The sequence below is a fragment of the Saccopteryx leptura genome, chromosome 5 (genome assembly GCF_036850995.1).
Source record: "Saccopteryx leptura isolate mSacLep1 chromosome 5, mSacLep1_pri_phased_curated, whole genome shotgun sequence".
In the NCBI taxonomy this organism is placed as follows: Eukaryota; Metazoa; Chordata; class Mammalia; order Chiroptera; family Emballonuridae; genus Saccopteryx; species Saccopteryx leptura.
In genome coordinates this window covers 41,435,565-42,012,280 of record NC_089507.1, presented here as the reverse complement: position 1 = coordinate 42,012,280, position 576,716 = coordinate 41,435,565, and the positions used below count along the sequence as shown (strand labels likewise).

Below are 576,716 nucleotides of genomic sequence, written 5' to 3'. Positions count from 1 at the left end.
CATTCGCAACCAGGCTATTTTAGCTCCTGAGGTAGAAGCTTGACAGAGCCATCCTCAGTGCCTGGGCCTCATGTGCTCGAATGAATCCAGCTATGGCTGTGGGAGGGGAAGATAAAGAAAGAGAGAGAAGGGGAAGAGGGGAGAGGATAGAAGCAGATGTTTACTTCTCCTGTGTGCCCTGACCAGGAATATAACTGGGGACTTCCACATGCCAGTCGATGCTCTACTGCTGAGCCAGTTAACCAGAGCCCATCTAAATCTGATACTCTTCTAATAAGCTGAAAAATCATCTGTTGAAAAATTTTGTTTCAATTACCAATTTTTTTGAAAGATAAGTATTCTTTCTTCAGACTGTAAATTTCTTATCAATAACCTGTTATTAAATAATTAAGGTTTTCAGCAACATTGTTTTTGTGATGTTGGTTATTTTGTAATACACTGTAGTACCTTGAAGAGCACTGGCACACGCGCCTTCCCCTTATTATGAAACTAAGCTTAAAAACTGCCTACTGAGAGATAGTTTTCTTCTCTGCTACCGTTTACAATTTTCTTATAAGTTTTATGCATTCTGTTTCTAGACCCCTCTACTATTAAAATTTGGTAACTTCCTTAAATGGATTTCATATGGAACGGAAAATTTGTCTATCAAGTTTTACCTAGTCTTATATGGAATATTTTCACATATCTCTTCTAAAATGAGAAATTCTAATCTGCATACATTTAATTTTTCATTTTCAAAGAAATCTGAAAGTAGCAACTTATGCCAAAAGACATCATTCACCATTTCTTAAATTGATATGTCTATTCTTACCTGACCTGCTAACCTGTTTCAGCATCAAGTACCATAGGATCTGATTCCTACTTCTTTAGTTTAAAAAGGCATTAACTATATTTGTCAATATGGTTTAGAAAAATCATTTTAGTTTCCTTTCATTGGTCTAAGCCTGACTGTTGAGTACCAAGGAGTGTATAAATGTATATAATATAGATCTATATATATTACATACATATATTATTTATGTATTTTAGTCAGTAGCAACCACTTTAGCACTTTAAATATATTAAATAATTAAGGTTTTCAGCAACATTAAAATCAGACTGATTACCAAAAATCTCTGCATAGCGATTCCTACATACACATTTTGGGAATCAAGGTCATTGTTTGCAATTACTTATTCTATAGGCACTAGTAGTTATTTGATACAACATTCAGCTTCCATCCTCAAACTAGAAACTGGTTACAAGAAACATAAAACTGTTAGCAACACTTTTTTCCCAAATATCATAATTTAGTTAAAATCATGCTTTTCAAAATTTCATAGTCTATTTTTATACTTGAGTAGATACTAATATTTGCACAGAATGAATGTAATGTCCTTACAAAACAATGTTAATGCCAGTTCTCTACAAGAACAAAGATATTACTCTTTTAAAACGTAAGCAAACAGTGACTTTTAATAGGATTACTAAAATAATTTTTGGTATCATTATAACTCCCATGTTTTTACTAACTCAAGTGTTTGTTTCTCATTGAAAACACAGTTTAACATTGTGTAAATATTATGCTACTTTCACAAAGAAAATATGAGACTGGATCAGTATGATTTCTTATGAAGAATTTTGTAAAAAAAGGAAATTTCTCAAGTCCTTATAAATTTTCAAAATATAATATTTGCCAATATATTTATTAATGTTAAAATATAAATTCTACATACTACTTTGTTTTGGTATAAGATACTGTTATATTAGATATAGAGAATTTATATTAATATTTAAAAAATGGAGTATGAAAAGAGTAAATCCTGAGTTAAAAAATTCTTTTATTTTTATATTTTAGAGCAGTTTTTGATCACATTAGAATTAAAGGAAAGGTATAGAGATTTCTCATATATCCCTGTCTCTATTCATGTATAGTCTCCCCCATTATCACCATCCCTCGCCAGAATTTGTTGCTAAGGATAAACTGACATTAATACACCATAATCACTCAAAGTCCACACATAGTTTATTTTAGGATTGACTTTTGGTGTTGTACTTTCTATGGTTTTAGACAAATGTGTAATGGCATGTGTTCATTATTGTATCATACAAAGTATACATTTTTATTGTCCTAAAATCCTCAGTAATTTGCCTATTCTTTTCTTCCATCCCCCCAACTTTGTTAACCACTGATCATTTTTTCTGTCTCCATGGTTTGGTATTTTCCCAAATGTCATTAGTTGGAACCATCCAGTATGCGCATTTTCAGAAGAACTTCTTTCATTTAGTGATATATAGTTAAGGATCCTCCATGTCATTTCATGACTTAATAGCTAATTTCTTTTTAGTGATGAATAATATTTTGTAGTCTGCAGATAACACAGTTGATCCATTCATTTACTAATGGATATCTTGGTTGCCTTTAAGTTTTTGCAATTATAAATAAAACTGCAATAAATATCCATGTGCAGGGTTTTGTGAGGACAACACCTATAATTTTTTTTAGACCAACTTGATAAAATAATTTATTGTCACTTAAGTGAATAATCACTTTAATCATTAATTTCTATAATTGTCTTGAAGTTGTGTCAGGGACAAAGGAAGGGCCAAGGGAAAATGTGAAGGAAATGTGTAGATATGATAAACTTATCACTTCCTATAGACTATATGAAACAACATGTTTCTTACAAAGAATAGAACTCTTTTTTACTATTAATGTGAGCTAGTCGTGTCATATTAACTGAATTTATTTGTTCTACATTTTTTCAAGCCCCTGAAAGCGTGCAAGTAAATATTTAGGTGATTATCATGATGATAACAACAAAGAGAACAGGACCTTGCTTCTTTAGGAGATCACAGTCCAATATAACCTGTATTAGTTTTCTCTGTTGTATAAACAATGCATAAACTTTGGCGTCTTCAAACATCACACTTGTTTTATTTTATACTTTCTGAGGGGCTGAAGTCCAGGCACATATTAATTAGCTGGTTTTCCTGCATATTGTTTTACAATTCTGCAGAGCATCATCCAGAGCTGGGTTCTGATCTAGAAGATGGACTAGGAAACCAGATTGCAGTGTTACAGTAACCAAGATATAAAAACTTTAGTTACTATCAACAGATGAATGGATAAAGAATATGTGGTACATATTATATTTACAATGCAATATTATTTAGCATAAGAAAGAAGGAAATACTGCAATTAGTGACAACATGGATGGATCTGGAGGACATTATTCTAAGCAAAATAAATCAGACACAGAAAAACAAATAATCTCACTGGAATATGTAATCTAAATGAGCCAAATTTGTAAAAACTAAGTGTTGGTCACTAGGAACTGAAGGATGGGGGAATAAACAAAATGTTAAGCCTATAAACTTGCAATGATTATGAAATAAATTCTAGAGAACTAATGAACAATATGGTAAATATAGACAAAAATATTTCACTATAATCATCAAAAAATGCTAATAAACTAGATCTTAATTATTTTAACCACAAATAGGTTATGATAATTATGTGGCATGATAGAGATGCTAACTATCTCTATAATGGCAATCATATTGCAATATATAAACATGTTAAATAATTATTTTGTACACCTTAAATTTACACAATGCTATATTTCAAACATATTTCAATAGAGGCCAGAACAAGGAAGCAGCTACTTCCCTATTCACAAGGTCATTGGTTTTATTCAGTTCTTTGTATATAAAGGATTGCTGATAGCTTGCTTCTTAAAAGCCAGATAGAACAGACAGAATTTCTATTTTGAGTCTACTAGGAAGCCAATCTGACATAACATAATATGCAATGGGAATGAAATCCTGTCAACTTTGTGATATGCTACATGTAGAAGCAAGCCATAGCCCTGCCCATACTTAAAGACATAAAATGATACAAATGTGTGAACCTCAGCGGATTTGGACCATGGCAGTCATCTTAAAGTCTGTCTGTACAATTATTTTCCCTCTTCATTTCCTCCCATTCTCCAGCTATCTTAACCAAGCACAGGTAGAAAATGAAAGGTATGGCGAGAAAGCCTGGCATTGAGATTTCACCTTCTAGGGTATCATTCCACAATTTAAATAACATTTAGCCAGTTTCTTACTTTTAACCTATGAATTTAGTTATTCACTGACATAGATTGGGAGAAAAGTCGTATGGCAAATGAAAGGCTACCCTCAGATTAGCAATCATACAAATGCAGTTATAAAAACAATAAAATTTTATTCAAATAGACTAAAGTTCAAACACAAAATCAATTTTACTTGCATGTGTGGAAGACTTCAAAGAGTAAAATAAAATGTTATTATAAGTCATTCAGGGTTTTCATTACTAACTAGCTTTTAAACATGCCTAACTAATTTTAACTTTCTTAGTTCATAATATTATTTCTTATTTTTATAAAAGTATGACATATGTATTAGCTAAATGTGAGGAATACATATTAAGAAATAACTAGGATGATGGCATTATATATTTCAGTATGATAAATTTAAACCAACTTCTTCCCTAATTTTAAAATTGGACTCTGGCAAAGACTTTCTTTAAGTTTCAAATTAAATTATTGTTTTAATTGATATAAAATAAATTATTTTATCTTTTTAATACAAAAAGTCAAAAAATGCTATATGTTAAATTAGTTGATGAATGGAAAAATCTTCCTGGCTAAGATCATCTGTTTCATCTTCTAAGTTAATTTTATTAAGTTAGACATTTTTTTTAAATGATAAAATATAAAATCCTTATCTAAAACATACACGAAACCTTATTTTTTTAATCTGCCATGTTCTATTGCTTCCAAATAAAGTATTTTAAAAAACAAATAAGGGAATATTAGTTTGAAAAAAAAGGCAATTGGATTCATTCATTCTTATAACTCTGTACAACTTTTTGAGTAGGTCAACACTGTACGAAAGGCTAGCTTCAGCTTCTGATATCTGGTCCCCCTGATATGTCCTCCTTCTTTCTTTTCTTCTCTATACTTCTTTTTTTCTCTTATTTAAGGAGTCTTATTGCTTCACAACTTATACTACCTATATTTTGTTGAGTGTTTTTCTTAATTTGTTTATGACTACTAATATCCTCTCACCACTAATGTCGCTCCTTTACCTATCAATTCCAGCTGTGTCTTACATTGATTGGTGGTTTTGATATGTTGCCACTTAACTTGTAAGGAAACCATAGTTCTAAGTAAAATATTTTCCATATAGAGACAATAACAAAAGTTCAACATAAAACTTGGTGCAAGGAAAGTAAATAGTTCTTGATGAGCACTACATAAGCTTTTTAAAAATTGCTAAATTTGCTTACTAATATATTTTAAAATATAAAATGTTACATTAATAGTCCTGATTATATGCTGGGGGTGGTGGGGAGGTGAATGAAGGTATAGGGGTTAGGTGGTGATGGATGGAAACTTGACGTGATGTAGTGGACACACAATACAGTGTACAGATGATGTGTTGTAGAATTGTGCGCCTGAAACCTGTATAATTACGTTAAAAATTGTTGCCCCAATAAATCTAAAAAAAGGAAAATAAGTAAAAAAATAAACAAAAAATGAAATTCCGTATGTATGCTATTATTAATCTTTAAATGGTGTGTTTTGTTGTATTGGTTACTATAAAGACAGTTGCTGCTGCCATCATCATAGCTGCCTGGCTCTTGCAGGTTTGCATTTGATCTAGACAGACAGTATAGAAACTATGGAGCCAAAAACTGGTGAGCTATTTTTCTTTAATCCTAGCCTGCACCTGGTAAGTGAGTAAATACTAACAAATGGGAAAAGCACTTCCCTTTCCATTCAGAGCTTCCAAAGCCACTGACTCATCTGAGTTTTCCTAGAATCAAAGGCTTCCACCTCATCAATCTTATTCACCTCACTTCCCCATCTCCTTCTGTGCAAAGTGGCTTCTCCTTCACCTTCACCATTCTGCCATTTTGGTGACTCTTCCATGTGGCCTCCCTGCCCTGCTATATCATGGGCTATTCCTCTCTACAAGATCGTGGCCACTCTCTCCCAAAATGGCCTCCTAGTTCCTCCTTTTAAAACTTTTCCCTGGGACAACCCCTTTTTCCAGCACACATTAGCATAACTAATCCCCTTCCTAAGCAAAAAGGGCAACTAGATGTATCATGTGAGATCATCACAATGTGAGAGCAGCAGCCATCTTTAAAAGAGTGAGCAAAAAAATTTTCTGCCTGACAATTACTTATTATCATTTTTGTCTTTATTATTTTGCTTCATGGTGTTGAACATACAACACTCACACCTCTATTTACACTTCGCCCTTGTACTGGATAAGATAAACTCAGCGACAGATCCACAATTCCAGCAACCACTTACTACAGTAAAACTAAGGTTACTCAAATTAGGATTGTTTTATACTACTGCAAAGTTTCACTATAAGTGCTTTCAATAAATAAAATATATATATATATATATATATATATATATATATATAGAGAGAGAGAGAGAGAGAGAGGAGACTCCTTGATCATTATTATAATCAATTAAAAATCTGAATTTTGAAACATGCAACATGTTTGTGGCATTTGATGCAGTGTACAAAATTTAGAACTACTGTATCATTTAATAGGACTTTTAGCACACATGTCCGTTTCTAATGAAAGATTTTACAGAACATCTTAAGAGCCTCAAAAAGAGTCTAAATACATGTTTTAAGATTCTATAATTAACAGTGTTCAGAACAAATGTTGTATATCTCATAAAGAAAACTCCCTTTTCAGTTTTGAAATTTCTGTTCAATATTTCAATTCATCTAAGAATATAAGATAGAGTTTTATAAAAGATACATTTCTCTTAAAATTTTAACTGTTATTAAAAATAGTTTTGTTTATTTTCTTTCCCTCAATAAGCATATAAAAAGATGTTGATTATCCATATGTGTACATTTTTCACTAAAAGAAAAAAAGGATAGTTAAGTACTTTAAAACTCATTAAATAATTTACATTTTCAACAACAGTGAAATCACAGCTAATTACCAATATTTTGCTCAGTGAATCACAAAACTTTACCCTGGGAATCAAGGTCATTATTAACATTTACTTATTCTACAGGCATTAATGATTATTTTTTATAGCACTCAGCTTCTGCCCTCAGACTAGAGCCTGGCAACAAAAGACAATGAGAGAATCATCTTTACAATATATCGTGATTGTATCAACACACACCTACTCAATCTGATCATTTAAAAGAAAGACAATTGTTAATCTATTTGCTTTATATTCTATAACCAAAGGATTTTTAAATTATGGTGCTTCTAGAATTTATTAGAAATACCACTTTGGTTTACAGGTCAGATATCATGAAAAAGGATTCTCTGAAACAAAAGTTCTGATTTTATACAATTGCTTTTCCTGGTAATGTCTGTATGAAGACAATTATCTTTAATACAATTGTTTCTGATTAAAATCATAGATTTCTAAGTATAGCAACCATGTATTTCTCTTTATAAAAATCGACTATAAAATAGCTGTGTTTTTACTTAGAAAAAAAAAAAAGATTTTTTATTGCAGTATTGGCCAACCTATAAAATGTAACAAAAGGATAAAATGAAAAAGGATATAAATAATTATATGCCTCAAGTGACACTGTGCCATTAGCAAGAAGAACTTAAGGCTTGACAAAGTTCTTATAATTTGGACAGTAAACCTCTTGAAAGCCTACCTCCTCATCTAACCACTGGTTCATTTTGAGTCTGTGGCTTTTGGCCCAAAGTATTGCTTCCTTTCTTAACACTTGAACTTCATTGTTAAATGACACACCTATAACCAAATCCCTTATTGACTATTAAAATTACTTGGTGTTAGTCATAATAAATGACAAGGTGAATAATTATCATTCAAATTAATTATTATAAAGGATTTTCCTAAAAAACTTGAAACCACCTGAAGAGAATATGTCAATAAGACATTTTGTCATGCCATCATATTCAGCATTCTCAAAGACCTAGGGAGTATATTTTCTACTGCAAACTAGAAAGTTTCTCTTTATTTCGTAGATGCTGCTTTATATGGGTATATATTATTTCCAACTTCTAAAACTAGCACATGGTGCTAACTACTGGAAATGAGAGGATAACAGAATGAGATAAAAATGTGTGTGTGTGTGTGTGTGTGTGTGTGTGTGTGTGTGTGTGTGCTTGCGCTCTAGGGAGGATTTTCAGGTAGTGCCATATCAGAATAAAAATTTGTATTGGAGGTGATTGAGCATAAATTTGAAGCTGTAGAAAATTGATATAGAAGACAAACTAGAAGTACTCACCAGTAAAAAAATAAAAGATGCCAGTAGTAAGAGACTACATAGCTTCTGATGCCATTAATATAGCATGTTCGGAGAAGGCAAAGCTATAGAAACAAAAAGTAAACTAGTGCTTTCCCGGGGTCAGGATTTGGGGAGAATATGGGTTAATAGAAAATGAAGTTTTAATCAGGTAATGAAAATATTCTAAAACTGAATTATAGCAATGATTACAAACTATAAATATCATTGAATTGTATACTTGAAATGGGTTAACTACAGGCTATGTAAAGTATATCTCAAAAGAGCATTTAGAAAAGCAGAAATAAAGGTGCTATGCAAAGGAAGATAACAGGTTTGAAAGAAAGAGAATGTTGATCTTACATTTAGATAACTTTTATCCTATAAGAAGGTCTAAAAAGTAAAAATCACAATTAATGAAATAATAAAAGATAACTGAGGCGATTGTAAATTAAAGAGATCATCAAGAACCTGAGAATTAAATAATAATCATTTTAATAAAAAGGGAAAGAAAAAAGGCCTGTTGATGTGAAGATAGAAAATGGAAGTAAAATTTAAGGCATGATAAACAAGGCTGGACCAAAACTTGGTTTAATTTTTCTTCCAGTATTAAGCAAACAATGGGTTTGTGTTTTCAGAATTTTGAAAATATAATTTGTTACTCAGAAATACTATACTGAATAATTTTTTATATATGAAAGCATTATTTCCTTTAATATGCAAACTTTCAAGATATAACTACTCATATATTTATTTTTTAGAAACACTAAACTTATTCTAGTTTACCAGAGATAAGTAGAAATTAAAATTAATTAATGGGGCATAATTTCAAAGGAATTTTTCCAGTCCTCTGTCAATGAGTTTAGAAACAGAATTCAGGAGTTATTTGTTAGATATATTCTGTCACACAGAGATAAAGATGTATTCTCTACTGCTACCCTTAATATTCCTTCTTATGTAGTCATTTATTTTTATTTTCTAGGAATTTACTTCCTCCTCCAGATTTGTCACCCTGTTGCTTAAATATTTTGCTATGTTTCATTAATACTTAGAAAAATAATGATTATTGTTCTTTTCTAAACAACAAAAACCAAATTATTTTTATAGCAGCCCATGATAAGAGAGTCACTAAATAAAAGAGCGTTTTATCTCTCAGCATAAATATATTGCATTAAAATGACATTTTTCTTGCATGAAAAGAACTTGAGTAACAATTTCTTGCCCCATTAAAACATATAAAATTACTTTTTAAAACCTGATTTAGCCTGACTGGTGGTGGCGCAGTGGATCAAGCATCAACCTGGAACGCTGAGGTTGCTGGTTCAAAACCCTGGGCTTGCCTGGTCAAGGCACATATGAGAGTTGATACTTCCTGCTCCTCCCCCTGTTCTCTCTCACTCTCTCTCTCTCTCTCTCTCTCTCTCTCTCTCTCTCATCTCTAAAATGAATAAATAAATAAAAATAATTTAAAACCTGATTTGGAAAGACCATCAAATTTACCAACAATTAATATTACTTGTCCTTAAGCCATTCATTGTATAAATTTTAGTCTAATAATAATAGTTTTACATTTAAAAAATTTGTATTATGAACTCAGTTCTGGTCAAATATTCATAAAAAGTTTTTAAACTGTTACAATCAATTATGTCTACATTTTAGACTTATAGGCATTTAAATATATTATGATTTTATAATCTCAAATTGTCCACAATTAAGGTTGTCAAACTTAGCAGACAAAAATTACATATATTGACTTAAATTTGTACTACAAAAAATAAAGATTTAATAAATTTATCCCAAATATTACAAACGTTATACTTAAACTAATGTTAACTTAGAATTTTATAACAGATATTTTGTTTGTCCTGTGTAATATTTGAAACAGTAATAAAAATATCTATTCTTATTTTAAATGCAAATTTAATTCAGTGTCTTTGTCATATCTGATAACTCTATCCATCATGAGAAAATGTGCTTCTCTTAATTAGAAAAATACCATTTAATACAATATGCTTAGCTCTTTGAAGTTTGAAGAAAATGCATCATATGGTACAGCTATTCCTCCTGAGATTTCATGTTATAGAGGACATGCAAGTTATCTATTTTATAATAAAAAGTATCTAAATAAGAAGACTATAAAAATTATTTCTAAGAAAATTAGATTATGTAAAAAACACACTACTGAATCACAAGTGAATGGTAGATAGCTAGAAACTTATCAGCATTTCGTGGGAAAGTAACAATGATCTCTTTTCAATTTTTTCTCTCTAAATCTTTCAATTTGATCTTCAACTAAGTGATAGTTTTCTGTTTGGATAAATAATTCCAGTAACAATAAGAAGAAAACCCAAATTTATTATCATATAATCATAAGATATCAGTCTAGATGTCTTAGAAACATATCTTATTATTAACTCACACTTAAATATACACATACAAACATTGTTCAACAAACTTTCTTACAAAACATTTCAGAAATTGATTTTTATGCTTTTCCACTCTAGAAAGTATAGATATCTAGGTGATGATGGAAACAACATCTTAGATTTAGCTCTTTCTCTTTTTCTTTGCCTGACTTCACTGATGGATTGGGAAAGTTTGACTGGCATCCCAGGGGGCAATGGAATTTTCTGGGCATCACAGGTATATGAGTCAGTTCCCCAGGGGGGAAAAGACAGCAATCACAATGCAGCTAAAAGCACTCTATAGGGAGATTACTGTTAAGAAACCAATTAAGTCTTGACAGTGTGACTGTGGTGCGAAGGTGATTCAAATTTGTATACTCAAGACTTTCTTCTTCTTAAGTAAATCAGGGAACTTCTGATTATTTCACTCCAATGACCAGAGTGCAACGGTTGGAATCTATCAGCATCTCCAACAAAATGAAAGTTATATCCACTGGTGCAAACAATGCTACAAATGCAAAAAGATCTCAATAACAAAATAAAATAAAGACCATACCAAATTCTAAAATTGTGAAGTAGTCAAGCACATTCAGTATAATACCTTTAAATAGAAATGAAGCATAAATTTAAAATTAATAAACAGCTATAATTCATTTTAGAAGTTATTAGCTACTAGAAATATTTTGTTTTATTAAAAATGCTAGATAAATTAATGTGCACAAATAAGCATGAGGTAAACAGAAAATAATTTTATCTTTTTATTGCCAAGTTGTTTTTAATTTTATAATTAAGAATAGTCTATAACATGATTCATATAAAATGGTATCTAATGTTCAACTGGAAAGGAATAAATAGCAGAAATAACTCATAAAGCAGGGTAGCAAGAGTACAAAAGATCAGATGACCTTATTTTAGCTACATTCTAAATAAAATAAAAGAAGTTAAACTAAGATATGATTTTGTCAACAGGGTACAGTGCCAAATTATTACTATCTAAATTTTGTTTTATTTTTAAAATATTATTAGGATCTGAAAAGTGCTTACTCTTTGTTTTATTAAGTGAGGTTGCATATTTATTCTCTACTGTTATTCCCAAAGGAAAATATCATAAGAAATTATATTTATTATAAAATTTAAATTTTATTGCTGATTCCCCCTATTGACTCACACATTTAAAGACATATTGACCTCCATTACAGAAGATATGAAACAACAATTTTACATGAAGAGGAGTTTATTAAATCTTTATCAGAAAATTAATGCCACAGAAAACTTATTTGTAAAAGAGACCATTTTTACCTTTCATGATTTTCATGGTAATATTAATTGTGAACAAGGAAGGAAAGATTACTTAATCTGAAAAGGCACCTAGCTGTCCAAACCAATTTTGGTATAGAGCAAGGAATCATTCACCATCAGGCAGACTCCCTTATTTGTATAAATCTAGAAAATACATTGGGTACAATACTGATATAAAAATTACTGCTGAAAACTGTAGTCCTTCCTCTCAATGAATATCTACTGAGTTCTCACTACAATATACCATTAGTTCAGAGTTTGGAAAGGACAGAGGCAGTTATTTCAAATTGTTCTTCCATTTGAAGGAGTTAAGGAGTTAATGGTCACGCTTTACTAAAAAATGATCATTTAAAACCCATAGTAGTAAAAATAATTAAAATAAAACCCATTGTAGTATTCTTTACACTCTTTCTTGCTCCAGAATACACTGGAAAGACCAGAGAAGTTAAATCGTGAGTCTTGCCACAGTACTGTGTTTGTCTCTTTCAAGTGAAACTCTTCTCCAACGTTACATAATCGATAGTATGCTCTTCATCAACATTAAAAAGTGGGTATATTGTTAATTTAAGAAAGTTCTCCGGGAACTTTTACTTCATTATTGTGGAACTTTTCAAATGGTTCCTGGCAATAGCAGAATGGATAATGTCTTTCCATGGAAAGAAGAATTGAAAAAGACTACAAAAAGGAAAAAGGCAAAGTACTGTAGGTTCTTAAATGAAAATTGATTTCCACCATTGACCATGGAACAAGCTCATCAGTAATATCGCATTTAGAAGGAATCTAATTGTTTCTTCTTACGGTAGGGTTTGAAGTTGGAAGGGAAGTATAAGAGGAAAATCAATCCTCTGTTATCACAAGTGGCTTAGTCACAGCATACTGATTCAAGAAAATACAATTGTTTAATAGGCCATTGTAACCACTCAGTTGATTGCTTCGAAAAACCAAGCTGCATTCTTCAGAAACACATGGGTTCAATTTTTAATTCTTTATTTTTTTCATACCTGTACCTATTACTAAAGACACCCTTAATTCCTTCAGTCACATAGTAAATGAAACACAAACAAAAAAAAATAGATTTGTGAAAATTCACTAGCAAAAGAGGGGAGATGGTAAATTATCGGCCATACTGATGATTTATCTCTGTATGTAAGGGACAACGTGTTATTTTATTCACTTAGCACTTAAGCATAATAAGATTACAAGACTGACCATAATACACAAATTCCTACTTTTGTGAAGCTTATATTGTATTTTATATGTGAATGATGGGAAGAGGCAGATAAATAAGAAAGTAAAAAAATAAAATAACGAATATAATTATTCCCAAAAGAGGCAATGGAAAGACCTGAGCTTGAAGCAGAAGAACATTTCTGTAAAAGGGAATAAACAAAGACTGGATGCATGATTTCCATGGTCAAGAGACATGGAGAAGAAACTCCAGTGGGTTGGGTCTGAATAAGTAGAATAATTTTATGAATTCATATAGGAAGGGTATACAGTAGTGAAATCATATATGACCATGGAGATCCCGGTCAGCAGCTTATGTCTCACTGTCTCACTGAGAGCACATTTGGAAAATCTGAAAGAGTTTTGGGAGTGGTAAGTGGATAATATTTGATTTACACTGTTTAAAAGCTCATGCTACCTGATGTATAAGAAATAAACTGAGGAAACACCAGTAATCAAGATTACTTTACACTAGTTCAGGGGAGGAATATCTGTGTCTTGGACTATTGTGACAAATGCTTTTGTTGCAAAGCTATTGTGTTTTGTTTAAACGTTGTTTTTTTTTTTTTAATTTAGCTGATTTTTTATGCCAGTGAAAGAGACTTAATAAAAAAAAGAAATGTAGAGAAGACTGTAAATATATCCTCAGAGAGAGATAAGTCACAGAGAAACAAAAACACAAATTAAGTCATCAAGCATTCCAAAACTACCTTGCAATCCACTTCACGTTTTGAATATTAAGGTGCTGTACAATTCAAATTCCTTTAATTACAATAAAACTATCAAGTCTACTTGTTTACTTTGTCAACCTCCCTCATACTTTTTTCAGGTAAAGTTCATTTGTATTTTGATCTTAATGATAATAATTTACAACTATTATTATCATAGTTTCATTTTGGCTCAGTGGAAAGAACATTGGACATCAAGCAGATGGAGTCTAGTCCTGATGCTGACTGCAGTAACCATAGGAAGTTTTTAATATTTTAACTTGTAGTAATTACAGTAATTATTATATCTGTAAGACTTATGTAGCTTTTCAGTGACCAAACTGGTATCTTTTCTTCCTATTCTGCCATTTCTCCCAGAAGTCCTGAATTGGTTTGCCACCCATTTTTAAAAAATAAATGTTAATTTAACTTTTTTTCACAATTCTACATTGATATAACCCTAATTAGCTGATAATGTTAATGCAATTCCAAATCTCTTTTTTTTTTTTCTGAAGCTGGAAACGGGGAGAGACAGTCAGACAGACTCCCGCATGCGCCTGACCGGGATCCACCCGGCATGCCCACCAGGGGGCGATGCTCTGCCCACCAGGGGGCGATGCTCTGCCCCTCCGGGGCATTGCTCTGCCGCGACCAGAGCCACTCTAGCGCCTGGGGCAGCGGCCAAGGAGCCATCCCAAGCGCCCGGGCCATCTTTGCTCCAATGGAGCCTTGGCTGTGGGAGGGGAAGAGAGAGACAGAGAGGAAGGAAGGGGGGGGGGAGCGGAGAAGCAGATGGGCGCTTCTCCTTATGTGCCCTGGCCAGGAATTGAACCTGGGTCCCCCGCACGCCAGGCCGACGCTCTACCGCTGAGCCAACTGGCCAGGTCCAATTCCAAATTTCTTAAATGATACTTCCAAAAGAAAATAGTATGTGTAACACATTTACAGGATTCAGAGAAAATGGTAGAATGTTTTGTATTTGACAGAGCAACTGATGTATAGTTACCAGTTTTGAATTCAACAGATGTTATAAGATTTTAACTTTTATTTTTAAATTATAGTAAACTATATTTTTAAAGAGAAAAAAATGAGAAAATGTCAGATCACAAAATAATCTAAATAATCACATACCTCAAAAGTTAAGAAAAGTTGGTCTTGGCCAGTTGCTTCGTGCATAGGGTGATAGCCCAGTGTGTGGATGTCCCTGGTTTGATTCCTGGTGAGGGCACACAGGAGAAGTGACCGTTTGCTGCTTCCTTATTCTTCTTCCCCTTCTCTCCCTCTTCCCCTCTTGCAGCCAGTGGCTTGATTGGTTTGAGTGTGGCCCCAGTTGCTGAGGATAGCTCAGTTGGAGTGCATCAGCCTCAGGTACTAAAAATAGCTCGGTACTTCAGCATCAGCCCTAGATGGAGTTGCCCAGTGGATCCCGATTGGGGCACAGAGGGTGTCTGCCTCTCTTCTCACTTAAAAAAAAGTTGAGAAAAGTTGCTTTCTGTTCACTTAAAGGTGTTTTACCCGTCACAAACAGGCTAATTAATACTTGAAGTAGACATCAGAGACAACTAGAAGATCAAATGTTGGTACTGAAAAGTATTGGCAATAGCATTGAGAATTTACTGTTTTAGAAGTAATAACAGTGACTTTTTTATATACACTGCATACAGGCAATGATATACTGTGTATATACGTGAACAAATACCTTTTTTTTTGGTTCACTGTGAACAAGGAGGTCACTTTGATTTGGTTAAACATTTCTTTTATTGATTTTAATTTATTGTGTTTAGAGTCAAGTGTCCCACTGAATACATCCCCCTGACCCATGTGTTCCCGTCAATATCCCCCTTGCCCCCCTCCCCCCAACACTCTCCCTTCTTGCCTCCAGGATTTGCTTTCCCACTCTTTATAATGCTGTGTTATGTATATATAATTTCACCAATCTCTTTCCCTTCTCTGATCTCATGCTACATCCCTTTTCCCTCTGTCCACTTTCCCTCTGGCCCCTTTGATCCCACCTCTGCCTCTATTCTGTTCCTCAGTTCACATTGTTCACTGGATTCTTCAAATGAGTGAAGTCATATGATATTTATATTTCTCTGCCTGGCTTATTTCACTTAGCATAATAGTTTTCAGGTCCATCTATGTTATTGCAAAAGGTAATATTTCCTTCTTTTTCATGGCCACATAATATTCCATTGTGTATATGTACCACTGCTTTTTAATCCACTCGTCCCCTGATGGACATTGGGGCTGTATCCTGATCTTGGCTACTGTAAATAATGCTGCAATAAACATGGGGGTGCATTTTTTCTTTTGAATCAGTGATTTGGTGTTCTTAGGATATATTTCAAAAAGTGAGAAGGCTGGGTCAAAAGGCTGTTTCATTTTTAATTTTTTGAGGAATCTCCATACTGTTTTCCTCAGTGGCTACACCAGCTTGCATTTCCACCAGCAGTTCACGAGGGTTCCCTTCTCTCCACATCCTTGCCAGCACTTATTCTGTGTTGTTTTGTTAATGAGGGCCATTCTGACTGGTGTGAGGTGGTATCTCATTGTAGTTTTAATTTGCATTTCTCTAATGATTACTAATGTTAAACATTTTTTAATCTGCCTATTGGCTATCTGTATGTCCTCTTTGGACAAGTGTCTATTCCTTTCTTTTGCCCATTTTTTGATTGGATTGTTTATCTTCCTGATGTTGAGTTTTATAAGTTCTTTATAAATTTTGGTTATTAACCCCTTATCAGACATATTGTCGAATATGTTCTCCCATTGAGTGGTTTGTCTTTTTATTTTGCTCATATTGTCTTTAGCTGTACAAAAGTTTTTTAGTTTGATATAGTCCCATTTGTTCATCCTGTTCTTTATTTCTCTTGCCTGTGGAGATAAATCAGCAAATATATTGCTGTGAGACATGTCAGAGAGCTTACTGCCTGTGTTTTTTTCTAAGATGATTATGGTTTCATGACTTATATTTATGTTTTTTATCCATTTTGAGTTTATTTTTGTGAATGGTATAAGTTGGTGGTCTAGGTTTATATAATGGATTCATGGATAGGGAGAATAAACATCATTAAAATATCTATATTACCCAAAGCAATTTATAAATTCAATGCAATTCCTATTAAAATACCAATGACATACTCCAAAGATATAGAACAAATATTTCAAAAATTCCTATGGAACCAAAAAAGAACACGAATAGCCTCAGCAATTTTGAGAAAAAAGAATAAAGTGGGAGGTATCACACTTCCTGATATCAAGTTATACTACAAGGCCATCATACTCAAAACAGTTTGGTACTGGCATAAGAACAGGCATTTAGATCAATGGAACAGAACAGAGAACCCAGAAATAAACCCACACCTTTATGGACAATTGATATTTGACAAAGGAGGTAAGAGCATACAATGGAGTAAAGACAGCTTCTTTATCAAATGGTATTGGGAAAATTGGACAGCTACCTGCAAAAAAGATAAATAAATAAACATTTTTAATATATATTTTTACTTTATTTTGATTTCACAATAGCCCTAAATAACAGGTATAAGTGGGTGAGTGTGGAGCACTTCATATTATTAGTAATAATAATAGTAATAAAGTTACTTTGTAAAAGAATAAATTGAGATATAGAAGTTTCATAACTAATAAAAGGTAGAACTGGATCATAAACTCCCTAATTCTCTAAATTCTGGATTTTTCACTATAAAAAGACTTTGAACATAAAATTTTCATTAGAGCATATAAACTATTTCTGAAGAACATTTATTTATCTGAAAAATACATTTATAATTTGGGTTATATATAATCTGTATGTACTTTGGGGGCACAAAAATGTTTTAAATAGAATGCTGTTGCATAAAAGTTATTGAGAGTAATAAATTTAAAGAGGATACATAGTGAAATAAAATTCCTTTAATGTGTTTAATCCTAATTTATCTTTAATTAATTTCTAGGTATTAAATATTATCCTCATTATTGAGTAAGAGACTTGAGAGATCTATTGAGTTCATGGAAGTGCTGTCAACAAAATTAACAAAGTCTAATCAGCTACTCTAGTTTTTTCTCATCCATGATTAACATAAATATCTTTACATATATAATCCTGGTAAAAAAAAATATTGTTCGAAAGTTGAATGGAACTAAGGAAGCTTATTGAATCATCACAATGGCTGATGAAGAACTGGTTGTTTTCATCTATGTTATATTTTTAATCCTGACAAATCCTTTTCAAGGTATGATTAAAACAATTTGCCAGAGGGTAAACTAAAGTTGAGAAAGGTTGAATAACTTGTACATGATCTGCTATTAATAATTTACATTTTTATATTTGGTAATATCTTGAATCTTTCGGAGATGACTTAACCCACAGTAGTAGCTAAATAGTAAAAAAAGAAAAAGAAAAACATTTACATCAACTACATATTCATTAACCAACTGTTAAATGTTAAATACATATTTTTCAAGAGAATTCATTCCTATCATGGAGTAAACTCGTATTAACTACCAAATAGTAACAAGGCAATTGCTTTGGAGGCCAGTAAAGTTCATCTTCATAATCCTCTGACATCTTAAAGTGGCAATAGACCCATATCCTATTTCTTTGCCACCTTGATCCATTTTGCATTCTTGTGATACTAACTTGGCACTATTTCTTTGTTTTATATCATGCTGTAGTATATATATGTTGTATATATTACAAGTTTTTTCTACATTTTTATTGTTAGTGTTTACAACTTCTAAAGATAAATATATACTTGAGCACTGCAGAAATTAGATAAGAATTCCCTGTTAACACAATCTTGGCATACTCTGGAAATGATAATTTAAATCAGATAGTCACTGTTTCTGAAGTCTATCATTTATAGTGGAGCTCAACATAAGAGAAGTAACAGACATTTTAACTGTTGATTACAATCCTATTTCTTGTAAAATAAAGACAGAACTTCACTTCAGGTAGCAGAGCTAAGCAGGCAAAAATTCAAACTTTTACAAGTTTTAGAAAACTTATTAAAGAAGCATTTCAGGGCATTAAGTGCATCTAGAAGTTTGTCCAGTTATTTTAACAATAATAAAACCCAAAGTAAGTCATCCAAATGAAAAAGCCTTAAATCAAAGTTTCTACAGAGACCTGAATTAAAAATAGAGGAGATGGAATACTGTATCAAAAAATATGACTTTTAAATTTTGAACAATTTAATGTAATTTATTATCTTCTAAAACTATAAATTATATAATGAAGTTACTTTTTAACTAGACATTATGATCCATATTATAATGACTAAATGTTTGATTTTCTAACAGCACTCATTTACACATATTTTTGACTTACAGGTTAAAAATGTTTTGGCAATTAAAAACCTTAAAAGCTAACTTCTTATATTACTAGAACGTTACAATCAATTAATTGAAACACTGTAATAATAAAGTCAAAATTTTGAGCTATGTACCATTCTGGACCTACATGATAAACTCTACTCTTGAATACCATCAGTCATCTTAGAAACTTTTGTTTCTTTTTTTAAAAATTATTTTTTTTGATTAATTAATTTATTTATATTTTTATTAAATTTATTAGTGTGATAATGGTTAAAAAGATTATATAAGATTCAAGTGTACATTTCTACAATACATGATCTATATGTATATTGCATTGTATGCCCACCAGCCAAAGTCAAATCATCTTCTGTCACCATATTGTTGACCCCCTTTACTCTTAACTACTCCCTCATCACTCTTCCCTCCAACAACCACCATACTATTGTCAGTGTCTAGGAGTTTCAGTTTTATATTTCACATATCAGTGAAATCATATACTAGTAGTTCTTAACTTTCTTTCATTTATTTAATTTAGCATAATATTCTCAAGGTCCATCCATGATGTCACAAATAGCAGTATTTCATCTTTTCTTATGGCTGAGTAGTATTCCATTGCATATATGTACCACTTCTTCTTTATCCAACCATGTCTCAAGGGAGACTGGTTGTCTCTATGTCTTGGCCTCTGTGAATAATGCTGAAATAAACATAAGGGTGCATAAATCATTGAGAATAAGTGTTTTTAAATTTATCAGGTAGATAACAAAAGAGGAACTGCTGGGTCATATAGTAACTCTATTCTTAATTTTTTAGGAACTTCCATTGTGTTTTCTATAGTGGCTGTGCCAGTTTACATTCCTACCAGCAGTGAATGCTGTTCCCTTATTCTCCACTACCTCTCCAACACTTGTTCTTAGTGGTTTTGTTGATAATAGCCATTTTAGCAGGTGTGAGGTAACATCTCATTGTAGTTTTAACTTGCATCTCTCTAATAGCTAGTGAAGTTGAGCATCTTTTCATGTATCTGTTGGCTATTTGAATATCTTCTTAGGAGAAATATTTGTTCAGATATTCTGACCACTTTCTAATTAGATTGTTTGCTTGTTTGGTACTTAGTTGTGTAAGGTCTTTATATATTTTCCATATTAACCCCTTGTTTGAGCTGTTGTTGCAAATCACATTTAGTTGGTTCCCTTTTTGTTTTGTTGACGGTTTCTTTTGCTATGTAGAAGTGTTTTAGTTTGATAAATCCCATTCATTTTTTTCTGGCTTTGCTTTTGTGGTCAAATTCTTAAAATATTTTCTAAGACCATACAATGATGCTTAGATATAATAAAAATGAGGTATTTCCCAGATCTTTGCTAGTCTTATAATAAACTCATGGCTCCCAAAGGACTTAAAATGTCACAACATGTCAATGTTTTATAACTTACCTGTGCTGTGGAAATGCCAAAAAGTTCTGTATTGGGAAATAAGGGGTTTGGCTCATACTATACTATACATGAGGCAACAACTTGGAGATCCCTCAAGCAATGTAATAAAGGTGGCCATTGTAAGTTATCACTGAGGAAAGAATCAAAATCAAGACATGAGGGCCAGGATAAGAATTCAAAGCACCAAGAAGCAGAATGTGAGACAAATAAAATGTAGATCTCAGGCAATTAGCTGTAATTAACACAAGGCTGACTGAGGGTTATTCTATGTGGACTTGTAACCACTATTAGGTTCACAGGAATAAAGGTGCTGGGTTGGGTCAGGTATTATCAATATTCAATAAATTCAAATGAATACATCATATACTGTCAATGGGTACCACCATATATCATGAATAGACACCAACAGGTTATTCAATGTGCTTTATCTCATTTACTTCATGAATTCTGTGAGTACCAAACTTTTCTGTATCAATTTTGCTTAACATGAAGAACTTCCATCCACACATTTAGAAGGTTATATATTCTGGTGGATCTTAATTTTTTAAATACAATTATATATTTAAAAAAGCATTCAAAAATGAAGATGATTATACTTTATGATTTTATTTAATATGCAATACAGTTTTCTCTGCTACAGTGGAGATAAATTTACTTATTAAGAACAGTTATTTAACAAATACTTGGCAGAAATGAATTAATTTCTGTTGTACTCTGCATCATCCCAAAATCTAATTCATGAGCCAAGCTTATGTTAAACATTCAAAGTAATAATATGTTTTTTTAAAGCAATTTCAGAATCATAGGGGCTATTTAATGAGTGCCTGAGAGGTAAACTGTGTTATATATCATATCCTAACTATGCCAAGGCCAAGTGATTATAACGTGTTCACTTAGTAAAGTCATTGGAATTTAAAATGTATTTTAAACAAGCTGGTGATTGAGAATATACATTTTATTAGTGTGATTAAATATGACACTATCATATATTAGAGTTTAGGCCAGCCCTACCTTCATTACTTATATGTGAGAAATGATATAATTGAATATACATATTATGTGCCTTGAACATTTTTTCTTTATCTCATTGAAATTATGTCATAATTTATCATTTTTTAAACACCATATGGTAGTGGTAGACTATGAGATGTCTTCAAAGAAAAATAAAAAATGGACTTAACAGCACATATCCATCCTTGGGAAATCCATATCTCTTTAATTCAAGAAAGGAATACATAAATTTTTTAATGGACTAAAAATTCCATAATTTAAATTGCTTTTATATCATGTGGAAAAAAAAACTCCAAAGTTATTAAGCTGTTAACAAATCATTTGTATATATTTCATATGGTCTGTCAATATGTTGGTAATAAATCTTTACATGGGGAAGAGTTAAAGAGAAATTAAAAGACTGTCAAATATTGCTACTCTGCAAATACCTTTGATATTATGAAAAGTATATAAATACACATATGCTATACAGAAATGTGTTGTAAAATTAGGCACCTGAATACTGTATGATCATGTTAACCAGTGTCATCTCAATAAATTCAATTAAGAAATTAAATAAATAAATATAATAAAATTGTAGTTATCTACATCTAACCCACATTATGAAAGCTATTATGAAATTTCTCAGAACAATTCAGATTCTACTGCCTTAAAATTCCCCTTTCATTGAAAATATAGACTTTGGAATAGTAAAATCTGATTTTATTCCTTAGTTAAATTATCTAGCACTAATTATTCAAACATTTATACTAGAAAAAATAATTAATTTCTGTTATAACAAATGAGACGACCTTACTTGAAATGTTTCCAAACTATTGAAAGAAATTTTTTAATCTATCATTTAAAAATTTTTGAAATTTAAAAAAAATTAAAGTTATCAAAAGTTAAAATGTACTCTATAATAAAATATGCAATGTAAAGTAACTTAAAAATACATTTAATTTGTGTCTATTCAGTGTTTCAAACCATAATTAACATTTTCAGAATAATAGAATAACTAATAAAGTATGAGTTTTAAAGGCAAAAGAAAGTAACTTCTTAATGAGATTTAATCTAATAAATTATGCCAATAGCAGAGGAAAAACATTTGTCTATATCTAACACAAATGCCTAAGTGAATGAGATACACAATTTTAGCAATAAATCTACTAAACTTACAAATCTGTATAAATGTGAACTCTATTTTCTCTCTTTCCTACTCTTAATAATAGTAAAATATTGGAGTATTATCTGACATTTGCTTAGATCTCATTTCTTATGCCATTCTCAAAGTCTTCATGTCTTTGTTATACTGTCTCACCATACTACTATCAAACTGCTTTTAGATTACCCATATCAGCATTAAACTATGATCTATTATAATATCCCATTTAAAAATGGCATCTAAAAATGTAGTAAAAAAGAAAGCAAGAAAACCCTTCTTTTGATTCAGTATCACTGCCACTGGTCACAATAACTACAGCTTCATTTTCTACTCAGCCCATTACTGACTGGCTTCTACATCTATAGTAGTCAACAATAAAAGACTTGCCCAAATAAATGAACATTTGTCAACTTTTATCACACTGGGACTTTCAGAAGTTCTGACAAAATGGCAAACTAACCTTTTCTTTCCTAAAAAAGAAACAAAAAAACAAACAAAAACTGTGTGGGATTGGGTTTGGAGGGAATTTTTCAACACTAACATATTTTATATTCTAGAATAATCAGTATCAGTGCATCAAGAGTGGTACAAAGGTTTTGGATCTGAGTAACTAGAAGACTGGATTTACAAAAATTGTGTTGGGATGGGAAAGGATGTGGGTGAAGAAGCTTATGTCTATTTTTGACAGTAGCAGATTCATCTCATTTTTGACATGTTAAATTTGAGATGTCCTATGTGATTTTGAGTTGACACTCTTCCTTTATAGTTAATAATTCAGATTAATAGTAATAGTCAACAATTATCTAATATATATATATATATATATATATATATATATATATATATATATGCTAGGTACTGGTTTAAGCTCAAAATTTTAATGAATATCCATCCATATTATTCAAAATTTATTTAACAAGGATGTTTGGGTTGACAATATCTCATCCAAAGAAATTGCAGCCAGAGTCTCAATTTTTAGATATAAAATATTATAAGGTTGTACAAATATTAGTACTGTGTAGATGTAATATATCTTATCATAACTTTCTGTTGGATCCAGAGTCACATTCTTTAATCAACCATATTATTAAATCTTCAGGGAAGCATATAAATACTCACAGTAAGAAGGATACATAATGACTATAATTATCCTGCTACCAGTTCAGGTAAGGTATTCCAATATATGAGTTTAAGTCAAATCAGGTTTTACTTTCAAATAACTATTTTTGAAAATTTAAGGTTTTTTTAAGAAATTGTTTTTAAATTTTCAGACAAAGCTGTAGATGTATACAAACTGTGTAATTTTGGAATGAAATAAAAAGTTGATGCTGAAAAATTACCCTTTTACATGGTAAACTCCTTGGATTACAGATGAAAACAGAACATTTCCTTAGGTACCATAAAGTCTTTTGTGATTATTTAATTTATTTTTAGTATATCATGGCACACATGCTTTGACTGAATTGTGAAAATATTATTTCTAAAGCTTTTCATAAAAAATTTTAATCTTATTTGATTGACCAATACTAGTATTTCATTTCCTGTCAGATTGGTTAAGAGAAATAATGGCTCGTGATCATTAAGAAAAGATGAATGGGGAAAAATGCATTAGCTATATGTAAGCACTACTTACAATTTAATGCATTCATTATAAATTACTGTCCTAACCATTTGTCTATTCCCATATTTAAAAATCCCTTACAATAAAATGGTTTTAAAAAGTAATCTTAAATATTTGACCAAATAAACAAGACCAAAAATTGAGATCTTGTCACTTCAAAGAACACAAGTAATTGCCATAAAATAATAGACTCCATAGAATATTTTATAAATGTTATTTTTAAGACATTGTATCTCAATGTTTGTCGAATACACTGAATTCTCAAGTAAATTGAAGGATCTACTCTTTTATTAAGCAGTCCTATTTTTCTTAGAGTGATGTTAGGATCAGAGCAAATTTGAGCAAACTATAAAGAGCTCCATATATCCCATACCCATACTCATGCATAGCATCCCACACTTTCAACATCTGTCACCAAAGTGGTACATTTATTGCAACTAATGAACCTACATTGACATATTATTATTACCCACAGGCCATAGTTTTATTTTTATTATGATTCACTCTTGGTGTTGTACATCCTATAGAGTTTGAAAAATGATTTACGCATGTATTCACCATTATAGTATCGTAAAATATACTTTCATTGTCCTGAAATTTCTCTGGGTCCACTAGTTTTTTTACACATTACAATTGTGATTGAAATGCTGTATGGCAAAATTTATTTACTCTTCCTTAAGATTTCCAAAAAAAATTATATTTTATATATATGACTTCTCACCAACATATATTTTTCATCTTTCTTGATACTAAGGCATTATCCACCATATCGAATAAATTTAGGAAAAACCAGAAATTATTAAATGACTTAAAACAGAAAAATATAGAGATTATTTATAGGGAGTAATAGTAATCACTTCATTAATGTTTGTGACAGGGACTTTATGGGTACAGAAAAATGTGAATATACAGATAAAAATTCCTGAGCTTGAGGAAAAGAAAAAAGAACAAAATTTAATAGTTAACTGAATATTTGATGTATTATGATAAATATTACAAAAGAAAACAACCAATGTAAAGGGGGAAATTAAGAGGGGTAATTTATAGACTACATTGTTGGGAAAGGCTCTAGAGCTAATGATATATCAGAACAGACCTGAAACAAGTCATGCATAGGTCTAAAGAAAGAGTGTTCTAGGCAGATGGTAGAAAAATCACCAAGTCTCTAGACAGTTCTGTGCTTGGCACATTTAAAAAGTAGAAAAAAGATAGTGTTAGTTAAGTAGAGTAAATCTTCCTAAATAAAAGAATGAGGCCAAATGATATTGAGCTTTTTTTTTTACCATTAAGAGCATCAATTTTCACCTCACCCCATGAGGGTAATACAAATTCAGTAGAGGTTTAAGCAGGCATATGAAAAGATTTAACTAATACTTTCTAAAGTAACATTAAGATTGTAAAAGGGATGAGCGGGAGTAAATACTGACAGATTAGTATGCTATTGCAGTCATCTTGGCGAGAAGTAATAGTATCTTAGAACACCAAATAAAGAATCATATTCTTTATTCTTTTAATATGAATAAATGCATTGATTTGTTTTTAGAAGTTAATCAATGTTTTGTATTTCTAGTTAAGAAAACCATTTAGACATAGTACATTAGACTTTTATGCATTATTGAATTTGATATGCTAATGAATTAATTTATTATATAATATTTTATTATGTAATATTATATTATACATTATTATATTCATATTTTGCATACTTGATCATATAAGAGATTATGCCATGGATTGAAATAGTATAATTTTTTTCTGTTTTAAATATTAGGATAATAATGGCCTCATAGAATAATTTATTCTAGCACTCCTAGTCCTTTCTGGAAAAAATATAATAAAGTACTGATATTATTTCTTCCTTAAAAATCTAACAAAATTTACCAATACAGCTATATGGTCATACTGTTTCATTGTGAAAATGTTTTCCACTATGAATTAAATGTATTGACTTGATGCAGGTCTACTAAAATTATTCTTGAGTATGGTTTTTATCTTACAAGACCAAAATCAAGACTTTTTTTTAAGAGGCTTCAAGGATAACTGCACTCCTAAACTCATTCAGATAGTTCGCAAAGTAAGAGAGATCCTTTGGAACTCTTCTGTGATTTGCAAGTATAACAAAAACAAAACTGTGAGTTAGTGAAAAAGGTCAGCTTTTTTTCAAAACATCAGCTGTATTACCTAGAATACTACAAGGTTATATTGTCGGTGAAATGAAAGAAATTATTTTCTCTATTAGTTTTTTTCTTTTTTATACCTTTACTTACAAATTACAGTAATATGCATTTATTTGTGCCTTTGTTAGAAGTCTATCTTCCTGCTAGAATAAATGCATCAAAAGGTAGTATATATTCTCTTTTATTAATTCTTTAATATACATTGTCTATCAGAGTGCTTTGAATACATTTTGTCAGTGAATAATTATTTAATAGATGAATGACTAGGATTAATTCTGTATTTACTAATCTGTTAAGTAATAATACGTAACATGGAAGAGTTTTAAGTATGTAAATATTGTGGAAAATATAAAAAACATTTTTTTCCAGAGAAAAAATGTTTTATTTGTCAAAAACTGTCTCAAAGTCAGGTGAGCAGTGATATAATCTGTCGTTAAAAGGAATAAATATGAGAAAAACTGGGAATGAACTCTAAAATATATTTAGAAAATTATTTTAATTAAATATGTATTTGAAAAAGTTTATTCAATTCAGTTTGCTGGTAATATTAGAAGCTACAGTTTGGGAAGTAAAAAAAAGTTCAACAAATCATACAAATTATAATACAGTATTTGGGAGAAACTGGGCACTGTTAATGTAGTTAGAAGGCTCAGAATTAGAAATGTGAGTAAGGTGTGCAGTAGTAAAAAATATTCCAGAGACATTCCCAGGAGTAGGAACTATGTAAAACTAATAATGAAATGTAAATTTCTTTCAATAAATCATTTTCAAATTCTATTACATAGAAAGTGTAACTCTAAAAATGGGCAAACAGAAACAATAAAATCGCCTGACCAGGTGGTGGCACAGTGGATAGAGCGTCTGACTGGGATGTGGAGGACCCAGGTTCAAGACCTTGAGGTCGCCAGCTTGACAGCGGGTCATTTGGTTTGAGCAAGCCTCACCAGCTTGAGCCCAAGGTCGCTGGCTTGAGCAAGGGATTACTTTGTCTGCTTTAGTCCCCGGGGTCAAGGCACATATGACAAATCAATCAATGAACAACAAAGGAGCCTAAATGAAGAATTGATGTTTCTCATCTCTCTCCCTTCCTACCTGTTCCTCTCTCTGACCCTCTCTGTCTCTGCCACACACATAAAAAAACAATCAAATTGTTTTTAGAAATTTGAAACATTATTTCTAAAATAAAAAGGAATAAAAGGCTAGATACATAAAAATAATTCTTAGTAAGTTTGTGTTCAGGGAGATAAAGGCTAAAAAGACTTCCAAAGTTTAGCTCAAAAGACAAAAAAAAAATTATGGAAAAATTTTAGTAGGTGGCATACAAACTATGAAATCTCATCATGGAAGTTCTAGAACAAAAGTGAAAATCAGTGGAAGGAAAGAATTCTCATTATTTCATTTCAGTGCTTCAAATCTATGGCCTTGTCATCTTGTCATTGTTATTGTTGTATTCTTTGATGTTTCTGTATTTATGGGTAGAATTTCTCCATGTGATATGATCTATTTTCAGTTTTTTGTTTTTCAAATACCTTTCCTCAGCCTTTGGATTGTGTATTTACTTAGGGTAACATTGTGTTTTTATTTGGGATAACCTGAACATAATTTTAAAAAATATTAATTTTGTTTGTCATAGCTCCTTCCTGGGAGGAGCATTCTTTCAGTATCCATGTCCCCTAGGTGCGGTATACCACTGTTTTATGGTACACAGTGTAAGGCTCAAGGTATAAAAAGGTTTTTCTTAGATTTTCTGTTCAAGCCTCAGACTTATGTAGGCTCTGATGGCCCAAATATTTGGGCTGTCTTTCCTTTTTTTTCATACCCCTCTTGCAGACACAAATGCAGTTATTTCACAGCTATTTTCAGTGACTTGCCCAGGGTGCAAGAGTGGTTAGAGGTCTCTCAGTTCTCTGGCTCTTCCTTTTGATGTAGGCAGGACCCACATGCCTGTACTTCTGAGGTGGCTTTTCTCTGTTACTCTGCTTGGCTCCAATTTTCCCCCTGAACAACCCAGAAAAACTCATGAAAAGGAGTGGGTGAATAGGGACTGATTTCTTTTATTTCTAGGGTTTCCGGGGATTTAAAACTATCAGTCCAGCTAATCCTCAGAATCTGAGAATTCATGAAAGGTTCAGCTCTTTCCTTGCTTCCGTGGTGGCTTCCTGTTCTCCCTACTGCTGTGGCAAAGTGACTCAGCTTGGGCCCTCCTCTTCCTGGGAAGGTCTGTCAATTCTCGCCATTAGCTCATTAGGTTATTTGGTTATCTCAGCCCTTTGAGGCCTTAACGTATTTATAATTTGGTAGATTTTTCCAATGTGTATTTTTCAGAATGGGAACTACATTTTCCTCCTATTTTCCATATTCTCAGCAGGAGTCCTCTTTATTCTTAGGTATGGGATATTTTCCTTAACACATAGAAAATCAGTCTCTATTTAAAAGAAGGGTTTTTGATAGTCATCCATTTTCCAGATAACTGCACAGGAATTCTCTGCAAACTCAGAATATATAATAAAAGGTATGGCTAGAAAATTAAGTCATCTTCATGTTTTAAAGTCCATATATAGGACTATCATTGACTATAGAAAACATAATACTACTTAAAATATTACTTGGAGTTATGGACTTAACTTTCAGTAGAATCTGAACCCCAAATAATAAGCAAAAGTGGTTATTTTAGGGAAGTTCACTGGAGTAGTAAAATCTCTTTGACTTTTTAGTTTATATTTTTCTGTAATGTTTGATTTTTCTTAACAGTGATTACATATTATGGTTATTATGAAAATATTTTTTAAAAACTTTACCTGTAAGAACAAAAGTAGGTTTAGTTGGTGACTCAAAAAGCAATTAGTTAAACAAATATTGTGCTAGCTATTTAGGACTGATACTCACCTGGCTCCTCCTTTAGATGTAGGCAGGACACACGAGAAGCATGCTGGTTTGGAGTCTTACATGTTAGGTGAACCGGGAACTAAATTAAATAGAGACAGAATTTTATTCATTAGAATGGCAAGTTAGCAATGATGTAAGGCAAGGTCTGAATATTTTCAGAAGTGAGAGACAATTTCTGAGTGTCTTATAATGAAAATCCAATTAGCAGATGCAATGAGAAAGACTGATATCAATGATTATAAAATAGAGCTTCAATAGATTTTTCAATGATCAGTCAGAGAAAACTCAGTTAGCAACAAGGACTCAGGATGTGCCATTACATTCCTCATCTGTGTTTTTAATGATACTGTATAATCTATCTGTATATTACAGACGTGGGGTACCAATATTGTGGAACAAACTAGAAAAAAAACTGTCAACTTGACATTTCAAATTACTTGTTTAATCCTAAAACAACTGAATTTTGAACAATTATGTAAGATATACTGACAATTATCATGTTCTTTCTCTTTCAACACCATACTTAAAATTGTTATAATAAGTATATTATGATAGTTTTTAGTTTTTAGGCAATATGACAGGTTGTGTACTACTTTGCATCGTAAGTAGTTATGCTGGATTAATTGACCTAAAGTAATTAAGAATAATCGTTCTTAATATTGGCTTCTTCCATTAACAATTTTATTTTATTTTATTTTAAGATTTTATTTACTCATTTTAGAGAGAGGAAAGAAAGAGACAGAGAAAGAGAGAAGGGGGAGGAGCAGGAAGCATTAACTCCATATGTGCCTTAACCAGGCAAGCCCAGGGTTTCAAACCAGCGACCTGAGCATTCCAGGTCGACACTTTTATCTACTGCACCACCACAGGTCAGGCCCATTAACAATTTTAAAAGACACTATGAGCTGATAGAGTTAATTGCTGTTCTAGCCTCGAAAATCACTAGCAAAAATAAATCCATGGCACATATCTATGTTATATGTAAATCAGTAATTAGTATAGCCTCTATATAAATTTTATGATTACCTACATATTTAAATAAGGATAAAATCAAATAACAAGCACTAGATAGAATAGATGTTGCATGAAATTGAAATGATTTTGTCGAATAATGTGTTATACAATGATTTCCCTTCTCATACTTTAGTATATATTAGAAATATTAATTTGTAAATGATGTACACTAACTTGAGAGCTCTGGCAGGGTAAGCAAATGATCAGAAATCAAATGTCTTAATGGATGAGAATTTGAGAATGTAATACTTGGGTTCAAGTAAAGTATAAGCAGTATGTAGTTTTATTATGTATGAGTTCATAATTGTATAAAAGCTATTTGTTTGAAACAGTAGACCTCACATAAATTGATTTCAACCTGGGGACCACATTTTTATGATTTGCTTGAATTATTATTTTATAGTTAGTACTGATGGTTTAAATGAATCATTGAATCATAAAAATGTAGGGCTGGAAGCAATGTCAAAGTCACCTTTTCCAACAGTGCTGAAGCAATCGAAACAAATGGAGTCTATCAGATGGCTATCTGTCTTGTCATTAAAAATTTCCCTTAAGAGAAATTTACTGATCTCCCTGGGTACATGGCTCTGAGGTTTGATTGGCCTGATTACCTTGAAATGCAGTCTACTTTTTGACCAAAAAAACATATTAAAAAAAGAAAAAGCATAACTTACTAATATCAGAAATATTTTAAGCATTTTGGAAACTGGCTTTCTTACTTTTTATATCCACTGTAACAATGGAAATAAAAATAAGAACAGAAAAAAGGTTTTTAGGGCAGGGAAAGTACTCTTTATGCTATTATAATAATAGATACACATTTGTTCAAGCCGAGAGGAATAACACCAACCCTTAACCCTAAGGTAACTTGTGGCCTTTAGGTGGTTATAATGCGTCAGTGCAGGTCCGTCAATGTGATAAATGTACAGCATTAGTGAGGGATGCTGATAATGAGGTGGCTATGCATGTGTGGAGTCGGGGGTATAGGGGAAATCTCTGCATTTTCCTTTCAATTTTGCTAAAACTCCAGTTCTGCTCTAAAAAATATAATGTCTTCAAAAATATCTGAGAGACCCTCTCAAGATTATATCCACTTGTGTCCTGCGACCTCCATTTAGTTCTTTTCTCCATTTTCTCACATTGCATTTCCCCAATTTCCTACCAATTGCTCTTTTTCTTCTTTGGTTTCAGTCAAGTTTTTCTAGTTCCCCAATGTTTTTTGTTTTTTTTTAATCTAAGATAACATTTAAGAGCTATAGACCTAGCTATACTTTTGAGTTTATTTACTAACTTGTCTAGAGATTGTATACTGTATTCATTTTTTCCTACTTTTTCATATCCAATCTGGTTTATACCCTTTTCTTATTTTGATTATTATTCATTCATCAATCAATCATTTCTGAATCCCTAGTGTGTATGCAAAACCAGTGATGGTTAGAAGAGTGATGTGATAGTCATAGGCTGGGAAGTAAAATAAAAGGTTTATTTTACAGGCCATATTTCATACTTCTATTCAAATTTCTCCTTTAGAGGTTATTGATAATAGTGTAACTGTTAAGTCTACCAGCATTTACTTGGTACACATCTGGCTTGATCTTTCTGGAATGTATGACCTAGTTATCTTTTCTTGACAATTTTCTCTCCCTTAGATTTCATGATTGTAAATCATTCAGAGAATACCAACAAAATATCAGCCCACTTTAAGAATGAGACAATATAAAGTAGCTAATATCAAACTATTTGAACTAAATTTCTTACCTACACTGCTCTTGATGTCTATATTCAGGCAAAATGATATCATTGTTATTTCTGCCTCTTGACACAATCTAATACTCTCCTTTATAACATTTTTACTTAAGATTTTTAATCTGATGAACTAACTATTTAGCAGTGTGTATTGAGATCTAAACTTTATAATAATCTAGTATTAAAATTGTTTTCACTTTACAGTATTGTTATTTAAGTTTACATTTATAAAGTCACACAGAAGACTCCAATCTGCAGAGATATCTGTTTTGATCCAATTTCCTGTATCGACAGTATAGCACCTATACTTTGTTTCTCTTAGTTTATAACCCCATATTCAGCTATGATTCCTCAAACACACTTCAGTGAGGTGGCAGAGTCTTTAAAGATTACAGACACAATGTGGCAATGTAGAAAAAAATATTATTGAGTTTCAACAGAGTTGGAGCTTTTTGAATAAATTGTGCTAAAACCTGGGACCTTCTTCTAAGAGCAAGCACTGGTAGGTTAGTAATCACTGAAATAGATAGTGAGAAAACTGCAGACATTTATCTTACTCCCTAGATGTGCTTTCATGCTCAAAGGCAAACAATACCCAGGAACTAGAGACATTTCTAATTTCAGAAACACTTGGGTATATCTGATCCTTATAGAAAATCATTCATATTCCATATGGATATGAATATTCATATTCCATAGAATAAAATGGATCCTGAGAACCCAGGATCCATTTTATTCTATGTCCAAGGAACAGAGGTTTTTATGCTTTTGAATGTTTGTTTGTTTGTTTGGCAGAGAAGATGAAAGCAGCTTGCTCTTTCTCCCGTATATAAGCTGAGAAAATCCATTTTTCTTCTTCCTTCACCTACAGAATATTAGCTAAACATGTACTAGATATTTTTCATCTGGTCTTTTCAGGGTATAAACTAGGCAAAGTAACCAGTGCAGTTATTATCATTTAAATAATAACTAATCTGTCCCTGATCTAGAACACCCATGTATTTATTCTGAGTAAACTTGATAAAATTTTTAAAAGATGATATTTTTCATTATGACTGGAAAACCTAGACCATGAGCCCTTTTACTTTACTTAAGAATTCTTGTTCCCTTCTCTTAACACTGGATCTTTGTTGAAAGAATAAAAAGCAGGAACTGTGCTGAGTATAAGTGATACAGAATGATTTGGAATGTGATTTCTGTAAATAATTTAGCACATACCAATGTGAGATCGTCATCCCAACAAATAAGTGCAAACAAGTTATTCAACAGCTTGTAGGAAATATTTTGGAGAAAATAAGAACACAGAGATGGAGATTATATTAGACCTAATTTTGGTGAGGATCAGAAAGCCTTCAATAAGTATGTTCATATACTTACCAAACATTTATTGATAATTTGTTTAGTATCATATACAGTGTGTCTGTAAAGTCATGGTGCACTTTTGACCGGTCACAGGAAAGCAACAAAAGACGATAGAAATGTGAAATCTGCACCAAATAAAAGGAAAACCCTCCCAGTTTCTGTAGGATGATGTGGCAGCATGCGCGCATGCGCAGATGATGACGTAACACCGTGTATACAGCAGAGCAGCCCAGGGCCATGCCAGTCGAGATGTGGACAGTACAGAGGAAAGTTCAGTGCGTTCTGTGGCTCGCTAAATTCAAATCTGTGACCAAAGTGCAACGTGAAAATCGGCGCGTTTATAACAAAGTGCCACCACATAGGAATAACATTACTCAGTGGGATAAGCAGTTAAAGGAAACTGGCAGTTTGGTGGAGAAACGCCGTTCTGGTAGGCCATCAGTCAGTGATGAGTCTGTAGAGGCTATACGGGATAGCTACCTAAGGAGCCATAAAAAAATCTATGTGTGAGCCCACCTTGAACTGCACTGAATAGGTATGAAACTGGGAGAGTTTTACTTTTATTTGGTGTAGATTTCACATTTCTATCGTCTTTTGTTGTTTTCCTGTGACCGGTCAAAAGTGCACCATGACTTTATGGACACACTGTATTGTTTTAGCCACTAGATATAAAAAATAGATTTAAAATATCTGTTCTTAAGAGATTTGTTATTCAGTAGAAGAGTCAAAAAGTCATCTTCAAGTGTCATGATAAAAGTATACACAAGGCTGCCTTTGAGAGGTGGGCAGATTAAATAAATATATAAGACACAGAAGTGTCAGTGCTCAGTGTCAGCTAGAACAAAGGGTATAGAGAACAGAGGAGTTTAAGTTGAGTATCTTTTGGGGTTTAGATAATTAGACAAATGGTGTTGCTATTTAAATATCTAGATTTGATACAGGTTTAGAGCTCGAAATAGATGTCAGCTCTGGTGATAATGGGTTTTTCCTACAGGACCATGAAGATCAGGGTTTCCCCAAAGTATCCCATTTCCCTTGCCCCTTTCTCCCACACCCTAGCAAATATAAAAGATACCAATTTTTCCCACTGTTCAGGAATACAGACTGAGAATTCTTATTTGTCTCAACTTTCCAAATAGCACTATAAAACTATTAAATTTGACCGAGGAAATGAAACTACTTTCTTTCTCCTTTTGAAATAAAAAGAATAATTTAAATTTTAATAATTATAGAGCAAATATAAATAGTGGGAAAGTCAGAGGGGCTAATGTAAAATTTAAAGCATATCAAAGTTAAAGAGTTGTGGGATTAAAAAAAAGTACACAGACCAAAAATAAGTGAAAGCAGGTTAATATTTACTAGTCATATTATAAAGTGACTCATTATATACAGTAGTTAAATTTGTATTATACAATCTGAGTATTATGGAAAACATAATTGAAGACAGGTGTCAATTCTATTTTGTAACTATAGTCTTTAAGTAAGGTTACATTCTACTTAAAAGACAAGCCTGATGATGTCTTGCATACAGAAGAATTTAAACAGCTAGTTTTACTAGCAAAGGAGAATGTTTTTACTGAAAACTGTGTAAATAATAATACTGCATTAGTTAAAATTCTCCAGAGAAACAAAAACAATAACACCTACTTCTATATCTATTCCTATGTCTCTACATAGCTATATATCTGTATTTATAAAGTAAAAACTTTTATTTCAAGGCATGGGCTTATGTGATTGTGGAAATGGACAAGTCAGAAATGAGTAGGACAAGTCGACAGGCTGGAAACTTGCAAATAGAAGTTAAAGATGCAAACTTGAGGTAGACTTTCTCCTTCTTTAAGGAAATCTCAGGGTTCTTTCTTTCTTTCTTTCTTTCTTTCTTTCTTTCTTTCTTTCTTTCTTTCTTTCTTTCTTTCTTCCTTTCTTTCTCTCTTTTAAGTTCTTTCAATTGATTAGATGAGGCCCACTTATACAATCAAGGTATTTTCTTTCATGTAGAGTCAACAGATTGTAAGTATTAAACATATCTACAAAAATATCTGCATGTTAATACCTAAATTAGTGTTTGGTTGGATAATAGGTATTAGGAACTGGACAAATTAACTCATAGAACTAACCATCAATTATTCTTTTTTGTTTACAATATAGATTATACATTGTTTCAATGGTCTCAATATGTCCCATTTTCTTACCTTTTTTTTTTTTTTTTTTTCACATTCTGGGTTAAAACAGGGGCCCAGAAAATTCCAGTGTGTCACCTACTTAACTGAGTTCCTAGGTTCAATTAAAACCTTGTAGGGACTGTCATGACCCAAGAAAGTTCAAAGATAGCTCCCAGATGAAATGATGATCAATATCTTCCTTCCCTGTTGAACTTTAGCTTCAGGGTTGTTGGAAAATGTCAGAGGTAAAAGAGCTTTTTCCTCAAAGTCCCTTTAGCAATTTCTGTGGAGAGGAAATGGAAGAGCTGAAATGATGCCATGCTTGGATTCAGCGCACAACGTTTTGAAAGTATTTGGCGTTTTCTAATGCTTCACAGACCAAATAGATGTTTCTATAAACTGATGGTGATTTCATGAAGCATATACTGATTTATTTCTCCAGTTGAAAACACTGCTGAAATTGAGCATCAGTACAAAGTGTTTCTATAGAGCCATAGAATTTATCTGTGTTAAAGATTTTTAGCCCTGGCTTGTTGAATCAGCAGATAGAGCATCGCCTGGCATGCAGACATCCTGGGTTCAATCACCAGTCAGGTCACACATGAAAAATGACCCTCAGCTTCTCTTCCCCTCCTTCTTCTCCTTCTCTCTCTCTTCCCCACTTGCAGCCAGTGGCTTGATTGCTTCAAGTGTCAGCTCCAGGCACTGAAGATAGCTCAGTTGGTCTAACTCGTGGCCTTGGACCCTTAGGATAAGTTGATTATTTCTAGCATTGGCCCAGATGGGAGTTGTCAGATGGATCCAGGTCAGGGTGCTTGCAGAAGTCTGCCTCTGTATCTCCTTCCCTCTTATTTACTAAAAAAAAAAAAAAAAAATCCAAGGCTGCTCTTTGAGCAACCTGCTCAAATACTTAACGCTAAGCAAATTTCTTGCACTAGAGTTCTTGGCTCTGAATTTTTTCTTTTCTGAACTCAAGAATGAAAAGATATGCCATAGGGAGTTTGACATATAACCATTTGGAACAAATAATACAAAACCCAAACAAAACTTGCCGTTGAAATTGGCCTCTTTAGAAACACTGTCTTTGATTTTGAAAACAGTGTGATGTAATGATTTGTTATGTTTTTACATCATTTTTATGTTAATTTTATACCATTTGAACATGTAAAACAAACCATTCAAAATACATCCAGAAGGAGGTAATAAATAATTGTTGAGGATTTTGATAACAATTAAATCAACTGTATTTTATAAAACCAGAACAAGCTACAGTAAAAAAAAAAGTAAGTTCTAACTGCTTTCAATTTTAGAAAGATTTCAGTATCACTTTCTCAAGGATGTTTTAAAATGTAAAATGAGCACTTTGATAACCTTGAAAAGACAGTAGCTGCATTTTGTGCAAGAGATATATGCATAAAGAAGTCTTGTAATTCAAAATTTTTATATTATTTAAAAACTTATTTTTCTCTATAGAAATATATAAAGATATGGAAAAGGCTTTCATATCTACACACTTTATGTGCTAATTATGGTTTGGATCTTGTGGCCATTTCACCAGCATTTTCCCATTATTCTTTTCAGCTTATATGTTGATTTTAAAATTGAAACATTTCTTCCTTAGTATCCTTTAGAAAATGTTGCATTACTCATGAATTTTGTAGAATCTAAAATTTGAAGTTAACACCCAAGTGTGTCACATATTTGTAGTGCTTTATCAATGCTAATTTCTGATTTACTATTAAATATTTTAGGGATGATTTTTGTTAGTAACATTGGTCACACTAAATAATGAATGCTTGGATAACATTGTTACTGAACATGAAAACATTTTAAATTGTAAATGTAAGAGTAAAATAGCACAAAAGACACACACAAATAATCACTTAAACAATTCAGTACATGTATAGCAACACTATTGCAGTGTAAATACACTACAAAACTGATGTTGTAGGTATTTGTTTCCGAGTGTAGGTGGTTCTGCTATTTAACCACAACTTTTTTTTTTTCCTATCAATTTTGAAGTTATGCAGTTCTTGGTCAATTTAATGTAGTTTGCATGTTTTACATTACTTTCTGTTTGTGCATAAAAAAGAATCTTTATTAATACTTGTTAAAAAATAAAATTCAGCTGAGTAAATTTGAAGATTTAAATGAGTTTATTAAGCCATTCATGAATCCAGAAGCATCCTATGTAGCAATGAGAGGGTCACTCAGAGAGGTTGTATAACTGAAAGGTTTTTATAGTAAAAAAGGTATTTCTTTTCTCACCTTCAACCTTCTGTTATTGATTATAGGGTGGACCAGTTAGGCCATGCTATTTCTCAGGCATTCCCAACCCTATGGGCTCTTACTGGTAGACCTTGAAAAGGTGAAAAAACATGCTCATGCTTGGAATAATATGATTCAAGGGTATGGGTCAAGTATAAAATGAATCCAATACAATGATTAATCAGAAATCAATCAACCAATCAATAATATTTAAAATATTAAGTAATAGTTCAATATGAAATGTCCAGTGCTAGAAAATACAAACTGGTTTTTAAATTTATAAAACTGTAACTTTTTATGTCTCAATCTTTACAAAAATACAAATCACTTTTCTCTTTTCTAAGACATTATAACTTGAAAATAAACTGTAAGCTTGTGTTTCTGTAAGATAATGGTTAAACACATACACTTTAAAATCAGACACTTGGGTTCCTAACTCTGTCACTTAAATGTTACATGACTTGTGCCACCTTATTTAGTTTCTCTGACCCTCTATTTTCCCATTAGAAAAATGAAGACAACAATCTGCTCAAAATTGTTTTAAGGATTGAGAAAAATGTTATGTTTAAAATGTACAGTATCTAAAATATGGTAATCACTTATTAAATGGTACACTAAGCTTAAATAAATTGAGTAATATGAGTTGGCAAATACGAAATATGATATATGGTCTCCATTTTTAGAATGCAAAATTAGAATTAGAGTAATGGGAATTATGCAAGTGAGGTAAGTTTCTCTTTCTATTAATTGCATAGTTCCTAAAGGTCCTTGCTCCCTTCTAAGAAAATAGAGAACCACAGAAGCCCCTACTTAATCCTCAACTCAAGGTTCTCAAGAAGTCATTGCATAGGTCCAGAAGCTTCATGCTTTTAAGAAAACATTAGACACATTGGACCCTCTAAAACACAGTTCATTCCTGCTCCTGGGTAGGGCTCATGCATATGTATCTTTCTACATTTTTTTAAAACTTTTATTTATTGATTTTTAGTGAGAGATGAAAGAAGAGAGAGAGAGAGATACAGGAATATCAATCTGTTCCTGCATGTGCCCTGACGAGGGATTGAACCCACAACCTCTAAGCTTCTGGACAGTGCTCTAACCAACGGAGCTATCTGACCAGGGCTTTTTCTACATTTTCTGTTTCAAGAAGATTCAGCAAGTTGTAGTCATACAACCTATGCATTCCAGAGATAAATATGGTCAAATACTGAGGCTTAATTTTACCTTACTTGTTAATCTCTCAAAACGGGTGTGAATTTGAAGTCTATTTCATAACCTCTGCTGGATTTCCTTTGTAAAATTATTTAAACTCTTGCTTCCTTGGTTTCCAATCTATAAAAAATGAACCGTCTTCAAATTTACCTGAAAGCAATTTTAACAATTAAATTAGTACAGATGAGTAAACCAGCTAATATCTGATTTATAGTAAACTTCTAAAAAATATTCTATTTTAAGCAATTATAATTTCCTATTAAATACAAAATCACCAATGGCTTATAATGCAGGAATCTCTGACTGAATGGACTACATGTGTCTCTCATATAACTAACCACTTAAATAAATATTGATTGCAATATATCCTTAGAAAGATATGAGATTTACTACTTTAAATCAGATTTTTTTGCCCATTACACATTGACTTCCTCTTGTTAACAGAGTGATCCTAAGTTCTGTATTAGTTATCATTCTGTTGTCATCTCTCCATGGTATATCCACCCCAAGGTTTACTTTGTAGAAGTTATTTTTATTGTTCCACTCCAAATAAGTCACCATCTGTCACTGGCTACTGCCAAGGCTGATCTATGGAAAACCTCAGCAGCGTATTCCTCATAACCCATGGAAAAATCTGTGTCAGAAGTACATGTTGTTAGTCAAATTAAATTATGCAAATGTCAAGCAGACACCATACACAAAGCACTGTGTTGCAGACTGGGCCACCAAAACTAAAAAAAAAAATCATAAAATAGACATTTCTCCCTTTCTCTGGCTGGTACTTTGGGGGCTACAAGTTCTGAGAGCAGCATCTATAAATCTTTATTATAGCATCTAATGCAGGATATTGCGACACTTCACATGAAATAGGGAAGCAGGTATCTTTTTCTTGGAAAGCATAATATCATTACTTTAATGCAATTTCACTAAAGCAAAGATTTATATAGTTCAGTTCTTTTATCAAGTTCAATGGAATGTTAATAGACACAAAGTATTGAGATCTGGAATTTAAATTTTATTGTATTGGGACTAAACCGCATGCAGAAAACCCCCAGTCCTTTTCAATTTTGCAATGTTTGTCACACCTTGCAGATGGTTTTTAGCAACTTGTATAATAGAAAATTAAAGGAGATTATAGCAGATAGCTGAGTGTAAACAAATTGAAATTCTTCTCAAAGTTTTAAAATATGTTCAAGGTTGTTTTTTTGTTTTTTGTTTTAACTAAGAACCTTTTGAAATTGTTGCCATATATCTGAAATCAATTAAAATCAAATTTTACCTAAGCTTTATTACATTTGAAATATTTCAAGGTGATAGATAAATACTACAGAATAAGTACTGTGGAAAAGAGGACTTAAGTCGACATTTCTTTCAAGAGGACCTGCAGATGTCCAACAGATAAACAAAAAGATGCTCAATATCACTAATCATCTGGGAAGTGCAAGTTAAAACCAGTTAGCTATCACCTTACAACTGTCAGAATGGCTATCATCAATCAATCAACCAACAACAAGCCCTGGGAAGGATGTAGAAGAAGGGAATCCTCAAACACTGTTTGTAGGATTGTAAATCAGCACAGCTGCTATGGAAAATAGTATAGTAATTTCTGAAAAAATTAAAAATAGAGCTGGCATACAATCCAGCAATTACACATCTGGGTATTGAGCCATAGAAAACAAAAAAGCTTATTATTTCCAAAGAGCCTGAGGTGAGAGGATAAAAACAAATTTTAACTTACACACAAACACATACACCAGGTAATTGATAGAATATGTGATAAAAGTTTATAGGATGGGAAAAGATCCTATGGGCTGAAATATGATGGTAGATAGATGTTCAAAGAATGTTGAGTGATGGGCATAAATTTTACATAAAGTACAAAGGAAAGAGACCGTGATGGGGTTACAGAATAAGAAACACAAACTAACTGGTTCCTTGACTCCCTTACTCCTCGCCCTGTGCCAAAACAAAAAAGTATGTGGACCACTAATGTGTAATGCCTGCCTGACTGGATTATCTTTTTTTTTTTTAAATAGACTTTATGTATTAGAGCATTTTAAGGTTCACAGCAAAATGCAGAGGTAGGTACAGAGATTTTCTCATATAGCCCCTCCTCCACACGTGCAGCTTCCGTTATTATCAACATCATAGTAATCCTGCACCAGAGAGGTACATGTGTTTCAAGTAGTAAACCTACAGTGACATATTATAACCCAAAGTACATAATTTATATCAGGGTTTACTGTCAGTGTTGCACATTCTATGGGTTTGCACAAATTTGTAATGACATAAAAAGGAATGTTAGATTTAGCTTTGGAAATATTACAAGGTTCCCAGTTTAACTAATAATGAATTAAAATTTAGAAGTCAAATTATTCAAGACCTAAAGTAAAAACTGTGAACAGCTAAATAAAAGTTTGAGAAAAAATTCCCTATATAAGCATCAATATGAAATAGATCACCATTCCTTTGTGAGCCATTGCTTTTGATCACTCTATTTCTTTGGGCATAGAGATGTGCAGAATTTATATAAGATTATGGGATTAGAAGTGTGTTGCTGGAAGAAAATTGTCTCTGCTTCTGCAAAAAGAAGCCTAGGAATCCCCAGATACATCTACTTTTATATACCCTTTGAGAAATATAAATTTCCCTGCGAGAAATACAATGTGAACCACACATGAAAGACACAAGTGTAATTTTAAATGTTCTGGTGACCACTTGAAAAAATGTAAAAATAAACAGACAAAATTAAGCTTAGTAATATATTTATACTTAGACCAATATATCCAACAAAATCAGCATAAAATACTAATAAGTTATTTTATATAATTTCTTATACTAGCTGATCAAAATCTGGTGTAGTTTACACTTACAGGACAACTCAATTTGGACTAACCACATATTTGTAATTATGCCTAATAGGTACACAAAGCTACTGGCTACTGCATTAAGTAGCCAAACTCTACACCTATATTTATTTTTTGTGTGTGTGTGATAGAGACAGAAAGAAAGGCGGATAGGGTCAGACAGACAGGAAGGTAGAGATATGAGAAGCATCAGTTCTTCATTACAGCACCTTAGTAGTTCATTGATTGATTTGTCATATGTGCCTTGACGGGGGGACTAGAGCAGACAGAGTGACCCCTTGCTCAAGCCAGCGACCTTGGGCTCAAGCTGGTGAGCCTTGCTCAAACCAAATAAGCCCACACTCAAGCCGGTGATCTTGGGGTTTTGAAACTTGGTTTTCTGTGCCCGAGTCCAATGTTCTATCCACTGTGCTATTGCATTGCCTGGTGAGGCTACACCTATATTTTTAGTTTTCTTTTTTTTTTTTCCAAGTAGAAAGAGGGGATATAGAGAAACAGACTCCCTCATTTGCCCCAACTGGGATCTACCCAGCAACCCCCATCTGGGGTTGATGCTCTGCCCATCTGGGGCCATGATTGCAACTGAGCTATTTTTAGTGCCTGAGGCAGAAGCTCCATGGAGTCATCCTCAGTGCATGGGGCTGATGTGCTCAAACCTATAGAACCATGGTTGCAGAAGGGGAAGAGTGAGAGAAGGTAGAGGAGAAAGGGTGGAGAAGTAAATGATTGCTTCTCCTGTGTGCCTTGACAGGGAATCGAATCTGGAACATCCACACACCAGGCCATCACCCTACCACTGAGTCAACCATCCAGGGCCTTTAGCTACCTTTTGATATGTCCACTTGCATGATGCATGGGCATAACAAACCAAACAAGTCTCAAGCTTACCTGTACATACACATATAAAATTGCATACGCATATTCCTGCTCCTTATTGCTGTTCAATATTTTGATAAATGTTTGTGCATCTCCAGATTCATTCTCTCTTCCTTTGCCTACTGGTTTGTCTCCTCCTAGATTAGAGACTAATTGGCATGAGCAGAAGGAAATAGAGCAGCACAGTGTGTTTACCTCCATTTCTGCAGAATGTTGCAATTTTGACAGTTGTTGAAATTGTCTATCTGAGTCAATAGTTCCTTATTGATACACATATCTTAGGACTCTTTCAGGTTTAGTAGCACCACTATCTTTTATTATCTTTCAGGAGGGCAATAATGAGTTTCAGTGACAATGCTTACCATCACCTTGTTGGATTTCTTTACTTTGCCAACATCCTTATAAAGATCTCCATTATTACCCTCTCTACATCTAATACTTAGAATGTACCATCTGCTTCTTATTGTGACCTTAATTGATATAATGGTACAATGATTTACCTAATATTACTTATGCCATAAAACTAACATTATTTTTACTAGTCTCTGCCAAATTACAATAGCATACTATTGGGCCATTAATTTCTTTCTCCTATTACTTTCCTTATTATTATCTTGGAATCATTTACTTTCTATGATTAATTTGTCAAAATTCCCTTTTGCTTTTTGGCTTAACTGAAAGTTACATTTTTCCTCAAGATACCGCTTTTCTTATAGCTGCTCTTTTTCTCCTGCTCATATTGTAGGACCAAAGGCAATGTACACATTCTCTTTCTTCAATTGCCATTTTATTCCTTATTCTTTGATTTATACTTTCACCTTTATTCAACAGATATTTTCTGAACACTAACTGTATGTCAAACAAATCTTAAGAATGAGGAAAAATCATGACCAACTATATAAAATTCTATGCTCTTTTGGATCTTATATATTTCTGGGGGAGTCAGACAGTTACCAAATTAAATAAGTATAATACATATTGTGTTAAATAGTAATATTGCCATTTAGACATCATTTCTTTTTAGCAATAAAGCATAAAAAGCATCCTCTTTTGGGATTTATATCACCTGAATAATCATTTAAGAATTTCTGAGTGACAGGTTTATCCTATTATTGTCTTTGAAAATTTTGGCCCTAGACTCATAGCCTTTATTTTTCTACTCCAACAACTATGATCAGTATCTTCTAAATTGTGTAAATACTGTTACGCCATCTGCCTTCAGAGTTCTCTGACCTTCTACAAAGCCCTGATTTTTAGTTGAATCTCTCTGTGACAACCACACTGCATGGTTACATTTAGTACATCACAGTAACATAGACACATTTCATGTTTGCTATGTAAATATAAAACTCTCTTAACTTAAACTATTAGTTTTCTAGCAAACCAACAGCCTTATTCTCACTATATCTCTGTTCTTTATAACCAAAACTTTAGACCCTTTATAATCCTATGAGATACATACTACTTTTTCTTCTTTGTTTATCCAGCATGGGCCCCATAGTTTCCCTTACAAACTTTCTAGCTAGTCCTTTAAACTTTATCAACTCCAGAGTCAAACTGTAAACACCCAAACCTTAATGAATCCAGGTTAAGTGGTTTCTTTACCTCACATACACATACATAAGCACACAAGCATGCACATATACACAACAACAAGAGCAACCACAATTGTGCATATTTTTAAATCACAGATTTAATATTGCCTATTTATTTTCCTAGGGCTTTTAATTGACATATAAAATACTTCTAAGTAGTTTAGCTTTTTTTTTTCTGCCTGAAATGAGAAGCAGGGAGGCAGAGAGACAGACTCCCACATGCACCTAACGGGGATTTACCCAGCATGCCCACCAGGGGGTGATGCTCTGCCCATCTGGGGCATTGCTCTGCTGCAATCAGAGCCATTCTAGTGCCTGAGGCAGAGGCCATGGAGCCATCCTCAGCGCCTGGGCCAACTTTGCTCCAATGGAGCCTTGGCTGTGGGAGGGGAAGAGAGATAGAGAGAGAAAGTAGAGAGAAGAGGGTGGAGAAGCAAATGGGTGCTTCTCCTGTGTGCCCTGGCTGGGAATCAAACTCAGGACTTCCACATGTCGGGCAGACACTCTACTGCTGAGCTAGCCAGCCAGAGCCAGCAGTTTAGCTTTTTATTAAAATCCCATAACTCTCATAATTCTGCTTGCTCCCTCTTGATGATGAGTCTTTACCCCAAAGGAGCTGTAACTAAAATGCATATACGTACTACCTTATTTCTGCCCTGCATACTTATGTGCCCCATGCCCCATGCTTACTTTCTTCTTTTCTGTCTCTGAGTAATAGATGGCTCTCTTGACTATGTCATCACTGTTTCTCCTAGATGCCATTAATCCATTCCTTATCATCTCCTTCAAACCTTTCTTTCCCTTTAATTACCCCTTCTCTCTGTCACAGTTAGCCTCAGCATATTAACAAGTTATATATTTGTTCCATTAAAATATAAACAGAACATGAACAAATAAATAAATCAAACAGTAAAAAGAAATTTAACTTAAAACTCCTCTTTCTTTCATTTGATAAATTTGGTACTCACCAGTAACACCAAAAAAAGGAGTGGGAGGTTGTTTGAGGGGGCAATCCAGACAGCAGTGAAAATCCTTCTCTTTCGAGGATCGTCCAGAGGAGAGTACACGGAGCTCAAAAAGTTAGGACCACATTCCAGGTCTGTCACTCACTCATTGTATAGCACTGGAAGAAGTTACCTAACTTCTCTAAGCTTTCTTCCAGCCTTCTTATTTAAAAATGATAAAAAATAGCTAATAATTATGTTGATTAATGAACCATATTGATATGTGTAGAATAATGTATATCACATGAACAATCAAAAAGTGTCATTTATCATTATTATTGCTGCCAACCAGAGAAAATATTACTGAATACTATGATAGTGTTCCTAACACTTCAGACAATATCTAATGAACTCCCTCTTCTGAATTTTATAAATTAACAGATTATATTAAAGAACTACTTATCTTATAGTCCATATATCTTTCTCATTTGGGCACTATCAATTCAATTTTAAATGCCAAATTTTTATTTAAAAGAATCCCAGACTAGATATATTAAAAAAAATTAAATGTCATATCCTGTGTCTAAAATTGCCTAATGGCATGCTAGTGATTATGTGTTTAGATTTGATAATCAGTGGTATTCAATCTCTGTGATTTAAGATGACATAAAGACAGCTTTGATGTGTCTGCTAAGATTTATCAGTCTGAAAGAATACTCCAGAGCATCTAGTAAAACATACTTATTTACAGTGACTGATAGATAAAATTATGGTTTATAGCAATTACCCAGGGGCACCGGTTCATTTAAAACATACCATTGTAGTTGGCATGACCTTGAAAGGATATGAACACTATTTCCTCAGGATGTTTCATCAGCTAGGAAATAGAGGCTTAAAAAAGTCTCTTGGCAAACGTCAATTCTGCCACCTCTCTCTGATAAATTTCACACATAGTGTCACAAAAGAAAGGGAGAAACCCCTGAAAATATCTCTGCTATGATCACTTCATATTATCACAGCATATGTATATAATTAAATGTCTTTGGAGGATTCAGTGGAAATTGTGGAGGTTTGTGACTTATATAAGGATTTTAAAAGCCCTCCATGTGATGACTGAGGTTAATCGGATCAGAACTGGGGAATACACGAACCAGATAGAAACATAGAAAAGTACCTTGATAATGATAAAGTAAACTTTGAGGAAATAGAAACAGATTGATAAATCTCCAGTGGGACAAAAAGTATTTCTTCTGGTCAGGAATGCTTTGGTAAAGAGCAGAATCCCTCTAAAGGCATGGATGATAAAATAGAGATCTGAATTGACGTTAACCTGTGGAAACAAGGAAAAGAATCAGAATCCTCCCCCAACACACTTCTATGAGCCAACAAGAAGCACTTAGAACTTTATTTAATATTATATTCATGCACATGATAAAATGCTGTGGAGAGCAAAGAGATGGGGCTGTACCTTTTCCCTATCAGTATGTCACAGGGACAATCAGGGTGGTAGTATCATTACATCAAGAAAAACAATTTTATCAGGGATTCCTATGTTGTTAAGCAATGAAGCCATCTGGGGTCACCAGAAGATTTAGGATTGTTAGAATACATACGTCATGGCATAAAATATCTGGTAAGGTGAACCATTGAAAAAGAGTCTAGAACTTTGCTGCACATTTATTTTAACAACAGATTTTTGATTATTTAGGCATTAGTGGTGCCATGCCTTTGGAGTAGTGGTAGGCAGGGGAAACAGAAGAAAATTTAAATCCTGCATGTGATAGACAGAATAAGTCCATTCCTGCCAACCCTGTGAAGATATTTACAACTTAATTTCCAGAGTCTATGAAGTTATCTTATAAGGCAAAAGAGACTTTGCCAATGTGATTTAAATAAGGACCTTAAAATGAGATTATTCTATATTCAGGTAGGCCCAATACAATCCCAAGGGACCCTATAAGGGAAAAAGGGTGGCAGGAGAGAAACATGATGATAGAAACAGAAGGTAGAGTGACATACTTGGGAAGATGAGGAAAGAAACCATAAGCCAAGGAATTCAGAAGCTCTCTAGAAGTGGTAAGAAAACAGATTCTCCCCTAGAAAATTAGAAGAAATGTAGGTCTGTAAAAACTTCAATATTTGCTCATAAGATTAATTTTAGACTTCTGACCTCCAAAACTGTAAGATAATACATTTCTCTTAAACAGTTACAGTTGCTAAATGAAACTAAAACAAAACAAAAAAGCTTGCTTAAAAGTAGTCAACGTATATTATATAGATAAATTATTGAATAATTACAACACAATAATTAAGAATGTTACAGAGTTTTACAGACATCACTGGCAGTATAGAAAAGGGGCATTAAACTTTATTGGTTAGAGAAGTTTTTCTAAATAAGTGATTATTTAAAATTTTGAATTATAAGTAGGAATTAACCAGTATTTTTAGCCAGTATCACTTCTTGTTCTTCAGCAATTCTACTCCCAATGCCAAACTTCTAAAATATAAATCTGATCATCTGATCCCATTGTTGCCACATGTAAAATCATTCAGTAGATTCTCATTACCTATAATCTTGTACCTTTATTTTCTAACCATTTTCCCTCAGTTTATCTCTCTAATATCTCATTTTACATATAAACAGCAGGAAGATAACCATGCAGTACCCTCAATATTTCATTTGTCAATCTCCTTTTCTCTATAACCAACTCTGGCACTTTTCAATTCTGCTTTGCACATAAGGGTAGGAAACATTTTCCCTAAGTTTTTCCAACAGTATATAAAAAAACAAACAAACAAATTTCAGTTTCCAAACATTAGTTGTTACTAGAAGTACACAGTTGGTCCTCAAATAATGTTGTTTCATGCAACATCACTTTGTTTTAATGTTGATAAGATGCTATAGAACTGAAATCCTGTTTATATCACATAGCCTGCAGTAAAATGGGTTTTCTTTCTTTTTAATTTTATGTAGAAAATTAAATTTAATGGGGTGACATTGATCAATAAGTTACACAGGTTTTACGTAAACATTTCCATAGCACTTGAACTGTTTATTGTGTTGGGTGCTCATCACTCAAAGTCAAATTATTTTTCATCACCGTATATTTGCCTCTCTCTTTTTTTTTTTTTTTTTTTTTCATTTTTCTGAAGCTGGAAACGGGGAGGCAGTCAGACAGACTCCCTCATGCACCCGACCGGGATCCATCCGGCACGCCCACCAGGGGGCGCTTCTCTGCCCATCTGGGGCGTCGCTCTGTTGCGATCAGAGCCACTCCAGCACCTGAGGCAGAGGCCACAGAGCCATCCTCAGCGCCCGGGCAAACTTTGCTCCAATGGAGCCTTGGCTGAGGGAAGGGAAGAGAGAGACAGAGAGGAAGGAGGGGAAGGGGTGGAGAAGCAGATGGGCGCTTCTCTTGTGTGCCCTGGCCGGAATCAAACCCAGGACTCCTACACGCCAGGCCGATGCTCTACCACTGAGCCAACCGGCCAGGGCCTTATTTGCCTCTCTTTACTCCCCTCTCCACCAACCCCCAGCCCCCTCATCCCATTTCCCCTGGTAACCACTTCATTTTTTTCTATGTTCATGAGTCGTATTTTTATATCCCAACTATGTATGAAATCATATAGTTCTTAGATTTTTCTGATTTATTTCACTTAGTATAATTTTCTCAAGGTCCTTCCATGTTGTCATAAAATCGGTTTTCTTATATATCATTTGGCTTAAAGTTGTAGAACTTGCCCATTATGTTAAGTGAGGATTCACTTTACTTAGATCCAAACTTGTAATAACTGTCTCTTCGAGGTCATTTAAGCTCACTATACCATGCTCCTCAAATGCCTTCAAGCTTCTACCCTCTAGCAAGTCTCAAAGCCACTGCACATGTTAGGTATTTGATAAAAAAACTACTTACTTCTGGTCCAAAACATATCAGTTTTCTATGGATATGTAACAAATTTATTCAAATTTAGTGGCTTAAAACCATGTATACTTCTATAACATGGATTCTGTATGAGTAAGTCAAGCAGGACTTAGCAGCATCCTTTGCTCATGATATCACAAAGCTACAGCTGAAGTGTTACACAGGCTGCGTTCACATCTGGAAGCTGGACTGGGAAAGAATTTGCTTTAAAACTCATTCTGGGCCTTGGCTGGTTGGCTCAGAGGTAGAGGGTTGGCATGGCTTGTGGAAGTCCCGGTTTCAGTTCCTGGCCACGGCACACTGAAGTGCCCATCTGCTTCTCCACCCTATCCCTTCTCCTTTCTCTCTGTCTCTCTCTTCCCCTCCCGCAGCCAGGGCTCCATGGGAGCAAAGTTGGCCTGGGTGCTGAGGATGGCTCCGTGGCCTCCACCTCAGGCACTAGAATGGCTCTGGTTGCAATTGGAGCAATGCCCCAGATGGGCAGAGCATCACCCCCTAGTGGGCTTACTGGTGGATCCTGGTTGGGCGCATGTGGGAGTCTGTCCCTCTGCCTCCTTGCTCCTCACTTCAGAAACACACACATACACATACACATACACACACAACAAACAAAACACAAAAACAAACAAACAAAAAAACTCCTTTTGATTGTTGGCAGAAGCAATTTCCTTATGAATTTATCACTTAAGGCCCAAGCTTTTTGCTGACTGGAGGCTGGAGGCTGCTCGCAGATTTTCTGGACAGCCTGAAGTTTCTTGCCCAGTGGACTTTCTCAACATGTACACTTACTTCATTAAGTCAACCAGGAGAATTCATGCTCCAATCTGCTGAAATATAGATTTATATAACGTAATGTAATGTAATTCTGGGGATAATATTCCATCGCCTTGTCTATATGCTATTGCTTAGTAGCACGAATCTTGCCCACATTCAAGGGAGGGTCGTACACCATCTGTTGGTACCAGGAGGTGAGAAATCTTAGGTTTTATCTATCACAGATAATATCATATTTCTTCTATGTAGTCATACATATATTCATAAATGCATCCCTGGATTGGCTTTCCCATAAAGGTCAAGAAAGTGATTCCCATCCCATTCTTCTTTAATTACCAAAAGCATTGTTAATTTAACAGACTCCTCAATATTGTCATTTAAAATTTTGATATTAAATTACTATACATGCAGTCTTTGGTAGCAAAGTAGTACGGTAGGAAACAAGTTGGATTATGAAATAAAACTGTCAGGATTACTATGTGGACTAATGACTTGTCTGTAGTCCCTTCTAATATTCAAACCATTACAGCTCTTAAACCTAAATTTCTTCATTATTAACATCAGGATAATAAGCAACAATGTCATGAAAAATTGTGTGTGTGTGCACATGTCTGTGTTTTTCTTTCGTAATCTTTAAAGTTCTATGCATATGGTGACTTGAATAATATATTGATAATCATAGTATTAATAATAAAGTATGGCTTATGTATGCCATCTCAATTGGTAGAGTTTTAGGAAATTCTAAAAAGGCAAGCTTGATAAGTGTTGTGTTTTATTACTTATTTTTATTATTATTGTCCCATTACATTTCTAAAAGATTTCTTGCAACAATCAACTATTTACAAAAATCTATTTTCATTCTATATATGATGACTCCTTTGAGGTTTCTGCTCATCATCCTTTAGTTTTTTCCTCATTTCCTCCTAAATATGTAGTTATATTAATGATCCATTATTTGAAAATGGTAGTTTACTTTTATAGAACTAGCCACAAGATACTCAAATAAAAATAAATATTTCTTTACCAGTCTTTTAGTTCAATCTTATCTTCTACTTTTATGTGTTTTGTTTAATCATTAGTAATATTCTTTGCCTTAATACAAATATTTTTTTTCTTTTTAGCTGTTCAACTCACATTCTCAGTTGTTAAAATCCCTAAAAGTATTTAAGTTATAATATTGTAGTTTTAACTGTCTTTGATGTTATAGGACTGAACTCTTTAATTTAGATGATGATAATAAATTGTATCTATATTCATATTTATAAATATATATATATCTTTAATTTTTACTTTAAGGTGCATTATATTTGGAAAATTACCAACCTAAAAGTATATCAGTGATACAAAATCAGATTTTTATTGTCATACAGCATAAACCAATTGATTTATAATAAATAAAAGTTTAACTTCTCAAGAAAATGAAACATTTTTTATTAATTTAAGTGAAAGAAGGGGAAGTAGACAGACACCTGCATGCCCCAATTGGTAGGTATCTACCTGGTGACCTTGTCTGGGGCCAATGCTCTGCTCATCTAAGACTGATGATCACAATGGAGCTATTTTTAACCCCTGAGGCAGAGGATTCACAAAGCCATCCTCAATGCCTGATGCCAATGAGCTTGAATCAGTTAATCCATGGCTGCAAGAGGGGAAGATAGAGAGAGAGAGAGAAAGGGGTGGGGGGTTCGAAGAAGCAATTGGTTGCTTCTCCTGCATGTCCTGACCGGGAATTGAACCCAGGACTTCTACACACTGGGTCAATACTCTACCACTGACCCAAACAGCCAGGGCCAGAAAATGAAATGTAAGAACATAAAAAGGTAAGATTTGAGAGTAGAAAGCATTTTTCACATATTAATCTGAAGTAATTTAAAAACTTTTAACTATAGCTATGAATAGTTTATCTGTATATCAAAATAAAATGTATAAGTGGATTTATTTAATTAAAATATAGTCAATTCCCATTAAACACCTTAATTTTGACTTTTTTGAATTCATAATTACATCCCTCTGTTATATAGGAATTTTTATCATTTACTTAATTTTCTAATTTTGCTGTTTCTTCTATTATTATAGTTGGTCTAGAAATGTACCTTAAAACACAATTTATACAATTAGTAGTACTAGCATTGCTCTCTCCTTTTATATTTATATTTAGGTTTGAAAGATATAAAAAAATGTAGATCTTTGATATGCTTACATATGTCATTGATCTCTTTAAAAATTACTAAGAAATGATGATAAGATAACTGGTAAATATTTAGATTTTGAACTCTTTCAGCTCTCAGATATTAAGATAAATTTTTATCATTTTTTTTTATTTTTGTGACAGAGACAGAGAGAGAAATAGATAGGAAAAGACAGACAGGACGAAAGAGAGATGAGAAGCATCAATTCTTCATTGCGGCACCTTAATGTTCATGGATTGTTTTCTCATATGTGCCTTGACTGGGGGGCTACAGCAGAGCACGTGAATCTTTGCTCAAGCCCCAAGCTTGGGCTTCAAGCAAGTGATATTTGGCTTCAAGCCAGCCACCATGGGGTCATGTCTATGATCCCACACTAAAGCCAGAGACCCCACATTCAAGCTGGTGAGCCCGTGCTCAAGCCGGATGAGCCCATGCTCAAGTCAGCAACCTTGGGGTTTCAACTTGGGTCCTCTGTGTCCCTGTTCGATGCTCTATTCACTGTGTCACCGCCTGGTAAGGCTTAAGGTAAATATTTTTTAAAGAGAATTTAATAAATATATTTAAATTACATTGCCCTTGAAAGTTACTAAAATGATTATTGATGATTTTTGGTACTCTAAGTGGTGGAGAATTCTTCATATCAAAGCTTGCACCTTGCCTGAGCAGTAAGTGGCACAGTGGATAGAGAGTTGTCCTAGAATGCTGAGGACCCAGGTTCAAAAACTTGAGATCACTAGCTTGAGCGCAGGCTCATCCAGCTTGAGTGCCAGCTTGCTAGTTTGAGTGCAGGCTCAGAAGTTTGAGTGTGAGGTTGCTGGCTTGAACGTGGAATCATAGACATTACCCAGTGGACACTGGCTTGAAGCCCAAGGTCTCTAGCTTGAGTGCAAGGCCATTCATTGGGTTGAGCTTGGGGTCACTGGCTCACATGGAGCCCCATCCTCATGAAGGCACATATGAGAAAGCAATCAGTGAAAAACTAAGGTCCTGCCTGACCAGGCAGTGGCACAATGGATAGAACGTCAGACTGGGAAGCAGAGGACCCAGGCTCGAAACTCTGAGGTTGCCAGCTTGAGTGTGGGCTCATCTGGTTTGAGCAAGGCTCACCAGGTTGAGCCCAAACTCACTGGCTTGAGCAAGGGTCACTCAGTCTGCTGTAGCTCCCCTGGTCAAGGTACATATAAGAAAGCAATCAATGAACAACTAAGGAGCCTAAACAAAGAATAGATGCTTCTCATCTCTCTCCCTTCCTGTCTGTCTGTCTGTCTGTCCCCCACCCCTCTCTCTCTCAGTTTTAAAAAAAGAAAGCTTTCATTTTAATGTTTCAAATACTTTCCCAAGATTTTTTCTCTTGTTTAACATTTATGGGACACCTGTTATCTTGAAGGTAGAAAATCAATTCACCTGCAAGACAGGAAATAAATCAGACAATAGCACAGTTATAGATGAATGGTGGGCCCAAAATAGAATCAGATGCAATAAGGTAATCATTCCACTTATATTGCCACTCAATATTTATTAGCAGGTATTTATTCTACAGGTTTTAAAAGCTAATTGTTCCACTGATAATTATTGTTTTAGCGATAAGATATATTTTTATTAATTTAGTGTATTTGTAAAATTTATCAATTAATAAATCAGTAAATATGTACTTATTCAATACATATTTGAAGAGATACAAATTTGCACAGTCACTGGCTAAACAATAAAATTAGAAATGAACATGAATAATGTCCTGTCTATACTCTTAAAGGATGTACAGTCTAGTTCTGAAGACAGCTACAGATATTTATAATACACATAAAAGTATGGTAGTATGGTAAAAAGATATAAAAAAATTATTATGGCAATTCAAAGACAAAAAATATTTTTCCCCAGACTGATCAGAGACATCGTCTTGAGGAAGTTAGCATTTAGTTATGCTTTGCATGATAATAATTTTGTACTTTTAGACAAATATAAGTAAAACTAGTCTAGGTGGAAAACAAAACTATTATAGTTTGCATAAAGCAGAAGAGAGAGCTAACCTTTATTGAGTACCTATAATGAGCTAAACATTGTCTTGGAATCTTTATTTTTCTAATTGCTGCATAACAAATTATCCCAAAATTGACGTTCTAAAACATCAAAAGGTATCAACTCACAGATCTTTAGGCCGAAAACCCAGCTTGTTGGCTGGGTTTTTTCTTACCACAGCCTGAAACCAAAACAACAACTGGGCTGAGCTCCTGTTTGTAGGCTCTGAAAACAACCTTCTAAGCTTAGCATGTTGACAGAATATAGTTCCTTATGGTTATAGGCCTTGAGTCCCTGTTTCCTTGCTGGCTGGCTGTCTACCAGGGCACATTCTTGTCTTTGAGATCTTTCATATTCCTTCTCAAATTCAAAGCAGCAACAAGGTATTGAGCATTTCTCATGTGTCAAATCTCTGAAAGCCCCTTCTGCTATAGTTGTCTTTCTCTTTGCCTTCCTCTTCCGCCATCATTCAGAGAAAGTTCTCCATTTAAAGGTTTATGCACTTAATTTAGGCTTTAGGCTTATCTGGATAATCTCGGTTTTTTTCCACATTAGCTGTACCATATAACATAACATAATCATCACATTCACAGGTGTTTGGGATGAGGACTTGTCTGATTCCAATGTTCAGGTCTGATATGCCACTGCCTATAAAATTGCTGATGTAGAAAGTTGTGAAAATTATGTCCATCCCATATTTATCCAAGTCAGAAACATTGCATTTATATAGTAGACTGATTCAAAGAAAATTGTGGTTTTAAGCTATTTCCACAATTAAAAACCCTGCTGATGACACTGAAGAAACTACATTTCCAAGTGAGGCCATTAAACAGGCTAAAAAACAGGCATTCCAAGGGGATTCAGTTAGGCCTACCAATGCAGCCTTCTGGTACCCTCATGAGCAGAGGGGTAGGTAGGATTTCCCAGAAACACTCTTTTATCAACATGGTAATTACAGCAAGAACATGATACCACAAAACCACAAGTTGATTAGAATTTTAAGATCGTAATGAACAGAATGGTCTCAAGGAATCTCCAGCCAGATCTTTTTATCAACATGAATATTTTGATAATGATTCCAGCACAACCTTGGTACCACAGAATCCAGCTCATCCCAAAACAACAAAAAAATAAAAAAATAAAAAAACTGAAGAATGTACTTAGCCAAGGAGGGAAAAAACTTCTATAATAAAAACTACAAATTGTTGCTGAAAAAAATTAGAGAAGGTACAAGTAAATAGAAAAGTATTCTGTACTCATAGATTGGAAGAATTAATGTTACGATGTTAATACTACACAAAGCAATATACAAATTTAATGATTTAATGGAAACTTCATAAAAATACCAAAGCTATTTTTTTTCCAGAAATAGAAAAATCCATCCTAAAATTCATGGAATCTCTGAATAAACAAATAATCTTAAGAAGGAAAATGAAAAGTTGAAGGTCTCAAACTTCCTTATTTCAAAACTTACTACAGAGTTACAATAATCAAACAAAATGGTACTGACATATGGGCCGATATGTCTAGCAATATAAAAGAATAGAGAGCCCAGAAATGCACTCTCACATATATGATCACATGATTTTCAACAGGAATGCCAATACAATTCGATGAAAATAGACTTTCTTCAACAAACGGTGTTGAGAAAACTGGATATCCGTGCGCAAAGTAATGAAATTGGATCCTTACCTTACCATATAAAATATTAACTCAGAATGATTTAAAAACTTAAATATTAAATGTAAAATTATAAAGCTCTTAGAAGAAAACACACGGAAAAACTTATGATAGGGAATTTGGCAATGATTTCTTGGACATAAAACCAAAAGCAGATGTAACAACGTAAAAAATAGATAAACTGTCTATTAAAATTAAAAACTACTGCTTTTAAAGGAAACAATGCACAAAGTAAAAAGGCAAACTACAGAATGGGAGAAAATGTTAGCAAATAATATATCTGATAGAGGATTAATATTCTAGACCATATTAAAAAAACTTATGTTTCAATAAAAACACTGAAGATACAGCAGCCCAATTAGGAAGATTTCTCAAAAAAAAAAAAAAAAAGGATGTACAAATGACCAACAAACACATGAAAAGATATTCAATGTCAGTAACCACCAGGAAAATACAAATAAAAACCACATTGAGGTACAAGAACCCACCCAATACAATGGTCACTATTAAAAGAACAGAAAATAACAGATGTTAGCAAGGGCACCCTTGTACACTGTTGGTAGGATTGGATATTAGTGCAGCTGCTATGAAGAATAGTACCACGGTACCTCAAAAAAATAAAAATAAAATTTCCACTTTATCCAGAGATTTCACTTCTGGGTTTATACACAAAATAATTGGAAGCAAGAACTCACAGAGATATTGTGTGTATTTGTGTTCATAACAACATTATTCACAACAGCCAAAAGTTGGACACAATGTAAGTTTTCATTGAGGAATGAATGGATAAACAAAATGTGGCATATACATAATGAAATATTTTTCAGCATTACAAAGGGAAGTTAATTCCCACACATGCTGCAACTGGGATAAACCTTGGAGATACTATGCTAAGTGAAATGAGCTACTCACAAAAGACAAATACTGTATGATTTCACTCATATGAAGTACTTAGAATAACCAGAAAATATGAGTAGTTGCCAGGGGCTGGGGGCTGGAAAAATGAGAAATAGTTGTTTAAGGGTTTTTCATTTTTTGCAAGATAAAACGAGTTTTGGAGATTGACTGTACAACAATGTGAATGTACTTAACACTACTGAACTGTATGCTAAAAAAGAGTGAGCTGCTAAATTTTATGTTATTTGTATTTTACCATGATTAAAATATATATATGATTATTTTTAAAAAGTTCCTGATTATTTTTAGATTGTAAGCACTGTTACACTGTTATTTAAGGAAACATATATACATACCCAAACACTCACACGTACACAGTGTATGAAATATAAAAGATTGGCCCCGTCAGGGGGAAATGTATCCTTGGTTTATGGAAGAATATGGGAAATTTTGAAGAAACATCAAAGTTGAATTTATTCAGTACTGCTTTCACATAGACTCTTTATTATTTAATGTACTATTGGTTCATAATGCAAATGTTTACATGGTACCAAACACTTGTATATTTAGAAATGTGCTTAAGACTTTTTTTCACTCCATTTAGATTGAGAGGTAGACCCAAACACATTTCAGTTTTCTCTGTGAGGTTTTGACAGACTATACCAGGAGATATACACTTGAGTATTTATATTGTACTTACATGTAATGACCATATTTACTGTATTAAAAGAATTGTTGATCCTTCAGTATATAAATCTATAAATTAAACTAAGTTTCATTCAGTGACAAAATAACTGCATATATAAATCTTAGAGACATTACAATATTTTGGAAGGTCCCATAATTTCTAATTATGTAACATTAATTATCTCAAGAGAAAGTAATTAGAAATGTTGGATTGAGATAAAGAAGTCATGTATTATTCATGCTTTCATTATATACCTCCATATAATTACAATAAAAATATCTTATTTAAAATATGCTTTTATCAACACTATACTTCTTTTTATAATAATATCTATATTTTCTGGAGGAGATTTTGTCTTTAATACTAATGCAGTAATCCCTCAACAAGATCTTTACAAGTGACAACCTTACATAATTTTTATACTTTGGGTTGTATTCCTGCAAACGCATTGAATCTGATTCTATATAGTGACCTTTAATAATGCATTAAATTTAACTCAAGAAAGCTCAAATGTTCAAGTAATGCAGATGTTCCGAGAGTAATAACAATTGTTCTGGCCTTAATTTTTACTGGATTAAAGGCACTGAAAATCTAGTCACTAATAATGATGATAATATTTTATATTTCTGTAACATTTTTAACTTTACAGAGTCACTAACTTATTTTTATTATATGCTTGTAATGATCCTTGAGGATTCTGCTACCATCCACATTTCTGATGAAAAATCTGATAATAAGATATTAGATAATTTGCCAAAGTCAAAGCTACTATATAGAAGAGTAGGGAAGATCTCAGAGGCATTTGAGTCTAATTCTAGTTTATTTTTCTTGCTTCAGTCCAATATCAAAATTACATAGAAGACTTTTTTTAATTAATTAATTTTGATATTTGCGGCAAACCCTAACTTGGAGTCTGTACTTGACATTCTCTCTGTCTCAGAAAAGGAAAGTTGTTCTTTCTTCTGATAAGGTGGCATATATTGCCATTAAAACATTTTAAAATAAATAAACACCCCTATTCAATGTCAAACAAATTAGAAAGTCCTTATTTCTGTGCAGCGAGCCAGATGAAATCAATAATCACTGGGGAGTTGCCGCTATAATTCATTAGAGCTGTTCACTGGGCCTCAGTAATCAGCTTAAAGAAAAGAGCAAAGTTTGGGTTCACTAGGGAGAGAAATTGAGGCTCAAGTATCTCCGCTCAAGTGAAAATAGGATCTAATAATCATTTCTTAACACCCCTTTGCACTTCAAAGTGCTGTATTTTTTTCTCAATAATGGAAGAAGCGGTTTCAGAATCACACACTAATTTTAAGAATGCAACTCAGCAATTTAAAAAAAGTATATAAATTGAACAAAATAATAGCCATGATTTTGTGGAAAGTATTATGATATTCTAGTCTTTCTGCTCCCCAAGTCCACCTCATTCGTCCCAACTCAGCAGCTTCTCATTGGTTTATTTTACTAGATATCATTTGTTTGTTTTTGTGACACACACACACACACAGAGAGAGAGAGAGAGAGAGAGAGAGAGAGAGGAAGAGAGAGAGATGAAAAGCATCAATTCTTTGTTGCAGTACCTTAGCTATTCATTGATTGCTTTCTCATATCTGCCTTGACCAGGGGGCTATGGCAGAGTGAGTGATCCCTTGCTCAAGCCAACGACCTTGGGCTCAAGCTGGTGAGCTTTGTTCAAACCAGATGAGCTGGCACTCAGGGTCTCAAACCAGAGTCTTTCATATCCCAGTCTGATGCTCTATCCACTGTCCCACTGCCTGGTCAGGCACTATGTATTATTTTAGACTCCTTTCTTGATTCTCCTTTTCTCCTCCAGGGTTCATTTCTTGGTTATATGCCCTGTTTATATCTTGACTTATTTTTCTAGTGAAATTACTCCTTTTCACAGTTTTAAACAACGTTTAAATAGCCACATATTCCGAATTTATAAGACTATCCTAAATTGTCTAGTAACCCTCTGACTCAGATATCCAATTAGACAGGACATGCTGGTAACTCCATTTAAATGTCTAAAAATCAGCCCTGGCTAGTTGGCTCAGTGGTGGAGCGTCGGCCTGGCGTGCAGGAGTCCCAGTTCAATTCCGGCCAGGGCACACAGGAGAAGTGCCCATCTGCTTCTCCAACTCTCCCCCTCTCCTTCCTCTCTGTCTCTCTCTTCCCCTCTCGCAGCCAAGGCTCCGTTGGAGCAAAGTTGGCCCGGGCACTGAGGATGCTCTGTGGCCTCTGCCTCAGGCACTGGAGTGGCTCTGGTCACAACAGAGCGATGCCCCGGATGGGCAGAGCGTCACCCCCTAGTGGGCATGCCGAGTGGATCCCAGTCAGGCACATGCAGGAGTCTGTCTGACTGCCTCCCCATTTCCGGCTTCAGAAAAATACAGAAAAAAAAATGTCTAAAAATCGTCTTAAAATCAACATGTCCAGATTGGGTACCTCATTTTCCTCCTAAAACTACTCTCAATTCATAGTCATTCCTCCCTTCAATCATTCTGCCTCAACCATGAAGTTATTCTACATTTTCCCCTTTCTCTTGCATGCAACCTCTCTCCCAGGAAACTATGGACTTCATCCCTTTCTTCCTGTCTTTCCTACTATCTTCCCAGCTAGAGTTAATACTATTCTAGCTGAGTGAGTGAAAGAACCACCTAAAAATTCTCCCTGCATCAAATTTACACCTCCACTCTCAGTCTGTTTTAAAGACAGCAAGAATATAAATCAGTTAATATAACAGCTATGCTTAAAATATTGTAATGGTTCGCACAAAACAAAAACTACAGATTTGACCATGGCCTTCAAAACCCTGCAGTATTTGGCCCACACTGACCTTTCTAGTCACTCATTTTGGTCTACACACTGGCCTCCTGCAGCTCCAGAAGCACCCCAGGCCCCATACAGCTCCAGAGCCTTTGTACTCACTGCCACACCCTCCACCTTCAGTGTTCTTTCTCCTAACATCTGCAGGGCTATCGCCTTCTAATCCTGCAGGCCTTTGTTCAGATTCTACTTATGCAGTGATGCTTTCTAAAATTAGTTCGTCATTCCAGGCAATCTCACTCTTCTAGTTCCATTTTTTTCCTTTAGCTTATATCTTGTAGTTTACTACAACATTACATGCTTATTCTAATTATCGTTTACTGTCTATCTTTGTTAGAATGAGAGATCTACAAAGGACTGCATCATAGCTTTGTTCACGGTTGTGTAGCATCCACCTAAAATATCTGACAGATAACAGAAAGTAATGTTAAAAAATGTTTTTCTAAAGAACTTTGTCTCTTTAGACTGACACAATAATGGATTGTTTCTCTATATATCTATAAAACATGTCATTAGGTCTATAGAATTTCTATTTGTTCTATTATTGTGTGTTCTATCACAGCCTTAAATTCAGAATGTCTAGCATCCACACTTCTTGGCAGCAACATAGCAAAAGTGATGCTTTTTTGGCCTGAAATCACTGGGCTACCCTCAGTGGAACTAATATGGGAATAAATATAATAAAGCTTCATTAAAATGTAACCAATATTAAGTACTATTAATAGTTGAAGTCATGTGTTTACATTCTCTATACATGGAAAAGTTTGGAAAGTATTATTTGGATTTAAACTATGTGGAATGCAAATGTTTTTATTACATTGTCCATTTTTTTAGTATAGAAATTTAGCAACTGTCATTTAAAAAATAGTATTTTAAAAAATATCTTCTGCTTTTACCCATTATAAATATATTTTATATATATGTAAAAACACCAACCTGACTTTTTATAATAATTAATATGCATTCATTTGTATATCATGTCCTGCTTCACTGAACATATTCTTTATAAACATTTTTGTAAGACTGATTTAAAATATGTTGTAACAACAAAATTTAAAATACTCTATTAAAAACATAATTATTTAAAATGTTAAATAAAAGTATTTTCATGAATTTTTACATTAAATTGATGAAATGTATTTTATTAAAGTGTTTGGTGATTATTTGAAAGACTAAGTTCATAATTACGATATAGCAAAATAGCATAAAATGAAATTTGTTGAAATAAAACAATTCTATATTAAAGTGCTTTCATTAGTTCACTCTGTTAATTAAATTAAATAAATTTCTTTATTTTGTACTGTTACATCAATATATTCACTAAGGGAAATTTTGTTCCAAAATAATAGAAAGTTCAGTTTCAGTCTTCCCTTTCTCAAATTCTCACACTGAGATTTTCAGAATATTCTAATTTAATGAGTCATTTTTATGATAAAAGTCTGAAAGAAGCATTGCAGCAATAAAAGTATTGCAAACTTAGGAGAGAGCTGATCTCATGAAAAGAACTTAATACTTCTAATATTCAATAATAAATATTTCTCTCAACTGCTAAATTTTCAGTTCAATATCTTCTCAGGAAGATGTCAGAATGAAGCATTAAAGGTTGCTCCACTCCATCAGAATGAGAGTAGAGTGGCAATCCTGAGGAGAAAGAATCTGGAGAATCAATAAAACACAGGAGGGTGTACAGAGAGCAGATGGAATAGGTAGTATGAGCACGAATGACAGATTCAACATTTTAAACATACTGTTTTCATTTAGGGATCACAACAAAACTAGTTATAATTTCTTCTGTAAGTAAAGGTAAGAAAAATGTGGCTTATAAAGCTTAAATGACTTAGGTTGTCTAATTTTTTGGTATACAGTTCTTCATTGTATTTTTTTTTACAATCCTTTGTATGTCTACTGTGTCAGTTGTTACTTCTCCACTCTCATTTATAATTTTATTTATCTGAGTCCTCTCTCTTTCTTTCTTAGTGAATCTGGTTAAAGGTTCATCTATCTTGCTTACCTTTTCAAAGAACCAGCTCTTGGTTTCATTGATACTCTATATTGTTTTTTTAACCTCAATGTCATTTATTTCCTCTCTGATCTTTATTATTTCCTTCCTTCTACTTCCTCTGGGCTATACTTGCTGTTCTTTTCCTAGTTCTTTTAGTTGCAGGGTTAAGTTGTTTATTTGAGCTTTTTCTAGCTTCTTAAGGTATGCCTGTAATGCTATGAACTTCCCTATCAGGACTGCTTTTGCTGTATCCCATAAATCTGGATTGCTGTATGCTCATTTTCATTAGTTTCAAAGAAATTTTTTATTTCTTTCTTGATCTCATTGTTGACTCATTCATTATTTAATAATCAAACATTCAAAGAAGAACTAACTCCTATCCTTCTTAAGCAATTTCAAAAAATTCAAGAGGAGGGAGGACTTCCAAGTTCCTTTAATGAGGTGAGCATAATTCTCATTCCAAAACCAGGCAAAGACAACACAAATAAAGAAAACTATAGGCCAATAATCTTGGTGAATTTAGATGCTAAAATTTTCAACAAAATATTAGCAAACCGGACCAAGAAATACATAAAAAGATCATACATTATGATCAAGTGGGATTTATTTGGGGAGGCAAGGATGGTACGATATTTGCAAATCAATCAATGTGATTCATCACATAAACAAAAGGACGGGAAAAAACACATGAAAATATCAATAAAGGCAGAAAAAACATTTGATAAAATCCAGCACCCATTTCTGATCAAAACTCTCAGCAAAGTGGGAATACAGGGAACATACCTCAACATGGTAAAGGCCATCTATGACAGACCCACAGCCAACATCATACTCAATAGGCAAAAGTTAAAAGCAACCCCCTTAAGATCAGGAACAAGGCAGGGGTGCCTCCTTTCACCACTCTTATTCAACATAGTTCTGGATGTCCTGGCCACAGCAATCAGACAAAAAAATGAAGTAAAAGGGATCCAAATTGGAAAAGAAGAACTAAACTATCATTATTTGCTGATGATATGATACTGTACATAGAAAACCTTAAAGTCATAGTAAAAAAACTACTGGACCTGATAAATGAATTCAGCAAGGTGGCAGGATATAAAATTAATACTCAGAAATCAGAGGCATTTTTATACACCAACAATTATCTGTTTGAAAGAGAAATTAAGAAAACAATCCCCTTCACTATTGCAACAAAAAAAAATTAAATACCTAGAAATAAATTTAACCAAGGAGGTTAAAGAATTGTACTCAGAAAATTATAAAACATTGATAAAAGAATTCAAGGAAGATACAAACAAGTGGAAGCATATACCGTGTTCATGGTTAGGAAAAATAAACATCATTAAAATGTCTACATTACCCAAAGCAATTTATAATTCAATGCAATTCCTATTAAAATACCAATGACATACTTTAAAGATATAGAACAAATGTTCCAAAACTTCATATTGAACCAAAAAAGAACACAAATAGCCTCAGCAATCTTGAAAAAGAAGAATAAAGTGGGTGGTATTATACTTCCTGATATCAAGTTATACTAGAGGGCCATTGTTTCAAAACAGCTAGGTACTGGCATAAGAACAGGCATATAGATCAATGGAACAGAACAGAGAACCCAGAAATAAACCTGCACCTTTATGGACAATTGATATTTGACAAAGGATGTAGGAGCAATAGAGTAAAGACAGCCTCTTCAACAATGGTGTTGGGAAAACTGGACAGCTACCTGTGAAATATGAAACTAGACCACCACTATTTTTTAGAATGGTTTCTAAAAAATAAACGTAAAATGAATAAAGGACTTAAATGTAAGTCATGAAACCATAAGCATCCTAGAAGAAAATATAGGCAATAAGCTCTTCAATATCACTCGCAGCAATATATTTGCTGATTTATCTCCACAGGGAAGGGAAATAAAAGACAGGATACACTAGAATCTATGTAAATGCAATAAATTAAAATCAATTAAAAAAAAGACAGAATAAGCAAATGGGATTACAGTGGTACCTTGAGATACGAATTTAATTTGTTCTGTAACTGAGATTGTAAGTCAGTCAACTCATATATCAAACTACTGATACTGGACCCATGTGTCAACAGGCCAACTAGCGCAGCTTCCTGAATCACAATTTGTATCTCGGAATTTTGCTCGAATCTCAAACAAAAATATGAACTGAGTCACAGCTTGTATCTTAAAAAAAATTGTATGTTGGTCTGTACCTATCTCAAGGTACCACTGTATATCAAACTATAAAGCTTCTGCATAGCTAAAGACAATATGAACAAAATAAAAGGACACACCACACAATGGGAGAACATATTTGACAATACATCTGTTAAGGGGTTAATAACCAAAATTTATAAAGAACTTGTAATACTGAACACCAGGAAGATAAACAATCTAATCAAAAAATAGGAAAAAAGGATAAATAGACACTTCTCCAAAGAGGACATACTGATGACCAATAGCAGATGAAATAATGTTCAACATCACTAATCATTAGAGAAATGCAAATTAAAACCACAATGAGATATCACCTCACACCAGTCAGAATGATGCTCATTAACAAAATAACATGTAATAAGTGCTGATGAAGATGTGGAACCAACCCTCTTGCACTGCTGGTGGGAATTCAGACTGGTGCAGCCACTGTGGAAAACAGTATGGAGATACCTCAAAAAATTAAAAACGAAACTGCCTTTTGATCCAGCTATACTACTTTTAGGAATATGTCCTAAGAACACCACATCAACGATTCAAAAGAAAAAATGCACCCCCATGTTTATGGCAGCATTGTTCACAATAGCTAAGATCTGGAAACAGCCCAAATGCTGTCAGTGGATGAGTGGATTAAAAAGGGGTGGTACATATACACAATGAAATACTATGGGGCCATGAAAAAGAAGGAAATCTTACTTTTTGCGACAACATGGATGTACCTGGAAACTATTATTTAAGCGAAATAAGCTGGGCAGAGAAAGAAAAATATCATAAGACCTCACTCATTTGGGGAATCCAATGAACAATGTGAACTGAGGAACAGAATAGAGATAGAGGCAGGATCAAAAGGACCAGAGGGAAAGTGTACAGAGGGAAAGGGGATGAGAGGATGGGATCAGAGAAGGGAAAGAGATGGGTGAAATTATACACATATAACACAATGTTATAGAGAGGAGAAAAGCAAATCCTGGAGAGAAAGGCGGAGGGCGTTCAGGAAGAGGGTAAAGGAGGATGTTGTGGGGAACACGGGGGAGGGAGGATGCATTTGGTGGGACACTAGAATCTATGTAAACACAATAAATTAAAATTAAAAAGAAAAAGTTTAAATGACTTTAAAAATAAACAATTTTAGTCTGTCAATCCAATACTAAAACCCAGATCTATTAGAAGCAGCTGCTCAAAGTGTAGTCCGAAAAGCAGCAGCATTTTTATCACCTGGGAGCTTCCTGGACATGGTAACCATGGTATAGCTCATAGTCTGTAGGCATGGCACTTGGGAATTGGTATGAACAGGCTTTCTCAATGATTCTTATATATACTACAGTTTTAGAAAGCACTATTCTATCCACATAGGTGACTCGAAATAGGGCTTTATTTATAATGTACCTACAACTACATGTCTTTGTACAAACTACTCAACTCTTTATATTACTTTATCATCTATTAACAAGATTAAAAAAAATCCTTTATGCCTTTCTCATAGAAACTTGGAAAGAGAACATTGTATCCTGCAAAGCATTATAAAATATAAATATTTAAATATATTATCAAATAAAAGTAGTGTAATTATTTTATATCTCTCTATATGAAATAATCCAAAAGCAAAAGCCCTTTAAAGAAAGAAACTGAATCCCCCACCCCACTATTTCATCCTCTTTGTCAAGACAGTTTAGCAGTTGCCCTAGACCACAAAATGGCTTTGTAAACATAATGATTGCATCGTTTGAGGGACTGTTTTCTCATCTTTAGAAACAGAAAAAAAAAACTCAAAACTGGAGTCATTAAAATCAAAACTGGAACTGGACTGTTCTTTTTTTATAGGAGAACATGATTTTTGGATCTTAAGAAAGCCTACTTTAAAAAAAAAAAAAAAAAAAAAAAGCAGTGCTGAGTTAAAATTGGAATTCACTAATATCTTAATTTAACAGCAGGTTTGAGCCAGAATTTGAACATCAAGTATTGAAAACCATGATCTGTCAGAAGTGAAATAGCCTTGTATATGGAGTTTATGTTTTGTTTCACAAGGGCAAAGTCCCTCCCTATTTCGCTTTCAGTATAAAATGAGTTTGTGGGTAGCTATGTGTGCATACAAGTGCATGAATAACGCAGAAACATGATATTTTTAGAAAATCTCAAATAAGGATAATTCTGAAATAGGGACAGTTATATTTTCGGAAGATTGTGTATATTTTCTTCCTGCTTTCCTCAAATCCATAACTTTATATTATGGATTTGAACCTCCATTTGTACATTTCTCAAGTTAGTAAATAGAAAGATATACAAAGAATACCAGTGCAAGCACACATATTGCATGCTTACCCAAAAATAACCTAGAATCAATATTTAAAACCTTTTGGTATTTTGTTTGTTTGTTTGTTTGTTTGTTTTTTACAGAGACAAAGAGAGAAAGGGATAGATAGGGACAGACAGACAAGAACGGAGAGAGATGAGAAGCATCAATCATTAGTTTTTTGTTGCGACACCTTAGTTATTCATTGATTGCTTTCTTATATGTGCCTTGACCGTGGGGCTACAGCAAACTCAGTAACCCCTTGCTCGAGCCAGCGACCTTGGGTCCAAGCTGGTGAGCTTTGGTCAAACCAGATGAGCCCGTGCTCAGGTTGGCGACCTCAGGGTCTCAAACCTGGGTCCTCTGCATTCCAGTCCGACGCTCTATCCACTGCGCCACTGCCTGATCAGGCCCTTTTGGGGGTATTATATTGATTATAAATCGATCAAAGCTAGGATTTTTCTGCCTTTGTGTATGCATCTCTGTGTCTCTCTCACTCTCTCATACACACACACACACACACACACATAAACACAAACACACAGATTTGGAGGAATTGCCTATATATTGAGGGCCAATCTTGAACCTTTTATTGTAGCACTGACCATATGTTTTGTTTTGCAAGGACTCCATTATTATTGAGAGGGACCATCTTGCAGTTAAGAGCAGATTCTGGAACCAATAACCTTCTTTTGAAACTCTATACTATTACTTAAAATCTATGTTAAATTTGGGCAAATTACTTTGTCTATCTTTAACTCAGTTTGTGATATAAAATAGGGTTATCAACAATACTTAACTTTAAGAATAAAAATAAAATAAATCAACATTTATAAATTTCTAGAAGAGATATCAACACCTAATATGCATTAAGTGGGGTTTTTCACATAAAAATAAATGAAATATAATTGTTATAAGAAAATGTCTATTCTTATATTTATATATTACTATATGGTATATTGTAAGGACACCTAGGGTTTATCAGATCAATTTTTAAATCAATTCTCACCTAGCAACTTTGTCGGTAAATAACTCTAGAGAATATGTTTTACAAATGTGAGGAAAATCAAGTGATATCAACTCAGTTTCCATACTCTCTAAGAACATCTCATATTTTTTTTCTTAAAAGTGTACATTGTGTTACAAAAAGAAGACTTGCATGAGGTAACATCATAGTTATTCTTTGTGATGTGGTGTATTTATAAAAGAAGACATAAGTTAGATAAAGCAAAACAAAAGACCAGAGTTAGGCAAACAGCTGGTAAATATCATGTTCTTTTAAGAAGAAAACATTAGCCTAAAACAATGAAACTATATATTGTTACTAAGTCAAAGATACCAACCACTGAGTTTGTGTGGTGTGTGCCTGTCTCTATGTGTATTTGAATGTTGTTCTGTGTGTAAGCATTGGAAGAATGATGATTCTAAAAGCTTGTAATCAACATTTGATCATTTCAAAGTGATAATGAAAATGTTACAATGGAGAAGAGAATGCGCAAGAACACAAGAAAAATAATGAATTAATTCAAGGAATATAGAAAAAGAACCAAGCTAAATTAAAGTTCTATACTTTAATGTCATTTATACCCTGCACAGATTCTCAAAAACTGTGAATTTTGTTAAGCTTTATAGAAAATATAAGCACAATAGATTATTCCTGTAATAAGTTAAAATTTGGTGATTTATAAAAACATATATTGGAAATTAAGATACACTTGTAATGAAGATTTAGATTATTACAAACATTTCTGTAAAATATCTTAAAAGGTGTAATTAAAGTCTAAAATATGAACACATCTTGTCCTTCCAATTCTACAAGAAACATTTTTTTAAAGAAGCAATTGTCTGTACTGTATATATGAATGACAAAATTTATTGTAGGTTATTCACACATGTAAAAAAATTAAAACTAAATGAGCAATGAAACAATAATTAATAAATTAATAACAGCATCCTTAAAATAAAAGCAATTTGATATTTTCTTAAAAATGCTTTTTAAGAACTTAAAATGTATATAAATGCACTAGTAAGTAAAATTATATATATAATAACAGAATATAAAACTATAGTTGTGCCTGAACTGTGGTGGCACAGTGGATAAAGTGTCAACCTGGAAAGCTGAGGTCACCAGTTCAAAACCCTGGGCTTACCCATTCAAGGAGCATATGGGAGTTGATGCTTCCTGCCCCTCCCTCTTTGTGTCTCCCTTCTCTCTCTCTCTCTCTCTCTCTCTCTCCCTCTCTCTCTCTCTCTCTCTCTGTCTCTGTCTCTTCTCTCAAATGAATAAATAAAATGTTTAAAAAAAACTATAGTCGTAAATTTTTACTATAAAGTTTCATGTTTGTAAGCTAATGTACATATATGACTAAAAGTGAATAAACCAAATGTTCTCAGCAGCAATTACATATAATTTTAATTTTTCTAAATAAGAGGTTTCTGATACGCAGATATTACATATTAATGACAAATAAATGTTCAAAAACCAAAGTTATATATTCAAAAGGATATATACTTTGGATGTTTTTAAAAAGAAAATTCTGCACATCAACATCTTAACCAATTTGTCTAACCACAAACTTCACCATAATTACTTACATTGTAACTTAAATAAGTTTGAACCCTGTTCAAATGAATTTAGATTGGGAAATATCTGAAAAATGTATTCTTTCAAAACTATATATTTAATTCATTCTTAAAATATGACCAAGAACATTAAGCTTATATTTGTTTCTGTTAAGACATTGTTAGTTATATAACAATACAATTGTTTTATAAACAAAGAAAATATTTCCTCAAAATAATCAATTTGCAACAATCCTATTTCTTTCATACATATGTGTGCTCTCTTTCTTTTCTTTCTCTACTAACTTAAAAAGAATGTCTAAAATTTTAGATTTAGTCTAAATAGTAATTGATACGATATTTTTCAATAATTGAAAAATTCTCCTTAGGAAATTTGGGCTCTTAGTAGCGTGCAAAACTTAAAGTATTTCTGAAACTTTAATTAGGTTAGTCTTCCATATTCAGAAACACAGTTGAATCAATAGGTAGCTTGTGAATATCTTTAAAAAAGAAAAGTAGCTGTAGTGCAACTTTGTTTTGAACAGGACTTTCAGATACCAGTAGATAGAGACCATGAGTAATATGCTAATCACTTGCAAAATTCAGTATCGCTGCCAAGTTTCTACACATCGTGGGCAATCCCCTCATGTTTATTGGATTTTTTAAACAGTTTCTTAGAAGGTCTATTTACTATCTAGGAGCAAAGAAAGAACAAAATCTGCTTTTCGACTACTGCTTAGGGTGAAAATTTTCAAATTACAGGTGCCTGCTTTGTTAAGTATGAAGTTTTTCTTACAGAGTGAAGAGAATTCACTATTCTAAAGATGCTTTCAACTAGATCTCTTTGTTCCATTTATTTCTCTGAATTTTACAAGGTTAAAATAAGTGAGGTGAAATATTTTTACTGAGGCACTTACCTTGAAATCCTTGAAATAAGATGAACTGACACAAAAATAGATATGAAAACATATTTAGAATACATAGACAAAATTTTCAAGATGCAATAAAAATGTATGATCTGGCAGGTGGAGCAGAAATATGAGATAAACAAATGAAAAATTGCTCAAGAGATAAGTTGGGGTCTTGCACTTTAAAAACTGAGTGTGATAAAATTGGTGGAATATTCCATTTAGCTTGCTCTTCTTTCTCCCCGTCTCTATTGTAGGCGAGATTAATCCCTCAAAGAGAACATTGCTAACACTTCAAAAATCCAATTTATGAACAATGTTCAAGTGTCTGAGAACACACATTTATAATTTTAACAACCTAGTCACTCTAAAGTTGGAAGAAGCTGCCATTTATTTTCAAATATCGAGGATGTCATACCTTGAAGAGAAAATTAACATCAGAAAGAAAAGAAATTTATGAAAAATTGGAGAACAGTAAAAGATATAGGCACTTCTCTTCCCCTGACAATAATGTTTAGCTAGCTGGCACCAAGGAAAAATATTTTGGGTTTAATACTTTGGTTAGATGTAATAATAAATTTTTCATGCTCTTTATTAAATACTCAAATACATGGAGAAAGTTTTCTTTGAGGAAAATAAAAATAGTAGAAGAGAAAGTATCAAAAAATTTATAATGAGTATGTTTCATATTTAAAGTATGGGTCTCATATACTAAAATCCATCTCAAAATATAAAATTGAAATAATTAAATCTTACAGTACTTTAACATTTACTATTAATGTGACTAAATTATCATTTTTTCACCTGTAAAATGATAATAACAGTTATGGTTGCTAAAAAATTGAGAAAACTTACAGAAGTGGTAGCAGAGTTCCTGACACAAATAGGTGCTTGTTAAATGTTAGCTATAGTGCTACTAATAAATCAAAGCACCTCACTATTACCACTATTATCAATATTAATATACACAATAAAATTTAATGTTGTATTTTATACTATCAGTAATTGATTTTATATATTCTATAATACAACCTTCTGTTTGTTTACCTGCCCGTAAGAACCTACATAAGACACAGATGTTTCAAAACTATTTATTCTTGTTTTTCTTTAAATTTTCTTTAATATCTATATTAAAAAATTTGTCAAGAAATGCTATCACAAAGCTAAAAGTTAAAAAAAATGCATCAACTATTTTTTTGATTTAAAATAATATGCCTCCTAATGAACAAAATCCAAGATTAGAGGGCTTGCCTGATGAATTTTACCAGATATTCAAAAAAGAATTAATAACCATTCTCAAACTGTCTAAAAAAAATAGAAGCAAAAACAATCCTCCCAAACTCATTTTATAGGTCCGATATTAACCTTATACTAAAATAAGACAAGGATACCATAAGAAAAGAAAATTACAGGGCAATATCTCTGATGAACATAGATACAACAATTTACAAGAAAATGTTAGGAAACCAAATTTAACAACACATTAGAAGGATCATGCACTGTGATTCCGTGGCATTCAGTCCAATGATACAAAAACAAAAAATCAAATTTATTAATGTATTTTAAAAACTTTTATTTAGAAAATTAAGTTCAACACAGCGACATTGATTAATAAGAGTACATAGGTTTCAGATGAACTTTTATATAGCATTTGAACTGTTGATTATGTTGTATACCCATCACCCAAAGTCAAATCATTTTCTGTCACCTGATATTTGTCCCTCATTACTCCACCCTCTTCCCCCACACCCCCCTCTCCCTGGTAACTATTTTACTTTTATCTATGTCCATGAGTCTCAGTTTTATATTCTATCTACGTGTAAAATCATACAGTTCTTAGCTTTTCCTGATTTACTTATTTCACTCAGTATAATGTTCTCAAGGTCCAACCCCATTGTTGGAAATTACAATATGTCATCATTTCTTTTGGCTGAGTAGTATTACACTGTATATATATACCACATATTCTTTATCCAATCCTCTAAAGAGGGACACTTTGGTTGTTTCCATGTCTTGGCTGCTGTGAATAATGCTATGATTAACATGGGGGTGCATGTGTCTTTTCATACCAATGTTTTTGAGTTTTGAAAGTAGATACCCAGTAGAGGGATTGCTCAGTCATATGGTAATTATATTTTTAAATTTTTGAGGAACCACCATATACTTCCTTTTGTAATGGCTGTACCAGTTTACATTACCAGGAGCAGTGAATGAGTGTTTATTTTCTCCACAGCCTGTTCAACACTTGTTATTACCTGTCATTCTGATAATAGCTAATCTAACAGGTGAGAGGAGGTATATCATTTCAATTTTGATTTGCATTTCTCGAATAGCTAGTGAAGAGGATCATCTTTTCATATATCTCTTGTAAATTTGAATGTTCTCTTGGGAGAAGTGCCTGTTCAAGTCTCATCCCCAATTTTTATTTACTTATTTTTTTTACAGAGAGAGAGAGAGAGTCAGAGAGAGGGATAGACAGGGAAAGACAGACAGGAATGGAGAGAGATGGATGAGAAGCATCAATCATCAGTTTTTCATTGCGCGTTGCAACACCTTAGTTGTTCATTGATTGCTGTCTCATATGTGCCTTGACCGTGGGCCTTCAGCAGACCGAGTAACCCCTTGCTCGAGCCAGTGACCTTGGGCTCAAGCTGGCGAGCTCAGGGTCTCGAACCTGGGTCCTCTGCATCCCAGTCTGATGCTCTATCCACTGTGCCACCACCTGGTCAGGCTTATCCCCAATTTTTAATTGGGTTGTCTGCTTATTTATTTCTGAGCTTTGTGAGTTCTTTATATATTTTGGATATTAACTACTTATTGGAGCTGCTGTTTGCAAATATCATCTTCCATCTAGTTTAGTATTTTTTTTGTTATCAATTTCCTTTGTTGTGCAGAAGCATTTTAGTTTGATATAGCCCAATTATTTATTTTTGCCTTTACTTCCCTTGCCTTTGGGGTCAAGCTCATAAATTATTCCTCACAACCAAGGTTCATGAGCTTAGTACCTATATTTTCTTCAATGTAGTTTATTGTTTCAGATCTTATATTTAGGTTTTTGATCCATTTTGTATTAATTTTTATGCAGGGGGACAAATTGTAGTCAAGTTTCATTCTTTTCCATGTGGCTTTCTAATCTTCCAAGCACCATTTATTGAAGAGGCTTTCTTTTCTCCACTGTATGTTTTTGGCTCCTTTGTCAAAGATGATTTGTCCATATATATGTGATTTTATTTCTAGGCTCTTGATTTTGTTCCATTGGTCTGTATTTCTGTTTCTGCTGAGTGCTCACTCTAGCCATTTTGGTTTATCTCCCCCTCTGGGTCTCTATCTCACCACTCCTCCTGGCAGAAAGAGATCCAGTCACTCCAGGATTCCCTCTCTATACCCCTTAGACAAAATCCAAAGAGCCTGAGCTTCCCTCCTTCCCATAGTCCAGCAAACCAGTCACACCAGGTTTGTCTCCTCCTTAGAGCTGACTGTGAGTGCATTTTATCTTCTGCCCCCCTTTTCAACCTGTCCCTCCTTTAGTCCATTTGGGGGTGGATCTTTCAGGCATACCTGCAAACCCAGGTGGGGTTCCTTTTCTGTGTTATATTTCAATTTCTTGAAATTTTAAAGAGAGACATCAAGAATATTTTTCACACCTCCATTAATTTGACATCATCCTCATCTTTAAATGTAATAATACAAAAAACACATATAAATGTTCCTGTCCTGTTGGCTTAGTGGTAGAGCATCGACTGGCTGTGTGGAAGTCCTATGTTTGATTCCTGGTCAGGGCACACAGAAAAAGAGATCTTCTGCTTCTCCACCCCACCTCTTCCCCCTTGTATCTGTTTCTCTCTGTCTCTTTCTTCCCCTCCTTCAGCCATGGCTTGAATGGTTCAAGCAAGTTGACCCCAGGCTGCTAAGAATGGTTCTGTGGCCTTACCTCAGGTGCTAAAAATAACTCAGTTGCCGAGCAATGGAGTGGTGGCCTTAGAAGGGCAGATCATTGCCCTGTAAGGGGCTTGCCGGTTAGATCCTGGTCAGGGCTTATGTTGTACTCTGTCTCTCTGCCTCCCTGCATTTCTGCTTCTCACCTAAAGAAAAAAAAAAAGAAATATAAACTTATTTTTAAAATTGCCCATGCTCAAGTATTCACTTTAGCAAGCAGCTTATGTTTATTTATTTTCTGTATTTGCATCTGGAAATAAAATATTTCCTTCCAAGAACAACCCTGAAACAAGTTAAGCTGTTTAAATGATATTCCTGGTGAGATTTCATCTGTGCACAGAAAGGCCCCAGAATGACTCAAATTAGACTCAATTTTCACAGAGGAAGACTTTCCTGAAAATGTAAACTTCAAATAGAAAGTAAATATGATGTCAGGATAACTACAATGTGAAACAAGTAAAATACCAAGTCAGTTTGCCATCTCAAGGTGTGGCCACTAGTTTTACACTCATGACCACTGTTTAAACATATTGATAAAATCCCATTTTGGGGCTCCTAAAATATTTGGGATTTGAGCTCATAGTGGGATATAGAACAAGGCAAAATTATAGGAGTGCGACCGTAGCTGAAAGAGATTGCTACATTTAAATAAAATAATAGTAATAGAACACAAACAAATGATTTGGTAAAATACTTTTCTAAAGATTGTATTCAATATATTGGCATATAAAGAAAGAGCAAGTACTTTTTTACAAGAATTTACCTATGTTATGAAATTTTATTTGAGAAAAAAATGTTGGACACAATATCATAATGTCTACTGTTCACATTTTAACATAAGCCACAAAGTGTTTAAGTTATTAATACTGTTGTCCTTCCTGTAAGTTTTAATGTGAGCATTCATTCTCTGTAAGGCACTTGTACACATGTGCTATATACATGTTAATAGTCTGATGAAAGGAATTATTGTACATATTAAAAAAGTGAAACTCTATATTTCTTAATATCTTTAGGTTAATAAATAAAGCTAGCTCAAGCAAAATTTTAAAAAGGAGGAATTAGTGAGAGAATAGAAAAAAAAGAGCAACTGTTACTCCCAAGCGATTGGACCAGAAATTGAAAAGCTAAAATGAATTTCCTCTTACAATCTTCTCTATTTTCTCTAATACTGCCTCAATTTTCAATGCTATAGACCACATCATTCCCCACTCACATACTTGAGGATGGGAACCCCATAGTTTCTGAGTTTACAATTTATAATACCAGCTCATACAGAGAGATTCAACAGCTTCTGTGAAACCCAATCTAGACTATGATTGGCCCAGCATGAAACAGCAGTTTATCTCTTGTGTGACTAATTATGATCAAATGACAGTGTCACATCGTACAAAAGTAGCACTTAATCCCTGGGGTTAGAGTGGCAATTTCCAGGAATAAGAGGTCATTGTGAAATGAAAAAATAAGCTCGGATGTATTGTCCATATTATATAATATTATTTTCAGATGGTCTAAACCAGCTACTTTCTGGACAGTTGTTCATGTTGCATGATTTCCGATGTGATACTCTATTTGAAATGAGCCCTTGTCCATGGTGCATGTAACGATCTAGCTTTATCCCACTGTCCATTAACTGTTGGAAATCTTTTGCCATTCTTCATGAGTTATATTGAATAAAGGCAATCTAAAACAAAAAACAAAAAAACCCCACTAAACTAAATTTACTTGTTGGCAGTTCTGTATTGTCATTTGTTAAGCATGGTTTATAGATGCTGATTAACAATGCTATTTATCTTCCACAGACAGGAATCCAGTTATGCTTAAAGCATCATAAAAGACCAAGTGATTTTGTTTGCTTAAAGAGTCTATTCAGTGTGAAATATAAAAGCATTCAGGTAAGTTATATGCTGTTATAGACAGAGACCAATGCAAGCAACAACGGGTAGAAAAATCAGCAGATTAATTGGCTGAATTCTTTTAAACAGTAAGTTGGACTGATGTAGGGACAAATATAGAGTTAAAGTAGGACATATCCAGTTAAAATTCTAAGGTATTTATTACAATGATCCAACTTTTGCATTTGCAATTTTATGTGCACCTGTTTAAGCCTTTTACTTCTTTTGACTACTGCCATTATTTTATCTCACCAATAACAATAGGAAGTGAAACTAAATTGGATAGTCTGATGACTTGGGTCTTATTGTGTCCCTACAGTAAGTAAACTTGATCATAAGTTACACACATTTTCATATCTCTCAAATGGAAAATATGGGCAATTAAGCAAGATAATCTCAAATATACTTCAAGATATAAAAATCTGAGAAAAATTTAAATAGTAAAGTTTGGTATTTCTCTGAGAACCAGGGGAGTGCTTTTTGTTCTGTGAATAGTAATGCCTGTTTAAAAATGCATATATATATATTGCTCAGAAAAATTAGGGGATATTTTATTGCTTCATATTCATTTTGAAGTATCCCCTAATTTTTGTGAGCAGTATATTTGACTCCAAAGGTAGTTGTCAACAGTAAAAACAGGATAATCCTCTGGTAAATATTTACATTTTCAAAGAAGAAGATAGGGAAGAAGACACTTAACCAAAAAAATTAAGTGCATAAAATGAATGACATGTGATGGTATCCAGTAGGTAGAACAATATTTGGATATCAGGAGTTGTTTCAGCTCATACTCCACTTACATCAACGTGTAAAGTTGGCATACAATGCTTCAAATGTTTTACAAAATCAACCACCTCACCTAAAAATGTTATTTATATATATTATATACCAGCAGTCAATATAGTAAAGCTTATCATAGATTCTTAAGTCTTAGAGTAGGCATTTAAATATAAAACATTTATCATTGTTTAATTTCCCCAAAAATCCTTTTTGGGATGAATATGTTGCAGTTGAATTCAGATAGCTAATTATGTGTACATGATAGAACTTCTGCTCCTCTGATTTTTGAGACCCCATAATTAGAAAATGGTCTCTGATTGTTTCCATATATAGAAGCAGTGACAGTTATGAGTGTATTTCCTCTTAGTTCTGAATCTATGCTTTTTTGAGGTGCTTTTGGTAGTGATGATTCTGGGGCTGAATTCTGTAAACATTTCTCCTTTGCCAACTAGAGCAATGTCAGACCTTTTCATAGAGGATAGGGAAGAAATTACATTGTGAGGTTATAGCTAAAGATGCCTTTCTCCCTGGTTATTTTTAAGGTGTTCCTGTTTCATGAGTATGCTTTATTTGCAATCCTTTTAGTAGTGACATTTTTACTAGTTAATAACTATTTGCATTGAATTGCCTCTGTTCAAATTGCTGATGTGGTTTTTACTTCACGACTAGTGAATAGATGTAATGCTATTTTAAAAGTCACACTTAAAACTTTAAGGTGTATTAGTGGTGAATCCTTTATAAGAAAATATCACTAGATCTCAAATAAATAGTTTTCAAAATGCTTGCTTAACTAGGTAGGATTCACTTGTTTTAATACTCACATTTTAGGTTTCAGAGAACATTGGAGAAAGGAAAAAGGAACATTTGGTCATAAAAGGCGAGCACATCCAGTCAGCTACTGGATTCATTGTTTCACTCAATACAATAGCATCCTGTGCATAGGCACATGTTTCATATACAGAGGGAGCCTTAGAGAAGGTTTATGTGACTCTATAAATAAGTCTTCCAATGTGATTCATTTCTATTATTTTTAAATTAACCTCTGACAAACACAAGAACAGTAACCAAAGCAGCTTAAAACTATTAATGGGATATTGTTTCCATGTAGCTAGAACTTTATCTCTCAGGAATGTTGCCTATATCCTGTTAGGTACACCTACATTTTTTCTAGTTTATGTTATCATGATAAATTGCCTTAGGCAACTTTAAAGCAGTGATATTTTCATGATAAGGGAGGAACATTCCAAATCTTAGAGCACTAGAAAGTATACTTAAATGTTATCTGGTAAAACCTACCTTACTTCCCTCAAAGCGGAAGACACTCAAATTACTCTGACAACTCAGCAGCAATCCTAATGTTAAACACTTTCAGAGAGATTTTGTAAGATTTATCCTTTTCCATTATCATCCCAGCTCCTATCAGCCCACTGTAATGTTCATTAACTTAAACATCTCCATATTTCTACAATCAATAACAAAAACTGGGATATTTGATATACTCTACCACACCTGTCTCTCATACCCTATGAACTTCAAGGTCAGATGGTACAGATGGTGTCTTCATAGTGCCTCAGGGCTTTTTCTGGAAACTGGTTTTTCCAACTTTATTTACCTTGCACGTGTGAGTTAATAATATGTCTATACAACTTCTTCTTCGTTGCAATAGTCTCCAAATTTTCCTATTATTATTCACTAATCAATACAAACTTCTAAATCTATTATTTCTAACCTAATTCTTGTTATCATTTTAACATTAGAATACCTAGAAAAATGATCTTTCCAAAGAACACTAGAAATCAGTCCTTCTATCCCCTTATTACCAATAACCTTATCCTCCAATATTTCTCTGCCAGCTCTTGTTCTATTTTCCTCATGGCTCAAAATTATTTCATATCCAAAACTGTTCACTTAAACATACCATTTTCTGGCAAGAGTCTCTGACTTCATTTTCCTGTTCTTAGGCATCACTCAGATCATTGGTACATATTGTAAAATCAGTGCCATCTTCCCTTAATTCCTCCATATTCTGCTTGTTTTAAGTACAAGCAGAAAGAGTATCATTTTAATAACTATTTTGAAAACAACAGATATATCTGCACCACTGATTTCCCAGTACAACTCATGGCAAATCTACAACAACAATGAACTCAATCCAAAATTTTGTCAATGACTACAGCAGGTAGCTGGATATTTCTGGAGAAAAGTTTCATATCTAAGAAGTTTATAGTTATTTGTGGTTTTCAGTCTTATAGGGGATTTTGATATTTCCCAGAGAGATCACACTGTCTCACCAGTAAATTGACTATTCTTAAATCTCTTGACTTTCTCAAATCTCTTTATATTCAGAATGTTATTTTATAGAAAAATAAAAGTTTCTATATGATGCAAACTCTGAAAACTTTTTCTCACTAATAAACAAAACAATATGCATTATAAATATTCTCCAGTTTCCCTGATGCTATAATGTGAGGGGGGAAAATGCCTTCTCTTACTTAACATTCATCTCTCTACCTTAGATGTAGTCCCATGTTCACATGTGACACTTAGGACTCTGGTTGTCTATTATCTTTTCTATCTCTCTGAGACAATTTCAGTCCACTAGATCCTTCTGAATAGTACTCAAAAATGGCTTCAATGTAACTGAATTCAATGGCTTTGATATAACTAAATCTAATCCAATTCAGTTGTTATTTTACTGTACTGCACAGCATTTGACACATATCTTCATTTGGTGTTTTTGGGACACCTCTTTCTTTTAATTTCTCCCTCTTTAATTCCATCTACAATCCTGGAAATAGCTTTTGAAAATTTTTTATTGTGTCTCTTATATGCAATCTTTACATATTAAATTTCAATTTACTGGAATTCTTATGATATAAAAAGTACTAACCTTTGAATCAATAAACCAAGTATAAAATGTTTGCAAATGGTGGACCAAAGCACCCATATATCAATCAAGACGGGCTAGACCTGACTAAAGACTATAGAGAAAATTTAAATCCACTGATTAAAATCAGAGAAACTTATTTTTCTTTCACACTTCATAAGCATCATTAGGTGTTAACAAGGAAGAAATTTCTGCTCATATAATCACTTAGGGTAGCAGATCAGCCACCATCTCAAATGTCCACCACAGAACATCATTTCTGTCTTCTGACTCAATGGTCAGAACTAGTCATATTTCACACCTAACCACAAATGGGCCACAAAAAACAAATCTATTATGGGCCTGAAATCAGAGAACTACAAAGCAGGGAACCACATTAAAAGTTGCCACTTGACCCTGGATGGTTGGCTCAGTGGTAGAGCGTGGTCCGGGCATGTGGAAGTCCCGGGTTTGATTAGCAGTCAGGGCACACAGGAGGAGCAACCATCTGCTTTTCTGTCCCTTGTCACCCTCTCCCTCTCTCACTTCTCTCTCTCTCTTTCTCTCCTGCAACCATGGCTCAAAAGGTTTGAGCAAGTTGGCCCTGGGCTCTGAAGAGATTCCATGGCCTGGACCAGGCACTAAAATAGATTAGTTGCCAAGCAACAGAGCAGCAAGCCCAGATGGGTAGAGCATTGCCCAATAAGGGGCTTGCCGGGTGGATCCCAGTCATGGCACCTGTGGGAGTCTATCTCTGCCTCCCTGCTTCCCACTTATGTTAAAAAAAATGCCTCCTGATAAAAGAGACTCTTGTCACCCATCAACACAGTTACTGAAGAAAGAAATTTGGAAGAGAGCCCCAGTACATGATGTATAATATTTAACACGTACCCTGTGTTCCATCTGCAAACTAAAAATTAAGAACCACTTCCCTATGAGTTCCATGTACTTCAGAGAGGCTTAAATGCCATGCAAAACTGTACACATATAAGCACATAAGGAAGGTTACAATTATGTTATCACAAGCAATATATTTGAACAATAAAAAGTATTTTATTAATAGTTCACTTAGACAAAGGCATAACTAGGAGTATCCAAAGTAAACTGGGTTATATGGTAATAGCATAAGAGGCAAAAGATTTCTAAAAATAGTTTATTTACACAAAGCCAGATGACTAATTTGTATAAAAAAATAAAACAGATTTCTTCATTCTAGTGATCTATTCACTATTTCATAATTTATAAAACATCCTTGTTTGTCTTAATCTGTAAATATAGAATTTTTCATAGCATTTTATAGTTGAAATGTCTAATGACCACTTTCAAAAATAATCGAATATGTTTCTTAAAAGTTCTACATTGCAGACTCCCACTTGGGATTATTTTTATCCTACTAATATTTTTAATAGCCATGTGTTTCTAACTCGACTTTGAAAATGTATATTTCTAAAAGTTAGAAAAGACATTTTTCAGGATTTCTCTGACCAACTATAACTATTCTAATAATATAAAAGCTATACTAAAAATTCAATATAACCACCATTTTGCTTCTGATATGGCATATTTCTGCTTCAAATTAACATAATTAAAATGCTATTTAAACTGGATCTAAATTACGATAAAATAAAGGTTGACAGTTTCAGAGGATGATCTCATTTTTTATCATCTTAATTACTGCTATATCATGCTAGTATGTTTACTGTTCTTTAGGTGGACATCCTTAACTTTATTTTAGTCTATGATTCTTACTGTATCTGCATTTCATTTGAGTTCTTGATGGGGAATATACTGTAAGGAAAAGAATAAAATAAAAATATATTCTTTGATAAAGAACTGTTATCCCAAATATATAAAGAAACCTTAAAATCAACAATAAGAAACAAATAATCCAATTTAAAAATGGGTCAAAGATCTGAATAGACACCCTATCAAAGAAGACATACAAATGAGCATACGACAAATGCTCCACATTGAAGTTCATTTGAGAAATTAAAATTAAAATAACAGTGCAAATAAAAAACCCAGCACTGTATTTGGCACCATGGGGATGCTTGCTTCAGTGAAATTCAGTGCTTCCCAACCAGTGGTCCACAGGTGACTGCAAAGTATCTTCAAGTTCATAGTATACAAAGTATAGTTTATTGAATGAACAAATCTGTCTTACATTTATTTGCCTATTTTTCAAATAAATGAATTTCTAATTAACAAGCTCAAATGCATTTAAAACTAAAATGTCCAAAATATTAAACAGTGAAAAAACTAAATGATGATAAGGCTATGGAGAAAAGAGAACTCTCATTCATTGGAAGACTATGGAATATTATTTGGTGCTAAACAGAAGGAAGAAGAAAGAACAAAAGAAAAAGAGAAGAAGAAGAAGAAGAAGAAAAAGAAGAAGAAGAAGAAGAAGAAGAGGAGGAGGAGGAGGAGGAGAAGGAGGAGGGGGAGGAGGAGGAGAAAAAAAGAAGAAGAAGGGGAAGAGGAAGGCGAGGAGGAGGAGAAAGAGGAAGAGGGGGAGAAGAATAAAGAAGAGAAAGAAGAAGGAGAAGAAAGAAGAAAAGTGGAGGAGGAGGCAGAGAAGAAGGAGAAGGAAAGAAAGAAGTATCCAGCCATGAAAAGACATGGATGAAACTTAAGTGAATATCACTAAGTGAAAGAAGCCAATCCGAAAATATATATACTATCTGATTCCAACTATATAACATTCTGGAAAACGTAAAAGTATGGAGACAGTAAAAAGGTCAAGGATTGCCAGGGTTGAAGGGCATGAGAGGGATAAATAGGTAGAACACAGAGGACTGTAGGGCAGTGAAAACACTCTGTGGGATACCATAATTACAGATACATGTCATTATCATTTTTCCACACACATAGAATGCACAACACCAAGAGTAAACTGCAACACAAACTATGAACTTCAGGTGATTATGACATGCCAATGCACAATTCATCAGTTCTAACAATTGTGTCACTCTGGTTGAGGATGTTGATAATAAGACTATGCATATATGAGGCAAGGGGCATATGAAAAATCTCTGTACTGACCTCTCAATTTTTCTGTAAACCTAAAAGCACTCTAAAAAAATCATGTCTTAATAATTTTTTTGGTATTTTTCCAAAGTTAGAAGCTGGGAGGTAGTGAGATAGACTCCCGCATGCGCCGGACCAGGGTCCACCGCGCATGCCTACCAGGGGGTAATGCTCTGGCCATCTGGGGCATTGCTCTGTTTCCACCAGAGCCATTTTAGCTCCTGAGGCACAGGCCATGAAGCCATCCTCAGTGCCCGGGCAAACTTTGCTCCAATAGAACCTTGGCTGCAGGAGGGGAGAGAGAGAGAGAGAGGAAGGAGAGCGGGATGAGTGGAGAAGCAGATAGGCACTTCTCCTGAATGCCCAGACCAGGAAATGAACCCAGGACTTCCACACACAGGTCTGACGCTCTACCGCTAAGCCAACCAGCCAGGGTCTTAATAAAATTTTTGTCAGTGGTTTTTCTAGAATTGTCCTCAGGTAAGACTTTTGCCACACATGAAATAAATGCCAATAAATGTATAATATAATATTCTTCTAGTTCTTTTGATAATACATTTAACTCACCCTAAAGCAATAAATATTTATAAAGTAAATAGAAATATATTCTCAACTTGGCAGTCTGTAACATGTAAAATAAAATGTCTGAAGTAGATAGGAAGATAATAGTTATTGAAACAAAAATGAGTGTGGCATCATCTGTACAATCTACAAATGACAGGCAGTTAGCCATTTCACAACTTACTTTTCTTGCTAATCATCTTTGAAGAAATTTGCATGGCATATGTTTACATACAAAATTAAGCAAAGCGATTTAGTTAATTTTAACAATATGAAATGAAAAATCTCTTTACCTTTTTTTTAATTTAAAATTTTTTTCCATTGATTTGAGAGACAGAGAGAGAGAAAAGGGAAAGAGAGAATGAAGAGCAAAAGAGAGAGGAAAGCATCAACTCTTTTCACTTAGTTGTGCACTCATTGATTCTTTCTCCTACATGCCCTGACGGGGGATGGAACCTGCAACCAGTGTGCACTGGGACACTGCTTTATCCACTGGGCAACTCGGCCTTGCCAAAACTTCATTACCTTCAAGTAACTTTGATTAGTGTTGTAAAGATTTATTTTCCTTCCTTAGTTCTTCTTTTCTCAAGATGTCTTTTCCTACTCTTTTGTTTTCCTCATGACTTCACTGCTCTTCTACTACTTTTTTATTTTATAAATAATTTTTCATTCGGTACATTCTTCTATCCTCTTTCTCTTTTATTTTTTCTTAGTCAATTACTTCATGCAATTTTCAGGAGTTTTCCTTCTTGGCTTCAGAAATACTCAAAGTTGTTTGTTTTTTTTTCCCCTGTGTAATTTGTTCTACTTTCATACAAATATTTTAAAATTCTGGCTGCCATGACACAGTGTGTCACAAAAGAATTTCTCATTGACTATCCATCTTAATTAAAGAACAAACAAAATAACATTTTAAAGTCTTATAATTTCCATTTGGAATTCACTATTTTGTTAAAAGTTACCTGCCTAACCTGTAAAAATAATTTTATATTTAGTTTGATCAAGAAAAGAAATAGAGTCTGACCAGGTGGTAGCACAGTGGGTAGAGCATCAGTCTGCGATGCTGAGGACTAGGTTCAAAACCCAGAGATCATAATCTTCAGCACAGGCTCATTAACTTGAGTGCAGGGTTGCTGGCTGAGCATGTCAAGGCTCCCACTTGAGTGTGGGATCAAAGACATGACCCCATGGTCGCTGGCTTGAGCCCAAACATCACTGCCTTGAAGCCCAAGGTCATGGGCTTAAGCAATAGTCATTGGCTGATTTGGACACCTTCGTTAAAGGCACATATGAGAAAGCAATAAATAAACAACTAAAGTGCTACAACTACTAGTTGATGCTTCTCAACTCTCCTTTTCTGTCTGTCTGTCCCTTCATAATTTATCATTTGTAAATATGCTTATGTATTTAGAAACCTAGGAGGGTTTAAAGACAGTAATTTAAGATATAGAAAAAAAGACCCTTCATATGTTTTGTTATATTGTTTTTTTCTGGGAGAAAGCATATTAAGCTCTTTTATTTGTTTGTCAATAGTAAACTTTCTTATCTTACAAAGCCGTATGGAAATTATCTAGAGCATCAATTTTACTATTATCTGTATCATCTCTTCAATACTAAGTACATGAGAGACTATCATAAATTTAATTTTGGTTCACTCATAGGTGAAAATGATGATGAAGGTAAACAATAAATTGGAAGATAGTCAAGCACAATAAAGAAGCACTGAAACTTTGTCTCTTCCACCAAGCATGGGATATTAGTATTTCAAATATCTGGGGTATTGTTTGTTTTTATTTTATTTTAATTTATTGTGTTTACATGGATTCAAGTGTTCCACTGAATACAACTCCCTAACCCTCTACCCCCGTGTCCTTCCCACACCCTTCCTATCCCCCTCCCCTACAAACCTTCCCCCTATCCCTCTAGGAATTGCCATCTTGTTATCTATACCTATTATGTATATATAATTTTACGAATCCCTTTACCTTCTCTGATGCCATCCCCTCTTCCCCCCTCCCTCTGACCACTGCCCTTCTGTTCCCTGTGATCTCTCCTCTGCCTTTATTTCATTCCTTGGTTCACTTGGTTCATTAGATTCCACATATAAGTGAGGTCACATGATATTTGTCTTTCTCTTCCTGGCTTATTTCACTTAGCATAATAGCCTCCAGGTCCATCCATGCTGTCGCAAAAGGTAAGATTCCTTCTTTTTTTCATGGCTGTGTAGTATTATATTGTGTATATATGTACCAGAGCTTTTTAATTCACTCAAACACTGACAGACACTTGGGCTGTTTCCAGATCTTGGCTATTGTAAACAATGCTGCAATAAACATGGGGGTGCATTTCTTCTTTTGAATCAGTGATTTTGTGTTCTTAGAATATATTCCTGAAAGTGGTATAGCTGGGTCAAAAGGCAGTTCTATTTTTAATTCTTTGAGGAAACCCATACACTTCTCCACACTGGTTGCACAAGTCTGCATTCCCACAAGCAGTGCAGGAGGGTTCCCTTTTCTCCACACACTCACCAGCAATTATTGTATGTTGTTTTGTTAATGAGCACCATTCCGACAAGTATGAGGTGGTATCTCATTGTTGTTTTAATTTGCATTTCTTTGATGATTAGTGATGTTGAACATTTTTTTTTTCTTTTTTTTTTTCTTTTTTTTTTTTTTTTAAATAAATTTTTATTAATGGTAATGGGATGACATTAATAAATCAGGGTACATATATTCAAAGAAAACATGTCCAGGTTATCTTGTCATTAAACTATGTTGCATACCCCTCGCCCAAAGTCAGATTGTCCTTCGCCACCCTCCATCTAGTTCTCTGTGCCCCTCCCCCTCCCCCCAACCCTCCCCCTGTCCCCCCTCCCCCCACCCCTGGTAACCACCACACTCTTGTCCATGTCTCTTAGTCTCATTTTTATGTTCCACCAATGTATGGAATCATGTAGTTCTTGTTTTTTTCTGATTTACTTATTTCACTCCTTATAATGTTATCAAGATCCCACCATTTTGCTGTAAATGATCTGATGTCATCGTTTCTTATGGCTGAGTAGTATTCCATAGTGTATATGTGCCACATCTTCTTTATCCAGTCTTCTATTGAAGGGCTTTTTGGTTGTTTCCATGTCTTGGCCACTGTGAACAGTGCTGCAATGAACATGGGGCTACATGTGTCTTCACGTATCAATGTTTCTGAGGTTTTGGGGTATATACCCAGTAGAGGGATTGCTGGGTCATAAGGTAGTTCTATTTGCAGTTTTTTGAGGAACCACCATACTTTCCTCCATAATGGTTGTACTACTTTACAGTCCCACCAACAGTGAATGAGGGTTCCTTTTTCTCCACAGCCTCTCCAACATTTGCTATTACCCGTCTTGTTGATCATAGCTAATCTAACAGGGGTGAGGTGGTATCTCATTGTAGTTTTGATTTGCATTTCCCTAATAACTAATGAAGCTGAGCATTTTTTCATATATCTGTTGGCCATTTGTATCTCTTCCTGGGAGAAGTGTCTATTCATGTCTTCTTCCCATTTTTTTATTGGATTGTTTGTTTGTTTGTTGTTGAGTTTTATGAGTTCTTTGTAAATTTTGGAAATTAGGCCCTTATCTGAGCTGTTGTTTGAAAATATCATTTCCCATTTAGTTGGCTGTCTGTTTATTTTGATATCAGTTTCTCTTGCTGAGCAAAAACTTTTTATTCTGATGTAGTCCCATTCATTTATCTTTGCCTTCACTTCTCTTGCCATTGGAGTCAAGTTCATAAAATGTTCTTTAAAACCCAGGTCCATCAGTTTAGTACCTATGTCTTCTTCTATGTACTTTATTGTTTCAGGTCTTATATTTAGGTCTTTGATCCATTTTGAATTAATTTTAGTACACGGGGACAGGCTGTAGTCGAGTTTCATTCTTTTGCATGTGGCTTTCCAGTTTTCCCAACACCATTTGTTGAAGAGGCTTTCTTTTCTCCATTGTGTGTTGTTGGCCCCTTTATCAAAGATTATTTGACCATATATATGTGGTTTTATTTCTGGGCTTTCTATTCTGTTCCATTGGTCTGAGTGTCTATTTTTCTGCCAATACCATGCTGTTTTGATTATTGTGGCCCTATAATATAGTTTAAAGTCAGGTATTGTAATGCCCCCAGCTTCATTCTTTTTCCTTAGGATTGTTTTGGCTATTCGGGGTTTTTTATAGTTCCATATAAATCTGATGATTTTTTGTTCCATTTCTTTAAAAAATCTCATAGGGATTTTGATGGGAATTGCATTAAATTTGTATATTGCTTTGGGTAATATGGCCATTTTGATTATATTTATTCTTCCTATCCAAGAACAAGGAATATTTTTCCATCTCATTGTATCTTTTTCGATTTCCCTTAACAATGCTTTGTAATTTTCATTATATAGGTCCTTTACATTTTTTGTTATGTTTATTCCTAGGTATTTTATTTTTTTTGTTGCAATCGTGAAGGGGATTATTTTTTTGAGTTCGTTTTCTAATATTTCATTGTTGGCATAGAGAAAGGCTATGGACTTCTGTATGTTAATTTTGTATCCTGCGACCTTACTGTATTGGTTTATTGTTTCTAATAATCTTTTTGTGGAGTCCTTCGGGTTTTCGATGTATAGGATCATATCATCAGCAAAAAGTGATACCTTTACTTCTTCTTTTCCAATATGGATGCCTTTTATTTCTTTGTCTTGTCTGATTGCTCTGGCCAGAACTTCTAGCACCACGTTAAATAAGAGTGGAGAGAGTGGACAACCCTGTCTTGTTCCTGATTTAAGGTAGAAAGTCCTCAGTTTTTTGCCGTTTAAAATGATGTTGGCTGATGGTTTATCATATATGGCCTTTATCATGTTGAGATATTTTCCTTCTATACCCATTTTGTTGAGAGTCTTAAACATAAAATTGTGTTGTATTTTATCAAAAGCCTTTTCTGCATCTATTGATAAGATCATGTGGTTTTTGTTCTTTGTTTTGTTGATATGGTGTATTACGTTAACCGTTTTGCGTATGTTGAACCATCCTTGAGATTCTGGGATGAATCCCACTTGATCATGATGTATTATTTTTTTAATATGTTGTTGTATTCGGTTTGCCAGTATTTTGTTTAGAATTTTAGCATCTGTATTCATTAGAGATATTGGTCTGTAGTTTTCTTTCTTTGTGCCATCCTTGCCAGGTTTTGGTATGAGGGTTATGTTGGCCTCATAAAATGTGTTTGGAAGTATTGCTTCTTCTTCAATTTTTTGGAAGACTTTGAGTAGAATAGGAACCAAGTCTTCTTTGAATGTTTGATAGAATTCACTAGTATAACCGTCTGGGCCTGGACTTTTATTTTTGGGGAGGTTTTTAATAGTTTTTTCTATTTCCTCCCTGCTGATTGGTCTGTTTAGGCTTTCTGCTTCTTCATGACTCAGTCTAGGAAGGTTGTATTGTTCTAGGAATTTATCCATTTCTTCTAGATTGTTGTATTTGGTGGCATATAATTTTTCATAGTATTCTACAATAATTCTTTGTATATCTATGATGTCTGTGGTGATCTCTCCTCTTTCATTTTGGATTTTATTTATTTGAGTCCTGTGCCTTTTTTCTTTGGTGAGTCTTGCTAAGGGTTTGTCAATTTTGTTGATCTTTTCAAAGAACCAGCTCCTTGTTTTATTGATTTTTTCTATAGTTTTTCTGTTCTCTATTTCATTTATTTCTGCTCTGATTTTTATTATCTCCTTTCTTCGGCTGGTTTTGGGTTGTCTTTGTTCTTCTTTTTCTAGTTCCTTAAGGTGTGAAGTTAAGTGGTTTATTTCGGCTCTCTCTTGTTTGTTCATATAGGCCTGAAGTGATATGAACTTTCCTCTTATTACTGCTTTTGCTGCATCCCAGAGATTCTGATATGTCGTATTTTCATTTTCATTTGTCTGTATGTATCTTTTGATCTCTGCGCTTATTTCTTCTTTGACCCATTCATTTTTTAGAAGTATGTTGTTTAGTTTCCACATTTTTGTGGGTTTTTCCCCCTCTTTTTTACAGTTGAATTCTAGTTTCAAGGCTTTATGATCAGAAAATATGCTTGGTACAATTTCAATTTTTCTAAATTTGCTGATATTGTCTTTGTGGCCCAACATATGGTCAATTCTTGAGAATGTTCCATGTACACTAGAGAAAAATGTATACTCTGTCGCTTTGGGATGAAGTGTCCTGTAGATGTCTATCATATCCAGGTGTTCTAGTATTTCGTTCAAGGCCACTATATCTTTATTGATTCTCTGTTTGGATGACCGATCTAGAGCCGTCAGCGGAGTATTGAGGTCTCCAAGTATGATTGTATTTTTGTTAGTTTTTGTTTTAAGGTCAATAAGTAGCTGTCTTATATATTTTGGTGCTCCTTGGTTTGGTGCATATATATTAAGGATTGTTATGTCTTCTTGATTCAGTGTCCCCTTAATCATTATGAAGTGACCATTTTTGTCTTTGAGTACTTTTTCTGTCTTGTAGTCAGCATTATCAGATATGAGTATTGCTACACCTGCTTTTTTTTGGGTGTTGTTTGCTTGGAGTATTGTTTTCCAGCCTTTCACTTTGAATTTGTATTTATCCTTGTTGCTTAGATTTGTTTCTTGTAGGCAGCATATAGTTGGATTTTCTTTTTTAATCCATTCTGCTACTCTGTGTCTTTTTATTGGTAAGTTTAATCCATTTACATTTAGTGTAATTATTGACACTTGTGGGTTCCCTACTGCCATTTTATAAATTGCTTTCTGTTAGTTTTGTATCTAGTTTGATTCTTCTCTTTTGTTTTTCTATCATTTGTTTCTGTTTGTTTGTGTTCCATACTTCTTTCCTCTGTTGCTACCTTTTTTAAGTCATGTGTTTTTGTGGTGGTTTTTTCTAGGGTGGTTACCATTAAGTAATGAAAAGGGTACCTACCATATTCATTGTAGTACCCTATCTTATAAGTATTTCTGCACTTCATCGTCCTTTGCTACTGTTAATCTCCATTCTCTCCCCCCTTTTTTTTCCTTTGTTGTCACAGTTTAAGTTTGGTTTTATTGTGTTCTTGGTGGAGCTGTTACTTGTGGTGTTGTTTTCTTTTGTTCTTTGAATCTGGTTGGAAAACCCCCTTTAGTATTTCCTGGAGTGGGGGCTTTCTGTTGATAAATTCTCTCATCTTTTCTGTATTTGTGAATGTTTTTATATCTCCTTCATACTTGAAGGATAGCTTTGATGGGTATAGTATTCTTGGCTGAAAGTTCCTCTCTTTCAGGGCTTTAAATATTGGGGTCCACTCTCTTCTAGCTTGTAGAGTTTCTGCTGAGAAATCTGATGATAATCTAATAGGCCTTCCTTTATATGTTGTACTCTTCTTTTCCCTGGCTGCCTTGAGAATTTTTTCTTTGTCATTGGTTTGTGTCATCTTTATTATGATGTGCCTTGGAGTGGGTTTGTTGGGGTTAAGAAAACTCGGTGTTCTGTTTGCTTCTTGAATTTGAGGCTTTAGTTCTTTCCACAGGCTTGGGAAGTTCTCGTCTATTATTTGTTTGAGTATATTCTCCATTCCATTTTCTTTCTCTTCTCCCTCTGATATACCTATTATTCTTATGTTATTCTTTCTGATGGAGTCAGATAATTCCTGTAGGGCTTTCTCGTTTTTTATTATTTTTGAGTCTCTTTCTTCTTCTCTCTGTTGTGCCTCAAGTTGTTTGTCTTCTATTTCACTAATCCTATCTTCAATCTGGGTTGTTCTGCTAGCTAAGCTTGTTACCTCGTTTTTCAGCTCGTGAATTGAGTTTTTCATTTCTGTTTGATTTGTTTTTATAGTTTCAATTTCCTTGGTAATATATTCTTTGTGTTCATTGAGTTGTTTTCTGATCTCCCTATATTGCCTTTCCGTGTTTTCTTGTATATCTCTGAGTATTTTTAAGATTTCTATTTTAAATTCTCTGTCATTTAGCTCCAAGGCTTCCAATATGTTAAGTCTTTTCTCCATAGATTTTTCCACATCTATTTGTGTTACCTCTCTTTCTTTTGTATCCATAATATTCGATTTCCTCTTTCTTATTGGCATCTGAGGGTGGTCTTGTTGATAGCACTAATTAGAATTAATAAAGAGTAAAAAGTAAAAAACAAAAAAACAAAAAAACAAAAAAACAAAAAAAAAACAAAAACAAAAACAAAAAAAACCCCAAAAAACAAAGGGTAAAACACCCCACAAAAAAAAAGCAGTAATAATTTATTATTTCCCCCTTTTTTTTTTCTTTGTTCTCCTTCCCTCCTCTCCCCTCCTCAGGGAAATATCGTGCCTATAATGGAGGGCCTGGTTTGCGGTGTAGAGTTCAAGGGGGCAAAAAATAAAATAAATAAATAAATAAAAAAAAAAAAGAAGAAAATCTTAGACAAGCATAAGTTGATCTGCCTGCGGGTGACGGTCAACCAAGAGATATAATGAGAGGGACAAGAGGGAACCAGAAAAAAGGACAAAAAAAGGAATAATCAAGAAGAAAAAATAAAAATAATAAGTAAAAATACGTTGTATTAAGTGGAGCAAAGACCAAATACAATGGAGACCTTGGGTTGGGAGGACCCAAAATGCCACAAAAACAAACCAACCAGAAAAAAACAAAAACAAAACCGAAAAAGAAAAACAAAGCCAAAAAAAACCTTGAGTCCCAAATTAACTAATTTGTTTGTGATTGAGGATTAAATGGGAGGAAAGTAAAACGAGAAAAGAAAAAACGAATAGAAAGGAAAAAATAAGAAAAAGAGAAAAACGAAGGAAGAAATAAAAAAGGAAGAGAAAAAAACAAAATAAGGCAAAAAAAAACAAAAGAGGAGAGAGTGAGAATTAGGTGTCCTGGAGTATAACCCCAAAGGAGGGTGAGGATGAAGAAGAGAAATAAAATGTAACACTTATGGGTAGTGTAGTTCAAGAAAAGGGAAGCATAAGATGGGCAGAGAATAGAAGGACTGAGGTGGAGGAAATAAAGGCAATAAGATAGAAGGAGCAAACAACAACAACAACAAAAAAAAAAACAAAACAAAAAAAACAAAAAAAAACAAACAGTGGAACAAGCTGCAAAGTCTGTGGATTTTTCCTGATTTTGAGATGTCAACCTCTTCCTCCTTCTCCTCTCTCCCTCTTCCCGGTCGGCGACTCTGCACCCCAGGCCCTGCCCCTGCGCCACACCTAGGCAGGGACTTGCAATTGATGGGGTTCTACTGCAATGTCACACAATTGGCTTTAGTCTTGCTGGTAGTCAAGGCCTGCCGGCGTCTGCAGGGTCCCAGGCGCACTTTCTCGCGGCTTGAGTGAACGTCCCTGGGGTAGCTTCCTCCACACCCTCGTCTTTCAGATTCGAGTGATAACAGTCCTATTGCTTTCAGTTTGCTCCGAAGATAAATTTTCCTGTTTCTAGTTGATAAATTTGTTGTGATTTTGGGGAGATCTGTCGGACGCGCTGCTCACGGCGCCATTTCCGTGACGTCTCTCGAACATTTTTTCATATGCCTATTGACCATCTGTATATCCTCTTTGGAGAAGTGTCTGTTCAGTTTTCTTTTTTTTTCTTCAATTTTTTAATTGGATTGTTTACCTTTCTGGTGCTGTGTTTTAGAAGTTCTTTATAAATTTTTGTTATTAACCCTTTATCAGACATATTGGAGAATATATTCTCCCATTGTGTGGTGTGTCTTTTTCTTTTATTCATATTGTCTTTTGCTGGGCAAAAGCTTTTTAGCTTGATATATTCTCATTTGTTCATCCTGTCCTTTATTTCTCTTGCCCATGGAGATAAATCAGCAAAGATGTTGCTACTAGAGATGTCGGAGATTTTACTTTCTATGTTTTCTTCCAATATGTTTATGATTTCAGGACTTACATTTAAGTCTTTTATCCATTTTGAGTTTATTTTTGTATATGGTGTAAGTTGGTGGTCAAGTTTCATTTTTTTTGCATGTTTCTGATCAATTTTTTCTACTCCATTCATTAAAGAGACTGTCTTTACTCCCTTATATGCTCTTACCTCCTTTGTCAAATATCAATTGGCCATAAAGGCATGAGTTTATTTCTGGGTTCTCTGTTCTGTTCCATTGATCTGTATGTCTGTTTTTATGCCAATGCCACTACCAAGCTTTTTTTTTTTTTTTTGAAGCTGGAAATGGGGAGAGACAGTGAGACAGACTCCCGCATGCGCCCCTGACCGGGATCCACCCGGCATGCCCACCAGGGGGCGATGCTCTGCCCACCAGGGGGCGATGCTCTGCCCCTTAGGGGCGTCACTCTGCCGCGACCAGAGCCACTCTAGCACCTGGGGCAGAGGCCAAGGAGCCATCCCCAGTGCCCGGGCCATCTTTGCTCCAATGGAGCCTTGGCTGCGGGAGGGGAAGAGAGAGACAGAGAGGAAGGAGGGGGGGGTGGAGAAGCAAATGGGCTCTTCTCCTATGTGCCCTGGCCGGGAATCAAACCCAGGTCCCCCGCACGCCAGGCCGACGCTCTACCACTGAGCCAACTGGCCAGGGCCACTACCAAGCTTTTTTTTGTACAATAGCCTTGTACTATAACTTGATATCAGGAAGTGTGGTACTTCCCACTTTATTCTTCTTTTTTAAAATTGCTGAGGATATTTATGTACTTTTTTGGGCTACATATAAATTTTTGGAATATTTGTTCTATATTTTTGAAGTATGTCATTGGTAATTTAATAGGAATTGCACTGAATTTCCAGATTGCTTTGGGTAATATAGACATTTTAATGATGTTTATTCTTCCTATCCTTGAACATGATATATGCTTCTACTTGCTTATATCTTCCTCAATTTCTTTTATAAGTGTCTTATAATTTTCTGAGTACAAGTCTTTTACCTCCTTGGTTAAATTTACTTCTAGGTACTTTATTTTTGTTGTTGTTGTTGTTGGAATAGTGAAGGAGATTTTTTCTTTAATTTCCTTTTCAGACAGTTTATTGATGGTGTATAACAATGCCACTAAATTCTGAATATTAATTTTATATCCTGCCACCTTGCCAAATTTGTTTATTAGGTCTATTAGTTTTTTCACTGATACTTTAGGGTTTTCTATGTATAGTATCATGTCATTAGCAAGTAATGATAGTTTTATTTCTTCTTTTCCAATTTGGATGTTTTTATTTCTTCTTCTTGTCTGATTGCTGTGGCTAGGACTTCCAGAACTATAATAAATAAAAGTGATGATATGGGGCATCCCTGACTTGTTCCTGATTTTAAGGTGATTGCTTTTAGATTTTGTCCATTGAGTATGATATTGGCTGTGGGTCTGTCATAGATGGCCTTTATTATGTTGAGGTATGTTCCCTGTATTCCCACTTCGCTGAGAGTTTTGATCATAAATGGGTGCTGGATTTTATCAAATGCTTTTTCTGCATCTATTGATATTATCATGTAATTTTTATCCTTCCTTTGGTTTATGTCAGTGGTTCTCAACCTGTGGGTCGCGACTCCGGTGGGGGTCGAACGACCAAAACACAGGGGTCGCCTAAAGCCATTGGAAACACATAAACTGCTGGTTTATGTGATGAATCACATTGGTTGATTTGCAAATATTGTAGCAGCCTTGCCTCCTCACAATAAATCCCACTTGATCATGGTGTATAATTTTTTTCACGCATTGCTGGATTTGGATTGCTAATACTTTGTTGAGAATTTTAGCATCTAGGTTCATCAGGGATATTGGCCTATAATTTTCTTTCTTTGTAGTTATCTTCAGCTAGTATTGGAATGAGGGTTATTTTTGCCTCATAAAAGGATTTGGAAGTCTTCTTTCCTTTTAAATTTTTTGAAATAGCTTGAGAAAAATAGTTGTTAGTTCTTCTTTGAAAATTTGATAAAATTTGCCTGTGAAGCTATCTGGCCCAGGATTTTTCTTTGTTGGGAGTCTTTTGATAACTATTTCAATTTCATTTGTTGTTATCAGCCTGTTTAGGTTTTCTGATTCTTCCAAATTGATTTTTGGAAGATTATATGTTTCAAGGAATTTATTCATTTCACCTAGGTTGTCCAGTTTTTTGGGATACAGATCTTCATAGTATTTTCTTATAATCCTTTGTATTTCTGTGGTGTTACTTTTCCACTTTCATTTTCAATTTTATTTATTTGAGTTCTCTTTTTTTCTTTGTGAGTCTGGTTAAAGTTTCATCAATCTTATTTACCTTTTCAAAGCACCAGCTCTTGGTTTCATTGATCTTCTCTATTGTTTTTTTAGCTTCTATGTCATTTATTTCTGCTCTGATCTTTATTATTTTCTTCCTTCTACTTCTTATGGACTTTACTTGCTATTCTTTTTCTATTTATTTTAACTGCAGGGTTAAGTTGTTTACTTGAGCATGTTCTTGCTTCTTAAGGTATGCCTGTAATGCTATGAATGAACTTTTCTCTCAGGACTGCTTTTCGAATTTTTTTTTTTTTTTACAGAGACAGAGAGAGAGTCAGAGAGAGGGATAGACAGGGACAGACAGACAGGAACAGAGGGATGGTAAGCATCATTAGTTTTTCATTGCGAGTTGCAACACCTTAGTTGTTCATTGATTGCTTTCTCATATGTGCCTTTACCGTGGGCCTCAGTAGAGCAAGTAACCCCTTGCTCGAGTCTGTGACTTTGAGTTCAAGCTGGTGAGCTTTTGTTCAAACCAGATGAGCCTGTGCTCAAGCTGGTGACCTTGGGGTCTCGAACCTGAGTCCTCTGCATCTTAGTCCAATGCTCTATTCACTGAGCCACCACCTAGTCAAGGTCTCAGGACTGCTTTTGCTGTGTCCCATAGATTTTGAGTTGTTGTATGTTCATTTTCATTTGTTTCATGAAAATTTTTAAACTCTTCATTGATCTAATTGTTAACCCATTCATTATTTAATAACATCCTACTTAGCCTTCAAGTGTTTGAATGTTTTTCATTTTTTCTATTGTAGCTGATTTCTAGTTTCATGTCATTGTGATCAGAGAAGATGCCTGATATGATTTCAATTTTCTTAAATTTGTTAAGACTCATTTTGTGTCCTAACATGTGGTCTATCCTAGAAAATGTACCATGAGCATTATAAAACAATGTATATTTCTCTACTTTGGCATGAAAAGTTCTGAAGATATCTATTAAATCTAGTTGATCTAGTGTGTCATTTAAAGCCATTGTTTTTTGTTAATTTTCTGACTGGAAGATCTATCCATTGATGTTATTGGTATATTAAAATCTCCTACTATTATGGAATTGCTGTTGATCTTGCCCTTTATGTCCATCAACATCTATTTTATATATTTAGGTGCTCCTATGTTAGGTGCACAGATATTTATAATGGGTATATGTTCCTGTTGGATTGCTCCCCTTACCATTATGTAGTGATCCTCTTTTTCCCTTACTATAGCCTTTGTTTTAAAGTCTATTTTGTCAGAAATAAGTATTGCTACTCCAGCTTTTTTATCTCCATTTGCATGAAATTTTTTTTTTCATCCACTCACTTTCAGTCTATGTGTGTCTTTTGTTTTGAGGTGGCTCTCTTGTAGACAGCATATGTACAGGTCCTGTTTTCTTATCCACACAGCTACCCTGTCTTTTGATTGTAGCATTTAGTCCATTTACATTTAAAGTTATTTTGTATTTTGATTGGAGCATTTAGTCCATTTACATTTAAGGTTATTATTGATATATAGTTGTTTATTGTCATTTTATTCTTTAAATCTACATTCTTCTTCTTTTTAGATTATTTTCCCTTTGCTCTTTTTACAACAGGTCCCTTAATATTTCTTGCAGTACTGGTTTGATTGTAGTGAATTCCTTGAGATTGTTGTTTTTGTTTTTGTCTGGGAAGCATTTTTATTTCTCCTTTAATTTTAAACAATAGACTTGCTGGATAAAGAAATCTGGGTTGTAGATTCTTGCTTTGCATCATTTTCTTGCCAATCCCTTCTGGCCTCAAGTGTTTCTTTTGAGAAAATCAGATGTCATCCTTATGGGGGTTCCTCTGTAGGTAATTAACTGCTTTTGTCTTGCAGCTCTTAGTATTCTTTCTTTGTCTCTTAACTTTGATGCTTTAATTATGATGTGTCTTGCTGTAGGCCTCCTTGGGTTTCTCTTTAATGGAACTCTCCATGCTTTTTGAACTTGTGTGACTTTTTCCTCCATCACTTTAGAGAAGTTTTCAGCTATAATTTCTTCAATCAGGTTCCCTGTCCCTTGTTCTTTTTCTTCTCCTTCAGGGACTCCTATAAATGCGGATGTTATTTCTCTTCATGTTGTCATAGATCTCTCTTCGAGTTTCCTCTGGTATCTTGAGCCTTTTTTTTTTGGCTGCTCTGCTTTTGTGCTCTTGTTTATCTTGTCCTCTAAATTGTTAATTCAGTCCTCTGTTTGATTCAGCCTGCTATTAATTCCTTCTAGTGCAGTCTTCATTTCTGATTTTGTATTTGTCATTTCTGACTGATTCTTTTTATCATCTCAATGTACTTTTTGATGCTTGCTATCTCTTATTTAGGAACTCATTATGTCCATTCATTGTTGCTCTAAGATCCTTGAGCATCCTGAAAATCATTGTTTTAAACTCTGCATCTGGTAGTTTGGTTACTTCTATCTCATTCAGTTCTTTTTCTGGGGATTTTACTTGTTGATTCATTTGGATTACATTTCTCTTTCTCCCTTTCTATCTGTGTATAGACTCCTCTTTTGGGTGTACTGTTTGTGACCCAAATAATACCTACCTGGGTCTAGGGTTGGTATTATTTGCCTCCAGCTTCCAGTTCTGTTGTTTCTAGATCTTCTTGTGTTGTCCTCAACTGTTGTTTCTAATCCACGTGGGCTACTTGTCTGCTGCTACTGTTCTTTTTGCTATTTGTTTTGGTATTTTCTGTGCCTTAATTGGGTCAGCTGTGAGAAGTCTTTCCTTAAGATACCACTTTAATAAGGGTTGTTAGGTCCTGAACTGATGCTCTCTGCATCTGGATCCTAGATGTGCCAGCCTGTACATCTCTGGCAGGAACCTGGCACAGACCAAAAGAAGGTCACTGCCTATGACTGGCCCTTAGCAACCTTCATGGAGCTACAAGTGATTCATAATTTGTGGCAAGCTCTGTTGTGCCCAGGTGCCATTGTAAATATCAGCTGTACTCCTAGGCTGTGTTTTATTTACTGTTGGCCTGGGTAAAGTCCACTTAAAAGTTCAAGTTCCCCTGAGTCAAACTTTCTGCCACCTCTTACTGTTGGCTGCTTGTTGGTTTCAGCACAGTAGTTCAAGGGTTTGGAAGAGTAGTGGGTGTGGCTTGCCCCTTAGGCTCAGGTGTCATTCTATCCAGACTTTTTTTCCCAGCCCTCAGAAGAATGTGGCCACAGGAGTCCAGTGGGTGTGTCCTCTGAGATGCAGAGGTTTAGTCTGCCCACTGGCCCTCCACCACCAACTCCATCAAGGGCACACCCCTGCTGCTGCCATGGGTACACGGATGCGCAGTTGCCTCACTGCTTTCGCCACTGGGCCCACTTGCCCTCTAGTGGGTACTTAGCAGTGTGGTGGTGCAATGTAGCCCAGACCTCAGCACTCGAAACCTGTGTCCCTGATGTGCCCCCTGCTTCTGAGCAACTCTTTGCTCTGACTGGAGTGTGAGATCCTCTGGTGGGCATGGTGCTTCCCTTTGTTGGTGTTGCTTTTCCCAGGAATAATGGCCACTTTGTGTTGGGAAATGACTCAGCACTGGGGTGGCCTTCCCTCACAGTGTCTCTCCCTGGGCTTCCAAGTTGACACTCTCCTCTTACAACTCCAGTTCTCTTGGCTCTCCCTTGCCACCAGAGTCCTGGGTAAATGGCTGTGAACGACGTTTCCTGCATGGTCTCTTTAAGATGGAGACTGGTTCTGATGGTTCTGTCTCTTTCTTGCAAACAGTAACCTGGCTTTTTTTCTCAGCTAAATACTATCCATATGCCTTTTCTAGTCTCTGGGGATCCAGGCTGGTTCTTCAGGCCTGAGACTGAGGACCCATACCTCTCAGTGCAATTCACCCTGCCATGAGAGTCCCTCTGGGTCACTGCTCACTTTTGGGAGTGAAGCAACCCTTTCCACATTGTCCTTTTTACTAGTCTCAGTGTGCCTTCTTCCATGATCCTTGGTTATAGATTTCTCTTAGTTTAGTCCAAAGTTGGTTTTTTAAGATGGTTGTTCTTAGATTAAGTTGTATTCCAATTTGGTTCTGGGAATTGGGAGTTGGAATATCCACCTACTTTGTTGCTATCTTCTCTCCTCAAATATCTGGTTCTATAGATGTCATTCAAAACTCCTCACAGTGTCTATTGACTATTTCTTTAAATCAACACCTTGATAAGAAACAAAGTCTGAAATCCTACACATCTTATAGTCTTATATTTATACTCTATAACTATGTGTATTCTGCTGATTCAAATCTTAGAAAGGACTAGGAATTAAATCAATACAGTACTGACATTTGTCTATAAATTATGTGAAATGTCTAAAATCATGTAATCCATGTTACAAAGAGAAAAAAACCCAGACATTTTGATTATATAAATTATTATATCCCAGTCCTCTCTGACATCAAAACCATTATGTGCCAGCCTTCATCTTGAATGGAACTCAGCTGTTCATAAAACCTCTCTTAATGAGGAATGACTGGGCAAGTGACAAATGGTCATTATCTTTCCCTTCTTTGCAAAATAACAACAAATCCTTAACATGATAAAGTGCTCTGACCAATTCTAGCCTCTCTTTTGTTATCATAAAATCTATTAATCTATGAGGAATTCTGGACTCAAAGTCCAAAGATTCAATATATCTGATTGAGGAAAATTCTTTTTTTTTTTTTTTTGGTTTGGTACTTTTGCCCAAATTAAAGGAAAAAAAAAAGGCTATACATATATATATATATATATATTTCTCTTTGTATCACCAATAGAATGTATTTTTTTCCACTCTGATTATTCATCCTGAGGTGAAAGTGTTTTTAGATAGCACAATGTGCTCTGATTGGACCTTTTTTATATCTGAGATGCTTCTAGAATTTTCACACTTCTGGTGCTAGTGCTCCTCTCTCCTCGGCAATGTCTCAAATAATTATCTAAGGAAAAAAAGATATAAGATTTCCTCCAGACTTCTTGATGGTATCAATCTTTGAAAAGCAACCAACCTCACTTTGCCAAAGGGAAAATCAACATTTAAATTAGGACTAATAATAACATACCTTTTGGTGGTAATTTAGAATGATCTCAGTATTGGAATTAGTAAATAAACTCAATATTATTGACAACTTTTTCAGAAACTCATCTTTAAAAATTGTATAACATTATCACATAATTACACAGTTAAAGCCTTTTTTAATTTAATGAGTTAGCATATGTGTTTGTGAGTACAGACTATGTATATGCTAATTTTATAATTGGATAAAAATGAATATGTTAAATATAGACTAAAAGGATGTTTCTTGAATAAGCTAATAAAACAGGCATACTTATGACAAGATAGATCAAGGAATAAAGAAAGTATGAAAAATAATATTAGAAATAAAGACTTTTAAAAACATCATGACAAGATGCTATAAAAATAAATACTATACAGGTGACAAATTAAATGTACAGCTTTCTAAAAAAAAAACACCTTACCCAACCTACTATAAAAACTAGAAATATATATTGTAAGATATATTATATAAACATACCAATATTTAAAATTCTCCCTCTAAAGAAAGCATCAGATCTGGATGTCTTATTAGCAAATTTTGTCGAACTTCAAGTAACCAATATTACCCATCTTGTAAATATTTTGAAATAAGAGATAAGTAAAATTTTTTTCTAATTTAATTACATAGGGGAAGTACATCTTTAATGCTAAATCGAGACACAAATTATATGATAAAGTAAAATTCCCTTCTAAGTTCACCAATAATTATAAATGTGTACATTACATAAAAATATGAGCAAACTGAATACAATAAAGTTTAAAAACAATTATATATCATGATCAGGTTCAATTGGTCTCATAATTGTAACTATTCTTTATAATTAAAATATATATTAATGTTACTAAATATATTAACATTATGGTTGAAAACATACAAAGAAAAATACAAAGAAGAGTATTTCATTTAAAAATTTTAGTAATTTATTAATAGAAGTGAGCTTTCACACTTAATAAAAACATATCCAAAGATTAAGTGAAATGTACTTTAAATTTTTAAATTAAGTAAGGACTCTTATAGAAAAATATAATGCATATACATAGCTAATGAAGTAAAAAATAGTAATAAATTTTGTGTTGGAAAAAGAAAAAAACTTTTTTTAAAATTTATGTCTATAATTATGCTCACAAGAATTTTAAAATACTTTGTAGAGAATATTAGTAATATGTGAGATTACACAATATCTATATTTAAAATTTATTGTCTAAACAGAAAGATGGGCTATTTAATGTAACTATTTAATGTAAACTAGTAAACAAAAATATCAAAAAAATTTTAAGAGGTATGCCATAGATTTTTAATAAAAGGTGTAGGAAAACTATTTAGAGAAAATTATAAACTCTATATCAAAAGACCTATAAAAAGATATAAATATAGCAATGTATGAATTTTATGCAGTTTTATTTAAATCCCCAAAAAGTTATTCATGAACTAACAAACTAATCCTAAAAAAATATTAAAAAATGGTCATAAAAAACAACAACAAAAATAAAGTTGAAAGAAATACTAACTATGAGGACTCACTTTTCTAAACATCTTCTGGCACTATTGATCAATAGAACACCATAAACACAATCACTTTTATATGAAAGTATGATGTAGGACAAAGGAGGCATAGCAGAAAACAGCTGGTCATGAAAGACTTTGTAATAAGTGATATTGGACCAATTGCCTATGTGTAGAAAAAAAATAAAATAAAATCCCTAGCTTACACCATATAAATAAATACAAACTCTAAGGATTAAGGATATGATAGTGAATAATAAAACTGCAAGACTATTAAAATCAATATATGTATCAGTGCCAACAATATAAAATTTCTAAGATATAAATTTTCATATTGTGAACTTTTTCCACAACTTGAAATAACTTAGCAGTTGTATTCATATATTTGGCTCTTCCACAATCAAAGAATCTAACAGATGAATATCATCAACAAGCACTGGTTGCATGTTTGGTAATCTTTCTTTTATTTTTTTATAATAATAGCTAGAAAGGAATGTTATATGAACACACACTATGACAATGGCACATATTAAATGTTATTGTGAAGAACAGATAGTATTTTTCAGGTATGGTAAAACACTCTAATTTCTTTATAAAAAATTCTCTACAATTATAGAGTTGTAATTATATAATTCATTTATCTAGCAGAGTGACATGACTTTCCTAGTACTTCAAAATATACTTACACTTTGGAAAATGAAATCTTTAATAAATCTATGCCCTACCCTCCTATGTTCAATGCATTGCCTGTGACTGTATTATTTTTACATTCATCTTAGTTCTTTATTTTCTCTTGCTACTAGTAGTCAAAACTAGGCTATATTGTGATGGTTCAAAATTCAGCTACCAGAGTGAATGATTTCTGTTCAATCCTGAAACTATCTCATGTCAATATGTGACCAGAGAATATCATGGGCTTATTTCTTTTCTTCCTAAAAATTGAAGCAAGTATACATTATATATATATTTCATAGTATTGTTATGAATTTTAAATAAATATAAATGAGGAAAAGGGTATGTCTGTTTCTGTGTTTGAGTGTGTCTAGATAGATATTCATTCAGTGAAGAGTATATGTGTGTGTATATTATATATATTATATATATAATATATATAATATTCTAAGTGAAAAATATGTGGATATATTGACATAAAGCAGTGCCTTTTCCATAGTGCTCTCTTAAAAAGAGTTACCTATGTTTTACTGGTTTCACTAGTCAGGTTATGAGGTCACTATCTCACTCCCTTTACTGTACCTTTCTGACAATATTTCTGACAAAGGATTATCCTTACAGAATATGAGAGTCAGCTGTTTTCTAATATTGATTTCCTTTTTGAAGGCACATGACTAAGCTACATTTCTCAGCCTTCTTTGTAATTATTTTGGACAGGTGACTAAATTCCAACTAATGTTCTTTGAGCAGAAAGAACAGGAAAATTTAAGTACTGGTAAATATAAAGTGTAAGGTCGGCAGATAATGGGGAAAGGTCAGGTCCACGAACTTTGGCTAGGACCGCGCACAGCCAAGCGCGCCAAAAGATACTTCCCAGGAGTCCTTTGAAAAAGAGCGACACCTCCGTCAGCCAGTGAGATTTCACCATGTCATATTAACTCAATGCCCTAGGGACTCTTTTAAATATCTCTCACATGGGTTACTCCTTGTGACTTCCCTGGCCTCCATCTTTCCTCAGGGCCAGGGAACCTCATCGAATGGGAAGAGCGCTGTACTCAATAAAGCTTTTTATTATTCCACACTTTGTGGCTCTGGCCCCTTCCTTTTTCCTCGGCAGGAAAAAATACCTTACATTTTGGTGCTGAAACCCCAGAGGAGTCTGAAGTCTGCAAGGACTGCTCCTCTTCCCTTCCCCTTCAAGAAAGAACCAGGATCTTCGACCTTCCACTCACCTTGGTGCACAGTGTGGTAAGTCCCTGCCTCCAACCACCCTTGAGTTCTTTCCACCAAGACTCCCTGTCTGGAAACCATAGCTACATCAGGGAAGTCTTTCCATTCTGAGTGTGTGTGCCCGTGGAGACGTCCCGAGCACATCCACTTTACCTAATCCATTCGTGGCCAGAGCATGAGTTTGGGATGCTAGTTCTCAAATCTGACCACTCTGAGGCCTGAGGGCAGCCATCGGGGCACAGGAATCTCCCTCCCTAAAGAAGAAGAAACTGTTCTTCTTCTCCGCTGTGGCCAGGCCACAGAAATCACTGAATTAGCCTCCTGAAGGGACTTTCGGTTTTAACACCCTCACCAATTTATCTATCACCAAAAAAGCTGGGAGCTAGTTGAAGATCCCTTACACCAGGGGTCTCAAACTTGCGGCCCGCCCACCAATTTTGTGCGGCCCGCAGACTGGCCCGCAGATTAATCCACGAAGTTTGATTAGTCTGCGGGCCGCACAAAATTGGTGGGCGGGCCGCGAGTTTGAGACCCCTGCCTTACACTCATGGCTTCTAATTATTCTCACACCTGTCCTTAATCTCTGTGCCACCAGTTCCGCCATGCAGGCCCTTTTTTTGGCCAGAGAAACCTCACCTAAAACCTCCACTCCTGATATTTCCTTCTCCATGGATTCCCAAATCTCTTTCCTTCCAGTCTGATCCCAGGGGCGCTCTTTACTTGGGACTTATATCTGGTCCCTCTGTGGACCTCTTTTGCTTGGGTCTCTTCCCTCTGAGAGCCCCCTCCCCTCTCTTCACAAAATCCTATTTCTTATTCACCAATACCATTCTCTGTTTCTCTTCCCCTGCTGGCCCCTCCCTTCTCTACTATGTTCTTAAGTCACTTCTCCGTCAGGCCACTCTCCACCTACTATTGGCTCTTACACCAGTTTGCAGGACCCCAAGGCCAAACCCTAATTTTCTTGCAGAAAGTTCTGGCCCTGTCCTGCCTTTGGCTCCAGCATTTCCTGCCAGCTCTGGGTGCCGGGCTCCCCACGAGCCCCCCTCCTCTTATTCTCAACCCCAAAACCCCTATCCAGAACCTGTGAACATGGCATTTAAAGTTTTTAATGGTCCCAACTCGTAGAAACAGGCCAAGGCTGTTCACCAGGCCCGCATGTGGCAGAAGGTAATGTTCCAAACCCAAACTCTTGTGGCAGCCCTGAGGCCAGTAGAGCAATAGAGGCAAGGCACAGGAAATGCTCGACCCAAGTCTGGACCGCAAAGAAAATCCCACCAGCAGCTTGCTTTAAGTGTGGCAAGCAGGGTCATTTGTCCCGGCAGGGCCCCTGCCTGCGGCTGCAAGCAGCCTGGTCACTGGTAGAGCAATTGCCCCTTTGGGCAACAGCTTTTTCCTCAGCACCTCAATGTGGAGGACAAGCCGCCCGAATGGGAGGCCAAGCCAGCCAGGTGGGCCCATGGCTCAAACTCCTAGGACACGGCTTGGACTCATAGAACCCAGGGTATGCTGCAACTAGTGGGTAAGTCCATCTCATTTCTTGTGGACACGTGAGCTGCCTTCTCTTTTTGCCATCACACGCTGGACCTCTAGTTCCCTCATGGGTCTTGGTTATGGGAATGGATGGGACACCCTTTCTTTTCCTTTTTTTACAGCACTCCTGACATGCAGTTTTGCTTCAAGCTTGCCTCCATACAGGACCACTGGCTGTCGGATCCACTGGACTCCATCCATCTCCAGCTCACCAAAAGGCTGGACCCTGCAAATCCCCCTATTACTCCTCTTTTTTTTTAATCCTTAAAGGACCGCATCTGCAAAATTTTTTCAGTCATGGCCAAACAGATGTTCCTCCTGACACCCCTCAAAACTACCACCAGCCAATCTCCCCTCCCCAAGATGCCCCTAATCAGCAGGAAGTAGCCAGACGAATAAACAGCGCCCCTATTCTATTTAACACAAAAGGTCAGAATGTAAGGTCAGCGGATAATGGGGAAAGGTCAGGCCCACGAACTTTGGCTAGGACCGCCCACAGCCAAATGCACCAAAAGAAACTTCCCAGGAGTCCTTTGGAAAAGAGCAACACCTTCATCATCCAGTGAGATTTCACCACATCATATTAACTTGACCACCCTAGGAACCCTTTAAATATCTCTCACACAGGTCACTCCTTGCGACTTCCCTAACCTCCATCTTTCCTTGGGGCCAGGGAACCTTGTCAGGCAGGAAGCACGCTGTATTCAATAAAACCTTTTATTATTCCACACATTGTGGCTCCGGCCCCTTCCTTCTTCCTCAGTGGGGAAAAATACCTTACATAAAGCCCCCATGCTTTTGCCACTGTGTGTTTCTCCATTCTGACTGATAATCTTAAGGGTGAATTTTCTTGGTAAGTACATAGAGTAACAGAACAGCCATTATAATGTACCCCAAATGAACATACAAAGTATATCTGCTCAAGTCTACAGTGTTACATAAAAAAGAATTACACTATTTTTAGAGAAGTTAAAATTTGGGAACTATATTAGTCCATGTTCTTTAGAGAGACAGAATTTATTTATTTATTTATTTATTTATTTATTTATTTATTTATTTATTTATTATAGGAGCTACCTCATGAAATTTTGGAGACTGAGAACACCCACATCTGCTGTCTGGAAGTTAAAGAACCAGCAAAGTCAGTGGAATAATTTAGTCCAAGTTTGAAAGTGTGAGAACCAGAAAAACCAATGGTGTTTAAGTCCCATACAAGTCTAAAGGCCCAAAAATGCGAAGCAGGATGGAAGTGCAATGGTGTAAGTCTTCATAAGATTCTGAAGGCAAGGAACCAGGAGCGTAGAAGACAAATATCCCAAATCAAGCAGTATGAAAACTTTCTCTCCTTCTACTCTTTGTTTTATTCATGCCCTCAACTAATGAATGATGGTCTCCTGCATTGGGGAGGACAATCTATCATACTCAGTTTACAGATTCCAGTGCTAATTTTTCTGGAAACACTCTAAAAGACACACCCAGAAAATATGTATTATTAACTAGTTGGGCATCCCTTAACCCCATCAAGTTGATATAAAGATGAACCATCAAAGACAATATGTTTTACAAAAGTGTAGATTATTTTAACCAATACTAATTTTTTCCCTAGCACAATAACTTGCGGTAACTTCTAATTGGATATTTTACTTCAAAATCATGATATTATCATTCAATTCTGTCTGCCACATTTTAAGAAAAGCATAGACTAATGAGCATTTATTTGGATATATAGTCACATAGATAGTAGACATAATATAATAAGATATTGGAGAACTGATGACTATTCAACTTAAAGACAAAGCTGACAGAGCTCATGACTCTTTTATTAATTCATTCAAATTTAATTTTGATTGCCTATAAATTTTAATTTTAATTTCAAGTGCTAGAATTGAAAAGGCATTTAAACAAAATATCTGTACCCAAAAGACATTGTGGGTAGAAGACAAAATAATTAACATAAATTGTAATAGATAACCTCAGGCATGCAGAGAAAGACAACTTGGTAGAAGTAATTATCAACACAGCCAGAGTTTGATGTTTGAAGAATTATTACATAGGTACTGTCTGAGTTTATCCTTGAATATGCATAACTATTTTAGCCAAACCAAGACTAGATGGGCCATGGAGACAGAAAAATAGAAGCACATAAAACACATAAAATAGTTTTATTCAAATATTTTTATTGAATTTATTGGGGTGACATTGGTTTGCAAAACAATGTTTCAAGTTTACATCTCAATAAAATGTCATCAGCACACTACATTTTGCATCCATTGCCTCAAGAAAACTCTACATTTCCATGGAAGTAAGCACAGAATTGGTTTTTTTTTTAGCTCAGGAAAATCATTAAGGGTATTTTCTGTGGGAGAGTAAACAAAGAATGTGTAAAATCAGTCATTTCCTTGGTACTAAAACTGGTCTTGGTACATGAATACAAAAGTCTTAAAGACAAAAAACACCAATAGTGTTTTCCTTGCAACAAAGACAAGGAAAATAAAATAAACCTGAACATTATTGTTCATCAAAGGAGCTAGGCAAATGCTAACATTTGTGTCATGAGAAGTAGAGAAACAGTTTAAGAGCTGGAGTGTTAGTCTTGATTAATTCTGGACAGCGAGTGCTAAGGACTACTGGGTGTCCTCGAGTTATGACACAGTTCCGTTTCTACAACAGTAATGTAACCTAAATTTTGGTGTAAGTCAAAACACATCCTAGCCTAAGTCACTTATCCATCCTAACACATTGTAAAATCATAATCTGAACATAAAAACACAACTAAGCCACAGAAAAAGGAGAAGAACATAAATATATTCTACTGTACACTGTGACAAAAACAGAGTGAAAAAAATTCTTACCTTTATTCTTGTGGTTGGCTTGCACACTGGACAGGGCCAACTGTCTCACTCATGCTGCATTACTGTGTCTTCTTCTGCCACTTGCAACCAAACTAGTACGCCCATGTAGTCAGTAAATAGGACAATAATGGCGTAACCCAAAACACTCATATCTCAATTTTTTAAAGGTGTAATGGGACTGCGTTTCATAAACTAAAAACATTGCATGTCAAGACTGTGATAACCCAAGAATCTTCTGTAATTGGCTATTGAGCTTGACCAGTGATAGCTGGGTGAACAGTCTCATAAATGGACCATATTTACATAGAGTTTGGAGAAACATATTCTTGGAATATAAGAACTTTTAACTTTTTAAATGAGTTTTCTATTTCCTGCAATAAATTCCTGTTATGGGTTTAATTTTATACTTTATAGAAAGATATGTAGGAGTCTTAATTCCTGGTATCTTACATAATAATTTTATTTTGAAGGGTCCTAACAAAGGTAATAAAATTAAAGTCATTAAAATGGGTCCTAATTCAATATGACCAGTATCATTATGACAAGTGTGAATTTGGACACAAAGACAGACATGCACAGAGGTAGAATGCCATGTGAAGAAGGCAGAGATTGGAGTGATATGTCTAGAGGCCAAAAACAACAACAACAAAAAACAAATCTGAAAATAAGCCACCAGAAGCTAAGAAAGAGCAGGGAACAAGTTCTTTTTTACAGCCCTCAGAAGAAACCAAGCTTGCTTACACCTTAATTTCAAACCTCTAGCCTTTAAGCTGTGAGAAAATAACTTTTTGTTGTTTGAACTATCCAGTTTATGAAATTTTGTATGGAAGCCCTAGAAAACTAATATAATTTTATTGGGAATTTAGTGTTTGCTATATAATCTGTAAGGCAATTTCCTATCATGTTACTTGTTATGATTTTAAGCTATATTAAATAAAACAAAGAGCATAAATACAAATTTTACATTTTGTTTTGAATTTTATATAAATTGAATCATAATCTATGTACCAATAATTTTAAGACATATCTATCATAGTATATTACTGTGTTTTTTCTATTTTTTAAAATTTCTTTGTCATATTTCTAGATCATGGTCATAAAAATTTCATAAAAAGTGTTGGTCAATCATTATTCATCTTTTTCTGAATATACTTGCATTAAATGTGCACTATTTGTACCTTAAATATTTAATAAAACTCACCAGCAAAACGATCTGGACATTGAGTTTACTTTTTGAGATACTTAGATTTAAAATTTTAATTTTTAAACAAAAAAGCAATTACTAAATAAGTTATGAATAAATATTCATATTGAGAAAAATGACACAAATTCCAAAAGACATAGAGCCTTATACTGAGATAAACTTACCACAAAAAATTATGGAAGATAAATTCAAAATTCAGTGCTATGAAAAAAAATACTAGGCAAATGTATTTTGTTATAAATAGAACATTAACAAATCTATTAGTAAAAAAATATTTTAAATAAAATAAGAGCAAAAAATGAATGATAAAATAAATGACCAACCTCACTAATACAAAGTATAAAAAAAAGATCAACCTCACTAATACGTTAAAATAAAAATTTTTATGTCATCTATTTATATTTCTCTATGTTCATATGTATGTTCACTAAAAGAGATTTTTTTCCATGCCCACAATAATCTTAATTATTTTATTTACCTTATATGAATAGGTAAAAACAGGCAAAGGTAATTAAAATTGTGAAAATTCAATATTAGAAAAGGAATGATAGACATAATAAATTTTGTTATTCGAAATATCTTTCCATCTTTAAGTTATTTAATGTACTCTGTCTATGGAGAAAAAAAGATTCTTCCATAACATAGATATTTCTATTTTTACATATGCTTTTTCATCTGATATCTGAAAACCAGTCTTGAATTCAACTCAGAGAATGGTGCAGCAAATCAAACCAACAATATAATATACAGTGTGTCCGTAAAATCATGGTGCACTTTTGACCGGTCACAGGAAAGCAACAAAAGACAATAGAAATGTTAAATCTGCACCAAATAAAAGGAAAACCCTCGCAGTTTCTGTCGGATGATGTAGCAGCATGTGCACATGCTCAGATGATGACGTAACATTGTGTATACAGCGGAGCAGCCCACAGCCATGCCAGTCGAGATGTGGACGGTACAGAGGAAAGTTCAGTGTGTTCTGTGGCTTGCTAAATTCGAATCCATAACCAAAGTGCAATGTGAATATCGGCGCATTTATAACAAAGTGCCACCACATAGGAATAACATTACTCGGTGGTATAAGCAGTTGAAGGAAACCGGCAGTTTGGTGGAGAAACCCCATTCTGGTAGGCCATCAGTCAGTAACAAGTCTGTAGAGGCTATATGGTATAGCTATCTAAGGAGCCCTAAAAAATCTGTGTGTGAGCCCACATCCAACTGCACTGAATAGGTATAAAACTGGGAGAGTTTTCCTCTTATTTGGTGCAGATTTCACATTTCTGTCATCTTTTGTTGCTTTCCTGTGACCGGTCAAAAGTGTAACATGAATTTACGGACACACTATATATTCACTAATGTAAAAATCATCTTAAAATCCTGTGTTCTTGCTATGTAAAAATTATTATTTTCTTTTCATGATAGTTTGGAAAAAATATAATTTTAGAAGCAGGGAAAGTAATAAAGATTATAAGTATGTATCAGTAAATGGGTTAAAATGTTTATTATTATTATTATTATTATTATTAATTGGTTTGAAAGAGAGATCAATTAATTGGTTTGAAAGAGAGATCAATGTTTTTCCCACTTATTTATGCATTCATAGGTGATTCTTGTACATGCCATATTCAGGGATCAACTCTTCAAACTTCGCATTTTGGTAAGACACCGTAACCAATTGAGCTACCTGGCCAAAAATTGAAAATGTTTTTTGATTGAATCTTTCTTTATAAATACGATTTGGGATTTCAATAAGGGCATATTGCACAGTTACATTCAGCAAATGCTTCCTTCTATTGCAGAATAGAATTTAGGCTATAAATGTGATTTGAGTAAAAAGAATCCATGAGGGAATAGCTTATAAATGACACTTTGGCTTAACAATCTTGATTGATTTCAATACTAAATTTGGAAACAATATTGCTGTATTTGTAAACCAAGTTTACTTTTAGTTTTATATAACCATTAAGTGTTTTCCTTCAACATTCAGGAAATTATTGTTTCCGCCACTACAGTCTGTGTTTCATTTTTGTACTATAAAACTCTGAATAAGCTGCCCTGAAATCCTAACTGTTCCTGTGGGCATTCTTTGTATTTCCATGAAATCAACTTTTCAATGAAACTTCTTCAAGAATCCTTTAACAGTAGGCTCTCCTTCCTTTTTTTTTTTTTGGACCTATGTATTCACAATACTATTCCTTACTGCTCTTACCATCAAAGATAAGTAGAAAAAAAGCCTTTAAAGTTTTCTTTTGCATTTGCCCCTGATTTCCATTATTGCTTTTTCATAATAACAAGAATCATATCTACAAAACTTATACAGTAACAAGGTTTTCATATGAGAATTAATATAAAATAGAGATTCAGTGAATAAACAAACAAATAGTTCAAAGACATATCATCTATGCTCAGCATAAAACCAGATCCATTTCCACATACCATCCGTATTTATGATTTTTCTCATTCATATTCTATTAACACAGCACTCAATTAGTGTAAAGCAAAATGTGATTATTATTTTTTAAGTACCATAACTATTAGGATAAATCAAGAACTTTTGGGGGCCCTGGTTGGTTGGCTCAGTGGTGGAGCATTGGCCCGGCATGTGGATGTCCCAGGTTCGATTCCTGGTCAGGGCATACAGGAGAGGCGCCCATCTGCTTTTTTATACCTCTCCCTCTCATTCTCTCTCTCTCTCTCTCTTCCCCTCCTATGGCAAGGTTTGATTAGAGAGAGTGGCCCAGGGTGCTGAGGGTGGCTCCATAGCCTCTGCGTCAGGCGCTAAAAAGTGGCACTGGTTGCAACAGAGCAAGGGTCCCAGATGGGCAGAGCATCACCACCTAGTGGGTTTTCCGGGTGGATCCCGGTCGGGTGTATGTGGGGGTCTGTCTCTGCCTCTTCTCCTGTCACTAAAATAAAAACAAAAATAAAAAAGAACTTTGGATTACTCTAACTTCTAGTAATAATTCAATGACCTAAGCCATTCTTAGTTAATTAAAATAAGATCAAGATCCTGAAATTTACATATTGCTATGTACTATACAACAGATGGCTTGGTAGTGGCCTAAGGATGCCTCTCAAAAGACATTATTAGGTAGCTTAATCCCCTTGTCTCAGAAAAAATATATGAACCTTCTTCATCCTACTTTTAATTATTGCTAGTTGTTGGTAAGGGGTTGCTTTCAGCTCCAAGAGGTTGTTCTATGGTTCTTGTATATGGCCCCTTCCATCTTTAAAGCCAGCCAAGATGTATGGACCACTCCCTCTTTTTTTTTCTTGACTATCTCTGATATCTTATTCTGCAATTAGTAGGAGAAATATCTTCGCTTTTAAAGGGTTCATGCAATTATATTATACCAACCAAGTTAATTATCCTTAAGATCGGGGTAGTAAAGCTTTTTATACCTACCACCCACTTTTGTATTTCTGTTAGTAGTAGAATTTTCTAACTGCCCACCGGTTCCACAGTAATGGTGATTTATAAAGTAGGGAAGTAACTTTACTTTATAAAATTTATAAGGCAGAGTTACAGCAACTTAAAGCATATAATAATAATTACTTACCAAGTACTTTATGTCGGATTTTTGCTAAGTTTGGCAGAATAAATTTTTATAAAACAATTTACTATAGTTAAATCTATCTTTTTATTTATACTTTGGTTGTTCTGCTATCACCCACAATGAAAGCTGGAATGCCCACTAGTGGGCGGTATTGACCAGGTTGACTACCACTGCTTTAGATTAATTCAATATCAACTGATCAGTAACTTTAATTACATCTGCAAAGTCTATTTTTCCTATGTAACAAAAGATAATCTTAGGCAAGATGTTTCTATACTTGTGGTCATGGGAACTGAGGGGAACTAGCCTTGGGGAACAATTTTAGAATTTGACTACCTCAGGAGTTGATATTCCACCCTACACTTGGCATAAAGAAGCAATGTTCTATTTTACTGCTAGTGAAACATCAGTGTACCTACCTAAGCAGAGGGTTGATTTTCAGTTCTCTGTTGCAGAGGCAGGCAGCGATCTAATTTACCTATCAGAGTATTTTCATGGGTATCCAGCAGGAAGCTGAGCCACCAGCTATAACCAACAACAATGAGACTTGGCAAGGTGGGTGGAAGGAGATGAGCTAGTCAGCGCTCCACTTAAATATCCTGATGGAAGCAGGATCTAGTGAGGAGCTGAGCTTTCACTCTCATCCAGCTGCAACAAGACTGAATGAGTTTTTGTGAAATAAGGCTACTCAGCACTCTGATCTGCCCCCACTTTACCCTGTTGTCGGCAGAAACCAAAGGGAAGCTGTGCTTCCATGCTTATATAACATCAGTATACCTTAAACACAGTAACTGCCTGCTAAAAGATATATTGGATTAAGAGTCTCACAAGGTAACAACCAAGGCATCCACAATATAATGAAAAATCACTATTCATACCAATAATGAGGACAGTCACAACTTCTTAAGAGGATGCAATCAGGAGACATCAACATTGAGAATACAGACATTTTGGAGTTGCCTGACAAATATTTTAAGGTAGAAATCATAAAAATGCTTTCATGATCAATTATAAACACTTAAAGCAAGTAAAAAAAAATAGAAAACCTTGACAAAGGAATTGAAAATATAGAACGTCCTCGGTTTATGACAGTCTCAACATATAATGTTTCCAGTTTACAACTATCACTCCTATAAAATGTTTAAAAAAAATTGAGATGTGAGTGTTTTGGCTTATGCTATTAGTATCATACTTATGACTATGTAGGTAAATTAGTTTGGTTGCATGCAGCAGAAGAATACACAGCAACACGGCATATGAGTAAGGTAGTTAGTTGGCCCCTTCCAGTGTGCAAGCCAATAACAGAAATAAAGGTAAGGGATTTTTTTTTTCTGAAGTTGGAAACAGGGAGGCAGTCAGACAGACTCCTACATGCGCCCAACCGGGATCTACCGGCATGCCCACCAGGGGGTGATGCTCTGCCCATCTGGAGTGGTGCTCTGTTGCAACCAAAGCCATTCTCGCGCCTGAGGCAGAGGCCACAGAGCCATCCTCAGTGCCCGGGCCAACTTTGCTCCAATGGAGCCTTAGCTGCGGGAGGGGAAGAGAGAGACAAAGAGGAAGGAGAGGGGGAGGTGTGGAGAAGCAGATGGGCTCCTCTCCTGTGTGCCCTGGCTGATGCTCTACCACTGAGCCAACCGGCCAGGGCCAGTAAGGGATTTTTTTACTCTCATTTTTGTCATTTTTTTCCTGGTACTACAATAGAGTATACAGTACAGTATATTTATGTCCTTTTCCTTTTTCTGTCGCTTATTTGTGTTTTTATATTCTAGGTTATGATTTTACAACTGTGTTAGGGTAAGTGACTTAAGCTAGAGTGTGTTTCGACTTACACCAAAATTTGGGTTACATCACTGTTGTAGGGATGAAACTGTGTCATAACTTGACAATTCCCTGTAAACATAAAAAGAAAATTTTCAAAAATTATAGTTTTAAAATGTGTAGTAACTGGAGGAAAAAAGAAAAACATGCCCTCAGTGAATGGGCTCAATATCAAAATATGGGTAATACTCCCCCCAAAAAAATAGTGTACTGAAAACTCACATGATTAGATATTATCCAATTTGAATAATCTCAGAAACAGAGAGCACAGATGAATAAAAGTAAAAGCACGGACCTTTAGATTAATACAGTACTATCTATTTAATAATTATATCATTGGAGTTGAGAAAGAGAGAAGAAAAAATACATGGTTCAAAGAAGAAATTGACTGGATCTCAAAGGCATTATGCTGAGTAAAAAAAAAAAAAGCAATCTTAAAAGTATAGATATTGACCCTGACCAGGCAGTGGTGCAGTGGATAGAGCATTGGACTGAGATGTGGAGGACCCAGGTTCAAGACCCCGAGGTCACCAGCTTGAGCGTGGGCTCATCTGGTTTGAGCAAAGCTCACCAGCTTGGACCCAAGGTTGCCGGCTTGAGCAAGGGGTTACTTGGTCTGCTGAGGGCCCACGGTCAAGGCACATATGAGAAATCAATCAATGAACAACTAAAGTGCCATAACAAAAAACTTATGATTGATTCTTCTCATCTCTCTCCGTTCCTGTCTGTTTGTCCTTGTCTATCCCTCTCTCTGACTCTCTCTCCGTCTCTGTAAAAAAAAAAGTTTAGATATTGCATTGTTCCATTAATTTGACATTCCTAAATAGCAATTTTATAGAGAGAGACAATAAATTGGTAATTTCAAGAGGTTAGAAATGAAGATGAGAGAAGATCTGAATGTTTGGTCATAGCAAAAAATGGTTAACATAATAGGCAGTGTGGTGGTGGAACAGTTCTTTATTGTGTATATGGTGGTAGTTACACCAATCCATACATGTGATAAAAATTCACAGCACAATATAAATCACCCACTTTCCACACAAAACTAAGTGTGTATAATAAGTTTTGTGGAATTTATATTGGAATGTATATACCAATGTCAATCTGCCACTTCTGAGGTTGTACTGTGGTTATTCAAGGTGTTACCATTGGGAAACCCTGGTTTCAGCATGCATATAATTTCCCCATACTTATTTGTTGTTCCATTGTTGCAATTTACTGAGAACCTATATTCATATAAAAATAAAATTTACAAAATTGTTGAATGAATATTTTTTATATAATTTGATCTATTCTCTATACCTCAGTTTACCTTTCCTTTAGAATGTTTTAACTTGGTCAAAATTATTTATTACAATTTTGTCCTAATAATAAACATCTTGAGAACATATGTTGGCTCTTTTTCTTAGACTTTAAATAATAAGACACCTTACTTTTATCATTTTCATTTTACTGCTATTTTTTCTCTTCTAGCTACTTAGTGAATAGGCTTATAATAGCTAGAAAAAAATGATACCAAAAAAAATCAATTTCAAATGCTAAAGTCTATTTGTATAACTAGTTAAGTGGGACACTGGATCTCTGATGAGCCAACATGGTGCATTGCAAAAGTTTCTGAATCTTGAATAAATCATTTGGAATTTCTAGGATTGATTTTTACATTTTTGTTCCTTTTTTATCTGTACAACAGTAATTCTTTCTTTTTGAAAAAAGTAAATACTAAAAAGCATACCAAAATTTTAAAAGTATGCACATACTTTTTATTTCATAGTATAACAAGTAAAATAGGGAGGAATAAATACTGACATTGTAAATACCAGTGGAATCTTATACAAATGGAAATTGAAAGAGGTATGTACTTTAAAATAAAAGTATTGTAATTATTATCATTTAAAAAACATTTATACTCCAGTAATGCAGACTTCAGATTAAAGTTAAAAATCTGTAGTCTCAGGAAAGTAATAAAATGATATTCACTGACATTTTTAAGCAACTTATCTAATCACAAAATATCCATTTATTAAACTTGGTCAACCACTAAGCTTAAAATAACCACTTTAAAAAAAACATTGTGTTTAGGAGAAAAACTTTTAACTTTTTGTATTTTATTCCATCAAATAAGAAAATCTAGAGATATTTTTTCCAAGTTAATAGCTCACTAAATTATACCAACATAATACAAACAGAAGTAAATATATTCAGGAACGTTAAAACCCTTTGAGAGGTTGGACAATTCCACAGTAAATTACCAAAAAGAAAAGTTAATGATTTTTTGATGCATTCTGTTGCATATATTTGATTACTTCATTTTCAGTTTGTTTATTGGGTAAACATATCAGTGTCCTCAAATTATATTAATATGAAAAAAAGCTGAAACCTACAAAAGATCAATGCTTCAGTACCAGCTGATTTTAAAAAGGCAGGGGAACTGCAGAGTAGCATAAAAATATCTTTATATTGTTACAGAAAATATATTCAGTTAGAATTAAAAATAGAAGCTACCCATAAATTATTACAATTAAGAAAAATATAATTAAATTTTTCTGTCATTTTCTAATCAAGTAATATACACAAGGTAATAACTTTATATAAGAACATCACTGCATTTAAATTTGGGGAACATTTCATTATTAAATTTTAATAATTATGTAAGGATCAAGATTACCAATAATCTATTAATTAAATATCAAAAATAGATAAATACGTAACTATTATATTTTATTTATACTGTATTATGACACCTAAAATAGACCTTTTAAGATTATAGGTTCTCCAAGGGCACAGGCACGCAGCCTCACCTGGCCCGTGGAACCGAGGCTTGTGGCCTAATGTGCAAGGTGACTCCTTCCACAGGGGCAGGGCAAAAGCCCGGAATCAGGCGGAGACCCGCAGCTGAGCAAAGGTGTTCACCCCTGCCCTCAGGGCTGAGGCTTGTGGCCCAGGCACAGTGCAAAACCCACCCATGGGGATGAGGCAAAGGCTGAGGCCACAGAGGCTTGTAGACCCTGGCATGTAATCACAGCCACTCCCGTGGAGGAGAATTGGAAACCACAACAACAATGCCACTGGGCTGGCACCAGCAACACCCATTCCCAAATGCCCTAGGCAATAGCAGCAGAGGGGGTGGTGGGCCTGCAGACAGACCACACCAAGGGAACACAGAGGCCACACCAATTGAATTGCAGTGGCCCAAACCTCCTTATACACAGACAAAATGGGAATGCAGAGAAATGCAACACAAATGAATCAAGAGAATCCCCAGAAAAGAACCCGAATGAGTCAGATATAACCAAATTACCAGAAGCAGAGTTTAAAATAACGATTGTTAGGATGCTTAAAGATCTTAGAACAACAATAGATGGTCATTACGGACACCTAAATAAAGAGATAGAAAAATATTAAAAAGGACATTGAAATAATAAAAAAGAATCAGTCAAAAATGACAAATACAATAACAGAAATGAAGAACATAATGGAAGGAATAAAAAGCAGGATGGATGAAGCTGAGGATCAAATCAGCAAGTTAGAGGACAAGATAAATGAAAGCAAAGTAGAGCAAAAGAAAAAAAAAAGAAAAGAGACTCAAAAAGTCTGAGGAAATTCTAAGAGAGCTCTGTCACAATATGAAGAGAAATAACATCCGCATCATTGGTGTTCCTGAAGAAGAAGAGAAAGAACAAGGGATAGAGCCTTCGTTCAATCATATCATAGCTGAAAATTTCCCTAAATTAATGCAGAAAAATTTCTCACAAGTTCAAGAAGCACAGAAACCTCCATTAAAGAGAAACTCAAAGAAGTCTACACCAAGACACATCATAATTAAAATACCAAAGCTAAGTAATAAAGAGAAAATATTAAAAGCTGCTAGAGAAAAAAAGGCTATCACCTACAAAGGAGACCCCATAAGGATGACATCTGACTTCTAAATAGAAACACTTGAGGCCAAAAGGGAATGGCAAGAAATATTCAAAGTAATGCAGAACAAGAACCTAAAACTAAGACTACTTTATCCAACAAGGCTATCATTTAAAATTGAAGGAGAAATAAAAAGCTTCCCAGACAAAAACAAAACAAAAAACTCAAGGAATTCACTACAACCAAACCAATGCTGCAAGAAATTCTAAGGGGCCTGTTGTAAACATATAAAAGGAGAAAAAATATATAGCAAAAGAAGAATACAGCTGTAAAGAATAAAATGGCAATAAACAGCTAAATATCAATAATAAACTTAAATGTAAATGGATTAAATGATCTGATCAAAAGACATACGGTAGCTGTGTAGATAAGAAAACAGTACCAATACATATGCTGTCTACAAGAGAAACACATTAAAACAAAAGATGTACATAGACTAAAGGTAAAAGGATGGAAAAAATATTTTATGCAAATGGAAATGAAAAAAAAAACTAGGGTAGCAATACTTATATCAGACAAAATGGACTTTAAAACAAAAGCTATAGAAAGAGATAAAGAATGTCACAACATAATGATAAAGAGAGCAATCCAGCAGGAAGAGATAACCATTATAAATATCTATGCACCTAATATAGGAGCACGAAAATATATAAAGCAGACTTTGATGGCTATAAAGAGCAAGATCAACAGAAATACTATAATAGTAGGGGATTTCAATATCCCACTAACATCGCTAGATAGATACTCAAGAAAGAATATTAACAAAGAAATAGCAGACTTAAAAGACACACTAGATCAACTGGATTTAACAGATATCTTCAGAACCTTTTACCCTAAAGCAGTAGAATATACATTATTTTCAAGTGCTCATGCTACATTCTCTAGGCTAGACCACGTCAGGGCAAAAAAGCAGTTTCAACAAATTTAAGAAGATTTAAATCATATCGAGCATTTTCTCTGATCACAATGGCATGAAACTAGAACTCAACCACAACAGAAAAACTAAAAAATACTCAGACACTTGGAAACTAAATAGCATGTTATTAAATAACGAATGGGTTAATGAGATCAAAAAAGAAATAAAAGAATTCCTAGAAACGAATAATGAGCATACATCAACTCAAAATTTATGGGACACAACAAAAGCAGTCCTGAGAGGGAAGTTCACTGAATTACAGGCATACCTTAAGAAGCTAGAAAAAGCTCAAATAAACAACTTAATTCTGCATCTAAAAGAACTAGAAAAAGAACAGCAAATAATATCCGAGAGGTAGTAGAAGGAAGGAAATAATAAAGATAAGAGCAGAAATAAATGACATAGAGGCTAAAGAAACAATACAAAGAATCAATAAAACCAGGAGCTGGTTCTTAAAAAAGGTAAACAAGATGGATAAGCCTTTAACCAGACTCATGAAGAAAAAAAGAGAGAGGACTTAAATAAAATTAGAAATGAGAGTGGAGAAATAACAACTGACAAAATTGAAATACAAAATATTGTAAAAAAAAATACTATGAAGAACTGTATGCAAAAAAACTAGACAATTTAGATGAAATGGATGAATTCCTTGAAACATAATCTTCCAAAAATTAATCTCGAAAACTCAGAAAAACTAAACAGACCTATTACAACCAATGAGATTGAAACAGTTATCAAAAAACTCCCAACAAAGAAAAGTCCTGGACCTGATGGCTTCACAAATGAATTCTACCAAATATTCAAAGAAGAACTAACTCCTGTTCTTCTCAAGCTATTTCAAAAAATTCAAGAGGAAGGAAGACTTTCAAGCTCCATTTTTGAGGCGAGCATAGTTCTGATTCCAAAACCAGGCAAAGACAAAACAAAGAAAGAAAATTATAGGCCAATATCCCTGATGAATTTAGTTGCTGAAATCCTCAACAAAATATCAGTAAACCTTATCCAGCAATATATGATAAAAATCACACATCATGATCAAGTGGGATTTATTCTTGAGAGGTAAGGCTGGTACTATATTTGCAAATCAATCAATGTGATTCATCACATAAACAAAAGGAAGGAGAAAAACCACATGATAATTTCAATAGATGCAGAAAAAGCATTTGATATAATCCAGCACCCATTCATGATCAAAACTCTCAGCAAACTGAGAATATGAGGAACATACCTCAACATGATAAAGGCCATCTATGACAAACCCAAAGCCAACATCATACTCAATAGGCAAAAATTAAAAGCAATCCTCTTAAGATCAGGAACAAGGCAGGGGTGCCCCCTTTCACCACTCTTATTCAACATAGTTCTGGAAGTCCTAGCCACAGTAATCAGACAAGAAGAAGAAATAAAAGGCATTCAAGTTGGAAAAGAAGAATTAAAACTATCATTATTTTCAGATGAGATGATATTGTATATAGAAAACCTTAAAGTCTCAGTCAAAAAACTACTGGACCTGATAAATTAATTCAGCCAAGTGGAAGGATATACAATTAATACTCAGAAATCAGAGGTGTTTTTATATGCCAACAATGAACAGTCAGAAAGAGAAATTAAGGAAACAATCCCCTTCACTATTACAACCAAAAATATAAAGTACCTAGGAGTAAATTTAACCAAGGAGATTAAAGACTCGTACTCAGAAAATTAAAAAAACATTGATAAAGGAAATCAAGGAAGATACAAACAAGTGAAAGCATTTACCATGCTCATGGTTAGGAAAAATAAACATCATTAAAATGTCTATATTACCCAAAGCAATTTATAGATTCAATGCAATACCCATTAAAATATAAATTACATTCTTCAAAGATATAGAATACATATTCCAAAAATTTATATGGAACCAAAATAGAACAGGAATATCCTCAGCAATCTTGAAAAGGAAGAATAAAGTGGGAAGTATCACACTTCTGGATATCAAGTTATACTACAAGGCAATTGTACTCAAAACAGCCTGGTACTGGCATAAGAACAAGCATATAGATAAATGGAACAGAACAGAGAACCCAGAAATAAACCCACACCTTTATGGATAACTGATATTTGACAAAGGAGGTAACAGTATATAATAAAGTAAGACAGCCTCTTAAACAAATGGTGTTGGGAAAATTGGACATCTACCTGAAAAAAAAATGAAACTAGACCACCAACTTACACCATTCAGAAAAATAAACTCAAAATTCATAAAAGACTTAAATGTAAGCTGTAAAACCATGAGCATCTTAGAAGAAATCATAGGCAGTAAGCTCTCCGACATCTCTCACAACAATATATTTCCCGATTTATCTCCACGGGCAAGTGAAATAAAAGACAGAATAAACAAATGGGACTATATCAAACTGAAAAGGTTTTGCACAGCTAAAGACAATATGAACAGAATAAAAAGACAAACTATACATAGTGGAATAACATACTTGACAATATGTCTGATAAGGGGTTAATAACCAAAATTTATTAAGAACTTGTAAAACTCAACACCAGGAAGACAAACAATCCAATAAAAAATGGGCAAAAGAAATGAATAGACACTTATCCAAAGAGTACATACAGATGGCCAATAGGTATATGAAAAAATGCTCAACATCACTAATCATTAGAAAAATGCAAATTAAAACCACAATGAGGTTATCACCTCACACCAGTCAGAGTGGTGCTCATCAACAAACAACACAGAATAAGTGCTGGCGAGGATATGGAGAAAAGGGAACCTTCCTGCACTGCTAGTGGGAGTGCAGACTGGTGCAGCCACTGTGGAAACCAGTATGGAGATTCCTCAAGAAATTAAAAATCGAACTGCCTTTTGACCCAGCTATTCCACTTTTAGGACTATAACATGGTAATACCACAGCACTGTTTCAAAAGAAGAAATACACTCCCATGTTTATAGCACAATAGTGAAGATCTAGAAACAGCCCAAGTGTCCGTCAGTGGACGAGTGGATTAAAAAGCTTTGGTACATATATACTATGGAATACTACTCGGCCATAAGGAATGATGACATCGGAACATTTACAACAACATGGATGGACCTTGATTACATTATACTGAGTGAAATAAGTAAATCCAAAAAAACTAAGAACTATATGATTCCATACATAGGTGGGACATAGAAATGAGACTCACCAGAGACATGGACAAGCGTGTGGTGGTTACCGGGGGAGGGGAGGAAATGGAGGGGTGGAGGGAGGGGAGGGGCACAAAGAAAACCAGATAGAGGGTGAGGGAAGACAATTTGACTTTGGGTGATGGGAACGCAGCATAATCAAATTTCAAAATAACCTGGAGATGTTTTCTATGAACATATGTACCTTGATTTATCAATGTCACCCCATTAAAATTAATAATAAATAAATTAATTAATTAAAAAAAGGAAAACAAAACAAAAAAATGGATTATAGGCTCTCAGTTCTGTATTAACTAAGTTAAATCTTATCATACTTTAATGGGTTTAAAATTTAGGCATCGCCTGAATGAATGATCTGAAAAAGCAGAGAAAGAGAACACGTGAGAGAGAGGGCTGTAAGGAGAAAAGTCGAAAAAAATCATGTAAACTGTCAGCATCTAAAAAAGTTGTTCAATGTTTTTGACAAGCAGGTGAATAGTGAATACTCACCTTTGGCCTTTTGGACTTAAAATATATAGAGTCAGCTAGTTGGCAGTTCTTCATGACTATGTAATTCAATGAGGGACCAGAAGTACAGTTTCTTGTCTGTTACATTATGCTTTACAATTTCAGAAAATCTTGGAACACTTTTGCCTGACCTTAATATGTTCACTGTTATAGTACTCTTTTTTAAAATTTCTGGCTGGTTCTTAAAACAATTAACAATTTTATATCAATTTAACAGAAATAAGAGATTCTCAGAAATTTAGCTTATTTTATTCAGATAGAGCTCCATTTCTCTCCATATAAAAATTCCTACTACTTATGATTACTGGAGTTATTAATTAACAAAATATTTCCCATAGCCAGCAGAAAGCTCCCTCCCCCCAAAAAATTGCCAGGTATAGTAATAGGAACATGTTAGATAAATCCACAGTTCAAGTATGTTGAAATCTTTAGAGAAGAACTTTATCCTCTCAGATTAATATTTCAGAGAACAGGCAGAGTAAAGAGAGAAACAGGTCTATAGATACTACAAAATATGCTAACCATGAACTACTGAGCAATTGAAAATCTCAGTAGTCCAGAATGAATCATGCTTAATGAGATATATATACGTTTTGAAAACTTAGTATGAAAAAAGGATGTATAACTTTCATTTATAACTTTATAGTAATTAAATGGTGAAATGATATTTTAAACATTTTTAAAATAAAATATATTATTAAAATTTATTTTATTTTTCTCAGGTAACTAAGGAACATATGGGTTTATATATATGTGTGTGTATGTATATATATGTATACATATATTTGCATATATTTACATATACACATATATACACACATATATACATAAACACACATATATAATACATATATATATGTATATGTATGTGTGTATGTATCTCTGTGTGTGTGTGTATATATGTATATATCTTTTACTTATGACTCATATATTCTGTTGGGCTCTATTCTTCTACAGAATACACATAGTTCTTTATTTACTGTTTCTCTCATATAGCAAAAATACATCTAAGTTCAGCAATGAGAAGTCATACTGTATGGAAGGGGCTGACAACTATAAGGTAGTTAGTTTTCTCCCAGCTTTGAAGAAGAATCCTAGCTGTCTCACTCTAATGCTACTTTCTCAATTACTATAACTCTAGGAAACAATAAGCAGGCAGTATGTGGTGTTTCCACATTTTGTTTTTGCTTTGATAATTTCTGATGCTTTAAAAAAAGACTTTTATTTATCTGCGTTTCCCTTTATGAACTCCCAAGCATGAGGCACTTCTGTCTTTTATCATATTGAAGAGATGAGGTTGAATTTGCACATAATAGATGTGAAATAAATGCCTGTTGAATGACTGTCCCCAAATTCATTGGAATGTTACATATTTATTTTCTTATTTGATCAATTCTGCTCACTCTCACTGGAAAGTGAGTTTTTTAAAAGCTGATGTTATAAGAATAGAAGAGTGAAAGATCTCTTTGGTCTTTTACCTCGGTATTTCAACTACTTGAACAGCTATAACTCAACAAAGGATCCCCAGGTCAATGTACAGAAAGCCTAAGAGATGTGAGCATTGAAGCAACTGAAGGTAAGCAAGAGAGAGTCAATGGGGGAGAGCAGGATATGTAGCCAAGGACCTTTCTTGCAGCTGACAGTTATAGCAGGACTTAGCCCAGAGAGGGGAGAAATCTTGTTGTGTCAGGGATTCCTTCTTGCAGGAGGAGTGGAGGAATTTGGTGAGCACTTCCACAGGAGTGAACAGTGAGACCAGTGACTGAGTGCAGTGACCTGGGTAGTGGACATAGCACTGAGGCACTGCTGCAGTTGTCACATGGTCCACTTGTTGGTGATGCTTTTGGCAGAGGAATAAAGACACAAACCCCCCAGGCCCCAATCTTCCAGAAATCACTTCTCGTTGTCTTTTGTTTCAGGTTGCAGAGTAGTCAGCTGAATACTTAAAAATTGACATCACATAACCACTGTTTTCTCTGAGCAAGGGCATGCTCTGTGACAGGTCACTGGTGGGGGGCACAGGGGCAAACACCCAGAGTCCTGAGGTCATATTATCAGGAGAAAAAAAATCCAGTCAGATTCTTACAGTACACGCCAGCTTCAACATCACAGCTACACTAAGGACAGCCAGTATCATGGAGGAAGTTAGTAGGAATTTCAGAGAGCTAAAACTCATAATTCAGATCCACTTACTGAAAACTAATGGAAAGCCCTCTTGGTAGTAATGGGCTAGAAAAGAACCACTCCCACAGATGCCTAGACAGAGAAAGAGTTCATCAAATACCATGAATAATCAAGGGAGCAATGCAATTCAGAGATGAAACAAGAAATCTCCAGAGAACAAATTTAAACACATGAAAATATAAGATATAAATGACAGAGAATACAAGATTATATCTGAAAATATTCAACAAGAGTCAAGATAACACAGAGAGGCAATTTAATGCACTCAGAAAACAATAAAAAAATGAGTACAGTGATTAAAATTTTAAAAAAATAACTAGGTAGAAATTCTGAAGGTGAAAAATTCAATAAAAAAGATCAAGAATAAATTAGCAAGCACAGGAAATAGAGCAGACCAATGGAAGAAAAGATTAGTGATATCAAAGAGAAATTTAGAAATTATGCAGAGGCAAGAAGAGATAGACTTGGGGATTAAAATAAAAGAGCTCTGAAAGAATCAACTAAGAAAAAGCAATATTAGAATAACAGGAATATCCGAAGAAGAATGGAATAAGGCCCTGGTTGGCAAACTACGGCTCGCAAGCCACAAGCGGCTCTTTGGCCCCTTGAGTGTGGCTCTTCCACAAAATACCATGTGTGAGTGCTACCTCGATAAGAAATGTACCTACTTATAGTTATAGTTTAAGTGTAAAAAATTTGGCTCTCAAAAGGGATTTCAATGATTGTACTGTTGATATTTGGCTCTGTATCAGGGGTCATCAATCTTTTTATAAAAACTGCCCACTTTTGCAGTGCTGGTCAACCTGGTCCCTACCACTCACTAGTGGACATTCCAGCTTTCCTGGTGGGCAAATCTCAGTGCCATTTGGTTGCTCTGCTACTGCCCACCAAGAAAGCTGAAATGCCCACTAGTGGGCGTAGGGACTAGGTTGACCAGCACTGCAAAAGTGGGCAGTTTTTATAAAAAGTTTGATGACCCCTGCATGAGTTTGCCAACCACTGAGGGGATGGAGAGCCTATTTAAACAAATTTTTGATGAGAACTTACCAAATCTATGAAAAGGGCTAGATTCATGAACCTAAGAAGCAAACAAAACATCTAGTTAGTTTAATACAAAGAGGCCTTCTTCAAGGCACATTGTATAAAACTGTGAAAAATTAATGACAAAGAAATAATTCTTAAGGTAGTCAGGGAAAAGAAGAAAATAACCTATAAAGGAAAGTCCATTAGGTTATTATTGGACTTCTCAGCAGAATCTCTACAAGCCAGAAGAGAGTGGAACCGAATATTTAAACTACTATAAGAAAGAAATTACTATCTAAGAATAATATATCCAGCAGAGTTATTCTTTAAATATGAAAAAGAATTTTCTAGGCATACTGAAGCTGAGGGAATTGATCACCAGAAGACCTCCTTTGGAGGAAATACTCAAGGGGGTTACAAAGAAGAAAACGTGTTACAAAAGTACTGAGAAGTTCACTGACAAACTTACAGCATAAATAGGAATTTTTTGTGACAAGAGAAGCATGAAAGGAGAGGCAGTAAAGGTATAAATTTGCAAAGAAGGATGGAGATCAAGTAGATTAAAAAGAAACAGTACTACTATATACATACAACAAGAAGACATGACACTTCTCAATATATGTGCATCCAATCAGGGAGCACTGAAATATATAAAAGAACTACTAACAAACATAAAGGGAGAAACACAAAAACACAATCACAGTTGCAGATCTTAATACTCTATTGACATCTCTCGACAGATTATCCAAACAGAAAACCAATACAGAAATATGAACCTTAAATGATATATTAAACCAAATGGACATAACTGACATTTACATAGCCATTAATCCAAGATCATCAGATTATATACAGTGTGTCCATAAAGTCATGGTGCACTTTTGACCCATCACAGGAAAGCAATAAAAGACAATAGAAATGTGAAATCTGCACCAAATAAAAGGAAAACCCTCCCAGTTTCTGTAGGATGATGTGGCAGCATGTGCACATGCTCAGATGATGACATAACATCATGTATACAGGGGAGCAGCCCACGGCCATGCCAGTTGAGATGTGGATGGTACAGAGGAAAGTTCAGTGTGTTCTGTGGCTTGCTAAATTCGAATCTGTGACCAAAAAGCATCATGAATATTGGCACGTTTTTAACAAAGCGCCACCACATAGGAATAACAATACTTAATGGGATAAGCAGTTGAAAGAAACCGGCAGTTTGGTGGAAAAAACCTGTTCTGGTAGGCCATCAGTCAGTGACGAGTCTGTAGAGGCTATATGGGATAGCTACCTAAGGAGCCCTAAAAAATCTGTATGTGAGCCCACATCGAACTGCACTGAATAGGTATGAAACTGGGAGAGTTTTCCTCTTATTTAGTGCAGATTTCACATTTCTATCATCTTTTGTTGCTTTCCTGTCAAAAGTGCACCATGACTTTACAGACACACTGTAGTCTTCTCTGGTACACATGAAACAGTCTCAAGTATAAACCATATGTTGGGTCATATAACTAGACTAAATAAATTTAAGAAGACTGAAATTATAAAAAGTATATTCTCTAACTAGAAATGGTTTGAAATTAGAAATTAACTGCAAATAGAAGTAAGACATTCACAAATATGTGGAAATTAAACAAAATACTAATAGGAAATGACTGGGTCAATGAAGAAATAAAAGGTGAGATTAGAAATATGGAGAGACAAATGAGAATGACAATACAATATATCAAAACTTCTATGATGTAGTGAAATCAGTAATAAAAGGGGTGTTTAAATCATTACAGGCCTATCTAAAGAAACAAGAGAAATATTAAAGAAAGAAACCAGTATTATATCCTAAAGACCTAGAAAAGTAATAAAAGCAATCCAAAATCAGCAGAATACAGGAAATAAAAATTAGAGCAGAATTATATGAAATATAGAACAAAAAGAGTGTACAAAAATTGATACCACAAAAACTGGTTTGTTTTTTTTAGAGATTAATACATTTGACAAGCCCCTGACTAGACTCATTAAGGAAAAAAAGAGAAATTGCTAACATAAATAAAATAAAAAATTAAACAGGAGAAGTTACCATAAGCATCACATATATACAAAGGATTATGCTAGAATACTATGAAATATTATATGCCACTAGAAGAAATGGATAACTTTCTGGAATGATAGAAACAGTCTGGATGATTCCTAGACTGAATTATGAAGAATTGGAAAACCTAAATAGATTGATAAACAATGAGGACATTTAAACAACCATTAAAAATCTGCCAAAAATTAGAGTCCCAGACCAGATGGCTTCACTGGTGAATTTGACCAAATATTCAAATAAGATTTGATACCTATCCTTCTCAAACTCTTCCAAAAAATTGAAGAAATGACAATATTACCTAACACATTCTATAAGACCAATATAACTCTGACACAAAAACCTGGCAAGAACAACACACACACACACACACACACACACACACACACACACACACACACACACACACATACACACACACACACACAAAAACTATAGACCGAATCTGATGAATAAAGATGCAAAAATTCTAACAAAATTCTAGAAAATTATAAAGAACAATACATTAAAATATAATACATCATCATCAAGTTAGATTTATTTTAGGAGCACAAGCTGGTTGAATATATAGGCAAATCAACCAATGTAATATACCCCATTAACAAACAAAAACAAAAATCATATGACCCTCTCAATAGATGCAGAAAAGACATTCAGTAATATGTAACATCAATTTATGATAAAGACAGTTAGTAAAATAAGTATAAAAAATATACCTCAACATAATAAAGGCCATATATGGTAAACGCCTATCAATATCACACTCAATGGTGAAAAACTGAAAACATTTTCTCCAAAAGCAGGAACAAAACAAAGATGTGTCCTACTTTTACCACTCTGACTCAACATAGTTCTGGATATCATAGCCAAAGCAATCAAGCTAAAGAAAAAAGAATAAAAGGCATCCAAACTGGGAAGGAAGAAGTAAAAGTGCCACTTTCTGCAGATGATAAAATTCTGTATATAGAAAGCCCAATGACTTTACCAAACAAACAAACAAACAAAAAAAAAAACCTCTTAGAAACAATAATTAAGTACAGTAAAGTCACAGGATACTAAATTAATATGGAAAAAAACTACTGCTTTACTGTATGCTAACAAGGAATGTCAGAAAAAAACTAAAAAGAAAAACAATTTCTTTTGCAATTGCCAACAGAAGAATAAAATACCTAGGAGTAAACTTAATAAAGGATGTGAAGGACCAATATACTGAAAACTGCAAATTATTATTTAAAAGATTAAAAAAGACACAATAAAGTGAAAAGATATTTTGTGTTCAAAAATTAGAAAAACCAACATAATTAAAATGGCCATATCACCTAAAGCAATATACAAATTTAATACAAGCACTGTGAAAACCCCAATGTCATTTTTTAAGGATATGGAACAAAAAATCATCAGAATTATATGGGACCACAAAAGACCCCAAAAGCCAAAGCAATCCTGTGAAAATAGAACAAAGCCATAGATCACACTACCTGTCTTCAAATTATACTACAGAACAACACTAATCAAAACAGCATGGTATTGGCAGAAAACCAACCACAAAGACAAATTGAACACAGCTGAGAGCCCAGAAATAAAACCACATGTGTATGGTTTTTAATTCTTGACAGATGAGCTCCCAAAAACCCACAAAAAACACAATGGACAAAAGAGAGCCTCTTCAATAAATGCTGCTGGAAAAACTGGAAAGCCACATACAAAAGAAGGATACTAGACCACAGTTTGTTTCTATGAACAAAAATAAATTCAAAAATATATCTCAGACTTAAATATAAGATCTGAAATAATAAATTACATAGGAAAAAACATAGGTATTAAACTTATGGACCTTAGTCTTAGAAAATATTTTATGAATTTGATCCCAAAGGCAAGGGAAGTAAGAGCAAAAACAAATCAATGGGACTATATCAAACTCAGTAGCTCTGTGAAGCAACAGAAACCCAACAACAAAAAGGTAACCAACTCGATGAGAAATCATGTCTGCAAACAAGATCTCCAAAAGAGGGGTTAATATTCAAAATATATAAAGAACTCACAAAATTCAACACTGAACAATATTAAATTAAAAAATGGGCAGAGGACCTGCACAAACACATCTTCCAAGACATGCAAATAGCCAAAAAGACATATGAAAAGATATTCAACTTCACTATTAGTGAAATACAAATTAAAACTATAATACAATGAGATGCCACCTCACTCCTGTTAGAATGACTATTCTCAACAAGACAGGTAATAAGAACTATTGGGAAGGTTATGGAAGAAAAGGAACTCTAATTTATTGCTGATCAAAATGTACACAGGTATGACGACTGAAAAATACATTGTGGTTCCTCAAAAGATTAAGACAAGCCACAAATTGAGAGAAATATTTGCAAAAGACATATCTGATAAAATCTACAAAAAAACTCTTAAAACTCAACCATAAGAAACAAGCAATTCAATGAGAAAATCAGCCAAAACCTGGCTCAGTTGGTTGAAGCATTGTCTTGACATGTCAAGGTTCTGGGTTCAATCCTGCCAGGGCACATACAAGGAGCAACCAATGAATGCATAAATAAGTGGAACAACAAATCGATATTTCTTTCCTCTCTCTCTCCCCTTTCCAAATTCTTCCTGACTTTCTCTAAAAATCAATTTAAATAAAAGTAAAATATAAAAGATTAGCCAAGGCCTTAACAGATGCTTTACCACAGAAGACATACAGATGGCAAGTAAGCATATGAAAATTTGCTCCACATCATTTCTCATCGGGAAAATGCAACTTAAAATAAAAATGAAATACCACTACATATCTATTGAATGGCCAAAATATAGAATATTGTCAACCCTAAATGCTAGTGAAGACTTGGAGCAATAATAACTCTCATTCATTGCTGTGGGAATGTAAAATAGTAGAGCCACTGTGTAGGACTGTTTGGTGATTTCTTATAATATTTAACATACTTTTACTGTATGATTCAGCAATTGCACTACTTGATATTTACCCAAAGGGGTTATACCTTATGTCTATCCAAAAACCTGAACCTGAATGTTTATAGCAGTTTTATTTATAATTATCAAAAATTAGGAGCAATCAAAATGACCTATGAGACTGGATAAGTAAACATTCATATATCCAGACTATGGATTATTATTCAGTGCTAAAAAGAAAGTTATCAAGCAATAAAAATCATGGAGAAAATAAATGTGTATTACTAAGCCAATCAGAAAAGGCTATAATACTGTATTATTCCAATTGTATAACATTCTGGAAAGGGTAAAACTATGATGACAGTAAAAATATCATGGTTGCCAAGGGTTGGGATGAGAGGAAGGGTGAATAGGCAGATCATATATAATTTTTAGGGCAGTCAAACTATTTTGTATGATACTTTAATGATGGGTACGTTTTACATTTGTCTAAACATGTAGAATGTAAAACAACAAGAGTAGATGTTAGTGTAAACTATGGACTTTGAGTGATTATGATGCATCAATGTAGTTTCATCAATGATAATGGAAGTACCACTCTAGTAGATGATGCTGATAATGGTGGAGGCTATGCATCTGCAGGGTAGGGAATACATAGGAAACCTCTGTACCATCCCCTCAACTTTGCTATGAACCTAAAACTTCACTAAAAAAAGAAAATATTTTTAAGTGTAGCAGTTATTTCTTTCAATATGTAAATATTTTTTCATTAATTCACCTCAAAGACATATTATTGAAAAACCTTGTTAATTGAAAACCTCAGCTGTTCCAAACATTACTATTTGAAATCAGATCAGTGAGAATGGAACATTCTGCTTTTGTTTAAGGATCTGAAACATTTGGGTCACTTTGATATACAGTGTAGCCTCAATTTCCAACCTCAGTTCTTGAGATAAGAGGATTTTTTAAATTTATTATTTTGTTTTTATATCATTTCCTATTTATCTTAACTTTGTAGTTCCTGAAGAAACAGAATTTTTTATAGAAAAGTAAGACCAACTAAAGACTCATCTGTTTCTAGTAACCTTGGCTCATCCACATGCAAGAAAAAGACATCATTTTCTAATATATTTTACCTTTGCTTCTCAAGCCCTATTATAGGTACCTATATGGTAATGCCAAAGAATTATCCAAAATTAATAAAATTTATTGTGGCAGTCTGCCTCCAGGATGATTCCCAGTGATCACCAACTATTGATCCATACTTTTAAGTTATGTGTAAATTGGACTTACTACTTGCTTCTAACTAATAAAATAAAAAAGAATCACATTACTTCACGGTTATGAAAAATTTTTAATGATATAACATTTTCTACTTAAAAATGTCAGAGTCAAAAATAAAATTACTTTTAGAAAATCACAGAAAATTTTATTGCTCAAAAATGCTTTTGAGCCTGACCAGGCAGTGGTGCAGTGGATAGAGTATCGGACTAAAATGCAGAGGACTCAGGTTCGAGACCCCAGGGTCACCAGCTTGAGTGTGGGCTCATCTGGTTTGAGCAAAGCTCACCAGCTTTGACCCAAGGTTGCTGGCTCGAGCAAGGGGTTACTTGGTCTGCTGAAGGCCCGCAGTCAAGGCACATATGAGGAAGCAATCGATGAACAACTAAGGTGTCACAATGAAAAACTAATGATTGATTATTCTCATCTCTCCATTCCTGTCTGTCTGTCCCTGTCTATTCCTCTCTCTGACTCTCTCTCTGTCTCTGTAAGAAAAAAAATGCTTTTGAGAAAGTTATATGTAGTTCAAAGCATGAATCTATAAATAAATTCCCATCCTGTCTTGGCTAGAGTGTTCACAACTGTGGACTTAATATAGTTTTAACTTTTTACATCCAATAGACTTATTCATAAGTTCCAATAAAATATATTTTTCTCTAGATCTTGGTAGTTCCAAGCAAATTTTTCTTTAAAAAAACAATGTAATCTGTTTTTTCTATGGCTTTATTATACCACTCAGCAGTGCAGGGGTTGAAGTCAATTGATATGCTAAGTACTAGAGGAATTAATTTCTACAATCAGAAAAATAAACTTTTATTTCCTATGTGGATTGTATTACCATGTCCTTACAAAACTTACCTATATTCCTGCTTCCATTATACTCTATAGAATCATATCTATATCTGGGGCTTCTGCTTTTAACATTTTTAAGAACTGATTACAGGCTCAGAAAAAATAAAAATTACATATCTGTGCATTAAATATTGCATATATGCTTTAATAAATTAAAATTATTTCTGCTTCTTGGAAAAAGAAAAGAACTGATATAAAACTAAATCTCCTACTAATAACAAATATGAAATCTGGTTAAAATACAAAAACGGTGTTTTAAAGGCATTGGGAATTAAACATATAGTCAGTATTTGAGAAGTAAAGACTCTGAAGGAAGAAGAATATATTTATATGACTTCTAAATCTCCCCTCCTTCCCAGGCTTGACATTTGATTATATACTGTTCAGAGGCAAAGAGTAAAAACATGTAGCAGTGATCTAGAGCCTGTGGCAATCTTACAGAACTGGAGAGACAAAAATTGGCATTGAGGTATACTAAACAACAGCTGACTTAATGGGTCAAGATATAGAGGAAATAAAACCTTAGAGAAACAAGTACAACATTTTGAATGTAATTTATTTTTATTTGTTGATTCCAAAAATGCTCATGCTTGGATGATATTTATAAAAATCAAATATACAACAGCTTGTAAAAACTAAGCAGAAGTTTTAGCTGCCTTCTTATACTAGAGAGGTGAAAATGGAATTTTAGGGTGTTTTCAATATGAAAGGGAAAAGTAAACCTCCCAACTTTTCAGGTTAGCCTTAGAAGTGTTATGCTTTAGGAAAAAAAGGCAAAATGAAAATGTATAAGCATCGTCTGAGAAGGCAAATATGCCCATACTCTAACTACCAGAAGAAAATTAAATCCAATTTGGAGGAAGATACTAACGTGTGGACGTTGTATTATTTTTCATATATAATGCCCAACATTTAACATAAAACATACCCGTCATAAAATAAAACAAATTTAAAATATAAAAAAATGGATATAGAGAAATAACAGATATTGAACTCTTAAATTGCAAGGATTAGAATGATTATTGAAAGAAAATTTAAAATAACTTTACAAACAAAAATAAATAAGAAGTTGTAAAAAGGTAAACCTTAAGCTAAACAATGCATTAGCTGAAACTAAAATTAAGTGAATTTAAAATCTGATTAGACCAAGCAGAAAAGAGAATTTAAAAACTACAATATAGATCAATAGAATTAACAGCAATTGAAGGACAAAGGAAAAAAAAAACAGAGAGAGAAAGATATGTATATTTGGAGTTGCCTGGAGAATTAAGCATAATAGTGAAGGAAAACTGAGACTGTAAGGCCTAAGATTTATCTAAACTGAAAAAAAAAATGCATTGTTGTAGTTTGCCTTCCTGATATCCATTACCATGTGTTGAATGTTGGCTGGACATAGTGATTCACTTTTAGCTAACAAAGTAAGAAAGAATTAATGGTTTCTGACTCTAAGACTCTAAGAGGCAGTGTGGCATCTTGGTCTTTCTCTCTTCATCACTCATTCTGGGGGAAATCAGCTGTATGAACATTTCCACAAAAGAAGAAACTAAAGCCCCTGCTAACTTCTAGGGTTGTGAGAATGGATGTAAATCCTTTAAGTATTTCAGATAACTACCACCCTACTAGCTGTAACCTCATGAGGGAATCAGAACTAGAACCAATAAGCTAAGCCATTTCTGCGTTGTTGATTGTCAGAAACTCTATGAGATAATAAAGTGCTTTTTGTAAGTATCTCTTTTTTTTTAGAAAATGTATTAAACTATAAATAGTATAATTGTGTGGTCTAAAAATGAAGCTGATTGTATGACTACAAAATCTTTTGTTTAAGATCTTGGAAAGATCAAAATTGGTATCAGAAAGTGCTATTCAGACAAGACAAAAAGACCCTTTAAAGATTTTATTGGGAATAATTTACAGATCCTCCCAATAAAAATGTAGGGTTTCTAAGAATCCATTATAAGAACATTGTTCCTTTGGAAAAATGTATGTTACAGAAGAGTTTTTTTCAAAGAAATCAACTGTTATGTTTTTATTGAATGAGATGGAAACAAATGGGATTCTTAGAAGATCTACAAAGTGTTAAAATATTTTCATAATTCAGAAAGATGCCAGGATGAACTGAAAGAAACAGATCCATTACAAATTGAAAAGAATCCTTTAGATATCCAATATTCTGCAGGCAGAAAACAGACTGAGAAAACTATTCAGCTGCAAATACACACATTTCAGGAAAAAGGGAAATATGGTTTATAAGGTGGATCAAGTGCCAGAGAATAGATTTAAGAACATGAATACTCATTTCAGGTACAAGTACAGGTGAATTATACCAAGAAACTTGCAACATAAGATCTGCTTTCTAATTTTCCATCTGTTTAAATAATTTGACTTAGCTAACAATAGAAGTTTTATAACCAATCAGAAATTTAGAGATTCTCTAATCTAACATTTGTCTAAAAATTAACATCTTGTGGACCCACAAAATCCAGATTAGGACTCAGTCCAATATTTTTAGTATAAATTTCAGTATACATTCAAGGAATGGACTTTTGATTTTAATATGGTTCACATTTTTTAAGCTGATGTGAAATTTTATTAAGCCTTATTAAACATTTTTCTCAATTATATAATGGGATTACAAATTTGTTATGAGGATTAAATAAAACAAAATCTTTAAAAAGCTTATAGGGACCACATATTGCTGTAAGCATGGCTTCACAAATTCTTCCCTTTAACCTTCCCAAATGTCCAAAACAAAATAACAAGACAGCAAAATAAAACAAACAAGAAAACATCACATATCATGCAAAAATGTTATTATATGTAGAGAGAAAAGAGAAAAAAACCCAAAATGGTTAACTGAAATGTATATAATTAATTACCAATTAACACCAAAACTGGGATGAGTGAACATTTAGTAAAAATATGACAAATATAGGCCCTGGCCGGTTGGCTCAGCAGTGGAGCATCAGCCCGGCATGTGGAAGTCGCGGGTTTGATTCCCAACCAGGGCACACAGGAGAAGCACCTATCTGCTTCTCCACTCTTCTCCCTCTCTTTCTTCTCTGTCTCTCTCTTCCTCTCCCACAGCCAGGGCTCCATTGGAGCAAAGTTGGCCCAGGCACTGAGGATGGTTCCATGGCCTGTGCCTCAGGTGCTAGAATGGCTCTGGTGGAAATGGAGCAACGCCCCAGATTGGCAGAGCATTGCTGCCCAGTGGACATGCCCGGTGGATCCCGGTCTGGCACATACAGGAGTCTGTCTGCCTCCCTGCTTCTAACTTTGGAAAAATACAAAATATATATATATATTACAAATATACTATATGCTTCATCTTTATAAAGGGATAATTGTTAATTACATATTGGAAGAAATGTCCATGTGATTTTAAAATAACGTCATTAATAAGAAAGACATGTCTTTATCTTGTTTATTTTTTTAAATAATGGATTTCCACATATAATTAAAACTCAGTCCTATTTCTCTTGACAAGGTGAGAGAGTATATCCAAAATATATGTTGAATATGTCATATCAGTGTAAGGAAGAAATGAAACAATGAATTCCACTTAAAATTATAGAAATTGGTTTTGCTAGAAGTAATTGGTAGCTCCACTCTTTCTTAACCTGCATGTAAATAAATTTTGTTGGTGGAGCTCTAAATAAACCCATGCTAGATCAATCATTGCACAGATGGTATTGCATTTATTTCTGACAAAAGTTTTACTAAGTAAAGAAGAGGGTAGCAATGGCCCAAAATAAACTAATTAGACCAGTGCCTTGTAAAAGAAGAAGCTGATATGAATTTTGACAAGATAGTTAACAACTAATGACTGTATTTTTGAAAATTAGTATATTTTTTTTGTGCATAAGATAGACTATACTTTCGGAACAACCTGTAAAATCATTTTTTGACATATTTTTCCATGTGTCCGACCAGGATCCACCAGCATGCCCACTAGGGGGCTATGCTTTGCCTATCTGGGGCATTGCTCCATTGCAACCAGAGCCATTCTAGTGCCTGAGGTGGAGGCCGGGAGCCATTCTCACCGCTCAGGCCAACCTTGTTCCAATGGAGCCTTGGCTGTGGGACGGAAAGAGAGTTAGAGAGAAAGGAGAGCGGAGAGGATGGAGAAACAGATGGGTGCTTCTCCTATGTGCCCTGGCTGGGAATCGAACCCGGGACTTCCATACGCCGGGCTGACGCTCTACCACTGAGCCAACCTGCCAGGGCCCGTATTTTTCTTTAAGAAGATGTATTTGCTTGTGGTACAAATTGAGGCCAGATATTTTTAACTTTAAAAGATGAATTATTTTTTACTTTAAAAGAAGGATTTTACCTTAAATCATCAGAGCTAAAGCATTCATTTGACTTTTAGTTAAACTCCTTTATCCATTTCTTTGGACAAATTGTTTTTATAGTAGTGCATGTTGTTCTAATAAAATGACCTGGATTAGAATCACTGTTTTCAGGTAAGATTCTTGAGATTGGATTTCCAGGCTATTTAGCACTGAATAATTTCCAAATATAGTTCTAATCTGTTTAGACTTATGAAGTCTTAAATTACCATCTAGGTATAAATGAGCAAACATTCCATTAAAAAATAAAGTTTTATGACAATACCTTTCCTTGGAAAATGGAGCCACCTGAGCTTTTCTAATAGCTGGTGACATCCATTAGTGGTTTTCTCTGAAATTGAAAACATTTTCCATCTGTTCATACATACTCATTACAAAGTAGTTAAGAGCCTGTGGGATCACAAAGGCACATTTTGGCAAATTACAAAATATCAAAATGAGTTATTGAAGAGGCAGCAATGACTATATAATAAGCTGTTCAAACCTGCAATTGTCTGGTTTTGTGTAATAAAAGACATCTGCATGCTAAAATCTAGTTTACCTTTTACTACTTGGGACTCTTCCATTTGAAGGTGTTTATATGTGTCTAAGACTCAAATTCTTCCTCCTATAAGAATTTGTAAATTTTCAAAGTGAAGATTTTCTTGTTCAGTCTTTAGCAAGCTGATATTTAATGGATTGTCTTCAGAGGGATAATTTGAAGGAAAGAACTTAAATAAAGGCAGTAAAAGGATTCAGGTGAACATCAGAAAGAATACCTTAATGTCAGCATTTTAAATAATGAATAATTGGTATGAGGGGTAAGGAATAAAGGCTTTTCATCTGGATACCTTCAGAAACAGAATATGTGGCCATCTCTGCTGGACCCCAAAGACATGCTTTTGCCAAATGGAAGGGAATGTCCAGGTCATCTTTGGCAGATGTTTCAATTATTTATTTTTCTGCTCTTACTTAATAACATATCAGCTATAGACAAGTTATTTATGTGTCACATAGACGTTGAGATATGACAGAATGTGATATCTGCCAGCTAACAACCTCAGGTGCAAAATGGATCATAGCAATAACAAACAAGTTAGGTATTGGATGGTAACAAATGAGAGCTGAAAATAAAAAAGAGATAAAAATACAAACAAAAAAATGGCTTTAAAATTAAAACCTTATTTAATTTGTAGGTTTTTTTACTTATTTAATTTGTAGAATTTGCAAATATCAACATTAATATAAAATCATAGATATTTCCTCTTTTAAAATTAATGCAGCCTGACCAGGTGGTGGCGCAGTGGATAGAGCGTCGGCCTGGGGCACAGAGGACTCAGGTTCAAAACTCTGAAGTGGCAAGCTCTAGGTCAGGCTCACTAGCTTGAGTGCAGGTCGCTGGCTTGAGCCCAAAGGTCACTGGCTTGAAGCCCAAGGTTGCTGACTTATGCAAGGGGTCACTCACTCTACTCTAGTCCCCTAGTCAAGGCACATATGAGAAAGCAATCACTGAACAACTAAGGAGCTGCAACTAAGAAATGATGCTTCTCATTTCTTTCCCTTCCTGTCTATCTGTCCCTATCTGTCCTCTCTCTGACTCTCTCTCTGTCTCTGTCAAAAAAAAAAAAAATATATATATATATGATATATATATGACACATTTTTTTGTATTGGTATATATTTTAAAATGTATAAATAGTAATACTTATTTTTATATTTATAAATTTTAAATAGGAAGAATAATTAAAATGTGATAAATAAAAAATGTTATTTTAGATTCATTCTTTTCTTAGGTAAATTCAATGCAACGTATATTGCATGAACTCTATATGAAGGGAGTATATATTTGTTTTATACTTATTCTCAATAACTGAAAAAGAAAAAAGAAAGGAAAAAGAAAGGGAAGGAAGGAAGGAAGGGAGGGAGGAAGGAAGGAAGAGAGGGAAGAAAGGAGTGAGGAAAGAAAGGGGATATGAAAGAATAGGGAAAGGAAAGGAGGGAAATAATTATTTATAAGCTTATATTTATATATAATATGGTAACACCATTATCTCTAGCTTTCACTATTTAATAACATTCCCTAACAATTTTTCAGATGTTTTTAGAAATACAAAGCAAAATGACATTGGAAAAAGAATTATAGAAAATTTTCTTTTTTCTTTAAATTTAAACTACAATTTTTATTGAGGAAAAAATGCACTTTATAGTTTATCATTTTAACTATTTTAGGGTATCCAAAAAATATATACAGTTCAGTGTCATTTAGTATATTCCCAATGTTGTACAACCATTTCCTATCTACTTCCAAAACATTGTCACCCCAAAAGAAAACCCCAAACCCACCCATTAGACAATCATAGTCATGGACCCTGACACCCACTACTGGTTTGTTTCAAGTTATATTTTTTAAAATGTTAATTGTTATAAAAACTTTCTTCCAGTATATATTTTGCCTTTTATTGTGCCTGGATTTTAACAGCATTTCTCAGTGCTTGGCTGTCTTGAGTAATATACTTGTTTCAAGCCAAGCCTTACTAAACAATCATTTAGCACTTTACAAAATATTAATTTTTCTTTGCCAGCCAATTAGATTTCAGTACCTTTCAATATTATATAATTAGTTTAAATTTTCGGTTAGAGAGGTAATGTTTCTGATATTTCTAAGACATTTCCTAAGAAAACAGGAAGCCAAAATATTCTATTATTAAACATGTGAGAACTCTCATCAGAGAATTTTGGAAATTTTGCTGTATATTGGAAACATTGTTTCAGGAAATGATTAATATTATTTTTTGTTTCAAAATTCTTTTTCTTTTTTATACTAAGCATTCCTTTTCCTTCTATTTTTCTATACCCTTTTCACCCATAATGCAGAATCTAAAACATTTTTTACTGCCCTATTTTATTTTATTCTTTTTTTTATTTTTATTTTTTTTTTGTATTTTTCTGAAGCTGGAAACGGGGAGAGACAGTCAGACAGACTCCCGCATGCGCTCGACCGGGATCCACCCAGCACGCCCACCAGGGGGTGACGCTCTGCCCCTCCGGGGCGTCGCTCTGCCACGACCAGAGCCACTCTAGCGCCTGGGGCAGAGGCCAAGGAGCCATCCCCAGCGCCCGGGCCATCTTTGCTCCAATGGAGCCTTGGCTGCGGGAGGGTAAGAGAGAGACAAAGAGGAAGGAGGGGGTGGGGGTGGAGAAGCAAATGGGCGCTTCTCCTATGTGCCCTGGCGGGAATCGAACCCGGGTCCCCCGCACGCCAGGCCGACGCTCTACCACTGAGCCAACCGGCCAGTACTGCCCTATTTTAAATCCATTGTGAACTATAAATAAAAAGAAGAAAGAAACTATCTGCTGATCACTTATTAGTGGATCAATGTTTTATTAACCAGTCAGTGTGATCTAAATGGTACATTCGAGGAATAAGGCATTTATTTGAAAAGTATTGGTTAGCATATCTGTTCTCCATACAACTATGAATAAGAAAAAATATATATATCATGATGAAATTTGTTTTAAGTATTTTCCAGATGATTAATCTTTAAAAGTTGAGAATGTTTAAAATAAAACTTCTAATAAAATCATTAAATATAGGTAAGCCTGCCTCCAGGCTGAAATGGAGATTTTAGTTCCAAATTCAATACTGAATAGAACTTTGGCCCTGTCTGTGGTAAATGCCCTGTGAGTTTTTGTAATGTTAATGTCAAATCTTATCCAATGCAGGACAGCTTATTCTTATTCAAGATGGATAATACCAAATGCTATAAATTTATATTTTGAGAACATATTGCTTTACATTTTTATATTGTATAACAGATTTGACTTAAAACTGAAATTAGTTATAAAGCTGCAAAAATCAGTACAAGCATGTAAATTCTGCTTTTAGCAGCTATAATAACAAATGCAATGTATTTGCCAAATGCTTAAATTAAATTTAGCTGAGCTTCATGGAAGTCAGGCAGGGGCCTAAGAAGAGTCAAGTAGCAAGCTCAAAGAAATTCAAAGCAGCAGCCCTGTCCAGTCAGCTCAGTGATAGAGTGTCAGTGTGTGGATGTCCCGGGTTTGATTCCTGATTAGGGCACACAGGAGAAGCAACCATCTGCTTCTCTACCCCTCCTCCTTCTCTCCATCTCTCTCTTTCTCCCTCCCTCTTTCTCTTCTTCTCCCACTGCCATGGCTTTATTGGTTGGAGTGAGTTGGCCTCTGGCACCCAGGATGGCTCCATGGCCTCCACTTCAAGTGCTAAAAAAAAAAATGGCTAGGTGAACTGAGGAATGAAATAGAGGCAGAAGTGGGGCCACAGAAAGCAGAGGGACTGCTGTCTGAGGGAAAGAGGATAAGGGGATGGGATCAGAGAAGGTAAAGGGATTAGTGTTACTATATATACATAAAAAATACATGCAAATAACAGGACAGCAAATTCAGAAGAAAGGGGGGGAGGAAGTCAGGGGGAGGGGGCTAAGAGGATGTAATGGGGGCATGTTGTTGTGAAGTGAGGGTATTATATTGAGTGAGACACGTGAACCCATGTTAACATAATAAATTTTAAAATTAATAAAAAATAATAAAAATAAATCTAAATAGAATTCCACTGAAATAGAATACAAAATAAAAAAATGGCTTGGTTGCTGAGCAACAAACCAATAGCCTAGAAGATCAAAGCACTGCCCCCTAATGGGCTTGCTGGGTGAATCCTGGTTAGGGCACAGGCAGAAGTCTTTCTCTCTGCCTCCCCTCTTCTCACTACAAAAAAAAAAAAAAAAAAAAAAAAAAGAAAAGAAAAGAAAAAGCAAACTCAAAGCACTTCTAAATGAACTTTTTATTCACTAATGTTTGGTTTTCATCAGAATGTGTTAGTGAATTCTGAGCATATTTGTTAGTAGATCTTAGTGTTGTTTTGGTTTATTGGAACAAGGAACAGTAGGAAGTATAAATTAAAGTGACTTATTAATAAACAAAGGTGGAATAAATGAATGTTTAACAAGAAAAATACACATATTGTGGATCTAGTTATTTATGTTATTAAACAAAATGTTATTAAACAAAAGATGATAAACATTCAGCATAATTAAAGTAAATGGCACACTTTAATAAAATACACATGAGCTAAAGATTTCTGATGTTGAATGAGCTTTTGTTGTTGCCACATAAATATACATTAAAATGTTATATTTTCTATAATAAAATGGTTTGCCTTAAATAAAACACAGATTTCTTTAGGATTTTCTATCAGAACACAAGAGCTTTACTTTAAGTATTCTTCAAGGCACAGTGAGCACATTCCTGAATTATAGAAAAACATGGTCATAGATAGTCTCAACTGAACATCAACAATAAATATTTGTTGCTCATTGCATATACAGTATTCATGAAGATAAAGTATAAAATGCTCTGAATTTGTAGCTAAAAGACTAGGTAGGCTTCAAGTTCCAGTTTCATTACTTACTATTTGTGAAAATTCAGAGGAATAATTTCAACTCTTCAACTTGAAATTTGGGCATTTTAATAATTATCACATATAATAGATGTAAAAATTATAGTAGTTTCCATGATTGTGTAAGTCACTAGTAACTATTTTATTCAAAAGATTATGAACGCTGTCTTCTAAAATTAGTGTAAATAAAATATTTGTGATTGAAGATGGGTTTCCTTATTTGAATTTTTTCTAAGTTAGGCAAATAATAAAGTAGAGTTCATAAAGAAACCTTTAAAATTCTATCTTTTATGTGAAAAGGCAAAGGACAGGATTTGGCACAATCTTTAACAGGCAATGGAAAGCATATGGTCACTTTAAAGGCAACTGGCAGCCACAGTGCAGCAGTAAAGGAAATGAAATTTTACGATGTAGTAGAAGGAAAGGGTCAATTATGAACTAAAACAAAACAATACAAAACAAAACAAAGCATAGTCTTGTGTAATTGAAAGAACAGAAGTGATAAATAGCAACAAGCTTTATTTTGAAAATAGCCAAAATGTTGAACCACAGATTTTGAAAATCACCTCTATTCAATAAATTGTTTATACTTATTTATGATAAAACAGGACATTTAATAAGACTTTTCTGTTACTTTTTTTCAGCAATAATAACAATAATGAATATTACCATGTGGTGAGTGAATGAAATTATTAATTAAAAAATTGCTTATTGTCATATACTCATTATTTAATCAACAAATATATTACACATCAACTCTAAGCAACATATTAGCTAATATAATTATAGAAACATAAAAGTGTATCAAAACTAAGGGAATTATGAAAAAATATACTAATTTTTCTCTAGCTAATATTAAGATGGCACTAGACATTGTGAAGCTAACTCTGCAGAGTGTGAAATGAGGACGAGTAGGTCTCAAGGGATTTTATTTCTTAAGAGCAAAACTCTGTATTATTTCCTCTTTAGAGAAATATTTAATTCTGTAATTTATTTTATTCCTACACAATAATAGATAAATTTTATATCTTATTTAAATTTATGCATCTAGTATTTTAAAAAAATTATAATATTTTGCCAATGTGACAAAATTTATCCATAAAGAAAGCAAAGGTTTGGCATATTGTTTTCCTTAACATTGTCTAATTTTTTTCTCCTAAACCAATTTTTTGCCATATGAACAATAATGAGGCAAATGATGGTTTTACAAATTTGAATGTCACTTGTATCTATGTTACTTTCATATAAACTGGGGGGAAATATACAGTGCAAATTTTCAACAAAGATTTTTCAACATTTTCTGTAAGGTTGGAAGGGAGGAAAATGCTAATAAATACAGAAATCTTTAAGGTCCCTTATAAATCCAATTTTTCAGGCCGAGCAACAATGCTACATCTTCTTTTGTATATCCTACGTACTACTCACATATTAAATATAATTTTCAAAAATTGTTTCCCTTATGCCTGAAATATTTGAGACAATAATAAAAATGATTGCTACTGACTGAATATTTCTCATGTTCTAGTCACAGTATTTGATGTGCTGCTTCTAGCATTCACTTGCCCCAAACTGTCTATATGATAGATAATATTATTTTAATCTCACAAGAATTAAACTTCAGCTTACTGCAGATAAGAAACTTACCTACGGCTAGAGCCACCAAGTGGCAAAGCCAAGATTTTAACTCATGTTGCTGTTACTCTAGCCCAGGGGTAGTCAACCTTTTTTATACCTACTGCCCACTTTTGTATCTCTGTTAGTAGTAAAATTTTCTAACCGCCCACCGGTTCCACAGTAATGATGATTTACAAAGTAGGAAAATAACTTTACTTTATAAAATTTATAAAGCAGAGTTACAGCAAGTTAAAGTATATAATAATAATTACTTACCAAGTACTTTATGTTGGATTTTTGCTAAGTTTGGCAGAATAAATCTTTATAAAACAACTTACTATAGTTAAATCTTTTTATTTATACTTTGGTTGCTCCACTACTGCCCACCATGAAAGCTGGAACACCCACTATTGGGCAGTAGGGACCAGGTTGACTACCACTGCTCTACAGCTTTCTCTAGTTCATTATGTAAAATAGCCCCCATGGCTATAAATATACAAATTATCCAGCTTTTGATGATCAAATTATTAACTATCTGAAAAAAACAATGTACTGTATAGCTTTACTCTTAAAAAGTTTTTGTTTTTGTTTTTCCTTTTTGTTTCTTATTGAAGTTAATTATTAAGTGAAGCATGTAAATAACTTCAAACTTGGGGAAAAAAAGAAGAAACTAATACTTTGTTCCCAGAATCAAAACAAAAGTCCGCACTTTCCCTTTGTTGAAATGCACTTCCATCTAGCTTTTCAGCTCAAGAATAAAAGAACAATAAATGTCTTGGATAAAATTTCAACCAGAGGTGGTCATTTCAATCTACATAGGACTCTGGGTCTTATATAAACATTGAAAAGTGACTTGGAATTTCTCATGAATGGTTATATTATCTGTGATGATGCCCAGTTAGCAGATAATTAATGACTTCCAAAAAACCGTTGCAGATCAAAGGAAAAAAGTGCCTAAAAAAAATAAAAAGATTCAGATCATCTAGATATGGCGGACTACACATGCATTCCATAAGAAGCCAAGGCTCAAATAGCACCATAAGAAACTGTTTTTTGTTAAATTACTGCTTTATTCTTAGCATTCTAGTAGCTTCGCAATAAACATTTGCATAATAACATTTATTATTAACTTTTAACAATAGTCTAAGGATAGAAGTGTTGAGAAAGAGCAATGAAGGTGTGAACCAGTGTAGTGAGTATACAAAACATAGTTTATTCTTGTATTTATTAATTATTATATTATTAATAATTTTGCCTTTAATAATTATTAATAATAATTTGCCTTTCCAGCCTCTTACAGACAAAAAATATAGAAGTTCAAGGGGCCTCTCGGACAACATCAAGTGTACCAACATTCATATTACAGGGCCCCAGGAGGAAAAGAGAGAGAGCAAAGAATTGAAAACCTGTTTGAAGCAATTTACGGAAAAATTCTCTAACTTGGTTAAAGAAATAGACATACAAATTCAGGAAGCACAGAATTCTAAAGCTGCACCCAGAGGCTTATATCAAGACACATCATAATTAAATTGGCAAAACTTAAAGACAGCATCTCCAAAGCAGCAAGAAGACAGTGAGTCACCTACAAAGAACTTCTATAAAACCATCAGCTGGTATCCGAACAGAAATGTTGTAGGCCTGATAAGATTGTAACAAAATGTTCAAAACAGTGAAAAGCAAGGACCAAAACCTGAGACTGCTCTACTAGCAAGATTATCATTTATAATTAAAGGACAGATAAAGAGCTTCCCAGGTAAGAGAAAGCTGAAAAAGTTTATCACTGCCAAATCAGTATTACAATATATGTTAAAGGGACTTTCTTAAGATAAAAAAAACACAAATAAGATAAAATATGTGAATAATAAAATAGCAATAACTACATACCCATTATAATTACTTTAAATGTAAATGGAATAAATGTTCCAACCAAAGCACCTAGGTTGGCTACATGCATAAGAAATCAAGAACCATACACATGCTGCTCAGAAGAGATATACTTCAGATTGAAAGACACACACAGAATAAAGGTAAAAAGATAGGAAAAGGTATATTATGCAAATAGAAAGGGAAAAAAAGAAAAGCTGGGATAGCATACTTATATTAGACAAAATAGACTTTAAGACAAACACTATAGTACTGAGAGATGAAGAAAGACCCAGCAATTCCATTTCTGGGTATTTACCCAAGGAAACCCAAAACACTAAATTAAAAAGACATGTAGCCCTGGCTGGTTTGCTCAGTGGTAGAACATCAGCCTGGCATGTGGAAGCTATAGGTGCGACTCCTGGTCAGGGCACACAGGAGAAACCACTATCTGCTTCTCCAACCCTCCCCTTTCCCCTTCTCTCTCTCTCTCTCTCTCTCTCTCTCTCTCTCTCTCTGTCTCTTCACCATGGTTTGAATGATTCAGGCAAGTTGGCCCGGGACACTGAGAATGGCTCTATGGCCTTACCTCAGGCTCTAAAATGGCTAGGTTGCTAAGCAATAGAGCAGCATCCTCAGATGGGCAGAGCATCGCCTGGTAGGGGGCTTGCTGGATGGATCCTGATTAGGGTGCATGTGGGAGTCTGTCTCACTACCTCCAGACCTCTCACTTAAAAAAAAAAAGACATATGAATCCATATGTTCTTTGCAGCATTATTTACAATAAACAAGAAATAAAACAAACCTGTGTCTATCAATATATGAATGGCTAAAGAAAATGTGGTGCATATATACAAAAAAGAAGAAAAAGAGAAAGAAAGAAAGAAAGAAAGAAAGAAAGAAAGAAAGAAAGAAAGAAAGAAAGAAAGAAAGAAAGAAAGAAAGAAAGGAAGGAAGGAAGGAAGGAAGGAAGGAAGGAAGGAAGGAAGGAAGGAAGGAAGGAAGGAAGGAAGGAAGGAAGGAAGGAAGGAAGGAAGGAAGAAAGAAAGGAAGGAAGAGAGAAAGAAAGAAAGAAAGAAAGAAAGAAAGAAAGAAAGAAAGAAAGAAAGAAAGAAAGAAAGAAAGAAAGAAAGAAAATGAAATCTTGCTATTTCTGGCAACATAAATAGACATTCAGTATAACGTGAAGTGAAATAAAGAAATATTATATGATTTCACTTATATGTTGAATCTAAAAAACAAAGTAAACAGACAAACAAAATGGAAACAAATTCCTATATATAAAGAACATTTTGATGGCAACAGGAGGGTGAGAAATGAGGGTGAAAAAGTGGGAAGTATTAAGATGTACAAATTGACAGTTATAAAAACAGTCACAAATGTGTAAAGTATAGTATCAGGAATGTATTCAATTATATTGTAATAATTATATATGATGTCAGAGAGGTACTAGACTTATTGAAATGATCACTTCATAAATTATACATGTATCTAATCACTATGTTGTACACTTGAAAACTAATATAATATTATATACCAACCATAATTTAAAGATAAAACAATATTTTTTAAAAAGAAATACAAAATTTTAGTTCAGAAAAATGGGGAAGGTTAGTGCACAAGAGGACTGAGTTTAGCCTCAAGGCTTGACAACAAAATAGCTCCTATCCCAGTTCCTGGGAGAACACAATGTAAATGCCTCACAGAAGTAAGCCTAAAAGAGCAAGGTTACCTTGTGAGACCAAAAGAACATGAATCAGTTAGCTTATCAATAGCAACTAAAAAAAGAAGACAGGACTTTCCATTTGGGGTGGAATAATTTTTACTAATAGTTATTATAAAATGACTATTACATTCCAGGTACTCTGTATCCATTATTTCTAATCTGCCAGCAACCTTCCAAGGACACATATATATATTTTTTATAAGAGGAAACTAAAACTCATTAGGCCAAGCAACTTGCCTATAGCACACAGAGATGGGAATAAAAATCTTATGCCTATCTGGTTTTTATTATTATACCATGATGCCTATGAAACATGTAATCTCAGTGGAAGCAATCCTAGTTAATTGATTGCCTCAATACTGGAGGGCATCCACCCATTGCTAAAGGGGATTCCTGTATCACAAGCACCCACTTGTAAAGGCTGTTGGAAAAGGAACTTCAATGGAGAATTAAGAAAAAAAAAGGCATGTAAAGCTTCATTGATTTAAGATGGGTACTTGATTTTTACCCCCTTACGTTTGAGTTAGCCTGTGGCAATCAAAGGTTAGATTAAATAGAGTCATCAACTCTCCTTTCTTGATTCCATTTTTCTGACTCTACAAATTCTATTGCATAAATCTCACTAAAGGAAATATGAAAAACTTTCAGGCTTTGAAAGTGCTGTTCAAGTATGCAATAAAGACCAGAAGTAGATGCTATGGTTTAAAACACTACCAATGATGCATGACTCAAACATGAGGAACAGCATAAAAGGAAAAATAAGAACATTGTGCTATAAATCTACTTCACAAGAACACCAGAACCTAGTTGATTAGTCCCTGCAGTAGAGTTAAAATAATTCTGGATTTTTTTAATCACTCTTTCCTGGATGAGTAAAAGTTTATCTTTGGAGTTTACTTTTGTTCCCAATTTAACTGCCTTTTCCCAAGAAGATTAAATAATGTGCAGGCATGGAAGAAAATAAGCATATATCCTTGTATAGCCAAATTATTTAAGAAAATCAATTATTTAATAAAAAAGTACATGTTGTTTCATTTTTCTTCTAAAAAATAGTTTACTAATTTGTAACAATAATAATGCACAGGAGAAGTAGAAACTAATTCTATATTGCTGCTTGACTTTCTATCAGGAACAAAATTCAAATGTAGTTACTTTAAAATATAGATGCAATAACATAGTAGCCCTTTGTAATTGGTAAATCTTTTATTAAAAATATCTATGAGCTAGTATATATAATTCATTATTTCCACTGTTTCTCTAGACCACAAATAATCTTAATCATTAGGGAAAAAAGTGAAGGAGTTTATTATGCACAGGACACTGGGAATTTTCAGAGTACAATGGGAATAACACTTGCATAAGTGTGTCTTTATTGTACTTTACAACTAGAAAAAAATACTCACAAAGAAACTCCACTCATAAAATTTTAATTTAAGTTGTGTCATTAGCCATCAAACAGTCCACTGAGGCATTCTGTGGTCTACATGTCACAATCCCACCAAACTGTTCTATAAAATAAAAAAGTGCAGTTACATGTATATGAGATGTATAAAATTTAGTAATATTCTCATAATCATTTTTTGAAATACAGAATTATATATATCAAAATATAATCATTTTGTTAAATAGGAAACCAGTAAATTACAAAGCTGGTTAAAAAAGCATTTTTAGGAACTAAGTATTTGGGGGAAATGGAAAACTAGTTTAGATACAATATTGATCAATTTTTGCACAGAATTGAAACATTAATATTTGGGATTATTTTCTGTTGGACAGAAAAATTTGAAACTTATTGGACAAAATCAAGGTTTATAATCAATAGTAAATATTAAAGTGAACAAAGATATACCCAGTGGAGAGCAGGACTTGCAAGCTCTTAATCCTCAATTAGTTAGAATTTTTCTTTCAGATAAAGATTTAAAAGAACCCCTCTGAAGAAGATAAATGAAGATGAATCTCCCAAGTAAATTTTCAGCGGCAAGAAACATGCTTCTAATTTAAAAAAAGAGAGGAATGAAATAGCACTGTGGCAAAAAATTTCAATGAAACTCAAAAGTAGCTGTTATTTTGACTCCCCAATCTCAGTGACTTGCCTTACATGCTGACATTTTTTTTTTTTTGTATTCTTCTGAAGCTGGAAATGGGGAGGCAGTCAGACAGACTCCCGCATGCACCCGACTGGGATCCACCCTAGCGCCTGGGGCAGAGGCCAAGGAGCCATCCCCAGCGCCCGGGCTATCTTTTGCTCCAATGGAGCCTCGGCTGCGGGAAGGGAAGAGAGAGACAGAGAGGAAGGAGAGGGGGAGGGGTGGAGAAGCAGATGGGTGCCTCTCCTGTGTGCCCTGGCCGGGAATCGAACCTGGGACTTCTGCACGCCAGGTGGACGCTCTACCACTGCGCCAACCGGCCAGGGCATGCTGACATTTTTAAAAAGTTAAAGCCAAATAGACCAATGTGTACCACAATTTTGTCACAAAAGATCAGATCCTTTAAAAATATTTATATTCAATAAAAATATTTTACAACAATATTTGAGAAAACCATAGGATCAACCAAAATGATCCAAAAGTTTTATAGAAAAATGTGTTGTGAGGACCATAATAGTAAAAGCTAGGATGAGAGCTCTGGTTCTCCCAAGAAATCTCAAGCAGCACCAGCTCTCCTGACTTCTGGGCTGCATGCCCTAGTACCAGCTCTCATGCATATTTGGGCTATATCCAACTTAGCCATAGTTCCCAGGCGTTTCTAGGTCAGCCATCCGGAAGACTACCTTTTGGGGTATAGGCTAGCTAGCTTATATCACCACATGGATGAAATGATTGATATGATATTGGCCCCATGCCACTATTTTCCCTAAGCCCTATCCTTGCCAGCACTGGCACTGCTAGGCAGGAGACGGAAGACATCAGAATTCATGAGATGGGAGACATCAGGATTCAGAAAACTGAGATTTCAGGACTGAGAATTCAGGAGATTTGAGACTGAGGAGACCAGGGGAGAATCAGAAGCAGAAATAACAGCAGCTGCAATGGGAGCAGAAGCAGCAGTGATGGAGCAGTAATAAAGCATTGAAAAATGTACCACTTTCCTCTGGCTCCTCATGCTTTCCTGCCTTGGTGATCTCACAGCCTAAATCATCCTTTGCAGAGCAGGTGTGCGGCTCCAACATATGTGTATTCATGAGCTTGTTAATTTTGTGGAGTATTTAAATATGACACAGCAAGTGCTTATTAGATAGATGTCTTTTTGTAAAAAAATATATTTGGAGTAAGGAAATATTTAAAATATCTGTTTTTGAAAATAACCAGAGAGATTTGAATATAAAACATGAAAAAAAGTGTCATTTAAATACCCAATTATAAGTGAAAATTTTAGTTAAAGAAAATATAATAAGAAATAATGAATACCTGGAAATGAAAGTACAGTCCAGAGAAGAGGTAAGGCTTTATGGAGGTGACATGGTACTAAATAACCATTAACTTCTGAAAAAGTACACTTTTTCTAGGATTACAGGAAGACATATAGGTTCACTTTATGGTCACTGTACAGATGCAGATTTATTTACATTAATCTGATGACAAAATGACATTTTGTAGTTTTCTATTCATATTCAGTTTATAAATTTAAAAAATAGAAAGAGAAGAAGGAAGGAAGGAAGGAAGGAAGGAAGGAAGGAAGGAAGGAAGGAAGGAAGGAAGGAAGGAAGGAAGGAAGGAAGGAAGGAAGGAAGGAAGGAAGGAGGGAAGGAAGGAAGGAGGGAAGGAAGGAAGGGAGAGAGGGAGGGAGGGAGGGAGGGAGGGAGGGAGGGAGGGAGGGAGGGAGGGATGTGTTTTTATTCCAACAGTTTGAACTACAATGGAATATTTAAAACTCTGCCAGTAAAAAAGTCATTTAAATCTGCATTAATAATAAAGCTACTAACACTAAAACTATTAGTAATATCAAAATATTTCTATTATAAAATATTCCTATCTTTGACAATAAGCCACATTCATGGTTATGAGTGCTATTGTTAATTACACAAAACTTGATAATTTCAATGAGAGATTTGGTTTTATTTTCATTTTCTATTTGTTTAAATATTTTTCTTCAATGAAGTTTTCTTTTTAGATCATCTACATATATTCTTTCCCTCTTTAGAAACCAACAGATAAAAGGAATGCATATAGTTTAACTAATTTGGCCAGTGGATATATTAGACAAACATAAATCCCCACATTCAAATGAAGAACTCCTGAAATAGAAACATAGTTAACACTTGGGTACAATCTTTCTTATATTTAAAGTTTTCCTCTGCATGATAAATACTCTTTGATTAAGATATGGATTCATGCCTGACCAGGCAGTGGTGCAGTGGATAGAGTGTCAGACTGGGATGCGGAGAACCCAGGTTCGAGACCCCGAGGTTGCCAGCTTGAGCACGAGCTCATCTGGTTTGAGCAAAAAGCTCACCACCTTGGACCCAAGGTCGCTGGTTTGAGTAAGGGGTTACTAGGTCTGTTGAAGCCCCTTGGTCAACACACATATGAGAAAGCAATCAATGAACAACTAAGGTGTTACAACAAAAAGCTGATGATTGATGCTTCTCATCTCTCTCCATTCCTGTCTGTCTGTCCCTATATATCCCTCTCTCTAACTCTGTCTCTGTAAAAAAAAAGAAGAAAAAAAGATACTGATTCATATCTAGAGATTCTCAAACATAAGTTCCAAAGGCACTATATGTGATTATATAGACTGTCAATGAAAACAAAAAGTAATACTTACTAGTATTCAACCATAAAAATCTACATAAATTATGTATAGCTATTCTTTTTCATCAATAAATGAAGTTGTCCTATAAAGCCCTGAGAATGAATTACAAATATGACCCCTCATGAATAGTAACTCATTCACTTATTTACCTATTTATAATGTAACTCCAGAAAGAATCTCAACTTGCCAGAACATAAAAACCATGTAATGAACTTTTAAAAAAGAAATCCAAATTTCCTATTGAATCCTAATTTCAGGCTATACATATTTTGAGAACCCGTCCCCTTGCCCTGTGATCCCGCCAAGCATTGAGGAATGATAATAATTGGTGTATTATGTGCTGAGCACATCATTTTGTTGCAGGAGTGCAGGATGTGTAAAATATAACCTTGACTTCAGTAATCTCATTATATAGTAGGGAAGACAACTGTGTAAGAAATACATCAGAAAAAGGACTAGATATAAGTGAAAATACAGTGGTCACAGAGGTGAAAATGATGATTTCTATCCAAGTATAGTATGTCAGAATAATTCTTAGAAGGGAAACCTAGAAATAATAAATAAAATATATGTAGGCAATATTAAAGATTATAGCAAATATTATACTGCTCACAAAAATTAGGGGATATTTCAAAATGAATATAAAATGATAAAATGTCCCCTAATTTTTGTGAGCAGTATCTGTACTTCCCCATGTATAAGACACTTCCATGTATAAGACACACCTTAATTTTGGGGCCTGAAATTTGAAAAAAAAAATGTATTACATAAAGTTATTGAACTCAAGTTTTATTCATTATAAAATTCATACTACTCCTTATCACTGTCAAAACTCCCATCCATTTGAAATGCCACACTTCTTAAATGACTTGACAATGATCTCAATCTTCATATTATCCCAGAATCTTTTCACTCAGGTACAAACTTCTCCTATAGTTGGCAGCAAGTTTTGTTTTTTGCTCTGCAGCAATCTTTGTGTTTTTTGTTATGTGTGCCCTGAACTGATCAAGCACCAATAAGGCAGGTTTGTGTAAGAGGCCACCTGTTCTCCTTCTCCAAACTTTCTCAAACCAGATCTTCATCCCATCCTGATCCATCCAACTCTTGTCATAGATATGGACAATCACTCCTCAAGGAATGTCTTTCTTTTGCATTTGAAAATCAGCCCAGTGGGCACTTTGGTTCTGTTAGCACAAGAAGCTAGAACAACTGTATCTTTTCATGTCCCCTTGTCTTCACAGTTACAGTTTTTATCCCCTTCTTATCAATAGTTCTGTTACTTGGGACATCAAATTGAAGGGGCACTTCATCCATATTTGGAATCTGTCCCAACTCAAACTGATGTGTCTTTCAACACTGAATGACAAAATGATGAAATTCAAGGACCTTCTACTCATAGCTTTCAGGCATCTTTTGGGCACGTCTGGTGTGTATACACATACTTAGTCCATTCTGTTTCATGAACCTGAAGGACCAATTGTGTCTTCCTATGAAATCAGTAACTTTTCAGCAGCAATTCTTCTTGCCTCATGCTGAACCATCTTTGTGGACACAGGAATTCCAATTGTCCTTTGTTTTTCAATCCATATCTTCAATTTCCTCTCTAAATCAGGCCATTTTGCTGACTTGCCTCCATGGCCTTCTTCTGCTATGGCATTTTCAGTAGGGTTTCTTCTCCCTGTAGCCAGTCTCGAATTGATTTCTCAGTGGGAGGAGGATCAAACTTACATTCAGCAGCACAATTTCCATTCACTTTTACAAACTGCATCACTTTTAACTTGAATTCAGCACTGGACAAAAATTTTTTCTGAGCCATTTCTGGGCAGAATGTGGCAAAATGTAACTTACCGTAATGTACCAGTTACAAGTGTGAAACAATGAGCGCAAAGACAACAAGCATGAAAGAGCAGGAAATACAAGTAAAAAAATCTATAAGACACACCCAGTTCTTAGTCCTCAAATTTTTCTAAAAAATGTGTGTCTTATACATGGGGAAATACAGTATGCCAGGCAATGTCCTAGAGGCTTTTCACATATGAAGTCTACTGATTCTCACAATAATCCATAAAATAGACACTATTATTTTCCTCATTATACAGTGAAAAAACTAAGGCACAGATCATACAAGTAGAAAGGGGCTGCAAGGACTTTGGAATTCTGGGTCTAACTGCAGTACACTATAGAGCTTGTACATCACACTATACTTTCAACACTGACTGAGGGAAATACAAATACAGGTATCAAAATATACAGCGGGATATTTAGGGTGCAGTATCCAGAAACATATCTTTTTTTTTTTTTAATCATAGAGGTTTAGTGAAAATGCACTATTTACAATAACTCATGACCATAGAACTCATGACTATAGAACTTACTATATAACTAAAGGTTGAAGAGGATACATCACATAATTCATCATTTGCCTCCTCACTGCTATCTTTAATTAGAATGATAGTAACAGAGGAGATTACCTGCACAAACAAAGTTTGTTAGCTGTATAGATCCTGGAATTTCCGTATGTCTGTTCCTAATACTCTGCATCTTACTGAGCTGCTTCAAAATTCTAACAGTGTTTAAATAGTCTCCTGTTCTGGTCATTTGATAGCATCTGTCACTGTTGACTATGTTTTCCTTCTTCAAATATATTTTGAAATCTTATATTCTTTCCCACCTCCCTGGCAACTTTCCTTTGTCAGGCCTGAAAATATTGAAGTATCTCATTGATTTTGGCCTCTTCTCACTATGTAATCTTATCCAGTACCATCACTGTAAATATGTTCCATCTATTCTTGCCCAAAAATATGTATTTGTCAGTCAATTTCTTATTCTGAACTCCAAACTTCTGGATCTATTAGACCATTACACACACACACACACACACACACACACACACACAGTTATAAAAACAGAATTCTTGTTTTTTTCTCACTATTCCTTTGCAAAGACCACCTATCTTAGTACTTATTACAACCCAACTATTTATTCCAAGATTCAATGAATTGCTTTTTTATTGTGTGTATGTCTTATATCTAAGCTCTCCACAAAATGTATAAAATCAATCTCAGAAGCATGTTCAGAATCTGACAACCTATCTCTATACATACATCAATTAAGCCACCATCATCGCTTCCTAGATCACTTTAGTTCCCTAATTTTTCACAACCAACTTCTCTGCTCTCAGATTTGTTTTCTACATTTCTCTCTTTCTTTCTTCCTTCTTCCTTCCTTTTATCCTTCCTCCCTTCTTTCCTCCATCATTCTCCAAAGTAAAAACTTGCAAGCAAAACTCTGATCATGCTACTCCTCTGATTAAAACTCTTCAAAAGCATTCCATCCAACAATATACAATCCAGTTCCTATTATGTTCAGTCTGTCTTCAACAACTCATATCTTTCTTTTCTTCTGTAGAATATATTACTACTCCACCCATATTTCCTCAGATCCCTGGGAGCATGCTCTCAATAAATTCCTCATTAATTCTCTTCTCAAGGTCTGTTACTAGAGAATTAGATCTAAAGATACCTTGTTTACAGCCATACAGTATTTTTTTATCCTTCCAATAAATCAAGATCATTCCCACTTCTAGAGTCATTACACATATCTTACTTCTCTGTGGACTATGCTTACTCCAAGATCTTTAAATAGGTGGTCTCTTCCCAAGATTCTGATTTTAGCTCAATGACACTGTCCTATTGAAGCCTTCCCAAGTAAGTCTGGTCCAAGTACATCTTTATCAATTACCAAGTTTATTTTCATAATAGCACCAATGAAGTAGGGTTTATGTCTATTTTATTCACTGTATTCCACAAATTATAAAGCTTAACAGAACATTATAAACATTCACTATAAACTCTTGTTGAATAAATGTTGAACAAGGGATTTCTCTCTGCAAAAAAAATAGTAATATATAATTAGAAAAACCCACTTTCACATGAAATGTTATGTTGGAAATGTGAGCCAAACATTTCTGCAATTAGGTAATTCTTTGAAACACATTTCTTGTTCTATGTGAGCAATATTTTCAGATGGCTCATTCAGTTAGTAGTACATAAGTTTACATTCATGTTTAGGAAAGGATATTTACTTCAGAAATGCAGTAAAAGAAATAGTAATAAGCATTATCTATATTTTGAAGAGATGAGCGAGTATGTTTTAATCACAAATATTTTGAAGCAAATATGATATTTTGAAGTAAGGGCTATATAGAAAGCTGGAAACATGGGTTTAATATTTGGTTAAGAAATGTTGGATAATATAAAAACATTTTCAAATATTTCCAAGTTGGACTCCAATGGAAGCTAACACAGAGAAAGAATATTTCTAGAAAGAACACTTGACATGCATACCTCTGGGAGGAGCAGTAAGGAATCAGAATTAGTCAGAGGAAAAAGTGATCCACGGTGCAGTCCCAGTGAGGCCTCTGCTGACTCCAGAGGGGAGGTTTAAGGCTGGGGTTGTTCAGAAATAATTTAAAATGGAGCAAAAAGTAATCGTACTCCTGCATTGATCAATCATTGTATCCTGGTTGCCCTGGAAGAAAATGAAGACGCGTCCCAGCAGCTCGCCACCTAACACAATCTGCAAAGTGGGAAGAACTCAGAAACATCTTAAATAGCATTCCCAATAGTTAAGGGAATAAGTTATTCCTCCCTAAAGGGACATCTTGGTGTCACATCACATAACCCTCATTTTAGGTAATATAAATAGTGAATAATTTTCTTAGGTAATTTACTTATGCAGTTGAATTGATATTATTAATACAATACAATCAAGTAAAGGAAGTTCCTGATTTTTGTTTCATCAAAGGATTATTCTACACAGATGAAAATTAATTAATTGTGGAATCTTATAGCAACATTACTGATATGCTAGTTTATACAACAAAATACTGTCATGTGTAACTTAATTTTATAAATCTATTCTCAACAACTTTGACCCTGTTGAAGATAGTTTATTATTTTCTAACTGAGAGAATATAGGAGTCTGAGATTTTCAGCTTTTATGAAAATGTGCTAAACATGTTTCTACAGAAACCACACCTAAATAAGGTAAATGCCATTTATACTGCTCAGGAAAGAGCTATTCATTCACCCTGACAATTAATCATAAATTAAAATGGAGGAGACATTTTCAAAGAGAAAATAAGACAGAATATGTGAAATGGGTCAAGAAGGTTTTTTTTTTTTTTTTAAGAAGGTTCTTATTCCCTTGTTTATTAGGTAAGTAATTCTATCTGCTTCAGGTATAGTGAAAAATTTTACTAGGCATAGATGTGATTTTTTAATTGTTTATTTTTTATAATTATATCCACCTAACATAATAATTTGGTCTCATAATACATATCTGTGAAAATATTTAGTCTTGTAAGTATCATTGATTTGGAGTTTCAAATAAAAGTAGAAATTGTGTCCATCTTCTTAGTCTTATCTTGATAGGCTCTCTTTGCTATCTCTTTTTATTTTTTGAAATATACTTTTTACTTCCCTCAGAAACCATCATACATTTATTTATTCTGTAAAATTGATATATTAGGCCCTGGGCAGTTGGCTCAGCGGTAGAGCGTCGGCCTGGCGTGCGGGGGACCCCGGTTCGATTCCCGGCCAGGGCACACAGGAGAAGCTCCCATTTGCTTCTCCACCCCCCACACCCCCTCCTTCCTCTCTATCTCTCTCTTCCCCTCCCGCAGCCGAGGCTCCATTGGAGCAAAGATGGCCCGGGCGCTGGGGATGGGTCCTTGGCCTCTGCCCCAGGTGCTAGAGTGGCTCTGGTCACAGCAGAGCGATGCCCCGGAGGGGCAGAGTATCGCCCCCTGGTGGGCAGAGCATCGCCCCTGGTGGGCGTGCTGGGTGGATCCCGGTCGGGCACATGCGGGAGTCTGTCTGACTGTCTCTCCCCATTTCCAGCTTCAGAAAAATACAAAAAAAAAAAAAAAATTAACAACAACAAAAAAAATTGATATATTAGCCCTGATTGGGTAGCTCGGTTGGCTAGAGCATCATCTAGATATACAAAGTTTTTTAGTTTGATCCCTGGTCAGGGCACACACAGAGACAGATCGATGTTTCTGTCTCTCTCCTTTCTTGTCTCTATAAAATCAATAAATAAAATTTCAAATCCCATATATTAATTCAGTTTTTCTTAAATCTTTGCATCACTGGCCTCATACTTAACCCCCTCTTGAAAATTAATAACATATAGATTTTATGATAGATTTTTTTTTTTTTATTAAGTGTGAGGCAGGGAGGCTGGGAGGCAAACAGACAGGCTGCTGCATGCGCTCTAACTGGGATCCACCTGACAAGCCCCCTATAGGGTGATGCTCTGCCTAATTGAGGCAGCTGCTCTATTGCTCAGCAACTGAGCTATTTTAGTGCCTGAGGTGTGGCCATGGAGGCATCCTTCATCACCTGGGGCCAACTTGCTCCAACCATCCGAGTCATGGCTATAGGAGGAGAAGTGAGAGAAAGGAGAAAGGAAAGGGTTAGGGTAGAGAAGCAGATAGTAGTTACTCCTGTGTGCTCTGACCGGAAATTGAACCCAGCACTTACACCTACCTGACTGACACTCTACTGCTGAGCCAACTGGCCAGGACCTACAATAGATTTTACACCTACCTGACTGACACTCTACTGCTGAGCCAACTGGCCAGGACCTACAATAGATTTTGATTAGTATTAATAGAATTACCTGTCTTGCCAATTACATGTTAGGACATTTCTCCACAACTGTATTATATAGTCAGCAACAGCAGAATTTGTGACATATGTAGTGCTTAGAATGGTGAAGATTGTAAGCGCTCTCACTGGTCGATTAATAATAAGATTTACTAATACAATGAAGCAAGTTTTCTAAATAAAAAAAATAGTTTACTTGAAACCCAAAAACTATTAGGAAAGATATTTATTGTAAATGTGTTTGCTTTTTTAGCTTTTATTATTATAAAACTTAACTCATTTTCTGGCTAAATCAAGTTGCCCTCTTCATTTTCTTTTTCACCAATAATATCTAACTGAAGAGGATAAAATAGTTTTAACTCTGGAAAAAGAAATGAAAATTTTGAACTTTATATAAACAACAGCAAAAAAAAAATGAAAACAAGTTTTTGTTATAAACTGTATCTTTAAATCATCTCATTATATTTATTCCTCTAGACAGAAATCTCCAGGTGTTTGCTTAAACAAATATGAAAGGAAAGAAAAGGAAAATTCAATTATTTTCACTCAGCAAGCGAAATTAGCATGATGGAAATGTTCAGGAACAGGTATAATTAGAAACAACAGATGTGTTTTTATATACTGAGTTGCCATGTTGTAATCACAGAAATAATCACAATGTCTAAGGAAGTCATATCATTTTAGATCATTAAAGTTATATATATTTACTCATTGATGTTGATGTGGAAACAATAAAATATAGGCATTTTTAGTAAATGGAGTCTTTTCTCCAAGAGATGCTATTTTTAAAATATAGCTGTTTCTTATAAAGTTGCTTTGCTCCCCACCAGACCATATTCTTCTATGAATATTTTCTCAGCATAATATGTAACAAAAAGTCTCACAAATGCTACATTTACAAAATCCAGTTGCCTTATAGCCAGCCAATTGGGAAAGGTCACTATCAATTCCTGTTGCTAAACTTTATAATAAATTATCTCAAACATTTCAAATAAATAGTAACCAATCAAAAACAAAGCCCTAGCCATTGATAATAAGGTTGCCATCAATTATACAGATTGTATATTCATATGATTAAGTATTTCAAAGTGAATACTACAACCAAATTTGAGATAAAAACATAATAGAATAAATAAGAATTAATGATTATGATATCTAAAATATTTTGAAGTTTATGGCACACTTTCTATGCATGTTTTTATCAACATGTTTCCTATCTGAGAAATTACAGTTATATATATATATATATATATATATATATATATATATATATATATATATATATATCGCTCTCCTGAATAACTCTTTTTCTTTTGAAACTAACAGTTTATATTTTAACAAAATAAATTGTCAACAAAATCAAACAAGACTTGCCAGTGATGATAATGACAATAAAAACTAAATGTTATTTCAGCTAAGCAGTGCAATAAAATACTAATTTTACCTTGATGACTTATAAAATACTTAAGAAAATCCTCAGCACACTAATATTTTGGGCTGTATATTTCCTACCAAGTTGATTAATAGATACTAGGTAATAAGTTTTCTTCTTTGGTGCTGCTAGGATAAAGAACTGGACAGACTATACTGTTAGCAAGATGACATCATCTAATCTTTTTGAGCTATATTCAGAAATTTATACTTGTGCACACTCTTCTTTCAATTGCATGGTCTTTTATAGGCAATACTCTATAAATAAAAAGTATTTTTGTTCAGCTTCTATTGGAAGTATATACTGTTTATTTACTCACAAGTCCCTGTATCCAGAAATGCACTATGAGAAATAAAATTTCCAAGTTTCAGGACTAAACTTTTAATATATTATAAACTTTTTATTTTAGAATAGTTTTATGTTTACAGAAAAGTCCGAAAGATAGCACAAAAAATTCCCATATTCCTCACATCCAGTTTCCCCTCTTGTCAACATCTTACATTAGTATGGTACATTGGTTATAATTAGTGAATCATATTATTAACTAAGGTCCATATGTTTTTCATACTTTCTTAGTTTGTACCTAATATTCTATTTCTGCTTCAAGATCCCCTGTAGTATATATCACATTACATTTTGTCATCATTTCTTCTTGTAATCCTCTTGACAGGAAGAGTTTCTCAGACTTGCCTTGTTTTTATGATTAGCAATTTTAAGGAGTATTGTTCAGGTGTTTTGTAGAATGCCCCTCAATTGGGATTTTTTGATATTTTTTATAATTAGACCTAGTATTATGGCTTAGGGGGAGCAAGAACGCAGTGGTCAAATGTCATCCTCATTACATCATGTTATGATGTAATGATGTAATGACTGTCAATATGACATATCATTTTTTTAATTGATTGTAATTTATTGTGTTTACATAGTTTCAAGTGTCCCACTGAATATATCTCCCACCCACCCCTAAATGTCACTGAATATATCTCCCCCCAATGTCTTTCCCCGTTCCCACCAGAATTTACTGTCCTGTTCTCTATAACATTGTGGTATGTATATATAATTTCACTAATTTCTTTCCCTCCTCTAATCCCATCCTCTCATCCCCCTTCCCTCTGGCCGCTTTCCCTCTGGTCCATTTGAGCCTACCTCTGCCTCTATTCTGTTCCTCAGTTCACACTGTTTATTAGACTCCTCAAATGAGTGAGGTCACATGATATATTTCTCTCTCTGCCTGGCTTATTTCACTTAGCATAATAGTTTCCAGGTCCATCCATGTTGTCACAAAAGATAAGATTTCCTTCTTTTTCATGGCCGCATAGTATTCCATTGTGTATATGTACCATTTCTTTCTTATCCACTCATCCACTGACGAACATTGGGTTGTTTCCATCTTGGCTATTGTAAACAATGCTGCAATAAACATAGGGGTGCATTTCTTTTTTTGAATCACTCATTTGGAATTATTAGGATATATTCTAAAAGTACAATGGCTGGGCCAAAAGGCAGTTCCATTTTTAATTTTTGAGGAATCCTTACAATGTTTTACCCAGTGGCTGTACCAGTCTGCATTCCCACCAGTAGTGCAGGAAGGTCCCCTTTTCTCCATATCCTCTCCAGCACTTATTATGTGTTGTTTTGATAATGAGTGCCATTCTGACTGGTATGAGGTGATATCTCATTGTGGTTTTAATTTGCATTTCTCTAATGATTAGTAATGTTGAACATTTTTTCATCTGCCTATTGGCCATCTGTATGTCCTCTTTGTTTTTTTGTGTGGGTTTTTTTTTCTGAAGCTGGAAACGGGGAGAGACAGTCAGACAGACTTCCGCATGCAGCCGACCGGGATCCACCCAGCACACCCACCAGGGGCGACGCTCTGCCCACCAGGGGGCGATGCTCTGCCACTCCGGGGCATCGCTCTGCTGTGACCAGAGCCACTCTAGCACCTGGGGCAGAGGCCAAGGAGCCATCCCCAGCACCCGGGCCATCTTTGCTCCAATGGAGCCTTGGCTGCAGGAGGGGAAGAGAGAGACAGAGAGGAAGGAGGGGGGGTGGGGGGTGGAGAAGCAAATGGGCGCTTCTCCTATGTGCCCTGGCCGGGAATCAAACCTGGGTCCCCCGCACGCCAGGCTGACGCTCTACCGCTGAGCCAATCGGCCAGGGCCTGTATGTCCTCTTTGGAGAAGTGTCTATTCATTTCTTTTGCCCATTTTTTTATTAGATTGTTTACCTTCCTGGTGTTGAGTTTTACAAGTTCCTTATACAATTTGTTTATTAACCCCTTATCAGACATATTGTCGAATATGTTCCCCCATTATGTAGTTTGTCTTTTTATTTTGTTCATATTGTCTTTAACTGTGCAAAAGCTTTTTAGTTTCATATAGTCCCATTTGTTCATCCTGTCCTTTATTTCCCTTGCCCGTGGAAATAAATCAGCTAATATATTGCTGCAGGAGAAGTTCGAGAGATTACTGTCTATGTTTTCTCCCAAGATGCTCATGGTTTCATGACTTACATTTAAGTCTTTTATCCACTTTGAGTTTATTTTTGTGAATGGTGTATGTTGGGGGTCTAGTTTCATTGTTTTGCAGGTAGCTGTCCAATTTTCCCAACACCGTTTGTTAAAGATCTGTCTTTACTCCACTGTATGTTCTTACCTCCTTGGTCAAATATGAATTGGCCATAAAAGTATGTGTTTATTTTGGGATCTCTGTTCTGTTCCATTGATCTATATGTCTTTTCTTAAGCCAGTACCAAGCTGTTTTGAGTACAGTGGTCTTGTAGGATAACTTGATGTCATGAAGTGTGATACCACTCACTTAATTCTTCTTTTTCAAAATTACTGAGGCTATTCATATATTTTCTTGGTTCCATATAAACTTATTGAATATTTGTTCTATCCTTTGATCTGTGCTATTGATATTTTAATAGGAATTGCATTGAGTTATAGATTGCTTTGGGTAATATAAATATTTTAATGATGTTTATTCTTTCTACCCATGAATACGGTATATGCTTCCACTTGTTGGTGTCTTGCTTGATATCTTTTATCAATGATTTATAATTTCCTGAGTACAAGTCTTTAACCTCCTTGGTTAAATTTATTCCTAGGTACTTTATTTTTTTGTTGTAATAGTGAAGGGGACTGTTTTCTTAACTTCTCTTTCAGACAGTTCATTGTTGATATATAAAAATACCTCTGATTTCTCAATATTACTTTTATATCCTGCCACCTTGCTGAATTTGTTTATCAGGTCCAGTAGTTTTTTGACTGACACTTTAGGGTTTTCTATATACAATATCATATCATCAGCAAGTAATGATAGTTTTACTTCTTCTTTTCCAATTTGGATGCCTTTTATTTCTTCTTCTTGTCTGATTGCTATAGCTAGGACTTCCAGAACTATGTTGTGTAAGAGTGGTAAAAGGGGTCATCCCTAGCTTGTTCCTGATCTCAAGGGGATTGCTTTAAATTTTTGCCCATTGCATATGATGTTGCCGTGAGTTTCTTGTAGATGGCGTTTATCATGTTGAGGTATGTTCCCTATATTCCCACTTTGCTGAGAGTTTTGATCATAAATGAGTACTAGATTTTATCAAATGCTTTTTCTGCATCTACTAATATTATCATGTGATTTTTACCCCTCCTTTTGTTTGTGATAAATCACATTTATTGAACTGTGAATATTGTACCAGCCTTGCCTCCCCAGAGTAAATCCCACTTGATCATGATGTATGATTTTTTTCATGTATTGTTGGATTCAGTTTGCTAATATTTTGTTGAGAATTCTAGCATCTAAATTCATTAGGGATATTGGCCTATAGTTTTCTTTCTTTGTAGTGTCTTTGCCTGGTTTTAGAATGAAAATTATGCTCCCTTCATAAAAGCAGCTTGGAAGTCTTCCCTCCACTTGAATTTTTTGAAATAGGTTGAGAAGGATTGGAGTTAATTTTTCTTTCAATATTTGGTAGAATTCCCCTCTGAAGCCATCTGGCTCAGGATTTTTGTTTGTTGGTAGTTTTTAAATAACTTTTTCAATTTTATTTGTTGTTATCGGTCTGTTTAGGTTTTCTGATTCTTCTAGTTGACTTCTGAAAGATTATATTTTTCAAGGAATTGGTCCATTTCACCAAGGTTGTATAATTTTTTGGCATACAGTTCTTCATTGTATTTTTTTACAATCCTTTGTATTTCTACTGTGTCAGTTGTTACTTCTCCCCTCTTATTTCTAATTTTATTTATTTAAGTCCTCTTTCTTTTTTCTTGGTGAGTCTGCTTAAAGGTTCATCAATCTTGTTTACCTTTTCAAGGAACCAGCTCTTGGTTTCATTGATCTTCTGTACTGTTTTTTTAGCCTCTATGTCATTTATTTCCATTCTGATCTTTATTATTTCCTTCCTTCAACTTCCCCTGGGCTTTACTTATTGTTCTTTTTCTAGTTCTTTTAGATGCAGGATTAAGTTGTTTATTTGAGCTTTTTCTTGCTTTTTAAGATATGCATGTCATGCTATGAACTTCCTTCTCAGGACTGCTTTTGCTGTGTTCCCTAAATTTTGAATTGTTGTATGCTCATTTTCATTTGTTTCAAGTAATTTTTTTTTATTTCTTCCTTGATCTCATTGTTAACCCATTTGTTATTTAATAACATGCTCTTTACTTTTCAAGTGTTTGAATGTTTTTCAGTTTTTCTATTATAGTTGATTTCTAGTTTTATGCCACTGTGGTCAGAAAACATGCTTGCTACGATTCCAATCTTCTTTAATTTACTGAGACTCGTTTTGTGTCTTAACATGTGGTCTATCTTAGAGAATGTACTGTGACCTCTTGAAAAGAATATATATTCTGCTGTTTTAGGGTGAAAGGTTCTGAAAATATCTATTAAATCCAGTTGATCTAGACTGTTCCTTAATTCTGCTGTTTCTTTGTTAATTTCTTTCTTTAGAATCTATCCAATGGTGTTAGTGGCATATTAATATCCCTTACTATTATACTGTTGCTGTTGATCTTGCACTTTATGTCCATCAAAATCTGCTTTATATATTTAGTTGCTCATATATTAGGTGCATAGATATTTATAATGGTTATCTCTTCCTGTTGGATTGCTGCCTTTATCATTATGTAATGACCTTCATTATCCCTTACTATAGCCTTTGTTTTAAAGTCTATTTTGTCAGATATAAGGATTGTTACCCCAGCTTTTTTTTTTCATTTCCATTTTCATGAAATATATTATTACTTCACTTTCAGTCTATGTGTATCTTTTGTTTTGAGGTGGGTCTCCTGTAGACAGCATATGTATGAGTACTATATTTTAACCATGCAGCTAACCTGTGTCCTTTGATTAGAGCATTTAATCCATTTATATTAGAGGTTATTATTTATTTGGAGTTGTTAATTATTACCATTTTATTCTTTAAATCTATATTCCTCTTTCTCTAGATTTATTTCCTCCTTTGTTCTGTTTACAACAGGCCGCTTAACATTTCTTGCAACACTGGTTTGGCTGTAATGAATTCCTTGAGGGTTTTTTTTTTCTGTCTAGGAAGCTTATTATTCAACTTTATAGGTTTGCCTTGCTGTATAAAGAAGTCTTGGTTGGAAAACAAGATGGCCACGAATTTGTCCGACGTTCCAACTCCCACATGCCAGAACCAAACTGCATTACATCTTAATTTTTAGAAGTCATCTTGAAAGATCAACTATGGACTAAACTAAGAGGATTCTACAGCTAAAGACCCCCAAAGAACCCACACTGAGACTGGTAGGAAAGGCACAGATGCGGAAAGGGCTGCCCTGCTCCTAGGAGTGACTGGCGGCCAGGAGGAATTCTCAGGGTGGGGAGGAGTGCCTGGCGAGTTGTGGCTTGTGGGTTCTCAGCCCCAGAACTGGAGTCCCAGCCTAGAGCCATGGAGCCTCGAATGGTTGAACGGACTGTATTTGGCTGAGAAAGGAGCCTAGATACTGTTTGAGAGAGTAAGACAAAACTCTCGGACCCAGGCTCCATATTAAGGGACCCCACGAAGAGTCTCGCTCACAGCCACCTGCCTGGGGTTTCCGGGAGCGGGCGCTAAGAGGAATAGAGTTGCCAGCAGAGAGTGTGGTCTCAGAGGCACAGGAGAAGACACTTTGAGGGATGGACACCCTAACCCCTGGGCAGAATCACACCACAAATCTAATGTGAAAATTTTTCCTCAGAGCAGCAACACCAGCAAAGGTAAAAAATTACCCCACCCACCAGAGGATCTCCTGCTCCAATCAGATCAAAGAGGCGCTTAAAGGCAGGCAGCACATTAGGGACACAGGTAGTGAATGCTCGAGTCTGAGCTACATCACACTCCCATGCTGCTCAGTGCTTGCCTGGGCAGGTGGACCGGTGGCGTTGGGGCATGGCTGCAGGAGCCAGGACAGTCCCAGCGAGCACATGCAGGCCTACCTGTGAAGGCTGAAGCCGCAAAGGACTCTGTGGAGGTCAGGGCGAGCATGTGGGCCTACCCCGGCACAAGCCTGGGCGAATGCAAGGGCAGTTCAAGCCGGGGTGCCCAGTCGGGCTCACAAAGGCAGGGGCCATGGTGGTCACTGCAAAGGTCGGAGCAAGTGTGCAAACCCACCTGCGGCTTAGCCTGGAAGACTGCTGAGGCAGTCGGAGTTGGGTACGCACGGGTCAGCCCATGGAAATGGGGCCCCCTATAGATGTCCGAGCTCGCACACAATCCCTCCAGCCCTTGGAGGCAGAGGAGGCCCAGATGAGGGGGTGGGGTGGGTCAAGTGGCTGCCCGGCCTGCCCACAGAGGAAGAAGCTGCCGGGGCTGCTGCAGAGGTCTGGGCTCCCGCACAATTACGCCTGCAGCATGGGCCTCCCTCTGGCAATTTCTGCGCCTGGGCAACCTTGGGATCGGTCTGAGAAGGGCGTGCATGGGCCCACCAGGGGCAGCGGAAGACACATTGGCTGCAGAGGCAGGCTGGTACTGGCAGCTCTCAAACCCAAACACCAGAGGCGGCAACCCTGGGGGTGGGGAGCTGGCAGACAGACCACACATTGGGAGCACAGAGGCCACACCCACTGGTCCACTGAGACCACACCCGTTTAATTGCTAAAAAAGAAGACAAAAAACAAAACAAAATAAAATAAATAAAAAGTCTGGATAGAAAGACATCTGAGGCTAAGGGACAAGCCACATTCAATACCGTACCTAATCACTGAATTACATTACTGAGCCTAACAAGTAGCCAGCAATAAGAGGCAGCAGACAGCATACCTCAGGGGAACTTGAACTTTCAAAGGAACTTCACCCAGCCCAAGAGTAAATAAAATGTAGCCTAGGAGTGCAGCTGATATTTACAATGGCTCCTGGTCCTATCAGAGCGTACCACAAGATCTGGATAACCTGTAGCTCCAAACAGGTAGATAAGAGCCAGTCATAGGCAGTGACACCCACTAATCTATGCCAGGCTCTGGCCAGGGAGGTCCAGGGCAGGCACATCCAGCGACCAGATACTGAGAGCATCAGTTCTGCACCTAACAACCCTTGTTAGAGTGGTTGCGTAAAGAAGGGCTACTCACACCTGACCCAGCTAAGACACAGAAAACACTGACACAAACAGTAAAAAGAATAGTGATATCAGATAAGCAGTCTACAGCAGATTACAAACAACAGCTGATACCAACCCAAGAAGACCTAGAAACAACACAACTGAAAATTAGAGGCAGACAATACCATCCTTGACTCAGCTACACAAACAACTCACCCAAAGTAAGAGTGTATACACAGACTACATGGGAAGATAGCACCCTCATGTTTATGGCAGCATTGTTTACAATAGTGAAAATCTGGAAACAGCCCAATGTGTCCGTCAGTGGACAAGTGGATTAAAATCTGTGGTACATATATACAATGGAATACTATGGGGACATGAAAAAGAGGGAAATATTACCTTTTGCAACAACATGGATGGACCTGGAAACTATTATATTAAGTGAAATAAGCCAGGCAGAGAAAGATAAATATCATATGACCTCACTCATTTGAGGAATCCAAGGAACAATGTGAACTGAGGAATAGAATTAAACCTGAAGGGAAGGGGAAAGGGAGCTTTTGGGAGAGGGGCAAAAGATATGTTGAGGGGAATATGGAAGAGGGGGGCAAAAGATATGTTGAGGGGAATATGGGGGAGGGGGATTTAATCAGGGCGACACTAGAATTTATGTAAACACAATAAATTAAATAAAAATAATAAAATTAATAAAAAATAAAATTTTGTAAAATAAAAAAACACCCAAATGCAATCGAAATGAATCAACAAGAGAAATCACCAGAAAAAGAACTGAGATGGAAATAACCAAATTATTGCATGTAGAGTTTAAAATAATGATAGTTAGGATGCTCAAAGATCTTAGAGCAACAATGGATGGACATAATGAACACCTAAATAAAGGGATAACAAACCTCAAAAAGGACATTGAAATCATACAAAAAAAAAAAAAAACAGATAGAAATGAAAAAAAAAACAATATCAAAATGAAGACTAGAAGGAATTAAAAGCAGGCTGGATGAAGCAGAGGATCAAATAAGTGACTTAGAGGACAAAATAAGAGAAAGTACAGAAGCAGAACAGCAAAAAGAAAAAAGGATCAAAAAGTCTGAGAAAAATCTAAGAGAGCTCTGTGACAACATGAAGGGAAACAATATCTGTTTCATAGGGGTTCCTGAAGGAGAAGAGAAAGAACAAGGGATAGACAGCCTGTTTGAAGAAATTATAACTGAAAATTTTCCTAATTAATGCAGGAAAGAGTCACACAGGTTTAAAGAAGCAGAGAGAACCCCATTAAAAAAGAACCCAAAGAGACCCACACCGAGACACATCATAATCAAAATGCCAAAGCTAAGAGATAAAAAAAATACTAAAAGCTGCAAGAGAAAAACAATCTATCACCTACAAAAGAACCCCCATAAGAATGACATCCAACTTCTCAACAGGAACACTGGAGGCCAGAAGGAAATGGCAAGAAATATTCAAATAATGCAGAATAAGAACCTACAACCAAGATTTCTTTATCCAGCAAGGCTCTTGTTTAAGATTGCAGGAGAAATAAAAAGCTTCCCAGACAAAAAAACAACAACAAAAACAAAAACCAAAAACAACAATGAATTCATCACAATCAAACCAATGCTTCAAGAAATGTTAAGGGGCCTGCTTTAGAAGGAAAAAGTGAGAAAAATATAGTAAGAAAGGAATGTAAATTTAAAGAAAAAAAAATGGAAATAAACAACTACATATCAATAATAACCTTAAATGTAAATGGATTAAAGGCTTGAATTAAAGAACATAGGGTAGCTGAATGGATGAGAAAACAGGACCCACACATATGCTGTGTACAAGAAACCCACCTCAAAACAAAAGATACATATAGACTGAAAGTTAAAGGATGGAAAAAATATTTCATGCTATGGAAATGAAATAAAAGCTGGGGTAGCAATACTTATATCTGACAAAATAGATTTTAAAACAAAGACTATAGTAAGGGATAAAGAAGGTCACCACATAATGATAAAGGGAACAATCCAACAGGAAGAGAAAACCATTATAAATATCTATGAACCTAATATAGGAGCACCTAAATATATAAAGCAGATTTTGATGGACATAAAGGGCAAGATCAACAGCAATAATATAATAGTAAGAAATTTCAATACCCCACTAACATCACTGGATAGATCCTCAAGAAAGAAAATTAACAAATAAACAGTAGAATAAAGGGACACACTAGATCAACAATATTTAATATAAATAGATATCTTAAAAGCCTTTCACCCTAAAGCAGCAGAATATGCATTCTTTAGAAGTGTTCATGGTACATTCTCTAAGATAGACCACATATTAGGCCTAAAATGAGTCTCAACAAATATCAGAAGATAGATATTATATCAAGCATCTTCTCTGACCACAATGGCATGAAACTAGAAATCAACTACAATGGAAAAACAGAAAAACACTCAAACACTTGGAAACTAAACAACATGTTATTAAATAATGAATGGGTCAACAATGAGATCAAGGAAGAAATCAAAAATGTCCTTGAAACAAATAAAAATGAGCATAAAACAACTCAAAATCTATGGGAAACAGCAAAAACAGTCCTGATAGGGAAGTTTATAGCATTATAAGCATACCGTGAGAAGCTAGAAAAAGCTCAAATAAACAACTTAACCCTGCAACTAAAAGAACTAGAAAAAGAACAGCAAGTAAAGCCCAGAAGAAGTAGAAGAAAAAATATAATAAAGATCAGAGCAAAAATAAATGACACAGAGACTAAAAAAAACAACACAGAGGATCAATGAAACCAAGCACTAGTTTCTTGAAAAGGTAAACAATATTGATGAACCCTTAGCCAGACTCAGCAAGAAAAAAAGAGAGAGAACTCAAGTATATAATATTAGAAAGGAGAGTAGGGATGGAACAACTGACAGCAGAAATACAAAGGATTGTAAGAAAATACTATGAAGAACTAAGTGAAATGAACAAATTCTTTGAAAAATATAATCTTTCAAAAATCAATCTGGAAGAATCAGAAAACCTAAACAGACCGATTACAACAAATGAGATCAAAACAGTTATCAAATACTGCCAACAAAGAAAAGCCCTGGGCAAGAAAGCATCACAGGCGCATTCTACTAACCATTCAAAGAAGAACTAACTCCTATTCTTCTCAAGCTATTTCAAAATATTCAAGAGGAGGGAAAACTTCCAAACTCCTTTTATGAGGTGAGCATAATTTTCATTCTAAAACCAGGCAAAGACACTACAAAGAAAGAAAACTATAGGCCAATATCTCTGATGAATTTAGATGCTAAAATTCTCAACAAAATATCAGCAAATCGAATAGAGCAGTACATGAAAAAATCATACATCATGATCAAGTGGGATTTATTCTGGGAGGCAAGGCTGATACAGCATTTGAAAATCAATCAATGTGATTCATCACATAAAAAAATGGAGGGAAAAAACCACACGATAATATCAATATATACAGAAAAAGCACGTGATAAAATCCAGCACCCATTTATGACCAAAACTCTCAGCAAAGTGGGAATATGGGGAACATACCTCAACATGATACAAGCCCAACTATGACAGACCACAGCCAACATCATACTCAATGGACAAAAATGAAAAGCAATCCCCTTAAGATCAGGAACAAAGCAGGGTGTTCCCTTTCATGACTCTTATTCAACATAGTTCTGGAAGTTATAGCCACAGCAATCAGACAAGAAGATAAAATGAAAGGAATCCAAATTGGAAATGAAGAAGTAAAACTATCATTATTTGCTGATGATATGATACTGTACATAGAAAACCCTAAAGTGTCAGTCAAAAAACTACTGGGCCAGCCCTGGCCGGTTGGCTCAGTGGTAGAGTGTCAGCCTGGCGTGCAGGAGTCCTGGGTTTGATTCCTGGCCAGGGCACACAGGAGAAGCACCCATTTGCTTCTCCACCCTCCCCCTCTCCTTCCTCTCTGTCTCTCTCTTTCCCTTCCGCGGCCGAGGCTCCACTGAAGCAAAGTTGGCCTGGGTGGTGAGGATAGCTCTATGGCCTATGCCTCAGGCACTAGAATGGCTCTGGTCGCAACAGAGCAATGCCCCAAATGGGCAGAGCATCGCCCCCTGGTGGGCATGCCGGTGGATCCCGGTCAGGCGCATCGGGAGTCTGTCTGACTGCCTCCTCATTTCCAACTTCAGAAAAATACAAAAAAAGAAACAAAAAAAAAAAAACTACTGGGCCTGATAAGTGAATTCAGTGAGTTGGCAGAATATAAAATTAATACTCAGAAATAAGAGGCATTTTTATACACGAACAATGATCTGTCTGAAAGAGAAGTTAAGAAAAAATTCCTTTCACTATTGCAACAACAAAAATAGTACCTAGGAATAAATTTAACCAAGGAGGATAAAGACTTGTACTCAGAAAGTTATAAAACATTGATAAAAGGAATCAATGAATATACAAACAAGAGGAAGCATCTACCATGTTTTTGGTTAGGAAGAATAAACATCATTAAAACGTCCATATTACCCAAAACAGTTTATAAATTCAATGTAATTCCTATTAAAATACCAATGACATACTTCAAAGAAATAGAACAAATATTACAAAAGTTCATATGGAACCAAAAAAGAAACAAACCACAAATAGCCTCAACAATCTTGAAAAAAAAATAAAATGGGTGGTATCATACTTCCTGATATCAAGTTATACTACAAGGCCATTGTACTCAAAATAGCTTGATACTGGCATAAGAACAGGCATATAGATCAATGGAACTGAACAGAGAACCCAGCAATAAACCCTCACCTTTATGGACAATTGATATTTGACCAAAGTGGTAATAGCATACAATGGAGTAAAGACAGTCTCTTTAACAAATGTTAAAGAAAATTGGTGTTGGGAAAATTGGACAGCTACCTGCAAAACAATGAAACTAGACCACCAACTTACATCATTCACAAAAATAAACTCAAAATGGATAAAACACTTAAATGTAAGTTGTAAAACTATATGCATCCTAAAGGAAACCATAGGCAATAAGCTCTTTGACAGCATTTGCAGCAATATATTTGTTGATTTATCTCCCTGGGCAAGAGAAATAAAGGACAGGATAAACAAATGGAACTATATCAGACTAAAAAGTTTTGCACTCCTAAAGACAATATAAACAAAATAAAAAGGCAAACCACACAATGGAAGAATATATTCAACAATAATTCTAATAAGGGGTTAATAACCAAAATTTATAAAAAAAACTTTGTAAAGCTGTACACCAGGAAGATAAACAGTCCAATCAAAATTGGGCAAAAGAAATGAATAGACACTTCTCCAAAGAGGACATACAGATGGTCAATAGGCAGATGAAAAAATATTCAACATCACTAATCATTAGAGAAATGCAAATTAAAACCACAATGAGATATTCCCTCAACCCAGTCAGAATGGCTTTCATTAACAAAAGAACACATGATAACTGCTGGCAAGGATGTGGAGAAAAGGGAACCTTCCCTTATTGCTGGTGTGAATGCAGACTTGTGCAACTACTGTGGAAAAAAAGTATGAAAAGTATGAAGATTCTTCAAAATATTAAAAATTGATCTGCCTTTTGACCCAGCCATCCCACTTTTAGGAATATATTCCAAGAACACCACAACAATGATTCAAAAGGAGAAATGCTCCCCCATGTTTATGGTAGCATTGTTTACAATAGCCAAGATCTGGAAACAGCCCAATGTTCACCAGTGGACAAGTGGATAAGAAAGCTGTGGTACATATACACAATGAAATACTATGGGGCTTTGAAAAAGAAGGAAATATTACCTTTGAGACAACATGGATGTACCTGGAAGCTATTATGTTAAATGAAATAAGCCACACAGAGAAAAATATACCATATGACTTCAATCATTTGAGGAATCCAATGAACAATATGAACAGAGGAACAGAACAGAGACAGAGGCAGGGTCAAAGGGTGCAGAGGGAAAGTGGACAAAGGGAAATTGGATAGAAGGATGAGATGAGAGCAGAAAAACAAAACCAGGGGGAGGATGTTGCAGGGAAGAGGGCAAGGGGAATATGGTGGGAAACTAGAGGGAAGGGGAGAGGTATTTGGGGTGACACTAAAATCTATGTACACCCAATAAATTAAATAATTTTTTTAAAAAGGGAAGTTTTGGATGTAGGCTCTTGGTTTTTATTACTTTGAATATTTCTTGCCATTCCATTCTGGCCTCAAATGTTTGTGTTGAAAAGTTGGATGTCATCCTTATGAGGGTTCCTTTGTAGGTGATTGACTGCTTTTCTCTTGCAGCTTTTAGTATTCTTTCTTATCTTTTAACTTTGGTATTTTGATTATGATGTGTCTTGGTGTGGGTCTCTTTGGTTTCTCTTTAATTTGACTATCTGTGCTTCTTGAACTTGTGTGACTTTTTCCTTCATCAGTGTAGGAAATTTTTCAGCTATGATTTCTTCAATTATCCCTTGTTCTTTCTCTTCTCTTTCAGGAACACCTATGATGTGAATGTTATTTCTCATGTTGTCACAGAGCTCTCTTAGAGTTTTCTCAGACTTTTTGAACCTCTTTTCTTTTTGCTGTTCTGCTTCTGTGCTTTCATTTATCTTGTTATCTAAATTGCTGATTTGATCCTCTGCTTTATCCAGCCTAGTTTTAATTCCTTCTAGTGCAGTCTTCATTTCTGATATTGTATTTGTCATTTCTGTCTGATTCTTTTTATGATTTCAATATCCTTTTTTATGCTTGTTATCTCTTTATTTAGGTGCTCATTATGTCTGTCCATTATTACTCTAAGATCCTTGAGCATACTAACAATCATTATTTTAAACTCTGTATCTGGTACCTTGGTTATTTCCATCTCACTCAGTTCATTTTCTGGGGATTTCTCTTGTTGATTCATTTGGATTGCATTTCTCTGTCTTCCTATTTTGTCTGTGCATAGACTGCTTCTTTGGCTGTGCTGTTTGTGTAGGTAGCTGAGTATAGGGTTGGTGCTGTCAGCCTCAAGCTTCTAGTTGTTTTGTTTCTAGATCTTTTGGAGTTGGCCTCAGCTGTGTTTTGTAATCCACTGTGGGCTACTTGTCTGCTGCTACTGCTCTTTTTGCTATTTGTGTTGGCATTTTCTATGCCTTAGGTGGGTCAGGTGTGAGGAGCCCTTCCTTATGATACCACTCTAACTAGGGTTGTTAGGTCTTGAGCTGATGCTCTCTGTATCTGGTAATAGATATTCCAAACCTGGACCTCCCTGGTCCCAACCTGGTAAGACCAGTGGGGGTCACTGCTTATGACTGGCACTTAGCAACCTTCTTGGAGCCACAGGTTATCCAGAATTTGAGGCTGCCACTGCTGGGCCCAGGTGTCATTGTAAATATCAGCAGCACTCCTAGGCTGACTTGTATCCACTCTTGTCCAGTGGGTGTGGCCTCTGAGGTGTGGTCTGTCTGCCAGCCCACCACCACAGCCATTGCCTCCTCAGGTGCTTGAGCACCAGCACCACCAGGCATGCGGGCTACCCCTTTAGCATCCATGCAGGCAGCCTCACTGGGCGTCACTCCTGTTGTCGTGCTATCTGCCTTACCAGGCATTATCTGCACTGCCATAAGAGTGCTGCCACTGCTGCCACTGCAGCCAGCCCACCGCTCTTAGGAGGGTACTCAAGAGCATGGGGGAGGGGGCTGTGTAGCCCAGACCTCAGCACTCAAAACCTGTGTCCCTGATGTGCCCCCTGCTTCTAAGCAACTCTGCTCTGACTGAAGTAGGAGAGACTCCGGTGGGTGGGGTAATTGCTTCCTTTTGCTTTTTGTTGCTTCTCCCAGGAAAAATGGCTACTTTAGATTTGGGTAGTGATTTAGCACAGGTGTTAGGGTGGCCATCTCCCACAGTCTCTCCCTTTGCCTCTGAGATTACACTCTCTTCTTGCAATTCTAGTCTTCTCAGTGCTCCTCACTCCCAGAGCCGTGGGTAAGTGGCTACGAATGAAGACAGAATCTGGGTCTGAGAGTTCTGTCTCCCTCTCGCAAACAGTAACCTGGTTCTTCTTTCAGCTAAATACTGTCCATATGCCTCTTCTAGTCTCTGTGGCTCTAGGTTGGGGCTCCGGACCTGGGGCTGAGGACCCACAACTCTCCAGGGAACCCAGCCTGCCATGAAAGACCCTCTGGGGCACCACTCACTTCTGGAAGTGAGGAGGCCATCTCCATGTCTCTGCCCTTCCTACCAGTCTTGGTATAGTTTCTGTGGTGATACTTGGTTATAGATTCCTCTTAGCTTAATCCAAAATTAGTTTTTCAAGATGATTGTTCCCAAGTTCATTGGTAATGCACTTTGGTTCTGGGAGGTGGGAGTTGTAATGTTCGCCTACTCCATTGCTCTTTCTGTTCTCTCTGACTTATTATGGTTAATGTTAAAGTTAATCACCTGGACTGAGATAGGATTTGTCAGATTTTGCTACTGGAATGTTACTCTTTTTTCCACACTGTAGTTTTTAGTAGGTAGTCATTATGTACACCCCCACCTTTAAACACTTCCTCAAGAATAGGTTATTTATATTAATTACTTAGAGTTCTTCTGCCTAGAGAATTGTTATTCTTCCCCATTTACTTATTCATTCTATTACTTATTCATATTAATATAAACTCATGGATATTTATTTTATACTTTCGGTTATGATACAATACTCCTTTTTTATTGCTCAAAGTGTTATACATTTGGCAACTGATATTTGATGCCTGTGTGCCTTTGACATACTTCCATCATGGTTTCTGATTTCTTTTTCTATTTTATTTAGAAAATTAAATTTAATGGGGAGACATTGATCAATAAGAGGACATAGGTTTCAGGTAAATGTTTCTATAGCATTTGAACTGTTGATTGTGTTGTGATCCCATCACCAAAAGTCACCTTAATGTTAAACATTGTAAGATGTTCAGGACTCATCTTGTATACCCCCTGTCCCAGTATGTAAATCAGACATTTAGTCAAGGACCCTTGGTTCCTTTCATTGGTGAAGGATATAAGGAACCAAGACTGGGTACTCAATATATTCATTACTATTGGTGTATCATTGCTTTTAGATGCTCTCAGCTGACTGAACAAGGAAACATATTTGCATATATTAACCCAAGTAATATAAAATAAGAAACAAACTCTTTTTCTTGTATTTAAAGACAAAAAAGAATCAGCTGTCTGGGAATGATTGAGAACACTGGTACTGTCAAGTTGCAGGATACTTAGGAAGTATCTAGGCATTTTTAAAAAGAAGTTATCAAATGTCATAAATAATGATTCTATGAAGCTCTGTCACAGTTCAGGCTGCCAACAAACTGGCATCACTACATAGAACTCGCTTCAAACTTTCTGAACATAAGACAATTTTTAGGAAATATGAATAAATATAAAGAGAAGTGGCTGCTTTATTGACAGAAAGCAATTCAGCAAAAAAAAAAAAAAAGGCTTAAAATTACTTGCAGCAACTAATCTTTGCATCTGTTTCTTAGGAAGCCAGATTCTGTTATTTTTGCTTATTGAAATTATTATCAATCTCTGTACTTTAAAAAAATTATTTGAGCTGATTTCAAATAGTTTTCATTTGTGTTTTAGTAATTTCTATCTTAGAGTGACCCTTAGCCAAGGTCAATTTACCAAAATCTATTAACTTTTTAAATTTGTGAGAGAAAAGGGTACAGAAATATTAATTGTACAACTCATAGCTTTTTATTATATGCTTACTTTTCATTAACTATTTAAATAAAAAGATGCATTTGCGCAAAAATTAATATATCTTATTACATTTTGTTAATGAGGCAAGACACTAAGGAATACTAAAGAAACACATTCTATTATAATACTCTGGATTCATTAATTCAACCAACATGTTTGAGCATTTAGTACATATCTTTTGCCAGAGTCCTAGTAGAACTTATAAGCAAATAAATCTATATGATATAATATAGTAGAAACCATGATAAATAAATACAGATGCACATGCAGAATGGGAATTGAGGTAAGCCTGAAAAGACAATGTGGCAAAGGGCTACTCTGTGTTTGATTTGAATACCAGAGAGAATTCATTTACTTGTAATATTTGTTACTAAACAAAATATGATTCAGAAGTCTAAAGATATTTTATTAACAAAAACACCTATATCTTATGTATATTATATAGTGGTGTGTGTGTGTGTTTATAAAGTATACTACTATAGTGTTTGCAAAGGACATTCAGGAGGATCTGGAGGACCCCAAATGTGTGATTTTTTTCGGTCAGCCCTGGACAGAGATAGGCATTATTAGGTGACATATTTTCTGTTCCAGAAGGACAAGCTGTGGGCATGGATGGGCTTCTAGGCCATTGTGAGCCACCTATGCTGTGATGAGGTCATGGCTAAGGAACCATCTTACTGGGCCTAGAGATACCCCTACCACAGTGGTGCTTACAGGGAATGCCCCAAACTGGGTTCCTCTCCCCAAAGGATTCCGGTCTCCTGCCATTCTAGTGTTCCCTCTGTGACTTGCACCCTCACCACAACCACTGATACCACCACCCATGCCTAATCCCTGTCTTATCCAAGTGCCCTCCCCCAAGTCCTGTGTGGCATCTTCCTCCCTTCCAAGCTTGTTTTTCAGTAAATAAAGACCCCTCAGGCGGGGTTTCCTTATCATCCAGCCTCACCCAGCTGCAATTGGGGCCAGACATCCATACATTCTACATCTTCCCAAAGTCTCTGCCATGCCCTAGGCACTGACACTCACTGGATGAGGAGCAGCCCACCTGCTTGCCCGCTGACTCAGTGCTGTGCAGGCCGCAGCCTCCATGGCCTCCTATATGATTGGCCTTGGGCTGGCAGGGCTACCCATGTCTCCCACCCTCTCCACCCAACCCACAACCCTCTTCTACTCTGACCAGTCTTTTCTAATAAAGTGGTGTCCAGAGGACACAAACTGTGAGAACTTTATAAATATGTATTAATATATATTTCATACATAATTTTACATATGTATAAAGTGGGTAAAATTTATATTTTTAAGAAGTTTTTCTGCTAAATATATGTGGCTTATAATAAAATTAATTTGTTAAGATTCTAGCACTAGTTAAAATGTAGAAGTTAAATTTGTAAGAGACCATCACTCCCAACATAATCAACACAAGCCAGATAAAACACAAAATATTTAGAGATAATTTTTTTGTATTTTGTTGTTGGTGTTATTTTGTGTTCGTTTTCATTTTCTTTGCTTTGTTTTCTTGCCATAATATGAAAACTAAATTAACTTATGAAAGCAGGCTTCGAGATGGTCACCCATCATCCCCTGGTTATTGGTCTTCTTTGAAGGCTGTGCATGTGATAAGAAAGATATAAAAAGTCCCCGTAGTCATTCCAGATCCTCCCTGAGCACACTGCAACAGGGTAGAAGGACAGAAGAAAAATTTCCAATGCCCAGACATGTTGCAACAGAGAAGAAGAAAAATGAAGCTAATGATCAGACAAAAAAAGATCATCATCTCTGGATATAAACAACAGACATCCAGACTGTAACATAGTGACATCACTCACAGTTGGGAAAACTTGAGGCAGTTTTCTAAAATAGAAAGGGGTTCCCAGTCTCTCCGATACTGAGAGTTTAACCACTGATGACAAAAAGTCTACATTGCACCAAGTATTGACAATAATAGTGAAAGTATTCTAAAATTGCAGCCAAGCCCATGAACAACTCAGCAATACAATATAACTCACCCCCTCTATCACACAAACTAATGGCCTGTGGAATATAGGGTTTGCACTTTTCTGGAGGTAAGTGTTATTTTTTAGTCTCTGTTATTACACACGATGATGTCATACAGCCAAGAATTATGAGAGGTGTCAAAGAGCATATATATATATATATATATATATATATATATATATATATATACACACACACACACATACATATATATATATATACACATATGTGTATATATATATATGTGTATATATGTGTGTGTGTGTATGTATACATATATCCCTTAACCAAAAGTATAAAAGGCATAGAAGCAAGCATACTGGTGGCCTATATATCATATATTGAAATTTGAGGAAGAGGTGACTTTTTTTCTAATAAATATATTAAAGAATCCAATGAAAGGACTGAGCCACACATAAATAGTTGATGACTTTTCAACAGAAAATGGGAAAAAAAGAAATACTAAATATGTATTATTAGTGTGACAATAGATTTGATACAGTAATTTTTTTTTAAATGAGAGGCGAAACAGACCAAAAGGATATCTTCAAATTGAAGCAAAAGAAAGAAAAATACATAAAACTTTAAAGAAATACATTGGAGATGTGTCAGGTAATATCAAATGACATAATATGCATGAAATTGGATTCCAAGAAGAAAGGGGGAAAAGTAGCAAAGCATAGGAATTAAATGAAAGGATAATGACATAACATTTTCTAAAATTTAATAAAAAGTTTCAATCCAAAAACCCAAGCAATTCAGTGAAACTCAGGGAGAAATACAAAGAAAATCAAACCAAGGCACATAATAGTCAACCTGCTGAAAAACCTAAGATGTACAGTAAATCTTAAAAGCATCCAAGGAAAATGCACATTTTTGTAAACAAGGACACAATACTAAGAATTATGACTGGCACCTCAGCTGAAACAATGGAGTAATGAAATGATAGATTTAAAAGACTTGCAAAATATGTTGTCAAAGTATCACATTTTAAAATTAGATTGTTAAATCACTTCTGTTTTTTTTTTTTAATTTTTTTTTTTTGTTAAATTAGCATTATACTATTAAACAAAATAGCTTTTTGGACTACATTAGCTTTGGGTTATTTAATTCAATTAAGTTAATAATTCTTTCAGAAATATTGGTAGTTAGTCCTCATATATTTCATACCAGAATTAAGAGGAGAATATCAACCTTATTACCTCAAAACTTACTTCAGGCCCTGGCCGGTTGGCTCAGCGGTAGAGCGTCGGCCTAGCGTGCAGAGGACCCGGGTTCGATTCCCGGCCAGGGCACACAGGAGAAGCACCCATCTGCTTCTCCACCCCTCCGCGTGCTTTCCTCTCTGTCTCTCTCTTCCCCTCCCGCAGCCAAGGCTCTATTGGAGCAAAGATGGCCTGGGCGCTGGGGATGGCTCTGTGGCCTCTGCCTCAGGCGCTAGAGTGGCTCTGGTCGCAACATGGCGATGCCCAGGATGGGCAGAGCATCGCCCCCTGGTGGGCAGAGCGTCGCCCCTGGTGGGCGTGCCGGGTGGATCCCGGTCGGGCGCATGCGGGAATCTGTCTGACTGTCTCTCCCTGTTTCCAGCTTCAGAAAAATGAAAAAAAAAAAAAAAAAAAAAAAAAAAAACTTACTTCAAAAAAACCCACAGAAAAACACTTCAAAACTTGAAAAAAGTGCCTGACCGAGCGGTGGTGCAGTGAATAGAGCGTCGGACTGGGATGTGGAGGGCCCAGGTTCGAGAACCCAAGGTCGCCAGCTTGAGCATGGGCTCATCTGGTTTGAGCAAAACTCACCAGCTTGGACCCAAGATCGCTAGCTCCAGCAAGGGTTTACTTGGTCTGCTGTAGCCCCACGGTCAAGGCACATATGAGAAAGCAATCAATGAACAACTAAGGTGTGGCAACAAAAAACTAATGATTGATGCTTCTCATCTCTCTCCGTTCCTGTCTGTCTGTCTTTGTCTATCCCTCTCTCTGACTCTCTCTCTGTCACTGAAAAAAAAAAAAAACTTAAAAAAAAGTATATGATGTTATATTCCATTTAGATATAAAAATTATGAAGAGTAAGAAAAAGTTTTAAAGAACATTTTATATAAAAATCAGAAACACACAAAAATCTGTTCTTTATCTACCTAAACTGAATTGAGAAATTTGAGTTATTTATAATACTGTCATACATTTAAAATTTTATTACTAAAATTAAATAATACAGCTTTAATAATAATAATTTCTTATAGTAAAATATATTAATTCTTGACTCTAAGAAATTTTTTATTAATAATTCATGGTTCTGCCTAAAAACTGGACTGCTATTGATGTTAACATGGAACCACTTGGCCTTCAGGAAAAGTGTGCATTCAATAACCTGCTAATATAAGTAGCAATCTTGCTACTGAAAAGCTCAGCATTTTTTTCCTGGACAGTGAGTTAGAGCACAGTGGCCCTCCTCACTCCTCTGGAGCCTCCTGGTCTTAGAGCACCTTCCTTGCAGCTTCCCTGTGGCTGTCTCTTTTCTTCCTCTTTCCCTAAACTAACACTGCCCCACAGGTTACCATAAGGGATCCTAATTTCTTCCATCTTATAAATCCGTGGAAGGTACTATTTGCTGGCAATTAAAAAATAAACACATCACTAGGCTATTAACACACTATTTTTCTAATGTCATTTCTACAAGACTGCATTTTGAAGCATCTCTGTAAAAGCAATCATGTGTCTAATTATTAGTAACAAACATTGTGTATTTAGCAAATTGAAAATGCAATAAATCTGAGACTTCTAAATGCTAATGAATTAACTGAAAAATCCAGAGAATTTCTTGTTGCTCTTTTTGTACATTTTATAGAATTAAATTATAAAGTACTAAACAATTGAGAAAGCAATTCAAGTAAGAAATGCTAGCTTATTCATGGGAACATTATTAAATCAATTAAACTACTAATGGCATCTGCCAATTCCTTTTTAGGAAAAGCTCAGTAGCAATAACGTTAAAGTTCTGTCATTAATTTTTCTTTGTTCTAGGTTTTGAAGGAGGGAAAATACTAAAAATGTTTTCAACTTTGTCTTTCACATTAATCAGATTGTGATAAGAAGTTCAGAAACAGATTATGCTAATAAATGGAAAATCTATTCTGATGCATTTCCCATTAAGTTAAATTATTTTTATCTAAACTTTTTTAATTGCTGCAAATTCAATTAACTTAACACATTTACCCTCTGTATAGGGACAGAATGAGATAAATCCATACTGCTATATTTTATATCATGCTTCCTCTGACTGATTTTCCTGTACCATTTTATTGCCAGCCTGTAAATGCTGTATCTTAGGAAGATGTAACATTAACAGAGGATGTTTCAGATCACCCTGTTAAGAATAAATAACCATTTTCTTGATGGTTTCAAACCATCAACAAACTTTTTAGTTTGATGTAGTCCCATTTGTTTATTTTCATTTGTTTCCCTTGCCTGAAGATATATATCAGAAAAATATGGTTACTAGAAACATCTGCAGTTTTACTGCCTATGTTTTCTTTTAGGATTTTTATGGTTTTGCATCTAATATTTTAGTCTTCATTCCATTTTAAGTTTATTTTTGTGTATGGCATAAGAAGGTGGTCTAGTTTCATTCCTGTGGACATATCTGTCCAATATCACCAACACCATTTATTAAATATGGAACATATAGATTACATCTTACCTCATTGTATGTTTTTACCTCCTCTGTCAAATATTAATTGACTATAGAAGTGTATGTTTATTTCTAGGCTCTCTATTCTGTACCATGGATCTATTTGTATGCTATTACCATTCTGTTTTGATTACTATGGCCTTGTAGTATAGTTTGATATCAGGTAGCATGATTGTTCCAACTTTTTTTCTCTCTCAAGATTGCTGTGGCTATTTGGGGTCTTTTGTGGTTTCAGATAAATTTTGGAATATTTTTCAACCCTCTAAATGGGAGAACATATTTGCCAATATACCTGATAAGTGGTTAATACCCAAAATTTATAAAGAACTTATGAAGTTCAACATCACAACAAACAAACAAATAAACAAAGAAAGCCAATTAAAAAATGGATAAAAAACCTGAATAGACACTTCTTCAAAGAGGACATATACATGGCAAATAGACATATGAAAAGATGCTCAATATTATTATATGTCAGAGAAATGCAAGATATCACCTCATACCTGTAGAATCACTATCATCTACAAACAACATGTGTTGGCAAGGGTGTGAAGAAAAGGGAACCCTCGTGCACTGTTAGTGGGAATGCAGATTGGTCCAACCAATGTGGAAAGCAGTATAGAGTTATCTCAAAAAATTAAAAGTGAACTGCCTATGACCAGCATTTTCACTTCTTAGGAATATAACTGAAGAAACCCAAAACACTAATTTGGAAGAATAAATGTACCCCTATGTTCACTGAAGATTTAGAAGCAGCCCAAATGCCCATTAGTAGATAGTGGATAAAATAGCTGCGGTGCATTTACACATGGAATACTACTAGCCATAAAAAAGAAGAAAATCTTCCCTTTGCAACAGTATCAATGGACCTTGAGAATATTATGCTAAGTAAAACAGGCCAGTCAGAGAAAGACAAGTACTATATGATTTCCTTCAGATGTGGAATCTAATGAACAAAATTAACTAACAAGCAAAACAGAGACAGACTTATAGATGAAGAGTAGGCTGATGGCTGTTGTGGGGAGATGATAGCTGAGGTGGGGTAGATGGGCAAAAAAGTGCAAAAAGAGAAAATAATTCATGAATAGGAACAACAGTATGATGATTGCTGGGAGACAAAGGAGGGAATAGACTCGGGGTAGAAGGTGAACACAAAATACAGTTTACAGAAGATGTGTTGTAAAATCATGCACCTGAAACCTATATAATTTTATTAACCAGTGTTGCCCCAATTAATTCATTTAAAAATAATAAGAATCCTGAATAACTAAATATACAGATGTGTTAATTAAGTTATAATGAATCTGGCCCTATACTAGATAGAAAATGCAAAAGATTTAAGAAACAGGTAACATATTTTCTTCACTTAGGAAAAATTGGTATTGTCCCTAATGAGTCAGAGATTATGTTAAAATCATTAGAAAAATAATGCAATTTATTAGAGTTGTGTGGGAAAATACAAGTTACCTGTATGCAAAGAAACCTAAAGAATAGTTCATAATAACAGACCATTAAAAATAAGGTTATTTTAAATAAATAACAAGGGAAGAAAAAATAAAACTAATTGGCTAATTATGAGAAAAATTAAGATTGGTTAAAAAAATCTTTCCTTCAGAATGTTTGAATTGTATTCAGATGCCTCCTTTCAAATGTAGAGAGAAATCAAATGAGAAGCATGTTTTTAAAGAAAGAGAATTAGCTTCGATTTTTAAAGTTGTCTTTCTATCCATCTTTATTAAATTGTTTCCAGGAACATTTGAGTAAAATTAGAAATAAATATGAACATATCTCAATTAAAAAAATAACTGGCACATAAAACTTTTTACCACATTGAGAGTAGTATTAGCTTGTATAAAATGTAAAATCTGTACTTCATATTGAAAGAAGGGAAAGCAATCTTATTTCAGTTCTCTTGTTGATTATGTAGGTGGCACAAGTTAGTAATATAGCAAAGATTAAATTTCACATTCCAAAGTGCTATAAAATCTGAGTTTTTCAACGTCTAAAAGATGTATTTAATGTTTATATGATCACATGTAAAACCACTGGGTCAATTTTATCTCTTCTATTTGTAATTGTTTATTTTCTTTTCCTATACTTTTGCTGTTTTATATTTGGGCTTGCTGCATTTTGTCCATATATTGTCTGTGCTGATTGCCAGTTAGGAAATACCACTGATTCAAATGTTATTCCAGATGAAGATACAATTTATTAAATTGATGCCATTGGAATATTTGAAATCATACTGAATTATAAAATAACCTTGTCTTCTAACTTTAATATTCCAGATGGTCATGCTTGGGAGGTTTTGAATGTCATTGAGGTATTCCAAATATTTGGGATGCTTCAGATGAGAGGTACAACAGCTTTGTAGCACTCATGTTCCCATGGCAATTTGTGGAATAAAACTAAGCTTTACTCTTTTTTTAAAATTCACTGAATAAAGAGTTACATCCACTTATAGCAACTAAGATGTCAGAAAACATGAACTTTTTTTTTTTCCTTTTTCCTCTTTTCTGCATTTTTCTGAAGCCGGAAACGGGGAAAGACAGTCAGACAGATTCCCGCATGCGCCCGACCGGGATCCACCCGGCACCCCCACCAGGGGGCGACGCTCTGCCCACCAGGGGGCGATGCTCTGCCCCTCCGGGGCGTCGCTCTGTTGCCACCAGAGCCACTCTAGCGCCTGGGGCAGAGGCTGAAGAGCCATCCCCAGCGCCCAGGCCATCTTTGCTCCAGTGGAACCTCCGCTGAGGGAGGGGAAGAGAGAGACAGAGAGGAGAGGGGGAGGGGTGGAGAAGCAGATGGGTGCTTCTCCTGTGTGCCCTGGCCGTGAATCGAACCCAGGACCTCTGCATGCCAGGCCGACGCTCTACCACTGAGCAAACCAGCCAGGGCCAGAAAACATGAACTTTTAGAACACTATCTGAGGATGTGATTTTAAGAGGAAAAAGTTGATAAAATAGCATTTGTGTAATTTATCCAATCTCTTATAAGCATTCTGCAAAGGCATGCAAAAATGTCAAGAATAGGAATTTCATTGCTTATTGTCTGCTGCTGTAAGCCCAATGAAGACTATAAACCAAAATGATAAAATACCTTTCCTAAGAAATCCAACATTTTTCTCTAGTCCCAAAAGTTGCATAAGGTATTTCTTTGTCATAACCAAAACCCTCAAATTAAAATGTATGTTACTCAGATAGCAGTGGTCTTATGCACAATTCTGACACATAATACCCTATAATGTTGTGTATACCACTTTCTACCATTTGATAAACTTAAATGCCCTCTAAGACAAATCTCAGGGTATTTCTAGGGATGCATTTTTATTTATTTATTCACACACGCAGCACTCATAAGAAACAACTAAACCTCAAACATTGTGCTACATTCTTGGGAGGATAAAAAGAAATAACAAAATACTGTCCATGATTCTGAGGACACAATCACTGGGTGGAAAGACACAGATATGCAAACAATACTGGCCCTACTGTATATAAAATCAAATATTGAAAAACATGTGGATTCAAAGTAGGGAAAAGTGCAACATGCTTTGACAAGGCCAAGAAAAAAAAGTGACAAATTCTGTTAGATGTAGCAATGGAAGCTTTAGAGTTCGAAGAAATATTTGAGCTGAATTTTGATAGATGGATAGGATTTTATGAGGCAGAAAAGGAATGACCATTATAGGGAGCTGGATCTATACACAAAGACCTAAAATAACACTGAGCTTTGCTGGTTTGTAAAAGAGCATCGGTGGTGATAAAGTAGAAGCTGTATTTGAAGGACATTGTTGAGAGGTAAAACGGAAAATGCAGGTAGGTCATAAAAAGAAAGAACACATATACCAAGGTAAGGACTTCGCTATCTCTGTGATTTATGGTGATGGAATGAGATTCTAAACAGAAAAGCTGTATTATAAAATCTGTGTTTTAGAAAAACCATTTTCAGATGAGCATAGAGAGAAAACAGGGAAGAAGATGGTTTGCAAAGAGGGCAGATAAAGGGTGGCCCTAAACAGTATATAAGCCTCTGAATATTAATGCAATAAGGATAGAGAGAAAAATATGGATTCCACTGTCTCTTGGGAAACTGGATGGAGTGTGACACTGGAAACAGGAAGAAATACTCAGGTACAGGAACAGTTTAGGAAACGGAGGGTAGGAACGATAGTGAGATTAGTTTCGGATGTCTTAAGCTTTATTTATCTTGGAGAGATATAAAAGTTATTCAGTAGACCAGAGGTCAGTAAAAATTTTCTGTAAAGGGCCAGATAGTAAATATTTTTTGGTTTGGTGGGCCACATACATATTTGCCATTTGTCATGAAAACAGTCATTGATGATAAGTATAAGAATGGGTGTGACCGTGTTCAATAAAATGTATTTATAAACACAGGCCCTTTGGCCATAATTGGCTAAACTGGACTGTAAAATGTTGAAAATATCTGAATGCTGCAAAATGTCACTGTCTTAGGTTGAGTTTACTGGAAACAGATTGGGGGTGCATAATTGGAATCTATTCAGGAATGCACTTTAAAATGACAAATGTAAAGTAAGAAATGCAGGCTTGAACACAACCAGAACCTGAACCTGTGATGTGCTGGTAACACATCAACAACAAGTTTTCTGGGAAAATAAATAAATTTTTGATTTGTAGCATCTTCCAATTTTTGTCAAGCTACTACCATCTATTCACAAAATGTGGAATTGGGAATGACGCACAAAACTGGTCCTCGTGAGGCAGTTAGAGCTGGTTCCAGCCCACCACTGAATTCAACTAGGAGGCATTCACAAGAGGGGCTTCAGCTGACTCCATATAGCACTCTGGAGCTCAGAATTTTTCATCATACCACACTGAAGCAAGAAGGCTAGGTCTTTATACCTACACGACTATGTGACCTCACTGAATGTGAGCTAACCTAGGAGAGGACAAAACACTTTCCTTTACTTAAGGACAATTCCTCGAGTGGAGTTAGCTGTGCAGCTCAGGAAGGGGTACTTCAACCATGGAGACTGTCTGGGATGAGAACCACAGTCCATGTAGATTACCAGGTGGGGGACTGAGTATAATTGCATGGAATTATATTCAAGTTTTTTACACTATTTAGTACCAAAATTAGTAGGAACTATGTCTGTTATAACCCACCATTTCATAAAATATTTTCTAAAAATTCTCATTGATTATTTGATTAACCAATTTGATTTGCCTTGCTTTGTTAGATAGTTAGGAAATGAATAAATTAAGTAATTTCTGCATCCTTTGGTACTATCAATGATAATATCAAAATGAACAATCATAATCATTTAAGAATCAATCTTAATCATATTAAGGGACGTAAACTCTGAGGACAGAGAGACCCACATTTGAAATATGGTCCAACATCTTATTTTATAACTTTGATTTAGTATCTTAACTTCTCTGAGACTCATCCAAATCTATAAACTAAAATAACATATTTTGTTATTGTTTGACTGTATAGTATATGTAATTCATATATTTTAAACTCTATCCGACATAATTTTATGAGTTCAGTCTGTTAAAATAATAATAATAATAACTAAACTCATTTATTATATCTTCTATCACAGTCAACCTTTCTCAAAACTGGTATCTACACCAGGGTTTCTCAAACTTTAATACACCAGGTAATCCCCTGAATATCTTACTGTAATGAAGACTAGATGCAGTATTTGTGAGGAGATACCTGAGCTCCTAAATCTCTAACAAGCTCCTAGGTAGGGCTGATGCCTTTAGTTTATAGATCATTGTCTGAATTGGAAGGCTCTGTTTTCTGTCACCACTGCTCCATTGTTCTGTGACCTCAAACTTCTCTGCCACCAGGTTTAGATACTAAAATAGATAACACAACAACATTTACAACACTGGATTGCATAGCTCTACTCATCTCTTTATAGTCAAATGTAATGATTACTTTTTGATCCCTAACTTTGGTGAATTGTCAGCAGCCATTGATATTGTTAACAATGTTGATGAAGCCGTTATCACTCCTAAGTAGATAAATACCATCTCCTCCCCAGGACTCCATAGCAACTAAGGAAACCATGGCTAGTTGGTCTCTTGTAATTTAGATGTTATCTTATCCCTGTGAAACTATAGTCATGTATTTCTTTCTTCTCTCTTATCCTTTTAAATAGTTAATCTCTTCATCTTTTAGCATTAAATTTAGACTCACCCCAATAAGAAATATCCCCCTTTTATAAAGTGGAAATTGTTGTGAAATATCAAAAGAGAATAAAAAAGTACATATATTTTGAAGCCAAAAATAATTTATAATTTTTTTTCCTATTAAAGCTTGAATTTTTATTTTATTTTTGAGGGAGAAAAATGTGTGAATCATATGAATTAGCTAGCTCAATGTCAAGTACATTGAAGACATTTTGACATTCTATTATCTAAGCAGATAGGTACCTGCACTAATCTTTAAAAAAGAGGGAAAGAGTATTGTTACTATGCCAACAATATAGTTAAGTTCTTTTGCCTCACATACTACACACACACACACACACACACACACACACACACAAACATACTATTCAGCTGAAAAGTTACAACAACTTTTATATTACCATAAGGACGTTAAAAAAATAGAACAGTGTAACACAAAATTCATACTAAATAAAATGAGTATATCAGTTATTTATGTATTTAATAAAAGGATTTAGCATAGATTTAAAATAAAAATTTTAAACAAGCTGTGAATTGGTAGAACACTAAAAATTAGATTGAGTTTACTATCTAACGAGTGTAAAAGCTCTTGGTAGAACTGGAGTAATCATGCACAACAGGGATACATACAGCCTCATATAAATATAGTAGCAGGTAGTAGGTCCACTCTGTATCACAGGAAATTGGGGGGAGGATTAATGAATTTGTCCAGCATGACAATCAAGTAAGTGGCAATGATAGATTTCAGGTGTCCTTATTTTGTAGCCTGTAACTTTCAATTCTTCAATTAAAATCCCTGGCAATCTCCTTGGATTTAGGGGCATAAGAAACATTACAAAACATTTCTGAGTGCTTACCCTTATGAAATTTATAAATACTATATTTGGATGTGACCTTCTTTTTGCTAAGACCTGGATTAAATATAGGAAAGCAGGCTGCTGAAAGTGTGAAGCTGGGCACATTTTAGTGATACCTATTTGTTCAAAATTCAAATTCACATTGATGAAATTAGGGTCAACCTGAATCCCTGGATTATCATGACTTGTACACATACACATACATATAAACATGAATTCATAAAAATATACCATGGTATACATACTTAATACTTACAGAGTCTCTCAAAATTATAAATATTCAAAGAAGATAAGTTTAAATGGTTTAATATTTAAAATGGCTACTCAGAAGCCATTAGTTGTAAGGCTGACATTTTAAGACATTACTCTGAGTACTTCATTATTTTGGCCACATCCCGAAGCAATTTTTAATAATTTCTTTAATGGAATGAGCATATCAGAACTATAATAAACCTCTCAACTTTTTTAAAATGGATATTTTATTAAATGAAATAGATATTTGCTTCTCTGTGTTTGAACTTCCTATAAAAATCACACATCAGTCATATTGAATATTAAAAAATAAAAATAAAACCCAACATCCTTTATTTTGATCTACTATATTTTTGAATCAGTCAACTCTAACTATATTTTTGAGAAGCCAAAAGGTAAGGATTACTGAGTTAAAACAAATTTAAATTTTCAGCATTTTCTTTCTTCCACAACAGGGCTTGGACATTTATAATAATTATAAATATTATATCATTCTCCTTTGATTTTATTCAACACCATATGCCTTAATGAAAACACCACTAGTCAATCCCTGGTTAAAGAATATGTAAGGACATTGTTGTGCCCTCATCCAAGCATAGGAGTCCTTTTGTCTACAAGGAGTCACTTTGTCTGAAAGGTCTGCTAGAAACCGGTAAATTTACTGTTGTCAATCAAATGATGAGGCAGATACATAGCTCCATAAATTAGACCTGTAAGCAATGTGGTAGATTATTTAATAGCTTAGAAACTATTGCAGAAAATAAAACAAAGACATTTATAACTCTTAGATCAGCAGTCTTTGGTATAAAGTAGCAAAACTAGTTATATAGTTTTAAGATTAAAATTACTATAAAATCTATAAGTAGGCAAGTCCTGAGTTTGATTTTTATAGATCTTCTAGTGACATCTAAAATCTAAAATCTCTATCTCATTAATCTTCAAAAGTAACCACCTTCCTTTTTATAACTACATATATGTATGTTAATGTGTACACAATTATACAAAATCAAATCATATCTTAAAAATTATTATAGATACCTTCTTATATAGCTTTAATTAAGTCTGCAATTGAATCATATAGTTAAAGTTTCTTTTATATTACTAAAATGTACAAAGGGTAGGCAGAGAAAGAAAGAAGGAAAACACATATGCAGTTGGGTAATACTGACTTTTTTTCCCCAAAATGTTTCCAAGCTCTAACTTTTAAAATGCAAGGACATTCTTAAATACAACATAGAATTAGATTGCAACAAATACTTGATAAGAACAATTCTCCATTAATGGTTCAATCTTAATAAATTGTTTTTAAATATAAGCCACTTCAAATCCTTTTAGCAAAAGGTGAAATATAAATGTAGAAGTGATAAAATAAACAAAAACACTGATTATATTTCTTATTTAAAGTAGAAGTAAATTTACTTCCTGCAAGAAAACAAATCTGACCTATTAACTTTAATGTTTTACTATTCAGTCCTAGCTACGCCTACCTCTGAATGCCACTATTTCCATTATGTTTACTGCCTCAAGTTGGCTTCCTTGATTATGGAAAAGTGCCCCAAAATCCATAAAAATTGTATAATATAGTTTTTTTAGGGGGAAGAGATACAATGACAGACTCCATATGAACTTGAATCAATAGGACGAGAGTAAAATTGAGATTTTCAATGCAAGATAATTTGGCACTTGGTAGATTGATTAAAATTTACCTTAAGTTATGGACAAAAATTGGCACATTCCTATCTTAACTATTTTACTTTAATAAATATGAAAGTGTATATTTGTTTACTAAAAGTTTGATAGAGGGAATAAGCTTCTGTTGAGTGTAGTTTTGATTAGAGAGTAGAATCATCTTGAATAAACCACACCCAAAAGTTAACATCAGTTTACAATTTCTCTAATTGTATCAAGAATGGAGACACATAAAAAATATAAGTAGAATTCTTTAAAATATAATTGTACCTTAACCTTTTAGAGTTGACTTGGCCACATCTAATTTTATAGTACTGTTTAAAATTCTTTTTTTCTTTTTTTTTCTTAAATCTTTCCAAAGTATTCAATTTAGTTTTTATGGGAACAGAAATAGTTTTTAATTTTGCACTCATATTCCATTGGTTTATGTAACAGATAACTTAATTTAGTAATTCAACTTGGTAACAACTAGCACAGTTTAGAAGAAAGTCTGAATCTAGGTAAGCATTGAACTCAAGGAGCAGAGTCAGGAGTGGGTGGGATATCAAACAGGAACCTACTAGTCAAGAGTGGTCAAACACACCTGCAATGAGAGGTATGTTTTTCAGATGGAATAGAGAACTTTGGTTAATCTTTAGGATCAGTAAAGTGCAAATGGCTTAATAAGGCTTCCAATATATTATCATTAGGATACAGTGGTATAATAAAATATAATATAAGGCTATGGGTAATGGTGTGATAAGGGAGAGGTCAGAACCATTGACTACAAGAAGCATCAAAGGAAACCCAAGAAGTTCTTGTGGGGGAGGAGGGACATGACCACAGATAGCTCATGTTAATGTGGTATTACTTGCATATATTTTATTGCAGATAAATTTCTGCACCTTTAATTCACTTAAGAGAAAATGAATGCCTCCAACAGTTTCTGAAGTTTAATCTTTTTTATCCTGGAAAAATTAAATATAAGACAATTTTTTTGACCCACTTCAAAGTCTCAGGGAAGGACTTTTATTTAGGTGCCCATCTTAGTTCAAAACTATTTGTACAGGGAATGTCAAGGTTTTTGGTATGAGCAAGGCCACTCTTTGAAACTCTATAGCAGTGGGGAGGATAGGAATAATCTGGGATAGTATATTGAGTGTCCATGTCAGATAATTTTTTTAAAAAAACTGGGATTATGGGGAAATTAAAAAAATGAGTTTATTTTTTTTTAATGCCTACTATTATTCTGGGCAGAGGAAACGCCTGAGACCAGAAGCTTAAATAAACCAAGCAAACAGAAAGGAAAGCAAGGCAAAATCACATTGAAGCCTTTAGGTCACGTTTAGGAATTTTGGCAGGTTAGGCTGAATAAAACGCATAGCTATGGAAGAGTTTTAAGCAGAGGTATGACTTTATTTCAGTTATGTTTTAAAAAGATCATCCTGGTTGCAGTTTCCAAATGGTTTCAATGAAAACTTATGAAAAAGGTAGATGAGTCAAGAGAATAAGGGTGAGAGACAGATATCCTGTAATTATATTTAAAGCGAAACAATTACAATAGGAAATATTATGACAAAATATACTGGTTTATAATTGCAAAAATGCTTAGTTGTTGTAGAATTGTAATCAACTCAAGTGAAAACAACCAGTCAGAATTTGATATCTTCATTGGTAATCATGTAGGGAGACAACTCTTCATAGGGCAAACAAAACAGTTTGTCTATCACCAGGTAGTCTACAGGGGTTCTTTGGAGGATCTCGTCTTTGAAACTTATAAAAATCTTCTACCTCAGTCAATTTTCCAAAAAAAGTTTCCATGGTTATGTCAATCTTTAGCAGACACCTGCTGAATAAAAAGCACTCAATAAATGGCAGTTGTATTTAATTCTAGGATTAAGTTTTCATAGTAAAAGCTGGTGATCCACACAATATGAGACAGTAAGTGATAACATGAGAAAACTTTCTGCTTGAACCTCTATTATATTTGACCAATTTACAAACTAAAGTTTAGCAGAGAATGAAACTGCTATCAGTCCATAAAAGCAAGTTTGGGATTGGATTTAACCAAGGAACATAATTCTCTTTTTAGGCTGATCTTAAAGGATGGAACAGTTACTTCCATCCTTTGATCTCACGTTACTTCAAGAAAAAGTAGGATGATTTTAATAATGTCTATAGACTGGCCTGGGATAGAAAATCCATTACAAAGTGAGTCAACTCCAGACTGAGGCTATTCACTCCTGCTCCCTCTGAAATCATGGGATACCTCTCTTCCATCTGCTCCTCAATCACCATATGCATCTAATTTATTATTTTTCCTCCACTGCCTTGTTTTCTAGGTAAACATACAGTCTCTACTTACTTATAACTTTAGCTTTCTTTGGATCTTCTATTATTATTGACCCCACTTCCACTGCAAATTAACAAATTCTTCCTATATTTTTAGTTCAATTAACTGTAGGTTTGGGCTCTTTCATATAGTATTACAATGACATATGCCACAATATAGTAAATATTCATATTATTTCTGTACATTTTTATTACCTCTGCACTAGTAACTAGCACCTATAATCATCTATGTTTTGTAGAACCCCCTTTTTTAATAAAGAAAGTAGTATCTAGTGGAAGTCATTGTCAGATCAAGCTCATTTTGAAGCCATGCACTAAAATATAAAGCTAACTTGTGCTGCCCATGATCAATTCTTCTTTACATCAATTACTGACAGTAATGCTTGAAATAAGATCGCCACAAATTTGCATGTAATGTGACAAATTAATGAGTCAGTTACCCAGAAATAATAAACCATAAGTAGAGAAAGCTTAGCCCATTTAAGATCAGGATAGTTATTAAGAATTAAAATCAAACTGTAGTCACTTAAATTGCAATATCTGAACTTGTTGACTTATCTTAGTTGTAAGAAGTCAACATCCCTTCTGTCTTTCATTCTTACCACTACTTAATCTAACGAACCCTTTAATAATTCCAGAAAGACCCATCAAGTGCCTAAAATGTGCTAAGGTAATATCTGTATGCTTATAGAAATTTCTTTGTACCTGATTTTCTCCTCAGCAGCTGTCTTCTTGTTGATATTTTCTGCCTGTTAATCTCTCAAGAGAAGTAGGTCATCACTGATATGCTCCTGAACTTGTTAGGAAATCACCTTGCCTGAGATGCTACTCTCTGGCATATCATAGATTTGCAAAGCATGCAAGGTGCCAACACTATGCTATGCTCTTTTTATTCTTGTATTTAGAAAACATTTATTAAACCTGTATTGAGTTTGAACACTGAGTAAAGCAGCAGAAATACAACAGTAAACAAGCCACTTATTATATTTGCCCTCAGGAATTTATAACCTAATGGTAAGAAAAGAAAATTTTTAAAAGTACTTGTTATGCTCACACACATTGGAATAGCTACAATAAAAAATAAATGGCAAGTGTTAGCATGAATGTGGAGAATTTGAACAGTTGTGCACTGTTGGTAGGAATATAAAATTATAGAATCACTATGGAAATTATTATAGAGGTTCTTTAAAAAAACTACATATAGAATTACTATATAATCTAGCAAATTTATTTCTAGTTTTATACTAAAAAATGTAAGGCACAATCTTGAAATGATATAAATATTTGTACACCCATGTTTATAGAAGCATTGTATACAATATTCAAAAGATGAAAACAACCAAAGTGACTATTAATATTTGAATTGATAAAAATGTTATACATACAACATGGTGGAATATTATTCAACCTTTAAAAAGAAGGAAATTCTGCCATATGCTGCCATATGACCTTTGCAGATATTATGCCAAGTGAAGTTAAGTGTCATAAAAGACAAATACTTATGACATCACAAATTCATACAGAAAGAAAATAGAATGGTGTTCATGAGGGACTGGTAGGAGATGTGACTGAGAATTTGTTTAATGGGTATAGAATTTCAGTTTTTCAATATGAAAAAAAATATTGGAGATTACTCATAGAACAATGTAAATGTACTTAACACCATAAAATATATATTTAAAAATGGTTAAGATGATTAATTTTATGTTCTGTATCCTTTACCACAATTAATACTTTTTGGAAAAAAAATTTTTGCCTGCTATATTTCTGAAGCTTTACAGAATCTTTTGTTGTGATGAGGACAATATTATCCACCCCAACTGTGGCTTATATATTACCATCTGCCACACGTATCCCAGATCTCTCAAACATCATCTTCAAAACAGCTTTTATGTAAAATCCTTTTAGAGAATTCAGAGCTAATTTCCCAAAGCTGAGAGAAAACAGATACCATATCAATAACACCATAAATAACCTCTTTTCTCTTTGCTTTGGGTACCAAATGAACCTCCTGTTTGAATTTTTTACCAAATTTCTGCTTGTGGGCCAATCTTGCAAATGGATAAGTCAGAAGGGAGGGGAGTGTTGACAATCTCACATGCCAAACTGTCTTCATCTGAATTGAGCCAAATGTCGTATACCATAAGTGGCACAGCCCTCCTTTACTCTTTGGCAAAGAATTCATCAAGTATACAATTTCAAATGAACAAGTTGGCTAAATTCTAGAAGGCAGTGTTCTCATTTTATATTCATATCTTGAATAAATGCAATACGTCAATGAAAATAAAGTTTAAATACTCAGTTCATAACAGCATCACAGCATGTTAAATCCAACTACATTTATTAAAAATTTACAACAGACTAGGCACTATTCTAAATGGTTTAAATGTATTTACTCATTTAGTCTTCAAAGCAATACTACAAACTGGTACTATAATCTGTGATGTGAAAGTGAGGCGACAGCTCCAGAGACATTAGGAAACTTGCCCAATATCACACATAAATGGTGGACTGCAATTTTCACCTTAGCAAATCCGTTCCAGAACAAGTAATCTCAATCATCATTTGATACTGCTGGGTGAAGAAAATAAGATTCTCAGAGGTGAAATGATTTCTCAAGATTATACAACCATGTAATAGAAGAGCCAGACCTCTTATTCCCAGTCCAGTGACTTTCTTTTTTCATATCAAACAGATCAATGTAATCATTTTGTAATCTCTCAATAAGACAAAATAGTCCTATTGACTATACTTTGAGAGTCTTCCCTGTTTGTCATGGCATGGAAAGTTAGAATTTAAAGGATGGACCTTAGTAGTCAGACATCTTGTTATTATTCTTTTTATGTTGGTTGAATTAACTCATATTATAAAACTTACTTATTAATTTTACTCTACTCAATTCAAAAGTTTATAATTTAAAGCAAACTACATGCTTTTTTCTATTGTCCTTAAATATATACAAGGTGGGCAAAAGTAGGTTTATAGTTATAAGTATGCAAATCAGTTTATTCTTGTATTATCATTTATTAATTATTGTTTTATTTGCATATACACAATTGTAAACCTAATTTTTCAAGATACATATTATCACTAGTTAAAGAAATTAAATTATAGAGTTAAATTAAAACACATCTAATGTATAATTTTAATTTTAATAACATTTATAATTAAAATATATTTCTTTTAAAATTATACATTAATTCTTTCCCCACATATTAAATGTAGAATGCCATAATATAATCTTATGTGGTCCTGAGATTTTATTAAGTATGATATTACTGAACATTAGCCTTTCTGTTCTTCATTTTGTATGAGATGACATTTCAGGTTATTCATGGACTTAGCAGCTATTAGATAAGGTTTATGAGAAAAGTGTTACACAGGTATACATTTAGAATAAGAGTAGATAGAATAAAAAAATAATATAAATATAATTTATTCAGTCATCAGTGTCATTTGGCTGGCACAAACACACTGATAGTAACCTTTCCTTCTTCTAGGTATTAATAAACTCTTTGATTTTATCAAACACAACAAGTGTTATCAAATGGGTATACATCACATTGCTCTTAACAGGCACCATCACTTTGATATTGTTGTATAGAAAACTGTTTTTTGTTGTTAATGATGACTTCTCTATGTAAACATGATAAAAAAATAAAAAATACCTAGCTTTTATTTTCAAGTAAACTACTGCTTTAAGTCACATATAGTCTACCAAAACAAAATCAGAACTGTTATTTGGAATCAGATCACAACTGTTCACATGTAGCATTCTAACTGAATCAATCAATAGCCAACAAAGTATTCTGAAATGATTGCAACAACTGAGTTGTCTGATTCTTACTTTCTTTCAAATTAATCCATTTATTAATAGAGAAAGAGAAAAAATTAAAATAAAAGACTACTATAACCTTTTTTACCACATTATTATCCTCAAAGAGGAATAGCACAAAGGTGAGGCAATGTAAGTTGGTCATAAAATGCTTCAAAAAAAAATCATAGCATGAAGAAGATCATTTTTGTTGACGCTAAAGGGAATAATATAAAATTGTGTTTTCTCAGGGTTGAAGCCAAGTCCCCAATTCTATCCCTATTAGAGAAAATGATACATGTTCAAGAGTCAAACTGATTTCTTTATAAAAGCAGTGGATAATCCTGTGGTTAATGTCTGAGACTACTAAATTCTACCTCTGCTTTTATTTAGCAATATTCTCAAATAAGGGCATTTGGTAACTCTGTCCCTATCCACCAGGATGTGTGAAGTTCTGTAAGGCAGTGGTCCCCAACCACCAGGCTGCGGACCAGTACCGGTCCGTGGGCCATTTGGTACTGGTCCACAGAGAAAGAATAAATAACTTACATTATTTTCATTTAATTTATATGTAAGTCTGAACGATGTTTTATTTTTAAAAAATGACCAGATTCCCTCTGTTACATCCGTCTAAGACTCACTCTTGACGCTTGTCTCGGTCACGTGATACATTTATCTGTCCCACTCTAAAGGCTGGTCCGTGAAAATATTTTCTGACATTAAATCGGTCCGTGGCCCAAAAAATGTTGGGGACTACTGCTGTAAGGTACGTAAATGAATACATATGAATGAGAAACATTTTAAGCAATTTGAGGTAACAAAATGATTCCATTTTATAATAACAAAGCTGAAAGTGCAGATCATATAAAATTTTATTATCTGAGTATGGAAGAGATATAACTTAACCCAGTCAGTAGAATATATACATTTGGGGTTTTTCTGTAGTGATGGTGATGGGCTAGTCTCCTACTTCCTGCTTTGTCCTCATCCCAAACCAGATCCTCATTAAGCAAGGTTCTTGGCACTGCTTGGAAATTTCATCATGGCTACCAAACAAGTTGGAGTTAAGTAGTAAACACAAGGAAAAAAAATCCCATGATTTTGGTCCAAATAGTTCCAATTAAACTAACCATATCAGTTTCAGTTTTCAGCTCATGAAGAAGATCCATACACTAATAGTAAAGAGTTCAAAATGAAGAGGGCAGCGTTTAGGCCAGAACAATAAAGATAACAACAATAATATTACAGAAATATATAAAAAGGTATAGCATTGATAGAGATCTCAGAAGCACTAATGGAAGAATATGGCTGAGACCAAGCAGGGCCTACACAAAACAGCTTCATTTGTTCAGGAAATGGAACTATGGGTGCAACCTGTGAGTTATTTTATTATGCACAGACTCTGAGGTCTTAATCAATATTTCTTTGATATGGTGATGATTATAATTATAACTCACAGTTGGTCAAGGTTTTGTTGTTAGAGGATAATTCTAATTTTCTAGAAAAAAAAGTGTCTATATCTGCTATCTTATTTTGTTCTAAAACAAGGAATTTTAAATAACTAAATTTAGTAAACAAAAATACTCAGGCCTACTTTAATGAATCATCATTAACAAATTTTGGACAGTAGAAATATACTTTTCTATGTAGAGGACAGAATCCACAACTGTAGCCCATAGTGGTGTTTCATTTTGTTTATCCCTAGATTACTCATTTGTTATTAGATATATCTGATATTTAATAAGTCAAAGATAGACAACAGGGAAGGATTTTAGGAAAGATTCTGGAAATACGTATTTGGAGACTATAAGCAAGCATGTTTAATGCTATGTCATTAAAATAAAGTGATAAGCTTAATATTCATATTAGGCCACACAATATTTTTAAATTTTATTTAGACAAATCTTTAACACGGTGACATTGATCAAAAAGAGTACGCAGGTTTCAGGTGAACATTTCTATAGCGTCTGAACTGCTGTTTGTGTTGTATACCCATCACCCAGTAAGGCCATACAATTTTAAAATTTTGTATTAATTAAGGTCACCAAAGAAACATCTAGCATTTACAAATTATGATGAGTCAAGGAGAACTTTAAAAGCAATTACATATGCCTGACCGGGTGGTGGCGCAGTGGATAGAGCGTTGGACTGGGATGTGGAAGACCCAGGTTCGACACCCCGAGGTCGCCAACTTGAGCAAGGGCTCATCTGGTTTGAACAAAAGCTCACCAGCTTGAGCTCAAGGTCGCTGGCTCGAGCAAGGGGTTACTTGGTCTGTTGAAGGCCCGCAGTCAAGGCACGTATGAGAAGACAATCAATGAACAACTAAGGTGTTGCAATGCGCAATGAAAAACTAATGATTGATGCTTCTCATCTCTCCGTTCCTGTCTGTCTGTCCCTGTCTATCCCTCTCTCTGTCTCTGTAAAAAAAAACAAAAACAAAATTCCTCTAAAAGCAATTACATACAAAACTGTGGGCAGAGTATAGGAAGATTATGGAAGACAGTATAATTTCCCACAACCAGTGAGACTAGGACACTATTTCTACCCAATGTTCTAAGGAAGGTGAGACGTCTCAATGGAACATCATTTCAAGGAGTTAAAATCTTTAGTCAAGGGACTCAAATGTATCTTAGCTATACCACAAGGATGGAGAGAAAATAATAATTACCATCTCATTCTCCTCTTCCAATGTGTTGTCTGAGCTCCTCAATTGCTAAGCTCACTGGAAGCTTGAAGGAGAGACCCTATCAATATAATTTTTATAGATCAAGTCCTGAGATACGGCATATGTTAAGATGGGTGAGAAGCGGGGGTAGGGGTCCCTGGGGGCAGGAAAACATTCATTATACATGTCAGAACACAAAATCATCCTTTCAAACCTTACTGACATGAAACTAATATATTAGAATCAGGTTGGGAAATGTGTCACTTCTGCCTTTCATTTTCAAAGAAGAAGATAGAGATACTTAAATATACCAAGCATTCATTCCTTATAAGTTGTTTAAGTAGTATATATTAAGGGCTAAGCAAATAAGTTTCGAAGTCAAAGTGTCTGAGTTTGAATCCACCATCAACTCTTTAGCTGTGTAACACTGGACAAAATATTTAGCTTCTCTGTTCATCAATTTTTTTTCATCTCTGTAATAAAAGTATTATAAATCCAAATATAGAGAAGCACTTTTGAGCATTGAAAAAATAATAAAAATCAAACTAATACATAGAATTAAAAGCAAACCTCTATAAATGACAGCGACTATTATCATCATGATTTTAGGCACATTAGTAATAAAATGAATGGGTACCAAAGAAGAGCTCTACCAATTCAGACTCAAAATTTTCTCTTGCTGATTTTCTTCTAGGTTATTTTACATTGAAGAATCATGGCAGAGGAAGATGCAATACTGAGCTCTTCTAGGCTCATCTCTTAACTCCTTGAAAACTCTTGGTACAAATTTCAATTAACAAAAATTGGTTGAGATTTTCTTCCACTGAACATGTTAATGACAAGGATAAATGAAAGTGAATTAGGTCTATTTTTATTCAGTGTAAGCCTCATGGAAGAACAAGGAGCAGCAATCTGCAAATGTGCTACTATAGGGTTTTGATTAGAACACTGTGCTATCAGATCATGCAGTTTTTCATATTCTGAAAGGAGAACCAGAAGAGTTCAATGCAGAAAAACCTTTCCCTGATAAATCTTTGCTCTTACAAAGTTAGTCAAGGAAGACTGGAGAACAGGCAGATTATCCATGAATGGTTTACTTCATAAGTAGTACCCCTATAAGATTAATGGGGACAAAAAAGTACCTGCTTACAAATTTCAGGCTATCTAACATGACATCCCTGCTGGCTGTCATGTTCTTTTGAAGGTGTTATCATATTTGTCAGTGCACAGGGTGCCTGCCAAGTATGCCTTTAGAAGCAAGGATTTTAAAACTACTTAAACTCTCTTACAAGATTTGTCTAAAGTGTGTTCCCATTACCTTGATTTTCTAATTGGCTTGATCTTGTAATACATTCCAATACTGTAGGGTCTTTAATATTTCCACAGCTATGCTTTATATTTAGGAGGTCTGCCTTGATAAAATCTGAAAATAACTCTTATTCTTATTAATCCAGACTTAAATGTTTAGAACAGAATATACAGTAAAAGATAAATGCAGTTATTTGTACTTCCTGTGGATGGGGCATTTGGATACTCCATATGTAAGCAGCATCACTAACAGATTTTCAGGAAAGCATAACAACTCACTTGGTGTGCTATAACTATATTCTGTAAACCTGAATCTTTGGTTATCAAAATTGTTTATTTTACATCTTAAATAGTTAAAAGATTAATGTATCAAATTTTCAGGGTTGCTACAACAAAGTACTGAAAGCTGGGTGACTTCAACAACAGAAATTTTTCTTACACTTCTAGAAACTAGAAGTCAGATACCAAGGTTTCTGCAGCCTTATTTCTTTTAAGGCCTTTCTCTTTGGCTTATAGATGGGCTTCTTCTCCCTCTGTCTTCACATAGTCTTCCCTCTGTGTCTTGTCCCATTCTATTCTTTTAATCATGAAACCAGTCATATTTTATTAGGGTTCACCTGCATGACCTCAATTTAACTTTACCTCATTAAAGACTCTTCCAAATAATCAAATTCTGAACCACTGAGGGGTCCAGACTTCAACACTGAATTTTAGGAGAACACAATTCACTCCATAACAATTAATCATTATATAAAATGGTCTAAATACACTCTTGAGATCAATAATTATAAACTTTATATCAGGAAGTTGGGCAGAATCAAATTTATGACTGATGAATTATAATATTCCGAATACTATTTTCAGTCTTTGTATTGGTGCTGCCTTCTGATTACAATGCCTTTCTCTTTTTTATTAAATTTATTGGGGTGATAGGGTGACATTGGTTAATAAGATCATATAAGTTTTGTGGTGAAAGATGACTTGACTTTGGGTGGTGGGCACACAATACAATTTATGGATCATGTATAATAAAAGTGTACATTTGTAATGCTTGCTTAAGGATACTTCCATGGTTCACTTACATTCCTACCTAAGATTTGACTGAGTGTCATCTTTTCAGTGAGACATTCTCGATTTATACTGGACACTGCCTCCTCCCCAAACTCTCCATCACACTTTTCTCCTGAAGTGTTCCCCAAAGCACTTATTGCCTACTAAATGTCTTACATTTCACTTACTATTATTGTTCATTACTATCAATTACACTTAAGTTCTGTGAGCATAAGGATTTTTGTCCAATATTTTTGACAATGGTGTTCCTAGTACCTGGAATATAGATATAATAGTAGATAAATGAATATTTGTTGAATTAATGTAAAATAGTTTCATAAATGCCATTTTACCTACTAAATAAAAGTAAATAATAATTTATTCTAATTGAGTCTCCTAAGTACTAGAACTACTAAGATACTTTAATAGTTTCTGTATAATATTTTTGGAGGTATAAGTGCAGTTAAGCCTTTTAGTTCCAGATTTCTTTAGCAAGCAAAGAAACTCTTGCCAACACGGTGCTAAAATTTTTAAGCACACACGCTTCAGACACTGATTCAAAGTACCTTTTCAAACACACTGGAGTACAGATGAATGTAGCAATGAATATAATATTTGTGAAGAGTTATTCTGGGGTCAATGAGAGGATGGAGAAAATTCAGTTGGTTAAGAAAATTAATTCCAGATTAACAATTGAAGATTAAGCTCTTTGATATGCAATGATGTTATTATAAGTCATTAAATAGGTAATGGCCTGAGAAATACAAAATAATAAATATAGTATAAACCAAGATGCTAAATGATGGCAAAACAGAATCTTTGGAGTAGTGAGCATTTTTATTAGCTGAGCTGTTTGGGTGGCTTGGGAGATCTGCTGATTTGCATAGAGAGTATAGAAAAGATGAGACCCTAAGCTTGGCCTATGCATCTCTTTTTTGGAGTAGCCAGTAAAGCATTCTAATGCCCTTGAATGTACTTCATTATAATTTAATAATATGAGGGAAAATAATGTTCTTTCATAAAATTATATATTTAAATGATAAATGTGATTGGATAATAGTTGATACATAAGTATGAGTTCAAATTATAACTGAAGCACCTTGGTTTCATGGAAAGATGAAGAAGACAGGAGTCCTGAATTCTAGACCTAGCCATGACACATTGTAATTATACGGTTAAACTTTAAATTTAAATTATTGCACTGACTACAATATGGAGAATAGACTTACAGACTTTTGGAGGTATGCATAAAAGTGGAATCAGGAAAACAATTAAGAGACCATTCCAGTAGTCTTGTTAAAAATGTCAATACAGGCCCTGGCCAGTTGGCTCAGTGGTAGAGTGCTGGCCTGGCGTGCAGGAGTCCTGGGTTAAATTCCTGGCCAGAGTACACAGGAGAGGCGCCCATCTGCTTCCCCACCCCTCCCCCTCTCCTTCCTCTCTGTCTCTCTCTTCCTCTCCCGCAGCCAAGGCTCCACTGGAGCAAAGTTTGCCCAGGTGCTGAGGATGGCTCTGTGGCCTCTGCCTCAGGCAGTAGAGTGGCTCTGATTGCAGCAGAGTGATGCCCCAAGATGGGCAGAGCATCGCCCCCTGGTGGGCATGCCGGGTGGATCCCGGTTGGGCACATGCGGGAGTCTGTCTGACTGCCTCCCCATTTCCAGCTTCGGAAAAATACAAAAAAAAAATGTCAATACAGCCTGACCAGGTGGTGGTGCAGTGGATAGAGGGTCGGACAGGGATGCAGAGGACCCAGGTTCAAGACCCCGAGGTCTCCAACTTGAGCACGGGATCATCTGGTTTGAGCAAAAGCTCACCAGCTTGGACCCAAGGTCTCTGGCTTGAGTAAAGGGTTACTCGGTCTGCTGAAGGCCCACGGTCAAGGCACATGCGAGAAAGCAATCAATGAACAACTAGTGTCGCAATGAAAAACTGTTGTCTATCCCTATCTATCCCTCTCTCTGACTCTCTCTCTCTGTCTCTGTTAAAAAAAAAAGTCAATACATTGGACTAAGGAGAAAGCAAGGAGTTGGATATAGATCTGATAATGATAGGATGTGCTGATGACTTGGATATGGGTGAGGGGAAATAGAAACATGAAAAATAAATGAAAATTATTCTTCAATCTCAAATATTTATATACTGTTCTTTATTAAGATTACATTAACAGCTTGCTAATATTCAATATTTATTCTAAAATATTTATTAATGGCTACTTAGAATACATCAAATACTATGCTAAATTATAGGGTTCAAGAGGTAAAGAGCAAAAATAAAATTGTTTTTATTTAAGTAGAACATAGTCTGCTAGAGGCTATCATTTGAATATATACTTCACAGCTAACTACACATGGTTCTATATTTAGATTATAGGAAGTGAACCATAAGTTTCAATAAAAGAAATGAACAAACTAGTCAATCAAGCCTTGATAGTGCTAGGAATTAGACTTGCCAGAATAATTATTTTATTTCATTATAGCTAACTTAGATAAACTGTATCCTCCTCTTCAGAAAAGATATTTTGAAATTATACATAATCTCTTTGCTCACATTATTCTATGAATTAGAGCTGAGTAGAGTTAGAGTTTCTAGATACTGTACCATAAATATTCATCCCTGCATCTTAAATATTTTTAAGAACTCCCTTCCTCATAGGTATGTGATACTTGTAATTTATTTTTTACTATTAAATATGTACTAACCCATTGATACTTATACTAAACCATGTATTATTAAGTAAATTTTATGTATGTTTGGTTCTTTCATCCACATTTTCAATATATTTCTGATATTATGTTTGTGATCATCATTCCATTTTATAATCCCAAAGCACAGAATAATTTAATTTTTGTTGTAATTTAGATAGTTAATTTAACTACAGAGAAAAGATTTTCAAAATTCTGTCCTTAACTATGAAAAAAACAAACAAACACCAGACAGATTGGCCAACCAAACAAACACAAAAGAGCCTCCTACCAGTACACCAAAACAAAGTAGACTGTTTATGGTTATCTTCATGCAAGGAAGATGCTGATTATCCCTTTTCTCTTTTCTTTTCCTTTCTCCCTTATAATAAACCCAAAATTGAAATTCAGTGACCTAGGTTTAAAATTCTTGCTTTAACTTTTTAAAAATTTCTTTGAAAACATCTACAGAGGGTATTTATGAAGTCAGGAAACAAGAGAATATATACAAAGTTATCAATCAAGGGCCTCTTCAATTTGTTTAAAAAAATGTAGATTTCTACAGAATGTTTCTGTTTCTAGACATTAGGAACATCCTGTAGGAACACAGGAACACTGATATTTATTACTTGTTTTCTAATTACTCTCAAGAGCAGTGAAATCACATTTCCCAGCTATTTCACTAAACCTTCCACAATAAAGAAAGAGCACATACATATGAATGTACATAAAACTTAAATTTCACATATAAGCACAATTAGGGAAAAAGTTTATGATAACCCTAAAAGAATGTTCAAGAGGAAATCTAAGGCAAACTCCTATAACTTAATAATTATAAATTGTAGATGGTTCTTCTTAATTGACACTACAGATCATTTTCTAGACTATGTTCTTATATCTCAGACCTAGCATTTTCTACCCTGATACAGGAAGGAGCAAAGGTAGGTTTACAATTGTGATTATGTATAACACAAGAGTTTATTCTTGTATTATTTTTATTATTATATTATTTTCTATACAAACAACAGTAAATCTACTTTTGCTGCCCCCTGTATTAACAAAACTTCTTGTCTCCTTAATGGTAGTAGCAACAACTTCCTTTGACCATCCCACCCCACTTTCCATTCAGCAATAAGTTAAATAAGCATAAATTCCTTTTCTATATTCCAGTATTACCTTTATATAACTTGTGTACTGTGCTGATTTAAAAACTTCTTTATAAGTCTTTCTACTCAACTAGTCTATAAATATTATAGGGGAAAAAAACTGTGTTTTATCCATTCTCTGTCATTTATTCTTTTAATCAACAAATATTCACTGATGTCTTCCTCTGTATTTCATTAAAAGTAGTCTATCATTGATGATAAACTATATTATTTTATGTACAAAGAAGAAAAAAATCTTTTCAATAAATTTATGATCTACTATCAGTAGTAAAGTACATTCTAATTATAAAGATTTTTTTTTGGTATTTTTCTGAAGTTGGAAATGGGGAGGCAGACAGACTCCCGCATGCACCCAACCGGGATCCACCTGGCATGCCCACCAGGGGGCAATGCTATGCCCATCTGGAGCATCACTCTGTTGCAACCACAGCCATTCTAGCACCTGAGGCAGAGGCCATAGAGCCATCCTCAGTGCCCAGGCCAACTTTGCTCCAATGGAGCCTCGGCCACAGGAGGGGAAGAGAGAGACAGAGAGGAAGGAGAGGGGGAGGGGTGGAGAAGCAGATGGGCGCTTCTCCTGTGTGCCCTGGCTGGTAATTGAACCTGGGACTCCTGCACACCATGCCAATGCTCTCTCTACCACTGAGCCGACTGGCCAGGGCCTAAAGATATTTTAAAAGCTTAAAACTGTGCATTTTAGACTAGATACAATTTGGTATATACAAGGGATTATTTTAGGTGTCCACTATACATCAGTGAAAAAAAGAAAAAGAAAATCAGAGTAAGTCCCCTGCCACTGCAGGAGGTACATTTCAAAAAGAAAAAAAAATAGCAATAGACAATACAAGGATTTAAGAATTATAGGTTATATGTTTATATATGTCATAAAGATAGAAAAGACAAGTGAGTTAAATATTTAATAGAGTTGTGAAATAGGGTGGGATTATTCAGGTGATGACTCCAGATCAAAGATTAAAAGAAGTGAGTGACTTCTCTATGTGGATATTTTGTGATTAAATATTTTAGTCAACCTATGCAAAAGGAGGAGCTAGTACAAATGTCTTGCAGCAAGAATTTGCCTGGTGTGTTCAAGGAAAAGTAAAGAAACTGATGTGAGTGAAGTGTAAGCAAGAGAAAAACTAAGGAATGAGGTGATGAAGGTACATGGCAGTCAGATCAAGTGGAATCAGATGGGCCATAAAAATAATTTTGGCTCAGTACAGTGAGCAAGAGATCTTTGTAGTGTTTTTTGCTAAATAACATAATCTGTTTTATTTCTAATAGGACAATTCTTGCTGCAAATTAAAAGAAAAATGATATTGTGGCTCAGACATGAATGGTTGTGAGGAGTTTGACTCTGGTTGTATTTTGAAAAGTAAAACCAAATGGCTTCTAACAGACTGGAAGCCAAGATGTAAGAAAAAGAGAAGAGTCAAGGAATTTTCAAAGCATTTTTGCCCGTGTAACTAAAATAATGTAGTTTTACTCAACTAAAACGAGAAAGCTAGAGGTAAAGAAAGCTTTGCAAAGTCAAGAGTTCATGGTTTTATTATATTATAATTCATGGTTTCATAGACTCTAAATGGAGATACTGAGTAGGTAGTTGATATATGAGTCTAGAATTTAGAGAAGTGGTCTAGGATTGGAGATCTAAATCCAGCAGTCATTATTAGCATGCAAATACTCCTCAACCATGACAATGGGTAAGATCAGCAAGGGAGGAAGTATATAGCTAGACAACAACATAATACCAATGTCTGAGCACTTTGATACTTCCTCATTAAGAGTTCAAGGAAAGGAAGAGCAAATAACAAAGATATCTGAGGACTGTTCAGTAAAGTAAGAATTCTTAGCCCAAAGTGCCGGTGTCCTGACACCAGATTGAACCTCAGAACACAGTAGGCTAAATAATCAGTCAAGATTAAGAGCTCAATATTTGTTAAATGAGTTCTGGACAGTCTAATCTCTTATCAATTACAGTATAGACTGATGATATCCATATTTCTACTACACATTTATCAACCAATAAAACCACAGAGTACAAGCAGATGACCCATAGCAAGTTCTTCACAAAGCTCAGTTTGGTATGCGAGGGTGCATTATACAGAAATTCATGAAAGACAGATAAGGGAAGAGATGAAGTATGCAACTCATTATGAAATGGTGATGTTTATATTCAGCTCTATTAAATTTTTCCAATAAAGTTGACATTATTGCTTAAAATGATGATTTGAGATTATAAGTAGTTTTAAATTATTTATTTTCTTTCCTGTTTGTCCACAAGAGTGGATATATATTCATTTAGCCAAACATGAACAGTCATAATTGTAACTTTTTCTTTTCTTTTGATCATATAAATTCTAGTTCTAGTTATGTCCATAAAGAAGAATTCAAGCAGACTGGTTGAATATTTACCACCCTGATGACAAATGGTGGATCAGGCACAGCATTTCAGCTTCGGTGCAGCGAATAGAAATCTAATAATCAAATATTTGTATGCTGTTCATTTTTGACACAGCCTGTTCAGGAGAGACACAGAAAAAACAAACAAACATGTATCTTATAAGGGAAAGAGCCTAGATAACAATCTCAGTCAAGTAATTTACTGCAGTTTAGAGTTTACTATTGCTATTAATGTGCATCCTCTATTAGGCGGTATACAGAGATAGTGTTAGGTGATTAGAAGAGAAGGATTTATGAAGTCAGCTAAGGAGAGATAAAACTGAGAAGACATAAGTCAGAGAAATTGAAAAGTGGAGAGCAATAGTATTAAAAAATATATCAAGGTCAAGCAACTCATATTATGAAACTAAGTAAATCAAGCCAGCTGATCTGTCAGAACAAACCATTCAAAATATATCATTATATTTGTCTTATAAAAATAATAAATATATATATGTATATATCATCTAGTTAAATGATTTCAATTACAAGGCTAGAAAATTCAGCATTACTGCAAAGAATAGCAACAGCAAAAGGATAGCATTCTGATTTTAAAGAAATTTTAATATTAGTTTATATTAGTAAGTAATTATGAAAAATGAGACAATTGGAGTCAAATAATTCAAAGATTTATTTAAAACCATCTTTTTAATAGTTACCACAACTTCCATCTTCCTGCCCCCTCTATCTAATGAATTGATTTCACTTAAAATATGGCTTTAATTATATTATCTTTGTTACTACTGCCATTCAGCATCATTTAATAATTCCACACAAAGAAACAAATCACAAACACTTTAGAATGACATTGAAAGCTGACACACTTGTCTGTTCTACAGATGAATCACTTATTTCCCTTCAGGAAGACTCCTTAGATGCAATAGCGAGGTTGGAGCCACTTTGCTCATTGCAGCCTCTTGGTTTTCTTAGCCTTTAATCTTCTCTTACACAAACTTAGTTTCCATTCTCCATACTTCACCAATGCTGCTTTATTTCTCCTCATTTTAACTAAAGTCCTATACTTCCCTCTCTAATGATTTTCCTAGTGACTAAAACTCATCACTAAAATTTTATCTCCTATAATTGAATGCGACACATTTTGGAAAGTAGCGATTCCTATGCTTATAAGTAACAACCATAAAGTGGAAATACTGTTAGAGTATGAGAAATTCAATGAATAATGCTAAATTAATTTTTATTTAATGCTAAAAAACACTGAATTTACCACAGTAAATGTTTTATAGTCAAAAATATTAGTATAGCTATTAGTTAATAGTTTGATTAAAATGGGGGATTATAAAAACCTATAATGATTTTAAACATTTTATTTTAAAATGCAGTATAAAATGCACATCCATTCATCAATTATTTTTAGTGTAGACCAAAATCTTTTATTTAAATGTTTAAAAATCTGCACTGTCTTCTTTACATAAACTACAATCTAATGTGTGAATTTCAGTTCAAGTTTCTTCAAAGTGAAGTGAAATTTAAGACAGTTGCTAAGCAATGTGATATAGAATATCTTCAGATTTTTCTGACTTTCTCCCAATTGTTTTCCATTTTCTGTCTATATATCAGGCAGCAGATTTTCCCCCTTCAACTTCATCAAGTCTATCTTAAGATATCAAGTTCATTTTTATAGAAGCATTAGCACTTCATCTGTCACACTCACAATTCATCTGATCAGGCATCCTTACAGTTTATGATGGAAGTGATAATGTTAGCTGGAATAAATAAGTTTAGAAATAAACACAAGTGATTCTCAGTAAACATTCAACTCAAATGGTACAAACACACAGACTTTTGAACCAGGGCTTCAATGTGCAATGGGCAACCATCTGTACACTTTGCTGAGTTCATTAATTAAAGGTTAGTTAAGAATTTTTTTTATTAAAAAATACAAATACTAAACCAATATGAACTGAACTGTTATAAGCTGAACACTGTGACTATAGGTCAGCAGTTGTCAGAGAGAAGAAGATGTAAAAAGTGAAGATACAAAAATAGTATACCAGAGTGTCAGCATCAAAGACATTCTAGTGTCTCTGGAAGGTTTAAGATACTAAAAAGTAACACCAGGAGAAGTAAAACATAGTCCCTAGCCTTAAGGATCCGCTGGAAGCTAAGGGAATTGATTCAAAAGTGCCTCTATCCTCTATTTAGTACCCTTTCACTCTGCTTTGTTCCTTTTAGCTTCCCACCAGGTGTTTCTTATAAATGCTGACTCCCTTGTCCCATTTCTGTTACTTGCTCTAGTGGGGGTCCAACCATAGCAAGGCAATGGGAGTAATCTTAGATTCCAATTGCTACAACATTTCTGATCCTAGAACAAATTACACAGACATGAGGACAATCACTTCAGTATTTACCCAGCTCAAAGGTTACTCATGGGCTGCCAACAAAAACAGGAGATACAACACAGGCATGAAACCATATGAGCTGTTACTTACATGGATTTAAACAAAGTATGAAAAAGTATAGTCCAATATGATGTGAATATGCAGGCTTAAGTTAATCTTTTTGTATATTTCTCAAATGATTCAATTTATGGTAAACTCTTCCCAAACTTCTAGCCCCTTATCTCAGAGTAGAATTACCTGCTAGAATCTCTCTAATTATACTTCTTTGTGTGTGTGTTTCCTCTTTTTTCTCATCATGGTATCTTTGGCATGAGGAGGGAGACTCATCATATTGACGACTGGTACTCCACCTGTTCAATTCTGCCTCAGTTGACCCTCTATTCCAGTGGTCCCCAACCCCTGGGCTGTGGACCGGTACCAGTCTGTAGAGAAAAAATAAATAACTTACATTATTTTCGTTTTATTTATATTTAAGTCTGAACGATATTTTATTTTTTAAAAATGACCAGATTCCCTCTGTTACATCAGTCTAAGACTCACTCTTGATGCTTGTCTCGTAAGTTCGACAATTATATTTTAAAATACCACAGTATTTTACACCAGTCGCATAATTTTATTCTGTGCATTTATCCGTCCCACCCTAAAGGCCGGTCCATGAAAATATTTTCTGACATTAAACCAATCCGTGGCCCAAAAAAGGTTGGGGACCACTGCTCTACTCCCTCTGATTTAGTCCAATTTATCTAAAGCTCAATGAATATTTGTACTCATTTTGTCTGATTTTCACAAGATGTCAGAGATGTGATTTGTGAATTCACCGACTTTCCATTTTCTGTTTCTACTAATGAGATAATTAATTTTATGTGTCAACTAGACTGTGCCAAAAGGTGCTCAGATAGTCAGCCAAGCATTATTTTGGGTATTTCTATGAGGGCTTTTTTGATGACATTAACATTAAAATAGGTAGACTGAGTAAAGCATACTACCCTCCTAAATGTGAATGGGCCTCATCCAATAAGTTGAAGTCCTTTATAGGACAAAAAGACTGACCCTCATCAAACTAAGAAAGATTCCTCCTCACCTAATGGTTTTTGACCTGTGACATTGACTTTTGTTTTCTGCCTTAGCACCTGAAGTGAAGCATCAGCTCTCTCTAGGTCTCAAGTCTGCCAGCCTTCAGATAGAAGTACACCATTGATTCTCTTGGTTCTGAAGTCTCACACTTAAACAGAACTATACTTTCTGTTCTCCTAGATTTCAAGCTTGCCAAATCTTGCTGTAGATCTTGAGACTTGCCAGCCTTTATAATCTCTTTCTTTTGCTCCTTTTCTTTCTCTCACTCTCTCTCCCTCTGTATATTTATACAAACTTTTGGCTTTGTTTATCTGGAGAACCCTGACTAATATAACTGTGAAGCTTTTTCACATTTCACTTTTCATAGGCCATATCTCCTCCCTCTTAATTCTTGCTCTAATACTAATAATTCTAATAAAGAAATAAATATTAACTTAGCTGTACAAATGATTATATCTCAGAGTCTAGAAAGAATACTTGGCCAACAAGCTGCCTACTCCTATTTGTCTTAGCTTCTTCAGATTAATGTCTCAGTTGAATTGAAAAGTTCACTTTGGTTTTCTTTTTACTTTAGTAGTGACTCTCCAAATGCCTACCTCCATTTTATGCACTGAAGTTCATAAGCAGTTATCATTCTTCCCAGGTATTTAGTCAAGGTTGCTGGATGAACACATCCTACCCCTGATAAGCTCCTATATATTTTATTTTTATAAATTACAAATGGTGAATTAGAAAAAGAAATTATGAGAGATACTTGTTCTTGGAATATTCTCTTATCCTTCAGAAACATACACACGTAGACACGCAAACAAGAAACTCTGTAATGATTCAACATCAAGTTAGCTAGGGGCTAAAATATTATACATGGATATTATAATATGTAAAAATTGTGCATAATTTTATAAAATAAGCCATTACTGAATTATTTAGAATGTTTTATAATTTTTATAAAAAAAGCATTTTATATAATCAGAGATATGTGAGAAGCAGTAGCTTTTAAAATAAAACAAAATAATAAAATGTCTATAAATAAATCCTAAAATGGCTACTTGATCACTTCTACCTGGAATGTAAGGATGCCCTACTTTATGAAAGTCCAACTGTCTACTCCAATAGTCATAGGAGATAAGAACCAAAACCTTAGTACTTCATTGAAATATTGATATGAGTAGTATCTAATTAGGTATATAGAAGTCCTGATGAGCTGGACAGTAATGAAAACAAAAACACACACTTCCAAGAAATGCTGAAGTTTCCTACACAGCGAATTGCCTTCCCTGACTATAACGGGACTCATTTTAGTACACCACAGATACTGAGGCATCCTAAAATCTCAACCAGAAAGACAAGGTTTAAAGTTCTCATGCTCTTGAATATATTGCAGCTCAACTTTTGTATAAACCCTGAATAATTCTCATCTCCTGTATATGTTTAGATCAGCAAGAATAGTCATAAGTCACACTCAATATTTCTGGCACTTTTAACTTGTCTTAGAAGAGGAAGTGAAACATAAAAATGCTCATCTCATGATTAGCCTTAGGTGAATTTGCCTTATCTTCTGTTCTCTTCATGAAGTGAAAAAGTTATCAGAGTCAATAAGACATAGAGAGTGCTGTAGGAAAAAAAAATATCAAAGACTATATTATGGGAAAATAAAGCAATATTTTCAGAATTTATAATTAAAAGCAGATGAATATTTCACATAATTAAACATGAAAATACAGCTTTTGAAAAACAGAAACAATATCTCATGAATACAAAATTGATTTGAAATACCCAAAATCTATTTAAATATTGTATCATAATTTCTCATACTGCAGATCATTTTATGAGCAATTCCTGCACCATCTTCAATATAAGGTTCAAGAAATATTCACTGAAAGTGAGTGCTAGATACTGCATTAAGTAAGCACTGTGTGTTAAAAGATATGTTAAACATGGTCCTTATGTAATATTCATGATGTAATTTATAGGAGAGAAAGACATGCAAACAAATAGCATATCCTATAATATCTTCAAGCATAAGATAGTCAAGAGGTTATAGGAACAATGAGATTAAAGAAATAAATATTCACTTAGCCTTACAAATGATTATATCTCAGAGTCTAGAAAGAATACTAGGAATTTGCAAAAAATAAAATTGGGGCAAGCATTTTAAGCAGAATGAATTGTATAAATAGGCATGGGAGCAGTCAACATCATGACATTCAGGAAAATACAAATAATTCAGTGTGGATAAACTGACAGATAGGATTTACAAAGATTGATGGATGATATAAGAAAATTGGAAGGGCCAGAATTATGCAAGGGCTTTATTACATGGTAAGGATTCTGACTTTTATCTTGAATGTATCCATTGAAGAACTTAAGCAAAGGAATCGTAATGTAAAAATTTTACATTTAAGACTGGCTGTAACACTGGCTCTAATGTGGAGAATGGACAGAAGGAGACTTAAGTAGGAGACACCTGTGCTTGATCAAAGGACACTATCCACTTAACATTTCTTTACCAACACTTTTTTAATCCTTACCATTTGTCAGGCATTTTCCATATATAAACTCATTAAATTCCCATAAAAGTTGTATGAGTTAATTACCATTATCTCACTCTTACATAAGGAAACCGAGTTATAGAAAGTTAAACAAGATGTTAAGAATAATGTACATCAGAGTCCATTAAATGTTAAAATAATGTACATAATAGTAGGCTTAATTTGAGCTTTCATTGTACTTTTTTTAGACTCCCACAAGAATCAAATAAAAAATATTCACATTTAGCCCTGGGCAGATAGCTCCATTGGTTAGAATGTTGTCCCAAATTGCAGAAGTTGCCGGTTTGATCCCTGGTCAGGGCACATAGAGGGACAAATCAATGTTTCTGTCTCTCTTTCTCTCCCCTTTCCTCTCTTGCTAAAATCAATAAATAAAAAAACTTAACAGAAAGTTCTTTAAAAAATATTCACATTTATTAGCTTTCATGTAGGCTCTCTACGAATAATTCATCTTTTCAGACCACAAAAGGAAAAATAGTTCATTTTACTTGATATGGGTTAGAAAAATCAGTGTTTATTTTAGAATATTTTTATCTAATAGTTTTATAAAAATAAGTAATCAAGTGTATACAGATATATGTATATATCTATAAATATACTGCCACCATGATGATGAACTCCACCACTACCAGTAACAATCAGACAATCTTGTAATTTTCTGTATCAGATAAAAGTACTAGGGGGGATTGGGAAAGACTTAAAGAGGAATTCAGCAACAGCTATTTAAAATATGAGCAAAATAAACCTTTTTAACCCTTTGCCATGCTTATATTTAATAGAAACATTTTTTAAAACTTTGGATTATTAAGAAGTATTTATATTTAAACTTTGTGAGTCACATTCTACATTCTTACTTTATAATACAGCTTTTGCTTTATTAAAACATCTGAATCAAAATGATCTTCTATTCTTACCATTTTTAAAACCTTAGATGCAAAACAAAATTCTAATAATAACAAAAACTGATTTTAAAAAATTAACATGCAATTTCTAAGTAATGCTCGAATTAAAAGCAATCAGAGTTCATTACATGGCATTAGCAGCTAATATATTGAAATCATTATGTCTGCTCTTAGAGAGAGCCATATGCCAAGTCCAGAAATAACAAGCATTCAGAATCAGGGTCATTTCCTTCAATTCATATTTGCATATGTGATACATTAATTGATCTTATGTGCATATTAAAATTAAAAAGGCATTATGCTTGAATATCCCCTAATATGTTTGGATAGCATTACGGTATTAAGGCAAATGTTTATTCCAGATTTTTGCATATGTAAATCTACAAATTTAAATATGCAAATTTACAAATTATTATTACTTATGATTTTTTATTTTCCTTAACATTAAGCATGATGTTAAGAAACAGTTAAATAAATTATTAATAACAGTTAAATATATCATTCTTGCTAAAATGTTCTAAAATAAAAATAAAAAATGTTTTTAAGGTTGCAGGCATATTAAGTAAAATTTGTTTATTTAATTTGTTTGCTGATAATATTATTAAAGATAAAGTTATAACAGTGGTATAAAGTAGGTACTGGGGCTGCCTAATATACAAATTACATGAGAAATTAGTACATAAATTAATAAACTACTTAAAAAGTAAAAATATTCACTAACATATAACAATATTTCCCCTACAGATAGTAAATTAAACCTGAAAATAAACCTACACATTGAGAGAACAACTTTAGTAATTGAAGGTATTTTTAATAAAAAAAAAACACAGAAATATTGGGTACAGTTTTATTAAACTTAAACTGAAAAATAAATATTAATTATTGGACAAAATCTTATAGAGGAAACAAATTCTCTTAAGATTACACTGACAAAAGTAAATAGAGAAAGAGAGAAGTAGATTTTTTTATTAACTAATTTATTTTTTAAATTTATTGGGATGACATGGTTCACCAAATGATACAGGTCTTGTGTTTACAACTCAAAATAACATCAAATACACACCGCACCTTGCACCCTTTGCCCCAAGCAAATCCATCCCCATTTCCCCCCTCCTTTGCCGTCCTCCTCCAAACTCCACCCCCCTTTTTCCTCTGGCTGTTGCCACCCTGCTGTCTGTATCTGTGTTTTACATATACATGTTCTATGGCTAATGAAGAAGAAATCTTGTTAATTGTAGAAAGACAGTCATATATGTTGAAAAGCACACACAATTGTATGTTAGGAAACCTGAATTCAAAACGTTATTTATTACTCAGGGTATCAGCTTAGTGTAAAATAGTGGGTTTGGTATAAAATAATAACAGCAGTTTCTAAACTCCTTTCTAGCTCTTAAGTTAGTGAATAAAGTAAAAATTCATGACCCAAGCTTTAGGTGATCATACAACATTCAAAAACTTTGGTTGGATAAGCTACATCGTAAAGTAAAGGACTCTCCATTCTCTTGTCTCATCTACTTCCTTGCTTTTTCCTCCAGATTAGTTACTTGTTAACCTAATAAGACAAGGTCCAGTGCATTGACTGGACCTCAGTACTAATAAGCAATCCTGATCATCATGCAGCCCATTCCTCTGCTTATTCTCATATGTTAAGAAGAGGAAGCTGAGTCAGGGCCCCTTGAAGCCCATTCAACTTTTTCACTTTACTTTCCATTAAGGACCACTTACATGCTTGGACAGCTCTCACCAAGTGGGATTTTGATAAAAAAAAAATTGATAATGAGAAATGCATAAAAATGTATTTTCTTATTGGTCTTTATAAGGCAATGCCACACACTCTAATCTATCTTTGACCATTAAACCTTTGTGATAGCCAGCAGTGACCAAGCTGAAAAATAAAAAAAGAAGTGCTATTTTATTTTCTATTTACTATTCTTCCTTGTAAGATAACATCCTCCAAATACTCATGGGTCGAAATGTCTATTAAGAAAGGATTTAGACTAATTTTGCTCCATAGTTTTTATATCTTTCATTAACAAATTCTCCTCTTATTTAATTATACAATTGTATAGCTATCATCTGGCCAGCAAAATGTCTCCTTTTTCTTTTGTTGGTAGCCAACCAAGTCACCACCCTGTGAACACAGTTCTTAGCATGGGAACCAGTCTGGTGTAATCACAGTGCCCCATATTCATTTGTTCATGTTAGGCATGTGTACCGAGGCACAGGCTGTTGTGCCAATAGAACAAGAGCTCTCCTCCAGGGCCACGAAAGAAGGTATACATAATTCCGGCAATCAATTGCCATGTTCCATTTCTCCATCAGATAAGATTTCCAAGCAGAGAGTGGGACATAGGACAGTCACTCAGAGAGTAATTGTCTCGGAAGTACCAGGTTACTTAGGATATCCAGAAGCAGACCAGTGACTGTGCCTATTCTTTCGATTCAGTAAACTATACCTGACTCCCTTAGTACACCCTCATTTTTGCTGAAATTCATTTCAATTGTATTTTTGTATACAAGAGAGTCATCTGCTAAAATTTTTAATTTCTTCCAAAATTTAAATATTTTTAAAATTTTTTATTTATACAATTAATTTTAATGGGGTGACATTGGTCAACTAGAGTACATAGATTTAGAGAAAACACCTCCAGATCATTTTGACATTTAATTATGTTGTATAGCAATCACCCAAAGTTAAATCATCCTTCATCATCTCTTATTTGGTTTTCTTTATGCATCTCTCTTCCCACCACTCCCTCCCTTTCCTCCCTTCCCCTGCCCCTGGTAACCACTACACTATTTTTTTTTTACAGAGACAGAGAGAGAGTCAGAGAGAGGGATATATAGGGACAGACAGACAGGAATGGAGAGAGATGAGAAGCATCAATCATTAGTTTTTCATTGTGACACCTTAGTTGTTCATTGATTGCTTTCTCATATGTGCCTTGACTACAGGCCTTCAGCAGACTGAGTAACCCCTTGCTCGAGCCAGCAACCTTGGGTCCAAGCTGGTGAGCTTTTGCTCAAACCAGATGAGCACGCGTTCAAGCTGGCGACCTCGGGGTCTTGAACCTGGGTCCTTCCGCATCCCAGTCCGACGCTCTATCCACTGCCCCACCACCTGGTCAGGCTACACTCTTATCTATGTCCATGAGTCTCAATTTTATGTCCCACCTATGTATGGACTCATATAGTTCTTAGTTTTTTCTGATTTACTTATTTCACTCAGTATAATGTTATCAAGGTCCATCTATGTTGTTGTAAATGATCCTATGTCATTTCTTATGGCTGAGTAGTATATTCCATAGTATAAATGTACCACATCTTCTTTATCTAATCATCTATTGAAGGGCTTTTTGGTTTTTTCATGTCTTGGCCACTGTGAACAATACTGTGATGAACATGGGCTGCATGTGTCTTTACGTATCAGGGTTTTTGAGTTTGGGGGGTATATACCTAGTGGAGGTACTGCTGAGTCATATGGCAAAATATTTATGAGTAGTATTCAATAGTATAAATGTACCACATCTTCTTTATCTAATCATCTATTGAAGGGCTTTTTGGTTTTTTCATGTCTTGGCCACTGTGAACAATACTGTGATGAACATGGGCTGCATGTGTCTTTACGTATCAGTGTTTTTGAGTTTGGGGGGTATATACCTAGTGGAGGTACTGCTGAGTCATATGGCAAAATATTTATTAGGCATTTTATTTCTTAGCTTTCCTCTTGATATCCTGTAGCCTTTTTTACTCAGTAATGATGTTTAACACTTTTTTTTTCAATTTAAAAAATAGTTTTTTAAAAGGTGGTATACATTATAAAGTTAGTAACTTTTTCAGCTATATGAATTAAAAGTACATATTCTCAATCTATTGATTAATTTATACTTTGCTTTTGAAAAAATATTATTGAAACACTTTTTTTTCCAAATCTATAAAAATATTTTTCTTTAAGTTCTTTCTTGCTTATTTAGCTTATCCTTGGAGATTTGTATAAATACTATAAAACAAAGGAAACTTAACTCCTTTTATATATACATATACATGTATATATATATATATGTATTTGTGTATATATATATATATGGGAATATTTCTTTGATATTGACTTTAAATAAGTGGATCACTTTTCTTTATGAAATAACTTTTTAAAACTTTCACCTGGCCTTTAGTGGTGTAGTAGATAGACCATCAATCTGGAATAATGAGGTTGCTAGTTTGAAACCCTAGGTTTGCCTGGTCAAGGCACATAAACAGGCAACCAATGAACAACTAGAGAGAAACAACTATGAGCCGATGCTTCTCGCTACCCACCCTCCTGTAAAATCAATAAATTTATATATATATATATATCCCTGGTTGGATAGTTCAGTTGGTTAGAGCATCATTCATCCTGAAGCACAGAGGTTACCGGTTCGATCCCCAGTCAGGGCACACACAGAAACAGATCAATGTCTCTATCTCTCTATCTTCCTCTCTTGCTAAAATCAATCAATAATTTTTTAAATATTAAAAAAAATTCTCATAGAACTGCTTCCAGATTATTTAAATAACATTTTAAAGTAAATTCTTCTGTATCCATGGAGTGTTCAGAGAAGAAATGTGCAAGTGGATATATCTGCAGAGCTTCTAAGAATGGCAGCAGGGAAACATCAGCAGTCAGAACATTAGAATAAATTTCTAGAAGACGGAAGACTGATGGCAGCACCTTGATGGATATATTAAAATAAAGGAAGCTACCGCTCAGTATATTCAACAGGAAAAGCTGCAGTGGAGATAGAGATTTTGCACAGTGCAACTCCCTAGAGTTAGAAGCTAAATAAGGAAGGTGTAGGAGGAAGGGCAAAAGGCACGATGACTGATAGAGAATCAATCTGAAAGACTTGTGCGTGTGCCAGCCACCTCCATTCCTGTGCATCAAAAAGTGCCATTTGCTTCAATGCCAGATACAGATTGAGTGATATGTTCAGGGAGTCCATGGCTCCCAAAATGAGAATTTGTTTACCTTCCTTACTCAAGCTGACCTTGTACTGGTATTTGAACGCTTTTGGATTTTTACCTGAATGCCTGCTTCATAGGTATGTTCTGGAAATGTCACAGTAATGCCTTACAATATAAATATCACACACACACACACAGCAAATATCCCTCTCATTCAAGCAACAGGCAATAACAACAGAGGAAACTCCTGCCAGCAACATAGTTAATCTAGCTTAACCTTTATTTTATGTTTATCAGTGATCAATTAAGGATCATTTGATATTTTTGAAATTTAATAGTTCAAAAGAGAAGGGTAAAGATAAACAAATAAGACAACTAATGCTAAAGAAATAGCAATAAAATTTAGGTTAGAAAACAGCATGTAAACAATCAATAAGCTATTTCTAATTAATATGTCCAGAGAGTTTAGAGGTGGTACTATTTCAATGAAATATAGTCTGTTATGAATTTGGATAAAGTGTATATAAAATTTAAAATATGGTACTTAAAATTAAATCAAATAATATATTCAGAATGGAAACTAAGTTATTTCAGAACATAGAACTAAACAGACAAGTAGATGAAAATATTAGAGACTATATTGGCAATCCATATCTCCATATTTCTCCATAGGAAGAATCATAAACTATTTAAAAACCAACAAGAATTAAAAGGGGGAAGGGTTGCCAAAGAAATAACAGAAAAAAAATTTAGATCTAAAGATAGAGACATATGTCTTCAGATTAAATGTGCTCAATTAGGACCCTAGCTGGTTGTTCAGTGGATAGAGCATCAGCCCAGAATGATGACGTCCCAGTTTGATCCCTGGTCATGGCACACATGAGAAGTAACAATCTGCTTCTCCACCCCTCTCTCCCTTCTCTGTCTTCTCCTCTCATAGCCAGTGGCTTAGTTGGGCCCAGCATCATCCTCAGGCACTGAGGATAGCTCTGTTGATTAGAGCATCAGCCCCAGATGGGAGTTGCCAGGTGGATCCTGTTAGATTCAGGGAGTACTGGGGCTGCCAAAGAGTGTAACTATTGAAGGAACAGTAAGTGCTGATATGGCTCCTGTGAGGCTGGGAACAAAGAAGGTCAGAGACCCTTATCAGAAGTTTAGGTTTGAAATTCGCCACTAAGCTAAAACCGGCCCCTGTTGCTATGCCGGCCCCTGTTGCTATGCTGCATGTGACCTCCCTAGCCAATAGCTAAACTGCCACATCTGCTTCTGTCCTATGCTTGCTCACTTAGGATATATAAGGGCTTGGCTGTAAGCTCCAGGCGTGGCTCCCATTTGCAGCTCCTTGTGGGCACGGTGTCTCTGGACATCTCGGGAGTTCGCCCCTGCGCAGGTTAAACTGGCCAATAAAGTAACATCTTAACTCCTGAAAGTCTCCGACATTTGTTCTCATACCTGGTGGATGCTACAGATCCCAGTTGGGGTATATGTGTGAGTCTGTCTGTCTCCCTTTCTGTCACTTAAAAAAATGCTCACTTAGTTTCAAGAGGGTTGATTTTTGTAAAGCTTATTGAGAGATCTTACATACAAAATGTTCAAGTGAAAACAATAAAGAAGTTTTTCTGTAAATTTTCAGAAAAAAAAGCAAACCTGTAGAAGGAAATGAGAATCACTATGAACTGTAGAACTCTCATAACCTCACTGCAAACTAAAGCTGACTAAAAACTATCTGTAGGAAGTGAGGAAAATAAGATGGAGAAAGTTTAAGATCCATCCTTTCTAAAAAAATAAGTACCACAAGAAAGAAAAACAAACAAACAAGTACCATAAGCAAGTGCCATACAAGGGCTCCAGAAAGTCCCAAAGTGGCAACAGTTCAGCAGGCCTAAGGAGAAGTCACTATTTATCAGAGCATTCGAAAACCCTTAGAAATTGGCCTTACTGATTTGAAGAAGGCATATAGTTCCTGGAACAAAAACAAACAACAAACAAAAAAGGTAATCATAAAATCCAAGAAAAAATATAGAGCTCTAAGTAAGAAAGACAATACAAAGTAAACTAAAATATAAAATGATTTTAAATGGTGAATAAAGTGTTAAAAAGGAAAATGCTTTGAAGCCATAGGGTTTTCCCTTTTTAGTTGCAAAAGTTCAGAGACAAGGAACAGCAACTCCTCTCAGATCTACCTGGTTCTGAAATAAATTATATTGACAATCTTACTGTGGCAACCACTATATCTCAGCTTTAAATTTTCAGAGTTAACCTGTGGTGATATCAAGGAAGACTGTAACAAAACAGACCTGTAACCATGGGAGTCTAATATTACAGACCGCAAGAGATATGAGTTTTTGACAATATAAAGGAATGCTGACAGATATGCAAGGGAGAAAAGGAAAGGAGAGAGGGGGAAAATCAAAGGTCGATGGATCAAGAAATAGAGCTTTATGTATATTATTAAAAATTATATAATCATTTGAAGCAATATTATTAAAACATGGAATATAGGTGGAAGAAAATAATTAACTGAAGTTAATCTTCAATAACTGGAGTCAATTAATGCTTATAATTGAGCAATCATGAAATTGTAGCATAAGCCTACAATCACTATATTGAGAACAACGGAAAGAAGCACTCAAATTAGAAATAGTACAAAACTACACTAGAAGAGGGAGACTAGGCATGTGTGCTGGAGACGGAAATTCAATTGTGCATCCTTCAGAAAGTATTAGAAATACATTTTATTTAATGTTCTAATATTATAATAAAAAAAGAATTGAATAGTTTTAAAGAGTTTGACTTCAATTATTTTATCTTAAAGGTGAAGTAATCTTTTTGCCATATGCAATGCCAGGGGCTGAGGCCAGACTGGTTCATATTGGATTCGGGCAGACGTTAGAACAACTGCGGAGCCGGAAAGGGTCAGGCCGTTCCTTTAAATAAAGTCTCACAATGGCGGACAAGCACACAGGCAGGGGAAACCACCTCTCATGCAAATAAAAAGCAGAAATGGCCCCCCTCACAGTGGCAGGCAGGCAATCCACACATCTGCAATCCCCCATCCCTCACAAGCGCAAGCACCCATAGCCTTATATAGGCCATACACACGTGCCTCTGCCAAGCGCTCATGCACTAATCAGGCAAAGGGCTTGCAGCCAGTAAACCCACAAGAAAGCCTAACACAGCTGCCCCACACCATATAACTCTTTCATCAATGTCCATAAGTTATATGAAGAAAACTGTAATAGGGGACTAAATTTAAATAACTTAAAGATGCACATAATAGAAATTTAATTAATAAGGTATTTTACTTTTATTTTTACCTTCTGGATTTAGAGAAATAAAATATATAAGAAATAAGCCACATAAGACAATGTCAAAAATTGCAATGGTCAGTTCAACTTATACAGTTAGTGTGAGACTACTGATTTTCTTTATCAAAATCAATGTTAAGTGAGCAGTGCCCTTGGTATTCCTGGGATCTGCCTCTTGCTTCAACAGTGAATTAGAGACCCAGGGTGTAATGCCTCTGGCCAAGGCCAGGCAGGTTCACATTGGATTCTGGCAGATGGTAGAGAAACTGCAGAGCCAGAAAGTGATGGGTCATTCCATTTAATAAAGACTCAAAGTGGTGGACAAGACCACAGGCAGGGGAAATCACTTCTCAGGCAAATGAACAGCAAAAATGGCTCCCTCACAGTGACAGGTAGGCAATCCACCATCCACAATCCCCCGAGCGCAAGCACCCATAGCCTTACATAGGCCATACACACATGGCGTCACAGCCACATGCTTATACACCAATCAGCCAGTAAACCAGTGAGCAAGCATAACACAGCTGCCCCACAGCTTGCCATCTAGTTTCTCCCTATCTGCCCTGGCAGCAATGAAATCTACCCACATCTGTATTCAGATAACCTTTACAGATCCATTTTTCCGGTTAGTCAGGGGGCAGAATGAGCAGCAGCCCTCACAGCCCTTTGCTCCATCTCTGTTCCAGAGACCGTGGTGCCATACAGCCCTATGTCCTGCAACTGCAGCAAGCAGGCTGCTCGAGGCTCAGTGGGTTTTTGCCTGGATTTCACCCCCAACTTTATCAGCTCAGCATGGGTGTAGGGCCAGATCAGAGTGTTTCACTACCTGGGAGGAAACTGGGGATGGCCCTGAGGGACTCTTGGCTGCTGGGTTTTTTCCTCTTGGTGACCATGGCCAGGCTCCTAGTCTGCAGAGAGCAGTTGCAGCTCGAACTTTCCCCTCAGAAGAGTCAGAGACGCCTGCTCCTGCTTGCTCAGAGCCACTCTGCCTGCACGGATGCTGCTCCATCCTTGGAGCCTGCTTCACCTTGTGTGGCTGCCAGCTCTCTGACTGAAGCTAGAACTCCCCAACACACAGCTCTTTCTCCAACAACTGCTGATGCCAACATTCAGCTTCCAGCTGCCCCCCCGTGCTCAGCCTGCACCCCACACTGCAGTTCTCGAACCCGGTCAGCCTCCTTCTCCACCACTCACTCCAGTTCACACCATCATTGCTGCTTGGTCTGCAGCTCATCCTGGAGCTTTTGACCCGAGGTAGCCTCTTGCACAAAGTTCTTGGTTTCTTCTCAGAGGGCTGTAAAAGCACACGGCCCACAGCCCCTAAAAGGACACTCATGAGGAACCATATACTAGAGAACAGTGACCACTGTTCTACCCCACCCTTCAAGGGTGTCGGTGGATCTGTACCAATCTACTCCAAATCCTGCCCACTCCACCAGATGTAATGCTGGTGTCAGAGGCCAGGCAGATCCACATTGGATTTGGGCAGACGTTAGAGAAACTGCAGAGTCAGAAAGGGTTGGGCCATTCCATTTAATAATCTCAAAATAGCAGAGAAGCACACAGGCAGGAAACCGCTTCTCAGGCAAAGAAATAGCAAGAACAAACCTCTCACACCGGCGGGCAGGCAATCCGCCATCTGCAATGACCCTGAGTACAAGCACCCATAACCTTATAGAGACCATACACACGTGGTGCAGCCACACGCTCATGAATCAATCAGGCAAAGTGCCCGCGACCAGTAAATCAGAGAGCACGCCTAACACAGCTGCCTGACACAGGGACACCCCTTCTTTAAGACTCTGACAACCCTCTAACCTCTTTTCCAGTCTCAACCTTTTCTCTCAGGTAGAGGCTACTGTCAATCACCTGATCAACTTGCATCACAGCCCTCCTACACCTACCTCTCTGTCTCTGGGTTTTAATCTTGTCCACAACTATTGGCGCTGGAGGACATGGGCCACATTTTGCTCGAGTTGGCTGAAGAAAGGCTGAGGACACCCGGCATCTCCGGAAGGTGCAAAACAAGCGTGACGGCAGTGCCCTCTTCCGGGAAGTGCAGAAGCCTTCCCAGGATGACTAGGGTAAAACTCAGGATGAGGTAGAAGCCGCCATGGTCATAAAGAAGAACCTGAACCAGGCCCTTTTGGATCTTCATTTCCTGGGTTCTACCCACACAGACTCTCATCTCTGTGACTTCCTAGAGAACTCCTTTCTGGATGAGGTGAAACTGTTCAAGAAGATAGGTGACACCTGTCTAAACTCTGCAGGCTGGCTGGGCCCAGGATGGGCTGGGCAAGTATCTTTTCAAAAGGCCCACCCTCAAGCACAGCTGGAAGTCTTTGGAGCTCAGAGGCCTTTGAGGAGCTGTGCTTCCCCCTGTTGCCTGGCTCCTTCGTAAGCCTCCCTGAAACCACCCGGTAGCCTTTAAACCACATTGGAGTGCTCTCCCATGGCATGGACCAAATGAACACAATAAAACTTTTGCAGAAGAAAAAAATCAATGTTAAATCTGTATTTCAACTTTAACTGATGGCCACGAAACATATAAAAGCTTTTATCAAAAGAAAAATGTGTCTTAGATAGTGTAATGCTGGTGGCCGAGGCCAGGCTGGTTCCCCTTGGATTTAGGCAGAGGAACTGCAGAGCCAGAAAGTGTAGGGCCATTCCTGTTTATTGGAGGCTCACAAAGACAGGTGAGCGAATAAACAACAAAAGGAAAAGAGCTAATAAAGGAAAATCTGCTTTTCACAGTGAGAGGCAAGGGAGCAGGGAAAACCACACCTCAAGGTGCCTCACGGTGGCAGGAGAGCAATCTGGGAGAATCACCAGGAGGGAAATTACCCACAGTCTTACATAGACTACACACAAGTGGCACTGCCACACAACCACGCACCAATCAGGCAAAGAACTTGCAGCTGGTAAACGTGCGAACAAGCCTAACACAGCTAGCTGTTTTCCCCACAGGCAGTTTGAATTAATTTTAACAAGAATGTTTTTTTGTTTGTTTTTTTTGTTGTTATTGTTTTGTATTTCTCTGAAGTGAGAAGCGGCATCTCTTGAATGGGAGGCAGAAAGACAGACTCCCGCATGTGCCCAACTGGGATCCACCAGGCAAGCCCACCAGGGGGCGATACTCTGCCCATTTGGGGCGGTTGCTCTGTAGCAACCAGAGCCATTCCAGCACCTGAGGTGGAGGCATGGAGCCATCTTCAGCACTCCAGCTAACTTTGCTCCAATGGAGCCTTGGTTGCAGGAGGGGAAGAGAGAGCGAAAGGAGAGGGAGAAGGGTGGAGAAGCAGATGGGTGCTTCTGTGTGCCCTGGCTGGGAATCGAACCCAGGACATCCACACACCAGGCCAATGCTCTACTGCTGAGCCAACCAGCAGGGGTTTTTATCAAGCATTTTAAAAATTATATTCTACTTAACCACAATATTTTGTTTCTCAATTATTCTATCATCTCAATTATTATATGGGTTTTTGTGTCTTAATCAGAACTAGTTCTGATTATTAGTTCTATCAAAATGAATCTTTTCTCAGGCAGCTTAAAAATTATCATGGTCTGTGAAAAAGAGGAAAAAAAGAGAAGGAGAAATTGAAAAAAGAAAGAAGTACCTTTTACCTATTTCAGTAATTGAATTCCAGAATAGTCTGTGTTCAAGAACCATGAGTAAAAACTGGGATTTCTTAAGAGGCTTTGCAAAACTGGATGTGCTCATAGTGTTATTGGGCTCTGGCTGCTGAGTTTCACACATGTATCAAAGATCATCCACAGAAAACTGCCCAGCATTGAAGCTGCTCCCACAAATTAGAAAGTTTGAATAGGAGTGTTAGAAATGAATCTGAGTGCCATCTGACTTAGAGTAAAGTCTGTAGCACATTGGTTAGGAATGTAGATTGAGTTTGACACTACTGCTTTAAGGCGGTGAATTAATTTCTCTGTGTCTCCACTCTCTGATATATAAAATAGGCAGTACTATGAGGAATGAATAAATGACACATAAAAACCCTTAAAACAAAGAGTGTCAGTCTGTCGTGTGGAAGTCCCGTGTTCGAATCCTGGCTAGGGCACACAGGAGAAGCGCTCATCTGTTTCTCCACCCTCCCCCTTCTCCTTATTCTCTTTCTTTTCCCCTCCTGCAGCCAAGGCTCAATTGGAGCAAAGCTGGCCCAGGCACTGAGGATGGCTCCATGGCCTCTGCCTCAGGCCCTAAAATGGCTACAGTTGCAACAGAGCAACGCCCCAGATAGAGTGAGCATCGCCCCCTAGTGGGCATGCTGGGTGTATCCCTGTCAGTGTCAGACACATGCAGGAGTATGTCTCTCTGCCTCCCTGCTTCTCACTTCAGAAAAATACAAAAACAAACAAACAAACAACAAACAAACCCTTAAAACCGTGACTGACTCAATTGATAATTGTTATCTGCTCGTTACATAAACTCATACAAAGAGAATTCACAAAGAAAAACAGGATTCTACAGAGTTTTCTGTTTTATTCAGAGCTTGATTCTTGACAACTGTCCTCTCTCCCTGTGGTTGCACATGCAGGGAGAATGAAGGGGCACCACCTTATGGTTGTCATAAATATCATTTTTATTTTACACTTTTTCTATATGGTGGTCTCAAGTGACTTCCATGAAATTCTTCTTTTATCACCTTTTTCTTAAAAGTCATTAATGGAAGGATGGCGAAGTAAGTATGGCTGTGGTATAGAAATTTGAGATGTGGTGAGTCTCAGAGTTTAAGGTTCATAGCCCCAGGCAGAGAGTCATAAAGTTCGTGCTAGCCCTCCTGACAGCATTTTATCTACAGCAAGGATGATTCCCCTGTACTGCCTACTATCCTTCTCTTTTAAATTCTTCTGATAGTTTCATAGCTATTATCTTCAGTTCACTATCAGTAGAGAGAAGTGGGAAGCACATGCTTTTCCAAGTTGCTTGCTTTATTTTGTTTCAATTTTAGCCATTCCTTTTCTCTATACTTTCATCAAATTATATGCACCAATACACACACACACACACACACACACACACACCATAACTACACATGTGCATATAAATCTATATACACACATGCTCATAGCCAGAAACTTCAGGCCAATCTTATAAGCATCTTGTACTAGTTTTCTATTGTTACTATAACCAACTGTCGCAAACTTAATCTCTTAAAAGAGAAATTTACTCGCTTATAATTCTGGAGACCAGAAGTTCAAAATTAGTTTCACTTGGCTAAAACCAACATACTGATGAGGAAAGATTCAATATCTTGCCTCTTTCTGCTTCCAGGCTCTGTAGTCTTCCTTAGTTTATGGCTATATTACTCCAATCTTTCTCTCTCTATCTCTTTCTATCAAAAAAAAAAAAAAAACACACAAAACAAAACATGTTTAAATAAGGACATAATGGTGTACTCAATAGCTGTATATTACAGAACATTTACCCAAAGTCAACACACAGTGAATTTCAGGGCAAATAAGATGAACATAATTGTCATTTACAAAAATAGCAGGATATGTTGAAATAATAAATTGCCATGAAATAATTAGCTTAACAAAACAAAAGCTATGTTTTGTTAATGCAAAGTCTAATGAGGTTTAATAACTTTCTAAGGAAATTCTTTACCAAGTGGTGTCATAAGAGATCTGCTTAGTTTACATCTTGTGATTTCTTTATTATAAGCACTTTTGAGAATAGCATAAGAGGAAAAGAGAAATCTAGAGGGTTGCAGAAGGATTTTAAATAGCCTCGGGCTTTTTATTATTTATTTATTTATTTATTTATTTATTTGAAAGAGACAGAGAAAGAGAAAGACAAGAAGACGTGAGAGAGAAAAAGCATCAACTTGTTACTCTACTTAGTTGTGCATTGATTGACTAGGAATCAATTACCAACCTCCCACTCAAGTTGAGCCAGCGACTCCTTGCTCAAGTCATTGACCTTGGGCTCAAGCCAACCACTGTGGGCTCAAGTCAGTGACCTTGGCATCATACAGTGTTTTTCAACTGCAGGTTCACAGACCAGTCCACAAAAGAGTTAAATACTCTGATATTGAATAAAAATTATAAAACCAATGATCTTAGTCAAATTCACTTATGCTCAGCATGATTTCTGCCTTAGTTGTTCCTGAAATAATTATCCTATAGTCATCAATACCAAGTATACAAAGATTGAAAACCACCAGTATAGATGACCCAACACTCAAGTCTGCGACCTCAGGTATCAAACCAATGACCGCAGTGTTCCAAGTGCTCCAACCACTGTGCCACCACCAGTCAGGTAAAATAGCCTGTCTTAAGGTGACACCCATCTTTTCCACTCATAAATACCGACCACAATAAGTCAAAGAACCCACTCAGCTAAAAAGGTGGTCTTCCATGCGTGCACATAAGAGAGGTCAACCAATTTAGACTGGAGTGGCTACTATGTATGCTCTTTAACTAGCCTTTGAGGAGTTCCAAATTAACACTTAAACTTTATCCTATTTCTCTTCTTTTTCCTCTTCAAACTAATCATTCCACTATATACAAAGATTAGGAGTCAGTAACTGGTACATTCATTACCAAATCAAATAGTTAAAAACAGTTAAGGCTAATAACTCTGAACATCATCATTTTTACTCTATCAAGTCATTCTTCAATTTTGAAAGGATACTCAAATAACGATACAGGTGTTAAACAAATGCTTACTCAAGTAAACCATCAGCCCTTCTACGAAAAGTTTGTTTCCTTGAAAATTATTTCTTTCAGCTCTAACTTTTCTCCTGTTATTTAATAAACATAAGTTGGATTTCTTTTCTTTTTCCTGTGTGATGCCAAATAATTTAATAAAATAATCAAAATTCTAATTCTTTAGACCAGAGATTTTAATGGGCATGCTGCAAGAATTTTTAAAACATGCAATACATGACTATTTGTTAATGGCACTGACCTCGTATCTCTTAGATTGTCAAATAAAAAATGACAACAGCCAATACAACAATAGCCATCTGGTGTGAATAAATCAAACCTACCTGTATACCAATTTTTTTTTTGTCAGATCAGCAAAAGTGTATATTTTGGTGTGTCACAGAATTGTAGTAAATAGTTTATGTGTACTATAATATGAAAAAGATTAAAATTTCTTGCTCTAGAGAAATGTATTTAGAAGATGACTAACAGAATCTATAAATTCTAATGATGATTCTAATAAGATATGGGGTTGATGCAGTCTATGGATGCAATTCCGAACAGCCTTATTTCAGTGATGCAGAACCTCGCCTACCAGAAATCTTGCTAAAAGAAGTTGACATGTTTTATACAATCTTTAACACGAGAGAGGCCATTTGCTTTAAATTATTCAAGATTATAGGACACAGAAAAAAATTTTCTCCTTTTTATTTTTTTCTATGCATAATAAACTATAAACTTAAACAAGGTGTCCTTCTCATCACATCACATATATGCTAAAAATGAACAATATATATAAAACAATTAGGTATATTCTATATCAACAAGAAAATGTCTTTCTAGATGTGTTATATGAGCAGAAAGTTCAACTTGGTCAAATAAATGAGCTACAAACATCTATAAATGCAAAAAAACAATAAAAAATAAAAATAGACATAATATAGAAACTAAACAAAAATATATAAATAGCATAAATACTATTTTAAAAAGTTTTCTACTATTTAATCTAATGAAAATTTTATTTCATTTATTTGTATATATATTCATTCAACAAATATTATTAGATGTTGAATATATTTGGATTTCACAAAATGTGTGATTGGTTTTAATTTTTATTGAATTTATTAGGGTGACATTGGTTAATAAAATTATATAGGTTTCAGGTTTATAATTCTATAATACATCATCTGTATATTGTGCTGTGTTTTCATTACCTCAGTTAAGTAGCTCTTCAGCACCATTTATCCCCCTTTACCCTCTTCCATCTCACCCCCCTTTCCGTCTGGTAATCACCATGCTGTTGTTGGTGTCCATAATTTTTTTTCTTTTTTTGCTTAATCCAGTTCTGCAATCGCCTCCACTCTGACAGCTGTTAGTCTGTTCTCTATCTATGAATCTGTTTTTATTTTGTTAGTTCATTTTGTTCAATAGATTCCACAGATGAGTGAAATCATATGGTGCATTTCTTTCTCTGACAGGTTTATTTCACTTAGCATAATGCTCTCCAGGCCCATCCACACTGTTGCAAAGGTAAGATTTCCTTCTTTTCTATGGTCAAGGAGTATTCCACTGTGTAAATGTATCACAGCTTTTTTATCCATTCATCAACTAATGGACGCTTGGGCTGCCCCCAAATTTTAGCTATTACAAAAATGCTTCAGTGAGTATAAGGGCACATACATTCTTTTGAATTAGTGTTTCAGGTTTCTTCAGATATATGCTGAGAAGTGGAATTGCTGAATCATAAGGCAGTGATTTAAGAGTGAAAACAAAAAGTTATTGCTCTCAGGAAACTTGCAGAATACATTGTAAGAGATATTATGTTTTGAGAGTTTGTGTGTATCATTTTTCTAGGACCTATAATATAGATGCATGAAAAACAAAATATATATAAAATTTAAGAATTACTTTTAAATTGGCCATTGGGTTTTTAAATATCCCTGTAAGATATTCCATATCCACACACCTATTCCATGTCCCCCTATTGAAACTCCTATTTTTTTACTTGCTAACTTTATAGAACTAAACAATTGCAAAGTCAGAATTAAAACACAGGCCATCTGGTATAAATTAGAAAAAAAGTGGGATAGAAGGCTACTGAGTCACTGAGAATTTTCTTGGAACTCTTTCAGAGGTACTTGTGGTAAAAAAGAAAACAAAACAAACATTAATTTGAAAAATATGAAATTCATAGGCTCATGTAAAGTGCTCTAAAAGAGAGAAGACTGTGATAACATAGGGGGCATTTTAAAATGGAAGGGATTGAAAGAGCCATTTGTATGAAAAAGTCCATTAAGATTTGTGTTTATAGGTCAGCTATAGATGCCTCTATAATCATGTGCCATCACAAAATTTATAAGGTCTAATAAGTGACATTAAAGAAAAAAATATATATATGTATGTATATATACACTATTCATTTCAGTGAGGTGAGAGAAAGAGAAGGAGGGGAGGAGCAGGAAACGTCAACTCCCACATGTCCTTGACCAGGCAGGCCCAGAGTTTCGAACTGGCCTAAAACCTATGTATTCTAATTGATCAATGTCACCCTGTTAAATTTAATTTTTTAAATAAAATTTTAAAAAATGAGAAAAAAACCAGGATTTTATATATATATAAATTAAATATATATAATAGATATTATATAGAGATACATAAAACTAGATTGTACTTTTTGAATACTAGCTATCTGTAACATGGTGATTTATGTACCAAATTATAATGCATTTTTGAATGCTAGTCAGCAATTTAGAGAATTTTAATCTCTAAAACTCCCAGAAGGTCCAGTTTCATCTTTTTTCAAATACCTGTCCAATTTTCCCTACACTATTTGTTAAAAAGACTGTCTTTACTCCACTGTATGCTCTTACCTCCTTTGTCAAATATCAGTTGTCCATAGAGGTGTGGGTTTATTTCTGGATTCTCTGTTCTGTTTCATTGATCTGTATGGCTGTTCTTATGCCAGTACCAAGCTGTTTTGAATACGATGGCCTTGTAGTATAACTTGATATCAGGAAATGTAATACCCCCACTTTATTCTTTTTTTTTTCAGGATTGCTGAGGCTATTCCTGTTCTTTTTTGGTTCCATATAAATTTTTGGAATATTTGTTCTATATCTTTGAAGTATGTCATTGGAATTTTAATAGGAACTGCATTGAATTTATAGATTGCTTTGGGTAATATAGACATTTTAATGATGTTTATTCTTCCTAACCATGAACACGGTATATGCTTCCATTTGTTTGTATCTTCCTTGATTTCCTTTAACAATGTTTTATAATTTTCTGAGTACAAGTCTTTAACCTCTTTGGTTAAATTTAGTCCTAGGCACTTTATTTTTTTGTTGTTGTTGCAATAGTGAAGGGGGTTGTTTTCTTAATTTCTCTTTCAGACAGTTTATTGTTGAAAAAATGTTCAACATCGCTAATCATTAGAGAAATGCAAATTAAAACCACAATGCGATACCACCTCACACCTGTCAGAGTGGTGCTTATTAACAAAATAACACATAATAAGTGCTGGAGAGGGTGCAGAAAAAAGGGAACCTTCCTGCACTGCTGTTGAGAATGCAGACTGGTGCAGCCACTTTGGAAAACAGAATGGAGATTCCTCAAAAAATTAAAAATGGAACTGCTCTTTGACCTAGCTATCCCACTTTTAGGAATATATCCTATGAATACCAAATTACTGATTCAAAAGGAGAAATGCACCCCCATGTTTATTGCAGCATTGTTCACTATAGCCAAGATCTGGAAATAGCCCAAGTGTCCATCAGTGGATGAGTGGATTAAAAAGCTGTGGTACATATATACAATGGAATACTACGGGGCCATGAGGAAGAAGGAAATCTTACCTTTTGCGACAACATGGATGGACCTGAAAACTATTATGCTAAGTGAAATAAGCCAGGCAGAGAAAGAAAAATACCATATGACCTCACTCATTTGAGGACTCCAATGAATAATGTGAACTGAGCAACTAAACAGAGGGATCAAAGGGACTAGAGGGAAAGTGGTCAGAGGAAAAGTAGAAGAGAAGATGGGATCAGAGTAGAGAAAGAAATTAATGAAATTATGTATACATAACACAGCATTATAGAGAACAGGACAGCAAATCCTGGAGGGAAGGAGGAAAGGCATTGGAGGGAGGGGGCATGGGGGGCTAGAGGGCATAAGAGGGTGGGGGAAGATATATTCGGTGGGACACTTGAATCTATGTAAACACAAATTAAAATCATAAAAAAATAAAAGTAAAAACCACCCAGAAGAAATTTACTGGTGTTACTATAATAATATTTGATGGAAGAAAAATCATTCAAAAATTTTTTTCAGAAATAAGCAACATGCATTGATTCAAACAGCAATACTGTCTATTTGCTCTTGTCCAGCCCTGTGTAAAATGTAATTAACACAAACTCGAGTCAGGTGGATAGCACCAACCTGAACAATGTAGCATTTGGAAATAAAATAAATACCTATTTCTTTGGATTAAACTATTGCTGTTTTTACTATTTGAGGATAAAATAAATATTTTATTTCTTTGGATTAAACTATTGCTGTTTTTACTATTTGATGACAAAATAAAAAAACAGAAAATTAAAAAAATAAAAGAACAGAATTTCATAGAGTATGGCCATGACTATGAAATCAGAGTGAAATATATTTAAGGCTGTTTTCTCGGTCATTTGAATATCACTTTAAACATGACAGTATAAAAGCATTCTGAACTGTTTTGCAATAAAAAGTCAATATTTATTGATGTGCATATAATTTTGATGAATAAGTTTTAGAGTTAAGAAATATTGGTTTATCTGTCATAATTAATTTTAAATATAAAAGTGCTCTAATTTAATGATCTAGATTAAAAGAATTTTTGTAATCCTTGGAAATAGAATTTGCCTTCTATTCAGAGGCTCCCAATATCATTGCAATGTTTAATATGAAAAATTGGACCAATTGTTTGCACCTGTACATCATTTGCACCTGAATTCCTGGTTAACTCCAGGAAAGGTGGCTTTAGTGCAAACCAGTTAAAATATTTCTGATGATTTGGGTACAGAGAAAAACACTACTGCTGGCATATTCTCTCTCTTTTTTTTTCTACTTTTTTCAGTGAGAGGAAGGGAGGCAGAGACAGACTACCGCACGCATGCAGCCAGACCAGGATCCACCCAGAAAGCCCATTAGGGGGCGATGCTCTGCTCATCTGGGGCGCTGTTCTACCGCTTCACAACCGAGCTCTTCTTAGCACCAGAGTTGGAGGCTGTGGAGCCATCCTCAGTGCCCAGCACCAACTTGCTCCAATTGAGCCATGGCTGCAGAAAGGGAAGAGAGAGAGAGAGAGAGAGAGAGAGAAAGGAAGAGAAGTAAGAGGGGGAGGGTGTAGAAGTAGATGGGTGCTTCTCCTGTGTGCCCTGACTGAGAATCGAACCCTGGACATCTGCACACCGGGCGAACGCTCTACTACTGAGCCAATTGTCCAGAACCTGCTGGCATATTTTCATCATCTTTCAAAAGTTTTGGTTATATTTTTATCTATGCAAAGTGTTCACTGTGGGTGCAAAAGTATATCAGGCCATTTGTTTTATGGCCTGAGATTTGCTCTACTTTAAAGGCATTTATCAAAGCTTTGTATTTGGCAACTGAAAATATGTCATTCAGAATTGCATTCTATTATCAAAGGGCATTAATCTGAGATTTGATGTTACCCTGAAGTGAAGAAATAAATTAAAACTGGGAGTGTTCAACATGGCACACAGAGTGATTACACTGAACTAATAATATATCAATATGGAAAATTATCAGTCTTTTAAAATATAATAGTAAAGAATTTTGCTGGCTTTAAAACAAGAATTACTAAAGATCAGATTTTACATATTTTTGAATTCTAGATAAAGAAAACTGGAGATGAAAAATTAAAACAAAAATAGGTTTTCTCTTCAAATCTTATATCTTTAAAATATTTTACGTTACAAAAAGCATTCACTATATCGTTCATAAATGGTTAATTTAAGAAGAAGTCTAAAGTTATTACAGATTCAAATGACAATTACATTTATAATGGTTATAACACTTTTTCACCTATTGCATTTAAAACATACACACAAGATGAGAAATGATAACTAAGAATAGTATGGGTTTTTTGGTTTATACATCAATATATTCTGTTAACTAGTTAATGAATTAGAAACCACATTAAAATTAAAAATTTTTATTTTCAAAAAGCTTGGGATATTTTTGAAAAGAACAGTTTAGTCATTATTAAAATAGATTCAGAAATACCCTGAGACTCAATCCCTAAGTAAAAAGTCACATCTTTAAAATCTGTAGGTCATGGCCGGTTGGCTCAGTGGTGGAGCGTCGGCCTGGCATGCAGGAGTCCCAGGTTCGATTCCCAGCCAGGGCACACAGGAGAAGCGCCCATCTGCTTCTCCACCCTTCCCCCTCTCCTTCCTCTCTGTCTCTCTCTTCCCCTCCCGCAGCCAAGGCTCCATTGGAGCAAAGTTGGCCTGGGCACTTAGGTTGGCTCTGTGGCCTCTGCCTCAGGCGCTAGAATGGCTCTGTTTGCAACAGAGCAAAGCCCCAGATGGGCAGAGCATCGCCCCCTGGTGGGCATGGTGGGTGGATCCTGGTCGGGCGCATGCGGGAGTCTGTCTGACTGCCTCCCCATTTCCAACTTCAGAAAAATAGAAAAAATACAAAAAAAAAAATCTGTCACATTCAATTATTTTTAACTCCTTGAATGCTTTAGTTTCCTTTAAATCTCATCCCTAAATTTTCTCTACTTCGCTCTATTTTTAGAAAATAACTAATAAACATTAAATTTATTAGCTTCACTTGAGTATCCCAGGCATCCTTATTAACAATAGAGAATAAATAGGTCAATGCAAAGGTCTTTATATATATATTTATGAAACAACATTGGACCTGAACAAAATAGGTTAGGATATTACCACTCTTCTTGAAAACTCTATTTCTATTATAAGACTATTCAAATTCAAACTCTACTGATTAAACAAAAATTCCCTATTAATTAGGTATGAGAAACATCTTCCTACACTTACCTATGATTAGTATAATATCAAAACTCAATTTCTAGAATTCCCAACAGGTAAATGTTTATAATTTTCATGACATTAAGTTGTTTAGAAAGAGGAAGACAGAAATAAAAACAGAAATAAAAAAAACAAGAGTGAATAAACAAATTACTAAATAGTGAAATCTCCAAACAGGTTTAAATTAATTTCTAAAAAATTTATATATGCATATAATACATCCATAAATACAAATACATACAAATGTCTATATATACATGTATGTAATCTACCAAATAGCATTTTAAGTTTTATAAATTTAAATTTATTTCACTTTCATTATCTAATTTTATTTGAAAGTTAGTGAGTGCTTTTTCACTAATAAACTATATTGAAAAGAACAAAAGGTACAATTTTTTAAACCTGTCAAAAATTCCTATGGGCCATTATTAGTTTGATTTTATCAGGGAAAAAAAAGATATATTCATTCAGTGGTTTATTCAATCAAAGTATGACCTAGACTATAAAATATCTTTCCTAACCAGGAGAAACATCAAAGAAGGTGGAGAACTCAAACTATACACACATATACACAAACACACATAGAGATTAATTTTAAATAAAAAATAATCTAGGAGTTGGAACTTGATTCTCTATGTAAGTTATCATTAAGGGATTTTAATCATTGTCTTGTTTTATATTAAGCTAAAAATATTATTCTGGTTGTTCATGTTTATATTAATTAGCCTAATCAAACTCTGACCTATTTTTTTATTAACTACATTTAATGTTAATTCTGCTCTTACTTTGTGTCCTATTTTTTCTGTCTCAACTCCTGTCACAATATCTATTATTTCTAATTCGCCTACATCTAGGACAGTGTAATAAAATTATGGGGGCAGTTAATGATATTTAAAGTGCTTGTCACATTGTCTAGGGATGCCTTTACTTATAGAACTCTCACAGTAGCCTGACCATTAAGAAAGACCAATTGGAACTCATCGATCATGTGAAAAAGCCTACAATGAGCCTAAAACATTGTATTTTAAAATAATGAAAGGGCTGAGAGATAGAGCACAGTAAGAAAGAGGTCTTAAATGATAAGTTAGCAGTTTAAAGTTGAAAGAAAATAATAGCAATAACCATGCCTTTGATTAAATAACCTTTTTAACCTACAAGAGCTTTTATATTAACTCATTTTACTCTGGCAACCTCTTTATGAGGTGTTTTATCTCTATTTTAAAATCATGTAAGGGAAGCAAAAGGCTAAATTACTGCTTGGATCACAAGACTTGTAAATGACAGAGCAAGGCCTTGAACTTAGGTCATATGATAACAAGTCCAGAACTATTTCCATCACTCCACATAGTGTTCCACAGCCAAGACCTGGAAAATTAAATGTCTCAGATAAATGGGAGCTCTTAAGGTACAATCTCAATGAAAGGTCAATGGGAAGTTTATCAGGATTACTGGCAAGATTTTTTAACCACACACACACACACACACACACACACACACACGCACACGCACACACACACACAGAGTCAGCAATTGCACTGACTATATTATTGATAGTTTTGATAGTTCAGGGTGTTGTCATGGTGAGCCATTGGTATTAGTGAGAATAACCATAAAAAAATAAAAATAGTTGAGAGTTAATGAACCAATGCTTTCAATTCAAAAGTAATTTTGAGTAATTTTTACCTAAAAGTAAAAAGCAATGTAGTTAAATAAATTAATATAAATGCCCAGGGTGTCACTGAGTTAATCAGATATGAAATAGAGTTATATAGAAGATGAACAAAAGTCATATCAAAAGTTAAAAACCATGGGATTTCTTGGATCTGAAAGAAATGTTAGGAAGATTTAGGTTCAGAATACACTAAGATATGTAAAATAAAAAGCAAACAAAGAAGATATTTAACAAAAAATATATTTAATTATAAAAAATTTACTGTTTTAAAAGAACTTGGAAAAATAAAGAACTATAGAAAATAAATTAAAAATTACCAAGAACCTCATAACCCAGAGATAAGCACTGCTAATACAATTTCCTCTAAATCACATATATTCATATTGTTTTAACTATAAGTATTGTTCTCCAGAGAGGCTGAACATTTTTTATATACTTACCATTTATATAGTTATACACTCACTATAAATATTTATTAATATTTCTGTAACATTAACAATAATTATTAATACTTGATTTCCTCTCTACAAAACATGTTTTATATGCATATCATATTTCTTTTTTTTGAAATATAATTGACAGGCCCTTGCCAGTTGGCTCAGCGGTGGAACGTCAGCCTGACATATGGAAGTCCCAGGTCAGGGCACACAGGAAAAGCGATCATCTGCTTCTCCACCCTCCCACTCTCCATTCTCTCTCTCTCTCTTTCTCTCTCTCACTCCTCTCCTCCCTCAGCCATGGCTCATTCAAGCAAGTTGGTCCCAGGCACTGAGGATGGCACCATGTCCTCACCTCAGGTTCTAAATATCGTCCTTGCTGAGCAATGGAGCAACAGCCAGATAGATTCCCATCGGGGCCATACGCGAGTTTGTCTGACAGCCTGCCTGCCTCTCACATAAAATATATCTATATATCTATATATCTATCTATCTATCTATATCACCTATCTATATATATATATATATATATAATTGACATATAACATTGTCTAAGTTTAAATGTATAACATGCTAATGTCATACATTTATATATTATAATATGGATACCACCATAGTGTTAGCTAACACCTCTATCATATCACATAGTTAGAATTTAACTTTTAAATGACTCTTTCTTGTCCTTTTTCAGTTTTTAGAATAATAGTGCTTCTTGAAACCCTACTTGCCCAAGCTTCTTTTAGTTTAATAATATTAACTTTTTCACTGACCTATCCAAAAGGGTTTTTAATTTAAACTTAAAGAAAAGTAATTAGAGAAGTTTTCTACATGATTAAAATATAGGCAGTCCTGGCTGGTTGGCTCAGTGGTAGGGCATTGGCCCTGCGTGTGGAAGTCCCAGGTTTGATTCCTGGCCAGGGCACACAGGAGATGCACCCATCTGCTTCTCCATTTTCCCCCTCTCCTTTCTTTCTATCTTTCTCTTCCCCTCCCACAGCCAACGCTCCATTGGAGCAAACTTGGCCTGGGCACTGAGGATGGCTCCATGGTCTCCACCTCAGGTGCTAGAATGGCTCAGGTTATAATGGAGCAATGCCCCAGATGGGCAGAGCATCACCCCCTGGTGGGCTTGCCAGGTGGATCCCAGTCCGGCACAACCAGGAGTCTGTCTCTCTGCCTCCTTGCTTCTCACTTCAGAAAAATTAAAAAAATAAGATAAAAAATAAAATATAGGCAAAAGCATTAATAGATGACACAGAAAAGCACATAATAGGGTAAGTTTATTATGTCTTCAGTAAAATTTTCTATTTTTATGTAAAGTATTTTATAAGCTACAATTTAAAATAGCTTACTAGTACTCTAATAACTTTAGTTAATAAAATTTAAAAGGCAGATTTCTCATTATTAAAAAAATATATATTCAGGCAGTTAGAATGGTCTAGCAATAGATAAAAAATGAACTAGAACTCAATCTCAACACTGGAAGTGATCAAGTAGAGACATCCCAAAGCATAATCAGTGCTTATGTATATATTTATATATATGCATATGTGAGTGGGTATTATTTATAGCCATGTCACTAATTATCTATTCATCTAATTAAGTTCCACACTTTCGTTGAAAGTCTCCTACGTAAGATACTATTGTAAGTATTTGGTGAAAAATATTCTTGAGCAATATTACCTTGAAATCTAATAGTGGTGATGAAATATACAAACAAAAATGGAATATTAAATATAAACACAATTTAAGATAGAGACATTTTTTCTAGTAGCACGATCAGGTAAGTTCCCATAAATAAATTATCATTAGAATTATTGATTAATGGGAATATTTTAAACATCTTATGGGGAAGGCAATAGTTATATAGATGGAAAAAATGAAAAAAATCACATAATAACAGACAAATAAATACAGTAAGCTAAGTTTAAGCCACATCCATGGGAAGAAAAATAGGAGATTAAAACTCAATGTAGGCCCTGGCCAGTTGGCTTCGTGATAGAGCGTCTGATGGCATGTGGATGTCCTTGGTTCAATTCCTGGACAGGGCACACAGGAGAAGTGACCAACTGCTTTTCCACCACTCCCCCTCTGCTTCTATTTTTCTCTCTTCTGCTCCTGCAGCCATGGCTCTATTGGCTTGAGCAAGTTGGCCTCTGGTACTGAGAATGGCTTTGTGGCCTCAACTTCAGGCACTAAAAACATGGCTCTGTTGCTCAGCAGAGCATCTTCCACAGTGGGCTTGCTGGGTGGATCCCGGTCCTGGTGCATACAGGATTCTGTCTTTCTGCTTCCCCTCCTCTCAATTAAAAATAAAAACCTCAGTACATATAGGTTTGGTAAAGAATAGCATATTTCAATCTAAGAAGTTTGAGGAGTGAATATGATATGACAAAATATTGATTTTATTGTATTATTATTTGAAATTATTAATCTTGAAAGAGTGAAAAAAGAGAAAACATTGAGGAATAATTTTGAATCAAGAAGCCCAATAAAACTTATTAAAATTACTCAAGGAAGATATAATTTGTGAGGTAGCTATGGAAATATAGCCAATGATACAGTATGAGAGACTTTGCATATATACAATTAAGAACTCTTTGGAACTAAATGGCTATATGAAGAATGGTTTGTAGAATAAGAAGTTACTGAGAAGCATGCTGGTGCTATTAACACAAAACTAAAATTAGAAGGAAGACAAAATTAAGTGGGATTATATTTGATTTGATTTAGAACTTAAATAACTCAGATGTCATCTGAGGTAGACTGTCTTTAAATATTTCAATCAAAATACTAAAATGTTTATATGCAACAAAAGTTATTTATTTGAAAAAGATGTAGTGAGAAGTTTGGGTAACATTTACCAATTGGGTTTAGCTCTGTGTTTCAACTTTTGTTGAAATAACACAGTTTACAGAAAATATTTCTACCTTCTACATGCAAATTATTCCCACCATGTGAAACAATCCACAAAATTTAGTACCATGAATATTACAATTGCTAGCATATCATAAACTACTGAAATAAAATAAATAAAAGAACTATCATACTTATACATACATAGTATTTCAACCAATGAATAACTTAATCACAATGGGTTAGTCTTTAAAATGAAACACATATTTTTGAATTTGTGTTTTACTCAATTATTACTACAATTAAACAATGTCATAAATTATTGAAGTTTTTCTCAGAACTATAGGAAAGATGACTTTCTCCTTCCAGGCCCTGAGTTAATTAATAATTTACTTTGATAAATAAACATGAATTATTCCATTTTGTTTTTCTTGGGTGTGGTAGGCAATCTCTAAGATATCCCACATTATACCTGCTTCCTAATATTCAGACCTTTATATAATATTTCCCATGGTGTGTAGACTGAATATACTGACACACTTCTAATGAAAGACAGAAAAATTATATTATGTCGCTTCTAAAATTAGATTACAAAAAGACTGTAACTCCTACATGGTTGCCCTATCTTGCTCTAAGAAAAATCATCTACCATGTGGTGATCTACCCTACGGAGAAGCCACTAAGCTAGAAACTAAGGGAGATGTCTCCTCAATGATTGGTGAGAACTGGAATTCTTATTCTAGGATCCCACGAGAAAGTTAGTTTTTTTAGAAAATTACTTAACTTGGAAGTGAATCTTCTCTCACTTGAGCCTTCAGTTGAGATCACAATCTCAGATGATACTTTAACTGCAGCACTTGAGAGATCTTGAGGCTAAGGTACAAGCTGAGGCAAGCATAATGTCTTCCCCACAGATAATAATAATGTGAGATATTAAATGTTTATTATTTTAGCTACTAGATTTTGAAATACAGTATTGTGTTCAAAAGCATTGTATCACAAAAATGTTGGGAGATGTTTAGAGGTGAATGTCTACAAAAGAAATATTCTGGGCATGTAAATGTTATCCTGGCACTAAGCTAAATAAAGATGTATGCTTTCCTCATCCTTTCATTCCATCTACTTTTTTGTAATTTGTGTAAATTACCTCTTTGGAATGGAACCAATCAAGCCTTGGTATATTATATTAGCTAGTGACACTTTATTAAGACATTTTTTCCCTGGATATAGCGTGTTTTACAACATTGTCTGAGGATCTCTGGGAACAGTCAGATTTTTCTGAAAATCTGGAAGACAGAGAAGATTTATGCTGTGGAAATGCAGACAACATACATACTAGTATTATTTATTCTGTTTTTTAAAATTCCAAGGTTGTCTTTATTGTTTTCGATTTTTAGACTCCTCTCATGCTATTTCAACATCTTTATTCTGTGTTTACTGCCTCTACTCTTTTTTAGCTGTTTTTACACACTCTAAAATTATTCTTCACTTATTTTAGAGCATTTTTTTGATTATTTGCTTGCTGCAAATCATGCTTTTATTTTCTTGTTTCCACCCACAGGTTTTCTATAAGTGTGTTTTTTACAAATGAGGAAAATTTCTTCCAGAATACTAATTCCAGAGGCAACTTATTAAATTAATATTTTCCCCATGAACAATTTCAGGGATCAGCTAGCAATTAGTTATCAGTTTTTACTTTAGAAATGACTGGTGACATAGGATAAGGTCATTTTCCAAGGAGAAGACTTATTCAAGATATGCTAATTACTTTAGCTTAGTAATGCCAAAAGGAGTCCCACTGAAGGAATGAAAAGGGTGCCCAAATCACATTCACTTTATTTAAGGTTATCCTGATTGAAATCAACTGAGGATTTTTTTCTTCCTGTTTGACACTGTATATAAGCTTTGTAAAAAAAAAAAATAGAACATCATCTACCAGTAAAGTACTACTAAGGGGGTAAATCAATTCCAAATTGACTCTAAATTCTGTTGCAAATAAGGTAGGAAAACTCTTTTAGATCTATTCTATGTTAGCCAGAGGGGTGCATCCAGGCTAAGGTATTTTGTATAACAATGTGATAAAATCAGTTAAAAAAAATAACACTTTTGGTTTTCTGGATTGTTTGAACTAACAGACCAAATTTTCTCCTCCTTAAAACAACCAAAAACTGGAAAAATATAAAACAATGGTTTGTAAGATGTATATCTGGCAATAAAGGACAGTGATCACTAAGATCTAAATGCTATGATTGTTCCAGCTTATTTTCTTGAGTTTTGAGTCAAAGCAAAGTCTCTCAATACACACCTAAGTTGGAGTGAAAGAGCTAAGAGGTTGGAGAGGGCAAAGTAACTGGACTTTGCAGGGCAGAGTACAGGAGATGAGAAAATTGCACAGAGAGAAAACTTTAGAGAACTTCAGAGAATTCCCCCTGAGTATTTCTCTGAAAACTAATCATTGCATGTGCATGAGGAACATACCTGAGGCTGAGAAAAAAATCACTTGAAGGGTTAGTGGTAATAGTGTTAAATGCTCATCTAAGGCCAAGCATAACCTAACCTTATGATTCATGGGTCATTGAGTAGAGTACACAAAGTAGTTTTCCATAGGCAGTGGGAAATAAATCGTCCTAGACTGCATACTGCTCTGGTATGAGCTGAAGGACTGCAAATCATTAATAGGATGAGCTGAAATACTGCAAATCATTTCAGGTAATTTTACTTTGTCTTTGTGCTCAAGAACACAGAAACAAAAATATTTAGCCCTCAAAAATGTAAACATCCACATGTTCTACTAATAAATATTATTGGGCATTACATAAGATGCAAAGTGAGGAGGGGAAATCAGTCAATCTAAAACGAGGTAAGATTGAGAAAGATGTTAGGATAAACTGAAAGGAACAGTAAAAGATATAACTATGTTTCATATATTCAAAGTAAATACATAAAATGCATTTAAAAATGATTCAAATAGAAATCCTAGAGATGAAAACTACAATGCTTGAGAATAAAAAAAGAATACATAAAGTAGATAAAAGGCAGAATAGACAGCACAGAAGCAAAGGTCAGTGAACTTGAAGACTGAGTGTAATAGAAACTATGCAAAATAAAGTACATGAAATTTTTTTTAATAAATGAAAGAACACAGAATAATTAAGCAATGGGGAAACTTGAAGCATCTTAATATACACAAAATACACATAGAAGGGGTGGGGCAGAAAAAATATTTGAAGGGAAAATGACCAGATATTTTCAAATTTGATTAAAGCTATAAACCTCATGGAGGTCACTGAACTCCATGCATAACAAAACTGAATAAACTACAAACACAACAATAAAATTAAAATTTTAAATTTACTCAGTGCAAAACACAAGAGAAAAACTAAAATGACAGCAGATTTTCAATGAAAAAAATTCAAGATGGAGGACAATAGAGCAATATCTTTACAATGCTTCTGATAAAAAAAAACCTTAACCTATAATTCTATACCTAAAGAAAATATCTTTCAAATAAGAATGTGGAATGAAGGGCTTTTCAAACGTGCAAAAACATATAATTTATCAGCTAACTACAAGAAATATTACAGAAATTTATTTCATAAAAAAAGTTATACCTGATGGAAATATATATCTACATAAAAAATAAAAAGCACAAAAACAGTAACTATTTGGATAAATATGGAAGATTTTTTATGATTATTTAAAGTTCTTTAAAAGAAATTTGACTATTTAGACAAAAATATTAACAATGCAATGCAAAGTGGTAAAAAGTATGAAAGTAAATGTGTAACAATAATAGCACAAAGATCAGAAAAGGAGAAGTTGTATAAGTATGAGTATATACTATACATGAGATATATCACTTGAAGTTAGTTGATAAGTGAAAAAATATACATTATAAACTATAAAACAATGGCTAAAATAATAAGACTGAGTTACATCTAATAAGTCACAAAAACATAAAATGAAATAAAAAAAATAATTAAATATTCCAAAACAAACAGAAAAAGAGGAAAGGGGGAACAACAAAAAGGAAAATAAAATAGCAAGAATATAGACTTCAACCTAGTCGTATAAATAATAAAAATAAATGTAAATAATTAAACAAGAATAGCATAAGTTTTCATATTGATTATAAAAGCACAAACCAATATATATGATGTCCATAATAAATAAACTTCAAAACACAGGTTAAATTTATTTATTTTTTGCAAATCAAAACTACAATGAGATACTACCTCACACCTGTTAGTTTGGCTATTATCAACAAGACAAATAACAAGTGTTGGAGAGGCTGTGGAGAAAAAGGAACCCTCATTCAAGGCTGGTGGGAATGTAAACTAGTACAATCATTATAGAAAAAAGTCAGTGACGTCACGGAAATGGCGCCGTGAGCAGCGCGTCCGACAGATCTCCCCAAAATCACAACAAATTTATCAACTAGAAACAGGAAAATTTATCCTCGGAGCATTCCGGAGTTCCACACAAACTGAAAGCGAAAGGACTGTTATCACTTGAATCTGAGAGACGAGGGTGTGGAGGAAGCTACCGCAGGGACGTTCATTCAAGCCGCGAGGGAGTGCGCCTGTGGTGGTGGTGAGTCAGCCCACACTCGGGAGCCGCGAGCAGCCGCCGCGAGCAGCCGCAGGCGTGCGCCCGGTTCGGTTGCAGAGTGAGCACCGCCCACACTCCGGAGCGGTGAGCAGCCGCTGGCGCGCGCCCGGTCCGGTTGCAGACCGAGCACCGCTAACGTTCCCAGCGGCCCGCGCACTGCGAGTGAGAGCCGCCAGCCACCGGTGCCCGGAGCACACCATTCGCGCGTGTACCCTGGGCATTCCATGCGCCCAGAGCGCCCTGCTGGCCCGCACACCCACGGTGCCCCATCATCCTGCGCCCGGTGCGCCCCAGCCGCCAGCAGCGGGGGGAGCGGGAGAGGCCCCAGGGCGGTATTCCCTACTTGGGAGATTCTCTCCGTGGGGGGGGCACCTCACCCAGCCATTCAAGCTAACAATCAAGTGTTGGGGGAGGGGCGCACGCAGGCAGCCTGAAATACCTTCGGGAGCACAGCTGCGACCCAATTACTGAAATTAACTTAACCCGTGAAATCTGCGCACCCTCGGTTCTAATTGATAAGATCTCTCTCAGTTCACCGACCCAAGACAAGAGGCGTGATATTTTTTGGTGCCTCTCGCTAAAGGGGCGGGGGCAACTTCTGATTGATAGAGCCTCCATATTCAGGGATAAACGCTAACAAGAAGGACTTGGCAGATAATAAGATCTATACTACACTAGTCGCAAGCAGAGACTAGTGCCTCTTCTTCCCAGCCAAAACACTCTACAAAGTGTGGAGAGCCTGGGTTGAGAGGTCCAACTGAATGCTAGGCGCTGAACAGTCACCTTGACAACAATTGACTCCCACCCCCGCCTGATTACACTGGAGGCCCTGACTGCCAGAGCCTTTCCCAAAGCCTTGCACTGAGTGGGGATAGAGTGGGGATTTCCCAGCTCTTTGAGCCTCTTACTCCCTAGGCAGAAGCAGTGGCAGCCTTATAGCTGGATCACCAGGCTGCTAATTCAGGAAGGGGGGACTAGGAGAGAGAATCCAGGAAAGCAAACTCTCTCATCGTTGGACCCTACAAACGCCAACAAGCCTTGACTACCAGCAAGACTAAAGCCAATTATATGACATTGCCATAGAATCCCATCAACTGCAAATCCCTACCTAAGTGTGACACAGGGGCAGAGCCTGGGGTACAGAGTCACTGACCAGGAAGAGGGAGAGAAAAGAAAAAGGAAGAAGTTAACAACTCAAAATCAAGAAAAATCCACAGACTTTACAACTTGTTCCACTAATTTTTGTTGTTGTTGTTGTTTGTTTCTTCTATCTTATTGCATTTATTTCCTCCACCTCGGTCCTTCTATTCTCTGCCCATCTTATGCTTCCCTTTTCTTGAACTACACTACCCATAAGTGTTACATTTTATTTCTCTTCTTCATCCTCACCCTCCTTTAAGGTTATACTCCAAAACACTTAACTCTCACTCTCTTCTCTTTTGTTTTTTGTTTTGTTGTATTTTGTTTTTTTCTCTTCCTTTTTTATTTCTTCCTTCGTTTTTCTCTTTTTCTTATTTTTTCCTTTCTATTCGTTTTTTCTTTTCTTGTTTTACTTTCCTCCCATTTAATCCTCAATCACGAACAAATTAGTTAATTTGGGACTCAAGGCTTTTTTTTGGCTTTATTTTTCTTTTTTGCTTTTGTTTTTGTTTTTTTCTTGTTTGTTTATTTTTGTGGCATTTTGGGTCCTCCCAACCCAAGGTCTCCATTGTATTTAGTCTTTGCTCCACTTAATACAACAGATTTTTAATTATTATTTTTATTTTTTTCTTCTTTAGTATTCCTTTTTTTGTCCTTTTTTCTGGTTCCCTCTTATCCCTCTCATTATATCTCTTAGTTGACCATCACTCACAAGCAAATCATCTTATGCTTGTCTAAGATTTTCTTCCTTTTTTTTTTTTTTTGCATTTAGTAGGTCCCTACTCCCCTTTTTTTGCCCCTTGAATTCTTCACCGCAAATCAGGCCCTCCATTATAGGCATGATATTTCCCTGAGGAGGGGAGAGGAGGGAAAGAGAAGAAAGAAAAAAGGGGGAAATAATAAATTATTACTGTTTTTTTTTTGTGGGGTGTTTTACCTTTTTTTTTTTTATTTTTTTTTATTTTTTACTCTTTATTAATTCTAATTAGTGCTATCAACAAGACCACCCTCAGATGCCAATAAGAAAGAGGAAATGGAATATTATGGATACAAAAGAAAGAGAGGTAACACAAATAGATGTGGAAAAATCTATGGAGAAAAGACTTAACATATTGGAAGCCTTGGAGCTTAATGACAGAGAATTTAAAATAGAAATCTTAAAAATACTCAGAGATATACAAGAAAACACAGAAAGGCAATATAGGGAGATCAAAAAACAACTCAATGAACACAAAGAATTTATTACCAAGGAAATTGAAACTATAAAAACAAATCAAACAGAAATGAAAAACTCAATTCATGAGCTGAAAAACGAGGTAACAAGCTTAGCTAACAGAACAGCCCAGATTGAAGATAGGATTAGTGAAATAGAAGACAAACAACTTGAGGCACAACAGAGAGAAGAAGAAAGAGACTCAAAAATAATAAAAAACGAGAAAGCCCTACAGGAATTGTCTGACTCCATCAGAAAGAATAACATAAGAATAATAGGTATATCAGAGGGAGAAGAGAAACAAAATGGAATGGAGAATATACTCAAACAAATAATAGACGAGAACTTCCCAAGCCTGTGGAAAGAACTAAAGCCTCAAATTCAAGAAGCAAACAGAACACCGAGTTTTTTTAACCCCAACAAACCCACTCCAAGGCACATCATAATAAAGATGACACAAACCAATGACAAAGAAAAAATTCTCAAGGCAGCCAGGGAAGAGTACAACATATAAAGGAAGGCCTATTAGATTATCATCAGATTCCTCAGCAGAAACTCTACAAGCTAGAAGAGAGTGGACCCCAATATTTAAAGCCCTGAAAGAGAGGAACTTTCAGCCAAGAATACTATACCCATCAAAGCTATCCTTCAAGTATGAAGGAGATATAAAAACATTCACAAATACAGAAAAGATGAGAGAATTTATCAACAGAAAGCCCCCACTCCAGGAAATACTAAAGGGGGTTTTCCAAACAGATTCAAAGAACAAAAGAAAACAACACCACAAGTAACAGCTCCACCAAGAACACAATAAAATCAAACTTAAACTGTGACAACAAAGGAAAAAAAGGGGGGAGAGAATGGAGATTAACAGTAGCAAAGGACGATGAAGTGCAGAAGTACTTATAAGATAGGGTACTACAATGAATATGGTAGGTACCCTTTTCATTACTTAATGGTAACCACCCTAGAAAAAACCACCACAAAAACACATGACTTAAAAAAGGTAGCAACAGAGGAAAGAAGTATGGAACACAAACAAACAGAAACAAATGATAGAAAAGCAAAAGAGAAGAATCAAACTAGATACAAAACTAACAGAAAGCAATTTATAAAATGGCAGTAGGGAACCCACAAGTGTCAATAATTACACTAAATGTAAATGGATTAAACTTACCAATAAAAAGACACAGAGTAGCAGAATGGATTAAAAAAGAAAATCTGACTATATGCTGCCTACAAGAAACACATCTAAGCAACAAGGATAAAAACAAATTCAAAGTGAAAGGCTGGAAAACAATACTCCAAGCAAACAACACCCAAAAAAAAGCAGGTGTAGCAATACTCATATCCGATAATGCTGACTACAAGACAGAAAAAGTACTCAGAGACAAAAATGGTCATTTCATAATGATTAAGGGGACACTGAATCAAGAAGACATAACAATCCTTAATATATATGCACCAAACCAAGGAGCACCAAAATATATAAGACAGCTACTTATTGACCTTAAAACAAAAACTGACAAAAATACAATCATACTTGGAGACCTCAATACTCCGCTGACGGCTCTAGATCGGTCATCCAAACAGAGAATCAATAAAGATATAGTGGCCTTAAATGAAATACTAGAACACCTGGATATGATAGACATCTACAGGACACTTCATCCTAAAGCGACAGAGTATACATTTTTCTCTAGTGTACATGGAACATTCTCAAGAATTGACCATTTGTTGGGCCACAAAGACAATATCAGCAAATTTAGAAAAATTGAAATTGTACCAAGCATATTTTCTGATCATAAAGCCTTGAAACTAGAATTCAACTGCAAAAAAGAGGGGGAAAAACCCACAAAAATGTGGAAACTAAACAACATACTTCTAAAAAATGAATGGGTCAAAGAAGAAATAAGCGCAGAGATCAAAAGATATATACAGACAAATGAAAATGAAAATACGACATATCAGAATCTCTGGGATGCAGCAAAAGCAGTAATAAGAGGAAAGTTCATATCACTTCAGGCCTATATGAACAAACAAGAGAGAGCCCAAGTGAACCACTTAACTTCACACCTTAAGGAACTAGAAAAAGAAGAACAAAGACAACCCAAAACCAGCCGAAGAAAGGAGATAATAAAAATCAGAGCAGAAATAAATGAAATAGAGAACAGAAAAACTATAGAAAAAATTAATAAAACAAGGAGCTGGTTCTTTGAAAAGATCAACAAAATTGACAAACCCTTGGCAAGACTCACCAAGGAAAAAAGGCACAGGACTCAAATAAATAAAATCCAAAATGAAAGAGGAGAGATCACCACAGACATCATAGATATACAAAGAATTATTGTAGAATACTATGAAAAATTATATGCCACCAAATACAACAATCTAGAAGAAATGGATAAATTCCTAGAACAATACAACCTTCCTAGACTGAGTCATGAAGAAGCAGAAAGCCTAAACAGACCAATCAGCAGGGAGGAAATAGAAAAAACTATTAAAAACCTCCCCCCCAAAAAAAGTCCAGGCCCAGACGGTTATACTAGTGAATTCTATCAAACATTCAAAGAAGACTTGGTTCCTATTCTACTCAAAGTCTTCCAAAAAATTGAAGAAGAAGCAATACTTCCAAACACATTTTATGAGGCCAACATAACCCTCATACCAAAACCTGGCAAGGATGGCACAAAGAAAGAAAACTACAGACCAATATCTCTAATGAATACAGATGCTAAAATTCTAAACAAAATACTGGCAAACCGAATACAACAACATATTAAAAAAATAATACATCATGATCAAGTGGGATTCATCCCAGAATCTCAAGGATGGTTCAACATACGCAAAACGGTTAACGTAATACACCATATCAACAAAACAAAGAACAAAAACCACATGATCTTATCAATAGATGCAGAAAAGGCTTTTGATAAAATACAACACAATTTTATGTTTAAGACTCTCAACAAAATGGGTATAGAAGGAAAATATCTCAACATGATAAAGGCCATATATGATAAACCATCAGCCAACATCATTTTAAACGGCATAAAACTGAGGACTTTCTACCTTAAATCAGGAACAAGACAGGGTTGTCCACTCTCTCCACTCTTATTTAACGTGGTGCTAGAAGTTCTGGCCAGAGCAATCAGACAAGACAAAGAAATAAAAGGCATCCATATCGGAAAAGAAGAAGTAAAGGTATCACTTTTTGCTGATGATATGATCCTATACATCGAAAACTCGAAGGACTCCACAAAAAGATTATTAGAAACAATAAACCAATACAGTAAGGTCGCAGGATACAAAATTAACATACAGAAGTCCATAGCCTTTCTATATGCCAACAATGAAATATTAGAAAATGAACTCAAAAAAATAATCCCCTTCACGATTGCAACAAAAAAAATAAAATACCTAGGAATAAACATAACAAAGAATGTAAAGGACCTATATAATGAAAATTACAAAGCATTGTTAAGGGAAATCGAAAAAGATACAATGAGATGGAAAAATATTCCTTGTTCTTGGATAGGAAGAATAAATATAATCAAAATGGCCATATTACCCAAAGCAATATACAAATTTAATGCAATTCCCATCAAAATCCCTATGAGATTTTTTAAAAAATGGAACAAAAAATCATCAGATTTATATGGAACTATAAAAAACCCCGAATAGCCAAAACAATCCTAAGGAAAAAGAATGAAGCTGGGGGCATTACAATACCTGACTTTAAACTATATTATAGGGCCACGATAATCAAAACAGCATGGTATTGGCAGAAAAATAGACACTCAGACCAATGGAACAGAATAGAAAGCCCAGAAATAAAACCACATATATATGGTCAAATAATCTTTGATAAAGGGGCCAACAACACACAATGGAGAAAAGAAAGCCTCTTCAAGAAATGGTGTTGGGAAAACTGGAAAGCCACATGCAAAAGAATGAAACTCGACTACAGCCTGTCCCCGTGTACTAAAATTAATTCAAAATGGATCAAAGACCTAAATATAAGACCTGAAACAATAAAGTACATAGAAGAAGACATAGGTACTAAACTCATGGACCTGGGTTTTAAAGAACATTTTATGAACTTGACTCCAATGGCAAGAGAAGTGAAGGCAAACATAAATGAATGGGACTACATCAGAATAAAAAGGTTTTGCTCAGCAAGAGAAACTGATATAAAAATAAACAGACAGCCAACTAAATGGGAAATGATATTTTCAAACAACAGCTCAGATAAGGGCCTAATTTCCAAAATTTACAAAGAACTCAGAAAACTCAACAACAAACAAACAAACAATCCAATAAAAAAATGGGAAGAGGACATGAATAGACACTTCTCCCAGGAAGAGATACAAATGGCCAACAGATATATGAAAAGATGCTCAGCTTCATTAGTTATTAGGGAAATGCAAATCAAAACTACAATGAGATACCACCTCACCCCTGTTAGATTAGCTGTTATCAACAAGACGGGTAATAGCAAATGTTGGAGAGGCTGTGGAGAAAAAGGAACCCTCATTCACTGTTGGTGGGACTGTAAAGTAGTACAACCATTATGGAGGAAAGTATGGTGGTTCCTCAAAAAACTGCAAATAGAACTACCTTATGACCCAGCAATCCCTCTACTGGGTTTATACCCCAAAACCTCAGAAACATTGATACGTGAAGACACATGTAGCCTCATGTTCATTGCAGCACTGTTCACAGTGGCCAAGACATGGAAACAACCAAAAAGCCCTTCAATAGAAGACTGGATAAAGAAGATGTGGCACATATACACTATGGAATACTACTCAGCCATAAGAAATGATGACATCAGATCATTTACAGCAAAATGGTGGGATCTTGATAACATTATAAGGAGTGAAATAAGTAAATCAGAAAAAAACAAGATCTACATGATTCCATACATTGGTGGAACATAAAAATGAGACTAAGAGACATGGACAAGAGTGTGGTGGTTACCAGGGGTGGGGGGAGGGAGGACAGGGGGAGAGTTAGGGGGAGGGGGAGGGGCACAGAGAACTAGATAGAGGGTGGCGAAGGACAATCTGACTTTGGGCGAGGGGTATGCGCAACATAATTTAATGACAAAATAACCTAGACATGTTTTCTTTGAATATATGTACCCTGATTTATTAATGTCATCCCATTACCATTAATAAAAATTTATTTAAAAAAAAAAAAAGAAGAAAAAAGTAAGATGGTTCCTCAAAAAATTAAGAATAGCCTGGCCAGGCGGAAGTGCAGTGGGTAGAGTATCGGACTGGGATGTGGAGAACCCAGGTTCGAGACCCCAAGGTCGCCAGCTTGAGTGCGGGCTCATCTGGTTTGAGCAAAGTTCACCAGCTTGGACCCAAGGTCGCTGGCTTGAGCAAGGGGTTACTTGGTCTGCTGTAGCCCCACGGTCAAGGCACATATGAGAAAGCAATCAATGAGCAACTGAAGTGCCACAACAAAAAACTGATGATTGATGCTTCTCATCTCTTTCTCTCTCTCTCTCTCTCTCTCCATTCCTGTCTCTCAGTCCCTATCTATCCTGCTCTCTGACTCTCTCTCTGTCTCTATAAAAAAAGGAAAAAATTAAGAATAGCACTACCATATAACCCAGCAATCCCTCTACTGGGTATCTACCCCAAAACTTGAAAACATTGGTACATAAAGACACATTTACTCCCATGTTCATCACAGCATTATTCACAGTGGCTAAGAAATGGAACCAATCAAAATGTTACTTGATAAAGAATTGGATAAAGAAGATATGGTACATATATACAATGGAATACTACTCAGCCATAAGAAATGATGACATAGCATCATTTACGACAACATGGATGGACCTTGATAACATTATACTAAGTGAAGTAAGTAAACCAGAAAAAGCTAAGAAATGTATGATTTCACACATAGGTGGGATATAAAACTGAGACTCATGGACATAGATAAAAGTAAAGTGGTTACCAGGGGGAAGAGGACATAGAAAAGGGGGATGGAGAAGGGGATGAGGGGAAGAGTGTAAAGAGGGACAAATATAAGGGAACAGAAAATGTTTTGACTTTGGGTGATGGGTATATAACATAATCAACAGTTCAAGTGCTATAGAAATGTTTACATAAAAACCTATGTACTCTTATTTATCAAAGTCACCATGTTGAAGTTAATTTTCTAAATAAAATTTTAAAATAATTACCTGGGTTAACAAAAAAAATTTTAGATATAACCAAAGATGCACAATATATAAAAGAAGAAATTAATTAGTGAGCTTCATTAAAATTAAAAACTTCTGTTTAAAAAAAGACATTGTTAAGATAAGGTAAGGAAAGGTTAGGATATTATATATTAATATAATATGGGGTTGCAGTAAAGCTCTGTGGATACTTTGGACACCCAGAAAGATTAGTGAGACCTAGAGCAAATGAAGCCTGAAAGATCTCTGTGGAAAAAAAAAAAAGGACAAAACTAAAGCTGTCTAATTTGGGTACATAATGAGAAAGCATTATGTTTTTAGAAAAGATAATAATGCTGGAAAAAATAGAGGGCAGCAAGAAAGCAGAAAGACCAAATATAAGATGATTAACAACATAAAAGAAGCCAAAGGCATGAGTTGGCAAGAGCTGAACAGGGCAGTTGAGGATGAGATATTATAGACATCACTCATTCATAGGGTTGCCAGGAGTTGGAGCTGACTCAATAGCACATTAACAACAAATCTATTTTAAAATTCTCAAAACACAATAACAGCATATCAAACTACTAAAAATAAAAATAAACAAAAAATTTAAACAAATACTTTACCAGGGAAGATATACAGATGGCATGTTAAGTTCATCAAAAGATGCTCATCATCACTATTCATTAGGAAAATGCAAATTAAAACCATAAGGAGATACCACTAAACCCATATTAATTTATAATGACTAAAATTAAAAAGTCTATACATACCAATTGTTGGTTAGGATGTGGAGCAACTGAAATTTTCATAAATGATAGGGGTATAAATGGTACAACCACTTTAGAAAACAGTTTGGCAATTTATTTAAAAGTTAAACATGAAATATCCAATTATATAGTCATTATACTACTAGGTAATTATAGCAATAAGAGCATATGGCTTTATAAATACTTGTAAACTAATGTTCACAGTAATTTTATTTATAAAATTCAAAAAAATTGTAACAATTCAGATGTCTATCAACAGGTGAATATATAAACAAAATCTAGTATATCTTATAACAGAATACTTCTTGCCAAATAAAAAATGAATGACTGTTCATATGTGCTAAACCATAGGTGAATCTCAAAATAAATATTCTGAGTAAAAAAGGCAGACTAAACAAGTGCATACCATATGATTCCATTTAGATAAAATTTATATCAAATTCTAAAAAAATCAAATTAATATATAATAGAAAGTAGACTAGAGGTTGTCCCTGGACATAGGTCTCAAGAATAGAATTGGAAAGGGCAAGAGTACAGTATTCAAAATAAGAGCAAGAAAACTTGAAATGATGGATAATGTTCATTTTCTTCATTGAGATGGTAGCTTCATGTTTGTATATGTTGATCAAAACTCATTGAAATTGTATACTTCGAATATGTATAGTTTATTGAATGTCAATTTTACTTTAATAAAAATGTTTTTAAGACTATTTTGCTATTGAAAACTATAAAATATTATTTTCCAAAAGATGTCATATTAATGTACTGAGGAAAATAACATTAAAATCACAAGTACATCTTAGTACTGTCAGGAGATTAAAATAAAAGTGTTGTAAACATACCAGAAATTTATGATTGTGTTGTTCAATATACATTTACTAGAATTCAGGGGAGTCTCTAGAGCTTATATTCAGTTAATATTTGAAAACTAAAATGAACAAGAAAATTTATATGAGAGTCATTTATTAAAGTGTTTATACTATGTGTATTTTTGTTTTGTCTTTTACTGAATTATGAAGTTCTCAGCCTTGGGAAAGACTACTTTATGACTTCCCTTTAACTTGTAAGCCAGACTTCAGCCTAGAGTAAATTTTGCCCAAGATGATAAAAGTGATGACAAGCCATTAAATGCAGGAGATCAAACATTGCTTCTACAAAGTAACCCAGAAGGGCAGGTCAACAAGTTTAAGAGACTTAACAGAAATTGTGAACTTATTCCCCAGAAGGTCATCACATTAGTGAAGTTTATCTCAGTCTTAAAAGTAAGTCATGTGCTGAATTAAATTTACTATTAAGGCATCAGCATCAACTATCATCCTGTTCCCTTTCTTATTCATCTTATTCACCTCAAAGATAAAAGGCCACTTTTATTTCTGTAGGGGATAAACAATAGCAGTCCATAGCAATTTCTTTTCCCTTCAACATCACCTCTAGTCTTCGTACTTTCAACATCCTCCCCAGGGATGTTCTGCTGGCTGCTGAGGAGGGAAATAACAGTTGTGCCTCAGCACAGGATTAGTTGATTCAATGCTGTAAAACTGAAGTCTTTCAACACCATGTGTGAGGCCTTAGGAGGTGAAAGGTAGAACTACGGTTTAGAGCAGGGGTAGGGAACCTTTGGCTCGCGAGCCAGATGTGGCTCTTTTGATGGCTGCATGTGGCTCGCAGACAAATCTTTAATAAAAAAAATAATAACATTAAAAATATAAAACATTCTCATGTATTACAATCCATTCATTTCCTACTGCTCGTGTTTATGGTTGCGGGTAGCTGGAGCCAATCACAGCTGTCCTTCGGGACAACACCAAATTTTTATTGGATAATGCATAACGTACACGGGTCGTTGTGTGGCTCTCACAAAATTACATTTTAAAATATGTGGCATTCATGGCTCTCTCAGCCAAAAAGTTTCCCGACCCCTGGTTTAGAGCTTTAAGAAACTCATAAATCTTAACCCCAATTTCCCAGAAATCTCTGCATGTTGCTTTGAATAATTCACAGGCTATAAGTACATACATGGTAAAAAAATATTTCAGCAGTATTATGATATTAACCTATCTATTGACCAAAACAGTCTTAAAGCTCCAGTCTGCTTGATCAAACTTTAAATAGACTTCTTTATGATGATAGTGCCCTGACCTTATTTTAGAAAACTTGCATCTCTAAATTATTTTCTGTTCCTTTGAGATGTAAATATGTAACCATCAAGAAAGATGGCACTCCTACTTCCCAGTCTCTATGGTAAGGTATGAGACCAACTGTGACAAGAGCCAAAGAACAAACTCAGATGGTCTAATCATATTATCCATGTCTCCCTTTTAATATACTTTAGTACTTTTCCACTGATTACAATGCTTAAAAACTCTTCCACCTTTTGTTTCAGTAAATTGAGTTTAATCTCTCTCCTCTATTGCAGTAGTATCAAATGAAATCTTCCTTACCACTTAATTCTATTCTGCTTACAAATATTAGGGGATATTTTATCGCTTCATATTCATTTTGAAATATCCTCTAATTTTTGTAAGTATATTTAATGCATCTTTGCTTTGACAGTGTTCTTAAAAACGCCCTCTGGTGATTATTAGGGTACAAAAGAGATATGATGTAATTTGAAGCAAAATACCTTAAACATTTCTTAATTTTAAAATTAAATTATGAAATGGTTAAAGATTGAATCCTTCTAAATTGAGGGTGATACAGCTGCCTATTTTGAACTCTGTTTAGTTTGTGGGGTTCCAGATTACAGTTTTACTATTTCAATGAATTTTTCTTTGTGATTTCAGTTGCCTGCCACCTTATCTATTAAATAGTATTTCCTAGTAGTATATCTTGAAACCCATTTTGTCTTATAATATTTTGCCTTTGTTATTAGATATCTCTATAAATTTATTTATTTATTTATTGGGGTTCCACTGGTTAACATAATTTTATTAATAAAATTATATATATAGTTATAGATATTTTTATAATTTTAATTTTTCCTTAGCCTATTAATCTAAAGGTGAGGCAGGAAAGTCAAATAAAACTCCTAATACAACCTACAACAAATCCTAAATTTTTTAGATCTCATGATTGTTGTTTCCTAAGTCAATGGGTAGATTAGAGGAACTTGGTAGAAACAATTCCAAGGTAAATGTCAAAAAGCAAACTGCTTCCTTCAGTGTCTCCTGATATTATCTCCCCATTCTCCAAAAGAATGAAAGTCATTTGAATATAGAGAGAACTAAAAATATTATTGGCTGCTGTCACATAATACTAAGATAAGAGTTTTATAGTGCTCTCCTTTTTAAACCTTGTTCAGAATGACCATTTTGGAGCTTGGGCAGAAAAGACCAAGTTGGCTTACAAAAGCTCCAGACAGCATTTCTTTCTGTAGTTATTCTAGAATACCCAAGGGCCATGACTATGATAAGAAGATAGTTCTATTCCTATACTAAAATCACTGACTGTAAGACTTAAATTTATAACTAATTAGCTGACATATACCATAATAAGAATAGTAACTTTTTTGCTCTGAATTATTATTATTATTTATTTTTATATGGTGAGAGGAGAGGAGGCAGAGACAGACTTCCAGTCAGCCCTGGCTAGGGAGTAATGCTCTGCCCATCTGGAGTATTGCTCTGCTGCTCAGCAACGAAGCTCTTCTTAGTGCCTGAGATAGAGGCCATGAAGCCATCCTCAGCACCCGGGGCCAACTCGCTCCAATTGAGCCATGACTGTGGGAGGAGAAGACAGAGAGAGAAGTGAAAGGGGGAGGGGTGGAGAGCAGATGGGCACTTCTCCTGTGCACCCTGACTGGGAATTAAACCTAGCACATCCACATGCCAGGTCATTGCTCTACCACTGAGCCAACATGACAGGGCCCACTCTCAATTATTAATTATTCACTTTTAGCACTGTGTTTTCTTTGATTGGTTGCTACTGTCTTCTACACTGACACTGTCTCTTCAGATATGCTGTTGCTAATATTTTCAGATGACATTCATGCTTACTATATCCAAATAAATCTTTAAATTTAAAATCTTTAGTGTTTTTATTGCTTATCTTGTTACTCTTTCTCTTTATATCTCAAATCTAAGTATTCTACAAAAAAAATTATTTTCTGGTATTCCTTCTTTGTTTTCATTTAAATATATATATGGCAACAGGAAACCTTCCAAATTTAGAATTATTACTCACAACCTTGTTGCACTGTAAGTATATGTGTTACAACAGGATTAAACAGCTAGCAAAAAAATACACAAAACTGTGATTAATATTCCTAGAAAAAAGATGATGTGGAGCAATGGCTGAAATTACCACCTATATATATCAATATATTTAATAATAATGATAATTATAAATGTATGAAGGCATCTAATAGAAAGCATGTGATTTGACATCTTTATAAATCCATGAAATGCACTCTATAATACTAGATACAACTGAACTAAATAAACAGTGGGAATTATAGTTTTGAGATTTGCTATTCAAGGGGAGACTGTAAATGTTCACATAGGTATAAAGAACCAACATTCCTTTATGCTTTAAGAGCTTTTAACATTTTAACACCTCATCACCATAGTTGGTTTCCAAAAAGCTAATTAAGGAAACAGAATAGATTTAACTTATATTATTTTATGAAAAAGACTTGGAACTTCAAAGAAAGTAAAATAATTTGTCAGTCATATGACTTCTAAATTTTTCTTATTCTTGCTCCATTTTTTCCCTTATACTTTATACATTTTTTTTTTAGGTTCCAGCCTAGTTATAGTTTTTAAAACGAAAGGGAAGAAAAAGGCTGATGGCTATATGGAGTAAATATATTTTAAGGTTCTTTAATCATGCACTTATTTGTATACTAAACATAGGTGGATCATTCTGGTAATCATCTTACTTGAATTCTCAATAATTCAATGTAGTTCAGCATTTCCTTCTCCCAGTAACAATCTGCTCTTGGCTGCCATAAAATGTGCCCCTGATTTTTCTCTTACCTAACTGGTTATACCATCTTGCATTCCTTTGTTTCTTTAGCCAGATTCTACATGTTGATGTTCCTCAGGACTCAGTCCTCTCATCTTCCTAGACAGTCACACCTCTGGATATAAACCATGTGTTAACAATTCCTAAATCTGTATTTCTTGACCAGACTGCTCCCTGGATCTGCTAACCTTAATGAGTTATATGCACTGTTTTAGAGTGCAACAGGTTTAATTTAACTTTCACTTTTCATTTGCTGCTAAAGGAGTGTGGGGAAATGAACTTCTCTATATCTTAGTAAATTCATTTGCAAAATGAGGAATATAATAAAACCACCTTAGAAGTTCAATTACATGAACTTTATTGGAGGCAGACATCTCTACTGGTATATCTTATAATATCTCAGATTTAATCTAACCAAAATGACTCCTGGTTTTCCCCTGTGAATATTTTTCTATCCAGGATTCTTTTTATCAGAAATTGACATGGCTTTTTGTTCCTACATACATCTGAAAGTTGTACTTAGTGTTGCTCTTTCCCTTACCTCACACAGAGTAGAGAGATGTATTGTAGAATTGGTCACCTGAAACATGTATAATGATGTTAACCAGCATCACCTCAATAAATTTAATTAAAAATCTATCAATTCTATGTTCCAAATAAATTACAAATCAGAATCATCTTTGTTATGTCATTGTCACAATCCAGGATTAGTCATTATCATTTCTTTACTCAACTAGTACAGTAGCCACACAACTGCTCTTTCTATTGCATTTTCTATTGTATCATTCTCCTTACATCAGTTATCCACTGAACAGCAAGTTCTCATTAAAACACTAAAACTTCTTTTAATGTTAGTCTTAATGAAATAGAAAACTACTGCAAAGTTTTAAGCTGGGAAGTGGCATAATATTATTTGTTATTAATGAGGACTTGCTGTTCAGTGAATAATAGATGTAAGGAGAATGATACAATAGTAAAAGCAATAGAAAGAGCAGTTATGTGGCTACTTGTTTTTATTGTCTACAAGAACCTATGCAATCTACCTCTTACTCATCTCTTCATCCTGATCTCAAGCTACTCCATTGTTCATCCACAGTGCACCAGTCACAAAGGTCTTTCATTAATTTTTGGAATTCAGCAAACTCTTTCCCACTATAGGTCCTTTATACTTCCTACTCCCTCTGCATTGAAAGTGCCTACCCTGACTTTATGAAAGATAGCTTCCTTCTCATTCTTTAAATCTTAGTCACTGTGGCAATCCTACTCATCCCCAGTTATTTTGTGTTTAAACCCAATACCACACTCTATTTTTTCTTTTAGATACATATGTAATTATTTTGTGTATTTGCTTATTTAATTTATTCATTTACTACAATATTTTTAATGTCTGCCATGTTATAAGTTTTGTTCTAGGTACTAAAGAGATGGTGATACATATCCTCAGGAATTTTACTTTCTGGTGAAAGAAATAAAAAATTAGAAAGTAAATACTCTGAAGGAAAATATAACAAAGTAAGTAAAAATACAGTTGAGAGAGATTTGACTGAATGGTTAGAATGGGATTTTCTCAAGAACTGGATGACATGAAAAAAAAATTAGAAGATTTGAAGAAAAACATCCCATCACATAAATTTGAATTCTATAAACTCTAAGTATAAATATTAATAGGTACTTTGGTATATGAGTCTAGAGCCTGAAGGAAAGTTTTGAGTTATAAATGTAAGCCTGAAGATTTATCAGTGTATATAAAAACTCTGAGACTGTGTTAAATGACCCAGGGGATGTGTCTGAAAAAAAAGAGATGAGAAACAAGAGCTGCAAAAGACACTAAAATGTTTACAGGATGATTCAAAGAATAGAGGCCAGTCAAAGATACTGGACAGCAGGAAATAAGAAAACCAGGGGATATACAATCTGAAAAGCAGTAAGAAAGCGTCAAGTGCTATTGATCACTTGGGTAACAGAAGATTTAGGAAAGTTATCTTGATTTGGCAACATGGTTGATATTGGTTATAGCTAGATCAAGAGAAAAAAAGGAAGTAGAGACAGTAAACAATAAAGAATTCTTTGGCAGAATTTTACTATACAAGTTAGTCAATTGTTGGAGAAGTAGCTGGAGATTGTAGAAGACTTTCTAAAAGATGATGGAAATGACAGCATGTTTGTCTGCTGATGTAATTAAGCTAGTAAAAAAGAAAACTTGATAATGTCAAAAATGGAAATATATAAAAGAGTAGGAGAGTGCATTAATTAGGTAAATAGAACAAAACTGCTGAGTAGCTTGAAATTTACATTCATAAATAAAACATATTCAGGTAGCATATTTAATTTTCTTCTAGAGTTGCATAGAAATGTTAGACAAGTGTAGTAAAAAGTTGTATTTACCTGTGGTTGAGTTTTTGCAAAGTGAATATTATGGAGGAAGAAGAGCTAACAATGTAGACAAGGAAGTGACCATGAAATCTAAGCTGGGTAAGAAGGAGGAGAAAACAAAAAGATTCTAACAGATGGTAAAGATGCAGCCATGGAGGATCTGATTATTATCACACATTCTCTATAATGATAGGTGTATTTAATTGACTCAAAAGCAATAGTTTTCCTGTATATGTTCTCCATCCAAATGGAGGCTTTTTGATGTTAAGAACAAAGTATGACTTCTTCTTTGTTGTATTTTTAATATTTAGCAAAACTCCTGGAATATAGTAGCTGCTCAATAAATATTTGAATAAATGAATACTCACTCTAGGTTCCTTATATGTAATTTTAGGCATTGTGGATACAACTGCAAATAAAAATAAGAAGCTGATGCTCTACTACCAAGCAATTTTTAGCAAATGAAGCTGACGAGCTCAGACCAACTGAGCTATCTTCAGTACCCTGGACCATGTTGGAACGAATCAAGCCACTGGATGCAGGAGGGGAAGATGGTGGTGAAAGGGAAAAGTAGGAAAAGAAAAGGAGATAGTCACTTCTCTTGTGTGCCCTGACTGGGAATCAAACCCGATGTCCATACACCAAGCAGATGCTCTATCTACTGAGCCATCAGCCAGGACCAGAAGCAGATAATCTTATACAGGAGAGAACATATATTGGAACAAAAGAACATAGCATTATGGGAAAATAAAAAAGGGCCCCTTATCAGACATTGAAGGGGCTTGGAAGCAGTAATGCCTTGTAAGAGATAGTGCAAATGTGTGGTAGTCAGGTCCAGAAGCACCATGATCACTGAACTGAGTAAAACTTGCTCAAAAGAGTGTTTTAGTACTGGTTAGAACTTAAAGGGAGAGATATAGATTAGTTGTTTGTTTATTTGTTAAAAATCACTAGAGAGCAACTGGCTACTACCTTTTTTGTATTAATCAGTTACTTCCTTCATGTTTTGACTTTCACATTCTTTTCAAGTTATCAATACTTAGGATTCTGACTAGATAAAACCTTACAGTTTATTGCCACAATTTCTCAGGATATATACCAAATAATTTTCATTCTAGTATTTATGGCTTTGTTTTCCTTTCAGAGTGAGTCAAATCTTATGCCTTTATTCTTACATTTATGAGACTCTCCAGCCTCTGGTTGTACTCATCTTTTATGCCAATCAGAGAAATTTAACAAGCATTACACATGAAAGATCTTTATCTGAAAGGTACATACATTAAAGCATTTTGTATTATTACTCTAAACAAGTGACAAGTATAAATTGATATTTGGAGATGGAAAAAAACAATATCCTCATTGGACTTACATGTTGAAAACTTTTTTGCTATTTTAGAGATTTCTTACTGAAGAGACCTTGCCAAACATTTCAGACAATACAAGCTAAGAATATACTACTTTAAATTATATATTATTTCCTAAGAACTTTGAAAAGAAACTTAACTCCCATAAATACAAGCACTGACTTATTTATTCATACACATTTGGGAAAATGCTACTGTAAAATGATCAAGTTATCCTGGCTCCATTTAATAAAAATAAATGAACAATTTTACCATTCCATATTATGATTCTATTGTGATCTTAAAAAATTAGGCCCCCAAACTATTTTATTTCAGTCAATAAATGAATAAATAAATTTTATGACACTCTATTTTCTTTGTGAAGCAGAAAGCATTAATAGTTTCCAAGATCATCACAAACTTTTAAAAGCATAAGTAAGGAGCTTGGGGGAGAAAGGTGGTGGAGAAATCTAGAAGCATGGGATTTAAAAATAGATATTTGAAAACATATTTTCTTTTGGCCATTCCACATTATAATAATTGTTATCAGACACACAGCAGCAATTATCACATAATCATTGTCAAAGTCATGTGTAGGCAGATGGTAGCAATGTTTCGGAGAGGATATAACACTGAATTTTTAACAAGTGACAAAGGGATTGGCGTGGTGCAGACAGAACACCACTGCACTTGGCCAACAGCCAAGCATCCCCATGTGTTGTCATCCTGCCATCTCACAGAAGGCTGACATGCTAAACAAGACAAGAGATTCTTTCTCTCAGTAGACACAGACTCAGAATCAAATATATATATATCCCAGAAAGTTAGTAAATGGATGCTCTTTATTTATTTTCTAAGCCTTATTTGATTTGAAGCTTTAGTATCATATTCCAACATGCTGTTCTGCTCGTGGTAAGCAGTAGTAACTCTCGTGGTAAGCAGTAAAATTCTGGTTAAGAACAATAACTATGAGGTCTGGTTAAAATGTCAGTTTTCCTAATAATTAGCTGTGTGATTTTCAGTAAGTTATTTTATTCTCCATATGAGCATCTTTAAACTGTGAAAAATAATAGAATCTACCTATTACTTTTAGGTACAATCACCTAGAAGAGTTAAGATGATGATTCTTGTACAGATGACTTATTAAAGGACTAAGAAGGAGGTGGGAAGGAGTATAGAGCTGGGAAGCTAAGCAGTTGTATGGTCTCAAATGGTGTTCTTGTTTTATATTGCTCTATACTTCCCTACAAATTAGTGGTAAAAATCAGCAGTCATTTTATTATCACATGATTCTGGTGGATCAGGAATTTGAACAAGATACAGCAAAATGAGGTGGCTCCAATGACTGGAGGTGACTTAAGATATAAGCTCAGGGTCCTCATTTCCTTCCCACTGTGCATTCACTGGGACTGAAATGCCCAGGATAGCTTCTTCACTCAGGTGTCTGACACCTGGGCTGGAATAAGTGGAACACTTGGAGCTGGCCAGCATTGATCCTGTCTCTACAATACGTGGACTTTCCACATGGCTTGTGCTCCTCATGAGATGGTCCTCACAGAGTAGTTAGATTTGTTATTCACATGGTAGCTTACCTTCTGCAGAACAGATAGTATCAGAGGCATGTGGAAACTTTGAAGATTCTTATAATCTACACTCAGACTCTTGAGGTATTACTTTAGCTACATTCTATTGGCTACACAGGACTACTTTAGATTCAGTATAGAAAAGAACTACACAAAGGGCAAGTACCAAGAGACAAGGGTCTGTTAGGGAGTCATCTTGGAGAAAAGCTACCATACTTAGAGCCTACTTTAGCTTGAACCTATGGGAAAAACATGAGGTTGGTCTCTCCTTTAGGCAAAGAATCATTTTTTTCCACCCTTTTATAGAATTAGGATTAACCTCTCCTGTTAGACATTTCCAGAAAGGAGGGAAACTCTCCAGATATAAGGACATCTATGAGCTCCCAGAACACAAAGCAGCTAGGGTATGAATCCACATCCAGGTAAGGTGAGCAGAGCAGGCCACAGATATCATCTACTCTGCCACCTCAAAAGGCTGTTGTAAAAATTGTAGCAGGCATGTGTAAATTAAATGCTCAAAGGAGGGTCACTCTGATTTATATCTCTCAGTAAGAGTGGCTGCTTCCTCTGGGATACTTGGTCTTATGAAGGGTCTAAGAAGACATACCTGCAGATTAATATCTGAATTTACCCAATAAACAAAAAGTTCCTTCTATTGTATACTTTATTAAACTACTTAGACTAAGCCTCAGTTAGAAAGTAATTATGTCCCCTTTTAATTTCTGCTACCTATACAGAGCACTCCCCCAGAAGCATTGTGGCATATAAATTAAGCAAATTCAAATGACATTGCTACTAATGAGCCAACTTAATTTGCACTATAATTAAAAATAATTTTTTGAAGAATATCAATAGCTTTTTTATGAGCTACAATGAGGTACCAATTACTGCAGGATTTGCTTTATTATGTAATGTTTCATAATGACCCCATGAAATAGATATTATTCTCCTTATACAGGTGGACAAGATAAAAACTAGAGAGATTAAATAAGTTTCAATGTGTGAATATGCATAATTCAAAAAGTATGAAGTGAAGTTGGATATGAACCTGGGTTTTCTTAATTTTAAAACCCTGCCAAGCATATTGTACAGTAATCTATGGTATATAATCCTAAAGCAATTATTCTTAAAAGAATATGGAGGCTTCTTTTTAAGTGTCTATGTCTCTCTAATTTGTCTAGCGCTTCTCCTGAGTAACAAAGGCAGAATTTTTGAACAAAGAAATTGCCAAAGATTTCATTGACTATTCAGAAAAGCACAATAACTCAAGGAGAAAAATCTTTAGCTTCTTAATGAGTCTATTGATATAAAAACTGAAAGTGTAGCTACTGTATTCTGACCAATGAATTAAAGTGCTATCACAACCAATATAATTTCGATGGTTTTAATTCTTTAAAAAGAGACTGAATAATTGTTCTTATTACTATAGTGTATAAATGATAGTTTTACTAAGCCCCAGATACATGACCAACACATAAAAGCATTTTTCAACTTTGCCATTTTTCCAGTGAGTGGAATTCATAGAATTGCAAATCAGGACTAAATGAGATACCAGTTCACACCTGTTGGATTGGCTATTATCAACAAGACATATAATTACAAGTGTTAGAGAAGCTGTGGAGAAAAATGGAACCCCCATTCACTACTGCTGGGAATGTAAAATAGTATAATCATTATGGAAGAAAGTATGGTAGTTCTTCAAAAGATTAAGAATAGAAATACCATATGACCCAGCAATCAATCTACTGAGTACTAAAAAAACTTGAAAAAATTGGTACGTAAAGACACATGCACCCCCATGTTCATCACAGCACTATTCACAGTAGCCAAGACATGGAAACGATCAAAGTGTCCCTTGATAGAAGATTAAATAAAAATGTAGTACATATAAACAATGGTATACTACTCACCCATAAGAAATGATGACATATGGCCATTTATAACAATGTGGATGGACCTTGACAACATTCTATTGAGTGAAATAAGTAGATCAGAAAGAGCTAAGAACTATATGATTTCACACATAGGTGGGATATAAAACTGAGACTTAGGCACATAGGTAAAAGTGAAGTGGACACCAGGATAAGGGTGATGTGGAGAAAGGGGTAGGATGAAGGGAGTAAAAGGGACTAATATATGGTGATAGAAAATAATTTGACTTTGGGTGATGGGAATACAACATAATGAATAGTTCAAATGCTATAGAAGTGTTTACCTGAAACCTATGTACTCTTATTGATCAATGTCAGCCTGTTAAATGTAATTTTTAAAATAAAATCAGTGAAAAAATAAAAATGTACTTTCTCAAGTTAAAAATGTGTTTAATTCTACAACCTGAAATGTACTAGTGTGATATTGTTATCTTGCATATCAGAAAATTAATCAGCATATTTCAACATGTTTAATTCATAATAGTAAATGGAAAATCATAATAAATATTTAGGGAGGAAAATTATATTTTTTTGGAAAAAGAAATATTAATCATAGTGCAATAGAGCTTAAATTAATTCTACTGACTTTAAAGATAGTATATATGAGTATTATCAAAATAAATATCCAAGTAAAATTATTTTTATGGGCATCTATAAGAAATAGTCCAAAGGCAAAGAACTTAAGCACAGAGTAGAGAGAACAAATGAATAGAGACACAATTTGAAGTTGAGATGGGGCCAGATTGTGAAGTACTGTATAAACCATGTTAAATGTTTGGATTTAAGCATTTCTTGTTTAGAAGTTAATAAAAACCTCCTGTAACTGAACTTTTCACACAATCTATTCAAAATCATATGATGAAGAAAAAACACAAAGGAGACCACACATAGCCTAGCTTTCACCAAAATTAAAAGATGAAAAATTTCACAACTTTCAAGGCACATTTAAAGAGAAAAAATTTTAAATTTCAGTTTAGCAAATTCTGGGGCATTCATTCACCATGGCTGTAAACTGGTGTGCATAGAAAATGCAGAAAGGGATTTAAGGAACTCTGAGGAAAAAAAAGAATACTAGAGCAGAAAGCTTAGATGTTGCATAGAAAAAACTCCCCCAGGAAGAAAATGTCCAACACAAAGTGCAATATACCAACCACACATATCTCAGCTCTAATCATTCACAGCAACAACTACAGGAAAAGAACTTCAAAGAAAATAAAAATAAAAGTTGCAGATTCGGAGAGGCATTGCTCTAGGAGACTAATACAGAGGGATGGATACTGCCTTTTGGAGATTGGAAGTGGAGGGAAAGAAAGAAGGGAGGATGCCATCAGAGAAATAGCAATGTGAGAGATATCCTTTATCTCTCCCCTTAAAAGTTCAACAATTTGAACAGCTAAAATTCAGCAAAGAAACCTCAGCTGAGCTCACAGGCTTTCCTAAAAGATATGCATATTCGATCAAATAAAAGTAGGAATGTGGAGGGAGCAAAAGTTAATGACATAAATCCAGCTCTTGAGTGCCAGTGGGGCTACAGAGAGGGTTTTCTTCCTTCAGGAGAAACAGAGAGATTGGGAGGGAGGCATTCTGAGGAGTGCTAAACTAAAGCAGCAGCTGAGTACAGGGAAGGGAAGAAGACAAAACTCTGAGACATTGACAGCGCTCCCATGATCTGCTTACACTTGAAACAAAGAAAGGGAAATACAGGCCCTGGCCAATTGGCTCAGTGGTGGAGCATTGGCCTGGCATGCAGGAGTCCTGGGTTTGATTCCTGGCCAGGACACACAGGAGAAGCGCCCATCTGCTTCTCCACCAACCCCCCTCTCCTTCTTCTCTGTCTCTCTCTTCCCCTCCCGCATCCAGGGCTTCATTGGAGCAGAGTGAGCCCGGGCACTGGGGGTGGCTCTATGGCCTCTGCCTCAGGTGCTAGAATGGCTCTGGTTGCAACAGAGCAATGCCCCAGATGGGCAGAGAATCGCCCCCTGGTGGGCATGCTGAGTGGATCCCGGTCAGGCGCATGCGGCAGTCTGTCTGACTGCCTCCCTGTTTCCAACTTCAGAAAAATACAAAAAAAAAAAAAAAAGAAAGTGAAATACAAAGGGTGACCCCCCCCAACCTCCCAAATTCTGCCTCCCTCTATTTTTGGGATATAGAGAGCAACAGTGGCATATACTAGAACTACCTCTGCAGAACCACTGTTTCCTGTGAAGAGTAGGGATACTCTCTGTCTGGTCCCTGGTCTGTCAGGACTCAGGGAAGAACATGCAGAGGACTGAGATCACTATTGCTAAGAAGAAAAAAAGGAAAACAAAAAGAGCCCTCACAACAAACCCTGACCCCATCATCATGGTTGCAGCATCACAGTGGGGATCAGCAGGAAGTTATACAGAGCTAAAACTTGTAATCCAGAGATACCTACTGGAAAAATAATATAAAAACCACTTTCAAGTGTAATAGCACTCTCAAAGGCCTTCTAGACAAAGAAAAGTTTCTTCCAATACCATAAATAACCAAGAAAGAGACTCAGTTCAGAAAGAAAATGGAAAATCTCCAGAAGCAATCTCAATCATATAGAATCTTGGGACTAAATGACAGAAAATTTAAAACTGAGGTTCTGAAAATATTCAATAAGATGCAAAAAACAAAACAAAACAAAACACTGATAGGCAATCAAATGCATTCTGAAAACAATGGAGGCTCTGGCCAGTTGGCTCAGTGGGTAGAGTCAGCCTGGTATATGAACACCCTAGGTTCAATTCTCAGTCAGGAAACACAAGAGAAGCAACCATCTGCTTTTCTTCCCCCTTCCATTCTTTCCCTTTTGCCCTCCCACAGCCAGTGGCTTGATTACTTTAAGTTTCAATCCAGGCACTGTGGATGGCTCAGTTGGGCCAAGTGGCATCAGCCTTTGGCTCTAAAAATAGCTTGTTTGATAAAACATTGGCCCCAGACAGCGGTTGCTAGGTGGATCCCAGTTGGGGCTCATATGGGAGTCTGTCTATTTCCCTTCTTCTCACTAAAATAAAAAAAAGAAGAAAAAGAAAAAAAACTAATGAACAAAACTTCACTAAAGAGATTGCAATGTTAAAAAATAATCAAACAGACATTTTGGAGATAAAGAACTCAATTAGTAAATTGAAAAATAAACTAAGAAGTTTAGCTAATAACTGGCCAAATAGACAATAGAATCAGTGACAGACAGACAATGAGAAATGATGCAGAGGAAAGAAGAGAGAGACAAAAGAATTAAAAAAAAATGATAGTGCTCAACAAAAACTATCTGACACTATCAGAAAGAGCAAAATAAAAATAATAAGTATACCAGAAAAAGAAGAGAAGAAGAAGGGAATGAAGAGCATATTCAAACAAATAATAAAAATTTCCTAAACCTATGAGAAATTATATCCTTGAATGCAACAAACAAAACACCTAGTTACTTTACCTAATGAGGCCTTCTCAAAGGCGTATTGTAATAAAACTGTCAAAAATCAAGGACAAAAGAGGAATGTTCAAGGCATCTAGAGAAAAAAAAGAAAAATAATATATAAAGGAAGACTTGTCAGGTTATTATTGGACTACTCAGCAGAAACCCTACAAACAAGAAGAGAGTGAACCCAAACATTCAAAGTATTGAAAGAAAGGAATTACCAGCCAATAATACTATATTCATCAAAGTTATCTTTTAAATACAGAAGAGAAATAAATACTTTTCCAGATATACAAAAGCAGAGGGAATTTATCAACAGAAAACCCCAATGCAGGAAATACTCAAGAGAGTTATTCTACATGATAAAAAAAATAAAACAAAAAACTACAAGTAAAATCTCTGTCATCCTTACAATGTAAACAAGGATAACCTGTGCCAACAAAAACATAAAAAGGGAAGGCATAAAGTTCTGAAGTAACAAAGGAGGATAGAGAGTAGAAGTATTCATGAGACAAAGTAATATTGTATATATAAAACATTTTTTTATATAACCTAAGGTATATATAAAACCTAATGGTAACCACCAACAAAAAAGAAGAAAACTGAAATACATATTCTAAAAAAATAAATAAGGAAACAAAGAAAAGAATACCCCCAAACAAAAACAACCGACAGGAACACAAAGAAAGAAAACCAAAAGAGACACATAGTGATCAAAAAATAAAACATAAAATAGATATAGGAAATATTTATGCATCAATAAATACACTAAATGTAAATAAACTAAACCCACCAATAAAGAGGTGCAGAATAGCAGATTGGATTAAAATACAAATTCCAACCATATGCTGCCTTTAGGAGACACCTCTAAGGTGTAAGGACAAAAGTAGACCAAAGTGAAAAATTCAAAAATGATTCTCCAAACAAATAATACTCAAAAAACCCCAAAAAACAAAACAGATGCAATCATATTTATATCTGAAAATACTGATTCTAAGAAAACAAATGTAACAAGAAACAAAGAGGGACATTTAATAATAATAAAAGGGACACTACATCAAGAAACAATTATATTTCTTACTATATATACACCACATAAGAAAGCACCAAAATATATAAAATTATAACTAACAGAACAGAAAGGAGAAACAGATAAAAACACAGTCATACTTGGAGTTCTCAATATTCCACTGAACACTCTAGATAGATCATCCAAACAGAGAATCAATAAAAAAAAATGCTGGCCCTAAATGACACATTAGACCAAATGGACATAGTTAAATTTACAGAAACTTTCATCCCAGAACATCTGATTATACATTCTTCTCTAGTACACAAGAAACATTTTCAAGTTAAACCATATGTTGAGACACAAAACTATCCTAAACCAATTCAAAAGACTGACAATATATTAAGCATATTCTCTATTATAATTTTCTGAAGTTAGAATCTAACTGCAAAAAAGAAGTAAAAAATCCTATAAAAATATAAAAATTAAACAACATAATTCTAAAAAATGACTGAGTCAATGAAGAAATAAAAGCAGAAATGAAAAGGTATATACAAACAAGTAAGAACAACATATCAAAACCTCTGGGATGTAATGAAATCAGTAATAAGAGGACATTTTATATAATTATAGGCCTATCTCAAAAAACGAAAGAGATTCGAAGTATACAACCAAACATTACATCTTAAAAAGCTAGAAAAAGAAAAACAAAGGCAACCCAAAATCAACAGAAGAAATAAAACGATAAAAATTAGACCATAATTAAGTGAAATAGAACAAAAAACTTATATATAGAAAAAATTAATACATTTTCTTTGAAAAGATCAATAAAATTTACAAACCCCTAGCTAGACTCATTAAGGTAAAAAAATGACTCATATAAACAAAATCCAAAATGAAATAAAAGAAGTTACCACAGACACCATAGATATACAAAAAAATCATTCTAGAATACTATCAAAGACTATATGCTGGCCTGACCTGTGGTGGTGCAGTGGATAAAGCGTCAACCTGGAACTCTGAGGTTGCCAGTTCGAAACCCTGGGATTGCTTGGTCAGGGCATATATGGGAGTTGATGCTTCCTGCTCCTTCTCCCCTTCTCTCTCTCTCCTCTTTAAAATGAATAAATAAAATCTTAAAAAAAAAAAAAGACTATATGCCACAAAATTCAACAATATAGAATAAATGGATAAGTTCACAGAACTATACAATCTTCCTAGACTGAATCATAAAGAAGTGGAAAACATAAACAGACTGATAACAGATGTGGAAAAAGAAACAATGTAAAACCTCCTAAAAAATGAAAGTTCAAGACCAGATGGCTTCACTAGTAAATTTTACCAAATATTAAAAGAAGACGTGGTACCTGAAAATCTTTCAAAAAATTGAAGAAGAGGCACTACCATCTAACACATTTTATGAAGCCAATGAAAAGCTGATATCAAAATCTGGAAAGTAAAACACACACACAAAAAAACCCCCACTATAGACCAGTATATCTAATGAGAACAGAAACAAAAATTATAAACAAAATACCAGTAAATCAAATACAACAATACATTAAAAAAAAAAAGCATCACAACCAAGTGGTCTTTATTTCAGGATCACAAGGATAGTTCAACATATGCAAACTGATCAACAAAATACACCACATTAACAAAACAAAGGACAAAAATTAGATTATCTTATCAATAAATGCAGAAAAGGCATTCTGTTAGATATAACATCTATTTTTATTAAAACATTCAATAAAATGGATATAGAAGCAAAGTATCTAAACATAATAAAGACCATATATGGCAAACCATCAGCCAATATCATACACAATGATGAAAAACTGAAAGCTTTTTCTCTAAAACCAGGAACAAGCTAAGGATACCTACTTTCACCACTCTTATTTAACATAGTTCTAGAAGTCTTAGCCAGAACAATCAGGCAATAGAAAGAAATAAAAAGCATCCATACTTGAAAAGAAGAAAGAAGTAAAGGTATTGCTTTTTGCAGATGACATAATTTTGTATATAAGAAACCCTAAAGACTCCACTAAAAAACTGTCAGATATGAAGAATAAGTACAGTAAAAGTGCAGGGTGCAAAATCAATATACAAAATTCCACTGCTTTCCTATATGCCAACAATAAAACCTCAGAAAGCAAATTGGAAAAAAATTCCTTTTACAAGTGCAACTACAACAAAACCTCGGAATACACTTAAAAACATCAATTTTGAACTACAAACTGAAAACTACAAAGCATTATTAAAAGAAACTGAAAAAGACAAAATAAAATGAAAAGATAATCTGTGTTCGTGGATTAGAAGAATCAACATACTCAAAATGGCCCTATTACCCAATGCAATATACAGATTTAATTCAATCCCCATTAAAATCTCAGTTTCATATTTTTAAAGAAATAGAACAAAAAACATCAGATTTGTAAGGAATCATAAAAGACCCGATAGTCAAATCACTTCTGAGTAAAAAAGAATGAAGCCAGAGTATCATATTACCTGACTTCAAATTATACAACAAAGCCATGATAATCAAAACAGCATGGTATTGGCAGAAAAACAGACACACCAATGGGACAGAATCAAGAGTTCAGAAATAAAACCATATATATGCAAATAATATTTGACAAAGAAGCAAAAACACACAATGGAGACAGGAAAGCCTCTTCAATAAATGGTTCTGGGAAAATTGCAAAGCCACATGCAAAAGAATAAAACTTGACTATAGTTTGTTCCCATGCACAAAACACTAATTCAAAAATTGTTCAAAGACATAAATAAAAGACCTAAAACAATAAATTACATAGAAGAAAACATAGAAATCCATAGAGAATATTTTATGAATTTGACCCCAAAGGCAGGGTAAGTAAAGGCAAAAAATAAGTGAATGGAACTATGTAAAACTAAAAAGCTTCTACACAGCAAAAGAAACTAACAACAAAACAAAAAGGCAGCAACCAAATGGGAGTTGATATTCACAAACAACAGCTCCAACAAGGGGTTAATATCCTAAATATATAAGGAATTCACAAAGCTCAACAACAAACAAGCAAACAATCCAATCAAAAAATGAGGAGAGGAATTGAACAGATACTTCTCCGAAGAAGACATACAAATAGCCAACAGATACATTAAAGGATGCTCATCTTCACTAGCTATTAGAGCAGTGGTTCTCAAACATTTTGAAGTCGGAGTGCATTTAAAATTCTACAAATAATTGTAGGCACACTATATACAAATTTCTGAGGAATATGTTATAATAATTAAGTCAAATATGATATTAAAGTCCAAGCAAAAAAAATTAAGTCCAAGCATGCTTTTATGGTAATTAAATGAAATAAATATGACAAAATCAAATTTATTCTGACATTAAAAAACCATTCTTATGTTACATTTTTTGAGTTATACTTTTTAGAATTCATAAAAAATTAAAAAGCGACAAAAAGTTATCTTTTAATATATATAGATACATTCTTAGTAAGATTTAGTAAATTTAGCAGGTCCTGGCACAAATGTGTTACGTTTTTTCATTCTTGTGTTTATGAGAAACCTGAGCCTGATGTGTCTTAGTGATTTTTCAATGTTTGGACATATATTTGAAAGGCAAACTTTCATTTCCTTGTCAATACATTAAAGAATTCCTCTCTTTTTACTCTTAATTGTGTCGAGTGCAGAAAACCTCCACCATATATATATCATCTTAACTTTACACCAAAGAAAGAAAGAAACTTGCCTCCTCTCTCCTGGGAACATGGGGGGTAGTGTAAACAATCCAGCACCCCAGTTGAACAGCGTTTTGAAATCTAATCCGGCGGTGAGGTGGGGGGGTTGGGCAGACTGTCAGTTTACAGACATCTTTGTCCCCCCAAAATCTAAACTCCAAAAACCTTGTTGGTTTTTTGGTCCCCAACAGGCACATTTTTCTCTGGAATACCATAGGGCGCACCTGGAAATCTTCTAGGGCTCACCAGTGCACCCTGGTGCATACGTTGAGAACCTCTATATTAGAGAAATACCACCTTACACCTGTTAAATTAGATGTTATCAACAGGACAGGTAATAACAAGTGTTGGAGAAGCTGTGGAGAAAAAAGAACACTCATTGGTGGAAATATAAACTGGTATAGCCATTATGGAATATCGTATGGCGGTTTCTCAAAAAATTAACAATAGAGCTAACATAGGACCCAGTAATCCCTCTACTGAATATCCACCCAAAAACCTCGAAAACATTTATATGCAAAGACATATTTACTCCCATGTTCATCATAGCATCATTCATGGTGGCCAAGACATGGAAACAACAAAAGTGTACTTCAATAGAGGATTAAATAAAGATGAGGTACATATATATAATGTAACACTACTCTGACAAAAGAAATGATGAGCCCTGGTCTGATGGCTCAGTTGGTTAGAGCGTTATTCCAAAGCATAGAGGTTGTGGGTTAGATCCTTAGTCATGGCAAATACAGAAACAGATTGATGTTCTTGTCTCTCTCTCTCTCTCTCTTTCTCTCTCTTTTCATGCTTGTCTCACTAAAATCAATAAATTAAAATTTAAAAATAGAAATGGTGATATATTATAATTGATGACAACATGGATGAACCTTGAGAATATTATGCTAAGTGAAATAATTGGAAAAGCTAGAAACTATATTATACCACACATAGGTAGGTTATAAAACTGAGACTCGTGGACATAGAGAAATGTGAAATGGTTACCAGAGGGAGGGGATAGGAGAGAGAGGAGTAAATAGGCCCAAAATACGATGACAGAAAATAATTTGACTTTGGGTGATAGTCACAAAACACAATGAGTAGTTCAAATGCTGTAGAGATAGAGATGTTTACCTAAAACCTATATGTTCTTGTGAACCCGTGTAACCCCATTAAATTTAATTCATAAATTAAAAAATGAAAGAAATAAAATGAAAATAAGTGATGTACAGAAATGAAAAAGATTCTGACATGATGCACCTTGCATACACTATTACCACCAATATCAGCCATTAAAAATGTGAACTTTGGTCCTGGCCGGTTGGCTCAGCGGTAGAACGTCGGCCTGGCGTGCAGGAGTCCCGGGTTTGAGTCCCGGGTTTGATTCCCGGCCAGGGCACACAGGAGAGGCGCCCATTTGCTTCTTCACCCCTCCCCCTCTCCTTCCTCTCTGTCTCTCTCTTCCCCTCCTGCAGCGAGGCTCCATTGGAGCAAAGATGGCCCGGGCGCTGGGGATGGCTCTATGGCCTCTGCCTCAGGCGCTAGAATGGCTCTGGAGACAACAGAGCGACGCCCCAGAGGGGCAAAGCATTGCCCCCTGGTGGGCATGCTGGGTGGGTCCCGGTCGGGCGCATGCGGGAGTCTGTCTGTCACCCTGTTTCCAGCTTCGGAAAAATGAAAAAAAAAATTTAATTAAAATTAAAAAAAAATCTGAACTTTATTATATAACTGCACAGTGTGTTCTTTAGTTAGAATCACTATCTATCAAACACTTAGATATAAAAAAATAGACATGTTATATTTAAATGATATGGAGTCAGTTTCAGAAAATATTAAATAAAATTAATAAAAGTTTACATATAGTAAACTACAATTTATTTAAGAAAGAAAGGAAATGAAACACATGTATCTTTTTAATCTTATAAAAAGAAATATAGAAAATATAAACCAAAAAGCCATAAAACCAGTGACCAAAGGGGAAAGGGGGTATGAAATGGCATGAAAACAATAGGTGTGGGGCGACCCTTTTCTGAGTATCACATTTTTGTAGTTTGATTCTTTGGAAGAATGCTAGAGTTCTATATATTCAAAAATCAAAGTAAATCATAAAGAATTGGATAAAACTTCAGAAATACAGTGGAAACACAAATTCCCTTTCTCTTCCAGAATATACACCTTGAAGTGGTTAATTAGAAAGCTGGTTCTTAGGGGTTGGTTTCTGAAGCTCTGAGTAGCTCAAATGCATGGTAGTTTGCATCACCCCCTTCAGTGTGAGTTGACGAGCCTCTCAATATGCAGAACCAGTACAGATGAATGCCGGCAGCCAAAGGTACACAATCCGGAGAAAAGTAGGAAACAAACTCTGAGAATGTGCACCAATTTGGGTTGTTAGAGAAAAAAATATATATGTGTGTGTGTGTGTGTGTGTTTGTGTGTGTGTACATACATTTAAATGTCACTGAAATTCTGAATTCTACCTGGGAAGCCAGAAGGCCCTGTCTGACACTTATCATGATATGCCAAAGGGAGGTTATATAATTATTAAAGAGGTTAAAGAGGTAAATGCAAAGAATCTAATGATTCTTTTTTATAGAGTTTTCTTTATTTGATCAATGACATAATATGTGTGTGTATTTGTGAGTGTAGACACATAGATAAATTATTGATTTGCAGTCAGCAAAAATTAGTCTTAATTAATGAGCCCAAAAACAACATAGCATGGAGGTAGCAATAAGTCATTACAAACAAAAGATAAATGTTCTGATATAGTTTCATTAGGTCAATGTATTTTAGTTACCCTAAGGTCAGTGAGGACTCTTGCAATTTGACAGTAAGATACAACAGATGATAGAGTTTAGAACTCCTAAAAGAATACATCTGAAACAACCTGTTCAACAGATGATGAAAAATATCATTCAAAAATAAGTATTTCTGCTTAATTATTATAGACAGAAAAGTTTAGATTTACTCTTACTTTGATTTTCTCACCTGTTAGCATAGGTTAGTTCAAGGGATCTGGATTATAGGTTAAAACCTTTGGTGGAGGGAGCTAATGAAATCATTCTGTGCTCATTTCCCCAATTCAATAGCAAAGTGAAAATGATCAAAATAAAACTGGACCTATTGTTTTAGAAACAACAAAAATGTAAACTTTTAAGACATTACCATTCTATTCAATGTAATTCTACAAACAGACATGTGTAATGAATTCTCATGATGCTTTTAAATTTGAAAAGTCCCTCTTCTTGTAAAACAAATCATCAAATCATGTTTGTGATTTACATTGTGAGAAGAAGTTCTCTCCTTCAAGTCAATAAAATTTAAAATGACATATCTAAACCTTTCTCTAGTGACAAATATATATATGTATACACACACATACACACAAATATATTCCAAACTAATATCTATACATAAAATAAATATATATACACATATGTAAAATGTAAAATATATAAGCACACATATACATGTTATATATAGATATATAGTCCAAGCTAAAAGATTTACTATCCATAATTCAAACCATAAATAAATAATAAATAAATATCTTAGTGGATATAGCCACAAACATTAATAAGTAGATCTGTATGATATTTTCTTAGATGGAGAACTCTATCAAGTGTTGATATGATTCTTACTAAGTTGGAATAATAAACTAAATCATAAAGCAAAAACTACTAGTAATATTTTTTTTTTTTAGAAAATGATTAGGAAGGTTATATCTTTCTCCAGAATTTATTTTTATTTTTATTTTATTTTTTTGTATTTTTCTGAAGCTGGAAACGGGGAGGCAGTTAGACAAACTCCCGCATGTGCCCGGACCGAGATCCACCTGGCACGCCCACCAGGGGGTGATGCTCTGCCCATCCGGGGCGTCGCTCTGTCGCGACCAGAGCCACTCCAGCGCCTGGGGTAGAGGCCAAGGAGCCATCCCCAACGCCCTGGCCATCTTTTGCTCCAATGGAACCTCGGCTGCGGGAGGGGAAGAGAGAAACAGAGAGGAAGGAGAGGGAGAGGGGTGGAGAAGCAGATGGGCGCCTCTCCTGTGTGCCCTGGCCAGGAATCGAACCTGGGACTTCTGCACGCCAGGCCAATGCTCTACCACTGAGCCAACCGGCCAGGGCCTCTCCAGAATTTAAACCTAGAAAATGAGAGTCTGGGAGTGCCATTGATGGTACTGTCAAAACAGAGAAAAACTTGACCAGAAGCAATGGGTGTGATTGGGAGAATAGGGACTAACAGTGACAAGAAGAAATTGAGGACAGGACAGCAAAAAGCATGATCCTCAAGAGCAGATTTTTTGTTCATTTTAATAAAAGGGCAAATGAGAAATGCTTTGTGTTAGAGTTTGAGGGGGAACCAAATAAATATCACTTCTCTTCTCCAACTGAACCAACCTTGACAGAAATAAGATTATGATATATGAACATCAAGGGATCTCATATTGTTTTTAAATAATAGCTAACAACCACTATGAGCCAAGCATATTCTATAGCATTATTTTAAATTTGTACTAAATAATTTAACCTTCACACCACTATGGAATAAAGTATCAATATTATTTCAATGTAACACATGAAATAATCGAAGTTCACACAGCTAATTAATGATGTAACTAAGAGTTAAGGCTCTCTGAATCTAGTTGTTACTAGAGAATATTGCCAAAGTGTATAACAACAATAGGCCTCCAAAAATTACATACATACATATATATATGTATATACATAATATAGGTGTGATGTGGTGTGTGTGTGAGAGAGAGAGAGAGATCATTAGTGTTAGAAATTAAACTTAAGTTAACATCCAAATGGAGGAGTTAATTGGAGCTTCAGGAAATAGAAAAGAGAGAAAAGGAGTAATGAGAGAGAGAGAGAAAGAGAGAGAGAGAGAGAGAAGTAGTCCCAGAAGGGCCAGACCCAGTAAAGAGGTCTGAAAGGAAGAGAACTATGAGAACCATGAGTTTGGGTTACAAATTTGGTTTTAAAAGGTGCTATTAGAGTGAGACTGTGGGAGAATAAAGACGACTAGAGGAGCCTTTATATTGGATTGGTAAGCACAACTGTTTTCTTCTTTACAGTCACCTGGTGGTTTGCACTCTGGCTTCATGTAATCTGGAAACTATGTTCTTTTATTTCTTAACCTCCTGAGACTGCTAGTATTGTATATATCAGTGGACAGCAACAGGCAAGCTGTTCTTGGGTTCCTTTTTACAATAGGGCGGAGGACACGGAGGAGGGGGAAGGGAAGTACAATATCTTAACAGTGGGAAACAGCCCAACTGTTTTCTGTGGCTAGTGTGGTATGATTATTCTGTTTTAAATATATATATTCCTGAAGGTATTGGCAATGGAGATAATTAAGAAAATAATACAAGTAGCTAAAAACACAAAATTGGAGATAGACATTTAGGATAAAAAATAAGCTTAAGTTAATATCTAAATGGAGAAGCTAATTGAAAATGCAGAAAAGAGAGGAAAGAGGGAACAGGAGTATAACAGAAAGGGTCAGAGAAGAAATTTTCAGAGAGGACAGAAGGCAATTTAACAAAGTATAATGTCCACAGTTCACAAGAGATTTTCAAGAATAAATGAAATCAGAATAACTGAACCCAATAATACAAGGCAGTACATGGTAAATCAAAACTAAAAGAAGCCTATAAATACAGTCAATAATATTGTAGTAACTATGGACAATAACAAATGGTTACTGGACCGAACGTGCTGATCACTTTGTACAGTGTTGTACACCTGAAACTAATATAATTTTGATGTTGACTCTAATTTTAAAATAATTATAACAATCAAGATATTAGTCAAGAAAGAAGGAAGGAAGGAAGGAAGGAAGGAAGGAAGGAAGGAAGGAAGGAAGGAAGGAAGGAAGGAAGGAGGGAGGGAGGGAGGGAGGGAGGGAGGGAGGGAGGGAGGGAGGGAGGGGAGGGGAGGGGAGGGGAGGGGGAGGGGGGAGGGAGGGGAGGGAGAAAGGAAGGGTAGATAATGAAGAAAGCATTTTCAGTTGAGAGGTACCAAATTTGAGAGATTAAGGAAATAGTCTGAAATAAAATAAACGGCTATGAGAATTGGAGAGAAGTCGCAGTAAAAACCATATATAGTAGATTCAGTAGAAGTGAGAAAATAGAGCAGATAGAATAATTTAAGTTTGCAGTCAACAAAACATATAAGAATTTGATTTCTTGAAGGGGAAATTAAAAAAAAATATATAACATTTAAATTGTGGTTATAATTCCACTAAATAGAAGTAAAAAATAAGGATTACATATTATACTTAAAAATTGAGATAGCCAGTAAAGCTCAATATTTTAGCTTGATTTAAGAAAAAATAAATTTGATATAAAAGTGACCAGCGTTTTTCTTCTCTGATATTGAAAATATCACCATATTTTTATTTTTATTAAGTAATATAATTCATATTTATTAGCAAATCTATTAATTTTTAAAACTTTTTAAATTCATTAAGTTATTTATTTTTAAATTTATTGTGTTTACATGGTTTCAAGTTCTATACACTGCATCTATACACCTGCATTGTGCCCCCCCATGCCCCATGCAAAGTTTCTTTCCACTCCCATTTCACTCCCTTTGCCCCCTCCCCCAAACTTACCACCCCACTTGCTTCTGGCTATTGCTACCCTCTTGTTTGTATATATCTGTTAGTAATATGTTTTTTGGCTAATCCTTTCACCTTCTTTGATCCTGTCCCCTCTTCTCCCTTCCCTCTGACCGCTGTTCATCTGTTCCCTGTGATTCTGCCTCTGTTTCTATTTTGTTCTTCAGTTTACTGTGTTCATTAGATTCCACATATAAGTGAGGTCAACAAACAAGTGCTGGCAAGGGTGTGGAGAAAAGGGGACCCTCCTGCACTGCTGGTGGGAATGCAGACTCATGCAGTCACTGTGGAGAACTGTATGGAATCTTCCTCAAAAATCACTTTACTTTTAAAGTAATTTGAGGAATTTTTCTAAATAGCAAAAATAAAGTACAAACTTATTGTTGTTGGAAAAGATATTAAAGGCAGCAATACCTTCATGTCAGTTATTTAGACGGGTGCTTTTTTTTCTTACCAAACATCCTGAGTCAGTCAAGAAGTCTAGTTTGAACCAGGGCAGAAAAAGGCTTCTATTCTGTCTAGGAGCAGAACAAATTTAATTGGGACTCTAGGCAGGAGGTATGGTCAAAGACACTTTTTTTAAGGGAAGATTGGTTGACAGTTACACCATAAAGACAACCTGGTCTACAAAAAGGTTAGGCCAGTAGAGGCATGACACAAAGACCCCAAGATCAGTGAGAGTTTTTAAAGTTTCCTTTTCCCTTCCTTTAAACCTAAGCTTACAGTAAAGTTCAATAAGTTTTAGTTCTGTGTTGAAGAGTAAAGAGAGTGGCCGGGGTCCACATTGTAGTGACAATGCTATGTCTGCTAACTCCTTACTAAGTGGTTTTTACTTTATTTATCTGAGACAGACACTACTGGCAGATTGGGCATTCTTGTAATGGGGGTCACTGAACTCAGGCTCAGGAAGCTTGTTGTTCTTAAAGGCATGTTGCTAGTATGGTGTCCAGAATGCAGTAAATAATCAAAAAGTTAATTGAATGAGTGAAGAAATAAACAGAAAATCTCCAGGGGCAGGGAGGAATGTTTTTGCAATAACCCTTTATATATAAAACATTAGAGAAGTAGAATTTTATACTCATCTAAGAGTAATACGTATACATAAAACCAAGTAAGTGGATCTGTTCCACAAGTGAGAACAAAAAGAAACAGAATGTAGAGAAACCACAATTTTTATGGGCCATCAATAACCAACAAAAGAAACATAGAAAAAAAAGTAAGAACAAAAGAAAGTATCTCGGAAAGTATGCATTTAAAATTTCTGAAGATGCTACTTGTTTATTTTGTACATCAAATAGATTAGAATGAGTCTTGTTTTAACTTATACCTTATCAAAACTATAATGTCAATATTGATCATTTTAATATACATCTATTATAGGTAGATAGATGATAGATAGATAGATAGATAGATAGATAGATAGATAATAGATAGATGATAGATAGATAGATAGATAGATAGATAGATAGATAGATAGATAGATACCATTTGTAATAGAAATTTCTGGGTATTGACAAGTAATACCAACAGAAATATTTTACAGTCGCCTTTTGAAGAGATTTGAATATTTTCCTGTGTATTAATTTGGTTTTGCTTATGTTTGAATGACCTTCAGATTAAATATTAGAGAACAAAGTCATTCTCTATAATTTTATAAAGCCTTAGGAAAATACAAACATAAAATCAGGCATGTTTTTCAAAATTTCTAAACCTTTTAATAGAATGAGCAGACAGAAAAAAGTAATATTATTCTAAAGTTTATTTTAAAGAAATTGTATATTGGGTAGAAGCAGCGACTGACAATAGGAAATACAAGTGAAGAGGAGCTTAAATAATTTGGTATATCCATAACATGTTTCTGCTAACGTTTACTCTACATAAATAAATGTAGGGTCTATAAATTTTTTTCGGCTCTGGAGTTTGGTTTTGCAGTTACAGAATACTACATTTTAGCATTGTAGTAAAACAATCCCTCCCATTTATTTTTCATTGTACATTTTCTCTTGAATACTTAATACTTTTCAAAGAATGTGTTCATACTTCAGAAGTAACACAATGAAAGCTGTGTTTCCACATCACTTAGGGAAAATGCAATTCACTTCCTACAAGAACTTAGTCGTAAAAATCACCTCTGAATTATATTATTAGTAATACAACGATTAAAAGTGCAGTAAAGAAGCCACAATTAAAATCATGAGACAACAGTGGATTACTCATCAAAGTACTTCTCCCTTGAAAAGCTAGTCATTCTCTTTAGTTTTCAGCAGATGTTTTCTTTGTTAAAATTTATTTTTAATTATGGTTAACATATAAGTATATACATAGTAATTAAATAATTATATACCTTATGAAGTGATAACCATGATAAGTCTAGTACCCATCTGGTACCCTACATAGTTTTTACGATATTAGTGGCAATATTCCTTATGCTGCACTCTATATCCACATAACTAATTTTATAATGGGCAGTTTATACTTCTTAATTCTCTTCCTCTTTTTATATGTGTATGCTTAATATACCTAGATGCACATGCACATGGCTGTTTTATCTTATGTAGAATTGTATATCATCAGAGTTTATAAAAATTGTATACCAGTTCTTAGAACAGAGAACATATAAGTTACAATCTCAGAAAAAATTATTATGAAAGCTCGACAGTTATGAAGCTAATAAAAGCCAAAGAAGCCCATGTAAGGTTGAATCATTTTGAAGCCACATATGTGAAAATACTCAGATAAATTGCTTCAGCAAAATAATGAAGAAAATATCAATGACTATTAGAATAGTTATTAGAGCCACCCTTTCTGACAACCTTGAAGTTGGGTGTTGGCATGTAACTTGCTTTGGCCAATGAACTGTGTGTGGCTCTGACATGGGTCATATTTGGACCAGAACGTTAACAGCAGAATGCAATAATCTACTCTTATTCTTCACCCGTCTTGACCAATATGGAAATTCATATTGATTTAGAGGTGCAACACTGAGCCATCCTGTGGAGCACAGCTAACCCAGAGAGTCATTCAGACATACAAAAACTGTGTTAATGGGAAACATGTCTGTTGTTTTGGATCAAGTATCAACAAACCCTTTTTGTAAAGAGTAAAACTGTAAATATTTTTAGCTTTGTGAGCCAAACACTCTCTGTTTCAACCACTTAATATTGTTGAGGTTTAAGAGTCAGTCACATATTCTGGTTACAAACAAAAAATTATAAAATATATAATTTGCAAATATTTTCTATTTTGTGAGTTGTCTTTTCATTTTCTTGATGGTCTTAGTGATACAAAAGATTTTTTTAAATTTTGATAAAAGTACAATGTATCTATTATTTTTCTTTTATTTTTTGTACTGCTGGTGTCACTATTTGAGAATCCTTTGCCAAAATAAGGTCATAAATATTTACCCATATGTTTTTTACTAAGAGTTTTATATCTTTAATATAGGTATTTGTGGTATAAGCCCTGACCGTTGGGTTTTCTTTTCGTAATGCAAGTGCTTGACACACTTTGATTGTTGTGACATCCACTTCAAAGACGGCTACATGGAATAAACACATTCTGATAGTCACATGGCTAGATAAAGAGTCAGCTCCCCACCCCAATAAAAGCAGATCTCCAGAATAACCCTTCTACCTGGACTTCAATGTACAGCCCCAGGTATGCCATCTAATTTCCAGAGCCTGGAAGTAATAAACTTGGTCTCTTTTAAACTTCCCTGGTAGTTATTACTGAGGGCATTCTGCAAAATTAACAAGTATCAGTCCAGTCACAAAACTGGTTATTCATAGGCTGATACTAGCACACTGGAGTGTTTTATATATTTTTTAAGTCAACTTTTACAAATGATAGGTGGTAATGGTACAATTGTATTATTTTCCTTGTAGCTATCCAGTTGTCTTACATTGTTTATTGAAACACTGTTTTTCTCCATTAAATGGTCTTTGAATCCTTGGCAAATATCAGTTGACCATGTATACCTCAGTTTATTTCTGGGCTATTAATCTTATTTCTTGGATGGTTATGCATATCCTTATATCAATATCACACAGTCCTTGATTACAGTAGCCTTGTAGTAAATTTTTAAATCATGAAGTATGAGTGTTCCAAATTATTTCTTTTTCAAGATTGTTTTGGCTATTTTTGATTATAAAGTCTACATGAAGTTTAGACTCAACTTGTCAATTTCCACAAAGAAAAAAGCCAAGGTTCTGATAGAAATTTTATTGAATTTATAAATCAATTTTGGAAATACTGCCATCTTAACAATATTAAGTATTTTAATCCATGAATAAAAAAGTATTTGTTCCATTTATTTAGATGTTCTTCTTTAATTTCAATTAATATTTTGTAGTTTCAGAATAAAAGTTTTTCACTATTTTGTTAAATTTATTTCAAAGTACTTTATTCTTTTTGAAGCTATTGTCAATGGTATAATTTTTCTTAATCTTATTTTTGCATTGATAATTACAAATGCATAGAAATAGAATTGATTTTTATATATTGACTTTGTATCTTGAAACCTTGCTCAATTTGTTTATAGGTTCTGATAATTTTTGTGTATTACTTAGAATTTCCATGTATCAATATAAGATAATGTCATCTGTCAATAGATATAGTTTTATTTCTTTCCACATTTTACGGAAAAGACGAATTTTGGATGTCTTTACTTTGTCATTCCAGAAGTGCTTTACCTGATTTTGAGAAAAAATGTTACTATTACATATAATGTAAAATGAAAGCACAGTAATAATGAGCCATGTGGTTTAAAATAATAGTAAGATGCCTAGGAAACATTTCTGAATACTTTTCAAAGTAAGATAAATTTTTTTCTATTCAAAAATTTAATGCATCTTGTAATTCTCTGGGTCTCTCTCAGGACATAAGTGATTCAGTTTTCAGATTTTAAAATACTGAGAAAATGTTTTTATACCAACAAGAAAGCAGCATTTTGGTATGTACAAATATAGATATGTATGTATACATATGTGTGTGTGCGTGTGTATAAAAGCACATACATATATTTATATGAAAAGCCATATCATCAACAGTAAATTAGCCTTGTTCATAATGGGAGCTATGGGATACATGCAAAGGGGGAGGAAAAATATACTACATCTTCAGAGTCTTTTGGTGAAGCTGAACTCAGAAATAATAGAAAAGAGAACAGGTGAGGATCAAGGGAAGTGGATAAGGTATCTGGAACTTAGAATAGGTAAAGGAAGAACCTCAGAGATTGATTATTCCATCATGGGACAAACTCACCTATAGTGAAAGGTAACTGATAGGAGAAATTTTTAAGAAATATGTAATGTTGTTAAAATTTGATTCACTCTCAAAATTATATCTACTCTGATTTTCTTGTAATTTTATGATTGCAAAATAGTAAAATAAAATAGTAAAAATTAATTCACTTTAAGCTACTACTCTTGTAAAAAAAACAACTGCCTCGCCACAATTCTACACTTAGAAGCTATAATAGGTGTTCCTGTTTCATATTAGTAATTATATTATCTATGTTAATTCTAAAGCATGCTGTACTGATGATAGTATCAGCAATGTGTCATTGTCACATAGGAAAAGAATATTGCCAATTATGTAATAATTCACTTACTGTTAAAATAAATAAATAAATAAAGGTTAGTGCTCAAAACTCTGAGTCTTGAAAACTTTAAAAAAAATTTACCCACTTTTTAATTAATTTAGGAAAAACTTAAGAATGTGACCATGCTAAGGAACAAATGCACACAAGCAGTAATTAATTTAACCTCTCAGATATATTATTCATGACTTGAAAAGTCCTGAGACACATGTGAATTGAGATATCAAATTCTAGACACCATTAATATAGTAGATACTGTTGGGATTCCACCCAGATCCCCTCACTGGGGCTGGAGCATGCATCCTCCATCTGTTCTGTGCTTCATGCTGATAGTACATGGCTGCCCCTTCTCCAGAGAATTCCCGTTGGCTGAACAGGAGCCCCCTTTTCCTATAGAAAAGGACATTTACTCATCATCCGCATCCTCTTCTTATAGCTGAGAGCTAGTGACTGGTTGTGACAGACATGGAGATAAATATAACTCTTCCCATTGTCTTCAGGAGCAACTTGCAACTAGTTACAACTGGTGCTTCCGAGCTCTGATGCAATCTGGCTAACTTTAAACTCACATTCTTGCTCAGTATTTCCCTCAAATCTTATTCTGCAACCTCCAGTTGCTTTCTCCTAAAGGTATTGGTATAGTGACAGACAAAGCTCTTGTCTCTTGAAGTGTACATGCTTAGTGTGGAAAAATTATATTAAACTAATAACTAATTATCAAAGAAGATACTTACAGTTTCTGAACATTTCAGTGAGGAAAATGGACTGTTATTATAAAAGTAAATGAACAGTTTGGGAAGTTCTGAAAGGCTGCTTTAAAGAGCAAAGAGTTAAAGATTTAAAATAAGCCAGCCAGGAAGGGTTGAAGAAAAACTATACATACAGAAGAAAGAGTGGATTGCAAAGGCTCTGAGTGGGAAAGACCTGGAATGGTCAAGAAGGTGACAGAAGCTCATTACCTGTCATGAAACAATGCATAAAGTGGCAAGAGGTGAAACTGCAGTGGGATACAGGATTTGGGTCATGCTGGTTCACATAGTCTGATTAAGGAATTTTAATTTTATTAAAAGAGCAGTTGGCAGGCACCGAGGTTTTAAGTAGGGAGTGACATGATTTAATTAAAAATTAAATTTAAAAACTGACTCATTTTTAAGATGGCTTGAAAAATAGTAAGAAGAAAATCAGGACTAAAAGTAGAGGCTGTCAAAAAAAAAAAAAAAGTATGCCTGACCTGTGGTGGTGCAGTGGATAAAGCATCGACCTGGAAATGCTGAGGTCACCGGTTCGAAACCCTGGGCTTGCCTGGTCAAGGCACATATGGGAGTTGATGCTTCCAGCTCCTCCCCACCTTCTCTCTCTGTCTCTCTCTCCTCTCTCTCTTCCTCTCTGTCTCTCTCTCTCTCCCTTTCTCTCTCCTCTCTAGAATGAATAAATTTTAAAAAAAGTAGAGGCTGGCAAAGAAATTTAGACAGGAGATGATGACAGCTTAGAACTACAGTGGTAGCAGTGGATAGAAGTGAACAAAGGCAAGACATTTGCAGGTAAATTGAAAGGTGTGTTGATGTTCAAAAATGTGTATTAAAAGATGAGATAAACAGAGAAATTAACTAGAAATTTAATTCAGGAATTAATGGTAGTGGGCCCTGGCCAGTTGGCTCATCAGTAGAGCATCAGCCTGGTATGTAGAAGTTCTGGGTTTGATTCTCAATCAGGGCACACAGGAGAAGCAACCATCTGCTTCTCCCTCCCTCTCCTGCATTCATGGCTCAATGGTTCAAGAAAAGTTGACCCCAAGGACTGAGAATGGCTCCTTGGCCTTGCCACAGGTGCTAAAATAGCTCAATTGCTGAGCAATGGAGCAGTGGCCCCAAGTGGGCAGAGAGTATTGCCCCAATAGGAGGCTTTCCAGGTGATCCAGTCCAGGTGAATGCAGGAGTCTGTCTCTCTGCCTCCCCACCTCTCAATTAAAAAAAACAAAAACACAAAAAGAATTGATGGTAGTGAAGCCACTTGTGCAATGCAGAGACTAGGGAAATAGAGGGATGGAAAGGAAGGAATCGAAAGCCCTATTTTGGTCATGTTAAATTTGAGATGGTTCCACCTGACATCCAAGTGGAGCTGTCAGGTAGGCATTTGTAAATAAGAATTTGACCATTAAGTGATTATTCCAGATTGAAGATAAAAAATTGGGGAGACATCAGCATCTAGGTGGATTTTGAAGTCTTAACAGGACAAGATCATTTAAGTAAAGAAATATAAATATATAAAAATAGTCAAGTGAAGTGAGTGTTTCAAGGAGTGGTCAACTTTAAATGTTCTTAGATTAACTCTAATTACAGAAGGGTAAAGGTGTAGTGGTATCCATATATTTGGAAATCAGGGAGGTTTGGACAGGAGCAGATTCAGAGAAATAAAGACATAAAAACCAAGAAGAGAGAACTTTTTTTGTGAGAGACAGAGAGATGGACAGATAGGGACAGACAGAGAGGAAAGGAGAGAGACAAGAACATCAATTCTTCCTTGCTGCACCTTAGTTGTTCATTGATTACTTTCTCATATGTGCGTTGACCAGGGCTACAGCAGACTGAGTGACCCCTTGCTCAAAACAGCAACTTTGGTTTCAAGCTGGTAAGCTGTGCTAAAACCAGATGAACCTGTGCTCAAGCTGGCAACTTTGAGGTTTTGAACCTGATCCTCAGTATCCCAGTCTGACGCTCTATCCACTGCACCACCTCTTGGTCAAGCAAGAAGAGATGAATTAAGAACAAATAAGAACTGAAGAAGTGGAGACATATCAGTATAAATAACATTGAATATTTTACTGGAAAAAAGATGCAGAGAAATAGCTTTGTGATTGAAGGGGAACGTAGAATAAATAAATGATTTTTCTTAAGCTGGGACATACTAGTATTATATTACATGCTGATAGAAATGAAAGAGTACATAGAAAGACTATTGATTGTGGGGGAAAAATATTAGAAATTAGGAGGGAACATAGTCTTTAAAAAGAAGACAATGTAAACATGAGCAACAAAATCCTGTGTTTAACCTGAACAGGATTATTTCTTCCATTTGAACGGGAAAGAGCAGAGAAAATGAATAGAGATAGAGGTTTTCGCTTACATATTTGACTAATAGAGAAGCAAAAGGTCAGCTCAGATGGCTTTAAATCATAAAATTTACAGTGAAGAAAGCTTTGATAAAGAATGGCGCTTTTTTGAAGGAGTGAGTTTGGGCTGGTTAGAGAAGGAGATGGTTATCACTGATAAACTGATAACAAGGAAATTAGTAACTCGGGTAACTGTGAAACACTGTTTTATTACTTCAATTTTGGTATTTGTCAAAAGGAATGATTCTAAAGATAATGTGGAAGAAGACATAGAAATATGTCCAGAATGTAGAGTAAAAACGGAAGACTTTGGGCTCCTTGAGAAAAACCTAAAATTTTAATTTGTTATAATGCATTAACTCTAAATCTTTTCTTTGTTTTGAGAAAGCACCTTTTCTCAAAATCTTCATAAAATCACTACTTAAAATTTTTAAAATTCGGATAAGCCTACCAGTCCTTTTGCTTGAAGACTTAAAAATTTTCAAGAAATATTACCAGTATATCAGCTCCATCATATTTAGTGCAAATACTATAACTTCTGTGTCCTTTAATCTTTGTAAGCATAACATATTGATTAAAATACTAAATATAAATGTATAATTTAATGAGTTATTATAATATGAACACATATACAATCAACACTTGGTCAAGAGAGAATAAAATATTGTGAGACCTCCAATTGCCACTTCCTGGTGACAACACCCTTTGTTCGAGAGTTAAACTGATGTTATAGAGTTATTAGTTAATGGTGCATACCTAATCTATATGATTCCATTTTTGCCTTCTTTAACTTTATATGAATAAAATTATAAAGTATGTGGTCTTTTCTATTTAGATTATTTGCTCAAAGCTGTTTTCAATACCCAACCATGTTGGATTTATTTATTCACAGTTAACTTATTCTCTTAGATATATGCTATTCTATCAATACTTTGTAAATATTTTATTTTATTTAATCATTCTACCATAATGCAAAACATTTCCAGTTTGGGTTTATTACAGACAATGGATAAGATACTACAAACATTCTTGTATACCCATTCTGGTGAAACAAGCCCTCATTTCTGTAGTGTGTACAATGAGTAAAACTACTAGGTTAAAGAATATAAATATCTTTAAATTTACACCACTGAAATAATTTCAAAGTAACTGATTTACATTTTCACCAACATTTTTTTTTTCAAAACTTTATTTTATTTATTCATTTTAGAGATGAGAGAGAGAAAAGAGAGAGAGACAGAGAGAGAGAAGGGGGGAGGAGCTGGAAGCATCAACTCCCATATGTGCCTTGACCAGGCAAGCCCAGGGATTCAAACCAGCAACCTCTGCATTTCCAGGTAGACGCTTTATCCACTGTGCCACCACAGGTCAGGCTTCACCAACATTTTTATCAGATACCTATTATTCAATGCTTCATATTCTTGTCAGTGATTGATATTATCTAACATTTTTATTTTAACCAAACCTGTTGTGTGTGTGATAGTATTAATATATCATTGTTTTAACTTTCATTTTTCTGATTACTACTGAAGGAGGAATGTGGTGAAGGGGATTTTTATTGACATCTAGTTGGTAAAGGACAGGGATACTGCTAAAAAATCCTACAATGCACAGGACATACCCTACAGCAGTCATCTGGTCCCAAATGTCTATAGTGTTGAGAATTCAGAAACTCTGAGTTAAAGGGCACCCTAAAATTTATTTTAAAATTTTTAACTCATTTTTAATTGTAATTAACATATAGCATTCTAGTAGTTTCAGGTGTATAGTATAGTTATTTAACATTTATATACCTTACAAAATGATCATTACAAGTATAATAACTATTTGAAAACATATCGTCATTATATTACTGACTGTATGCCTTATGCTATAGATTATATCCCCATGATTTATTTTATAATTAGGAATTTGTATTTTTTAATTACCTTCTCCTTTTCTTCCCAAACCCTCACCAATCTCCCAACAACCATCAGTTTGTTCTCTGTATTTATGAGTTTGTTTCTGTTTCATTTTATTTGCTTTATTTTTTAGATTCCACATACAAGTGAAAGCATGAGGTATTTGTCTTTCACTAACTAATTTCATTTAATATCATAGTATCTAGGTCAATTTATGTTGGAACAAGTAGAAATATTTCATTCGTTTTTATAGCTAATATTCCATTATATATGTGTACCTTATCTTCTTTTGTATTTTGTTTAATTTTGTTAATTTATTTTGTTCATTAGATTCTACAGATGGACACATAGTTGCTTTCTTATTTTGGCTGTTCAAATATGGTTTTCATTTATTTGCACATACCCAGAGGTGGAATTGCTGAGTTGTACAGTACATCTATTTTTAGCTTTTTGAGAAATATTCATACTATTTTCCACAGTGGTTGCATTTTATAATCACACCAACAGTTCATGAGGACTCCCTTTCCTCCACAGCCTCACCAGTACTTCTTATTTGTTGTCTCTTTTTTAAAAATATAAGCATATGTATTTGTCCATGCCAATTGGATTTTCAAATGCAAAAACTTGAAACTTGCAAAGTTTTGAAAAAAATCTTGTTTTCAAAAACACTGTTTAGCCCTGGCCGGTTGGCTCAGCGGTAGAGCGTCGGCCTGGCGTGCGGGGGACCCGAGTTCAATTCCTGGTCTTGGAATTGAACACTTGGGCTGTTTCCAGGTCTTGACTATTGTAAATAATGCTTCAATGAACACAGGGGTGCATATATTTTTTCAAATTAATGTTTCAGGTTTTTAAACTATTAAAAGCTGACTCTGTCAAATTTAATTGTCTAAATAAAAATATATTTAATAAAAAGTGGACCCTAAAACTTTTGAGCTATTAGACGTTATACACATGGATGACATTAAATTTGTGCTATTTTAATTTAGAAAGAAAATTCATTGATCAAAGAGAATGAAACATCTGAGCTGGCAAGGAATTTTAGAAATTATCTAATTTGACCTCATTTGATGGTTGAGAAAAGACAATGCTTAGAATAATTAAGTTATTTACCTACTTACATATCTTCTTTGTTCCTTATGATAATGTCTTCCAGTTCAACAGTTCTGTTAGCATCTTATGTCACCAAGCTAAAAAAAGAAAGATTGCTTCTTTTCCACATAATAAAATCCTCATCGGAAATCAAGACAAAATAAATACTTAGTTGATCATCAGTAAATGTTGCCTGATAATTGTGAAAATGAACCATCATCACTGTGTAAAACAACTCCCCTTACATTCTTATTCACCAGATTTGCAGTAAAGTGGAAAAGGTAAACTAAAATAAACCTTGACCTTAGAAGTCCATATCCATTACACACATATGGATAACCAAGTTTCATTTTATGACTACAAAAATCACCTTTGCTCATTTTCAATATTCTCAAAAGGGTTTAAATTCTACTTCTAATCACTGACTAAATACTTGCTCAGAATATAAACTGGTTTAATATGTATTAGAAATATAGAGTAAAGCAGTATCAAAAAAGTCTATCTTTGAAATATATCTACATAATTACTGATAAGCTCAAATAGAAATCTTTTTTGGAAGAATTCTCCCCATAATTCAATGGATTTTTAAGTTTTTTAGACGTGCCCAGCTTCCAGGAGGTCCATCTGCATTAATGGTTATTATGTTGTAATTGAAATTCCCATTTTTAAGACTTTATTTATTCCATTTTTAGAGAGGAGAGAGAGAGAGAGAGAGAGAGAGAGGAGCAGGAAGCATCAACTCCCATATGTTCCTTGACTAGGCAAGCCCAGGGATTCGAACCGGCAACCTCAGCATTCCAGTTGATGCCTTAATGTCATTATGCCACCACAGGTCATGAAACTCCCATTAAAACTCAGAATAGAATGAAAAGGTTCCATTTGACCCTAGATAAAACACATTCTCTCATTCTGACCTTGTTTCTGGAAACTTTTCAGTGAAGGTTAACTGAATCATGAGCTCCTGAACCAGCTGAAATACAGTATGCCCTTGCATTCTGACATTTTGGGGATACATTTAATACAGTTCTATGTACTTTAAATGTTATTTTTCTTAAAAAAGGGAAAACATAGTGACCTCCAAAATGGTTAAATGAAAAGTACATATATTTGAAATGAACTGACCTGTATTTGTTTTATTTTTCCAACCTGACACTGGCCCTAAATGCAGAAGTCTGTTGGAAAGTGGTTCTCTAGTTTAAATTTATACTGACTACAACCTACCCTAAGGGTTTGTTTATTTTAATCAGTGTGATCAGTAGCCTCTCTTGCTGTCTGCCTGGAGAGCAGCTTGCAGTTATTACTTCTACCACTGAGATCTGACACTGTACATCGTCTAAATGGGACAGATGGAGCTTCTCTAGGGTTGTGTTTCATAAGCCATATCCTTGGCAAGCTTACCATAGACATCAGAGGAAGGCAGACTGATGCCCGATCTGTTATTTATAAAAAAGAAAAAAAAAGATTTAATATTAAATTACAGAATGCTATTGACACAATTATAAGAGAGAAATTAATACTGTCAGATTCAGTAATATGAAAGTTTCTCTGACATCATAAAAACCATCTTCAGCTACTTTATTCATGCATCAGCATCTCACAGGCAAAAAAGATGAAAGTGAGATCCATTGTCCTATTAAGGAACAAAGCATTTGAGAAGGTAACTATGGTAGTATTTCCCTCACCTCTGCTCGTCAAGAACAAGTCAAGCTTGAAAATGATGACTTCACTGCAGATGAGACAACTTTCATAAGTGGATCTACCTCTTCTTGGGCACTAAATCTCACAGACTGACCAAAACCTAGAGATGAATAGTAATAATGTCCACATTATTCTATAGAGATGTTTTATTAGGTTTATTTTTCTGCTCTTAACTTTTCATAGAAAGATGTTTTCAGCTTCAGTATGAAAACTAAAAGGTCAGAGAATTTCAGACAAAGATTAAGTTACTAAAAGTGTTGTGTAAAGCAATTAATACTGGTATGTAAAGGATATAAAAGCTAACTTTAGATCTCTGAAGGCCTTCCTTTGTCTTACATTAAAGACTCATATCTGAGTATAAGAAAACATTCTGAACTGTGCATACTACGCCTATCCTTATTTTATTATTTTTGCCATTACACATAATCTTCATTTCCAAAAATCCCATGATATTTATTTGCTGCATCACTCAATTTAGCACTTAACTCAGGTCTGTTTAGAGTAGTCAGAGTGTTTTTCAGAAATGTATATTTTGTCTCTCTAGAGTAATAAACTCTTCTGAGGTAAATACTCTTAATAAATACAATGCGATCTGAGCACCAACCAGAGAAATCAGTACAGTGGTAACCCTTCAATAAATACCTATAACACCAATGAACACTGAATGATTGAATTGCTTAAGAGGAAAAGCAAATGTTTCAAATACATCAACATATTAATATTGATAAATTTTTGTTCTATTAGAGAAAATAAAAATCCAACTTGTAGAAAAGCTCAGATTTCTGCCACAACCTTTTTTTATTTTTCCCTTATATTGTACTTTATATTGAGAAGCAAAAGCCAAGAGGTCAAAAATAAATAAATAAATAATAAATAAATATATATATAAATACATAAAGCAGGATAAGTGAAACCAAAATAAAAATACAAAATTGTTGAAGAGTGACAAAAATCAAAGGCAATGGTATGTATCAGGCACAAGTCAGATAGCTTGATTGGTTAGAACATCATCCCAAAATACAAAAGTTGCAAGCTTGAATCCCAATTAGGCACATACAGGAACAGATACATGTTTCTGTCTTTCTCTCCATTCCTTTTTCTCTAAAATCTATAAATAAAAAAATTTTTTAAGTACACAGTGATAAATTTTCTTTTTTATAATGTATTTTTATTGAATTTATTGGGATCACATTAGTTAATAAAATTTTGTATGTTTTAGGCGTGCAATTCTAGAATACATCATCTATATATTGTATAGTGTGTTCACCATTTTAAGTCATCTCTTTTCTTCCTCTTTGATCCCCCTTTGTTCACTTCCACCTCCCTCACGCCCCTTTCCCTCTAGTAATCACCATGCTGTTTTATGTATCTATAAATTTTTTGTTTGTTTGTTTTTTGCTTAATCCCTTTAACTTCTTTATCCAGTCTCCCTACCCCTCTTCCCTCTAACAGCTGTCAGGCTGTTTTCTGTATCTCTGAGTCTATTTCTATTTTATTAGTTAGTTTATTTTGTTCATTAGATTCCACATATAAGAGAATGCAGATGGTACTCATCTTTATCTGGTTGGCTTGTTTCACTTATCATAATTCTATTCTCTAGTTCCATCCATGCTATCACAGAAGTATAATTTCCTTATTTTTTATGGCTGAGTAGTATTCCATTTTATAAATGTACCATCTCTTTTTGATCCACTCCTATTGATGGTCACTTGGGCTACTTCCTAGAGTAGGCTAATGTAAATAATGTTTCAATGAACATAGAAGTATATATATTCTTTTTAATCATTGCTTTGGATTTATTCAGATATACTCTCAGAACTTGAATAACTAAATCATAAGGCAGTTCAGTATTTAATCTTGTGAGGTAACTCCATAGTGCTTTACCCAGTGGATGTACCAATCTGCATTCCCTCCAACATTGCACAGGATTTTCCTTTTCTCTACACCCTTGCCAACACGTGTTTTGATTTATTGATGATAGTCACTCTGACAGGTGTGAAGTAATATCTCATTGTGGCATTAATTTTCATTTCTCTGATGAATCAAAAAAGGAAACACTTGATCTGTGTTTTGAAGCATAAATATATATTCAACCACTATGTAGAAAAAGTGTCTAAATGAAATAGCTATTTCTGGTTCTATGTGCTATGATAGATATTAAAATAGAGAAGGCTTTGCCTGACCTGTGGTGGTGCAGTGGATAGAGCATTGACCTGGAATGCTGAGGTTGCTGGTTTGAAACCCCGGGCTTGCCTGATCAGGGCACATGTAAGAGTTGATGCTTTCTGCTCCTCCCTCCCTTCTCTCTCTCTCTCTCTCTCTCTCTCTCTCTCTGTCTCCTCTTTCTAAAATGAATAAATAAAAATCTAAAAAAAAATGATAAATAAAAAAATAGAGAAGGTTTTAATGACTACTGAAAATTAATAAATATTTTCGAGAATGAACTTAATCCAGAAAGAAATATAGAATTTAAATAAGTATAAAGGTAGAGAGTAGCTATGATTCTATATATCAAAAAGCTTGACTACAAATGAGGTTAATTGAAGGTAATGTTAATAAAATGAAGGAGGACAACCCCAGAGAGCATATACAGCACCATCTAATATCTTGACTCTAATTCACATCTATCAGCAAACTATCCTAAGTCTCTAAATACTACTTTGTTACTTTCATTTTATTGTTACATGTTTTGGAATATTTGGCAATAACATTTCACACGAAAAGAATCAATGACTGCTAGATCTTATAGAAAATGTTTTACCAAAAATATATTTGTAGTATTTACTGAATTCACTAAAACAATAATCTACTAAAATTTTTAAAGTCAAACAGATAAAATAGCTTATCAGTATACCTATAGATAGAATAGTTTATCAATATATGGATATCTGCTAAAATAATTTATTTCTAGCATTGGGTCATTTCATGAAAGAACAACTTTCAGAAACATGTATTCAGTAGAGTATTTCAGAAGTAACATGTATTCAGTAGAGTATTTCAGAAGTTTAAACTAAAATTCATTTCTAGACAAACAGAGTTGAGTTTATGTGAACTGCAATAAATCAGCAATAGTAAAAAACATATATATTCACAAAAGATGTATTGGTATAATCTCCTATGGTACATCTGGTGCCTTTAGATAGCTAAATAGAACCAATTTACCAAAAATGACATGTCAAAGCCTTAAGAGAAAATGACTTCTGCCTGATGCCACCTATAATCACTTTCTGCTGGTTCTAATATCTGTCTCTCACTGGATGGCCTCAATCCATTCTGGCAGATACAACACAGAGAACAATGTCAGTAGATATTAGAAATGGAAGGGAAGTGCTAATGAAAATACTGCTGTAGAGTAGATCACATTGCAAACTCAATACATAGAGGTTTAAAAGCAGTAACAATCTGGCTCCATTTCATTGAAGTGTCATCCATATATTAAAAGTATTTCATAATAAGAATGACTATAACAAGAGATTTTTTATCTCATGGCAGGCTTAGAGTAAGAGGTCTTTAGAGTTAAAGAAACACTTTGTCTTTGCCTTTCTTCATAACTTACTCTTTAATTATTGCAAAAAGTAGTTATTGTGTTCCATATCTGAGTGTTTATCCTTCCACTCACACATATGAGGTATATACAAAAAAAAGATGCTGACTCCATAGAGCTCTTAACTTAAGTGAATACAAATATACCCACAGAGATGGAAAGAACACCAATATTCACAAGTCGCAAGACAGTCTTTCTAGCAAAATTTCAAGCTGTATACAATTATAGGCCAAGCCTTCCCTTTCTGATACCTATTTAATTTTCTTCAAATGCTCTATTTTTCTTAATTTTATTTCTATGTTCTTAAATGCTTTGAAAACCTCTTGCAATACTTCAATTAGCAATGAGCATTGTTTCTCAAAATTAAAAACACAATAAGTCACAAACCTCGGAAATATATCTATATTTGTGTATGTTGTCTTAATTGTGATGTTTTTGCTTTCTGGAAGAAAGCATTTCTCATGTTTATTTTTTGACAATCACCCTGATAAAATTCATTAGAGTATAAAGCTCCAAGTGTAATATTTTTAAGAAATTATTAAGCAACAGAGGAAAAAAAGTATTTTATATTTATGAAAAAAGCTCTTTTTATCTCTTTTATATGTTACTCATTCATCATCAGCTCCCAGTCATATCAGTATGCACTGAAAGATTAGTGCCTAGGACAAGATGCTGTGTGGTTCAGCATCTAGCTTACATTTGGTAACCCAGAGGCACTAACGTGTCTACCTTAATGAACCTTAAAAAATAAAAACATCATATGTACTTGTTGGTCAAGTAAGTGTGTAAATATGATATATATGTTTGCTCGCTTATAGTTTGCATTGGGTGTGGGGGACAGGTTGTAATCAGGTAGGGTTGTAATAGCCTAAGGCTTAGTTTCAAAACTAAGCTTTTCCCCACACCCTTGATTGTTGCATGATGTGGGGTGGTACACTCTCATGAGGAATCCCATTATGCCTCAGATAAGTGACTTTGTATCAGAGACTTCCTTGTTTGTATATTGGATTGAAGGTTTTGATTTCTGTATTATAAAATGGTGCAGAGGAGCCCATGCTGGAGAGGAGAGCAGAGAAAGTCTACATGGAGGAGAGAAGCAGTCAAGATGGCAGAGTGCTGAAGGAGAAGCCAGTTTGTGCAAAGTTTGTGCAGAGAGGAGATGGGGAACAGAGGTGAATAAGGCTGGTGAGCTAGAAACCTTTGTTTCTAGGAAACTCAGATAAGTCAGTGGCTTTGGGAGCCCTGAATGAAAAGGGATGTGTTTTCCCACTGTGTGTTTTTCTTGCGCGCCGGGTGCACTCTAGGATTAAAGGTGATGACTCACCAGTTTTTGACTCTGTTGTTTTATTACCATCTGTCCGAACCAAATGTGAACCTGCATGGGCCAGGCAACTGTGATGGTGGCCGTGGCTACTGGCTTTAGAGTACTCTACTGTGTTAAACTGTATTCTCCTCAGGTTCAGTGTAACAATGCTGGGGTCTGTTGAATTGATGGAATGTTCTTTTCCTGACAATAGAAATTTCAAGTTGAACATTATTTTGCTCTAAAATAAAAGATTTAGTAAGTAGGAGCAAAGAGTCTATTATGAGGAAGGCAATCAAGGAGCTAGGTAGTTCTCAAAATAACTAATTTATGATATAATAATGATTAAATTCCTTTTTCTTCTGTGAGTACAGAAGCAAAATTTTTTGTTTGTTGTTTTTTGAGTACTGAAAAGAACCTCGTTTTTCAGACTTTCTCAGTTAAATATCTTAATCATTTGCCTTTATAATCCTGCTCAGGACCATGTTGCTGACTGGGATGAGAATCAAGAAAAAAAGTATATAACACCTCTCTCCCACCATAGTTGCTATTTTAATTTTATTATTATTTTCATTTAAATGCCCTCTCCTTCTTGTAAACCTAATGTATATAAGTAAATACAGTATCCCAAAGTGGGACACAAATGCCAATCCAAGGCCAGTCAGTGTGGATTTTGAGGATGAACTGAAATCACACGTTGAGAGCTGACTGTCTTGGGAAAGGAACATACAACAAGAATTGTTAAGATTGTGTTCATTAACATATGAAAGACTGTTCTTCCTATGTCCATAATCTCACAATGTCACTTATATCTAAAACTGTATATATCAAAATTATTTTTACTAATGCTTTGGAATCCCCGTATTCCATAGCAAAAGTCATTCTAGGATTATAATAAAATCTATTGGAATAAGAGCATCTTTGTGCAACAAGCCTTTATTATTATGTTTATATCATTTAACTTTATTTCTAGGTATGCTTTTTAGAGATTTGCATTATTTTAATTTTACATAGTAGATTAAAATAACACACAAATAGCATTTCACTTGACCGGTTTAGCCCTGAATGCTTTGTGTGATGGTGAAGTTGAGCAAGCACACTTTGGAGCCAGACAGGTCTGACTAGTCCCAGACCTTCAATCTAGCTACAGAACCTAAAGGAAGCCACCAGCCTTCTGAAGAGATGTATTAGTCCCCACTTGAAATAGCATTGTAGATTTAATCAGAGAATATACATTAAGCCCTGTTGGGCAAATAAAATATATTATGCTCACTTTGTTAAAGATGGCACTGCCCACGTGGAGGCCTGTTGCCCAGGTGATGATATTGGTTGCCCTTCTTGCTTAGGATGGGCGTAATTATATTAATGTGTGTTGGGGACAGGCTGTAAGCAGGCAGGATTCTTATAACTTAAGGCTTAGTTTTTTTGTTTTTGTTTCTTTTAATGCATTTATTCATTTTAGAGGTGACAGAGAGAGAGAGAGAGAGAGAGTGGGGAGGAGCAGTAAGCATCAACTCCCATATATGCCTTGACCAGGCAAGCCTAGGGTTTTGAACTGGCAACCTCAGTATTCCAGGTCAACACTTTATCCACTGCACCACCACAGGTCAGGCCTAAGGCTTAGTTTTAAGACTAAGCATTTCCTACACTTTCTGATGTAGGGTGGTGCACTCTCATGAGGAATCCCATTATGCCTCAGATAAGTGACTTTGTATCAGAGACTTCCTTGTTTGTATATTAGATTAAAGGTTTTGAATCTACACTATAAAGTGGGCAGACTGGGAGCTTGCCCTCTCTGGTTTACTGAGATTAGTATTAGAGAGGAGAGCAAACCCTGGTCAGTTGGCTCAGTGGTAGAGCGTCGGCCTGGCATGCAGAAGTCCCGGGTTCGATTCCCGGCCAGGGCACACAGGAGAAGCGCCCATCTGCTTCTCCACCCCTCCCCCTCTCTTTCCTCTCTGTCTCTCTCTTCCCCTCTTGCAGCCGAGGCTCCATTGGAGCAAAGATGGCCCGGTCACTGGAGATGGCTCCTTGGCCTCTGCCCCAGGCGTTGGAGTGGCTCTGGTCGCGACAGAGCGACGCCCCGGAGGGGCAGAGCATCGCCCCCTGGTGGGCAGAGCGTTGCCCCCTGGTGGGCGTGCCGGGTGGATCCCGGTCAGGCGCATGCAGGAGTCTGTCTGACTGTCTCTCCCGGTTTCCAGCTTCAGAAAAATACAAAAAAAAAAAAAAAAGGAAAAAAGAGAGGAGATCAGAGAAAGGCCACATAGAAGAGGCCAGGAGAAGCAGCTGAGATGGCAGAGTACTGAAGGAGAAGCCAGTTTGTGCAGAGACAAGGAGATGGGGAACAGAGGTGAATAAGGCTGGTGAGCTAGAAACCTTTGATTCTAGGAAACTCGGATAAGTCAGTGGCTTTGTGAGCACTGAATGAGTGGGTTTTGGAGCCCAGTGTGTGTTTTTACTTGCCTGATGGTTGCAAGCTAGGATTAAAGGTAATGGCCCATCAGTTATTGGCTCCGCGGTTTCTTTACTGACTGTCTGAATCTAATGCGAACCTGCACTGGCCAGGTGGCTGTGATGGTGGCCCTGGCTACTGGCTTTACAAGCCCTTACTTAGCATCATGCCTAAACAGATTCACAAAATAGTAAAATGTGTTTGCATGCAAAATTTTTGCCAAGCTGTGTTCCTTTCCAGAGGCTGTAGGGAAGATTCTGTTTCCTTGGCTTTTCTAGATGCTATCCATGTTTATCGGCTAATGGGTCCCTCCCTCCACCTTCAAAGAACAAGCATTGCATGTTGTTGACACACTTCCATTGTCACATCTCTCTCTGACCACAGACTCTGACATTGCTGGGGAAGGATTTTTGTTGTTAGGGATTCATGATTAGATAATACAGTACAGGCTAATCTCCCCATCTTAATCTCTTTAATCATTTTTGCAAAATCTTTCTTTCCAAGTAAAGTAACATATTTACAGATTCCAGGAATGAGACTATGGACATCTTTGCAAGGTCATTATTCTGCCCACACAGTTGTATATAATATTTGATTGGAATTTTGAATGTATGTCTCCATGGAAATAGTATTATACATGCTAGTTATAGCCACAGATTAATTCATAAAATGTTTAATTCATAATCTCAATTAAGTGAACAAATAGTCAAAATACAGTGCCGAAAGATATTTGCTGAGTTTACCTTAAATAACTGATACAAAATTCACCAACTCTAACTTTTTGAGCTGAAAGTTCAGTATTTGGGTTAAGAGGATGGAGGGAGAATGGGATTTAGGAACTATGGCATAAGAAGCTCTGATGGTCAATTTTAGGTGTCAACTTGATAGGACTAAGGTATGCCCAGATAGCTGGCAAAGCATTATTTGCAAGTGTGTCTCTGAGAGTTTTTCCAGAAGGTTAGCATTTGATTTAGTAGAGTGAGAAGAGAAGCTCCTCATTATCTAATCCCCTAAAGGCCTAAATAGAACAAAAACACATAAAGAAAAATTTTCAATCTCTCTTTCTCTCTCTCTCTTGCTTTCTCTACCTCTCCTTGATCTAGGACATCCATTTTCCCCTTTCTTTGGAACATTAGAGTTCCTGGTTCTCTGGCCCTGAACTGAAATTGAATTATATCAGCAGCTTTCCTGGGTCTCTAGGTTGTCGGATTCTCAGCCTCCATAACCACATAAGCCAATTTTCCTAAAAAGTCTCTTTTTATATGCAATTACATACTGTATATTCTATTGATTCTATTTCTCTGGAGAATTCTGACTGCTCTACGTAGCTTTTTCCTTGGAATTTGAAGGCACTCCATTCTTATCTATGGTGACCTCATCTATCCCATTGCAATGCCTCCTCTGCTTTCGATACATGCTAGGGGCACATGGTTCCATTTCCTCTGCCATCTTTTACTTTCTGCCTAAAACTTCCTTACTATGTGTATGGTCAGTACTTGCCGCCATCACAGCCAGGCACATCCAGGTTCACATCAGATGAACCTGGCGGTAATGAAAACTGTGGAGCCGCAAACTGGTGGGCCATACCTTTTGTTCTAGCCTCGCACCTCGCCGGCAAGTAAACACAAACACACAGGGCACCAAAACCCATTCATTCCATGCTCACTAAAGCTACTGACATATCCAACTTTTCCTAGAATCAAAGGCCCCCCCTAGCTCAGTCACCTCTAGTTCCCCATCTCCTTCTTTCTGCACAAACTGGCGTCTCCTTCAGCACACAGCCATCATGGCTGCTTCTCCTCTCTTCTCCTTTCTCCTTCTTCTTCTTAAAACTTTTTGGCATGAAAACCCCTCCTCCAGCAGACATTAGCATAACAAAGCCTCTTCCCAAGCGGGAAGGTAATTAGACTTTTCACCTGGGCAGTGGCCACTTTTAACAATAAAAGTGAGCAAAATCTAATAACACAAACTTCACAGACTTAATTGCTCAACACTATCCCTCTTGCTTCAGCCTGGAATTTGGACTCACAGCTCATTCCTGCAGCTCTTGTATGAGAAATCTGCTCTGAGTTGTCACTATGAGGAGCAAAGAGGAAACTTAAGATTCCAAAAGCTTCTTAGAACGCCTCAATCTTTGTCCTCTTCTCCTCTTGCTTTTTACCTCCTTTCATTACCCCTGACTTCAGAAAACACCTTTTCCCAAGGGAACATTAAGCATCAGGAACACTGGGGGGATGGGGGAGGTAAGGTTACCTAACCAGGGAGGTGGAGAATAGAAGGGATCCAGTAGGCTGCTGTGTAAGCTGTGAATTCCATAGCATCGCTGGATGATTTCTTGGTCACCAATCTTGTATAAAAAATATTTTTAACCAGGTATAATTTTAGAAATAACAGACAGTACCTATACCATTTTTAAAGACTAGAAAAACTATACCCAGATTTTATCAGTCATGTATATAATACAAGAGCATGTCGTATGTTATATCTCTTCCCGTTCTGTTTCCCACACCAGTTAATGCAAGACCTTTAACCTCTTAGCAACATGAATTTCTGAATTTCCCTAAGTTATGCCTCACAGTTGCTGATCATAAGCCTTCTTTATCACAGAAGCATTAGTCATGATATTTCTCTCTTGTTTCCATGCCCTCCACCACCCTGAAGCAAGCTATTCTATCTTGATCATCCACCCCTGAGCCATCTCCTGGAGTCTAGGATGTCTTTCCTTATAACATTCTTACCCTCCTGCTGCTGCTGCTGCTGCAGTGTTTCCTCAGTGCCCTGAAGTGCCCTACATTTCCTGCTGCCGAGAAGGCATGCTGTATCCTCATTAAAAATAAAAAGAAATTTCTGCTCCACCTTGACTCACCTATCATTACCTAGCACAGGGTTTCTTAGGTCACATGCAACTCAGGGTGTCCTGAAAATAAGGTATTCAGCTTCCACTCGCAGCACAGCAGTTCACAGTGTTAGAGTCTGGGGACAAACTTCTCCATTGAGGTCCCAAATGACCCCTTCTTGGATGTGTATAAACCTTATTTTCAAATTTGAATTTGACCCCTGGTAAAGTTTGTCTATTCATTTGGGAACAGCTTGTCCTAGAGCTAAAACTCCCACTACACAAAGAATATATTGTATTTTTAAAGTGATAAAGAACATTCTGGAAGTGTTTCTTAGCTTTATTAGAAGTACACATTTGTGGACAAAAAAAGGGGGAGGAGGGGTTTTGTGGAAAGTAACATCACAGAGTGATCTGATCATAAATTCCTAAACTAGGCAGACAGCTCATGGTGGGTAATCAGGCCCCAGGCCTAAAACATCTTTAGTAAAAGTTTTTCTTTTCTTTAAACAAACCCAATCTATTGTTTCTATGTGTAAAGCCTGTAGCCACGGCCACAGCTACAGCCACCCTGGCCCATGCAGGTTCGAATTTGATTTGGACAGACGGCAATGAAACAACAGAGCCAAGAACTGGTGGGCCATTAGCTTTAATCTTAGCTTGCAGCCGGCGGGCAAAAAATACACACAGTGGGAAAACACTTCCCTTTCCATTCAGGGCTCCCAAAGCCACTGATTTATCTGAGTTTCCTAGAATCAAAGGTTTCTACCTCACCAGCCTTATTCACCTCTGTGCCCCAAGTCCTTCTCTCTGCTCTCCTACAGCAGTGGTCGCCAACCCCCAGGTGGCAGACCAGTATCGGTCCATGGGCCATTTGGTACCAGTCTGCAGAGAAAGAATAAATAACTTACATTATCTCCGTTTTATTTATATTTAAGTCTGAACGATGTTTTATTTTTAAAAAATGACCAGATTCCCTCTGTTACATCGTCTAAGATTCACTCTTGATGCTTGTCTCAGTCACGTGATACATTTATCCATCCCACCCTAAAGGCTGGTCCGTGAAAATATTTTCTGACATTAAACCAGTCCATGGCCCAAAAAAGGTTGGGGACCACTGTCCTACAGCATGGGCTTCTCTGCCCCATTTTATAGTGTAGAAATCAAAACCTTTAATCCAATATACAAATAAGAAAGTCTCTGATACAAAGCCACTTATCTGAGGCATAAATGGGATTCCTCATGAGAGTGCATCACCCTACACCATGCAACAGTCAAGGGTGTGGGGAAAAGCTTAGTGTTGAGAAGATTTTAGGATTAAAAAGGTGGGTCCTTAGGCTATAGGGACCCTGCCTGCTTACAGTCTGTCCTCCACACCCAATGCAAACTATAAGCGAGCAAACATATACATCATATGTGCAAACTTATTTGACATACACTATGCATGTGGATTAACATACCTTTGAAATGCCTCCTTTCAGTCCCCTCAGAAGGGAAACCAACCTCAAGAGAGCATATAATCTTGTTAACTATTCTGTAATCCACTCTCCACTTTTCTTTCTCCCTCTTTCACAAAATCTTTCTTATATGAAATCCCTCTTTAATTCCAAAAGCAAAAGAGAAGCTGTGAACTGTCATTCTGAGAAGCTTTTTCTCAGTCTGTTGAGATATTGCTTCCAGGAGTATCTTCTGTTTGGCTCAAATAAACTTTTATGAAAATTCTCTACAGGTTTGGCACATTATACCATTAAGTAATACAAAGTATTGTCACATTTGAGATAATAATGATGCCTTTTTTGATAATGAGTTTATCACCAATCAGATTTCAATTTTATTGTGACTTGTGGTTACTACTGTAAGGTATTTTTCCTCACTGAGGAAGAAGGAAGGGCATAGCCATGAAGTATAGATAAACAAAAGCTTTATTTAGTACAGTGCTTCCCGCCCGACGAGGTTCTCTGGTCCAAAAAACGGGGGCCAGAGAAGTCACACAGGGGGATCCACGTGAGAGTAATTTAAGGGGTCTATAGGGTGGTTGGGTTAATATGATGTGGTGAAATCTCACTGGCTGACAGTCGCTCTTTTCCAAAGGACTACTGGGAAGGTTTTTTTTGGCACGCATGAGTGTGGGCAGTTCCAGCCAAAGTTCCCAGGGTCTAGTTCTTCATGTGACCTTCTCCCATTGCAAACCAACCTTTTATGTTAGATAGGGGTGCCGCTGTTTATTTGGCTACTTCCTGTTGGTTGGGGGCATCAGGGGAGGGAGGTCAGAAGGTGGTGGCTCTGAGGGGAATCGCGTATATGGGGAAGAGAGTTGGGGGTCGGCTGAGAAGGAAAGATCAGGAGTGGAGGGTGTAGGTAAGGTTTCTCTGGCCTAAAAGGGCTTGCACCATGGAGCAGGTGGCTCAGAGATTTGGATGGGAGTGCAAATACTGGAAGCCCTGAATGTAACGGATCTCCAACCATTTCCCAGTTCTTTGTCAATAGCTAAATTGGTGAGGGTGTTAAAATTGAAAGTCCCTTCAGGAGGCTACCTGGTTTGATTATCCAGTGGGTTCTGTGGCCTGGCCAGAGTGGAGAAGAAGAATAGTTTCTTCTTCTTTAGGGAGGGAGAGATTTCTGATAAGGCACTCCAGGAGTGTTTTTGGGTCAGTTTTAGATTCCTGTGCCTCTATGGCCACCCCCAGTCCTTGGAGTAATAAGAGATGAGAATTGGCATCCCACAACTCAATATCTGGCCACTGGATGGTTAGGTAGAGTGGGAGTGACCAGGACATCTTCAGGAGCATACACGCACTTGGAACGGATAAGAGGCCCTTGATGCAGCTGTGATTACGGACAGGGAGTCTCGGTGGAAAGAACTGAGGGGAGGCTGGAGGCATGGGACTTACTGTACCATGTGCCAAAGTGGGTGGAAAGTTGGAAATCCTGGTTCTTACTAGGAAGAGAAGGGAGAGGAGCGGCCCCAGAGGGCTTCAAACTCCTCCCGGGTTTCAGCACCAAAGGTAAGGTATTTTTCCCCACTGAGGAAGAAGGAAGGACATAGCCACGATATGTGGATAAGCTAAAGCTTTATTTAGTACAGCGCATCCCGCCTGATGAGGTTCTCTGGTCCAAGAGACAGGGGCCAGAGAAGTCACATGGGGGAATCCAAGTGGGAGTAATTTAAAGGGTCTGTAGTGTGGTTGGTTTAATATGATGTGGCGAAATTTCATTGGCTGACAGACAGTCGCTCTTTTCCAAAGGACTCCTGGGAAGTTTCTTTTGGTGCACATGGGTGTGGGTGGTTCCAGCCAAAGTTCCTGGGTCTGGTTCCTCACGTGACCTTCCTCCATTGCCAACTGACCTCACAACTACAAATCTTCAGTTAATTTGAACCATAAAGATTCTTTGAGCATTGTGTTACATTCTAATGCTTTTTATAAGCTCTGATGTAATCCTCCTGCTAATTAACTACACTTACACTCACTCAAATAAATATTTACTAGTAACAATACTCTTGAGTAACACTTTTGAGGGTCTCAAGAGTAGCAACATATTCTTGAGACCCTCAGAATTCAAAATGAAAAAGATATATAATCCCTGTCCTGAAGTAGCTCATACTTTTATATGAAACAACATTCATAAAAGACATCACAGTTAAATTACTTTAAATATGTCTGTCCGTGTTTTGTTATAGTGACAAATAATAATTGAAATTGAAAAAGAGGTTACAGTATATTGTTAGATTAGCAAAACAAACTTTTTCAAACAAATAATGTGGAGAAATATTCTTTAGACAGAGAAGTAAAAGAAGATACAGCTTAATCAACCAGAAAATTACTTGTAACTCTTCAAGAAAAGTACTGACTAGTATACAAATTCAGGTATGTTTACAATCCAGGGTTGGTTTTTAGTACAGACATGAATTGAAGTCCCAGTATTTGTTTATAAAATAATCCTGATTTGTAGCTAAAATATAACTCTATTCAAATAAAATTGAACATTTGCCTTAAGCTACTTGAGAGATGATATCTAGACCCCTGAAATATCTTGCCTGATAAGAATGTGTGTCTCTGTTAGACCTTTGGTCAATAGGCAATCTTACAATGTGACTTATGATGGGAAACTGAAATAGGTCATATCTGTCATGATCTCAAAGGAATTGGTGACCAAATCTCCAGGAGGGGTTGAAAACTAAAGGTCTGTCAGATGAGAACCATGTAATTGAAGTCCAATAAAAACTTAGACACCAAAGGCTTGGTTGAGTTTCCCTATTTCACAATTCTGTAAGTAGAATAGCCAGAAGGAGTTAATGCTGTCCAGGAATTCACAAGGAAAGAACATGGGGAAGTTCTGTGTGTGAGCCCATTATAGACTTCAGCCTATGTATTTCTTCCTTTGGTTGGTTCTGATTTGTATCTTTACTCTAATAAAACGTTTATCATAAGCATAGCACTGCCCTGAGCTCTGTGCGTCATGTTTGCAAACTATCAAAATAGACATAGTAATGGGAACCCACAAATTTTTAGCCAGCTGGTCAAAAATGAAGGTAACCTGTGGAGCCATGAATTTATAGCCCATGTTTATCATGAGGCCAGTCTTGATGTCACTGCCTTTAACCTATGAGATGTGGCCTAACTTTTAGTAGTTAGTTTCAGAAGTCATTGTAACTGAAAAACATACTTTTAATGCTTTGTAAGCAAGATTAAGGGCAAATAGAAACTGGACAAAACAATATGTTAATTTTCATAATTACAAAAATGACAATAATTTCCAAAATTTAAGGTGAAAAAATTAGTCCTTCAATTATGATTGTGATTTCTCATTCACTGAATGTTACTACTGGCAATTACAATTAAGATGTGAGGGGAGAAACTTCAACTCCTTACCAAATTCTTTAATAGAACTCCAAAGAGCACACAGAACCATGAGGAGTAGAGTAATCTGCAAGGTGAGATACGCTTATTCAGTATTGTTTCTCCAGGGCTGATCACACTGCTATGCATGGCAGCTTACTGCCTGGGAAGAAAAATTTCCAAATGTCTTTATGTCCTCATTAGCACCTAAAAAGTCAAGCCTGGGAGATCAATGTTCATGGAGTTCTCACCAAAGGAAGCTCCCAAGGTGAAAATGCCTCTTCCAAGCTTTGGATTTTTAGAAGAGCACAATCGAGAGAAAGAAATAAGAGTTAAATGGTTATTCACATGTACCCAACTTTTCCATTTTAAGATTTTCATTAAGTCACAGTAAGTAGTACTGAGTAAATATGGGTAACATCAGAAGAGAAGATGGAACATTCTTTTGCCATCTTCACCTCATCCCCACCTACTTTCACCCCCATGTATATTGTATTTTAGACTGTCTCCTCACCCTGGTGGATACAGACTTATTGACTTAGTTACTGCAGTCTAGTAATCAAAATTGACACTAAAATGTCACCTTCCTGGGTCACTGTTTTGTCTATATGACTAGATGGAACCCAAAAATAGTGGAGAACCCAGATGGAGGACTCACCAGAGCAGCAGATGGCTCTGTATTGAGAGCTACAGAGCAGATCACCCAAATCAGGTCTGAATGAAATTCACTGCCAGACACATTCAAGGAGTCTCGAGCCCCAGCTGGAGCCCAGAAAAAACCTGCTGAGCCAGACAAAACTTTAGGATAATCAACAAGCCAGAAGATCTGACCAGAATTAAACTTTAGCTTCTGTGGCCAGCAGGCAGCCTAGCCATGAAGCAGACAAGAAGCATCTCCTGGAGATCAGTAACATATTTCTTCTAGTAACATATCTACATCTACCTAGTAACATATCTCTTCCATATACACCAAGACCATGCAATCCCCAAACAAGAACTTCTAAAAGACAGAATACCAGTAAATATTATAAGAGGCTGAGAGAATCAGAAGACATTACTTAAATAATTGAATTGTGCTAAAGTTTTAAATAAGACAGAAAATTTTTATTTTACTTTACTGTTAATATGAATGAGTAAAAGTGGCTTAGGAAAGGAACAACAGATTGTTTAAATACCAACTAAAGGAATCACGTTTTCCCTCCACTGTTGTATTGCTGCTTGGGTTAAAGTTTGCAACCCACTAAACAAATAAATGATTAATTTTGCATCTCCAGGTGTCTTTGACATATATATATATAATGTCATTATATATATATATATATATATATATATATATATATATATATATATATATATATATATATATATATCTCCATGCTCCATACACATATATAAATTACTCAGAGAAGAAAGGATATATAGATGAATAGATAGAGATTTACAAGAGTATGAACTGACTAAAAATTTATGAAAATTAAATATGATATTTTTCTCCCCCTAACTAGTTTTAAAGCCCAATAAATTGACAGTTACCTATTCAACTAACCATACAGGACTTATCTCTAATTGGCATGTCAAACGTGCCCAGACCAACAGAGCTTAGCTGCAGCAAACATAGCTTTGGTACTGGCAAATTGGATTCGCATGAGGACTTCAAATCAACTGACAATAGGTAGCACCATTTTGCCATACTAGAAACAGCACATCATAGCATGGTGGGGAAACACACACAGGCAGGCATAAGTGCCATTGGCGCATTATAGCTTGGACACTGTCTTATCTTCTCAATGCATGTAGCAGTTTAACATTCAATCAACATTAAATTAATCTGTTAATGAGCACTTTTGTTTTTAAACAGCCATTTCTCATAAGAATATAAATTTAGTTTGGGGATCCTTGTATCTGACCAAAATTAAGCACCACTATTTATTTTCATAAGATTTTTTTTTAGTCATATATCACTTAAAAAATAAAGCTGAACTAATTTCATATCTTCAAGGTCACACTGCAAGAACTCCACAACTATAGATATTTTTATAGTCCTAATTATGTGATATTTGCAATCCAGCTCACATCTGAGTAAAGGTTCTGATATACTTGGTCTTTGGTGTCTGTAATAAAATCTGTTGTTTTTCATAGTTCCTGAACCAATGGAACACAGACTTTGTTAGCACCAACTGAAATGTAGTTAAATCCTCCTTATCTGTTATGCTAATAATAGACACCTATTTATAGAAGTGAAGAATTTCTATATGAAAAATTTGTAAAGAGAAGCACATGTGTAATCTGACCATTTCCACAGGTTCAGAGTTCAAGTATTAAAGGATTCAAAGATGTGTCTGAAAAGAACCCCTCAAACCAGCATTCAGGGAATAACACTTAAGAAAACCAAAATGCCTCTTCACCCAGTCAGAGTGGGGTTTAACCATAAGCAATTTGGGAGAGATCCTTTTTTTTTTTACAGAGACAGAGAGAGTCAGAGAGAGGGATAGATAGGAACAGACAGACAGGAACAAATAGAGATGAGTAGCATCAATCATCAGTTTTTCGTTGCAACACCTTAGTTGTTCATTGATTGCTTCCTCATATGTGCCTTGACCGCGGGCCTTCAGCAGACCGAGAAACCCCTTGCTCGAGCCAGTGACCTTGGGTCCGAGCTGGTGAGCTTTGCTCAAACCAGATGAGCCTGTGCTCAAGCTGGCGACCTCGGGGTCTCGAACCTGGGTCCTCCGCATCCCAGTCTAATGCTCTACCCACTGCACCACTGCCTGGTCAGGCGAGATCCTTGATATTTACAAAATAGTTGAGTTACAGATGCAATGTTTTGAAAAATGTTTTGCTGATAGTCTGTGAGCAGAATGTTAAAGATTATTTTACATAAAACAGAAAATTATGTGGTACCTTTAATATATAAAAACAAATATTTTTACTTTTATTGTATCTTTATACTACATATTTATAAGAGATAGATGATTCAGAAATGTAGATATAAGACATGGAATTCCTCTATTAGTCACTTAAGAATGCTCAGGACTAATGAAATAGAATTAAAGCTTTGTTACCCTCCTCTTTCATCTGCTCCTAACTTTCCTAGGCAATCTAATCAAATGGACATTATAACAAGAGGTAAAAAATTTCCCACCTACCTGAAATGTGAACAGCTCTGGCAAAGAGCATGGTAATTCACAAAGCCATGTTTCATTCCTGGGGTAAAAAATACAGTGGACCCCTGAGTACTTTCCAAGGACTCAAACCTGATAGTAAAGCCTATGTTCCTAGCTTTACCTAAAATTTCATATTGTTATTTCGTTCACAGAATAAGACAGATTTTTTTTTAAGAGAGAGAGAGAGAGAGAGAGAGACATCAACTCATTGGTTCATTTAGTTGCATCATTGCTTAATTCCCATATGCCCTGACCAGGGCTCAAACCAGAGCCCTACAGAGCCCTAGGGACTAAGGGATCAAGCCAGAAACCCGAGCTCAAACCAGTGACCTCAGTGCTCTAGGCCGAGGCTAGATCCACTGGCCAGGGCAAAACAGAATTATTTTTTTTCATTTTTTTAGGGGAGAGAGAGAGAGAGAGAGAGAGAGAGAGAGAAGGGAGGAGGAGCAGGAAGCTTCAACTCCCATATGTGCCTTGACTAGGCAAGCCCAGGGTTTTGAACTGGTGACCTCAGAGTTCCAGGTCGACGCTTTATCCACTGCGCCACCACAGGTCAGGCCAAAACAGAATTATTTTAAAGGTAGGCATCAATTTAGCTTTGTCATTAGTAGATCTGATACAGGCAGTTTAATGTTAGAAAAAATGATTTTTTCTTTTTTCTTTTTTTTTTAAATTTTTTATTTTTATTTTATTTATTCATTTTTAGAGAGAGGAGAGAGAGACAGAGAGAGAGAGAGAAGGGGGGAGGAGCTGGAAGCATCAACTCCCATATGTGCCTTGACCAGGCAAGCCCAGGTTTTCGAACCAGCGACCTCAGCATTTCCAGGTTAACGCTTTATCTACTGCGCCACCACAGGTCAGGCAAAAAATGATTTTTTCTTAAAATTAATTTGAGCCAGTACCATTGTAAAATCAAAGATTTTAAGTAAATAATACTACTACTGGTGCACTAAGAGTTTATGTATATTATTTCATTTAATTCTCATAATATGAGATTGGTACTATGATTAACTTTATGCACAGATGAGGAACTCAAACCTAAAGCTTAGATATATTAAGTAATCCCCCCACACCAACCCCTGTAGCAAAACTAGGGCAAGATCAATACATTTAACCACTGCAAAATTAGTAAACCCCATGAAAATATCACTTTATTTTTAATTTAGTTAAATAAAATAAATAGAAATCAGCAGGAAAAGTGAAATTGAAAACTTAATTTGAAGATTATAAACATATAAAAGCAGATTTTTAAATTAATGTTTTCCATGATTTGATTATAGTATAATTAACGAGCTTCCATCACCTAATCAGCAAGAATTGACTGGTTTGAAATCTAAGGTGTTCCTTCTAATCCTTTCTGTTTTACAAAATAATAGCTCTTCATGCTTTTATTGGACACTTCTACATGACAGGTGGAAACCACACAAAAATAAATGTGTCCCAAATCTAGAATTCATTTTTTTTTTGCCATCAGTAACATGTTCAACTGTGATTAGGACTATCACTTAAATTTTTATTAAAAATTTGTATTCAGGAGACAAGATGGCGCTGGAGTAGGTGGACGTACCAGCATCTACCTCCCAGAACCAAAGTGGATTAAAAACTAATTTTATGAACTATCAGCTGGAAAAACCAACTTTGGACTAAACTAAAAGTACTCTTCAACCAAGGAATGCTGAAGAAGCCACACAGAGACTGGTAGGAAAAGCGGAAACGCGGAGAGGGCTGCCCAGCTTCTCGGAGCGAACGGCAGCAGGGAGAGGCTCGCGTGGCGGGAAGGGAGTTTAGCAGAGGGGAAAAGGTCCTGAACCCCAGGAACAAAGCCCCAGACTGCAGCCCCAGAGCCCAGAAGAAGCGTAAGGACAGTATTTAGCTGGAAACAAGTCAGGATACTATTTGAGAGAGAGTCTGATTTCTCAGACCCAGGATCCTTCTTAAAGGGACCGCGCAGAACATCTCTCTCACAAACACTAACCCGGGGCTCCTGGGGACGGAAGGAGAGGGGAGAGAACCACAGTAACAGGAAGAGAGTGCAATCTAGGAGGCATAGGGAGAAACATTTTGGGAGATAGCCACCCTAACCCCTGGGACGAGTCACTCCCCAAAGCTGAAGTGAAGATTTCCCCCGGAAACAGCAATACCAGCAAAGGGAAGCAGGAGAGCAGCCAAACAAGCTCCCCTGCAGCATTCAGAGCAGAGTAGCATAGAAGGAGGGAGCTTTCGGGTCTACAGTAGTGAGTCTTAGGGTCCGAGCTGCAATGCCCCCACCCACGCGGCTGAGGGCGCACCGGAGAGTGGGTGGCAGCGGGAGACAAAAGCGCGGTTCTGCTGGCAGGGGTGGAAGCCAGCTGGCCACCACGGGCTCAGGTGTGAGCTCAATCTTGCCCTGCTAGGGAGAAGGGGGCGTGCAAAAGCGGCCAAGCTCAGCTGCTGGCAGCCTGTAATCCAGCCTCCGGGAGAAGGGCGGGAAATCTGGAAAGGGTAGAAACCAGCCCCGGAGCAAGGGTAGAGGAGCACATCCCTGCCCCGCCCGTGCAACCCAGGCTTGCGGTCTGACTTGGTAGCCGGCTCCTCCCATGGGGGTGGAGCCAAAAACCCAGAAGAGGCAGAGTTCCACTACGGAGCTGAGCTTGAGCACGCAGCCCTGCCCGACAGTAGAGCCAAGGCTAGCAGCTGTTCCTTGAGTGGGATCATCCTGCAAAGGCAGGGTGAAAGCTCGGAAACAGGCGGAGACCCGCAGCTGAACAAAGGTGCTCGCCAGTGCCCTCAGGAATGAGCATAACGTCACACATGGGGGCGGGGCAAAGGCCAAGGCCACCAATCCTTGCGCACCCAAGCACGTGATCACAGCCACTCCCGTGAAGAGAAAATGCGGAGGCAGAGAAATACAACACAAATAAACCAAGAGAAATCCCCAGAAAAGGACCTAAGTGAATCAGATATAACCAAATTACCAGATGCAGAGTTTAAAATAACGATCGTTAGGATGCTCAAAGATATTAGAACCACCATAGATGGCCATTACAAAAACCTAAATAAAGAGATAACAAATATAAAAAAGGACATTGAAATAATAAAAAAGAATCAGACAGAAATGACAAATACAATATCTGAAATAAAGAATACAATGGAAGGAATTAAAAGCAGGATGGATGAAGCAGAGAATCGAATCAGTGAGTTAGAGGACACAATAAATAAAGGCATGGAAGCAGAGCAGAAAAAAGAAAAGAGACTCAAAAAGTCTGAGGAAACTCTAAGAGAGCTCTGTGACAACATGAAGAGAAATAACATCCGCATCATAGGGGTTCCTGAAGAAGAAGAAAAAGAACAAGGGATAGAGACTTTGTTCAAACATATTATAGCGGAAAACTTCCCCCAATTAAGGCAGGAAAACATTTCACATGTTCAGGAAGCACAGAGAACTCCATTAAGGAGAAACCCAAAGAAACTAACACCAAGACACATCATAATTAAATTACCAAAGCTAAATGATAAAGAGAAAATATTAAAAGCTGCTAGAGAAAAAAAGACTATCACCTACAAAGGAGCCCCCATAAGGATGACTTCTGACTTCTCAACAGAAACACTTGAGGCCAGAAGGGAATGGCAAGAAATATTCAAAGTAATGCAGAACAAGAACCTACAACCAAGACTACTTTATCCAGCAAGGCTATCATTTAAAATTGAAGGAGAAATAAAAAGCTTTACAGACAAAAAAAAAACTCAAGGATTTCACTGCAACCAAACCAAGGCTGCAAGAAATGCTAAGGGACCTGTTGTAAACAGATCAAAGGAAAAAAAGAATATAGCAAAAGAGAAAAACAGTATTAAAGAAAAAAAAATGGCAATAAACAATTACATATCAGTAATAATCTTAAACATTAATGGATTAAATGATCCGATCAAGAGACATAGGGTAGCTGCATGGATAAGAAAACAGGACCCATGCATATGCTGTCTACAAGAGACACACCTTAAATCAAAAGATGCACACAGACTGAAGATAAAAGGATGGAAAAAAATATTTCACGCAAATGGAAATGAAAAAAAAGCTGGGGTAGCAATACTTATATCAGACAAAATGGACTTTAGAACAAAGACCATAGTTAGAGATAAAGAAGGTCACTACATAATGATAAAGGGAGCAATCCAAAAGGAAGATATAACCATTATAAATATCTACGCACCTAAATATATAAAGCAGACTTTGATAGACTTAAAGGGCGAGATCAACAGCAATACTATAATAGTAGGAGATTTCAATACCCCATTAACATCATTAGATAGATCCTCAAGAAAGAAAATTAACAAAGAAACAGCAGACTTAAAGGACATACTAGATCAACTCGATTTAATAGATATCTTCAGAACCTTTCACCCTAAAACAGCAGAATATACATTCTTTTCAAGCACTCATGGTACATTCTCTAGAATAGACCACATGGTAGGGCACAAAAGCGGGCTCAACAAATTTAAGAAGATTGAAATCATACCGAGCACTTTCTCTGATCACAATGGCATTAAACTAGAAATCAACCACAATAGAAAAATTGAAAAACATTCAAACACTTGGAAACTAAATAGTACGTTATTAAACAACGAATAGGTTAACATGGAGATCAAAGAAGAAATTAAAAAATTCCTAGAAACAAATGATAATGAGCATACATCAACTCAAAATTTATGGGACACAGCAAAAGCAGTCCTGAGAGGGAAGTTTATAGTATTACAGGCATACCTCAAGAAGCTAGAAAAAGCTCAAATAAACAACTTAACCCTGCATCTAAAAGAACTAGAAAAAGAACAGCAAGTAAAGCCCAGAGCTAGTAGAAGGAAGGAAATAATAAAGATCAGCGCAGAAATAAATGACATAGAGGCTAAAGAAACAATACAGAGGATCAATGAAACCAGGAGCTGGTTCTTTGAAAAGGTAAACAAGATTGATGAACCTCTAACAAGACTCACCAAAAAAAAAAGAGAGAGGACTCAAATAAATAAAATTAGAAACGAGAGTGGAGAAATAACAACTGACACAACAGAAATACAAAATATTGTAAGAAAATACTATGAAGAACTGTACGCCAAAAAACTAGACAACCTAGATGAAATGGACAAATTCCTTGAATCATATAATCTTCCAAAAATCAATCTGGAAGAATCAGAAAACCTAAACAGACCAATTACAACAAATGAGATCAAAACAGTAATCAAAAAACTCCCAACAAAGAAAAGTCCTGGGCCTGATGGCTTCACAAGTGAATTCTACCAAATATTCAAAGAGGAACTAACTCCTATCCTTCTCAAGCTATTTCAAAAAATTCAAGAAGAAGGAAGACTTCCAAACTCCTTTTATGAGGCGAGCATAATTCTGATTCCAAAACCAGGCAAAGACAACACAAAAAAAGAAAATTATAGGCCAATATCCCTGATGAACTTAGATGCAAAAATCCTCAATAAAATATTAGCAAACCGGATCCAGCAATATATGGAAAAAATCATACACCATGATCAAGTAGGATTTATTCTTGGGAGGCAAGGCTGGTACAACATTCGCAAATCAATCAATGTGATTCATCACATAAACAAAAGAAAGGAGAAAAACCACATGATAATTTCATTAGATGCAGAAAAAGCATTTGATAAAGTTCAGTACCCATTCATGATCAAAACTCTCAGCAAAGTGGGAATACAGGGAACATACCTCAACATGATAAAGGCCATCTATGACAAACCCACAGCCAACATCATACTCAATGGGAAAAAATTAAAAGCAATACCCTTAAGATCAGGAACAAGGCAGGGGTGCCCCCTTTCACCACTCTTATTCAACATAGTTCTGGAAGTCTTCGCCACAGCAATCAGACAAGAAAAAGAAATAAAAGGCATCCAAATTGGAAAAGAAGAAGTAAAACTATCATTATTTGCAGATGACATGATATTGTATATAGAAAACCCTAAAGTCTCAGTCAAAAAACTACTAGACTTGATAAAAGAATTTGGCAAGGTGGCAGGATATAAAATCAATACTCAGAAATCAGAGGCATTTTTATACACTAATAATGAACTGTCAGAAAGAGAAATCAGGGAATCAATCCCCTTTACCATTGCAACCAAAAAAATAAAGTACCTAGGAATAAATCTAACCAAGGAGATTAAAGACTTGTACTCGGAAAATTATAAAACATTGATAAAAAAAAATCAGGGAAGATACGAATAAGTGGAGGCATATACCGTGCTCATGGTTAGGAAGAATAAACATCATTAAAATGTCTATATTACCCAAAGCAATTTATAAATTCAATGCAATACCAATGAAAATACCAGTGACTTACTTCAAAGACATAGAACACATATTCCAAAAATTTATATGGAACCAAAAAAGAACACGAATAGCCTCAGCAATCCTGAAAAGGAAGAAAAAAGTGGGAGGTATCACACTTCCAGATATCAAGTTATATTATAAGGCCATTGTACTCAAAACAGCATGGTACTGGCATAAGAACAGGAATATAGATCAATGGAACAGAACAGAGAACTCAGAAATAAACCCACAGCTCTATGGACAACTGATATTTGACAAAGGAGGTAAGACAATACAATGGAGTAAAGACAGCCTCTTCAACAAATGGTGTTGGGAAAACTGGACAGCTACCTGCAAAAAAATGAAACTAGACCACCAACTTACACCACTCACAAAAATAAACTCAAAATGGATAAAAGACTTGAATGTAAGCTGTGAAACCATAAGCATCTTAGAAGAAAACATAGGCAGTAAGCTCTCTGACATCTCTCGCAGCAATATATTTGCTGATTTGTCTCCACAGGCAAGTGAAATAAAAGACAGGATAAACAAATGGGACTTTATCAAACTAAAAAGCTTCTGCACAGCTAAAGACAATAAGAACAGAATAAAAAGACAAACTACACAATGGGAGAATATATTTGACATAGCGTCTGATAAGGGGTTAATAACCAAAATTTATAAAGAACTTGTAAAACTTAATACCAGGAAGACAAACAATCCAATCCAAAAATGGGCAAAAGAAATGAATAGACACTTCTCCAAAGAGGACACACAGATGGCCAATAGGCATATGAAAAAATGTTCAACATCACTAATGATTAGAGAAATGCAAATTAAAACCACAATGAGATATCACCTCACACTAGTCAGAATGGCGCTCATCAACAAAACAACACAGAATAAGTGCTGGCGAGGATGTGGAGAAAAGGGAACCCTCCTGCACTGCTGGTGGGAATGCAGACTGGTGCAGCCACTGTGGAAAACAGTATGGAGATTCCTCAAGAAATTAAAAATCGAACTGCCTTTTGACCCAGCTATACCACTGTTAGGAATATACCCCAAGAACACCATAGCACTGTTTGAAAAGAAGAAATGCACCCCCATGTTTATGGCAGCATTGTTCACAATAGCAAAGATTTGGAAACAGCCCAAGTGTCCATCAGAGGACGAGTGGATTAAAAAGCTTTGGTATATATATACTATGGAATACTACTCAGCCATAAGAAATGATGACATAGGATCTTTTACAACAACATGGATGGGCCTTGATAACATTATACTGAGTGAAAGAAGTAAATCAGAAAAAACTAAGAACTATATGTTTCCATACATAGGTGGGACATAAAGATGAGACTCAGAGACATGAACAACAGTGTTGGGGTTACAGGGTGGGGGGAGGAGAGGGAGGGGGTTGGGGGAGGGGAGGGGCACGAAGATTATGGCTTTTCAGCATTTGCCATATTCCCCCCTTAATCTATAGACAGACAGCAAATATTTACATATGGTGTTCCCACTATAAAGACTGCTGTTTTAGGGACAAATGCTGATAAATTATCTCAGCAGTTCCTCCTTCAAAGACTTATATGTCAACATAGAGCTCCATGTTTCATAGGACATACTCAAGCTCACTCTATGCTCCCTGGAGCTTAAGCACAAGGGAATGCCCTCCACCCTTTTTTTTTTTTTTTTTTTTTTGAGTATTTTTTCTTTTATTTATTTATTTTTTGTATATTTCTGAGGATGGGGATGGGGAGGCAGTTAGACAGACTCCTGCATGCGCCTGACTGGGATCCACCTGGCATGCCTACTGGGGGGAATGCTCTGCCCATCTGGGGTGTTGCTCTGTTAGGACCGGAGCCATTCTAGTGACTGGGGCAGAGGTCATGGGGCCATCCTTAGTGCCCAGGGTGGATTTGCTCCAGTGGAGCCTTGGCTGTGGGCGGGAGGAGAGAGATGAAGAGGAAGGAGAGGGGGAGGAGTGGAGAGGTAGATGGGCGCTTCTCCTGTGTGCTCTGGCCAGGAATCGAACCCGGGAATCCTGCACACCAGGCCAATGACTCCGACGGGTCTACCATATCATGCTTTTTACTTAAAAAAAAAAAATTTACATTTCTTTTGAACAGGAGACACCAAATCTTTTTCGCCTGCAAACTACTACCTTCTTTATTAGATCTAGCTAATAACACTGTTCTGTCTTTTTTCCAAATAGCTCCAGATATATGGAAAAGATTTATATAGGCAGATGGGGATCCTCAAACCCCTCAGCGAGATCTTCTAAGAATGGCTTTTAAGATACCTAGAGGCAGAAAAAGCCCAATAGAGATCAGGGGAACTACCAGCTTTTAGGATACACCCTTAAAGGCTCCAACACCCCAAAGGGGTCTCATAGGATGCCATCTGGGTCCTGCTTCAATAGTGGAAAGGAAGGTCATTGAGCTAAAGCCTGCCAGGCTTACACGCCTCTGCTGTGAGGAAACAGGGACACTGGAAGGTGGGCTTCCCCCTCGCTCCTCTAAGGGAGGGTTCAGTCTCTTCCAGCCCTGCTCCAGCCACCTATGACCTAACCTTGCCCAGAATGCTGGGGTTTGCCACTGAAGGCTGAAGGTGCCCAGGGCCATCAGCCCCATTTACGACACTGTGGATGAGCCTAGGGTATTTCTTCCAAGAAGCAGGTAAACTGATCTCATTCGCACAAGGGCCACTTAACTATATTTTGCCTGAATAGTCAGGTTTTTTATTCTTCCCTCAAAGATCTCTGTTGTGGGTGTTGATAGTCCTATTTTCTGCTGCTTTGCTTAATATATAGTGTTTCCTTTATCCCTCCTACCTCAATGCCCCACTCATATTTCAGGCTGGGACCTACTCCTAATTTAGAGCTCTCTTTCCTCCTTTTGCCAACTTGTATTATGAATTTACCTTTGCCACCCAGCTTAGTGTATCCCAAGGTTCTCTTTACCAGGCCACAGTCACAGAGCTCCAGGGAAAAGCAACCTGGTCTCATCTCTCCAGGCAGAGGAGAACAGAAGCTCCATATCCACGCATGCTGCAAATGGCTTTTTCCAGTCTACCTGAATCATTACCAGCTAGAAGCAGCGGTCATTGGGACTTGGACATGAGCTGCAAAGTATAGAATGGTGACAACAATTCCAGTGCCATGCGGACTTTTCCTGTGGGGAACTTTCCTGGACTCCTGCTCCCTGTGACAGCTCCTAACAGACTGAACTGTGGTTGGGTTGCATTTTTCAGGGATTTCGCATGGTGATGGGGCCATCTTGGACTTGGGGAACATGTTAAGGACACTACTCTTTTAGGGATTCTTGCTGTATGGGCCAAGAGTTTGCTTAAAGGCTTTTAATCACTGTAAAAAAAAATAGAGGACTGGATGAAGAAGATGGGGCACATATACACCATGGTATATTATTCAGCTAGGAGAAATGGTGACATCGGATCACTTATAGCGGAATGGTGGACTCTTGGTAGCATTGTGCGGGGTGAAATAAGCGAATCAGAAAAAAACAGGAACTGCAGGATTCCATACATTGGGGGGACATAAAAGCGAGACTAGGAGGCATGGACAGGAGTGTGGTGGCTATGGGGGGTGGGGGGAGGGAAGGAGGGAGAGGGGGAGGGGGAGGGGTACAGAGAGAACTGGATGGAGGGTGGCGGAGGATGATCTCTTTTCGGGTGATGGGTATGCAACAGAACTAAATGACAAGATAACCTGGAAATGTTTTCTTTGAATGTATGTACCCTGATTTATTGATGTCACCCCATTAAAATAAAAATTTATTTAAAAAAAATAATAAAATAAAAGAGAAAATAAAGAAGTGATTATCATAAAAAAAAAATTTGTATTCATCTGTGGGTTCTAATGTGCTAACACAGTGGTCCTCAACTCCCGGGCCGCAGACTGGTACTGGTCTGTGGGCCATTTGGTACCAGTCTGCAGAGAAAGAATAAATAACTTACATTATTTCCGTTTTATTTATATTTAAGTCCAAATGATATTTTATTTTTAAAAAATGACCAGATTCCCTCTGTTACACCCGTCTAAGACTCACTCTTGACACTTGTCTCGTAAGTTCAACAATTATATTTAAAAATATCACAGTTTTGCCTGACCAGGTGGTGGTGCAGTGGATAGAGCATCGGACTGGGATGCAAAGGACCAAGGTCCAAGACCCCGAGGTTGCCAGCTTGAGCGCTGGCTCATCTGGCTCGAGCAAAAAATTCACCAGCTTGGACCCAAGGTCGCTGGCTTGAGCAAGGGACTACTCAGTCTGCTGAAGGCCCATGGTCAAGACACATATGAGAAAGCAATCAATGAACAACTAAGGTGTCGCAATGAAAAACTGATAATTGAAGCTTTTCATCTCTCTCCGTTTCTGTCTGTCTATCCCTTTCTCTGACTCTTTTTCTGTCCCTGTAAAAATACCACAGTTTTTACGCTGGTCGCATAATTTTATTTTGTGTATTTATCCATCCCACCTTATAGGCCGGTTCGTGAAAATATTTTCTGACATTAAACCGGTCCATGGCCCAAAAAAGGTTGGGGACCACTGTGCTAACAGACTTAACCTGCCCTATTTATTACCCCAGAATTTTGTTTTATTAAGGAAATACCTGGCATACCAAAGTTATTTCATCACATCAAGTTAAGTGGATAATACAGACTGTTGAATTAATTATGTGTGTTTTAGTAACCCAATAAAAAGTTGATTTTTCATATAAGAGAATCTTCATTTAAAAAGCTCTCTTTCTGTATCAAGTTCTGATTACAACAGGTATATATACCTTACCCTCCAGATGAAGTTCTTTGCATTGCATTAACCTAAAATGTTTCAAGATGCTTAGACATTCATAATGAACCTATCTAAACTAAATACCTGTTCTAAGTTCTTTGCCTGGAAATGGTTTCATTATCGGTATATTGCTCCTCCAGTATTTAAATGCTGCACTATTTTAGCAAAGCATGACAGAATTAGCTGTGGATGTTGAATAGTTCAAACTGTTCCACATAATAGGTGTCTGCTTTCAATGTTTCCTGAGAGCTTATTTCACTTCTTCTACCTCATGGAGAGATGAAACTGAATATAAAGTCAGAAATGTGTCTGCCTTCTGAATTTCACAGCAAAATAAAGCACAGAGGATAAATCATCCTCAATAATGAAAACGATGTTCTCTGTGGAAGCCTTCTTACATAATACAGAGGAAGGATAGTAAACACTTTAATTTTTTATCTGAATTTATTGCTGTAGGCCATTAGCAAAGATCATTACAGCCCTAGAGAAAATCAAACTAATGTTGCATTGTCGCCTTTCAAATGAGTGGGAGCCATTAATTCATCATGTTCAGAAACACAAAGCATGGTTCCCTTAATCAAATAGGGCATGAATAAATTTATAATCTATGCTATGAATTAGAAAGCATGCTCTAACAAGAAGAATGTAGCTTTCAGAGTAAAGAAAATAATTTAACTCTTTAAAAGTATTTTCTTGTTTTTCTTCTTCATCAAGTGGGTATTATTAACATTTATATAAATAGAAATAAAAAACTAACACTTCAAAACAGTACTACTAGCTAAATAAATAAACCACATTTTTATACACTGAGCCAGGACTGTCCTAAATGTTTTAAATGAATTTTTTCATTCAAAATAAATATATTTATAAAGCAATGCCTCTCCAAAAGTCATCTGGTCTATATATATATATATATTTGGAAAATGCTTTCCAGTAGTTGACATGTAATTTAGGTCAAGGGAACATAACTCTGGATTTTAATTTTTTTTTCATTTATTTAACAAATAAGAGGCCACTACATACAAGGCCCTGGGAATATAAAACTTTAAATCTTTCTTCAAAAAGCACACAAGTTAATAGAGGAATTTGATGTTCCAATGTGATTTTCTCAGTATCAAAAATTAGGATAATTTAGCCCTGGCCGGTTGGCTCAGTGGTAGAGCGTCGGCCTGGCGTGCAGAAGTTCCGGGTTCGATTCCCGGCCAGGGCAGACGGGAGAAGCGCCCATCTGCTTCTCCACAGCCCCCTCCTTCCTCTCTGTCTCTCTCTTCCCCTCCCGCAGCAGCTGAGGCTCCACTGGAGCAAAGATGGTCCGGGCACTGGGGATGGCTTCTCGGCCTCTGCCCCAGGCGCTAGAGTGGTTCTGGTCGCAACAGAGCGACACCCCAGAGGGGCAGAGCATCACCCCCTGGTGGGCAGAGCATCGCCCCCTGGTAGGCGTGCCCAGTGGATCCCGGTCAGGCGCATGCGGGAGTCTGTCTGACTGTCTCTCCCCATTTCCGGCTTCAGAAAAATACAGAAGAAAAAAAAATTTTTTGGATAATTTAAATAAGCTCCAAAAGTGTCAATTTTTTTTTTCAAATTTATTCATTGATTTTAGAGAGAGTGGAAAAGAGAAAAAGACAGGAACATCAGTCTGTTCCGGTATGTACTCTGACTGGGACCAAAGCCACAACCTTTGTGCATTAGGATAGCGTTCTGACCAACCAGTCTATCCCATCAGGGCAAATGTCAAAATCTTTATAATAAAAATGAGGATATCATATATTCATAGTATAAAGTTTGTAAAATATATTACATAAAGTTTGTAAAAAATAAAGTCTTCACTTAGAGAATGCTTAATAAATGGCAGTTAAAATTCAACAAACCTCTGAAATATTTTTCTTTTCAGAAGCTTAAAAAACTTGTTCAAGAATGTTGTCAGAATTCTAGTGTTCTGGTTTTTAACAGAAGAATATCTGGAGATCAGTATAAGTAAGAAATCAATAGCCATCACATCTAAATTGTATTTAATAATAATAACCTTTATTTTAGTAATTATTTTTCATTCTAAAGATAAAACATGTTCTCATGTAAAAGGCATTACATGAAAAAATAAAATAAAACAAACAAAAAAAGCCTTTCACCCTCTTGACTTAGGAGAGGTCTTAACATTATAAAACAAAATTGTCATGGATAGATCTCATGTAATCATTTTATTACGATTTGAAGATCACTTGTCCACTTTCTGCAAATCATTATTTTGTTCCCAACCAGTGCAGTAAAAACTATTAATGGACCTTGATACCTTATCTGTTAGGTTTACATGTCATTTGAAAGTTACTGCTCACCTTTCTCTGTCACAACATCATCAGTTGCTGAATTCTGAGAAGAATTCAAGATCAAGTTTTCCATTGTTTAAGAAACTGTGCTGTTAGGATTGCTCATCCCCATTTTCTCCAGTTATTTCACGGTTTTTTTTTTTGTTTTTTTTTTTAATGAACTCTATGGTAAAATGTAGTACCTTTTCCTAAAATATTGGGAATAATCTAATTTCTTTCTTCTAATAATAATATGATGTTTTGTAGCCTGTTCTTCCTTTCTATAGCACTAAAAATAGTGCATAGGTTGCCTTAGGTCATTGAGGCAAAAAGTCAAATTGTAATATAGGTTTAAGACTCAACGTTAATAGAATATTAAGAAATAATTCAAAGGAATTTACAAGAAAACAACAACCCCAAATCTGTGGAAGAAATCTTGACAGTAAAAGCAGAAAGACAATGAGAAGCAAGTAGTCATGAGTAGCAGGGAAAGGAGAACGTCACTAATGACGATGTACAAATTTGGGATAATTGTACAGGTGAGTTTTAAATTTTAGACAATGAGTTTTGAGGGACTGAATTTTACAAAAGTTTGGGCATTTAATGAACAGATTATTTATGATTGTTAAAATATTTTGGACCATTTGTTACTGATATAGGGAAACATGAATAACAATAAAATATACATAATCCAAACAAGATTTAAGCAAAACATCTCTGCAACCTAAAGAGGCACTTTGAATAGACCTTGGTCAAGAAACATTATAATTAAAAGGATGCGTTTTATCCAGTAAGTGTAATAGACACATATTTAAGAAAATGAGATTTTAGAGTGATATGTTGTTTCATATACCCAAGGTTTCTCTACATATACTGTGTCTGCTGCCTGTTTACCTTTGAGATGGCTGTGTGTGCTGGAAGTAGAGCAAAAGCTTTTTTAAGTCAAGCAATTTTTCTTATAATGTAATACACAGTAATAGCTAACTTTAAATTAGTTTTAACATATAAGTTAACTTTCTCCAATTCACACAACATGCTCAATTTAATAGAGTCACTGAATAACCCTACATCGAAATTTGTTAGAAATCCTTAGTTGTGATGTCAAAAATCCAATTGGGGGAGAGTGACAGATGAAAAAGTAGAGCACAGAGGATTTTTAGAGCAATAAAACTACTTCATATGATACTATAATGGTGGCTACTGGCCATTATACATTTTTCCAAATCCCTACAATGTACACCATGAAGAACGAACCCTAATGTGAACTATGAACTTGGGACAATAATTATGTAATAATGCAGGTTCATCAATTATAACAAATGTACCACCACTCTTGTTATAATACAGGAAAGCCGTGCATGTATAAAGCAGGGGATATATAGGAAAATCTCTTAACCTTCTGCTCAATTTTGCTGTGAACTTAAAACTACTCTAAAAAATAAAGTGTATTTTTTTTAAAAAAGAAATCAAATTGATTTAGGCAATTTGGGAGAGTTATCCTACAGTGCACGTAGCCACAATAAATGAAAATGGTCTCCAAGGAACCAGGAACAAGGCACTAGACTGTTACTCAATGCTATGTCTCTCTCTCTATCCTCTATCTCATTCCTTCTGTCCTCGCTTGCCCACATCCACGCATTCTCTCCTGATTCTTTGGCAAACCCAGCCTTTTAAGCAGAATACAACTGCTGTAACACATTAATCTCACTAGTTGTCATGGGGTAGGAATACATTTCTAGTTCAATAACCACCCTGAAGATTCTAGCTGGCCCTGACCAGGCGGTGGCGCAGTGGATAGAGCGTCAGACTGGGATGCGGAAGGGCCTAGGTTTGAGACCCCAAGGTCACCAGCTTGAGCACAGGCTCATCTGGTTTGAGCAAAAGCTCACCAGCTTGGACCCAAGGTCGCTGGCTTGAGCAAGGGGTTACTTGGTCTGCTGAAGGCCTGCAGTCAAGGCATATATGAGAAAGCAATCAATGAACAACTGAGGTGTCGCAAACCACAACAAAAAACTAATGATCGATGCTTCTCATCTCTCCATTCCTGTCTGTCTATCCCTCTCTCTGACTCTGTCTCTGTTACAAAAAAAAAAAAAAAGATTCTAGCTGGTTTTAGCACCCATTTTCATTGAAATCAACTATAACCAGGATCCCAGAGTCAAAGGAGAATGTAAGGTCCATTAAAATCACATGGTTGGAATTAAAGAAATAGCTATTCATAGAAGATGTGGGAAGGAGCACCAATCAGACATACAATCCTTTTTAATATTATTGTATCTATCCTCTATTTCATTTCAAAAAAGAATAGTGGCACTACTGAAAACTTTCTCACAAACTGGCCATGCTAGATATACATTAACCCTTGCTCTTTACAGTGGTCCATGACCTGCTCTTTTGGGTCACCTCCCTGCCTGGAGTTAAGAACAGAGTTGTTTGTGAAGCCATAGGTGTGGGAAAAGCTCCAGGAGGATTCTGTATAGAGAGCATTAGTTTTTAAACTGCTTAACTATACTCAAAATTCTTGGTTAAAGGTTTCTAATTAATAAAAAAAAAATGCTGAAAGCCAGCTTACAATTCATGCTGAAGTGTAAGGGAGAAACCTGGTCAAGAATCAAAGGGAGAAAATAGCATCACATGTTGCTTTTTTCTTTCAACAGATTGTTGTTATAAAAGAGCAAAAGATTTGAGTTGTTTAAAAATGATCCTTTAACAACTCAGAGGACAAATTTATCTTTCTTTCAATTTTGCAAATAGACTGAATGATAGTACCATATATATCTAATGCAATTTTTTTTCTAAGTGTGGTCTTGGACTGCCTGCACTAAAAGTGCTGGTTTTCTTGTTAAATCTATTGAATTGAACTTTTATGGGTTGGCCTAAGTATATATGCATTAAAACAAAACAAAACAAAACCTCAAGTGATTTTTTTAAATGGTTTTAAATATTTTATTTATTGATTTTTAGAGAGAAGCAGGAAGCAGGAAGCATCAATTCCCATATGTGTCTTGACCAGGCAAGCCCAAGGTTTTGAACCGGTGACCTCAGCGTTCCAGGTCAACGCTTTATCTCACTGTGCCACCACAGGTCAGGCCTGATTTTTATGCATAAAAAGTTCAAAAACCATTGAAAGTATAATTCTTCTATGTATTAAACTCATCACCACCTTTCACATATCTTGTACATGTTTAAATCATGTCATGTTTTATCAATGCAGCTGTATCCATTCAGCAGCATACAATTTTTTTATTATTATTATAGCACAAACTTTTTGAGTGACTAATGTGTTGTACAGTGTACTATCTTTTCTTTCCTTCATCTGCATCAGTGTTAATGAAATGATAATTAGCGATAACTGGATTACTTCATTTCTTCATTCATTTTATTCACTTCACTTATTTTTTCACTCTGCCACTCAACAAATACAAAGCACTTTATTTCATGCTATATTGCTTTGTAGGTACTATAGATACAAATAAATCAAGCATAATCCCCTATCTGGTCTCACAGTACAGGACCAATGACAGACACTGGAACTGACTCTGCAGCACAGGGACGAGTGCTGTAACACACAAGATTCTATGGGGTCAAAGAAAGAAATTAATACCAAATCATTGCAAGCAATTTTTGAAAGCATCTAACTACTCAAAATATTATAATTATCTTGATATTGTTTTACTGAACTTATCCTCTGAAGTCACTGTGTCAATCGATCCACAAAATTTACCTGAAAATCTATCACGCACAGGGAAGTGTTCCAAGATGGGAAAACACAAAATTATAAGATTTGTTATTAGGTTTATTGAGGTTGTTAATGAACTAATATGCCATTAAATAGAAAGATATTTAAATATCCCATTATAAATTTCTACTATTCAGTGCATTGAGTTTAAAATATTCACAAATAAATTCAAAACCTTTTGCTAGCGAGTACAACCTAGGATAACCTGAATCCCCTTTGTTTGATTTTCTGAGCTCTCATTCATACCTACCCAAGAATTCTTGCTAAAGTCATCTGTTTTCTCCCTTTGAGATTTGCCTTATATCTGATAGTCCCTGAATCCCCACTAATTTTCTGAATAACCTTAATGCCAACTTAGTAACTGCCCTAGAAATCACACTGAACAATGGAAACCACACTGGTCAATATATAAACACGTGTTCTTGTTTCATTTACCTGTTTTAAGCTCTTCTCTAAGATAGTGTATACCTTCAAGTTCTTCCTTCTTACAGAGATACACCTCACCTCAGTTTTTATTTAAAAAAACTTCTTTTCAGTCTTTGGATTTCAACTTAAATGCCTCAGCCTTAAACTTCCTAATCCCCTCCTCTAAACCCAAGTCACTTTCCCTATTATGCTTTCTGTAGCAAGTTGAACCTTACCTTCAGAGCAAATATAAAGTTATATTGTGGGTCAGTATACCTGCTCATTTAGTATTTCTCCTCCTTTAAAATGTAATTCTGTGAGAAACAAGATGGTATTTTTTATTTATTTTTATTTTTTGAAATCACTGTGCATGTAGCACTTGCGAGCTAGCTTACAATAATTAGTTTGGAGTTGATAAGCAACAAAACTAAATTTTAAAACTGTGTTATAGAGGAGCTTCAATATGTCAGAAACAATGCTAAACTTTGTTATATAATATCGTAAGTACAATTGCACTTACTGTCATTTTTTTTTTGCAGTACAGAATTAAAGTATATAGAAACTCAAATTGTTATGTAACCAGAGCTTGAGTTTATGTGTTGTACTTGAAATTAAATTATGAAACAATTAAGGTATAGGGATTTTGCCTTTTGCATATTCTGCATCACCTGAAGTATTTAGGATGACACTGAGTGCACTGCAGATTCTTAATATTGCTTAGTGAATCAAAATCAGCTGAATTGAATTGAAATAAATCAAAGAAGAAACTTTCATAACATTTTGCCTTCTGGGTTTGGCAGCTAGAACACTGAAGTGCTAGTTAGAATTACTGTACTTAGCTCTCAACTAGCTAGTGATTTGGAGCCATTTGAAAGCTTTCCACTTCTCCATCTAGACAATGAGGATAATGTCTGTCATCTTCAGAAGGATGCCATGAAGATTAGATATCATCTTTACATGAAAAAAAGCTTAATAAATGTGAAATATTACCATTCAGTACCTGAGCAGGTTAAGCACAGAGTTGCAAGTGATATAATCAAGGTCTAATTCATAGAGATGGAAATCTGTTAAGGTGGAGAAAGATGCTTAGAGAAAGTTATAAGGTAAAATTTTGTGATTTGACTATGATTATCTCTTTTTCTTAGTAATTCTGGGATGCCTCTGGATCTGTACCTGTTTTTAGTCTTGCAGAGGAGTACGAGGCTTGCACTAATATCATGTAAACCTCCACCCATGATGGAAGTTTGTTGCTGATATTATCTTAATCCAGTTGTATCATGCAAACTTCAAAATTAATGAAGCTAGCAGCATAGTATTTCTAATGGTCCTCTGACAGTCTTTTGTCTACTGAACAATTAATCTATTAGGGCATATTATATCTCGCCACAGCAGGAGACTATTGATTATGCTTCTACCTTCATCACAATCTCCATCATAATGTTGGGCAACAGGTTACAGATGATCCAAGAAGGGCCAATCAGAAGCACGTTGGGCAAATCAATATGATATTATATATATAAAAAAAAGGATTCCTTCAGTCAAATACTTCAGGTCCCTTTTATAAGCCTGGATTAACAACAGGATCTCACTGTTGACATAAATGGAGAGGCTGCCTGGGAATAAAATCACCCCAGTAGAAAGTAGAGCTGAGAGATGGAGATAGGAAAAGAAAGTTACTTGATGACATAGTCGGAAAAGCGCAAACATCTGTTCTTATAACCACTATTCATCATCAAACTTCCTTGTACTTATATAAAAATTCATTGCTATATCTTAAATTTAAGTTGTTTTTTATTATTTACACCTGAATAGGCCCTTTTTATAAACTCTACTCTGCTGTAGAATAGGAACTTTCTGTCCCATCCTCATTTTCCCTATTTCATATCAATAAACACAGTAACAATATTTGTAATTATGGGTATAATTTTTCTGAAAACTTTGAAATGATAGTCTGTGTCATGAATAAATAGGAAATCTGAAAATAGGAGTTCACGTTGATTGTGTTTAGCCTAAGCTTACTCATGAAAAATAAATTCTTCATGTTTGATTTTTTTTACTAATGTAATATTTCCTTTGAGCTGCACCTGACTAAATTGTCCTCAAATAAACTAACTAAAATAGAGATACATTCATAAAATATTACTGTGAGGGATTGGTACAGGACTTCATTCAGTGCTTAAATTTCCAAACAAGTGGTCATCTAGTATATGTGATTCTTCTAGTACAAAAACAGAAAAAGAAATATCAGCCTAAAGAAATCACTTCTACTTTGTATCAGTTCTGTTTGAAACTTGTCTCTATATTAATTTGAAATCTGCTTGCATTGATTTTATTTGGACTGATTGTGTTTACCCTTTCTTTCTATAATCTCAAATAGGGAACTACTTCTTTTGTTCGGGTCCAACCACAACCAGTATATACCGGGGTCCCAAAAGGAAAAAGGTATGGAATTGAAATAAATGATAGACAGGAGACTTAAAGATATATATATATATATATATATATATATATATATATATATATATATATATATATATGGGTTCAGGAGGACGCCATGGTAAACAGTCTCTACTGTTTCTAAGCCGTAACCCCACACTCCCGGAAGCACATCCACTTTTATTTGTAGAAAAAAAATGTGGTCCATCAGCAATTCGATTAAGTTTCCAAAGCAACTCAAAGACAACCCCCACCATACCATCCAAATATACTTTACACTAATAAGAAACTAGCTTCCAGCAACCTCTGGAGAACATAGGTGAGACAAATGAGAATCAGCTGTAACTCTTTGTTAACTAGGCAAATGAGGTGGGGTTTGGGCCTAACACCTCTGTCCAGATTGCAAAAATACCCTGTTTATTTATTTGGTCCCCAACATTCTTTTTTGTTCATCATTGCATTACAATTATATAGTAAGTGTGTGAACTATTGTATGTGCTAATAAATATTTTTGACTAAACAAGATCATAAATTAATATGAAAATAAATAACTGATGAATAATCTCTGTGACATGTAGAGTAGTTCTAATAATGAAAAATAATTGTTACACTAAACCTTCAGTTTTAAAAATGAATAGCTTCTTATTTGAATAGCACTTAAACACACTATCTTGTTTGTTCTTCTAAAGATTCATTCAAATCTGTTATTGTCTCCCTAAAAGCATATTCTTCTATAATTCTGTGACTATATCCTAAGGTCCTACTAATGCTTGCTTTTATATTTTTATTTATTTTTTTGTTAGTCAGAATTGTTGACTCAAAATTTATATGAAGTAAGCTGGAATACTAGGATATTCCCAAACACTGTACTTGTGAGGACTTCCAACTTTTTCATATTAAGATTCCTATTGCTAAATTGAACCCACTTATCCAATCTTCCAAAATAATTTTTGATAAAGTATGTCATCCAACAGATGTGAATTTACCATAGTTTGGTGAATTTTGTAAATTTTTACCTATTGTGATGTTTATACAACAATAGAAGTAGTCTCTAAATATTTTTAAGTTAATAAAATGAAATGAGTGTATCTATATAATCAGTGTTGCATGCAATGCAGTTAAAACTTAGGATGAGCAAGAAATCAGAGCTGTTATAAATCACAGGTTTGGTACTAATCATTAGAGAAAACTTTCTTTGTCATATCACTTTCTGCACTGAGCATTACAATATGCTAATGAGAATATAAATATTATATGTAGGATATCGAGCAACAGAAAATTTACACTTCTCATCTTCAAGCTTTATTGAAGTTAATGGAGCTTTGTTTTTACCTGATGTGTTGCCAGATTAGTGTTTGACTGTAGCAAATTATCTTTGATATATACTCAATATGAGTTTTTAGACACATACTGAATCTGAGGGGTAAAAAAAGATGGAGGATTGCTATTGCTTTGGTTTTTCCATCTCACAGAATTTAGAAAGATCAACAGGAAACATACAAAGAGATGCATATGCAGAATGAAAAAGAAGGAGGTACTGAAAATATCCAAGGGGTGTCCATGACACTGAACAAGTAATTAGTGTCTTCATTAGTGCTTCACAATAAGAAATATGAGCATGGAGGGAGGGAACTCCTAAATTCTCTGGAGAGCTTATGAAACAAATCACTCCTTGATCCGATCTCATCTGTTCTTCTCTTTTGTCTTTATAGACAAAGAGAAGACATAAATAAGCTCCCAGCTTCTGCTAAGGGCTTTACCACTTGCCAATTATTTAAATGATTAAGGAGGAGAGATGACTATTGGGTGCACTTAAAAGGAGAGAGAAAGGCCAAAATACCTTTATCATGGTAAGAGATTCATTCTCCCTTTACTCCAGATAGGTGAACTTAAGATAAAAAACAGAGGTTCTGAGCGATAAATTCTTGTCCCTTTACTGCGCATAGACTTGAATGGATAGGCACTGAGAAGTACCAGCCACCTAGACACAGACTTGAAGTAAATCAAAAGGAGGATATTCCAGCCAGCAACTCCGAAACAACGGTTGTTCCCTCAGAATCGGCATCATCCTGAAAGAATAAGGTATTATTTTACTAAAATGTCCCTATTACGGGGCTTTCCCAAAGATGATAGAAGTTAGATTTTAATCCCAAGAGTTCGCAGAAATAATAGTGATACTGTAATAATATTTGTGTTGTGCCAGGCAGATTTCAGGATGTTTCATGTATTCATTCACAGAGAGATGAGGAAACAGAGTAAGCAATCAGCCCAAGTTTAGGCAGCTGGTGAGTGTTAGAGTGGGATTGGAACCTCTGCCTGAACTTTTATTTTTAAGTGAGAAGTAGGAGGCAGAGACAGACTCCTGCATGCTACCCAACCGAGATTCTCTGAACAAGCCTTTCCAGGCGATGCTCTGCCCCTACTGGGCCGCAGCTCCATTGCTTGGCAACCAAGCTACTTTTTTACTGCTTGAGGCCTAGGCAACGGAGCAATCCTCAGTGTTTGGGGCTAACTTTGCTCCAACCCTTCAAGCCATTGTTGTGGGAGGGGAAGAGAAAAAGAGGGAGAGACGGGGGGGATGGGGGTGAAGCAGATAGTCACTTCTGCATGCCCTGACCCAGAATCAAAGCCAGAACTTCTGCATGTCTGGCCAACGCTCTACCACGGAGCCAACCTGCCAGGGTTCTGCCTGAGCTTTTAACCATTCTCCTATAATGTTCCAAATGCTTTACCCATGTTCTAAACATAAACTACAATCTAAATCACGAATATAAAGCTTCACTATAACTAAATTACTATGTAAAGCTTCTTTTAATTCATTCACCACATAGAGTTTTTGACAAATAAATGTTGGCAGTACCATCGAACTTAAATCAAGATTTGAATATCTAATGAAGCCTTTTCATATCCATTGACTTAATATAAAGAATAGCTAATAACATTTTTTTAAAGATTTTTTTTATTTATTCATTAGAGAGAGAGAGAGAGAGAGAGAGAGAGAGAGAGAGAGAGAAGGGGGAGGAGCAGGAAGCATCAACTCCCATATGTGCCTTGACCAGGCAAGCCCAGGGTTTTGAACTGGCAACCTCAGCGTTTCCAGGTTGATGCTTTATCCACTGCGCCACCACAAGTCAGGCGCTAATAACATTTTTAATTTTTTTATTATAAGATACACATAACATAAAAATTTACCATTCTAACCATTTAAATATATATATAGTTCAGTGGTATTAACATTCATATTGTTATGCAACCATCATCACCAATTATCTGTAGAGCTCTTCAACTTGCAAAACTGAAACTCAACACCTTTCCTCCAACAACAGGCAACCACTTTACTACTACTAAATTTGACCTCATATAAGTGGAATCTTATATTATTTGTCTCCTATGACTGGCTTCTCTTAGAATAATGTCCTCAAGATTCATCCATGTAGTATTATTTATAAAAAATTGCCATTTTAATGGCTGAATAATATTCAATTATATGTATATACTACAGTTTGCTTATATATTTATTTGTTGATGGACACTTGGATTGCTTCTACTTTTGAGGTATTGTGAACAATGCTGCAACAAACATGGGTGTATACTTACACTCATTAAGTGGGAAAGAAATGAGTCCTCAAAAATTACCAAATATAAAAACTAAACATAACTTTTTAAATATTTCAATCATTAATAAAATTATAAAACTATAATGTCAGCTCATTACCAAAACTATTTTAATGAATATATGCATTTATACCAATCAAAATATTATAATATAAGCTTAAGAATTATTCACTTACTTTGCAAGCACTAATGAATGCCTATTCTGTGCAGAGTACTGTGTATGATGGGTGCTTGCAGGGATTTAATGATAATTAAGGAATTGCCCCTACCGAGATGCAGCCTGAAAGCTAAATTAAAGTTAATTCAAGAGTTGACTCAATAATAAATCATGTATAAATATATGTAATAAAATATACATAAAATATTTAGTTTAATTCATTCATTTAAAAATAGTAACTTAACATATAACTAATATTTTGAATGAATTATCTCTGCCAAATACAGTCAGGGTAAGATGATAACTGCTAGGCAAAGAACTCAAAGATTTCAACTCAAAATTTTCAAGTCTGGATAACCAGAGCCATAAAAATAGGCTCTTAACAACAATCTGGGATAAGGATTTATTTTAGTGGGAATTCTGAACAGAGAGGATATGTGTAAGTATTCCACAGTAAGTTGTGGCCAGTTCAAGAAATTAAAAAAAAAAAAAAAAGAGAGAGAACTATAGCGAAGATTAAGAAGTCTCATAATTGGAATTGGAATTAAGAAAGTTAGAATATGAGACAGTAAGAGAAAGTGTCAAATACTAAGACTGGAGAAATAGGCAGAAACCAGATATAAAAGCTTTTAAGTCAATTAAACAATTGAACTTTTATCTGAACAAGAGTAAGACTTTTTAGCACAGAAAAACATGATCTGATCAATACTTTAGAAAAATCAGTCTGATGGCTGAGTTGACATAGGTAATAGCCTCGACCACCATCACAGCCACTTTGCCCATGCAGGTTTGCATTAGATTTGGACAGATGGTAATGAAACAACAGAGCCAAGAACTGGTGGGCCATTACCTTTAATCCTAGCGCATACCTGGCAGGTGAAAAAATACACACAGTGGCAAAACACTTCCCTTTCCATTCAGGGCTCCCAAAGCCACTGACTCAACTGAGTATTCCTAGAATCAAAGGCCTCACCAGCCTTATTCACCTCTGTTTCCCATCTCCTTTTCTCTGCACAAACTGGCTTCTCCTTCAGCACTGCACCATCTTGACTGCCTCTCCTCTGAAATCCTGATGGCAGGATCAGAATGAGCATGCCCCCTCCCTCGTCTGCCTCATTTTATAGTGTAGAAATTAAAACCTTTAAACCAATATACAAATAAGGAAGCCACTTATCTGAGGCATAAATGGGTTTCCTCATAAAAGTACACCACCCCACATCATGCAACAGTCAAGGGTGTGGGGAAAAGCTTAGTTTTGAGATCTTAGTATTAGATGGGTGTTGAAAAGATTATAGTATTAAAAGGGTGGGAAAGGCTTAGTCTTAAAACTAAGTCTTAGGCTATAATGACTTGACCAGCTTACAGCTTATCTCCCACACCCCATGCAAACTATAAGCAAGCAAATATATATATTTACAAACTTATTTGACCTACAATAAGAAAATTATTAATTATGCCAATTATATACAGTGCATACAGTCTTTTAGCATAAATGTGTTAGTACTGCATTTATGTCGTCAACATGCTTCTGTGTAAGCAAGATGAGTAAAATGGGTTAAACATGCTTTTTTACTTTCCTGGAATAACAAAGAAAAAAGGCAAAATCCTTATATTATAAATTAAAATATGCACCTTCCTTCATAGTAATACCATTAACTACATGGGGAGTGGTGAGAAATGTCTATGATTATTAACAATGCAATGTAAATTATGAAAAATAAAGTGATAAGCTAACATTCAAATATATCAAAAGATTATTTGCTAAGAAGCAGTACCAATATACTTATCTAATCTAGAAAATGCAAGTCTTAAAAGCAGGAGTAGTCAACCTTTTTATACCTACTGCCCACTTTTTATCTCTGTTAGTAGTAAAATTTTCTAACCACTCACCGGTTCCACAGTAATGGTGATTTATAAAGTAGAGAAGTAACTTTACTTTATAAAATTTATAAAGCAGAGTTACAGCAAGTTAAAGCATATAATAATAACTACTTACCAAGAACCTTATGTCAGATTTTCACTAAGTTTGGCAGAATAAATCTTTTTTTTTTTCTTACAGATACAGAGAGAGAAAGTAAGAGAGAGGGATAGACAGGAATGGAGAGATGAGAAGCATCAATCATTAGTTTTTTGTTGCACGTTGCAACACCTTAGTTGTTCTTCACTATGAGATTGCTTTCTCATATGTGCCTTGACCGCAGGCCTTCAGCAAACTGAGTAACCCCTTGCTGGAGCCAGCGACCTGGGGTTCAAGCTGGTGGGCTTTTGCTCAACCAGATGAGCCCACACTCAAGCTGGCAACCTCTGGGTCTTGAACCTGGGTCCTCTGCATCCCAGTCTGACTCTCTATCCACTGTGCCACCACCTGGTCAGGCAGAATAAATCTTTATAAAACTACTTACTATAGTTAAATCTATCTTTTTATTTATACTTTGGTTGCTTTGCTACCGCCCACCATGAAAGCTGGAACACCCACTAGTGGGCAGTAGGGACCAGGTTGACTACCACTGCTTAAAAGCTACCATAATCTTACCTAATCAAATCCATTTTGTCTGGCCCGGATACATTAGTTCTGGCATGCCAACACTACTACCAGCTTTGTTTTCAGGCTGGAAAAACAGGCATATTATTTTGGAGATATGTATCTTTGGTCAGATATACCTTTATTTATTGTGGCATAAATTCTCAGTTTCTCTCCTCTTCCTATTTTGAATTTTATGATATAAAATCATAATTTACAGAATATTCAGAAGATGTTAAAAAAAAGAACACTTTGATGAAGTACTGATTATTTGGAAAGTAGACAAAAATAAATAGCTACCATATCTCAATTTTTTAATTAGTTTATACATATTCTTTTTGGTTCACAAAATCAGCATTTAAATATAGCATACATTTTCATATCGTTGTTCATTGAAAATTTACCTTCCCTTAAAGATGACCAAAGATTGTATCAATTCACATATAAATGTATTTTCTACTTTAATTTAAATTTCAAATAGTGATTTTTTTCATTTAAGTTTTTAAATTAAACTTACTTTTAACTGGATTTATTGGGGTGACATTAGTTAATATAATTATGTAAGTTTCAGGTGTACAGTTCTACAGCACATCATCTGTATATTGCACTGTGTGCTCACCATTCCAAGTCAAATCTCCATCACCATCTGTCTGTCTTTTACCCTCTTCTGCTTCCCCCCCTCCCCTTTCCCTCTGGTAATCACCATACCATTATCTGTGTCTGTGAGAGTTTTCTTCTTTGTTTAATTCCATCACCATTTTCACCCGATTCCAAACCTTCATCCTCTCTGATAGCTGTCAGTCTGTTTGTATCTGAGTCTGTTACTATTTTGTTTGCTAAATTATTTTATTCATTAGATTCCATACACAACTGAAATCATATGCTGTTTGTCTTTCTCTAACTGACTTATTTCACTGAGCATAATAATAATCTCCAGGTACATTCATGCTGTCACAAAAGGTAAGATTTCTGTACAGGCTAATTTAAAGTTATAGTAAACTTACTCTACTTTCACTGTAACCAAATTTGAATTTACTGTTATTAAATCATTTAAAAGAAAGAAGTAAACTTTTTTTTTATAACTGTAAGTCATTGTAGAGGCATATCATAGTATGCAAAATAGTAAGCTACCTTTAAACTTTTCAAAGCCAACCATTAAAAACAAAGGAATCACAATTTTTAAAAAAATGAAGTAACAATTTCCAAGTCCTATTTTCATACTTTTTCTCTTACACATGTTGCAAATACCTTGGTTCTTCAGTTTTGCTTGCATTTTTACTTTATTTAGAGAAATTTTCTTGCACCAAAAAATTCTGTAAAGCAATTTAACTTAATAATTATCCCTATCATTACTCCTAGTTTGCAATTATGTTTCCAATGTTTTATTCTTGTATTTTTCATAATGATTTATATTTTATTTTATCATATTCCTATTTGGAAAATGAAAGTCAAAACGACAATAAGGTATTACTTCACATCTATTAAAATAATTATTATAAAAAAACAAAAGATAACAAGTGTTGGTTAGCATACAGAGAAATTAGAACCTTTGTACACTGTTGGTGAGAATGCAAATTAGTACAAACACTATGGAAAATGATATAAATGTTCCTCAACAAATTAAAAATAGAGGTATCATATGACCCAGCAATCTTATTTTATGGCATTTATTAAAAATAAAAAAGGGATCTCAAAAAACATTAGCATCACATGTTCACTACAGCATTACTCAGAACATCTAAGATGTTATGGCAACATAAATGTCCATCAACAGACAAATGGACAAAGAAAATCCAATATGTCATATAATGGAATAATATTATAACTTAAAAAAATTCTACAATTTGCAACAATGTGGATAGACTTTGATGACTTTATGCTAAATAAAACTAGGCAGTCAGAAGTAGTGTATGATACCACTTACTTGAGGTATTAAAAATAGACAGATTCAGGGCCTGGATGTTTGCCTCTTTGGTTGGTTGGGCATGTGGATGTGCTGGGTTTGATTCCGGGCCAAGGTACACAGAGGAAGCGCCCATCTTCTTCTACACTCTTCCCCTCTTGCTTCTCTCTCCCTCTCTCTTCTCTTCCCTCCTGCAGCCATGGCTCGATTAGAGCAAGTTGGCCCCAAGCACTAAGGATGGCTCCAGAGACCTCAGGCACTGAAAAATGACTTCAGTTGCAAGGGAGCAAGGTCCCCAGATGGGCAGAGCATAGCCCCATATTGGGCTTGCCAGGTGGATCCCGGATTGGGTATGAGTCTCTCTCTGCCTTCGGTCCTCTCACTAAAATTAAAAATGAAAAAAGAAATAGATTCATTCAGAGAGTGGAGTTGATGGTTGCCAAGGGCTGGTGGGGGGGAGGGGAACAGGGTGGTGTTAATCCACAGACATAAAGTTTCACTTAAGTATGATAAATAAGCTCTAGAACTCTGCTCTACAACATTTTACCTCCAATCAGAAAGAAGCAAGAATCTCAGTGTTGGAAGCTAATGTGGTTGGCACTGTACAAAATTACAATCTTTTGCTGAGTTTCCATACTTGAGCCACTTTTCAGATCTAGTACCCAGCGACTAAAGATGAAACACTCTGCAGTACTCACATATATACCATGATGATCCCCTGCATATATATCATGCAGACCCACACAGAGGTCATTTTCCCAGACTCCAAGTACATAATTGGAATTGGTAAGCTTGGCAGTTGAATAACTCCCACATTGAGTTCTTGGCTTGTGGAGTAAGAACTATCAAAGCAGGAAAAGTCAAATGAAAATCATTGAAACTAAATCCCCTACCTTGCCTGACATAACAAATCAAACACAGAGACTAGTGATTTGGTTGAGGAACTAAAGGATGCAAGGATAGCAACCGGTACCCTATCTTCATTTGACTCACAAATCTGGGCCCTGAAAAAACTAAATGGATCCTGAAGGATGACTCAGGACTATTTTATTCAACTCAACAACAAACAAACAATCCAATAAAAAAATGGGAAGAGGACATGAACAAACACTTCTCCCAGGAAGAAATACAAATGGCCAACAGATATATGAAAAGATGCTCATCTTTGTTAGTTATTAGAGAAATGCAAATCAAAACTGCAATGAGATACCACCTCACACCTGTTAGATTAGCTATTATTAAAAAGACAGGTAATAATAAATGTTGGAGAGGCTGTGGAGAAAAAGGAACCCTCATACACTGTTGGTGGGAATGTAAAGTAGTACAACCATTATGGAAGAAAGTATGGTGGTTCCTCAAAAAACTGAAAATAGAACTACCTTATGACCCAGCAATCCCTCTACTGGGTATATACCCCCAAAACTCAGAAACATTGATACGTAAAAGACACATGCAGCCCCATGTTCATTGCAGCATTGTTCACAGTGGCCAGGACATGGAAACAACCAAAAAGCCCGTCAATAGATGACTGGATAAAGAAGATGTGGCACATATACACTATGGGATACTACTCAGCCATAAGAAATGATGACATCGGATCATTTACAGCAAAATGGTGGGATCTTGATAACATTATACGAAGTGAAATAAGTAAATCAGAAAAAACCAGGAACTGCATTATTCCATACGTAGGTGGGACATAAAAGTGAAACTAAGAGACATTGATAAGAGTGTGGTGGTTACGGGGGAAGGGGGGAGAGGGAGAGGGAAAGGGGGAGGGGGAGGGGCACAAAGAAAACTGGATAGAAGGTGACAGAGGACAATCTGACTTTGGGTGATGGGTATGCAACATAAGTGAACGACAAGATAACTTGGAGTTGTTATCTTTGAATATATGTATCCTGATTTATTGATGTCGCCCCATTAAAAATAAAATTATTAAAAAAAATAAATAAAATAAAAAAAAATTAAAAAAAGACTATTTTATTCTTCATCAAATAGTAGTCTTGATCATAGTTAATATGCTAAATGTGGTATCATTGCTAGAATAGGTTAATAAAGGTATTGATTTGGGAAACACACTTTTTTTCATTTTAATTAGAAGAAATTATTCATTTCCAGGGTTTTCCAGGCTTTACCTGAGGGCTTTTTAAGTCTCCTGCCCTATGCCATAACATAGTCTGACCATTTACCCTGACTCATTACATCAATGACATCATACATATTGATAAAATGAGCAAGGGGTGAACAGTATGCTGAAAACCTTGGTAAAAACTATGCACTCTAGAGGGTAGGAGATAAACCATATGAATGCTTAAAAATGTGAAGTTTTTAGAGGTCCAATCATGATATGCAGTATCAAAATAAAAGATAAACTGCTAAATGGTTTATTTCCTATCTCAATAAAGGAAGCATAACACTCTTTGGTTCTAAAAGTAATATATTTTATATTTATAGATAAGAAACCAGCCCATATGTTGGTTTACATTAAGAGCCTCAGCTTTGCCCTGGCCAGTTATAGTTGAGATTTTGCTGAGACCTGAACCTAAAATAATTTTCTTTTAATAGTGAAGTTTATCAAGGTCCATCCATGTTGTTGTAAATGATCCTATGTCATCATTGGACCTTGATGACATTATACTGAGTGAAATAACTAAATCAGGAAAAACTAAGAACTATATGATTCCATACATAGGTGGGACATAAAAATGAGACTCAGGGACATGGACAAGAGTGTGGTGGTTACCAGGAGGGGCACAAAGAAAACCAGATAGAAGGTGATGGAAGACAATTTGACTTTGGGTGATGGGTATGCAACATAATCAAATGTCAAAATAACCTGGAAAAAGAGAAAAAATAGTAAAGTTTAATTCCTTTATATTTATTGATATAACATATTTCGCCTTGGTCCTAATAAATTAGTTTATACTATGATGGCTGTTTTTAATGAGTTTTTGTTTTTTTATATTTTATTAATATAAAGTAATAATAATCACACTTAATTTCTCTGAAGATTTTTCTAGGTGATGGTGGCCATCACATTCCAGCATGTGACCATTGCTGTGCAGAAGTCTGAGGTTAATTTGAACTTTTTCTGTTTAGTATATGATATGTTGCCTAAGTATTCAATCTCATATACTTTCTCAGATTCAGTAATTTACCATTTCATGCATAGATTACAATGCCTCCTATTTATTATTACTTATCTTTTAGTGCATTTAATTCTGCAGAGAAAAAGATAGGGGAAGTTCTGAATTTAGGAAGTACCATGAGTTCACAACAAAGACCTTTAAACACAGGTATGTATGTTCATTTAAACCGTACTTATTGCCTATCAAGTTCCCCAGGTTTCTGAAGCTCTTTTCAATTACCTGAATAGCTTTAGTACCCTCAAGATGAAACTCAATTTTGCTTTATTTTTTTTCTGCCTTAAGTTAGATTAAGCTATATTTCTGTTACTTGAAATAGAAAGAAAACTGATACAGTTTTCAAAGTAAACCACAACACAAACATTTGTAACAAAGTTAAAGATTAAAACATCTTCCCTGTTCTTTCAGAACATAGGAAAAAAGTTTCAGATGTGGCATAATTTCATGTTAGTTTGTAGCAATATACCTTAAGCATTTAATGTATCCGGAAGATCTTGCACAGTACTTAGTACTTGCAGGAAATTAATGAAGTGTGAAAGTTCCTGAGACTCACTCAGCCTCAATAATTCAATACGTGAAAAGGGGGTTGGAGTAGTAAAACCTGTCTTATAAGATAGGCATAAAAATTAGAAGCAGTGCATTTAAAACATTTGGTTTAATGGATGTCATACTATGCAGAGAAAATAAGTATTGATTAATAGTAAAATTTTATTAGTAGTTTTTTAATGAGTAAATTACATTTGAATGACAGCTCATTAATGAGTAGTTATAATTTTTAAATGGTTTAAATTTATTAAATTATTAAACAAAACCATACTACCAAGTCATTTAACAAACATTTCAAATGTTGATGGACTGAAAAACGTTTGTAGGCACAAAGATATAACATTGGAGTTTAGAATATTCAATATTTGGCTTTTATTGCTCTCCAATATTATTACATCTAACACAATTTTTAGTGAAAATGTCTAGATGCCACAGTAAACATTGGCTCTAGAAAACAAAAGCACTAGAGTACTGTAAAAAAAGAATAGTCGTGGTCTTTGAATAAAGCCCAAGAGATGCAATGAAGCTGATATTAGACCTGTTGACAGGAACCTGACTCTGCCCTGAAACTTCTCAATTTAAGAATATTAGGAGGTGGTTAGCAAACTAAATGCAGAATTTTAAATTTCTTTATGAATGAGTCATCACAAACACACACAAAAAAAGTTGTTTGAATTCACTTCAAGTTGAAAAATAAATGTCATATGTTCAATAAAGCAGGGAATTCTATTGTTTCTATAGTGATTTAAAAAGTAGATAAAATCCATCATTTTGTCTAGGCTCCTAAATTAATCAAAAGAGGACCCAGAGGTATTTCTTTTTATTTTTATAGTCCTATATTACCACCAAGTTATTCCAAATCTAGCTCAATGTGGGTGTACACTTTTAAAATGTTATAATAAATAAAAATTACATTCCCCATTAATTTCTTTTCAATCTCCAAAATTCATTATTAACACTAACAAGTTGATCAGTATAAGAATAAGTGTTTCAGAAATGTAGGGTTTCAGCCAGTACAGTTTTTCCTATACTTACTATGTTTTGTTTTATATCAGTAGAGAATCAACTACATAAGGTGTGTTTCTTATAATCTGGTTTCTAATTATTTTTGCTTGCTTCCTTCCCTCAAAGATGTTTTGATTGTAAATAAAAATGTTAACTCTGTCTAAATGTAATTAAAGATAAAGCTCAAAGAATGTATTGATGGCCCCAGAGAAGAGCTATTGGAAGTCTGTGCTGGCAAATACTATTTTGTGTGCTAGAATGAAACCCTAAAAGCATGTGCCAAGTTTAGAGAGAGTAGGAGTTGGCAAGATAAAAATAATAGCAAGCTTCTTTAGAAAATTATATAATCAAAACCTGAATGGCTCCCAGTAGAATGAAGTATTAGTTAAAGCCAACAAATATACTTGGAACAATACATTATCCTCAAGGTCCTCCGATACTTTTAAACATTACATGAAACATGACAGCCATATACTACCCTGATCATTGACTCTCCACCCACTTTGTTTGGAAATTATTTTCCAATGGAGGGAAATAGTGCCATAAAATCCCATTTAACCATAAGTAGAAGACCGAACTATTACTGTCAGCAAATTCTTGGTAATCTTTTCCTGAAAGAATGGGTCAATCAACAGCTAAAATGTTGTGCTATTATTCACTAAAAGTATTTTTAATGCACTCATTGAATTGTATCTCATGTAAGCATTGCCCAAATTTCTAAATTTAAAGGTAAAATTCTAATTGAGATCAAAACATTTTTGAAACTTTTCTTTTTAAGTTCAACTAGCACTTGATAAGAGCATCCTATGTCAAAATGAGCTGGGCAGTTCCACACACACAGAGGCATTGCTGCTAAATTTTGGCTTGTAGCCAAATATTATGTTTCCTTATGTGGAATTAGGTAATGTAGCAAGCAAAATCTCTTTATGTCAGTTATATAATCTCATAAACATTGTTAAAAAACTACCATGACTTAGCATTTATTTATTAAAGTAATTTTATCTATAAATCATTACTCATCACTTGGGGGGTACCATATTTTCAAATGTCCCCGATTCAGATTTCTTGTCAGTGTTTTAGTCAGAAAAAAAAAACAAAAAACATCCAGGGACACAATTCTTAAATTAGTAATAAATCACATTAGTATACAAAACAATAAAGCCATATAAACAACATATAATACAAGGCTACAGTAAAGGCATATTTCTAAGGAATGGATAATTTATTTATAGAATAATCTAGACCCCACCCTATCCCATTTTCTGTTACCTGGTATGTGTGTCTGTACAGATTAGATATAGATATAGATATAGATATATAGATATAAATATATAGATAGATGTTGATATATAGATATATAATTTTTATTTACTATATTCATTATTTTCTCTTTATTAAAATAATGTAAAATCTATCATGTAAAACTATAATAATATTTTTCTTTAATATGTTTTCCTAAATTTTGTTTAAACAAATAAATTACAAATATATTGAGAATATCTGATGTTTAATTTTATGTATGTTTAGAAAAATAAAATATAAATTTAAAATAAAAAATGTGCAAAATAAACATATACCTCAATATGTAATAAAATTCTTATGCTGATATAAAAAAAACAACAACAAAAGGTAGAGGGTGGTCCGAAAAGATAACAAGATTAGTTTGAGATCATATGTCTCAGTCATTTGAATATAGTATAACTTCTATTACTAATTTATATGACAAACTAGCTATCAATTCAAATTAAATATAAATTTTCACATTTTATTATGAGATTTAATCTCTTCAGGAAAGAAATACCTATATAGAAATTTTATAATAATAATAATAATTACAGTTTATATAACACTTCAGAATTTATAAATCATAATCACACACATTCTGTTATTAAATTTTGCACATCAAAAGAATGTGTATTAATGTCATCTTTATAAGAAAGTAGACCAAAGTCCTACCAATAGTTGCTAAAAAATAGGAAAATTAAAATCAGATCTTTTGGCCTGACCAGGAGGTGACGCCCTGGATAGAGTGTCAGACTGGGACAGATTCAAAACCCTAGGTCTCCAGCTTGAGCACAAGCTCATTGGGTTTGAACAAGGCTCACCAGCTTGGACCCAAGGTCACTGGCTTGAGCAAGGGGTCACTCGGTCGGCTGTGGCCCCCTGGTCAAGGCACATATGAGAAAGCAATCAATGAACAACTAAGGTACCACAATGAAGAATTGATGTTTCTCATCTCTCTCACTTTCTGTCTGCCTGTCTCTATCTGTCCCTCTTTCTGTCTCTGTCACAAAACAACAACAACAACAACAAAACAGATCTTCTGGTATCAGGACATATTTAACTTATGATGCTTCTGAATACAATTGCGTTTTATAACAATATATTTGGACACTGGTTATTGCTCGTCTTGAAGGCAGAAAACAAAACAGTATTTACAAAATAAAAAGAAGAGGAAAAGAAAAAAAAAACTTTAGTCAGACAAAACAGGACCAGTTCACACCCATGCCACTTACTTGGATGGCTTTAAGCAGGCAATACAAGTTTGCATTATCACTCTCAGGGTTCTCGTCTGTGAATAGAAATACAGAGCAACTACCTGATGAAGATGCTGACTTAACCAGATTAGAGTCATAAGGCAACTAACTTACTATAGTTCTTAAGAAATATAAATTTTATATCCACCTTTGTACAACTTTGTTTTGATTTTCAAAAGTTTTAAAACTAAAACTATGATTATATTCAAATGTAATACTCATAGTTTTCATTTTCTCTCATCTTTATTCTATTTTCAAGTAAAACAAATAATTGAGTAAAAAAACCTTCAATGATAGAATATAGATTGTTTGGTGGAATCACTAGGGTTTTCTTTATAAAAAAATGTGTCATCAGCAAAATTTAACATTTTTACATCTTCAGTCACATTTTTCTTTTTTATTTATTTATTTTTATTAATTTTAATGGGCTGACATTGATAAATCAGGGTACATATGTTCAGAGAAAACATCTCCAGATTATTTTGACATTTGATTATGTTGCATACCCCCCACCCAAAGTCAAATTGTCTCTGTCACCTTCTATCTGGTTTTCTTTGTGCCCCTCCCCCACCCCTCCATCTCCTTCCTCCCCACCTCCACAGTAACCATCACATTCTTGTCCATGTCTCTGAGTCTCATTTTTATGTCCCATCTATGTATGTAATCATATAGTTCTTAGTTTTTTCTGATTTACTTATTTCACTCAGTATAATGTTATCAAGGTCCATCCATATTATTGTAAATGATCCGATGTCATCATTTCTTATGGCTGAGTAGTATTCCATAGTATATGTACCAAAGCTTTTTAATCCACTCTTCTACTGACAAACACTTGGGCTGTTTCCAGATCTTCGCTATTGCAAACAATGCTGCCATAAACATGAGGGTGCATTTCTCCTTTTGAAACAGTGCTATGGTGTTCTTAGGGTATATTCCTAAAAGTGGGATAGCTGGGTCAAAAAGCAGTTCAATTTTTAATTTTTTGAGGAATCTCCATACTGATGCCCACTATTTCTTTTTCTTGTCTGCTTGCTCTTGCCAGAACTTTCAATGCTATGTTGAGTAAGAGTGATGAGAGTAGACATCTTTCACTCATTTGTGGGATATAAAACTGAAAACAACAAAAGAAGAAACAAGAAAACAAACAAACAAATACTCATAGACACAAAAAACAGCATGGTGTCACCAGAGAGAAGGAAGTAGGAAGGTAGTAAAGGGACAAGGGGGTCACATACAGTGGTAGAAGAAGATCTGATTTGGGTGATGGGCATACTACACCACATACAGATCATGTATCCTAGTCTTGTCCCCCTGAAACCTATGTAATCTTATTAACCAATGGCACACCAATAAATTTAATTTAAAAATGCATATATATATATATATATATATATATATAGAGAGAGAGAGAGAGAGAGAGAGAGAGAGAGAAGATAGAAACTGTGTGAAAATCAGAGGAAAATGTTTTAATGGTAGCTAAGTGAGAGTTAAAGAATGAAACCTTCTAGTTAAAGAATATGTTTTATTTGTCCATTGATAATACAGATTTGACAGAATCTTCCATTTAATCATGAAAGAGTCCGTCAATAAACTCTTCTCGGAGACTCCTAGTTTATATCATTAAGATTAAATCTTAAAGTAAAGGCCAGATTAGAGTGTGTAAAATTCCATGTTCCAGAAAAATCTTTCACTGTTTCATGGCATGAAACAAATTTTGTCAGTGTTCCCTCCTGTATACAATTTGTTCTTAGTGACAATTCAGGACAAATGCTATAGACCAGCCAGATAACTGAACTAATGTATGAAGGAAGACAAAGTAAAGGAACACAAAACCATTTGTGAAGAAGAGATGAGAGCAAATGAGAGAACTCTAAGTGTCTTTTGTGTGAAGTGCTGACTTAGGATGAAGCTGAAGAGGATGGTCACAGAAAACGTCCAAAGTAAATGTCAATACATAGTTTTCAGTGAAGTGCGACATTTAGATTTCTACCAATGGACAGTGTTTTCTCATCTTCCTTGCACCTTTGGTTTAGCTAGAGGGCACTGTATAGTTTAGAATGCTTATTTAGATTGGTCAAACAATAAAAGAAAGTCTTTAGTAAAAACTAGAGAATGTATATCAAAGTAGAGGAAATAAAAATGTCACCTAAGCATCAGAACCTCAGTTAAGGATGTCTTATATATTCAATCAAAAAACTTATCAGTGGCCCTGGCAGGCTGGCTCAGTGGTAGAGCATTGGCCCGGCATGTGGAAGTCCTGGGTTTGATTCCTGGCCAGGCACACAGAAGAAGTGTCTATCTACTTCTCTACTCTTCCCCCTCCCCTTTCTCTCTACCTCTCTCTCTTTCCCTCCCGCAGCCAAGGCTCCAATGGAGCAAAGTTGACCTGGGCACTGAGGATGGCTCCATGGCCTCTGGCTCAGGTGCTAGAATGGCTCTGGTTGCAACAGAGCAATGCCCCAGACAGGCAGAGAATCGCCCCTTAGTTGGCATGCCGGGTGGATCCCAGTCAGGCACATGTGGGAGTCTGTCTCTCTGCTTCCCCTCTTCTCACTTCAGAAAAATACAAAAAACAAAAACAAACAAAAAAACAAAACAAACAAAAAACTAAACCAAAAAAAGTACAAAAAAAACTTCTACTAAATGGGGCAAATATATGATGACAGAAGATGATTTGATTTTGGGTGGTGAGCCCATAATGCAATATATAGATCATGTATCATAGAAATGTACATTGAAACCTATATGATCATATTAACCAATGTCACCGCAATAAATTAAATTTAAAAAATAATAAAAATAACCTTCTCTAATTACTGTTAGAAAATTTTAATACTCTGTATATAATGCCATGTCATTCTCTTTCTTTTATGAAGTTAGGCCCTGAAACCTTTTCTGCTTTTTAAAATATGTCTTATATTCTTTCCTGTCCCTGACGTGTCACTATACCTACTCTTACCAAGCCCATCATGATAATAGACCTAAATTACTAGACCTACCTCATCTTCCCTGCTTATCATCACACGTCTTTAACCCCAAAACTCAGGGCTACCAGTTTCTAAATCTTTGGAGAATTACTTGTTGAAACCAATTTATTTTCTAGCCTTCCCCACTTACTTAGAAAGTGCCTCAGGTCACTCAGTTACCACTCATTCAGCTACTAGCTTCCAAAAATATACTATATACTGCTGTTGTCTCCTTTCCTTTTTTTCCTTCTAATCATTCATTCATAAGATATTCACTTTGTACTTTGCATTTTAAGAACACCATCACACACAGTTCATAGTAATAAATTGACAACTCATGTAAAGAAGCTAAGGCAGTCATAACATTAACTTTGATACAAATTTTAGAAGTTTTATAAACCATGCGGTGAATTTACTCTAGGGGGGATGACTTCTGGGGGGCCATTAGGGAAAATTTTACAGAAAATGTGGCATTTGAACTGCATTGTAAAAGACAGGATTCTTTTATGAGCACTAACATCTGCTCTGGTCTACCTCCTTCCATGGAGTCCTACAGTGGCATCTACTACACTTTGCTACACTGTAATAGACCTCAACACATTTTTCTTCTTTGAAACAAAAGCCACCTTACTTCAAATTCCACCTTTGCTACTGTGTCTGCAATGAGAAACATTACTTGAGCTCTCAGTGCCTGTTGCCTGTGTATCTTTTCCTGGAAGGTAAAGATAAAAATATTCATCTAACAAAGTTGCCATATAAATTATATTTGTCAATATGCATGAAAGTACTTAGAAAAGGGCCTGACATCTAGTTAGTTCTCATTCCATGTTAGATATTATTTGAATTCAAAATTCTGTTACATTCTAAGTTCTTTTTTATTTATTTATTTATTTTTTATTTATTTATTTTTTTACAGAGACAGAGTCAGAGAGAGGGATAGACAGGGACAGACAGACAGGAACAGAGAGAGATGAGAAGCATCAATCATTAGTTTTTCATTGCGTGTTGCAACACCTTAGTTGTTCATTGATTGCTTTCTCACTTGTGCCTTGACTTCGAGCCTTCAGCAGACTGAGTAACCGCTTGTTGGACCCAGCGGCCTTGGGTTCAAGCTGATGAGCTTTTGCTTAAACCAGTTGAGCCCGCGCTCAAGCTGGCGACCTCAGAGTCTCGAACCTGGGTCCTCCGCATCCCAGTCCGACGCTCTATCCACTGCGCCACCACCTGGTCAGGCTAAGTTCTTTTTTAAAGTTTCTATCACTAACTGAACATTCTCCCTTTGCTCTGGCATACCTGGTTTAGTTCTTCCCTTTCAGACACCTTATCCCCTGCTCCCTGTCCACGTTTAGACTCAGAAAATATTTAGAGCAACAAGCAATAGGGCACGTTGTTGTTTTTTAGGTCCTGCTGCTCCCTAGGCCTGAAATTATTATTTCTGCCCTTTCCTGGGTGATGACTCAAACTCCAAACTTCACTCTCAATATCATCTAATCTGTGCAGTCTTCACTGATCCCTCGTATCAGCAGATTTGATTTCTCCTTCTTCTGTGCTTTGCCTATATAACTTTATATTTCTGCTACTCTACCTAATCAATTTTTTCTCATGTATATTCCATAGAAATAATGGATATTTGTTGAATAGGACATACTCAATATATCTTTATTGACTGATTTATAGTAGAATGAATAAAAAGGGCTTATAATTTTAGGGTAGAAAAAAAATAGAACAATTGAATTTAAGATATGCAAAAGGCATGAGAATATTTTGTCTAATCTGATTTTATATCCAACAGTGCTATATAATTTCCTCAAGGAAAAAAGAACAGTAATAACAGGTAAGAGGTAATGAATACTAATCTCCAAGCACTTTTTAAAACATTTAATGGCCCTGGCCAGTTGGCTCAGTGGTAGAGCGTCGGCCTGGCGTGCAGGAGTCCTGGGTTCAATTCCCAGCCAGGGCACACAGGAGAAGCGCCCATCTGCTTCTCCACCCCTCCCCCTCTCCTTCCTCTCTGTCTCTCTCTTCCCAGCCGAGGCTCCATTGGAGCAAAGTTGGCCCCGGCACTGAGGATGGCTCTGTGGCCTCTGCCTCAGGCGCTAGAATGGCTCTGGATGCAACAGAGCAATGCCCCAGTCGGACGCATGCGGGAGTCTGTCTGACTGCCTCCTGTTTCCAGCTTCGGAAAAATGCAAAAAAATACAAACAAAAATTAAAAACCTTTAATGTGCTTTAGCTTATTTAATTTTCTTGACAATTCTCTGAAGTGGATAGTGTTACCATGCTCACTTTCCAGTTTGCTTGCCTTCCCAAACCCCAACCACTGCAGGAGGAAATGGAATGTAAAGGATGTATCAGTTTGCAAGGGCTACCTTAACAAAATGCCAAACACTGAGTGGCTTAAACAACAGAAATGGATTGTCTCACAGCTCTGCTGAGTGGAAGTTTAAGATCACCATGTCTGCAAGGTTGGCTTCTTCTGAAGGTTGTGAAAGAGGATCAAGGCAGCTTGCACTGCTTACACCCAGGTTTTGTGGGATTGTAGAAGCCTAACTTCAGTGGGGCCTTATTCTAACTTGCAAAACTACCTCTTGCCAGAGAAAGATGAAAGGTTTGTTTCCTTCTGGATAAAGCCAATTAGCCAACACAGATGGTCAGCCCAAATATCAGGTAAAGCTAGCATGAACCATGTGTGAGAAACTGTGCTGTCAGGTACTCTTACTTGACTAGTCATTGCTTATCTGGAAAAACCACGTGTAATGGGTTGTATCTGCTTGGTTATATAAAAGGGTTAGAATTTTTCTATCTCTGTAATTGCTTAATGGGTTGTCTGGGATGCCCATCATATTTTGATTCAGTGCTTATTCAATAATAAAACTGTTTTATTTTTCTACTACCTTTGTGGAGAGATTCTGCACAGAAAATGGTTTAAGTTGGGAGAATAGTTTAAGTTATATTTTCCCAGCAGTATTTCTGTATCCCATTTCCCCTTTATAAAGACATCAGTCATATTCAATTAGGGTCCATTCTAATAACCTCATATTAATTAATTACATCTTTAATGATCCTATTTCCAAGTTAGGTAACATTGTTTAGTATTGGGGGATTAGAATGTCAAGGTATGATTGGGGTGGTGCATACCAATCAGCCTATAACAAAGGGAATAACTGCTTCGTGTCCCAAGCTCAATTAGTAAGTGAAAGAATCAGAATATATGAACCATGCATGTCTCATAGCCATGCTTTTAAGCAATATACATACTTATTCTGAGTGTTTTTCTCGCTACATGGAAACTCAAAAGTAAAACGACCTGATGATAGCAAACCGAAAATAAACTGCAACTCCAGGCTAAAGCTTTCCTAATTGGTATTTTGCTTAAAAAGAAATGTCATTCATTGTTCATTCTTTTACTCTCAGACCCAGAAAAGGCTGTATCATCAGTAGAAGCAACTTCAAACACAATATATATTTTTAGATCTTTTAACATGAATTTAAAATGACATTAAATGAAAGTGCTTTAAAATTTTTTTTTCTTCCTGGAAAAATAACTGCCAGGTATATTGTATATGGGCCCATAATCCTGTGATTATAAATGTAATGTTCACTAGCCTGAGACTTTAGTAGGAAGAAGGAAACAAAGGCAGTGAGCCCCTGGTTCTCAGGCACAGCCTCTTTCAAGTCCAATGATCCTCTCTTTTCTCTTCCAGTTTTTAAAAGTCCTGTGAACCCTTTCATTACAGCGTCTCTGCCACACAAAACCATCTAAACATGAATTATTTCTAATTCTTAATAGGACTTCCAAATGAAAGACTGTATTTATGGCTTTTATTGTTGCATTTCATCTAGTCTCGGGCCAGACTTCACCGCTGGCTTCTTCTTTATTGGTGCAGGAGAAGTTTATTGCATAATTCATAGCCCATTAATGATCTGGCAACCAACAAAACTCTTAAGGCACTAGAGAAATAGCCATGTCCATGAAACAGAGAGATGAAGTGCACTTGGATGCTGTGAACAGTTGTGCAGAGAAACGAGGTATAGATTGAGGAGGACTATTTTTAAGAAAAGAAATGAAATTCACAATTCCATCTTCTTTATTCAAAAATAATTTTCTCCTACAGTATTTTCCTACTGAGGACTATCTAAAAAGCTTCCCTATGCATTACACAAGCACAGAATATTTACTTATTAGTAAATGTCTCTTTACATGAAAATGAATCTTCCGTTTCTATCTGTGGAAATAAAAGTGTGAGCACACTCTAATTTAATTAAATTCCATTGATTGGATAGATCATCATTTAACAAAAGGTATCAATAAAGTCTATCACATGTTTTACACACACACATACACACATGTATGCATATATATAGTATCCAGTCAGTAAACAGCTTCATAAATCAAAGGCTATATGTTTTAGTTCTTAGCTATTCCTTCTGGGCCCTTCATCTATTTCATTTTTCATAGAATGAATATAATGATTCTGCCAGCTATCAACAATGTTCTTCCTACGAGTTCTAGTTCATCCTGGCATAGATGGTACAGCTTGCATGAACTATTGGACAATCAGTTTCAGATCACTCTCTGTACTAACAGGTCTTACCCGGATTTTGCAGTAATTTTCTCCAGCTGTGTTGCTGATACAGGTAATGTAGCAAGCATTTATAAAATATTTGAAATCTTTCTTTTTTAGTGGAAGTCATGTTCGGAGTGTTTCCTAAGTTAACTCTGGGGACCTTTGGCATATTGCGTATTTTCTAAAATAACATAAATTTTTGGTTTTTCAAAAAGTATCTTAGAGAACTTCAGTAAAAAAAGAAATCTGTTTGTTTTAGTTAAATTCAGACACTTACCTAGGCCATGCATACTAGGCTTGCGAAGCTACAAGCCTTGAAGTGATGTCTAAAACATTGTTTTCTTGTAAGTAAGAGCAGCACTTGTGATTGCTATGTAACCTTTGTGTTTCAAACCCTTAGTTTTAGATCTTAAGTAGATCCCTTCTACATGTCTCCGATGGAAATATTACATGTATCTGTCCCTATATTACTTCTCTGGCCTGTGTTCCATCATGCCAATCCAAGAAGTCTATATCCATACCAGACTAATTTCCTTTAAACATCTAAATATAGGCTATTTGTTGTTTTCTACAGGAATCGCACCACCTAACACCTAGAATCTTCATTATATCACTTCATAACCTTTTAAAATCCTTTTTGTTAAAAAAAATGTCCCATTTTCTATATGGCAATATATTACTTCTCTGCATTCCTACAGAATAGGAGGTAAGAAAAGGAATAACTCTGGCGAATACTATAGAACACAACCCTCATTTTATAGGGAAAAGATTCTGAGCTGTGTTCATGACTCATTTTTAAGAGTCATGATTTAAGAATATTTTCAAATCCTCCAGTAAAACAATACTGGAATATTATAATTACATTGTAAACTCTTAAAGGTCAAGAAATAACTAATAAATATAAAATGAAAACCTACTATGTACAGGTACTTTATTAGGTTCTCTAAGAACTGAAGTACACATAAGTTATCTCTCCTCCAGGCACTTACAGTTGCATTTTAGTTGAGGTATGAAAGAATAACGAATGCAAAATGAGAAAAGAACTGTAAGTGTGAAAGAGGAAGTCCACTGTGGCTTAGGGAAAGCTTTTATAGAAAAGATGAGCCCTAGACTGAGTCTTAAATTATAGGTTGAAAATGGCTAATAATGGGAAAATAGTAATATCAAAGATATGGAGAGAGCAATTTATAAGGTTTGCTCTAAGAACATACATGCTTGAAAGTTAATAAAAAAGAGTAAAAAATAATGGGTTTTAAAAGTTGGTTGGTAGTCCTATTGTGAAGTGTCTTCCATTTCAGGTTCAGAAGCCCACTCTTGATCTTGAGAATCTATGGAACCGTGGATAAAATACTAAGATTTTTAAATAGAGAAATATGGCTATGAAAAAAGTGTGATTTTTGGAGGATAAATAATGTATAAATATTTAGAATGAAGTAATATAAGGAGAGATTAGATATAATGTAATTATGTGCTAAATTTATGGTGATAATCCAGATGTGAGATGACAATTAAGGAAGCAAATATTTAAAACAAACAAACAACAACAAAATAGTGGTATATGTGAAAAGAATGATGTAACATGGCATTATGTATATTAGTTTGTTTCCCAAACTTTCTTGCTGACAGTGTTAATAAAAAGCTTTATTCAAGTGGACAACTCAGAGGAATTACCACTGCATTACCTAATATTGAGACAGCAATGTACAATAGAAACAAATAAAGTAAAGAGAGAAAATAAAAAAAGCAATAAGAGGAGATTTATAGGCAAACACAGCTAAAGAAGACAGCAATTAAAAACTATCAAAGAAATGATAAATATCAAGTGCTGCGATGCCCGTCCTGAGACGCCAAGACCAGTGACAAAAGTAGAGAAGGAGCCAATAAGGGCAATGTTGTTCCTATTAGTTCAGCAACTATCGCTGTCACCCTTGCCACAACTTCTTTTAAAAGATCTATAATAATTCACTTCAATGAATGAATCCAGCAAGCATTTCTCTAGTTAATAGAGAGATGCTCTCCTTACCAAATGTAATACCTTTCACAAACACAGTACCCAATATTGTTGCCAAAGCGACTCTACTAACAGCAGTACCAGAACTACTTGAGAAATCTGTTCTCAATAGTTTCCAAAGTTTATAGAGAAGTAGCTGTTTTACCTTTTAGATCCTAGGGGTTAAATTGTTGAAACATCTTAATAATGAACCTTATTTCATATTTACCAATTGCCCCGGAATCAAACATGGATTTTGACTATATTTTACTTTAGAATAATTAATTACCTAAGACATGTTATATAAATAATTTCTTAATAAGCCCACTCTCTTTTCCCCAAGTGTGATTGAATGCAAAGCAGAACAGAGTACTGACTCAATCGAGAGTCCTTACCTTTGACAGTGGGAGACAATTGAAAAGGTTGCATGGTCCAGAAGAGATTAAGTGCTACTAGTACTTTGAAGTCACTGTAGATATGGAGCAAATTCTGCTTCTGGTCTCCATTTATACAATCAGAAACTGTTCTCTCACCACTTATTTCCTAGGTCAATTAGTTAAAATAACAATATCAAATTCCAGGGTCATTATGAGGATTAAGTGATATATAAAACTAGACCAATTAGTTCACAACCAGTACCAGAATATTTATTTAATAAATACTAAAAACTGGGGGGTGTGGGGGTAGGTAGGGATTACAAAAGATGAATGTCTTTAACAAGTGGAAGACAAATCAGATAACGAGCTATGGAAGTGAATTTTAAAGTGTACACACTGAAAAATTCTTAATATTAAAACTAGAAGCTGTGTAACATATTATTTAGATATACTTTCTGATTAGCTCAAAACAGTCTTAGATATAGTTGATGTCTTCATTTTGCTATTCCTTTATTTGTATAAGTACATTTAGAGAATACTAAAAAAGAACACTGTATGATTTTAAAATGTTAGAGTTTTTCTATTTTCTTAGTGTAATTATAATTTCTAATTATAGGATTCAAGTTGCCTATAGACCATTTCATGACTGGTACAAACAAACTCACTTGCATACATATTTAAGAATTTTAGACATATATATATATCACAAATAAAAATGATAACTTACTAATATCAACAGTTTTAAGAGATTAAAATACTAGTTTACTAAAAACCAAAACATATTACAAGTAACCATACCTATTAATTACAGTATGTACTAGTCTTCCTCTATTTAAAGAATGGGTAGTAAAAACACTAAAACAGCTGTAGTAAGGTTGACAAGATATGGATGGAGTATAGAATAATATTTTCAAATATGTCTTTGGAAATAGGCAGGCATGAATCTGATTTCCAGGTATGCCATTTACTAACTCTGCTACCTTAAGAAACAGATAGAATTCTTTTATCTTGCATCATGTTAACATTGTAATTAATGTTATAAGAAACATTATTATAATTAAAAATAAAACACTAAAGCAATACCATCATCATTATGTACCATTTTCTATAATTTCAAATCAATGCAGTAACATATAAAATGTAAATGAACTAATATAAATCTGCAAAAGCAAATGAATACAAGAATTTTCAGGTAAGTCAATTGAAGACTATAGTCCTCCTTAAAGCATACATATATGCATATATGATATATTTGGTAATGCCAATCAAAAGATAATTTTAGACAATTGGAAAAAAATGGTTATATATAAAACACTTTAATTCAAATATACTTTAAATTTAAAAAGGCAGAAAGAAAAATATTAAAAGAAGAAAATACAGTGGTACCTTGAGATACGAATTTAATTCGTTCTGTAACCGAGCTCCTAAGTCAGTCAACTCGTATATCAAACTGCCGATACTGGACCCATGTGCCAACACGCCAACTAGCGGCAGCTTCCCAAATCAAAACTTGTATCTTGAAATTTCGCTCAGATCTCAAATAAAAATACAGACCGAGTCGCAGCTCGTTTCTTAAAAAAATTTGTATGTTGGTCTGTTTGTATCTCAAGGTACCACTGTATAGTAAAAATATATTTAAATCCTTTAATCAGAAAGAATTTTAAAGCACAATGAAATCAAACATGGAAGTCAACTAATTCCATTTCTGAGCTCCTACTAAAATTTTATTACCTTTTAATTATATCCCACTTTAATTCTGAAGATGAAGAAAAAACAAAAATATGTGGATAGCAAATGATTAAGTGCACTGGCCCTGAATCACACCTTCTCCATGTCCTAGCCATGAAACCATGTTTGGGCAAATCAAGTAACTTTTATCTGCCTCAGTTTCTTAATCTGTAAAATGAAGATAATAATAGTACCTACTCTGTAGGTTTGTTTTGGGAATGAAAAAGTATTTACTTATAAAAATGCTTGGCAAACTGTAAGTACCCAGTATATACTAGCTATTATTATTTTATTATACATATACACAAAATGACACCCAAAATAAAATATAATATAGTGAATAAAGAGTGTAAAGCCAGCAACTTGACTCAATATGTATAAAAAAATGATCTGCCCTATGGTAGGGCTTCAGATTATGCCCAAAACCAGGGGTCGGGAACCTATGTCTCATGAGCCAGATATGGCTTTTTTGATGGCTGCATCTGGCTCACAGACGAATCTTTAATAAAAATAATAATGTTAAAAATATAAAACATTCTCATGTATTACAATCCATTCATTTCCTATCATTCATGTTCATGGTTGTGGGAGCTGGAGCCAATCACAGCTGTCCTCTGGGACAACACCAAATTTTTATTGGATAATGCATAATGTACACGGGTCCTTATATGGCTCTCACAATTTTTTTTTTTTTTTTTACGGAATTACATTTTAAAATATGTGGCGTTCATGGCTCTCTCAGCCAAAAAGTTTCCCGAACCCTGCCCTATACTCTCAGTCAATCCAAAAAAGAAACACTGTCATTTACAGAAATCCTACTACTCACAAGATAAAAATTAAAAATTCCTCTGAAGAAGCATAGTTTTTAAAACTCTAAAATCATTCAGGGTATCATCAGAGAAATGCAAATTAGAACCACAATGGGATATCACCTCACACCTGACAGAATGGCTATCATCAATAAATCAACAAACAAGCATTGATGAGGATGTGGAGAACCCTCATGCTTTGTTGGTGGGAGTGCAGATTGGTACAGCCACTATAAAATGCAGTATGGAGTTACCACAAAAATTTAAAATGAAACAGTCTTTTGGCCCAACAATTCCATTTCCAGGAATACATCTAAAGAAACAAAAAGTACTGATTTGGAAGAATATGTGTGTTCCTATGTTCACTGCAGCATTATTTACAATAGACAAGATTTGGAACCATCCCAAGTGCCCATCAGTAGAAGAATGGGAAAAAGAAACTAAGGTTCATTTACAGAATGAAATACTTCTGAGCAGTAAACAAGGAAGAAAATCTTATTTTTTGCGACATCCTGAAAGGACCTGGAGAGTATTACACTAAGTCAGTGGTTCTCAAAGTGTGAGCCAGGGTACACTGGTGCACCCTAGAAGATTTCCAGGTGCACCCTATGGTTTTTCAGAGAAATATGTGTGTGTTGGGGACCAAAAAACCAACAGGGTTTTTGGAGTTTAGATTTTTGGGCAACAGACGTGTGGGGAACTTTCTGTAAGCTGACAGGCTGCCCAACGCCCCACCTCACTTGCCTGATTAGGTTGCAAAAGGCTGTTAAGCTGTGGTGCTGGTTTGTTTACACTACCCCCCATGTTCCCCAGAAAGACTGGAGGCAAGTTTCTTCTATCCTTTGTTTGGTATAAAGTTAAGATGATATGTATGGTGGGGTTTTCTGCACTCAACAACACAACTAAGAGTAAAAAAAGAGGAACTCTTCAATGTATTGACGAAGAAATGAGAGTTTGCCTTTCAAATATATGCCCAAACATTGAAGAAATCGGTAGGACACATTTGGTTCATGTTTCTCATAAATACAAGAATGAAAGAAATTAACACATTTGTGCTGGGACCTGCTGAATTTACTAAATCTTACTAAGAATGTATCTCTCTCTCTCTTTATTTATATATAAAGATAACTTTTTGTCGTTTTATTATTTTTAACCTCCCTTTTTTTACAAATTCTAAAAAGCATAATTCAAAAAATGTAACATAATAATGTTTTTTTTTGTTTTTTTTAATAATAATTTTATTTTTTTAATGGGGTGACATCAATAAATCAGGATACATATATTCAAAGATAACAAGTCCAGGTTATCTTGTCGTTCAATTATGTTGCATACCCATCACCCAAAGTCAGATTGTCCTCTGTCACCTTCTATCTTGTTTTCTTTGTGCCCCTCCCCCTCCCCCTTTCCGTCTCCCATTCCCCCCTCCCCCCCGTAACCACCACACTCTTATCAATGTCTCTTAGTTTCACTTTTATGTCCCACCTACGTATGGAATAATGCAGTTCCTGGTTTTTTCTGATTTACTTATTTCGCTTGTATCATGTTATCAAGATCCCACCATTTTGCTGTAAATGATCCGATGTCATCATTTCTTATGGCTGAGTAGTATTCCATAGTGTATATGTGCCACATCTTCTTTATCCAGTCATCTATTGACAGGCTTTTTGGTTGTTTCCATGTCCTGGCCACTAATAATGTTTTTTAATGTCAGAATAAATTTGATTTTGTCGTATTTATTTCATTTAATTACCATAAAAACATGCTTGGACTTTATATATTTTTTCTTTAATATTTGACTTAATTATTATAACATATTTCTCAGAAATTTGTATATAGTGTGCTACAATTATTTGTAGAATTTTAAATGTGCCCTGACTTCAAAAAGTTTGAGAACCACTGCACTAAGAACAGTAAGCCAGTCAGGGAAAGATGAGTACCATATGATTCCACTTCTATGTGGAATCTAATGAGCAAAATTAACTAACAAAATAGAAACTGACTCATAGTTACAGAGAACAGACTGACAGCTGTTAGAGGGAGGGGTGTTGAGGGCCTGGGTGAAAGAGGTGAAGGGATTAAGTGGAACCAAAAAACTCAGCCAGTCACTACTTCAATGAATTTGGAATGTTACCATTTTGATAGCATAAAATGTTAACTTTTTATACAAAACTATATACCTGACATGCTGCATTGGTATGTGTATAGGAGCAAGGTTCAGGATAATATCCTATATGTATTTAGAAAAATTATTATTAGGCACCCAAATAGTGTACATCTTATTCCTCAGTTTAAATGAATAAGTAAAAAGTGGTCCTGGCTAGATGGCTCAGTGGAAAAAGTGTTATCTGAGCACATGGAGGTAGCAGGTTAGATTCCTGTCAGGACACATATGAAAAGCAATCAATGAATACACAACTAAATGAAACAACTAAGTGGAATGAGTTAAAGCTTCTCTCTCTTTCTCTCACACCTTTCCCTTTTTCTCTCTCTCACCCTTTCTCTCTGTATCTCTCTTCCTCTTTCTCTCTTTCTCAAATCAATGAAAAGGTTTAAAGAAGGCAGTTCTCTAATAAGTTTTAAATTCATTTAGATAAAAGAAGAAATAACTGATGCTGAGAAAAATTTTGGTTCTTGGAAGAATTAGAAAAGCATTCATGATGGTATAAATAAAGTAGTTAAACAGCTGACACTTATCGGACTATTAGTAAACAACTGGTTAAAATTATGTTTAGAGCTACTAGATTTAGAAAGATTGAAAAGTCAGTGTGAAAACTATCTTTAGACATAGTATAATCACCTAAAATTCTCATGTACATAGTCACCATACTTCCCTCATATTTTGAGCTGCACTGTTTTTCAAAGCTATCCCTTTTCCTAAAAATATTACGGCATATATCAGAAAATTAATCTGAATTTTAAATCCAGATAATATACATCTGCCACTGATTTGCTCTTTCCTCCAAAAACATTAAATTTCTTAGTATTAAAGCCACTCTACAACACCCTGTGAAGCTATCAACTTCTTTCCAAACTAACTTAAATCTGCCATCACCCTTTCACAGTTTTTCATACTTCAACTTCTTCTCCAGTATACTCTCTACTGAAAAACTAGAAAAAGCTTTAAAACATTTAAATCAGTTAATCCATTCATCTACTTAATAACTTTAGTAAATTTCCATAGGCATTAGGATAATATCTAAAGTAATTTTTATACTATCTAAAAACTCAGTATTCTGACCCTTATTTGCACCTCCCATCTCAATTAGATGACATATTCCCTCTCATACTCAATACCTCCGGATGTTTCCTCAATCAATGTCCCATGATCTTTCTATTGCAGAGTTTTGCCTGTCTTTCCCTGGCATTTTTCTACCACTCTGTCCTTCATTTGAAAACTCTTACTAACATTCAGGTCTCACCTTACAGGACACTTCTTCAGAGACCACAAGGCATCTATATTTTGAATTTCTCCTTTACCACATATATCACACTTCAACAATTTTTTATATGTCTGTCTCCTGCATGACAGTAGCCATGTCTATCTTGTTAAGCAGTATACCCTTCCTCTATAATTAAGCCCTCATAAAATATAGAGTAGGCACTCTGGGCTCCTCCATATTGCATCAAACATTAATTAGCACAGTGGTTCAACTGAAATTCACTGCAATGGAATATGATTGTGCAGAGTCTAAACCAAAGGTCAAGACAACCTGAGGAGGCCAGAAATCTTGGTCATTGAGTCCCTAACAAGTGTCATTCTACAACAACCAAAAAAGGCATGGTGAGCCACATGACCCAAAAATCTGAGTTAATAAAATACAGAAGAAGAGAGAATAAAATAATTTTTACATAAAAATAATTCAAGTTAAAAATGGAAATCAAAATTTTGTGCCTTGAAATAAAATATAGGAAAAAAAACACTTAGGCATCACCTAACATAACTTTCTAACCAATGAGGAAATACTCATCTTATTTCTTCTTCTTTTCTTTTTTTCTGATGGCATTTGCCTTCTAAAAAATGTATTGACCAACACCCTGGGAATTGGGCTTCATGGACACAGAGGAATCCTGGGTGTTAAGAGAAAAAAAATAGAGGCTAGTAGGGAAGAAGTCCTATTTGGCAAGTGCTCCTTGGCAAGGCCAATGGCAAACCTCATATCTTCCTTGGCCACACATTTTACCCTCCCATTTCTTTCCTTTTTCTTTCATTGCATTTCCCCTCCCATTATTTATCTCCCTCACACACACTTCTCTATTATTTATTGCCCTTTCTTACATTTCCCTTTTCCTTCTTGCTAAATTTTCTTTAATCAAAATCGCTTCTTTCTTTAGAAAATGTATATTTCCAACTTACTAAAATTAAAAATAAAAGAAACTTTAAATTAAGGAAAGAGAGGCATGTTGAGGAAATTTGACACTCTGCACAATCTATACATTGAGTCTTATTTAAGAATGGAGATAGGAGAGTGGCAGAAAGCATAGCCAGAAGGCTACACTGAAGTGAATGTGTTTAAACAGTTTCTTTGTATGTAATATAAACTAGAGATCACACTGAGCATATTAAATGGAAGAAAATAAAAGAATCGAGTGCTAATCTATGATTACACAGATCATAAGATTAAAATATTTCTTACTATAAGTATTTGAAACCTTAACATACTACTCAAAAAACAAAAAAATCAGATCTTTCCTGCAAACAAATTACATTTGAATGACACAAATAACTAGTTACTGTTTTTAACATTTCACCATCATAATATTGTGCATTCATATTCCCAGAGAACTCATGGGTTGCAGAACCTTTGCAGATCATCAGAGAAAATTGCTTCCTCACCCATCACAGAGATGGCATCTCCTCTGGGGAAGGAGCTGGCAGCTCTTTAACAATGCATAATGCCTCATGACATTCTGGAGGGGTTTGAAAGCTGAATTCTCACTGTGCTGTGGCATGTCCTCCCAGCTCTGTTACATCACACCCAACGGTTACTCTCTACCACATAAATTTTTTTTCCTCTGAGCATAATTTCTTATAAATAAAGCATCTTGTTACTCTGCCCTGTTGTCAGGTGTTGAAAGTTTTATTGATTTATGTTTTGGAAGTATGTCCAGCTGATTCTTTTTTACAAGATGTAAGAAAAATGGAAAAACAAGTCACTATGAAGACAAGGCCTCTGGACTTGGTTCTATTTTTTCTAATGTGTAATCTCTTGTAAATCCCTTGAACTCTCTCTCATTAGCAACCGTTAGACATTAATAATTTTATCCACAGGTGACTGTCTAGTTACTCATACTATGAAATCTGTGCTTATTACTTCTATGTGGAGAAAGTCCATTTATTCAACAGATTGCCTTTATGGTTCCACACACTTCTGAAAACTGGGAAAACAGCTGTGAATAAATTGAAATTCTTCTCCTCCTGGAGTCTGTATTCAAGAGAGGACAGAAAAATAAACAATGTATCAGAATAAGAGAATAAAGAGTGATAATGGGAAGGTTTGTAGAGAGCCCAGGAATGACAGTCTCATTTACATTGTGACAAGATCACCCTGGCAGTAGAGGCCAAGAGTGGACGTCGAGAGACCAATTTAGAAGGCTAAGCCCTTAAAACACTATATGGAGCATAATATTCAAGAAGAAAATACATTCGATGAAAAGCTAACCAGAATTAAGAAGCCAAATATGGAAACTAATCATTCTTAAATCACAAAAAAACCCCAATTTAAAATTTTTCACATGAGAGAGCTATTATAGTGAGAATGTGTATCTTATAAATAAGGAGTTTCTCCTTTTCCATCAATTGGTAGAGTCTTCTCCTTGAAACACTAGTTCTTTCTCTCTTTTGTCTTTCACATAAAAATCTAAATATACAAACAGAACATACACACAGAGATACATGCAACCACATACTCACAAAACTGTTTTTTTTTTACCATTATGACCAGCATGTTTACTCTTCATAGTAAAATAACTTCCTGCACTTATGAAGATAAAAATGTTATAGCATTCTAAGAAACACAGTGAAGCGATATTTGTCCATCCTTTACACATAACTTAATCATAAATATGACAGTTATTTCTGGTCACCTATTATGTGCTAAATGCTTTCAGAAATCTAAATAAGTTGACATTTTATAAAACAGTTTGTTATAATTATAAGCAAATTTAATGAATGAGTATATATTAAATGTCTATTCTTCCATAAAAATTAACATATTGCTGGATTTCTTAATGTTCCAAAAAGATATGTCTTCTTTCTTGAGGTAATACAGGTCAACTAAAAATAGTAGGGAAGTAAGAAATACTCAAGAATTAGGAGATACTCATCTTTTCCTCTTTTTGGTTATATTTTATTCTTTTCATTAATTCCCAAGAGCTACATAAAGAGAAAGTTTCTTAACTTGGAATGAAGTTGTTAATAAATTTTCCATAAAATTATGTGCAAACTTCAGTAATGCAGTACACGTGGTAGAGAACTAAAGAAAGCCAATGCAACTGGTTTAAATAGAAAGGGAATTTCTTAGCTCATGCTGCTAAAAAAGTCAATGAGTACACTGACCTCAAGAAATTCATGTTTCCAAGACTCAAAGGATATTAGAGCTCTGTTGTCTCCTTACCTTCTGGACAAACCCTTGAAATGTGACAAAAATTGTGACTTCCACCCACACAGGACTCATATCTTCACATTTGAAAAATCAGAGGAAGAGGTCCATGGAGGGGTGTGATGATTAATTTGATGCATCAAGTTGACTAAGCTAAGAAAAACCCAGATAACTGGTAAAATATTTCTGGGTCCATTTGTCAGAGAGTTTCTCAGAAAGAAATTAGCAGTTGAATTGGTACACTGGTTAAAGAAGATAGACCTCATCAATTACAACAGGTTATTCATCCACACTAAATAAAACAAAAAGGGTGGGGAAAGGGCAAATTAATTCTCTCCACTAGAGTCGGGACATATCATCCATCTACCTCTTATCCTTGAACATCAATACTCCTGGTTCTTGAAGTCTTTGGACTCCGACTGGGAGTTACAATATTAGGACTCCTAGTTTTCAGGCTTTTGGGTTTGGGAAGAACTATACCATTAGCTTTCTAGGGCCTCTACCTTCCAGTAGGCAGACTGTGAGACTGCTTAGTCTCCATAATTTCATGAGCCAATCCCTCATAATAAATATATTTCTCTATATCTAAATATATCCTTTCCTTCTCTAAATATATCTTAATGGTTCTGTTGCTCTGGGAAACCCTGACTAATAAAAGGGGTATACTAGGTCCAGCACCCATACATTAATGAATTCCTGGAACGAGGGAGATAGCATAGCTGAGGGTCAGACCTGGGTAGCATGCCTAGTCTTGTCTTTTCTCATTTCTTTTTATTTGGTAAGAATACTTGACGTGAAATCTACCTTCTTCACAAAATTTTAAGTGTATAATACAGCACTGTTGACTAAATGTACAGTGTTGTACAGAAGATTTCTAGAAGGTATTCATTTAATTAAATTTTTATGCCTGTTGATTAGTAATTTCCCATTTTCACCACACACACTCACCCTCTGGAAACCATCATTCCACTCTGATTCTATAAATTTGACTATTTTAGATACTTCATGTAAGCAGAATCATACAATATTTGTCTTTCTGTGACTGGTTTATTTCATTTAGCATAAAGTCCTTCCATGTTGTTGTATATTTCAGAATTTCCTTTTCATCAGGCTAAACAACATTCCATTGTACATATATACCATATTTTCTTTATCCATTTATCTATTGATGGATATTTAGGTTGTTTCTGTTCCTTGGCTACTGTGAACAATGTTGCAATGAACATAGGTATGCTAATACTTCTATGAGATACAAATTTTAATTCTTTTGCATAAATACACAAAAGTGGAATGGCTGGATCATATGTTTGTTCTATTTTTAATATTTTGAGGCACTTTCATACTGTTTTCATACTGTTCATAGTGGCTACATCATTTTGATATTCCCATGTGCAAGAATTCTAATTTACCCACATCATTACCAACACATGCTGTCTTCTGTCTTTTTGATAATATTTATAGCTATCTTGATAGGTATGAGGTGACAATCTCATTTTGGTTTGACTTGCATTTCACTGATGATTAATAAAGTTGGGCATGTTTTTATATACCTGTTTACAATTTGAATGTCTTCTTTGGAGAAATGTCTATTCAGATCCTAAACTCATTTTTTAATTTGGGTGATTAGTTGTTTTGCTTTTAAGTTGTAGGAGTTCCTTATATATTTCATAGATTAACTTCTTATCACATATATGGTTTCCAAATATTTTCTTCCATTCTGGAGGTTTTCTTTTTTACTCTGTTAATTGTTATGTCTGTTCCTTTCCATTTGAGGAATAGGGTCAGCTCCAAATATACCACAATTAAATAGTTTCCATTACTAAAAAAAGAGTGAGGTGGCCACCAAGAGCAGCTGTATCAACTCTAAGTGCATATGTGCATATTTATGAACCAGAAAAGAAGGTATCAAAGGCTTCTTCAGATTCTAAAAGAAGTTCATAGTGCCCCCCAAAATAATTTAAATAAGAATTTACTGAATATAAAGTTTTTAGCATAAAAAAGCTGATATTTTTTTTTAAATCAGATTTTCACCAGCATGAATTTTCTTTTGTCAAATAATATAATTTAGTATCAAGGGACTTATTCAAATTCTTATCTAAATAGAAACCATAAACTTTCAGAGTCAAAACTATATAGTGAATATAAACTCAGATTCTGGTAAGGCAAGTGTTCGTTGTTATTATTTTTCTTCTTATTGTAACTGATAGGTACTACAATCATGACACATACTGTAAAATCACAAAGAGACTTTATTTTATCTCTGACTTTCTTCTTGAAATTTATTTAGTCTGGTAAATTCTTTTCCTCCTCTTAGATGAAAACTCAGCCATGCTGCAACATAATGTCATGACTCATATAAGAACCATGGTTACTTTAGGAACCCTAGGACTCAGAAAGTTAGAATGCTTATAATTAAAACTCTGACCTTCATTTAATTTTCCTTGAAGGTCCAAGCTCCATTTTTACATCTAAGAATTTCTAATGTGCATCCAATATTGTTTAAAAAAAATTCTGAATAGAGCTAACATATAACACAATCAGAATATTAAACAAACAAGACTAGTTGAGTCCAATGCCAAAGTTACTTTATTCTCTTTTTCCCTGGTCTTTTACCTTTGTTCAGAAAAGCTAGTTTTTTTCCTAACTTGACTAAAATCTACTTAGAGTTTAAAACTTAGATAATATAAAGAATCTTTAAGGCAAAAACTAAAAAAAATATAGAGATAGATTTGTTTCATTTTTTAGCATATTATTCCAGACTAATGGAATAATCCAAAATTCTGCTTTGATTCAGTTACAACTACAGTTGACCCTTGAATACCATGAGGGTTAGGAGCACTGACTTCTCCTGAGGTCAAAATTTGCATATAACTGGTACTTTGTTCCCTGCTATGGCCTATAGCAGACAGAATAATAAATGAGCCAAAGAGGAAAGCAGACATACTTTTTATTCCTCCCTGTGTTCCTCCACTAATTTGCTAACCATGGTTTGTAAGTCTTCTGAAATTGGAGCACATACTTTTTTTTCCTCCCTGTGTTCCTCCACTAATTTGCTAACCATGGGTTTGTAAGTCTTCTAAAATTGGAGCACAGGAAGGATGAGATGTTAATTAGAGGGGGAAATATTTGTACTTGATTGCTAGCTACTGTCATAGCTGGTTCTATATTCTCTAGACCTGGCTGCTATTTAAAACTGACCTTTTCTTGTGTGGGCACATTTGTTGACCCTGTCTCAACTGCTAAGGACATCTCACCTACAGTATTCTTGATTTAGGCCATGCATTCACCTTATGACTTCTTTCTTCCTCAGGCCATCAGAGACTGGCAATTCACGTTCAAACTCTTTGTGCTGAGTCTGTTTGCTCTTCTAAGCAACCCACTAGGTCAGGACTTAAAATAATTTTACTCATGTTTAATCTCACCTTTGTCCTCACCAAGTTCAAGTAACATACTCACTCATCTTTAGTCCTCATATGCTCAGAAGATGCAGCTCGAGTCCCACAGAGTCACTTCATCCCAGACCATTTATATGCTCTGATAGATTGAGACACCACTCCCTGTAACCCTGCTCAACCACTGCAGAGGGCACAGGTCACCCTCTCCAGAGTTGAAGTATATACTTGGATTAGACGGTGGAGTCAATGATAGAGCCTTTCTAAGAAAATTCTTTCTCAATCTGCAATAGCTTGACCCTTTATACTTCCAATTTTAGTGAAGGATCATGTCATTGATTTTCCAATATTTCCTTAAAATTTTTTCATGTTGCTCTGGTTCTTCATTTTGGAAAATCATGCTTATGTGAATTTGGTAGCCTCATCAAATATTATACTTTACCAACTCATTAAAATATTATTTGCTATTTTTAAAGATTCTTATTTTGTGTTTAATGATGCAATCTAACTTTAAATAAAATGAAGTAGAAACTGACTGTATGAGTCTGAGTCACAATGTTTAGTTATGAATTTTGGTATTTAGGTACCAGTACCTACCTGTCCATCTACTCTAAAATTTTTCAAAATAAATGAATATACATCTCCAAAAATTGTTTCATGTTCTCTGACATGGATATATTTGTCCCGTAATTTTTTTCTGTAATACAGAAGTGGGCAAAGTATGTTAATAGTAATTAAAAATATAATAATTAACAAATAAACACTACAAGAATAAACTATTTTATGTACTCACAACCATAAACTTACACTTGCCCACCCTTGTATATATGTTTGCTGTTCTCCTCCAACTCACAGTATAGTCTACAAAGAAGAACGCATTATTCACTTCATGTTGTTCATCTTAAATGGAACTTTACTTTACATGGACATTTCCCCTCACCTCCTGCTTCTTCTAGCCAAAACTCTCATCTCTTCATCTTAGCTCCAGGCAGTAACTTTGTTCAAAAGACTTGTAAAGAAGCTCCTCTGGTTCCCAAAGTTATGGAGGTCCTACTTAACCTCCAGTGACCACAACTAGGCACCCCTGAGGCACGTTAAACCTGCTCATTAGTGGCTTAGACTCACCAGATAGTCAAACTTTTGTCATTGGATGGTGGTGTTTATATGTGCCTGTTTCATGGTGATAGTAATTCCTACCACAAGATCTAGGAATCTGTTACGAGTTAGCTATTTATTTGATAGTGTCTATTTGATTAAAAGATATTTATTTTTACCTTGAAAGTAGAGTGCAGCTTTTAGAGTAAATCTGTCTCTTCACTCTTTAGCTAAAATATGGAATGATTTCCTTCTCACTCCATCAATCAAAGCATCACAAACAAAGCTCTGATGAATAACCAGGCATGATGAATTAGTATTGTCATTATTAAAAAAATTTCTCATCATCATTTTTTCAAGTGTGTTTCAATTACAAAGACTTAAAACTTAAATGTATATAGCCAGGAAAACATCTTCCTGTTCACACCCTTCATAAAACTTTGTACCTTTTGCAATTCACTCTTTCTTTGCTTTTTCCCTATAATTTTAATACAATTGTATTAACCTAAATGAATGAATTAGTTAAACATTTCTTTTAAGAGTCTTCTTAATCAATCTTCTGGTTTCCTTCACCCTCTCTGATATAGGAACCCAGTGAAACTGAAGTGTAAAGTACATTTCATTCCAGATTCAACTGTCACTCACTCAAGTTGACATTTTAACTCTTATTATGTGAAGAATATCCTTACTATTCACTATCTCAAAATATTTTACTAAAATGCTTTTAATGTGTATGATGCAATAAAATTCCTTGGTACTCTACTTGCTACTCTTTTCCCTACTTACAGGTATGCCGATAAACAATTCATTGAAATGTGCTTCTTAGGGAAGCAGCAAGGCTTGATGGTGTTTACAGAAGTTAAGCCATCGTAAAAAGTTAAAGAACTTTAGAGTCAAGAGAATTGTTATATCTTTTATGTTTTTGACATCTTTTCTTTTGCAAATTCTCATAACACATTTGTTTTATTTTATTATTGACATTTTTATATCTAAAATTAATATACCAAATACATATGAAGGCCCAGCATGATTGAAAAATTCAATTTAGCTTATTGGAGTTAATGATAAGGAAAAAAAGTGTTTTTCTTGTGAAACTCAGTATTAACATATACTATGTTCTTAAGTGTTTTCAAATAGAACACTGTGCACACTGTATTCCTTCCATAAAGACAGTGAAATGCAAATTTTTGGTCTGTTTTCAGTGCCTGGGGTAAATCATAAAAAAAAATAAATAAAAGAAAAATGTTACCCTCAAAGTTCCATTAAAGTAGAAATTGTAGGCCCTGGCCTGTAGGCTTTGTGGATAGTGTCAGCCAGTGTATGGATGTCTGAGGTTTAATTTCCAGTCAGGGCAATTCCCCTCTCTCTCCCCCCTTCTCTCCTTCTTCCTTTCCTGTAGTCAGTGGCTCAATTGGTTCAAACATCTGCCTGAAGGCTGAAGATAGCTCAATTGGTCTGAGAGCATCTGTCTCAGGACTAAAAATAGCTCAGGTGATTTCAGTATCTGCCCCAGATGGAGGTTGCCCAGTGGATCCCAGAAGGGGTGCATATGAGAGTCTGTCTCACTATGTTCCCTCCTCTCAAAAAAGAAAATTAGAAATTGTGACATTGGAACAAACAGGGTTTTCTTTTCCTCTTTTGATAGAATTTTATTTAATAATATTGAAAATTTTATATTTATAACAAGAAAATGTAGAAATTATAAAGTAGACTATACTGTGCCTTACTAACAATTATAGAAAGTAGTTTAATTATCTAAATGTTCTATTTCCTCATTTGGAGAAATCACAGATCTTCATTTTTATTACTATTTTCAAAATTTCATTTTTAAATAATGTTTGATGAAGTATATTGCCATCAAATAAATTTTATTCTTATAGAATTATCAATTTTACTAGCTTCTTGTAAGCAACTAACCAGTTTCACAATTGCTAGGTAATAAAAAGACGGGAAGAGAATCTCACTCAAAGTTTAAAAATGAATGAAATTCACTGGAAGGAACATTCTACTAAGGATGGATAGGACTATATGCTAACTATGGGTCTTCTATAACATCTTCATTGAAGAGCATCCTGTATTTTAGTCATCCTGTATTTTTCTAACTTTGATGCTATTCAACAGAACGGTTTCAGAATTTATATTTATTAACAAAAGTAAAAAAAAATATTACATATATATATGATGTGAGACTCCAAAAGATATCCACCTTATGCCATATGGCTCTAGTCTAGCTTGGACAATATTAACATAATCCCTACCTGCTGGTGTACACATCCTTGCATAAATCCTCCCCCTTGAGCATGGGTAGGGCCTGTTACTTATACCTAACCAACACAGCAGGGCAAAGATTATGAGGTACTACTTCTGAGATTGTGTTTGTATGTAAGACTCTATCTAGCTAACAAATTCTCAAAAAAAAAATCTTCATTTTCTCTTGATGAAGTAAGTGGTCATATAGGAAAAGCCACATGCCAAGGAACTATGGGAGACCTCTATAAATTGTGAGCAAGAAGCCAGGGTTATTGGAGTACAGTCACAAGAAAATGAATTCTGCCAATAGGCCTTTGAGAGCTTAGAAGTGGATTCTTCCTCATCTACAAATAAGAATGCAACTGGACCACATTTTGATTATAGTTTTGTATGACCCTAAGCAGAGGCCTCTGCTTCTGAGAGACTAAACTTCTGACCTACAGAAACTATAATAAATGTGTGCCGTTTTGAGCTGAAATGTTTGATGATTTTTTATATAGTAATAGAAAGAAATCTAATACAGTTGGTAAAGAATGCACAATAAACCTAACCTACCTAATGATAATTAGCAAACCAAGAGATTTAAAATTACCCTGTACTGACCATTACATCTTCTGAGATACTGATGATAAATTCAATACTTCCAGTATTTACAATAAGTCAAATTTGCTATATGCTATAATCTGGAAATCTAAATAAAAAGATTATTTGCCTGTTACTATCCCCTATGTGTGGCTTCCCACTCTAATTATAAGAAATATCAATGATATGGGGTCCAAAGTATAGAAGTGAGCAAAACAATGTTTGTAAATTGTATCTAGTCTTTCCTTACCACTGTTTCAGCACCAAGAAGGCCAAGAATAACAGGGTTTTTTTATAGTTGAAACAATAAAATTCATGCATATGTGATGTAAGCAGAGCATAAAATGTCAATCAATATACCTATTTTCAAATAGTAAAAGAACACTAATTATTTTACTTTTGTTTTTTGATTCTCTTCCATTATTTTATTCATCATTAAAGTATCTTCTCACTTCCTGATTTAAACTTTCCAAAGCACAGAAAACAATACTCAAGGGATTACTGAATGCCAATAATCATTCTTGTGGCCCAGTGGGCTCTAAGGAAGTGAAAGGAGATATTAGATCTTCTCCCCTTGTTTGAGGATTCAATGACATTCAGAACCATGTGAACTGATTGTTTATTTGACTATTAAAATAAAATTTCAAACTTCTTTTTCTTTTTTTAAATGTGACATTAGATTAAAAGAAAAGCTTAGATTATAAAGGAACATGTATGCATCTGTACAATAGTTTCCAACATCTGTACAGGTTTCCAACAATCTATTCTTGGATTTATTTCATCATATATTCTATCAAGTTGCATTCCTCATTCATGGCTAGTGACTGAACCCAAGGAATGCAGTAAATAAAGAGTTCAGAGTGGAATCCCTGACGTTAGGCAACATATAGATCTTATTTTCCCCAACAGGGGTTCATCAAAGAGGCGTTTAGTTACCTCAGTTTGGATGTTTCTGTTTAAGTATGGGTAATATAGTAGCAACAAAAATCCTTTTCTTTAAAGGTAAGACCTTCTACCCACCAAGCCATGCAATGCTTTCTTGAGTCACCTCCCTCTATTCTCTAGTGAGAACACAAACTATTCTTATGCTGGACTAGGTCTGGAAACTGTTCAGTTACTACTTTTGGTGATTTTTCCCCCTGTGGCTTTGTGTAACTTTGAATCAGGAACAGCCAAATAAGTACACAGCCAAAGACTAGAGAGTCGCCTCTTTACACATACCCAGATGTTTCTCCCTCCTTTTCTTCACTATACCTTACACATTCTAGCCTGCCTTCCTGGTACTCTGATTTCTATGTTCTTAACTCAGGGTGACTCCTAGTCTCTGTTTAGGACCTTGCCCTCCCTACTTCCCTCCCTAGCCTGGAAACTTTTCAGCAGTAATGTGAGGCAATCACAGGCTAACCTGTTTTTTTACCTTTTCATGGAAATCATAGGTTTGTACTGCCTGTTGTCTAATATTGAAATATCATTGTTTCATGTATTTTGTCAGTTTTCTGGTTGTATGAAAGTAGGGTGATCCTAATGGCACTTAATCTTCCTTGACCAATAGCAGAAGTCTTCGTATAGATTTTACCCTATCCATCACAAAAAGCAGGATACCACGTGTGATTTGGCATTATCATAGACAGCACCAATATCATACAACTGAACAGCTAAGAGTGGTAAACTGAAGAGAGAAGTTTCACTATGGGGAAAACAGTTTAGAGATTGAATGACCAAGAACACATATTATGGGTGGTTTACATCCTGGCATGCTACCTATTCACTATATTGCCTTTTGAAAAGCATTTAAATATTCTCTGCCTCAATTTTCCAAGATGTCAAAGGTGCATAGAAATAATTCCTCTAGTAGGAATGTTGTGAAAATTAAATGAATTGATATTTCCAAAGTGCTTGGAGAATGCCTACAACATGTTAATTATTATATGTTACTTATTATAATAATCACAATTAGGAGATAAAAAAAATGGTGTTGAGAAAAATGAAGGATATTACTGTTTATTTGGTTGGAGAATAAGAAAACTAAAGACAATATTCATAAATACATGTAACAAAGAATGGGTACTATGTTCCTTTAAAAGGCTAATGTTCAATAAATTGTCCTGAAAGTACACCCAATTATGGCTAGAGAAGAAAAAATAATCTTGATAGAAATGGTGATTGAACACAGAGTTAGTAAGTTTTGTGAAATGCCCTTCTCTGATAGCTTTAAAAAGTATTCTCTTCTGAATGTAAGGGTAAAGTTGGAACTTGGACTGACAGCAGGGTGTTGGCCATTCACCCATGTGCTTGTTTTGCCATTTAATAAAAGGCACTTAAGCATATGCTATGAGTTCTGTTGGAGATCTTGTCTAATACAATGATAGATCATGAGGATCTCAGTATGCTAATAAATACATTTTATATTAGGTTTACTTATATTTAATATATTTAATAAGCAGTTAAAATTTTATCTCCAAATAGTCAAAGCAAAGATAATGAGATAATGTAGAACAATAACAAAGAAAAACAAGTTTTACCCACTTTGGCATCCCTTAGTAGATATTGCTAAACTCTATGATTTCAAAAAAAAAAAAGAATGCTGACTAATTCTAGATAGTCTCATGATGACCTACATCTTCAGAAAGTCTTATTTCACTTGTTGACCTAATTTAATCACGAGGGACTGAAGATAGGTGTGTCAAGATGTAAGAGATAAAAAAATGATAGCTACCATTTTTAAATGACAATATGTTCCAACAACTCTAGGTACTTAAGATCATCAACTGTATTTAATTTTCAGTCTTCATCTGAAGTAAATACTATTATTTTCCCTTCTTAGATGTAAGGAAATGAGTTACAAGGGTGATAAATGAATATAGGTTATGAGGTTTGTAAGAGGTAAATCTGGGATTGAAGTCAGAGCCATGTGTCTCTAAATCCCTGGCCCTTTACCACCAGACCGGAATGGCAAATTTAGCTCAAATGGCTGGAATAATAAAAGAGGCTGTCAGTGAGACTCTTTCTTACTTCTAAACCATTCCAATACAGATATAATGGAGTGGTTTACAACAATCCTTTAGGAGTTTCATTTAAATATCCTGTCAAAATAAGTTTCTTCTGCTTTGTTCCCTGAACTATTTTTGTGTAAAGCAGTAATGCTCAATAGGTGGGCTGCAAGAATTTTTAAAACATGCAATACCTGAGTTTTAGTCAGGAGCACTGATCTCTTTTCCTTTAGATGGTCAGATTTAAAAAATGACAATAGCCAACACAATAATAGCTGTCTAGTGTAAATGAATCAAAATTGAACCTATTTTTTTTTGTCAGATTGGCAAAAAGTACATATTTTTGGTGTGCCACAGTATTTTAGGAGTCAGTTTATGTATGCCATGAGATATAAAACGTTGAAAATCGCTGGTGTAGGGGAAGAAAAAAAATCAAATTATTTCAATAGATAAGATTGATGGGACCTTGGGAAAAAATAATAATTCAAATTCTCAACTGCTCTCAAAAGTGATTAAATCCTAATTGAGGAAAAGGCCTTGTGTGGAACCTGCAGGCTGCAAGAGAATGGGTCTGTGGGTTCCAAAGGGATACAGTTGGATCTATTGCATTCAACAATTGCTTTAGGCAATTCTATATCAAGTGGTTACAATTCAATAATAGGAAGGGCTGACATTTATAATGATCCTTACTCACCTTAATTATGCTGTGATACTTGTTAAAGTGCCTCAGCAATGATTCTGACAAACTGCTGAAGAGGGGACAGAGGACCCCTTATTTATGGACACAGAGCTCCATTTTAGGTGCGGTGACATTCTATTTCCCATTTAAAATATATTGTACATCCAACCTTTGAGCCTTATAGCCTAAGGTTATTATTTATCATTAGAAAATTATTATTTAGTTGAAGAAATAAGAAAGTCCTATTAACCTTTAAGCACTAATTTATTATTTAGATTCCCTTCAGATGTAAAACCTCAGGAAAAAAAAACATTCACAGTTTTGCAAAAGAAAAATTTTTTTCTTTTGCAGATTAGGAAAATGAGAGTCAAAGGTGTTATATGCCTTGTCAAAGAAAACATAGGATATAAGGTGAAAACTTGTGAGTTTTGTTTAATTTTTGCATTGTGCTTTATTAGTTTTTAAGAGAGAAATCTTCTCTCTTCATATTAAATACATTTAGTACTTTTTCTATGTAGTGGGTAACTAACAGGTACCATGTCCATAACTTATATAGCTAGTCTTCAAGATTCCCACTATATGCCAATGATGCCAAAGATAAATGCTATTCCTATCTTCTGGAAGCTTATAATTGAGTGGTAAAGAACAATACCAAAAAAATAATTATAAGTAAGATTTGAAAAACTGATTTAACCCTTATATACAATATAAAGAGAAAATGAGACAGAAGCATCTCATTGTTCTTCTATCAGATGTCATTTGAGTTTCGAGAAGTGGAAGGGAAAGGAGAAAATCATAAGCGGACAACGTGAAAAACATTAAAAAATAAAAATTTCATTGTAATCAACATGTATGCTAAAAAGTCTGACTCCATCTTTTATGTTTGCCTCTGACAGCTTTCAGGACCCACCCTTGTTCATCCCCTCTTGCCCCACATAAGTCTGTGTTCCCTCCCATGGCACTTATAGTGAGACCAAATCATGCAAACCCTGGCCCAATATAAAAACACTCCTTCCTGTCCCATCACTTAACCACAATTCAAGAGAAAGCCATCACTTCTCACTCAGCTCAAAATATTTCAAACAAGCTCAGGTACTTGTCCTGACCCTCCCCCAAGAAAGCCCATTTTGTGAGAAATAAATTTTTTCATATCCTCTTGGCACATGCATGGCATTATCTGTCTGGACATCTGAGCACATTTAGGGGAAGGAGGGTTAACTCCATCTTCTGCTGGGCCCCACAAAACAACTGGTACTATGAGCAGAAAGGTCAAGGAAATGCTCAGCACCACCTGCAAGATTTTCTTCTCTTCCTTTTGACTTGATAACTGGCCTGGCCTGAACATAGGCTATGATGTTGCCTGCTGTTAACCTTGGGCTTTGAGCTATATGATGGTGCTTTTATAAAGTCTTTTCAGGACTCTGTTTCATATTTATGAACCTAAGTTGCAAGTTTTAACAATTGGTGTTTAGAGGCAGGAGCATAGGATTGGAGTTCTTCTTAAAGTGGAATGGAATTGTGTGTCTTGGCCTGTACCTTGCGTCTTGAATTCCTAGTGTCTTGTATTGGATATGTGTTTTGATTCCAGCACGAGCCATGGCTAATGCCATGCTCAGGAGAATGACTCTCATCTTGTGACCATTGGTTACCTGTTTCAATGAGGCATACATTTCCATTTTCTGGATGTCTTGAGAGACAGACTGATTCCCTTTGCAATGTAAAAATGAACCCATCAAGAACATAGTTGCTCATGTGGAAGATGAAGACCACATTCCCTAAACCAGATTTCTTATCTGATATATATATATATATATATATTTGAAGCTGGAAATGGGGAGAGACAGTCACACAAACTTCCGCATGCACCTGACCGGGATCCACCCGGCACGCCCACCAGGGGGCGACACTCTGCCCACCAGGGGGCGATGCTCTGCCCCTCCGGGGGGTCGCTCTGCCATGACCAGAGCCACTCTAGTGCCTGGGGCAGAGGCCAAGGAGCCATCCCCAGCGCCCAGGCCATCATTGCTCCAATGGAGCCTTGGCTGTGGGAGGGGAAGAGAGAGACAGAGAGGAAGGGGGAGTGGTGGAGAAGCAAATGGGTGCTTCTCCTATGTGCCCTGGCAGGGAATCGAACCCGGGTCCACCGCACGCCAGGCGGATGCTCTACCGCTGAGCCAACCGGCCAGGGCCTTATCTGATATATTATTAAGACTCACAAGTTTCTACTGCTGTTGACCATGCCTCTGTCACCAAAAAAAGTTCACAGTCTTTGGGACTATTGAAGAAAATATCCATGGTACCCAAAGGCATATGTCTTACCCCACCACTGTTAAAGAACTAGGAGGCACTATACCTTAGGAGATATATAATTGTGAAATAGACTGAAAAGATTTCTGGGTTAAATTGCATATTGCAGGTTATGATTATGCCAATGTGTTAAATCCAAACCAAATTGAGCCTATGGTACCTAAATCTCAATAAAACAACAATCACATTGGGAAGACCCCTTAACCATGACAATATTTATTTGGGGCACTTTGGAGAAAGAAACCTAAATATGAGCAGGGTAAAGAGAGCTAATAAAATATGTCTACATAGTAAACGCACACACACACATGATCTTGATACCAGGGAAAGAAGCAAAAATTGAAAGAGATCCACTATTTGAACCATTGTAAATCTAAAATTTACTACATTAAATAGAGGGAAATTCCTTTAAAATCACATTTCTGGATTATTGGAGACTCATTTCTGTGTTATAGTGAAACTTCCTTTAGGAAATAATTCTGTAAGTTAACTACTTTGCTCTCCATGTTATATATAGATAACTGAGACTAGGAGAAGTCACATAATTAATAACAAATCTAGAATTTGAATCCACTGCTACCAATATAACTAATATCAAATTTCTTATACTTCTCACAAATCTACAAAAGCAGGCCTGCATTGCAGCATGCTGCCTGCCAAACTCCACCATACTCAAGAAATTTCTTATTTAGAGATGACAGCTTTTAGATTATATCTCTAGTGGCTTGGCTGACAGATTTGATGGATTAGAGTGTTGTAATTTAATAAAAAGGGGAAATGATAAAAATATAATTATTAATCGATTCTTTAGGCACTCATTGGCTGTTGCACATGATTTATTTTCTTTTTGAGGTAAGGACAATTAAACCCATAGTGACTATATAAACTAGGCCTGTAAATATGGCTATGCTGGGTTGGATGGAATTTGTTAAAAATGATCTAAAACAACAATTAGGCTGAGATGTCAGAGAAGAATCAATCATGCACAACACACACACATACACTCAAAAGCTAATTTCATGTTGAATTTTGGCAAATGTTTTGAAATTGAGTGTTTTCACTTGCTATTTTAAATCACTGTCCTAGACACAAAGAACTGACTGTTGAAAATATAAGGCCTTCTCTCTGACTCTCTCTCTCTCTCTCTTTCCTTTAAAAAATAAACATATATATATATATATATATAGATAGATAGATAGATAGATAGATAGATAGATAGATAGATGGAACCTATGAACATGCACCTGTATTGTTTGGAATATTATGATTTTGTTTTAAGAATGAGACAAGCCACTGAAACTTTTTCTTTTAACAATTAGGTATTACGAATTCTTTATTTATATCTCTTATTATTCTTATCAGCAGTACTATTTTATCAGGTAGGAAAATAACGAGTGAAGTTTCATAGGGCTCAAAAAGCATTCACATTGACCAAATGGATTTTAGCAGTGATTTATAGATACTTTTGAGTATTTTAACACTTTTTAACTCCCCCCAAAATATGAATTATTTTTATTTTGAACAAGAATGTTATGAATATGGCTAAAAAAGATGCTTTTCTGTCATACGATGACTCGCAGAACTCTATGTTATGATTTTTAACAGGTGACATTTAGGTGCCACAGAAAGATTTATCTAGCAATATTTTAGGGATTAACGATCTTCAACTCTTATAAAGGAAATGTTGCCTAGGAAACAGAAGTATGGCATTCATGCTCTGGATACAAATAAGTGTTTCATGAGCATTCACAGAATAATTCATGCAAACAAATTATGAAAACAACAAAATATAGATGGAGTACCTATTATGTGTAATATAATAAACTTGTTATATGTTAGATGAGTAGATTTTTTAAAAAGGAATAAATTATGTTCTTTCCAGAAACTTACCTTCTAAGTCAAAGTTGAAAAATGTGCGTCACTCATGCTATCACTCACCCTTTCTGGCCCTAGGCAATCATGACTTATCAGAGACACCCTACCTGAGCCCTGACTAAACCACTTAAAACATCTCAATACATTAATTCTTCTTGGTCTCAAATGATTCCACGAATTAGTTTAAAAGGTCAAATCTATTCGCCAACCCTGGTTAAAGACAAGAGGAAAAGAACAGGAGACCATATTTAAGGGATATCTAGTCTGTCTAACACACAGGGTCTGGTTGAATTTGGGTAGAGATGAACAAAAATAGTCTAGATGCAGTTTGGACATAAGTAAATTGAGGCAGGAGAAAACTGGCTTAATTCAATGTAATCATTTAGCTATTTTTTTAAAAAAAAATAGAAATTGATGAGCTTCCCAACAAGTTTGAATAACCTCTACCATCTAGTATTTTTTTTTTCTGAAGCTGGAAACGGGGAGAGACAGTCACACAGACTCCCGCATGCGCCTGACCAGGATCCACCTGGCACGCCCACCAGGGGCGACGCTCTGCCCACCAGGGGGCGATGCTCTGCCCCTCCGGGGCGTCGCTCTGCCACGACCAGAGCCACTCTAGCACCTGGGGCAGAGGCCAAGGAGCCATCCCCAGCGCCCGGGCCATCTTTGCTCCAATGGAGCCTTGGCTGTGGGAGGGGAAGAGAGAGACAGAGAGGAAGGAGGGGGGGTGGAGAAGCAAATGGGCGCTTCTCCTATGTGGCGCTTCTCCTATGTGCCCTGGCCAGGAATCGAACCCGGGTCCCCTGCACGCCAGGCCGACGCTCTACTGCTGAGCCAACCGGCCAGGGCGGCCATCTAGTATTTAACTCAGTTTCTTAAATGGTTCTCCATGGAGTATCAGCACTATAGGATGCTCTGTCAGAAGAGTTAAGGGAAACAGTCATAGTATTTAGTCATTCAGCTAATAATTACTGAGCATTTATTTTATGACAAGTAATTTTTCAGGTAGTGGAGCTCCAACATTGAAAAATTTAAAGTCTCTAATTGGAAGTACTGTATGTTGAAAATAATAACAAACAAAATAAACATATATAATATTTCAGATAATGTCAAATGCTTTAAAAAAAAGGCACATAAAAGAAATGAGTAAAATTTCTATTTTTTAAAAGTCATTTAAGAAAGTTCCTTCAGAATGTGACCTACAGGTGTGGAATGAAAAGAAATGAAAAAAAAAATAGAACAAAAAGGTCAAAATGCACACATCTAAGAAAAATGTGTACTGAGCAAGGGAACAGCAATTGCAAAAGCTTCGAGTTGAGATTGTGCTTTGTGTATGCAGGGCACCATAAAAGGGTCAGTGTGGCACAGCACACTCTCTTTGGCCCACTCAAGGCCCTTTTATTTGTTAATTCTGTTCAATTTTTTTTCTATTGCCCTTTAATCATAATGCCTGAACCTTTTCCCCTCTCCAGTCCTTGTCAAGCACTCTGGTATGTTTTATATATTTGATATATACAAATGCATGAATTCTAGTAAAAGGTATTTTGCATGCATGTGATTTCAAATTAAAAAGTAGAAAAAAAATAGATGTCAGTAGGACCAATGTAGAGAAAGTGATATATTCAACAAAGCTGGGTCTTGTAAAAGCTTTTACATCATTTTAGAAACTTTGGCCTTCTGGCTCTGGCTGGTTTGCCTAGTGGATAGAGCATTAGTCCAGTATGCGGACATCCTTGGTTCTATCCCCAGTCAGGACACACATGAGAAGCGAACATCTGCTTCTCTCCACCCCCCCTCTATCCCTCTCCTCTCTCTTGTCCCCTCTCACAGCCAGTGGCACAGTTGGTCTGAGCATCAGCCTCAGGCACTGAGATTAGCTGGGTTGATTCAACCATTGGCCCCAGATGAGGATTGCCAGGTGGATCTCAGTCAGGGTGTATGCAAGAGACTGTCTCTTTATTTTCTCTCCTCTCACTTAAAAAAGAAAAGAGAAAGAAAACAAAAAGATATTTTGGCCTTCTACTAAGTGCTTTGGGAAGACAACAAAGGGTTTTGAAGAGAAGACAGATGAGATCTGATGACATTTAAATGGGACAATAGAGGCCATTGTAGAAGCAAAAACTGTAAAAGGCACAAAACTGATTTGGAGTCCATTTAAATATTATAAGTGAGAAATTAGGGTGGTTTAAAGTAAGGTGTTTAGAATGAATATGGTGAAGGGTATTTAGATTCTGGATATACTTTGATGGAAATCATTAGAATAGATAGTATGTGTGATATTTAAAGGAAATAGAAAAGTTAAGAATAATTCAAGAATAACTTATTGGCCCGAGCAAGTAGAAAAGTTCATTGTGTGGAAGTAAAGGGCATACATTGCATAGTCACACTGCCTGAATTTTACCTTAGAGCTTTCACCTACTAACTGGAATAATGGATGAGCAATTTAAGTACCCCATACCTCTCAGTCTTCCCATTGATAAAATGGGCATCATAATAATAATACCTACCTCACAGAGTTATTATGAATATTAAATGAATTAATATTTATAAATAACTTAGAATAATGTCCAGTGCATAGTATGCCCCATATTAAATGTTTGTTTTAAAAAAAAAAGATGTTTGAGAGGTGGATACCTGCATGAGACACAGTTTTGAGGTGAAGAAAGTCAAGAATTCAGTCCATTTAAGATAGCTATTAGATACCCAAAGGAAAAATACATGTAAACAGATCAATGAATTCATCTAAGCCTGCAAGATAACAATTTGGCAGTTATCAGTGTAGAGATGCTATGTAAAGGCAGAGCCTGAATAAGATCACTTCAAGAGTGAGGGCAAATAGGTAAAACAATAGAGGAACAAGCGGTGAAACATTTCTACTTTGGATAATACACATATTAGGATTGTAAAGGAAGGAGAACAAGGGTGGTAGAAAGAAAAACAAAGTACATTCTGGAAGCTAAGCAAAGGATACATTCCCAGAAAAAGTGCATTTATGTAAAAAAAAAGACATTTTACAAAATACAACACTCATTAATGTTAGAAATTCTTACAAATAGGAATTGATGGTCATCCCTATCATGTAATAAACTGTATAACAAAATGTGTATGCTTCAACCTAAGAGTCAGAATCTTACTTAACAAGGAACATTGATGGCTTTCTCACTAATTACAGAAAATAAGAAAAAGGATTCCCACTATCTCCACTATTATTTAAACAGTTCTGGAATTTAGTCAATGCAATGAGAAAACTGAAAGCAAACACAAGTACAAGAACTGGAAACAAAGTAGAACTATAATCTACTTATTAATGATGAGTCTTCTCTCTCTACTTATCTATCTATCAATCGTCTCTCAATCTACCTATCTTCTATTGTCTATCCATATTTACTTGTACGTAGCTAATAAATTAACATTAAAAAATCAATAGCATAGCATTCATATATACAAACAAAAGCCTATCAGAAGACATTATATATAGAAGCTAAGATGTCATTTAAAATAAGAAACCAAATTAAACACCTAGACATAAACTTAACAAGAAATGTACAAAATGTATGTTATATGACCATAAAACATTCTTGAAAAACATATAGGTAGACTTTAAAGAATAAAAAATAATAATTTTGGATAGAAAGACTGAACATCATAAAGATACTAGTTTTTTATATACTAATTTATAAGCTAATAGAATACTAATATATTAGTTTTGTTGTTAATGCTTTATATTTTTGAAACTAAATTGATTATAAAATGTATTTGAAAACAAAAAAACAAAACTAAGCAAGGAAACCACTGAAAAATCACTGCAACAAGAGGGGAATAGTCTTACTAAACATCGACACATAATATAAAGACTCTGATTTTCTTTTATTAAGGACTGATGTCAATACATGAATAGTGTTGGATAGATCATAATAAAAAATTCAGAAGTAGCCCTGGCCGGTTGGCTCAGCGGTAGAGCATCGGCCTAGCATGCGGAGGACCCGGGTTCGATTCTGGCCAGGGCACACAGGGGAAGCGCCCATTTGCTTCTCCACCCCTCCGCCGCGCTTTCCTCTCTGTCTCTCTCTTCCCCTCCCGCAGCCAAGGCTCCATTGGAGCAAAGATAGCCCGGGCGCTGGGGATGGCTCTGTGGCCTCTGCCTCAGGCGCTAGAGTGGCTATGGTCGCAACATGGCGACGCCCAGGATGGGCAGAGCATCACCCCCTGGTGGGCAGAGCGTCGCCCCATGGTGGGCGTGCCAGGTGGATCCTGGTCGGGCGCATGTGGGAGTCTGTCTGACTGTCTCTCCCTATTTCCAGCTTCAGAAAAAAAAAAAAAAATTCAGAAGTAGTCAAATTGTGTATGAAATTCTGAATACAATAATGGCAGTATCTCAAATATTTGGGGGAAATTACTCTTATTAATAGATAATATTGATATTACTAAAGAATCTTGTAGGAAAAAGCCAATGCAATTGAATTAATTACAATTTATAAATTATAACTGCATCAGAGAACTGAATGTAAAGAATTGAATTTGGCCCTAGCCACTGATGCTCAGTGGTAGAGCATCAGCCTGATGTGTGGAAGTCCAAGGTTCAGTTCCCAGTCAGGGGTCCAGGAGAAGTGACCATCTGTTTCTCCACACTCCCTTTTCTCTCTCTCACTCTTCCCCTTTTGCAGCCGTGGCTCAAATGGTTTGACTAAGTTGACCCCGGGTGCTGAGGATGGCTCCATGGCTTTGTCTCAGGTGCCAAAATAGCTCAGTTGATGAGCAATGGAGCAGCCACCCCAGATGGACAGAGCATTGCCCAGTAGGGGGCTTGCCAGGTAGATCTTGGTAGGGGCGCATGCGGGAGTCTGTCTCTGCCTCCCCACCTCTTAATAAATAAAAAAAGAAAGTAAAATTATATAGGTAGTAAAAGAAAATACGTGTACTTTCTTTTTAATATAAGTAGGGGAAATTTTAAAAATTATGACACAAAATCCAAAATAAACAAGAGAAAAGGTTAATTTGAATTATATATAAATTTAAAAGAAAAATCTGTTGTAGGGGAAAACCCATAAGCAAAAGGAAAAGAAGAAGGAGGAGGAGGAGGAGGAGGAGGAGGAAGAGGAAGAGGAGGAGGAGGAGGAGGAGGAGGAGGAGGAAGAGGAAGAAGAAGAAGAGGAGGAGGAGGAGAAGGAGGAGGAGAGGAGGAGGAGGAAGAAAACAAACAAAAACAAACTAGGCAATAATGACAACTTATATCACATGATATCCCTTATATATAAAGTTTTAAAAACTTAAGAGACAAAGGCTAACAACATAGAAATAGTTCACAAAATAAATGCAAATGGACCTTAATCTCAAGAAACAATGAAAAACAATGTTCTGCCTTCTCACAAAAGAATTGCAAACTAAAACTACATTGAAATACTCTACTATAAGGTTGAAAAATATAAAAGTTTGATAGTATATTCTTTCAGTGATACTGTGGGAAAGCACTCTCAGATATAGTTGGTTTGGTAATACCTAGCAAATTGAGTATTCACACTTCATCTCTTTTGTCTGTAATTCTACTTTTTAGCAATCTATTTAAAATACACACTGGCAACAATGTGAAAAAAATGTGTTCAACACTGATTATCAGGATATTATTTGTAAACCCAAAATATTGAATAAACTATTGTATACTATATTCACCCTGTGGAATGCTGAGTAACTACCTCTGTATCCTGTATAAATCTTTGGGATATATTAAATGAAAAAACAGGGAGTAGTAACAGGGCATATATGTAGTGTTCTGCTGTTTATCACAGAAAAGGAAGACATAAATATATTTTTACTCTATTCTGGAGATCATTCCACTGTTGTTTACAGTAGAACACACACAGGCATGCACGCATACATACATACAAAAAACTGAACTCATAGGTTGTTTTCATGTGCACATATTGAGTGTACTAGTTTTTTCCAGTGTTATCCCTTTGGGGAGTCTTGGAAATTATATAAGGGAAGTAAAGAGAATAAAAGGGCCTGTGGTGAGACATGCTCCATGATGAGGAAATTCACTCTTGTCACCTCTATTTAATGAGACTCACTTCAGAGTGAAGAATCCACATTAAGAAACAGGTTATTCACTTTTTAAAAAGATAATTTCTATTTGGATTTTTGATGTACATTAGTTTGCAATTAGTTTCTATTGTCCTCAGCTTCTCAGAAAAAAAAAAAAAAGATTTAAAAGGTTAAGGTCTATACTTAAGGAAGCCTACTTTTTTTTTAAGTTAGTAATTACATCTGCATCAAAACAAAGCTTTTCCCACATGCCATGCAAAAGCAAAGGACTGTTTCTTTATTCTATATTCTTTTGTCTACTGTGTAAATAAAGCCTTCTTTATAGTGTTAAATGTCTAAAATTAGTTGATAAACTAAAAATAAAATATTTATTAGACATACAGAAATTATAAAAGTCAGTCATAACGCAATCTTATGAATAAAATAAATACTGTATTTTGATCTGGTTTCTCAGATATCCTTAGAAATATAAATGAAATAAAACACCAGTAAAGAAACTCTTCTCTAATTTATGGCAAATGAAACTTCGTAGGACAATCTCGATTTCTGAGTTGCATGAGGTAAGTAACTTAGGTAATAGAACTTGCCCTGAAACTCTTGGGAGAAATCTCAATCCATGGGATAGCAAAGTACGTCAGTGATGTGCTTATCAAGATAAAATTTTGTATCACATGTATTTTTAAAAGCCCCCAAATTCTTATTTTCTTATCTGGTATAATTTTCACTCTTGTCACCTGGCACCAGGCACTGTGGCAATATAACGGTAAAGAAGAAAAGTGTGATACATACACTATGGAGCTCAGTTCTTATGCCAAATACTTCCTGGAAGTGGCTCCAGAATTCAGGTGTTATCTGGGGCTTACCGTGTTGTCTTCCCTGTATATACTAGACTTGCCTTCGAACTACTTTTCTAAGTGTCACCGTTTCACAGGTTTCTGTAGTTTAATAGCTTTTCTTGTGCACAGTGGTGCAGAATAAATTAATTACCTCCAGCTTCACACATAGGTAGTTCCCTAGGTTCTAAAGAACCTCACATTGGTTTATTTGGAAGTCTCTTGTCACATTATTAAAAGAATCCAATTTAGGCCCTGGCCGGTTGGCTCAGCAGTAAAGTGTCGGCCTGGCGTGCAGGAGTCCTGGGTTCGGTTCCTGGCCGGGGCACACAGGAGAAGCGCCCATCTGCTTCTCCACCCGTCCCCCTCTCCTTCCTCTCTGTCTCTCTCTTCCCCTCCCGCAGCCAAGGCTCCACTGGAGCAGGGTTTGCCTGGGCGATGAGGATGGCTCTGTGGCCTCTGCTTCAGGCGCTAGATGGCTCTGGTTGCAACAGAGCAACGCCCCAGATGGGCAGAGCATCGCCCCCTGGTGGGCATGCCGGGTGGATCCCAGTCGGGCACATGCGGGAGTCTTTCTGACTCCCTCCCGGTTTCCAGCTTCGGAAAAATACAAAAAAATATAAAAAATTTTAAAAAAAAAGAATCCAATTTAACTGTAGTCATTGTAGAACTAACATCTTATATTTTTCTTCATTCTATTAAGAGTAAACATTCTGAATCTTTTTAATGTAAGATTTTTTCCCCATCTTTTTTTCCCCCACATCACATTTTCTAGTATTTGTATTTTTTTTAAATATGTCTTTTCTAAAGAGTCTTTTCTTCAGGACAATAGGATATGGAAGTTGCCAACAACCCAAACACCCCTGGGCCTCCATTTGTTATCATCATCAGATGTCCTTTTAAAATAATTATTTAGCCAGTTACTTAATATTACCTAGATATAGTATTATTTCTAATTTTTCTCTGAATTATATTATTGTTGATTTTTTAATGCACTCTTTTTGCCTAATAAGAATAAATAGTATAAAATAGTGGGTAAGAGTCTGACCTCAGTCAGACTTAATTTTAAAAAGTTGGGGTTAGGGATGTAGTAATATTATCTACATCAAAAGGTTGATAGAAAAGTCCTGGCCGGCTGGCTCAGTGGTAGAGCATTGGCCCTGTGTGTGGAAGTCCCGGGTTCAATTCCCAGCCAGGGCACACAGGAGAGGAGACTTTCTACTTCTTTACTCTTCCCCCTCTCCTTTCTCCCTACCTCTCTCCTTCCCCTCCTGAAGCCAAGGCTTCATTGGAGCAAAGTTGGCCTGGGCACTGAGGATGGTTCCATGGCCTCTGCCTCAGGTGCTAGAATGGCACTGGATGCAACAGAGCAATGCCCCAGCTGGGCAGAGCATCACCCCCTAGTGGGCATGCCAGGTGGATCCTGGTCAGGCGCACACTGGAGTCTGTCTGTCTGCTTCCCTATTTCTCACTTCAGAAAAAAAAAAGTTGATAGAAGAATTAAATACATTATTAAATATAAAGAGTTGATTGGTTCCAGGAACATAATAAGTACTGAATAAAATTTAACCATTATGATGTTATTCATTCTAGATACCCTGAACTCCAGAGCACTGCTGCTATAGAAGGTCTGGGCAGCAGAATTACAGACTTGGCAAGGTTAATTCTCAACTATCACTTCCTTGAATTTGTGCATGTGACAGCTGGATATGTATCCTGACACACTATTTTTGCTGAAAGATTATGCGACTATGATACTCAAAATCCCTTGTATGTGGAGTAGTATCAAGGGAATAGACTGGTGTAAATCTATAAGAATATTGCCTAAAGATCAAGGAAAATGAGGACAACTGAGTCTTCTTTCCATGATGTGTGGAATGAAATTCTCATCAATAATATGTCCTGGAACAACAACGTATACTTTGAGGCTCATCAATATCATCTGAATTGCTTATTAAATATATAGATTCTGCTTGTATATATTATGTATTTGGAATTAGAACATATCAATTCACTAGATATGTGGTGGGGTCCCCATAGAAGCCTGGGCCAAGCTCTCAGTGATTCCTATGTGAATTAAAATTTGAGATTCATTAGCTTTGAGCAAGAGTTCACAAAGTATGGCCTATAGGCCCAACTGGTTCAGAGTATGATTTTAAAAATAAAGTCTTATTAGAGTATAGCCACACTTATCCATCTATAGTATATGTTATCCATGGCTGCTTTTATACAGGGAGGAGCAGAAGTAGGTTTACAGTTTGAATATACGAAACATAGAGTAAATAAAGCTATTGTAATAATAATAACCTGCATGTCTTTTTTCCATAGATACAACTGTACAGCTACTTTTTGCCCCACCCTGCACTATGGCAGAAGTTGAGCAGTTGCAACATAGAACTCACAAAGCCTAAAATATTTACTCTCCGGCCCATTACAGAAAATATTTGCCAATTCCTGGCTCAGAGTGTGGCATAGAAGTAGACTTATCATGTGAAAGAAATTGAATTATTTTTTTGCCAGCCCAAATAATAGGAAATTGAACCACTTTCAGAATGTCTAGTTATATTACTTTAAAAAAAGATACACACCATAAAGAGCTTCTACCTGAAGCAAAGAAATGGAAAGCACCTTTTGCAAACCTGTTTCTCCTTATCTGTGGGGGAGGAAGGGATGCAGAGTAAAACCAAATGGGAGGTCATAACTCGATGTTTTATTTAGATTTTTTAAAAATTTAGAGCATACAATACTATAGCTATAAACTTTATTTTTTTTAAAGAATAAATTGTCACTATTTAAAACCAAACATAGACTGAGAATTAATGGACACTAAGCTCAAAGACTTTCATAGTAATTTGATTGTGATAGATGCTAATGACACAAGTGAAATATTTTCAAAAATTATAATTCCTTCAAAACACCCAAAACTGATTAGTTTCAAAATCATTGCTTTTAATAACATTTCTAGCATTGTCCTGTGCTTGGCTGAATGCAGGAAATAACTCTGGAAGATAAAAATAACAGCCCCTGTTCCTCTGTCTACTCCACATTTCACATGAACCTGAACGCTGTTTGGAAAGTCAGAATTCTATGAGAGAAAGTATTGATTTTTATCAACCTGGAAAGTGAAACGAGAGAGAGAATGACATTGCTAGCCATAGGGAGTTTAGTTCAGGTCAACAACCCCTAAGTTGTATGTGAATTGTTCAGAAATTACAAATGTTGCAGTGCTAAAGGACGCTGACATAGGACTGGAAAACATGTTTTGACATTGGGTAGTGTTCAGCCTCCGTTCTGCCACGGTCACTGACATCCAGAGCATATTAAGTACGCCACAGAGGTTCAAATGAGGCTGCTTTTTCGAATGACATTTGGCCCAGATGGAGCAAAAATTCACATGTGAAGTTAATTCCTGTGCTGGAAAGTGCAGTGTGAATCAATCTGTTTGCTGCCGCTGCTGTATTTCTGCTTGTGCTTGTCCATGTTATCAAAGATGTCATTACATTAGGACATAATGTGACAGGTCCCAACAGATAAAAATAAGAACCAGCAGAGCATGGGAAATAGCTTCATAAGCAATCTTTTCATGTTTTTCTCTCATTAAATCTTTTGATTTGTTGGTTTGTTTGAATTAAACCTAATCTTATTGGAGAAGTGATGACTCCATGTTTTACTTTTGTTTGCTTACATTTTCCCTCTATAATTACAAGTCAGTCTCTACAAGTGGTTAAACATGCTATTTTTTACCCTTTTCACTTTTGGTGGAGTATTATTATTATTATGCTTATTATGCACTGTTCTAACATGGTTAGTATGTCTTAAATACTGCCCTTTACAAGCCTATACTGGAGGAAAAGATAGTTAACACTTCAGTCTGAAAAAGTTTTTCATTCTAAAGGGCTTGTAGGGTGTCATATATTATTCAGTCAGTGCTCTCAGTATTTTCCAGTTTGTGTGCTACTATCTCTGCCAACTAATAGACATTTTTGTTTATTAGGATCCCACTCAATTATCAGACTGTATTGAGCTGATTAGCTAAGATTTAGAAAATAAATTAAAAATTAAAATGTAGGTAATAAAAATAAAAAGTTAATGTATTTTGAATGTCTCTTTTAAAGGGCATAATTCTGAAATTTCTTAATCAATAAATAATTTATTTGAGTAAAAGCACATTATTATGTTAATGGAATGTGTAACAGGTTAGCTAATTCAAAGAGCTCTCAGAATTGAGATCTGTATTGGAACCTTTGTGCCTACCCAGAGGAAGGGTAACAAGGGTTGGTCATGAGAACTAGGATTTGGAATTGCATATTTTTAATCCTAAACCCACTCTTTTCCAAGGTATGTCAAAAGTACATTGTGTGGCTGATTTCAGGAGTTTGAGGATACTCTAAAACCTGCACTGAATGAAGTTAAGAATCCTGCCTTTATCAAGTGTCCCAGAACATCACACAGTTTATAGTGTGACAGCACATTAGATAGCACATTAAACTGAGTATACTGTAGTAAAACTTTTAAAAAATACAAGTATAGGCCCATTGGCAAGCAGTCATCATTCTAAGTTGGGAAAGAAGTATAGAGAATTATGTATACATATATATATACTTATTTGCATACACTATGAAGTAAATAAAATGTTTTTAGAGTACCAATGAGATTTTTGATGGAAGAGATTATATAATTGTTTATAGTTGTTATTTTCCATTATATTTAATTATATCATTATAATTTGTACAGGAGAATACTGACTAGAATAAACACTTCAAGAATTAGATTACAAAATTTAGAACTTTTTACCTCTATATAAGTGTTTGGAGACTTCAGAGGAAGTTGCTATATAGAAAACAATTACTCTTATTTTGATAATATGATTAGAACCAAACTTTTTTAATTATACTAAATAATTCTAATGCTCACTTTTAGACTTGGGATTTTATTCAAAACCAGTAAAAGTTTCCCACAAGAGAAGATAGCACACTGAACCAGACACAAGACTAAATACAATGCATAAAATATGTTGAGTGGAAAGAAAAGCCAACAAATATATTAATAGTTTAGCCTACTTATTGTGAGAAAAAGGGCTTTTTTTTTTTTCAGATGAAGTAATTATATGCTAAGCCAGTATTTACAATTTTCATTATGGAAAGCAGTTAGTGATTCTGAGGTACTCATTAATTGAATAATTTATTTATTAAACAAACATTAACTGCAAACCTCTTTGTGCCAGACACTGTGGTAGATGGTGAGAATATGAAGATTAAAATGACAAAGTTGCTTCCCCAAACAGCCCACATTCTGGCACAGAAGCCAGGCATGTAAACAGATAATCTAACATATTCAAATGAGATGACAGAGACAAGTTCTGCACAGAAAGAGAACCCATCTGGGAAGAGTGGGTTTACTCTGACGTAACAGGTTAGGGGTGAAAGGGCTACAATCAAGACTTTTCAGAGGACTTCCTGCTAAGCACAAAGAAGACTTTGGGTATTTTCATACATTACTAGAAATCTAAGCTTTGTCTATCTGACTGACAGGTCTCAAATACTGAACAAATTAAATATGCCTTGTTGCCAATAAAAAAATTCATTTGAAAATTGAAAAAGATATATGACTTTTTTTTGTTTCTTAGTACTTTCATTTTTCAATGTTAAATATCTCATGAATGTCAGCCATCTGCAACATTAATTTCAGTTCAAAAGCAGAGTTTAAAGTCTGTTATGCATGAAATATTGAGTCAAGCACTGGTGTCATTGTAAAATGAACTGAGTCATTTATGAGCTTATTTAACGTGTATATTTATTGAATGTGTTTTAAGTGCCAGGCGTTGTGCCAAGCATTAGGGGTAAAAGGGAAAGAAAGGTAAATACAACCCTTACCAACAGAGTGAATTCCTCCTGGGAAACATGGATCTTACTCAAATAATCAGAAAAATGTAAAATTACAAACTATCATGAAGAAAGAGTAAAAAGGGATATCTAAGGATTACACATGATGGTTAATCTAATTTAATTTTAGGTCCAGGGAGCTTTTCCTGATGAATTGGTATTTAAAGTGATAGTAGGAGGGGGATGTAAGTTAACAAAGAGAAGGAATTTGTGTGTTGGTGTTTGAAGTGAAGCAGATTTGAAGAGAAGCTGAGTGTGAGAAGCCATTCCAAACATAAAAATAGCATCAGCCAAGGCCTTACAACCAGAGATGATATGAATTACTCAGAGCCTTACAGGTCATTTTACAATGTCAGTAACCATCCTTAGAACAATAAAAAGCAATTGAGGAGTTAAAGGGAAAAAAATATAGCCCCTGTTTCTGGAACTCCACATATAATGGAATCAATTTTTACATAATAAAATTCAATAGGTGATACAACAAAGTTTCCAATGAGGGTTACAATGGCAAAAGAAACAAACAAATAAATAAAATACTTAGTTCAACCTGGGGATCCTGGAAAGCCTCTCAAAGGAATGTAATATCTAAATTGATTCTTAAATGAATAAAAGTATCAAGAGAAAGAAAGATGGATAAGTATTTCAGGCAAAAGAATAATGTATATAAAGAAGTGAAAATGAATGTAAAATAAATGGTATAAGCAGAAGAAACAAACATCTTTGTTATGAGGAAATAAAAGGCAAGTTAGGGAGTGAAAAAACTTAAAATTGTAGAGGATCCTCGTGTATGGGTTCATAAAACCATGGATGGGATTTAGCAACTGATTCTATAGGTAAGTAACTAAAGGATTTTAAGCAGGTGAATGTAACAATTCACATATTACATAGGTTATCCTGAATGGAGTAGGAAGAATAAATTTAAGGTGGAAAAGAATGAATGCATGGGAACTATTTGTGATGCTATTCTAATAATGTAGGAGGGAGAAGATAAGATAAGAATCTTAATTAGAATGGTGACTGCAGGACTAGGAAGTTTTATTCAAACTCCCTTTCCCCCAGAAGTCAGCAGCATGGAGGGTTGTAGGTTTTCTGGGAGGATGAAACAGAGGCAGGAATACAACACAGTTGATTGTATTGATCAGAAACCATAAAACATATTCTTGGAGCAATGAAAGTGAAGCCCAAAGAGAGCTGAATTACTGACAGAAGATTGTGACATCAAGGAAATAGGAGTGGCTGAGGAATTTTAAAAATAGAGTTGAATTTGAGACTATGAAAGAACGGAAAAGGTTAAGGCCATAAACTGAAAGTAAAATACAGTCATGCACTGCATAAAGACATTTTGGTCAACAACAGACCTCAAACATGAGGGTGATGTGATAAGATTACAATGGAACTGGCAGATTCTTATCACCTAGTGAAATAGCCATCAAAAATTTCATGTCGAGAACAAATTACTTATATGTTTACAGTGAAGCTGGTATAAACAAATCTACTGTGTGGCTTGTTGTATACAAGCATATCATGTTCAATTATGTACAGTACATGATACTTGATAATGATAATAAACAACTATGTTACTGGTTTATGTATCTACCATAGTTTTTTCTTTATATTAGAGTGTACTCTTTCTATTTATAAAAAATAAAGTTTGCTGTATAGATCTTGTGTTTGCAGTATCTCTATTGTATCATTTTCTCTTGTGCTCAATTTAATCTTGTGTTATCTTATAAAATTAGTGTAGTCTAAGAGTACAGTGTTTATAGAGTCTACAGTATTGTACAACAATGTTTTGGGCCTTCACATTCACTCACCACTCACTCACTGACTCACTCAGAGACACTTCAATTGTGCAAGGTCCATTCATGGCAAATGCCCTAACAGGTGTAACATTTTTTTTATCTTTTACACTGTATTTTACTATACCTTTTCTATGTTTAGCCACACAAGTACTTGCCATTGTGTTACAATTGTAGCCTAGGAGCAATAAGCTATACCATACAACCTAGGTGTGTAGTAGGCTATACCATCGAGGTTTGTATAAATACCTTCCATGATGTTGACGCAATGAGAAAACAGCCTAACAACATACTTCACAGAACTCATCCCCATAGTTAAACTTGCATGGCTCTATCGTTGTTGGTGTTTCTATTTATAACAATAACCAGAATCACAGAATGACGTGTTGGCAATTAGGGTAATATAGAAATAAAATTTCATTTGAATCCAGAATATCACATGGGACAGAAAGAACTAAGGTGTTTGATTCATTATTAATGTGAACCCTGAAATCATCATGGCTGAAGCTTAGAATTCCGTGGGAGAAAACATCAAAGATTTCACTGGACATAAAGAACTAATGAAGATGTTGGCTAGTGATTGCAATGATGAGGTGGCACAGACATACAATATTAAATGCAGAGGAGGAAGAATTTTCCCCCTAGGGGTAGAAGAGTAATTAATGACTTGGGCAATATCAATGGAGAGGGAGAAGAAAGCTATCTTCAATTCCAGTCTTTTCACCATGTTATTAGATATGGCATAAAGTATACTTCTGTGTGAATTAATCCTAATAATAATTAATAATAATAATAATATCATCATCGGTGTAGTCAGCAAGTCTTTATTAAGTCAGGAAGTAGCTGGATGGTTCAATGAAGAGGCTGCTTATCATGATAGGTGCTGGGATAATAAATAAAAGGTTTCAGAACATTACAGGCAGAATAGTATGGAAATATACATAAAGAAGATAAAAATGGTTAAAGGGTATTATGATGTTTCAGCTAAGGGCTAAAGGGAGAAAACATGAGGCAAGGAGGAATTAGGAAACTGTAGTCACGTAGATATAACTCTGGTATCAAACCAGAGTACCACAAAAAGGGAGGTTTTGTGGGGATTAGGGTGAGACTGGAAAGTGACTAAGTATAAGTCTCAGGGTGTTCACTGTTGTAGATATAAGGCCAGGAAAGCCTCATGGAACATTCCAGGATCTTATTTATAATAGTTTATAAAATACCTTATTGTAATATACACTAAGTAGATAATTTATACAATTTCTCTCTGACTAAAAATGTCAGGAGGAATATCTGTTGAAGTACTTGTTTCAGGAAGAAAAACAGGGATGGGAATGGGGAATGCGGAGACAAAGGAAGAGGGAGACAGGAAAGAACCTAAAGGGAATGAGGGAAAATAAACGAGACAGAATCAAGCAGTTCTATTAGTAGTTGCATGTGATCAGTAAGGAGGTGAGAACCAACTTGTTTTCCTGTGAATGTTGACAATTGCTGAAAATAAAAGTTAAGAATGTAGGTGTCCTCTTAAAATATTTGTCTGATGGCTATGGGAAAGGCATCTTCAAGTATTTATTTGCTAACATTCAATTAATCAATGTGGTATAAATCAGGACACATGTGACTTTGTTAGAATATAAACTCTTCATGCGTAGGATCTCCCTCTTTGGCTATTGAGGGAAATGTTTTGTATTAAGACATACATAAAAGCACCTTCAATAAATGGATTTGATAGCTTGATGACAGTACTTACAATTTAATATCTTTTCGTTCTCTAATTCACTGCCTTCTAGGGAAATCAATATTTAATCCTAGACTTAGGTATGAGCAATCTTCTTTCTGCTGCCCTAGTATACAGTAATTCGTGTTCACAGAATACACATACCTTACACAACTACCCTCATGCACACATGTTCGTATACCCACACAAAATTAGAATGCATGTGTGTATATATACATATAAGCTGTGTGTCTGCAGTTAAATTAGAAATTTCCATGTATTTCTTTTTTTTTTAAATAATTTTATTTTTTTTTAATGGAGCGACATCAATAAATCAGGATACATATATTCAAAGATAACAAGTCCAGGTTATCTTGTCATTCAATTATGTTGCATACCCATCGCCCAAAGTCAGACTGTCCTCTTCACCTTCTATCTAGTTTTCTTTGTGCCCCTCCCCCTCCCCCTCTCCCTCTCCCTCTCCCCCTCCCCCCATAACCACCACACTCTTATCAATGTCTCTTAGTTTCACTTTTATGTCCCACCTACGTATGGAATAATGCAGTTCCTGGTTTTTTCTGATTTACTTATTTCACTTTGTATAATGTTATCAAGATCCCACCATTTTGCTGAAAATGATCCTATGTCATCATTTCTTATGGTTGAGTAGTATTCCATAGTGTATATGTGCCACATCTTCTTTATCCAGTCATCTATTGACGAGCTTTTTGGTTGTTTCCATGTCCTGGCCACTATGAACATTATATTTTATACTAAGTGAAATGTAATACCACTATATTAAAGCCTGCTTTCTCTTTGCTTTCTTTAAAGCACCGTGTTTTTCTAATGACAAATAAAGTCACAATGTTATTTTAAAATAATCAACAAGAATGATAGAATTTTTCCCCAGAAGTTTACAAAGGTTAAAGTTATGTATATTTTAATAAGGAGGAAAAATGTTTATTAAAGTAGATTCTATATGATAAAAGTTTCATGTTAGTAATAGTATTGGTACTTTGGAAGATGCATTCATTCCTTAGAACAATGTTACATAATGTTTCAGATTGTATTTCAGACTAAAGCATGTATAATAACTACTGCTGATATCTAATACAATACCTTTTTTTCTGAAAAGCTGGTAATTTCTCTAATCTTCACTCCTGGCAGAATATGTTGTAATCATTGATAAGACATTTAATGAAAAAAACATAGTTGAAAATATCAAAATTCATAATTGAGAATCTCTTTCTGGTTATCATAATCAATAATTTAAGTTCCCTTGCAGCATTTGCTTTTGCCATTGTTATTATTAAGACTTACAGAAAGAAGCCTGTCAGGACATAGACCTATTATTTGGTTTTTAATATATAAATATTAGCACTTCATTTCTCCTATAATGCTGTATAGTCGTGCACCATCATCCATTGTTGAAACAAACTTACCTATGCAGTGTGGAAGATGAAAACAATTTCATAAGTTCTCCTTGTGCTGAATATTTGTAGTTGAATATCATTTTATATGACTATCTCTATCACATTTGCATCAGACTACAAACTCGAATTAAGTGACTCCAGAAAACCTTCGTTCTTTTATATCATAAATGTGACATGCTAAGAAGTAAAATAGAGGTGACAAAGTAGTCTTCATCTCTACAGGTGAGCTGAAATAACTCTTATAGGGAATGCTTATTCAGCTCCCTGCTAGAGGTTCATTAAGAAGTGGTCTGGAGAACAGTGCCCTAGAAAAGGAGCAGGAAGAAAGACTGAGATGATGGTGAGGTTGAACTGTGAGGTCATTGCAACAGAGGTGCCAGGAAGTCTCACAGGGAGCATAAGCCCTTCACAGTCACCTCAAGTTAAAACCAGAGGACAGGCATTTGCACCCCTGTACATAAACCAGACTCTGGATGCAGGACTCGCCCGAGAGAGGGAAGAGAAAACACTCAGAGGGGAAGCTGCTTCCACAGAGGGCACTTCTGGAAAGAAATGCCTATGTGGGCCATCAGCCTATTGAAGAAATAACAGTGTCAGTAGTGAAGGGAAGATCTCATTAATGTGTCACAGTATCCACTAAATAACAAAAGTATAATTGCTGTTTTACCCTTAGTCTTTTCCAATTTTAAAACCTAAACATTGATACTTCCTCAGAAATCACTTGTTGGGTCCTCATATCACTCTTCTCTGTGTCAGATCCGAAAAGGATCAGTATATCTCTGTGCATTGATTGGATTGCTGTGATGTTGTCTATCAAAATCTCAAAACCCAATTTAGAGGAATTTAAGATACAGCAATTTAAATAGTACTATGTTTTACATTTAAAGAAAAAGAAAAACAAGAACAGCATAAGAAATTATGTCTTAGACAAAAACACATAAAAGCTTTCTACAAATTAATATCTTATTAATGGTGAAATAATTTTCCAAAAAGAGGTCATGCAACATGAAGAGAAGACCTACAAATCTTACAAGAAAATACAGAATCTTATATACACAGACATTCTGAAAAAAAAAAATTGTTTAAAATAGATGACTATGTTCTCATATACAAAGTATGAGAACCACACTTGAAGTTTAATATATTTTGTGATGCCACATGACTTGTTCGATTGAGGATCGTAAACATGAAATGGCAATGTTAGTATATGCCTATATCTATCCATACCTAAAAATCTCAGAAAGTAAAGTATCTATATATTTAGCTAAATATTTACTCATTCCTGTCTCTTATGTGTCAGGCATTATTCTAAGACCAAGGAATAGAAAAGTATAAAAACCAAAACAAAACAAAAAACTTGTTAATTCTGTTTCTTCTCTTAACTTTCTTCTCTCTCTGCTACTATATTCTTTGAAAAAATTTAGTGTTTTTTGATTGTGGGTCGAAGGTACTTCCTCTGTTCTTCACTTTGAGAATAACCATGTGCTTTGATTTGGCCAACATAAGGAGTGGGCAGGGTTGACAGTGTGTTAGTTTCAAACGTAGGACTCAAGAGGCCTTTCCTGTTTCCACTAAAGCTCTTCGCTTCTAGTCAACAGTAAGTAAAACATATTATAATAGTTTTCCAATTTTAGCAGGAGAAAGAGAGACAGTGGTGTGCCTGGCTAAATTTAGATCAGATCAGCCGACCCCTAGCCAACTTCCAGTGTTACAAATAAACAAGTGCTTACTGTTAGATGTCACCGAATATCAGTGTTTGTTAATGATATTTTTATAATATTTGCTAACTGAAAACAATACCTCAGGCATTTCATAGTTAAATGTGATAGAAAAGCATATGCGTATAACACATTTTTGGCAAACAAAGTAATAGAGATAGAAACTAAATTATGGAAGAACTGAAACAAAAAAAAAAAACTACCTGAATAATCAAGTTCATGACTATGAAACTGATATTGTGAGAACAGGCAACAAATGGCCTAAAATATTAGAAAATGTGGATCCACACATTGTTTATAACATAAAAATCACAAAATCGGCACTAATTCAGGATATATGAAAGGATAGGCAACTAATTAGACATCTAAGTCTAATTCTTGTAAAAGTCCATCTAATAAACAAATTTAATAAAACAAACAAACAAAAGCCCAGCATCACTTATCTTTCAGCTAAGTTTGCTTTGCACCAGATTGAGAAGGACAATGAGAAAAAAAAAATTCTTACTCTGGATTTAATTTTTAACTAACAAAGAATAACTTGTTAGTATATCCAATTATAAAAAATAATATCTAAATAACCCAGGAATATACCACATGAGATTACATTTAAATATAAGTATTTAATTTAGACTAGTTTTAAGATTTATTGGAAAGATGTAAAGTTGTACAGAAAGCTTACATATATCTCATACTCAGTCTCCCTTATTTTTATTATCTTACATTTATACGGCACATTTGTAATAGTTAATGAACACATATTCATACATTATTATTTTTAAAGTCTACATTTTTTAAAGATTTCCTTAATAAGTATTCTTTTTTTCATCCCAAGTTTTTAGCTAGCAAATTACATTACATTTATTTGTCAAATCTCTTCAGGTTTTTCTTGGCTGTGACAGTTTCTCACATACTTTAGTTTGTTTTAACGACCACTATATTTAAGGATTACTGGTCAGATATTTTGTAGAATGAGCCTCAATTGCAATTTGTCTGATGTTTTTCTTATGATTAGAGGTGGAGTTATGGTTTTGAGAGGGAAATACCATGCAAGTAAAGTGCCGTTCTCATCACATCGTATTAAAGGTATATATCATTATTATTGCATGACTTACCACTGCTGATGTTAACCTTGATCAACTGCCTTTGGCTGAGGTTGTGTTTGTCAGTGTTCTCCATTGCCAAGTTACTTTTCCTTCCCTTTACGTATTCTTTGGGAAGAAATTACTGAGTGCAGCACACACTATAAAAGTAAGAAGTCCTGCTCCGCCTGACCAGGCAGTCACAGTGGCTAGAGTGTAGGACTGGGATGCGGAGGACCCAGGTTCGAGAACCCGAGATTGCCAGCTTGAGCGCGGGCTCATCTGGCTTGAACAAAAAGCTCGCCAGCTTGGACCCAAGATCACTGGCTCGAGCAAGGGGTTACTAGGTCTGCTGAAGGCCCGCGGTCAAGGCACATATGAGGAAGCAATCAATGAACAACTAAGGTGTCGTAACAAAAAACTGATGATTGATGCTTCTCATCTCTCTCCGTTCCTATCTGTCTATCCCTCTCTCTGACTCTCTCTCTCTCTGTCCCTGTTTAAAAAAAAAAAAATTATGCTCCACCTCCTTGAAAATAGAGTGTGTATATAAAATTATTTGGAATTCTGCATTGGAAATTTAATTTGTTTATTTAGTCATTTACGTCACTATAAACTTTTGTCCATTTCCATTATTGAAAATTAATCTGGCACTTTTATGAACAATATATAGGGTGCTAAGGTAGGATATTCAGGAAAATCTAGGTTCAAGAAAGTCAGTCAGATCAATGCTGAGATAATCCAAGAAAAAGATAAGGACCTATAAATATGATGATAGAATGAAAAAAATAATATGGATTCTAGAGGCATTATAATGAGTACTGGATCTGGTGAGAAAGAAAAAAACAAAACAAAACAGTACGACTTGCTTGTTTCCTGCTTGGGCAAATTGCATTACCAGGCAGTAACCAGACAACCATCTATTTATTTCATTAAGTGTTTTTTTACATAAAATAACACAATTTTTCCCTGGTCAGATAGCTCAGTTACTTAGAGCATTGTCCCAAAGCACAGAGGTTGCCAGTTTGATTCCCGGTCAGAGCACATACAAGAACAGCTCAATGTTCCTGTCTTTCTCTCTCTCTTTGTTCTCTCGCTGAAATCAACAAATAAAAAAATAATAATAATGCAACTTTAATCTTTAAAATAATGCTGCATAGACTAAATTCAAAGTTGCAGTGTCAAATGAAATATCTGGTATACTATGCAACAGGAGTTTGTTTATTTGATTTGGATTTACTGATACCAACTATAACAGTATATCTGGAGCAGTTTTGCATCTTTCTGCTAGACTGTTCTTTTAACATTGTTTAATGATAAAACATTTGAAAAATATTAAATTTATATTGCTGTATGGTAAAAACAAGAAGACTTGCTTTCTTCTGGTTGTTGTTTCTCTAGATTATTTGAAGCAATAGCTGTGTCATTGAATACGCTGCTTGGTGATGCCATGCTGTGAAATATTGATGATGTATTACTGGAACACAATTTGGGGCAGGGATGTGAAATGTGCTATTCAAATAAAGTTGAAATTCATTTTTAGGCAACACATGTCAAGGTTTACCTGTATCTGTGGGCAGCTAATTTCAAGTTCAACTGCACTTAAATTGAAAGAGAGATACCAAAGTATCATCAGAGACCAAAGGAAAAAGAAAAAGAAATTTCACTGTACTCCCTAATAAAATATCAAATATAAAAATAAAAGCCTCCAGGATTGAGTTTATCAGCTTGTAGCACATTGGCAACACAAGATTTCTCTAACCAATGAGGGCAACTTCCAGAGCGTAAGATATTGGATGAAACACTGACAAGGAAGGGCAAAGTACAATTTTCCTGAGAAAATGACCCTTCAGTAGCTGTTTGTTCTTTCATAACAGCTGTCAGGTTCATGCAGCAGTGTCTTTTACATTATAAATAGGAATCTGGTTACTTGTAAAAAACATGTAATGTTCTGGTAGTGATAATATTGGAGAGAATGCAGAAGTTATTTTACTACTTCTTACTGCTTTTTAATGTTGGACTTGCAAATTTATTAGGTCAGCAGTGAAGATAAGACACACTTTTCTTTCTGGTCCTCGAAGTAAACATCCTTTAAATGCCACAAAAGAAATCTATTTCTGGTAACTAAATTACAAGAGAGCACTGAAGAACATCGCTGGTGATACAGCAGTAAGGAGAAGCCACAGGAGGCAAGGGGGTGCTGCAGACTTTTATGCTAAAACAGACCTAAAACTATCATAAACAAGGAGCAATGGGGGGCACTACACACATATGATAACAATCCCACCTAATATTTTTCTGCCTAAACTACACAAAGTGCCTGACTTTCCCCAGTTAAATTGCTTATATGAACCACTCTTCACCACTTTGAAGATTTAGATGGGGAGTGTTAAGACAAACAGAGTGATTTACTCTATCTAGGTCATCTCACCAGTAGACTACATGGCAAGCACTCTAGAATCAAAATGAGTTGTAGTTTAGAATCAGTAGTTGTTCTATAAATGTTGGTGTTGTCCATCTATTTTTTCCAAATCACCCATGTAATTAATACCCAGCACTGTGTAACCTGGGGACTTCCTGCTTCTTTTGCTTCTCCTCTTCTCCCATTCCTCAAAATATGTCACACACCAAAAAAAATCTCAGAACCCCCACTTTTTGTATAGGCCATCTTCTTCAAAAGATGACAACAGACCAATCTTAAAAAAATTCTACTTCCAGGGAGAAGCCCATCAATCACAGTTGCACTAATGAAGGAATGAAGGAATATGCCCCAAGAAGAGCTGAGAGGCATGTTTCTCCTTTTCCTTGATTTAAACCATGTAGAAATATCAGATCATATGCTTGAGAAGTTTCTTTCAGCCTCTAGTCAATTTAATTCAGCAAAATTTTAATTAGCAACTACAGTATGTCATGTGCTATTCTTGGCAAACAAATGTAAGTCACAGTCTCTATCGTAAAAAACAATAACAGATAGATATAAAAATCACTGCACAGTATGTGGTATGTTCCACAACAAAGGGATACTCCAAATCAAATCCCCAAACTACACAAAGAAGGCAGTGGATTGTTATGCTTTTGGAATACTGGCTAAACAAGACACATGTTATTTAACCTGCATTTCAAAGGTAGTATTCAGGGAGAAAGAAAGAAAAAAAAGGAAGGAAGGAAGGAAGGAAAAGAAAAGAAAAGGATGAAAAGAAAAAGCCTAACAGAAAGAATACTAAGATCATACCCAGAAAGGTAACTGACAAGAAAAACTAGCAGAACAATTAGAGACCTTAAATTTAACTGTTGTATAGCATGTATCCAGCACACTTGGCACTGTCAGAAGTGACTCATTAGATTGTGTCTAGATATTGACGGTTAGATAACCGTGGGCTTTTTATGCCAAAGAAGAAATATAGATTTTATTTTAAAGGTAGCTTTTAAACATTAAGGGGTAAAGTCAGAGAATTAGAGGGTAGGATACAGGAAGACTGACTGGATGGAACTGAAAAAGATACTGAAAAATGGAATACCATAATAACCTCTTCTAGCTAACATCAATGGACCTTTCAATTTCTAAAATAAAAATAAATAAATAAATATTATATAATTTTTTAAACATTTTCTTAAGATAAAATTATTACATTAAGCATGAGATCCAGTGTTTAAAGACATAAATATAAGAGTAAGCCAAAAGGATTAAGCTTCCTGTTCACATAAAGTGATCATTGAAAATGTCCTCCTCATTACCTCAAAAATGCAATTCTGACTTCAAAGCATTGAAGGATTTTACTGAATTCCCATGTAAAGGTAGTACAGTGTCAGAAAGATGAAGATTAAACTGCACAAACTCAGCATAATTTCTTAAATATCCTCTTAAGACATCTTTCTTCCGTGTGTTCCTTTTGTCATAGTAGCTGCTGCATAAAACTTTCACTTTTCTTCATTTCTACCCTCCCACCCCATTATACACTATTTTATCCACCCTGTCCTTCAGGCTTTGAATTATTTCCTTCCACAAAGCATCCCATGCCCTTTCTGATGGAATTGTTAGTTAATTCACTCTCTTGTCTAGTTTCTTCCAGACTTCCTGACTTCACTAACACCAACAAAAGCCTGAAAGACTATCGGCACAACTAAGAACATATTTTCAGAAAGACAGAAGATAATTGTGGTATTATGAATGAATTCTTTGACTTTCATATTTTATCCTGTCACAAAAAGACAAAAAGAAGGAAAAAGAAGTGAAGTTTTATGCCCTTGATTCTAATTTGGTGTGCAAGGGAAGCATGCATTCATAAGCACTCCTTCATGTTATCCTTTGTATATATAAGAGAGGTCAGTAGAGTCCTAGTTAGTGCAAAAATCAGAAGAATCCAATTCTGTTCTTTAAAATTTCTGTAACTGAAACTATCTTGGCCTCATTTTCTTCATCTATAACTTGAGTCGTTACAGAATATTTTTTCAAGAGCTCTTCAGGACAAAACTGCCATTTAAGCATTGACTTTGGTAGCAGAAGATTTAGTTTTGAGCTTCTACTGCACCATTATTACTTAGCTTCGTGACTTGGACCAGGTCACACCCTGTAATCCTTCAGGGTGTATTTACTCCACTGGAAAATGGGGAATAAATCCATCTCAAAAACAAAACAAAACAATGATGTAAAGCACCATCTAAACAACATAGACTATTATCCTAAAATCAATTTTATAGGAATCTAAGTTACAGAAAATATATATATATAGGAATAATCTTTTTGCAAGATAGTTCTTAAACCTCTCCCCCTAGTAACACACAGACTTTAGTTTAAAATGTTTTGGACAGAAGAGTAATTATTCTTATTTATGTTAAATTCTTACTGGGAAAATATTATAGTCTTTCAATAATATAATATTTAATATTTAAATACTATATTTATTTAATTACCAATATTTAAATCTAAATAATCTTTTCTTTGTCTACTTGTGATGAAGAATCACCAGTCATCATTCTCTATATAATAACCTTTCATAAGATGTATTCAATATAAATTACTTTTTTATTATTATTACCAAGCTGCTGCTGTTATAGTCATGATACTTAAAACAACAGTTATCTGCAATTCCCTTATCCCTCCATACAGAGTCCATTTACTACGTTGCCTCCCTTCACTGCTGATTACTTCAAAGGGATGAAGAGAGCACAGGGAGGCTATGTTCCTTGTTAAGATTAAATAATTAATTGAGTAAATGAAATTAAGGCCAGGAAGAAAGGAACTAACTGCTCCTTATAAATGTTTACTTGGTTTGCCTTGATGCCCATGGGTGATTTTTTTTATCAAACCTGGATACTATTTATTTATGAGACAGTAAAATATTAAGTAATGAAAAAGAATAAATAAGTGAACAAAGCACTGATCTCATTAACATTGGTTAGTGAGATGCCATTTTCAGCATCCACTCCTGACCACAAACAAATACAATTTCAGAGATTTTCTGAACTCCTCTCTGTATTTTTGTATTATTTCTGCAATTTCATATGCCATGCCATAGCTTGTGCTGCATTACTCATCTTCTTTCCTTGACTATCTTCACCCTACTTTGTTTTTAAAAGACTTACCAAAATATTCTAGCATTCTAGTTTACACTGACTTCTGCCTTTTAGAAATTCCTGCCTTGCCTAATGAGGTAGCACATTAATATAATACATTGCCCTTTGTCAAACATATATGCAAATTATGTTTCTAAAAACTTGCTTAAAAATTATTGATTTAGTAAAGTCAATCTAATGCTTGTTTTTGCATCTCCAAAGGCATAGGGGACCAGGATTGGCTTTATACATGATGCTTTACAAATGCACTTATTGGTTGCTTCTACTAGGATATATTATCCAATTTTAAGAAATGTTATTCATATAGCATTGAGTGTGAATAATATTAGCTCTATGAAAATGGGAGTGGTCCACAAGGTAAAACACAATTAAATAAAATATTGATGGTACCCCTGGAGTTGTTTAATAATGGCAACCAGGTATAGACTACTTTAAGCATTCTCCAAAACTATAGATGATTGATAAAAAAAAAAAATCAAGATTTTAAAGGAAAATGACAATACAGCAATCAATTTATTTTTAAAAGATAATACAGCACTGCTAGAGTGATTAAAATTTTCTAATTACTCAACTATCTACATCTATAAAATTAGAATCAAATTAAAATTAAATTATTTTAGAAATAAATAACTATTACCTCTTAAAGGCAAAATCAAACAGTTGTTTCTTTGTGTTCCCTTATTATTTCTATATACTTCTGCTATGGTATTTGATCACCCATTCCAAATTATATTTGCCTACTTCATTGTTTAGAACTTAAGCTTGTTATCATTGTAGCACGTTCAAGCCCACTGGGAACTCAACTAACTGCGTGGTCCAGTAGAAAAGAAGAGTAAGGCAGAGTATTGCCTAATCAGGTCTAGAAATCTGCCTCTAATCAATGTCTAAGCCCTAAAAGAGATATCAACAGTCCACTAAGCAATGGGTAGAGCTACCCAGGCTTGGTTCCAGCATGCAGCAATGAATTAGGAGGTACTATCATTTCAGTTCAATGCAGCAGCAGCCAGAGAGACAGCAGTTACTACATATAAGATGTTATGTAGAGGTAACACATCTACCTAAAATGTGTTGCTAATGAAAAATGGATTTTAGAGAACTCCAGGAAAAGATGTTACCTAAATGATTCTACAAGAGTAAGTCAGATTGAAGATTCAAAGACAAATATTCTAGATAGAGGTCCACATAATAACAGAAGATTCAGGAAACAGCATGTATATGTAGAAAAAGCTATAAGTATTCTAAAAAGATACAAATGCATTTTGGGTTATAGACTACTAAGAAAAAAAGCTAAAGAGTTGGTAGTAGGCATACTATCATGGGTTATGCATGCCATATTAAAAGCCTCAAATGTTTTTTCTTTTTTAAAAATGTATTGTATTGACATGGTTTCAACTGTTCCACTCAATATAACACCATCTACACACCGCATGTGTCCCCCATATGTCATGCAAAGTCTCTTTCCACCACTATTTCTCCTCCTTTGCCCCCCTCCTACTTCCTCCCCCTCCCCTTTCTTTCTGCTAATACTATCCTGTTGTCTGTATATACATGTTATGTATATATGTTTTTGGCTAATAAGTTCATCTTCTTTGACCCACTCTCCTCTTCCCCATTTCCACTGACAGTTGTCCATCCATTCTCTGTGACCATCTCTGTTTCTACTTTGTTCTTCAGTTTATTGTGTTCTTTAGATTCTACATATATAAGCGAGATCATATGATATTTGTCTTTTTCTGTCTGGCTTATTTCACTTAGCATAATAATCTCCAGATTCATCCATGCTGTTGCAAAGTAAGATTTCTTTCTTCTTTTTTGGCTATGTAGTATCTCATTGCATAAATGAACCACAGCTTTTTTATCCACTCATCCACTGATGGACATTTGGGCTGTTCGCAGATCTGGGCTATTGTAAATAATGCTGCAATGGACATTGGGATGCATATTTTCTTTTGAATTAGTGTTTTGGGATTCTTAGGATATATTCTCAGAAATGGGATCTCCAGGTCATAAGGCAGTACCATTTTTAATTTTTTGAGAAAATACCATAATATTTTCCACACTGAAAAGTTTCAAATCTTATCTCTCAGGTAAAGGAAATCACCTGAGCAGTTGCAGAATGACCATATGTCCTGGTTTATCCAAGGACTTCAGGGGGAAATTATGATTTTCCTGCAGAACATACAGACCCAGTTGTTGAGCAGATAGATACGAGAGACCAGAGACTGAGGAAAGAGATAGAGAGGAAAGACATTTTTCCAGAGAATCTATATTTGAGAATGTTACTTTATAGTTGGTAGGCAAAATTGTGAGGCTAGATGGGATTATTAGAAGATTGTATAGCTGATGCTTTCTAACTACATTATGTTTTTAAGTCAGAAAGGGATTTTAAAATGCATATTTATAGGTTTGAATAATATTCCAACACTGGGTAGTCTGATTCAGTATTTGGAGTGGGTCTATAACATTTGTAGTCTTAAAAATAACTTCAGTTAATTCTTTTGTGCAAAAAGAAAAAAATGAGAATCAATGTTTTAAGGATTGAACAAAAGCTAGGAATCTGCCAAGAGAACATAAATGGTAGAGTGGAGGGGTACATGTAAGGAAAAGGGGGTGTGGTGCTCTGTGAGATAAGGAAATACGGAGCTTCAAGAAGGTAAAGATTCAGCTCTGGCTTTGTCACTTAGTGGCAGAGTGAATGAACAATGTATGTAATCTCTCTGACTCCCAGCTCTCTTGTCAGTAAAATGAGAATAATAATAATAACTCATTTATAGAGTTACTATGAATGAATGAGATAATGAGTAAAAACACATAGTATAATCAAGGCATATCAGAAAGTAGCAGTAAATGTTAGTTTTATTCATATGAATACTATTAAGGACATTATGATTATGAGTGTCAAATAATACAGATGTCAGTTGGACATAACAGAAAGTTATTGGTGATCTGGAGAAGAGCAATTTTGGTAGTGTACCAAGATCAGGAACCAAATTAGAGTAGATTGGAGAGTTAAGGAAAGGATATAAATGAGTGCTAATCATTTTATTTTTCAAGATATCTGGATGATACAGGTGAAAGAAAAATACATGGTAACTAAAAAGGGAGAAATGCCATAAGCAGGGGCTTGTGAGGATGAAAGGTACTTGAATATGTTTTTAGACAAAGAAGAACCAAGAATGATTATACAGGACACATACATAAAACAGGAAAAATGTTTTTTTTATTTTTTTTATCTCTAGAAGGTGCTAGATTTAAGAAGATAAAAATTTCAAGTGTTACCTGACAAGGTGGTGGCACAGGATGCTGAGGACCCAGGTTTGAAACCTCGAGGTCACCAGTTTGAGCACAGGCTTATCCAGCTTGAGTATGGGCTCACCAACTTGAGCTCAGGGTCACGGGCTTGAGCATCAGATCATAGACATGACCCCACGGTCACTGGCTTGAGCCCAAAGTTCGCTGGCTTAAAGCCCAAGGTCACTGGCTTGACTTGAGCCCAAGATTCCTGGCTTGAGCAAGGGGTCACTAGGTCTGCTCTAGCCTCCTGGTCAGGACACATATGAGAAAGCAATCAATGAAAAACTAAGGTGCCGCAATGAAGAATTGATGCTTCTCATCTCTCTCCCTTTCATTTTTCTCTCTCTCATTATCTCTCACAAAAAAATAAATTGATTAATTAAAAAACTAACCACTCAAGTTTTCAGTATATAAAAGAAGGGGAAGGAAGGAGGTAAAGATGTATATGACTTTACTTGTGGAGATGGGAGAGAATATGAAAAAGCAGAGAAAGATCACTTCTGAAGACATTTTTAAAGAACATTTTATTTTACTAATTTTCATACTTTTTAATATTTTTAAATGCTCTTTATGCTTTACAAAAATGTTCATAGGGCTTTAGTTTGTTTTTACCCCCGAGCAATAGATTATTGTCCTCTTTGTTATGTGAGCTAAACCTAGCTGCATTATAAGGTATTCTAGCTGCACTGAGTGAAAGGTTGTCACATGCAACATGACATAAAGTGTGGTGACAGTTGGTATTATTGCTAAGAAACATGGTGGAAAGCATGACCAGTCCATGTAAAATGATTGTCAATTTTTTGGTCCAGCTAAAGGTGAAGGACATGGCTATTGAGTGGCAACAATATTAAAAATATCAAGATTTTTTTTTCTTAATAGCTGACAATAACTCAGGTGCAGAAACAAATTAAAAACAACAAAGAAAGAATTACACCACCGTCCAAGAACTGATATTTTTCTTGACAAAGTCAGAAGGAAAGCTAGGGGGACAAAAGAATTAAAGATGTTGGTAAAAATGTATTTTAAAAAATTAATTATACAAATAAGTGTTGGCAAAGATGTGGAAAAAAGGAAATCCTCATGCACTGTGGTAGAAATGCAGATTGGTGCAGCCACTGTGGAAAGCAGTATGGAGTTACCTCAAAAAAATTAAAAATTGAACTTCCTTAGGGCCCAGTGATTGCAATTCTGGGAATATATAGAAGAAACATAAAACACTAATTTGAAAGAATAGATGCATTCCTATATTCACTATGGTGTTATTTATAACAGTTAAGATTTGGAAGCAGCCCAAATACCCCTCAATAGATGAATGGATAAAAAAGCTGTGGAACTTCTACACAATGGAATACTGCTCAGTTATAAACAGAAAGAAAATCTTACCTTTTGCAACAGCATAAATGGACTTGAGAAGTATTACGCAAAGTGAAATACACTAGTCAGAGAAAGACAAGTACCATATGACTTCACTTATTTGTGGAATCTAATGAGCAAAATATACTAAGAGACAAAATAGAAAGAGACTCATAGATACAGAGAACAGATTGACAACTGTCAGAGGGGAGGAGGATTAGGGGGTGGTGGATTAAAAATAATTGAAGAGGTTAATAAGCAAGGTCATAGAGGTCGACAGCTGTATGGTGATTTCCAGAGGGAAAGTGGGGGTGAAGGGAGGTAGAAGAGGGTCAAGGGGGGATCAATGGTGACAGAAGGAGACCTGACTTGGGGAGATGAACACACAATACAACATCCAGATGATGTATTTTAGATTTGTAGAGTTGAAATCCATATAATTTTATTAACCAATGTAGCCCCAATAAATACAAAAAAATGTTTTCAAAAATATTAATCTTTAAGTTTAGAATTGACAAGGAAAGAAGAGCAAGCAGAAGTGTTTGCTAGAAATGAAGTACATAAACAACTCTGTGACCCTGGAGAAGATATAGAGGCAACAGGAGGTAGGGCAGCTTTGGTCAATATTTAGTATCCCATCCCCAAATGCTTTAGATCACATCTAAATTAACAAGACGAATTATAGCCCCACTGACTGCTAAGGTGAAGGTCAGGTCTAAATGACGAAAGGTATCTGCCTCATTCTTTCATGGTAAATTTGGGGTTCCCCAGAGTGATCTCTCAAGATACAAGTGAAATGAGGCTTCTCTAATTCTCCTTCTCTTTCCTCATGTGGGAATAATTCTTTCTTTTCAGAAGATCAGAATTCCAGTGGTTATGCCTAAAAGTACTGCCACTCATGACTTATTTATGAGCATTAAATATCAACAGTAACTTTTAGAATTCACTGTATTACACCTCAATTAAAAAAAAAAAACCCAACAGAAAAGACCTCCTAAGCAAAAACTCCTCTTGGGGAAATTTAGAACTTTTTTCTCGCAGTTATCTTAAACTCTATGTAACATTAAATATTTAAAATTCTTTTGGTGTAATAAAATAACCAAGTAGCATATATATTTATTCCTCTAATAGCTGAATGGACTTTTACCTCTATCGTTAATCCTCTTGTAAGAGAATAAAATGGGATAATAAATCACCAGTACAGATGTGCTGAATTTGACCATTGTTTCTTTTCTAAAGGAATAAATAATAGAACAACACCCATTCTGCAATATTTATGTACCACAGCATTCTGTCACTGAGGTATGGGGATTGATATGGATTTCTGAGAAGATACAAGACTTCCTCTCCCCTGCAGAACTGCTAAAGCAACAAGTCATCATTTACAGGACAAAGAACACCTCATTCCAGAGCAGTGCAATACTTTCTAAGGAAAGAAATGCCCTAATCCTCAACTTCTTCCTCCCTTATGGAAACTAACAGTGGCTTATTTCATTAGTCATTTTAACTGGCAGGAGAAAGGGAATAGCATTTAAAAAGAAACTACTCCACAGTGAGCGTTTGATATGTTTTCTGATGTAATCATTAACACACAATTGTGAAATTATAACACCTGTTTCCAAAGAGAAACACTTCAGCATAGAAGGTTAGTATAAATTCTAACGTCACACACAAAGCAAACCAGTTTCGATTTCTGATTCTTCCACTGAAGGTCTAGTCTCAAAGCCCATCTCTCTGCTGTCTGCTATACTATGCTTTTTATTAAGAGGAAATATTTGATTCAAAATTCCTCATACCAAAATCAAGAGGAATTGACTATTTCTAGTAAATGCTTCTTTAGACAAAATGAGTCTAGTAACAATAAACATTCAACAAAAATGCTTATGACCCTACACCCCTCAAGAAACTATCAGAAATTTCAAAGATCAGCTTGTCTTTGAGAAGATTTAGGGAGAGGGCATGTGTGTTTTATGAAGTCTTTAACCCCTCAGGTGATCTTGACCACGTTAATATCCCTCCTTCTTATTCTAAACCACAGTAGCTGGAAGAAAAAAATCACTGTTCAAATGAGTTGGCATCATTAAAATAGCTCTCCTTCCACAAGCAGGGTAGCAGGTGAAGTAAGGCTTCACTTCATAATGTAGCTGATAAGTTGAAAATCAAAAAGGAGCTGAAGAACAGTGACCTTGCAGTAGTTGAAGAGCGTAAGTATCACCACAAATATAATATAAGCATGACTAGACATCCATTATCCTTGCCAGACATCCAGCTCTTCATCTGTTGAATAAAGAATTAAATGACATGACCTCACACCTTTTCCAACTGATTAGACTCCATAGAGCATGATGCCAAAGTTTTTTATATGGTTTAACAACTTATAAAATGCTGCAGGCTGCCGCTTCTCTTTCTAGGAGATCCACAGTTCAGAGCAGCATCTTAAAGCCTCATTCAGAGACTGTTCATTATGCTCCATCTCATATTTTCCAAGTATCTTTATGTTTTTCTGCTTTATAGAAAATTCTGTTAGCACATAAATAAGAAAAATCATCTGCAGAACACATTTAATAAAAGAGCTAGCTTAGAAAATAGAAATAGATATAGAAAATACCAAGTAATACATATGTATATATTTTTATATTATAGTAGGTAAGAGTGGAGTAATAAAGCTGTGACTTGTTTAGTATAAATTTCAGTTTCCTAGAGTAATGGTGGCACTAAGTACTAGGGTTTGGGTCAAAGTTTAAAACTCAAATGCCTACGGGGCCTATAAATCAACAAACCTAAACGAAGAAGAGCAAAATATAAGATGGTAAATAGTAGGAACTGATTGTCCACTAGAGACAGAGAAGGAACAGAAAATGATGCAGTCTTTAGTGAATGAATTGAATAATGCAAAGCTTCATTTAAGAGGATAGCTACTGACTGACTGGTGGTGGTACCGTGGGTAGAATGTTGACCAGGAATGCTGAGGTCCCAGGTTTGAAACCTTGAGGTTGCTGGTTTGAGTGAGGGCTCACCAGCTTGAGCCAGGGATCACTGACATGATCCCACAATTGCTGGCTTGAAATACAGGTCACTGTCTCAGCTGGAGCTGCCTGGTCAAGGTATGTATGAGAAGCAATCAATGAACAACTAAAGTGCCACACCTAACGAGTTGATTCTTCTCACCTCTCTCTCTTCCTTCTGTCCATCTTTCTGTCTCTCTCTTTCTCTCTCTCTCTCTTTCTCTCACACACACAAAAAGAAGATAGCTACTACTAGTCTCAAGTAACTGCTGCCACACAGAAATATAGGTGCTCTTCTATGAGTGTTCCAATTTCAAAGAGAACTTGAAAATCTTATTTTTAATTGAAAACTCCCACACTTTTTTATATTGGAAAGTAATTTAAGTTAAAACACTGTGCTTTCCATCCATTTGGAAGCCAACAACTGGCAGATTAGAAAACACATCATCTTTAGTCATCTTTGGCCCATGAGCCACCTGCCTGTGGTGACTGCTTGAGAGAGTGAACAAGTATATTGAGCACTTACCAAGTGAGTCCTAGTGAACAAACACAAGTGAGATAAGGAGCAATCTTTAAAGGAGAGTTTATAATAATACAATACTACTTGCCAAGGAAAAGAGATTTCAACTAAGGTTAATGAAAGTATTATGGGGAAGGCTAGAGTTGTGGTTTGCTCACAAAGTTTCCACAAAGCTCAGTGGAAGAAACTTGTAACATGACTGAGAGGTAATCGTGGTTGTAGTAAAATCAACTGGAAGGGAATAAAATAAAAGAGAATAAAAATGGAGATAAAGGAGCCACAGAAGAAGAAACATCAACTGTCCTTTATGAGTGATCATATGGTGTACCATCTCGGTGTGTGGTTTAGCAAACTTGTACACCTTGCAGTAGTAGAATTAGGGGAGGTACTCAATGCTTCTAAACGCTAGAATAGTCCTTTTCTATCAAACCATAATGCTTTTATTATCTTAAAATTATACTTTTACCATTAATTTATTATGGACATATTTGAGTAAATGTACTTTTTAATAATCCTTTTGTCACCTTTTCCAAGACTATAAAAATGATATAATAGAGTGTCCTTTAAAGCTAACCGCAGGCAGCCAATAATATACATGATAGAATATTAAAATGAGACCTATCAAGTAATTAAATTATTCTCTCAACACAGTTAATATAATTCTGAATTCCAAATTAAGATATAATAAAGATTATAATAAAACATGACTTGAGAAGCTTAGCTAACTCTACTCTTAGGAGCACCTTTATCTTGAACTTCCCAGCCTCCAGATCTGTGAGAAATCAATGTCTTATGTTTAAAACACCCAGTTTATGGCAGTTCAATACAGCAGCCCAAGCTGACTAAGACAATTTTGAAGCAGGTCTAACAATCTGAGACAACCTCAAACATAGTTTTGGAGCTTGAATGGTTCTTCAGAGTTGTAAGCAATATTAACATGGTGTCAGCTTTCCAAATTCCATAGAATAATACCAAACTGGAGGGACCAGATGAGAAATGTCACAAGTGGTCAAAAGTCAATTCCATATTGACTCATGGCAGCCTCAGCATGATTTGGCACCTCTTCAAAATAGAGAGATAAAAGGAAAAAGGCCAGGGAATGCTCCTTAAAGGATACTTATCTTGCCATTTTCTGGTGGGATCACAGTGCCATCCACCAAGACTTGGGCATTTCTCCTGTTCAGCCTTGCCTATGTGGCTAATGTAGAGATATGCAAAGTCTCCAGGTGGCTAGGGCACCAAGGTGGAACTATTCTTCTGTAGGCATAATAATCTGAAGGTTTTCAAACTGAAATGAGGGTCTCATAAGTATGTTCTCTGGCAGTTTAAGCTTTATGGAAGTGGTACCTGTGAAATGAGGAAGAGAAACACTAGAAATTTTACTAAATGAAGATGTTTGAATAGACACTAAATTTACTACGTCAATTAAAATTTAATATTATCTCCTTGATATTGATTTTTGTGAAGGGGCCTAAGAATTTGACTTTCTAAGAGCTCCCAGGTTATGAAACCTGTATATTGAAAGTAATAATAGTTACACGGCTGACATCTTTTGCTTACCTTTAACATGTTTAAAAGATATTTATTAATACAGGTTTTAACAGGAAAGTTTTGTTATACTTATTTTTCATCACTGGTCTACAGTCATGGTAAAAAGAGTTTGTTGCTAATCAAATTTACATCTATTTGTAAAAATGCTTTTTATGGAGCATAGACAACTGGATGTGAGTGGTATGACTGTGTCCACGTTTAGGAGGTGGTGTATGGAGCATGTAAAATGGCATGGAAACACATCCCTCATATTAAGAAGGTTACATTCTACTTAGAGGAAAAAGAGGAAAAAAAGACACTGATAAATATGTACAATATAGTGGACTTTAAAATATCAGTGGAGCCCTGGCCGGTTGGCTCAGCGGTAGAGCGTCGGCCTAGCATGCGGAGGACCTGGGTTTGATTCCCAGCCAGGGCACGCAGGAGAAGCACCCATTTGCTTCTCCACCCCTCCGCCGCGCTTTCCTCTCTGTCTCTCTCTTCCCCTCCCGCAGCCAAGGCTCCATTGGAGCAAAGATGGCCCGGGCGCTGGGGATGGCTCTGTGGCCTCTGCCTCAGGCGCTAGAGTGGCTCTGGTCACAACATGGCGACGCCCAGGATGGGCAGAGCATCGCCCCCTGGTGGGCAGAGCGTCGCCCCTGGTGGGCGTGCCGGGTGGATCCCGGTCGGGCGCATGCGGGAGTCTGTCTGACTGTCTCTCCCTGTTTCCAGCTTCAGAAAAATGAAAAAAAAAAATATATATATATATATCAGTGGAAAGATGAAACTGGATTTGCTAGAGGAGTTTACATTTGAGACAAATATTTGACACTACTGCTACCTTCTTCAGACATGATTGGACCAGGAGTCCAGTGCCCTAGCTATAGGGAAATTATAAATAGGCCAGATCTATGGGAAAATGGGAAACTTTGAGGAGATTCAACATGTTGAACTTGTCTAAAGGGACATTCCATATTGTACTGTGACAGACAGACCTTTATTATCAGAGCTTTGAAAGCAAAGCCTTGGGAGAAGTTGACAGAATCAGAAGCAGCAGGGAAAACAAATAGCAGAGAAGAGCTGAGTCACATTCATAGAAAAGATATGCATGCAGGTAACAAGGAAAACTTGCTTCTGAGATAATTATGAAGGGATGGAATTGAGAAAGCAGTGAATCTCAAAACTGACAGCTCACTAGAATTACCCAGAGAGCTTTTCAAAATACCATACCCAAACTGAATCCCAGCCTAGAATCTCTGTGGATATGGGGTTTCAGTGTTATTAAAATAGCTCTTTTTAAGTGATATCCAATGGGGAGCCAAAGTGGAGGGTTACTTAGGTTAGGTCTACTGTCAACCATTTGACCCGAGTTATGAATCCTAGAAAACAAGAAACCATTTCTCTAGTTCTCTTTTGAGGCATGGTTATGGAGTTGCAACTGGGTTGTGCTGCTTTTTTAAAGACACTGCAAACACTGGAATTGCCAAGCTAGTTGAATACCAGAGTCTTGAAGTTGCTTAGGACCATATCTACAACCATGTAGGAAGAATCTGTATGAGAAAGAATCCCAAGCAAGAAAGACAATATAAATATATAAAGGTGGACAGGTTCTTTGTGCATTTGAATACAGCAATAGCTGAATTTAGCTTTATCCTTGTAATATTCTGTTATATGAATGTCAAAATTATTCCCAATCTTTGGGTTACATTTCTGTCATTGCAATTAGAGCAGATTTTTATAAAACATAAAATTATATATTTTCTCATAGTAATAAAGGAGTGTAAAAAATACTTAGTGTTTTATTTTTTCCATGCTCGTCTTTGTTGATATCCTCCTTCTTCAGTTATCTTTTATTTAATAAAGCTTAAGTGGTACGCAGTTCTGTTCAAAGTTTACATTCTGTGCAAGCTTATCCTAGTACATTCTTAGCAACACAAATCTAGACCAGTGATTTTCAACATCTTTTTTTCATGGCAAACTTAAACTAATTAATAAAATTCTACACCGTAGCAAAAAATATATCTTTGCAGATCTGACAAAAAAAAAAGGTATAATTTGATTCATTCACACTGAACAGCTATTGTTGTGTTCGCTTTGTCATTGTTTTATTTGACAATCTAAGAAAAAGGTCAGTGCCCCTGAATAAATAGTCAGGTATTCTATGTTTTAAAAATTCTTTTTCCCCCTTCAACAAAATCATACAGGTTTTAGGTGCAATTGTGGCATACAAATTGAAAATTATTGATCTAGACCAGGGGTTGTCAACCTTTTTATACCTACCGCCCACTTTTGTATCTCTGTTAGTAGTAAAATCTTCTAACCACCCACCGGTTCCACAGTAATGGTGATTTATAAAGTAGGGAAGTAACTTTACTTTATAAAATTTATAAAGCAGAGTTACAGCAAGTTAAAGCATATAATAATAATTACATACCAAGTACTTTATGTCAGATTTTCGCTATTTGACAGAATAAATCTTTATAAAACAACTTACTATAGTTAAATCTATCTTTTTATTTATACTTTGGTTGCTCCGCTACTGCCCACCATGAAAGCTGGAATACCCACTAGTGGGTGGTAGGGACCGGGTTGACTACCACTGACCTAGACTGATCAGTGTATTTAGTAGGTAATAGATGCATAGTGAGAACTTTGTTTATTCAAAGAATTATTTAAAATAATAAATGTTCCTGATCTATTTGTTTGATATCTAGGCTATCTTTCTTAACTCCGTAATTTGTTGCTGGTCTACATACTAGTAACACAATGAAGCAAGGGAGTTGAGGATAGCAGAGTAGTGCAGTGTTAGAAAGTTTCTAAGCTCTGATATTAAGAAAGTCTCTACAGAGGTCACGGATAGAAGGACAGACATAGGAACTGATGGACAAGTTTTATTAGGTCAAAGAACTATTATGTTAGGAATGCTGATTGAGCAGGAAGGACAGGAATCCAACAGTGAACTTAACTGACTAGAACAACACATTCGTGACTCCTTTCTAGTAACACTAAAAAATAATTCACTCATTCAGATTCTTTTTTGTTAAATTTTAATAATTTTATTTTTTAATGGGGTGACATCAATAAATCAGGATACATATATTCAAAGATAACATGTCCAGGTTATCTTGTCGTTCAATTATGTTGCATACCCATCACCCAAAGTCAGATTGTCCTCCGTCACCTTCTATCTAGTTTTCTTTGTGCCCCTCTCCCTCCCCCTTTCCCTCTCCCTCTCCCCCCACCCCCCCCGTAACCACCACACTCTTATCAATGTCTCTTAGTTTCACTTTTATGTCCCACCTACGTATGGAATAATGCAGTTCCTGGTTTTTTCTGATTTACTTATTTCACTTCGTATAATGTTATCAAGATCCCACCATTTTGCTGTAAATGATCCGATGTCATCATTTCTTATGGCTGAGTAGTAGTATTCCATAGTGTATATGTGCCACATCCTCTTTATCCAGTCATCTATTGATGGGCTTTTTGGTTGTTTCCATGTCCTGGCCACTGTGAACAATGCTGCAATGAACATGGGGCTGAATGTGTCTTTACGTATCAATGTTTCTGAGTTTTTGGGGTATATACCCAGTAGAGGGATTGCTGGGTCATAAGGTAGTTCTATTTTCAGTTTTTTGAGGAACCACCATACTTTCTTCCATAATGGTTGTTCTTCCGCCAACAGTGTATGAAGGTTCCTTTTTCTCCACAGCCTCTCCAATATTTGCTATTACCTGTCTTGTTAATAATAGCTAATCTAACAGGTGTGAGGTGGTATCTCATTGCCGTTTTGATTTGCATTTCTCTAATAACTAAAGAAGATGAGCATCTTTTCATATATCTGTTGGACATTTGTATTTCTCCCTGGGAGAAGTGTCTGTTCATGTCCTCTTCCCATTTTTTTATTGGATTGTTTGTTTGTTGTTGAGTTTTATGAGTTCTTAGTATATTTTGGATATTAGGCCCTTATCTGAGCTGTTGTTTGAAAATATCATTTCCCATTTAGTTGGCTTTCTGTTTATTTTGTTATCAGTTTCTCTTGCTGAGCAAAAACTTTTTATTCTGATGTAGTCCCATTCATTTATCTTTGCCTTCACTTCTCTTGCCATTGGAGTCAAGTTCATAAAATGTTCTTTAAAACCCAGGTCCATGAGTTTAGTACCTATGTCTTCTTCTATGTACTTAATTGTTTCAGGTCTTATGTTTAGATCTTTGATCCATTTTGAGTTAATTTTAGTACAGGGGGACAAACTGTATTCCAGTTTCATTCTTTTGCATGTGGCTTTCCAGTTTTCCCAGCACCATTTATTAAAGAGGCTTTCTTTTCTCCATTGTGTGTTCTTGGCCCCTTTATCAAAAATTATTTGACTATATATATGTGGTTTTATTTCTGGACTTTCTATTCTGTTCCATTGGTCTGAGTGTCTATTTTTCTGCCAATACCATGCTGTTTTGATTGTCGTGGCCCTATAATAGAGTTTGAAGTCAGGTATTGTAATGCCCCCAGCTTCATTCTTTTTCTTTAGGATTGCTTTGGCTATTCGGGGTTTTTTATAGTTCCATATAAATCTGATGATTTTTTGCTTCATTTCTTTAAAAAATGTCATTGGAATTTTGATGGGAATTGCATTAAATTTATATATTGCTTTGGGTAATATGGCCATCTTGATTATATTTATTCTTCCTAACCGACAACAAGGAATATTCTTCCATCTTATTATATCTTTTTTGATTTCCCTTAAAAGTGATTTATAGTTTTTATTATATAAGTCCTTTACATTCTTTGTTATGTTTATTGCTAGGTATTTTTTTTGTTGTTGTTGCAATCGTGAAGGGGATTATTCTTTTGAGTTCATTCTCAAATGTTTCATTGTTGGCATATAGAAAGGCTATTGACTTCTGTATGTTAATTTTGTATCCTGTGACCTTACTGTATTGGCTTATTGTTTCTAGTAGTCTTTTTGTGGATTCTTTGGGGTTTTCGATGTATAGGATCATATCATCTGCAAAAAGTGATACCTTTACTTCTTCTTTTCCAATATGGATGACTTTTATTTTCATTCAGATTCTTTACACCTGCTACAATGTTTGCATTTTTCTGTTATAATCCTAATATGCAAATCTATGCCTTACATGTAAATTGCCATTAATCTACCCAGACACATTACACTTTACATATATTTTATTCCCTTCTATCATTTTTGTTTGTTGTAGAAAAGAAAACACTGCAAGAGTATATGATCATAAAGTTACAAGTTATAATCAGAAAGATTATCTTTAATATTTCAATATCTAATTAACTCTATAAATAACTAGAATCATACTGTATATGTCTCTTCTTAGTTATGCCTTTGCCCATTAAAAAAGAAGAATAAAATTTTGAGAACGAGTATCTTGAATTAAATGTATCTTTCAAAGATCATTATTTGCGGTCCCTTTCTGAAAAACTAATATTTATTAACAATATTAAAAATAGTAGGCTGTACCTGAATTTTTACTCTACATATAAAAGGTATAGAACTTAGCTAGCTAACAATTCTTGTCTTCGGTAGATTGTAAATGTGTGCTTTTCTTATCTTTTTCTCCCCAAAGGCTAATAATCAGATCATCTATTTCTTTGATCAATAAGATCCGTTAAGATGTCAGTAATCAAAATATTAGACTATGAATAAACTTAGTAACTCAAATAAAAATTATATTAATTAGCATATTACTAATGAATAGTAGGGTCACTTTATAGCTTATTGGTATATTTTATATATTATCAAATATCTTTGATGGCATGAATAGATTGAAAGGACCAATATCTGCAGATGGATTGTTTTCAGAATATACAGCTTATTTATTGCCCAAATACTGTCTTCTAAAATATGCACCCAGATTTAAGCTAAATATGTGAAAAATGGAAAGTTGATACACAGAAATTAGATCGATTCTAGATTATTGAATTGTACTCCAATGTGATCTCATAAGTATATTCTAGGACTTACATCTGAAACAATCTAAAACTATGTTGATAAGTATGGAGTATGTTGTTTAGTTTGTTAAACATAGTACAAACTTATTTATGAGAACCCTCAAAAGAAATTCATATCCAAAATTAATTATAGTTGTATCTTCCCTAAATTACTGAATTGCTCTTAAATTTACAGATAGAGTGAAAATACAACTTAGATTCCTTCTTATCTTTGGCTAGAAGAACCAGATGTGTCACCAATCAATAGCTATCAAGAACATAAATACTGTCTGACCAGGCAGTGGTACAGTGGATGGAGTGTCGGACTGGGATGCAAAGGACCCAGGTTTGAGACCCCGACGTCGCCAACCTGAACACGGGCTCATCTGGCCTGAGCAAGGCTCACCAGCTTGGACCCAAGGTTGCTGTCTTGAGCAAGGGGTTACTCGGTCTGCTGTAGCCCCACAGTCAAGGTACATATGAGAAAGCAATCAATGAACTAAGGTGTCGCAAAATAAAACTAATGATTGATGCTTCTCATCTCTCTTCATTCCTGTCTGTCTGTCCCGATCTCTCCCTCTCTCTGACTCTCTCTCTGACCCTGTAAAAAAAAATGGAAAAACCTGAAAAGAAAATTAAAAAAAATAAATAAAAGAACATAAATACTTATGAAGTATTTTTTAATAACCACATTTGGTTCTGTTTATATACTTTTAATTTTCACAATTATTTCTCATTTACATTTATGTGAGTTATTATATCTGTTTAGAAGCCATGTGATGTCTGTTTTGGTTGAAAAGGAGATATTTAATTAAAGAATTAATTAAGCAATCAATTATGAAAGTTATGAATACAGTTATATGAGTATACTTCATATATATGTGCACACATATATTACTTTATCATTCTTTATTAATTATTTTTATCAATGTTTCATATGCTTTGATCAAATTCAAAACAGATTAGCTAGTTCTTCCATGTGAGCCACTTATACAAATTTGTTTACATTGTCTAATTGTAGCTATTTTTAAGAAATATTGAATTTCTCTTTTGCAGCAACCATTTTATTTCTGTAATAATTGTCTGTTTAAGACAATTAGTGATGGGGGCTTTATTAGTTAATTAGCAATGCCTGAGGAACAGTGTTCCACCAATATAATTAAATGCATTTTAAAATACACAATATAAACTATAGCTGGCTCTAAATAATCAACACATTATGTCTATTTGGTTGTATTTTTTTCTGCTAAACCTTTCATTTTAAAACCTGTGAGCTTCCAGCTGTTTCCTGAAAATAAAACAGCTGCAGAGATATTAAAGTACACATTCAAAAGACATTCAATACTTCAAGATTTCCTGTTCCCTATACTGTTATTGACATTTACTTTTTTAATTGTCAATTTTTACTTTATTTTTGCCATTTTCAATTTAGTTTTATCCCTAAAATAATGTCATTTAAAAAATCATTTATCTCCTTCTTTAAAAAAAAAAGATAAATTAGTTAATTATATTGATTACAAAGTACTTCTCTAATTCTTCCTAGTGACTCAAACAAATAGAAATACTTCCTATTCTTTGGCTTTTATTTAAATTTAACATAAATAGATATTCCATTTGTTTGTATTTTCTTTTTTACTTATTTGAGAGAAAAGCATCAACTCAGTGTTTCATTTGGTTGTTCCATTTCATTGTGTTGTATGTAATTTCTTATTGCTTTCTTTTTTTTCCTAGTTCTCTTTTCTCTTATAATTAATATATCTTTTATACCTACCTTAAAATTTTAATTTGTCTTGGATTATACTGAAGTATGCATAACTTTCTTGAGCCAAAAAGAGAGCTGTGAGTGAAATAGAATGTCCATGCTCCTATGTAAACTTATGATAAACTTGAAGATTGAAAGAGGAGCTAGAAGAGGAGTAAACAGAGAAGGAAGGATAGGCCCCCCAGCTATGGGCCAGAAATCCTTCATAGGTCCTGAGCTAAATCAGATTATAGCCAGACAGTGCTGACAGATCACTCTGCTTAACCTGTGTATAATGGTTTTGAGGAGAAGTGTCAGAGAAAGCTAACTGCCCACCAAAAAAAAAAATTGTACGTATTTTCCTCTGCAATCATAACACTAAATATATGTTGTAATACTAGTGTGCATAACTGGAAACTACATTTCTTAGTCAGCCTTGCAGATGTAGCTTGCTACAAAACAACAACAAAAAAAAAACAAAACAAAAAAAACAAGGGGGAGGGTTTTAAAATGACTACCAGTACAACTCCTTTAAAAGACAGAGACTAGGCCATGACTCTTCGTTTTCCTACTTTTTGCCTAGAATGGAGATGTGACATCTAGCAATTCAGCTGCTTTTTTGTGACCAAATATATACATATATTTGTTTAATGGTACCTCCCAGTCTCTAGAATAGTGGTTAGTATGGGGCTAAAAAATATTTGTCAAATAAATAAATGAATCAATAAATCAATTAATAAGTGAAGTAGAAATATACCTCTTCCTTAGTAGCTGCCTTGTCTTTATCTTTTACTATAATTTCCGTGGTTAGTTTAGGCATTTTTAAGTCCAGGCTTTGGAATGATTGACTATATTTATTAGTTGTGTGCCTTTTAGAATGTCACGTACTCTTTATAAACTTTGATTTGATCATATATAAATAGATATCTATCATGAATGGTTTTTTAAAGAAACTCTGAAAGAAATATAATTTCTAACTTGTTGCCCTGAATATTATAGTTTCTGAGTAACTTGTCCACAAAGGTTTTATAACTTATACTTCTCTAAAAAATTCACTAATGAATATAATGAAGAATGACTAAAGTTTTACTGAATGTCTACTGGATGACATTTTATGCAAGGCACCCAGAATTTCCTAACTACATCCTCCCTCCATTTGAGCTATTTCTTATTTCATCATTACAAACACTCATTTCAGAAAGTCATTACATAACCTTTATACTATGAATAATTAAATAAAAATAAGATCTTAGAAAATCTTCATTCTTTTCTCTTATTTTTCATTGACAAGATGCAAATTATAACTAGATTCTTAAAATATAGTTTCATAAAAAGGATGTGACATTTAAAGAGATTTTTCTGAAGTAGGGGAGATAGTTGTGATATAAAGTAAAGTATGAATTCCATCAGAGAGGTAAAGCAGAAGAGGGATTCAAGGGAGGAAGAGATATTTATCAGTTGGACCAGAAAAGGCTTTAGAAAAGAAGCATTACAGCAGCCAAAGTCTGACAGATGAAATACAGTGGAAAAGGCATATAAGCAGACAGAACAGCATGAGTAAAGATATAGAGACAGAAAACATGTTCAACTACCAATCAATAACTCAGTTTGACTAGAAGGTAAAGAATGTAAAAAGAGGCCCTGGCCGGTTGGCTCAGCGGTAGAGCATCGGCCTGGTGTGCGGGGGACCGGGGTTCGATTCCCGGCCAGGGCACATAGGAGAAGCGCCCATTTGCTTCTCCACCCCCCACCCTCCTTCCTCTCTGTCTCTCTCTTCCCCTCCCGCAGCCAAGGCTCCATTGGAGCAAAGATGGCCCGGGCACTGGGGATGGCTCCTTGGCCTATGCCCCAGGCGCTAGAGTGGCTCTGGTCGCGGCAGAGCGACGCCCCAAGGGGCAGAGCATCGCCCCTGGTGGGCGTGCCGGGTGGATCCTGGTCAGGCGCATGCGGGAGTCTGTCTGACTGTCTCTCCCTGTTTCCAGCTTCAGAAAAATACAAAAAAAAAAAAAAAAAAGAATGTAAAAAGAGTTATTAGAAGATAGAGCTTGGAAGGTCCCAAGATATGAGCTTACCCAAGATATGAGCTTAGTTGGATAGACAATACTTAACCATTTCTCAAAAGGAAGATATACTTACAACTACATTCACATACTACTATTCTTAGGTAGATGAGTTTCTGGAAATGGGAGGGATGATTGAATCAAGGCTATTTAAAACCATTGTGATGCCCCTTAGGCAATTCTGTACTCATGACAGGCTCTAACTACCTTTTCTATAACTGGTCAAACAGCCCAAGATGCAGATATTTCTGATGCCTTTCATATTTCCAAAGCCCTTGCTTTGCTGCTTTTTTGTCCATTTTCTGGAGAAAAAGTGTGCTCCCAACCATAATTAAAGGTTTCTTTAACATTCCATTTAATATACTTCTTTTGTTTCTTTCTAAAAGTTTAACATTATCACTTAAACATCTTATGTCAGATATTATGGGTCAAAACAGTTAACCAGGCCACATCAGAGTCATCATCCAATACTGTAGCATACGCACAAGAGGGAAGCTACCTTGGCTGAGTGTCATCATAGCCAAACAAACAAAAACAGAAACAGAAATAAAACTTGGTTTCAGAATAGTATAATTTTTTCTAGAGAACGGTATTTTTCTTTTCCCTGCTTTATAAACTGAAATCTCGCCCTATTCAAGAATGCCTGCCTCTTATTGTTTTCCTTTTATTGTTAATTATTTTATTTAATTGTTCTGTTCTTAAGGGGTGGAGGGGGAGAAAGAAAGGCATTACATAAGCCAATGGCCTCACATCTCCAATTCTCTTTCGATAATACGTCTGACAACAAGAATAATGCATGTGAAAATACTCTTTTCTACACTCAGTTTGCTTCTTTGTCAACTTCAATAGCAAAGATCACTGGACAGTCTCATTGTCTATAAGCAACTCCAGAGCTCCTTCAGACTCCCTAGTAAGCCTGGGAGAATTAGTAGACATTTGGCCTTTTATCACAGGATGGATCCATAGACTGACGTGCCAATTAAGCTTGGTAGAGTAGGAGGATGGGATAACCTGAACAAATCTCATCTTCTAATGACACTCCAGCCTTCAGCTGTTCTATAGTTTCTGAAATGTTAAAGTCTGAGACATCATTTCTGAGAATCTCATTCACTGGTAGAGTCAGGTAGCCTCAAATATGATTCAAACTGCTTTCAGGTCACGGCATGGAAAAGTTCACTTCCTGCTTTTCATACACTTTGCAGGACTAGTTAATTAAATCACCAGACTACATCAGGAAGCAGTCATAACTCTTAAGAGAATATTTAAAAAGTGAAAATTAAAAACAATTAAGAATTAAAAATGCAGTGGAATCTTCAGTCTGACCTAGATACTAGCAGCAACATCTAAGGGTAATCTATATCATGCTTGAGTCAGTTGAGAGGGTTCAAAGTCTGAGAAAATTAATTTTATTCATAACTAAATGCAATTTAGAGTGGTTCATAGATCACTGAATAGTGAAGATTAACAGACCCCTAATTTAAAGTGTTTTACTGGTATGATGGGCTGTGCTTTCTTTCATAAAACAAAGACTCAAGAATATTATAATATGTTTTCTTTGCTCCTGCCTTCATTTTTTCACCTAATCAACTTCTTTTTCATATGGGTGCTATAAATGTCAGATCTCTCTTGTACCAATAAGCTCCCCTCCTACCATAATTATTTCTGTGAAAAAAAGTTTTTAATGATTGAAGTTAGATTTGTAAGTTATTAACAAAAACATATTAAATGCTGATAGCTGGATTTGTAGTACATTTATCTACTCTGACTTTTTATCTCTATCAGTAACTCAATTTGCCTTCATACTAGTGAATTTTTAGTTTGTTTGGTGGCATATTTTCACCAAAAATGTGGTGAAAGTGTCTTGATCTTCAGAGAAACTGGTGACAACTTCCTGGAAGGATTTAATTTTTGTCACTGTTGTTTCAGCTTTGGTGGTTGGTGAAAAAGATATTCTAAATTTCAAAACAAGCAAAAAAAATGTGCTCATTCACTACAAAACTATTGAAGTCACCTAAACATAGGTTTAAACCCTAGTTCTACTGTGTACACTTTGTGTAACTTTGGGCAAGTTATATATTTTCATTGAGTCTCAGCTTCCTCAGTACAAAAGAACTATATCTACATTATAGATGTACAATGAAAATTTGAAAAGATAGTATATGTAATGGTTTTTACACCATAAGAACTCAAGAAAATGTGCCATACAACAAATAAATTGTCATTTCCTCATTTCTGTCTGTAACGTTGTAGAAACACCAGGAAGGTCACAATAAAATTCTGGGCCTGACAGGTGGTGGCGCAGTGGATAAAGTGTTGACCTGAAAATGCTGAGGTTGCCAGTTCGAAACCCTGGGCTCGCCTGGTCAAGGCACATATGGGAGTTGATGCTTCCAGCTCCTCTCCCCTTCTCTCTCTCTGTCTCTCCCTCTCCTCTCTAAAGTGAATAAATAATTTTAAAAAATGTTAAAATTCTGACACTGTAGGCTTCTCAATGAATAGAAGGCATCTCCTTCCAATCAATTATTTGCCATAATATGACAAAGGATTTCCTGGATTGGATCATTCGCTTTAAATATGACTTCTATGTTATATATATTATGTAAAATAGTGTTGAAGGAAGAAATGTGAAAAACCATCATTATGCATGAGATAGAAAAAAATAAAATAAAACAAGAAACCCTATTTCTTCTGTTACTTTCAACTGAATTCAGCCAAATGAAAGTTACATACAAGATTCCTTTAATCGGTTTTGAAAACCTATGTCTGCAGTCTAGTGGAAGAAGATGTTCTGCTCTACTGCCATTTTCTTTGACCTGATATTAAGCTACTGGTTCTACCCTTTAAAGTCCTACAGAGCTTTCCTTTTTAAATCTCTTGCTTCAATTTTTTGCAGTGTATGTCCTTGATTTCTATGATTTGACCTATGTTTTGTTTCATTTTTTTTGGCCTTTTGCTCCTCTCCCATAGTAAAGTACCTTTTTCTATGCAGCTATTGGGAAGCTAGTAGGTTTTCCTTTTTTTATTCTTTAAAAATATTTTTTCCATTAATTTGAGAGAAAGAGAGGAAGGTGGAAATGTAAAGGGGAAAGAGAAGCATCAACACACTGTTCCATTTAGTTGTTCCATATAGTTGCGCACTCATTGATTATTTTTCCTACATGCCTTGACTGGGGGCTTGAACTACGACTTCAGTGCACAAGGAGGATACTCTATCAACTGAATCACCCAGCCAGGGGCTCCATTTTTTATTCTTAAACACCTATCTCATCACACCCTTCTTGTCTATGTTTTCAAGAAGAAGCTGAAACCCAAAAATGTTAAGTGACTTCAGAAGAATCTCCAAGGGGAAGTTAACAAGTGTGAAATCAAAGCTCAGACATCCTACATCTAGAACAATAATTTTCAACCAGTGTGCCAAAAGAAATTTTAAAACATGCAATACTTAACTATTTAACCAGGGCACTGACCTCTTTTCCTTTACACTGTCAAATAAAAAAATGACAACAGCTAACACAACAATAGCTGTCATTTGTGAATGTCCTATTTTGAATGATATTGATCATATAATAGACTTGTATATTATTGGCCAAGTTACATAGTAAGGTTGCATCTGATTGGTTAATTCTTAGCACCATAAATCTTTATATATATATATGCACCTGATTTTTTAAAAAGCCATTTTGGAGCAAAAATGTAGGCAATTACTATTATTATTTTTTTTTTGAAAATCAACAAAAATATTTTCGTCAGATTGGCAAAAATATAACTTTGATGTGCCACAGAATTTTAGTAATTAGTTTATGAGTGCCATGAGATAAAACGGGTTGAAAATCATTGATCTAATATGTAGCACATAGCCCTCTACAGTTTATGACAGTATCATCACAAACATAGTTATTTTTAACTAATGAAGCCACCTATTTTACCTTTAAAACACTAGTTGAAGACTCTTGGCCAAACTTACACTACAGTATTTTTAGTGTCTGGTTGTTAATCTAAAACTTCTGATTCCAAAAACCAAAACCACCCGCTCTCTCCCTATGATAAGTTACATGACCAAGGTTAACTCCCCATGTAATGTTCTTTCAGGGACTTTTGGAAAGACTCTGTCTCCTCAAGTATCTCTTTATTAATGCTTTGCAGTAGAACCAACACTCTCATCAACATCTCTAATTTTCTTACATAAAAGCACAGAAGGACTTGTGATGTAAAAATGACAGCAAAAAAAGGTAACACGTCAAGATAGCTTTAGATCATCTTCAATCATTATCAGCCAAGTTTGACTGAATTCATTAAGATAAACCAGACAGGATATTATTTTTACAGATAACATAAAAAAAGAATATGGAAAAATAAGTTGTAAGTCAAGCATATTGGGGGCTAGCTCCTTGAGGAAAGCAGACATATAGTGGATAATTATTATATCAATCATAATGAATGTTGGTGTCAAGTAGGAGGAACAGTGTTTCTATAAGAATGACACTGATGTTTGCTTGGGTATCACTCCTGGTCTCAGGGTTTTAGTCTGACTCTCTGACCATCCCAGAGATACTAAGATTCGTCATAAATTCACTTCCTACATAAGCCAGTTTCAACAGAAACTGCTAGATACCTACTGAAGCACCCAGTTATTCTTTTTACTTATTAGGAAAATGTATGGGGTTTTTTGAGTGGTAATGTGTCAATTTAAAAAGTAGCCTACATGTGTCATTCTTCTCCCAGCCATAGGTGGCCAGTGAGATTCAAGTAGAAGTCTCCTAAAGACTTCTAGGAATGCTGTTTCTTCCTATTATAGGTACTATCCTTCATTTGTATTCTTTCCTTCTTCTTCCTGCCTAAAAATTAGATGGACACCTGTAAACTGGGTAGCTTTTCTAAGATAATGAGGGAATCAGGAGAATTAAACTACAGGTTGGGGACAGGAAAGCAGAAAGACAGTAGAAACCTAAAATATTAATATTTTAGAGCTCCTGAACCATCAGTATATAGTTATTTATAGACTTTTATTTGTCTAATAAAATAACTTTTATTTGGATAAACCATTAGAGTCAAATTTCTCATCATTTCAGGAGACACACTATCCAAAAAGATACTTCTTTATTTTCCCAATTAAGAAATCTTTACATCCTACATACAGATTGAAAATATAAATGTATATGCTATATAGACATTTAGTTTCTCTTCCACCATTATTTTACCTGAGACAAATGATTTTAATTTTCAGAATCTTAGCATCCAAAGAGGTGAATGACTTAAGTATGTTTTTCTTCTAAAGTTCTAGAATTCAATGAAATATCCAAATGTAATTGAAAAAATATGCATTTATTCATTTATAATGCTCTGTAAATTGAATCAGTTACAGCTTAGAGAAGACTGAAAATGTTTTAAGGAGATTACCAAAGATTTGATTTTGTATAAACTGGGAGAATCTGGGACAGGCCTTCAAACACTCAACAAATGGAAGTCAAGTAGAATATACATCTAATTACAGATAACAAAATTTAAAAAAATTTAAATGAGGTTAAGAAAAAAAATTAGTGGCCCTGGCAGTTTTGCTCAGTGGTAGAGTGTTGGCCTGGTGTGTGGAAGTCCCAGGTTCGATTGCCGGTCATGTCACAGAGAAGAAGCGCCCATCTGCTTCTCCACCCTTCCCCCTCCCCTTCCTCTCTGTCTCTCTCTTCCCCTCCTGCAGCTTAGGCTTCACTGGAGCAAGGTTGGCCTGGGGGCTGAGGACAGCTCCATGGCCTTTGCCTCAGGCACTAGAATTGCTCCAGTTGCAACAGAGCAACAGCCCAGATGGGCAGAGCATCGCCACCTGGTGGGCATGCCAGGTGCTTCCTGGTTGGGCACATGTAGGAGTCTGTCTGACTGCCTCCTGCTTCTAACTTCAGAAAAATACAACACACACACACACACACACACACACACACACACACACACACAAATTAGAACACAGTTCTGGAGGGTAATAATATTTCTGAAGGGATTATAATACAAAGGAAAAAGGCAAGATTTCAGAAACTTCTCTTTCATGTGAAACTGAAGTTAGCTAAGTGCCATATTGGTCACATGGTGGTAGGGGATGCTCACACTCACTTTGAAAATGTATCATTTATTGTGAAAATATTTACTGATGATACACTAGATGAGAAAATACAATGGAGTATAGAGGGAAATAACATCATGTTCAGTTTGCTTTTGAATCTGCCAATATAGATGAAGCAATTTCATAGAAATGAATAAAAAATAAAAATAAAATAGCATGGAATAGTATAAGGATCACAAAAGCAGAGTGACCTACAATTGAGTTTGCCTAGGACTATTCTGGGTTAATCCTGTTGTGCTGGCTTGATCACTAACATTGTTCCCTTCCATAATCAGAACTGTTCCACAATGGTTATATGGGTTTGAAATTAATTTTTTTCATATATTTATCAACTCCAAGTATTGATTTTTATACCCATTGCCTTTTACTATAAGAATAAAAATTAAGGCTCTAAATTTACTTTTATGCTCTTCAATTCTCCAACCTGCTGAGTTTTTTTTCCATTCTACCTAGTTTTAGCAACACAAAAAAAGAATGTAAACAAAATCTGAAGCAGTATTTTCAAAATAGTTATATAAATGGTTCACTATTGCACCTTTAGACAATACATTGAGTAAAACTAAGTAAAAAGTAATATCAAAGGGTAAGTCCAAAGGACAAAATGAACCTGTAAGTCATACACAATAATTATTAATAGATTGGAGATTTGGAGATTAAGAACATCCACTTTACCTAAAGGAAGATATTAATATGCTCTCTGATCATAAAATATAAAACTTTGGTCCCATTGTAAATGCTATTTACCAAATGAATTTGTAATATCTTGTTTTATACATATCATTAGTGGTAGTATTAGTTTTCTGGCAGGAGCTGACATCAAGAAGTCACTAACAGGGTGATGATGATTTTAAAAAACAAACAAACAAAAACTATGTTAAAATTATGCCTGCTGATCCTGAAAGATAGGATACAGTGGGAGGTAACCAACTGATCTGTGGTCATAGGGCTCATTACACAGAGAACATTGTTTTGGGCCACTCATGAACTCTTATGATTGGATTTAGCATTTTCCTTTTCTGATTCTGTTAAAGAAAGAATAAAAACGCTTTTCATATTCTTGGTATCCACTAAAGAAATCTTCTTCTCTAATAATAATGGGAAGTGCTGTAATTAAAAGCACAGAGATTTTACTTCTTCCCAGTAATTTGACTTAGCATTGGTCTCCTATAGTAAAACCATTTATCTATGGTTTGTTGAGACATAATTATAACAGATGTAAAAAAGCAGTTTTGGTTAATAATGCAGCACTACAAATTGAGCAGGATTAATCTCCTTTATTATTCTGTACTTCAAAATAAATGGGAAGGAGCAAGACAAAAGAGTTAGGAGATTTTCCAATTTTTTACTGAAATCAGCCATCCTGATTTAATCAGTTACCCAAAATGAAGTAGAGATTTATGTCACTTATTAATGCTGAAAAAAAATGTTTCCAGGTTTAGACAAAAATTATTTAAAAATTACACAAAAAGTGCCATTTTGTGAATTTAATAAAAGATTGCTGGGAATAGAAATTTGAAAGTAAATCCTGGTTCTAAACAAACCATAAAATAAAACCTTTCTTTTCTATCTATTCTTGAGACTCTTGTCTCTCAATACTTTGAAAGCATATTTCAAAAGGTGGCATCTAAATGTGACAGGGTGAGAATTTTTATCCTTAACTTTCTTATACCTCAGATGCTGGTCAGATCCTTTTGTAGTTTGTAAACATGATGATTTGGTGTTCACGCTCTTGTGTGAGATGTGCCTCCTTCAGATCTTGTTGTGACATTGGCACATTACCCATCTGACATAAAAAGATTAATTGAAGTTTATCTACTTCTTTGTCAGACTAAGCCCTTCCATCATTTAGGCCTTTTCAGCTCACATGGTTAACTGATTAACTTAATCAATGTCTCAATATCATCATTGCTTGACATACGGAATCCAGCGTAATTCATCTTTACTTTAAGGAAGGACTGTTAGGACCTCACATCAAGATTCCCTATCACTTGAATGTTCTTAGTCTTCCAAGTCTCAACTTTCCAATTCCCACTTTCTGCTTATGGCCTTCTCTTCTTTAAATCCCCTGTGGCTATGCTCCAAATACAGCAATGAATCAAGGCTTAATTATCCTTTTTTCTAAAAAAAGCTTTGTCTATCTTTCATTTGCTTTCTTTACTCTATCTAGACCCAATGGTTAATTACTTCAGATAATTACTGATTCTAACCTAGCAATATTTATTTGAAAGTGCACAGAATATAAAATATGATGTACACAGGTTAAAGACCTGATTCTGCCATTTAGAACCTGTGACTATGAGTTTTCAACTTTAGATTCTCCTTCAGTAAAATGAAAATGATGTCTACTTCTGAATATTTTGTGATGATTAAATAAGGTATGTAAAGTTGACCAGAAGATGTAGAAGCTAAATAAAGGTTAATTTCTCATTTCTTCCTTCCTTTTCTTTGTCCTTCTGCAGAATTCATACTGCTAACGCCCATCCTAAGACCTAGTCAACTAACATGTCAGCTTCTGCATCTGTGCTCTTTGGCCTCAACTAAACAATTTCAATAAAGCTTGAAATTCCTTTCACTATTCTCTAGGTTGTTCTTTTTAGTAGCCCTTCTTTTAACCTCAAGATATCGTTCTCTTCCTAATTCTATTGTCTATTCCCTCTTCTTCCTTCATTGTAACCTACCTCCTTACTCAGCCTCAAAATATTGTTTCCTAATCTGTCTTTAATAATCTCATATTCTATACATATCTTCTTCAAGATTATATTCGTATTCATGACTTCATTGACCAAAAATGAAAGTTAAGAACACTCATATTTGCATTCTGTCCTGTACTGATTCTTTAGTAAATTTGTAACTGGATTTTTTCCCATCAATTAAAGGATCTCCATTAGTTAAGTCAGTCTAATATAAAAATGTGCCATAACACTCTTTGAGTAAACAAGGAATATCCATGTTAAAGCTTGGGAAAAATAAGTTATCCAGTCTCTACACAGTCAAGAGGAAAAAAAGTGGTGAGACTAGGCTAAAACCAAAAGATATACCCGAAGTAAAATAAAAGAAACAAAATTTTTAATGCTTGAGAAAAAACTACTCAGGAATTTCTGAGTAGTATAATAAATAAGAATATGCATGCTTTGTGGTTGATACCAGTGCTTAAACTGTTCATGGATAGACTTTGTTGACCTAAAGCAGACTCAATGATCACTGGTCCTTGGTTCCTCAGTTTAGAGCAGCTTTATAAAAAATCAACCCAATTACCAAAATTCATTAAGTTCTACTACCTAAATATATCTTAGAGAACAATTCTTTTCTTTCCATCCTGTTGTCACTGCTTCAGCTCAGGTCATCATTTGTCACACCCATTATTGCAATAGCCAACTAATCAATCTCTCTTGGTCTCTCTGCTACTAATCTGTCTCAAGTTTAATAAATTTTCCACACTGCCTTCAGAGTAATCTTTCTACAATGCAAACCTGGTCAAGTCACTCCATTGCTGTAAAAGTCTTCTACTGAAACATCAAAGCCTATATCCCTTAGCATGCCAAATGAGAAAATGAACAAATTTGTGCCTGACTGCATTTCTAGGCTTAGATTCAACTGCCCATGTCAACTATGTTTCTGTTCTCTGATCATGACTTCTTTCACATCTCTGTAACCCCATGTGGTTCTGACTGCTTTGTCTGGAAATCTGTGTTTTTATCCAGTGAAACAGCAGTGATTCTTTAGATTTTTTTTTTTTTTCTGAAGCTGGAAACAGGGAGAGACAGTCAGACAGACTCCTGCATGTGCCCGACTGACCGGGATCCACCCGGCACGCCCACCAGGGGCGATGCTCTGCCCACCAGGGGGCGATGCTCTGCCCCTCCGGGGCGTCGCTCTGCCGCAACCAGAGCCACTCTAGCGCCTGGGGCAGAAGCCAAGGAGCCATCCCCAGCGCCCAGGCCATCTTTGCTCCAGTGGAGCCTTGGCTGTGGGAGGGGAAGAGAGAGACAGAGAGGAAGGAGGGGGGGTGGAGAAACAAATGGGCGCTTCTCCTATGTGCCCTGGTCGGGAATCTAACCCGGGTCCCCCGCACGCCAGGCCGACGCTCTACCGCTGAGCCAACCGGCCAGGGCTCTTTAGATTTTTAACTGAAATAATATGTCTTTGACATGGCTACTTGCACTGTGTTGCAAATACCATGAATTAATATTGTCATAGTTAAGCATCATATCCCTAAGATTCAGTAATCTACTTAAGTTAGAAAAATTTATTTACATTTACCTGTCCCATCTCTAGATGTACATTTAACACCAATTAATGCTCAAAACTGTTTGTAGTTTGACTGGATGGGTGGTTGGCTGGATGAATTAATGAGTAATAAGTTGTAAAAATTACCATGTCTCATATAAATTCTAAGATTGTTTGAGTATATTTCACTATAAAAAAAAGAAGAAACTACTTTCAGAAGAAGTCTCACAATGAACTGCAGACAGTGTAAAGGGTTGCCAGCCCCAAAGAAGCAGCTTTACTTTCATATACTACTATAAATGACAAGGTCAATGACAGTAATGGTCTTTTCAGTTGTTATTTTAAAAAAATAAATAATTTCTATTTAAATATATAAAAAATACCACTATTCCCAGTAATTACAGCTCAATAATTGCATTAATGCAGACTCAGGGTATAAATTCATACTGTACTTAGAAACTAATCAGTACTTATGAAAGGACCGAAACTGATTAATAATCACCCTGCTCTCTCTTGCCCCTTTTAATAATTATTGGTGCTTTTCCCTAGTAATTTAAGAAATACCCTCTTTCTAAGGTAGTTTATGTAAAGTATGTTTTGTCTTGGAAATTATTACCTAGCTCATTCTAGAAGTGACAGGGAAAACCATTGTTTTACTCTGTTGGTTCATTCTATGCTACTAGTCAGGTCTCAGTTTCATGCCTGATACTCATCCATCCCTGTATCCCAGTCTGATCAATGAGGCCCTGAGACCTCACCTGTCTTAACCAGCTTTCTTTCACTTTGACTGAATTAATGTATCATTCAAATTAAGTAATTAAATAATTCTTGACCCTGGCTGGTGGCTCAATATATAGAGTGTTGACCCAGTGTAAGGACATCTCAGGTTTGATTCCTGGTTAGGGCACACAGGAGAAGCAACCATTTGCTTCTTCCCACCTCCCTCTCCCATTTCTCTAACTTTTGCCCTTCCATATCTAGTGGCTCAATTGGTTTGAGCATGGCCCCTGTGTGTGGAGGATAGCTCTGGTGGAGCGCGACAACCTTAGGTGCTAAAAATAGCTCAGTACTTGAGCATCGGCCCCAGATGTGGTTGCTGGGTGGCTCCTGGGTGGGGTGCATACAGAGTCTGCCTCACTGTCTCTCCTCCACTCACCATAAAAAATAAAGAAAAATAAAGAAACTATTCTTGCCTACTCCAGTAATTTTAATACTACTTGCCACCAGAAGTCTTCTTGGGCTCTAAACCATCTCATTGTTTTGTTAAAATGTTTGCTTAAATCAAGCTTGTGTTTGCTTCTTAATGTAGACACTATACATATAAAGCTAAAAAACTCCTCTACAGTGCCAGTTCTAGAACCTAGATGTGTTTTAGGCCCCCTTTTCAATTTACATTGAACACAGCGGTTCTCAATGAAGGGAGGGTGGGCATGTCATCCCCAGTGGGACATTTGGCAATGTGCAGAGACATGTTATGGTGTTTACAAGGGTAGATGCTACTGGCATCTAGAGGGGTCAGGGATGTTGTTAAACATCCTTTTTGTGTGTGTGTGTGTGTATTTTTCTGAAGCTGGAAACGGGGATAGACAGTCAGACAGACTCCCGCATGTGCCCTACTGGGATCCACCCGGCACGCCCACCAGGGGGCGATGCTCTGCCCACCAGGGGGCAGTGCTCTGCCCCTCGGGGGCGTCGCTATGTCGTGACCAGAGCCACTCCAGCACCTGAGGCAGAGGCCAAGGAGCCATCCCCAGTGCCCAGGCCATCTTTGCTCCAATGGAGCCCTGGCTACGGGAGGGGAAGAGAGAGACAGAGAGGAAGGAGAGGGGGAGGGGTGGAGAAGCAGATGGGCGCTTCTCCTGTGTGCCCTGGCCAGGAATCAAACCCGGGACTTCTGCACACCAGGCTGACGCTCTACCACTGAGCCAACCGGCCAGGGCTGTTAAACATCCTTTAATGCACAGGACAGAATGACCCCAGCTCACCCTACAATAAAGAATTATCTGAGCCATAATGTCAATAGTGTTGAGGTTGAGAAACCCTGCATCTAGCATTTTCCCCTTCCTTGTACACCAATTGGTGGCTAACGTGTTATTATATCTCATGACTGTGCTGACTTTGGTTATAAAACCAGGGCATCAAGCATATAAACTTTGCCAAATTCTGATACTATAATCTCGTTACTTGGACTCCTTTATGTCCACACTTCCTATCTTGATAAAATAGCAGCTGACCATTCCTCTTTTACAGAGTGCCTTGGAGGTTTAATAAATCCATTTTAATGAGGTGCTTTGCCATCCTTGGGTGAAAAATGCTCTACAAGTATTATTCCCATCACAAGAGAGAGCAATGATTCCTTTGCAGATTGGCACATGAAGTTCATTCTTGCAATGCACCTCAATCCTGCAGCTCCAAAAAGTACAAAATTTGCTCATAAAAAATAGAAGTGGACTGACAACTTTAGCATTTTCTTTCACGTTTGTCAGTAGAAGAAGAGTCACTGAAGAATCAGCTGTTGGGTGGCTGCATCTCTAAATTATCTAGTGCATCAGCCACCACGATTACTGAATTCTTTGCTTGATTTATAGAATTCTCTGATGTATGAAAAGCAGGCAGTGGATGGAGATTATACTGACCTCACAAAAGGGAGGAGTGTAAAAACTCTTTAATCTACCCACCAAAGGTTTCAAACTGGCAAATGTGGTATGTAAGACAGTAAGGACTGGGAGAGAAAATATTAAGAACTTTGTCTCCTTTGAGTTTAGTAAAAGGCATAGGTTCGTCCATCTAATAGGATTTCAATGTTGGTCTGTCCCTAGGAAGCTGCAAATAATATATATGGTAGCCTAGAGGAATTAAATTTGCTTGCCTTTTCAAATAAACCTATGACTAAATGAGACCTTAAGAAGCTATATTTGCCTGGCCTGTGGTGGCGCAGTGGATAAAGCGTCGACCTGGAAATGCTGAGGTCGCCGGTTCGAAACCCTGGGCTTGCCTGGTCAGGGCACATATGGGAGTTGATGCATCCAGCTCCTCCCCCCTGTCTCTCTCTCCTCTCTCTCTCTCTCTCTCTCTCTCTCTCTCTCTCTCTCCTCTCTAAAATGAAGAAATAAAATAAAAATTAAAAGAAAAGAAGCTATATTTAATAATTTAGTCATTTTTTATTTTAACTGGAAAGACATTAATACTAGATTGGCATAATTATCTTTCCTTTTGTATATTGCTTAATTTATTATATACAATCTAACATAATTGCAATTGTGGTTAATTTCATTTTTATCGTCTTTTAACTACCTTAATTATCATTTTAGTAAATTAAAGTATTTAATTGATTCACTTTTAGTATTCATTGTTTCTTTCAAGTAAATATTTATAAAGTGCATTTTGCAAGCCAGCAGTACGTTGAATTACCACCTCTGTAGATACTGCTACATCCAAACCACTATGTGCACTTGCTTGGACTACTTGATCACCTTCTGACTTGCCTCTACTTTCAACATAGGAGATAAGTTTGGCTGCATATGGTAAAATAATTCAAATAGGTTGGATTAGATAAAATTGAAGTTGATCTTTTTCTCTCGTGAAACTAGAAGTTGGAATATAATAGCCCAGAATTTGGGCAATAATTCACAGTCCTTAACCCATCTGTCTATCAAAATTTATTAGATCATGGCTTCCACCTTCTAGATCTCCTTGCAATTGCAATTTGGTTTTTGCATCTCCGTCTTTCACTTCCCTGTTCCAGAGAAGGAGAAGAAGCAGTGTGAGAAGGGAGAACAACTACCAGCTGAAATCAGCTCCAGATACTGATTTTTTCCCCGAAGTTCCCCATCGGCCATTGTAGTTACATGACAATTCCAAGCTACAAGGGAGGCTAAGATAAAGGATCTTTACCCTGGTGTACTGCAACCTGAAAATACACTGGAGTTATGTTAGTGGGGGGTCGCGGGGGAGAGAGTGGATATTGCATAGGCAATTGGAAGTCTCTTCTATATCTTTCCTCTGTTCTTGTCCTTGTATAGTCATTTTACAACATAAAACTCATGAAGTCATATTTTGGTTTAAAGCATATATATAAATTCTTTTTAATTGTTTATATGAATCCATAGTTTGACATTATTTCCTATTATTTTCCCCCTTATTTCCTGCGAGAGCTACATGCTATCTTTTGGTCTTGAAGTACTCCTAGTTAATTTCAGGCACCGATCCTATATACTCCTATTCTCTACCTAGAATGTTCTTCTATAAGTTTTTATGGCTTTATCTATATTACCATTCAATATGTAGGCTCAGAGAAGGCTTCACTGATCATTCAATAGAGTGCTGAATTCTGGGTTTATATTTCCTAGATTCAAATCCTGGCTTCAATAAGTTAAACGGGTAACTTTAGGAATTTTCTGACCTCTTCTTTGTTTCAGTTTTCTCACTGGAAAGCAGATTCCATTCTATCTCTCCTACAGAATAATTGAGAACATTCAGTGAGTTAATATTGGTAAGCTGGAAAATATGGTATGCAAGACAATAAGGATTGGGAGAAAAAAAAATTAAAAACTTTGTCTCCTGAGTTTGGTAAAAGGCTTTAGTTAGCATATTATAATTTATTTGATAAATGTTGACAAAAGTTTTTAATGGTATTTCACTACCCTTTACAAGCTACTGTTATGCTTTCAATTTACTTTGTTCTCTTCAAAACATAGATTACTATCAAAACTAATTTATTTATGTTAATACTTATTGACTAATCATCCCAAGTGAATGTAAGTTGTATAATGGCACCACAGCCAGACCCTAGAACAGCAATTCTTGGCATGGAGTAGGTGCATAAAAAGAAATAATTGTTAAATTGATTATGAAAAAATTAATTTATTTATTTATCTTCCTGATATTGCAAAGTTAGGTGACATCTGATAGATTAATGAATTATTAAAATATTTTTCACTTGACTCTTGATATATTTTCTCCAGTTCTAACCTATTTTACAAAGACCAAGACTATGTTAGAGTCTTGCAATATAGACTAATTTAAATAAACTTTATTTGGAAGCTGAGAAAGAAATCACAAGATCTCACTGGTTAAAATGCCCTGGCCTATTGGCTCAGCAGGCTGGGTCAGCCCAGACTTTGGAAGTCCTGGGTTTGATTCCCAGTCAGGGCACACAGGAGAAGCCACCATCTGCTTCTCCACCTCTTCCCTTCCCCTTTCTCTTTCTCTCTCTTTCTCCTGCAGCCATGGCTCAAATGGTTCAAGTGAGTTTGTCCCAGGCACTGAAGATAGCTCCAAGGCCTCACCTCAGGTGATAAAAATAGCTAGGTTGCAAAGCAATGGAGCAGCAGACTCAGATGGGTAAAGTATCGCCAGGTAGGGGCTTAATGGGTGGATCCTGGTCAGGGTGCATGCAGGAATCTGTCTCACTGCATCCCTGCCTCTCACTTAATTTATAAAAAAAAGAAAAAGTTTAGAGCAGGATCAGCAAACATTTTCTACAGAGGGTGAGATTATAAATATTTTCAAGGTGTGAGGATTGATTTTGTAATAATAAGCATATCTTATTCACATTAGCTGTGAATATAGAGGTTACACTTATAAAACATTATTTTAGTGAAAATATTTTTGAAAGTATTGCTTAAATGGTTAAATAGTTGTAATGCTAATATTATAAATCACTAATAGAATGAAGAAAAACTGCATCTCCCATGAGTAAATTAAAGATAAAAAAATATTTAAGTTCTTTAAGTAGAATTAGTAGGATGATGACTATAAGCTTAAAAATTATATATATTTAAATAAAAATTATTTTTATGTTTGGATTCTTTAATGATTAACAAATAATATTATATAAGTTATTTCACCTATATACCAGGTTTTTAATGAAGTCGATAAAATAGTTGACTTTTGACACCTTTCCAACTCTAAACATTTATGATTTTATAAACTTTTTAATCTCAAATTATTTTATTCTCCTAAAAGCATGTTTTTTTTAAATCTACTAAATAATATATGTAATAAATTAATTGAAAAAATACTTATTGACTGTCTATGTTTCAGATACCATGATAATTTCTGATATGGACGTAAAGTCAATCAGACATGGCTGAAACATAAAAACAGGGAGTATCTTAGAAAGCTTAGTTTTGCAGGTAGCAATATACCTTGCAATCAGCAAACTACAAGAAATACTACTAAGCAACAATTCCGGTAAAAGCAGTTTTTTTTTTTGTTTGTTTGTTTGTTTGTTTGTTTGTTTGTTTTTCTGAAGTTGGAAATGGAGAGGCAGTCAGACAGACTCCCGCATGCACCCGACCGGGATCCACCCAGCATGTCCACCAAGAGGCGATGCTCTGCCCATCTGGGGCATCCCTCTGTTGCAACCAGAGCCATTCTAGTGCCTGAGGCAGAGGATATAGAGTCATCCTCAGCGCCTGGGGCCAACTTTGCTCCAATGGAGCCTTGGCTGTGGGAGTGGAAGAGACAGAGAGAAAGGAGAGGGGGAAGGGTGGAGAAGCAGATGGGTGCTTCTCTTGTGTGCCCTGGCCGGGAATTGAACCTGGGACTCCTGCATGCCAGGCCGACGCTCTACCACTGAGCCAAATGGCCAGGGCCAGCAGTTGTTTTTTTAAAAGAGATTAAAATTAATGGCAGAGTTAACCAAATAATTCTTAATAATCTTGGAAAGTTATAATGGGGGAATTTTTAAAATTTGAAATTCTAATGTAAAACTGCATGTCCATGGATTTAATTCAGATTTTTTTTACATTTTTCTTCAATTAAAAAGATAATTATTATTTCTTCTCAAGATGAAGACTTAAAACACATAATGCACCCCAGTATTCTTTTGTTTTAAAGGGTAAAAAGTGGCATTATAACCATATGAAAGCTTTTAAAAGTCATTCTGATTTTGTGGGCATTTGACATGTGTACCTGCTATCATGCTGAACTAGCAGGTGGCTAACAATTTTTTACCACTGTGAATCTTTTTCTTTAATGCCTGCTTGCAGATTCATGTCATTTTCTGCCCCAGGGAGATGAATATACCTGCTGTTTAATCTGCCTAACTGTCCTGCCTGATGAACTTGCCATTTTGTGCACACCTATTGCATGACACATTGTAGAGTTGTCTTGTTCCAAATTGTCTATTCTTAAGGTCATAAAGCAGTTCCAAAGAGAAATTCAAAAGAGAGGTAGCAGCTATGTGACACATAAAGATTAGCTGGTTCCCTGAGAATGGGAAGTCACATTATCCTGTGGTCACTCCTTTCCAAGGGATAGCCCTCATCTTTGTTAAACCAGAAATCTTATTTTATCATGTCACCAAGAATTGACCAGCCTTTGGGAAATCAACTCAGAGTGTGAATAACCAAACACAAAAAAATTGTGATTCATTACCATAGAATGGAGCTCTGGATTTCATAAACCTAGCTACACTGGTGTCTCCATTCAAATTGCCCATTGTCAGAATCAAAGCATCTGGAAGACAGAATTTAAAAGTAGCTTCATGCAGTTTAAACCAATGTGAAAGAGGTTGGATATTTTTTAAAGAGTATTCATGTATTAGAAAAAATTTCAGAAACTAGTACCTTCTCTAGCAGTAGAATAGAATTATCTTAGAAGAAATGTATATTTATTAGAATTTACTCTGTGTTTTCTATCATATTTTGCAAGTAAATAATTTTCATTATTTGCACAACAATTAAAAGTGAGTAATGGTATTATTTTTACTTACTAGGAAAAAATATAAAGGCAAGAGAAAGCCTCATTGTTTTAGGGGATGGAGTTAGTATGCATATTTAGGCCTGCTTGACATCAAAACTCCTATTCCTTAAGATTCTTACTCCACAAGAATCTCTTAACCTCTTCACTTCAATAAAATGCCTCTTCTGAATGTAGAATGACAAGTAAAAACTGACAAAAAAAAGTTTGTTTTTATTTTTCATTTTCTAAACTCAATATAAACTTCACTCCATTCTGGTTGACCTTTCATTTCGTTAGACACTTGTACAAACTACAAGTCTCTGGTCTTCATTCTTATCCTGAGGCTTCCTTGTTCTTGATTGAACTTGGGTATTTCCAAACCTCTAAAAACAATTTCAGAAAGTGAAATGATATTATTGGGATAGAATTAGCCCTTGGTGAACTCCTGTTGCCTTCTAGTGATCATTATTTTCATTCAAGTAAACTGGAGTTTTTTAAAAGAAGTTCAATTTGATAATATAAAAATATAAAATGGTTTATTTTCCTTTAATCACTTCCTTCTAAAATGTTCTGTTGAATTCCTGTTTCTAACTGGGAAGCAGCTTCTTTAATGACCATCTTAAGAAGATTCTTTCTTCTGGACATTGTTGACTATACAGTCAGTCCATCTCAGTTCAAAATTCCACATGATAAAGGATGTATTTAAAGATTTTCTCTTACTCTAATAATAAGGATGAGAAAAAACAAAAGAAAAATGGTGAACATCAGTGGACTAGGTGAACATTTCTCTGTAGTGGCTGCTGTTGCTTTTCTGGCCAATATTGACTTAGGGGCTTTTGCCTACCATGTGTGCCTCTCTCACAAGGCACCTCTGTCTCAGGGAAAGCCCCCCCACACACACACACACACACTCAACAGTTTTTGAATATGGGTGTTCCAGTTTATCCTCTTCCACTGTGATCTACTCAGCTTCTACCCCCCAGTTGTCAACTCATGTAAATGTATATTCCTTGGCCATCACTTTAGTTGCTTGGCTAAAGACCAGTTACCTTCCCCACTGTGCACTTAACACAGAGGAAATTCACAAATCCTTCCCATGCCGGTGGTGATGCAGTCTGCTTTACACCAACCCCACCTTGTGCTGCCTCTCTCCCCAATTTTTTTCCTCGCTTAGAAAGGCAGGGAGATAGTTTGAAATCTGCTGTTCAAGTGTACATTTAAATGAGGGAAAAACACTAGTCTCTCTTATTGTAGTCCAGGTATGTGTCTCCATCATTTGAACTGGTGGTAGAGTGCTCACCTCCTATCTTCATGGTTGAAAACCTCTAACAATCCACAATTCATTTCCCATGAGGTCAAAGATGATACTAAAACTCCCATTATTTCTTGCCTGTCGACATTTCTTGGATATACAGAGCAGGAAATAAGGTTGAAGTGGTAAGTAGAAAAGGGAGACTGGTTCCCATAGCATGTAGTAAGATCTCCTAAAACCAAGTTTTAGGAGCTATCTTTAGAATAGGATGCATTTAGTGATTTTCTCTTCAGCTTTGGCCTTCAAGCTTTTGACTCGAATTGTTAAATACTAAGATACAGTAGAACTCCTATCACATGTCCTGGTACACATTTATTTTTTAATATATTACTGCCAAAATGTTCTGAATGTCTTCTACACAACAGCTGTTGTACAGTGAATGCTCATATCAAAAACAGAGGAAATATAATTACCACCCTCACAGTTAGAGTCAGGTACATTAGTTCATACCATTTCTTTGGTTACAATACTCACAGCTGTCTATAATGTTAACCTGAACTCTTTCTCACTGTAATGACAGTATTTATTAAGTGTGATAGGAGCCCATAGAGGGGTGAGAATGGTTCTCTGCTGGAGGTGGAAGGTCAAAGACAGCTTCATAGATGAAGAATTGTTCCAACTGCCTCTTATAGAACAAGTAGGATTATCCAGTTAAAAAGATAAGAATAGGCATCCAGGAAAGAAGGAATCGCTGTGAAAAAGCATAAAGACATAAAAGAAATAGAAAAATACAAATAATCAAGCAAAGCCTGAACAGAGATTCCATAATAATAGTAGAAGGTAAGAAAGGTCATCATATCTAAGGACTTTTAATTTTTCCTATCTTTAAACTAGTGACTTTTAAATTTTGTCAGGCATAAATTCACAAGGTTCTTACTTAAATGCAAATGCAAATCTCCAAACCCCACCAGAGATTTCCTAGTCCCAGTAAAAATTTTCAATCAGTATTTGTGAAGTACAGCCCACTATTCTGCACTCTTAAAGAAATTTCAGAGGAATCTAAACTGTAACTTAAGCAATTCAGTGTCATAGACTCTTGAAAGTTATTGTAAGATTTTAAGCAAGTGGGTAATATGCTTAGATTTGCATTTTATACAGACACCTCTGGCAATCCTTGGCTGAATGACTGAAATAAAGTAAAACCAGAGTCAGGAGACTAATTAAATGGCTATTATAGTGGTCCAAGCAAGATAGATGGACCAGTTAAGCAAATGTCTGAGGTACCAACACAAAAAATTGGACAAAATTGAAAATATGCTTCAAGTTAAATAGAAATGATTTATAACATAATTAACAAAATGCATATTGAATATACCATTTCTGAATTAGAAAAGAACAATTTTCAGTAACTTCTATCTCTGTTCAGTGTTTCTTTTGTTTTTTTGTTTTATTTTGCTTTGTTTAGGTTTTGTTTTTTTGTTTTTTAGTTCAGATGTCCAAACTGTTGTCAAATCACCAACCTTGACACCATAAGTCAGAAATTGTAGTCAATTGAAATCATAAAACCAGAGGGTATAATAGAACAAATTGAAAGATTTATTTTATTATCTAAATAAGCCCTTTGTTATGTCTTCTAAAGAAACTGTGATATTTTAAGAAATTTCCAAAGAATACACCAAACCTATAGAAAGGTGGACAGGGTAGGGATATTTGCTAAAAGAGAAGCAGAAAAGGAAAAACAAAAATATAAAAGGAAAAGAAATAAAAAGCCAATAGCTATTTCATTTACAATATATCTGATAAGTGAAAATAACAGTCAAAGATTAAAATGAAAAAAAAGTTAAGTTTAGTTGGGTGTATGTGTATATAGAATAATATTTTAGATTTTAGTCTCAGTATTTTGCTTCAAATTATGGTGCTTTTTTTTTCCTTTCAGGAAGTAGTATTTCTTAATATAAAAAGAAGTTAATTCCAGTGATAAAGAAAAAGACATTGTGATTTGTGAATTCTTAATTTATAAATTCTGAATTCAGGAAATATTTCTTCAGGAAAATGGCAAAACCCAGTTTTAGAAAAGATTTTCTGAACTCCTGAGATGACACAGAAATAATTTAAGGAGTAATTTAACCCTTTGAGCAGTATGAAGGTTTATATACATCCTTGTGCCTCCTGACCATCCAGATAACAAAATTTTTTATTTTAAAAATGTGTAAGTCAACATTAAAAAAAGGCAAATGTATGTTCTTCTTGTTTCCATAAATTGGTTATCAAACAAACATAATTTTAAGTTAATAAAACTATGATGAGACCTAATTTCATTGTTTGAAAATAAATTCACTTCCAGGGGTCAGCAAGCATGAAAAACACTACTCAAAGGGTTCAACAGTCATTGCCACTTTTCAGTTACCTTGTATGGTTCCCTCTTAATTCTTTAAAGGTCCTGATACTCGTGATTATTTGTATGTTTGAATTTGAGGAAAGACCAGTGTTAAGTTTCCTGCCATCCTAGAGTCAAAAATTTAGTTGTGCCACAGAGAACAATAAAATTTGTATTTATTGAAAACTCGAGTTTGTGGAGTGAGGTTTATCCATGGAAGATGATGTAGCTTCTCTGGAAATACTAGAATTACCCATTGTGTTCCAATGAAACTGGTTTTATAACAACAGAGAGATGCCTATGGAACCCGCAAGAAGGCCATGCTGAAAAAATGAAGCTTACACACAAAAGTTTCAAAGAGAGCTTTGTGGCCTTAGAGGCTGAACATTGCAGGGCAGTAACTAGCAACTAGGAAAATGGAAGGACTTCTCTTTGAGTTGCCTGTGGAGTAGAATATTGCCTAATGAGTTGTACACAAGGGATGAGGTGGGGAACCAGGTAACGATGTGAAAGTTAAGACCTTTAGTGGTAGTCTCAGAAATCCAGAAATGGATAAGGCATGGAGCCTCTCTATTCTATTGGTCTATTTCATTTCATTGTAATTTGTCTACTCATGCTGAATAATAGTAACATGGGCCAGAAATCAAAAGGGGCAGAAACACCCACCCATGATGGAAACATGGAAGTGTAAGGACCTGTTTTTTTGCTTGTCAGAGTTCCTTTCCTGGGCTCTTTGTTGGCAAGTTTAAACAGAGATGAGGGGTAGGAGGTTGAGGTTGCTCTCTAAGTCTGAGAAGTCCAGAGACTAGGTAGAAAATGGTAAATCTGAAAAGAAAGAGATGAGGAAAAGGTTTTAAGTGAGTACAATGCCTTTGTCAGCTTAACACCTAAAACTTTCACATGGCTGGCTTTAAATTACAGATAGCTGTTTATCTTCCAGTCTTGCAAGGGGAATTCAGCTTGCCTGTAACTGAAATCCAGGAAGGGGGAGGTGACAGGAGAGCCCCAGTGCTAAGAGGATAAAGGATCTCATGGGTGAAAGAGTCTGAATCTCCTGATGAGAAACCTACTCAACCCAACTCAACTTCCAAAGCCGGGAAGTTATTGTCTGTTCTTTTTGGATAGCTCTGAGGAATTAAAAAATAGAAATTAAAAAAACTAGTTGAGAAACCTTTTTGACTGTATAATAGTCTACTGAATGAGAATGTAGCTGAGATATATTCTGAGATATTAATCTATGCACACTTTGAGAAGCTCATATACTCTATTCCTCCCTTGTCACCACAGCACAAACCTGGAAAGGCAAGAATTCCTAAAAGGCCCAGTTTTTCACCAGTCTAGTAGAAACCAAGGATTCAAAAGTAGAAATCAAATGAAAGATTTGAAAATTCAAAACCTTATGTCTCAGATCTGAAACTGCAAACCAAAATTCATTCATTTTGGCAGGATATAAATTGCTTATTTTGAAACTAAAAAAAGAAAATTATATCTTTAGTAAATATAAAATTAAATTTTTTATCTACTCAAAGAAGTATTAAAGAAATATGGGAATATTATCAATTTAAAGGTATGCCAAATCATTTGGCCATCCAAGTGGCAATACATGCCAGACAAAAGCCTACTTCTGACCTTTATAAGGAAAAAGTGAAGAGACATTTGTAAGGAAAATCAAATTCTGCTCTATATTCTTGGATTCATGCACCTTTCAACAGTTATTAAATGTCTTCCCTATTTAGTGTCTTACATTACAATGAAGTGTATACATGAAGCTCCTTGAGGACAAAAAAAAAGGCATTGTAAGTACGTACTCCTTCATAGGGTAGTTCACAAAGTCAGCACTGAAGAAATATTTGCTGAATGATTGATTAAGATAAAATTTAAAGGTATTACATAAATATAAGATATTGCTTTGTTAGAAGCTGAAAATTTGAAAATATACCATATCTAAGGTAATCTTCCTCCTTTGATCAAATAATGAAACAACATATGGCAGCTTAGACATGTAATTTTAGATTTCTAATGTATCGGTGACCTTAGTCATAACTTTGGGTGACTGGTTTAACCATAGTTAATATCTATCTCTGTATCCTTCAATTTCTCTATTTATCAGACTTATAGTAACAAAGATAATTCTTAATGGCCTAATAAAATGGTGGTGAGAAACAAATAATCAAAGCTATGGTAAAGTACTTAACAACTGAAACGTAATGCACCTTCCTAAATGTTGATGGAAGTGGTTAGACTGACCTTTCAGCAGCCAATTAATTATTCAGATTCCACTGTCATTCTAGAGCAGTCCACAGACTAATAATATTTTTTTTATAGAGACAGTGAGAGAGTCAGAGAGAGGGACAGACAGACAGGAACGGTGAGAGATGAGAAGCAACAATCATCAGTTTTTCGTTCAGACACCTTACTTGTTCAGTGATTGCTTTCTCATATGTGCCTTGACCATGGGCCTTCAGCAGACCAAGTAACCCCTTGCTCAAGCCAGTGACCTTGGGTCCAAGCTGGTGAGCTTTGCTCAAACTAGATGAGCCCATGCTGAAGCTGGCAACCTCGGGGTCTCAAACCTGGGTCCTCCGCATCCCAGTCTGACGCTCTATCCACTGTGCCACTACCTGGTCAGGCTATTCTTTTGACATTGATACAAGTACAGCAGTAACGATTTGCTGACATGAAATAATTTCACATAGTATTTATCATATTCTAATATGAAAAACCCAAAAGATATTATTAATATAATAAAACTGCAATATATGCTCAATAGCTTAATTGGGACGTGAACAGTGGTAGCAAATACTAGGACAGTAGCCCAAATGATAAAAAAAAACCATAAGCCTTTTTAGTTTCAGGCTAGATTTCTGGTAGTTACCGTATTTGGTTATTTATGCTAAGGTTTAAAAATCTACTTAAAATATAAAATTCAGATAGATATCTAACCTAAATCTGAAGTCTCAGTTTGAGGCAGAGACCAATCTGGAAAATGCACGGGATAAAACACTTGGGAGGAAATTTAATTTAGAATGGTAGTTGATTGATTGCTTTGTTCAAGATACTTGTTTTACTATTCTTTTTGCAGCCACTCTAAACACTCAATATAAGAAATAAAAAGACAGAAGTAAAAACTCCTTCACAGTTTTCATAAAATGAAAAATATTGTGATTGTCTAAAAAAACCAGCAGGAAATTCTTCCAGAGCCTAATGATGATGATGACATTAGCCTTGTTTTGCTGAGAGGATGATCAAAGGTGGTAATGAGAAAAAACATAACCTTACATTAGTCAGGTTATAAAAGAGATTCTATCAAAAAACAAAATCCCCAAAGTGTAAAATTAAAATGTTACCACTTGCAGACAACTCTGTCATCTTTTCCTGCAAAGGCATTAAAATGTCATAACATCGTAGAAAAGAAGAGTTTGTTATTACTGAGTTGTGAAAATGCTACACATACACATACACATATTTTTTTCACCACTCTTTTCTTCTATCAGACTGAAAGGACTAAGTATGCCAGAAAAACAGCTATAATTTGTGAGTTTGAATTTACCACATCTGTGAGCCACTTAGCACTATTTTATGATTCTTTAGAGGCTGAGGTGGACTTTAATTCTTCTTGAATTTCAAGCAAATTCAATCAGATCAGCCCAGTTCTTTTATTTACTAGAGCAAGCAGTTAGAGTCCTTTTTACTCTGGTAATTCACAAAATCAGTAGTAAGGGTTTCCTAGAGAATGTCCCAGTTGATCATGAAGTGTCAGAGGAAAGAATATAAAGAATTCTCACTCTACAACAAATATAGCAGAATAAAAGAATGCTAACATTGCTTGAGATTATTTGCTGTTTCTATGAAGCCCATGCTGTTTGTATGAGTCAAAATAAATTCAGTTTAAAGAGCACACATCAAACACTATGAGCAGAGCATTGTGATACATGCTAAAAGGGAAACGAATGACATAAATATTTCCTTGAGAAGTTCTAAACCCTAAAAATAAAGTTTAAAGTAGAAAAGTTTGCAGATCTGCTTCTTATTCAAAATTGAAAATCTCCTTAGGATAATGCCACATTGGAAATAAACATGTATCTTATAATTAGTCCAGTATGGCAGAGAAAAAAAATGACCTATTAAGAAGTGTTTCCTTATCACTAGCTTAGCATTTTGAGACATTATTAAATATTATTTTAAAATGCTACTACATCTCCAGCTAGAAACACATCAAACTATAACTCAGGAAGATGCTCCTATTAAAAGCTTATAGAAATTGGGGCGTATTTATGGAACTTAAATCCATGACTCTCAACTTGTACTTTCTTTGAAAAGAATGACTGGTAGAGGTAGACTCGAAAATACAGTACTATTTACATTTAAATCACGCATATAGATAATTAAATTAAGTCAACCTGTGATAAAATTTTACTATATTTACAATAAAACCAAAGTAGAGATTCAAGTCAATTTTCCTAGGATTTCACAGGCATGAGCCTATTATGTGAAGGAAATAAGAAGGCACTTTATGTAGGCCTTGAATGTTTAGGAGAACAATGACAAGTGGAGGAAAAGATTGGAGAAAAAATATTTTAAAAGATAGAGATGTGAAATGACAAATCCTGGATAAGGGGAATATACTGCCTGCATTGAGCTTTTGATTTATATTAAACCACCTATTTTTTAAAGGTCTTGAATTTCAGGTTAAAAAGTTTGAATTTATTCTGCAAGTAGAAGAAAATTGGATAATTTTTGTAATGAGGAAAGGTTATTATGAACTAACCTGTGATTTAGCATGAAAATCCTACTGGTAGAAAGAAGAGTAAAATTAAGTTGCAAGAAATTAAAAGCAAAAAGTCAAGTCCGGGTCAAAAGGAATAGAAGTATGCAGAGAATAGATAAAAAAAAAATACAAAAGACATTTTTTTAGATAGCATCAAGATGTGAGCATAATAGATAAAGCGGAAAAGGAAAAGAATAAATTACCGTACCCTAGGTAACTAAAAGACTGATGTCACCATTAATAAAAATAAAAAAAGTAAGACAGAGTAGATTATTTTATCAAGAATGAGGATAAGTGTATAGAAAAATTCCATTTCATTTCAAATGTGTTGTCTTTAAGAAACACAGGTATTAGGCAAGTAAAGATGTGCATTAGCCCCTTGAAAATTCTGATCATCAACAAGGAGATTCTTGGGGCTGGAGAAGGTGATTTGAGAGCTATCCAAATAATGATTATAATTGAAGTGATAGATATAAATGGGTTTTTCCAGAAAGAAAAAGATGTGGGCAGTGCATGTGAGTGGCAAACAGTTTATACAGCCCACTTATCTCCAAAATGATCAATTTATCACAGGCAATAATTATGACTCAATATTTGAAATTTAAGAATACTGTGAGAGAGATGTTACTGATGCTAGGGGGAAGGGGGTTGGCCATGTTATTTTTAGATGCCTTTTAACTAGTGCAAAGTATTTCCTGCATGATGAAAACCATAAGGAAACAGAGTATTCACTCCCAAGAAAATACTTTTAGAAAAGCAAAAGCTAACCTAAAGCCATTTTCAAAATGGAATGCAAATGGCCTTATAAATATATATCCCTGAAGAAAATTTATGTCATAACCATTTTACTTTTAGAATTACAAACTAAAAAGTATAAAATTAAGTCATTATTAAATGCAGGATCTCTTCTTGACTTTCAGCTTTATCTATCTTAACACCTTTCCCTTTGGATGGATATCTGCTATCATCTTATAAAACTAAAATCTTTAATCGGTAACATATAAGATTAGTCATACTGCCACCCGTCCCAGACTTACACTAGGACAGAGGACTTTGTCTTTAGACCCTTTGCCTCTCCTGTTTCCCATGTAAGGGCTTGCTTATTTTGTTCCTGACCTGTTTTATAGGACTGGGGAAATCAGAAAAAGGAGACCTCTAAAAGGAGAAGCAGGACTGAAATGCAAACAAATACAGTACTTGTTCAGAAGGTCAAAAAATACCGATTTTGGTTGGCCTCCATTCTGATTGTATAGTGCGTGTGCTGTCAAGTCAGTAAAGTATATTGATATCAACTTTAGGAAGAAACTAGGATAAAGCTTCTTAAACTATGTGTGTTGAAACACTAGCTTTTTCCTTCCCAATGCATCATAGACAAAAATACATTTTTAAATACAAAAAAAAATTAATATAGATAAAATTAAAAAAAAACAAAATCAAGCCCATTTTTGTTACTAGATTCATCATACAGAATAAATATCAATATTTTATAAAAGATTTTACATGTTCCCTCTTCATTTCTGTACTTTTCTAATAGCTTTTGACAGCATAGGTTACTAGGATCAATGTGAATCTGCACCCTTAAAATAGCTCTGCACTAGAAGAAATTGTGTTGAAGAAAGAAGAAAAGGAAATCAAACATCCAGGAGGGGTGAAAGAGCCAAGAAAGCCATTCTGGAGGTTTCATTCTGGGTGACAAAAAAAAAAAAAAAAAAAAAAAAAAAAAAAAAAAGAACATAGCCCTGGCCAGTGGAGCGGTGGGTAGAGGCTGAGGGTGCTAGCCAGACTGCTAAAGTCACAGGTTGGAGCCCCAATCAGGGCACATATGAGAAACCACAACACAACTAAATGAAACAGTGAGATGATGCTTTTATATTATTATATAATATATACCCCTTTCTCTGTATGTGTATATGTGTGTCTTCCTCAAAAAGAAAAGCGGGGGAGACTTGAAGGCTTTGGGTGTATCTACTATGGAAAACAATTTTAAAAACAACTTCTTTGGTTAAAAATTGGAGTTGATATTATTTAAAGGTCTTTTTCCCATAATAATAATTGAATAAAGAATGGGTCTCTTTGCATTACTTTTGGTCATTGAGTTCTTTATTGAATTTGATACTTGAAGAGACAAAAGTACAAATACAGAGTGGTTAGCTCTATGTTTAGTAGAAGAACTACCCAGATCTATCAAATAAAAGAGGAATTATTTTCTTGAATTTGGGATAGTGAAGGATTTTCCAGAAGAAGAAAATACGCTTTGAGACTAGAAAGCTAAATAAGAGTCATTGAAGAGAATTAGGCAAGAAGAAAAATATTCTATGCTAAGTAAACCAATAAATGAATAAATAAAAAATAAATGAATAAATTCATGAATGAGTGGTAAACAACTAGAAAGTAAGAAAATATTTTGTAATCAAGAGAGTTTAATGTGACTAAAATATAATACTTAAAGTGGACAATAACACTATTCTTAAAAAGAACATATTAACTACATATTGTGTTTGTATTATCTAGCCTCAAATGTTCTGATACAATCTGAGTTCATCAGACAATGAATACATACTTGTCCATACATCCATTTCCTCTTTGGTGTTAGGCATTATGGTCTATGCTGCAGATGGAATGACAGTGAAGATTTTTGCCTCAAATCATTTTACTCCATTATTTCACTATTAGTAGTGCAGATACCAAAGCCAAGGTGACAAGAAAGAGTTAGAAAAAGCAAATTAAATCTTCAGAGAAAGCTGAGTTCCATAGTTAAGCTTAGCTTATTTGTTACTGTTGTAGGGGAGATGTTGATGGTTTCTTTTATTTTAATTAACATTTTCTTTCTCTTGCTGAAATCATGATAGACAAATAAATAAATTTTCCTGTAAACACTATATGAATTTGGATTCAGAGAAAGTGAGGAAACAAGACTTAGGAACCTCTTAACTCAGTGAATGCAAAAGCACAACAAATAATTTGGGTCACCACAGAATTTAAAGGCCTGTCATATGAATTTCATGTGGCTGTAGAAGACAAAAGACATCCCTGAACCACCCAGTTCTCTGCCTCTTCAGACATTTGTTCCCATCTGAAACTGCTTTTCACCACCCAAACTCCCTATCCCAAACCCAGCTCAGGGTCAATTTTGTACTCATGAGAAATGAAAATCCAAGACTGGGCATTTTTAATAGTGAACTACTACTAACATGAACTAGCTATCTAATTTATTTTTCTGATCACAATAATATTAAGAATAGCAGATATTAGATAAGACATTATTTATATGAACTTTAATCTTCATAAGAATTTTATTTTGTATGTATAATATATACTATACAATTTTACATCAAAGAAACTAAATCTCAGTGAGGATAGGCAGTTATCCAATAACAAACAGCTAGTTAAAATTCAAGTGAGAATTAAATCCAGTTCTCTTACCCAAATCTCACAGTCTTTCTACAACTTTATTAATGACCTGAAAGGTGAAGACAGAAGGAATTTAATGATATTTCCTTAGAAAATGTTCAACTTTACCCTATCTTTACTTTTGACAATTTTCCACCCAGAATCTTGTTCTAGTTTCTAGTGAAATTTTTCAAAGGATATTTTTTGGTTGTTTTCTTCTTTCTCTTTCCAATGTATCTTTCTTCATAGTTTTACTATTATACCAACTACAATTTTAAAAGTAAAAAAGGAAGGGAATTGTGACAAATACTACTAGTTAGCCAATAAAAATAGTTCATTCTTTTTTGAATTGACAGCTAGACAAAACATACCAGCTTCTCTTGCAGTGTGTAAATCTCATACAATAGAATATCAGTAGAAATGAGATGTGCAACTTCATTATATGGCTCATAATTTCTTCCCTCACAGGTTTCTCCATGATCTTTGCATTTTCTCTAGCTGGAATGTTCAAAGTCATGGATTAAAGATAGCAGAGACTCCATCAGCCTGTGACTAAACAACTAGGTGGAAGAGAGTTATTCTGTAGGTCTTACTACCAGCTCGAAACTCTTAAGCAGGAAACAGAGTTAGTCATAGAAATGTTAAGGTATTTGTTACTGCAGCTTTATATATATTACACTAACTATGTAAGCAGCAATATATGGTGGTTGAGGCCACCTCTATGAGAGTCAGTTTCTAATTTGGAGAATAAGGAATGTAATCACACCGACCTCACAGAAAATTAATCAACTACCAATGGCAGTCATAATAATTATTACTATCATTACAAAAAAGATTATTTCAAGAATTTTATTAATTTTAAGTTTGTATCTCCAATTTCTTTTCTAATTAAATTTATTAAGGTGACATCGATCTGTTTTCTGTATGTACTCTGGCCAGGGAGAACACTCCAACCAACCAAGCTGGCAGGCCATGGCTGTATTTCATTGTTTTTTATGGCTGAGTAGTATTTCATGCTATATATGTGTCACATCTTCTTTATCCAAACCTCTATTGAAGACATTTTGGTTGTCGCCTTGTCTTGGCCACAGTGAATAATTCTGTAATGAACATGGGGGTGCATATATTTATGTGAATAAGTGTTTTCAAGTTTTTTGGGTAGATACCCAGTAGAAGGATTGCCAGGTCATATGGTAACTCTATTCTTAATTTTTGAGCAAGTGTCACAGTGTTTTCATAGTGGCCATACCAGTTTACATATCCACTAGCACTGACTGAGGGTTTCTTCTTCTCCACAACCTCTCCAGCACTTATTATTATGTGTCTTGTCAATAACAACCATTCTAACAGGTCTGAGGTGGTATCTTATTGTAGGTTTTATTTGCATTTCCCTAACAGCTACTGAAGTTGAACATCTTTATATGTATCTGTTGGCTGTTTCTATGTCTTCTTGGGAGAAGTGTCTGTTTAGGTCCTCTGCCCATTTTTTAATTGAATTGTTTGTTTGGTGGTGAGTTGCATAAACTCTTTATATACTTTTGGATAGTAACACCTTGTAGGAGCTGTTGATTGCAATATTCTCTCCCATTCAGATTGTTTTTTGTTTGTATATTTTTGCTATGCAGAAGCTTTTTAGTTAGATATAATACTATACATTTATTTTTGCTTTTATTTTTCTTGCCTTTGAAAACAAATTCATAAAATATTGTCAACAACCAAGGTCCAAAAGTTTAGCATATATTTTTTTCTATGTAATTTATTGTTTCAGATCTTATATTTAGGTCTTTGATGCATTTTGAATTAGTTTTTGTGTATGGAACAAACTAGTTTCATTTTTTTTGCATATGGTCTTTCAATTTTCCCAGCACCATTTATTGAAAAAGTTTTTTTTCTCCATTGTGTTTTAGCTTTTTGTCAAAAATTATTAGCCCATATATTGGTTGATTTATTTCTGGACTCTCAATTCTGTTCTATTTGTTTTTGACAAATACCATGCTATTTTGATTTTGGTTGTTTTGCAGTATAATTTGAAGTCAGGTAGTATAATACCTCTGGCTTTGTTCCTATTTGTCAGAATTGCTTTGGTTATTCAGAGTCTTTTGTTTTCCATACAAATTTGATGAGGGTTTTTTTGTTGTTCTATTTCTTTTAAAAATTACATTGAGATATTGATGGGGATTGCATAAAATCTGTATATTGTTTGGGGTAAATATGGTCATTTTAACTATGTTGATTTGTCTGAGATCCATGAACATAGAATATTTTTCCATTTTATTGTATCTTTTTCAATGTCTTCTAAAAATACTTTGTAGTTTTCAGTATATAGCTCCTTCCCATCTTTTGCTAAATTTATTACTAGGTATTTTATTCTTTTGGTTGAAATTGTGAAAGAAATTGTTTTTCTCTTTCTTTTTCTGGTTTCATTGTTAATATTGATATATAGAAAAGCAGTGGATTTTTATACATTCATTTCTTTTATCCTGTGACTTTACTGTATTTGTTGATCATTTCTTATAGTGTTTTGGTGGAGTATTTAGGGTTTTCTATATATAGAATCATATCATCTGTAAAAAGTGACACTTTTACTTCTTTCTTCCTGATTTGGATGCCTTTTATTTTTGTCTCTTGCTTGATTACTAAGACTTACAGAATTATATTGAATAAGAGTGGTAAGTGTTGAATAACAGTGGGCATCCTTGACTTGTTCCTGATTTTAGAGAAAGAGCTATCATTTTTCAACATTGAGTACAGTATTGGCTGAGGGTTTGTCATATGTGATCTTTATTATATTGAGGCATTTTGCTTCTATACCTATTTTATTTAGTGTTTTAATCATAAATTGATGTTGTATCTTATCCAATACATTTTCTGCATTATTGATAAGATCATATAAATTTTATGCTTTGTTTTGTTAATCTGGTATATTACATCAATCAATTTTCATATGTTGAACTATCCTTGTGCCTGTGGAATAAACCCCACTTGACCATTCTGTATTATTTTTTAATGTATTGTTGTATTAAATTTGCTAGCAATTTCTTTAGTATTTTTGCATCTGTATTCTACAGAAATATTGGTCAGAAGTTTCGTGTGTGTGTGTTATCCTGGCCAAGTTCTGGTATCAGTGTTATGTTGACCTCATACAATGTGTTAGGAATTATTACCTCTTCAATTTTTTAGAAGAGTTTGAGAAGGATAGGTACCACATCTTTGAATGTTTGGTAGAATTCATTAGTGAAGCAATTTGATCCTGGATTTTTTTTTTAGGATGTTATTGATGATTGCTTCAATGTCCTCACTGTTTATTAGTCATTTAGATTTTTGAATTCTTCATGACTCAGTCTAGAAAAGTTTTATATTTCTAGGAATTTTTCTGTTTCTTCTAGGTTTTAGAACTTGGTGGCATATGGTCTTTCATAATATTTGAGTATGATTTTTTTGTATATATTTGATGTCTGTGTTAACATCTCTTTCAATTGTGATTTTGTTTATGAGTCTTTTCTCTTTTTTTCCTTATTGAATCTAGTCAGATGTATTTCAATTTTATTAACTTTTTCAATGAACTAACCCTTTGTTTTTATTAATTTTTGTATAATTTTTTGTTCTCTATTTCATTCGATTTTACCCTAATTTTTATTATTTCTTTACTTCTGTTGACTTTAAGTTATTTTTGTTCACCTTTTCTCTAGTCCTTTAAGGTATAATGTTAGGTTGCTTACCTGGGATTTCTTGTCTTTTGAGATAGGCCTGTAATGATATAAACTTCTTTCTTATTACCAATTTCACTGCAACCCAAAAGTTTTTATACGTCTTATTGTTATTCTCTCTTGTTTCTATATATCTTTTGCTCTCACCTTTTATTTGTTTGTCCCAATCACTTTTTAGTAGTATGCTGTTTAATCTTTATATATATATTAGTGGGTCTCTTTACTTCCTTTTTGCAGATGATTTCTAATTTCAAAGTATTTTGGCCAGGGAATATGCTTGATAAAATTTAAATTCTCTTAATTTTGATGAGGATTGTTTTGTGACCCAACATGCATCTATACTTGAGAATGTTCCATGTGTACTAGAAAAAAATGTATAATCTGATATTCCTAGATAAAAGGCTCTGTAAATGTCAATTTTGTCCTTTGGTCTAATGTGTCGTTTAAGGCCAATATTTCTTTATCAATTTTCTGTTTGGATGACATGTTGAGAGCTGTCAATTTTTATTTTTAGGTCTCTAACAAATGATTGGTTTTTTTCAGCTTCTTCCTTTAGTTGGATGCATATATATTTAGTAGTGCTATCTTTTCTTGATGTAGTGTCCCTTTTATCATTATAAAATGTTCATCTTTGTCTCTTGTTACTTTTGTTATCTTGAAATCTGTTCTGTCAGATGGCTATACTTGCTTATCAGTGGTTGTTACTTGCTTGGAGAACCATTTTTCACCTCATAACTTAAAGTCTTTGTCTTTGTAGCATAGAAGTGTTTTCGGAAGGCAGCATATAGTTGGGTTTTGTTTTTTTATCCAATCTGCCACTGTGTGACTCTTTATTGGTAAATTCAGTCTATTTACATTTAGGGTAATTATTGGTGGATGAGAATTTCCTATAGCTATTTTATGTTTTGTTTTTTGGTAGCTCTGTGCCACCATTGCTACTTTTCCTTTGTGTTTCTGTCATTTTTATTTGGTGGTATTCCATACTTCTTTTCTGTTTCCTCTTTTTTAAGCTATATGTTTCAGTTTTGGGTTTTTTATGGGTGGTTACCATTAGGTGTATGAAAAAGAACATTTCATATATACAGTAGTCCTTTTTCTTTTCACTGAATCTGATCTCTATCCTCCTTTGCCACATCCCTTTTTATGTTTAGTTATCACAGATTATCCCTATTTATGCTGTAATTTTGTTGGTGATCTTACTTGTGGTTTTGTGACATTTGTTTCTTGTTTTAGGTGGAATAAACACTTTAAGCATTTCCTTCAATGAAGGGCTTCTGATGATAAATTCCTCTCTTCTGGCTTTTAGAGGTTCTGCTGAGATTTCTGGTGATAACTTAATGGCCTTTCCTTTATACATTACTTTCTTTCCCCTGGCTGCCTTGAGGTATCATTCTTTGTCATTAATTTTTTATTGGCTTTTTAAAGACAGCAGAAGAAGAAGAGAGAAGAAGATCTACTTGTTGTTTCACTAATCCATGACATCATTGGTTGATTCCTTTATGTGCCATGACCAGAGATTGAACCTTCAACCTTGGTAGGCTGGGATGATGCTCTAACCAGCTTTGCTACCCTGACAGAACCTGTCATTAATTTTTGACAGTTTTAATACAATGGGCCTTGGAGAAGGCCTCTTTGGATTGAAGTAAGAAGGTGTTGTTTGTTTATTGGATTTGCGGATCTACTTCTTTCCATTGGTTTGTAAAGTTCTCATCAACTATTTGTTTGAATAGACTTTTTGTTCCCTTCTCACTCTCTTCTTCTGGTGTGCTTATTATTTGTATATTGCTCTCTCTGATGGAGTCAGACAATTCTTGTAGAGCTTTCATGTAGTTCTTTTATTTATTTTTATGCTCAAGTTTTTTCTCTTCTTTCCTCTCATTATTTCTAGCTTTCTGTCTTCAGTATCACTAATCTATTCCTCCACCTGGTCTGTTCTATTTACGTTGCTTGTTCGTTCATTCTTGATCTTTTTTATTGAGTTTTTTTATCTCCAAAATTTTGCTTAGCTCTTTTTTAAGTTTCAATCTCTTTGGTAAAGTACTCATTTTGTTTATTACTTTGTTTTCTGAGTATGTTAAATTGTCTCTCTGTTTTCTTGCATCTCATTAAGTAATTATAGAACTATAATCTTAATTTCTTTGTTATTTGTGTAATATTACATATTTCCATGTCTTTTTGCTTTCTAGAGTTTAGTAATTTTCTTACTAAGCTGCCTTACTGCCTTGGTTATTTATGTATTTGATGGATCTTCTCTCTGTCTAAGCTTCTATGTGTGAGTGGAACTTCTCTAGCAGATTAATATAAGAAAGGTTTTTCTTTTATCTTTGAATAGGTGGCAGTGAATCACAAGATTTTGTTTTGTTTTGTTTGTTTGTTTGTTTGTTTTATCTCTGTGAAGCCCCAGTGTCATCTCCCTCTTGCCAGAGCCTGCTATCAGTGTGAGGTTGGGTGGGCTTAGGGGGAACCTACAAGCTTCTTTGTTGTTTTACGCTCTCCGTAATAGTGGCCTCAGAATTCTTCAGGCCTTTACCCACCAGAACCAGGAATAGTGTCAGAGTGTACTTTTTGCTCAGGGGAAAAATCATTTCTATAGTTTTCCATTTGCAGATAATGTAATCCATAACCCACCACCAAGGGTGAAGGGAAGCAAGCTCTGGGATGCTATGTGACAGCAGGAAACCATGATTTTTTTCTCTACCTGGAATGCTGATTGCTCAACAACTATTGCTGTGCCCCCATGCTGTGTCCTCCCCAGGTCTCTGGGCTCAGCTACAATTCACAGTGCTCACTGCTGCAGGAATGCCTACCAAATCTTTTTGCTCCTTCTAGATAAAGGGAGCACCATCCACAACCAGATTCTTCTCCATTCAGGTTGAAGCCCACTGTGAACTCTTTGCTGCAGGGCTGCATCCATGGCTCCTCTGAGCTCTTCTCCCTTCTCGCCTCTCCCACTTATACCCACTTGCCCACCTTTAGATGTTTCAATGTACAGATCTCTCAGGCATGATTTGTATTAGGCAGGGAATCTTTTGTTGAGTTATAACTATTCAAACTGTTGAAACTTCAAAGGGAGAGTCCAAGGGGACCTCTCACATCCTTTGATATCACATCATATCTCTTATTCATGTTTTATTTGCCGTCATAAAGCTATATATGCTTTTAGTAATTGTTCACAATTTTCATAGATTTTTGTGTTATTTCTTTAAAAATATCCCATGAATGGTTATAATGCAGTGTCATCAATATGTCTGGCTATAGCAATTGCCCTAGATTTTACTTACTGAAAGCTGAAAACAACAACAAAATATTGTTGGAATTTCTTGGATAATTATAGTGCTATATTAGCTGTGGTTTTTATGTCAATAAAACACATGCACTTTAGAAGTTGAGTTTTTTTGGCATCTATTTTTATCTACTTGATAATTTACCTCTTAAAATGTGATCTCTATAACTTAAATACTTTCTTGGCTGCAAGTAACAGATAAACAACTCAAATTTGATAAGGCCAAAAACAAAATTATTGGCTCTATTATTGAAAACACCAGAAGTACATCTAGATTTATTAAGGTTGGATACAAAAATCCTGTCAGATTTCCTCTAATTCTAATCTCTCATTTTTTTCTTCCACCTACTCTCCCTCCAGTTTTCTAACTCACCATTTTCTCTCCATTTCTCAGCTTTCATTCCTTATTTACATTGCATTTTCAAATATGTTTTCTTCAAAAGTAGTCACCATCAGCTGAGTTAACAATACTTGAAAGAGCAGTATTCTTAATTTCTGATAGTTATTGAAAACACGATAAGTATTCATTGACTGGTTTGGTTGATATACCCATATTTGATCTAATTTCTATGTTACTCTGATAGTCAGGCCTATGCCACAAGCTTTGTTCTGAACTCAGAGAGTGAATCAGGCTCCCTTGAGCCAGTAAGTACCATTAAGAATGATAAAATGGTAGCTTCACAAAGTTATGCACTGCGTGGTCAATACATCCACTACAACACAAACATTGATTGACTATGACAAATGTACACTTCTCTTCCTCAACAATGTAAAAATTCTAGTTTCAACATAGCTCTACTACCCCAACTTCAATTTAAAATGCAATCACTCCATCTACAAAAGGAAATCAACTACTGTTTTATTTAATTATTTCTTCTGGCTGTAAACCAACACCTGTGGGCAATGTCTGTTCTATCCACTCACATTCGCACAAAATTTTTCACAGTATGGAAATTTTAGAGACCTAAAATATCAATCTTGAAAGACACATTGTCTGGCATTTTATCTAAAATAGCCAATAATCTGGCCTGACCAGTGGTGGTGCAATGGATAGAGCATTGACCTGGAATACTGAGGACCCAAGTTTGAAACCGTGACGTCACCACCTTGAGTGTGGGCTCACTAGCTTGAGCGTATGGTTGCTAGCTTGAGCATGGGATCATTAACATGATCCCATGATTGCTGGTTTGAGGCCAAACGTCAGTGGCTTGAAGTACAAGGTTGTTGTCTAGAGCCCAAGTTCACTGACTTTAGCAAGAAGTCACTCGCTCTGCTATAGCCCCCCGGTAAAGACACATATGAGAAAGCATTCAATGAACAACTAAGGTGCCACAACAAAAAATTGATGTTTCTCATTTCTCTCTTCCTGTCTGTCTGTTCCATCCCTGTCTATTTGTTTCTCTCATTTAAATAAATAAATAAATAGCCAGCAGTTTAACCAACACCTCTGAGTTATATATACATATACACCAACATAGCAGCCTTAGGAAGAGAAATATTATTGCCATTCAATATATCTCTATTTGACATTTTCTACATTTTACGGTCTATTATAACTTTTATCAGGTTTTTTATATTTGTAAATGTCATAAATATAAAAGTTCAAGGAATACAACTGGCTGCAGGGCTTGCTGAATTCAAATGGTGACCTAAACAAGTCATCAGAGTGCCTCTTTTTATCACTCTTCTCTGCTTTCCTCATGTGTTGGCTTATTTCTGAGCTAAATTTTTTCTATGAGATGTCAGTGGTGATCACTGGTAGCTCTAGGCTTAAAATTTTGGATAAGTAACAACTTCAGAAAAGAAACAGATGTTACTTTTCACCAGTTCTAACAAAATCTTCTAAGTAGGATTATTATCAATTTTGTTTGAGTCATGTGTTCCTAAACTCATCATTGAGGTTTTGTGATTGCTCAGGATATTCTCATACCTAGGCCAACAAGATGGGATAAACACCACATTAACCACATAGAACAAGAATGAGAAAGGGACCATTTCCCCAAAGAGATCCTTGACAAAAGCATATGTCCAGCTCACCGGGATTCTATACTGTTGAGATTGCCAGAGAGAAGACTTACTAGTAAGTGAGTTGCGTGGTCCTACGTGTAACAATCTCCAATTTCTTTCAGTGTTCTTTTGCATTTAAAACATCAATAGTGAGTACCACAAATTTGTTCTATTTTTTTAACTTTTACCAAACTCTCTCTCCTCTTCCACATTATTCAATGTAATTCCATAATCATATATTGAATACCTATTATTTGCTTTTAAATACATATGACATACCCTTCAATTAGTGGTATTCTAGTAGAGGAGATAGACGTGCAAAATGACTAACTCTACTATAGGAGAGAAATGAGTACTACAATGGAACTTAACTGTTTTGACTTACTGATTATAATAGTAAGTACACTCTTTTTCAAATTACATATTCTGTCTCTTTGTGAATCAGTTTTCATTCCTGGGAATATAATAATGTTTTTCTGTAGTTATAGAAGGTCTCTTTTTACCCAGATTTTTCTGGTCACCTAAAACATACATTATGTAGCAATATGCTAATCTTATTTTGACTGCATAATATAGATAAACAGTGAATAATATTAAATAAGCTATCTGGAGTCATCAACTGCCATCCACATTGATGTATATAATAAAGATATACCCAAAATCCTTTCTTATAGTGTACAATGGAACCAAATATAAATGTATTCTTAAAAGGTGAGGACTAGGAGATACAACTTCTTAATGCATGTGGCATCTTCTGAATTTAGGGATACCATATAGTGCTGACACTTTGATTCATAGACAGGAAACATGACAATTAACAGTAACTGGAGTTCAAAGTTCATGAGGTATACATAACTATTACCTAATAGTAAAACATTGGAAATTTTTTTATACAAATATTTTTGACGTAACCTGGACTTACCAAGTTTGTCATTTTGACATAAATTCTTTCAAAATACACCTAGGAAAACTAAACTCTTAATATTTATGGTTCTTGTAGAAAAATTAGTTGCTGACTTCTTCATCTCATTGGTAATGATAAGGCAACAAAAAAGTAATCTAAAATGATGAAATGAGATGTCAGGTTTTATGATAATCTAAAGCAGATACTATACAGTAACCTATAGATATAGTTTCAGATTAGAATTTATCAGCAAAAGCTGTTTCTAAGAAACAAGTTTAATATAACCATGTATCAGCCATGTATGGCTGCCTATGTAACTATAAAGTGATCAATATATATCTAGAAAGGGACTCTGAGATCAACAATTCCATAGAAAACACTAAGTTAGCCTCATTTCCTATTTATTCATATGAGAGAAAACAAACAATTTTCTAAACAATTAATCACTTAATGCAGAAGTGTTCCCATGTAATTTTAAAAAAAATAGAGAATTAAGAAAGAGAGAGAATTTTTTGACTTACATTTTTTTTTTTTTTTTTTTTTTTTAGAAAGAGGCAAGGAGAGAGAGACAGGAACATTAAGCTGTTCCTGTATGTACCCTGACCGGGGATCAAACCAGCAACCTCTGTGCTTTGAGATGAAGTTCCAACCAGTTGAGCTATCCTGCCAGGGCTTCATTTTTATTTGCGTTATTTATTGGTGTTATCAATGACATTTATTAGAAGCTACATACAGCAACTAGTAAAACAGCACTTCATCTTTCAAAACTTCCCCCTCAAATGTCATGTAGAAAAAAAGTTAATAAATAAGGTAGAGAAAAAAGATTATTCTCAAATAGAAAGAATACTTGAAAATTTCAAAAATTAAAAAACAACTTAATTGAAATTTTTGTTCATATTTCCAGTATGTTATGCATAAAATATGTGTATATATAAATGCATACATATATACATATATTTTATTCATATTTCCAATAATTAACATTAAAAATAAATAACTGACATTAGGATTTAAAAATAAAGAGTCTATAATTCTTTCCTTTCCTGTCCTTCAATTGAAGAGAAAAATAATATTTTATCTTTAATACATTAAAATAATTCCATGAAAATGCATGTTGCTGTAGTTTCATAAAAATTTCCAGACCTCAGAGAAAGTGAGGGAATGTAACACTCCATCATCAATAACTAATGACTGGCCCTGGCCAGTTGGCTCAGCGGTAGAGCATCGGCCTGGCGTGCAGGAGTCCCAGGTTCGATTCCTGGCCAGGGCACACAGGAGAAGCACCCATCTGCTTCTCCACCCCTCCCCCTCTCCTTCCTCTCTGTCTCTCTCTTCCCCTCCCACAGCCGAGGCTCCATTGGAGCAAAGATGGCCCGGGCGCTGAGGAGGACTCTGTGGCCTCTGCCTCAGGTGCTAGAATGGCTCTGGATGCAACAGAGCAACGCCCCAGAGGGGCAGAGCATCGTCTCCTGGTGGGCATGCCGGATGGATCCCGGTCGGGCGCATGTGGGAGTCTGTCTGACTGCCTCCCCATTTCCAGCTTTGGAAAAATGAAAAATAAATAAATAAATAAACAAATAATAACTAATGACTGCTACAAGAGGTTCTAAAGATTGTAGATGACAATATTTGGTTGGAAAACTGTCAAAGATCCAGAAGTTATATCTCCATGATGCCACTTAAGACTAGAAGAGGGAAAATCCACTAAGTCAGTTATAGACATTTATATTTGTCCATGGCTTCAAGGTTCAGATTATAAATATAACATAATTAAATGGAAAAATTAAAATAACTGATGCTTCCCCTTCTCCTCTCCCTCCTAGTCTCTCTCTCTCTCAAACCAGTAGAAAAAAATTATTTTAATATTATGGGTATAAAAATTAGACAGTAAAACCTGTGAAAACATTTGAATAAAAGACTTCCCACCAAAAACTCACTCTCCCTCACAAAATGCAAAGCCTCTTTTGTCATGTAATGTAACATATTCTCAGATTCTGGAGTTCTGGCATGGAATGTTTAGGGAGCCATTTTATTCTGCCTACTCTAGTTTCCTGAAAAGGAAAAAAAACTAAGAAATACAAATTGGTTGTTATAGTTATGGAGATAGGTGTAAATTATAGCATAGGGAAAATAGTCAATAATATCCTAATAACTATGTATGGTGTCAGTTGGGTACAAGACTTACCAAGATAATCACTTAGTAAGTTATATAATGTCAAATTACTGGGTTGTACACCAGAAACTAATATAATATTGTATGTCAACTGTAATTGAAAAAATAAATGTTTTAAAGTTAAAATGTGACACTCAAAAGAGTCACACCTTAAATCACTATATCTGAACTGATCACAGCCAAGAATTTTTCACACATGGACTCCATAATTTGAAATTTTGTATCTAGTCCAAAAATTACATTTATTAAGTGTCTAGGAATTCATTAAATTTCTAGTAAGCAAAGTACATCATTACTAACAATTAGACTTTTTGACTAACAGGAGGTAGGCACTATTATTAAAATGAGTTGATATCTCATAATTACCTACATTTACTTATCTTAAAGTTGCTCAGCTTAGACATCTTGGAAGACAATGGAAATTTTGGATTCAAGATGAAATCTTCCTGAATAATCCTAAAATTTATTAATTTATTAAATTTTTAAATTTGAGTCACAAAATATCTTGGTAATGAAACAAAGCATTTGGCTCCTATGTATCTCCTTTTATTAGAGAGCAAAATTATTCCTAATAGCCCTCCAAGAGACTTCCTCTCAGATCTCATTGGCTGGGTTTCATTTCCAGGCTCTGTGGGAGGTCAATTCTGTCAACAAAGAAGAGAAAAGTAAGTGGCTGTTGGATAGCAACCAACGCCACTATACTGGCATTGACTATTAAATAATAAAATCCACAATTTGTACTGTAATAAAAGTTGGGCTCTATTTTTTATGTTTGGTTGCTGACAACTTTTTAAATGTTATCTTTTCCCTTTCCCCTTCCACTCCACATCTAAATAAACTGAATAACAAATCTCAGGCATTCTCCCATTTGATGACATGGTACCCTAATTCTGGCCCCACTTCTTAACCATCATAAACATGCCAAGCCAGTCTCCTTTTCTTTCTTTTTTTTTTTTTTCATTTTTTTTATTTTTTTTATTAAATTTAATGCAGTGACATTGATAAATCAGTGTACATATATTGAGAGAAAACATCTCCAGATTATTTTGACATTTGACTGTGCTGTATACCCCTCCCCCAAAGTCAAACTGCCCTCTGTCACCTTCTATCTGGCTTTCTTTGTGCCCCTCCCCTCCCCTAACCCCTCTCTCCCTCTTCACCCCATCCCCCCTCCCCCAACCCCCCGCCCCTGTTGCCATCACATTCTTGTTCATGTCTCTGAGTCTCATTTTTATGTCCCTTCTATGTATGGATTCATCTTAGTTTTTTTTTTTCTTATTTACTTATTTCACTCCGCACAATGTTGTCAAGGTCCATCCATGTTATTGTAAATGATCCGATGTCATCATTTCTTATGGCTGAGTAGTATTCCATAGTATATATGTACCAAAGCTTTTTAATCCACTCGTCCTCTGATGGACACTTGAGCTGTTTCCAGATCTTCGCTATTGTGAACAATGCTGCCACAAACATGCGGGTACATTTCTCCTTTTCGAGCCGATCTATGGTGTCCTTGGGGTATATTCCTAAAAGTGGGATAGCTGGGTCAAAAGGCAGTTCGATTTTCAGATTTTTGAGGAATCTCCATACTGTTTTTCACAGTGGCTGCACCAGTCTGCATTCCCACCAACAGTGCAGGAGGGTTCCCTTTTCTCCACATCCTCGCCAGCACTTATTCTGTGTTGTTTTGTTGATAAGCGCCATTCTGACTGGTGTGAGGTGATATCTCATTGTGGTTTTAATTTGCATTTCTCTAATGATTAGTGATGTTGAGCATTTTTTCATATGCCTATTGGCCATCTGTATGTCCTCTTTGGAGAAGTGTCTATTCATCTCTTTTGCCCATTTTTGGATTGGGTTGTTTGTCTTCCTGGTGTTGAGTTTTACAAGTTCTTTATAAATTTTGGTTATTAACCCCTTATCAGACGTATTGTCAAATATGTTCTCCCATTGTGTAGTTTGTCTTTTTATTCTGTTCTTGTTGTCTTTAGCTGTGCAAAAGCTTTTTAGTTTGATATAGTCCCATTTGTTTATCCTGTCTTTTATTTCACTTCCCTGTGGAGATAAATCAGCAAATATATTGCTCCGAGAGATGTCCAAGAGCTTACTGCCTATGTTTTCTTCTAAGATGCTTATGGTTTCATGGCCTACATTTAAGTCTTTTATGCATTTTGAGTTTATTTTTGTGAGTGGTGTAAGCTGGTGATCTAGTTTCATTTTTTTGCAAGTAGCTGTCCAATTTTCCCAACACCATTTGTTAAAGAGGCTGTCTTTACTCCATTGTATTTCCTTACCTCCTTTGTCAAATATCAGCTGTCCATAGAACTGTGGGTTTATTTCTGGGTTCTCTGTTCTGTTCCATTGATCTATATGCCTGGCTTATGCCAGTACCAGGCTGTTTTGAGTACAACGGCCTTGTAGTATAACTTGATATCAGGAAGTGTGATACCTCCCACTTTATTCTTCTTTTTTAAGATTGCTGAGGCTATTCGTGTTCTCTTTTGGTTCCATATAAATTTTTGGAATATGTGTTCTATATCTTTGAAGTATGTCATTGGTATTTTAATTGGTATTGCATTGAATTTATAGATTACTTTGGGTAATATAGACATTTTAATGATGTTTATTCTTCCTAACCATAAGCACGGTATATGCTTCCACTTGTTTGTATCTTCCTTGATTTCTTTTATCAATGCTTTGTAATTTTCCGAGTACAAGTCTTTAGTCTCCTTGGTTAAGTTTACTCCTAGGTACTTTATTTTTTTGGTTGTAATTGTGAAGGGGATTGTTTCCTTAATTTCTCTTTCTGACTGTTCATTGTTGGTATATAAAAATGCTTCTGATTTCTGAGTATTGTTTTTATATCCTGCCACTTTGCTGAATTCATTTATCAGGTGCAGTAGTTTTTTGACTGAGACTTTAGGGTTTTCTGTATACAATATCATATCATCTGCAAATAATGATAGTTTTACTTCTTCTTTTCCAACTTGAATGCCTTTTATTTTTTCTTCTTGTCTGATTGCTGTGGCTAGGACTTCCAGGACTATGTTAAATAAGAGTGGTGAAAGGGGGCACCCCTGCCTTGTTACTAATCTTAAGGGGACTGCTTTTAATTTTTTCCCATTGAGTATGATGTTGGCTGTGGGTTTCTCATAGATGGCTTTTATCACGTTGAGGTATGTTCCCTGAATTCCCACTTTGCTGAGAGTTTTGATCATGAATGGGTGCTGGATTTTATCAAATGCTTTTTCTGCATCTATTGAAATTATCATATGGTTTTTCTCCTTCTTTTTGTTTATGTGATGAATCACATTGATTGATTTACAAATATTGTACCAGCCTTGCTTCCCCAGAATAAATCCCACTTGATCATGGTGTATGATTTTTTCCATATATTGTTGGATCCGGTTTGCTAATATTTTGTTGAGGATTTTAGCATCTATACTCATCAGAGATATTGGCCTATAATTTTCTTTCTTTGTGTTGTCTTTGCCTGGTTTTGGAATCAGAATTATGCTCGCCTCATAACAGGAGCTTGGAAGTCTTCCTTCCTCTTGAATTTTTTGAAATAGTTTGAGAAGGATAGGAGTTAGTTCGTCTTTGAATATTTGGTAGAATTCCGTTGTGAAGCCATCGGGCCCCGGACTTTTCTTTGTTGGGAGTTTTTTGATAACTGTTTCGATCCCATTTGTTGTAATTGGTCTGTTTAGGTTTTCTGATTCTTCCAGATTGATTTTTGGAAGATTGTATGTTTCAAGGAATTTGTCCATTTCATCTAGGTTGTCTAGTTTTTTGGCATACAGTTCTTCATAGTATTTTCTTACAATATTTTGTATTTCTGTTGTGTCAGTTGTTATTTCTCCTCTCTCATTTCTAATTTTATTTATTTGAGTCCTCTCTCTCTTTTTCTTGGTGAGTCTACTTAAAGGTTCATCAATCTTGTTTACCTTTTCAAAGAACCAGCTCCTAGTTTCATTGATCCTCTGTATTGTTTCTTTAGCCTCTATGTCATTTATTTCTGCTCTGATCTTTATTATTTCCTTCCTTCTACTACATTTGGGCTTTACTTGCTGTTCTTTTTCTAGTTCTTTTAGATGCAGGGTTAAGTTGTTTATTTGAGCTTTTTCTAGCTTCTGAAAGTGTGCCTGTAGTGCTATGAACTTCCCTCTCAGCACTGCTTTTGCTGTGTCCCATAAATTTTGAGTTGTTGTATGCTCATTGTCATTCATTTCTAGGAATTTTTTTATTTCTTCTTTGATCTCATTCTTAATCCATTCATTATTTAACACCCTGCTATTTAGTTTCCATGTGTTTGAGAATTTTTGAGCTTTTCTGCTGTGATTCATTTCTATTTTCATGCCGTTGTGATCGGAGAAAGTGCTTGATATGATTTCAGTCTTCTTAAATTTGTTGAGAGTACTTTTGTGCCCTAACATGTGGTCTATTCTAGAAAATGTACCATGAGCACTTGAAAAGAATGTATATTCTGCTGCTTTAGGGTGAAAGGTTCTGAAGATATCTATTAAATCGAGTTGATCTAGTGTTTCCAATAAGTCTGCTGTTTCTTTGTTAATTTTCTTTCTTGAGGATCTATCTAGTGATGTTAGTGGGGTATTGAAATCCCCTACTATTATAGTATTGCTGTTGATCTTGCCCTTTAAATCCATCAAAGTCTGTTTTATATATTTGGGTGCTCCTATATTAGGTGCATAGATATTTATAATAGTTATATCTTCCTGTTGGATTACTCCCTTTATCATTATGTAGTGGCCTTCTTTATCTCTTACTATATCCTTTGTTTTAAAGTCCAATTTGTCTGATATAAGTATTGCTACCCCAGCTTTTTTTTCATTTCCGTTTGCATGAAATGTTTTTTTCCATCCTTTTACCTTCAATCTATGTGTGTCTTTTGTTCTAAGGTGTGTCTCTTGTAGACAACATATGTATGGGTCCTGTTTTCTTATCCACGCAGCTACCCTATGTCTTTTGATTGGATCATTTAATCCATTTACATTTAAGGTTATTATTGATATGTAGTTGTTTATTGTCATTTTCTTCTTTAAAGGTGTATTCCTTTTTTTTTGCTATATTCTTTTCCCACTTTGATCTGTTTACAACAGGCCCCTTAACATTTCCTGCAGCATTGGTTTGGTTGTAATGAATTCCTTGAGTTGTTTTTGTCTGGGAAGCTTTTCATTTCTCCTTCGATTTTAAATGATAGCCTTGCTGGATAAAGTAGTCTTGGTTGTAGGTTCTTGTTCTGCATTACTTTGAATATTTCTTGCCATTCCCTTCTGGCCTCAAGTGTTTCTGTTGAGAAGTCAGATGTCATCCTTATGGGGGCTCCTTTGTAGGTGATAACTTTTTTTTCTCTTGCAGCTTTTAATATTTTCTCTTTATCGCTTAGCTTTGGTATTTTAATTATGATGTGTCTTGGTGTAGGTTTCTTTGGGTTTCTCTTTAATGGAGTCCTCTGTGCTTCTTGGACTTGTGAGAGTTTCTCTTGCATTAATTTAGGGAAATTTTCATCTATGATATGATTGAACAACATCTCTATTCCTTGTTCCTTTTCTTCTTCTTCAGGAACCCCTATGATGCGGATGTTATTTCTCTTCATGTTGTCACAGAGCTCTCTAAGAGTTTCCTCAGACTTTTTGAGTCTCTTTTCTCTTTTCTTCTCTGCTTTCATGCCTTCATTCCAGTTGTCCTCTAACTCGCTGATTTGATCCTCTGCTCTATCTATCCTGTTTTTAATTCCTTCCATTGTGGTCTTTATTTCTGATATTGTATTTGTCATCTCTGACTGGTTTTTTTTTTATACTTGCTATTTCTTTATTTAGGTTTTCAAACTGCCCCTCCATTGTTGTTCTAAGATCCCTAAGCATCCTTACAATCATTATTTTGAACTCCGCATCTGGAAGTTTGATTATTTCCATATCACTCAGCTCATCTCTCAAAGGTGTCTCTTGTGGTTTCATTTGGGTTGCACTCCTTTGTCTTTTCATCATGGTGTTTTATTGGTTGAGTCTAGGCTTGGTGTTGTTTGTCTGCCTCCAGTTTTCAGTTGTGTTATTTCTAGGTCTTCTTGGGTTGGTATCAGCTATTATTTCTAATCCACTTTCGGATTTGGGCAGCTTTGAAGTCTTGATTTGTTTGTTTTCTTAACAGGTGATAGTCTTGTTAACTGATCTCAGCAGGGGGCTTCCTTGAAACTGTAACCAGGAATGCTGTGGGTGTAACCTGAGACGCTGAAGGTCTCTTCCACCAACTAATCTCACTGGGGGCAGGGTTTTTTCTCAGCTTCAGTAGGGGGAGGTGTATCTCAAATCTCCATGGAGACCTGAGTTACTGCCCCTCCTCCCCACTTCTTGTTTTCAGCTGTGTCTTGTTGCGCTGATTGGAGCTGGATAGATGTCCGGAGATCTCTGATCTGGAAGCACTTCAGCTCTGTTTTGTGAAAGGTTCAGTCCCTCCCCCAGCTATGGCCGCCTCCAGCACGAATGAGTCAGCTTTTTTATTTCGTTTCTTGCATACCTTAGCCCCTCACAGTCTGTCCCTCTCCCTGTCCTTTCCACTTGGGAGATAAGCTGGTCTTTTCAACCCACCTTGCTCCCTGGTTGCCAGGTAAGTGGCTGTGAGCAGTAGTTTCTGCTCTTTTTCCTCTGTGAAATCCTCTCTGGGCTCTCAGCCTCACCTTCCCCCCCCTTCCGTTCCTGTAAGCAGAGTAGATTCAGGCACTCCTTACCAGGATTATTGTGGCTTCCTCTTTGCTCCTTGGTTTTTGAGAGCTGTTCTTACAGTTCAGTGTTGGTTTTTCATGCTGATTTTTCCTAAATTGATTTGTATTCCAGTTTGGTGTTGAGAGCTGGGCGTCTGTGCGTCCACCTACTCCGCTGCCATCTTGGAGCTCCCAGTCTTCTTTTCTTGAAGCCATTTTAGACCAGCTTTGTAGTCTGTTTTACCATCCCCAGAAAACTTCATTATGTGAGTCATAAACCTTTTCATATCCTCATAGTGTGTATTTAATAACATGAGTCTTGATACCCACATTAAATTTTTAATGAAGGTCCATCTTTTTTCTATGGAATGACTTAAACAAGTTATTAACTTTTATAAATTTTTTTTAAAAAATGTATTATTTCTTTTGATCTTTGCAATAACCCTTTCAAGTTGTTTTAATTATCTAAATTATTACAGAGCAGTAAATTGAGATTCTAGGAAATAAGTGACTTTCCTAAAGACAGATGGTAAATAAAATAAGCTAGGCCTCAAAAACTAATCCAGTATTATTGCACTTGTACTAAAAAACTTCTGATACATTTTTCAAATGCAGTTTGTTAAAATGTCTTTCTTTCGAGAGCAATTTAAAATTAATGACATATTATATGGAGCTTGCTAATACTTCTGCACTAACAAAATTTCTGCAGAAACAGAAAAGATTTATACATGAAATAAGTGTGTGATAAATATTATAAGAAAAATATTGCTACTTTTATAAAAAATGAACTGTTTGAAGACCACTGGAAATTCAAATGATATATAACCAAAAGTTAGTCTGTACAAGCTTATAATTACATATTTCTGTTATGTCTAATTACGTATAAGGGTGTGTGTCTTTTCTGCAATTTTGGAGAACTACTAATGAGTCAATTCTGTGTTGAATGCCTTACATGCTCCATCACATTTGATACTCACAGCAACCACAGAAGTTAGAAATTTTTCCTATTTCACTGATGACAAACCAGTAACTTACAGAGTTCATGTATTTATTTAAGATTATAGACCTGGAATGTAGAAGACCTGGGATATGAACAGAGTATTTGAATTCAAATAAATTATATAATCATAACAAACATTTGATATATCTTCTCAATAATTATTCTTCTAGAAATCATGTTTTGGGAGGATATAAATCAGTATATTTGAAATGTTTTTAACTGTATTTATTATTAAACAACCACTATTTAAACATATCACTAACTCAGACTTACCAATTACTCTAAGGTAATAGTTACCAGATATTACTTTTCATGTTTAGGAGATAGCCTGAGTCTCCATATCTCATTACATTTATAGATATTATTGTTAAAGAAAATAAAAATACCTTCATAATCAACTTTATATGTTCATTATTCATTTTAATATTTTTTGCCTTTCAATGGTTATTTTTACAGTTCCAAAGTGCTTTTACATTCTCATTGGCTTCTTACAAACAACCAATCAAGGTAGGAAGAGAAAGCATTATTATTCTTACTTATAGCTTCAACTCATGCAGGGAAAGTTTATACATAATATTTTACAGTCTGATGAAATGATTTTGACTTAAGAATAAACAGAAATGTTAAAAATACAACAGCTTTCACCAAAATGTTATTTTTTTTAAGTTATTTATATATCACTGTGTGCTCCACTGCAGGAAGTGATTTTTAAAAGATGCTTTCAGTTAAAAAGTTTTTGACATCTTTATAATTTTTATTTTTTATTAATTTTAATGAGATAACATTGATAAATCAGGGTACATATGTTCAGAGAAAACATCTCCAGGTTATTTTGACATTTGATTATGTTGCATACCCCTCACCCAAAGTCCAATTGTCTTCCGTCACCTTCTAACTGGTTTTCTTTGTGCCTCTCCCTCCCTCAATCCCCTCCCTCTACCCTCCCCCAGTAAACATCACAATCTTGTCCATGTCTCTGAGTCTCATTTTTAAGTCCCATCTATGTATGGAATAATATAATTCTTAGTTTTTTCTGTTTTACTTATTTTACTCAGTATAATGTTATCAAGGTCCATCCATGTTGTTGTAAATGATTCGATGTCATCATTCTTATGGCTGAGTAGTATTCCATAGTATATATGTACCAAAGCTTTTTAATCCACTCATCCACTGATGGACACTTGGGCTGTTTCCAAATCTTCGCTATTGTGAATACTGCTGCCATAAACATTGGGGTGCATTTCTCCTTTTGGAACAGTGCTGTGGTGTTTTAGGATATTCCTAAAAGCCGGACTGCTGGGTCAAAACACAGTTTGATTATAGATTTTATGAGAAATCTCCATGCTGTTTTTCACAGACGCTGCACCAGTCTGCATTCCCACCAGCAGTGCAGGAGGGTTTCCTTTTCTCCACATCCTCGCCAGCACTTATTCTGTGTTGTTTTGTTGATGAGCGCCATTCTGACTGGTGTGAGGTGATATCTCATTGCGGTTTTAATTTGCATGTCTCTAATTAGTGATGTTGAGCATTTTTTCAAAGGCCTATTGACCATCTGTATGTCCTCTTTGGAGAAGTGTCTATTCATTTCTATCGTCCATTTTTGATTAGATTGTTTGTCTTTCTGGTGTTGAGTTTTACAAGTTCTTTATAAATTTTGGTTATTAACCCCTTATCAAACGTATTGTCAAATATGTTCTCCTAATTGTGTAGTTTGTCTTTTATTCTGTTTTTATTGTCTATAACTGTGCAAAAGCTTTTTTGTTTGATATAGTCTCATTTGTTTATCCTGTCTTTTATTTCACTTGCCCATGGAGATAAATCAGCAAATATATTGCTGCAAGAGATGACAGAGAGCTTACTGCTTATGTTTTCGTCTAAGATGCTTATGGTTTTACGACTTACATTTAAGTCTTTTATCCATTTTGAGTTTATTTTTGTGAATAGTGTAAGTTGGTGGTCTAGTTTTATTTTTTTGCAGGTAGATGTCCAATTTTCCCAACATCATTTGTTAAAGAGCATACTTCATTGTATGCTCTTACCTCCTTTGTCAAATATCAGTTGTCCATAAAGCTGTAAGTTTATTTCTGGGATCTCTGTTCTGTTTCATTGATCTATATGCCTGGCTTATGCCAGTACCAGGCTGTTTTCAGTACAATGGCCTTATAGTATAACTTGATATCAGGAAGTGTGATACCTCCCACTTTATTCTTCCTTTTCAAGATTGCTGAGGCTATTCATGTTCTTTTTTTTTTTTTGGTTCCATATAAATTGTTGAAATATGTATTCTATATCTTTGAAGTATGTCATTGGTATCTTAATCAGTATTGCATTGAATTTATAAATTGCTTTGGGTAATATAGACATTTTAATGATGTTTATTCTTCCTAACCATGAGCATGGTATATGCTTCCACTTGTTTATATCTTCCTTGATTTCTTTTATCAATGTTTTATAATTTTCCGAGTACAAGTCTTTAGTCTCCTTGGTTAAATTTACTCCTAGGTACATTATTTTTTTGGTTGCCAATAGTGAAGGGGATTGTTTCCTTAATTTCTCTTTTTGACAGTTCACTGTTGGTGTATAAAAATGCCTATGAATTCTGATTAATTTTATATCCTGCCACCTTACTGAATTCATTTTTCAGGTCCAGTATTTTTTTGACTGAGACTTTAGAGTTTTCTATATAAAATATTATATCATCTGCAAATAATGATAATTTTACTTCTTCTTTTCCAACTTGGATGCTTTTATTTCTTGTTCTTGTCTGATTGCTGTGGCTAGGACTTCCAGGACTATGTTGAATAAGAGTGCTAAAAGGGGGCACCCCTGCCTTGTTCCTGATCTTAAGGAGATTGCTTTTAATTTTTGCCCTTTGAGTATGATGTTGGCTGTGGGTTTGTCATAGATGGCCTTTATCATGTTGAGGTATGTTCCCTGTATTCTCACTTTGCTGAGAGTTTTGGTCATGAACGGGTGCTGGATTTTATCAAATGTTTTTCCTGCATCTGTTGAAATTATACATATAATGTGGTTTTTCTTCTTCCTTTTGTTTATGTGATGAATCACATTGATTGATTTGCAAATATTGTACCAGCCTTGCCTCCCCAGAATAAATCCCACTTGATCATGGTGGATCCATTTCCATATATTGCTGGATCCAGTTTGCTAATATTTTGTTGAGGATTTTAGCATCTATATTCATCAGGGATATTGGCCTATAATTTCCTTTCTTTGTGTTTTCTTTGCCTGGTTTTGGAATCAGAATTATGCTCGCCTCATAACAGGAGCTTGGAAGTCTTCCTTCCTCTTGAATTTTTTGGAATAACTTGAGAAGGATAAGAATTAGCTCTTCTTTGAATACTTGGTAGAATTCAGTTGAGAAGCCATCAGGCCCAGAACTTTTCTTTGTTGGGAGTTTTTTGATAACTGTTTCTATCTCATTTGTTGTAACTGGTCTGATTAGGTTTTCTGATTCTTCCAGATTGATTTTTGGAAGATTGTATGTTTCAAGGAATTTGTCCATTTCATCTAGGTTGTCTAGTTTTTTGGTGTACAGTTCTTCATAGTATTTTCTTACAATATTTTGTATTTCTGTTGTGTCAGTTATTTCTCCACTCTCATTTCTAATCTTATTTATTTGAGTCCTCTCTCTTTTTTACTTAGTGAGTCTAGTTAAAGGTTCATTGGTCTTCCTTACCTTTTCAAAGAACCAGCTTCTGATTTCATTGATCCTCTGTATTGTTTCTTTAGCCTCTATGTCATTTATTTCTGCTTTGCTATGTCATTTATTTCTGCTCTGATCTTTATTATTTTCTTCCTTCTACTATATCTGGGCTTTATTTGCTGTTCTTTTTCTAGTTCTTTTAGATGCAGGGTTACGTTGTTTATTTGAGCTTTTTCTAGCTTCTTAAAGTGTGCCTGTAGTGCTATGAACTTCCCTCTCAGTACTGCTTTTGCTGTGTCCCATAAATTTTGAGTTATATGCTCATTATCATTCATTTCTAGGAACTTTTTATTTCATCTATGATCTCGTTAATCCCTTTGTTATTTAACAACCTGCTATTTACTTTCCATGTGTTTGAGAATTTTTGAGCTTTTCTGTTGTGGTTGATTTCTAGTTTCATGCCATTGTGATCAGAGAAAATGCTCGATATGATTTCAATCTTTTTAAATTTGTTGAGACCACTTTTGTGCCCTAACACGTGGTCTATCCTAGAGAATGTAGCATGAGCACTTGAAAAGAATATATATTCTGCTGCTTTGGGGTGAAAAGTTCTGAAGAGATCTATTAAATCCAGTTGATCTAATGTGTGCTTTAAGTCTGCTGTTTCTTTGTTAATTTTCTTTTTGAGGATCTATCTAGTAATGTTAGTGGGGTATTGAAACCTCCTACTATTATAGTATTGCCACTAATCTCACCCTTTATATCCATCAAAGTCTGCTTTATATATTTAGGTGCTCCTATATTAGGTGCGTAGATATTTATAATGGTTATTATTTCCTGTTGGATTGCGCCCTTTATCATTATGTAGTGGCCTTCTTTATCTCTTACTTGGATTTATAGCCTTGGATTTAAAGTCCATTTTGTCTGATATAACTATTGCTACCCCAGATTTCTTTTCATTTCCATTTGCATGAAATGTTCTACCCTTTTACCTTCAGTCTATGTGCGACTTTTGTTTTAAGGTGTGTCTCTTGTAGATAGCATATGTACTGGTCCTGTTTTTTTTTATCCATGCAGCTACCCTATGTCTTTTGATGGGATTATTTAATCCATTTACAGTTAAGGTTATTATTGATAAGTAGTTGTTTATTGCCATTTTATTCTTTAAAGCTGTATTCCTCTTTTGCTATATTTTTTCCAACTTTGATCTGTTTACAACAGGCCCCTTAGCATTTCCTGCAGCATTGGTTTGGTTGTAATGAATTCCTTGAGGGTTTTTTTTATGTATGAGAAGCTTTTTATTTCTTCTTCAATTTTAAATGATAGCCTTCCTCAATAAAGTAGTCTTGGTTGTCGGTTCTTGTTCTGCATTACTTTGATTATTTCTTGTCATTCACTTCTGGCCTCAAGTGTTTTTTTTGAGAAGTCAGATATCATTCTTATGGGGGCTTTTTTGTAGCTAATAGCCTTTTTGTCTCTAGAAGCTTTTAATATTTTCTCTTTATCACTTAGTTTAGGTATTTTAATTATGATGTGTCTTGGTGTAGATTTCTTTGGGTTTCTCTTTAATAGAGTTCTCTGTGCTTCTCGAACTTGTGAGAGTATTTCCTGCATTAATTTAGGGAAGTTTTCAGCTATGATATGATTGAACAAATTCTCTATTTCTTGTTCTTTCTCTTCTTCTTCAGAAACCCCTATGATGTGGATTTTATTTCTCTTCATGTTGTCACAGAGCTTTCTTAGAGTTTCCTCAGACTTTTTGAGTCTCTTTTCTTTTTTCTGCTTTGCTTCCATGCCTTTGTTCAACTTGTCCTTCAACTCGCTGATTCGATCCTCAGCTCCATTCATCCTGTTTTTAATTCTTTCCATTGTGGTCTTCATTTCTGATATTGTATTTATCATCTCTGACTGATTCTTTTTTAATATTTCAATGTCTTTTTTTATACTTGCTATTTCTTTATTTATCTGTTTGTAATGACCATTGATTGTTGTTCTAAGATCCCTAAGCATCCTAACAATCATTATTTTAAACTCTGCATCCAGAAGTTTGGTTATTTTCATATAACTCAGTTCATTTCCTGGAGGTTTCTCTTGTGGTTTCATTTGGATTGCACTTCTCTGTCTTCTCATTATGTCAGTGTGTTTGGGTGTGTTGTTTGTAGAGCTGGTCTTGTCTAGGGTTGGTGTTGTCTGCCTCTAATTTTCAGTTGTGTTATTTCTAGGTCTTCTTGGGTTGGCATCAGCTGTTATTTGTAATCCACTGTTGGATTTGTTTTTTTTAGTATAGCAGCTTTGAAGTCTTAATTTGTTTGTTTTCTTCTCAGTTTTCTTAACCTTGTGGTTCTTGTTTACTGATCTCAGTAGGGGGCTTATTTGAAACTTTATCCAGGAATGCGGTGTGTGTAACCTGAGACTCTGAAGGCCTGATCTGCCAGTTACTCTCTCCTGGGGTGGAGTGTTTTCTCAGCTTCAGTAGGGGTAGGTGTATCTCAGATCTCCATGGAGACCTGAGTTACTGCCCTTCTTTCCCACTTCTTGTTTTCAGCTGTGTCTTGTTGCACTTTTTGGAGCTGGAAAGATGTCTGGAGATGGGTCACCCAGAACCACTTTAGTCTTGTAGTGTGTGGAAGAATCAACTCCTCCCCCAGCTATGGCTACCTCCAGCACTGGATGAGTCAGCTTCTCAGGTCATCGCATGCATTCCTCTGCCCCTCACCATCTGTCTCTTTCTCTCTCCCCTTTCCTTTGGAAGACAAGCTAGCCCTTTCAACACACCTCGTTCCCAGGTCCCCAGGCACCTGGCTGTGAGCAATATTTTCTGTTCTTTTTCTTGGAATGAGAGTCCTTCTGGGCTCTCAGCTTCACCACCCCTCTATTCCTGTAAGCAGGGGAGAATCACTGCTCCTTGGCATTCCCTACCAGGCTCAATGTGGCTTCTTCTTTGCTCCTTGGTTTTTGAGAGCTTTATTGTAGTCCAGAGTTGGTTTTTTACACTGATTGTTCCTAAATTAATTTGTAATCCAGTTTGGTGGTGTGAGTTGGGAGTCTGTCCATCTGCCTACTCTGCTGCCATGTTCAGGTCTCAACACATCTTTTTAATTTTTAAATGTTATATATATTCATTATGTAATATAGTTTGAGGATATGCCATTTTCTGCACAATGAAGTATCAAATGATTAACAGAGATAAAAATAGGTTTTTAATTTTTTAATTTATTTTAATTACTTTTAATATTACTTTTTCAATAAGCTGACATATTAAAATTATGAACCTAAGGAACAAATTTTACTCACTTGTTTATTCATCAATAAAGATTAATTGAGCACTGGCCAAAATGGCCTAAAAAATTCTCTTTAGATTAACTAAAGTTTAGCAAGTGTCTTCCTATCTCTAAGCCCTTGAACTGCCTTCACTTAGAGAATTTTCTTTAGAAAACTGCAATTATAAATTCATTCTCTAAATCTTTATGATGTAAACATTTTTAAAGTCTCTGGCTATTTTTACAACCCAGAAATACCTTTCTCAATAATCTAGGAACCATCCCTTTGAAATATAATCATCAAGGAAAAGAGTATACTTATTTCCCCCTTTCTGTGAAAGGGTAAGAGCTTTTGGCAGGCACCTTTGTTCAAACTATAAAATGACTTCCTATTATAAATATATAAAAAGAAAGTTTGTCTACAATCTTTCCACTAAGCTCTTAAAAACTGTCCCACTCTTTGTTTCAGCAGAGTTGAACTACGATTGAGTTTTGGCCTATCTCCTCCACTACAATAGCTGCAAATATAATCTTCTTCCTTGCCTGATAAACTTCAATGGGTACAATTCTGCTTAGACACCATTAATTATTTGCTATTTTAGTAGGCATTGAGGATAACCCTAGATCAGCAATTTTCAACCAGTGTGTAGCAAGAGGCACACTGGTGTGAAACAAGAATTTTTAAAATATGCACTACCAGATTATTTAGTCAGGGGCACTGATCTTTTTTCCCTTACCTTGCCAAATAAAAATGTGATGACAAGCCAACACAATAGCCGTCCAGTGTGAATGAATCAAAATCATACCTACTTTTTTTGTCATATCAGCAAAAAAATACATTTTTAGTGTGCCACAAAATTTTAGTAATTAGTTTATGTGTGCCATGAGATGAAAAAGGTTGAAAATCGTTATGCTAGATGAGTGTCATGGTTACCATACCCTCAAAGAATTCAGAGCCTAGTCAAGGGACAAGCCAGGGGGAGAGCAATAGTAACATGCAGATAATTTAACTGATTATTACATTTTGTCCCAGTAGTGTTATGGAAAAGAACAACAACACAGAGTAATAGTTTTAAAAAGGTACAAACAAACAAAAACAAAGATAGGGATGTAAGTAGGTCATGTAATACTTTCCAGAACAAAATTTGAGGTGAATCTTAAAGATTAACTACTAGTAAATTTTAGTATGATTATAGTAAGCAAGGGCTTTTGACTAGTAAGATTTACAAATTAATACCAGTGCCATTCCAGGTACCCCAAGGACCCAAGGACAACAGCATTTACCACCTATTTATTCTGTTCTACTAATCTCCTTTGTGCCACACTGAAAAAGACTCATAGGATATAAATATTAGTATGGCATTAAACCTGGTCTCAAAGAGCTCACACTCTGTATTATTCCTCACAATGTAACATGCAGTTTAAATCAGTCAATAGTGCAATCGTCATTGGCTCCACCTTCTACTATCTCTATACACTTCATCTAGCCATCCAAAACATAATAATGCCCAGAGCAACCTGGGCCACCAGCTACTCCAATTTACACACTGTACTAGCCCTTCCTGTGCTTTTTCCTGTTAATTAATTAAAATGTCCACAATATACATGTAATTGTTTCAAGACAAAACCCCAACTTTTCTATTTTAATGTTAAGAAACATAGTACACAAATTGGTTCTAATGTAGTAAAAGTTGGTAAATTCTTCCTATTGGCAATATTAAAAGATAAACTATGGTGCATTAAAAATTTTAAGAGTTTACTGGAGTTCCCTGACTAGGCAATAGTGCAGAGGGTAGAGCATCAGCCTGGGATGCTAAGGATCTAGGTTCAAACCCCCCAGGTCACTGGCCTGAGCACAGGCTCACCAGCTTGAGAGCGGCGTCACCAGCTTGAGCGTGGGATCATAGACATAACCTCATGGTTACTGGCTTGAGTCCAAAGGTTACTGGCTTGAAGCCCAAACGTCTCTGGGTTAAGCCCAAGGTCACTGGTTTGAGCAAGGGGTCACTGGTTCAGTTGGAGCCAAGTCACATATGAAAAAGCAATCAATGAACAACTAAGGTGCCACAACAAAGAATTGATGTTTCTCATCTCTCTTCCTTCCTCTCTCTCTCTCTCTCTCTCTCTCTCTCTTTCTCTCTCTTTCTCTCTCTCTCTCTCTCTGTCTTAAGAAAAAAAAAAGAGTTCACTGGAGCAAAAAACTGATTCTAATTTGGCCGTGCCGCACTGCAAGTGGTTGGAACATTCCACTGATAGGAGGTAGAGGAGACACTTGTAGGGAAAAAGAAGCAGCAAAGCAAGGAGATTTTTCTGTTTGGTTATAGCTAAGCATTTGCCTTACTTGGAAAAGTTTAGTTGGTTCTTCAGTTTTGATATCTTAACCTTAAGACACTTACAAGCTTAGGTTTTGGTTTGCTTGGGAAGTCTACTAAAAAAAACCCCATCTCAGCCTAAGAGCCTCCTCATTTAATTAATAATAGCAAATATCAGGGAGTGCTTGGTGCAGTAAGCATACAGATTACCTAGTTCAATTACCTTCTGAAACTTGAAACAGGTTGAGGAGACTGATATACTACAATTAGAACCCTGCCTCTTCTACTTATTTCCTGCACAACTTGGGCAAGTGTCTTTCTCTTTGCTAGCTTCATTTCTCTCAGCTGCAAAATGAAACAGTTGTCCCTTCCTATAGAGTTTTGGAAAGTTAGCTATACCTGACCAATAATGAGGACTCCATAAATATTAGTTATAAGGAACTTCTTCTTATTCAATCATTCATTCAATAAATACTTGGTGGGTAATGTGTACCAAGCACTGTTTGGAAACAGGTGATAAAACATTAACAATATTAAGTATATTTCCCCAAATGATCACTAAACTTTTTTAAAATTTTTTGATTGATTTTTTTTTTTTAAAAGAGAGGGAGAGAGACAGACAGAAACATCAGTCTGTTCCTGTATGTGCCCTGACCTGGGATAAAACCTGCAACCTTTGCATATCAGGATGATAATCTAACCAATCAAATTAGCCAGGGCCTGTTCATTAAATTTCTATTTGAAGACCTCTGGTGATGGAGAAACTAATACCTCCTGATGTGTCTCATTTGTGATTATGAGTGTCTCAACTATGATTATGAAAAATACTGCCTAAAATTAAGTAAAAAAAGCAATTGCTTTGCAATTTTTATCCATTAGCACTATTTCCACAGAACCAGAGCTCCTACTGAGTATGTGTTAGCTTTTCTCCACACAGGATTTTAAATATAGAAAGAAGTCTGGCTTCTTAAGGGTCTGTGGTGGTCTCTGACACTGGACTGGTCACTTCTTCCAAATCTACCCTTTGTTTGTTTTCCTCTGTCTCCCTGAAAGAGTCGTGTAAAGAACTAGTCATGATATTTCCTCTTTTAAGATAATGTGCCTCTTTTTAAGACAGTCTAAGCTCAAAGTAGATTTACCATAGTCACAGGACAATAAAAATTCATACTGAGCCTCAGGTCATCTGAAAGCCTGCTGGTCTAAGCCTAAAATCCCATATTTCACACTCATGAAGTTTTGGAGGGTTTTTAAAAATAAAGTGCAGAATGGTTTATATTTTATACTTTTATATTTAATTTATCACAGCAAAATATTGACATCAATTTGCTTGTGGTGTTTACAATGTAACATTTTATTCTGTCCTCAATTTTGTATAATTTGTGAATTCAAACATGTTCTATCTCTCTTTATCTAAATCATTGCTATAAAATGTAGACCATTGTCAAGGCTGAGAGACAAACTCACTGTTTCTGTGTTAAAAGTCTCCCTCCAGTCCGAAATCAAGCTATCTATCCATCATTACTGTTTGGACACTATGGATTCATTATAAGTCCATTTGATAATGTTATTTTCTCTAGATTTGTATTACCATGGTAAAAAATGAATTACAATTTCCAATCCACTTTTCTGGCATTTATCTTAGTCTTTATAATTCTTCAGAGCTACTCTCTAATATGCCTCCTACCCGTTCTCTCATAGAATAGACTGACTCTAATTATAGGGGAAAAAAATGACAAAACTAACTTTTTAAAATCCAATCATTCCCTTACAATCTCTTCGTCCTTCAGGGACGTTTTCTCCTTTCTCTTCCTTTCCAAATAGCATTTGCTTTGACTGGGTGGATAGTAATTTAAGAAATTCTGATCTTTTCACATCTTTCTCATTAATATTTTTATGCTTCTCAACCCAAGTAGTGGATTCATTTGCCCCTTTCCTCATCTACCTCCCTTCCTCTTTCTCCCTCTCTTTACTCCCCTCACTTCCATCTGCTTTTCCCTCTCCAGAAGTAAATACAAAATAAATTTTGTTATCAAGAGATAGTATAAAGTACACAGACCACAAATGTTTGGTGGGGCATTTTATTCTCTATGAGTTGGGCATTTATTTAATCTCTTTAATCTACTTCATAAATTTTTATCACCCCTAATTGAAGATTTAAAGCATCTTTAAAACACAATAAATAGTTGTTAAATAAATGTGGACGTAGCATGAGTTTCAAGTTACACTATAATTTAGCTTTCTACAATATGTAGTTCGTGTTTGTATCAGAAACTTATCCAAACTCTAATCAGGACTCCCCATTCTCACTCAATATTGGGAAAAAGGGAGAAAGTGTGATGAGACTCTCAATTTGGCACTAAAACTACCTTAGCCTATCTTAGTTTTAAAATAAATTTTAGCAGATCTTTTTAGTGGGGGAGAACTTTTTTATTGTTGCTTTCATTGTTGTTGTTTCAGAAATGCACAATAAATTTAAGAATTAAATATATTTTCCATGCAGTTTTTCCTGCTTGCTCAAGGGAACTCACCCCTCTATCCTCATTTCCCTGGAAGTCTCAGGCAAAATTCACACCATAGTCCTCTTTTCTCTAGCCTTATTTTATGAAGCATAATATTCTATCCTTCATTTCTTTGTCTGGTAAAAACTTTTCTTATATCTTCTATCTTCTATCTTGAATATGACATAAAATACGAGTGTATTATTTGAGTCCTCTCAAAAAGACTCTTGAAATGTACAAGGGAGTTTGTAGAGCAGTCTGGCTTTGGGTAAATGAGAGAGAAAAAGAAATTATACCTTCTGCAAGTTAAAGAAAAAAGTGAAAGTTAGAATTTTTAAAAAATTTGATAATAAAATAAGATAGTCATTCTATATAAATTCTATTAATCAAAATTTGAAAAACGTTATATAACAAATATAAATTTTTAATTATAAAATAATTAAAGGTGCGTAGCATAAAATAATTTTTTCATGTTTTTAAATTATTTTTATTTATTTATTCATTTTGTTTAGAGAAGGGAGACAGAAAGAGAGAGAGAGAGCGAGAGAGAGAGAGAAGGGGAAAGGAGCAGGAAGCATCAACTTCTATATGTGCTTGACTGGGCAAGCCCAGGGTTTTGAACCAGTGACCTCAGCATTCCAGGTCAATGCTTGATCCACTGCGCCACCACAGGTCAGGCATGTTTTTATAGAAACAAGTGTTTATTACAAGTTCCATGTGTGCTTGCTCACACATTTTTTTTTTCTTATTTAAACAAATGATTTTGAGTCATGTGACTGTGTGGACCTTAAGTAAATGTTAATATATTTTATGAGAAACTACTTTCTTCATTAGCAAAGCTAACCTAGAATGAGGGTTACAAAGATATTTGCAAAGGTGTCTAGCAAATCTGTGTCTAAATATTACTGCTCACAAAAATTAGGAGATATTTTATCACTTCATATTCATTTTTGGAATATCCCCTAATTTTTGTGAGCAGTATATATTGCCAAACTATAATGAAAGCTGTATAGGTTTTATCAAATTTAAGCATTTTAGTTCTTCAAGAATAGTAGTCTCATCAATAGCTCATTTCTTTGTTTATCAGTCAGTTTCACTGGTACTTAAATATATAAAATTAATTATTTCCACACATTAAATCTTTTGTAAGGAAAAAACTGCATTTGACTTAGAGGAATTGATTTTGAGATTATGTTTAAATCAGATGTGCTGATTGTGAGGTATACTCTCAAAATGAATCTTAGATATTCTTTTTCTAGTGTATTTTGAATTACAAAAATCTGTGTCAATAACAATAGTCTAAAATGTATTTGGCATCAATAATATTCTTATAAAGATCAGCAACCTATTTTCTTCAAAGAATTTTATAATCTCTGCAATGATTTCAGGAACTCTTATACAATGAGTTTTGTCCATGCATCATTTTGCGTATAACATTAATTTTGTTTAAAATATCATAAGTACTATAGGCCAAATAAAGTTTAAGTATATTTTTAAGCATTTTTTTAATTATGAAATCTTGGTCTCTATTAATACATCCACAATTTCTAAAAGAGCATTAGAATAGTATCTTCTAAGGACTCTTCTACGGCCTGAAGGCATCAGTTTGACTTTTCCACTGCTGTTTTGATAATGGCTGCAAATTTATGCAGGTAAATGTATTTTTAGTATACTTTAACATTTTTTCACAGTGAAAAGTTTTTAAAATGTATCAGAATCAGTAAAGATTTTTACTTCATTGTTTACCATAAAATTTAGACAATAAACAGGACAAGAAATGCAAATTACCTTTAACTATTTTGAGTATCTTCTATCCGTTCTTATATCTCTTGACATCTAAAATTATTTAGTATACCTGGATTTAGTATTTTTTTATGTGCTCTTTCAATAATATGTATGATCATTTTACTATAATGTCTTATACTGACTTTTTAAAAACTTAAAATGTTTATACTGATACACTTTCTGCAATACAGGAAAATTTCAGGATATATCATAGAGCTTCTTGCATTATCCTCTGAGCACTAGTCATTGCCTCAGCAAAAACTAAAGTGTATATATAACTCACTCAACAAGACCTTGCCAATATTCTTCATATGCTTATTTACTCTCTGTTTAGACAATTTAATAGTTTATCAGATTTCAATTTTGAATACTTAAAACTATTTACACTGTTCTCATACTTGCAAAGACTATTTGATAAATGCTGCCTATGTATTTCCAGTTCACATTCTTCAGTTGAATATTTTTCAACTTGAAAAACAGAAGGAAAAAAAGAATCCTTTGGTTTGTAAAAAGTAAACAGAATCAACAATTTGGAAGAACTCATTAATGTATGTGAAGTCTATCTCGTAGTTTGATAATTTAAAATATTTTCATTATTTAAGTCAAATTACAGTACTAAGTATCCAGATATATTTGGTTTAATGAATTATTTATGTATATTTTATGTCATTTTTTTCTTTTCTTGAAACATATTATTAAATGGTTGATATGGAGGTAGAAGCTAAATTTACATCCTTCTTTATGGGTAATAATAGTATTAAAACAAACTGAGACTAACAGCTCTGAAATCTTTTCCTTTTTGTATAATACTATTTTGTTTTCTCCAAAAAAATGTGTTTAAATGAAGCAAAAAATTTTTCTTCATTTACTACTCTGATGGCTTTCTATTTTGTTTTCTAAAGTTTATCTTTTTATTCTGGCATGTAAAGAGAATATATAATAACTTAGAAATTATTTTAAAATGTGTAAGAATTTAAAATAATATGAACATAATAGGCTTATCAAATTTTAACAATAGATAACTGTACGGAAAAAATTTCCATAACAACAATAGAACACTTGCTCAAAAATAATTAGACAGAACAATTAGCTGATAATTTATAACTACTCATAATTATGACAATTTATTTCTATTCAATATTTATCTTGTGATTATTGATGATAAGTACATACCATACAGCCTAGGTGTGCAGTAGGCTATTCCATCTAGGTTTGTGTAAGTCTTTTCTGTGATATTCACACAATGATGAAATCACCTTAGTATGCATTTCTCAGAAAGTATCCCTGTCATTAAGCGCTGCATGCCTGTATATTTATTCCCATTATGGCAGTTGGCTATTAAATTTAGATTTTAATATTACATCAGTTTTCTCCACACAAGGTCCCCAGATTCTGTCTATGAAACCCTAATGGTTCCTTGGGTTAAATTTTTAAAAACACTTGTCTAATTCAATCTTCTCATTTTCTGTGTGTGTGTGCTTAAACAGATCTCAACGGAATTCAGTAACTTACCTGATTTACAAGGACAATTAGTAGCTTACCTTGTCTGTCCTTGTGTAGAGTATTCATGTAGAATCACTTTTCTTGTCAGAGTAAAAGTTTATGAATTTATAACTCATAATTACCAGCAATGCTGATACATTTAAAGGAACCTATTTTGTTTAAAACAGACTATTAATGCATCTGAATACGGAGTTAATTTCCAACTCACCAATTCTCACCCAAGTTCCAAAATACCTGCTGTAGAATTTTACAGCTTAGTCTCAATATTATTTGTAATAGTCTCTTACATTTTTTAAGGCAATGCCAGAGGTCTTAACATATATTATTGGGTCATTTAAGCCCCCACTCTTAGAGATTAATTTGACTATATATTACCTTCTGTAAAAAAAAAAGGAAGAACACTAAAGCATTCTAAATAAATAAATAACTCAGAAAAGCTAAGAACTATATGATTTCCACACATAGGTGGGATATAAAACTGAGACTTGTAGACATAGATAAAAGTAAAGTGATTAACAGGAGGAGGGGAATGTGGGTGATGGAGTGGGGGAAGGGAGTAAAGAGGAAAAATTATATGGTGACGAAAAATGGTTTTATTTTGGGTGATGGACATACAACACAATCAACCGTTCAAATGCTAGAGAACTGTTTACCTGAAAACTATGTACTGTTATTGATCAATGTCACTCCATTAAAATTGGTTTTCTAAATTAAAAAAAATATATGCTAGCAACATAGAAAGTTACATCATGAATGAAAGAGAAAAGCAGTCCATGCAAGGAAATAAATTAAAACAATTCTACCATGTGGCAAAAATTCTATTGTCATATTCTTATTTTCTATTTTTATTTCACATTATATTCTGAAGAAGTATTTTTCTTTCACATTATGTTCTGAATAAGAAGCATCAGGTTCCATTTTTTAAGAAATCAGTTTTAATTAAAATGTATTAAAAGCCCCAATATTTTCAGGTTTCTTAGTGTTTTTCAAAGATAACATTAGATGTACAGTCCCAACTGAGAATACTAAAACAACACACATGTCAACCTACTGGACTTTAGAGGAAAATAAGTTTGTGGTATATTTTTTTTGCTGATTTATATTTAGAACATATCTTTTAGTCATGGATTAGTAACTGGAGCTAGGAGAGGAAAAGTGTTTTATTGTCCCAAGATTAATTAGTAACTATTCTTCAGAGAACTCTGCCACAGATGCTGAGTGAGCTGGAACAATTTCCTCTCCTTATTCCAGGGACCTTGCCAGTCTGTCCCTGAAAACTCAACTTCATAGAACCCTAAACTGTGAAGAAAAAAAATACTTATGACAACTATTTTAGGTATCCACTGAACAAAGGCAAGTATTTAACTTACAGGATCAGCCTGCATGCTTGCCTTTGCCTAACAGAAAATACTCTCACAGTTCATGTCCTTTTGCTTCTTAAAGTGCAGACAGATACTTTTTGCTTATATCCTGAAAGAAGGAGTTAGGAGTTATATGGAACAAACTTACCTAGGACTGCTTCTTCTTCAAAAGCATTTGTCTGGCACCCCAAGGAAATGAAGTCCATTCCATGTCGTAAACAGCAGTGAACTTTTAACCTGTTGTTGCTGAAGGTTTCAGCATTTTTAAAAAAATAGAATTTAGCATCAAAGAGTTGATTTCCAACTGAGTTTTGTATTTCATCACATTTTTTTCCCTCTTTTATCTTTTTATTGTTGAGAAACAGAGCACTTAGAGTTTAAGGGTCAAATTTTGCTTTTATGTCACCACTGCCCCATTCTCATAAAATACCTTTCTGGCTAATATTTTATTATATCTTTGCTACAAGCATAGTTATGTTTCTTTAGCCTCAGTCATTGACAAGCTTTTGTGATTACTCTAGCAATAAATGTTAAATGTGTATGCATGTGTACAGGATGAACCTTTATTTATCTTTATTTTTTTTGTCAGTAAACGGGTAAGGCTTTCTTCAACTTTACCCTGTTTGGATATTGAGGTTCTTAACTCTAAATTTATATCTTTTATTAAATGTCCCTCCAGGCTTATTTGGAAACTGGGTGGTACTCTGTATTGCAGGTCAGTTCTTCAAATTTTTGTTATGTCACAGTATTTTATTTGACCAATGACAATATTTGGCTTTGATTGTAATAGTCTTCTGAAATATGTAAATACATAATAGACATTTATCTCAGAAAGCAGGGGGGATTGGTGTTGCCTGGAGAGATGCATAAAGGAAACTTCTGGGTTGTGGGATATGGGTAGAGGCTACTGAATGAATATAAATGAGAAATTAGTTGTTTAATAAGATTAGTACTTTGTGCACACCTTACTATATATTAATTATGACCTTGATATACAAATTTAAGGCATTCTTTCTTCATTTATTATTATCACAAAGATGGTATTTATTATATTCTTGAAATTCTACACAGCACATTTTAGAAACTAAAGTAATACAATACAAACAGCAATATTTAATTAGTTCCTTGATTATTTCTTCAGTAACATGGTGGGGGGTATCTATTGTATCTATTCTGTGCCCAGTATAAAATCCAGTCACATAGCCACATCTAAATGCAAGGGAGGCTGGGAAATGTAACCACCTGTTTGTTCAGGAGGAAGTAAAAATGATTTTGGTAACCCCATGGCAGGCTCTACCCCATTTACTCATTACCAGTATATAGCCTGTTTCCACTGATATCTGGGATTCTCAGTATCATAAGTTTAACAGACAGATCTCTGCATTGGCCCTGAATTGACATGTCTAAATTTTGGCAGTAAGAAACAACGATGTTTTATAAATGTAGTGTATATGTATTGAGTGTCTACCCTGTGCCAGGCACTGTTCTAAGTGTTGGGAAAAAGTAGTAAATGAAGCGAACAAAACTGGTAACCCTCATGAGCTCATATTATCTCAGCACCTTACAGTCTTATGAGAAGAAAGAATAATAGTCATCTGCCTGTATTATATAATCAAAAAGATCCCAAGAAGACTCTTGATTAGAAAGCTCTCCTGGATTCAGATAGCATATCATTAATAGAGATTTAGTCACTTAAGTTAATCTTCTAACACTCTTTTAAATATTCAATATTATATTTCTCTGGAAGGAATGATATATTAAGTCACAAGAGATTCTGTGTAAATCTACCTGTCAGATGCCTTTTCCTGAGATGAAAAAATAATGATATCTAGAGAATGAAAGAGTCCCTAAGGACACTGAAAATATATCTAGAGGAGAACAGAATAAAGAAATATGTCTCACTTTGTAATTTTACTTCAGACATCTATGCATGTGATGGCAAGTATTTTAACATTTACATATACAAAACTTTAAGGAAAAACATTAGCAAAAGGCAAAATTTTACCCAAAATAGTAAATAATAAGCTTATATTCCAACCATTGCACTAGTCAAATTAAACATTGAATCCTTGAGAATCCAAGACAGAGGTCCCCAAACTATGGCCCGCGGGCTGCATGCAGCCCCCTGAGGCCATTTATCTGGCCCCAACCACACTTCCGGAAGGGGCACCTCTTTCATTGGGGTCAGTGAGAGGAGCACATTGACCATCTCATTAGCAAAAAGCAGGCCCATATTTCCCATTGAAATACTGGTCAGTTTGTTGATTTAAATTTACTTGTTCTTTATTTTAAACATTGTATTTGTTCCCATTTTGTTTTTTTACTTTAAAATAAGATATGTGCAGTGTGCATATATTTGTTCATAGCTTTTTTTATAGTCTGGCCCTCCAATGGTCTGAAGGACAGTGAAATGGTGCCCTGTGTAAAAAGTTTGGGGACCCCTCGTCCAAGATGGCGATGGAGTAGGCAGACGTTCCAACTGCCACCTCCCAGGACCAAATTGGATTACAACGTAATTTAAGAACAATCATCTTAAAAAACCAACTTTGGACTAAACAAAGAGGAGACTATAACCAAGGATCACAGAAGAGGCCACACCTAGACTGGTAGGAAGGGTGGAGATGCAGTAAGAGCTACCCTTCTCCCAGGAGTGAGCGGCAGCTGAGGGTCTACAGGGTTTTCTACAGGAGACTCTCACTGTGGGGAGGGTTTTCCTGAGAGGTATGGGTGCTCATCTCCAGGCCCAGAGCCCCAGCCTAGAGGTCCAGAGCCTAGGAGAAGTACCCAGACAGTATTCAGTGGTGAAAAGATCTGGGTTTCTGACTGCAAGAAAGAGACAGGAGCTCTCCATAATGGAGGCTACATCTTAAAGGGTCCATGCAGAAAATCTTGTTTACTGCCATGTACCTGGGGCTCCGGTGGAGGGAGAGCTGAGAAGATTAGAGTCGTGTAAGTAGAGTTTAGAGTTGGAGACCCAGGGAGAGACACTGTGTGGGACGGCCACCAGAACCTCTGTGCTGTCATTCTCCAATACTACAGTCACCATCATTCTTGGGTGGAGCAGTACCCTCTGAGCATTAGCCTGAGGAAAAGCAACTGCTCTGCCCTTGGGAGTCTCTCCTGCCCCAGTCATGGAAATGGGTTCTGTTGAGAAGCCAGGAAGCAGGGGGCACATCAGTGACTCAGTTTTCTGGTGTTGAGGCCAGAGCTCCACCCATATGCTCCAGAGTCTAAGACTGGTGCTTTCGACCCACAGGAGAATCAGTAGAAACTGTCTAGAGAGTGAGCAGACCACACCTCTGGGTCTCAGATGCCACACCCACCAGACTCCTGGGGCCACACACCCCTGAGTTCTATAAAAAAGTCTAGACACACTGACACCTAGGACTGAGGGTCAGAGCCACACCCCCACACTTCCTAATCCCTGAATTGCCACAATCTAGACTCTACTAGAGGTTTTATCAGTGGCCGAGCCCAACAAGCAGCTAGTAGACAGAGGCTGCAAGAGATGGTACTCAGGGAACCTAGGCCTTTTAAGTGGAACATTCCCCAGGCCCAGTATGGGTAAAAGCCAGCCTAGGTGTGCAGGTTGATATGTCCATGTACACCTGGGCCCAGAAGAGGCAGCCACAAACTCTGGATTGCTTGTAGCTCCAAGCAGGTTGCTGAGGGCCCATCACAAGCAGTGACTCTCACTGGTCTTTGCCAGGTTCCTGCCAGGAAGGCCCAGGGCTGACACATCCAGGGGCCAGCTGTGGAAAGTGTCAGTTCAGGACCTAACAACCCTTGCTAGAGTGGTATTCTAAAAAAGGGCTCCTCAACCCTGGCCCAGCTGAGATGAGTTCCACTCTCTGTGATCAGTATCAGCACAGTGGCTCATGTGCATTGAATAGGGTAGACCTTCACAGTCAGCCAACCTGGGTGCTAGATATCCTGTCCAGCTGGACTAAATTCTACAGGGGGAAGGGAGAGAGGCTTGGAGCATGTACATTTAATGTGTGGGTCCCTGTGAGTCTATTGTTGGATCTGGTTGAGGAGCTTAGCCACTTTCTTGTGGGCACAGTCAGCCCCAGTAGAGGACTCTCTCAGTCTTCCTCCCTGAGACCAGGGTCTCACCACCAAAAAGAACTGCAGAGGGAATTGTTGACCCTACTTAATCTGAACCTTCTGCACACCTCGTTGGGGAGAAATAAAATTTAAGTATCTAGCAATGGCTGAGTGTAACACTGGTGGCCGAAGCCAACTAGATCCACATTAGATTTGGGCAGACGGTAGAGAAACTGCAGAGCTGGAAAGTGTTGGGCCATTCCACTTAATAGAATCTCACAACAGCAGAGAAGCACAGAGGCAGAGAAAAACCTCTTCCCTGGCACACAAACAACAATAATAACCCCTCACAGTGGCGGCAATCAACCTGCCTCTCACAATCCCCCATCTCTTTTGAGGGCAAACACCCATAGCCTTATTTAGGCCAGACACATGTGGTGCAGTTACACACTCACATACCAACCAGGCAAAGTGCTTGCAGCTGGTAACTTTATGAGCAAGCCTAACACTGCTGCCTCACACTGAAGGATTAGGCTCTAGAGTAGGGGCCACATTCCCATACTCAGCTCCTGACCAAGAGACCCCTGAAGTAGGAGTGCCACAAACATTGTATACCCAACCTCAGTTACCCAAACCCACCAAGCATGTGACTTGTAGAGGGGTTGGTTGGGTGAGGCCAATCTGAACCCACACTACAGTCTTACTACAGAAGACTCTGTGGGAAGACCAGGCAGCTACAAGAGGAGGAGGTGCAGCTGAAAAGTTGAGACAAATCTTAAGAAGCTTGGGGCTTTTACTGAGCTGCTGTCATCTTTAAGCAGGAGATAAGCTGATCCTTATACACAGGTTGGCACCTCCCACACTATCTGGGCACAGAAAATGCTGACACAAACAGCGAAAAGAGCAGTAGCTGCAGAGAGATAGCCCACAGAAGGTTACAAATAATGGCTGATGTCAATCCAAGAAGATCTAGAACCAGCACAACAGGTAGTGGGTGGCAGACAGCACCAACCTTAGACTCAGCTAGCTACACAAGCCACATGCCCAAAGCAGGAATCTAGCAGGCACCAAACACTGTGGAGAATAAATATGTCTAATAGGACAGACATTACACAGTGTGTAATACACATGATCAAGGTTGACCTTTATAGACAGCCAGCCTGAAGGGATAACCATACCCATAAAAGGATCAACTGCATTAAATACTCATATACAACAGGAGTGAAAATAGTATCCTCAAGAAGCACTCCTAGAGCGAGGAAAACACATGACCTGGAGGTCAGTACCACTGAGCTCATCTTCCTCATAAAGACACCACAAAAATTTCAAAGTCAGACAATGCTACCTAATATACAAACAAAATGTGCAAAGAAATGTGACCCAAATGAATTAACAAAAGAAATCCCTTGAAAAAAACTAAATGAAATCAAAGTAACCAAACTACCAGATACAGAATTTAAAATAATGATTTTTAGGATGCTTAAGGATCTTAGAGCAACAATGGATGGTTATAATGAAAGCCTAAATAAAGAGATAGCAAGCATCAAAATACTGAAATCAAAAAATGAACCAGTCAGAAACGACAAAAATGATACCAGAAATGAAGACTGCACTGGAAGGAATCAACAGCAGTCTGGATGAAGCAGAAGATCAAATTAGCAATTAAAAGAACAAGATAAACAGAAGCACAGAATCAGAGAAGCAAAACAAAAGAGGCACAAAAGGACTGAGGAAACTCTAAGAGACCTTTGTGACAACATAAGAAGAAACATCTCCATCATAGTGGTGCCTGAAGGAGAATATAATAAACAAGGGATAGAGAACCTGTTTGAAGAAATCATAGCTAAAAATTTCCCTAAAATGATGAAAGAAAAAGTCACACAAGTTCAAGAAGCACAGACAGTCCCATTAAAGAGGAACCCAAGGAGGCCTATACCAAGACTCATTATAATTAAAATGCCAAAGTTAAGAGACAAAGAAAGAATACTAAAAGCTGAAAGAGTAGGCAGTTAATTACTGTGGGGCATCTGTGTTAGGCTTGCTCATGGGGTTACCAGATGTAAGCACTTTCCCCACTTAGTGTGTGAGTACATAGCAGCGCCACATGTGTATAGTCAATATAATGCTATGGGTTTTTGCACTCAAGGGAATTGGAGATGAGTGGATTGACTACACACCACTGTGTGTGGCCATTTTGTGCTTTGATTGCCTGAGAGGTGTTTTCCCCTGCCTGTGTGCTTGTCTGCCATTGTTAGATTTTATTAAACAAAATGACCCAACACTTTTCAGCTCTGCAGGTATTCTACCATCTTCCTGAATCCAATGTAAACCTGGCCTTGGCCACTAGCATTACAATTACCTACAGAGGAGCCCCCAAAAGGATGAGATCCAACTTCTCAACAGAAACACTTGAGGCCAGAATGGATTGGCAAGAAATATTCAAAGAGATACAAAACAAGAACTTACAACCAAGAATTCTTTACCCAGCAAGGCTATCATTTAAAGTTGAAGGAGAAATAAAAAGCTTCCCAGACCAAAAAAAAAAAAAAAAAATACCCTCAAGAAATTTATTACAACCAAACCAATACTGCAAGAAAAGTTAAGGGGCATGCTGTAAAAAGCACAAAGGAAAAAATATTGAGAAACAGAGGATTGTAGATTTAAAGAATAAAATGGCAATAAACAATTACATATCAATAATAACCTTAAATATAAATGGATTACATGTTCCAATCAAAAGACATAGGGTAGCTGCATGGATAAGAAAATAGGACCCATACATATGCTGTCTACAAGAAACCCACCTCAGAACAAAAGATACACATAGAATGAAAGTGAAGGATGGAAAAAAGTATTTCATGCCAATGGAAATGAAAAATAAGTAGGATAGCCATAATTATATCTGACAAAATAGCCTTTAAACAAGCTATATAAGGGATAAAGAAGGTCACTACATAATGACAAAGGAAGCAATTGAACAGGAGGCTATAACCATTGTAGATATTTATGCATCTAATATAAGAGCACCTAAATATATAAAGCAGATTTTGATGGACATAAAGGGCAAGATCAATAGCAATATTATAATAGTAGGAAATTTTAATACCCCACTGGAGGATCAATGGACAGATCCTCTAGACAGAAAATTAACAAAGAAACAGCAGCCTTAAATGATACACTAGATCAACTGGATTTAATATCTTCAGAACATTTCACCACAAAGCAGCAGAATATACATTCTTTTCGAGTACTCATGGTACATTCTCTAGGTTTGACCACATGTTAGGACACAAAACAAGTCTCAATAAATTTAAGATTGAAATCATATCAAGCATCATTTCTGATTACAATGGCATGAAACTAAAAATCAACTACAATAGAAAAACTAAAAAACATTAAAAAAACACATTCAAACACTTGGAAGCTAAATAGCATGCTATTAAATAACAAATAGATTAACAATGAGGTCAGAAAATAAAAAAATTTCCTTGAAACAAATGAAAATGGACATACAACAGCTCAAAATTTATGGAACACAGCAAAAGCAGATGTGAGAGGGAACTTCATACAGGCATACCTTAAGAAGCAAGAAAAAGCTAAATTAAACAACTTAACCCTGCATATAAAAGAACTAGAAAAAAAACAACAAATAGAGCACAGAGAAAGTTGAAGAAAGGAAATAAAGATCAGAGTGGAAATAAATGACATAGAGGCTAAAAAAACAATACAAAAGATCAATGAAACCAAGAGCTAGTTCTTTGAAAGGTAAACAAGATTGACAAACATTTAACCAGATTCATCAAGAAAAAAAGAGGACTCAAATAAATAAAATTAGAAATGAAATGAGGAAGTAACAATTGACACTGCAGAAATACAAAGGATTATAAGAAAATACTATGAGATCTATATGCCAAAAATTTGGACAACCTAGGCAAAATGGATAAATTCAAAAACTCAATCTGAAAAAAATAGAAAATCTAAACAGACTGTAAATTTATTTACAACAAATAAAATTAAAATAGTTATCAAAAAACTCCCAGCAAACAAAAGTTCCGGACCAGATGGCTTCAAAGGTGAATTTTACTAAACATTAAAAGAACAACTAAAACCTATCCTTCTTAAGCTATTTAAAAAATTCAAGAGGATGAAAAATTTCCAACTTTTTTTATGAGGCAAGCATTATCCTCATTCTAAAACCAGGTAAAGACACCACAAAGAAAAACAACGATAGGCCAATATCCCTGATGAATATAGATGCTAATATTCTCAAGAAGATATTAACAAACCGGATCCAGCAATACATCAAAAAGATCAAACATCATGACCAAGTGAGTTTTGTTCCAGAGAGGCAAGGCTGGTACAACATTCACAAATCAATAAATGTGATTTATCACATAAACAAAAGGAAGGATAAAATCACATGATTATATCAATAGATGCAGAAAAAGCATTTGATAAATTCCAGCACACATTTATGATCAAAACTCTCAGCTAAGTGGGAATACAGGAAGCATACCTCAGTATAATAAAGATCATCTATGAGAAACCCATGGCCAACATTATACTCAATGTGCAAAAATTTAAAACAATCCCCTTAAGATCAGGAACAAGGCGGGGATGCCCCCGTTTACCACTCTTATTCCATAGTTCTGGAAGTCCTAGCCACAGCAATCAGATAAGTAATAAAAGGCATCCAAATTGGAAAAGAAGTAAAATGATCATTATTTGCTGATGACATGATACTGTACATTGAAAACCCTAAAGTCTCAGTCAAAACACTGCTAGACCTGATAAATGAATTTGACAAAGTGTCAGGATATAAAATTAATATTCAGAAATCAGTGACATTTTAATACACTAACAATAAACTATCAGAAAGAGAAATTAAGGAAACAATCCCCTTCACTATTGCAACAACAACAATAAAATAATAAAGTACCTAGGAGTAAATTTAACCAAGGAGGTAAAAGACTTTTACTCGGAAAATTATAAAACACTGATAAAAGAAATCAAGAAAGATACAAACAAATGAAAGCATATACCATGTTCATGGATAGGAAAAATAAACATCATTAAAATGTCTATAGTACCCAAAGCAATCTATAAATTCAATGCAATTCCTATTAAAATACTAATAGCATACTCCAAAGATATAGAACAAATATTCCAAAAATATGGAACCAAAAAATAACATGAATAGCCTCAGCAATTTTGAAAATAAAGAATAAAGTGGGAGGTATCACACTTCCTGATATCAAGTTATACTACAAGACCATTATAATCAAAACAACTTGGTACTGGCATAAGAATAGACATACAGATCAATGGAACAGAACAGAAAAACCTAGAAATAAACCCACACCTTTATGGTTAATTGATATTTGACAAAGGACGTAAGAGCATACAATGCAGTAGGGACAGTCTCTTTAATAAATGGTGTTGAGATAATTGGACAGGTACATGAAAAAAAAATGAAACTAGACCACCAACTTATACCATTTACAAAAATAAACTCAAAATGGATAAAAGACTTAGACTTAAATATAAGTTGCAAAGCCATAAACATCTTGGAAGCAAACATAGGCAGTAAACTCTCTGATATCTTTTGTAGAAATATTTTTGCCAATTTATTTCCATAGGCAAGTGAAATAAAGTACAAAATAAGCAAATGGGACTATATCAAACTAAAAGGCTTTTGCACAGCAAAAGACACCATGAACAAAATCAAAAGACAACCCACACAATGGGAGAATATATTCAGCAATACATATGATAAGGGGTTAATAACCAAAATTTATATATAACTTCTGAAACTCCACACCAGGAAGGTAAACAATCCAATTAAAAAATAGGCAAAGGAGCATCAGCCTGGTGTGTAGGAGTCCCGGGTTTGATTCCCGGCCAGGGCACACAGGAGAGGCGCCCATCTGCTTCTCCACATCTCCCCCTCTCCTTCCTCTCTGTCTCTCTCTTCCCCTCCCACAGCCGAGGCTCCATTGGAGCAAAAGATGGCCCAGGCGCTGGGGATGGCTCCTTGGCCTCTGCCCCAGGCGCTAAAGTGGCTCTGGTCGCGACAGAGCAATGCCCCGGATGGGCAGAGCATCGCCCCCTGGTGGGCATGCCGGGTGGATCCCGGTCGGGCGCATGCAGCAGTCTGTCTGACTGCCTCCCCATTTCCAGCTTCAGAAAAGTACAAAAGAAAAAAAAATAGGCAAAGGAACTGAATAGACAGTTCTCCAAAGAGGATATACAGATGGCCAATAGGCATATGAAAAATATTAAACGTCACTAATCATCAGAGAAATGCAAATTATAACCACAATGAGATATCACCTCACATCTGTCAGAATAATGCTCATTAACAATCAACACACAATGAGTGCTGGCGAGGGTGTGGAGAAAATGGAACCCTTCTGTACTGCTAGTAGAAATGCAGACTTGTGCAGCCACTGTGGAAAACAGTATGGAGTTTCCTCAAAAATTAAAAATGGAACTGCCTTTTGACCTAAATATTCCACTTTTAGGAATATATCCTAAGAATATCAAATCATTGATTCAAAAGAAGATATGCACCTCCATCTTTGTTGCAGCATTGTTTACAATAGCCAAGGTCTGGAAACAGCCCAAGTGTCCATCAGTGGATGAGTAGATTAAAAAGCAATGGTAAATATACACAATGGAATACTATGTGCCTGTGAAAAAGAAGGAAATCCAACCTTTTGCAATGGCATGGACGGACCTGGCAATTATCATGCTAAGTGAAATAAGCCAGGCAGGGAAAGAAAAATATCATATGATTTCACTTATATGTGGAATCTAATGAACAAAGTAAACTAAGTAACAGAATAGAGGCAGAGGCAGGGTCACAGGGAGCAGAGGGACAGCTGTCAGCTGGAAGGGGGATGAGGGGATGGGATCATAGAAGGTGAAGGGATTAGTGAAATTATAAATGTATAACACATAGATACCGATAACAGGACAGGAAATCCCAGAGGGAAGTTGGGGAGGGAGTGAGGGGAAGGGGTCAAAAGTGGTATAATAGGGGGCATGGGGTGGGGGTGAGGGTGTTATATTGAATGGGACACTTGAATTCATGTTAATACAATAAATTAAAATTAATAAAAATTTAAAAAGGAACAAACAATAAATAAATATTGAGTCCCTACAGGCCTATTTTGTACATCCCCCAAACCACCTACTGTATGATCAATTGACCTTACATTATTACCCTTTTCAAAACTTCAAACAAATTCTCTGGAACCTTAGTTCAAGGAGATGTTTCTCCCTGTCTCTGTCCCTGCTTTGCAGTAGTTGGAATCATTAAATCCAGTAAGTGAAGAGATTATGAATTTAAATAATGAGATTTGATATGGGAGATTTCTAAGTACAGTTTATTTCTTTCAGTGTTCTTATAAAAAAAGGAAATGGTATGAAGAAACCAATCCCTATTATCTTCTATCAGCAGCCAGAGCCCTAGGCTAGGATATCTTATTTAAATTTAAAGAGCTCATGCAGATATTTAAAGCTGTTTGCAGAAATTAAATGTTTCATAGAAAAAGTCTAAAATGATCTTTATGTAGAGTGAGCTTGGTTCCCTAATTAAGTCTTGTGTCTTGCTAATAGAAAATATAAAAATATAGCCATTATTTCTTGGAATTTTTATTCTTATTTATCACTTCTCTCCCATAAATTCAGACAAAAATTACAGTGAATAGTTTTGGAAATTAATCATGTCTGTCTGGACTATTTAAGTAATGTCTGAAACTTTTATTAGCTATGACTTTTTATGTACATAAATACATAGAAAGTTTACTTTTAAGAGGCTTAAATCTTATTTAATTCAGTCCTTAATTTTACAGATGAGAAAACTGAGACCTAGAAAAGTTATGGATTTCTTTCTATCTATAACACTAGAAAAACAAAAGCAAAAACAAATCATGTGTACTATCTCTTGAGGGTGGGTCAGCAGTATCAGCCCTGTCTACTAAGTCTAATATTGAAAGAACTTGATTAGATTTTAACTTCAGATCTAAATTGGATGAATAGGTTTTGAATTAATTCTAGGATGGATATCAAATAAAGCTACACAAGGGTAAATCTTCTTTTTAGCAAGTAGTTTAACTTTCCATAAGTATAGCTAATTGTACACATTCTTGTAGGGGAAATAGCCCAACCAAACCAAGCCCTGTAATTACTTAGGGAAGCAAATATTTTATTCTGTTTTGAAAATGGCTTCACTTCTGTTAGATTAGTAATCCTGAGGGATTATGAAGAGGAATTCAGGGTTTATCTATTCATAGGGATACACTCCCATTCTGCCTGCACTGCAGAAATTTGAGAAAACTCAGGTCAAGGCATTAATGCAGAAACTTTAAATCTGTTCATTGACTCTTTACAGGATTAAGTTTCTAAGTATGCTTAAATTCTGAGGCATTTGTTTGCAATGGAAGTCAGACTCTTTAAGCCTAATCAGGAGCTGTTGCTGCAGTTTATTTATAGTTCGGAAGGTCAAACTGATTCACTTAATTGAAAAACACTGCTTCCTAGTCTATGTGCCTATTGATGTACTGTATGTTTGATGCGATTAGTTATCAGGGTGAGATTCTAATACGACCTTTGTTAATAGGGTGCATTCTCCATAATAGGTTGTTTGCAGTTTCCAAGAGCCGTTTACATGATGTGCTTGGTAATCAGTTATACAGTGTATCCCATGGTACAGAGAAAGATCCAGTTTAATTGCAGTAGGGCAGAAGGCCCAAATCTGAGAAATTTTTACTAGTCTGTTGTTGATTATGCATATAGAGTTCTATAGATGCTTTTAAAATGGAAAAGGCATGTTTGAACTAGTCTGACATCATGCACTTTCCACTTGAAAAGTTGCAGTAAAAGATATAAACCTCATCAGCAAAGAGTACATGGGTGACAGAATGGAAAATTATTTGTTCATTAAGACCAATACCATCATGCTCATAGCATAACCATCCCTCATTCACTTTGCAACATAGGACACACACATACAGCATTTCATGAGCTTGTTCTCGAATTTGTATTTAAAAGAGAACTACTATCAAGACCAAACTGCTTTTAAAGAATATCATTTATGGATTTCCATGATGTTTATGGAGCATATATGGCAAGAACGTCCATTTTAAAGAGAAAAACAAAGTATACTGTTTCAAATGAGCAGCATGATGTCATAGAAAGTCGTCGGACTTGGAGCCAGGCAGCTTGCAATCAATGTTGGCCTTACCACTTATTTGCTGTTGATTTTGGTCAAGTCAATTAACCTCATTGAAGCTCTGTTCATTTATCTATGAAATGAGAATAATAATGAGTAACGCATAGGTATCTGAGTATGAAATAAAATATTTCACAGTCTTCTCTGCTATAACGTGATGGTTCCTAAGAGGATTCAAAACAAAATCAAAATATTAATATCACCATTTCATTATATTTAGTTTTTAACAAAACTAGTAAAAAATGAAGTTAAGGAACTTCAGACTAAAAAGTTATTTTTTTCTGCAATACTTCAAAATAAAATGCTTTTATAATAATGAAAGCTACAAAATCTAAACATCAGATCCAGGAACTAAACTCTAAGATACCCAATCTTTAACAGTTTCTTTCATTTGCTCAAGAGCAATGGCATGTCTGTTCTCACTACTACAATGCTTCTTACAAATTCCTATCATCCAGTTATAACAAGAGAAAAACAAAGTATGCTGTTGCAAATGAGTAGCATGATGTCATAGACAGTCCTTGGACTTTCTCTTAAAATAAAAGCCATTAAAATAAAATAAATCTGTTGCTAAACACTTTTATTTTCCTCTCATTATCCAGTTACTTTCAAAAGTGACCTACATGGTACAGACATTCCCACACCTGAATGCTTACAATAACTACAATACTTGGCATGATTCTTAAGAATTGAATTTAAGACCCCATTCCAGCTTTGTTTATTAATATAAATTCTTAAAAATTGAATTTAAGGCCCCATTCCAGCTTTGTTTATAGATATAATAAGTCTATAATGGGGCCAAGAAATCTTCATTTTAATAAGTACCCATGGTGGCTCTAAATAAGATATATGGCAAATACCTTTGCCCATCAGGGCAGAATGTAAGTTGTGGTTCCTAATTAATCGGTATACTGAATTGTGTCATATCTAATATACCTTATGAACACTCAGACTTTGACAAAGGCATATATTTGAAAATACAAAGCATGAGATGTTAAATTAATTATATGATCAGAAATATTATTTGATTCTTCTTTTCTTTTTTCACTGAATAACTTGTATTCTTATAAGACTAGGCAACAGGACAGCTGCATAACAGAAGTCAGGACTAGTAAGGAAGCTTCCCTAAGAATTGTACTGAGATTGAAAATAATCTTCAGTACGCACTCTTGAGAAATCACTTGTAGACACCCAAAACAATACAGAGGATGCCTCAGGGATTTGCATCAGTGGGTAGAGAGCATCATCAGGAAAATATTTACTACTATATCTCTGGGACCATAATTTACTCCCAATGCTGGTCTGTCTCAGTGAAACATAGATGTAGAGATAATGCAACATAGATTCTAATAAAATCTCTCACAAAGATCTTTAACATTAACTTTAATATCAATTAATATAGGAGTTCTAATTCTATTTGGTGAGGAAATTTATTGTTTTAAATTTCCCAGATTAAGGCCTTATAAATGAATAAGACAAATGCAGTCAGTAAAGGAATGACATGGGGACTCTTCTGACTAAATCAATGATAATTTCTCAGTTTATCTTGATGAAGCTCCAGATTTCTACATCGACTAATTTATTAAAATGGAGACTCATCTATGTGTATTTTCTTAAAGAAGGTAATCTGAAAAACATTATCTTTTATTGTTCTGAAAACAAACTCAAATCAATTTTTAAAAATTTTTATGATTTATATATTTGAAAATTTTCACGCACTACTACAATAATCAAACTACCTAATTTATCTTAACTCAATCTCTATCCTGACTATTCCATTGTTTAATCCAATAATAGCCCCCAACAAAAATAATGCATAAAAAGCTACTCTGAAACTTCTTGATAATGTCTATGAATTATGCTTAATAATTTATTTACTTAGCTTTATCTGGAGAAATAATGGTGGCAAAGCATTAGATACAATTTTTAGAATACTTCATTGAAAAAAATTGTAAAAGAAGATATCAGTTACTTATGCAAAACTAATAATTCATCTTAACAATGTTGTAGCAAAAATATACAATTAAAAAGGTGGGGGGAGGTCTCAAGAGCCTTGTGTGCTATTGCCTGCAGACTCACAACTTGCTTTAATCTCTACATTTTTTTTTATTTTCAACGTTTTCACACTCATCTCACAAAATCTTCTTTATTTTCTTAGATGTATCCTTCTTTTGATTTGATAGACTAACAGATGCTTTATGCCTCCTGTTTTCTCACCCTCCTTGTTAAGTGTGTAGTGCTTCTTTCTCTACTTTTTAAAAAATTATGTACAATATTAAAACATTTCTCTATATGGAAAGCTAAATTACATGCCCCCTCTGTTTTAATCCCCCTGCACACACACACACACACACACACACACACACACACACACACACGGATCTGTTTTCTAAGCAAGTTGTGTCTACATTTCTCTTAAAATGAACATTCACATATTCTCATAATGGCACAACTAAATTTCAAGATTTGAAAGCAGAGCCCCACTGACACACAGCTGGCCTGGTACCAATAGGCCCCTGCAGGAGTGACAGCATCACCCATGACACAGACACTGGAGCTGGCTCTATTCCTCGGGGAGAAGTAAGCTAATGCATGTGTCCTGGGGACCCTACCTAGATAGAAACTGGTTATTATCAACCGCCCTTGGTCCTTCTGTAACTTCCAGTAAAGGATCTCTACAATAAATGAATTAACATATTAGAATGAACCACTCAATTTATTACAGTAGATATAAGGTGTAGTATTGTAAAACAGCAGGAAAATTTAAACTTAGAGGGCCTGATTCTAGACACATCCATGTTACTTTTGAAGCAGAGGCCATGGGCGGCCATGTGCTTTCTCTGAGCCTCTGTATGCTTAGCTTCAAACTGAAAATCATTCTGAAGATAATCACACTGGGTGTGAGGGTTTTGTGAGATAAAATTTATGAAAAGGAATCAATAAAAGCACTGGTTTTCTTCATCCTTTATGTCTCATCTGTACATGAATACAGTAATAACCAATTGAAAAGAAAACAGTAAGAACTGCACTTTTGTCTTATTTATATTTAGGTAGCAAAATAATATGAATTATTAAATCAAAATATGAAACATAAAAATCCAGAGGAAAGCCACAACCCACTGAAGAAAATGAAGATATAGAGTCAAGTTTATCTGATATTCTGATCCTTAATCTGTTTCCCAACACTGACTTCCATGAAGATAACTAAAAACTAGTAAAATTTAAAACATAGTTTTCACCACATCGGTCTGATTTTTTAAATTCTTTCTAATGTTCTGTGGATTGATTCCCACTGCAGTGTATACAAGGGGGCCTGATCATTATTATAACCTGGACAAAACAGCAACATGTGGCCGGTGGCAGTGTAAGAGATTCAGCCCAAAACCTTAAAGTTAAATGTGAATGACCTAGCTTATCACAACTGCTTTTGCAAATACACGGGGTTATGCTGGAGCTTTCAGTGATTAAATGTGGGTGAGAGTGACTCAGAAAGTCTTCACTCAGAAATTCCTAGCATGGCATATCTCACCTTCAAGAAGCGGGTGATCACTGCCAAAACCCGTCTTTTCCTTAAAGGATTTGGGGGAAATACCTGAACAAATTCAGTGGGCAGTAACTGACATCTTTTCCTATGAAATTGTATTATTTTAGCTTCTTGCAATGATGTATGATTTGTATTAGATTTGTTGAAATCCTTATTTTTAACAATTCAAAATCTCAGTGGGACTAATTCTGGGATATTTCTGGGGTACTGACAGAGGTTCTTCAGTAATTACATTACCAATAATAAGGATTTATATAACAGATTTGATTGTAACTTAAGATAAAATTTAGTAAAATACAATTCTCTGACTCTACGCCTTCTATCCCATGTCTCAACCTTTATTTTATGACAACAAAAAGAAAAAGGCACCCATAGTTTCTTTAACTCTCTCGATACTGCATTGCCAAGGAGGTTTAATTCCTGCTGTGTAAATCTACTGTTTCTGTTTTCTCTTTCTAGCCCCAAGTTACCTCTAGTTCTTATTCATAGCCATCATTTACTTTATATTTTTCTCTTTTTATTTAAAAAATTAAATTTAATGGGGTGACATTGATCAAAAAGAATACATAGGTTTTAGGAGAATACCTCTATAGCATTTGAACTGTTGATTGTGTTGTGTGTCCATCACCCAAAGTCAATTCACTCTCCATCACCACATACTTGTCCCCTCAATTATCACTCTCATTATCTACATCATCTTGTTTCTCTAGTCAAATATTAGCTGATTATCTCCTATGTTCCCTGATTTTCTTCAGCTATAAACCTAGAATTTCATCACTGGTACATTTTTAACCTTGAACCTCTCATTCTTCAACACAGTAAATATGATATAATATGTGTAAATAAAGTATGTTGATCTGCAAGTATGTAGAGTTACAAATTTTAAGATTATCTTGTGACACACTAATTGATAAAACACAAAGTGAAAGAGAAGGAATATCTTCAATATTCATGGGATCAAGCTGTTTAACTATTTCAGACAATAAAACTAACATCGCTAAGGAAAAATTGAAATACCAGCACAGCATCATATTTAGAAGAAGAAAAAATCTTAAAACAAGCTTTGGTAATCCACGTTTATCAACAGTCAAGCCCTTTAAACTGCATAATCTGGCAGACACCAATAATCTAATTACTAAAGACACACTCTCTACTGTGGTCCAAAGATATGTCAGACTTTTCCTTGCCTTGTAAATAATATTTTTTAAAGACTAGTTACCTTTCTCATTTCATCTGCACCAAACATCGCCATAATTACTATTACATTTAGATGCCCGGGCACATTTTAATCAAACAAGGTATTAGAAGATGCACATTATCTTTCCCCAAAAAGGAAATTGTCTCATTGTGAAAAATAATTTAGCATCTTGGATTATAAATGTCTTCACTGTATTAAAAAATAAGAATTAAATATATATAATCATCTTCGAATTGACTAATGAAATCCTGTTTACTTGCTTACCAACTCAAGGCCTAAAACCCATATCCTCAAGATATCACTTGGTACCCATCCATATGCCTCAGCTTTTCTTCTTTACAAACTTAAATCCCATCAAAATAAGAAACATTTTTATCCTAAAAATTAAGAAAATGTTATTTGCAAATTTTTGGCCATCTCTCTATTATACTGACACCTAAATTGCATTCAGTCATTCTATAATTTTTTTCTGTGAACACATATTTTTGTTTATTAATTGATTAAAGATAAAATTTTTTCAATATTTGGCCACTGTACAGCTAATTTTTTTTGGTTATGTTTATGTCTCAGGCATTCTTAGATTTTGCCCAATATCCACTGCCTGTTGTATGTTTTTGTGAAATATTTTCAAGATTACAGAGTGACCCAAGAAATAACCACAATTGATTTAAGCCAGTCATGGTCATTCTGTCCTCTTCCCAGATACTAATTTTTCCAGCCTCATATTCACATCAAGAGATAATCCAACCCATTGCTGTGGCCAATGACATAGAAGATAAGTACCATGGGATAAAAAACTTCTTGTTCTTTGAAAAAAAATACCAGATTTATAGAGTTTATTTAAACCATCTCTTCTAATGCTTATTGCCTTTAAATATGTTGTGATAGTGTGATGCTTGGAGGTGGTACAGCCATCTTGTGACTGAGAAGAAAGCTAAGTTAATTATGATAATTTTAGTCTGGTGAATTAAGAGTTAATACCAATGATAACCTATTTCTTGCCTTCATGTTTTACAAGAAAAATGTTTACCTTATTTAATCCATTATTAATAAGACTAATATTGTTTCTGGATCCAGGAAAATTCAGAGAACAACTTATTTGTATAAAGAATCCTAGAAAAGCTATGCATGAGTATCTGGAATATTTATCTTTTTTTCTCTGTCATGTAGTACCCCATCCCAACTCACATGAACATGTATATTTAAAGTTGCATAATATTCTAGATAGTGACATCATCTTTGATTGACAGTTCATTTGTTTTCATGAAATCACAGGCTTGCTAAATATAACATGATCTTTGACAAACATCAGTAATTGCCTTTGTGCAATGGCAATTTCTAGTCTCATTTTTAAGGTAAACATTGTAGATAGATAAATTGGGGTTTTTTTTTTCTACTGCTCATTTCACTCATTCATACCAATAGCAAATATGCAAACTGACTTTTATATACATTTACATGTATTTGAAACAAATTTAACAATTTACAGCAATAATTATTACAACTCAAGCGGTGCTACTCATTGAAGTCTTTAAGCAATGAGGTGTCACAAAACCTATTGCACTCTAAAAGCCTGGATCTATTTCTACTTTCATAGTTGGCCTATTGCACATAAGGAACAACCACAAAACTTCTCTCAAATATGTTGTCATTAAAATATTTCCAAGTAAAACATAATAATAAAAGAAAGAATGAAGACATCTCAACTTGTCAGACTTTAGTGGCTATTTATATGTAACAGCATCCACAGATACAAAATCCATAATCTATCTTGTCTTAAAGAACAAAGACATGACAACAAAATTAACCTTTTAACCTAGCATTCAACTGAGAAATTTGTGATGTAATTGTGCATATGTTTGTTTAAGTGAAATAATTATCTCTCCTTCTAAAGCTAATTCTTCTCAAATTGTATCATCCTCATTAAAACTCCTATCAAATCAAGGCTACATATGAGAAGCCCAGAGCCAAATTTATACTAAATGGTCAAAAACTAAAAGTGTTTCCCTTAAGATTAGGAACAAGATAGGGATTTTCACTTTCACCACTTTTATTCAAGACAGTATTAAAAGTACTAGCTACAGCAATCAAACAAGAACAAAAACTTAAAAGCATACAAACTAGAAAGGAGGAAGTAAAACTGTTATTATTCACAGATAACGTGATATCTTACATAGAAAACTCTAAAGACCGCACCAAAAAGCTACTAGACCTAGTAAATGAATTCATCAAAGAAGCAGGATACAAAATTAATATTGAGAAATTGGTGTCATTTTAATACACCAATAATGAACTATCAGAAAGAGAAAATAAAAAACAATCCCATTTATTATTAAAACAATAAAATAAGATATCTAGAAATGAATTTAACCAAAGAGTTAAAAGATCTATCTTCAGAAAATTACAAGATACTGAAGAAAGAAATTGAGGAAGATACAAATAAGGGAGGCATACACTATGTTCATGGATACAAAAAAAAACTAGCATCATTAAAATTTTCTTAATTTTCTAAGCAATCTATAGATTCAGCACAATTCCTAATAAAATATAAATGGTATATCTTACAGATGTAAAACAAATATTCCAAAAATTTATACAGAACCACAGAAGACCCTGAATAGCCTCAACAATCTTGAAAAAGAAAAACTTTACTATTTATTCTATGTTTAAAATTTTTTTATTGAATTTATTGGGATGACATTGTTCACAAAACCATATTGGATTCAAATATATAACTCAATAAAATAGAAACTGTACACTGCATCATGCACCCTCCACTCCAAGCAAAACTTCTTTCTGTTTAAATTTTCCCCCTTTGCCCACCTCCACCTAGACCCCACCTCCTTTTTCTCTGGCTATCACCACACTATTTTCTGTGTTTATGTGTTATGTATATATGTTCTCTTTTTTTTAAGTAAGAGGAGGGGAAACAGAGAGACAGACTCCTGCCTGTGCCCCAATCTGGATCCACCCAGCAACCCCTGGCTGGGGCCAAACAAGCCATCCTCAGTGCCCTGGTCAATGCTCAAACAAATCAAGCCACTGGTTGTGAGGGGAAGAGAGAAAGAAAAAAGAGAGGGAGGGAAAGAGAAGCAGATGGTTGCCTCTCATGTGTTTTCTGACCAGGGATTGAACCTGGGACATCTGCACACCAGGCTGATGCTTTATCCACTGAGCCAACCAGTCAGGGCTATATATATATGTCTTTTGGCTATCCTTCACCTTCTTTCATCCAGGTCCCCTTCCCCACTCCTCTTTGACAGCTGTCAGTGTTTTTCATTATCCTCTATTGAAAAAGATAAAGGAGATATTTTGAAGACTATATATACCAATTTATGGTATAAAGACAAAGTGAATGCATGCCTATTTCATATGCTAAATTGAAAAGCAGCTTACCTATAATGTTCTACTCTTTTAACTCATGCTTTGTTTTTATCTCCTATAAGATTTTTTTTCCCCACAAGTTTTTCTTACAACGGTCTCATGCAAAATTTTACTTACTACATTGTGGATAAGTCCTGCCGGGGGTGAGGAGGACGGAGATGCAAAGACCTGACTCTGGGGACCAGGTTCAGTGAAGCAGATCCACTTTATTCAGGAAGTAAACTAGCTTAAATACATGGGTTCAGCCAATAGAATGTTACAGTGTGTCCTTCATAGCCAATGGCTGAAAAGATCAGGGAGCTGCGTGGTTGGTGCTAAGTCACTTCCTTATAGCAGGTGAGCTTTCTTCCTGGGTATGCTCAGGAGGCTTCTGGGAGCTGGAGTATTCTCACAGCATTGCATCAGCCGCAGCTGCTAGGAATGCGCTCTGTGCTCCACCCACACTACATTTTTTTGTTTGTTTGTTTATATATTTGTTTAGACAATTAAATTTAACAGGGTGACATTGATCAATCAGAGTACATAGATTTAGAGAAGACACCTCTACATCATTTGGATAGTCAATTATGCTGTATACTCATCACCCAAAGTCAAATTATCTTCTGTCACCCTATATTTTGTTTCTCTTTAAGCCCCTCCCCTTCCCACCCCCCCACCCTCTCCTCCCTTTCCCTCCCCCTGGTAACCACTGCATTCTTATCTATGTCCAGGAGTCTCATTTTTGTGTCCCACATATGTATAGAATCATATAGTTCTTAGCTTTTTCTGATTTACTTATTTCACTTAGTATAATGTTATCAAGGTCCATCCATGTTGACAAAAGTGATACTATGTCATCATTTCTTATGGCTGAGAAGTATTCCATTGTACATATGTACCACATCTTCTTTATCCAATCCTCTACTGAAGGGCATTTCAGCTGATTTCATGCCTTAGCCACCATGAACAATACAGCAATGAACATGGGGGGTGCATGTGTCTTTAAGTACCCATGTTTTCAAGTTTTGGGGGTATATACCCAGGACAGGGATTGCTGAGTCATACGGTACTTGTATTCTTAATTTTCTGAGGAACCAACATATTTTCTTCCATAATTGTACTAATTTACTTTCCACCAACAGTGAATAAAGGTTCCTTTTTCTTCACAGTCTTTCCAGCACTTGTTATTACCTGTCTTGTTGATAATAGCTATTCTAACAAGTGTGAGGTGGTATCTCATTATAGCTTTGATTTGAATTTCTCTAACAACTAGGAAAGATGAGCATTTTTTCATATATATGTTGGCCATTTGTATTACTTCTTGGGAGAAGTGTCTATTCATGTCCTCTTCCCATTTTTTTTTTTTTTTTTTTTGTATTTTTGTATTTTTCTGAAGCTGGAAACGGGGAGAGACAGTCAGATAGACTCCCGCATGTGCCCGACCTGGATTCACTGGGCACGCCCACCAGGGGCGAAGCTCTGCCCACCAGGGGGCAATGCTCTGCCCCTCCGAGGCATCGCTCTGTTGCGACCAGAGCCACTCTAGCGCCTGGGGCAGAGGCCAAGGAGCCATCCCCAGTGCCCGGGCCATCTTTGCTCCAATGGAGCCTCGGCTGCAGGAGGGGAAGAGAGACAGAGAGGAAGGAGAGGGGGAGGGGTGGAGAAGCAGATGGGTGCTTCTCCTGTGTGCCCTGGCCGGGAATCGAACCCGGGACTTCTGCACGCCAGGCCAACGCTCTATCACTGAGCCAACCCGCCAGGGCCCCATTTTTTTTTTTTTTGTTAGATTGTTTCCTTATTTGTTGCTGAGTTTTGTGATTTCTTTATATATTTTGGATATTATCCCCTTATCTGTGTTGTTGTTCGAAAATATCATCTCCTGCTTAATTGGCTGTGTGTTTGTTTTGTTGACAGTTTTTTGCTGTGCAGAAGCTTCTCAGTCTGATGTAGTCCCATTCATTTACCTTTGCCTTTACTTCCCTTGCATTTGGGGTCACATTCATAAAATGTTCTTTATGGCAAAGGCCCATGACTTTAATACCTATGTTTTTTTCTATGTAATTTATTGTTTCAGATCTTATATTTAGATCTTTGATCCATTTTGAATTAATTTTTGTGCAAGGAGACAATATGTAGTCAAGATTCATTCTTTTGCATGTGGCTTTCCAATTTTCTGAGCACCATTTATTGAAGAGGTTTTTTTTTTTTTTTCCTCCATTGTGTGTTTTTGGCTTTTTTATCAAAGATGATTTGACCATATATATGTGGTTTTATTTCTGGGCTCTCTATTCTGTTCCATCGGACTGTGTGTCTATTTTTCTTCCAGTGCCATACTGTTTTGGTTATTGTAGCTCTGTAGTATAGTTTGAAGTCAGGAATTGTAATGTCTCCAACTTGGGTTTCTTTTGGGGGGGGGGGTTGTTGTTGTTGTTTACTTGGGATTACTTTGGTTAATCAAGGTTTTTTATGGTTCCCTATAAATCTGATGATTTTTTGTTCCATTTCTTTAAAAAATGATATTGAGTGAAAAATGATATTGGAATCTTGATGGAAATTATGTTAAATTTATATATTGCTTTGGGTAGCATGGCCATTTTAACTATATTTATTCTTCCTATTCATGAACAAGAAATATTTCTTCATTTTATTGTGTCTTTTTCTATTTCCTTTAATAATGAGTTATAGTTTTCAGTATATAGGTCCTTTACATTCTTTGTTATGTTTATTCCTAGGTATTTTTTTGTTGTTGTTGCAACTGTAAAAGGTATTTTTTTTTTTTTAGTTTTTTTCCTCAGGTTTCATTGTTGGCATATAAGAAAGCAATAAACTTCTGTATGTTAATTTTGTATCCTGCAACCTTACTGTATTGCTTTATTGTTTCTAATAGCCTTTCTGTGGAGTCCTTGGGGTTTTCTATATACAGGATCATATCATCTGCAAAATGTTAAAGCTTTACTTCTTCTTTCCCAATACCAATGCCTTTTATTTCTTTCTCTTGTCTGATTGCTCTGGCTAGAACTTCCAGCACTATGTTGAAAAGGAGTGGAGAGAGTGGGCAACCTTACCTTCATCCTGATTTTAGAGGAAAATTTTCAGTTTTCTATTTTTTAGTATGATATTAGCTGATGGTTTGTCATAAATGGCCTTTACTATGTTCAGGTATTTTTTTTCTATACCCATTTTGTTGAGTGTTTTAAACATAAAAAGATGTTGTATTTTATCGAATGCCTTTTCTTTATTGATAGGATCATATAGTTTTTGTTCTTTCTTTTGTTGATATGGTGTATCGCGTTAATCATTTTAGGTATGTTGAACCATCCTCGTGTTTCTGGGATAAATCCCACTTGAACATGCTGAATTATTTTTTTAATGTGTTGTTATATTCAATTTGCTAGTATTTTGTTTAGGATTTTTGTATATATATTCATTAGAGATATTGGTCTGTAGTTTTCTTTTTTTGTGTTGTCCTTAGCAAGTTTTGGTATGAGGATTGTGTTGGCCTCATAAAATGTGTTTGGAGGTATTGCTGCTAATTTTTTTGAAGACTTTGAGAAGGATAGAAACCAAATTTTTAAATGTTTGGTAAAATTTACTAGTATAGCCATCTGGCCCCAAATATTTATTTTGGGGGAGGTTTTTGATAGTTGTTTCTATTCCTCCAAGTTTATCAGTCTATTTAGGCTTTCTACTTCTTTGTGATTCAGTCTGGGAAGATTGCATTGTTTTAGGAGTTTATTCATTTCTTCTAGATTGTTGAATTTGGTGGCATATAATTTTCATAGTATTCTGTAATAATTCTTTGTATATCTATGATATTTGTGGTGATTTCTCTTCTTTCATTTTGGATTTTGTTTATATGAGTCCTTTCTCTTTTTTTTTTAGTCAGTCTTGCCAGGGGTTTGTCGATTTTATTGATCATTTCAAAGAACTAGCTCTTTGTTGTATTAGTTTTTCTGTTCTTTATTTCATGTATTTCTACTCTAATTTTTATTATTCCCTTTCTTCTACTGGTTTTGGGTTGCCTTTGTTTTTCTTTTTCTAATTATTTAAGATGTGATGTTAGCTTGTTTACTTGAGCTCTTTTCTGTTTTTTCATATAAGCCTGTGATGTTATAAACTTTTCCTTATTACTGCTTTTGCTGCATTCCAGAGATTCTGATATGTCATGTTGTCATTTTCATTTCTCTGTATATATCTTTTGATCTCTTCTTTTATAGCTTTTTGATCCAATCATTTTTTAGGAGTATGTTGTATAATTTCCACATTTTTGGGAGTATATTTACTTCTTTTATACAGTTGAATTATAGTTTCAAAGCCTTATTGTCAGAGAATATGCTTGGTATAATTTCAATCTTTCTTCATTTTTTTTGATGTTAGGTTTGTGGCCCAGCATATGGTCTATTCTTGATAATGTTCAATATACACTGGAGAAAAATGTATACTCTGACATTTTGGGATGAAATGTCCTATAGATGTATATTATGTCCATTTGTTCTAGTGTTTCATTTAAGGCCAATATTTCTTTATTGATTTTCTGTTTGGATGAACCATCTAAAGCCATTAATGGTGTACTGAGGTCTCCAAGCATGATTATATTTTTTTCAGCTTATACTTTTACATCAGTTAGTAGATGTCTTATATATTTTGGTGCTCCCTGGTTTGGTGCATATATATTAAGAAATGTTATGTCTTCTTGATATAATGTCCCCTTTATCATTATGAAATGTTCATCTATATCTCTAGTTACCTTTGTTGTCTTGTAGTCAGCATTGTCAGATATGAGTGTGGCTACAACTGCTTTTCTTCAGACATTATTTGCTTGGAGAATCATTTTCCAACCTTTCACTTTGAACCTATTTTTATTTTGTAGCTTAGAAGATGTGTATCTTGAAGACAGTATATTGGTGGGTTTTGCTTCTTGATCCAGTCTGCTAATCTGTGCCTCTTTATTGGTGAGTTCAATCCATTTACATTTAGTGTAATTAATGACACTTGAGGACTTCCTATTGCCATTTTATATACTACTTTCTGATAGCTTTGTGTCTTGTTTGGTTCTTTTTTTGTTTTTCTGTTATTTGTTTTTGTTTTGTGGTATTCCATACATCTATCTTCTGTTTCTTCTTCTTTTTTTTAGCATGTGTTTCACTAGTGGCATTTTCAGGGGTAGTTACCATTAGGTTATTAATAGAAAAATTAGCATATTTATTACAGTTCATTATCTCATGAGTACTTCTGCACTCTATCTTCCTTTGCTACTGCTAATCTCCATCCTCTCCCCTTTTATGTTAAAGTTGTCACAGATTATCCCTGTTTTTATTTTAGTTTTGTTAAAATTTTTACTTGTAACTTTGTTTTGTTTTTTTATTTGAATCAGATCAAATAACCCCCTTTAGTATTTCCTGTAGTAGGAGTTTTCTGGTGATAAATTCCCTCAGCTTCTGTATGTCTGTCTGTAAATGTTTTCATTTCCCCTTCATATTTGAAGGATAGCTTTGATAGATATAGTATTCTTAGCTGGTGGTTCCTCTCTTTCAGTACTTTAAATGTTGGGGTCCTCTCTCTTCTGGCCTGTAGAGTTTCTGCTGAGCAATCTGATGATAGTCTAATGGGCCTTCCTTTATATGTTATATTCTTCTTTTCCCTGGCTGCCTTGAGGATTCTTTCTTTGTCATTGATTTGTATAATTTCATCATGATGTGCCTTGGAGTAGGTCTGTTTCAGTTGAGGAAACTTGGCATTTTCTTTGCTTCTTGGATTCAAGGTTCTAACTCTTTCCACAGACTTGGGAAGTTCTCATCAATTATTTTTTTTCAATATGTTCTCCATTTCCTTTTCCCTCTCTTTTTCTTCTAATATATCTTTTATTCTTATATTGCTCTTCCTGATGGAGTCAAACAATTCTTGTAGGGCTTTCTCATTTTTTTAAAAATTGTGAGTCTTTCTCTTCCTCTCTGTAGTATCTCTAGTTGCCTGTCTTCAGTGTCACTGATTCTTTCCTCTATCTGGCCTGTTCTATTGGCTAGCTTGTTACCTCCTTTTTCAGTTTGTGTATTGAGTTTTTCATCTCTGTTTGGTTCTTTTTTATAGTTTCAATTTCTTTGGTGAAGTACTCTCTTCGTTCATTAAGTTGTTCTTTGGGCTCACTAAATTGCCTTTCAGTGTTTTCATATATCTTATTGAGTATTTTTAGAACTTCAATTTTGAATTCTCTGTCATTAAGCTCCAAGGTCTTCATGTAATTGGGATTTTTTCCTGGAGATATTTCATCATCTATCTGAGCTATGTCTCTGTCTTGTATATCCATATTTAATTTCTTTTTTCTTGATGGCATTTGTGAGTGGTATTGTTAATAACTCCAACAAGAGATAATTATTCCTTTTTCTGGTAAAAGGTGCTGTACTAAAAAATGTGCCTCTATGAGATCCTTTGGTGGAGTTTTGCTGAGGTGTCACTATTGCTATGGTAATGATGCAGGCAGGTCCATCACATTAGTAGGAGGGGCTTTTTGTTAGGGCTTTGAAATTTTATGGCTCTAGCAATGGCCGACCAGTGATCCTCCAGGGCCCTCCCCCACATCCCAACAGAGCAGGGCATAAAGTGCCTGGGCACCCCTGCCTCTCATATGAGAGAGCAGCCTGAAGACCCAGTTGAGGAGGGTTCACCACCGCCACTGTTCACACAGTAAGGGAAGTAATGCGGAACCAGGAGGCTGGGGTGACACAGGCCAGTTTCTACTCCGATACCACTCTAAGCACTCAAAGCACAGCCCTGGGCAGGTCAGGGGTTGCTCACCACAAGCTGGTGTCTGAGCTTCGGAGCAGGTGGAATACAGTACCCAATCAAGTGCGTTTGGTGTCACAAGGCTAAACTCTGCTGGCAGATCACGTGTGCCCCAGTGCCTAGTGGGCTGATCACAAATTATTTGCAAGCAGTTCTTGGGAGCATGCCACAAACTTTTTGTGTGCCCAGTGCCTGCTATCACCCAGTGCCTGCAATCACAATGCAGCAGACCTGGGAAGTGGCCCTGCTCCCCATTCTTGGTCATCATCCCTATCTCAGTTCCTTCCTCCCAGACTCTCCTCTTTTCCCAGATCTGGCTCCAAGACAAAGTCTGCACCAACAGTGCCTCCCTCCCTCAGGTCCATAAGGAAAGAGAAAGACTCAGTCCTCTGGCCTTTTTTTTTCTTCTGTGAGCAGATTTTATGTTTGGCCCACCTTCTTGCGCAATCATACCTTCGTCTATCTGGTGTGTGTACATTTCAGGTTCATCTAGGGTTTCTCTCTGTGTATAGTTGTAGAATTTGTTGAAATTTCAAGGGGAGAGATCAAGCCATTTCTCTGACGTCACTTCTCCTTACTATATTTTTAATAGAAAACTCTGTTAGAAACACTCTTAATAGAAAATGAAATTTACATACCTAAATTGCTATGCACTCACCAACACTATGCTAATTAAACCACTCTTTGTTCTCTACTTAAATTTAGTCTATAATTCCACTGCTTGCTAATCAAAAAGTCTTAAGACCTTTTCATTTTGGTTCTCCTTGTAGTCCTGTTTATGAAAATTGTTTTTCTAACATTTTCTGAAAAAAACTATGGAGCTTGTTTCTTCCACAAAAAAGTTATAAATAGAAGTCTAGATTTGTTGTCAGGAATATCAGAGTTGTAGAGCAAAATAGTGGTAGCTCTTGAATGTCAAACACTTAAAGAAAGAACACTGAAAAGAAACAATAAAAAGGAAGACCAGGATGAAACCACGTTATGATTTAATCATTCATTTAAAATACTGTGATTGCCTGACCTGTGGTGGCACAGTGGGTAAAGCATCAACCTGGAACACTGAGGTTGCTGGTTCAAAGCCCAGGGCTTGCCTGGTCAAGGCACATATGGGAGTTAATACCTCTTGCTCCTCACCTCTTTCTCTCTCTCTCTCTCTCTCTCTCTCTAAAATAAAGAAAATCTTAAAATAATAATAATAATAATAAAATGCTATGGGTAAGAAGCCAGGTGGCCCAAAGATTAAAAAGAAGATACCCAATCTGGAAACAGAAATTTTCATTTTTTTTATTCCTACTTCACGTTTCCAGGAAGTTTGTCTTTCTGTTTTATTAGATGACTATTATTTTTTCTCTACAAATTTTCCACATCTCAGTTTAGTACATATAAATGCTACAAAGAAAAAATTGCATCTACATTCATATTTTTCTTTCTTCTTGTTACAACTGACAGAGTAAGTCTGTTTTTTTAGACTGTCCAGTTCATTTACAACGTATTTTCGAATTTGTCCTTTGCTAGCTTGCAAAGAAACATTGTTTATTTATTCAGTCAAAATATATGTACTGAGCATTTTTTGCTATACCATGCTAAAATAGTGACCACATAGAGAAATAATCCCTCCACTCACAAAACTTCCAGTATGCTGAAGACCTAGAAATTAATCTCGCACAATCATAAAATAAATACACACCTATAAGCATGTTAATATGCTATTAAATAACTGTATAATGCAATGAGAGCTCTTGAGTGATATCAAGGAAGAAGTCCCCAAGGAAGTAGCATTTGAGCTGACATATGGAAGGTCTGTAGATATTAATTGGACCAAGAGAAAAGAAAAGTAAATATCTCTAAAGAAAAACAAAATAGAAAAAGTACTTTAAGGTCATAAAATGGCCAGTGTTACTAGAGAAAAGAAAATACAGGGGAAATTAGGGGGTAAATAGACTGAGAAGTGGGAAGAAACCAGAGAATGAAGAACCTTATGGGACATGTTTAGAAAATTTGTTTATATTTTAAGGATAAAGGAAATCAATTGGAAGTTTTTAGAGAGGAAGGGGGCAAAAATCACTCCATCAGCAATGTGTGACCTTTCAGGAAGACAGAAAGAGTAGATATGGGTAGCCCACTCAAAAATAGCATTTGCATTATTCTAAGAGAAACATTGTTAGAGTTTGGTACAAGCTTGGGAGAAAGATTAAGAATTTGATTGTTTTATCTCATCAATTTGTTTATCGGCTGTTTTAAATGACCCTATCTAATGCCTCCGTTTATTATAAAGTCACACTTACAGGAATCCAGATCCCATTCAGTATCAACAGTTACAAGTACTTTTAAGAATACAAGTAAACATGAGATATGCACTTAAAGCAGCAAGAGTTCTGGGGCCTCTACCACCGCTACGCAAGTCCTGTCCTCCGTCACACCAAGTACACCAGCCTGGTGTGGCCCAGATGGACCGGTATGGTTTCTAAATAACTTATGTAGTCACCTTATTTACATAGAGGGCAATATTTGGGTTGTGAAACATCTCCACTTTCTACTCAAATTATTTTATATCTTATATGTCATTTCCAGGAAGCCATGCTCCATTAAACCATAGATTTTTATGGAGCACATGTATGTTTTACTCTAAGCAATCTTAGACATCTAGGTGCATCTTTAAAAGTACTCCATAGATATGTGACACTCTTGCTATCAAAAACTATCTGGTTTGTTTAGCAGATCTGTCATTGCTAAGAAAGCGCTCAGAACCAGTCACTTGCCTTCTCCTACTCTATAGCCCGGAAGTATCCTGCCTCCCCAACCCATGCCCACTTGCCAAAATCAGTGAATGGATTACAAGGTTCTAGCTATTTCTACAGTGAACATCTTTGCATAAACATCTCTGTTGCAAATCACCGTGAAAGATAAAATAACTGGTTAACAGTTTAGTTTGTGCTTTGCAGACTTAATTTATTTAAACTAGTTTTCAGTTTGGTTTTATTTCTCCATTAACAAAAGTTCTTGCAGATATACACATTTTTATATTATATAAATCTTAGCCCTCATTATGGTGATGATTAGATGTGGTGGTCCAAAAATAGTGGATGATGACAATTGCGTATAAAGCCAGATTACAGAGCTACATGTAAAGCCAGATTGCATACTATACTAGAAAGTAATCACATATCATTTTGCAAATCATCCCCAAGCACTGTCATTCCTTCCCACCTGTCCAAACCAAAGTTTACCAGGCTATGGCAAATATAAAGAAGGTGGTTACCAATTCACAACAGTCTTTGAGAGCATTAATTATTGATTCTCTACTTGGAAACTGACATCTCTAATGAAGAAAGAAATTGGAGCAAAAATAGAAAAAGTCTGATTTCAAACAGAAAGATGAATCAACAAGAATAAAAACTTAATACATAATACAATGAATGAAAAACTTTAAAGACAATGCATTTTCATTTTTCTCAATGAAGATTTTTTATTTTGTTATTAAATTTTATGTGTCATTATGTTAGTTTTTGTTTGGTTTTTTTTTTTGGCATTTTTTTAATTAAATTCATTGGGGTGAATTGTTATGTCCATTTTCAAGTCCCTCTTTTATTTTTTGTTATTTTAGCTTTTATGCAGAAATTTCCTTACTAGAAATGCTTTCAGCAAAGATGTTTACAGCAAACATACGTGTGGTGAAAATACCAGAAATGGGATCACATACATATAGTGTAGCCATTCATTTCCAGTTTTAAGGGTCTTGGAAATAAGCACAGTTTCTCTTACATATTACTAATTGAATGGCTTTAAAAATCATATATCTGGTTATTTTTAATACTTGTTTGTGTATCCATCATCTAAAGATAAAATCCAAAGTTCAGACTATGACACCCATGGCCCTCTACAACCTGTCACTACCTACTCTAAATAGCCTCAACTTTCGCTTCTCTCATTCACATTGATTTTTCCACTCTGAACTTCTGACTCCAAACCCAACCTGTTCTTTCATGCATTTCCTCTTGTTTTCATTCTCTTTTTCTGTTATACCGTAAGCCCTTAGTAAAGGTCGGTCAACTTGAGTTTGGCTGCTTATCTATAATAATGAGAGAACCATAGTCACATTTAGTAACCTGGAGAAATAAAACTATATACTAAAGAGTTACAAGGAACAAGGACACACTCTTAATAAGCCTGAAATATTATCAGATTTACCTTGTTAGTAACTGGAAGGAAAGTAAATTAAGCTGATCACTTTAATTGAAAATGAAATCAGACCAAACCTAATTATACTGTGGCACAACACAGACCCTCTGCACAATGAAAACATTTGTCCTACTGTTGCAGACCTTGTAAACATTGCCAGTACTCTGGCAATGCCTCATTTCCTTCAGGCTCTTTCCAAATACAGCAGGATTTATTGATGCATACAGTGAGGTCAGGTAATGAATATTCAAGGTCATTTTGCAAATAGGAGCAAAAACAGGTTTTTTTTTTTAATCCTCCAGAAATCTCTGCATAATGGGTTGCTTCTGATGAATTCATTAACTTTCTCACCATGCTGTAACCAATGTAATTTTTCTGCTCACTCTCATTATATGACTCATATTGGATGCTCAAAATACTCCAAGTTTTCCTCACTAATCTATAAAACAACTTTTGAAGAAAATAGAGCTGTCACATTCCCCTTTTTATGCTCAAGAATGAAGTGTTGTGAATAAATTCTTCATGTCTACAAAATGATTCCAGGACCCAAGTTTTTAATAAAGAGTTTGCTACTCCTCTATCTGGGTCTAAAAGTTTACATAAACATTTACAAAATATCTTCCTTTGGGCCGTTCTTACTGTGAGGATTGCTACAGAAACAAACAAAAAAAGACCATACTGTGTGTATAACGTGTGAGCCCATCAGAACATCATCAGAAATGGAAATGTTGCCTCTTGATAGCCAGCTTTTCCATGCAAGTTATTCCCAACCACATCCTCTTAGCAGACACTCTGTTTCTCACTATATCTATTCATTCTTCCTGCCTTATAGTTTGTCTTATTCCTATTAGCTTGTTATCTATACACCAGATTACTGTGGAAATGTAAAAACATAAGACAGATTTGGGATCATGTATGTAGGAAGTCAAATAGCCAGACATTCTGTATTATATAACAAGATATACCCTTATAACAAAAAAGTACTAGAAAATTTAAGTTGATTTTGTTCTAAGTAGTAAGAATCTAGACTATTTGATCTTTGGTACATCCAGCTTTTTAAGAATATATGTGAAAAATTTACTTTACTTAAAATTATTATTGTTGGCTTATGAAGCACTGGATCTATGCTGATAACTATGTTGTAATCACTGAATCTTTACTTCCAGTGAAATACCTAGAAATGGACATTTTGAGTCTGCTACAGCAATGTAATAACTAAGAGATTTTTCTAGAGAACTTGTTATTCATATAAAGACTGAGTTATATGATTTCAGGACTACAAAAACATAGCCTCCCATTTCAATCATCCCACACTCCTACCCCTCACTAATTCTGTCTACCCAATTACTAGGTATCTAAAAGTACAGCATTAAGTCTTCATCCTTGAGAGTTCAGATTTCTATTAAAATAAGTTTCCTTTTGGGTTAGGTGATACGAGAAGGTAACACTAGAAGGATCAAATAGTTTACCATGTAAGCTGTGTGAAAGACTGAAGCTGAGTGACATGAGTATGAAAGAGGACACTTATAAATACGTTGGATCAATAGCCAAAGGCACAGGCCCAAGCTCTCCAGACCTGAGATATAGGGTCACCCTTGTTGACACCTTAACATCTCCTTAATACTATATTATACTGAATGTAAGAGATGTGACCAAAGGAGTGTACCAGTAAATGTAAGAAAAGGAACTATATCCAAAGAGAATATAAAATGGATAAAAGAGAAATTAATGTTAAAAAGCAAATATTACTAACTTCACAATTTTGTCCAAAATTATAGTAGATTTTCTGGCTAAATGAAAATCCAGTAACTGGAATTAATAGGTCTAATGATTCTAATAACATTCTACTTAATTAAATTTTAATTACTGAAGTTGAAGATGCCTTTTATCTTTTGAAACAAAACTTCAAGGAAAGAAAGTTCCAGATACTCCCTCCTTAATTTTTTGGCCACATTTGTGTTTGCCATTATTCTTTTTCTTCTCCCCCCCCAACACAAATAAAGTTTTTTTTACTATATATATATATATATTTACTATATATATACTATATATATATTTACTATATATATATATTTACTATATATATATATATATTTTTTTTTTTTTGTATTTTTCTGAAATTGGAAACAGGGAGGCAGACAGACTCCCGCATGCGCCCAACCGGGATCTCTGCTCATCTGGGGCATTGCTCTGTTGCAACCAGAACCATTCTAGCACCTGAGGCAGAGGCCATAGAGCCATCCTCAGTACCCAGGCCAACTTTGCTCCAATGGAGCCTTGGCTGCGGGAGGGGAAGAGAGAGACAGAGAGGAAGGAGGGGGGAAGGGTGGAGAAGCAGATGGGTGCTTCTCCTGTGTGCCCTGGCCGGGAATCAAACCCGGGACTCCTGAACACCAGGCCAACACTCTACCACTGAGCCAACTGGCCAGAGCCATGTTTTACTATATTTTTTAAACAAAAATTCCAAGGGGCATTTGAATTACTAGCAAGTATATCCATATTGTAAATATAACATCTGAGATTTTTCAAATTGCCCCTTGCAGTGTATATTATGCAATTCAATATATTTTATAGGAAGAAAATAGCATTTAAAATAAATATCAATAATCGAGTCTTTCTGCTAACTTATCCTTCCTTTGAGATCTATTCTATTTTGGTTTTCTTATATTTATTATTATAATATTTTCTTCATCCACAGGATTGAACATTTATTTCCTCTTTCTACCATTCTAAGGACCCCAACTTTCTCACCAGAAGGAAGCCAGTGTCAGACTGGCCCACTTGACTGTAATAGAAGAAGACAGAAAATGATGAGGCTCCTTGTTGACTGTGCATCTATTTGCTGTCAGGGAAGAATCCTGAGGCTATGGAGAATTGTAAAAAATAAGTAGGCTTTGGTACAGCCAATTCCATGGGTTTTGAGGGCTTCTGGTAAAGAAACATAAATAATTATATCTTTGAAACATGATTTCTAGGTCATCAGTTGTGCAAAAATGCTCTTAGGAAAGAGAGAAGAGGGATTGAGGATGAATAAGACTGAGTTCCTTTCTTTACATTCTTGACACATACTAGGTAAACTAAAGTACATACATAGGTTTTGGAGCACAATAATTAAAATGCATGGTTTATTCTCACTTAAAGTACTTGGGAAGGTTTCTTACATGAAGAAATATATGTTTCATGCCTTGAAACATTAAATTCTGGTTAGTGACACCTGACCAGGCAGTGGCACAGTAGACAGAGCATCGGACTGGGATGCAGAGGACCCAGGTTAGAAACCTCAAGATCACCAGCTTAAGCACAAGGTCACTGGCTTGAGCCCAAAGGTCACTGGCTTAAAGTCCAAGTTGCTGGCTTGAGCCCAAGGTCACTGGCTAGAGCAAGAGGTCATTTCTCTGCTGTAGCCCCCTGGCCAGGGCACATATGAGAAAACAATCAATAAAAACTAAAGTACCCCAACGAAAAACTGATGCCTCTCGTCTCTCTCCCTTCCTGTCTCTCTGTCCCTATTTGTCCATTTCTGTCTCTCTTGCAAAAAAAAAAAAAATCTGTTCAGTGAGGAGTGAAGAAAGGAACAGCTTCATAGACATGTGACCTGTGCAATAACATGGCCCTGCTTCAGAAAGATTTCCCCTGTTTGGTTTGATGCTGCACTGCAACCATCTTGAAAACCTTTAATTTTTCCAAATGGGTCTGGCATTTTAATTTCTCAGTGGGCCCCACAAATTATTTGTCTGGTCCTGAGTGTGGAAGAGCAATCTATCTTGAGCATATGATGAGATTAGCATCACCAGACCACAGAAGTAATCAGTACTACTGCAAGATAAGGATGTGCTAGGAGTCCAATATACATAGTGGGAAACTACATAGTTTGCAAAAAGAGATTATGCCAGATCACCACGGTCTGAATTTTAGTGTTAGAGTCCACAATTTATTCTAGACCCATTCATAAGTGTTTTCAAATATTTGAAGATAAATCCTATAATTCAAATTCTGTGGTAATGTGAAGGATAGACTGAACATTGAAAGAAATTGAAAGGTAAGGAGGTTAGACAGAAAGCTACTAAAATGGCCTCAGTGAAAAATAGAGGGCTTAATGGTATGTTTTAACATTGAAGGTGAAGTCGGAGACCCGGTTTACAAAGTGAGCTAGCCATCCTCTTTCTCATCCTGGTGGTGTACACATCTCCACTGTCTTTCTCCAAAACCAATGGAAAATATTACTCTAGCCAAATTACTGTGTGATATCACTTTTTTTTTAATTTTATGCTGAACACAATTCATAATAATCAAAATCATCCAGAATGAAATTTTGATTAACATATTCCACCCCAATAGTTCAAGAATTCTTTATAAAGCTAGCACAAAAACATTTAAGGGAAAAAACTTAAAACAACCATATACATAAATCCCTCAAAAGTGTTTCCACTGTCCATAAATCCTTCTCAGGTCTTACAGCGGAGACATCCAGCTCTTTTTTCTTTCTATGCTATGTCAATGCACAAAATATTATAACTATAAATAACCCAAATACTTGTTTAAAATGCTAACCTTGATTATATTAATTATAAGTAAACATTTTATCAATGAAACATCCTCAATATGTATTAAAAGTTCAGAATCAATACACAAGGGCTGAAAATAAATCTTTATCTAATAGTGACTGTAAAACATTGATTTTTTTCAGAGTATTGACTATGCTGTGTAAAGTACATTCTTGCTTCATTTTATATCAGCTGCATCCAGAAAATTGCACAGATTGAGAATGCCATCCTCAGCTTTGAAGAGAATGGATTTGGCCTCGAATGTAAACTCTGGCTTACCTTGCCTCGTCAAAAAGATTGGAGCTTAAAGGTTTTGCTCAAATAGCAGCTTCCTTGTCTATTTAAAATACAGCATCTGGGTACTGAGCTTTAAGTTAACCAAATAACCATTTGTTTAAAAACTGTCAACACAAAAATGTTAAAATTCCTGTTTCACTTGCAAAGTTTTCTAGAAATTAACAGTCTCTCTGGTGATTGTGACTATATGTAATTATAACTTAAGTGTGGTTCATTAGCATTCCTTTGAAATTTCAACACAAAAACATTAATACAGCCAGTTTTTGAGCCTCTTGCTCTCTCCCACCACATGTGTATCCACACCTTTCCCTCATTTCCTCCTCTTTGCTCTGCTCCAGCCACACAGGGCTCCTTGCTTGCTTTCAAATGTCCAGGCACATTGCCGTTGATGACTCTTTGTCCTGGCTGTTCCCTATGTCTACAACCTTCTCCCAGATGTGCACAGATTGTCCCCAAGCTTTCTTAAGTCTTTGCTCAAACATTGATGATTGCTCTGACAACCTTCTTTAAAACGGAACTTCATCCTCAACTATCCCAGCTCCTGCTTTATCTTTCTCCATAGAACTTGTCAACATATATTACATTATGTAGATCTTATTGCTCAGTTTATTGTGTAAATCCCTTTTTATTATTTTTTTTATTTTTTTTTATTTTTATTTTTTGGTATTTTTCTGAAGCTGGAAATGGGGAGAGACAGTCAGACAGACTCCCGCATGCGCCGGACCGGGATCCACCCGGCACGCCCACCAGGGGCGATGCTCTGCCCCTCCAGGGCGTCGCTCTGCCTCGACCAGAGCCACTCTAGCGCCTGGGGCAGAGGCCAAGAAGCCATCCCCAGTGCCCGGGCCATCTTTGCTCCAATGGAGCCTTGGCTGTGGGAGGGGAAGAGAGAGACAGAGAGGAAGGGGGGGGTGGAGAAGCAAATGAGCACTTCTTCTATGTGCCCTGGCCGGGAATCAAACCTGGGTCCCCCGCACGCCAGGCCGACGCTCTACGGCTGAGCCAACCGGCCAGGGCCTGTAAATCCCTTTTGATAATGTCATCTCCACAGGGGCAGGATTTGGGTTGTTTGTGCCCCCTGCTGGATTTTCAGTGCCTGTGATAGTGACTGGCAAATTGCAGGCATCATATGTGCTATTAAATAATTGGAAGTAGTTCCATCAGAATTGTTTTTTCTGAATCTGCCTTGGCCCTAGACTGAGGACTCAAGCTGAACTTGCCTTCAAGTCTAAACTAAAGTAAGATTACTGAAGTCACAAGGACAGAGCCTGATGACTTTCAAAAATATTGGTTCTTACTGATTTTCATTTTTATTAAAAATAATAAGAAAATATAGGGTAGAAAAATAAGAAGAAAATACAAAAGTTATACAGCATTATTGTGGCAAATTAGTCTACTGGAAGCCTTTCCCCCAAGTTTTCCACTGATGTTAAACTCTTTTAAGGGAATAATAAAGTGTAACAACTCTAAATGCAGAAACATCATCAGAAACCATTTCACTTTTCCCCCTTAATTAGTGCTTTTCTGTTGTTGGTATTATCTTAGTTAAAATTAAGTCTAGTTTTATTTATAAAGATTACTGATTTTTGTAAATGTCTTTATAGTTCATACCTATTCTAAAAGAATTACACACCACAAAAACATGAAGACTTATGCTTAGCTTCTTCCATACTACAGAGAATTTATTTTCTAACTTGTTTTTTGGGCATTCACAGAAAGCTAAATGTTAAGTAATTAAGAAATGTTGCTTAAAACTTTTCAGCATCTTCATTTACTACAGGATTTAATTGCATTTAAATAACCATTACAAGACTGATGAAAAGAGGTCAATAGCTGAATGGTACAGTAAAAGTCATTGAGTTTATTTCATTTAGGTTTTATGGTTACTAATCTTACATGGTCAATATCCAGAGAAAAGTTGAGTTGGATTGATGAATATGGACATTTTTGTAAACAATTATTGTAAAATGCAAAGATTCGGGAATCCAAAGGCTAATTAGTTATGAAAATCACAATTATTAATAGGATTTTATTTGTTGCTAAAGCAAAAAAGCCAAGTGAATTTCTTGTTATAAATGATTACTTTTCCTCATTTCAGTCAATGAATATCTGGTATTATCCCTACTTAAATGTGCCAGCAAAAATTATAAAGAAAAATGTGGATGTGTAAGACAATAAGAAATGCTTATTAAAGCAATACAGAAAATAAAGTACTTCAATGACTGCTGGTCTGTTGTGAAGAGTGGTAGAAAAGTATGTGCTATACTATGTGTGTAGTTTTCCTATTCCACCAGAAAATATCAATCATGCCCTTGGCTTATTGCTCTCATATCCTATTACTTAGTAATTCCTTAATTCAGAGATACTTTTACTATTTCCCTCTCCTTTACATGTGTAAGCCTTCTTATTGACTCCAACATCAATAGAAATACATTCCTGACTTTTGGATTTCTGGATTTCTAGATATCCTTGACATCATCCCAGGTTCTCACTTTCTTTGGTGAACTAGCCCTTGCTGTTGCCAATAATTGCACCATTTCTAAAATGTCAGTTCCAAATACTTACATCTCATTCTCCAATCATTCCCTCCTTGTTTATTTACTGTATTATTGTAATCACATACATCACAAAAATAATTAGCCTTATCAGACTCTCTAATTCATTGATTCTACCATGTATTTTTCACTAAACAAGAAGTATTTTAAATGGCAAAAGTCAAAGAGTAATAAATTCCAGGCTAGTAGACTCATTTTAAGTTAGAAATTCTAGGAAATAAGTTAAATGACAAAAGAGGAAAGAAGGGGGGAAAATATCACAATGATGATCTTCTTGATTGCATTCTAGAAAATAGCAATCCCTAACTCATATTTCTGAAAACACTTGAACAATATAAAAGAAAATCTGATCATATATCACTCATATATATATAATATATAAATATAAATATTGATATATATGAAAGAAAATTACTTTCAAACACAATCTTGGAAGATGTGAAGAAAAAACATAGGGCAGATATAATAATATGAATAAAAAATAAAATGAACAAAATTCATAAAATATAATATATGGAGTTCATCTCATTTAATTATTTATTAAGATATAAGGAAAGTTTAGTTATCAATATTCTTGTACTACAATTATAGTCATTTATATCTACTTTCTAAATTATCACCCAAAATGTAACAAACATAAAAGAATTATAATTCTTTGAGTCTATGTCAAACAAAATTTACAACTCTTTTCTTCAATCTACATTGTTGTACAGTTTGAAACTATCCTCATCATTTGGGGTAGAACAGTTGTTAATTTTGCTAATGGGAAGCAAGAAGTGATGAATAATGAAATAAGTCATTGGTCTTCCTAAGTGCTAATTCCTAGGGATGTAAATCTAGGCCCATTAAAAATATTTTAGACTGATTAAGGCACATTGATGAGCATTTAGTGGTATCAAGTCACAGAATGCAATGTCTGGGAATCTCTGTATTCAAATTATAAAGCTGCGCCATGAGACAAGCACTAAATCTAATGAAGCTTTAGTTTGAATAGTCTTATATTTTATAACTGACTGACTTGGCTGTGGGATTTCTTGCCACAGTGATTGGGCCATATTAATGACAGCTAACATAAATGATAAGACAAAGGATATTATTATCACTTTGCAAGAGAAAATTTTAATGGATTGTTAAAGAGAAATTGGAGCATGGGAGAACTAATGTCAAGCTAAAGGGAATTTATACATAACCTTTTAATAAAATCAGTTAGTCTCTAGCTTTACAGTCTTACCTTTTGTGCAAATTAAAAATGTTCATTGGAAGATTTAGAGTTATTAAGAGAGCAAATGTGAGCAAAGCTAATGATTTTTCTAGACTTTTTCACAGAGAATTTGAACTAAGCCTACCTAGAAATGTTTCTCTTGATCCTGAAACATAGATTACTTAACACAACCTTCTGAATTTTAGAAAGCTAAGGGACAGTCAACAGTTCATTGAGAAGCTCCCAAGTCATGATTTCAAAGGTATATTCATGTTGAGTTATGACCTCAAAGGTGTATTCATGTTAAAGTGGAACACTTCCCTAGGGTTCTCTGACCTATATAAAAATGTTGTTGAATTGAATTTAAGCAGATCAAACACTGCATTTGTAGAAAATGCCATAAATATTAGAAACACAAACTTTTCCCTCTAAGAAGTCATGCTTCTCAATATCAAAGGATAAGATTAAAATAGATAAGAAATTTAGACAGAAGTTTTGAGCATATGTTTTAAATAAATAAAACAATATATTTTCTAAAAGAAACAAAACATTATCTCTATTTGTATTTGGAGTACCAACCTTGGGAGCAACTGAAGAGTAGACTGACCTAAACAATGATGATCATCTTGAGTATTTACATGGCTGACAGGTCTGCCATTTCTTCATGTGAGTGCATCCAACTGTTATATGACAGCTCATATTGTAGGGAAATGGTTCAACCAATTCAAGTAGTAAACAGAGTTACCCCAAGGAAATCGAAAAGGTCCAACAAATGGGCCAGACCTTGTGGTGATATCTCTCATGACTTAAAGGATAAAAGTATATTCAATAATACTCTGTGTTTATAACAGAATACTCACATTGCTAAATAGTAGTAATGTCACTAGTTTGCAAAAATATTTCTCAGGAATATATGTGTCAATTTACCTCTTTAATTAGCACATTTTGGTTAGTCTTACAAACTATCATACTTTTTAATAAAACATGTTTGTGCATCTCCTGCCAAAAATGGAGTACTGAGTTAGAAAGATATACTTTGAAGTATATATAAATTAAAAAAGTGGAAAGTACAAAGAAAGAAAATAATTTAGTTTGCATAAATTCTAATAGATTATATGAGACCCCATAAAAGTTTTAGAGAGTATGGAGATTAATAAAGTAAAGATAAATATAAAAGACATAAGTATAAAATATAAGACTGTTTTTGATCACTCTAAAATGTATTGGATTATTCAAGCAAAAATAGAAAAAAATATAATGAAGATTTTAAGTATATGTTCAAGTAAAATATATGACAAAGAATGCACAGAAAATAAGAGGGAGGAATAAGGGATATATGACTGTGAGCTGCTTAGAGTACATTTGAAACAGCATACCATTTGAAGATAGATTGAAATTAACTATTTCTGTTATAAACCTTAGAGAAGCCACTAATTCTTTTTTTTTTTTTTTTTTACTTAGAAATTAAATGTAATGGTGTGACGTTGGTCCATAAGAACACATAGGTTTCAGGTAAACGTTTCTACATCATTTTTACTGCCCACTGTATTGTGTGCCCATCACCCAGTCAAATCATTTTTTGTCACCTATATTTGGTCCTCTTGACTCCCCTCTCCCTCACCCCCTCACTCTGGTAACCACATACTTTTTTCTATCTCCATGAATTTTAGTTTTATATCCCACCTATATGTGAAATCATAGAATTCTTAGCTTAAATTATTTTTAAATAGACCTAAAATGGAATAATAATCCATATTGTTTGAGAGAGACAAACAACAAACATAAAAAAACAGGAAGCATAGATTTTAATTCAACCATATCTATATGTATATTAAAGTAAATTATCTAAACATGCCAGTTAAAGACATAAATAGACTAGATAAAAAGTAAGACTCAAGTATATATAAAAATCACATTTTTAAATATAAAGCAATGAAAACATTAAAAGATTAAGTAACCACTGTAGAAAACAGTAAGGAGCTTCTTCAAAAATTAAAAATGAACCTGACTTATAACTCAGCAATTAGATTTCTGGGCCTTAATCTGAAGAAAACCAAAAAACTAATTTGAGAGAATATATGAACCCTTATGTTCATTTTAGCATTATTTACAGTAGCCAAAGTTTGGGGGCAGTCCAAGTGCTCATTAGTAGATAAGTGGATAAAGAAGCTGTGGTGCATTTACAATGAAATACTACTAAGCAATGAAAAATATATATATAGGCCCTGGCCGGTTGGCTCAGTGGTAGAGCATCAGCCTGGCGTGCAGAAGTCCCTGCCAGGGCACATAGGAGGAGTGCCCATCTGCTTCTCCACCCCTCCCCCTCTCCTTCCTCTCTGTTTCTCTCTTCCCCTCCCTCAGCCAAGGCTCCATTGGAGCAAAGATGGCCCAGGCGCTGGGGATGGCTCCTTGGCCTCTGCCCCAGGCGCTAGAGTGGCTCTGGTCGCAACAGAGCGACGCCCCGGAGGGGAGAGCATCGCCCCCTGGTGGGCAGAGCGTCGCCCCCTGGTGGGCATGCCTGGTGGATCCCGGTCGGGCGCATGCGGGAGTCTGTCTGACTGTTTTTCCCCGTTTCCACCTTCAGAAAAATACCAAAAAAAAAAATAAAAAAAAATAAATAAATAAAAATATATATGTAAAACTAGAAGTAAACCTAAAATTTATTATTTGTAAAAATAAAAGTGATAAAATATAAAATGTAGTTCCTGGTTAATTACTCACTTTAGGCAGAAAATTTATAACATGCAAATTTAGAAATAAAGGGAGCAGAACAAATCTAAAGAAAATAATTAAAAACAAATAAAGCAGCAGAATGAATACAATCACAAAACATAGTTTAACAGGTAAGATAAAAACAGTTAAATATTGACTTTTTGAAATGAAAATATAAGCAAACCTCTAGTGATACTGATTAACAAAAATAATAAAAAAGAGAAAGAAAGTACAAATAAGTGACTATGACTACATCAAAGGTTTAAAAATAAATGTCTGCATAGTCCCGTATCTCATAGTTGCCGAAAAATATACCTTCAAATGTCCTAGTGGCCAAGTGGGGCCTGGAGAAATTGAAATACTATATAATAATTAACAAAACTGATGTGTAATTAAAAATCTTTCACAAAGCTACTACCAGTCCTGGCTGTTTCACATTTTGAAGGAAAGATTATTTTTATCCAATTCAAAGTCTGGAGAACAGAAAAAGAGAAAGGACACCTCCAGTTCATTTATAAAATGCTACTATAATAATTATAATAAAACTAACAAAAACAATACAATGAAGAAAAATTATAAAGTGATAAAAAATGCAAAATTCTAAAGAAAGCAATGGTGAAATATACCCACCAAATTAATATATATAATTAAGGCTACAATGGTTGTATCTGAATATGGACAGACTTTTCTTACTTGTCATTATTCCCTAAGCCAGGGGTCCCCAAACTTTTTACACAGGGTGCCAGTTCACTGTCCCTCAGACCATTGGAGGGCAGGACTATAAAAAGAACTATGAACAAATCCCTATGCACACTGCACATATCTTATTTTAAAGTAAAAAAAAAAAAAAAAACGGGAACAAATACAGTATTTAAAATAAAAGACAAGTAAATTTAAATCAACAAACTGACCAGTATTTCAATGGGAACTATGGGCCTGCTTTTGGCTAATGAGATGGTCAATGTCCGGTTCTATATTTGTCACTGCTAGCCGTAACAAGTGATATGATGTGCTTCCGGAGCCTTAATGTATACATCCCGCGTCCCCGGAAGTAGTACTGTATGTAAGCAACGCTGCGGCTCCCACATACAGTACTCCAAGAGCACAGGATGCACCCTGTGCTCCTCTCACTGACCACCAATGAAAGAGGTGCCCCTTCCAGAAGTGAGGCGGAGGGGCCCGAAAAATGGCCTCAGGGGGCCGCATGTGGCCCGCAGGCCGTAGTTTGGGGACCCCTGCCCTAAGCAATATAGTATAATAACTATTTATACAGCGTTTGCATTGCATTAGGTAATACAAGTAATCTAGAGATCACTTAAACTATACATGAGTATGTGCATAGCTTATATGCAAATATCATACCATTTTCTATAAGGGTCTTGAGTAGCCTCGGATTTTGGTATCTATTGGGGTCCTAGAACCAATCTCTCATGGATAATGAGAGACAACTGTATATACTGTATGGATGTTAACTACAGAGAAATTATTAAAAGTAGTGAAGAATTTAGCAAGATTTAAAAATAATATTTCCATACTTCCTTTTTTCCTTTATTCTAAAATATAAATAAAATATTTTCAAATTATAGAATAAAAAATTTTAATATTACAATATTAATCCCACAATTAGGATTGAACAAAGTACCATAGTTCCTTCTGTTTATAAAAAAACCCAAGATTTTGCATTGTTTTAAAGTTAATGTTTTAGTCACTTTATTTGGCTTTTCATAGAAATTTAAAAGAAGAAAATGTACCTTTTTGTAGTGTTTCTAAGTTTAAAAAATCTACCCAGTTATTTTATATGTGTTGGATTAATTAGAGTTAGCTTGGTAAAATATGAGTTAATTATCACCAGATTACTGCTTAAATTCAAACACCTATTATAACTGCAGGTTACAGTTTTGAGAGAACAGTTACTGTAACAATCATTTTAACACATATTGCTGTCTATAAAAAAATAAAAATAATTTTTTAAGAAAGCATTAGGTTCAAGTTTGCAAAATAACATTACTTGAAACCATTATACACAATATTCAATTTAATAGGAAAATCTTTGTCTTTTCCAGCATACAGTTTTAGACAAACTAAACTTTATGCTGAGAAGTAGAATAAAGATTTCTACTTAAGTTTGTGATCACAACTATGTAGAAATATGTATCTACTTACTATGAACTTATCCCCAAGGTTTGGCTTCTGAAAACATCTGTTAACAGATTTCCCTTCAAGCATGGCTCTTCCGTTGGGTCTAAGATCTGTTTTGCTTCTGCTAAATTTCCTGTTTAAGGCTAAATTGAAACATTTGGCTTGTATTTCCTCCCCATACTGGCGACTGTTTTCAAAGTGTATCTTTGCATAATTAAACAAAATAAATGTTTTATGTTTTGTGTGATATGTAGTGAAAATAATTATTTTATTTTCTACTTTTCACAGGAAATTGATATTTCTCAATTTTTTTTTCTGAAAATAAAACCTTAGGTACAATAATAAATTAGCCAAAAACTCACAATTTAAAATTTTTTCTTTGTATATCATATCTGTTGTCAGATTATGCAATAGAGCCAACATGATTCAAAATATTTATATAAAAGACAAAGGAAGAGCCCTGGCCAGTTGGCTCAGCAGTAGAGTGTTGGCCTGGCGTGCGGGGGACCCGGGTTCAATTCCCGGCTAGGGCACATAGGAGAAGTGCCTATTTGCTTCTCCACCGCCCCCCCCCCCCTCCTTCCTCTCTGTCTCTCTCTTCCCCTCCCGCAGCCAAGGTTCCATTGGAGCAAAGATGGCCCGGGTGCTGGGGATGGCTCCTTGGCCTCCGCCCCAGGCGCTAGAGTGGCTCTGGTCGCGGCAGAGCGACACCTCGGAGGGGCAGAGCATCGCCCCCTGGTGGCTCCCCTGGTGGGCGTGCCGGGTGGATCCCAGTGGAGCACATGCGGGAGTCTGTCTGACTGTCTCTCCCCATTTCCAGCTTCAGAAAAATACAAAAAAAAAAAAAAAAAGACAAAGGAAGAGAGGTCAAACTCTCTTGAAATTATCTGCTTTAACATGAAATCATTTGAACTTGCCCTTATTGTCATAGGAATACTAAGAGACAATTCTAAATAAACTTAAGTCACCAAACGGCCCAAGTTACTGAAATATAGGCCAATCTGATTCTTATTCACAAAGCCTGAATAAAGATTTTAAGAAAATGCAAAAAAAACAAAAATGATTTCTGTACATGTTTAAGAGTGTGAACATGGTCAAGAGAGGAATTGAATTGCCTTAAGTCCTTTTCCCTTAAGCAAGTGAAGATACCGATTTTACAAATAGAGCTTAAGAGCATTATTAAAAATAAGTGTTCATTTGTTTTAGGAGAAAAAGAAACAAAATTCCCTTACCTCTACTATCTGTGAAAGGCAAGAGCTTGAAACACCCATGAAGATGCTTATAAATCCAAATAAATAAAAGGAAAAGGAGAAACACACACCAAAGTTTTCTGAATAAGAAGACCGCAATCATGTCTTGACTGAAATTCCTTTGTTTCTCTATGTAAGTATTTACTGAGCACCAATTGAGCCATGGCCTATCCCAGGTCCTTTATAGGTAATTATTTGATATGCTTACTACAAACTAGCAAGGTGGATAATTGTTAGTCTCATGTTGCTGATAAGGAAACTATCCCTTCAAAAGCTTAAGTAACTTGCTGAAAAATTCACATGGTTGGCAGACTAAGAATTCAAGCACCCTGGGTGCCAAAGCCAGTATTAGCTCTTTCTCTATATACCCTAATATTATGGATGCTACCACTACTAATAGTAATAGTAACAATAATATTAGTATCTAATTTCACTGACCATTTATTATATCATACATTGTGCTGAGTTTTCAAATGTATGATCCCTGTAATTCCTAACAATTTGAACAGCCCTTTCTTCAATGCCAAACAAATCACTCCAGTTTAAAACATTCTGAAGGCTCTAATTCCTAAAGTAGTCATCTTCAAACATTTTAGTTGCAGAGCCCATCTTTAAACCACTTTAAAAAATACTCCCACATAGTATATTTGTTTACTTATAAGTTATATAACATATATAGGATAAAGCATACTTAAAATAACAAAAATTAAAGAATGGTATAAAATTATATACACATTCTAATATATTCTTCCATATTCTGATGGAATGTATTAAGCAAACACCAAGTACATTCTCCACACATATGATATAGACAATCGAGTACAAACAACACCACACGGAAGGCCCTCTATACACTCCAACTAAATTTATGGCAGCTATTGCCTTACAAAATGTATTTTTAAATAATAAGACTTGAAAGTCTAAAGCACTCCTTGATCCAAGGGCTGCAGAAAGGATGTTGTATTAACAGGCATAAAAACATTAACTTCATTGTATATCTTCATCTTTGAAAACTAGATGCACTGTCAACCAACAGTGATATTTTGAAAATAATTTTTAACACTGCCTTATCAATGTACTTCTCAATTTCAAAGTAATTTCTTGGAATTTTAAATAGATATGCAAATAAGGTTATATGCTTACTGATAATACACTTAAATGGATGTCTCTAAGAAACATACAGGCATGCCTCGGATGTACTGCTTGTTCTGTTCCAGAACACTACAATAAGTGAATAGTGCAATAAATCATGTCATACAAACATTCGGTTTCCCAGTACATATAAAAGTTATATTTACAATGTACTGTAGACTACTAAATACACAATAGTATTATAGCTAAACAAAAGAACAAAATACACACCTGGATTAAAAACACTTTTAAAATACCTTATTGCTAAAAAATGTTAACCATTCTCTGAATCTTCACTGAGTTCTAACTTTTTTGCTGCTGGTGGAGAATTGCCTCCATGCTGATGGCTGCTGACTCAGCAGGGTGGTAGTTGATGAAGGTTGGGTGGCTTTAGCAATTTGCTAAAATAACACAGCAATGAAATTTGCCACATCGATTGACCCTTTCTTTTCACAAACGATTTCTCTGTAGCATGTAATGCTATTTGATAGAATTTTACCCACAGTAGAACTTTTTTGAAAATTGGAATCAATCCTTTTGAACCCTGACACTGCTTTATCAGCTACATTTATGTAATATTTTAAAACTTCTGTTGTCATTTCCATAATCTATACAACATCTACCAGGAGTAGATCCCATCTTTAAAAAACTACCTTCTTTGCTTGTCCATAAGATACAACTCCTCATCTGTTAAAGTTTTATCTTGACATTGCAGCAACTCAGTCACATCTTCAGGCTCCACTTCTAATTCTAGTTCTCATGCTATTTCCACCAGGTCTGCAGTTACCTCCTCCACTGAAGTCTTGAAACCCTTAAAGTCATCCATAAGGATTTGGAAACAATTTCTTCCAAACTCCTGTTAATGTTTATATTTAGACCTCTTTCTATGAATCACAAATATATTTAATAGCATCTATAATGGTAAATCTTTTTGGAAGGCTTTCAGTTGACCTTGCCCAGACCCATCAAAGGAATCATTATTTATGGCAGCTATTGCCTTACAAAATGTATTTTTAAATAATAATACTTGAAAGTGTAAAGCACTCCTTGATCCAAGGGCTGCAGAAAGGATGTTGTATTAACAGGCATAAAAACATTAACTTCATTGTATATCTTCATCTTTGAAAACTAGATGCACTGTCAACCAACAGTGATATTTTGAAAATAATTTTTTCTGAGCAGTAGGTCTCAACAATGGGTTTAAAATATTCAACAAACTATATTTTAAACAGATATGCTGTCACCAAGGCTTTGCTGTTCACCTTATAGAACAGAGTAGATTTAATCTAATTCTTAAGGGCCCTGGGATTTTTCGAATGATGAATGAGCATTGCTTTCAACTTACAGTCATCAAATTGTCTAATTGTATTCCGTTTCCATCACACTTTGACTTTGGATGAGGGGTATGCAACATAATCAAATGTCAAAATAACCTGGAGATGTTTTCTCTGAACATATGTACCCTGATTTATCAATGTCACCCCATTAAAATTAATAAAAAAAAAACCTTACAGTTATCAACCACACACCCCCTACAAGAGAGTCAGCCTATCCTGTAAAGTTTTGAAGCCACGTGCTGACTTCTCCTCTGTCACTATGAAAAGATTTAGACAGTATCTTCTTGCAATATAAGGCTGCTTTGTCTACATTGACAACTTGTTGTTCAGTGTGGTCACCTTCATTAATTATCTTAGCCAGATCTTCTGGATAACTTGTTACTGCTTCTACATCAGTACTTGTTGTTTCACCTTCATTTTTATGTTACGGAGCTGGTTTTCCTACTTAAACCTTATGAACCAACCTCTGCTAGCTCCAGACTATTTTTCTGCAGCTTTCTCACCTCTCTCAGCTTTTAGAGAACTGAAGAGAGCTAAAGCCTGGCTCTGGATTAGGTTTTGGCTTCCAGGAATATTGTGGCTATTTGATCTTCCACCCAGACAACTAAAACTTTCTCTTTTATCAGCAATATGGCTGTTTCAATTTATATTATTCATGTGTTTATTGGACTAGCACTTCTCATTTTCTTCACTTCTTCATTTCCTTTATTTCATTTCCTTCAGCTTTGCCTTTTCAGGCATCAACTTGGCTAATTGATGAAAGAGGCCTAGTTTTCAATTTATCGTGGCTTTAAACATACCTTCCTCACGAAACTTAAGCATTTCTAGCTTTTGATTTACAGTGAGAAACTTGTGACCCACCCCCCCTCACCTAAACACCCAGAGACCATTGTAGGGTTATTAGTTTGCCTAATTTCAATGTTATTGTGTTTCAGGGGCTAGGAAGGCCGGAGGAGAGAGAGGGAGATGGAGGAATGGCTGTTCAGTGGAGCAGTCAGAACACACAGAACATCTATTGAGTAAGTTTGTCATTATATATGGGCTTGGTTTGTTTTGGCAAAACAATTATAATAGTAGCATTGAAGAACAGTGATTTCAGATCACCATAACAATTAAAAAGTAATAAAAAATTTGAAAATTTGCAAGAATTATCAAAATATGACAGAGAAACATAAAGTAAGCAAATGCTGTTAGAAAAATGGCACCCACAATGCAGGGTTGCTTCAAACCTTCAATTTGTAAAAAAATAAAATATCTCCAAGTGCAATAAAGTGAATTGCAAAAAAAAGAGGAATGCCTGTATGGAGTTTTTATAATTGATTATAAAACATATTTCAAAAGGACCCACCTGTGAGTTTGTCCTTCTAGAAACAAAGCTGAATAAAAAATTATCTGTGGCTAAAATCTAGAAACTACTTTAAAAAATCTTTTTCTTTGTAATTAAAAAGCAAAATCTATCTAGTATATCTCATCCTTATGAGGATAAAAAAATAATTGCATTTCTCATATATGTGCAAATGGATGTATTTAGTTTACAGAAATTCTAACTATGTCACTGTGTAAATGGCAGAAATATTGTTTTTTCAATTGCAATGTATATTAAAGGAGGATTTATTTATTTAAGAAAAATGATTTATCTATTATTAGCCCTAAACTCTATCCTATTAAATAATTTATGAAGAGTTTTAAGATTTGCATTGATTCCTAGCTTGAGTCAATATTTTTAGTGGTATATACTAAATACAGGTCTATGTAAAAATAATCAAACAAACTTAAATAAATTAAGATTTAAAGCAACTTCTTTGAAAATTCTCCACATTAGCTGTTTTAAACTGAAGAAGCCTATAAAAGTTGGAATTGGATAAAATTTCTTTTACTGCTGTTGACCACTGAGACAATGCTTTATTATTAGAGAAACAGAATCCCAATGAAATTCTTCTTTATCTCTGCCTGTGATACAATCTCTACATAGTCTAAAGGCATACCAGTTCATACAATTTGGGAACTTTTAACTGTTTTAAATGTTTAACTGAAGTGCCAGTGAATTTCACATACACACACACACACACACAAAACCCCACAAACCAATCCTCATGTAAGCACTATGCCATAAAATAAGAAACAGAGAATGAATTATGTGAAATGCACCAAAAGAAGGGCAGATGGAAAGATTTTAGAAGTGATATTGATAAACAGAGTCAATAGTTTTTCATTAGCCTCTTATATAAGCAACATTATTCCCCTTGGTTCCTGTTTGTTTACATTCACATGAGGAGTGCAAATTTAGAACAGGTAAATGATCGACAATCTTAGAATTAAAACTCTTTGGTCCAAGAAATAAAATATAAGTATTAATTACTCTGCAGTCTTATGCAGTACATCAAACAAAACCCAACAAAAACACAAAAGTGTTTCTTCTGGAGCTGAGTTAAACTCTGCCCCTGGGCAAGGAAAGCATCTTTGTATGTTTCCCAAGAAAGTACCTAAACTATCACATAAATTCATCTTCCACTCAAGCAACAAATCAATAATAATAACTAACATTTATGCACCTGATTCTCTTTCAGGCCTTTCCATTAATCCTCACTATAACTTGATCATGTAGGCATTATTTTAATCTATTTTACACTTGAAGACACACAGATATAGAGGTCACATAAATTAACCATTTATAATATTAGCAATTACAGGAGCCAAGCTTTGACTCATACATGCAGAATTCCTTAAAAAGAGAAATCAAAATTTGACTTCAGTAATTTACTAATATCCTATCTTTTAAAAGAAAAAATAAAGAAAGCTATTTTCTTTTTTTTAATTTTTTTATTCATTTTAGAGAGGAGAGAGAGAGACAGAGAGGGAGAGAGAGAGAAGGTGAGGAGGAGCTGGAAGCATCAACTCCCATATATGCCTTGACCAGGCAAGCCCAGGGTTTCAAACTGGCGACCTCAGCATTTCCAGGTCAATACTTTATCCACTGTGCCACCACAGGTCAGGCCGAAAGCTATTTTCTATATCAATTCATGCAAAAACATTCACACTAACTTTCCACACACTCTTAATTATTATACCTTTAAAAAGCAATACTTTAAAAACAAAGTATTTCTAAAAAAACTTGATTGTACTTTATATTATTTTATACACTTTTATCTAAAATATAACCTTATTATATATTTTAAAATATGTGCATTGAATTTTAAATTATACTAAATTCTTCTGGAGTATTTCCCTATGAAAATTATCATTTTAATAATTACAATGATAACTTAGCATATACATATTCATCCTATAGTATATAAATATATTAGCTTTTAATTTATCAAATATAGATTCACATACACACATTTAAACTCTATTTTTATTTAATATTATCAATTAATTCTAAACTATTAAGAGTTAATATAACACAGTTGTTTTTTTTTATTTTACCTACTACAGCAATCACTCAAGTGTATTTGTGCAAAAAGGTGATTTTTTTTTTCTCTCTCTCTCAAATCTTTTACCCCTTTTATTTGAGTGACATCTTCTCTTTGGCTCCCAAATTCTAGAAAGTTGTTTTAAGTGGAGCTTTGAGAAAAAAAAATACTTCAAAGGTATCAACGGACTCCAGAGAGCAAAGTAACTTTACTTTTCATCGGACTCAAAGTATATTTCTACCCAGAAGTCATTGAATTTAAGAGTTGGCAAAGATATTTTTACCACTCAAAATTTTCTCATGTGAAAGCTCATGCTTTCCTAATGAAAGCATTGCTAGTATACAAATATATATGAGCACCAGGAAGACATTCCAGAAAAATAAAATATTTGGAGATTTTTCTTTCAATTCTCTTTGAGCTTCTGCATATGCCATTATTGAAAAGAGCCTCCCTAAATTACAGTCACGTGACCCTGATATACTACTCAGAAAAAATTTGTATCTTGTTGAGATTAAGTTTTCAGCCTATGGACCTAGACCTATGTGACAAAGTCAAATGACCTATCTCAAATAACCATTTCTTACCAACTTCTTGCCATACATACATTTAGAACTCTGTAGTAAGATATTTGTTATTTTGTTCAAGTCTTATCCCATATCCATTGTAAGAGTTCTTTTGCTCCTTGTCCCTGGTTTCTTTGCTCCTTGCCCTTTATTTCTTTCTTTGTGATTTCTTTTTTTCTCATTTCTAATTTATTTTATCTTGAAATAAAATATTTTTAGAAACAGAAATGGAAATAAATAATAAATGCATTAACAAGCAAAATATAAAATCAAAAACTGAGATAACCAATCATGAAGCAAAGTAGAGAAGCTTTATGCCTGAGACCTAAATCTGTGAAATACTGTCATATGTAGTAGTATATTTGTATCTTTCATTTGAAAATAAGCATAGTTAAAAAGACAGTTCTTAGACCATCTCAAGAGATGACTAGCAATATATGTTGCAGCTTCTTTTGTAATATTCACTAGAACCACTCTATATAGCACTGGCAATTCTTTGAACCAGCAATTGGAAAATAATTCAGTAGTGTTTAATCACACTCTTACTCAAACTGAAAAGACTAATATATATATATAACATATAATTAGAAAAAATTTAAAATAATTTCTAATCTTACCTTTTCCAAAAGATAACAGGTATATATTTTTCACCAGAAGAAAAGAGAAAAAAATCTAAATTTCAAATATACTGAAATATTTGATCATTTAAACTCAAAGTTGACTGATTATATCTATGTCCATCTTTGAGGGTACAGTCTTACTATCCAGAGGAAAAATAATTGTTTATATTTATTCTAACTTAACATGACTGAAGAGAAATGAGGAAAAAATCCTATTCAACATTTGGGTTTACAAAAGGGTGAGACAGTAAATGATGACACTATTTCAACAGGCATATAAATGAGCCTTTGGATATGAAAATATAATCCCAGAAAAAGTTAGAGGAAGTGAGTTAAATAAGGTGAAGAAAATTAAATAGAAGGGAAGAAACCTGATTTTGAGCAATCTTGCAGAAGATAAATACAAAACCTAGAAGGAGAGGCAAAGAAAGAACTGTGGGAAAAGCAGCATGGTACAGGGGCCAGCTTTACTGCCCAGAAAAAAATTCCAGGAGCAAAGTAAACAAAGGCATTTTTTTAAAGGGTAAGAATATTTGCAAAAATCCAACATACAATTTCTTCCATTGCTCTAAAATCTCAATAAAGCTTACTAAGTACAAAGTGGGAAATTAAAGAAAAGAGGTTAGATATTGGTCTTGTTCAGCATCATGTGGACAGAAGAGGATAGATATGAGAATAGGTGGTCAACATAAGTAGGAACTCAGAGCCAAAAGGAATCAGAAGGCTGTAATCCCCTGGAAATCTACAATAACTTAGAGAAGGTATGCAGAGTATATTAAATTTTTCTTTAAAACTCAACCAACTGAGTAAATTCCGCTGACATTCAGTTTACAAAAAAACTAAAGAATTATATTTTTAACAAAGAAAATGGGATGTTTAATAGAAACATGGAGACAGTATGAAACTTTTACACTTTCTTTAAAGTCAGTCTTCTCTGAAAAGATTTTGAAAAACAAAACAAATACCCCTTGCTATTCCTTTTTACATTGAGCTTCTAAGAGAAAATTGAACTGTTTACAACTTGAATCAGAAAGTTTTTATAAAGATTATTATTTGAAATATTTCCATATATCCCATAGCATTTAAAATTTTTATAAGATTTGAAACTGTGAACTCTGAATACTGGAGTCTAAGTGCTTCATTTCTATGCTGACGCAATACCTGTTTGGGATCCTGATAGTTGTTAGGAACCTAGCACTAACACAATACAGGTAATAAAAACTAAATGGAAGGGAAGAAACCTGGGTTTGAGAAATCTTGCAAAGGGTAAATAAATACCAAATACTAGGAAAGGCAAAAGGGGGGACAGTGAGGAAAGCAGATATTACATGTTGCCATAGAGAAATAATATGGAGCCCCATAAAACATGAAGGTCTCCACAGCATGCCTTTTGCTGTAGTTGTCATTGCTACTTAACTTTATCAGGATTCCTAAGAACCAGGTCAATATTAGAAAATTGGACATCAGCCCAGTCACTACATTTTGTTGACAGCTTAGTTCTGCCAGAGCTTGAATCTCAGTTACTTACATTTAGTAGATAGAATAGACTTCTGTTTCCAGTAAGATCTTGACAAGAAGAATCTTTGAAGACTGTATGTTTACAGAAGTCTCTGCACTGCAAGCAGAAGAATGTGACAGTATGTGACAAACTGTAGACCTTCTGAATGTGTTCTGCAAGATTTCATTAAGCTTTCTGGATAAAGCAAGAATATGAAAATGTACAAATTCAGGAATCCTGATGAAGGCTTATTCTGGGTTTAAGTGTTAATTTTCATTTAGTGTTTATGTTTTCATCTTATTGGTTTTTCTTAAGAACCATACAAGCTGTCAACTAAAATATGTATCTTCAACGTGTTATTTATTCTAATGAAGAATAACACACTTAAATTTTCATGTTACATCTAGACTGACTATATCTCAATGGAAGGCATCTTGAGACCAAAATACAAGTATCACACAGCTATATATTTCTAGAAGCATTATTATTCTTTATAACTGAGGATAAACTAATTAAGTACTAACAAAGTTCTGATAGAATGCTGATTTATTGTACCACAAAAATATTATTTTATTCATTGCCCTCCCTTGTTTTGTTTGACTTGCTTTTAAGCTTTTAACTCTCAGACTTCTACACTTACAGGGACATCTGATGTCTCTAGAAATGACCCTTTAAATATAAGAAGTAACAGAAATGTCTTTTAGATTGTGCTATACTGCCTTATCATCATCAAGCTCAATTATCCAAGCAAGTTTCACTTAGGATATGGAAGAAAATAGATTCCATTTTGAATGACTATAATAAAAAACATCCATTCATTTTTCTCCTTTTGGGGGCATGAAAAAAGATCACATTCATACTTTAAAAGGTCATTTAAAATATCTTTTCTTCAGTGACATTCTGTCAAAAAGAATTGTTTCCTAAATAGCAACATTCAAAGCGATTTTGCTGTCTAGATGGTTTGGGTTCCTTAGAATATAAATTTATAAATCTAAAAATTTCAAGACTGGTTTAATTCAAATGAGTTCAGAAATTTTTTACAAATAGACTATAGACATAATAAATTAAAAAGAATATGAAACGTATAGCAAAAAATTTATAGATACATTCTTCCTCTCTCAGATTCTGCTGAAAGAGAAATCCCCCAAAGGTCAAGAATAAAATATAGGAGGTAACAGTTCACACCAAGGTCTGACCACTAAGTAAGACTTGAAAAGATATATTAGCTTGCTTGGGCTGTGATAACAAGTACCACAGATAAGGTAGTTTCAACAACATAAATTAATTTCTCACAATTCTAGAGGCTAGATTCCAAGATCAGGGTGCTGGAAAGGTTGGTTTCTTCCAAAGCCATTCTCTTTGGCTTATAGATGGCCATCTTTCTCCTACATCTTCACATCATCTTTCCTGGGTACAAATCTGTGTCCAAATTACCTCTTCTTATAAGGACAACAGTTATGTTGAATTAAGGCCCACACTGAGGACCTCTTTTTACCTCTTTAGAGACCCTGGCTATAAACACAGCTGCATTCTAAGGTACCATGGATTAGAACTGCAATACATGAATTTGGAGAGTATACAGTTCAGCCCCAATAAGTGATAATCTAAAGCTTTTGATTTCAAGCTCAAAAAAACACCAATGATATAAAATAATTGATCCTGAGAAGCCAAAAGAGAAGCTTTTTAAGAGAAAATTATTGGGGTTCTGCAGCACCTTCTCTAATCATGTAGGATGAAGAGTAGATAATTCACCTTCACTCCTTGTCACATGAGAAAAACTTTAAAGGAACTATCTATACAGCTTGACATATATTTCATGAAGATTAGAGAAACATAAGAAACCATTTTTGAACTGTGCCTGAGAAATTTAATGTAAGAAGGTATAGTTAATGTGAAGGTTATTTTATGTTTCAATTTAACTGAGCCACGGGGTACCTAGATATTTTGTCAAACATTATTCTAAGTATATCCGTGAGAGTATTTTTGGATAAGATTACCATTTGAATTGGTAGAATAAGTAAAATTTCCTCCATAATGTGAGTGGCCCTTATCCAATCAACTGAGTGACCAAATAAAATAAAATGGCTGACTTGCCTGCAAATAATAGAGAACTCCTGCTGGAGGTCTTCAGCAGGGACAATCATCTGTTCCTGCCTTTAGACTCAAAGTGAAACTTTGGCTCTTCTTGGGTCTCTAGGCTGCCAACTTTCAGACTGGAACCTAACACCAACAGCTGTCTTGGTTCTCAGGTCTTTAGATTGGGGCTGGAACTGAACCATTTACTCTCCTGAGCCTCCAGCTTGCTAACTACAGATGTTGGAACTTCTCAGCCTCCATAATAATCATGCAAGATAATTCCTTATAATAAATCTATTATAAAGAGATATAGAGTGATATATATATTGATATATATAGGTATATATAGATAGATAGATATAGAAATACAGATGTTATATCTCTATATAATAGATTTAAATGATGCGACCTCCATGCTTCTGTCTTTTTAGCAATGTTTTTTTCTGTTTCTGTCCATCTGAGTGTATGTGTTTCTATCATCTTTCATTCTTTTCTTCCTCTTTTTTTTCTCTGATTATTACCATTCTATGTTATTGTTCATCACTACAAGTCTTTTTAATAATCTTTGGTTTTGTCATTTTTTGTAGTTTTTTTTAATTAAAAATTTTTTTCATACTGTTATCATAGAGGACAACATAGTATAGATGATGAAGAGAAGAGACAGACTTCTTCTCAGGTTTAAATACTGGCTTTACTACTTATTATTTATAACCTGGATAAATTACATAAACTCTCTGAGCTTGACTCTTCTCATCTGTAAAATCCTCATACAGTATTTGTGAATTTTATGATTCATTCTTGAAAATCATTTTGAAAGGTATTCGTATCATAGTGATCACTATTGCTGTTTGCTAAATAAATATTTAGTGTAATTTATTATCAAAATATTATTCTGACATGGAGAAAGTGACACTGAATTAAGTGGAAACCATGACAAGAACAGGCTAACATGGACAGTTAAGGATGAAAGATTTGGGGCAGGCCAATGTTAGGATTTAGGATGAAAATATTCTTACATATAATTGGAACCTTTATGGTCTTTCTGGTTACTATGGATGCATGTAAGAGTGAGGGTCAGCGTCAGCCAATTCTTACAAGCAGTAAGATAACAGAAAGCTCCTGAGAATATTTAAAGGGGTAGGTTGGGGTAAGTACAGGGGAGGTGGATGATCAAGATAGAAATAAGAGGATACATGTTAAAGTAACAATTCAAGGATAAGTGGATAAGTAAGGTTTTTTAGGGTGAGGTGTAGGGAGAAATAAGTCAATCAGGGTTCCTCTGGATAGGGATGGGAGCCTACTGAACAGCTTTTTAAATAAGAAAGAGGCAGTGTCAGGTTTAAGATGAAACAAAAGGAAGTGATTCTAACATGGTGGGTGCATACACATTACAGATGTACAGCATTATTGTGGTGATCCCAAAGAGAGGTATATGTGTATGAACAACTTTTCTCTGTATAGAGTTTCTTCTCTAACAAAATGAAATAAAAAACACCAAAAGAGTCAGTGTTGAAAATAATTTCATCCTGAAAAGATACCCTCTACTTCAGTGATCTGCTTTAAAGAGTCTTGATGATAATCTGTAAACTTCGGTAGCAAAATAATTATGCTCACTGACTATGTCTCTGGGGCCCTCTCACTGATGCATTCAAAGTACCAGGATAAGCTTGTGTTTTAGTCTATATGGTGCGTCACAACAAAGAGTAAAGCATTATTTATTTTTTACATAATTTATTTCCTTTGTCGTAATATTTTTGTTAGAGTCCTGAATTCAACATTCATCTTTCAGAAGTCATTACCTCATTCAAACAGTCTTCCAGCAAACCTATAGTGAGCTTCTACTATGGGCTGGATACAATCTAAAGTATTGGTTACAGGAAAAATAATAATAATGATTTTGGAATTCTAAACCTAGTTGGAAGATGCACACATCAAAAAGTAATTACAATAGAATATGACAAGTGATAATGAGATTAGGTACAAATACTGTAGTATTGAATTAACTAGGCTAGAGATGTTTCTGAAAAAATGGCAATTTTTATCCACATAATACTCTATTTATGCCTGACCTGTGGTGGCGCAGTGGATAAAGCGTCGACCTGGAATGCTGAGGTCGCTGGTTCAAAACCCTGGGCTTGCCTGGTCAAGGCACATATGGGAGTTGATGCTTCCTGCTCCTCCCCCTGTTCTCTCTCTATCTCTCCCCCCTCTCTCTCTAATAAAAATGAATGAATAAAAAGTAAAAAAATAATACTCTATTTATTGTGATTCTTCTTTTTTCAATTTTTTAATTTTATTAATTTCTAGAGAGAGAGAAAGGGAAGATGGAGGAGCAGGAAGCATCAACTCATTGTAGTTGAAGAGTTTCGAACCAGCGACCTCAGCATTCTAGGTCAGTGCTTTATCCACTGCACCACCACAGGTCAGGATGTGATTCTTCTTAATCCATACGTAGTTGAGACCCCCTTACAATGATATATTTGTCCTCAAGGCTCTCGCTATTCAGGAGCACAGTGTTTCAATTTTTTTCTTCATTTCACTCACTGGGTTGATTTTATACTGTGTCTACTTATCCAAGTTCAGACTATATTTCCAGAATTTCCTCTATGGTATGGTTGACCACAGAGAAATTTGCAGGAGACTCAGAATATAGAAAGGAAGCAACAATCATTATCCTCTGAAAGTCAACATATGGTGTCAGGGGTCACTGCTACTCCAACACCCTATTGCTGATCTGTTGGTTCATTTTATGGGTGTGGGGTACCAGCCAAGCTTGAAACTAAATCCTGATAGAGTTGAATTCTGTCTGAGCCCTCTGAATAAACAGGGATAATTTGTGACAAAAAAAAAAAAAACACATAAGAGGGGAGTGGAGTAAAGGTCTGAATTTGCAAAAAAGGATGGTGATGAGATACATTTAAAAAAAAAAAAGGACCACTGTAAATCTGGATTTGTTTCTTATTTGTCCCTCCCTACACCCATGGAGGACTTTATTATTCAGCTTTTCTAAGTCCAGGTTCAGCCAGGTGAACTTCCTTTTGGTAAAGAGTTCAGCTTCTCTTGAAGATCATTCAAGGTTGGGAGCAGTGAGAGCTAGATGTGGGTTTCAACTTGTTCTCATTGATTCTTGTCAGCCTTCTTCCTCCATATTTCACACTCAAGTAACCTCAAGCCAACCTCCAGGGACAGAAACAACAGCCTTACAGAAAGTCTTCATCAGCTCCTACAACTGTGAACATGTTAATGATCCAATAAACCCTTGTTTTTATTTCATTCATAGTAGTTCTAACTCTGTGACTGTACCCCAACAGATACACTCTCATCAAGTAAGAATTCAACCAGGTACAATTTTTAGTTTCTGCCTTAAATTATGTTTTTTAAATTAATGCATCATTAATACCCCTGAAATGAGAGCAACAATTTTTATACCATAAATATTAAAAGCAAAAAATGTTAACTTCCCATAATTAGATAATCTAATAGTTTCCTATTTCTGTTTTAGTGGTTGTTTTATAGAAATCCTTTAGCTAAATAATTAAATGGTGGGATCTTGATAACATTATACGCAGTGAGATAAGTAAATCAGAAAAAAACAGAAACTGCATTATTCCATACGTAGGTGGGACATAAAAGTGAGACTAAGAGACATTGATAAGAGTGTGGTGGTTATGGGGGGAGGGGGGAGAGGGAGAGGGAAAGGGGGAGGGGGAGGGGCACAAAGAAAACTAGATAGAAGGTGACAGAGGACAATCTGACTTTGGGTGATGGGTATGCAACATAATTGAATGACAAGATAACCTGGACATGTTATCTTTGAATATATGTATCCTGATTTATTGATGTCGCCCCATTAAAAAAATAAAATTATAAAAAAATAATAATTAAATGCGCTGTTAAGAAGAAAACAAAACCCAACCTTTCATCAATAATTTTTATTTTCAGTAAATGTTCTTTCTCCACTCATCCTGAAAAGAAATCCTCTACTTAAGTTATCTGCCTTAAAAAGTTTTGATAATCTATAACTCTTGGTTACAAAATAATTGTAGTACTTGACTAGGCCTCTGGGACCTTCTCACAGATTTACTTAAAGTGTCAGTAGAAGACAGTATTTGTCTGAACACTGATTTCCACCCACTCAACATGTCATTATAATACTTCTGTCTTCTTCTCCTTAGGCTTCATATTCAATTACAACCCAGGCACAATGGAGTTTTTATTTTCTTTCCCTTTCTAACCATTTTAGTTTGTGTCTTCATCACCATACAATAGACTGTGCTATAGCCATGACTGACCTCTCCACTTCGACTTTTTCCTCTCTATCCAATCTTGTATGACAAGAATAGAAAAGTCAACCTAAAAGACCTAACACTTCACATTATTCCCTACTTAGAAAGAAGCAGACTCCTTTTTTCTACAATGATAAAGTTCAAACCCCTAAGCATTGAATTCAAAGGCTTTAATTCTTCACACTAATTTCACACATTTTGATGTGAACTCCTGTTTGTACTTCCAGGTCCAGTGTTAAAAAATCATGGAAGAGGATAAGTTTTTACTTGCATGGTCATTAATGGCTTGGGTCTCAGGATTAAAGATTGCATTACCCTACCAAGTAAAGAACCCCAAACAACTGAAGGCAAAGAGAACATAAAATGGATAATAGGAGAAGAAAAATATGAATATCACCAATGACCTCTTCTCAACTATGAAAATGAGGATTTTAGAGACACACTTATATTTGCTTTATTTATAGATTTCCATACATTAATTACTTTTCTATAAATTTTATTATTATACACAAGGTATACTTGTTTTATTTAAACTTATAATAGTGTCACTAACTTAAAGGATCTTTATGACAGATTGTGACAAATTATGACTGAACCAGAAGAGAAATGAGATCTCCCAGCAATGAATAGTATAACAGATAAAATTTTTGTCTCCTCTTTGTGGTGAGAGCCTCGCTGAATCAAGGATAGTTTACACATGTTAGGTTGAAGTATTTTGTCATTACCATTCTTGTTTGGAGATTAAATACTGATGTAAATTTTATAAAGATATTTAGCAGCCAAAGGTATAATAGCCTCATTGTGTATTGACAACTAACTTTTTCTATCTGTGTTTTCTTCTTAACAGACCAATAGTTCAACAAATTCTAGGTTAGATTTTTGTCAAAGAAAGATATTAAGAGGAAGATTTGGTATGGTAGAGAGAGAAAGAACAGGAGAAGCTATAATATTGTTTTTCCAGAAGAGTAGGCAGATGTTCATTTCTGAAGATGTTGGATTTTGGAGTGGCTTTAGTGGTTTTTTAGTAAGTCACTTAGCAGGTTGGTGAAAAGTCCGCTTTCACTGAAGGGGGGCACAGTTTTTATAGCTAAGCCTTAGGCAATCGCTTAAGTGAAAGTCTTTGTCTACAGGCAAGCAAGCAGGTGTGCAGGTAAGCAGGGGGTAGGGGGAAAGCATACCTGTCATTCTGTGTTGTTTCTCCTTGATAATGTCTGGTGATTCAGTTTCTTTGTCCTTAGTGAAACCTCAGGTGCAATATTGTTACTCTTTTCTATAGCTGCAGCCAGGATTCATGACCACAACACCAATTACTGGGGAGGGGGAAGGGCCATATCCAGCATTGACCCTCTAGTCTTCACATTGTCTTTTCTCTGTTTGCATGTGTCTCTTTGTTCAGCTGTCTCCATTTTTATAAGGACACCAGTAATATTGGAGTATGGCCTAAGCTAATTATTTTATTTTAACTTGATTACTTCTATACTTCTATAAAGACCTCATTTCAAATTAGGTCATATTCTGAGGTACTAAGAATTAAAATTTCAACATATCTTTTGAGGGAGAGACACTATTTATCCATAACACCAACCAAGTAGAAATGGGAGGGCATTACATGCAAAAGAAACAGCAAGTTTAAAGCACCTGATTTTATAAAGAAAGCATTATATAAAGACCAGCAAGCATTTTCTCCCTGTGACTGGAGATGAGAAGTTGATGAGAGCAGTACAGTGTGAGATTGCCCAGGGTAGATCATGTAGGACAATGAGAATCAGAGTAAATGGAGTTTGTAATGTGAAGACATCCAAGCATTTTTAAAAAGATAGTGACATGATCCTATTTCTAGTTTTAAAAATTTGCTCCAGGTACTAGGTATAGAGTGGATTGCAAGGGGTGATTTATTAAAAAAATTAAATATAAAAGAATTATAAAACAAAATTTTATAATCAAAAGAAGATACTGTAAACAAAATAAAGTTCAAGAAGTTAGGAAAAATATTTATAGCACATATAGCAGTAATAGTCAGAATGAGTATGCTTATATATAAAATTCATAATATCAAGAAGAACAACATGAACAACCTAATAAAAAGGACTACAAATGGGCAATTCACAGGTAAAATATGAACGTGGTCAATTACATATAAAACGAGCTCAGCTTTACCAGTGTTTGGGAAAATACAAGTGATGAGTTTAAAATTTTCATCCATCAAATTTTTTTAAAAAGTTTTTATGCAATTAAGTACTTATGAAACTGAAATAAAATAGATACTATTCTATACTACTATTGGAAATGTGGCTAAAATAAGCAAGTTAGAATTAAAAATTTATTTCTTCTCTACCCTACAGAATATATTTCCAAGGAAGCATGCATAATGATGTTCAGTACAGTGTTATTATTAATATATAGATTGTATATCTGTCATATACATATATATACACACATATATATCAAAACACATTTAAACAATAGTGCGTACTTTCTATGGGAACATATTCATAGACATAGAGATATATAGAAAAAGGTCTGAAAAGATATGAATCAAACTGGTTATAATAGTTATCTCTAGGTAAATAAACCAAAAAAAATTCATTTTATTGTTTCAATTTTAAGTATGGAAAATGCATCCCTCACAGACACAGCCTAATAGAGTAGTTGTTAGAAGTAAAGACTCTGGAGCCACCAGGGCTTTAAATTCCAACCCTGCTATTTACATATATTTGACCTTGGGCAAGTTATTTAACTGCTTCGTTCTTCTAATTTTTTATTTGTAAAATAAAAACAGAACCACTTATACATAATTTTGGACATATTTGATGATTAACTGATTTCAAAGTTACCATCCCTAGTGCTTAGTACATCTTAATTCATATAACTTGTATAATTTAAAATATTTTAAAAGTTCAATGTGATCCCGAGGAAAGAGATTTTTAATTTCAGGAAATGCATGTAGAGAAATAAGTACAATTCTACATTATCTCATTGTATTACTTGAGCAAGAGTTATCATTTTATTGTTTGAACGATAAGAGAAGAAAGGAAGACTTGCAATCTCAGAATTAGATAACATATATGTTAGAAAACAAGCATCAGTAAAGAAAATACCTCTGGTTGGATTAAGGAGTTCACTTAAGGATGTTGTACAAAAAGGTATGAAGCATGAAAGGCTTTCAATTTATGCACAGGAGTTTGAACTTTAGCTCTGTATCAAAGAAGAGTCCTTGATGCTCTTTGAGTGGGAGAATATGATAAGTTAGCTGTTTGAGGTTGACTTTTTTATTCTTGATATACAGAACTGACTATACAGGAAAAACCAAACAAGTAGACATGTCATAGAAATAGCAGTTGTTTGCATAGTGATGAGGATGTAAACTAAAATGGTTAGATGTGAAAACAGAGAGAAGATTGTCCTGACTGGGTAGCTCAGATGGTTACAGTGTCATCCTGATATATGCAAAGGTTGTGTGTTTGATCCTTGGTCAGGGCACATACAAGAATCAAACAAGGAATGCATAAATAAGTGGAGCAACAAATTAGTGCTTCTTTCTCTCTCTCTTCTCCTTCCTCTCTCAAAATCAATCAATAAATAAAACTTAAAAAAAAAGATCAAGAGACCTAAGAATTCCTGGATTTTCAGAAGTACATCACCTTATACCCAATTAGAGTTGTCAGATTTAAAAAATAAAAACATAAAGAACCTAGTTAAAATTTAATTTCAGATAAATAAAAACTTATTACTTAAGGTAAGTATGTTCCAAATATTTCATTTATCACTTTTCTTAATTTCAAATTTAAATGGACATTCTGTATTTTAATTTAGCAATGTTATCTCCAAAAACCATATTTTATCTTTATAATCAAATTTAATTACCTGAGGCAATAATTTTGTTCCCCTGTTTGACTGGTGATCTAAGAAGACCATGGTTATGACTTTTAGTGAAAACAATCCTCTTTAAATTAAAGGCAGCAGTGCCCAAGTCATGGGAACAGAATGCAAAACACTGAGCATATGGGGCATCTTTTGGACTGTATAACAATTACAATTTGTTATCATTCACCTAAGACTATTAATGTGTCTGTAATAGGTTACTTCAGGCTCCCATTACACAATTCTTTCATTATAATGGTTGATTAGTATGTGATAAAACCAGTAAATTCTCTGGGTTAAAGCCCACTTCCATTATCACCACTTTTCCTGTTAAAATGTTACTTGGTTATACATAGCAGTAAACATAACATGATGGTGCTGGCAGAAGCATTGTAGATAGGAAAGGCAAATCCATATTCAGACTAAGTGTTATTCCGAACAAGACAAATCACTGCTTCCTTTAAAATGAAAAAGGTTAAATATAATCAACTTCCCATTTGGAGTGGCTATTCTCCCCAGGAAATGGTGTCATATCAGGAGCTTAGCATTAGCCTCTACAACTGGCAAGTTGAGCATTCATTAGTGACAAGAATCATAGCATACCAGTGAGTAGATATGCATTTTATGAACTTATAACTAACCCCTCTTCCCGTCATCATGAACATTTTGATAATAAGCCCGATGAGCAAGCATAAGGATGGCTGATCAAAAAGGCTGCTATGAGCCTTTATTGAGTGAATATCTTCTGGAAGGCATATGAGTGCAATAGGAATTCTTTACGCTCTAAAAGTTTCATTCATATATTTCTTCTCCACACTTGTTTTGGCAACAATTCTTTAATGTGTTTCCAGGACCCTGACCATTCAGCCAAATTAGTTCTTGTCTATAAAGAGATACATATCCACACTTATGGCCATTGTTGCTTCAACATAAAATGACCATTCAGAGGTTCAACCCATCAGGAGTATTTCCATTGTTTCTATGCCCCAGTCATTCATGGCCATCCCTGAATGGGACTGTAATACCTATATTTCAGGTTGGTGCCAACATAATACGTAAAAGCTTTGGCAAATAAGATTCCACTATCCTTTCTTTTTAGTCATCTAATCATAGGTAACTCTCCATGAGACCACAGGTGGAAATGAAAGACACAGGTTGCAATGTAGCAGTAGCAAGTGCCTTGAAAGTTAGAGTGTCTTGTTCACAAGCACTTATGCTAACAGGACACATTTCCATTTATTGATAGAGTGCCACTATATGTGCTTGAAATTAGAGCTTAGTGGGCCAGATAATGTATTTGTTTTTTATATCTATTTACAGATTATCACAAATTTGGTGGCTTAAAATGATACTCATTGACAGTTTTGTATATCAAAAGTCTAACACTGCGTGAATGTGTTCTTTACTTAGGGTGTCATTGGCTTAAATCAAGCCATAATCATGGCTATATTCCTTTCTAGAGGCTCAGGGTAAGAATCTGTTTCCAAGAACTTTCAGACTGTGGCAGAATCACTTTTTTTTTTAAATTTTATTTTATTTTATTTATTCATTTTAGAAAGGAGACAGAGAGGGAGAGAGAGAGACAGAGAAAGAGAGGAGAGAGAGACAGGGGGGAGGAGCTGGAAGCATCAACTCCCATATGTGCCTTGACCAGGCAAGCCCAGGGTTTTGAACCGGCGACCTCAGCATTTCCAGGTCAACGCTTTATCCCTGTGCCACCACAGGTCAGGCAGAATCACTTTCTTTGAGGCTAGATATTTTTTTTTTTCATTTTTCTGAAGCTGGAAACAGGGAGAGACAGTCAGACAGACTCCCGCATGCGCCCGACCGGGATCCACCTGGCACGCCCACCAGGGGCGACGCTCTGCCCACCAGGGGGCGATGCTCTGCCCATCCTGGGCGTCGCCATGTTGCGACCAGAGCTACTCTAGCGCCTGGGGCAGAGGCCACAGAGCCATCCCCAGCGCCCGGGCCATCTTTGCTCCAATGGAGCCTCGGCTGTGGGAGGGGAAGAGAGAGACAGAGAGGGAAAGCGCGGCGGAGGGGTGGAGAAGCAAATAGGCGCTTCTCCTGTGTGCCCTGGCCGGGAATCGAACCCGGGTCCTCCGCACGCTAGGCCGACGCTCTACCGCTGAGCCAACCGGCCAGGGCAGAATCACTTTCTTAATATTGTAAGACTGAGGCAATGTTTCCTTGGCATGTGGCCCTTTTCAGCTTCAGGTCACCAATGGTACATCAAATCCTGTTCATGCTTCAAACCTCTGATTTCCTCCTCTATGATAACTGAAGAAAACTTCCTATTTTTAAATGTCTCAAATGATTAGATTAGGCTCACTGGGAAAATGGAGAATAAATTTCCTATTTTAAGGTTAACTGATTAATAATCTAAATAAATCTTTGAAGGAATAGTGTTACACCAAAACCCCAAGGTTTTATACTGATTCTCCTACTTGAGCTTGACAAAAGTTTATACAACATCTGTATTATCCACAGACATCTTAGTTACAATTGAATCTATTAATGCTCAGCTGAAGAAACTTGTGTCACTGTGGACTCTACTGAAAATCAGCAGCGTTATAGGTTACATCAAAAATAATAAGAACAGAATAAAAAGACAAACTACACAATGGGAGAACATATTTGACAATACATCTGATAAGGGGTTAATAACCAAAATTTATAAAGAACTTGTAAATCTCAACACCAAGAAGACAAACAATCCAATCAAAAAATGGGAAAAAGAAATGAATAGACACTTCTCCAAAGAGGACATACAGATGGCCAATAGGCCTATGAAAAAATGCTCAACATCACTAATCACTAGAGAAATGCAAATTAAAAGCACAATGAGATATCACCTCACACCAATCAGAATGGCGCTCATCAACAAAACAACACAGAATAAGTGCTGGCAAGGATGTGGAGAAAAGGGAACCCTCCTGCACTGCTGGTGGGAATGCAGACTGGTGCAGCCTCTGGAAAACAGTATGGAGATTCCTCAAAAAATTGAAAATCGAACTGCGTTTTGACCCAGCTATCCCACTTTTAGGAATATACCCCAAGAACACCATATACCTGCTCCAAAAGGAGAAATGCACCCCCATGTTTGTGGCAGCATTGTTCACAATAGTAAAGATCTGGAAACAGCCCAAGTGTCTGTCAGAGGATGAGTGGATTAAAAAGCTTTGATACATATATATTATGGAATACTACTCAGCTATAAGAAATGATGACATTGGATCATTTACAATAACATGGATGGACCTTGATAACATTATACGGAGTGAAATAAGTAAATCAGACAAAACTAAGAACAATAGGAATCCATGTATAGATGGGACATAAAAATGAGACTCGGAGACAAGGACAAGAATGTGAAGGTAATGGGGATGTGTGTGGGGAGGATGGGGCAAGGATTGAGAGAGAGGGGGTGGAGGAAGGGGAGGGGCACAAAGAAAACCAGACAGAAGGTGATGGAAGACAATTTGACTTTGGGTGAGGGCTATACAGCATAATCAAATGTCAAAATAATCTGGAGATGTTTTCTCTCAACATATGTACCCTGATTTATCAATGTCACTGCATTAAATTTAATAATAAAAAAATAAAAATAAATAAAATAAATAAATCAAACCACTAGTTTTAAGTCAGGACCTTGTTCGTCCATTTTTTCTATTATGTGGATCAATTAGTTTTAGTAGTTGTCCCATCTGTTTCAGTCTAGAAGAACACTATGACAAATTAGGCCATTCTGAAAGAATTGGATATTTTGTTTGATTCTCCAGCCTTGTTACTCATTTGGTACTATACCCATTTTTTACAAGATTGAGCCCTGCCACTCCAGGATACCATCAACTCCCTGTTATCCACTTCAATGGTGGTATATAACACCACTGGTCATCCCCAGCTTTCTGAAAAAGCTACCAGAGATTTTGAAGAATGCTTGTCCTCTCTCACAAATATATTTCTCAACGCTGTTGTAAAGGGTGTACTTTCTGATCTCTTGTGGGATATAATGAGGGAGCAAGTGAATGAGTTATATATGGTAAATCCAGCTCAATATTTCTATATTTCTAAGTCACTAGATTCCTTTCTTTATATTTTACCAAGAAAATTCTGAAACCTCAACTTCATTTAATATATGTTATCATTTACTTTAGGTCTCAGTCAACCAACCAAGAAAGCAATATAATCCATTACTAGTGTTTTCACCTAAAATCTTAAATTCGTGAAATCTATTGAAAAGTGAACCCAGTCCAATGTTATGATTTTTCCTCTTTGATTAAATATTATCCATTTCCCACACATACTCTCTAGGATTCTGTTTATATAAATGATATAAACAAACAAAATTTTGAAATCATTTATAATTTAGATTTATCTTTCCCCAGGTCACACACTATATAAGAGTTCGACCTAGGTGTTCTGGTAGCCTGTGTTATAGATTTGAAAGACAGGCACGTTGGTAAGGTGCCTTAAGAAGTATTAACATCCTCTTGAAAGTTGCTTGTCTTAGGTAAGGTTATTACAGGCTACTTCTGGCGTCAAGAGAGGTTCAATTACATCTTGAGTGGTCAAGATTATCTGAATATATACATGTACCTTAATTCTTAAGAGTCCCACTTTTCTCAAACAATTCTCTAACATATGAGTCTTGATTAGTCAAGTGAATTTAATTGTGTTGTATTTCTGCTTCCCAGAGGATAAGCTTGAGTCAGGTTATAGGACCCATTGGCCCTATGATTATAAAGGATAAGAAATTCTTTCAGGGCATTCTTAAAGACTTTCTTGTTCTTTTACTGTGCCTTGAGTTGAGAATCTAAAGTTTAAATTTCTTTATTGTTTCTGTAGGTTCTCTGGTTCAGTTAAGAGTTGCCATACCTCCTAATTCTTATAATAATTATGGTTTTTAAAATTTTTTTAATGAATTGCTTTTTTTAGAGAGAGAGAGGAGGAGAGAGAGAAATAGAGAGAGAGAGAGAGAGAGAGAAACATTGATTTGTTCCACTTTTGAAATCATTGGTTGATTCATGTATTTGCCCTGACTTGTTATTGAAACCATAACCTTGGCGTAGTGGGACAATGCTCTTACCAACAAAGCTGCTCATCCTGGGTTATATTCCTTATTATAACTCTAGTTGCTACAATAAAAGTATTTCTAAATTCCTCAGTAGCTAAAAATAATAAAAGGGTTTTTTGTTTGTTTGTTTTCATATTCAATTCTATAAAAGTTTAGAGTTAAATAACCTTCTGTGTTATCATTCAATTGAACTAAACATTCCCTTATTTATTCTTCAGAATTCTCTGGTAATTATAATAATTCAATTATCATATGGGGACAAAAAGGGTAAGATGACCTATACAGAAAATTTTTATAGGTCAAGCCAGGAAATAGCAACATCACTTCAGACACATTCTATGAATAAGAATTAGTCATGTGGTACATGTAACTGCAAGAAATAACAGTCTAGCTATGTGTCCAGGAGTAACTCATCATGATAAACACAAATTTGCTGCTAATTTCCATACTTTTATTCTAATATAAATATTATTTTATAACTGTCACTCTTATTTTCACACATAGAACTCATTCACCCTCTCCTTAAAGTCCCATTCATTCATTCACTCAGTTCAATGTCCAGAAAGTGCAGGTGATACACAATTCTTGTTATCAAGTTTAGATATATTTTCTCATGATCAAGCAACCTAGGAACCAAACTGACATGTTATCTTCTCCTCACCCCTAAAACACCTAAAGGTGCAGCAAAAAAAAGACCCCAATAAAATCTCCTATTTGAAAAGAGGGTATGGGTATTATGAAGCAGTCACTGAACTATAGAAAGTTTGAAATCCTTCGGGGAAGCCACTCTGAAGGCCTCATACCTGAGAATAGAAAAATATTCTTCATTATGTCCCAAATCTTCTTTCTGGAAAAAATTATTTTCGAGAACCCTATTTTTTTCTTCTTTGAAGTATTTCCTTGTTGGATATCCATCATTATTTAGTTAAGTATGAGAAATATCTGCCTTCCTTGGAAGCTAAACACATTTTGCAGTCACTTTTGGTCCCAGTGTTTGGGGAGTTTATTTTTTTAAATGTCACCTAGGCTAGTGGTTATTTTCATTTGTTTCTAGTCGTTTGTTTCCAGCAACTACAGCTGACCTTTGAAAAACACAGGTTTGAACTGTGTGGTCCACTTACGTATGTTTTTCTTTTTTTTTTTCAGTAAATATGTACAGTATTGTAGATATATTTTATCTTCCTTATAATTTTAATAATATTTTATTTTTCCTATTTATTTATGTTATTGATAAGGTTTCTGGTCAATAGTATGTTATTAGAAATTAAGTGATGTTGCTATTTCCTGGCTATTTTGGGGAAGTCAAAGTTATATGTAGACTTTTTATTGTGTGGGGGGGTCAGTGCACCTAACTCCATGTCGTTCAAGGATCAAGTCTATATACAAAGTAATTTCCTAGATTATGTCTTAAAGCTTACTTATTTCATTACTTCATCACTCAATCTCTCTCTTCCCAAAGTATCAGTGATGTCATTTAAGCTACCTGAAACAATGTTTGTGTAACAAAAAAAAATCTTTATTAATAATTACTACACAAATAAATAAATCACTTCCCCTATTAAAAAGTCTTACTAGATGTTGGTTGCTGAAGGCCGGCTAAACTTTGCTCAGTATTTGCTTTCGGGAAACAGTCAACTTATCCAATCTTGCCAGGCAGTTGAGCTCTGAACTTTCTCAATTACCTTTGAGCTCTGCCTGAAAACAAATCAATTCTTGCTTGAGCTAATTTCTTTCTAGTAACACCTAGCTAAATGTCACCAACAGTAGCTAGCACACATTGTCACTCTCTTTCAATCTTGCCACTAGAAGGATTCTCTCCTTTAAGTAATTGTAAGTGATCATTTTTACCCTTTGTGTAGACAGAATGATGGCTCTATGGTCCTCTGGCTATGATAGTTTTTTTGTTGCTCTTGCCACTTATTTGCTAAATGAACTCCACCTATTTTATAGTTATGGCAGCACCCAAATTATGGCACAGTTTCTGAATTTAGTCAGGGTTTATTTTGTCAGAAAAATAATTAACTCTAGATATTTCAGGCAGAAAGATAGTAAATAGAAATGTGGCTGTTTTAAAAAATACTACTTTTTTGACATTCCTCCTATTGAGAGTTGGGATCAGGGTCTCTTCCCCTTGAACCAGTACTGGCTTGTATCTTCTTCCACAATAGAAGACGTTATAAGTAATCTCATATAATTTTGGAACCTAGATTTTAAAAATCCATGAAGCTTCTTGCCCAGTTTACTTGGAACATCACTATGTGGGAAGCCAAATGCCATCCATGTAAGAAAACTATGCTTGAAAGACCAGTTGACAGCCAGCATTAACTGCAGACCTTATGAGTGAGCTATATGGAAATACAATCTATCTGCTACTTCATGACATATAACTGCAACCACATAAGACGCTCCAAGCTACAACTGCCCAGCCATAAATACCCAACTATATAAATATATAAAACTGTGGGCAAAATGGTAAGCTGTTACAATTAATGGAAATTTTTACTTAGCAATAGTAACAAAAACAGTAAAAATTTGGTACATATGAAATTTCTGGAAAAGATTTCTACTTTCACACATGAAAAATTAAGTGGTATAGAGATTCTTTTCCTACCATAAAAATACTCTAAGACCAGGAAAAACTACATGAAACTGCTGCTTGCAGGCCTTGGAAAACAGAAAGCAAATGACTGTGATCCGAAGGAAAGGGCGACTAATGAAATAGACCATATGATTGCCCAAGCTTACTATCTGGAGGTAATATCTAGGCTGCAGCTCACAAAGGTAAACACAAATGGAACCTATAGACCTCACAATGTTGAGGAGAGAACAGATAGTGAAAGGAGTTCAGTGAGGTCAGGACAACTAAAGATTTGGGGGCAGAGTAAGGGAAACAAGAAAGTTAGTTAAAGAGCCCCAGAGATCTATATAGTTTTTATTGAGTACTGGAGAATCATGGGTTAAATTTTCTTGGACCAAGGAATAAAATACTGGAAAATAGTAGATCAAATAATACCCAGAATTTATATAAGGATTAAAATAATTCACATTGTTATCATCTGGAGTGGAATAAAAAATTTACAGGGCAATTTCAAGTCTTCTGAAGGATATTACCTCAGATGTGCACCTAAATTAGACCCAAGTAATGGCTGTTCTATAACCACATCCAACAATGTAGAATTCACAATACTCATCATCCAATAAAAACTTGTCAGGTATGCAAAAAAGCAGAAAAATATAGCCCATAAAGAGGGAAAATTAATTAATTTACTAGTTAACTAATTTAAGCAGTCTGATATGACAGAAATTAAAAACTTTAAAAATGTAATAAAAAATACCAATCATGCTTAGAGATGTAAAGGAAACAAGAACACGAGAAAAGAAGCATCTGTTAAAAAGTCAAGATAAAAATACAATATTGAAAATGAATGATTATGAAATCAACATTAGATTTGAAAAATCAGAAGAAAATATCAGTGAATTTGAAGGCATAACAATAAAATTACTCAATATAAAGCCTGTAGATAAAAGAGTTTATAAACCTAAGCAATACATCAGTGATCTGTGTCCAATCAGAGCAGCAACATTAAACCATCTAAATTATGTATAATTGGAGTTTCAGAAAAAATAAGGGTGTGAATAAAAGAAAATAATTACAAAAATATTCACCATGATGATAAACCTCAATGCAAACTCTAATCCTACAGATTGAAGAAGCTCAGCAAACCTTAAGCAGAGGAGGTACAAAGCCACATCAGAATAAAATTACTAAAACATCAGTGACATTGAGATAATCTTTAAAATCGTTAAAGAGGGAGAAAGACACTTTATATATACATATATATTAAAAAGCTAAGGATGATAACTGACATCTTGCCAAAGTTAAGGTAAGCCACAGAATATTTTTTACATCTATATACTGTTAAGAGAAAAAAAAATCAGCGATAAATTTAGACCCAGAGAAAATGTTTCATAGGTGAAGCTGAAAAAAATTACTTTTACAAACAAAATTAGCTGACAGACTCACCACCAGCAGAATTCACTCAATGATTTCTTAAAGAAAGTCCTTCTAGCTAAAGCAAAATAATATCTGAAAGAAATTTGTCTAGAAAAATAAATGATGAGTGTTAAGAATGTTAATCATAAGGGTGAATGTCAAAGTATTTTTTTCTCAAATTTTAATCTTTTAAGATAATAATTGATGGAGTGTGAAAAAAATTTTTTTTTGGTCATGATTATAACATGGGCTTAAGCACAGACAACATTATCACAAAAGCTAAGAGAAAATAAATGAAATTCTTTTATACTACATGTAAACTGCCTTGGTATCATTAGCATGTAGACTGAAATAAGTTAAAAATATATTATAAGCCTGAGAGAAACCACTAAATAATTATATATAGTAAATAAGCCAATAACACAGATTAAATAGAAACATAAAAAAACTAATTTATTCTAAAGCAAGACAGAAAAGGAGAAAAGTTGACTACAAAAAGAAGATGGAAATTAAAAAATAAATACCAGGTTTGAAGATTTACACCAAACTGCCTTAAATTTAAATAATCTAAATATATTAATGAAAATGGCAAGGAAAAGTTGAGCAAATTAAAGAGTAAAATCTAATTATATACTATGACAAGAAAGTGACATGGAGTATAGACTCAAATTGATTAAAAGTGAAAACATGGTAAAATATATACCATGCAAACACTAACAGAGTTGGAGTAGCTACATTTATCAGACAAAAAAGAATTCTGAAAAAAAATATTACTAGGGATAAAAAGATACATCCTATAAAAAAATGAAAAATATAATTCATTAAGAAGTCATGATAATACTAAATGTCAATTCATCTAGTAACAGAATATCAAAATACATAAACAAATACTGAAAGAAATTGAACTAGAATTAAATACATAATTAGAGCTGGGACTTCAATATTTCTCTCTCTGCAATTAAAAACAACACAAGTAGATCTTTCCCCCCCCAAATCGGTAAGAATATAGATTTTAATAAAATCAATTAAGAAATTTGTCCTAATTGGTATTTGTAGAACATTACACCCAACAACAGCTGAACACAATTTTTTAAGCATGCATGAAACATCTCACAAGATTGATAATATATTCCCATTACAAATATATAAATTTAGAAGAATAAAATCATGCAAACTTGTTTTCTAACTTTAACAGAATTAAACAATCAACAACAAAAAATCTGGAAAATCTCTAAATATTTGAAAATTAAAGATATACATAAATAATAATTCAGAAATAAAAGAAAAAATCCCAAGATAAAATAGAAGTATTTTGAACTGAAAGAAAATAAAACACAATACAAAAAATTTTAAGATGTAGCCAAAGCATGGCTTAGAGAAAAATTTATAGTACTTAACACCAATATTAAAAAAGAACATTTTCAAGAAAAAAATTTCATGTTCTACTTTAAGAAAATAGAATAATAGGCCCTGGCCGGTTGGCTCAGCGGTAGAGCGTCGGCCTGGTGTGCGGGGGACCCGGGTTCGATTCCCGGCCAGGGCACATAGGAGAAGCGCCCATTTGCTTCTCCACCCGCCCCCCTCCTTCCTCTCTGTCTCTCTCTTCCCCTCCCGCAGCCAAGGCTCCATTGGAGCAAAGATGGCCCGGGCACTGGGGATAGCTCCTTGGCCTCTGCCCCAGGCGCTAGAGTGGCTCTGGTCGTGGCAGAGCCATGCCCCCTGGTGGGCGTGCCGGGTGGATCCCGGTCGGGCGCATGCGGGAGTCTGTCTGACTGTCTCTCCCCGTTTCCAGCTTCAAAAAAATACAAAAAAAAAATTAAAAAAAAAAAAGAAAATAGAATAATAATAAGTCTAAAGTAAGCAAAAGAAAAAATATAAGAAAGAGAAAAGTTGCTCATGGTAATATCTAGAAATGGGGTTTCTGGGTCATATAATAAGTGTATTGTAAATCTATAATATATTTCTAAATGAGTTGATAACTTCTCTGTAACATTTTATATCCCCATAGCTATATGTAAAAATTACAGTTGTTCTGTAATCTTACTAAAACTTAATATTGCCAATCTTTTTCATTTTAGTTATTATTGTAGTTATATAATGGCATTTTGGTGTAGTTTTAATTTTATTTCTCCAATGATTAATTATTTTGAGCATTTCATAATAGTCAATAAAATATTAAGTGATCATTAAAAAGGAATTTTAATATTATTCAGCATTGGATCATGATTATTACAAACCATTTTACAAGAAGCCAAGTAAGTTTGTGATTTTCACTGTGATCACACCCAAGTTAAACTTGCTTGTACTTATGCATAAGGAAATTAATTTAAATGAGTTGTTATGTCAGGACTGTAGTTACATAACTTCTTAGATTTTCATGTTTACTTAATGTTATATTATCAAGAATTGTAACGTCACAACATAGTCATGATAGAGGGTAAAAAAGGGAAGATATAATTATGTAGGCCAACTATCCAGTGAACATCTCAAGAACTAAGTGGGATATTTGATCAAAGCTCTAAAAATGATATATTTGTTAGAGTTTGAATGTGTCCCTATATTTTTCTTGTGTGTCTCTAACCCCCTCCCCCAAGAAGAGAAAGGCACCGTTTACATCTAAGAGCTCATACTAACTTAACAGAACCCTAAAAAATGAAAAAAGGAAGCTGATCATGGGTGGAAAAAAAAATGGTGAGACTGATTAACTCTGAGGCTCTAATGTCAGTTTTTTAGTCCTACCTAAACTTTGTCTAAATTCTGAGTTCAGGCCATAGACAAAACATAAAGTCCTAAAGAACTTGAACAAGAACAGTTTACTGAGTCCTAAAAATAATTAGATAATTGATTTCCCAGGTCATTTTGGCTGAAGTCTGCATGAGATATTCACCTAATTTTGTTCCTCTTAAATTCCCTTACAGGTCAGAATTGTACCAGATCCAGGAGCATTCTATGTGTTTCATGTCTGAAATGTGCTAAATCACTTTTTTCTTGATTCATTGTTGCATTTATTAACCTCCACTGCACAAGCTCATATAACCTTCTTGCATCTCCTGTTCATATTTCTTAGGCTTTTCTGTACCAGTTGGCTTTTCTTGGATGTGCTTTGAATCTGTGTATATCCTGGTATATAGTCCTCTTAGGGCAAGTGTGACTTCAGTCATTCATACC

At 35.1% G+C, this 576,716-nt stretch overlaps 1 non-coding gene across 1 annotated transcript; it reads left to right on the top strand.

Moving 5' to 3' along the window:
• Positions 1-440,449: 440,449 nt before the first annotated feature.
• On the top strand, positions 440,450-440,553 carry LOC136407437 (small nucleolar RNA U13). The gene has a single exon (XR_010751971.1). It is a non-coding gene; the product is annotated as a small nucleolar RNA U13 (small nucleolar RNA).
• The last annotated feature ends 136,163 nt before the right edge of the window (positions 440,554-576,716 follow it).